Consider the following 576716-nt stretch of genomic DNA (forward strand, 5'->3'; position numbering starts at 1 on the left):
TTTAAACAAATTGCTTTACACACACGCACTTCCCACGAGTTCTGCTTCTGTAGTTGAACTCTGACTGCTAGAAATACTGATTGTTTGAAAGCTGTGGTGACCCTTGGGCAAATTAAGCAGCTTATGTTGAACATGAAAATCACACTTTAAAACTTAAAATTAAAACTTAGAGCATCCGCTCCTTGTTTTCAATGTAACAAGTTGTACATTTCATGTGTGACTCTACTGCTAGAAAAACTTCTGGAATACGCTGAAGGCAGATCATTTAGGACACATTAAGCCTTTTGTGCATAAGCGAACTATAGCCATCTAAGGTTTCATATGAGCAGTTTCACGCAAAATAATATTTGACACGTTTATACACTTTCAAAAAATTTACTCACATTCTTAGGAAGGATGTTAACAGCCAAAGTTAGCTTCATTTTAATTTTTTAGAACACCATAGAAGAGCATATAGAGTACCTTAAGGTAAGTGCAAACACCTTAACGTTAATTTTGTAATATACAACGGATATGAGGATATTCGTCTTGGGGCAATTCAAAAACATTCTTCGGAGCTTGAATTTGATGATACATACTATGTGCTTTGTACGTCTTGGTCACACGCACACTTGCAATGTAAGTATATATACATGCTCTCTCTACATAAATATATATACATCCCTACCCTACAAGCTTTGGTTCCTCCTAATTATTCTTTGGTGTTCTTTCATATTTGTTAAGTGTTTCGTAAATACATTGTTTATAGATCCTCATGTAATGGAAATAGCTCAAAACTAGAATACTGAAGAACAATAGCATCAGAACAAAGAGGAAAGCAGCAACCAGGTAGCCACTGGGACTGAAACAAGAACAGAAGAAAAACCAGTCCATTAGAAGTCATCATTCACTTTGGTTGTGAATTTATTTAGTCAGACAACGTTTGAATGGCTAGCTCCTATGCCACTGATAGCAAACAGAGATTAGTAAGACAGCCTGTCTACCCTCAGGACGTTTGCCTCTTAGTGTTCAAGGTGGACCAGGGAGGAAAACAGAGTGTGGTGAATGAGAGAAAGAAACATGAAATTCGCTGGGGGGGGGGGGTGGGGGGGGGTGGGGGGGGGAGGGCAGACATCCGGAAGGCCTTCCAGTGGTGGTGACCTTTGAACAGAGTACTGGTGGGAATAGGATTAGGAGCGTTAGAATGGGCTCCCTGGATAAAAATGCCTGGCAGTGGGGGCAGGGGGAACACCTGGGCGTCTGACTCTTGACTTTGGCTTGGGTCATGATCTCAGGGTTGTGGGATGGAGCCTGGAGCCTGCTTGGGATTCTCTCTCTCTCTCTCTCTCTCTCTCCCTCTGCCCCTCCCCTGCTCATGCTGTCTCTCAAAAAATAAAAATAAATTGGGGCGCCTGGGTGACTCAGTCCATTAAGCATCTGACTTTGGCTCAGGTCTGTGAGTTCGAGCCCTGCGTCAGGCTCTGTGCTGTCAGTTCAGAGCCTGGAGCTTGCTTTGGATTCTGTGTCTCCCTCTCTCTCTGCCCCTCCCCTGCTCATTCTTGTTCTCTCTCTGTCTCTGTCTCTGTCTCTGTCTCTCTCTCTCTCTCTGCTACTTTCCTCTGGGTACCAGGCCTCTTCACCTGGGACTCTGCATGGGTGCCTCCCATCAGGGCGGATTTATTGCTTGAGCCAAACACTGTGCTCTTTTCTATTTGGTGTCCTGTTATCCGACTTCAGTTTTTGGTTCCTTTTTAAGCCATAATTATTTATTTGCAGTGTTAAAGTTTCCCCAGGTCCCTCCTTACTCAGACCTTCCTTCTATATGGATATGAGCTTAATCTGACTCCAGTGAATGGTTTCCTTCTTGGAGGAAGTTAATTAACTGACTCAATAAATTACCTGATATGAGCCAGGTCCTGTGGTAGTACCTGGATAAACAATGATAAGTAAGAATAGACATGGTCCCCATCCTTAGAGAGCTTACATTCAAGTGGGGACATAATCGTTAATCAGTGATGAGAAAATAAATAGAAAATTTTATTTGCGACAAGAACTAAGTAGGAGAGAGATACAACACAATGAAAGCTTACTATAGCAGGATTTAACCTGGTGATAGGGTCAAGAAATGCCTCCATTTTAGGGAAAATATAATTATCCTAAACTATGAAGAATTAAACGGAAACGTAGTTGGTAAAGTTAAGTAGGAAAGAGGTAAGGAAGAGTTGCCAGATGGAAGAAATCGCACCTGTGAAGTTCCTGTTTCGGGACAGAGTATGGAGAAAGTTGGGAACTGAAAGAAGGTCGGTGGCTCTAGAGCGGAGAAGATGGCGGGAGCATAATGCAAGATGAGATTGGCAAAGTAGGTGGGGGCCAGATCATGGTAGGTCTTCTAAGCCTTGTTGTGGAGTTACCATTTTAAGGAAAAAAAAACCCTAAGGGTTTCAGGCTATAAAATTAGCATTTGAAAAGATCACTTTGGCCCCAGCGAAGGAAATGAACTAGAAGAAAATAGAACTGAATGAGGCAAGATGTGTTAGGTGTCTACTGCAGCTGTTCCCATCTGAGATCATGGTAGCTTGGATTGGAGAGGTGGCAATAGGCTTGGTGGGAAGCGGACTCATTAAAGGGCGGTTCAGGAGATTGAATGAATGAGAATCAGTGACTGGATGAGCTGGGGGAAATAGAGAAATGAACGTGAGCCCTAGGTTTTTTGGTTTTTCGTTTTTGTTTTTGTTTTTTTGGTATTTTATTTACTTATTTATTTATTTTTTCTTTTTGACTTGTAGATGTTTGGCTTGTACAGTTCAATGTGCTATTTCCTGAGAGAAGGAACACAGGAACACAGGGTTGCTGTACTGTTCATCTCCTGAAGGCACCATTCATATTATAGCCCATGTGAATGGATTCTCTTGGAGCTGTGCAGAGACAACCTGCAGGGATGTATGCAATTACCCCAACAGATCGGTTTTAGAGTGGGACAAATAATGGAGTAAGGGAACGGGTGATAAGATCACGAGACCACTTTTGGACATGTCCAGTTTGACCAGTCTTTGAGACATCTAGAACAAGACGTTAAGTAGATGGTAGGATCTTTGGCTCTGGACAGGCCAGAGATGTGATTTGGGAGTCATGCGTATATAGACAGATGCTTACTGAAGCCATGAGTACGGCTGAGCTTGCCAGAATGAGAAGCTCACGAGACCAGGGCTGAGCCCTGGGCAAAGTCAACATTTACTGGCTGCTGAAGGAGGTTGAGGCTCTCTTTACTTGAGAGAGACTGGCTATAGAAGTTTAGGAAAACCCATAAAGCAATACAGCAGTCAAAGGAAGAGTCAACACTGATGAAACAGGAAATAAGATGAGGGCTGGTAAATATCAGGTTCCGTGCAGGCCAGTTCCGGTTCAAGATGGTGACATAGGAGGCTCTTGAACTCACCTCCTTCCACCATCACACCCATGCCACAGCTATCTGAGGAACAGTTCTCTCCAAAAGAAATCCAGAAACTAGCTGAGCAACATCTACACATTGGGTGAATGAGAAAAAAATCCACCCACATCGAAATGGGTAGGAGTGACTAGAACACAATCTGACCATAAACCCCACACCCAGCACAGCAACACACAACCAGGAGCTTGTCCCTGAAGCCTGAAGGGTTTGGACCCAACATCTAGAGTCTCAATCTACAAGAGTTCCACCTGAGGGACAGGCCCCCCAAACACTTAGCTCTGAGAGCCAACCGGACTTGTATCTATGAGACCCACAAGGCAGCGCAGAAAAGGGATCCTGAGCGCTTGCAGGAGCTAAGCCCCCCTCAACCCTCAGCCCAGAGAGAGCAGACTGAAATGCCCATGTCCTCATCTTTCCAGGAAGAGGTCTATTTGCTTATCTTACAAGTTATGGTCTGGGGTTCAGGCTCCTGATTTAACGCACATCAAGGGACTGACTGAAATCCTTTCCAGACACTTGGGAGCATGGCAAGTGCCATCTTAACGTTCTCTCTGCTTCTCCTTCGACCACTGGTATCTCTCTGAAAGGACCTTCTGCACATGACCGGTGGCCCCAGCTTCTATGGCTGCCATGCAGGGGACACCCCCTTTATCACCTGACTCTGGTGGTCAGGAGAACTTACATTCACTAGTCCTATAGGAGTGTGACAAACTCCATTTAGCAGGGACAGAGGGAACAGACAGGGACACCCATCTCCCAGTCTTTTCCCTGAAAGAGGTCTATTTGCATACTTGAAAAGCCACTGCTTATGTGTCCAGTTTCCAATCAGCTTGCATCCAGGTGCTGACTGAGGTCCTCTTCTTTGGGAGGCTGACAGGTCTTGGCACACCCTCAACTATTAGAAAACCCTCAGAATTAAGAAGGCACCTTGGATAGGGGCACCTGGGTGGCTCAGTCAGTTAAGCGTCTGACTTGGGCTCAGGTCATGAACTCACGATTGGTGGGTTTGGGCCCCGCATTGGGCTCTGTGCTGACAGCTCAGAGCCTGGAGCCTGCTTCGGATTCTGTCTCTCTCTCCCTCTCTCTCTCCCTCTCTCTCTCTCTGTCCCTTCCCCCACTCATGTTCTGTCTCTGTCTCAAAAATAAACATTAAAAAAAAAAGTTTAAAGAAAGCATCTTGGACAGTCAAAGGTTTGAGAGACAACCAACAGCTAGGGCCAGACTGAACAGTAAGGTTCATCTCCTCCCTGAGACCAATCCTACAAGACTATTGAAAAGAGGCTGTCTTCTCTAAGTCAGAAGCCAATGCAGTCAAAGGAAATGAAGAAACGGAAGAAATTTGTTCCAAACAAAAGAACAAGAGAAAACTCAAGAAACAGACCTTGGCTTAACCAACTGAGCCACCCAGGCACCCCAAGGTTTTATCAGCTTATTTAAATTAAAAACTTGGGGGTGATTAAAAGCCTACGAGGAGGATCTAGTTGAGAGGAAAAGTTTAATATACAAAAGAGAGAAGAAATAATGGATTTGGAAGTTTCCTTAGAAAGTAAGAGGGTTCAAAGCACAGGAGGAAGAATTAAAGAGGAGGAATAAAATTTCTTTAACTGTAACAGGATGGAAAAAGGAGAGAATGGATATAGGTGTTTGCAGATTTATATGTTTGGAATCAGGAATCGGAGTGTTCCCGGGTGCTGGCTTCTAATTTCCCTGGAATGGTGGAGACAAGCTCATCTGATGGTTGTTAAGTAAAGATGGTCCAAGGAGGAAGCTAACTAGATAAGGTCCGAGGTCGTTATGGAGAGTAGAGACGTTGGTTGGCCAGAGAAAGATAGGAAGATTCTCAGGTAGTGTTGGTGACCTACATGAAGTTGGTGATTAATCTGCCCTGTTGTGTCACTTTCTTTACCGACACTTGGCCGTTCAGGTGTAATCACAGAGCGCTGTGGGGCGCTAAATTCTAGAAAGGTAAGGAGATACTAGTGCTACTGAAGGAATAAAGTGTAAGAAGATACTAAATAAAAAAGGAGAAGTTGAAAGTAGAAGTGGAGGTCCCAATGGGAACAATGAAGAGCTGTGGTGAGTATAGCTGGAGTAGCAAGCTGGAAGGTCGGAGAATGGGATGTCTGGGCGGATGCTTCGGGAAGCAGAGACATTCTGACAGTAATGCCAGTGTCCTCAGTGTGACTATGGGAGTGGGTGGTGGAAACACAGCAGAGGAAGAGGACACTCAGGATGAGGAAAGGCCTTGATGTTGGCAGGGTTAGCCGTGTGGGCACAGATGGTGGGGACTGACATGGAGGTGGAAACAGCATGGCAGGGCCAAGGTCATCAATGAGTGGAGAGGACTTTGGGGAGGATGCGGCAACACAGAGAAAGGACGGAGGTACAGCGGATGCCATGAGCCTCAAAGGGTGGGTGTTGAAAAAGATACGTTTTAGTTTTGTTTTAGAAGAACCGGGATAAATAAGGATCCAACAGTGGTAATGGCGCTGCGAGGCACCTGGGGGTCGTTGGGAAATAAACAGCCAGCACTCTAGAGGGCTGAAGGTGAAGGAGTGTCCTGGGGGCGGGGGAGAGGGAGATAAGAGGGGGGAGCTCAGAGGATGGTTGAGGATTTAGGTGAGTTTGCTGGTTAAATGGTAGCAACTCCAAAGGACCCAGTGGAAAATCTGGGGAAGTGGTTGAGCACTGGGCCAAAAGGCAAGGGAGCACTAAATGTCTGCCTCCTACAGGCTGGTCTTCAGCCAATGTTTGCTCATGAAAAGGGCTTTCTCGCTAGGAAAATGTCCACCACCAGCTAACCCCTTCTCTCCTCTGCCGCCCCCCTTCAGGGCTCACTAACCTACAGACTGTTCCCTAGGCTGCACCATATGCCCTGGCTGCTAAAATCCCAGCTACTAGGAGGTGAGCTGGGGCGACTGGGTGAAATCCTCCTTCACTGTCTTCTGTCCTCTCCAACTCACCAATGCCCCCTTCTGATGGTGGATACTTGGGTGGACGGATGTTATTAATATTCATCGAAATCAAACATACCAATCGAATCCTCATTAGGAAGGGAAGTCACTGCCAAACGCTATACATGTTTCCCAAAGTCACTTTGAAATAACACATGGCTCATCTCATTTGTAGGTTATTTACACTATTGATCTCCCGTTGGTACAAAACATCAAGGAGTCAGTAATGTTTGAAGTAGGGCCGTAAGTAACTTAATTGTTTGTCTTCCATTTTTTAAAATTTTACAAAAACCAGGCCCAGGACAGAGACCCCAGGGTGAGCATGAAGACTCTTTACTCTGCCCTCCTGGGAAACTCAAGTTGGGTCCAGGAAAATGCCTTCGCTACCTGTTTCCCGGATGCATAAGAATATGGCCAGTGGTCAAGGGCGGACCTGGGGTCATTGGGGGCACAGCCAGTGTCTGCTCCCAGTCTCCACCACTGCAGCCTACAGTCTGGCCCTTAAGTGGGGTTGAAAGAGGCGTTGGATGGGAAGACAGCAGGCACTGGGGGATGAAACAAAAGGGGACCCCCAACTGCAGTAACAATTCTCAGAAACTCCTTCCAGCCGCATCCCTGGGATAATTGATACATACAATTTTAGGGTATCACATATAGGGCAGAAGTATTAGGGTCCCAGGGAAATGGGGGAGAGAGGTTTTTCCTTTTTTTAGCTGCCACCCTTGTCTTTTACAACTTCCCTCATTAAAATCTGATTAGGCGCCGGGCATTACCTGGGAATCATTCCGAAGGTCTCTATTGCAAAGATAGTTGTTAGGTTACAGAAACTGCAAATCAGAAAAATAATATTAAAGATGAAATTAAGTGCAATATATTAAGACTCTGTCCAAATTTTTACGGTAATGATCAAATCATGTATAATCCTAATTAAGGTGTCAATTTCTCGGTAATGGAGAGACTAGATGCATTTGCATGACAGCCATGATGATTTTTCCATACGTGTGACTTGGCCTGCTTGCTGTATAATTTCTCAGAGCTTGTCAGTGCGATTTCATGGTCCTCTTAACAGCTTTGCATCGTTTTGATGGTGGGTCCCGAGGCAACAGCAATAATAATAATAATAATAATAATAATGTTTTACTGAGCATTAGTACTTATTGAAAACGAATACTATCTGAGTGTTTCCTTTGTACCAGGCAGTGCACCAAATACCTTCCATGAATTATCTGCTGAATCCTCACAGGAACCCTTTCTTTTAGATGAAGAAACTGACGCTTAGATAGGTTAGGCTACTTGCAAAAGTTTACACAGCTGTAAGTAGCAGAGCCGAATTCAGGTTTTTCTGATCGAAGAGCCTGTGATGTTCACCTGATGTAGGTTGACTCTTTCAAGAAGCTAAGAACGTGAGGAACTAGACATATGGAACTGTGTTATTAACTTCTAAAGTTAATAATGTAGCCGATTTCTTGGAAAGAGATAGAGTAGAGCTAAATGAACATTAATGATATGACTGCACCTATCTTCATGTGGGAGAAGAGAGAAGAAAGGAACTTAACTTGATTGAGCAAAATTAGGGATTTTTACCCAGGCCTTTCATTTGATCCTCAGAATACTATTAAGAGAGGAATTATAGACTCATTCGACAAATAAAGAAATAAGCTCAGAGACTAAGCAATTTGCTTAAGGAGGCATATCTGTCAGTGGCAAAATTCGGTTTCGAGCCAAAGTAGATTCTAGCCTTCAAGGTCCATCCATGTTGTAGCAAATGGCAAGATTTCCTTCTCTTTTTACGGCCGAGTAATATTCTGTTGTATTTATATACCACATCTTCTTTATCCATTCATCCATTGATGGACACATACATCATTTCCATGTCTTGGCTACTGTAAATAATGTCACAATGATCAGGAGGGTGAATCTTTTCAAGTTAGCGTTTTCATCATCTTTGGGTAAATACCCAGGAGAGGAACTGCTGGATCACATGGTAGTTCTATTTTTAGCTTTTTGAGGAAACTCCATAGTGTTTTCCACAGTGGCTACAGCAATTCACATGCCCACCAATAGTGCACAGGATCCCCTTTTTCCCACATCGTTGCCAATACTTGTTATCTCTTGTCTTTTTGAGAACAGCCATTTGAACAGGTGTGAGGTGACATCTTGTTGCTCTTTTGATTTGCATTTCCTTGATGATGAGTGACGTCGAGCACCTTTCCATATGCCTGTTGGCCATCTGTATGTCTTGGAAAAATGTCTATTCAGATCTTCAGCCTAGTTTTTAAATGGATTGTTTGTTTTCGTATTGCGTTATATGAATTCTTTGTATATTTTGCAGATTAACCCCTTATTGGGTGTGTGATTTCCACAGGTTGTCTTTTCATTTTGTTGATGGCTTCCTTTGCTGTGCAGAAGCTTTTTAGTTTGGCGTAGTCCCACTTGTTTCTTTTTGCTGTTTTTTTTTTTTTTTTGGTGTCAGATTCAAAAAATCATGGCCAGGACTGAAGTCAAGGAGCTTCCTACCTATGTTTTCTCCCAGTTTTATGGGATAAGGCCTTACATTCATGTCTTTAATCCATTTTGAGTTAATTTTTGTGTATGGTGTGAGACAGGGGTCTAATTTCATTCCTTTGCATGTAGCTGTCCAGTTTTCCCAACACCATTTATTGAAGAGACTGTCTTCCTCCCTGCTGCATATTCTTGGCTCCTTTATAATAAATTAATTGACTATATATGTGTGGGTTTTTTCTGTCCTCTCTATTCTGTCCATTGATGTATGTGTCTGTTTTTATGCCAGGACCATACAGTTTTGATTACTATAGCTTTGTAGGATAGTTTGAAATCAGGAAGGGTGATGCCTCTCACTTTATTCTTTTTTTTCAAGATGACTGGCTATTTGGGGTCTGTTGTCATTCCATTGCATATAAATTTTAGGATTGTCCTCGTTCTGTGAAGAATGCTATTGGAATTTTGATAGGGATTACATTGAATCTGTAGTTTGCTTTGGGTATTTTAACAATATTAATTATTCCAATCCATGAGCATGGAATATGTTTTCATTTATTGGTGACTTCTACAATTTCTTTCGTCATTGTCTTATAAAAATTTAGCCAAAGAGTTGAGTGTCTAGGTCTTTCAACTCTTTGGTTAAATTTATTCCTAGGAGGGGTGCCTGGGTGGCTCAGTCGTTTGAGCATCTGACTTCGGCTCAGGTCATGATCTCGCAGTTCGTGAGTTTGAGCCCCATGTTGGGCTCTGTGCTGACAGCTTGGAGCCTGGAGCCTGCTTCGGAATCCGTGACTGCCTCGCTCTCTGCCCCTCCCCGACTCATGCTCGGTCTCTGTGTCTCAAAAAATAAATAAACGTTAAAAAATTAAAAAAAAATTTATTCCTAGGTATTTTGTTCTTTTTGATGCAATTGTAAATGAGATTTTCTTAATTTCTCTGCCTCATAGTTCATTATTAGTATATAGAAACATAACTGATTTTTATATATTCATTTTGTTTCCTGCCACATTACTGACTTTGTTCATTAGTTCTAACAGGTTTTTTTTGGGTGGAGTTTTTAGGGTTTTCCAAATATAATATCATGTCAACTGCAAATAGTGAACATTTTGCTTCTTCCTTTCTGATTTGTATGCCTTTTATTTCTTTTTCTTGCCTAATTGCTCTGGATAGGACTTCCAATTCTATGTGGAACAAAACTAAAAGTGGGCATCTCTGTCTCTCATCTTTGTTCTTGATCTTAGGGGAAAGGCTTTCAGCTTCTCAGCATTCAGTATGATGCTAACCATGGACTTGTCATATATGGCCTTTATTATGTTGAGGTATGTTCCTTCTCCACTTTGTTGAGAGTTTTTTTTTTTAAATAATAAATTAATGTTGGATTTTGTCAAATGCTTTTCTGCATCTAGTGAGATCATCAGATGGTTTTTATCCTTCGTTTTGTTAATGTGTATCACACTGATTAATTTGCAGATATAAAATCATCCTTGTATCCCTGGGATAAATCCACTCGATCATAGTATATGGTCCTTTTTAAATGTATTGTTGAATTTGGTTTGGTAATATTTCCTTGAGGATTTTTGTATCTATGTTCATCAAGGATAATGACCTATAATTTTCTTTTCTCGTGGTATCTTTGTCTGGTTTTGGTACTAGTAATGTTGGCCTCATAAAATGGGTTTAGAAACATTCTTTTATCTTGCATTTTTCAGAAGATTTTGAGGAGGTTAGATATTCTTTAAATGTTTGGTAGAATTTACCACTGAAGCCATCTGGTCTTGGACTTTTGTTGAGAGTTTTTTTTTTCTTACTGATTCACTCTCCTTACTAGTAGTCAGTCTAATCAGATTTTCCTTTTTTTTTTTTTTATTTGAGAGAGAGAGAGAGAGAGAGAGAGAGAGAGAGAGAGAGAGAGAGAGGAGAGGTGCAAAGGGAGAGAGAGAGAATCCCAAACAGGTCCCATGCTCAGCACAGAGTGAGACACAGGGCCTGATAACACCACCCTGGGACCATGACCTGAGCTGGACTTAAACAGATACTCAACCGACTGAGCCACCCAGGTGCCCCTGATTTTCCATATTCTTCATGACTCAGTCTTGGTAGGTTGTATGTTTCTAAGAGTTTACCCATTTCTTCTAGGTTGTCTAACTTGTTGGCATATAATTGCTTATAGTAGTTCTTATGATCCTATGTATTCCTTTGGTATCAGTTATAACTTCTCTTTCATTTCCAATTTTATTTGAGTCCTCTCTCTTTTTTCCTATTGAATCTAGCAAAAATTTTGTCTGTTTTGTTTACCTTTTCAAAAACCAACTCTTAGTTTCTAGTGTCTTTTCAGTCTCTATTTCCGCTCTGATCTTTGTTATTTCCTTCCATTTACTAACTCTGGGCCTTCCTCTTTTTCTAGTTCTACGAAGTGTAAAGTTAAGTTGTTTATTTGAGATTTTTCTTCCTTCTTGAGGTAGAGGATTTCCTTCTTTTTTATGGCTGAATAATACTCCATTCTATACTTATATATACCACATTTTCTTTATCATTCACTCATTAATGGGCACTTAGTCTCCCTCCACGCCTTGGCTATTATAAATAATGCTGTCATGAACATGGGGGTGCATATATCTTTTTGGGTTCCCTCTTGCCTTGTATGATGTTGTCATGTTTTAGTGTAACTCATTTATTGGACTTTGTAGAGTGGAGTAGAAATTTTATTCAATCCCATGATTATCCCTTTAAATAAATGCTAAAACTATTATAATAAAATATTTATATTCACCTATAGTTTGGATCCACGATCTTCACACGAAACACATACATTCCAGAATGGTCTACGGGCCAAACTAAATGGTTATAGTTAGACTTGTTGATAATCTCATACGGTTGATTCAAGTCTCCCGGTTTTCCAATAGCATAAGAAAAACAGTGTTTATAGTTCTGAACAGGAAACAAAGACAAAAACCTTAGGGTCGTTTTCTAGGGGAAGAGGTGTTGCAGATTATAGGAGAGAGGAGAAAGTATGTGATAGCTAGAGGGGAGAAGGGAATGATCTGGAGAAATACACTTATGTTTGTTGGGCAGCATTAAGGGATGGTTTTAATCATGAAATTAAAGTGAAACCAGTCAGCATGGGTATGCTTTCCTCCAACCACCAGTCAGACGTCAAGGTGGACAGTTGGATTTAATGAGGGTTGTGATTTAGCCACACAAGTCTGAAGAAGTGTGAGGAAGGAGGGAATTCAGGGTACATATCAACAGAGTGATAGAATTATTGACCATGGAATTTAAGCTGAATAAAGAGCAAGAGAACCTGGGGGTGGGGTGAGGGTGGTGGGGTCACTGGATTGAAGGTCATTTTGAGGTTGAAGGATTGTCCAAAGGATTGTCACAGTCAAGGTTCTAGGGTTATGTTGCTGGAAGGGTTGGGAGTGGTGGATGGAAAGTGGAATGCTTAGAGCTGGGAATATAGAGGATAATACACATTTTTTGTATATATATCTCTGTCTTGACATGCACAGATCCTGATATAGAAGTAAAGTAACATTCCTGTTGTAGGACTTACATTTTACAGGCTCAGGTACTGTATAGGTCCCTTTTATTCACGAGATATGATTTGATTTTCCATATAACATAAATTAATTTCAATTCAAGAAAGTTCGATTGAAAAGATGGAAAATATTATAGTATGGGACTGATAGTTGGCATTCAGAAGTGGTCTTTTCGTTGTACAAAAATTGAAACTTCAGGTGCTCTTTAGAAAGACTTACTCTCAATGCTTCAACGTGTTTGTCAGGTATTTAATAAATCTGCAAACACAGGTTTCAGCAGAAAAAAGTTAAAATTTTTGGTAACACAGGACCAATGGAAGGTCAAACAGGAATAAGATGAAGCACTTTTGAAATCATAATACTAATGCAATAGAAAAATTGGATGTGAGTTGCAGAAACAAATTTAAATCCAGAATGTTTCCATCAAGCTTTTGTTAATGCTGAAATGCCAATTTAGTTATTACAAATAAAGTTTTCTGGGTAATAATTCCCTTACCTCAGGTCCCCAGACTTCTTCTAGTGGGAGGTGCTTGTTAAGCTCAATCATTGACTTCCATGTCTGGGCTTCATTTAAACAACCACTCTGTCAAATAATTGTACATATAGGAAGTTAAAAGACAAACAAATGAGCAAAGAAAAAAAAGAGAGAGAGAGAGAAACCGAGAAATCTACTTTTAACTGTGGAGAACACAATGATGGTCACCAGAATGGAGGTGGGTGGAGGAGATGGATGAAACAGGTCATGGGAATGAAGGAGTGTTCTTGTCATGACCAGGATGGAACTGTTGAGTCACTATATTGTGCACCTGTAGCAAATATAACGCCGTAGGTCGACTCTACTGGAATTAAAATAAAAAACCTAATAAAAAATTGCGCACACACATATGTTTTGTATATATACACATGTTTTGTATATAAATTCATTCCTAATATTTAATATATTTAATGTCATTGAAAAATGTATATTTATTTATTTTTTCATTCCTTAAACGTTTGCTGATATAAAGGGGAACAACTGACAGTTGTATATTGACCTTGCAGAAAAGGGAAACTCACTTATTTTAAGTGTTTCACATGAAAAGTAATGTTATCGGTGAATATGACCATCTTATTTCTTCCTTTCCAATTCTCATGCTTTTAATTAATTTGCATTGTATCATTTGCCTTGTTACAGAGATCGGACACAATGTTGTATAGAAGTGGTGATGACTGACACCCTCATTTCACTCCTGGCTCCAGAAAGAAGGCTTTCAAATTTTCACCACTAAGTAAGAAGTTTCTATAATTTTTTTTGTAGTTACATTTTATTAGGTTAAAGAAGTTACCATATACTTATAATTTTCTACGATTTATTTTGGTGCTATTCTTTATTTTTTTTAAGTAGGCTCCACTCCCAATGTGGAGCTTAAACTCATGACCCTGAGAATTCCAAGGTGTATTTTTAAAATAATGTTACATATGGCTACATATGTACATAATGTTAACCTAATGGCTTTTCAACTATTATAATAATCCATGCTTAATGTTCTTTATTCTCTTAATATAGTGGCTCTCTTTGATTTTCAAATGATATTCCAGCTCTTCATTTATAAAATAAACAAAACTTGTCAGGATGTGTGATTTAAAAAAAAAATTTTTTTTTAATGTTTTTATTTTTGAGAGAGAGAGAGAGAGAGAGAGAGAGCGAGCGCATGAGCGGGAGAGGGGCAGAGAGAGAGGAAGACACAGAATCCAAAGTAGTCTCCAGGCTCTGAGCTGTCAGCACAGAGCCCAACGCGGGGCTCAAACTCACAAACTGTGAGATCATGACCTGAGCTGAAATCAGATGCTTAACCGACTGAGCCACCCAGGCGTCCCTTTTTCTTTCTTTATTTCTAAAAAAAAAAAATTTTTTTTTTGGCGGGGGGGGGGGGGGGATGCGTGATTTTTAAATATATTGCCGAGTTTGATTTACCAGTGTTTTGGTTAGGTGCCTTGTATCTGTGGTCATGGGTGAGATTGGCTCATAATTTCCTTTTCTTTTAAGGTCCTCGGCGGGTCGTCCTGCATTCATAAAATGAATTGGGAAGTTGTCTTCTCACTTGAATACTCTGGAGTTTTTAGAAAGCTGAAGGAAAAAATTCCTTAAATATTTGGTCGACTTCATCAGGAAAGCCATCTGGGATTATAGATGTCTGTTTATTGCTTAGAATCCAAGAAACTTTGGTAAATTGTGTTTTTCAAGGCGTTTGTCTATTTTATCCAATTCTTCATTGTCAAATTTGTTAATATAAATTTGTTTATAGTAACCTCTATCATTTGGGCTTAAAGTGGTGATATTCTAATTTTGTCTCTCTCTCTCTCTCTCTTTTTTGTTTTTTTTCATTTTTCAACTGGAAAACTTTTATAAAGAGATGTTTCCCCTTATCTACTATTTGGTTACCCATTGGGATGGCTCATTTGCAGAAGGTAGTAGAAATATTTGTGTCCTTGTCTTTATTTGCCAGTGTTTAAAACAAGGAGTTGGTTTTCTAATCATTCTCCAAAGGTATCTTTTTGAAAAAACCGTTTTAACTCATAGGTTTAATGCATTTAATGGGTCTTGGCAATATTGCGGTAATTACCCTTAATGAAGCTCTGATCGTCCCTTCTCCAGCCAGTAGGAACCTCTTCATGTTCACTTCTGATTACTTTTGACATGACCCTAGGAGTCTTTGATACTTCCTTGCTAACGGGTATGTCAAACTCTCCCAAACCCATCATGTACATTTCCTCCTCCAGGCTTGGAATCAGCTATTTAAGAATTTCCAGTTCTTTTTAGTGGGAGATAATATTTCAAGATAACCACCTGGGTACTGAGGATACTTCTACCGATTGGTTATGCTTCTAGGGATTTTACTGGACAGCCTAGGAAAAATTTCTCTCTCTATGAACAATACATTTCTATCCAGATCACACGAGTTTCTAATACCTCACGAGTTTACATGGAGTCCTATTCAAATTCAGGATTTTTTGTCTAACTTCTTCTATTTTACATACGTGTCTCCTTGCTTTTATACCAAAACACTTGATGAAGAATGATAGTGTTAGAATATCTCACATTACATACCTCACAACATCAGAATAACTAATACAAATATTGCCACCGCTATTGTGATTACTGAAAGCAGTTATATTTTCCCTCTGACATATGATCTTAACATTCTCCTAGCATATTTTATAACTGTATTATACCTATATTGTCAGAAAATACATCCATTATATACTATTCTCTTTCCCTTTTAACCCTCGCTTTGCTTCAGCTTTATAAGTAACTCTATAGTATGCTTTCCTCTAGTTCTTATGTTGCTACCTCTTTAGTATTAATTGTCATTGTTTGAAGGTTATTATTTAATAAGTTACTCAGGAAGGACTCATGGGAACAATATCATCTGATTTTTTTACATGTTAATAGCAGTTTGTGCCTTTTCTAGAGTCATTGGTTTTGCTGAATAGAAAATCCTTGGCTCAGTGTTTATTTTCCTTTAGTATCTTAAATATTTTACTCCATTTTTTCCTGGCATAAAGCATTGCTATAAAAATGTTAATTTTATTTTATTTTCCTTATATGTAAATTGCTTGCTTTTTTGCCTACATGGTCACTTGGGTTGGCTGTTCTGATATATATACATATCATAAATATATATATATATGATATATATATATTAATGTTTGTTTATTTTTGAGAGAGGCAGAGAGAGAGTGGGACACAGAATCTGAAGCAGGCTCCAGGCTACACCTACAGAGCCCGGTGTAGGGCTAGAATCCATGAACTGCGAGATCACGAAGTAAGTCAAAGTCAGATGCCCAACTGACCGAGTCACCCAGGCGCCCCTGTTCTATATTCTTGAGTATATGCTATGCTCTTTCCATATGAAGCTTCAAGTCTTTTTTCTTGGCCAAGGGTGGGAGAGATGTTTTCTTGAATGATTAGCATTGGTTTTGTTCCTTTGTTCTGGTTTTCTTTTTCACGGAATTCTTTTGGGTCTTTGCTTATCTTCAGTATTTGTCACTTTGTCTAAAATCCGTTTTATCCCATTGTTCATTTCTTTTTACTTTAAAATTTTTCCCTGTTAATTTCACCTGTGTCTTTTAAAGCATTACCTGTTGTTTACTTTCATTTTTAAAGGCTATTTTCATTGCATATGAAATTTTAGATTTGGAATTTATTTTCTTTCAGCAATTTAAAGATATTTTTACTCAAAATTTTCTGGTTTGCATTATCTCTATAGAGAAATCAACTTGAAGACTTATAGCTACTCTTTTTTTTTTGCTTTGGCTGCTTTTGAGGTTCTCTTTGTTTTTGATTTCAGAAATTTTACCATAGTGTTTCGGGATACAGATTACTTTTTTCTGTGCCTCGATGTCTTTTTCAAGTTTGGGAAAATTTTGCTTCTGCCCAACTCTCTCTCTTCTCTGTTTTTAGGACTCCACTCCTTAGATGTAGACATTGAGTCTCCATTATGTTCTTGTCTATATTTTCAATCAGCTTATCTCCCTGTGTATAATTCTGGGCATTTCCTTCTTTTTTTTAAAATTTTTTTTAATGTTTATTTATTTTTGAGACAGAGAGAGACAGAGCATGAACGGGGGAGGGGCAGAGAGAGAGGGAGACACAGAATCCGAAGCAGGCTCCAGGCTCTGAGCCATCAGCCCAGAGCCCGACGCGGGGCTCGAACTCACGGACCGCGAGATCGTGACCTGAGCTGAAGTCGGACGCTTAACCAACTGAGCCACCCAGGTGCCCCTGGGCATTTCCTTCTGACACCTCTTCCAGTTGACTCTGTTTTCAGTCATCACTCCTAATAGTCAAATTCTTCACTCCAGTTAGTGCAGTTTTGATTTTTTTTTTTTTTCCAGAAGTGATCGGCAGCTCAGAGGCATGGATAAGGCAGAATGATTGATGTTTAAAGTTGCCGTGTGGGGCATTGGAACAACCCGGGGAGGTGACTTGCAGGTATTGGCAAGATGGAGTCTGGAGGACGAAACCATGGAGCTCAAGTTAGGCAGGAAAAGAGGAAATATGGGGGTGGCAGAGAGGGAGAGAGCAGAGGGCTCAATATGGTGGATGTCTAGACTGCGAGAGGAAAAGTAAGAGGCAGAGGAGCAGTGGGGATAACAACCACAGGGCTAGAAAATTGGGGGTTGAGGTCAGAGACCGCAGTGTTTGCATTTAAAGGTTTTTTTTTAATATGAAATTTATTGTCAAATTGGTTTCCATACCACACCCAGGGCTCATCCCAACAGGTGCCCTCCTCAATACCCATCACCGACCCTCCTTTCCCTCCCACCCCCCATCAACCCTCAGTTTGTTCTAGGTTTTTAACAGTCTCTTATGGTTTGGCTTCCTCCTTCTCTAACCTTTTTTTCTTCCTTCCCCTCCCCCATGGTCTTCTGTTACGTTTCTCAGGATCCACATAAGCATGAAAACATATGGTATCTGTTTTTCTCCGTAGGACTTATTTCACTTAGCATAACACTCTCCAGTTCCATCCACATTGCTACAAAAGGCCATATTTCATTCTTTCTCATTGCCACGTAGTACTCCATTGTGTATATAAACCACAATTTCTTTATCCATTCATCAGTTGATGGACATTTAGGCTCTTTCCACAATTTGGCTATTGTTGAGAGTGCTGCTATAAACAATGGGGTACAAGTACCCTATGCATCAGCACTCCTGTATCCCTTGGGTAAATTCCTAGCAGTGCTATTGCTGGGTCATAGGGTAGATCTATTTTTAATTTTCTGAGGAACCTCCACACTTTTTCCAGAGTGGCTGCACCAATTTGCGTTCCCACCAACAGTGCAAGAGGGTTCCCATTTCTCCACATCCTCGCCAGCATCTATAGTCTCCTGGTTTGTTCATTTTAACCACTCTGACTGGCGTGAGGTGGTATCTGAGTGTGGTTTTGATTTGTGTTTCCCTGATGAGGAGCGACGTTGAGCATCTTTTCATGTGCTGGTTGGCCATCTGGATGTCTTCTTTAGAGAAGTGTCTATTCATGTTTTCTGCCCATTTTTTCACTGGGTTATTTGTTTTTCAGGTGTGGAGTTTGGTGAGCTCTTTATAGATTTTGGATACTAGCCCTTTGTCCGATATGTCATTTGCAAATATCTTTTCCCATTCCGTTGGTTGCCTTTTAGTTTAAAATTTTTTTTTTCAACGTTTATTTATTTTTGGGACAGAGAGAGACAGAGCATGAACGGGGGAGGGGCAGAGAGAGAGGGAGACACAGAATCGGAAACAGGCTCCAGGCTCTCAGCCATCAGCCCAGAGCCCGACGCGGGGCTCGAACTCACAGACCGCGAGATCGTGACCTGACTGAAGTCGGACGCTTAACCGACTGCGCCACCCAGGCGCCCCTGTTGCCTTTTAGTTTTGTTGGTTGTTTCCTTTGCTGTGCAGAAGCTTTTTATCTTCATGAGGTCCTAATAGTTCATTTTTGCTTTTAATTCCCTTGCCTTTGGGGATGTGTCAAGTAAGAAATTGCTGTGGCTGAGGTCAGAGAGGTTTTTTCCTGCTTTCTTCTCTAGGGTTTTGATGGTTTCCTGTCTCACATTCAGGTCCTTTACCCATTTTGAGTTTATTTTTGTGAATGGTGTAAGAAAGTGGTCTAGTTTCATCCTTCTGCATGTTGCCGTCCAGTTCTCCCAGCACCATTGGTTAAAGAGACTGTCTTTTTTCCATTGGATATTCTTTCCTGCTTTGTCAAAGATTAGTTGGCCATACGTTTGTGGGTCTAGTTCTGGGGTTTCTATTCTATTCCCTTGGTCTATGTGTCTGTTTTTGTGCCAATACCATGCTGTCCTGATGATGACAGCTTTGTAGTAGAGGCTAAAGTCTGGGATTGTGATGCCTCCTGCTTTGGTCTTCTTCAAAATTACTTTGGCTATTCGGGGCCTTTTGTGGTTCCATACAAATTTTAGGATTGCTTGTTCTAGCTTCAAGAAGAATGCTGGTGCAATTTTGATTGGGATTGCATTGAATGTGTAGATAGCTTTGGGTAGTAATGACATTTTAACAATATTTATTCTTCCAATCCATGAGCATGGAATGTTTTCCCATTTCTGTGTATCTTCTTCAATTTCCTTCATAAGCTTTCTATAGTTTTCAGCATACAGATCTTTTACATCTTTGGTTAGGTTTACTCCTAGGTATTTTATGCTTCTTGGTGCAATTGTGAATGGGATCAGTTTCTTTGTTTGTCTTTCTGTTGCTTCATTATTAGTGTATAAGAATGCAACTGATTTCTGTATGTTGATTTTGTATCCTGCGACTTTGCTGAATTCATCTATCAGTTCTAGCAGACTTCTGGTGGAGTCTATCGGATTTTCCATGTATAATATCATGTCATCTTCAAAAAGTGAAAGCTTAACTTCATATTTGCCAGTTTTTATGCCTTTGATTTCCTTTTGTTGTCTGATTGCTGATGCTAGCACTTCCAACACTATGTTAAACAACAGCGGTGAGTGGACATCCCTGTCGTGTTCCTGATCTCAGGGGGAAAGCTCTCAGTTTTTCCCCATTGATAATGATATTAGCTGTGGGCTTTTCATAAATGGCTTTTATGATGTTGAAGTATGTTTCTTGTACCCCGACTTTCTCGAGGGTTTTTATTAAGAAAGGATGCTGAATTTTGTCAAATGCTTTTTCTGCATCGATTGACAGGATCATATGGTTCTTATTTTTTCTTTTATTAATGTGATGTATCACATTGATTGATTTGCAAATGTTGAATCAGCCCTGCAGCCCAGGAATGAATCCCACTTGATCATGGTGAATAATTCTTTTTATATGCTGTTGAATTTGATTTGCTAGTATCTTATTGAGAATTTTTGCATCCATATTCATCAGGGATATTGGCCTGTAGTTCTCTTTTCTTGCTAGGTCTCTGTCTGGTTTAGGAATCAAAGTAATGCTGGCTTCATAGAATGAGTCTGGAAGTTTTCCTTCCCTTTCTATTTTTTGGAACAGCTTGAGAAGGATAGGTATTATCTCTGCTTTAAATGTCTGGTAGAATTCCCCTGGGAAGCCATCTGGTCCTGGACTCTTACTTGTTGGGAGATTTTTGATAACTGATTCAATTTCTTCACTGGTTATTCAAGCTTTCTATTTCTTCCTGTTTGAGTTTTGGAAGTGTGTGGGTGTTTAGGAATTTGTCCATTTCTTCCAGGTTGTCCAGTTTGTTGGCATATAATTTTTCATAGTATTCCCTGATAATTGCTTGTATTTTGAGGGATTGGTTGTAATAATTCCATTTTCATTCCTGATTTTATCTATTTGGGTCATCTCCCTTTTCATTTTGAGAAGCCTGGCTAGAGGTTTATCAATTTTGTTTATTTTTTCAAAAAACCAACTCTTGGTTTCATTGATCTGCTCTACAGTTTTTTTTAGATTCTATATTGTTTATTTCTGCTCTGATCTTTATTATTTCTCTTCTTCTGCTAGGTTTAGGGTGTCTTTGCTGCTCTGCTTGTATTTCCTTTAGGTGTGCTGTTAGGTTTTGTATTTGGGATTTTTCTTGTTTCTTGAGATAGGCCTGGATTGCAAGGTATTTTCCTCTCAGGACTGTCTTCACTGCATCCCAAAGCTTTTGGATTGTTGTCTTTTCATTTTCATTTGTTTCCATATATTTTCAAATTTCTTCTCTAATTGCCTGGTTGACACATTCATGCTTTAGTAGGGTGTTCTCTAACCTCCATGCTTTTGGAGGTTTTCCAGACTTTTTCCTGTGGTTGATTTCAAGCTTCATAGCATTGTGGTCTGAAATGTGCATCGTATGATTTCAATTCTTGTATACTTATGAAGGGCTGTTTTGTGACCTAGTATGTGATCTGTCTTGGAGAATGTTCCATGTGCACTCGAGAAGAAAGTATATTCTGTTGCTTTGGGATGCAGAGTTCTAAATATACCTGTGAAGTCCATCTGATCCAATGTATCATTCAGGGCCCTTGTTTCTTTATTGATCCTGTGTCTAGATGATCTATCCATTGCTGTAAGTGGAGTATTAAAGTCCCCTGCAATTACCACATTCTTATCAATAAGGTTGCTTATGTTTGTGATTAATTGTTTTATATATTTGGGGGCTCCCGTATTCGGCGCATAGACATTTACAATTGTTAGCTCTTTCTCATGGATAGGCCTTGTGACAGCCTTTAATTTAAAGTCTAGTTTGTCTGATCTAAGTCTGGCTACTCCAGCTTTCTCCTGAGTTCCAGTAGCATGATAGATAGTTCTCCATCCCCTCACTTTCAATCTGAAGGTGCCCTCAGGTCTAAAATGAGTCTCTTGTAGACAGCAAATAGATGGGTCTTGTTTTTTTTATCCATTCTGATACCCTACGTCTTTTGGTTGGAGCATTTAGTCCATTTACATTCAGTGTTATTATAGAAAGATATGGGCTGAGAGTCATTGTGATGTCTGTAGGTTTCATGCTTGTAGTGATGTCTCTGGTACTTTGTCGTCCTTGCAACATTTCACTCACAGAATCCCCCTTAGGATCTCTTGTAGGGCTGGTTTAGTGGTGATGAATTCCTTCAGTTTTTGTTTGTTTGGGAAGACCTTTATCTCTCCTTCTATTCCGAATGACAGACTTGCTGAATAAAGCATTCTTGGCTGTATATTTTTTCTGTTCATCACATTGAAGATTTCCTGCCATTCTTTGCTGGCCTGCCAAGTTTCAGTAGATAGGTCTGTCAATAGTCTTATCAGTCTCCCTTCATATGTTAGAGCATGTTTATCCCTAGCTGCTTTCCGAATTTTCTCTTTATCCTTGTATTTTGCCAGTTTCACTATGATATGTTGTGCAGATTGATTCAAGTTACATCTGAAGGGAGTTCTCTTTGCCTCTTGGATTTCAATGCCTTTTTTCCTTCCCCAGATCAGGGAAGTTCTCAGCTATGATTTGTTCAAGTACACCTTCAGCCCTTTCTCTCTCTCTTCCTCTTCTGGAATTCCTATTATATGGATATTGTTCTGTTTGATTGCAGCACTTAGTTCTCTAATTCTCCCCTCATACTCCTGGATTTTTTTCTCTCTTTTTCTCTGCTTCCTCTTTTTCCATAATTTTATCTTCTAATTCACCTATTCTCTCCTCTGCCTCTTCAATCCGAGCTACGGTCGCCTCCATTTTATTTTGCACCTCATTTATAGCATTTTTTAGCTCCTCATGACTATTTCTCAGTCTCTTGATCTCAGTAGCAATAGATTCTCTGCTGTCATCTCTACTTTTTTCAAGCCCAGCAATTAATTTTTCAACTCTTATTGTAAGTTCTTGTTCCGTCATATTGCTTAAATTGTTTTTGATCAATTCGTTAGCTGTCGCTACTTCCTGGAGTTTCTCTTGAGGAGAATTCTTCCGTTTTGTCATTTTGGGTAGTCCCTGGGGTGGCGTCCAACTGCAGGGCACTTCCGCTGTGCTGTCTGGAGTAACTTGTGTTGGTGGGTGGGGCCGCAGTCAGACCCAACATCTGTACCCAGCCCACTGCTGGGGCTACAGTCAGACTGGTGTGTACCTTATCTTCCCGTCTCCCAGGGGCAGGACTCACTTGGAGTGGTGTGGCCCCTGTCTGGGCTACTTGCACACTGCCAGGCTTGTGGTGCTGCTTCTATGGGATATGGCGTATTAGCCGGGGTGGATCCGCAAGGTGCACAGGGGCGGGAGGGGTAGGCTCAGCTCTCTTTGCCTTTGGTGGTCCCCTGCGGGAGGGTCCCTGAAGCACCAGGAGGGAGGCAGACCCGTCGGAGGGATGGATCCACAGAAACACTGTCGTTGGGCGTTTTCGCAGCGCAAGCAGTTCGGGAACTGGTTCCCTTTGGGATTTCGGCTTGGGGATGGGAGAGGGAGATGGTGCTGGCCAGTGCCTTTGTTCCCTGCGGAGCTGAGCTCTGTCTGCCAGGGCTCAACACCTCTCCCTCCTCGTGTCCTCTCGCCCTCCCGCTCTCTGAGCAGAGCTGTTGACTTTTAACATTCCAGATGTTAAGTCCCACTGGCTGTCAGAACCCATGCAGTCTGGCCCCTCTGCTTTTGCCAGCCAGTCTCAGTGGCTCTGCCTTGCCAGGCGGACTGCCCCTCTACCGCCCCGGCTCCCTCCCGCCAGTCCGTGTAGTGCGCACCGCCTCTCCGCCCTTCCTACCCTCTTCCGTGGGCCTCTCGTCTGCGCTGGGCTCCGGAGACTCCGTTCTGCTAGTCTTCTGGCAGTTTTCTGGGTGTTTTAGGCAGGTGTGGGTGGAATCTAAGTGATCAGCAGGATGAGGTGAGCCCAGCGTCCTCCTACGCTGCCATCTTCCAAATCTATCTACCAAGTTTTTCATTTATTATTTTTTTTTGAGAAAAAGTGACAGAGTGCAAGCAGGAAAGAGGCAGAGAGAGAAGAAGAATCTCAAGCAGGCTCCACGCTGCCAGCGCAGAGCCTGATGTGGGGCTTGATCTCATGAAGCTCTGAGATCATAACCTGAGCTGAAATCAAGAGTTGGACGTTTAACCGACTGAGCCTCCCAGGCACCCCCGGAGTGTTTGAATGTAAATGTAATTATAGCAAAGGGACTGACATTGGTCAAGGCAGGCTCAGCTGTGCCGCAATAAACCCCAACCCTCAGGGCCTTTACGCATTCAAGTTCAATTCCTGCTCACACATAGTCCGGTGCAGATGCCCCTGGTGAGAGGGTTCCCCTGGATGACTCTTCTCAAGCAGTGGAGTGGCTTTTCTGTCTAGTGGCTCTTTGAAGGTTCCCTTCACCGGTCCCTTCTTACCCAGCTTGTATCTATTCCGTCTTTAATTGTTGCTGCAATCGACTGACATGTGGAGGAAGGTCGGAAGCATGGAGGTTCATGCGGCCCCTTCTTTAGCACTTCAGCCTGCACGTGACACATACCGCTTCTGCTCATTCCCCGGAGGTGAGAACCAGTCATGTGGCCCCACCCAGACGCAAACAGGGCGGGGAAACGTCATCCCCATTTAGAAAGCTTCTCCCCAGCAATAGCCCCATGTGATGGCTGGCCACAGTCGGGAGTCAACTGTGACTGCTTTTAGGCCATGAGGAACACTCACCAAGTTCTGAGCAAATGACAGCAACAGCCAGGGATGGGGTATGTGACACCTGGATGACAGGGGCCTTAAACCAATGACACTTGAATTAGGGTGAGGGGATTATTGATCTGGCCATGACACTGTGGATTATGGAGGGCTTTAGTTCCGCAGCTTATCCTGAAGTACTTTGGGGAGAGAGAAAGAGAACCCTTGGTTTGAGAGAAAAACAGGGAAAATTATATTCTCTGAGGAATGTCTACTGAAGAAGGGTCAAGGGGCATTTAACCCCAGGGTATATTAGAAAGGTTTGAGAAGGTGGAGAAAGGTTTGAGAAGGTCCAGGGAATCTGGACCCAGGTACAAGAAGAATGGAATAGTTTAGGGATGAGACTGTGGGGAGAGGGTAGTTGGGAAGGAATCACATTTTGGGGGCTGGACAAGTGTGGGAGGAACATGGTGGGATGGATTTGTTTGGCCACATAATTGAAAGACAGTTTGTTCTTGCGACATTCTGGAGGGGTAGCAGGCGGAACTCATTGTCTCTTGGCTGCTATCTGGGTGGGTTCTCCTTCTTGGAGCATTAAGGTCTCTGACAGATGAGAAAGTTCCTTTGGAAGGAGTCATCCCTGCCTTTGAGCTTGAGATCTCTGGGGAAAAGCAGGAATCAATGCTGGTGACTTCTGGGGAGGCTCCATTGTGATGGGAGGCCCTCAGGATAGAAGGCCGCATAGGGGAGTGAAGTGTGGTGGCCAGGAGGGGTAAGGTCTTCCTGCCAAGACCTGCAAAGTGAGAGGGTTGTCACCAAGGAGGCTGAGTATCTCATCTCATCTCACCCTGAGAGAGTGGGCGAGGGCTTGAGTGGGTCAGAGGGACAGGAGGAAGAGAGAATCTCAAGCAGGCACCACACCCAGTGCAGAGCCCATGCAGGGCTCGATCCCATGACCCTGGGATCATGACCTGGAGCTGAAATTATGAGTTGGACACTCAACCAACTGAGCCACCCAGGCACCCCAAAGTCTGTGACTATGACCAGGGCTTCTTTCCCTGTGAATGAATTTCAGTATTCACAAAATTTAATACACAGGTCGTGTGTGTTTTCTACCTGTGTGTTACAGGTTCTATTTCCCTTAGATAATTTATATACAGATTTAAAACGGGACGACAGGTCTACCTGCGCGTTCAGGTCTGTTTCAACTCAAAGACACCGTACCTTCTTCATGGTATTATTAAAGCTGTAGTCGTTCCTGCCGTGTATTTCCCACACAATGAAATTGACTTCCACATCTTCAACATAGCCATTTTCATTGTATCTGCATGAGACAACAAGCACAACAATAGTAGTTGAGGGTAGAGGACAGGGGTTAAGAGCGGCAGCTTTCTTGTCTGGTGGGCTTCCGTTTCAGTTCTGTGTTTATCCCTGAACAGCCAGCCTTGCAGCCCCAGGGAGGTGACTTATGTTCTGGAAGCCTCGACATCCTCACTTATCTGTAAAATAACAACTGTACCTACTGTACAGGTTTCCTTCACCTCTCAAAATCAGCCTCATAGTGACAAAGCAGAATGATGTCGCCTTTTCAACAGTCAGAGCCCTAAGTGCTCTTCAGTTTGACGGGAACCACGTAGTGAGGAGGTGAGGCCCTGCCGTGCTGGCTGGTCGCAGGGAAAAAGACTGCAGGGATGAAGGAGGAAGGGCACAGCAAAGATCCCCTGGTGTCATTGAATCCACATGAATTCTTTGGGTGACTGTTGCATGCCAGCGAATTAAAGCACAGAATCACTAGGAGAGCAGATGTTCTGGATCTCCCGGGAGGACCCGGCTGGAGGACAGGGCTGAGTGTCAGGGGACGGGCAGCAGCAGTGAGACCTCTCATGGGACCGAGAGCTAGAAGTGGCCACCAGATCCCAGGAGCCACAGTCATGCATGGCTCATGCCCAGGGAGCTCGTGATGACTTCTACCCACAGCAGACCCCAGCAGACAGTCAAGCATGGACAGGTTGCCCACCCCCCAGATGCCAGCACTGGAGACATAAGCCCCATTGAGCTTAGAGTATTCACCCCAAATTCAGTGTGTTTCAAAAGGGATGTTCCTTCAAATTGTTAAGATCATTATTATTGTTTTTTTTTGTTTGTTTGTTTTTGTTTTTTGGTACCGTATGGAAATAGGGGCTTGAGACCAAAGTTCAGGTTCAGTTACTGGTGAAGTTACTGGTGTGTACCAGACCTTGTTGTCATTTTAAACATGGTCACATCTTCCTTCTCCATCAGTCAGTGACCGTTTTTCTGAATGGGAATGTCTCCTCCCCCCCCCCCCCCCCATCCCCCAGGATGAAAATTTCACTTAGGACTTTGGTTCAGGCGCTTGCTGCTGGGCTCTGACTCCAGGACTCTTGCCCCAGTGTCTGATATTTTCTCTTGCTTCCCCTCTCTGTGTTTATCCATAAAAGATCAAGGGTCCTTGACAGTGTTTCTCTACCCACTGCCTGCAACTCTGCCTGACTTCACGGGTCGCTCTACCTGGCTCTCCGTATGTCCTACAACCTGACACAGTCCATTCTTGCTTAGAAAAACCAGCTGTTGTCCCATTCACAAGCAGGGCAGGGGATTTTTACCTATCAGAAAGTGGTATCTGAAGAAGCTACTTTATTTTCATCTTAATTCATTTTTAGGAACCATGAAGACATGAACTCAGGTGTGACTAGCTAGGGGTTAGAGTAGTGGTGGTCGACGTGTTTCCCAGCACAGGAGGAAGGTCACAGAGAACTCTAAACTCTAAAGTTCCTTCCACAGGAAAATGCACACACGTGTGTGACACATTTAATGTGGTATGCAGTTTCGGAGATTTGGGCCAGGCTTTAGCAAAGCTCTCATTCTAGGAGATTCGGAAGGTGCAGCTTGTTTGCATCTTCTGAAAGCCATCACATTCTTGAATGATTAAGGACTAATTGTAAAGCCAGACCTTTTATTTGAATTCAGAAAAAAGATTTTCCTTGAACTGGGAGCAGACATCTTTGGACACTCACAAAACCAATAAGCTATAGCGTCATCTAGTGGCAATAAGGATAAATTACATGACCCCATATTTCCCGGGTTTATAATGCTCCTTGATGATGTTTTATCGATTTCACTGAGCATATGGGACAAAAATACTTCCCCGTGTAAGCATGGCTTATTTTCATTAATGTTCATTAATAAGATATGATACCAATGAAACCTGAGAAATTCGGAAACGTCTTTACTTGGCAACTAACTTCCCTACAACTTGTAACTTCACTGTGACAGTTCCCCTTTTGGAATTCGGAAGGAGAGACCTCTCCGTGGATCCACTGGATGCATATGTTTTCAGTCCTGCACGGCCACTCAGATAGCCCACGGTATCATGTCTTTTATTTTCTGTTTTGCGGTGCTTTAATAGCTGGGTTAATTATCCCAGGAGAATGAATTGGAAGCAGCATGCTCTATCAAGTGAGTCCTGGTGCCCAGACACGTAAATAAGTAACCCCAAGACAAACGTGCCGCCACGTGATCCAAAGTAGGGTTTGCTGCTGTCTGCTCTCCGGCCCCGCCTCCTTCACCCCTCGCAGACTCTCATCTGCCCCTTGACCTCACCAGACTTCCAATCCTGACCCCTCTCTGCTTTCCTCCTCCAGGCAGTTTCCTCCCTGCCCAGCATCCTGGATTCATTCACTTGTTCTGGCCCTGCCTCCAACATCTCACCCCAGTCTTGGACGTCACACTGTGCCTTCCGCATTCAGGCACATGTCACTCGAGAAATTCAAATATGTGGGATTGAACCCACTTGTGGCGTCAACTCAATTGTGCCTTCGGTGTTGTCTGATCATCTTTCTATGGGTCGCCTTAGCCAGGCCGTCTCACATTACCTTCAGTGACCCCTGACATCCTCCTCAAAGCTCCTCCTCAACCCCTCAGGGCGCCCCGTTTACACAGCGTCCTTTCTCTTTCATGGAAGTAAATTGAGGCTGTCAGACATGACTTCTCTTCACTCCCACACTCCTATTTCCAAACCAGTCACTTTCTACATTTAATTTTACTCCCTCCGGGGCGCCTGGGTGGCTCAGTCGGTTGAGCGTCGACTTCGGCTCAGGTCATGATCTCACAGTGAGTTGGAGCCCCACGTCGGGCTCTGTGCTGACACCTCCGAGCCTGGAGCCTGCTTCGGATTCTGTGTCTCCCTCCCTCTCTGTTTCACCACTGCTCACGCTCTCTTTCTCTCTCAAAAATAAATAAATATCAAAAATAAAAATAAAAACAAATTTTTTTTTACTCCTTCCCCCCAAGTCTCAGAGGATGAATTTATTCTCCTTTCAACATTGCCACCTGGGCCTTTGATGCTACTTCCCCAGTTTTCTTCATGGACTTGGCTCCTATAGCTTATTTCATTTTAATTAGAAAATATTTCAAATATGCAGGACACAGAGGATAATGTGAAAGTTGTTATATATCATTCCCATCCAGGTTTTAAACTTTACTTATACATAAATATATCCATAAATCATATATAGTGCTGCTTTGTGGGTTTGCAAATAAATGTAACATGAGGTTACACTGCAAGTATATTTTGGCAACTTCCCCCCCTCCCCCTGACATTCAATATTAGGTTTTGAGATGAATCCATAGAAGTTTCCAGTCTCTTGATCTCTTTTCCTCATCAGCAGCTCCCTCCCGGCTGGCTACTCTTCCTTCCCTACCCAACCCGAGCTTCGTGGCTGACTGTCCGATTCCCTCTTACAGCCATCTTAGTCATTCATTTTCACTGCTGTGCAGTATGGCACTGGCTGACCGTACAACGTATACATCCAAATGTTCACTATGTTTTGTTATGTGTATTTTACCACAATTTGAAAAATCTGTACATAAAGACACCATGAGCACACATTTCCGCCAGGCGTCCTTTGCGCTCGGTTTATGGTAAGATACCGCGAGGTAGCAGGAAGAGTAGGAGAATGTGAAGCCAAGTGAAGAAAACGTTTCAATTGGGAGAGAGTGACCAGCTATGCAATTCTTGCTAACGAGGTCAGGTAGGGTGAGTCTTGTGGGCTGAGCACTGGGTGTACCAATATGGAGGCCACCGGTGACACTAGCCAGCAGTGCCAGTGGTGTGGTGCTGGTAGAATCCTCACTGAGAGGGGCTGGGGGACAGGAGGAGAGTTAGTCACAGTGAGTATGGTAGCTGAAGAGGTAGTGGGGTCAAGGGAGGGTCTTGTTGTGTTTTTGTTTCTGATGACGTTAGAACTGCAGGTTTCTTTGATGATACAGTCAAGAGGGAAAAGTCGATGATGCCGGAGAAGGAGGGGGCAGTTTCGGAAGCAGTGTTCTGAATTAGGAAAGCAGGTGGGGATCCAATTCCCAGATGGAGAGAGAGGCCTTACATGTACGTATAGTTCACCTATGATGATAGGAAGACAGACAGAGTTCAAGGGGACGGATGTTTGCAGATGAGTAGGTAAGGTGGTAGAAGTTTGTGGAGACCTCTTCTGATTGAGGTCACTGGGACTCATTCGTCTTCCTCATTCTCTCTTTTCTTCTATCAATTATCAATCAATTATCAAGCCCTGTGTATTACAATCCCTCATTTTTCTCATAAATAATTCCTCTTCTTTGTCCTTGCTGCTATTTTAATCACTCGTTTTTTTCCTCCATGGAACTACCATTGGAGGTACCAACTGGAGTACCAATTTTCCTCCACTGGTACTACCAATATAGTTTGCCACCTGGTCTCCCTACTTAGACTTGCTTTCCTGAAGGTCATCTTCTACCCTTCTCCCAGAGAGAACTAGTTAAGGCACATATTTGATCATGCCACTCTACCATAGAATGGACAGAAAGTCTTTCACAAGGTAGACTCCACCTAGCTAGTTTCCCAGCCTCTTGGCTTGACACTTACTGCCTCACTTAATGCCCCAACAGCATTTTACTGTTGGAACTGTGCATTTTCTTCCTCACCATAATTTTTGCTTGAAAGGCTCCCTGGTGGAGTCCATTATCACCTTCCCCACTTCTCTTTTTCCCTCCCTGCCTTCAGCTAAATATTCATTATCCTTTAAGACTCAGTGACTAGCTCAAATGCAAGTTATTCTGGAAATATTTCCCAAAGCCCATCTCCCTTCCGCAGCTGGGTTGGATTCTTTTCTTTTGAGTTTCCTTTTTATTATTCCATATCAGCTCATATGTTTATCTAATTCATCAGGCTCTTGAGCCCTGGGAACAGAAATCCTATCTTATTTATCTTTGAATTCCCATTGCCTACCAGAGTAAAATGTTCAAAGATGTTTAATAATAATGAATTGAAGAGTACACTTCTCTGGGAGAGAACATTAAGATTATGTACCACTGGGGGATTAGGTACCGCATTAAACAAAAAACAAAAAAAAAAACAAGGAGCCTGGGAAGATGGCAGAATAGGAGGACCCTGAGCTCATCCCATCCCACATTTTCAACTAGACATCACCCACATCCAAATCAATAAGCCAGAGAGTTATCTGAAGACTGGTAGAACAGACTCCGCTACTAAATATAGAAAAGAAGAGAGGTAAGGAACACAAAAGAAATGAGTAATTCTGTAAAAAAAAAAAAGTCAGTCAAGGAACTCACACAAAAAAGGATGTAAAACATAATAACATATACCTAAAATATAGGTAGGAGAGGCAAAAAGAGTGGTTTCAAACTTAAATGACCACGAACTTAATATAGACTGCTGCATGCAGATGAGGTTATATACAAACCTGATGGTAACTATATACCAAAAACTGTTAATAAGTATGTAAAGACTAAAGAGAAAGAAATGCAAATATATCACTAAAGAAAATCAACAAAACGTGAGAGAAAGACAAGAAAGGATCAGAGAAAATCTTCAGGAACAACTAAGTAATAAACCAAGTGATAAAATGGCAGTCAGTTTATACCCATCAATACTTACTTTGAATGGATTAAACATTCCAATCAAAAGACATAGGGTGACAGAAAGGACAAAAAAACAAGACTCATTTTTGGGGCACCTGGGTGGCTCAGTCAGTTAAGTGACTGACTCTTTTGATTTCTGCTCAGGTCATGATCTCACAGTTTGTGAGACGAGCCCCATGTTGGGGTCTGCACTGACAGCATTAAGCCTGCTTGGGATTCTCTCTCTGCCCCTCCCCTGTTTACGTGCTCGCTCTGTCTCTCAAAATAAATAAATAAACTTAAAAAAAAAACACCAAAACAAAACAAGAGCTATCTATATGTTGCTTACAGGAGACTCATTTTAGACCAAAAGACACCTGCAGATTGAAAGTGAGGGGATGGAGAAACATTTATCATGCAAATGGACATCAAAAGAAAGCTGGACTAGCAATACTTCTATTGGAAAAACTAGACTTTAAATAAAGACTGTAACAAGAGACAAAGAAGGATACTATATAATAATAAAGGAGACGATACAAGAAGATATAACAATTGTAAATATTAATGCACCAAACATCAAAGCACCCAAATGGATAAAAAAAGTTAACAAACATAAAGGAACTAATTGATAATAATACAATAATAGTAGGGGACTTTAACAACCCACTTACATCCATGGACAGATCATCTATATAGGACATCAACAAGGAAACAATGGCTCTGAATGACACACTGGACCACATGGATTTAACAGATATATTCAAGACCTTCCATCCTAAAACAGCAGAATACACATTCAAGTGCACTCAGAACATTCTGCAGAATAGATCACATATTAAGCCATAAAACAAATCTTAACAAATTCAAGAAATTGAAGTCATACATGCATCTTTTCTCATCACAATGCTATGAAACTAGGAGTCAACCACAAGAAAAAATCTGGAAAGAGCACAATATATGGAGGTTAAAGAACATGCTACTAAACAATGAGTGGGTCAAGAAGAAATGAAAGAAAAAATAAAAAAGTACATGGAAACATATGACAATGAAAACACAATGGCTCAAAACCTCTGGGATGCAGCAAAAGTGGTCCTAAGAGGGAAGTATATACCAATATAGGTCTCCTTCAAGAAGCAAGAAAAATCTCAAATAAACAACCTAACCTTGCACCTAAATAAGCTAGAATAAGACAACAAAACCTTAAACCAGCAGAAGAAAGGAAATAATAAAGGTTAGAACATAAATAAGTGTTATAGAAACTGAAAAACCAATAGAACAGTTCAATGAAACCAAAAGCTGGTTCTTTGAAAAAATCAACAAAATTGGAAAACCTGTGGCCAGACTTCTCAAAGAAAGAGAGAGAGAGAGAGAGAGAAAGAGAGAGAGAGAGAGAGAGAAAGTGAGCAGGACAGGACCCAAATAAATAAAATCATAAACAAGAGAGGAGAAATAACAACCAACACCACAGAAATACAAACAATTATAAGAGAATATTATGAAAAAACCATAACGGCAAAAAATTGGACAACCTAGAAGAAATGAACAAATGCCTGGAAATGTACAAACTACCAAAACTGAAACAGGAGGAAATAGAAAATTTGAGCAGATGAATAATTAGCAAAGAAATTGAGTCAGTAATCAAAATATTCCCCCCAAAACAGAAGTCCAGGACCAGATGGCTACACAGGTGAATTCTACCAAGCATTATTTCTTCATTTAAAAAAAATTTTAGTTAGTTAATATACCGTGCAATATTGGTTTCAGAAGTAGAATTTAGTGATTCTTCACTTATATACAACACCCAGTGCTCATCACAACAAGTGCCCTCCTTAGTACCTATCACCCGTCTAGTCCATCTCGCACTATCCTCCCTCCATCAACCCTCAGTTTGTTCCCTATCATTAAGTCTCTTATGGTTTGTTTCCATTTCTTATCTCCCCACCTTCCCATATGTTCATTTGTTTTGCTTCTTAAACTCCACATATGAGTGAAATCATATATTTGTCTTTCTCTGATTGACTTATTTTGCTTAGGATAATACATTCTAGCTCCATCCATGTTGTTGAAAATGGCAAGATTTCATTCTTTTAGATGGCTGAGTAATATTCCATTGTGCGTGTGTGTATAAAATGGAGTATTATTCAGCCATGAAAAAGAATGAAATCTTGCCATTTGCAATGACATGGATGGAACCGGAGAGTATAATGCTAACTGAAATAAGTCAGAGAAAGACAGATACCATATAATTTCACTGATATGTAGAGTTTAAAAACCAAAACAAATGAGAAAGGGAAAAAAAGAGAGAGAGACAAATCAACAAACAGACTCCTAATTATAGAGTACAATCTGATGGCTACCAGAGGGTATGGGGGTGGAGGGAATGGGTGATATAGGTGATGGGGATTAAGGAGTGCACTTGTCATAATGAGCACAGGGTGATGTATGGAACTATTGACTTACTATATTGTACACCTGAAACTAATGTAACAGTATGTTAACTAACTGGAATTAAAATAAAAATTTAAGGGGCGCCTGGGTGGCACAGTCGGTTAAGCGTCCGACTTCAGCCAGGTCACGATCTCGCGGTCCGGGAGTTCGAGCCCCGCGTCGGGCTCTGGGCTGATGGCTCGGAGCCTGGAGCCTGTTTCCGATTCTGTGTCTCCCTCTCTCTCTGCCCCTCCCCCGTTCATGCTCTGTCTCTCTCTGTCCCAAAAATAAATAAATGTTGAAAAAAAATTAAAAAAAAAATAAATAAAAATTTAAAAAACAAAGCAAAACAAACAAAGAGAAAAATGAGGCCTCAGTGGTGGAAGGGGTTTCAAGGGTTCTCAGGAAAAGCAGTGGCATCACTAGATGTGTAGAAGAACAAAACTTAAGAAGATAGCAGAATGGCCTGATAGCTAAGAGGACCCAGGACAGAGGGACTGTAGGACAATGATGTAGAGGGCACAGCACAGAATCTTAGAACTGCCATGGGTGAGGACTGGTGGGCAGGACATGATGGCAGAGGACTTCTGGGTCCCAATAAGGACAGCTCCCATAGCAAAATTAAATCAGAGCACCTGATTCACTATGTCATACCTACCACCTGAGAGATCTCAGAAATTGTCTCTAGCCTGAGCGGTCCCGCAAACTCTAAAGCTGGAAACCTTGACTAAAATTTTGATATTTTACACATAAGAATTTCATTTCCTAATGGCATATCTGGACTGGTATCCAAACATGTATGTAAGTGGCTATTCACCACCATTTTGTTTATAATAGCAAAAAAAAAAAAATTAGGAAATGGGTCATTTAGCTCTTATATTTTTCTATTTTAAGTTTTGCAACAAGCTGTGTAACTGCTATAATCATGGGGTCCCTGGGTGACTCAGTTGGTTAAGAGTCAGACTCTTGATATCAGCTCAGGTCTTGAACTCAGGGTCATGATTTTGAGCTCCATGTTGTGTGTGGAGCCTACTTAAAATCATCAATCAAGAATAAAATCAAAGATACAAGCAAAGTAATATAAAACTACATGCAAAAGCCTTCCTAATAGCATTTTATTCTCATTATAAAATATTATTTTTAAGAATTAAGTTAGAGATAATATTTTTGAAGTCTCCCCAATGTACCAGCCCTTATCAGCAATCTAGTTTCTTTCCTTGCAACCTTTCAGTTATTGTTGGCCCATGGACAGAACAGTCATATGTCACCTGGGGAAGGTAATTCCTATCAAACAGGCAGGGGTGCTGGTAAGAGCTTGGGGAGAGATATAGAGAGAATAAAGCAAGGGTGAAGAGATCACCTGCATGCCTGAGAAGAGCCTCAGTTATCTTATCCACTATGTCTCAGCGGTGAAATTACAAGCTCTCTCAACAGGCAAGCACCATGGGTAGTCCAACTTTGTATAACCAGTATTGAAAACCTAGAGTTGCATGTATTGGGTGCTCAAAAATATTTATTATTAAGTGCATAATTAATTAGCTTTGTTTTCATACTTTCATTTTGAAACTTTCAAAGTAAGTAAAAATTTTAGTAAGAATATACTTACAGTTGAACCAAAGGGTGAAACTTTTCTCGAAAATCAAGTCTCAATGGGCAGCCATATTCTTTCCAATTATATTTTACTCGCTAGAAAAGGAAAAATGATTTAGTTATTTTCTATATATGTCTGATTGATAAAATTATAGTTTTCTTACCAAGTTTTTAGATGGTTTATTCCTCAAATATGACCTGTAAAAAAAGAATCATTTTTCATTACTTATTTTTCTTTCTTCTTTTCAAACTTAAAAATCAAAACCATTACTTTGTTCAGGTAAGGAGGTATTACAAAAGTTAAATAAATAAACATAATTACAAAACACTCCCCAAATGTGTGGAGATTAAATAACACACTTCTAAATAACTCATGGGTCAAAGAAGAAATCTTAAGAGAAATTTTAAAACATTTTGAACTAAATGAAAATGAAAACACAACTTATCAAAATTTGTGAGTTGCAGCAAAAGCAGTGCCTAGAGGTAAATTCGTAGCAATGAATGCATATTTTAGAAAAGATTGATGTTAATAGGAATTAATACTACTTGATTCCAAATTACTGGTGTTATATTAATATAAGACTCAGTGCTTATGTTAAAACTATTTCTTACTTTTCAATATGGTAAAAGAAATCATGCTGAAGACATTCTTTTTTATTAAATCTACAAAAAATAAAACATAATGAAGTTGTAATATTATCATCCCTTATATACTTAACAGACATTTAATCATTTAACTCAGTGATTCTCAGACTTGAGAGTATCACAGAATTGTCACTTACTGAATTAGAATCCTGGGGTTGATTGTGGCCCTTGCATTTCTATTTTAAAAAATCAGCTTCATAAATGTTTCTGAGGACATCAGAATTTGAAATATATTGATTTATCTATATTTGATACATGTGAAGAATTCATTGAAAATCTATAAAAATAAGATAAATTTCTTTGGACTATTTTCTTCCATATATATATATATATGTGTGTGTGTGTGTGTGTGTGTGTATGTGTGTGTGTATACACACACATATATATATATATATTTTTTTTTTCAAACACAGACTCCTAATTGTTACTGGAGACTCAGTTGTACAGGTAAGGAGCTACTTTAAGGATTCACATAATTTCCAGTTAGGATTCATGCAGACATAAGGCTATCATGGTCTATAAAGTGATAAATTTTTCAGTAAGTTAAATTATTCATTTGACCATTTTTGCTGGCTACTTCCAGCAAGAGAGTGACTCAAATCACCACTGCGTTTAGAGAGATATTGGAAGTCTACACCATCTCCCACCCTGAAACTCAAAACAGACCCCATGAGATGCCCTCCATCATGGACATTTCTCCTGTCATGGGCACCTTGAACTCCATAGGTCTCCTTTCATGACTGTGAAAACGTTAGGCCTATCACATCCTGAATTTAAGATCAGAGGGTCATTTTTCGGGTTGCAGTCATTCTTGTCATTGACTAAGAGGCCTAGAATAAGGTACTGAAATCTATGTTTTTCAAACATGCTTTCCAGATAGGTCTGGTGAACAACCAGCTATCTGACAATCACCATGTATACCCTCCCAGAACAGACTGATTCAAGCTGCATTTCACTGAAGAAAGAAATCTGCAGGCACGGCTACTGTGTGCAGTAGTTCTGGGAAACAGGACAGCAGTTATTCTCAAATTTTAATGCTCTTGCTAATCTCCCGGAAATTTAGTTAAAATAGAGGTTCTGTCTCAGCAGGAGTGGGAGAAGGTCACAGATTCTGCATTTCTAATAATTCCCCAAGATGCCAGTGCTGGTCCACTGACCATTCTCTAAGAAGCAAGGACGTGGACCATCCCAGAAGCAGGATGCTCTATGCTATATAAATTAGTTAGCCTTCATGTTTCCTGGAAAAGGAGTTATGGAAAATGCAAATTCCTTGCTGAATTAAATAAGAATACTTAATCACCAAGCCAGCAACTGATCATCACAATTCCACACTCCAAAGGTTATTGGAATGGCAGGTGAATAGACAATTGTTTGGATGAGAGCAAGTCGTTTCACAAATAGACTTGCATAAGAGCCCCTGGTCCCCCGCTCTCCCCCACTCCTAACCACAGGAGACCTTCTCGTCTCAAGTGCACCTTTATCTCAGCTGAACGTACTGTGCTTGCTGACCTCGAGTCTCGCCCACACAGAAGAGAGCTTTGGCAAGTGGATGACAAAATCCAGCGTGCTTCATCATGAAGCACAGTAAGATCAAATAAAGAGAACCCTGGGGTTCTCTGGAGGAAGCACTGATGGTTCTGTGAGGTTTGCTCTAAAAAAATGTCCCATGGGAAATGGTGCAGGAAACTGAGGCTTCTCTGATGTGGATGTAAGCGATTCTCTGACAGAGATGAGATCATGACTGATTTGAGTAGGACAGAAAGTAGACCTAAGTGTTTCTGCCTCTCCCTTCCCTGGGAAGTGAGCCTGAAGAGCTGAGAAGAGGTGATGGTGAAAGCTGGGAACTGGATTATTAAAAGGGAAGGCGGAGAAAAATGCTGGTAATAGGGAAAGAGGTTAATTCTTTTTATCTGTTTGTGCGACTCAGATGTAAGGTTTGACTTGGCAAAAGGTTCACACAAATTTAGTTTGGACAAACTTCAATTCAAGTTTTGGACACCAATGCCGATTCAACTTTGGATTTCATAAAGAACATGTCAGTCATCAGGCTAATAGCACCACCAGTAATTACAATGTAGTTCACCATTTGTTTTAAAATGCAAAGAGTAAGACAGGTCAAATGCAAATATACTTGCCCTTTAACAGCAATGTATTTACGAGGATTACAGCCAACAGCTATTTGGAACACCTAAAATGAAGCAATTTAAGTGGTGAGATCAGCGGTTTTGGTTCTCATGAGCTAAAAGCAATTACATTTTCGATTTGAAAAAATAACCTTTTAAATGTACGGTTTATCATACTGTTCTGTGCTGTTTTACTCCTTCTTTCTGATCACATTTTTTTTCTCTCTCTCTTTGCTTCCGGTTGCCCAGACCATTGCCCAAAGGTTAGTACTCTGCTTTTTTGACATCAGTATCTCAACAGAACTGACCCAATCTCATATTTTACGAGCACCTCTGCAAACATGATCATCAACTCCACTTCCAGCTTGTACCTGGCTCAGCTGGTAGGTTTCTACAATATGTATAGCTATTAATTTGACTTCTTTTTAACCAGAGACCTGGTTCTTCCCTGACCAGGATGCCTATTTCAATTTCAACCTGGCTCCCGGATGCCTTACTCGTTGCTGTCTACCCTGCCACCCCATCCTAGGCTTCCTAGGGGCGATCTAGACGCTTGCTTTCTGTCTTAAACATGTCCTGTATGTTGCATATTTCCATAAGACAAATCTGAAAACACCTCTAATACTCCTTACCCCAAAGTAGGACATGGGGATCAGAGGATGGGGTTAGAGAATAATGTCCAGATAAGCTTGAGGGATTTAAAGAGTTGTGCATGCGAAACCAAGGCCCTTCAGCCTTCATTTGAAAGGCATGCTCTACAGCAGGAGTTCATGGATTTTATTGCCTGAACCGCCTGATCTCGGTCACAGGACCTTATTTGTTCTCTCAGCAACTCTACCTACAGTCCTTGCTGTCCTTCATCATCAAAGCTTTGTTTTCCAGTCAAATGTGTTCAGAAGCATGGGTCTGCCCTTTATCTTTACTAACCTATCCATTTGTCACACGTGGTTGACTACCCTGCCGCCCCATCCTAGGCTTCCTAGGGGTGAGTCTTTCAGTCAGGACCCACCATCACTCGGTGTCTTAGTCATAGCATCCCTTCTCTTCCGGGGCCCAGTTGACAAAGATCAACAACCATGCTTGGGGTTAAAAATCTGAGTTGACCCGCATGTGGAACGTGAACAGGAACGTTGGTACAGAGTATGGGATGCACGAGAAAGGCTGTTTTCTAGGGCACCCATGCACCCACTGCTGTGGGGCTGACAGTGTTCTCAGGATTGGATACCTAATTAGAGGTATTCTGGCATGTAACCCAAATGAAAACAATGGGCGCACTGGTTTTCTTTATTTAATATTATTTTCCAATTTTAGTATATGTGCTGCCAAAGCAAACACTTCACATTATTCTCTCAGGTGCAGAGACAGGGTAGGACTGCTCTTAACTTAGCTCAGAAGCAGACACAGCACATTTCTTCTAACCGGGCAGAACAACTGAACTGAGACAGGAATTCTTAAGGCCGTCAACACAGAAACGTTGGTAGATAATGCATTACATAGAGTGTAGTCATCTCTCCCTGGGGAAGTTGATCCTGGGAGGAATCACTAAAGCTTTCTGGGGAATGGCTCACTAGGGTGGCTTCATTGCAGCCAATACAAGCTACCTACAGTGGGGCACAGAGGGTGGCTAGATTTGAACTGTCCGTGTCTTGGGGCATGCCAAGGAGGAAAGAGAAGAAACAAACTGGTAATATTAGATGGCTACTCTGTGACAGGCACCGTTCTGGACACTTTACACAAATGGATCACATTTAATACTCTCAACAGAGTGGATAAATACTGTAAGACCAATTTCCCTTTGGCAAACGAGGCGGTGGCAAATCACTGGTTGGTAGCTTGCCCCAGCCGGCAGCTGGCAAGGCTTGGATCTGAACTCAGGTGAGATTAATCTGTTTTTGTAATGCCTTGGCTGGGCAGCACCCAGTGGTTGGGATCCCTAACAAACCTAGTGAGTAGATAGGAAAAAGGGGTAGAGGAAAGCAGGGTGCTTCTGGAAGGCATCTTGTATGGGACAAGCAGCTGGAGGTGGAAAACAGACCTAGGCTGGGGAAGAAAGAGCTGGCTAGGTTGCGGTTTCTTGCTTCCTGCGAAGATGAAGCTGGGAAGGTGGTGGGGTAGGCCGGCCGGGGAGTGGTTGGTGTGCACCTGCAGGAAGTTGCCCGGGGAAGCCGTGTGTCTGTCAGCTGCACTCAAGCTTGGATCACATCTGCCTCTGTTCAGGGCTCCTTCCAAATTCATGCAAGCTCACTCTGCTGCGAACAGGCTCCTTGTGCTGGGGTCCTGATGGACGAGGGCTGTTATTTCATGTACGTTTGAATTCTTCTTGTAGGGATTCCTCACTGTGTTATGCCTGGTATACAGTAGGTACTCAATATATGTTTCTTTTTTTAAATTTAATTTTTTAAAAATTTACATCCAAGTTAGTTAGCATATAGTGCAACAATGATTTCAGGAGTAGATTCCTTAGTGCCCCTGACCCATTTAGCCCATCCCCCCTCCCACAACCCCTCCAGCAACCCTCAGTTTGTTGTCCGTATTTATGAGTCTCTTGTCCCCCTTTCTGTTTTTACATTATTTTTGTTTCCCTTCCCTTACGTTCATCTGTTTCGTCTCTTAAAGTCCTCATATGAATGAAGTCATAGGATTTTTGTCTTTCTCTGACTGACTAATTTCACTTAGCATAATACCCTCCAGTTCCAGCCACGTAGTTGCAAATGGCAAGATTTCTTTCTTTTTGATTGCTGAGTAATACTCCATTGTATATATATATATCACATCTTCTTTATGCATTCATCCATCAATGGACATTTGGGCTCTTTCCATACTCTGGCTCTTGTCGATAGTGCTGCTATAAACATGGGGGTGCATGTGTCCCTTCGAAACAGCACACCTGTATCCTGTGGATAAATGCCTAGTAGTGCAATTGCTGGGTTGTAGTGTAGTTCTATTTTTAGTCTTTTGAGGAACCTCCATACTGTTTTCCAGAGTGGCTGCACCAGCTTGCCTTCCCACCAATATATGTTTCTTGATTGTTAATTAGGCTGGGAGGGAATAAAGAGAGGAGGCATCCCTTGGAGTAGAACTGACTCAGAAGAGGTGGGGTGGTGTTGAAGAATTGGTGTTCAGTTTCTTAGTGCTTCTGGTTACCTGAACACACTGTTGCTATTTCACGGTGCTGTACTTTGGTATATGCGTCTTCCTGGGGTTCCTTTTGCATCCAGCCTACTCAACTTCTACTGATTCTTCAACAGTCCTTTTGGGACACTCAGAATGGCCCAGAACTCTTCTGGGCTATTTGATGACCATGTATCTCACATTCCCTCATGCTGGCTTTTGTTTACGCCTAGGGAAGAGTCTGTCTTTTGGTCTTTGTGACAGCGGTGGTGGTTACATGGTTACACACACATACTGAGACAGAGAAACACAGTCGGTATCCGATACATTTTTTCGAATGAAACAATGGTTCACTTTTTTTGAATAAAGAAATAAATGCAGGGTCAATGTGGACATGACTGGCAGTTTCCTCTGACAAACACACCCAGCTTCTGTTTTTCTCATTAATTTCACTTTTTCCTTTATACAGTTTTATTTGTCTCCATAAACTAATAATCTTACACTTTTATAGGTAGTTATATGTCTCACTTTCGATGGCAAACCCACGGAAGGCAGAACTGTGATCCATTCCCAGAGTTTTGTTCCCTGATCTCTTCCCGATGGAGAAATGTTACAAATGTAGGAGGGGGGTGGAGTTGCATAGAGGTATTGTATGGATTATACAGCTCACCACCATTATTACCATTATTGAGGTAAAGCTTTTGATCTGCGCATGTCACTTACCTTCTGGGATATTGGACATGGTCTTGCTGAGTCACTAGGCCTCATGTGGAGAAGCAGAAGACCCGTGTTCTGGTGTCTAGGAGAAACAGCACGTGCAGGTGATTATAGAATCACAGGGGAGGCGGGCACAATCCCACCTTTCTGGAGAGCCTATGAAAAATCCCATGTACACAATGTGACTGAGCCCTGTGAGGAATTTTAGAGGCCTAGAAGGGGGTAGTGATAGCAACTGCTCTCTGCTTCTGCTAAGGCAGCTGTGCACCGTGGTCACTCTGGAAAGCCCCTTGCACCTCATGGTGGGCTGGCATAGGGTCGGCCCAATGGGAAAGAGAAATGAGAGCTATCAACATTTCAACTCCCTGTTTTATTAACACCCCCAGTCCCTAGAGGAGAGGCTGTGCTGCTGACATCTTGCCCTGCTTCTGATGGTATCAGAAGGCTACAGCTGCTCCATTTGTTCTTCCTCTACCCTCTACAGATCTTTTCCTCCTATTGATAACACTTTGGGAACAATAAAGAGTAAGGTATGAAATCAGTTTCCTGAACCACATTATGCCACATAGTATGATCCGACTGGAAGCAAAAATGAGATCAAATTTCTAGGTGATGAAGTGCACAAGAGTTATTTTGTGCTCAGAGAAACTGGGGAGGGCCAAAAATCACAGAGTTTTTTGGAAGTTTTATTAATATTCTATCCCGTTGGTGCTCAGGTGTTTCCTTTTTGAAACAGCTGGGGAAAAACAAACTAACCACATGCAAAGGTTCTTTTTCTTCCAATATTCATCACATTTTCATATTTATTTATTTATCAAATATTGGGTATAAAATGTAAATAAATAAGTTAGGATACAAATAGCACATTTTTATATTTTTTAAATCACTGTGCCATATTTCATCAATTCTAAGATATATGTTTTTTTCTCATTTAATACCTTTGAAATCAGGAAGCATCTTATAATTTTAACTATGTCACTTATGGTTTGTTTTCCAATGTGATGGAAACGTTGATTTGATAAATACAGTGATATACCATAGATCTGTGAAGAACACTATAACAAATACTGCATCTATAAATTTCTAAGTTTTTTTTTTTTTTTTGAGAGAGAAAGAATGTGTGGTGGGGAGGGGCAGAGAGAATCCCAAGCAGGTTCTGTGCTGTCAGTGCAGAGCCTGACAAAGGGGCTCGATCTCATGAACCATGAGATCATGACCTGAGCCAGAATCAAGAGTTGGATGCTTAACCAATTGAGTCACACAGGCACCCCTGCATTTATAATTTTCCATATAATTTTTCTTATAGGTAGATTTTTTTTTTCCTGCCGTGGCTGATTTCAAAGCATTAGGTACTTTTTCTCGAGTCTTCGACTGACCTCAAGTATCCTGGACAGTTTGATTTGTATTCTACAGCAACAGAGTTCTGAGTAAATATCCAGAAAATCAAAAATACCCCAAGAAACATACAACATTAGAAGAATCGAGAGAAAAGTTGGTAGGTGAGGGGGCGAGGGATGAACTGAGCCTCCCTGAGTACTGTCTTTAAAGTAGACTTTTCTCCCTCCCCTTCCTGGTCTCTCTCTACCACTTTGTGCTGTTTTCTTTCCTTAATAGCATTTAAAACTATTTGAAATCATCTTGTTCATTTATTTGATGATTTGTTCTTTGTCTTTTCCTCCAAGAGATATGTCCCACGACACCAGTACCTCCTTTCTTGTTCACCATGTATTTTGAACACCTAGAAAGTGCTTGGCATAGAGTAGGTACTCATACTCACTTGGAGTAGCAGGGCTATTTTTCAAGAGAATATATTGAGTCAGGAATTAATGATGACCACAGAAATGCCTTAAGACTCAATTCCGGAGTAGTTGCTTCCTCCGGGAATGATCGTGCTCAGGTCCTACCTATTCCAAGAAGAGTCAACGATGGTGTTTTCTCTGATTCTACTCAAAGACTTTCTGATATTAGAGTTCTAGTCTGCCCAAGGATAGTATGTAAAGACTTTGGGATGGGAATGAATGATAAAACACACTTGAAAGTTATTGAATAAAGAAATAGCTTGTTTTTTGCATCTTCAATTGGATGAATGAAAACCTTGATAGGTTTCATTTCATTACATTTTTATACAGAATAGTAATTTCAAATCTCTCCAAACATTTAAAGGAATTTGAAATCTGGATATTTAAAGTGATATGAGGCCATTTAAGTAAAAGAACACCTGGAAATCAATACCCTTGATAGCACATTTCATACCGAGTAGGTTCTTTTAAAAGTCATACTTACTGCAATTTGAAGTAATCATCTACTGCCTCATAATTTACATTTTGAAAAAATGTTACTGTCTGGAAAAGAAAATGAGAGTTTATTTAAAACAGGAAAACTGGGAATGGGGGGACAATGAATACTTTCAAGACAGATTTGAAACTTTCTTTAGGTAAGAAAAAATATAATTAGTATTTTTCCAATTTATTTTCTTTTCTAACTCAGAAACTCCAATTATGTACATATTAGACTTCCTTTGTTACCTTTTTCTTATTTTCTCTTTGAATTGCATTTTACCATAGTCCCTTTATTTCGATGGCTTCTCTCTCCCTCTTCATTTACTTTTGTCATTGCAATATTCCTATTTTCATTTTTAATTTTTCATTTCATTCCTGATGTGTGACCAGCCTTCTCCTGTTCCTAATAACCTCATCTCTGGACCTTTTTATTTCTTCTTTGAGGTTTTTAGAATAATTACAGACATAATGTTGTCTGTAATTTTTCAGACTCTGAGGAGTCATTTGCCTGAAACTTCTTTTCTTGTTTTTGAGTAATTAAAAAAAAATCTATTTGCCTTGTGTATATGTCCTTGCTATTTTCTTCTACCTGGGGCACGTTTCATCTCAATGTTCAGCATTCCAGAAGGTTTCTATCTTTTCAGGATAAATCCAGTTACGGAACATGTATGATATTAGAGGAAAAAAATTATAGGTTGTATTTTTTTATTTAATTAAAAAAATTTTTTAACACTTATTTTTGAGAGAGAGAGAGAAAGAGAGAGAGCATGTGAACAGGGAAGGGGCAGAGAGAGGGGAGACAAAGAATCCAAAGCAGGCTCCGGGCTCTGAGCTGTCAGCACAGAGCCCAATGTGGGTCTCAAATTCACAAACCGTGAGATGATAACCTGAGCTGAAGTCAGACACGCAACTGACTGAGCCTCCCAGGTGCCCCATAAGCTGCATATTTTTAAAGCATGGTAACTATAATCACCATATCCCAAAATTACTTTTTTGGTGGTACTTCTTTGTTTTGTATATATTAATACATATCTTCAGAGATATCAATTTGACTCTGGCTAATCTGGTATGATTAGAACAGAGATGTTGTACCTCTAATACAACCTTTGCAAAAAATCTTAACTTCTGAGACAAAGTTTATTTATCCACATCTTGGATGGTAAGTGGTATTAAACGAAATATGCAATCTCTTGTGATAAAGTTGAAGGCTGTGGAGGTCATCACACTAAAAATAAATCTCGTTCAGGTTCGAGGAAAGGAGCTAGTTGTCAAATTTACACTTGTATTCTATTGTACACCATACTCTTCTTCATATGTAATGATAAAAATAGCATAATTAGGCTTGAAAATTTTAATATTATCTTTTGTGAAATGTAAGCAGATTCTCCAAGGGTTGCTTATCAATTGTCACTTAAGTGGTGCTCAAACTTGGGTTTGTAACTCAACCAGCATATGTGTATTATTTTGGATCATAATCACTGAAAATATTTACCCAGTGGAACTATTTTAAAAATATATATTTTGTGAATGTGATCATCTGTTTAAAAACCATTTCATTATAAATAATTAGGAAATGATTTGGAGACTTTCATTTCTGCTAGTGGTAGATAGGTTATACAGACAAATTTTTGCTCTTTTAAAAAAATTTTTTTAACATTTATTTCTTATTGAGAGACAGACACAGAGTGTGAGCAGGGGAGGGGCAGAGAGAGGGGGAGACACAGACTCTGAAGCAGGCTCCAGGCTCTGAGCTGTCAGTACAGAGACCATCGCGGAGCTCGAACTCACAAATCCCAAGATCATGACCTGAGCCGAAGTCAGACACTTAACTGACTGAGCCACCCAGGCATCCCGACAAATTTTTGCTCTTAAAAACACACATATCACAAAACCTACAAACATCAGCCTTTTGTGAAGTCACCTTTAAAAGCATCCAATAACTGACAAGAGAGTAGAGAACTATTAGCCCAAAGACTGAGGGAAATTAGGAATCTAGAGAATAAAGCAGAACACCAGAGGCCATAATCTATTTCTCCCCTAAAGGCATTTGTCAACATAGTCAGGAGACAGAGAATTCAAGATAGAGAATCAAATTGGATATCCTCTCTACATTAACCTGTGTTATCAGAAGATTGTATTCTCAGAGTAAGAGTAAGTCAAGATTAAATTTGGGCCCTCCTTAACTTTCTAGTGACTTTAGTTACTATGTGATCAGAAAAAGCAAGAAAAGGAAAAAAATTTGTCCTAACAATTGGTAGCCTACCTATGGGTAGGTTCTTGTATGGGTGGAATTGTTTGTCCAGAAGACTCAGGATTTAAAGAAGTTTCAAGGGAGTGGTACCCCTAGATAGCAGCAAACACAGATCATCTTCAGATCAAGGCATATTCTTACTCGACCTCAGGGAATTCTTACAGATAGTTTCACAAGTGTAACAGCACATAGTCAAGAATAACCAAGTGCACAAGGAAATAAGGTGTGCATGAGAATAAACAAACCAGAATAAACAATGATGAGGGAGAAGAAATAGATGAAATAACACATGCTCAGACTGCAGATATGGAAGTAATAGGTGCAGATTATAAAACAGATGTGTTTACTAGTCGTGTGGGAATAAATGACAAGTTGAAAATATCTGTTGTGTAAAAGAAACCATAAATGTGTCAGTGTTTTTTTTTTGTTGTTTTTAAATTTTTTTTTAACGTTTATTTATTTTTGGGACAGAGAGAGACAGAGCATGAACGGGGGAGGGGCAGAGAGAGAGGGAGACACAGAATCGGAAACAGGCTCCAGGCTCTGAGCCATCAGCCCAGAGCCTGATGCGGGGCTCAAACTCACAGACTGCGAGATCGTGACCTGAGCTGAAGTTGGACGCTTAACTGACTGCGCCACCCAGGCGCCCCGTGTCAGTGTTTTTTTAAAGGAACAAATAAAACTTCTAGAGATGGAAAATACAAGAGTCAAAATAAACACACAGTGTATAATTTTGGCATCAGATCAGGCATGACAAGAAGAAGGAGTGAAGTGGAAGACAGATCAGAAGAAATGATAACGATGTATCACAGAGAGATAAAAAGATGGACAATAAAGAAGAAAGACTCATGGGGAATAGATGGAGGGTTAGCTTTTGTTTCATCAGTGTTTCAGGAGAAAAGACAGGGACAGAGGCAAAGATGACATTTGACAAGATACCTGATGAAGGCAGTGATCCACAGATTCAAGAGGCCCAAGAAGTCCCAAGCAGGATCAACGTAAATATCTACACACGTCAGAGTGAAAGTATAGAATGCAAAGAATAAAATCATAATTCATCAAATCTAGGATGCCACAGGGTATAAGACTCATCCTGATGTCATAGATGGTAAAAAAATGTGCCTTAGGCATAAAGAAAGTCATTGATAGTAATAACATAATATTAAGAGACTTCAACACCCCACTCACAGCAATGGACAGATCATCTAATCAAAAAATCAACAAGGAAACAATGGCTTTGAATGACACATTGGACCAGATGGACTTAACAGATATATTCAGAACATTTCATCCTAAGGCAGCAGAATATACATTCTTCTCCAGTGCACATGGAATGTTCTCCAGAATAGACCACATACTGGGACAGCCCTCAGAAAGTACAAAAAGATCGAGATCATACTGTGCATATTTCAAACCACAATGCTATGAAACTTGAAATCAACCACAAGAAAAAATTTGGAAAGGTAACAAGTACTTGGAGACTGAAGAACATCCTACTAAAGAATGAATGGGTTAACCAACCAGTCAAAGAGGAAAATAAAAAGTATATGGAAGCCAATTAAAAATGATAACACCACAACCTAAAACCTCTGGGACGCAGCAAAGGTGGTCACAAGAGGAAAGCATATAGCAATCCAAGCCTTCCTAAAGAAGGAAGAAAGATCTCAGATACATAACCTAACCTTATGCCTTAAGGAGCTGGAAAAAGAACAGCAAATAAAACCCAAGACCAGCAGAAGACAGGAAATAATAAAGATTAGAGCAGAAATTAATGCTATCGAAACCAAAAAAACAGTAGAACAGATCAATGAAACTAGAAGCTGGTTCTTTGAAAGAATTAAAAAAATTGATAAACCACTAGCCAGTTTGATCAAAAAGAAAAAGTGAAGGACCCAAATAAATAAAATCAAGAATGAAAGAAGAGAGATCACAACCAACACAGCAGAAATACAAACAATAATAAGAGAATATTACGAGCAATTATATGCCAATAAAATGGACACTCTGGAAGAAATGGAAAACTTCCTAAAAACATACACACTACCAAAACTGAAACAGGAAGAAATAGAAAATTAGAACAGACCCATAACCAGTAAGGAAATCAAATTAGTAATCAAAAATCTCCCAAAAAACAAGAGTGCAGGGCCAGATGGCTTTCCAGGGGAATTCTACCAAACATTTAAGGAAGAGCTAACACCTATTCTCTTGAAGCTGTTCCAAAAAATTGAAATGGAAGGAAAACTTCCAAACTCATTCTATGAAGCCAGCATTACCTTGATTCCAAAACCAGACAGAGACCCCACTAAAAAAGAGAACTATGGACCAATTTCCCTGATGAACATGGATGCAAAAATTCTCAACAAGATATTAGCCAACCGGCTCCAACAATACACTTAAAAAATTATTCACACGACTAAGTAGGATTTATACCTGGGATGCAGAGCTGGTTCAATATCTGCAAAACAATGAACATGATTCATCACATCAATAAAAAAAAGCACAAGAACCATATGATCCTCTCAATAGATGCAGAGAAAGCATTTGACAAAATACAGCATCCTTTCTTGATAAAAACCCTCAAGAAGGTAGGGATAGAAGGATCATACCTCGAGATCATAAAACCCATATATGAATGACCCAACGCTAATATCATCCTCAATGGGGAAAAACTGAGAGCTTTCCCCCTAAGGTCAGGAATAAGACAGGGATGTCCACTCTTGCCACTGTTATTCAACAAAATATTGGAGGTCTTAGCCTTTGCAATCAGACAACATAAAGAAATAAAAGGCATCAAAATTGGCCAGGATGAGTTCAAACTTTCACTCTTTGCAGATGACATGATACTCTATATGGAAATCTTTAGGGTTTCCTAAGATTCCACCAAGAAACTGCTAGAACTGATTCATGAATTCAGCAAAGTTGTAGGATATAGCATCAATGCACAGAAATCAGTTGCATTCCTATACACAAACAATGATGCAATAGAAAGAGAAATCAAAGAATTGATCCCATTTATGGTTGCACCAAAACCCATAAAATACCTAGGAATAAGTCTAACCAAAGAGGTGAAAAATCCATACATTGAAAACTATAGAAAGCTTATGAAAGAAATTGAAGAAGACACACAAAAAAATGGAAAAAGATTCCATGTTCCTGGATAGGAAGAAAAAATATTGTTAAAATGTTGATACTACCCAAAGCAATCTACATATTCAATGCAATCCCTATCAAAGTAATACGAGCATTCTTCACAGAGCAAGAACAAATAATCCTACAATTTGTATGGAACCAGAAAAGACCCCGAATAGCCAAAGCAATCTTGAAAAAGAAAACCAAAGCAGGAGGCATCACAATCCCGGACTTCAAGCTATACTACAAAGCTGTAATCATCAAGACAGTATGGTACTGGCACAAGAAGAGACAAGACACTCAGATCAATGGAACAGAATAGAGAACCCAGAAATGGACCCACAAACATATGGCCAACTAATCTTTGACATAGCAGGAAAGAATATCCAATGGGATAAAGAGTCTCTTCAGCAACTGGTGTTGGGAAAATTGGACAGTGACATGCAGAAGAATGAACCTGGACCACTTTCTTACACCATACACAAAAATAAACTCAAAGTGGATGAAAGACCTCAATGTAAGACAGGAAGCCATCAAAATCCTCGAGGACAAAGCAGGCAAAAACCTCTTTGATCTTGGCCACAGCAGCTTCTTACTCAACATGTCTCCGGAGACAAGGGAAACAAAAGCAAAAATGAACTATTGGGACCTCATCAAAATAAAAAGCTTCTGGGGGCGCCTGGGTGGCGCAGTCTGTTAAGCGTCCGACTTCAGCCAGGTCACGATCTCACGGTCCGTGAGTTCGAGCCCCACGTCGGGCTCTGGGCTGATGGCTCAGAGCCTGGAGCCTGTTTCCGATTCTCTGTCTCCCTCTCTCTCTGCCCCATGCTCTGTCTCTCTCTGTCCCAAAAATAAATAAACGTTGAAAAAAAAAATAAAAAGCTTCTGCATAGCGAAGGAAACAATCAGCAAAACCAAAAGGCAACCGACAGAATGGGAGAAGATATTTTCAAACGACATATCAGATAAAGGGTTAGTATCCAAAATCTATAAGGAACTTGTCAAACTCAACACCCAAAAAACAAACATTCCAGTGAAGAAATGGGCAATAGACATGAATAGACACTTCTCCAAAGAAGACATCCAGATGACCAACTGACACATGAAAAAATGCTCAACGTCATTCATCATCGGGAAAATACAAATCAAAACCACAATGAGATACCGCCTCACACCTGTCAGAATGGCTAACATTAACAACTCAGGCAACAACAGATGTTGGCGAGGCTGCAGAGAAAGAGGATCTCTTTTGCACTGTTGGTGGCAATGTAAGCTGGTGCAGCCACTCTGGAAAACAGTATGGAGGTTCCTCAAAAAACTAAAAAGAGAACTACCCTACAACCCAGCAATTGCACTACTAGGCATTTCTCCACGGGATACAGGTGTGCTGTTTCAAAGGGACACATGCACCCCCATGTTTATAGCAGCACTATCCACAATAGCCAAAGTATGGGAAGAGCCCAAATGTCCATCGATGGATGAATGGATAAAGAAGATGTGGTGGTATATGTATACAATGGAGTATTGCTCGGCAATCAAAAAGAATGAAATCTTGCCATTTGCAATTACGTGGATGGAACTGGAGGGTATTATGCTAAGCGAAATTAGTCAGAGAAAGACAAATATCATATGACTTCACTCTTATGAGGACTTTAAGATCCAAAACAGATGAACATAAGGGAAGGGAAGCAAAAATAATATAAAAACAGGAAAGGGGATGAAACAGAAGAGACTCTTAAATATGGAGAACAAACAGAGGGTTCCTGGAGGGGTTGTGGGAGGGGGGATGGGCTACATGGGTAAGGGGCATTAAGGAATCTACTCCTGAAATCACTGTTGCACTATATGCTAACTAATTTGCGTGTAAATTTAAAAAAAATGTGCCTTAGAATTGGTGAAACGTGGTGGTGGGAGCAGTAGCAACAGCCTTAAGAGCAGCACCCACAGTGGTGATTGTGGTGGTAGCAGCAATGCATAAACATAGTGCTTGCCAGGTACCAGACGCAGCTCCAAGGGTTTACATACCTAAACTCATTTTCATCCTAATAACTTACGAAATAAATATTATGATAATGACTATATTATATAATTTCATTGTATTAACATGTTAACAAAATTATATGTTAATATATTTTATTACATATAATATATTATTATTATTATCATCATTACTTAGATGAGGGTACGGAGGCATAGAAAGACTAAAAAACTTGCTTCTCTGAGTAAGTATTTTTGTGTTTTTTGGGGGGTAAACACCCAGTATGGCGATTACTGGATCAAAGAGGACTTCCATTTTCAACGTTTTGAGGAGCCTCCATACTGTTTTCCGGCGTGGCTGCACCAGTGTGCATTCCCACCAACAGCACAAGAAGGTTCCCCTTTCTCCACATCCTCGCCAACACCTTGTGTTTTTGCTTTTAGCCGTTCTGACAGGTGTGATACATGCACCCCTATGTTTATAGCAGCATCATCTACAAGAGCCAATTATGGAAGCAGCCCAAGTATCCACTGATTGATGACTGGATAAAGAAGAGGTGATATATATATATATATATATATATATATATATATATATATATCAGAGGTGATTATATAATATATAATATATATGTATGTATTATATATATATATATATATATATATATATTATACACACACATATATGCAGTGGCATATTATTCCACCACACAAAAAAGATTGAAACCTTGCCATTTGCAATGGCATTTTTTTGGAACTAGAGACCGTAATGCTAATTGAAATAAGGCAGAGACAGACAAATAGCATATGATTTCACTCAGATGTGGAATTTAAGAAAGCAAACAAATGAGCAAAGAGGAAAAAAAAAAGAGAGAGAGAGACAAACCAAGAAACAGACTCTTGGTCACCAGAGGGGAGGTGGGTGGGGGGAAAGGGGAAATAGGTGATGGGAATTAAGGAGGGCACTTGTTGTGATGAGCACTGGGTGATGTACGGAAGTGTTGAAGCACTACATTGTGTACTTAAAACTAATGTAACATTATATGGTAAGTATACTGGAATTAAAATAATTTAATAAAAAGGTTAGATGTAGAAGCAGTCTTAAGATTTTTATGGAATCAAATTTTAAAAAACTTGCTTAATGTCATCAGTTAATGTGCATTGCTAGTAAATGACAGAGCTAGTATTTTATCAAAACAGGTAAATTTTTATATCCTTGGTCATTTGTATATTTTGATTGGTAACTTATTTTGAAGTTCTAAACTGCAAATGGGCAAATGCACACGAGAAAGCCTAGTCTTGGAAAGAAAACTTATGAGAGCATCTGCAGATATTGGGGCTAGATAATGAAAGAAAATATTCCTGGGCTAAAGGAAGTGAAACTCTTTTCTGTTTTTATTTTGGAAGAAGGGGTAACTCAGTTTCAGAAAAGTGAGTTGAAGATACTCCTTATTTCTTGAAACATGATCAATTGAGTCTCATTTTATTCATTATGTTTTACTTTTCCCCTGTACCTTCTTCCCCCATTTCCTGTCTCCACTGTAGGCCCCCATAATATTTATCAAACAAGTATGATGTCATCATACTTGATGATGTCATATTGTCTGATATATGTCCTCGGGCATCTTTGTATCCACGGAAAATGAATAATGCTTTTCTTTTTGTTGCTTGTGATCTGTATGCGGGTGTTTGTAATTTTTGTAAATGTTACCATGTGATCGATCTCAGTTTCTCACTTAACACTGTTTTCTACTCGACACCGTTTTAAGATCTATCCCTATGACTGTACACAAACCTAAATCAGCTTTCTTTGTTTCTAAACCCGTTTCTGCCAGATTGCATTATTATTGTAGTTGTGGAATGAAAAACATTATGAACTGGTGAAATGTCAGTTACTGCTTCTCTGAGAACTAAACTGATTGCTTTGGAAAGTTTTAATAAACCAAGTTCCTGAAGAAATTGCTGAATTAGGTATGAGCAAGGTAACAATAAGAAGCTGGTTGAAAATTAAAAAAAAAAAAAGAACTTTGGTTCCTTTCCCAGTGTCATTAATTTTGTTTTCCCTCCTCTACTTAATTTATCCTTTTAAGAATTTTTTAAATGTTTGTTTATTTTTGAGAGAGAGAGAGCGAGAGAGAGCATGAGAGGCAGAGGGGCAGAGACAGAAGGAGACACAGAATCCGAAGCAGGCTTCAGGCTCTGAGCTGTCAGCACAGAGCCCGATGTGGGGCTCCAACTCACAGAGTGCAAGCTTATGAACTGAGCTGAAGTCAGAGGCTTAACTGACAGAGCCACCCAGGCGCCCCTTCCCTCCTCTACTTTAAAGAAACAGAAATGGGAAGTCAGCGATAATGCATTACAAATAAGGTTATTCAAGAAAGGAGACGAGGCGCTCCAATAAGTTGACTTATTTCAAAGAAAAGCCTGTGGTCCTATATTAAAAGATTGACTAACGAATGCACGTTCATTTATTGAAGTTAAAGTACAACGCTTCATATATATGTTTCATGTTTTAGGATTCTCTGCTTTAACTGACTTTGGAATTAACTGAACACTCCATTGCATTGCATCAGTTCAGAGGCCCACCCTCATATATGCTAAAGAAAGCTGAGCCTAGAAAGAGAAGGTGGGAAACAGAATAGAGAGTGTTGGGGAAAAAACTGTAGTAACGCATAAAACGCTTATGCTATAATGTTCATCGGAAAGTAGTACACAAAATAATATGTGCAGTTCATTCATACCTAATTGTGCTGGACTGTTTCCAAAGCTAGCTTCAGTGATTCCTCTCCTTCCTGTAGGCACCACCCCTCACAGCGTAAGTAACCTGGACTGGCCTCATGAATTGCTTTGACAAATAGAATGTGGCCGAGAAGAGGCCTTGTGGCTTCTACTCATGCAGTCTTGGAATACTGCCCTAAGACCGCCTTGGGGAAAAGCCAGGTCTGGCCTGGACAATAGAGGTCACATGGTTCACAGACAAGTGCTCACCTGATGTCCCTTCTACAAACAAGCCAGCGTGAGTGCCAACCACATGACATGTGTTTGAGGCCATCTTAGATCACCTTGTCCCAGACAAACCACCAGATGAATAAACCCAGGTGAAACCAGCAGAATTGCCCGGCCTCTCACGACCCAAATGTTGACAAATAGATTTGGATACTGTTTGAAGCCATCGCGTTTTGGGTGATGTTATAGTATAATAGGTGGCTGATAGAAGTCCATACAAAGCCATGCATTAAAAACAAAAAAGGAAGCAGGAAGCAGATAATACAATTGACAAAGAATTCTGCAGGAATGTGCTTTTAGGCAGCAAAGAGGCCTTTTGGATATTAAAAGTGAAATGTGTGACTCAGGAGCTAATGGCTTATCATTTATTTATTAAAAACTTGTATATTTCTCAACATTTTCCAAGCTAAACCTAGAAGGAAAATCTTTTTTCAAAAAATACACTCACTCACACACACACACACACACACACACACACACACACACACATTTACAACAGACGAAGAAAGTTCTAATTTGTCTTCACATCAAACACTGTTTACCACAATCAGTTAACAGAAATTACTGCAACATTGGCCAAGAGGACCTAAAACTAAGGATATATGATATTATGAGAAAACCTCATGTAATGTGACTGACAATGCTAGACACTATTTTTTTGGTGATAGGATTTATAAAAGTCAATATTATAATTTTACATTTATTACAGTCATATGAGTACATTTTCAAACTATCAACTTACCATGGTTTTAGTGCAGTATCCTAGGGCAACTTCATAGTGAACCTGATATGTCTCTTGTAATATATTTGGGCCGTATGATTCCACCAGAATATACAGACCAACATTTTCTGGATAGACTATTTGAGTCCAGATGGACACGTTCTGTCCCTTGTCCAAAAAGAAAAAAACAGTAAAAATATTATTAAGAAATGCCACGTAGGGGCATTTCTCTTTTGAATTGAAAGTTACACTTTTTGCTTCTAGTCTTAAAGGATATTCCTGTGGACGTATTGTGCCATTTTCAAAAACATGTATGAGATACATTAGCCCAGAGGAACTCATCGAGACTGCTGACTTCAGTGTACTATTTGTCCATGCGTGCAGTTTTACCGCATCTTTAATATTGGCCTTGAAGTAGAACATTATGTTATTTTCCATTTTCACCACCACATTTCCATAATAATCTGGAAAAGGAGGAGAAAAGTTTGTGTTATTCTAAGTAACCGCGAATCCATGCACTTCTAACCAAAATAATTTCTTTTGTAGTAAGGAAGGATTTGTCTGTTTTGAGAAAGTTAGAGTGTGCAGGCAGAAAACTACAACTTTACGTGATGCTGAAGGACATCTCTCCCACTTCATAGTGGGGCAATGTTTCCCCTGGATACATTTCTTCTTGCGTGTACAATATCACTTAGGTATATATGACATCATTTCCATTAAAAAGCTAGAATTAGTGCATTAAATAATAATAAGGGTAGGCATGACAAGAATCATATTATTAGGAAGCATTGTATTATGGAAAACATTGTGCCCCCCCAAGTGAAAATATCTTTTAAGAGGTAATTAAGGTTAAACTAGGTCATAAGGGAGGGGCCCTAATCCAATAGGACTGGTATTCTTATTTATAAGAGGAGTAAGAGACATCAGATCTCTCTCTGTCTCTCTCTCTCTGTATGCACACAGAAAAAAAGGCCATATGAGGGCACAGTGAGAAGGTGGCCTACGTCTCTAAGCCAAGAAGACAATCCTCACCAGAAACCAACCTTGAGATCACCTTGATCTTGGGCTTTTGGACTCCAGAACTGTGATAACATAAAATTGTATTGTTTAAGCCAACTAGCCCATGATATTTTGTTACAGTAGCCCTAGCAGACCAACAAAACTGGGATAAGAAACGGGGGTGGGTGTTGGTTCCTCTCATGTTCACTCTATAAATAAAAGCCAACTTCTTCCCTTAACAGAGTTTTATGCCTAAGTCATAGAGGTTCATAGACAATAAGTCTCTTACATTCTTTGGTTTTATAGCCATATCTGTAAAATGAACAGTGGAGCTAGTTGATTTCATAGCTTTCTTTCCATATACGACTTTCTCCGTGTACAGCTTCTAGGGGTATACTTTCCTTAACTAAAAAAACAAAAAAACAAAAAAACAAAAAAGCCCCAAAACCCGACAACAACAACAACAACAACAACAACACCCCAAAACAAACCCAAACCACCCAATGCTTTAAGGGGACTGACCAAAAGGAGGAAGGTCGATTCATAGAGTCAGGAAGGTTCAGAGTATATTATGTGTATGCATCTTACATTTGAAATTTGAATAAATAAGTGATATTTTCACAGACTGCTGTAGTTTATATGCTAATAAAACCCCTAAATCAGAAATGCCGATTTTTTTTTTTTAGGATCAGAATACTTTAATAAGACATCACTGTCCACATAGATGTCCTTATAATGTTAAGCTTTCACACAGTCCTAGTGTTGTCAGTTGAAATTCAACAATATAATAATGTTGGCGAAATTATTACATTGATCGGTAAGGTGAATATGAAGCTTGGCATATTCTTCTGAGTCTTTTAGTAAAACTGCAAGGGTACGCTGCCCTTAGCGCTAAGGCAACACACAGGGCATCCAACACCAGTGCTGACAGGTCAGTAACACTGTGATGCTAAAGTGATTTGGTAACTTTTCTCATGGAACTTAGATCCTTTATAAATTTAATTTTGTTTTGTTGTGCTTTTGACAAAAAGTCCATCCAGGCGTACCAAATTCTTGGCCTGCTGTGCTGTGTGTGTGTGTGTGTGTGTGTGTGTGTTTCTCAAAACTTCACAAGGTGGAAGGAGGAGAGAAGGATGGATGCGGGTGGATGACCTATAGAATATATCCGGATGTTGAGTGAGAAAAGTCGTTGCAGGATACACACAGTATGATGATATATAAGGTTTAAAATCTCACAAAACAAAAAACACATATTGCTTTAGGATCTTACATCGTGTCCAGGTCACTTGGTGACGTGGTCCTTGCCTTCTCCCACCAGCCTTGTTGCCACTTTTGGTCTCACCCTCTACCATCTAGTCATACACGATTAACTTCAGTTCCACGAACTTGCCATGTTCTCTTGCACCTCTGGGTCTTTGCTACTTCAACTCTCATCCTGACCATTGATCTAATTTTTCTAGTGTGTACCTTCTCCCTGGTTTTGGTTTAGAGGGTTTTCCCCCTGTGTGGACTTTTCTTTTTCTTTTTTTAATGCTTTCTTATTTATTTTTGACACACAGAGAGATCAATCATGAGTGGGGGAAGGGCAGAGAGAGAGAGGGAGATGGAGAATCCTAAGCAGGCTCCACAGGGTCAGCACAGAGCCTGATGGGGGCTCAGACTCATGAACCATGAGATCCTGACCTAGGCCAAATGCAAGAGCTGGACACTTAACCAACTGAACCACCCAGGCGCCTCTGTGTAGACTTTTCTGATGTCATAAATCTGAATTAGGTGTCCCTTCTGTGTGCTATATGGCACTCTCTCTTCTGCTTATCTTGCTGCTCATTGAAACATTATTAAATGAATTTTGGATTAAATATTAAGTTAAGAAGAAAATTAGGAATGACTTTAAAACAATGAGATTAAAAACACTGTATATAAAAGTTTGGGGATGCAGATAAAGCCGTAGTGAGAAAAATTCATAGCCTTATGCTTATTTGTAGATTTAAATGCTTAGAAAATAAGATTGAAAATAAATGAACTAATCATTTAACATAAGAAGCAGGCCACAGAGCACCAAAGTTACAAAAAAAAAAAAAAGTGAAGAATCAATAATGACAAAAGCAGAAATTGAGGAATTAAATAGAAAGCAGATTTGATAAATAAACTAAGAGTACTTTTCAAAAGAAAGAAAACAAAGCCAAAAAAAAAACCCTAAACACAATAAACAATATCTTGTGAGCCAAATTAATAAGGGGTGGGATACAGACAACGTTATAAATGAGAAAGAGAATACTATTACAGACAATAAGCAATCTAAAAATAAAATGGAAAACCTTTGCCAATAAAGTAGCAAATCCAGATAAAATGAATGATTTCCTAAGGAAATACAAACTTCTAAAATTGACTAAAGAGATGGAATATTTGAAGAAACCAATTAGAGAAAATACAAATAATGAAGTGTACAACATTCCTGCTTGCAAAGACCTAATATTGCACACATATCATCATCTCTTCAATAAATTGCATGCCTGTTCTGGCTACACAGTGTTCTAGAAACTTGTGGGGGATACATTAGGGGAAAACCCAGAAAGTCCTCCCTCTTGTGTAACTTACATTCCTGCAGGAATACAGCAATAGGACATGAAAATAAGTGAATTATGTGGTGTGTTAGGAGATTAGGGCTACAGTAATCAAAACGACAGAGAGCTCATGCAGGTAGCAGTGGAACAGAATAGCCTAGAAAATGAACCTGGTTGACACGAGTAATAAATAGATAAGGAAGGTGGTATTTCAAATCTGGGGGGTAAGGGTTGGTCTCTAAAACAGTGATTTGAAGGCAACATCAGCTTTCAGTGAAAGACATAAAGACAAAAAATAGAACGAAATTCTTAACTTATACCAAACACAATTCTGGATGAATTAAAGATTGAAATATGCAAATTAGAAAAGTAAAAATGATAAAAGAAAATACTTAGTAATATTTTTGTAATTGGAAAGACCTTTCAAATTATGACATTACATCCAAAGTCACAAGTAAAAATATTAACAAATTTAACTACACAAAAACACAAATTCTAAATACCAAATCCCTCCAAAAAGGTACAAGAAATTACACACAAGAGACAATATTTGCAATACATGTCAAAGATAAATGGTGAATATACACTGTGAGTAATGACCATATCAGTATCAATAAGAAAATAGATAACCCCATGCAAAAATATCTCAAGAGTAAGAACTGACAATCCATAGAAGAATATGGCCAATAAACACATGAAACTAGATATAACTTCTAATTATAAAATGAGTCCTAAAATGAGAATTACCCATTTTTTTCTGTATTTTGGGTAAATATCAAATATGTCATATGAAAATACACATTTTCTAATACTTTTGGGGAAACAGACTGTGGCAACTTTTGCTGGAGAGCAACTGTAAAGATTTATTGATTTTTTGAATATTCAGAGCTTTGAATCACGAATTCTACATCTAATAACTTATATCAAAGAATACCTGTACAAGTGTAGAAAACATATACATATATAGAAGCACATTTCCTGCAGCATTATTTGTAGTAGCAAAAGAAATGAAGCCTGATATCTATCTATGTAAATATCTGTTTATACTCCTATTGGTCTAAATAATAGTACAGTTAAACCATGAACACTCTGTGGCAGTGAAAGTGGCATAGTTTTTATGTGTATTAGATATTTTGAAAATGCAGCTTATTATGTTTTGAATTTTCTTTTTCAAAAGTCTGAATAAATTCACAGGAACTTTTGAATAGTGGGTTATTTGAGGAATGAAAATGGTGAAGGTGGAAGGCTTTTGACTTCATATTTCATGTTTATGAATTGTTTAAGCTTTTTATTTCCGTGTTTCCAAATGGCCTTCAGTACAACATTCAGACTTTAAGGTCCCTCTAAAATGTATCCCCAAGTGTTGGGATGAGCACTGGGTGTTGTATGTAGTGATGAATCACTGAATTCTACTCCTGAAACTAATATTACACTGTATGTTAACTAACTAAAATTTAAATTAAAAAAATTTTTTTAAGTTTATTTATTTTTGAGAGAGAGAGAGAGAGAGAGAGACAGAGACAGAGAGAGACAGAGAGAGACAGAGCATGAGCAGGGGAGGACAGAGAAAGAGAGGGTCCCAGAATCTGAAGCAGAGCTGTCAGCAAAGAGCCCAATGCGGGGCTTGAACTCACAAAAGGTGGGATCATGACCTGAGCTGAAGTCAGATGCTTAATCTACTGAGCCACCCAGGCGCCCCCTAACCAAAATTTAAATTAAAAAATGTACATATACATTTTTATACACTTGTGTAAAATGCACATACCCATACAGATATGTTAGTGGAATGCTGTGTTGGGACAAATGTAACATTAAAAAAATATTTTCTTTAAAAAAAGTAAAAAATAAAATCGATCCCCAATTTACTATTCTAACCTTATCTCCTTATCATGGTGGCCAGCGGTCTTTTAAAAACACAAATATTCTGCTTCTCTCTTGCTGAAAACTCTTTAGAACTCCCTATACAGGCTGCAGGAGAAGGTCCAATTTTCTCACATGGCTTGTGAGGACTTTCATAATCTGAACTTCATTTCTCCAGGGGAGACTTCTTTTTTTCTCTGGACAACTCTGTTTCAGCAGTGTATTGTCTTTCGAGTCCTGGGTTGTACTCTGTTGTCTCTGTCTCTGGGTGGTTGGGTACACTGTCTTCATTGTCTTCACTGCTTACCTAACGTCTACCCATTTCCCATTTCCCATTACCCATTTCCCAAGCCTCAGCTTAGACATCACTTCTCCAAGGAAGCCTTCTCTATCTCCCCACCCCCGCCCCCAGACTTGAGTAAGTTACTCGATTTATGTGATTCTGTAGCGCCCAATATTGGCTCTGTTATAGCATTAGCCATGTTGCATTGTTTGTAGGTTTACTTGTCTTTATCCTCTGCAATTTTGTAAGTGCTAAAAGGGTGGGGATTGTGTCCAATTTCCATGCTATCTCCAACTCCCAGAAGAGCATCTCGCAAGTAGTGCGTGTTCAATGAATACATGTTCATCCATTTATTCAAAAAAGTACCTATTATATACTATATTAGACACTGCGGGTAAAGCAGCAAATATAACAAAGTCACACAAAGCTTGTTTTTTGTTGGAAGATTCAGTTAATGAATAAGTACACGTGTAATTTGTTAGATGAGAAGTGCTGTGAACAAAATGAAGAAGTGTAAGGGACACAGCATGGGAGTTAGGTCAGGGTTAGGGAAGAGCTCCCCAAACATTTGGCATTTGGACTTAAACCTGAATCCAATGTTAAGACTCATGTAGACATCAATGTGAACAACGCTTTTGGCACATGAAACAGTAGGTAACCAGGGAACAGCAAAGAGGCCAGTCTGCAGCTAGGTAACAGTGAACAAAGGGTCAAGTGATAGATGACATCAGAGTCTGGGGCCAAACCACATACTGCTTTTTGGGCCATGGTAACAGTTTTGGATTTTATCCTGAGTGATACAGGAAGCCAAATGAGGGTTTTAAGCTGAGGAGTAATGTGATTTTGCATGTTTTGAAAGGCTCACGCTAGCTTCCCAGTGGACTGTAATTTGGTGGAGGCAGGGAGAGCACATGAAAGGCTCTTACACGTATGAGCTGGAGAGGACACTGGCTTGGACTGGAGTGAGGATGGTGGAAAGGGGTTAGATTTTAGATAGACTTTTTAGATAGAGCCACCAGGAGCTGCCTGTGGATTAGTTGTGGGATGTCAAAGGGAAAGATTTGAGGATGAGGTCAAGGTTTGTGCCTGGGAAGACAGGAAGAGGTGATATTTACTTGACAGGAAAGGACTAGGCAAGGAGCAGGTTGAGATAGGAGTGAGAAACTCAGGGATCCGTTCTTGGATGTCAAATCTAAGATACCTACTAGTCATCCGAATGAAGGTATGCTGAAGGCAGCTGGGAAAAAGGCCTGGAGTTGAGGCTAGGGCTTATGGCCAGAGGGCAGGGCAAATGTAAACAGAACTCAGAAGATTCCTGAAAACTAAACCCTGAGGTGCTTCTCCATTTGGGAATCAGGAAGATGAAGATGGAAAAGAGGCTGAGGAGGAGTAGCTAGTGAGGTAGTAGGAAGAGTAAAAAAGCGATAGCCCAAAAGTCAGGTGAAAAAAAGCATTTTGAAGGGGACAACTCTTGTGCTGTTGGTGGGAATGCAAACTGGTGCAGCCACTCTGGTTTCTCAAAAAGCTAATACCAGAACTACCCTATGATCCAGCAATTGCACTACTAGGTGTTTACCCCAAGGATACAAAAACGCAGATTCAAAGGGGTCCATGGACCCCAGTGTTTGTAGCAGTATTATCAACAATAGCCAAACTATGGAGGGAGACCCAATGTCCATTAACTAGTGAATGGATAAAGAAGATGTGGTGTATATATACACAAAGGAATAATACTCAGCCATCAAAAAGAGTGAAATCTTGCCATTTGCAATGACATGGATGGAGATAGGGTATATTACGCTAAGCAAAATAAGTCAAAGACAAGCACCATATGATTTCACTCATATGTGGAAGCTAAGAAACAAAACATGGACATGTTGAAAGGGGTAAAAAGAGGTAAAAAGTGATTCTTAACGATAGAGACCAAATAGGATTGATGGAGGGAGGTGGGTGGGGGATGGGCATTAAGGAGGGCACTTGTTATGATGAGCACTGGGTGTTGTATGTAGTGATGAATCACTGAATGCTATCCTGAAACCATTGTTGCACTGTATGTTAACCAATTAGAATTTCAATAAAAAGTAAACAATAAACTTCAAAAAGAAAAAGTATTTCAAGAATAAGGCCCTGCTAAGTGGTTTCCAATGCTGCTGCCAGGTCATGGAAGATGGCTGAAAATTGGCCACTGGGTTAGCACAGTGGAGGTCATCGAGAACCTTAACAAGAGCAGTTTCCACAGAATATTTGATTAGAGTGCCTTCAAGAGAAAGGGAGGAAAGAGGAGAAAGTGAAAGTAGGCAATATTTTTTATAGTTTTGTTGTAAAAGGGAACATAAAAATCAGATGGTTGGGAGTTGAAGGGTGGTAGAGGTCAAGAAAGACTGATTATGAATGACAGCGACACTTCCTTTAAATTCCATGTTTGGGGTTACCTCCTAACTAGGCTTTTTGAGGATAGCACTTCCTATTTCTCGGCATTGCCTATAATGTTTAGTATGCTACCTCAGGAATAACAAGATCAAGAATAACTACTATTAGCTGAAGGTTTACCATGCACCCAGTTTTATTTTAAGCATTTTACATACAATCTCTTATCCAGTTGACACAGCTGCCCTACATTCTAGATTAGAATACTGAAGCTTGGAAAGGTTCAATGACTTGCTCATGGATGTGAATACAGGTCCACTTAACTCTACAAAATGTGCCATAGCTTGAATTGTGTCCCCTCAGAAAAGATATGTTGATGTTCTAATTCCCAGTACTCCTTCAGAATGTGACCTTATTTGGAAATAGGGTCATTACAGAGGCAATCAGTTAAGATGAGGTGCTCCTGGAGCAGGGTGGGCCCTGACGTCCTTACAACAAGTTGGCGTGTGAGGACACAGGGAGAATGCAACATCGTGATGAAGGCAGAGGTTGGGATGATGCAGCTGCAAGTCAAGGGATGGCCAGGTTTACCAGAAGGCCACCAAAGGCTGGGAAGAAGCAATGAAAGATCCCCCTTTGGGTTTCAGAGGGATTCTGAATTCATGGCATTCAGAGGGAATTCATGGCTTTGCTGACACCCTGAATGTGGACTTCTAGCCTCCAAAATTGAGACAATAAATTCCTGTTGTTTGAAGCCACCCAGCTAGTGGTAGCCCTAAGGAGTCCTAGGAAATGAATACAACACCATATCACTTCCAACACTAAAATGCATATGTATGTGCTGATTGACCGAAATGAATCTAACGGGAAAAAAAAACCCCAGTACTGGAGTTGGCCATTTTGCTATGTGAGATCATAACTGACCTTAGTGGAGCTTAAAACATATCCATTTTTAGGCGGTAAAAAGTACACCTTTCTCTACCCATATACCCATATATTAGTGCATTTATAATTGTTACATCTTCGTAAGGAAGTTATCTACTAGAAAATCTAGAATAAATTTTTGCAGACTGAGAATGGCTCACCGATGAAAATAATATGAATGGTGCTGTTCTGTGACAACCTTGATAAGTTTCCAAACTCTGTAGGTGTTTGGATAACTCCAGTCTCGGTGAAATTGTGATAGCAATAGTAGACCCTGTGTTTGTCCCATAGTACTAATTCTGGAAGTGCTGAATATAGAAAATGTGCATTTACAAAAGTGTCACTAGGGACATCTAATGCAAAGTCTTGGTTCATCCACTGCTCTGTATCTTCATTATATATTACCACATAAATCTTTTTGTTGACTGTGCATGCAGAGCAGTAACTTAATAACAAGGCAATCTCCAAAGGGTGTCCTGGATACTCAACATTGTGTATAGTTAGTGTATCGGTTGGTGATATATTTAGAAGGCTTTTCAGTTTTTCAGTAGTCATTATTTTCATAAATCTAAGAAGAGGATATCCAAGATAAAGTTCACTTTTGGTCCAGACTGCGAAGATACTTCTTATTTTACTCTGTAACAAAATGGAAAATAACTTAAAGATCTTTTGTTTTAGGGATGGTCCTTACAATTCCTGTCTTCTAATTTGCTATATTTAAAAATAAAATGTAGTAACTATTAAGGTTTGACTCTTAGTGTATTTCTGAATAATACTCCAGGCATTGAAATACATTACATGGAAATATGTCATATTATATATATTCATAAATATAAGTTATTTCAGTAATTTTATTCTTTATCTATAGACATAATTAATTTTAATTCCCTTTTAAATACCCAGAGAATATCAGCCTTCTCTTTTCTTATGTATTTATCCACTCTGGCCAGGAGTGCCTTTTTGATGTTCACTACGGTCAAGATATAAAGACACTTCAAACATGAAGTTATTTTTGGAATTATAGCTTCCTTGGATATGAGATCAAGAGAAGAGAGAACTTAAAACTCTGGATCAATACTACCCTTTTATGAACACAGGCTGTTAGAGAGACTGCTGTGTCTGAAATTCAGTGGGCCTAATTTCATTTAGCAAGCCAAGATCCCTCTTCTCCCCTGTCTGTTCTTCCCAATTGTTTCTAATTCTTAGAGATTTTTACTTAATATGTAACTTCTATTTTCATGACTGTCAAAAGGAGTCTCTTGGGCACATAGTGATAAAATGTCGACACTACCCAAGCAATCTACACATTCAATGCAACCCCTATCAAAATAACACCAGCATTCTTCACAGAGCTAGAACAAACAATCCTAAAACTTGTATGGAACCAGAAAAAACTCCGAATAGCCAAAGCAATCTTGAAAAAGAAAAGCAAAGCTGGAGGCATCACAATTCAAGACTACAAACAGTGTTACAAAGCTGTCATCATCAAGACAATATGGTACTGGCACAAGAACAGACACAATGGAACAGAATTAGAGAACCCAGAAATGGACCCACAAACGTATGGCCAACTAATCTTTGACAAAGCAGGAAAGAATATCCAATGGAAAAAAGACAGTCTCTTCAGCAAGTGGTGCTGGGAAAACTGGACAGCGACATGCAGAAGAATGAACCTGGACCACTTTCTTACACCATACACTCAAATCCATAAACTCAAAATGGATGAAAGACCTAAACATAAGACAGGAAGCCATCAAAAGCCTCGAGGAGAAAACAAGCAACAAGCCCTTTGACCTCAGCTGCAGCAACTTCTTACTTGACATTTCTCCAGAGGTAAGGAAAACAAAAGCAAAAATGAACTATAGGGACCTCATCAAGATATAAAGTTTCTGCACAGAGAAGGAAACAATCAGCAAAACTAAAAGGCAACCGAAGGAATGGGAAAAGAAATTTGTAAATGACATATCAGATAAAGCGTTAGTATTCAAAATCTATAAAGAACTTATCAAACTCAACACCCAAAAAACAAACAATCCAGTGAAGAAATGGGCAAAAGACAGGAATAGACGCTTCTCCAAAGAAGACATCCAGATGGCTGACAGACACATGAAAAAATCCTCAACATCATCCATCATTGGGGAAATACAAATCAAAACCACAATGAGATACCACCTCACACCTGCCAGAATGGCTAACATTAACAACACAGGCAACAACAGATGTTGGCGAGGATGCAGAGAAAGAGGACAACTTTTGCACTGCTGGTAGGAATGCAAACTGGTGCAGCCACTCTGGAAAACAGTATGGAGGTTCCTCAAAAACTTAAAAATAGAACTACCCTATGACCCAGCAATTGCACTATTAGGTATTTATCCAAAGGATACATGTATGCTGATTTGAAGGGACACATGCACTCTTCAATGTTTATAGAAGCACTATCAACAATAGCCAAAGTATGGAAAGAGCCCAAATGTCCATTGATGGATGAATGGATAAGGAAGACGTGGTGTGTGTGTGTGTGTGTGTGTGTGTGTGTGTGTATGTGTGTGTGTGTGTGTGTGTATATATATATATATATATATATATATATATATATATATATAATGAAGTATTACTCGGCAATCAAAAAGAATGAAATCTTGCCATTTGCAACTATGTAGATGGAACTGGAGGGTATTGTGCTAAGTGAAATAAGTCAGTAAGAGAAAGACAAATCTATGATTTCACTCATATGTGGAATTTAAGATCCAAAACAGATGAACAGAAGGGAAGGGAAGCAAAATTAATATAAAAACAAAGAGGGAGACAAACCATAAGAGACTCTTAAATACAGAGAAAAAACTGAGGGTTGCTGACAGGGTTTGGGTGGGAGGAAGGGCTAAAGAGGTGAGGGGCATTAAGGAGGGCACTTGTTGGGATGAGCACTGGGTGGTTATATGTAAGTGATGAATCACTAAATTTTATTCCTGAAATTATTATTACACTATATGCTAATTAATTTGTATTTAAACTTAAAAAAAATTTTTTTTAAATAAAAAAAATAAAAACTTAAAAAAAAAGCCTAGAGCTTGTGTTGCTTAAATGAGTGTGAGATGATCTTCCAAGAGTAAATATATTAGAAACAAAGTGATGAGCCTCTCATAGAAAAGACCCAAGGTTATGCTCATTCTTGGTAGAGGGATGGGAAGAGGAATCCATCATAAATATGACGTATGGGAATTCCAAGGAGCCTCAGCCATGGAATGAGTTTTTACCCACCCACAAACTTTCCCATAGATCTTCACCTAGTGCTTAGGTGTAGTAAGCCAAAGGTTTTGGGACAAGGCCAGGGAGCTGAGAGATCCCCTTGAGGCATTCAGGGACTCTCCCAAAAATAAAGCAGTAATCCTCTGAAGACAGGGAGGGGGCAGGCTGCAAGGCAGCAAAGTTGAGAGAAACCCATCTGTACTCTGGATTCTCAGCTACCATAGGCTGGGAGTGGGATACGGGGGTTGAGAGACTCTCCCTCTGAGACATACTTGGCCTTTACAAAGTGTAAGGCAGCCTCCCTGCCACAACTGGGGACAGGGAAGCATGAGAGAGAGAGAGAGAGAGAGAGAGAGAGAGAGAGATCTCCCAATGCCTGAAAATCCCAGGGCAGATGAGGAAAGAGAATTCTTTAGCGATCAAAAAGCTGGCAGCTAGACTATAAAGCAGAGACAGCTGTCCTCGAGTTTGGAAAGGTGGTGGGCCAGTTGTAAAGTATGAAGAGATCCCTGGAATCTTGTCAGTGCAAAGAGCCCAAGTGTGGCTGAAGAGGTAATAACTGATAAAAATGCCGAAGGACCTACTGGAAAAGATGGGCAATGCGAGTACGGAGATGGGGAATTTCAGCTGAGGTATGTAAATGATAAAAAAGAACAAAGTGAAAATGTTAGAAATAAAAAAAAAATATGACATCAGGAATAAAAAAATTATTAGACGCATTCAAGAGTAAAGTGGGAAAAGCTGACGGGCTGTGAGCTTGAAGACAGGTGAATATCCAAACTGAAATACAAAGAAAGAAGTAAACACAAAATGGACAGACTGAGGTCTGTGGGACAATATTAAATGGTGTCATATATGCATTTCTAAACCCCTAGAAGGAGAGGAAAAACAGAATGGTGCAGAAGAAATATTTGAAGAGATAATGTCCAAGAACATCCCCAAATTAATGACTGACATAATCCCAGAAACCCAAGAGACTCAGTTGAACCACAAACAGGATACATACAAAGGAAATCACACCTAACTACTAATGAATAATACATAATAAAAATGCTGAAGACCAAAGATAACGTGCAAATTCTAAAAGCAGCGACACATAAAAAGACACATGGTATATGTGAGATCAACGGCATGAATGATGGCTGACTTCTTCCCGAAAATGATAGAGGCCATAAGATAATGGAACGATGTCATCATAAATTGCTTTAAAAACAACAAAACCCAGCTGTCATCCTATAATTCTGTATTCAGTGAAAAATGCCCTTCAAAAATGAAGGCCAAAAAATAAAGACACCTTTATACAGACAAATGCTGAGAGAACTTGTTGTATAGGAAAATTCAAAAGATATTCCTCAGGCAGAAGGGAAATGGATTCAGGAGGAACTCTGGATATGCAGACAGAAATGAAGCATGCCTGGGAGAATATATCTATAAAGACTTATTTTGCCATCAGTTTATATCTATATATCTATATATCTTTATGACAATTGACTATTAATTCATTTATTTACTTTCTTTTTTTTTTTTTTTTGAGAGAGAGAGACAGAGAGAGAGCACACAAAGTAGGGTAGGGGCAGAGAGAGAGGGAGAGAGAGAATCCCTGTACTGTCAGCACAGAGCCCAAGGTGGGGCTCAAACTCACAAACCATGAGATCATGACCTGAGCCGAAATCAGTCAGCCGCTTAACTGACTGAGCCACCCAGGCCCCCTGACAATTGACCTTTTTAAAGGAAAAATATTAACAATATATTTTGAAATTTATAGCGTATTTAGAAGTAAAATATGAGATAAGAATATAAAGGGTGGGAGGGATATAAATGGAACCATACAGTCATAAGTTTCTTACACTGTTGTTAAGTATATACTACTTGAAATTAGACTCTGATAAATTAAAGATGATTATTATGGGGCACCTGGGTGGCTCAGTCTGTTGTGCATCAGATTCTTGGTTTTGGCTCAGGTCATAATCCCACAGTTCATGACACTGAGCACTGCATTGGGCTCTGCACTGACAGCAGGAAGCCTGCTTGGGATTCTCTCTCTTTCCCTCTCTCTCTGCCCCTTCCCCACTCATGCATGTGCACGTGCATACACTCTCTCTTAAAATAAATAAATAGCCTTAACAAAAAGATTGTTGTACAGCCAAGTGCAATCACTACAAAGAAGATCTTGAATAAAAAAAAATGAACACAGTTGAAAACAGATACTGAAAAAAACATGATTCCTTCAGAGGACAAGAAGAGAGAAACAAAGGAACAAAGAACATGTGGGGTTACTAGAAAACAAATACCAAGATGGTAGACTTAACTCCAACCATAGCAGTAGTTATGTTAAATCTAGGTGGACTGAATACTATAATTTTTAAAATATTTTTTAATGTTTATTTATTTATTTATTAAAAAAAATTTTTTTAACGTTTATTTACTTTTGAGACAGAGACAGAGCATGAACTGGGGAGGAGCAGAGAGAGAGGGAGACACAGAATCAGAAGCAGGCTCCAGGCTCTGAGCTGTCAGCACAGGGCCCGACGCGGGGCTCGAACTCACGGACCGCGAGATCATGACCTGAGCTGAAGTCGGCCGCCTAACCGACTGAGCCACCCAGGCACCCCAATGTTTATTTATTTTTGAGAGAGAGAGAGAGACAGAGAGAGAGAGCGCGCAAACAGGGGAGGGGCAGAGAGAAAGGGAGATACAGAATCTGAAGCAGGCTCCAGGCTTTGAGTGGTCAGAATAGAGCCTTACATGGAGCTCGAACTCGTGAACTTGTGAACTCACGAGATCATGACCTGAGCCAAAGTCAGATGCTTAACCAACTGAGCCACCCAGGTGCACCTGAATACTATAATTTTAAAGCATATATTGTCACATTGGAGAAGAAGCAAGATTGCAGTTTATAAGAAGTATGAAGTCACAGACAGATTGATCGTAAAAGGATAAAAATAATGCACCATATAAGCATGAAACATAAGAAAGCTAGTGCATACCCTCTAGAAGAGTTTAGATAATAAAAGATTGGACACACCCAATGTTGGTGAGATGTGGAATGAAATGAAAAAAAAAACTGCCATAAATATTTTATGTTTTAATTACTATAGCCTTGTAATAAATTTTGATGTATGATAGAAGAAATACTTTGCTACCCAACCATTCCAACTCTCAGCTCTTTACTCTTTGATATGTATTTTAGAATCAGTGTACTGAGCTCCACAAAGTAACATTGGGAGTTTGACTGGAACAGCATCAAATCGATAGATAAATCCGGGAAGAATTGAAAAGCTTAAAATATTCTGTATTCTAATCCATGAACATGATATAGCTATGTATTCGGATCTTTATTAATATTTTTGATAATATTTTATTTTCGTCTCAACCAAGTTCTTGTACATTTTTAATGGCATTTGTTCTTGGAAATCTGGAAATTTTTTTGGTTCTCTCTTGAATTTCCATATGACTTTTAGAATCAGCTTCTCAATTTCTATTAGAAGCCTACTGGGATTTTAACTGATGTGTGCTGAATTTCTCAAGCATTGACACCTTAACAGAGTCTTCTCACCCATGAACAGATCTCTCCACTTAAGTCTTTTATTTCACCAGTAATATTTTGTAATGTGTGTGTGTGTGTGTGTGTGTGTGTGTATGTGTATGTGTGTGTGTTATATGTGTAGTGTGTGTGGTGGTATCATTGTTTTAAGCTTTTAAATTCCAGTGAGTTAACACACAGTGTAATATTAGTTTCAGGTGTACAATATAGTGATTCAACACTTCCGTATATCACCCAGTGCTCATCACTCCTTAATCCCCATCATCTATTTCCATCACCCCTCCACCCACCTCTCTTCTGGTGACCATAAGTTTGTTCTCTATAGTTAAGAGTCTGTTTCTTGGTTTGCCTCTCCTTCTCTTCCCTTTGCTTGTTTGTTTTGTTTCTTAAATTGCACATGAGTGAAATCATACTGTTATTTGTGTTTTGTAGTCTTTAAGTGTGTATACACTTGCACATCTTTTGTCAGAATCATCCCTAAGCACTTAATATTTTATAATGTACTATAAATAGTATTTCTTAAAGTTTCGATCTATTATTGTTCATTTTTATGCTTGTATATTTCCTATGCAAAATTAAATTGCATATTTCATATGGAAATAAAATTGAGTTTTTATATTGATCTTGTAAACTGCAATCTTAGTAAACATATTTATTAGCCCTGATGGGTTTCTTGTATATTCTGTAACCTTTTCTACATCGAATGATGCTGTTTGGTAATAAAGACAGTTTCACTCTTCCTTTCCAATGTACGTGCCTTTGTTTCTTGACTCATTGCACCTACTAGAATGGCCAGCACAATGTTGAATAGAAGTAATAGGAGCACACATTCTTGCCTTGTTCCTTATTTTAAGCAAGGAAGGCAAGAAAAAAAAAAGAAATAAAGAATATATAGTGTTAATAGAAAATAGATACCAAAATGGTAGACTTAAACCCAACCACAGCAATAACTGCATTAAATCTAAGTGGGCTAGTCTTTTACCATCATGTGCAATGTTAGCCATTGATTTTATATGAGTGTCCTGTGTTAAGTTGAAGAAATTCCTTCTTATTCCTACTTTGCTGATTGTTAAAATCAATTGTGTATATTGGATGTTGTCAAGTGCTTTTCTGTGTCTATTGAAATGATCATACGGTTTTTCTTTTCTTGTTTTCTAATATGGTAAATCGTGTTGATTGATTTTCTAATGTAAACCACTCTTTCATTCCTGAACTAAAACCATACCTGTGCATGATGTATTTTCCTTTCTATATGTTGTTGGATCTAGTTTGCTAAAATTTTGCCTAGAAGTTTAAAATTTTGTTTATGAGAGATATTGCTATGTAGTTTTATATTTTTCTAATATGTTATTCTTGGTTGTAGTATCAGACAAGCTGCTCCATGGAATCAATTGAAAAGTATTACTCCCTCTTCAATTTTCTGAAGTTTAGAACTGGCATCATTTATTTATTTATTTTTTATTTTTTTTATTAGAAAAATTTTTTTTCAATGTTTTTTATTTATTTTTGGGACAGAGCGAGACAGAGCATGAACGGGGGAGGGGCAGAGAGAGAGGGAGACACAGAATCAGAAGCAGGCTCCAGGCTCTGGGCCATCAGCCCAGAGCCCGACGCAGGGCTCGAACCCACGGACCGTGAGATCGTGACCTGGCTGAAGTCGGATGCTTAACCGACTGCGCCACCCAGGCACCCCCATTTATTTTTAAAATATATAGCAGGACACTGATGAAATCCTCCTGGCCTGGAGGTTTCTTTGTGGGAAGGTTTTTAAATAACAAATTCAATTTCTTTGATTGATGTAAGAGTATTCATGTCATCTGTTTCTTCTTTAGTTTTTTCTTAATGTTTATTCTTTTTTTTACTTCTTTTTATTAAAAAAAAATTTTTTTTTTAACATTTATTCATTTTTGAGAGACAGAGAGAGACAGAGCATGAGCGGGGAAGGGGCAGAGAGAGGGAGACACAGAATCGGAAGCAGACTCCAGACTCTGAGCCATCAGCCCAGAGCCCGACGCGGGGGCTTGAACTCACGGACCGCGAGATTGTGACCCAAGCTGAAGTCAGCTGCTTAACCGACTGTGCCACCCAGGCGTCTCATCATTTCTGGTTTCTTAAAGTGGAAGCAGAGATCATGGATTTGAGATATTTCTTCTTTTGTAATATAGAGGATTAATATAAATTTTCCCTCTAAGTATCTCTTCAGTAGCATCCTACCAATTTTGACATATTCTGTTTCCATTTTCTTTCAGTTCAAAACAGTTTGTTTCTTTCAGTTTAAAAAGTGTTTATTTATTTTGAGAGAGAGAAAGCGTGAGCGGTGGAGGGGCAGAGAGAGAGAGAGAGAGAGAGAGAGAGAGAGAGAGAATCCCAAGCAGGCTCCACACTGTCAGTGCAGAGCCCAACACAGGGCCCTAACTCATGAAACCTGAGATCATGACCTGTGCTGAAATCAAGAGTCTGATGCTTAGCCAACTGAGTCACCCAGGTGCCCATAGTTCAAAACACTTTCTAATTCGTTTTTAAAATTTGTTCTTTCTTTAAAATATATTACAAAGCTGTAGTAATCAAGACAGTATGGTATAAGCCCCAAAATAGACATAGATCAATGGAACAGAATAGAAAACCCAGAAATGAATCCACAGCTATATGGACTATTAATCTTTGACAAAGCAGGAAAGAATATCCAATGCAAAAAAAACCCAGTCTCTTCATCAAATGGTGTTGAGAAAACTGGACAGTGACATGCGGAAGAATGAACCTGGACCACTTTCTTATACCACACACAAAAATACATTTAAAATGAGGACCTAAATGTGAAACAGGAAACCATTAGAATCCTAGAGGAGAACACGGGCAGTAACCTCTTTTACATTGGCATAGCAACTTCTTACTAGATAGGTCTCTTAAGACAAGAGACACAAAAGCAAAAATAAACTATTGGGACTTTATCAAAATAAAAACCTCTGCAGAGCCAAGGAAACAATAAGTAAAACTAAAAGACAACCTATGGAATGGGAGAGGATATTTGCAAATGACATATCTGATAAAGTGTTAGTATCCAAAATATCTAAAGAACTTATCAAACTCAACATCCAAAAAACAAATAATCCAGTGAAGAAATGGGCAAAAGACATGAATAGACACTTCTCCAAAGAAGACATCCAGATGGCCAACCTCCACATGAAAAAATGCTCAACATCAGTTATTATCAGGGAAATACAAATCAAAACCACAATGAGATACCAGCTCACACCTGTCAGAATGGCTAATATTACCAACTCAGGCAACAACAGATGTTGGCGAGGCTGCAGAGAAAGAGGCTTTCTTTTGCATTGTTGGTGGGAATGCAAGCTGGTGCAGCCACTGTGGAAAACAGTATGGAGGTTCCTCAAAAAATTAAAAATAGAACTACTGTATGCCCCAGCAATTGCACTACTAGGTATCTATCCAAGGGATACAGGTGTGCTGTTTTGAAGGGGCATACGCACCCCAATGTTTATAGCAGCGCTACCAACAGTAGCCAAAGTATGGGAAGAGCCCAAATGTCCATCGATGGATGAATGGATAAAGAAGACGTGGTGTATATACACAATGGAGTATTACTTGGCAATCAAAAAGAATGAAATCTTGCCATTTGCAACTACGTGGATAGAACTAGAGGGTATTATGCTAAATGAATTAGTCAGAGAAAGACAAATATCATGTGACTTCACTCATGTTAAGACTTTAAGATCCAAAACACATGAACAGAAGGGAAGGGAAGCAAAAGTAATATAAAAACAGGGAGGGGGACAAAACAGACTCTTAAATATGGAGAACAAACAGAGGGTTGCTGGAGAGGCTGTGGGAGGGGGGATGGGCTAAATGGGTAAGGGGCATTAAGGAATCTACTTCTGAAATCATGGTTGCACTATATGCTAACTAACTTGGGTGTAAATTAAAAAATAAAAATTTTAAAAATTTAAAAAAATGGGCAGAAGACATGAATAGACATTTTTTTCAAAGAAAACACGCCAATGGCCAACAGACACATGAAAAGATGCTCAACATCACTCATCATCAGGGAAATGCAAATCAAAACTACAAGGAGATATCACCTCACACATGTCAGAATGTCTAAAATATTTTATTCACTATATTGTCAAAAAGAAAAGTTAATCCAATTTTGAGAGCACATGATATCTTTGGGTAAAATAGTTTTTTGGGCCTTTTGCCCACATCGATGTAAAACAAAACTCTCATAATATAATTAAACGACTCTGCATAATAACAACCAAGATTTTTTTCATTCTTTGTTGTTGGAAAAGCATCTCTAAACAGAGACTTCTGAAAATTTAGGTTAGGAAGATGGTTTTACTTACCACCAAAAATAAAATAGCTCTGCAAAATCTGCATAGTATAGTCTCTTTTATATCATGGAATTAGGTGATATGGTGAATTTGTCTAAATGTGTAAGTCTAATATACATATATATATATAATCTTTTACTAACCTTTAATAAATGTCTGGCCCAACACCATTTTCTTGAGGTAATGCCAATAATTCCACCATCAGGAAGATTTTCATTTCTTCCCAGTCTTTTGAACGCAGTAAAAGTTTTGATGTAAAGAATACCATTTATTAGAAAAAATATTCCATCCCATGATATGCTCACATCAGACACATTGTGTCTCTCATCGTCAGTCAAAATGTTTGGAGGCACTCTGATTCTGGTCCAAGTACGGAATGAATCATTTGTTTGAAAGGTCTCCATATCAGCTACCACCACAACTGATGAAAGAACACAAGAAGCCCAGGCTAATATTAACTGACTACCTTGTGGTGAAGTGATTGGTAAAGAGTCAGGAATCTCGGGCATTGTCAACAAAGGGAAGGTCAGCAGGAAAAGAACATCTGCAATAAAGCAGTCTTGAAAAGCCACTTGATTTCCTTTAATTTCCTTTAGCACATCATCTGTTGTCATTGGCACTGAAATATGCCAGGTCCTAAGAAGAAGAAGAATATGAAAATTAAAAATATAAAAATTAAATATAAAAAATTATGTATATAAAATATTAGACCTAAGTGTAGAAATTATAAACATAGAATGTATAAAAATGTAATGGCCTATCTCTCTTCTCATCCATTTTGTACACTACTGACATTTATCATCTTTAAAAAAATTTTATTTTTATCAACATAAATCTGGGTGAAACAAATTAAATAGCACTAAAAGGCTACCCCTGCCCCATTTCTCCACATTCTTCACTCTTGTTCCCAAAGGAAAACAATCTGGACTCTTACAGCTCTCTCATTTGCAGTGTGTCTCCAAATTCTCAAATATTCTTATGCTTCTCTCTTAATATATAATTTTTACACATTATCTATTGGCTTCTTATATGACAGATGAAGACGTATTGCTCATAAAGTTTAACTACCCATACGTCTCTTCTCCAACATCACAGTGTTTAGCTAACTATAGGGTTTACATTGTTTTACTATGTAAATATTGTTTACTACTGAGCCAGTTGTCGTACTATAATTACATCTTCACATATACACATATATATATTCATAATCCTTCTCCTAGAGTTAATAATTATTTGATTTTGAAAATCTGTTGTTTCCTAAGTGTGCCAGGAGGTGAAATGGTGCTCCCTAATATTTTCCATGTGGTAAAGACTGGTCATCTAGTACTTGTTCATTTCATAACTCTCTGGGCTGAAGGCACCATGTTCTCAGTCCAGAGCTTTGATCTTTCTGGTTTGGCTAAAGCACATCCTTCAGTACCTCTCTGTGAAAGTATAAAATTGAACATAAAAAATATATATGAATGTGAAATATGAACGTACATTCATGTATATGTGAATAGAAAATATATGATCATAAAATTTTGAGACCCCCGAATATCTGAAAATATTTTACACACCTACTGGATAAATTAGGCAGAGACTTCAGAGCTCTGAGGGCATCTTCTCCCTTCTTTTTGTATTAAAGTTTACTAATGAAAAGCCAGATGATACACTGATTCTTGCTATTATTTAAATGGGTTGCCTTTCTTTAAGATTTTAGGATCTCCCCCTTTTTTTCTTGGTATTCTATTATTCAACAGGGCTGGGTCTATCTTTTGAGTGGACATACAGAGGAATTTGTGAAAACAAGCATTCTACCATAAATCTCAGAAGTCGTGAAAAATTCCAAGGAGAATTTCTTAGCAGGACAATCGAGGAGATGTCGGGTTGTAGATGTTCAGTGAACATCTCTTGAGTTTTCTATTTCCTCAGTGAATACATATCTGGGTGATGGCATTCTGCCCACTCGGACTGTGGTCCTGGCAGGTCAAGGCAGCCCATGTTGGGGCATTTGTAGGGTTATCACTAAATCACCATGCTGCCATGACACTCAATGCAATTACTGTTTTTGGCAAGCCACACTACTGACTCGGTAACATCATTTTCAAGTACAATTTCTAAAATCATGGGGTGCCTGGGTGGCTCATTGGTTAAGCATCTGACTCTTGATTTCAGCTCAGGTCATGATCTCATGGTTTGTGAGTTCAAGCCCCACCTCAGGCTCTGCACTAACAGTGCACAGCCTGCCTGGGATTCTCTCTCTCTCCCTCTCTCTTTGCCCCTTCCCCACTGTCTCTCTCTCTCTCTCTCTCTCTCTCTCTCAAAATAAATAAATAAACATAAAAAAATCATCAGTACCATTTTGTTACATTGTCATATATATACACACACACACGTATGTATATATATATAAATATAAATATATTATTCTATATATAATAATAATTTCATATGTGTATAGCCTCATTATAACTAAGCATCGGTGACTATTTTGTTTGAATGGATAACTTCCTATCTACAAGGCCTAGAAAGGAGCCAGCACTCAAGGCCTAGCTAAGACATACTGAGCATTTCAATTTTCTTTTTCCTTATTTTTTTTTTACTGTCTTTCTTTCTTTCTTTCTTTCTTTCTTTCTTTCTTTCTTTCTCTATTTCTATATAATTTATTGTCAAGTTAGCTAACTTACAGTACATACAGTGTGATCTTGGTTTGGGGGGTAGATTGCCATGATTCATTGCTTACATACAACACCCAGTCCTCATCCCAACAAGTGCCCTCCTCAATGCCCATCACCCATTTCCCAGCCCCCTGTCCCCCTATCAACCCTCAGTTTATTTTCCTCAAGAGTCTCTTATAGTTTGCCTCCCTTTCTGTTTGAAACTATTTTTTCCCCTTCCCTTCCCCCCGTGGTCTTCTGTTAAATTTCTCAAGTTCCACATATGAGTGAAAACATATGATATCTGTCTTTTTTATGACTGACTTATTTCACTTAGCATAATACCCTCCAGTTCCATCCATGCTGTTACAAATGGCAGGATTTCATTCCTTCTGATTGCCAAGTAGGTATTCCATTGTATATATAACCCACATCTTCAATTTTCCACGTCTATCATTTTGTTTTCAAATGTTTGATTTTTTTATGGTGATCATACACATTTCAAAGTTCTTTTCTTACTTCTTTCCCATTTTATAACATCTTAATTTCTTTTATGTGTATAATATCTTCTCTTTCTCTGAAGATTTTATACTTTTTTGTGATCTTTTCTTTGGCTCCCTCTATGTGTTTTTTCCTCTGAGTTCTACTGTTCTTTTTATTGATTCAGGTGTCTGACATTCATATTGGAACCTATAATTCTCTGTTAGTCTTTGGTTGTCTAATATTTAAGAGAGAAGTTGTAACAAGTTGTGTGTGGGTCAGCTCTGAGGGACACTTCTTGCTCACCATGTGCTCCATCGTGCTTTTTCCTTTCTGACTCCAATTTAAGTTATTTTAAGTAGGTCTGATCAGTTAACACAAAGAAAACTCCTCTTCTATCTTGCCAGGATATATGCTAGGTTTCCATATTCAGGGAGCAGAGCAGGAGGAAAGAACTGAAGGCACACTGGGGGATCCCCATCACTTTAGAATTCCCTCTGTGAGCTCTTAATTAATACAATTTCATGCTCTACTAAGTCAGTTACCACTTACTTCTCTCTCTGCTTTCTACTTTCTTGCCTCCCTTCCCATTGCTTCTCCTTGTAGGCTTGCAACTATCTTACTGAGATTATGGGGGAGAGTGGAGATAAACAATTGTATTTAATCTGCCATGTTGTAATTTATCTCCTTTAAACTGAATTTCATTAAGTGCTGTTCTGCTTAGAAACATCAATGGCCCCTTAATTATATCCAGGAAAAAATTCAAGCCATTCCAAATGATTTTCAGGGAATCTCCATATTTTTCCCTATTCAATTTCCCTTGCCATATTATATTTCAAGTGTGTTCTTTCTGTTTGCCTCTCAGAACTATTGGTGCTCTTAATGTCCCGTGGGAGTTCCTCTTCCATTCTCCTGTCTTTATGTTCTACTGTTTTTTAAGTCCTGCTCAAAATGATCTCTTCTATTTTGCTTTCTTGTTTTACTACAAAATGTATCTTTTATAAGGATAACCTTTTCTAAACCCTGATTCTAAACCATCATGTAGATGGTATTTTATGGCATCCAAGGCAATATTTAAAAAAAAAAAAAATATATATATATACATATATATATATATATATATATATATATATATATATATATATAAACAAGGAGGGGGACAAAACAAAAGAGACTCATATATATGGAGAACAAACTGAGGGTTACTAGAGGGGTTGTAGGAGGGGGGATGGGTTAAATGGGTAAGGGGCATTAAGGAATCTATTCCTGATCATTGTTTCACTACATGCTAACTAATTTGGATGTAAAGCAAAAAAGAATGAACCTCTAATATTATATATACACATATTTTCTTTGTGTTTCTTTAAAAATGCCACATATTTAGGGGACACCTGGGTGGCTCAGTCAGTTGAGCATCTGACTTTGGCTCAGGTCATGATCTCACAGTTCATGGGTTTGAGCCCCGTGTCAGACTCTGTGCTGTCAGCTCAGAGCCTGGAGCCTGCTTCGGATTCTGTGTCTCCCTCTCTCTCTCTCTGTCCCTCCCCCACTCATCTTCTGTCTCATTCTGTCTCTCGAAAATAAACATTAAAAAAATTTTAAAAACCACACATTTAATAATTTTATTATGAATGTATCATATATACAAAAAGAGTATATGATACACACACACATTTAAAGAATAATACTGAGATGAACATCTGTGTATTAATCACCTAGATCAAGAATCAGAACGCTACCCATACCTTAGAAATGCTCCATGTCTCTCCTTCCTCCACTCCTACCTGCTTACACATAAACACTCGCCTGATTTTGTGTTTGCGCTTGTGTTCACATTCCTGTGCTTTTTAAAAATTAGTTTTGGATACATAGACTCTCAGAGGTTTTCCAGGGAAGATGGCGGTGTAGGAGGCCGCTGGGCTCACCACGTCTGGCTGATCACTTAGATTCCACCCACATCTCCCTAAATAACCCAGAAAACTGCCAGAAGACTAGCAGAACGGACTCTCTGGATCAAGCGTAGACAAGAGGTCCATGGAAGAGGGCAGGAAGGGTGGAGAGGAGGTGTGCACACTACATGGACTGGCGGGAGGGAGCTGGGGTGATGGAGGGGCAGCCAGCCCACCCTGGAAGACAGAACCCCCAAATCCGTCTTGCAAAAGTGGAGGGGTCCAATGGAGTGTGTTCTGACAGCCAGTGGGACTTAACATCTGGAATGTTATAAGTCAACAGCTCTGCTCCAAGAGCAGGAGGGCTAGAGAACAAAGAAAGGGAGAGTTGTTGAGCCCCAGAGGACACAGCTCAGCTTCGCAGGGAACAAAGGTGCTGGCCAGCGCCATCTCCCTCGCCCATCCCACAGCCAAAAACCCAAAGGGAACTAGTTCCCGTCAGGGAACTTGCTTGCACCACGCAAACACCCAATGCTGTGCTTCTGTGGATCCATCTCTCCGGCAGGTCTGCCTCCCCCCCACCCCCTGCCGCCGCCACCACCCCGTGCCGTAGGGCCCCTTCCAAAGCGGGTCACCAAAGGCAAAGTGAGCTGAGTCTGCCCCTCCCACTCCTGTGCACCTTGTGGATCCACCCTGGCTAATACACAAGATCCTATAGAAGCAGCACCACAAGCCTGGCAGTGTGCAAGTAGCCCAGACAGGGGCTACACCACTCCACAGTGAGTGCTGCCACTGGGAGAGGGGAAGATAAGGCACACACCAGTCTGACTGTGGCCCCAGCGCTGGGCTGGGGGCAGACATCAGGTCTGACTGCAGCCTCACCCACCAAGGCAATTACTCCAGACAGCACAGGGGAAGAGCCCTGCAGTTCCATGACACTCCAGGGACTATCCAAAACGATGAAATGGAAGAATTCTCCTCAAAAGAAACTCCAGGAAGTAGCGACAGCTAACAAACTGATCAAAAACAATTTAAGCAATGTAACAGAAACTGAATTTAAAATAATAGTCATTAAATTAATCGTTGGGCTTGAAAAAAGTAGAGAGGACAACAGAGAATCTATTACTACAGAGATCAAGGGACTAAGAAACAGTCAGGAGGAGCTAAAAAATGCTACAAATGAGCTGCAAAATAAAATGGAGGTGATCACAGCTCAGATTGAAGAGGCAGAGGAGAGAATAGGTGAACTAGATGATAAAAATGTGGAAAAAGAGGAAGCTGAGAAAAAGAGAGATAAAAAAAATCCAGGAGTATGAGGGGAGAATTAGAGAACTAAGTGATGCGATAAAACATAATAATGTATGCATAATTGGTATTCCAGAGGAGGAAGAAAGAGAGAAAGGTGCTGAAGGTATACTAGAAGAAATCATAGCTGAGAACTTCCCTGATCTGGGGAAGGAAAAAGGCATTGAAATCCAAGAGGCACAGAGAATTCCCTTCAGACGTAACTTGAATCGACCTTCTGCACGACATATCATAGTGAAACTGGCAAAATACAAGGATAAAGAGAAAATTCTGAAAGCAGCTAGGGATAAACATGCTCTAACATATGAAGGGAGACTGATAAGACTATTGACAGACCTATCTACTGACACTTGGCAGGCCAGAAAGGAATGGCAGGAAATCTTCAATGTGATGAATAGAAAAAACATGCAGCCGAGAATCCTTTATCCAGCAAGTCTGTCATTCAGAATGCAAGGACAGATAAAGGTCTTCCCAAACAAACAAAAACTGAAGGAATTCATCACCACTAAACCAGCCCTACAAGAGATCCTAAGGGGGATTCTGTGAGTGAAATGTTGCAAGGACGACAAAGGACCAGAGACATCACTACAAGCATGAAACCTACAGACATCACAATGACTCTCAACCCATATCTTTCTATAATAACACTGAATGTAAATGGACTAAATGCTCCAACAAAAGACATAGGGTATCAGAATGGATAAAAAAAAACAAGACCCATCTATTTGCTGTCTACAAGAGACTCATTTTAGACCTGAGGACACCTTCAGATTGAAAGTGAGGGGATGGAGAACTATCTATCATAGAAAGAAAAGAAAGCTGGAGTAGCCAGACTTAGATCAGACAAACTAGACTTTAAATTAAAGGCTGTCATAAGAGATGAAGAAGGGAATTATATGATAATTATAAGGCCTATCCATCAGAAAGAGCTAACAATTATAAATGTCTATGCGCCGAATACGGGAGCCCCCAAATATATAAAACAATTAATCACAAACATAAGCAACTTTATTGATAAGAATGTGGTAATTGCAGGGGACTTTAATACTCCACTTACAGAAATGGATAGATCATCTAGACACAGGATCAATAAAGAAACAGGGGCCCTGAATGATACATTGGATCAGGTGGACTTGACAGACATATTTAGAACTCTGCATCCCAAAGCAACAGAATATACTTTCTTCTCGAGTGCACATGGAACATTCTCCAAGACAGATCACATACTGTGTCACAAAACAGCCCTTCATAAGTATACAAGAATTGAAATTATACCATGCATATTTCAGACCACAATGCTATGAAGCTTGAAATCAACCACAGGAAAAAGTCTGGAAAACCTCCAAAAGCATGGAGGTTAGAGAACACCCTACTAAAGAATGAATGGGTCAACCAGGCAATTAAAGAAGAAATTTGAAAATACATGGAAACAAATGTAAATGAAAAGACAACAATTCAAACGCTTTGGGATGCAGCAAAGACAGTCCTGAGAGGAAAATACATTGCAATCCAAGCCTATCTCAAGAAACAAGAAAAATCCCAAAACAAAATCTAACAGCACACTTAAAGGAAATAGAAGCAGAACATCAAAGATACCCCAAACCCAGCAGAAGAAGAGAAATAATAAAGATCAGAGCAGAAATAAACAATATAGAATCTAAAAAAAACTGTAGAACAGATCAATGAAACCAAGAGTTGGTTTTTTGAAAAAATAAACAAAATTGATAAACCTCTAGCCAGGCTTCTCAAAAAGAAAAGGGAGATGACCCAAATAGATAAAATCAGGAATGAAAATGGAATTATTACAACCAATCCCTCAAAATACAAGCAATTATCAGGGAATACTATGAAAAATTATATGCCAACAAACTGGACAACCTGGAAGAAATGGACAAATTGCTAAACACCCACACACTTCCAAAACTCAAACAGGAAGAAATAGAAAACTTGAACAGACCCATAACCAGCAAAGAAATTGAATCAGTTATCAAAAATCTCCCAACAAATAAGAGTCCAGGACCAGATGGCTTCCCAGGGGAATTCTACCAGACATTTAAAGCAGAGATTCCAAAGAATAGAAAGGGAAGGAAAACTTCCAGACTCATTCTATTAAGCCAGCATTACTTTGATTCCCAAATCAGACAGAGATCCAGCAAAAAAAGAGAACTACAGGCCAATATCCCTGATGAATATGGATGCAAAAATTCTCAATAAGATACTAGCAAATCAAATTCAACAGCATAGAGAAAGAATTATTCACCATCATCAAGTGGGATTCATTCCTGGGCTGCAGGGTTGGTTCAACATTTGCAAATCAATGTGATATATCACATTAATAAAAGAAAAGAAGCATATGATCCTGTAAAATCGATGCAGAAAAAGCATTTGACAAAATTCAGCATCCTTTCTTAATAAAAACCCTCGAGAAAGTCGGGATACAAGAAACATACTTCAACATCATAAAAGCCATTTATGAAAAGCCCACAGATAATATCATTCTCAATGGGGAAAAACTGAGAGCTTTCCCCCTGAGATCAGGAACACGACAGGGATGTCCACTCACCGCTGTTGTTTAACATAGTGTTGGAAGTGCTAGCATCAGCAATCAGACAACAAAAGGAAATCAAAGGCATCAAAACTGGCAAATATGAAGTTAAGCTTTCACTTTTTGAAGATGACATGATATTATACATGGAAAATCCGATAGACTCCACCAGAAGTCTGCTAGAACTGATAGATGAATTCAGCAAAGTCGCAGGATACAAAATCAACGTACAGAAATCAGTTGCATTCTTATACACTAATAATGAAGCAACAGAAAGACAAACAAAGAAACTGATCCCATTCACAATTGCACCAAGAAGCATAAAATACCTAGGAATAAACCTAACCAAAGATGTAAAAGATCTGTATGCTGAAAACTATAGAAAGCTTATGAAGGAAATTGAAGAAGATACACAGAAATGGGAAAACATTCCATGCTCATGGATTGGAAGAATAAATATTGTTAAAATGTCAATACTACCCAAAGCTATCTACATATTCAATGCAATCCCAATCAAAATTGCACCAGCATTCTTCTCGAAGCTAGAACAAGCAATCCTAAAATTTGTATGGAACCACAAAAGGCCCCGAATAGCCAAAGTAATTTTGAAGAAGACCAAAGCAGGAGGCATCACAATCCCAGACTTTAGCCTCTACTACAAAGCTGTCATCATCAGGACAGCATGGTATTGGCACAAAAACAGACACATAGACCAAGGGAATAGAATAGAAACCCCAGAACTAAACCCACAAAAGTATGGCCAAATAATCTTTGACAAAGCAGGAAAGAATATCCGATGGAAAAAAAGACAGTCTCTTTAACCAATGGTGCTGGGAGAACTGGATGGCAACATGCAGAAGGATGAAACTAGACCACTTTCTTACACCATTCACAAAAATAAACTCAAAATGGGTAAAGGACCTGAATGTGAGACAGGAAACCATCAAAACCCTAGAGAAGAAAGCAGGAAAAAACCTCTCTGACCTCAGCCACAGCAATTTCTTACTTGACACATCCCCAAAGGCAAGGGAATTAAAAGCAAAAATGAACTATTAGGACCTCATGAAGATAAAAATCTTCTGCACAGCAAAGGAAACAATCAACAAAACTAAAAGGCAACCAACGGAATGGGAAAAGATATTTGCAAATGACATATCGGACAAAGGGCTAGTATCCAAAATCTATAAAGAGCTCACCAAACTCCACACCTGAAAAACAAATAATCCAGGGAAGAAATGGGCAGAAAACATGAATAGACACTTCTCTAAAGAAGACATCCAGATGGTCAACAGGCACATGAAAAGATGCTCCACGTCGCTCCTCATCAGGGAAATACAAATCAAAACCACACTCAGATACCACCTCACACCAGTCAGAGTGGCCAAAATGAACAAACCAGGAGACTATAGATGCTGGCGAGGATGTGGAGAAACGGAAACCCTCTTGCACTGTTGGTGGGAATGCAAGCTGGTGCAGCCACTCTGGAAAAGTGTGGAGGTTCCTCAAAAAATTAAAAATAGATCTACTCTATGACCCAGCAATAGCACTGCTAGGGATTTACCCAAGGGATACAGGAGTGCTGATGCATAGGGGCACTTGTACCCCAATGTTTATAGCAGCACTCTCAACAATAGCCAAATTGTGGAAAGAGCCTAAATGTCCATCAACTGACGAGTGGATAAAGAAATTACGGTTTATATACACAATGGAATACTACGTGGCAATGAGAAAGAATGAAATATGGCCTTTTGTAGCAACGTGGATGGAACTGGAGAGTGTTATGTTAAGTGAAATAAGTCATACAGAAAAAGACAGATACGATATGTTTTCACTCTTATGTGGATCCTGAGAAACGTAACAGAAGACCATGGGGGAGGGGAAGAAAAAAAAAAGAGGTTAGAGAGGGAGAGAGCCAAAGCATAACAGACTCTTAAAAATTGAGAACAAACTGAGGGTTGATGGGGGGTGGGAGGGAGGGGGGGTGATGGGTATTGAGGAGGGCACCTTTTGGGATGAGCACTGGGTGTTGTATAGAAACCAGTTTGACAATAAATTTCATATTAAAAAATTATACATATATGAATAAATGCTTTCTCTTTACTACAATCTCCTAAGGACAAGAATGGCATCATACTATTTGCTGTGTTTCTTATAATGTCTAGCATAATATACAGAACAGAGCAAGGAATGTGGTAAACATCTTTGAATAAATATGACATTTTGTCACGAAAAAAAAATAAAAATTAGTTTTGCCACATGTATGCCTTATTGAACAATATTGAACCGCAAGAAGTAGAAAAATCCACTAGTATGGTTAGAGATTCAGAACTCCTCTTTCAGGGGCCACCTAGTGGCTCAGTCGGTTAAGCGACTGACTTCAGCTCAGGTCATTATCTTTCAGTTTGTGGGTTTGAGCCTTGCCTAGAGCTCTGTGCTGACAGCTCAGAGCCCGGAGCCTGCTTCGGATTTGTGTCTCCCTCTCTCTGCCGTTCCCTTGCTCGTGTTCTGTCTCTCTTTCGCTCTCAAAAATAAATAAACATTAACAACAACAACAACAACAACCTCCTTTCAGTAATTGACAGATCCAGCAGGCAGAAAATTAGTAAGGACATAACTGAACTGAACAGCACCATTTATCAAGTGTATCTAATTGACAAATAAAGAATATCTCATCCAGCAACAGCAGAATATACATTCTTCTCCAGTTCTCAGGGATCATTCACCATGACACCCCATATCTTGGGTCACAAAACACACCTGAGAAATTTTAAAAAATAGAAATTATACAAAGTATGTACTTAAAATACTACATAATTAAGCTAGAATTCAATAACAGAAAGATAACTGGAAAAAAATCCCCAAAGATTTGGAGATTAAACACTTCTAAATAACACATCGGTTAAGGAAGAAATCTGAACTGAAATTTAAAAATATTTTGAATGAAATGCAAGTGAAAAAGTGTTTTGAACAAATGCAAAAAATACAACTTACCAAACTTTGGGGGCTTCAGTGAAAGCAAGGCCTAGAGGGAAATGTATGGCATTAAATGCATATTTAGAAAAGAAGAAAGACCTAAAATCAATACTCTAAGCTTCCACCTTAGAAAACTAGAGGGAAAAAAGCAATATAAACCTAAATCAAACAGAAGAAAAAGACTGCAATGGAAATCAGTAAATTGAAAACAGAAAAATAGAAGAACAACAGAGAAAACCAGATACCCTAATACTTAAACTAGATAAAGATACTACAGGAAAAGTTATAGATCTTTTGACATTACTGGAAAAGTTTCAGATCCATGACCAGATGGGATTTATTCCAGTTATGCAAGGCTGGTTCAGTATTAAAAATCAATTAATATAATCCATCACATCAACAGGTTAAAAAAGAAAAAGTGTATAATCACATCAGTAGATGCAAAAAAAAGCATTTGACAAAAATCTCACACCCATTCATGACAAACACTCTCAGCTAAGCAAGCAATGGAGGGGGACTTCCTCATCTTGATAAAGGAGCATCTACAAAAAACCATGCAAAACACTTAATGGTGAGAAACTAGATCCGTTCCTCCTAAGAACAAGGCAACAATGTCTCCTCTTACCACTCCTAGTCAATATCACACTGGAAGTACTAGCTACCATAGTAAGATAAGACAATGAAATAAAAGGCGTACAGGACGGAGAAGGCAGTAATAAAATGTTCTCTATTTGTAGAGAACATGATTGTCTAAGTAAGTAAATTCCGAAGAACAAACAAAAAAATCCTAGAACTAATAAGCAATGATAGCAAGTTGCAGGATATAAGGTTAATACACAAAAGTCAATTCTCATCTTTTATAAAACCAGTTTACCACATATATGTATTATTAAGCAATATATTCTTTGATTTTTCAAGCTTTGCACCTTATCTAGATGGAATCATTGTGTTTTGATTCTGTGACTTGCTTTTTTCATTTGATGTTGTATTTGTAAAATTTATTTATAACAATTCTGCTACAAATGCACACATTTCCTGGTACTTATGTATGAATTTCTGTAGAATATACACTGTTATTGGAATGGCAAACTATTGGCATGTGCATCTTTAACATTGTGTGATAATGTAAAACTATCCTTCAAATTTGTTGTGCAATGTAAGTGTTCTCATATTTCCAGTGTGCTATATGTGTATGGCCAACCCCAGAGAATAAACTAAGAAAATATTTCAAAAATGCAGCAAAAAAATTAATGTAATTAAATTATTACAGTAGAAAATATTCACTTAATGCAAAAGAAAACAATAAAGGCAAAACAGAGGAACAAAAAAGACATGAGAACTATAGGAAGTAAAAATAAAATGGCAGACATAAATCCAACTCTATCAGTAATAACATTAAATGTGAGCAGACTAAACAGTCCGATGAAATGGCAGGGATTATCAGACTGATAACAAAATAAGTTCCAACTATATGTTGTCCATAGGAGATGCATTTAAGTTTCCAAAATACAAAGTTGTTCAAAGTAAATGGTAGAAAAAATATATTATGCAAAGGCAGGCATAGAAAGCTGGACCGGCTATACTAATATTAGAGAAAATAACTTTGAGCAAACAAAAGCAACTTTGAGTAACTTTGAGCAAGCTACAAAAGTAAAGAGGAACATTTTATAATGTCAAGAGTCTGTCTTCTATCAGGAAAGTATAATAATTATAAACATATATGTTGTCATCTGACAACAGAGACCCAAAACACATGAAGTAAAAACTGACAGAATGAAGGGGGAAATAATCGGAGACTTTGATATACCACCTTAAATAATGGATACAACAACTAGCAGACTACCAACAAAGAAATTGAACACCTAAACAACCCTATATATCAACAGACCTAACAGACATCTACAGAACAGCCCACCCAACAATAGTGGACCATACATTCTTCACAAATGGACATAGAAAATTCCCCAGGACAGACTGTACGTTAGGCCATAAAACAATCCTCAATACATATAAGAAAACTGAAATTATACAAAGTAATTTCTCTGAAATTAGATACCATATGACTCACAATTTCGATCCTAGGCACACACTCAGGAGAAATAAAAACATTAGGTCTACACAAAGACTTATAAGTAAATGTTCACAGCAGCATTATTCATAATAGCTCTAAAGTGGAAAAAAAACCCTCAAATCTCCATCAACTGAAGAACGAATGTTTTAAAAAGTTGATACATCCATAGAATGGAGTAATATTTGGCAAATTTTGTTCCTTTTTAGGAATGGAATACTGATACATGCGACAACATGGATGAACCCTGAGAACGTTATGCTAACTGAAAGAAGCCAGTCGCAAAAGACTATATATTGCAGGATTCTTGACATGAAATAGCCAAAATAGGCAAATCATAGAGACAGAAAATAGGTTAATAGTACCAAGGACTGGGAGGAGGAGGGAATAGGGTTTCTTTTTGAGTTGATAAAGGTGTCCTAGAATTAAGCAGTGGTGATAGTTGCACAACTCCGTAGATATACTAAAAACCATTGAACTGCACACTTTAAAAGGGTGAATCATGTGATAGATGAAGCTCCATAGAGCTGTTCACAGTAGGAAAGAAACAAACGGTACCTATAACTTCCTACCTGCCGGCTATATCAGACAAGGCTTTGGTAGGTTTTATAATGACGGTTTCTCCTAACTTTCAAAGTTTTACAAAATGAGCAGGAATTTTAGCCCCAGATTATTATGATGTTTAAAAAATATCTTCTCTGAATGTCACCCTTTACTCACGAACTCAACTTCTTTGCATCGTCTGAAATGCATTGCTTTCTGCTTTCTCGGGTCTCTGCTCAAAGGCCCTTGTATGTGTTGCCTCTCTGGAATGTTCCCCCAATTGACTAACTTTTATTTCTTTTCAATAATGCAGATTTCACCTCTTTAGGAAAGTCCTCCTTGATTCCCTTTTATTCAAACCTTCCTTTGTGCACCCTCTGTTCCATTTCTCCTAGGTTCACCTCTATCATAATGTCTATTTGCTTCCTTGTCTCCCCAACCAACGTAAGGTCATTGAGGGCAGGAATTGTATGTTTTAGTTATAAGCACCTTGCCCTGTGCCTAGTGGTAATAGACTAAGAAAGGCTGTCTAAACCCCATGGTCACCTACTAAATAACTTTAACTGTAACAGATTTTATCCCTCAGGTAGAATTTGTTGTGTGTATGTGTACTGATGGTGGTAATGATTTTGGCATCAGTTAAACCACTGTGGTTCGCTTTTCTGAATTGCCAGGAAACGTTTTGAGATACTGACAGGATTTGCCAACATCCAAGGCTAAACTTGGACTAAAGTTTAGCTATTAATATGAAATTATAAAACTATAATCAAGAAGTGTGACTGGCATTTTCTAAGTTGGTAACCAGTTCTGATTATCGCAATTTTTTGTGTGTATCATGAAAGAAGCTACTTGGCAATTACACATAAGATTATTCCATGAAATTTCACTAGGTATTTAGAATTTCGTTTACTTTAAATTTCTGGTAGTTACTTTACAAAATTTAAAACAAAATTTATGTATGAAGTTTTAAAACAAATTAAATTAAAATTAATGCTTTAATTTCAAAGTTTTAAAATTAAATACCCATTCTTCATTTTACTCTCTGGAAAATAAACCTTTTTCTGCAGACTTGTAAATATGGTAGGCTTCTGTCCCAAAGTGGCCAACTGTTTGCTAAGTATTATGGAATTCTGTAAAACAACAAAAAAATTCCTCTTTTTACTTTTCATAGACAAAATTATTCTGAAATTATATCATGATGTACTGAATTTGTTATTTTAGCTAAGACACTATTTATATTTATAGATTTACCACATTTTCAAGATCAGGTTTTTTCTATCATAATGCTTCTTCTCCCATTGAACTTTATGAATTAAAAAGAAGTTATAATACCCTTTCCACCATGTTGAAAATAATATACATAATCAGATTCTTGAATGAATTGAGATTATGGGAACCTTTAAATACATTATGTCTTAACTTTAATGACATGCATAATGGAGTTTCTAAACTAATCTGTTAGAATTATTTCTATACGAATCTGACTTCAAAACAACACCCTCTTTCAAGGTAGGTTTCAAATGACGTCTGGAGGCTTTAACAAAACGTCTCTTAGTATAACAATAGATCTGACTTGCTGCTTCTTTTTCTAATGAGATTGAAAGAGAAGTTGAACTTCCTGGAATTTTTCCTAATAGGTATTTTTGGAATAGAGGCAATGGTTTCATTATGGGGAATGCCTAGAATAAAATATCAGATAATGACAGCCAGTCCAAAATTCCATGGCTTCCTTCTGCCCTAATCCTCCAGTAATGCTCCAGTTAATTTCCTAGAAATGTCAGCCACCAACAAAGGAGCCTTTGAGATTGCTATGATGAGCATCAGGGTGTATTCATATGGGATTATCTAATAGGATTTAACCTAATTTTGAGAGTGAACGTGGTCAGGTAAGGGCCTCCGAAGCATACACATTCACTGATTTTGATAGAGAAATATAGGTTTGCGTGGTAAATAATAATGGATATTTTAAGTTTCACTCCAGAAAATTATATTCACTATTCAGAATTTTAAATACAATACAACTGTCTTTAATATAACTGCAAAGGAAAGGAAGGGAATAAATGTAGCAAAGAATAAGATAGGAATAAAATATAATAAGTGACCTATACAAAAAATAATAGAAAAAAGGATAGGCTAAGAAAAATTAAGACAATCCTGCAAACAAGCTTAAAAACAGGTTTTTTCATTAAGAGGATATAATTCATGGTCATTAAAGATAGTTTTATAAATATGGCAAAAATTAACATATAGAAATTATAAATATATAAAAACACATTTATTATATTTCTTAGAATTTACCAAATGAAGGCTACTGTTATGTATCCATGTTATTTAACTGGAAGTCTATATAAACATCATTTTTAATGATAGCATGATATTCAATTAAGTGATTATCAGCATTGATTTAACACTCCCCTATTGGACATTTAGGTAACTTTATTCTTTCACTATTATAAATATTATTGTCTTGGATATCACCAGATGTACAGTTTTTTCAGTTAGGACTATTTCTTTTGATGAGATTCTGGGAAATGGGATTACTGGATCACAAGCTATGAATCCTTTAAACATTCTTGATGCATATTCTTGAAACGATTTCTAAAAGGACCGTGCCAGTTCACTTTACTATTAGGAATCTATGACAGAACAAACTTCACTATGGTGATGTCAAACTTTGCATTATTGTTTTTAAAAGTATTTTTCTAGTTATAACATCAGTATATGGTTTTACACGTTTTGAAACTTAACATACTTTTTGTTTATCTCATCTGAGTTTTCAGCAGCATTTGACACATTGGACTATTGACTAGTCTCCCCTTGGAAACACTCTCTTACTCGGCTTCCATGTTACCATTCGCTCCTTGCTGTTGGAGATCCCCTGATCTTGGTCCCAGATTCTCTTCCTCCCAGTACCCTTCTCATAGTACATTCTCTTCCTGGGGAATCTTATTCAATCGCATGGCTTCAAGTATCATTCAGTTTCCATAAAAATGCTCAAATTCTATGGCCCAGATCCCAAATTTTGTATCTAGTTCAGTATCAATGTACCTGACTAGATTTTTAACAATGATTTTGCTTGTCTTGCAAACACTTCAAACCAATGTGTCTAAAACTGCACTGATGATGCCTTGAGGTTTCTGCCTCCTAAACCTGTGTTTGTAAGTGTTTGTTGAATGAATAAAGTAGAAAAAAAATCTCACAAGCTAGAAGAGAATATAGTTCTTTCGCAATGTAGCTGTGAGTGGAGTGCTCCAGACGGAATGAACAGGAGTCACAGAGGCTCTGAGGTGGGAGAGGAATTATTATGGTTGAGGAATTGAAAGAGAGATAATGGCTAGAAAGTAGTAAGAGAGAAAATAGTGCAGGAAAAGGTAGATAAAAGATAGGCAGAGGCCACATCATGCTAAGCATCGTAGGTTTGGAAAATAGTTTGGATTTTACTTTTAGTACAATGGGCAAATGTTAAAGAAATTTTAAAATATAAATATAACTATTTTATTTTGAAATAGTTTGACTCACAAGGAGTTAGCTTTCCCCAATGACAATAGCTTTATATAATCTTAGTGCATTGTCAAAACCCAGGAAATTGAGGAGGCAGCACTATTCACTCAGGTATGAATCTTATTAAGATTTCTCCATTCTGTTTTACAGGTGTTCTTTTTTTTATATAGTTCTGTGAAATTTTATCACATGTCTAGATTTATGTAACAGTCACCACAATATAGAACTGTTATAAAATATAGATGCTAGAACTGTTCCATTACAAAGAAGAAACCCCATCGTGTTAACTCTTAAGAGTCATAACTGCCTGCTAACTCTGACTTTTGGCAATCACTTATCTGTTTTCAATGATCACAGTTTTGTCACCTCTAAAATCTTCTTCTTCTCCTTTTTTTTTTTTTGATTCCGGAACAACATTGTCTTTATTTATTTATTTTTTAATATGAAATTTATTGTCAAACTGTTTTCCATACAACACCCAGTGTTCATCCCAACAGGTGTCCTCCTCAATGCCCATCACCCACTTTCCCCTCCCTCCCACCCCCCATCAACCCTCAGTTTATTCTCAGTTTTTAACAGTCTCTTATGGTTTGACTCCCTCCCTCTCTTACTTTTTTTTTCCCCTTCCCCTCTCCCATGGTCTTCTGTTAAGTTTCTCAGGATCCACAGAAGAGTGAAAACATATGGTATCTGTCTTTCTCTATATGACTTATTTCACTTAGCATAACACTCTCCAGTTCCATCCACATTGCTACAAAAGGCCATATTTCATTCCTTCTCATTGCCAAGTAGTATTCCATTGTATATATAAACCACAATTTCTTTATCCACTCATCAGTTGATGGGCATTTAGGCTCTTTCCATAATTTGGCTACTGTTGAAAGTGCTGCTATCAAACGGGGCACATGGGTGGCTCAGTTGGTTAAGCATCCAATTCTTGATTTCAGCTCAGGTCACCATCTCATGGTTTGTGGGATTGAGCCCCACATTGGGCTCTTTGCTGACAGCATGGAGCCTGATTGGGATTATCTCTCTCTCTCTGCCCCTTTTCCTTGATTGTGATCTCTCTCTCCCAAAATAAATAAATAAACATTAAAACAATATTCTATAAATGGAATCATACAATACACAACACTTGAAATCAGCTTTTTAACTCAGCATCATTCAAGTTGTTATGCATATCAATAGTGCATTCTTTAAACATAAAAGCTGAAACTATAAAATTCTTAGAAGAAAACAGACAGAAACCTTCATGACATTGGATTTGGCATTGATTTCTTGGGTATGACTCCAAAGGCACAGGCAACTAAAGGAAAAATAGACAAATTGGAAGTCTTTGAAATTTAAGACTTTTTGCATCAAAAGACACTATCAATAGAGTAAAATGGCAACACATAGAATGGAAGAAAGTACTTGCATATCACATACAAGGGATTAATATACAGAATATATAGTGAATGTCTAAAACTCAACAACAACAAAAACAGTTAAAAAACAGGCAAAGGACTTGAATAGCATTTATCCAGAGAAAATTATACAAATAGCCAATAGGCATGTGAAAAGATACTCGACATCATTAATCATTAGGGAAATGCAAATCAAAACCATGGTGAGATATAACCTCACACCCATTAGGATGACCTTGGAAGTTCATAGAGCTTGCCTGGCTAAGATGTAAGTAAGGAGTGTTTGCAGTCTGGGAAATGGCTGGTTGAGAAGCAGCAAAGAGACCAGCAAAACTGGGTCTCCTTTGAAACTTCGAGGCTGAAGGCAGCCTGACCTTGCCTGTGGATCAACATGTTTCTCCACTCTGTAAATGCTTAATCTGAAGTATTAAAACAACCCCCTTCCTATGACATATATACTGCCCCGTCATGTTCCCTTTGCCTGTCTGCATGTCACTGCCCTGATTGTACTGTTCCCCTGATAATTTTTTAGTATGCTTTGTTCCTGCTTTTGAAACTACATATTCCTTTCCCCTGTACCTCTTGAAATGTACTAATAAGATTCTCAATAAAAACTTTGCTTGGAGAAGAGCTTTGCTTGGGGCCATTGCCACTAGAGTGCTTGGCCCCCTTGCCCTCTCCTTTCTCTGATTCAGGAGTCTGGAGTACTCTGTCATCCACCATCCCAGGGTTTACTGGTCAAACCTGAAAGGTGACTGTTATTAAAAATAAAGGCTTTACTGATAAACTTTAAGAAGATGTAATACCTGTCCTTCTTAAAGTCTTCCAAAAAATCAAAGAGAAGGGAATGGTCCCAAACTCATTTTACAAAGCCAAAAAAGGACACTACCAGAAGAAAAAATTATAGCCCAATATCCCTGATGAATATAGATGCAAACAATTCTCAATAACATACTAGCAAATTCAATAGCATATTAAAAAGATCATACATAATGATCAAGTGGGATTTAACCCTGGAAAACAAGGATAGTTCAACATATGCAAATCAATAAATGAGTTACATCACATTAATAGAATGAAAGACAAAAATCATATGATTATCTCAGTAGACGCAGAAAAAACATTTATGATAAAACACTCATTTATGATAAAACTCTTCTACAAATTACATATAGAAGATACATAACAAAGGCAATATATGACAAGACCACAGCACAGCTAACATCATACTCAGCTTTTCCTCTAATATCAGGAACAAGACAAGGGTTTCTATCCTCACCACTCTTATTCAACATAGTACTGGAAGTCCTAACCAGAGAAATCAGGCAAGAAAAAAAAAGGCATCAGAATTGGAAAGGAAAATGTAAAATTGTGTCTGTTAGCTGATGATATGATGTTGTATATAGAAAATCCTAAAATACCACCAAAACAAACAAACAAACAAACAAACCTTATTAGATCTAATCAAGTTATTAAAGTTGCAGGATACAAAATTAAAATACAAAATCAGTAGTATTTCTATATACCAATAATAAATTGCCTTAAAAGAAATAAATAAAATGATCTCATTTACAATAGTATCAAAACAATGAAATGCTTAGGAATAAAATTAACCAAGGAGGTGAAGGATTAGTACTCTGAAATTACAAAACATTGATGAGAGAAACTGAAGAAGACACAAATAAATGAAAAGGTATTTCTGTGTTCATGGATTAGAAGAATTAATATGGTTAAAATGTCTATATTACCAAAAGCCATCTATAGATTCAGTGTAATCCTTATCGAGAGTTCAATGACATTTTTCTGTAGAGGTAGAAAGAAGAATGCTAAAATTTATATGGAACCAAAAAAGATTCTGAATAGCCAAGTTAATCCTGAGAAAGAAGAATAAAGCAGGAGGCATCACACTTCCTGATTTCAAAATATGTTATAAAGCTATAGTAATCAAAACAGTATGGCAGTGGCATAAAAAACAGACAGATCACTGGAACAGAATTGAAAGTCCAGAAATAAACCCAAGCATATGCAATCAAGTAGTTCTTGACAAAGGAGCTGAGAACACTTAGTGGAGAAAAGACAGTCTCTTCAATAAATGGTGCTGGGGAAAATTGAATATTCATTAGTAAAAGAATGACACTAGACCCCGATCTTACACTACTCACAAAAATTAACTCAGAATTGATTAAAATATTAAATGTAAGATCTGAAATTATAAAACTCCTAGAAGAAAACATAGGAAACAATTTTCTTGATGTGGGTCTTGGCATTGACTTTTTTGTGATATGATATAGCACAAAAACAAAATCAAAATTAAACAAGTGGGACATCCATTGTCACTGCAAATGGCAAGATTTCATTCTTTTTATGGCTGAGCAATATTCACATATAATAGTCATATATACATTATATATATATATATATATATATATATATATATATATTCCTATGTTTACTGCATCATTATTTACAATAGCCAAATTATGGAAACAACATAAACGTCCATCAACTGATGAATGCATAAGGAAGATATGAGATGTATACATCCCATTAGTAAACATGGGGATGCATATATTCCTTTGGATTACTGTTTTTGTATTCTCTGGGCAAATACCCAGTAGTGAGATTGCTGGATCATAGGGTATTTCTATTTTTAATTTTTTGAGGAACCTCCATATTGTCTTCCACAGTGGCTGTACCAATCTGCATTCCTGCCAATAGTGTACAAGTGTTTCTTTTTCTCCACAGTAACCAAAACTTGTTGTTTCTTGTGTTTTTTATTTTGGCCATTCTGACTGATGTGAGGTGATATCTCATGGTGCTTTTGATTTTCATTTCCCTATGATGAGTGATCTTGAGCATCTTTTCATGGGTCTGAGGGCAATCTGTCTTTCTTCTTTGGAGAAATGTCTGTTTATGTCTTCTACCCATTTTTTTAGTTGGATTATTTGTTTTTTATTTGTGTTGAGTTGCCTAAGTTTTTTTAAAAATATATTTTGATACTAACCCTTTATTAGATATGTCATTTGCAAATATCTTCTTCCATTCAGTAGATTGCCTTTTAGTTTTGTTGTTTCCTTTGCTGTGTGTACAATGGAATATTATTTAGCCTTAAAAAGAAGAAAAATTCTGACACACGCTACAACATGGATGAACCTCGACTATATCATGCTAAGTGAAGTAATCAGTCACAAAAAAACCAAATGCTATATGATTCCACTTATATAAAGTATTTAGAGTTGTCAAATTCTTAGAGATGGAAGCACAACCATAGGAATGTACTTAATGCCACTAAACTGTACACTTAAAATAGTTACTAAAATGATAAATGTTTATGTATATTTTACATAATTTGTTTAAAAAGTACTTTCCTTTAAATAGTTAAGGGATCCTGGAGTGGGCTGTTAGATAGTGCCCTAATATGACACTGAAAGAACATGCAGTCATCTTTCTGCCTTATTTCTAAGTTTTGGATATTTTTTATTAATACATAGAAGTTCCTAAGAAATTTCACCTCTGAAGGTAAAAGATGCTGAGAAAAACACCTAAGATGGCAATTCATATAAATTCTACATACATGTTTATTAAAGCATTTCAATATATATTTAATTAGATTTATTCACTTTTATATTTATATTTATAAATATAAATTCATATTAATTTATTTAATTTTTATAATTAAATACATTATAATGTATAAAGTATTAGATTACATTATACATTATAATGTATAAAGTATTAGATATGTATTTAGTTATGTATAATTAGAAAATCTTGATCAACTATCTCAACTTCAGAAAACAGCACTGAATTCTAAATAACAACAAAATATTTTTTTAAGAGTTTTTTTTTTTAATTTACATCCAAGTTAGTTAGCATATAGTGCAATAATGATTTCAGGAGTAGAATCCAGTGATTTTCCCCTACATAGAACACCCAGTGCTCATCTCACCAAGTGTCCTCCTTAATGCCCCTTGCCCATTTAGCCCATTCCTCCACCCACAATCCCTCCAGCAACCCTCAGTTTGTTCTCTATATTTAAGAGTTTATGTTTTGTCCCCCTCCCAGTTTTTATATTATTTTTGCTTCCCTTCCCTTATGCTCATCTGCTTTGTATCTTAAATTCCACATGTGAGTGAAGTCATATATTTGTCTTTCTCTGACTGACTAATTTTGCTTAGGATAATATACTCTAGTTCCATCCACGGAGTTGCAAATGGAAAGATTTCATTCTTTTTGATTGCCGAGTATTACTCCATTGTGTGTGTGTGTGTGTGTGTGTGTGTGTGTATTACTATTATATTGAAATATTTTATTATTTTTGAAAGAGAGAGAGACAGAGTGTGAGCTGCAGAGGGGCAGAGAGAGAGGGAGACACAGAATCCGAAGCAGGCTTCAGGCTCTGAGCCATCAGCACAGAGCCCAACGCAGTACTTGAACTCACGAGCTGTGAGATCATGACCCGAGCCGAAGTCAGACGCTCAACTGACTGAGCCACCCAGGTGCCCCTAAACCACATCTTCTTTATCCATTCATTTGTCAATGGACATTTGGGATCTTCTCATACGTTGGCCATTGTCGATAGCAGTGCTATAAACATTGGGGTGTATGTGCCCATTTAAAACAACACACCTGTATTCTTTGTATAAATACATAGTAGTGCAATTGCTGGGTTGTAAGGTAGTTCTATTTTTAATTTTTTGAAGAACCTCCATACTGTTTTCCAGAGTGGCTGCACTAATTTGCATTCCCACCAGCAACGCAAAAGGGTTCCTCTTTCTCCACATCCACGCCAACATCTGTTGTTGCCTGAGTTGTTAATGTTAGCCATTCTGACAGGTGTGAGGTGGTATCTCATTGTGGTTTTGATTTGTATTTCTCTGATGATGAGTAATGTTAAGCATTTTCTCATGTGTCTGTTAGCCATCTGGATGTCTTCTTTGGAGAAGTGTCTATTCATGTCTTTTGCCCATTTCTTCACTGGATTATTTGTTTTTTGGGTGTTGAGTTTGGTAAGTTCTTTATAGATTTGGGATACTAGCCCTTTATCTGGTATATCATTTGCAAACTTCTCCCATTCCTTTGGTTGCCTTTTAGTTTTGCTGATTGTTTCCTTTGTCATGCAGAAGCTTTTTATTTGAGGTCCCAATAGCTCATTTTTGCTTTTGTTTCCCTTGCCTCTGGAAACATCTGGAGATGTGTTGAGTAAGAAGTTGCTATAGCCATAGTCAAAGAGGTTTTTGCCTGCTTTCTCCTCTAGGATTTTGATGGCTTTCAGTCTTAGGTTTACGTCTTTCATCCATTTTGAGTTTATTTATTGTGTATGGTGTAAGAAAGTGGTCCAGGTTCATTCTTCTGCATATTGCTGTCCAGTTTTCCCAACAGCATTTGCTGAAGAAACCGTCTTTATTCCATTGGGTATTCTTTCCTGCTTTGTCAAAGATTAGTTGGCCAGATGTTTGTAGGTCCACTTCTGGGTTTTCTATTTTGTTCCATTGATCCAGTACCATACTGTCTTGATGATTACAGCTTTGTAGTACATCTTGAAGTTTGGAATTCTGATGCCTCCAGCTTTCGTTTTCTTTTTCAGGATTGCATTGGCTATTCAGGGTCTTTTGTGGTTCCATATAAATTTTAGGATTGTGTGTTCTATTATTTTGATAGGGATTGTATTGACTATGTAGATTGCTTTGGGTAGTATCAACATTTTAACAATATTTGTTCTTCCAGTCCATGAGCATGGAATATTTTTCCTTTTTTTGTGTGTGTCTTCTTCAGTTTCTTTCATAAGTTCCTATAGTTTTCAGTGTATAGGATTTTCACCTCTTTGGTTAGGTTTATTCCTAGGTATTTTATGGTTTTTGGTGCAATTGTAAATGGGATAGATTCCTTGATTCCCCTTTCTGCTGTTTCATTATTGGTGTATAAAAATGCAACCGATTTCTCACATTGATTTTATATCCTGTGACTTTGCTGAATTCATTAATCAGTTCTAGCAGTTTTTTGGTGAAATATTTTGGGTTTTCCATATAGAGTATCGTGTCATCTGCGAAGAGTGAAAGTTTGACTTCCTCCTTGCTGATCTGGATGCCTTTAATTTCTTTGTGTTGTTTGATTGCTGAGGCTAGGACTTCCAATACTATGTTGAATAACAGTGGTGAGAGTGGACATCCCTATCGTGTTCCTGACCTTAAGGGGATAGCCCTCAGTTTTTCCCCATTGAGGATGATATTAGTGGTGGGTCCTTCATATATGGCTTTCATGATCTTGAGGTATGATCCTTCTATCCCTACTTTCTTGAGGGTTTTTGTCAAGAAAGGATGCTGTATTTTGTCAAATGCTTTCTCTGCATCTATTGAGAGGATCATGTGGTTCTTGTCCTTTCTTTTATTAATGTGATGTATCACATTGATTGTTTTGCAGATATTGAACCAGCCCTGCATCCCAGGTATAAATCCCAGTTGATCATGGTGAATAATTCTTTTAATGCATTGTTGGATCCAGTTGGCTAGTATCTTGTTGAGAATTTTTGCATCCATGTTCATCAGGGAAATTGGTCTATAGTTCTCCGTTTTAGTGGGGTTGTTGTCTGGTTTTGGGATCAAGGCCTCATAGAATGAGTTTGGAAGTTTTCCTTCCATTTATATTTTTTGGAATAACTTCACAAGAGTAGGAGTTAACTCTTTAAATGTTTGGTAAAATTCCCCTGGAAAGCCATCCAGTCCTGGTCTCTTGTTTTTTGGGAGGTTTTTGATTACTAATTCAATTTCTTTGCTAGTTATTGGTCTGTTTGAATTCTCTATTTCTTCCTATTTCAGTTTTGGTAGTTTATATGTTTCTAGGAATTTGTCCATTTCTTCCAGATTGCCCATTTATTGGCATATAATTGCTCATAATATTCTCTTACTATTGTTTGTATTTCTGCAGTGTTGGTTGTTATCTCTCCTTTTTCATTTTTTATTTTACTTACTTGGGTCCTTTCCTTTTTTTTGTTTTGATCAAACTGTCTAGGGATTTATCAATTTTGTTAATTCTTTCAAAGAACCAGTTCCTGGCTTCATTGATCTGTTCTGTTTTTTTTTTATTTCGATAGCACTGATTTCTGCTCTATTCATTATTATTTCCTGTCTTCTGCTGGTTTTGGGTTTTATTTGCTGTTCTTTTTCCAGCTTCTTTAGGTGTAAGGTTAGGTTGTGTATCTGAGACCTCTCTTCCTTCTTAAGGAAGGCTTGTATCGCTATATACTTCCTTTTTATGACTGCCTTTGCTGCATCCCGGAGGTTTTGGGCTGTCGTGTTATTTTCATTGGCTTCCATATACTTTTTAATTTCCTCTTTAATTTCTTGATTAACCTACTCATTCTTTAATAGGATGTTCTTTAATCTCCAAGTATTTGTGGTCTTCCCAAATTTTTTCTTGTGGTTGATTTTGAATTTCATAGTATTGTGGTCTGAAAATATGCATGGTATGATCTCGATCTTTTTGAACTGTTGAGGGCTGATTTTTGACCCAGTATGTGATCTATTCTGGAGGATGTTCAGTGTGCACTTGAGAAGAATGTATATTCTGCTGCTTTAGGATGAAATGTTCTGAATATATCTGTTAAGTCCATCCGGTCCAGTGTGTCATTCAAACCCATGGCTTCCTTGTTGATTTTCTGCTTACATGATCTGTCCATTGCTCTACGAGGTGTATTGAAGTCCCCTACTATGATGGTATTATTATCAATGAGTTTCTGTATGTTTGTGGTTAATTGATTTATATATTTGGGTGCTTTCATATTGGGGCATAAATGTTTACAATTGTTAGATCTTCTTGGTGGACAGACCCCTTAATTATGATAGAATGCCCTTCTTTGTCTCTTGTTACAATATTTATTTTAAAATCTAGATTGTCTGATATACATATGGCTACTCCAGCTTTCTTTTCGTGACCATTAGCATGTTAGATGGTTCTCCATCCCCTCACTTTCAGTCTGAAGGTGACTTAAGGTCTAAAATAGTCTCTTATAAAAGCATACACATGGATGTCATTTTCTCATCCATTCTGATACCATATGTCTTGATTGGAGCACTTAGTCTATTGATATTTAGAATGAGTACTGAAAGATATGAACTTATTGCCATTGTGTTGGCAATTGTGTAAAGTTGGAGTTTCTGGTGGTGTTCTTTGGTCCTTTCTAGTCTTTGTTGATTTTGGTCTTTTTTGTTTTGTTTCGTCTTTTCTCCCCTCAGAGAGTCCCCCTTAGACATTCTTGCAGGGCTGGTTTAGTGGTCATGACTCCTTTAGTTTTTGTTTGTCTGAAAACTCTTTATTTCTTCTAATTTGAATGACAGCCTTGCTGGATAAAGAAGTCTTGTCTGCATATCTTTCTGATTCAGCATGTTGAATATATCCTGTCATTCCTTTATGGACTGTAAAGTTTCTGAGGGTAGGTATGCTGCTAACCTGATCTGTCTTCCCTTGTAGGTTAAGGACTTTTTTCCCTTGCTGCTTTCAAAATTATTTCCTTGTCTGTGCATTTTGTGAATTTGACTATTATATGCCTTGTTGATGGTTGGTTTTTGTTGAATCTAATGGGAGTTCTCTGTTTCTTGGATTTTGATGTCTGTGTCTTTCCCCAGGTTAGGAAAGTTTTCTGCTATGATTTGCTCACGTAAACCTTTTATCCCTTTTTCTCTCTCTTCATCTTCTGGGACTCCTATGATTTGGATGTCATTCCTTTTCAGTGAGCCACTGAGTTCTCTAATTCTTATATTGTGCTCTTTTGCCTTAGTTTCTCTCTCTTTTTCTGCTTCATTATTCTCCATAATTTTGGCTTCTGTATCACTGATTTGTTGCTTTGCTTCATCAATGGCATCAATTCAAGATTGCATCTCAGTTATAGCGTTTTTAATTTAGTCCTCACTTGATTTTACCTCTTTTATTTCCTCAGAAAGGGATTATATGTTTTTTTTTCAACCCAAGCTAGTGTTCTTATTATCATGATTCTAAATTATAGTTCAGACATCTTGCTTATATCTGTGTTGATTAAGTCCCTGGCTGTCATTTCTTCCTGTTCTTTCTTTTGGGGTGAATCCCTTCATTTTGTCATTTTGGAGGGAGAAAAAGAATTAATAAAAGAAAATAAAAGAGACAATCTGGGGGAGAAGCCAAGATGGCAGAACAGCATGGAAGCTTTTTGTGTGTCTCACGTCCGTGAAATACAGCCAGACCAACACTAAACCATCCTACACACCTAGAAAACCAATTGGAAGATTAACACAACAATCTGCACAACCTGAACCACAGAATTCAGCAGGTATGTGACACGAAGAGCTGAATTTGGGGAGCAAGAAGCCCTGAAACGTAGGGAACTGCTTTTGTGGGTGGAGAGAAGATGGAGACTGGGGAGGAGGGGAGCATACGGGAAAAGCACCCCTCCCCAAAAGCAGCTGGAGAGAAAGTAGAAAATTGGAAACAGTCGCAGGGACTAAACTAAAAAGGGAGAAAGGAGAGGGTTTAAATTCCATTAAGACTGTAAACTAGGGGAGTGCAAAGGCTGCAACTCCACAGCTCGATACCTGGCGGTGCTCTGGTGGAAAAGGTGAATGCCCAGGAACAGAGTGGGGTCCGGGAGGTTCTCGGGCCACGTGGGGAAAAGCGGTTCCATTGATGGAAGGATATTTGGTAGAGACTGTTGAAGTCACCTGCTCCCAGCAGACCCCAGAAGGCAGCCACATTCACAGGTGCGGGGGCAAGGTTGTTGAGGGTGAAGCTGGTGTCAGATGTGTATTGCAATTTTCCACGGTCCCTGAAATGCTGAGGCTACACTGTCTTGCAAATTTTTGGGGGGTCGGGCTGGCACCTAGCTGCAGTCTTAGGGCACCGGCAACAGCAGGATCCAGCCGGTGTTTGTGGGTGCAGCCAACATTCAGCCATTGCTCATTAGGCCACCACTCAATGAGACCCTCCCGCAGAGGGGCAGAGTGGGTCAAAGCCGCAGTCCTTCAGAAGTAAGGGGCCGGGGAAAACAGCCGCATCTGAGACAAAACTTGGGAGAGAGGTACTGCCTGGGCCTGGTCACGGAGAGTGAAAAAGTGGGGAGTGGACGAGAGCTGAAGACAGAGGACTGGCGCACGACTGCTGATGCGGGAGAACAGACTGGGTGGCTGGGCAGCGCCATTTTTCACCACTCCTGCGCATGTGCCATGTGCACCGACAAGCACCACAACAATCCATCCCAGTAGGCTAGCAGCGCCATCTAGGGGAGAGCGGAGCTGTTACACTGAGCCCTGCCCAACTGGGCCAACTTTGCTCTTCAAGAACACAAACCTCACCACCGGCTTAAGCTATGGACTATAAAGAGCTACATGGACTGACCTCTAGGGGAAAACAAAGCAATTTCAGTCCTACTTCAATCAGTTAGCAGGTTCATCTATTCAGTTTTTTTTCTCTCTTTCTCCTTTTTCTCTTTTATAATTCTTTTCTTTTTCTTGAATATAGAAAGAGAAAAGACTCATTTTTATTTTCAATTTTTATTAAAAATATCTGTCTTTAATTTTTATTACTATATTTTTTACTTTTGTGTAAATTTTTTCAAATTCTACTTTACTTCCATCATTTGATTTTAGTCTACTTCAGTGTACTCACCTTTTCAAATTTTCAAACAATTTCCTTTTTTCTTTTTCTTTTTTTATTTTTCATTTCTTTTCTTTTTCTTGAATGCAGAAAGAGAAAAACTTCATTTTCACTTTCAATTTCTTTTAAAAATATTTTTAATTTTTATTACTACAGTTTTTGCCTTTATGTAAATTTTTTCATATTCTATCTTACTCCCATTATTTTATTTTAGTCTACTACAGTGTATTCACTTTTTCAAATTTTCAAATGATTCCTTTTTTTGTCTTTTCCTTTTTTCTTTTTTTAATATTTTTTCTCTTTTTCATTTTTCTTTTTTCTTAAATACAGAAAATGAAAAAATTCATATTTGTTTTTAATTTTTATTAAAAATATCTTTCTATAATTTTTTCTACTATATTCTCTACTTTTGTGTATTTTAGTCTACTTTAGTATATTCATTTTTTCAAATTCTCAAATGATTTCCATTTTTTTCTCTCCCCCCGCCTTTTTTGTTTGTTTGTTTGTTTTTGTTTGTTTGTTTCTCTATTCTGTCAAACCACTTTCTACACCCAGACCAAAACACACCTAGGATCTAGTATCATCTGTTCGATTTGTGTGTGGGTGTGTTTTTAATTTTAAATTTTAATATTTTTTTAATTTTAATTTTTTTAATTGCAATTTTTCTACCTCATTAATTCCTTTTCTCCCTTCAAAATGACAAAATGAAGGAATTCACCCCAAAAGAAAGAGCACGAAGAAATGCCAGCCAGGGATTTAACCAACACAGACACAAGCAAGATGTCTGAACCAGAATTTAGAATCACGATAATAAGAATACTAGCTGGAGTTGAAAATAGATTGGAATCTCTTTCTGCAGACATAAAAGAAGTAAAAAATATCCAGAATGAAATTAAAAATGCTATAACTGAGCTGCAATCATGGATGGATGCAGCGGCAGCAAGGATGGACGAGACAGAACAGAGAATCAGCGATATAGAGGACAAACTTATAGAGAATAATGAAGCAGAGAAAAAGAGGGAGATTAAGGCAAAAGAGCATGATTTAAGAATTAAAAAAATCAGTGACTCAAAAAAGGAACAACATCAGAATCATAGGGGTCCCAGAGGAGGAAGAGAGAGAAATAGGGGTAGAAGGGTTATGTGAGCAAATCATAGTGGAAAACTTTCCTAACCTGGGGAAAGACACAGACATCAAAATCCAGGAAGCACAGAGTACTCCCATTAGATTCAACAAAAACTGACCATCAACAAGGCATATCATAGTCAAATTCACAAAATACTCAGGCAAGGAAAGAATCATGAAAGCAGCCAGGGAAAAAAAAGTCCCTAACCTACAAGGGAAGACAGATCAGGCTTGTAGCAGACCTATCCACAGAAATCCGGCAGGCCAGAAAGGGGTGGCAGGATATATTCAGTGTGCTGAATCAGAAAAATATGCAGCCAAGAATTCTTTATCCAGCAAGGCTGTCATTCAAAATAGAAGGAGAGATAAAAAGTTTCCCAGACAAACAAACAAAAATTAAAGGAGTTTGTGACCACTAAACCAGCCCTGCAAGAAATATTAAGGGGGACTCTCTGAGGGGACAAAAGATGAAAATATGTATATGTATGTATGTGTGTATATATGTGTGTGTGTGTGTGTGTGTGTGTGTGTGTGTATGTGTGTGTATATATCATATATATATCACATATATCATATCACATATATATATCATATATATATATCACATATATATCAAAAGCAATAAAACATTAGAAAGCACCAGAGAACACCACCAGAAACCCCAACTCTACAAGCATCATAATGGCAATAAAGTCATATCTTTCAGTACTCACTCTAAACATCAATGGACTCAATGCTCCAATCAAAAGACATAAGGTAACAGAATGGATAAGAAAACAAGACCCATCTATATGCTGTTTACAAGAGACCCACTTTAGACCTAAAGACACCTACAGATTGAAAATAAGGGGATGGAGAACCATCTATCATGCTAATGGTCAACAAAAGAAAGCTGGAGTAGCTATACTTATATCAGACAATCTAGACTTTAAAATAAAGACTGTATCAAGAGATACAGAAGATATCATAATCAAGAGGCCTATAGACCAAGAAGACCTAACAATTGTAAACATTTATGTGCCAAATGTGGAGGCACCCAAATATATAAATCAATTAATACAAACATCAAGAAACTCATTGATAGTAATACCATAATAGTAGGAGACTTCAACATCCCACTCACAGCAAAGGACAGATCATCTAAATAAAAAATCAACAAGGAAACAATGGCTTTGAATGACACATTGGACCAGATGGACTTAACAGATATATTCAGAACATCTCATCCTAAAGAAGCAGGATATACATTCTTCTCCAGTGCACATGGAATGTTCTCTAGAATAGACCACATACTGGGACACAAATCAGCCCTAAGTAAGTACAAAAAGATCGAGATCATACCGTGCATAGTTTCAGACCACAATGCTATGAAACTCGAAATCAACCACAAGAAAAAATTTGGAAAGGTAACAAATACTTGGGAGACTGAAGAACATCCTACTAAAGAATGAATGGGCTAACCAAGCAGTTAAAGCAGAAATTAAAAAGTATATGGAAATCAATGAAAATGATAGCACCACAACCCAAAACCTCTGGGACGCAGCAAAGGCGGTCATAAGAGGAAAGTATATAGCAATCCAGGCCTTCCTAAAGAAGGAAGAAAGATCTCAGATACACAACCTAACCTTATGCCTTAAGGAGCTGGAAAAAGAACAGCAAATAAAACCCAAAACCAGCAGAAGACAGGAAATAATAAAGATTAAAGCAGAAATTAATGCTATCAGAACTAAAAAAACAGAACAGATTAATGAAACCAGAAGCTGGTTCTTTGAAAGAATTAACAAAATTGATAAGCCACTAGCCAGTTTGATTAAGAAGAAAAAGGAAAGGACCCAAATAAGTAAAATCAAGAATGAAAGAGGAGAAATCACAACCAATGCAACAGAAATAAAAACAATAATAAGAGAATATTATGAGCAATTATATGCCAACAAAATGGGCAATCTGGAAGAAATGGACAAATTCCTAGAAACAGACACACTACCAAAACTGAAACAGGAAGAAATCGAAAATTAGAACAGACCCATAACCAGTAAGGAAATCGAACTAGTAATCAAAAATCTCCCAAAAAACAACAGTCCAGGGCCAGATGGCTTTCCAGGGGGAATTCTACCAAACATTTAAGGAAGAGTTAACACCTATTCTCTTGAAACTGCTCCAGAAAATAGAAATGGAAGGAAAACTTCCAAACTCTTTCTATGAAGCCAGCATTACCCTGATTCCAAAACCAGACAGAGACCCCACTAAAAAGGAGAACTATGGACCAATTTCTGTGATGAACATGGATGCAAAAATCCTCAGTAAGATAGTAACCAACCAGCTCCAACAATATATTAAAAAAATTATTCACCACGACCAAGTGGGATTTATACCTGGGATGCAGGGCTGGTTCAATATCTGCAAAACAATTAACGTGATTCATCACATCAATAAAAGAAAGGACAAGAACCATATGATCCTTTCAATAGATGCAGAGAAAGCATTTGACAAAATACAGCATCCTTTCTTGATAAAAACCCTCAAGAAAGTAGGGATAGAAGGATCATACTTCGAGATGACAAAAGCCATGTATGAGTGACCCAACGCTAATATCATCCTCAATGGAAACACTGAGAGTTTCCCCCTAAGGTCAGGAACAAGACAGGGATGTCCACTCTTGCCACTGTTATTCAACATAGTATTGGAGGTCTTAGCCTCTGCAATCAGAAAACACAAAGAAATAAAAGGCATCCAAATTGGCCAGGAGGAGGTCAAACTTTCACTCTTTGCAGATGACATGATACTCTATATGAAAAACCCAAAATATTCCACCAAGAAACTGCTAGAACTGATTCATGAATTCAGCAAAGTTGTAGGATATAAAATCAATGCACAGAAATCGGTTGCATTCCTATACACCAACAATGAAGCAACAGAAAGAGAAATCAAGGAATTGATCCCATTTACAGTTGCACCAAAACCCATAAAATACATAGGAATAAATCTAATCAAAGAGGTGAAAAATCTATACATTGAAAACTATAGAAAGCTGATGAAAGAAATTGAAGAAGACACAAAGAAATGGAAAAAGATTTCATGTTCTTGGATAAGAAGAACAAATATTGTTAAAATGTTGATACTACCCAAAGCAATCTACATATTCAATGCAATACTATCAAAGTAACACCAGCATTCTTAACAGAGCTAGAACAAATAATCCTACAATTTGTATGGAACCAGAAAAGACCCCTAATAGTAAAAGCAATCTTGAAAAAGAAAACCAAAGCAGGAGGCATCACAATCCCAGACTTCAAGCTACACTACAAAGCTGTAATCATCAAGACAGTATGGTACTGGCAGAAGAACAGACACTCAGATCAAGGGAATAGAACAGAGAACCCAGAAATGGATCCACAAATGTACGGCCAACTATCTTTGACAAAGCAGGAAAGAATATCCAATGGATTAAAGACAGTCTCTTCAGCAACTGGTGCTGGGAAAACTGGACAGTGACATGCAGAAGAATGAACCTGAACCACTTTCTTACACCATACACAAAAATAAACTCAAAGTGGATGAAAGACCTCAATGTAAGACAGGAAACCATCAAAATCCTTGAGGACAAAGCAGGCAAAAACCTCTTTGATCTTGCCCGCAGCAATTTCTTACTCAACAAGTCTCTGGAGGCAAGGGAAACAAAAGCAAAAATGAACTACTGGGACCTCATCAAAATAAAAGGCTTCTGCACAGTGAAAGAAACAATCAGCAAAACTAAAAGGCAACTGACAGAATGGGGGAAGATATTTGCAAAGGACATATCAGATAAAGGCTTAGTATCCAAAATCTACAAAGAACTTATCAACTCAACACCCAAAAAACAAATAATCCAGTGAAGAAATGGGCAAAAGACTTGAATAGACACTTCTCCAAAGAAGACATCCAGATGGCCAACTGACACATGAAAAAATGCTCAATATCATTCATCGTCAGGGAAATACAAATCAAAACCACAATGAGGTGCCACCTCACAAACCTGTCAGAATGGCTAACATTAACAACTCAGGCAACAACAGATGTTGGCGAGGATGCAGAGAAAGAGGATCTCTTTTGCATTGTTGGTGGGAATGCAAGCTGGTGCAGCCACTCTGGAAAACAGTATGGAGGTTCCTCAAAAAACTAAAAATAGAACTACCCTATGACCCAGCAATTTCACTACTAGGCATTTATCCAAGGGATAAGGTGTGCTGTTTCGAAGGGACACATGCACTCCCATGTTTATAGCAGTACTATCAACAATAGCCAAAGTATGGAAAGAGCCCAAATGTCCATTGATGGATGAATGCATAAAGAAGATGTGGTGTATATACAATGGAGTATTACTCGGCAATCAAAAAATTGAAATCTTGCCATTTGCAACTACGTGGCTGGAACTGGAGGGTATTATGCTAAGTGAAATTAGTCAGTCAGAGAAAGACAAAAATCATATGACTTCATTCATATGAGGACTTTAAGAGACGAAACAGATGAACATAAGGGAAAGGAAACAAAAATAATATAAAAACAGGGAGGGGGACAAAACAAAAGAGACTCATAAATATGGAGAACAAACTAAGGATTGCTGGAGGGATTGTGGGAGGGGGGATGGGCTAAATGGGTAAGGGGCATTAAGGAATCTACTGAAATCATTGCTTCAGTATATTCTAACTAATTTGGATGTAAATTAAAAAAATAAAATATAGGGGCGCCTGGGTGGCGCAGTCGGTTAAGCGTCCAACTTCAGCCAGGTCACGATCTCCCGGTCCGGGAGTTCGAGCCCCACGTCAGGCTCTGGGCTGATGGCTCAGAGCCTGGAGCCAGTTTCCGATTCTGTGTCTCCCTCTCTCTCTGACCCTCCCCCATTCATGCTCTGTCTCTCTCTGTCCCAAAAATAAATAAACGTTGGAAAAAAATATATATAACATTAAAAAAATAAAATTAAAAAGGTTAAAAACAACACAAAAAGATCAAATAAAGGAGGATAGATCTTAGATATGTTTTGGTCTGGTTGTTGAAAGAAGCTTGATTGAATAGGGAAAAAAAGGGAACAAAAGAATAGAAAAAGAAAAAAGTAAGAAAACGTTTAAAATTAAGAAAAATGTATACAATAAAGTACAATAAAATGAATTGGAGAAGGTAAAATAGAATAAAAAATAAATTTCCAAAAAAAGTTATACAGTAAAATTTTTTAAATTATGTAAAAAATATAAAAATTTATATAAAATGGATACTCTTTTTGTATCCAAGAATAAGAAAAAAAAGAAAAGAGAGGCACCTGCGTGGCTCAGTTGGTTGTGTCTGACTTGGGCTCAGGTCATGATCTTGCAGTTCATGAGTCTGAGCCCCACATCAGGCTCTGTGCTGACAGCTCAGAGCCTGGAGTCCGCTTCAGTTTATTGTGTCTCCCTCTATCTGTGCCCCTCCCCTGTTCGCACTCTGTCTCTCTCTCTCTCGAAAATAAATAACCATTAAAATTAAAAAAAAAAAAGAAAAAACAAAACCAACAAAAAATCTGAATAGGTGGACCAGTGATCAGAATGCAATCTGAATGAAATTACATCCAGTTTCCCCCAGAAGTCAAACTTTGAAGTACTTTATACTTCATACACTACACAGGCAGAGACTTGTGGTTGTCCTCTAGGGCTTGGTTGGTGCAGTTGGATGGAGCTTGGTGTAAAGTTTCTTTTCTCTACCAGGCGGTGCTGCTTAGCTTACTGGGGTGGATTGTTGTGGTGAATGTACGGGTGTGTGCACATGCATGGGAGAGGTGAAAATGGCATCACCCAGCTTAGCTTCCCAGTCTCTAGCATCAGAACTCTGTACTCTACCCCACCGGCAATCAAGCACCCCTCCTTTGTCTCTGGCTTCCTTTTACTTCCTGCTTCTACACTGTTCAAGTCCAAGCTATGAGACTTCCAGGTCTCAGGTCCCTCCCAAATTTTATCTCAGATGGGGCTCTGTCTCCAAACCCCTCACTTTCTGAGGGCCCTGCAGCTTGGACCCACTCTGACCCTCTGGGGGAGGGTCTCACAGAGCAATGGCCAGATGCCAGCTTGCCCCAGGAACGTTCCTGGGATCACATTGCTGTAGAGGCTCAGAGGTTGTGACTGGATGCTGGCTTGCCCCAGAATAAGTTCGTTTGATCTCATAGGGGCAGTATTTCAGGGATTATGGTAAATCACAACACACAACATGAGTCAGGTTTCACTACACCCTGGTATTTTTGTTCCAATACCAGCAATTGTGTTTTCTGGGGTCCGCTGGAAACTTTGCCTATGGAAAAGCCTTACAGCTTCTACCAAGTGCCCTCCTAGCAGGGTAGCAGGGGAACTGCTTCTCCCCATGTGGCCTGTAGACCCCTTGGACCTCAATGCCAGCTCCTGGGGATTTGCCCTGCCCACCAGAGCACCGCCAGGTATTGGGCTGTGGAATTTCCAATACTGCTCAGCCCTGTTTATACAGTCCTAATGATATTGAAGCCCTCTCCTTTCTCCTTTCTCTCTTTCTTATTCAGGCAACTGTGGGTACTTCCACTCTTTTTCTCTCCAGCTACTTTTGGGGGGAGTGTTTTTCCTGTACTCTCCCCCCCCCCTTTCTCTGTCATCTCTCTGCAAATACCACTCCCTACCCTCTGTGGCTTCTGTCTCCCCTAGTTCACCTCTCTGCACTGTGTACCTGCTGAGTTCCATGGCTCAAGTTATGCAGATTGTTGTGTTAATCCTCAGGTAAATTTTCTAGGGGTGCAAAATGGTTCGATGCTGATCTAGCTGCATTTCAGGGACAAGAGAAGCAGAGAACTTCCATACTGCTCTGCTATCTTGGCCCCTCCTTCCAAGAGTTCTCACAACAAAATATTTTTTATTAAAAAAGTTTAAAACTTATGGTTACTTTCAGAGTGATGTGCCACAAGAAATTAATAGGAAGAAAATGGATCTATAAACAAATATTGATAGCAATAAGTCACTATTAGAAAAAAAATCCTGAACAGTGACTAAAACTGGAAACTATTAAAAACCCAAACAAATTAAACACAAATGTACATGATATCTACTTGCTACTAAAACAGCTTATATCTTGGAAGGTTTGGTGACAGTTTAAAAATGTTTCTTGGGGCGCCTAGGTGGCTCAGTCGGTTAAGCGTCCGACTTCAGCTCAGGTCATGATCTCCTGGTTTGTGAGTTTGAGCTCTGCATCAGGCTCTGTGCTGACAACTCAGAGCCTGGCGCCTGCTTCAGATTCTGTGTCCCCCTCTCTCTCTACCCCAACCCCTGCTTATAGTCTGTCTCTCTCTCGCTCTCAAAAATAAATAATAAAATTTAAAAAGGAATAAAATATAAAATGTTTCTTTTATTTCACTGTTCGGTTCTAATCCCATGACATTTTAATTTGCTTATTATTGGACTCATGCATAGATCACTCATAGATTTTTGTTTTTCCAATAATTTCTATGGACTTTTTTTCTTATTAACTAAAAAAGAAATATGTATCTTTGTCTCATTAATATCACTATGCATTTACACGTCCCCACTTCATACCATTTGTTTCATGGCAACTACTTCATTGTGTTGATATTCTTCAAGGACGATTTAACTTCCTATTCCCATTCCACGTAGAGATATCTTTCTAGACCTACCTCTGCAAAATCAGGATTTCTCATCAAATGCCTAAGTTTATTCCGCCACGTCTTGAAGCTTATGGCTTCCTCTTTCTTTGTTGGGTTCATTTTTTATTTTGCTAGAACACATTGTTGAACTTAGTTTTGCAAGACAGACAAGTCATTTAGTGAGCACTGCCTTTCATTTATCTGATGAGCACCTAAGGCCCCTTGATGTTTGGAGAATTCCCTGCCCCCTCAGAGGACAATGGTGGTGACAACAACCTCCAGATTCTGGAGGCAGAAGTGCCAGCACATGGCATCCCATGACCTGTGCTAGAGGTCAGCACCACCAGATGCAGTTCCAGGCAAAGGCAGGGGCATGCATACTTTTGGCTCCTGTGCTATGATCTTCGCTGTGGCATTAGGGCTGGTCTCTCCCAGTCCCCCCCATTTTCCAAGCCTTCCTGGAAATTCTGGGTACCCAAAATCTTTGCAAACTTTTTTTGGGGGAAAAAAAAACCCTCATTTCTTTTTCTTGCTGAGTCACATTTCTCAGTTTACTCATTCACCCACTGAAGGACATTTGGGTTGTTTCTAGTTTGGGGCTATTACAAAAAAAAAAGCTGATATATTTTTGTACAGTTTGTTGTTTGAACATAAGTTTTTATTTCCCTGTGTCTAGGTCTAGAATAAATAATGAGAAGTGAGATTCCTGGGATATATTACAAATATATGTTTCAATTTATAAGAAACTGCCACATGGTGTTCCAGAGTGTCTGTAGATTTTTCATCCCTTCCAGCAATGTATGAGATACAATTGCCCTGTATCCTTGTCAGCACCTGTAATTATCAGTATTTTTAAATTTTAGACATTCTGATAGGCATGTGACCTTATCTTATAGGGTTAATTTGTATTTACCTAATAGTTAATAACGTTGAACATCTTCTCATGAGCTTATTTGCCATCCATATATCCTTTATCACAAAGCACCTGTTCAAGTCTTTTGCCCATTTTCTAACTGCATCATTTGTTTAGAGCATTCTTTATATATTCTGGCTCTGTGCTGACAGCTCAGAGCCTGGAGCTTGCTTCAGATTCTGTGGCTCCCTCTCTCTCTGCCCCTCCCCTGCTAATACTCTGTCTGTCTGTCTGTCTGTCTCTCTCTCTCAAAAATAAATAATAAACATTAAAAAGAAGTAAAAATAAAATGTTTCTTTAATTTCACTGTTCGTTCTAATCACACGACATTTTAATTTGCTTATTATTTGGCTCACGCATAGATCATGCATAGATGCAAGTTCTTTGGTGAATATGTGATTGGCAAACAATGTTCTCCTAGCCTGTGGCTTGTATTTTCATCTTCTTAAAAGGTCTCTGTAGAACAAAAGTTAAAGTTTGATGAAGTGCAATTGAATAATTGATTCTTTTACAGATTGTGCTTTTGGTATCATTTCTAAGAACTCTTTGCTTAGCCCTAAGTCATGAAAATTTTCCACTCTGTTTTTTCCTGAAAGGTTTATAGTTTTATGTTTTATGGTTAGATCTATTTAAATTTTAAATTAATTTTTGTATAAAGTAGGAGGTTCTTTTTCTGTGTGTGCCTATGAATGTTCAATTATTCTAACACAATTTGGTGAAAGACCATCCTTCCTCCATTAAACTGCTTTTGTATCTTGCTAAAAATCAGTTGCCTAAAGTAAAGTTAATACAATTCAGTGCATAAAGTTTTAATCTCCCTTCCTGGACACAGTAGTTCTGGAAGTTCTCTATTTCCTGCTTTTCCATCATCCAATTAAAAAGGTACCCCTCCCCCGCTGCTGTCCCCACAGACAAATCAGTTTGTTGGTACGTTTGTTGGTCTATTTCTAACCTCTGTTCTGTCCCACTAGTCTGTGTATGTAGTCCTCTGTCAATGCCACGTGGTCTTGATTATTGTAGCTATAGAAGAGTTAAAATTCAAATTTAGATGACCTTTAGACTTTTCTTCTTTTCTAATGTAAGAATTTTGTGGTATAAATTTCCCTTTCAGCACTGCTTCAGCTGTGTCTCACCTATTATATCATGCTATATTTTCATTTTCCATCAGTTCAGTATTTTTTATTTCTCTTGAGACTTTTTTGACACATGAATTATTTTGCAATGTGTTTAATTCCCAAGTGTTTGGAGACTTCTAGCTGTTTTTTGTGTTACTGATTTCTGGTTTGATTCCTTTATAGTCAGAGAACATATTTTTTTGTGATTTAAATTCTCTTAAATTTGTTAAGGCTTGTTTTATGACCAAAGATATAGTCTTTCTTGGTTACTGTACTGTGCACAATTAAGAATAACATGTAGGGGCGCTTGGGTGGTTTAGTGAGTTGAGCGTCCCACTTTAGCTCAGGTCATGGTTCTGGCAGTTCGTGAGTTCAAGCCTCGCATTGGGCTTGTTGCTGTCGGCGCATAGCCAGCCTCGGATCCTCTGTCCCCCTTTCTCTGCCCCTCCCCCACTGTGCTATCTCTCTCTCTCTCTTAAAAATAAACATTAAAAATAATAATATGGGGAAGAGGAAGATGGCGGCGTAGGAGGACGCTGGGCTCACCGCGTGTCCTGCTGATCACTTAGATTCCTCCTACACCTGCCTAAATAACCCAGAAAACCACGAGAGGATTAGCAGAATGGAGTCGCCGGAGCCAAGCGCAGACGAGAGGCCCACGGAAGAGGGTAGGAAGGGCGGCGAGGCGGTGCGCGCTCCACGGACTGGCGGGAGGGAGCCGGGGCGGAGGGGCGGCTCGCCGGCCAAGCAGAGCCCCCGAGTCTGGTTTGCAAAAGCGGAGGGGCCTGACGGACTGTGTTCCGACAGCAAGCGCGACTTAGTGTCTGGGAGGTCATAAGTGAACAGCTCTGCTCGGAAAGCGGGAAGGCTGGAGGACAAAGGGAGGGAGAGCTGCTGAGCCCCCCGGACGACAGAGCTCAGTTTGGTGGGGAACAAAGGCGCTCGCCAGCGCCATCTCCCCCGCCCATCCCCCAGCCAAAATCCCAAAGAGAACCAGTTCCTGCCAGGGAACTTGCTAGCTCTGCGCAAACACCCAACTCTGTGCTTCTGCGGAGCCAAACCTCCGGCAGCAGATCTGACTCCCTCCCGCTGCCACAGGGCCCCTCCTGAAGTGGATCACCTAAGGAGAAGTGAGCTAAGCCTGCCCCTCCTGCCCCCGAGCACCTTGCCTACCCACCCCAGCTAATACGCCAGATCCCCAGCATCACAAGCCTGGCAGGGTGCAAGTAGCCCAGACGAGCCACACCACCCCACAGTGAATCCCGCCCCTAGGAGAGGGGAAGAGAAGGCACACACCAGTCTGACTGTGGCCCCAGCGGTGGGCTGGGGGCAGACATCAGGTCTGACTGCGGCCCCGCCCACCAACTCCAGTTACACACCACAGCACAGGGGAAGTGCCCTGCAGGTCCTCACCACGCCAGGGACTATCCAAAATGACCAAGCAGAAGAATTCCCCTCAGAAGAATCTCCAGGAAATAACAACAGCTAATGAGCTGATCAAAAAGGATTTAAATAATATAACAGAAAGTGAATTTAGAATAATAGTCATAAAATTAATCGCTGGGCTTGAAAACAGTATACAGGACAGCAGAGAATCTCTTGCTACAGAGATCAAGGGACTAAGGAACAGTCACGAGGAGCTGAAAAACGCTTTCAACAAAATGCATAACAAAATGGAAACCACGGCTCGGATTGAGGAAGCAGAGGAGAGAATAGGTGAACTAGAAGATAAAGGTATGGAAAAAGAGGAAGCTGAGAAAAAGAGAGATAAAAAAATCCAGGAGTATGAGGGGAAAATTAGAGAACTAAGTGATACACTAAAAAGAAATAATATACGCATAATTGGTATCCCAGAGGAGGAAGAGAGAGGGAAAGGTGCTGAAGGGGTACTTGAAGAAATCATAGCTGAGAACTTCCCTGAACTGGGAAAGGCATTGAAATCCAAGAGGCACAGAGAACTCCCTTCAGACGTAACTTGAATCGATCTTCTGCACGACATATCATAGTGAAACTGGCAAAATACAAGGATAAAGAGAAAATTCTGAAAGCAGCAAGGGGTAAACGTGCCCTCACATATAAAGGGAGACCTATAAGACTTGTGACTGATCTCTCTTTTGAAACTTGGCAGGCCAGAAAGAATTGGCACGAGATTTTCAGGGTGCTAGACAGAAAAAATATGCAGCCGAGAATCCTTTATCCAGCAAGTCTGTCATTTAGAATAGAAGGAGAGATAAAGGTCTTCCCAAACAAACAAAAACTGAAGGAATTTGTCACCACTAAACCAGCCCTACAAGAGATCCTAAGGGGGACCCTGTGAGACAAAGTCCCAGAGACATCACTACAAGCATAAAACATACAGACATCACAATGACTCTAAACCCATATCTTTCTATAATAACACTGAATGTAAATGGATTAAATGCGCCAACCAAAAGACATAGGGTATCAGAATGGATAAAAAAACAAGACCCATCTATTTGCTGTCTACAAGAGACTCATTTTAGACCTGAGGACACCTTCAGATTGAGAGTGAGGGGATGGAGAACTATTTATCATGCTACTGGAAGCCAAAAGAAAGCTGGAGTAGCCATACTTATATCAGACAAACTAGACTTTAAATTAAAGGCTGTAACAAGAGATGAAGAAGGACACTATATAATAGTTACAGGGTCTATCCACCAGGAAGAGCTAACAATTATAAATGTCTATGCACCGAATACGGGAGCCCCCAAATATATAAAACAATTACTCATAAACATAAGCAACCTTATTGATAAGAATGTGGTAATTGCAGGGGACTTTAACACCCCACTTACAGAAATGGATAGATCATCTAGACACACGGTCAATAAAGAAACAAGGGCCCTGAATGAGACATTGGATCAGATGGACTTGACAGATATATTTAGAACTCTGCATCCCAAAGCAACAGAATATACTTTCTTCTCGAGTGCACATGGAACATTCTCCAAGACAGATCACATACTGGGTCACAAAACAGCCCTTCATAAGTTTACCAGAATTGAAATCATACCATGCACATTTCAGACCACAATGCTATGAAGCTTGAAATCAACCACAGGAAAAAGTCTGGAAAACCTCCAAAAGCATGGAGGTTAGAGAACACCCTACTAAAGCATGAATGTGTCAACCAGGCAATTAGAGAAGAAATTAAAAAATATATGGAAACAAACAAAAATGAAAATACAACAATCCAAATGCTTTGGGACGCAGCGAAGGCAGTCCTGAGAGGAAAATACATTGCCATCCAGGCCTATCTCAAGAAACAAGAAAAATCCCAAATACAAAATCTAACAGCACACCTAAAGGAAATAGAAGCAGAACAGCAAAGGCAGCCTAAATCCAGCAGAAGAAGAGAAATAATAAAGATCAGAGCAGAAATAAACAATATAGAATCTAAAAAAACTGTAGAGCAGATCAACGAAACCAAGAGTTGGTTTTTTGAAAAAATAAACAAAATTGACAAACCTCTAGCCAGGCTTCTCAAAAAGAAAAGGGAGATGACCCAAATAGATAAAATCAGGAATGAAAATGGAATTATTACAACCAATCCCTCAGAGATACAAACAATTATCAGGGAATACTATGAAAAATTATATGCCAACAAACTGGAAAACCTGGAAGAAATGGACAAATTCCTGAACACCCACACTCTTCCAAAACTCAATCAGGAGGAAATAGAAAGCTTGAACAGACCCATAACCAGCGAAGAAATTGAATCGGTTATCAAAAATCTCCCAACAAATAAGAGTCCAGGACCAGATGGCTTCCCAGGGGAGTTCTACCAGACATTTAAAGCAGAGATAATACCTATCCTTCTCAAGCTATTTCAAGAAATAGAAAGGGAAGGAAAACTTCCAGACTCATTCTATGAAGCCAGTATTACTTTGATTCCTAAACCAGACAGAGACCCAGTAAAAAAAGAGAACTACAGGCCAATATCCCTGATGAATATGGATGCAAAAATTCTCAATAAGATACTAGCAAATTGAATTCAATGGCATATAAAAAGAATTATTCACCATGATCAAGTGGGATTCATTCCTGGGATGCAGGGCTGGTTCAACATTCGCAAATCAACCAACGTGATACATCACATTAACAAAAAAAAAAAGAGAAGAACCATATGATCCTGTCAATCGATGCAGAAAAGGCCTTTGACAAAATCCAGCACCCTTTCTTAATAAAAACCCTTGAGAAAGTCGGGATAGAAGGAACATACTTAAAGATCATAAAAGCCATTTATGAAAAGCCCACAGCTAACATCATCCTCAACGGGGAAAAACTGAGAGCTTTTTCCCTGAGATCAGGAACATGACAGGGATGCCCACTCTCACCGCTGTTGTTTAACATAGTGCTGGAAGTTCTAGCATCAGCAATCAGACAACAAAAGGAAATCAAAGGCATCAAAATTGGCAAAGATGAAGTCAAGCTTTCGCTTTTTGCAGATGACATGATATTATACATGGAAAATCCGATAGACTCCACCAAAAGTCTGCTAGAACTGATACAGGATTTCAGCAAAGTTGCAGGATACAAAATCAATGTACAGAAATCAGTTGCATTCTTATACACTAACAATGAAGCAACAGAAAGACAAATAAAGAAACTGATCCCCTAAATAATAATATGTATATTACTGTTGTTGGGCAGAGTATTCCATGGCTGTCAGATCTCATTATTTGATGGCACTATTCAGTTCTTCTGTATCCTATGTTTAGTAATTCTTTCAATTATTGGAAATACTGAAGCACCTGACTATAATTGTGGATTTGTCTATTTCTTCAGTTCTTTTAGCTTTTCAAAAAATTTTTGTAACTTTTTATTTTGAAAGAATTATAGATTCACAGCATGTTGCAAAGATGTCAGGCACCCCTTACCAAGTTCTCGCCTAGTTCTTATGTAATGGTTGGGTACAATATCAAAAACAGATTGATATCCCTTTACCCTCCTTTATTTATAATATAGCTGTCTTAAATATTTCCTCTACATACATTGAGAACCACGTGAGACAATGTTATAATATTTTGCTTCAACCATCAAACATGAGTTAGAAGGTTCAAGAGTAAGGACAGACCATCATATCCTCCCATATTTTTACTCTTTTCCTTGTTCTTTCTTATACCTGATGTTTAAGGATTTCTTTTTCTATTTCCCTTATGTGTTAAGAATTTTCTGTATCCATGATTTTAATGTATGTCTGCTGACTGCAAGCTTTCATAGTTTTCTTTCATTTATAAGTGTCATTATTTTATCTTCATTCTTGACTGATGGATATAGAATCCTGGGCTGGTGGTTCTTTCTTTTTGAGTCTTGAAAAGAGTTGTACAAATTCCTATTGGCTTCCATGGTTTTTGATGGGAAATCCATTGGTCAAATTGTCATTCTATATGGGCAATGCATTGTTTCTTTCTGGTTGTTTTCAAGACTTTCCTTTTACCTTTAGTTTTCAGAAGTTTGATTATGACATGTCTTAGTGTGGGCTTTTTGGGGTTTATCTTATTTGGGATTTTTTGTGCTTCTTTTTAAAAATTTTTAAACATTTATTCATTTTTGAGAGGCGGGGGGGGGGGCATTAGTGGGGAAGAGGCATAGGCACAAAATCTGAAGCAGTCTCCAGGCTCTGAGCTGTCAGCACAGACCCCTACATGAAGTTTGAAACCACGAACCATGACATCATGACCTGAGCCATAACTGGACACTAAACCGACTGAGCCACCCAGGCACCTATGTTGTGCTTCTTTGTTTTAAGATTTATGTCTTTTGTCAATTTTTGAAATCTTCAGCCATATTTTATTTGCTTACTTTTTCTGTCCCACTGTCTTTTTCTCTCATAGGACTTCAATGACACGTATGCCAGATCTTTTGTCATAGTTCCACAGATCCCAGAGTCTCTGTTCATTTTGTTTCTATTTTCAATCTGCATGGTGTTCAAATTGGGTGATCTCTATTGTTCTATCTTAAGTTTACTGATTCATTCCTTTGTTTGATAATTTCAACATTTGTCTCATATAGTATCTATTGATCTTTTATTTAAAAAAAATGTTTATTTATTTTGAGAGAGAATGGGGAGTGGGGGAGGGGCAGAGAGAGAGAAGGAGAGAGAGAATCCCAAGAAGGCTCTGTGCTGACAGCATGGAAGGGCTCAATCTCATGAACCATGAGATTATGACCTGAGCTGAAATCAAGAGTCAGATGCTTAACCAGCTGAGCCACCCAGGGGCCTCTGTTGATTGTGTTTTAAGTTAAGAGTTTCCTTTTTCTTGGTCTGGTGAGTAATTTTTGGACTGTATCCCCTGAAAATTTTAGTATTATATAATAAGACGTGAATTCCTATTTAAATCTTTCATATTATGAGGTAGTCAATCTGTTTAGCATCAGAATGCATGTCATAGATCACTTTTGTGGATTGTGGTTCAAATGTTAGTTTATAAAGTTACTGCAGTGCCATTTTGTTCTTTTCCATTTTTGTGTTAACAGGAATAGAGGACCCCACACACTAGTCCCCCAGTGCTAGTTAGGGAAGGGAAGCTGTGTTTCCTTGTTATTGCAGGGCAGAGGTTAGTCAGAATCCTGCCCACAGGCACCACAAGGAAGGGGTGCTGCTTTGCTGCTTCACTGCTTCCTTATTATAGGGTGGGGTTGACTTTGGAATCCCATCCACAGGCTCTGCAGAGCAGGGGTCCCACCTTATTAGAAGGTAGAGGTAGGAGTCAGAGTTTCACCTACAGGTGCTGCAGGATGAGGCACTGCCTGATTTGTATGTGTGTGTGTGTGTGTGTGTGTGTGTGTGAGAGAGAGAGAGAGAGAGAGAGAGAGAAGAGACAGAGATGCATGAATAGAAGTGGTAATTAGCTTTGCCGTGTTACTGCAGTGTGGGGATGGAAGTCAAGAGTTCTGCCTATGAGCACCATGCGAGAAGGACACTGCTTCATTATTGTAGATGGGTGACAGTCAGATTTCTACCTGTAGGCTCCACAAGGGAGGGAAAGTTCCTCATTACTGCAGGAGGTGGGAAGAGAAACAGGGTTCTGGCCAACGGAGCACCTACTGCAGCACTTATTGTAGTGGGAAATGGGAACAGCTCTTTTCTGTGGTGGTTGGTTCAAGATCAGGCAGGTATGTTAAAAGATTTTTGCCCTTCTGGGCCACCAATGGGTCTATCTGGTCTTTTGGATAAAGAATGCAGGCCTTTCTTGGGGCTTGTTTTCTTCTGTGCTTGCTGGAATTACTGAATTCAGGCATCCCTAATGCCCAGGCCAGAGTATATAAGGGAACTTCAGGGAACTCACTGGTGGGGTGCTCTTAGAATCTCAAGGTCCCTAATCACCTCTACTTTCCTTTTTCTCTCTTTCAGTCTTTTTGTGAGTGAAATGTATTTTGTCTAGGATTTCTTTCCATTCTGACCAGTGTCAGAAGTAAAATGAAAGCATTTACTTCCTCTAGTCTGGAACAGGAAACCTTGACATACTATAGTTAAAATTGTCATTGTCATATGGAAAATAGATTTTAGGGTGGGGACAGAGTGGGGGCACTGAGATCACTTAGGGAGCTGTTCCTTGAGACAGTACAAGGATGGTGGTGTCATGTATTGTGATGGTGAAGCCTGTGGGAAGAACAGATTTACAGGCAAACTGGAGAGTCCATTTTATCCATAGTTTATAACCTGTTTATAAGACATCTAAACGGGGATGGCAGTGGTCAGTTGAATTTATTATTTGAAAAGGAAAGAGGAAAGTTCTTGCTGGAGATATAAATTTGTAACCCATTTTCATATAATTGATATCTAAAACCATAGGGTCTAAGTGAGATCACCTGGGGAGTAAATGCAAAGACTCATTTAAAGACTAGTGAAGGAAGAGGAGTAAGTAACGGAGTTGGCAAAGGCTAGCAAGTAAAGTAGGAGGGAAACTAAGATGTTTCAGTGCTAGGGAAGCCATAAGAAGAGAGTGTTTCAAGAAAAAAGAAAGGGTTAAACATGTTAAATGCTGCCAAGTCTTGAGACGTGTCCATTAGATTTCATGACACGGGGGATGAACTTTGATTACACAATTCAGTGGACTAAAAGCAGAGTCACTACAATGGCTGTTCTGTTCAAGCTGTACAACCATATATAGAAGTTCTTGGTTGTAGAGACTGAAGATGCACGGTATTCATTGAAGAATGAACAGAACTAAAAATAAATTATACAGGGGTGCCTGGGTGGCTCAGTCGATTAAGAATCTGACTTCAGCTCAGATCATGATCTCACAGTTCATGATCAATTCATGGGATTGAGCCCTGCATTGGGCTCTGTGCTGACAGCTCAGAGCCTGGAAACTGCTTCAGATTCTGTGTCTCCCCCTCTTTCTGCCCCTCTCCTGCTCACGTTCTGTCTCTGTGTCTCTCTCTCTCTAAAAATAAATAAACATTAAAAATTTTTAATGAAATAAAAATACATTATACAGAGTTTCAGCTCCACCATGTAAAGAGCTTGGAAGATGTCACTTCTATCACTACAACAAGAAAAGGCTGGACAAATTAAAAATCAATGACTTTTCTTGAGCCCATTCAGAGAACTGACTTTGCAAGGCAAACTATTGTCCCAAGATTGGGAGAGTCAGGTGAATCCAGAAAGTCATAGCTGAGATCTGCTTACATGGAGCAGAAGCTACTGGAGCCATAAAACGGTGGTAAGTAACACTTAAATGGTAATTTTGACAAGTTGTGGGAAACTGAGTTGAGGTAAAGAATCTCCTTATGGTTACAGTTTTAGGGAAAACTCCACCAAATTCTCACAGTGAGGACTAGAGAAAGATTCCTTCATGGCTCTGTCAGAGGGAGAGGAAAAGTAATCTTTGTGAAATATCCTGAAGGCCCACCCTTTTCACAACAAGGGCTTACTCTCCAGAGAGAAAGACTTTACCGGTGTCCTGTCCCAGAGCCATAGGGGAGAGCATTCCTCTCACTCCCATCTCCTCTAGACTTCCAGTCTCAGTAAGTTAAGGGAGGGGGAAGCTATATAAGAATAAACTCTGAAGGTCACATACAAGAGAAGCAAGCCAAGTAAAAGGCTGGCATTTAATTGGGAGATTGTATAAGGCTCTCCTCACTCATACCTTACCACCACATCAAAAGGGCTTCAGTCTAATAGTGGATCATAGCTTAAAGAGCCATAAGACACATACAATCTCTGAAGAGGGAAACTTAGATAAACCTGAAGTCAGAAGGGGAGACAAAAAAAAAGAATCTTAAACCAATTTAAAGTTTCTGGCACCTATAGCTACAACAAACAAGAAAAAAAATGAAATGAAGAAAAAAGAAATGGTTAAACATGTTGACATGTTAAATGCTACCAAGTCTTGAGATGTGTCCATTAGATTTCATGACATGTGGATGGACTTTACACAATTCAGTGGATTAAATTAAATTAAATTAAATTAAATTCCTAGCCAGATTAATATAAATCCACATAGAAGTGGCCTATTTACCCCAGTTCCTATTGCCCAATATAACATATATCAACAACAGCAAACAAAGTTGTAAGCACACCAAAAGGCAAGCAGAAACAAAGTCTGAAGAGAAAAAGCAAATTACAGAACCAGAATCAGAAATGACACACATACTAGAATGATCAGATAGGGAATTTATAACTGTGATTAGTATGTCAAGGACTATAACAGAAAAATTAGAAATTATGGAAGAACAGATGAGTAATGTAAACAGAAAAGTGGAAATTCTAAGAGTCAAGGATGTGTTAGGATAAAAAGCAATGTAATAGAAATGAAGAATGTTTTTGATATGCTCATCAGTAGACAAAACAAAGCTGAAGAGGGGAATTGGTGGGCTTAAAGGCAGATCAAAAGAAAATTCCCAAACTGAAATACAAAGGGGAGAATTTTAAAAAAAGGTACAGAACTTCCAAGAACTATGGGATAATTTCAAAGGATGTAACATATGCACAACTGGAATGCCAGAAGAAAGAATGGAGCAAAATAAATATTTGAGGCAATAATGGCCAAGAACTTTCCAAAACTAATGACAAACACAAAAACACAAATCCAGGAATCTCAGGGAACACCAAGAGGAAATGCAAAACAACTACTCCAAGGCATACCATAGTCAAGCTACAGAGAACTGAAGGCAAAAACAAAATCTTGAAAAAAACTGGAGGAAAAAAAAGCACACCAAAAAAAAAAAAAAAAACCAAAAACCAAAAACCAAAAAACAACCTATAGATCAACAAGAGTAACAATTAAAAGATACTTTATTTCTTCTTCTTTTTAATTTTTCTTAATGTTTATTTATTTTTGAGAGAGAGAGAGAGAGAGAGAGAGAGAGAGAATGAGCAGAGAGAGGCAGAGAGAGAGAGAGGGAGAAACAGAATCTAAAGCAGGCTTCAGGCTCTGAGGTGTCAGCACAGAGCCTGATGTAGGGCTCGAACTCATGAACTGTGAGATCAAGACCTGAGCCGAAGTTGGACACAACCAACTGAGCCACCCAGGTGACCCCTCCTTTTTTCTTTTCTTTTAAGAAGACTTCACACACAGCATGGAGCCCAACATGGGGCATGAACTCATGACCCTGAGATCAAGACATGAGCTGAGATCAAAATTGGATGCTTAACTAAATGAGCCACCTAGGCACCCCTAAAAAAGACTTCTTGTCAGAAACCACACAAGCAAGAAGATAGATGGGTGAAATATTTAAAGTGTCGAAAGAAAAAAATCCACCAAACTAGAATTCTATATCCAGGAAAATTATCCTTCAAGAGTGACAGAGGAATAAAGACTTTCTCAGAAAACAAAAACCAAGGGAATTCCTCACCACCAGATCTGTCCTGCAAGAAGTGTTAAAATATTTTCTTCAGACAGAAGGAGAATGATAAAGGGCAGAAACTTGGATTTACATAAAAAAGGAGAGCATTAGAAAAGAAGTAAACAAGGATAAAATAAAATAATTTCTTTTGAAGGTAAAATTCACATAAGATTAACCAAATTAAAGTTTACAGTTCAGTGGCTTTTAGTACATTCATGATGTTGTGCAACCACTACCTCTATTTAGTTCCAAAACAATTTCATCACCCCAAAATGTGCTTACCTATCAAGCAACCACATTCTGGGCCATAAAACACTACTTAACAAATTAAAAAAAAAAAGAAACCATAGACTTCTGGGGAAAATGGAGTAGGGGGATCCTAACTCACCTTGTCCCATGGATACAACCAGATAACACACATATCAGTGTAAATATCCCAGAAAATGACCTGAAGACTAGCAGAACAGAGAAGAGAAGAACATATAGAGAAGAGGCCATACCGGGGAGGGTAGAAAGCAGAGATGTGTTCAGGAACCACACTGAGCTGTGAGACTTCCTGCAGGAGGGAGGACTACCTTTAGCAAGGAGAAGGGAGAGCAGCAGACCCCATACTGGGCACCCCAAGCCTAGGGGACCCACACTGGGAAGATAAATCATAACCATAACATTTGGCTTTGAAAACCTGAGGGGCTTAACTTCTCCAGTTCTTACAGTCAGTGAGGCTTAACACCTGGAACTTAAAAAAATCAGTAGCTGGGCTCTGGGAGAGCTGGAGGGTGAGAGAAAACTGAGTCCTGGCCATTAAAGAGACAGTACAACAAAACAGCCCTTGTGAGATACAACATAGAAGGAGCAGTTTGAAAAATGCCTGGAGTATATGGGAGGGAAATTTGTTTAGTAATCTCAGATCATCTACTGGAGGGGCAGGGATGTTTGGGAGACTTCTCCAAGAACAAAAAATCTGGTGGGGACAATTTCCCTTCCCTGCCCCCCAGTGTAGATACACGGACACCTGCAGGAATCAGCACAGCACCTATACACTCTAGCTAGCTTGCTAACAGGGTGCTCTGCCCCCATGTCCTCCTGCAGACTCATCTCTTCCAACCCAGCCTCAGCAGCTCTCCAAATCAGTGCCAAGCATCCTCCCACAGCAGACGTCAGCAAATCTTACTAATGCCACACATCTCACCCCCTGTACTCTTCTGCCAACTCACCCTCTCCAACCTGACCTTGGCAATTTTTCCTGGTGATTGCAGGTCCTCTTTCACAGCAGACCAGCATGGATCTTCCTGGCACCTACACCCATGTTCTCCGCAGGACTTGCCGCTCCAAATTGGATTCAGCAAGAGTACAACCAAAGCAGGCATTGTGCAAGTGGTCTTGACTGGGTCAGCATCACTCCAAAAAGACTCCTACCTGGAGAGAGGGGAAGATAACTACATACACCAGTCCAACTGTGGCCCCAACAGTGGGCTGGGGGCAGGTATCTGGTCTAATTGCAGACTCCACCCATCAATGAGAGACTCACAGGGGACACATCGGAGCGTGCCCTGCAGTTTGGTGGAACTGCAGCTTGGTCAGCACTCAACTGACTCAACTCAAGCCCAAGGTGGTCCCAGACTGCCCCATTAATAACACAGGAACATAACCCTGTGCATAACAGGCAAAGAGAGCCATTGCAGATGACTGGACTGAATGTAAATGTGGCTCGGTCACAACAGTAGGGTACATGCAACATACAGTCAATATACCTTTGAAGTGCCAAGTTCTGGTGAACAGGGGGCACTGTGCTGCACAGAACCAGAGGACCTCTTCTTCATAAAGCCACTATTTGCTAGAGCAGAAGACATAGCTAATTTTCCTAACACATAGAAATGTATACAGAGAGTCAAACAAAATGAGGAGACAAGGAATATGCCAAACAAACAAAAAGGACTATATCATAGCAAGAGAGCTAAATGAAACAGAGGTAAGTAACATGCCTGATATAGAATGCCAAGTAATGGTCATAAAGATATTCACTGGACTTGAGAAAAGAGTGGCAGATCTCAGTGAGACCCCCACCAAAAAAGATACAAAACAAAAAAAAAACCTGTTAGAGATGAAGAACTCAATAAATGAAATTAAAAATACACTGGAGGGTTTAAGTATTAGAGGAAGCAAAATGGATCAGTGACTGGGGGACAGAGTAATGAAAAACAATCACACTGAACAAGAGCAAAAAAAACATTAATAAAGAATGAGAATAAATTAATGGGGCTCAGCAACACCATCAAGTGTAACCATATTCACATTACAGGAATCCATGAAGGAGAAGAAAGAGAAAAGAAGGCAGGAAATTTATTTGAAGAAATAATAGCTGAAAACTTCCCGAATCTGAGGAAGGAAACAGAAATCCAGATCCAGGAGGCATAGAGAGCCCCCAACAAAGTCAACTAAAGGAGGTCTACACCAAGACACATAGTAGTTAAAATAACAAAAAGTCATTATGAAGAGAGAGTTTTAAAAGCATCAAGAGAAAACAGTTACTTACAAGGGAAACTCCATAAGGCTATCAGCAGATTATTCAGCAGAAACTTTGCAGGCCAGAAGGGAGTGGCATGATATAGTCAAAATGATGAAAGAATTAAACCTCTAACCAAGAATATTCTATCCAGCAAGGTTCTCATTCAGAACAGAGGGGAGATATAAACAATTTCCCAGACAAACAAAAGTTAAAGGAGTTCATTACCACTAAACAAGCCTCACAAAAAAATGTTAAAGGGGGTTCTTTGAGTGGAAAATAAAGACGATAAGCAGGAGTAAGAAAAGTAGGAAGCACAAAAGAAGTACAATAACTATGTAAACATCAATCAGGGATTTGCAGAATGAAAGGATGTAAAGTATGATACTATACTTAAAAAGGTGGGGGAGAGGAGTAAAAATTTAGTGCTTTTAGAATGGGTTCAAACTTAAGTGACAATCAAAATAACACAGACTGTTATATGCACAAGATGTTATATATAAACCTAATGGTAACTACAAACAGGAAAAACACAGTGATAGATATGCAAAACATAAAGAAAAGGAATCCAAGTATATCACTAGAGAAAGCTAGCAAACCATGAAGAAAGAGAAAGAAAGCAAGAGAAAAAAGAAACAGAGAAGAACTACCAAAAAAATCATAAAACAAATAACAAAATGACAATAAATGCATATCTGTCAATAATTAATTAGTTAGAGGGGCACCAAAGTGGCTCAGTTAAGCATCTGACTCTTGACTTCGGCTCAGGTCATGATCTTGCATTTGTGTGTTCAAGCTCTGCATCAGGTTCTGTCCCAAGCTTGCTTGGGATTCTGTCTCCCTCTCTCTCTGCCCTGCCCCCACTTGCTCTCTATCTCTCTCAAAATAAATAAAAATAAACTTCAAAAAACTGCATAATAATTACTTTCAGTGCAATGGACTAAATGCTCCAATCAAAAGACACAGGATGACAAAATGGAAAAAAAAGTAAGTCTCAACTATATGCTGCCTACAAGAGACTCATACCAGACTTTAAAAAATTTTTTTTTAATGTTTATTCATTTGTGAGAGACAGAGAGTGAGTGGGGGAAGGGCAGAGGGAGAAAAGGAGACACAGAATCCAAAGCAGGCTCCAGGCTCTGAGCTGTTCGCATAGAGCTCGATGTGGGGCTTGAACTCACTAACTGTGAGATCATGACCTGAGCTGAAGCCAGACGCTTAACCCACTGAGCCACCCAGGCACCCTGACTCTTACCAGTCTTAAAGATACATGCAGATTGAAAGTGAAGGGATGAAAGGACATTTATCATGCAAATGGAAGTGAAAAGAAAGCTGGGGTAGCAATACTTATATTGGACAAAATAGACTTTAAAACAAAGGCTATAATAAGAGACAAAGAAGGACATGACATAATGATAAAAGAAACAATCCAGGGGCGCCTGGGTGGCGCAGTCGGTTAAGTGTCCGACTTCAGCCAGGTCACGATCTCGCGGTCCGTGAGTTCGAGCCCCGCGTCGGGCTCTGGGCTGATGGCTCAGAGCCTGGAGCCTGTTTCCGATTCTGTGTCTCCCTCTCTCTCTGCCCCTCCCCCGTTCATGCTCTGTCTCTCTCTGTCCCAAAAATAAATAAACGTTGAAAAAAAAAATTAAAAAAAAAAAAAAGAAACAATCCAACAAGAGGATATAATCATTGAAATAATTTATGCAGCCGACATGGGAGCACCTAATTACATAAAGCAACTATTAATAGACATAAAGTAAGAAATGGACATTAACACAATAATAGTAGGGACTTTAATATCCCACTTATATCAATGGATAGGTCATTGAGAAAGAAAATCAACAAGGAAATGGTGGCTTTGAATGACACGTTAAACCAGATGGACCTAACAGACATATTTAGAACATTCTACCCTAAAACAGTAGATTACACATTCTTTTCAAGAACATATGGAACAGTCTCCAGAAAAGATCACATGTCAGGCCACAAAATAAGTCTCAACAAATTAAAAAAGATTGAAGTCATACCATTCATCGTTTCCAACCACAGCACTATAAAACTAGAAGCCAACTGCAAGAAAATGTCTGGAAAGAGCACAAATAAATGGAGGCTAAACAATGTGACACTAAACAATGAATAGGTCAACCAAAAAATCAAAGAAGAAATTTAAAAAAATACATGGAGACGAATGAAAATAAAAACACAACAGTCTAAAACCTTGGGGATGCAGGAAAAGTCATTCTGAAAGGGAAGTAGCAACAGAGGTCTACCTCAAGTGGCAAGAAAACATTTCAAATAAAAAAGCTAACCTTACATCCAAAGGAACTAGAATAAAAAGAAATTACAAAACAAAACCCAAACCAGTACAAGGAAGGAAATAATAAAGATTCCAGCAGAAATAAATGAAATAGAAACTTAAAAAAACAACAAAACAGATCGATGTTCTTTGAAAAGATTGACAAAATAAACTATTAGCAGAACTCATTAAAAAAAAGAGGACACAAAGAAACAAAATCAGAAATGAAGAGAAGAATAACAACTAATGCCTCAGAGATATGAAGGATCATAAGAGAATATTATGAAAAATTATATGACAACAAATTGGACAACCTAGAAGGAAAGCATAAATTCCTAGAACATGTAACCTCCCAAAACGGAATCAGGAAGAAATAGAAAATTTGAACAGACTAATTACCAGCAATGAAAATGAATCAATAATCAAAAACTTCCAACAAATAGGCCCTGGAGCAGATGGCCTCATAGCTAAATTCTAGTGAATATTTAAAGAAGAGTTAGTATGTTTTCTTCTGAAACTATTCACAAAATATAAAGGAAGGAAAGCTTCCAGATTCATTCTATGAAGCCAGAATTACCATGATATGAAAACCATATAAAGACGCTGTAAGAAAAAAGAATTATAGGCCAATATATCTGATGAACACAAATGCAGACCGAGAATCCTTAAACTATTAACAAACTGAATCCAACTATACATTAAAAAAATCATTCGCCACGATCAAGTGGGATTCATTCCTGGGATGCAAGGGTGCTTCCATATTCACAAATCAACTAATGTGATACATCACATCAATAAGAAAAAAGATAAAAACTATATGATCATCTCAATAAACATAGAATAAACATTTGACAAAGAACAACAGCAATTCATGATAAAAACTCTCAACAAAGTAGATTGAGAGGGAACATATCTCAATATAATAAAGGCCATACAGGAAAAATCAACAGCTAACATTATCCTCAATGGTAAAAAATTGAAAGCATTTCCCCTAAGATCAGAACAAGGCAAGGATGTCCTTTCTCACCACTTTCATTGAACATAGTACTGGAGGTCTTAGCCACAGAAATCAGACAAGAAAAAGAAATAAAAGGCATCCAAATTGAAAAGAAGTACAACTTTTGCTATTTGTTGATGACATGATACTATATATAGAAAATCCTAAAGATTCTGCCCAAATCTACTAAACCTGATAAGTGAATTCAAAGTTTCAGGATACAAAATTAATATACAGAAATCTGTTGCATTTCTATACAATAATAATAAAGTAGAGACAGAGAAATTAAGAAGACAATCCCATTTATAATTGTACCAAAAAGTATAAAATAACCTAGGGATAAACTTAACCAGGGAGGTGACTGATCTGTACTCTGGAAACTATATGACATGGATGAAAGAAACTGAAGAAGACACAAATCATTGGAAGGACATTCCATGCTCATGGATTGGGAGAACAAATATTGTTAAATTCTTGATACTAACCAAAGCAATATACAGATTTAATGCAATCTCTATCAAAACACCAACAGCATTTTTCACAGAACTAAAACAATTAATCCCAAAATTTGTATGCATCCACAAAAGACCCCAAAGAGCGAAAGCAATCTGGAGAAAGAAGAACAAAGCTAGAGATATCACAATTCCAGATTTCAAGATATACTACAAACAGGTAGTAATCAAAACAGTATGATACTGGCAAAAAAAAATTGACATAATAGATTGATAGAATAGAATAGAGAGCCCAGAAACAAATCCACAATTAGATGGTCAATTAATCTATGACAAAGGAGGCAAGACAATACAATGGGAAAAGGATAGTCTCTTCAACAAATTGTGTTGGAAAACTGGACAGCTACATGCAAAAAGAATGACACTGGACCACTTTCTTACACCATACACAGAAATAAACTCAAAATGGATCTCACCTAATGTGAGACCTTGATACCATAAAAACCCTAGAAGAGAAAACAGCCAGTAATATCTTTGACATCAGCCATGGCAACTTTTTTCTAGATATGTCTCCTGAGGCAAGGGAAAGAAAAACAAAAATAAACTATTGGGGCTACATCAAAACTAAAATCTTCTGCACAATAAAGGAAACGATGAACAAAACAAAACAAAACAACCTTCTGAATGGGAGAAGGTATTTGCAAATGATACATCTGATAAAAGTTTAGTATCCAAAATATATAAAAAACCTATACAAGTCAATGCCAAAAAAACCACAAGTAATAAAGTTAAAAAATAGGAAAAAACATGAACAGATATTTCTGCAAAGACAGCTAACAGACATAAGGGAAGATCCTCAACATCACTAATCATCATATAAATGAAAATCAAAACCACAATGGAATATCACCTCACACCTGTCAGAATGGCTAAAATCAGAAAAACAACAAATGGTGAGGATGCAGAGAAAAAGAAACACTAGTGCATGGTTGGTGGGAATGCAAACTAGTGTAGTCACTGTGGAAAATAGTATGGAGGTTCCTCAAAAAATTAAAAATAGAATTACTGTATGATCCAGTAATTCCACTACTGTGTATTTACTCAAAGAAAAATACTAATGTGAAAAGATATATTTACCCCTATATTTATTGCAGCACTGTTTACACTAGCCAAAATAAGGAAGCAGCCCAAGTGTCCATTGATGGATGCATGTATAAGGAAGATGTGGTATGGGGCTCCTGGGTGGCTCAGTCGGATAAGTGTCTGACTTTGGCTCAGGTCATGATCTCACAGTTCGTGGGTTTGAGCCCCACATTGCGCTCCTTGCTGAACTCTTTCTTGGAGCCTGGAGACTGCTTCGGATTCTATGTCTCCTTCTCTCTCTGCCCCTCCCCATCTCATGCTCTGTCTCACTCTGTCTCTCAAAAATAAATGCAATAAAAAATTTTTTTAAAAGATGTGGTATGTATGTATGTATTATGTATATGCATGAATGAATATATATAATATGAACATATATATATATATATATGAATGAATATTATTCCACTGTAAAATGGAGTGAAATCTTGCCATTTGTGACAACATGAATGGACCTAGAGAGTATAATGCTAAGTGAAATAAGTCATTCAGAGAAAGACAAATACCATATGATTTCACTCTTATGTGTAATTTAAGAAAACAAATGATCTAAGAAAAAAAAAGACACACACAAAAAAAGCAGTTTCTTAATGATAGAGAACAAACTAGTGGTCACCAGAGGGGACATTGCAGGGTTTGGGTGAAATAGGTGATGAGGATTAAGGAGGGCACTTGTCACGATGAGCACTGAGTGATGTATAGAATTATTGAATCACTATATTGTATACTTTACATCAATATAACACTGTACATTAATTATAGTAGAATTAAGAAAACAAATCAATAAATATTTTAAAAGACTAGAAATATAGAAAGTATGATGTCAGGGTACAATAGAATTAAATTAGAAGTTAGTACAGAAAGGTAATTGGAAAATCCCTAACTACTTGGAAATTGACACACTTTTAAATAACACATGGGTCAGGAAGAAGTCTCAAAAGAAATGTAAACTTAAAAATCTTTGAACTATATGGAAATACAATAGCAAATAGAATCCAACAATATATAAAAAGAGTTATATACTATGGAAAAATGGAATTTATTTTAGGTATGCAAGGCTCGTTCAACATCCCAAAATCAATCAGTTTAACCCACTACAACAGAACAAAGGATAAAAATCGTATGTGCACAGCAAACTAAATCAACAAAATGAAAGGACAACCTACTGAGTGAAAGAAAATAGTTACAAATCATATACCAATTAAGGAGCTAATATTCAAAATATATCGAAACTCATACAACTCAATAGCAAAAAAAAACCTAACGATCCAATTCGAACATGAGCAGAAGATCTGAATGGACTTTTTTCCAAAGAAGACATACAGATGGCCAACAGGTACATGAAAAGATGCCTCACCTCATACCTGTCAGAATGGCTAAAATCAAAAAGAAACAACAAGTGTTGGCAAGGATGTGGTGAAAAAGGCACTTGTGCACTGTTGGCAGGAATATAAATTGGTGCAGCCACTGTGAAAAACAGTATGAAGGTTCCTCAAAAAATTAAAATTAGAAACACCATATGATGCAGTAATTCCACTGCTGAGTATTTACCCCTCCCCATTAAAACACTAATCCAAAAAGATACAGGCACCCCTATGTTTATTGCAGCGTTATTTACAATAGCCAAGATACGGAAGCAGCCTAAGTGTCCATCAACAGATTAATGGATAAAGAAGATATGGTGTACATACAATGGAATACTACTCAAGCACAAAAAAGAAGGAAATGTCTCCATTTGCAACTACATGCATGGACCTCGAGGGCATTATGCTAAGTGAAATAAGTTAGAGAAAGACAAATAGTATATGATATGCTTCTATATGGAATCCAAAAAATGCTGAGCTCACAGAAACAGAGTAGAATGGTGACTGAAGGATCTGAGGGGGTGGGCAAAATGGGGACCTGGTGGTCAAAGGGTACAAACTTCCAGTGATAAGATGAATAAATTCTGGGAATCTAAGTATAGCATAATGAGTATAGTTAATAACACAGTATTAAATAATGAAAGTTGATAAGAGAGTAAATCTTAAATAATCTTACCACAAAAAAGAAGTGGTAATTATGTAGGTGATAAAGGTGTTAAAAATTCTACTATGGTAATCATTTCAAAACATATAAGTGTATCATATCAACAGTGTATACCTAAACTTACACAATGTTATATATCATTTATATCTCAATAAAGCTGAACAAAAAGAAAGAAACCAACACTCCTTACAAACAAAAGAAAACAAAAGCCCATCCAAAATTCATCAACAGTAGAATGGATGAAAAATGCATAGTATGTTGAAATGATGAAATATCATACAGGATCAAAAATGAATAAACTATAGGTACGGTATAACATGAATAAGTAATATAAAGTTGACCCCCCCCAACAGCAATATGTACAATGTATAGAAAACATGATTCCATTTATATAAAGTAGAAAAGTAAACACAAAACCAAAACCCACTAAACCAAACTACATTGGTTAGGAATCATGCAACAAGCTAAAAATAAAAAATAAAAAAAATAAAAAATAAAAAAAAGCAGAGCAATTATTACCATAAAATTCAGAATAATGGTTACTTTTAGATGGAACAAAATGATTATATCCATACAAGTACTTCTAAGGTGGACGGAGAAATTATGCTCATTCACAGTGCACAAATGGGGACCTTCTGTACTATTGTTGGTGTTTTACTTCTTGATAGTGGTTATAGGGCTAATTGTTATTATTATTCATTAAACTATATTGTACACATTTATGGTTTTTTCTTTCTGATATGATTCATAGTTAAAATTGTAAGAAAAAAACCTCAGAATAAAACCCTACAATTTAAAGTACTTTTTCACTGGGTGTTGTATGGAAACCAATTTGACAATAAATTTCATATATTAAAAAAATAAATAAAATAAAATAAAATAAAAATATATAAAAAAAATCCACAAACCCTAACTAAAAAAAAATAAATAAATAAAGTACTTTTTAAAAAATATTTTTATTTATTTTTGAGACAGAGCGTGAGCAGGGGAGGGGCAGAGAGAGAGGGAGACACAGAATCTGAGGCAGGCTCCAGGCTCCGAGCTCAGAGCTGTCAGCACAGAGCCCGATACGGGGCTCGAACTCACGAACTGTGAGATCATGACCTGAGCTGAAGTCAGACGCTCAACCGACTGAGCCACCCAGGCGCCCCAATAGGTTGTCATTCTGATTTGTTACTCCATCTCTTGTGAATTTGGCTACCAAGAGGCATGTAACATACTATTCAAAAATTATATCTTGACTCATTAAGACATAGTCTCATATGAAACTAAAACTCATTTTATTCTTCCTTCAATAGGTTTTTGTTATAACAGAAGACAGAAAACTTAAATCTTGAAAGAGATAAATTTGTAACAAATGAAATAAAGGACGTACAGATCTTCCTTGAATTACAATTGGCTATAAATTGAAAATATCATTAAGTGGAAAATGCATTTAATGCACCTAACTACCAAACGTTGTAGCTTAGCCTAGCCTACCTTAAATGTGCTCAGAACACTCACATTAGCCTAAAGTTGGGCAAAACCATCTAACACCAGGGCTGTTTTATAATAAGGTGTTTAATGTCTCATGTAAATCATTGAATACTGTACTGAAATTGAAAAACAATGGTTGTATGGGTTCAGAATAGTTTAAATGTACTGGTTGTTTACTCTTGTGACCCCTGCCAGCACCCAGTGTCATGCAAAGGTATCATGCCACATTGATAGCCCACTAGTCTGGGAAAAGATTCAAGTTCAAAGTACAATTTCTATTGAATGTATATCACTTTTGCACTATAGTGAAGTAGAAAAACCGAAGACCACATAAATTGAAGACCATCTGTGTTCATCCACTGTACTGCCCCTTTAGGAAATTCACTAGTGTCCAAGTGGTAAAGGGTTCAGTAAGGGACTGGACAGATTTTTGAAAGATGATATCTAGACAGATGCTCAAGGAACACCTTTAAAACACTTTGAAGGTTAGCATCTTTGTGAATAATGCGGTTCATAGAAAGTAAGGGCAATACTCAGTTAGAATTCAGGAGAAAGATTTATAATTGGGGAGACTGAGCACTAGCTCAAAATCACTATAGTGGCTAAATTATCCACTCAAAATGGATAATTAAAGCGTGTTTAGTTAGTTCTGGAATGCTTAAAATAAATTATTCAAAGCCCTTAAAAAGGAACCATAGCATATTATTTTATCTGTGATAATAGTAATGTTTCCACCTACTAGTGAAGGTTCATTTGCATTCCGTAGAATCTCACTGGGATCTGCATTTTCTGGGTCATATATCCATACAATGATAACCTACAAAATAAAAAAGTGTTTGTATTTTTCTACATTTTGGACAAATTTCATTTTTATAACAATAAAAATGTTTTTATTTATTTAAACATTTTTGATTATCCCATTAAAAAACTCAAAAGTGATACATATTGTTTTTAACAAGTGAAACAAACCAAAGACCTATGAAGGAAGAGTTAATTTTCCTCTACACTTTTGAAGTAACCAATGTTAAAACTGTGCATGTATGTTTATATCTCTTTCTCTATAATCACAATTCAACACTTGGTTTTGTCACTCGATACATCACTTGATCTACACCATTGTCATTTCAATAGATGTAGATCTAAATTTTTTCTTTCTTGTTGATTTTTTCCTTGAATAGACAATTTATTCACATAGTTAAAAACAAATTATATTCAAAATAAAGTGAATTTTGTCTTTCCCACCCAGTACTCCATCACTCACTTCTCACTGTATCCCCAAGTATCTACTATCACTTGTTTATATTTCTATAAAATTTTTGTGTATAACTAAGATGTTATTTTTTCTTTCTTATAAATGCAAGTATTCTAAACGTTTTTTCCTTTTTTTATTTTTTTAACGTTTTTATTTTTTATTATTTTAACGTTTACTTATTTCTGAGACAGAGAGAGACAGAGCATGAACGGGGGAGGGTCAGAGAGAGGGAGACACAGAATCTGAAACAGGCTCCGGGCCCTGAGCTGTTAGCACAGAGCCCGACACAGGGCTCGAACTCACAGACTGTGAGATCATGACCTGAACTGAAGTCAGACGCTCAACAGACTGAGCCACCCAGGCGCCCCATAAACATGTTTTTTTCAAACATATTCTTCACTTAAAGTTATATCTTAGAGATCTTTACATATTTTCATGAACTTTTCCACTGGATATTTTTCCAAATTATGGAAGAATCATAATTTACTTAACTAGTAACCTACTAATAAATTTGTTCTCAATCCTCTGCCATTATAATCAATGCTATAATGAGCAATTTTGTACATATATAATTTTGTATTATTATATGACTAAAAGGGTGATTCTTGAGCCATACAGTACATGCTTTTGTAATTTTCACAGATACTGCAGTGTATGAGATTTCTTCTTTCTTCATTGTGTGTTGTCACACATTTGGAATTTGCCAATCTGGTGGGTGAAAACTAGTGCTTTGATGCAGTTTTAACCTCCAACTCTTTTATTATAAAAACGTTTGAGCATCTTTCCATATGTTCAAGGTCCACTTGTATTTCCTGTCTTGTGAACTATCTGTTCACTTCCTTTGCCTATTTTCCATTTTCTATTGGGCTGTTAGTCTTTGATTTATTAATTTGTAGAATTCTTTATGTTAATAACTTCGACATCTGTATGTTCTAAATCTTGCTCTGTGTTTTGGTTATATGGATACACACACACACACCTATATACACATACATGAAAATTTTATTCCCTGTATAATGATATCATATTCCTATTTATCCTATTTCATCTGTTTGCTTTAATTCTATATTGTGCTTTCATATTGCTGTGCTTTCTCCTTTCCTTCCTTCCTTGCTTTTTTATAGCACGGCTTTATTTTTCCTTTATAGTCCCTTCACCTATTAAGCCTCTCTCAACCTATAAAACGATTTAGACAACTATTATGTGCCCTCCCCTATTTTTCTCTACACCATATAAGCATCTACAGACATATAGACAAATACATATTTAAATGTATTTTTAAAAAGAGGCATTTTAAGAGTTTTTAAAACAAAACTGGATCATATTATACACACTCCCATATTCTCTTTTTTTCTTGCAAGTGTACCCCATTGAAAGTCCCCAGTGTCAGTTCTCAGGAAGCCTGAATAATATTTTACAATGTGGTTACGCTGTAATTTATAGATCAATTTCTCTAATGGAGGTTTACTGTGGCTCCAGTTTTATTATGTTTTGTTTTACCACTAATATAATGCTGCAAAATATAGGACCTTTTTCATATAGCTTTATGTACTGGAGGTCTGACTTCTGTGGAGTAGATTCCCAGAAGCAAGACTCCTGATCCAAAGGGTATAAATACTTTTACTAGGTGTTTCCCTATTACTCTCCAAAAATGTACTAAGTCTCTAACTGTACACATTTTCCACCAACAAAATCTGAGTTACACCCTGTGGCCCAGTTTCCCTCTCATAGTGTTTCTCTTGTTTTTACCAGTGTGATGAGCACGACATTTCATTGTGAATTTGGGTTTTCCTGAGATTATGTGAATTTCAGTATTGTTTCAGGCTTGCTAGATTTGCTCGTGGGTACAGTGCGCTTTTACATTTTTTGTTGGCACTTACCATTTTCTTACCCTTTGTAAGAGCTCTTTGTTGTGTTTGGACTTCAGGTACACATATACAGAATTAGGATAATCACAATCCTTGGCTCACAACACACTATTATTATTGGTATGACTATCTTTTATGTAACTATTTAAATTCTAAAATAGTAAAATAGGGGCGCCTGGGTGGCGCAGTCGGTTAAGCGTCCGACTTCAGCCAGGTCACGATCTCGCGGTCCGTGAGTTCAAGCCCCGCGTCGGGCTCTGGGCTGACATCTCAGAGCCTGGAGCCCGTTTCACATTCTGTGTCTCCCTCTCTCTCTGCCCCTCCCCTGTTCATGCTCTGTCTCTCTCTGTCTCAAAAATAAATAAACATTAAAAAAAATTTAAAAAAAAAATAGTAAAATAAAAACCAAGAACCCACCACCATATTCGAGTACAAGAACCTTACAAATATCTTTCATTTATCTACACATTGTTCCTTTTCTGGTTCTGTTTCTGCCCACAGGTACTCACTTTCCTGAACTGTTTATTTATTTATTTTTTTTAATTTTAAACATTAACATGATGTTTAGTTTTTGGCTATTTTGAACTTAGTCATCCCACACATAGCCCCCTAGGATCTGCTTTTTTTCCTTTCAACATTGTGTAACTAGGATTTATTTGTGTTGTTGCCCTAACTGAGCCCATTCATTTTTATTGCTATTTAAAATTCCATCATGTGAATGTACCACAACTTTTCCGTTTTCCTGTTGATGGGCATTTGGATTCTTTCTGTTTGGGAGGGATGGATTTTATGAGCATTTAAAAAAATTTTTTTTAATGTTTACTTATTTTTGACAGAGAGAGAGAGCAAGCGAGCATGAGCGGGGAAGGGGCAGAGAGAGAGGGAGACACAGAATCCAAAGCAGGCTCTGGGCTCTGAGCTGTCAGCACAGAGCCCAACGCGGGGCTCGAACCCACAGACTGTGAGATCATGACTTGAGCTGTAGTCGGACGCTCAACCTACTGAGCCACCAAGGCGCCCCATGAGTGTTTTCTGCTATGAGCATTTCTGAAAATGTCTCTTGATGCTTGAGAGCAAGAGTTTTCTCCTGGGTATATACTCAGGAGTGGAAATGATGAGTTGCAGGATATGTGTCAGATAATGCAGGATGATTTCACAAAATGGCTGCACCAGTTTACACCTCCCCCGTCTCTTTGAACACTTAGGGATATTAGCTGGTTAGTGTCATCTATGTTGTAAAATTTTTTCATAACTATTTATTGTCTGAACTATGCTTATGGTACTTTTGTGATACAAAAGTTTTTAATTTTCACGTTTTCAATTTCGGCTATCTTTAATTTAAAGATTCTGGTTTCCAGTCTAGGATAAGATTTCCCTTCATTTTATATGGTACAGCTTCAAGTTCTCCCCAAATCTGGTTTTACATTAAACTCTTTCTTGTATGCCAATTGGAATTTATTTTTTTATGTGGTATAAGAGAGGATTACACTTTCATTTTCTTCTAGGAGTATAACATATTATACCATATTACTACACGTAATTGGTGAAATATTTTTTCAAAAAGAGACCAAAAAAAAAAAAAAAAAACCAACCCCAGACTCTTAAATACAGAAAACAAACTGGTGGTTGCCAGGGGTTAGTTGGGTGGGAGATGGGTGAAATAGGTGAAGGGGATTAAGATACATGCACACGTATCATGATGAGCACTGAGTAGTAATGGATAGAATGGTTGGTTCACTATATTGTATACCTGAAATATAACATTGTGTGTTAATTATATTGGAATAAAAAACAAATAAAAATTTTAAAAAGAATAAATTGGAAAACAAAGATATTTTTTCAGTCAAAAAATTGACATTAGATCCAATTAAATACTTTAAAAACTAGATATTTTAAAGATCACTCAACAGGGGCACCTGGGTGGCTCAGTCGGTTAAGCGTCCAACTCTTGATTTCAGCCCAGGGCATGATCTCATGGTTTGTAGGATCAAGCCCCACATCGGGCTGTGTGCTGACGACATGGAGCCTGTTTGGGATCTCTCTCTCTCTCTCTCTCTCTCTCTCCCTCTTTCTCTGCCCCTCCCCCACCCATGCATGCACTCACTCTCTCTCAAAATAAATAAACATTTAAAGTATATTTAAAAAATCATTCAACAAAATTTGAGACTGATTCTTGCTACAAGTTCTGTGTCTTTCCTGTTAAATTGATTCATCAGTATTTTAGTCTTTATTGCTATTATAAATTTATAATATTGTACATTTTTTCTTGTCTTATTACTTACACTGTTATGTTCAAGACAATGTTAAATAATAGTGATGATATTTACTGACAGATGAGCACATTTGTCCAGTTCCTGATTTTAGTTGAATCAAAAGTATTTCATAATTTATAATAATATTGTTAATTATTTGAGAAGTCAGTGTTTTTCTATTAAAATAAAGTGGTTCCCTGGGGTGCCTGCGTGGCTCAGTCGGTTAAGCATCCGACTTCGGCTCAGGTCATGATCTCGCAGTCTGTGAGTTCGAGCCCCGCGTCAGGCTCTGTGCTGACAGCTCAGAGCCTGGAGCCTGTTTCGGATTCTGTGTCTCCCTCTCTCTCTGCCCTTCCTCAACTCATGCTCTGTCTCTCTGTCTCTCTCTGTCAAAAATAAAAATTAGAATAATATTTTTAAAATGTTAAAATCAATGTGGTTCCCTTCTAAACTTGTTTTGTTTGGTGTTTCCATTAGGAATGGCTGTTCAATTTTTAAATTTACTGATGTGATCATTTATTTTCTTCTTTACCGCGTTTATGGAATGGATATTGTTGTCAGCTTTCTTGGTATTGAACCAATGTTGCATTCTGGAAGATACTGGCCCTTTTTAATTTGTTCTTTTAATACATTGTTGGATTCCATTTGCTATTATTTTATGTAGAATTTTTGCACCTATATATACAAGGATATTGATCTACACTTCCTTACTTCCCTTCTCTTTGCCTGCTTTTGGTATTTTTGCATACTTATTAGTGGTTTTTGATTTGTGGTAACCATTAGGTGTGTATATAACCTCTTCTGCATATAGCAGTCCATATTAAGTCCATGGTTGTTAAAGTTTGAACACATTCTTTACTCCTCTTCTCCCCACGTTTAGGTATATATTGTTATATTTCACACTCTTTTATTTTGTGAGTTCCTTGACTTTTTTTCTTTTTTTACAGAAATATTGTTACTGCTTTGTGTTTCCAACTTTATACTGTCACTTTTGGTCTTTCCACTCAAAGTGTCCCCTTTAAAATTTCTTACACGGCTGGTTTACTGGTCATGAACTCCTTTAGTTTTTTTGTTTTTCTGGGAAACTCTTTATCTCTCCTTCTATTCTGAATGATAGCCTTGCTAGATAGAGTATTCTCAGGTGCAGATTTTTCCCATTTAGCACTTTGAATATATCATACCATTCCCTTCTGCCTTGAAATGTTTCTGCTGGAAAATCTTCTGCTAGCCTTATGAGTTTTCCCTGTTAAGTTAGTCTTCTTTTGTTTTGCTGCTTTAACATTTTTTCCTTCATCACTATATTTTACTAATTTAATTACAATATGTCTTGGTGTGGGCCCGCTTTTGTTGATTTTGAGGGGGGTTCTCTGTGTCTTCTGGATATGGATATCTGTTTTCTTGCCCAAATTAGGGAAGTTTTCAGCTTCCCTAATAAATTTTCTGACCCCTTTTCTCTCTCTACTTTTTGTGGCACTCCTATAATACAAATTTTATTACCTTTAATGGAATCACTGAGTTCCCTAACTCTATTCTTGTTTTGCATAATTCTTTTTTTTCTCCCCTCTTATGTTCAGCTTGATTACTTTCCATTACTCCGTCTTTTGGGCTATTAATTCATTCCTCTCCTCCTTCCAGTCTGTTGTTCATTCCATGAGGCATATTTCTCATTTTGTTTATTATGACCTTTATTTCTGCTATGTTGTTCCCTATCTCTGTGTAAGGGTTTAACTCATGTCTTCTACTCTTTTTGAGTCCAGTGAGTATCCTTATGATCAATGCTTTAAATTCTCTATCAGACATGTTACTTATATCTGTTTCACTTAGATCTCTGCCATGGTCTTGTTCTGTTCTTTCATTTGGAATAAATTTCTCTGTCTTCTCATTTTGTCTATGTCTCTGTGCCTATTTCTGTGTTAGGAAAGTCAGCTATGTCTCCTGTTCTTGAGGGTAATGATCTTATGAAGAAGAGGTCCTATAGTGCTCTCTGCCATGTAATGTCATCTGTTCCCCAGGGCCTGCGCTTCTGGAAATGTCTCCAATGTGTGTTGCATGTGCTCTGCTGCTTTGTCCTGGCTGTTTTATCCTTCAGGCCAGTCATCTGCAGAGTCTCTGCCTATTGTAGGCACTGTTTGGTCTCTGGCCTGAATGTGGCACATTTTAACTAGGTGTGCTTTGGTCTGTTTGTGAAGTGAGCTCTGTTGACTCCACTTGGCAGAACTGAGATGCTGCAAAATTCCCATGATGGGTAACATGGTGTGAGTAGGGGTTTAGGTTGGTCTTTTGGGGGAAGGGGTCTGCCGTGCTGGGGCCGAGACAAGCATGGCTCAGATAGGCAGTTCTACTGGAGCATGGGGGAGTGGAGCTTGGTGTAAGCAAGGTAGGTAGTGAGTGTCAGTGCCGCACTGGTTCCCACAGGTGGACCTGTGCTTATGCTGAGGGTCAGGAGAGGGAAATGACGCTGGCCAATTCCTTTGTTCCCCGAGGTTTCTCTCTGTGAATGCTACTTCTCTAGGACTCGTTCTGAGATGACTGAATAAACTCCCGACTGTGTGCCACAGTGGCTCTTTTGATTGCCATTTCCTCAATGTAGGGTTGTTTGCCTGCCTTCTCTGCAAGAACAGTGCAGTGCCATTCAGGGTCTATCCCAGCCAAGCCCACTGACCTTTAAGCCCACTGGTTGCAAGAACTCATGAAATTCGGCCCCTCTTGCTTTCCAAGCCAATTGCTACAGGGATTCATTTTTCCTGTGTGCTCCCCTGTGTGCTAGTCTGTCTCTTGTCCTTCTTCATGACCATGGCTCCCTCCTTACCACAGTGGCCACAATCTCTCTCCCAAAGTGCATCTCCACACTTCCTACCTTCTTTGATGTGGCTTCTCTACCGTCAGTTGTGGAGTTTATTCTGCCAGTCTTCACATCAATTTCTCGCGTATTTAGGATGATCTGATGGCTATTTAGTTACACTCATGGAAGGAGGCGAGCCTAGGATCCTTCTACTTGACTGTCATCTTCCACCCTCGGACCAGATGTTAAAACCTTTTGATCTCAAGACCCCTTCATAGCCTTAAAAATTATTGAGAATATCACAGAGCTTCTGTTTTAGGTGGGTCAGATCTATCAATATTTACCATGTATCAAACCAAGAAGATTTAAAGATATTTAGGAATTTATTTTAAAAACTATGATAAACCCATAAAATGTTAACATGACATATATTTTAATGAAAAAGAGCTATTTTCCAAAACAAAGAAAAGCAGAAGAATGGTTGTTTTGCATCTTACATCACAAAATGTCTGTGTTATCTGTCTTAATAGAAGACAGCTGAATTATCATCTGTGCTCCTGCATTCAAGCTGTTGGCACACGTTGTTTTGGTGGAAGTATGTGGGGAAAATCTATCCTCGCACAGATATGTGGTTGGGAAAGGGCAGAGCTCAGGGACCTCCTGAAAAGGTCTGTGGAGCTCTAGGGGTCCTCAAATCATATTGTAAGTACCACTGCTCTAGGCAAATTTTGTTGAAAAATTAGTTTGGGAAATTCTCCTTCTGGGTAACATGAAAGATTAGAGGCAAATAATACAGTAGTGATATGGGAAGGATATATAAAATTTCAAAACATGTTTTACCTGGGTAAAGTTGTGAAAGAAACTTCTGTTGAGAAAAAGAGGAATCACATTTTAGTAAACAGCAGGCTAAATATTAGTTTGAATACTTCGCTTTCAATATACATGCTTCTAAGTCTCTCAATATTCTTATATTCCATTATAAATAAACAATTAAATACTAAATTTTTAAAAAGCTACTATGTCTATAATTAAATATAACGACTGATTCTCACATGTTATCACATGTCAAAAGGCTGACAGGCTTGAATCTGCATGCTGCCTTAGTAACATTACAAGCTCACGTAGCCAAAATTGCATGAGCAGTCTTTGAAACTGTGATATGATCATTCTGCCTAAGAAAGTCTACAGTGTTTACATGCTGTAATTTATGCCAATTTATGCCAACGAAGTCATCAATTAGCCGTGAAAATCTTTCATTAACTGCCCTTTCAATGTAAATTTTCTGAAAGGAACATTTATTTGTATGTTCAGTTGCATGTTTTTTAGAAAGTGATGTTCATTTAATGATATCTGTATTTTCTTTATCATATAAGCTCTAAAAGTCAATGCCTCGGGACTATGTTATTTGCTGATTGCTGCACAGTGCCTGGTACATTATTATGTATAAAATGGAAAAAAAAAGATATTTTGGGAATCAGTAAATATGTATGCAGTGAGTTTCTGAGACCATATAACGAAAACAATATTTCATATGTTCAAGCTGATTTTATTCTATTTTTTTAAAATGTGTTTTTAGAGAGAGAGGGAGCACAAGCTGGGAGGAGGGGCAGAGGGAGAGAGAGAAAGAATCTTAAGCAGACTCTGTGCTCAGCATGGAGCCCAATTCAGGTCTCGATTCCACAACCTGGGGATCACGAGCTGAGCTGAAATCAAGAGTTGGATGCTCAACTGACTGAGCCACCCAGGTGCCCCCATATGTTCAATCTGATTTTTAGAAAGCAAATGGAAATAAGTACTATAAATATTGATAGGCAAATGTGCTAAGTGTTCACAAAGAACTAGGTTGATCAAAAAGATCCCAAGCTCCAGGGCTGGAATGTCCTCCTTGTGTTATGCTACTTGTCTGAGGTGCAGGAAATAAGAACAGAAGTGGGTTACTGAGTGACTTACCTGTCTATCTGGAAAGGAAAATTTAAGGGCAAAAGGAGAAATGTACTGATAATATGAGAAAGGTTTTAGTATTGATACTAAAGAGCTTATTAAAGGCAAACTTGCAGAGACAGTTGATGTGAAAGTAACAACCTCGATTTTCTTGGAAGATGATGTTAGCAGCATTCTGTTGCATCTTTATCAGAATGCTTGCCCTTCTTAAGTGGTACACAAACTGAAGCGTAGAATGAAAAGAGAGTCAAAGAAAGAAACCTGAATGGAGCCGACATTTAAGGTAAGGACAGATCATAAAAAGCCAAACAAAAAGACTGGGAGGGGATCGGTAGAAAAAACAGAAGAGGCTGATGTCACCAAGATGGTACAGAAGAAGAAGCCAACCTCCATTCCCCAACAAAGATCAACAATTAGACAGCTATCTACAAACAAAAACAGTTCTGGGAGAGTTCAAGAGTCCACTTAAGAAACTTCAACGAAGTAGAACAAAAACCTAGGAGCAAGGGCACAAGAAGGGAAGGAAGAATGCTTCATTTTGTTCTAATCATCCCATCTGCCAAGCCGGCATTGCTCTGTGTCAAGAGGTGAACTCACCAGCTGTAGAGTTCCCCTCCCTGGAAAGGGAGGGCAGGGTGACTGACCGGCTTCCCCAGCCTTTTGGGGTACTGCACGGAAGACCTGTTTAGGTTTCACCCCATCCAGAGACTGTCAAAGCTGAGATGCACAGAGATGGCCAGAAACGAGGAAGAAAGGCAAGCACTACCAGTATCAACCACACAGTGGGAGCAATGAGGGTCCCAGTGACCTGGTTCTACAGGGGACCCAGAAGCTTTCACTACAGAAGAAACCAATGGTCAGGACAGCCATCATGGACCCCTGCAGATTTCACCAGTTTTTACCCCACAGGTTTTTGCATTTGCAGGTTCCAGCTGCCTGAGTCCCTTCCCATTCCCCTGTCCTCACCACTGGCAGAGAATCGGATCCATACAAGCAGCTAGCTTCAGCCTCTGCAGCTGTACAAGTGCAGGATGCAGCCTAGAACCCCACAGCTTGCCTCCACCCCTCTGCAGGTGCTTAGGGCTAGCTCCTCCAAATGTGCACCTCTAGGCTCCCCAGCCCAACTCCCACTACTTGCTCCATTACCTTGGGCATGTCTGTGGCAAGACCCTGCATCTTTGGGAAGTCATTCCAATGGTCAAAGCTGTTTGTGAGTTTAGATCTGGCCTTGTCTACTATCACCGGCCTCCATTACTTGTGCCCATATCTGTGGTGAAACACCACAGCCACAGGAATGCACACAGATAGCCAGGACTCCTACAGTTGTTTGTATGCCTGCATTTGGCCTGACCCTTGCTGCTGGCCCTGACCCTCAACACTATGTGTGTGCCTAAAACTGACCCCTACCAGGACACAGAAAAGTACCAGCAGGCCCCCACAGCTAACTATGTGCACACCACTGGTTCGGGCCACTACCACTTCCTGCTCTGGTCCCTAGCCACTGGACCTGGAGGAGCTGTGGAGAACATTAACAGCCCTTGAAGTCACTGTGAGCACTACATAGCACTTGCCAAATATCACACAGTTGTTGATGTTATGGACTCCAGTGGCCTGACCTAATGAGACATCATGCATCTCTGAACCCCAAGATGCCACATGCCCCTGAGGTGCCCTACATCACTAGACCTGGGGTCACTGTATTCTCCACCCACCAGTGAAGGTTTTCCTTAGCAAAGTCACTCTTCCAAAGTTTGGAAGAGGTGACTGCTTTTTCAAATATATAGACACTTATGTGAGGCTAAAGGGAACATGAAAAATCAAGGAGTCATGACACCACCAAAGGAATACACAAATTCCAGTAATGGGTCCCCCCAAAATGGAGATACATAAATGCTTCACAAAAGAATTCAAAATAATGTGTCTAAAGATGCCCAGAGAGCTACAAGAGAACAAAGGTCAACAATTTAATGAAATCGGAAAAACAATAGAAGAATAAACCAAGAAGTTCAATAGACGGAAAACATGGAAACACACACACACGGAGAAAATTTGAAGCTAAGGATACAATGACTGCACTGAAGAATTTACAAAAGATCTCCAAGAGCAGGCTGGACAAAACAGAAGAAAGAATCCATGAACTCAAAGGCAGTCGTTTGAAATTACCCAGTTCAGAAAAGAAAAAAGAAAAAAAAGAATAAAAAAGGATGACCAAAGCCTGGGATACCATTAAGAGAAACAATCAATGCATCACTGGAGTCCCAGGAGGTGAAGAGAAGGACAATCTTAAAGATAAAATGGCTGACAACTTCCTAAATCTAGGGAAAGATTTGGATATTCAAGTTCATAAAGCTAAATCACCCCCAAATTTCAATGTAAAATGATCTTCTCCACAGCCATTATAATAAAATTATCTAAAATAAAATACAAAGAAGAGAATTTTAAGAGCAGGAGGAGTAAAAAAAAAAAAACAAACCCTCTCATACAAACGATCACCCTTAGGTGATCTCAGCAGAAACCTCACAGTCAAAAAAGAGTGAGATGATACATTCAAGGTGCTGAAAGAAAAAAACTGCCAACCAACAACACGTTGTCAGCAAATCTGTCCTTTAGAAATGAAAGCAAGATAGACTTTCCCAAACAAATAAAAATTGAGGGGGTTTATCACCACTAGGCTTGCCTTACAAGAAATGCTATAAGGAGTTCTTCAAGCTGAAATAAAAAGTCCTCTAATTAGTAAAAAGAAAACATGAAAATATATAACACACTAGTAAAGGTAAGTCTATAATGAGATTCTGAATATTTTAACATTGTAGCAGGGTGGTGTGTTAGCCACTTACCTTTAGTATAAAGGTTAAAGGACAAAAGTATTACAAATTATAATGGCCACACAACATCAGAGATGTGGAATTCTGGCAAGATGGCAGAGTTGGAGGATTCTAAGCTCACCACATCCCACAGACACACTGAGATAACAGCCACATGAGTGCAACTAACACGGAAAATGACTGAAAGACTGGCAGAACAGACTTTTCACACTTAATCGTAGAGAGGAGGCCGCATCAAAATGGGTAGGAAAGGCTTTCGGGAAGCCTTGGCTGGGAAGTTTGGCTGGGAACCAAACACGCTGGTGAGGCTAACCCCAAACAGGAGGGACAGCACAAGCATGGAGAAGCGAGAGCATCAGACTCCACACCGGCCACCCCAGGCACGGGGAACCCAAACTGGGAAGATGAGTACCCATAACACTTGGCTGTGGAAACCAGTGAGGCTCAATTTCATGAGTTTTTACAACCAGCAGGGCTTAGTTCTGAATACCTTAAAAATCAGTGGGCTTAGCTCCAGGAGAGCCATTGTGCAACAGGAAACTGAAATGCCACCTGTAAAGGGCCAGCAAAGTAAACAACCCAGCCAAGGCACAGCAGAGAAGCAGCAGTCTGGAAAGTGCCTGAGGTATATGGCACATTTATTTACTGAGGTATCGACTTATTTGCTAATCTCAGAATATGCACTGGAGGGACAGGGACCTTTAAGAGACTTCTCCAAGAACAGAAGAGATGGCCGGCACTGTTTCTCTGCCCCCCACCAGCCTAGACAGCTGATGCTTGTGGGAACGAGCATGAACACAATCCATGTATCTTGCTAACACTGCATTTTCTGCCTCCAGGTTCTCCTGTGTATCCACCCCATCCAACCCACCCCATTGGGCAGGTGTCTCTTCAAAGTGGCTCCTGCCCCAGCACACCTTGCAAGCAGCCTTGGCAGGGACGAGTGGAACTCCAAGGTGACTCCAGCCCTGGGGAGAGGGGAAGAAAACCAGACACACACCAGTGTCCCCATAGTCCCAGCAGCTAAACCCTACAGCTGGCAGTGCAGTGCCCTGCTGGTCGGTGTGACTGCAGCTCCCGCACACGTATGGGGGAGCAGGCGTGTGGTCTGACTGTGGCCCCATTCACCAACAAAAAGGTCTCGGGGGCAGCACAGGAAGGAATCCCTGCAGTTCAGCGTGACTACAGCACCCACAGACAGACTGGGGGCAAACTGTGAGTCTCACTGCCAACTCCACCTACCAACAAAAACCTCCCAAGGGACAGGCTGGGAGAGCACTCTGTAGGTTGGAGCAAGGGCAACCCCAGCAAATGGAATGGGGGTTGGCATCGGGCCCAACTGCCAGATCCACACACCAAGGAAGGCCTCTGTGGACAAGGCAGGGAGAGGGCCCTGTAGGTTGGTGAGACTGTAGCTGAGGGCAGGCATCTGTGCTGACTTCTAACACTGCCCAATTGCAAGCCCACAGGGGCCCCAGACCGGTTCCTTAATAGCACAAGGACTAAACCCCACCCAGTGTACCCAAAAAAGGCAAAAGTGGGCCAATGTAACTGACTTGACTGAAGGCAAATGTGGCTCAGCCACAACAGTAGGGCATATACAATCCACATGGGAGACATCCCTGAAGTGCCTGGTTCTGGTGAACCTAATGGTAACCACAAATCAAAAACCTTTGATACACGATAAATAAAGAGGAAGGAATCCAAGCATATTACTAAAGAAAGCCATCAGGCCACAGGGGAACTGAGCAAAAGAAGAAGAAAGGAACCAAGAGGAACTACAAAAAACAACCATAACACAAATAACAAGAGGGCAATAAGTACACACCTATCAACAACTGCTCTAAGTGTAAAAAAACTAAATGCTCCAGTCATTTGTGTCAGAATATACAGGGTGACTGAGAGAGTGAGAGATAAAAGGAGATGCATCTATATGCTGCCTTCAGTAGACTCACTTCACACCTCTAGACACATGCAGGTTGAAAGTGAAGGGATGGAAAATCATTCATCATGCAAATGGAAGCGAAAAGAAAGTTGCGGTGACAACACTTATATCAGAAACATACACTTTATTTTTTAAAATGTTTATTTGTGTGTGTTTGTGTGAGAGAGAGAGAGAGAGAGTGCGCATGCACACGCACACAAGTGGAGAAGGGGCAAAGCGGGCCCACACTAGCAATGGAAAGCCTGATGTGGAGCTTGAACTCACTAACTGCAAGATCATGACCTGAGCCAAAGTCAGATGCTTAACTGAGCCACCCAGGCACCCCAAACAAAATAGACTTTAAAACAAAGACTAGAAGGTGCCTCATTAGCGCAGTAGGTAGCGCTTCAGTCTCATAAAACAAAGACTAGCAAGAGAGAAAGGGCATGACATAATGATAGAAGGAACAATGCAACAAGAGGACATAACAATTATAAATATTTATGCACCCAATATGGAAACACCTAAGTACATAAAGCAACCATTAATAGACATAAATGAAGAAATTGACAATAACACAATGATAGTAGGGGACCTTAACATCCCACTTACATCAATGGATAGATCATAGAGACAGAAAATCAACAAGGAAACAGTGGCTTTCAATGACACATTAAACCAGGTTGATCTAACAGATATTCAGAACATTTTCACCCCCAAATAGCAGAATACACATTCTTTTCAAGAGCACAAAGAACATTCTCCAAAATAGATCACACGTTATACAGCAAAACAAGTCTCAATAAATTAAAAAAGATTGAAATCATATCATGCATTTTTCCTGTGTATTAAACTAGAAATGAATCACAAGAAAAAAATCTGGAAAGGACACAACACAAATACATGGAGGCTAAATAACATGTTACTAAACAATAAATGGGTCAACCAAAAAATCAAAAAGCAAATAAAAAAATACAAAGAGAGAAATAAAAATGAAAACATAATGGTCCAAAATCCTTGGGGAGCAGCAAAAGCTGTTCTACAGGGGGAAGTTTATAGCAATACATGCCTAACTCAAAAAATAAGAGAAATATCAAATAAACAAGCTAACCTTACACCTAACCTTAAAGCTAGAAAAACAAAAATAAAGCCCAAAGCCAATAGAAGAAAAAAATAATAAAAATTAGAGAAGAAATAAATTAAGACTAAAAAACAATAGAATAGATCAATAAAACCAGGATCTGGTTCTTTGAAAAGATAAACAAAATTGATAAACCTAAAGAGAGAGAGAGAGAGAGAGAGAGAGAGAGAGAGAGAGAGAAAACTGAAATAAAATCAGAAATAAAAGAGAAGAGCGTGCCTGGGTGGCTCAGTCAGTTGGGCGTCTGACTCTTGGTTTTGGCTCAGGCCATGCTCTCATGGTTCATGGGTTTGAGCTCTGCATAGGACTCTGCACTGGTAGTGCAAAGACTGCTTGGGATTCTCTCTCTCTCCCTCTATCTGGCCTCTCCTGCTCTCTCTTCTCTCTCTCCGTCTCTCAAAATAAATAAACTTTATATAATAAATAAATAAAAAAAGAAATAAAGGAGGAGAGGGGTGCCTGGGTGGGTCAGTCAGTTAAGCATCTGACTTCAGCTCAGGTAATGATGTCACAGTTCATGAGTTAGAGCTCCACGTTGGACTCTGTGCTGACAGCTCAGAGTCTAGAACCTGCTTTGGATTCTGTGTCTCCCTCTCTCTCTGCCCCAACCTCACTCATGCTCTGTCTGTCTCTCTCTCTCAAAAATAAAAAAATGTAAAAAAAATTTTAAAAAGAAATAAGGGAGGAGAAATAACAACCAACACCATAGTAATACAAACAATAAGAGAATATCATGAAAAATTATATGCCAACAAATTGCACAACCTAGAATTAATGGATAAAATTCCTAGAAACATAAAGCTTCCAAAACTGAATCAAGAAGAAATAGAAAGTTTCAATAAACTGATTACCAGCAATGAAATTGAATCAGTAATCAAAAAACTCCCAAAGAATAGAAGTCCAGGAACAGACAGCTTCACAGGTAAATTGTATCAAACATTTAAAGAAGAGTTAATAATGTCTATTCTTCTCAAACTATTCCAAAAAACAGAAAATGAAGGAAAGCTTCCAAATTCATTCTATGTGGTCAGCATTGTCTTGATATCAAAACCAGATAAACACACTATAAGAAAAACGAGAACTACAGGCCAATATATCTGATCACAGATATAAAAATTCTCAACAAAATATTAGCAAAACAAATCCAACAATACATTTAAAAAATCCTTTACCACAATCAAGTGGGATTTATTCCCAGGATGCAAGTGTGGCTCAATATTTGCAAGTCAATCAACTTAACACATCACATTAACAAGAGAATGGATACAAACCATATCATCATCTCAACTGATGTATAAAAAGCATTTGACAAAATGTAACATCCATTCATGATAAAAACTCTTAACAAAGTAGGTTTAGAGGGAACATACCTCAACATAATAAAGGCCATATATGAAAAGCGCATCGCTAACATCATACTCAATGGTGAAAAACTGAGGATGTCCACTCTTATTGCTTTTTTCAACACAGTACTAGAAGTCCTAGCCACAGCAATCAGACAAGAAAAAGAAATAAAAGGTATCCAAATTAGGAAAGAAGAAGTATAACTCATATTTCCAGATGATATCACACTATATATAATAAATCTTGAAGACTCCACCAAAACTACTAGACCTGAGAAGTGAATTCAGTAAAGTTTTAGGACACAAAATTAATATATAGAAATCTGTTGCATTTCTATACACTAATAACAAAGCAGCAGAAAAAGAAATTAAGAAAACAATCTCATTTATAATTACACCAAAAAAACTAAAATAATAGGAATAAACTCTTAACCAAGGAGGTGAAAGACCTGTGCTCTGAAAACTATAAAACACTGATGAAAGAAATTGAAGATGACACAAACAAATGAAAGATATCCCATATTCATGGATTGGGAGAACCAATATTGTTAAAATGTCCATACCGCCCAAAGAAATCTACAGATTTAATAAAATCCTTATCGAAATACCAAAAGCATTTTTAACATAACTAGAGCAAATAATCCTAAAATGTGTATGGAACCACAAAAGACCCTGAGTAGCCAAAGCAATCTTAAAATAGAAGAAAGCTGGAGGTGTCACAGTCCTAGATTTCAAGCTATACTACAAAGCTGTAGTAATCAAAACATTATGGTACTGACACAAAAATAGACACTTAGAGCAATAGAACAGAATAGAGAGTCTAGTAATAAGCCCATGATTTTTATGGTCAATTACTCTATGATAAAAATGCTAGAATACACAATGCAAAAAAGACAATCTGTTAAAAATGGTGCTGGGAAAACTGGATAGCTTCATGTAAAAGAATGAAATTGGACCACTTTCTTATACCGTGCACAAAAATAAATTCGAAATGGTTTAAAGACCTAAATGTAAGACCTGAAACCATAAAACTCCTAAAAGAAAACATAGGCAGTAATTTATTTGATATCAGCAGTAGAAATATTTTTCTAGATATATATCCTCAGGGAGGGATACAAAAGCAAAAATAAACTATTGGGACTACATCAAAGTAAAAAGATTTAGTACAATAAAGGAAAGCATAAATAAAACAAAAAAAGCAACCTATTGAATAAAAGAAGGTATCTACAAATGATATATCCAATAAGAGGTTAATATCCAAAATACACAAAGAACTTCTACAATTCAACACCATAAAAACTCAAATAATCCAGCTAAAAAATGAGCAGAGAATCCAAATAGACATTTTTCCAAAGAAGACATACAGATGGCCAAAAGAGACAGGTAAAGATGTTCAACACTATGAATCATTCAGGAAATGCAAATCAAAACCACGATGACATATTGCCTCATAACTGTCAGAATGGCTAGAATAAAGAACACAACAAATAGTAAGTGTTAGCAAGGATGTGCAGAAAAAGGAACAGTCATGAACTGCTGGTGGGAATGCAAACTGGTACAGCCCCTGTGGAAAAATTATGGAGGTTCCTCAAAAAATTAAAAATGGAATTACTACAGTAATTCTACTGGTGGGTATTTACTGAAATAAAATGAAATCAGCAATTTGAAAAGATATATGTATCCATGTATTTATTGCAGCATTATTTATAATAGCCAAAATATGGAAGCAACCCAAGGGTCCATCCATAGATTGGTATGTATATACAATGGAATATTACTCAGCCAAAAAAATCAAGTGAAATCTAAACATTTGCAACATGGATGGAGATAGACAGTATAATGCTAAGTGAAATAAGTCAGTTGGAAAAAGATATACCATATGATTTCACTCATATGTGCTATTTAAGAAACAGAAACAAATGAACAAAGAAAAAAAGAGACAAACAAAAACCAGCCTCTTAAATATAGCAAACAAACTGGTGGTTGCCAGAGGGAGGTGGGTAGGGAGATAGGTGAAATAAATAAAGGGGATTAAGAGTACACTTGTGATGAACACTGAGTAATATATAGAATTGTTGAATCATTATAGCATATACCTGAAGCTAATGTAACACTGTATGTTAATTGTATTTAAATTTTAAAAAATACAAACAATACATTAAAAAATTTTTAAAGAGATGTCAGTATTGACAACAAAACATAAAATGCGGGGTGGGGAAATAAAATGGTAGAGTTTTGTATGTGATAGAAGGTAAGCTGCTATCAGCCCCACGTAGAATGCTGTTATATCTATAAGATATTTCAAGTAAGCCAACAGGTAACCACAACAAAAACAAACAAAACAAATCTCAGCTATCATAGGTTCACACAAGATAAAGAGAAGGGAATCAAAGTATACCATTGTGGAAAATCATCAGTTCACAAAGGGACAGCAAGAGAAGAAGAAAGGAACAGAGGAATACAAAAAAGTAAGGGGGGCACCTGGGTGGCTCAGTTGGTTAAGCGTCTGACTCTTGGTTTTGGCTCAGGTCATGATCTCATGGTTCATGAGTTCAAGCCCCGCATTGAGGGGCACCATTGTGGAGCCTACTTGAGATTCTCTGTCTCCCTCTCTCTCTGCCCCTCCCCCACCCGTGCTGTCTCTGTCTCTCTCAAAATAAATAAACTTAAAAAAAACACAAAAGAGCAAGGAAATTAATAAAATGGAATTGGTAAGACCTATCTAACAATAATTACTTTTAATGTAAATGGATTAAATTCTCTAAACAAAAATACAGAATAGCTGCATGGATAAAAAACAAGACCCCTTTATATGCTTCTTATAAAAGACTAACTTCAGCTTCAAGGATATATACAGGCTCAAAGCAAGGGATGGGAAAAGATAGCTCATGCAAGTAGAAACCAAAATAGAGTGGAATAGCTATACTTATATCAGACAAAATAGATTGTAAGTTTAAAAGTGTAACAAGAGACACAGAAGGTAACTGTGTAATAATAAAGAAGCTAATTCATCAAGAGGCTATAACAATTGTAAACATATATGCACACAACATCAGAGCACCATATTAAGCAAATATTAACAGGTCTGAAGAGAGCAATATACAATAATATAATAGCAGGGGACTTCCATATGCCATTTTCAACAATGGATAGATCATCTAGACAGTCAATAAGGGAAAGTTGACCTTGGACTATACTTTAGACCAAATGAAACATGTTAGGTTAAAAAAAAAAGTCTCAGCAAATGTAAAAAGATTGAAATCATACTAAGTATATTTTATGACCACAATAGTATGAAACTAGATCAATTACAGGAGGAAAACTGGGAAATACACAAATATGTGGACATTAAACAACACACTGAAAAACCATGGGTGAAAGATGAAATCAAAAGGAAATTAAAAAAAATATGTTGATGAGCACTGGGTGTTGTATGTAAGTGATGGATCACTAAATTCTACTCCTGAATTCATATTATACTATGTTAAATAAATAAAATAAATTGGATTTAAATAAAATAAATTAAAAAAAAATTTTTTTTAATGTTTTATTTATTTTTGAGACAGAGAGAGACAGAGCATGAACGGGGGAGGGGCAGAGAGAGAGGGAGACACAGAATCGGAAGCAGGCTCCAGGCTCTGAGCCACCAGCCCAGAGCCCGACGCGGGGCTCGAACTCACGGACCGCGAGATCGTGACCTGGCTGAAGTCGGACGCCTAACCGACTGCGCCACCCAGGCGCCCCTAAATAAAATAAATTTTAAAAATATCTTGAAACAAATGAAAAAGGAAACACAATATAACAAATTTATGGGATGCAGCAAAAACACTTCAAGAAGGGGAGTTTATAGTGATAAATGCCCCCATTAAGGGAAAAGAAAGGTCTCAAATAATCAACCTAACTTTATATGTCAAGCAACTAGACAAAGAAGAACAAACTATATCCAAAGTTAGCAGAAAAATGGAAATAACAAAGATCAGAGCAGAAATAAGTAGAGACCAAAAAAAACCAGTAGAAAAGATCAACAAAACTAAGAACTGTTGCTTGAAAAAATAAACAAAATTGATGAAACTCTAACTAGACTAAGGAAAAAGAATACTCAAACTACTAAAATCAGAAATGTGTGGACATTACTACAAATTCTATAGAAATGTAAATGACCATAAGTGACTGCTGTGAACAATTATAGACCAACATATTTGACAATCTAGAAGAAATAAATTCCTAAAACATTATCATCTACTGAGACTAAATCTGGAAGAAGTAGAAAATATGACAGACTAAAAATGAGTCAGGCGATTGAGTCAGTAAGCACAAATCTCTCATCAAAGAAAAGCCCAGGAATAGATGGCTTCATTAGTTAATTCCAGCAAATAATATTTCAAGAAGAATTAATGACAATCCTTTTCAAACTCTTCCAAAAAACTGAAGAGGAGGAAACTCCCAAACTCATTTTACAAGGCCAGCGTTATCCTGATACCAAAGTCAGAAAAGCATACTACAAGAAGTGAAAACTACAGACCATATCCCTGAAGAGCAGATGCAAAAATTCTCAACAACATACTAGTAAAGCTGAATTCAACAGCATATTAAAAGGATCACACATAAGCAGTGTGGAGGTTCCTCAGAAAATTAAAAATAGACCTACCCTATGACCCAGCAATAGCACTGCTAGGAATTTATCCAAGGGATACAGGAGTGCTGATGCATAGGGGCACTTGTACCCCAATGTTTATAGCAGCACTTTCAACAACAGCCAAAGTATGGAAAGAGCCTAAATGTCCATCAACTGATGAATGGATAAAGAAATTGTGGTTTATATACACATGGAATACTACATGGCAATGAGAAAGAATGAAATATGGCCTTTTGTAGCAATGTGGATGGAACTGGAGAGTGTGATGCTACGTGAAATAAGTCCTACAGAGAAAGACAGATACCGTATGTTTTCACTCTTAGATGGATCCTGAGAAACTTAACAGGAACCCAATGGGGAGGGGAAGGAAAAAAAAAAAAGAGGTTAGAGTGGGAGAGAGCCAAAGCATAAGAGACTCTTAAAAACTGAGAACAAACTGAGGGTTGATGGGGGGTGGGAGGGAGGGGAGGGTGGGTGATGGGTATTGAGGAGGGCACCTTTTGGGATGAGCACTGGGTGTTGTATGGAAACCAATTTGACAATAAATTTCATATATTAAAAAAATAAATAAATAAAAGAATCACACATGATAATCAAGTGGGATGTAAGGATGGTTCAACACATGCAAAGCAATAAATGTGAAACACATTAATAAAATGAAAGACAAAAGTCATATGATCATCTCAATATATGCAGGAAAACTAACAAAATACAACATCCCTTCTTAATAAAAACTCTCAACAAATTGGATATAGAGAGAACGTACCTCAACGTAACAAAGGCAATATATAACAAGCCTACAGCTAACATCATACTCAATAGTGAAAGGTTGATAGTTTTCCTGGACGATCAAGAACAAGACTAGAGTGCCCATCCCACTCTCACCTTTCCTACTCCATGCAGTACGGGACTCCTAACCAGAGTAATCAGGCAAGAAAAAGAAATAAAAGGCATCCAAATCAGAAAGGAAGACATAAAATTGTCTCTGCTTGCTGATATGACCTTGAATATCATATATGTCTTCCTAAAGACACCACCAAGAAACTGTTAGAAAAAATCAACAAATTCAATAAAGTTGAAGCATATGAAATCAACACGCAGGAATCAGTTGTGTTTCTATACACTAACAATAAACAATCTGAAAAAGGAAGAAAATAAGCGCATTTACAATAGCATCAAAAACAATAAAATACTTGGTAATAAATCTAACCAAGGAAGTGAAAGATCTATACACCAAAAGCTATAAGACATTGAAGATGACCCAGATAAATGGAAATATATTCCATGTTCATAGGTTAGGAGAGTTAATATTGCCACAGTATCCATACTACCAAAACCTATAGATTCAATAAAATCCTATCAATTTCCAATGGCATTTTTTCCCCCACAGAAACAGAGGAAACAATTGTAAAATGTGTGTGGAACCACAAAAGACCCCCAATAGCCAAATCAGTTTTGAGAAAGAACAAAGCCGGAGGCATCACACTTCCTGATTTCAAAATACATTACAAAGCTATATTAATGAAAACAGTATGGTGTTGTTGTTAAAAACAGACACAAAAACCAATGGAACAGAATCAAGTGTCCAGAGATAAACCCACACACTTATAGTCAACCAGCATTTGACAAGGGAGCCACAAATACTAAATGGGGAAGGAATAGTCTCTTCAGTAAATGGTGTTAGAAAAACTGGATGTCCATGTGAAAAAGAATGAAATTAGAATACTATCTTACCCCACTCAAAAAATTAACTGAAAATAGAGTAAGGACTTACACGTAAGACGAAATACAGTAAAATTCCTACAAGAAAACATAGGTGAAAAATCTCCTTGACCTTAGTTTTGACAATGATTTTTTAAAATATGGCACCAAAAGAACAAGCAACAAAAGTAAAAATTGACAAGTAGGATCACATCAAACTAAAAAGTTTCTGCACATCAAAAGAAGCAATCAACAAAATGAATAGCTAACATACAGAATAGGAGAAAATGTTTGCCAACCATATATATGATAAGGGGTTAATATCCAAAATATATGAAAGTCATACAACTCAATATCAAAAAACAAAAAACAAACAAACAAAACCCCAATCTGATTATAAAATTGGCAAAGTACCTAAAAAGACATTTCTCCAAAGAAGACATACAGTTGGTATGGTACATGAAAAGGTGCTAAACATCACTGATCATCAGGGATATAATGTCATATGACCCCACAACTGTTAGAATGGATATGATAAAAAAAATAAATAAAGACAAGAAATGACAAATACATGTTGGTAAGAATGTGGAGAAAAAGGAACCATTGTGCACTGTTGGTGGGAATGGAAATTGGTACCGATAGTATGGAAAACAGTGTGGAGGTTCTTTTACAAGTTAAAATTGAACTACCATGTAATCCAGCAATCCTACTTCTGGGTATATTCCAAAGGAAAATAAATCATTATTTTGAAGAGTTATCTGCACTCCCATTTTTTTTAATGTTTATTTATTTTGGGGAGAGAGACAGAGAGAGACAGAGACAGAGCATGAGTGGGGGAGGGGCAGAGAGAGAGTGAGACACAGAATCCAAAGCAGGCAGGCTTCAGGCTGAGCTGCCAGCACAGAGCCTGACACAGGGCTCAAACTCATGAGCTGTGAGATCATGACCTGAGCTGAAGTTGGACATTTAACTGACTGAACCACCCAGGTGCCCCACTGCACTCTTATGTTAACTGCAGCATCATTCACAATAACCAAGATACGGAAACAACCTAAGTGACTATCAACTGATGAGTGGATAAAGAAAATGTAGTAAATCTATACAATAGAATATCATTCAGCCATATAAAGAAGGAAATCCTGCTATTTGCAACAACATGAATGGACCTGGAGGGCATTATGTTAAGTGAAATAAGTCAGACCAAGAAGGACACTATATGACTTCCCTTATATATGGAATCTAAGAACTTCAAACTCATAGAAACAGAGGGTATATTGATGTTTACACCAAGGGTCTAGAGCTAGGGGACACAAGGAGATGTTGGCCAAAGTGTACAAATTTTTAGTTATAAGCTAATTAAGTTCCAGGATCTAATGTGTAGCATGATGTATTGTACAAGAAAATATGTACAACAATAATGATGTATTGTACAAGAAAAAGAAAAAAGACATGGAAGATAGTAGCAGGTAAGTGAAGGAAGAAAAGAGTTTCAAGAAGAAATAAGTCATCTCCAACATTATATGTGGTACAGTGGTCAAGTGCTAAGAGGACTAAAAAATATCCTATTAAACTTGGCAAACTTTCAGTGACTTTACCAAGCTATTTAAGTAGATAGACAGATAGTATGTAGCGAGTACTGGGATAGAGTGATGAAGCCAAACAGTGTCACCATGAATTCAGGAAAGATAGCAGCCTGAGCATGACCTCCTCCTGGATTCTTCTCCCTTCCTTTTCTCTGTTCTAATGAGAGACAGAGAGAGAGAGAGAGAGAGAGAGAGAGAGAGAGAGAGAGAAAATAAATCAAGAGTCTAGATGATAACATGGTACCTGTTCCATGAATTCTCCTCCTCAGAGTCAGAACTCAGGTTTGGGGGCAAACAGAGTCAATAGGTTTGGAAAGCCCAGTGCTCAAGCAGTGCTCAGCGAGGGCCTGGTGCTTGAGGTTTAATCCACTGCAATCTTTCTCCTGAAATTATTAATAAATTTATCTTTGAACTTGTATTTTATATGTGAATTATGATGGGACAATGAAGCGCGCACTTGGGAGCTTTGGCTGGTGCAGTCCTGACTCCTGTTCCTGTCTGCCTTCACAGGACAGGTTCTTGGTACCTCACTCCTCCATTCCCTGGTACCTTGGGTTCCACCTGGTCTTGGCCTCCTCACTTCCCTGTCCTGAAAATGCTTCTGCCTTCACCCTGGGCAATGGCCAGGGCTCAGGTGTGGGAGGGTCAGTGTAGGGTATATGAAACTTGTGGCATCTGGAGTAAGGCATGGCAGCAGCTGCCCCCTGCCTCACCAGGTGGCAGCACTGTGCTGTGGCAGATGGAGGCCTCGTCTCCACAGGGGTGAGTGTCTTGCCCACCCCCAAACAGGGTACTTAGTGTGTTCAAGTGATAAGTTGCAGTACCCTTGGAGGTTACTCATCTGCTATAGGTCAAGATGACTAGACCCACTGTAAGGAAAGATACCAGGCTTGACTTCTTCAGATGCCACCCCTGACTGGGGCATGAGGTGTTGGTCCAATGGCTGTTGACAGGGGAAACCTGGCAGAAAGTGAACTGCACACATGCTGAATCGCCAAGTGATTATGAGGGTCTGCAGTTGGCCCAAGAGTATTCTCATGTCCATGGGAGCATGACATTAAATATAAATAAAAGCACGAAGACCAGTAGAGAGTGACTGGGGAAGAAAGGGAATGCTTTATATTTAAAACTTTTAACACTATTTTTCTTCTGATTTTTTAACAAGAGTCTTCATATGGCCCAACAAATTACAAAGGCAGTTCTGGATGCAATAATGCAAAAAATGGGAGCATATACCGTGGCAGTTGCCTCTAGACAGGATTTTAGTGGATACAAATTTAAAAATTTTTTAATGTTTATTTATTTTTGAAAGAGAGAGAGAGTGTGACTGGGAGAGGGGCAGAGAGAGAGGGAGACACTGAATCTGAAACAGGCTCTAGGCTCTGAGCTGTCAGCACAGAGCCCGATGCTGGGTGTGAACCCATGGACCATGAGATCATGGCCTGAGTTGAAGTCAGATGCTTAACCAACTGAGCCGCCCAGACACCCCTAGTGAAGACAAATTTTAGACACAGATGATAAGAGAATTAGCAAATTGAAATTAAAAAAAAATAGTGTACAATGAGTCATGGAAAACAAAATGATAGAAAATATGAAAATATTTCAAGAAGGACAGAATGAAAAGGTGACATATATTTTCTTATGAAAATCTAAAGAGAAAGAATAAAATGAGAGAATCAATATCTGAAAAGATGACTGGTTTTTCAGAATTAATGAAAGACCCTAATCTTCAGATTCAGAAACTGCAATAAACCACATGTAGGATAGATTTTTTAAAAAACCTATAATAGTGAAACACCAAAGGCAAGGTTAAGTCATTAAACAGAAAATACAGACAACCTAAAAGATAAAACTATTAGACAGTGGACTTTACAATTGCAATAGAATAAAAGAAAGAAAAGCCATACTTATTTGGAAAGGGATAAAGAAAACCATCAGTATTTGCAGGTGATAGGATTTGTAAAAACTCCAAGAGAATATATAAGTAAATTGTTAGAATTAATATAAGAATTTAGCAAGATTGTTGAATACAAAAATCAATATTCAAAAGTAAATTGTGTTCTATACAACAAGAAGCTCTGGTTAGAAAATATAGAAAATGTAGCTTTAAAAAACTGAGTGTAGTAGAGACAAAAATATAAAGCACCTAGGAATAAGTCTAATAAAAATGTCCAGGCACTTTTATGAAAAACTGCAAAAATTTTTTGCCAGACATATAAAAAGACCTAAATAAATGGAAGGTTATGTATTATTCTTGAGCTGAAACTCTCCAAATTGATTTAAAAATTGAGACAAATTATAGGAATCCCTACTAGAGTTTTTGTGGAATTTGACAAACCAATTCTAAAATTTCATAGAGAGGAAAAATAGGCCAGAGGAAAAATAGACAAAGCTAAGAGACTCATGAAGAAGAACAAGACTTGGGGTCAGAGTGGGCCAGGGATTTGCACTGTCACTCATCAAGATTTGAAATATGAAATTATAGTAATAAAGATAATGTAGTGTTTATTAAGCAAACAGATCAGCTGAACAGTAGAGCCAGCTGGAAAGAAACACATGCATACATGGAAAATCGATGTATGATAAAGCAGGCACTACAGGTAAATACATTATTCAATAAATGGGTCTGATTAGATTAATTATTCACATGGAAAAAATAAAATTGGATCCCTATCTCCAAGTATATACAAAAACTAACTCCAGATGGATTAAGGACCTAACTGTGGAAGTCAAAACTATGTGGACCTTTCAGGAAACAACATAGGAGGCTATTTTTATGAACTTGGAGGAAAAGATTTCTTAAATTGATTTAAAAAGGCACAAACCAATTAAGGTAAGGGCTGGCAAATTCATCTATAATAGCAAGGACCTCTGTTATCAACAGAGATCATGAGAAGTAAAAAGTTGCATAAACTGGGATAAATTCTTTCTATATATATATATATATATATATATATATATATATATTGAAATATATAAATAGTCATTAGAATGAAATCGTATAAATTATTCTGAAACAAAAATAACTCAAAAATGGGTAAAAATCCTCATTTAACAGAAAGGGAAGAAAAATTCTTCATGAATAAATGAAAATATGCTCAATAGTAATTAGGGAAATGCAAATAAAAAGCACAGTGACATAATTTCACATCTACTAGATTGTAAAATTAAAGTCAGATAATACTGAGTATTGGTGAGGAAGTAGCACAATGGGAACATTCATCTGCTGCTGGTGTAGACGTAGATTTGAACGATCTTTTCAAGAGGCATTTAGGCATTACCTAGTAAACTTGAACAAATGCATATCCTACTTTTAGCCAACTGTACTTTTAGGTCTATATCCTAGAGAAACTTCTGTTCATGTGCATCAGAATGGGATTTGCTAAACAATAATGTACATACAATGACTACAGGATCTTGTTCAAATGCAGGTAATGATCTAGGAGGTCTGGAATGAGGCCCCAGATTCTGCATTTCTAAGTAGCAGATTCTACGGTACTGGTAATGTTCTCTTCCTTGACTTGTGTGATGAATACATGAGTATTAGTTTCATTTTACTCTGTAAATGGTATTTTTACAGGTGATAAATTGTGTACATTTTTACCACTTACGTAACAGAAAAACACTTAGCTCCCACTGAGCTGTCTCTTTGGGCTTAACTGCCCCCCCTAGATAGGTGCTGCTTCTTCCGATTTTGTTTTCATGATTCATGACCAGATCAGAGCAGTATGGAAGCCCATATCCGTCACTAGCTCTTGGGGCTCAGTGTGTGTGAGTGAGATTGGAAACTCGTGAAACTGACTATCAATGCTTTTTCAATGCTTTTTTTTTTTGGCAGATTGCCTTCTCTGATGGCCCCCCTGGTCTCTGCTTGGAGGAAGCAGAAAATAACCCATGTGGCCAGAGAGGAAGGTTCTGTTCTCCAATTCTGCTGTGCAGGGAATTTTTATCTCCAAATTAGCCTTTGTCTGTTTCTCAGTTGGTTTCAAACCCACAGGAGAAAGCTGGCGATTGGCATATCTGAAATCCCCAACTAGGACAGAACCCTGTCAGGTTCAGGAGTAGCAGAGACTCCATCCTTGCTTCTTGGTAAGAGTCTGGGAAGGTGGCAGTATTTCTGAGAGGAATGGAACGTGCACTCCTTGAAGGGCTTGCTAAAATCTAGTTATCAGGGCTTCTAGTCCGAAAATTGCATAGACACTGCAGAGCCATCTGACTTCTAAGGGACCACGTGAACCAAGACAACTATCTGCAACGACCACTTCCGCTTTACAGAAGACACGAGTATTCTGCTGGCGACTGCCTGGGTCATGTGTCAGTCCTCAAGTAATCCCTGTGGCCAATGAAATGCGAGGCTGTTGAGTCCTCTGGGGAGCAGGGGCCACATAAGACAGTTCCCTGTATCCTATTCAGGGCTTAGGATATTGCCTTGACTGTTGCACTGAAAAATATTCTGATTCATTGATGGTTTTAACTTATCAGATAATTTTCTAATGCACTTAATTATTTTCTCCTGTGCCAGTTTTCTCTTTTTAGTTATTTTCATTCACTCTCATGTTAATATGGGTTGGAGAAACTATGTATATAATGGAATTAAAAGAGCCCTGTAGTCTGAAAAACCAGCGGCAAATCCCAATGCTAGTTATTAGTAGCTGTGTATTATTATCCGAGTTATTTAACCTACCCAAGCTTACATGTCCTCATTTATAAAATAAAGATAACAATACTTGCATCTCTGTTTGTTATGAAAAGTGAGAGAGATAATTTACATCAAGTATGAACATTAGAAATATATGTTCAAATAGTGGTTGCTATTGTTACTTTTATTGTTTGTTTCCCAATATTAGTTTGGCATTTTATTTGAGGATATCTTGATTGGTGAGTGCAAGCTTATGTGAAAAGTATAATGTAGATAATCCATCTGTGGTTAATTAAAAGTTAAATCTAATTATTCTTAAAAAGCATTAGTTATCTTTGTATTCAACATTGCCTTACTTACATAACTCTATAATACCACAGGAAGCAGATATGAGAACTTTGCACAGACAAATTGCGTTCTTCTTCTGAATCCTAAAAGGAAATTGAGGTAGCTTTAAATACAAATTTGGATACAGGCAGAAAAGTCACAGAGGCACTAAATTAGTGATCTAAGATGAGAGGAAGTATAATGAACAAATTTCAGAATAGAACTAACAAATATTCATGTAATACTAGTTCAATTCTGTAGCTATTCTCTGTAATTACGAATTCACTATCATGAGTGACAAATTTGTTATGTATTGGTCTTTGCACCCAGTTCCTGCTAATCTTTTGATCGCAGTTCCTGATGCAGAGCTCCTACAACTCTTATAATCTCCTGAATGACGGGAGGGTCTGACACAGAGATCCTCAATCCCTTTTGTTCTAATGAGGCGACTCGGGTGGGATCCAGGATGGGAACTGGTCACTAGAAAGCCCAAGCCATGATTAGAAGCTTGGAACTTTTACCTCAACCTCCCACCCTTTGGAGGGGGGAGAAGGACTAGAAAATGAGTTAATGATTGATCATGCCTATGTGATGAAGCCCCATAAAAATCAGGTTGGTAAACATGTCCATGTGCTGGCAGGGTGACACAACCCAGCTCCGTGGGGTCGGAAGCTCCTGTGCGCAGGGCCCTTCCAGACTTTGCCTTATGAAGCTCTTCTCTGGCTGTTCATCTGTATCCTTTATCATATCTTTTATTATAACCGATAAATGCATTTCCATGAGTCCTGCAAGCTGTTCTAGCAAATTATTGACCCTGAGGAGAAGGTTGTAGGAACCTGGATTTATGGAAAGTCAGTCACGAGTACAGGTGACAAACTGGGACTTGCAGTTGGCATCCGAAATGGAGCAGTCTTGTGGGACTGAGCCCTTAACCTTGTGGATGGGAAGTTAACTCCATGTAGAAAATGCCAGAACTTAGAATTGTAAGACAGTCAGCTGGTATCAGAGAATTAGTCAGTATGGAAACCAACCCCTTATACTTCATGTGGTAACAGACTGTTCTCTGTGAGTGTATAAAGGAAAATAGTGAGTTTTCCTGGACAGTCTTACTCACTGAAATGCAATTCAATTCATTTTCTTCCATGATGGTTCTGAATCAGAGATGATTTTGCTCACCAGGGTACACTGGCAATGCCTGGAGACATTTTGGATTGTTATATCTGAGTGTTCTTGAATGTATTTCTAAAGTCACGTGTACATCCTTAAAGGTTATAAGATCTGATGGCACTATCCGTAAACAACAAAGATACTCTTCTCTATGCATGTATTTGTGTGTATGTAACATTGCACATTTGGGCTTCTAACACACAACAAAAGGAAAAGGAGTAAACCTTTACTTCCTCAGAATTGTGTCCATGAAACTGGTAAATATTCATAAACTCAAAAACCTCAAGTTGAAATACTTTTCAATCTACGAGTTTTGAAAAAATGAATTAATATTCATTTGGCCGCTCCTGCATCACTCTACTTGTTCTCTGAAAATAAAGATCAGAAATCAAGAAGAAGGCATAAGCCCCAAAATATAGTCAAATTTTGTCACACGCAGTCTCTATGGCAGTGGCTTTAGACACACTTGCGTGGGAATATCAGCTATGAATGCCTGGCCGGTACCTGTTACTAATTAGTAGAGAGCCGATGTTTTTGATGCTTAGCTTTTTCTTTCTTTTTTTTTTTGTAACCCAGAGAGGATTCAACATCATTCTTATGTATTTGCATTCACAAATGCTTTCTCGAATTGAAGAAAATATAGTAAAAACAAACTTGCCAGAAATGGCTTTTAATCCAGGGAATTGTTATAAAAGTATACGATGTGAGACCCACTCATTGGGGAGTATTGTTACCTGGAAGGTGGTAACTGAGGCTTTCACATACTTATTGACAAAAAGGCTGAGGTAAAATCGCATACCATTTCATAACATCATTTTCTATGAGATATATCTGGAAGTTAATGCCCTATTGATAATAATTTAAAAATACCTCTTATCTATGATTAACACATACTATTTAAAACAGATTAAGTTAGGTTGAAAGCTCAAAATATGGGAAATAAAGTGTAACAGAGATAATTACTCAAGATTTAATAAGTTATCATTAAAATCAACTCACTGGGCCCACAACAATTGGTCTTATAGTATGAACACCAGGAGAAGAACAACGCAGCTCTGTCCTCGGTGAGCTAGTATTTAAAAAGAACAGAAAGATAAATAAGCATACAAGGTTAGGAAAAATTCCCTACTTTTTAAGCCTAAAAACATTAATTGTATGCTAACAAGAAAAATAAAACATACAGCATATTTTACTTTTATACTATTTTCTTTAAAAAAATTTTTTTAATGTTTATTCATTTTTGAGAGACAGCGAAAGAGACAGAGAGAGAGAGAGAGAGAGAGAGAGAGAGAGAGAGAGAGGTTGAGCAGAGAAAGTGGGAGACACAGAATCCGAAGCAGGCTCCAGGCTCTGAGCTGTCAGCACAGAGCCCAGTGCGGGGCTCAAACCCATGAACCTTGAGATCATGACCTGAGCCGAAGTTGGACGCTTAACGGACTGAGCCATCCAGGCACCCCATATCCTATTTTCAAAGAGATCTTGTCTTTCTTCTCACATCTATTTAATGGGAAGAAATTTACATTCAATCACTGCCTTAAATCTGACTGTCCGCACTATATGAATACTTTTTTATGGGTAAATACACACATTATATTGACATCAGCAGCAAAAATCTTACCTTTTATTTTTCACTGAACAAGTTCCTGGCACACTCCACTCAAGAAATGATGTTCCTTCATACTCTAACGTAATCTAAAAAAGAAGGTACAATAGTTCAAACAAAAGGTCTGCCCCAGAATTTTTACCTCAATATTCAGAGGCAGGGTTGAATTTTCTGTGTCCTTATCATTGAAAGAAAGAATGACTAAACATTTTATTGCTTTAAAATTGTACAAAGTAATACGACAAAGAAAGGCAATGTACCTTTTCCAAGACACTTCAGTAGTCTCCCTTAAAAACTCTAAGCTTCTTTGTGGAGTCGAGACGACAGGGAAGTAGGGGGACTGGGATTGCCCTGGCCCCTCAAACACAGCTGTATTGAGGAGAGATCACTTGGACCACCCAGGAAATGGATCTGCAGAGTGGCAGAAGGACCTCCAGGGGCAGAGAGAGGCAGCGTGGTGGGATGGAGGTGCGTGTATATGGAGTGGTGGAGAGAAAATGGCAGAGGCATGGAAGGGAGGGAGCCCTTTCTGTGCAGAGACAAAAGGGAGTGAAAGAGAGAGGGGTTGTAAAAGTCAGGACTCAGTTGGCACCAAAGGAAAACCTCTCCAGACCACAGATGGGGGAATGAGAAATACAGAGAGTGCCAGTTTCTATTTTGCAAACAGCCTTAGGAGCTGAAACTCGGAGGTTTCAAAAGTGCACGACTTTCGCCGACTTTCTCCGAAGCTAAGCCAGGAGCCGCTGGGTGCTCCTGTGGAGGAGGAACCTCCCCCTGGAGCGCATAGCCTGGTACACGGATCTCTGGGGGATACTGGAAAACAGTCCCCTTTCCAGAGTACTTTGGGAAAAGGGTTTATTGCCTCCCCAATGACAAAGACCCTGCAGGTGCCAGCCAAAGGCCTTTTTTTTTTTTTTTTAGTTTATTTATTTATTTTGAGACAGAGAGAGCACAAGCAGGGGAGGGGCGGGGGGGGGGGGGGGGTTGGGGACAGAGGATCCGAAGCCGGGTCTGTGCTGACAGGAGAGAGCCCAATGCGGGGCTCAAGCGCAAGAACTGGAAGACCATGACCTGAGCTGAAGTCAGAAGCCCAACTGACTGAGCCACCCAGGCACCCAGTCTTTTATCAGCCTTTTATCAGCAGAGTGGAGTGGCTCTACATCAGAACAGGATCCATGCTGTGTGGGGTCCTTTAAGACATTGGGTTTTGAATCCCAACTGGGCACCTAGAAGGTGCTGGAGAACCGTGAGGAACAGGTCAAGCTGAATGCCCTCGCTATCCTGTGAGGGCTGCCTGAACAGGGGTTTGAGACAACCTGGCGTGGGAAGGAGAGATTGGGGTGTCGCCAGTTTTCTCCCCATCACCGACACAGTGGGGCTTCAGAGAGAAGCACAGCGGCCCCCAGTGGAGGCGGGACACTTACACCAAACCCTGCCCCTGGTAACTGCACACCTACTGGAACAAGACTGACACTGAGCCAATGCAGCCAGCCTCTCCTCCAGACCAGCACAGCCACCTGTCCCTGGCACCAACGGACAACTGTTTGTTGCTGTTGTTATTGTTGTTGTTTGCCTGTCTGGTTGTCTTTTTCGTTTCTCTTTTCTTTTTTTCTTCTATTCTCTTTTTCTTTTTACCCTCTTCCTTTTTTCTATTGGAATAAGGCTCATAGTTTCTGAATTGTTTGTGGTCAATTCTTAATATATATATAGTCTGTTCAGGCATTTTTACTTTATTTTTTTAGATCTTTTCTATCTCTTTTCCTTCTTTATTTTCCTTTCTTTTTCTCTGGATTTAAGCCTTATAGTTTTTTGATTCTCTGTTTGGTCTTCTTTTCTCCCCTTTCATTTTTCTTTTCTTATGGGATCAGGCCTCCCCCCTACCTCTTTCCTTTTTTTCCATGGTTACTTCAACAAACAAATCAAAGCCCACCTGGTGGAAGGTCCAAACACTCCAGCACTACAAGCAAGGAGGACCTCTGCAGAGGACTGACCAGTGGGATAGAGCAGCCAAAACACAACAATAGAGTGCATGCAACATACGCCAAAAACACTTCCTGAAGTGCCAGGCCCTCAACAGTGAATGACCCCTTTTTAATATAGTAGTACTTGCAGGTGCAGACACATAACAAGCTACTAAAACATGCAAAAGACAGAAATTAGCCAAAATGATGAAACAGAAGAATTCTTCCCCAAAACAAAATTTGGGAAAAAAACACAGCTAGAGAATTGCTCAAAACAGATATTAACAATATATCTGAACAAGAATTTAAAATAATAGTCATAAGACTAATAGATGGGCTTGAAGAAAGCATAGAAGACAACAGAGAATCTATTGCTGTAGAGATCAAAGACCTAGGACTAGGCATGATGAATTAAGAAATGCTATAAATGAAATGCAAAATAAACTAGATACAGTGACAGCAAGGGTGGAAGAAGCAGAGGAGAGAGTAGGTGAAAGGGAAGATAAAATTATGGAAAATGATGCTGAAAAAAAAGAGGGAAAGGAAATTACTAGATCACGAGGGGAAAATGTGAGAGCTAAATGATTGTGAAATGAAACAATATGCATCACATAGGCGTTCCAGAAGAAGAAAAGCAAGAGAAAGGGGTGGAAGGTTTATTTGAACAAATTATAGCTGAGAACTTCCCTAATCTGGGGAAGGAAACAGGCATCCATGTCCCAGAGGCACAGAGAACTCCCTTCAAAATCAACAAAAACAGGTCAATACCATGACGTAGCATAGTGAAACTGGCAAAATACAAAGACAAAGAGAGAATTATGAAAGCAGCTAGGGACAGAAGGTCCTTAGCTTACAAGGTAATACACATGAGGTTGGTAGCAGACCTGTCTACTGAACCTTGGCAGGCCAGAAGGGAGTGAATAGGAAAAATATGTAGTCAAGAATCCTTTATTCAGCAAGGCTGTCATTCAGAACAGAAGGAGAGATAAAGACTTTCCCACACAAAAACTAAAGGAGTTTGTGACCACTAAACTAGCCCTGTAAGAGATCCTAAGGGGGACTCTGTGAGTGGAAAGCAGCAAAGACTACAAAGACCCAGAGACATCACAACAAACCTGAAATCTACAGATAGCACAATGGCACTAAATCCATATCTTTCGATAATCACTTGGAATGTAAATGGACTAAATGCCCCAATCAGAAAACACAGGGTATCAGAATGGATAAAAAACCAAGATCCATCTATATTCTGCCTACCAGAGACTCATTTTAGACCAGAGGACACCTGAAGATTGAAAGTGAGGGGGTGAGGAACCATCAGTCATGCAAACAGATGTCAAAAGAAAGCCAGAGTAGGCATACTTATATCAAACAAACTGGATTTTAAAACAAACACTGTAACAAGAGATGAAGAAACATTATACATAATTAAGGGGTCTATCCATCAAGAAGAGCTAACAATTGTAAATATTTATGCCCCCAATGTGAAACACCCAAATACATAAATCAGTTAATCACAAACATAAGCAAACTTTTGGGTAATAATACCATAATTGCACGAGACTTTAATACTCCACTTACAACAATGGAACAGATCATCTAGGCAGAAAATCAATAAGGAAACAATGGCTCTGAATGACACATAGGACCAAACGGGCTTAACAGATATATTCAGAACATTTCATCTTAAGCAGAAGAATACACATTCTTCTCGAGTACACATAGAACATTCTCCAAAACAGATCACATACTGGGTCAGAAAATGCCCTCAAATAGGTACAAGAAGATTGAGATCATACCATGCATATTTTCAGATCACAATGCTATGAAACTTGAGATCAACCACAGGAAAAGTTTTTGGAAAGCCTCCAAATACATGGAGGTTAAAGAACATCCTAATTAAGAATGAAGGAGCTAACTAGGAAATTAAAGAAGAAATTTAAAAATACATGGAAGCAAATGAAAATGAAAATATGACAGTCCAAATCCTTTGGGATGCAGCAAAGACAGTCCTAAAAGTAAAATACATTGCAATTCAAGACTATCTCAAGAATCAAGAAAGGTCCCACATACACAACCTAACCTTACACTTAAATAAGCTAGAAAAGGAGCAACAAATAAAGCCCAAAGCCAGCAGAAGAGGGGAAATAATAAAGATTAGAGCAGAAATAAACAATGTAGAGTCACAACAAACAAAAAAACAAACAGTAGAACAGATCAATGAATGTTTTTTTGAAAGAATAAACAAAAATGATAAACCTCTAGCCAGACTTCTCAAAAGAAAAGAGAGGGGACCGAAATAGATGAAATCATGAATGAAAGAGGAGAGATCACAACCAACACCACAGAAATACAAACAATTAGAAGACAATACTATGAAAAATTATGTGCCAATAAGCTGGAAAATCTAGAAGAAATGGACAAATTCCTAGACACTCACACACCACCAAGACTCAAATGGGAAGAAATAGAAAATTTGAACAGACCCATAACCAGCAAAGAAATTGAATCGGTTATCAAAAATCTCCCCCCAAATGAGTCCTGGCCAGAATGGCTTCCCAGGAGAATTCTACCAGATAATTAAGGCAGAGTTAATACCCATTCTTCTCAAACTGTTCTAACAAATAGAAATGGAAGGAAAGCTCCCAGACTCATTCTATGAAGCCAGCATTACCTCGATTCCCAAAACAGACAGACTCCACTAAAAAGGAGAATCACAGGCCAGTATCCCTGATGAACCTGGATGCAAAAATTCTCAACAAATACTAGCAAACTGAATTCAACAGTACATTAAAAGAATTATTCACCACGATCAAGTGGGATTCATTCCTGGGCTAGAGGGCTGGTTCAATATTCACAAATCAGTCAACATGATAGACCACATTAATAGAAGAAAAGATAATATGAACCATATGATCCTGTCAACAGATGCAGAAAAAGCATTTGACAAAATACAGCATCGTTTCTTGATAAAACCCTCAAGAAAGTTGGGATAGAAGAAACACACCTTAACATTATAAAAGCCACATATGAAAGGCCCACAGCTAATATAATCTTCAGTGGAGAAAACCTGAGAGCTTTCCCCCGAAGATCAGAAATATGAGAGGGATGTCCACTCTTGCCACTGTTGTTCAACGTAGTGTTGGAAGTCCTAGCCTCAGCAATCAGACGACAAAACGAGATAAAAGTCATCCAAATTGGCAAAGAAGGAGTCAAACTTTCACTCTTTGCAGATGACATGGTACTCTACCTGGAAAATCTGAAAGACTCCACCAAAAAACTGCTGGAGCTGATATAGGAATTCACCAAAATCTCAGGATATAAAATCAATGTACAGGAATTGGTTGCATTTCTATACACCGATAATGGAGCAATAGAAAGAGATATCAAGGAATCAATCCCATTTATAATTGCACTAAAACCCATAAAATATCTAGGAATAAACCTAACCAAAGAAGTAAAAGATCTGTGTGCTGAAAACCACAGAAAGCTATGAAAGAAACTGAAGAAGACACAAAGAAATGGAAAAACATTCTGTGCTCATGGGTTGGAAAAACAAATATTGCTAAAATGCTGATACTACCCAAAGCAATCTATACATTCAATGCAATCCCAATCAAAATTGCACTGGCATTCTTCTCAGAGCTAGAACAAACAATCCTAAAATGTGTGTGGAACCACAAAAGACCCTTAATAGCCCGAGTAATGTTGACAAAGAAAACCAAAGCTGGAGGCATCACAACCCTGGACTTCAAGATGTATTACAAAGCTGTAACCATCAAGACAGTATGGTATTGGCACAAAAACAGACATATAGGTCAGTGGAATAGAATACAGAGCTCAGAAATGGACCCTCAAATGTATGGCCAACTAATCTTATACAAAGCAGGAAAGAGTATCCAATGGAAAAAGACACTATCTTTAGCAAATGGTGCTGGGAGAACTGGACAACAACATGAAGGTGAATGAAACTAAATCACTTTCTTACACCATACACAAAAATAAATTCAAAGTGGATAAAAGACCTAAATGTGAGACAGGAAACCATCAAAATCCCACAGGAGAAAACAGGCACCAACCTCTTTGATCTCAGCCACAGCAACTTCTTACTTGACATGTCTCAGGAGGCAAAGGAAATAAAAGCAAAAATGAACTGTTGGGACCTCATCAAGATAAAAAGCTTCTGCACAACAAAGGGGTGAAAAGATGTTCAACATCCCTCATCTTCAGGGAAACACAAATCAAAACCACAGTGAGATACCACCTCACATCAGTCAAAGTGGCCAAAATTGACAACTCACGAAACAACAAGGATGCGGAGAAAGGGGAACCCTTTTGCACTGTTGGTGGGAATGCGACCCAGTGCATCCACTCTGGAATACAATATGGAGGTTCCTCAAAAAATTAAAAAATAGAACCAGCAATTGCACTACCAGAATTTATCCAAAGGATACAGGAGTGCTGATTCGAAGGGGTACTTGCACCCAATGTTTATAGCAGTGCTATCAACAACAATAACCAAATTATGCAAAGAGCCCAAATGTTCATCAACTGATGAATGGATGAAGAATGGGATACTGCCTGACGATGAGAAAGAATGAAATCCTGCCATTTGCAACAATGTGGATGGAACTGGAGGGTATTATGCTAAGCAAATTAAGTCAGAGAAAGACAGATATCATATGATTTCACTCATGTGGAATTTGAAAAACTCAACAGATGAACATAGGGGAAGGGAAGGAAAAATAAGATCAACATAAAGGGAAGCAAACCATAAGAGACTCTCGAATACAGAGAACAATCTGAGGGTTGCTGGAGTGGGGGTTGGGGGTGGATTAAATGGGTGACAGGCATTAAGGAGGGCACTTTTCGGGATGAACACTGGGTGTCATACGTAAAAGATGAATCACTGGGTTTTACTCCTGAAGCCAAGTCTACACTGTATGTTAACTAACTTGAAAATAAATTAATAAAAGAACCCTATAAGATTCTTATTTTACTTCAAAAATAATCGGCACACCTGGGTGGCTCAGTTGGTTGAGGGGCTAGCTTCGGCTTAGGTCATGGTCTTGTGGTTTGTGAGTTACAGCCCCGCATTGGGATCTCTGCTGTCAGCGCAGAGCCTGCTTGGGATTCTCTGTCCCCCTTTCTCTCTGCCCCTCCCCTGCTCTCTCTCTCTAAAAAATAAATAAACACTTAAAATATTAATAATAGGGGCACCTGGGTGGCTCAGTCAGTTAAGCATCTGACATTGGTTCAGGTCAGGATCTCACAGCTTGTGGATTTGAGCCCCGCATCGGGCTCTGTGCTGACAGCTCCGAGCCTGGATTCTGCTTCAGATTCTGTGTCTCCCTCTCTCTCTGCCCCTCCCCTACTCAATTCTGTGCCTCTCTCTAAAAAATAAATAAGCATTAAAATTTTTTTAGTAAAATAATAATAATCATCATCATCATCATCTCTCAAGTGTCTGGCAGGTGACTGTACTCCAGCAGATTCTGAGGATAAAGAAAAATGGATGAGACAAGATCCTACACTTAAAAACAAGACATGGTGAATTCTGAGGTCCTACTATTCACGGATCACTGACTGTCACTATCACTTTCATCAGTCACATTTTCCTTATTTCTTTTTTTTTCTGCTTCACATTCTTTCATTTATAAGTTCTTTCTTTCCTCTTTTGAAGGATACTGATCCACATCCTAATATCATCAGTCTCAGTCTCAACATTGGTCTACTTCAGCCAGCATTGGGACGTCATTTCACCTTTAGAGTAACAGTTTTATAATGTGTACACATTTCTTGTAGATATACGTGTGCAAAGAGTGTATCAGTGTCTTTGCTTGTAAAAGGGAGATTATGATACCAACTATGTCATAAGTTTGAAATGATAGGATCAGTGACAGTGTGTAAGAAAAAAGAGAAAAAAAATCACCAGAAGATATAACATAACCCTGAAATACGTAAAGAAAGAAATGTTTAAATTTTAGCTGACACACAATGTTACATTAGTTTCAGGCATACAGCATAGCAATTCCACAAGGTCTTACATTAATGCTCCGTTCACCACAAGTGTAGCCACCATCTGTCTCCATATACTGCTATTACAATATCATTGACAAAGTCCTTATGCTGTGTCTCATTCCTCTGACTCATTCATTTCGTAACTAGAAGCCTGTATCTCTCACTCCCCTGTACTCATTTTGCCCGACCTGCCACCCTTCCCTCTGGCAACCATAATTTTGTCTTATGTATTTATAGGTCTGATTCTGTGTTTTGTTTATTCTTTGTTGTTGCTGTCGTTGTTTCTTGAGATTCTACATATGACTGAAACCCTATGACTTATTTCTCAATCTGACTTATTTCACTTTAACATACCTTCTAGGCCCACCCATGTTGTTTCAAATGGCATGATCTCATCCTTTTGTATGACTGTGTAATATTCCTGTGTGTGTGTGTGTTTGTGTGTGCATATGCGTGTGTGTGTATTCCTTATCCATTCATCTACTGATAAGCTATCTTCATTATCCATTGATCTATTGATAGATACTTAGGTTGCTTCTGTATCTTAGCTGTTGTAAATAATGCTTCAATAAACATAGGGATGCATACATCTTTTTGAATTAGTGTTTTCATTTTCTTTGGATAAATACCCAGTAGTAGAATTATTGGATCATATGGTATTTCTGTTTTTAATTTTTTAAAGTATCTCCATACTCTTTTCCATAGTGGCTGAACCAGTTTGCATTCCCACCAACAGTACACAAGGGTTCCTATTTCTATACATTCTCACCCACCTTTGTTGTTTGTTGTGTTTTTTATTTTAGCCATTCTGACAGGTGTGAGGTGATATCTCATTGTGGTTTTGATTTGCATTTCCCTGATGATGAGTGATGTTGAACATCTTTTCACATCTCTGTTGGCCATCTGTAGGTCTTTGGGAAAAAAGTCTATTCAGGTCTTCTGCCCATTTTTAGATTGGATTGTGTATGTGTGTGTGTGTGTGTGTGTGTGTGTGTGTGTGTGTGTGTGTGTGTGTATTGAGTTGTATAAGCTCTTTATATGTTTTGGATATTAACCCCTTATCAGATATATCTTTTGCAAATATTTTCTCTCATTTAGTAGGTTGTCGTTTTGTTTTGTTGATGGTTTTCTGTGCTGTGCAAAGGCTTTGTATTCTGATAGAGTTCCCATTGTTTATTTTTGCTTTTGTTTTCCTTACCTTAGGAGACATATCTAGAAAAATGTTGCTGTGGCTGATGTCAGAGACATTACTGCCTGTGATCTCTTCTAGAATTTTTATGGTTTTAGGTCCCACATTTAGGTCTCTAATCCATTATGAGCTTATTTTTATATGTGGTATAAGAAAGTGGTCCCATTTCATTCTTCTGCATGTTGCTGCCCAGTTTTCCCAGCACCATTTGTTGAAGACACTGCCTTTTCCCCACTGTATAATCTTGCCTCCTTTGTCATAGATTAATTGGTTTATTCCTGGGCTTTCTATTCTGTTCCATTGATCTTTATGTCTATTTTTGTGCCAGTACCATACTGTTTTGATTACTACAGATTTGTATTGTGGCTTGACATCTGGGATTGTAATACCTCCAGTTTTGTTCTTTCTCAACATCACTTTGGCTACTTGGGGTCTTTTGTAGTTCTATACAAATTTTAGTATTATTTGTTCTAGTTTTGTGAAAAATGGTGTTGGCATTTGATAGAGATTGCCTTAAACCTGTAGATTATATAAAGCAAAATTTGATAGAATTACTAGGAAAAAATTTAAAAGTCACAAATACTGTGGTATATTTTTGATACACTTTTCTCAAACTACAGATAAACCTGTAAAAGATACACACACACACACACACACACACACACACACTTCCTAAAATTTACCAATATAAAACATATTCTTTCCAATCTTACATAGAACATTTAATCAAAATTGACCTTATTTACAAAATTAGTCTTAGCCAATCTCAAAGAATTGTTATCACACATACTATGCTTTTGATATTAATGAAATAAAATTAGAATTTCTCATAAAGGTAGAAGAAAATCTTAGGATACATATAATTCTTAAAATAGAAAGCCCAAACTTTACTTCTGAGTGATTCATGGAGCAAAGGAGGAATCACAAAGGAAATTACAAAATATGTATAAATAAACAATAAAAGCATTCAATGTTATCAAAATGTAGCATATAGTATAAATAACTCCTAAAATGAAATTTATATCCTTCAATATATACAAAAGAAATAAGGTAGTTTGAAAGTGAATACACTCTGTTTTCAGTAGAAGATGCTAATAAAATAACAACAGGGAAAACCCAAAATAGTAGAAGGAAGGCTATTTAAAAAGAGGAAAAAAGAAGAGTTTAAAAAAGAAAACAAATTGTGAAGGGTTAGTGGTGATGTAGTTTTTCGATCTACCCAAATTTCCTTATAAGCAGAGAGAGAACAATTAGGATAGTACCAATAAAACAAACAACACTGGACAATGCCAATAATAAAACTTGGTGACAAAGTATCTGTCAAAATCCCCAAATATAAGTGGGTTGGAACAAACCAGCTAAAACAACCAGACTCACATGTATGAGCATAAGGAAGCAAAAGAAAGCAAATATGGTAGGCCTTAGAAGGGAAGAACCACCTAAATCAGTGATAGGTATTCAGTGGAAACCACGGCAGGACATTTCGAGGACAGCAACTCTAACCAGAGGGGTTGTTGCACTTTCCATTTCTAAGTAAGTCCATGAAGTCCATGATAATGTCTGAAAGAGCAGGAGAAGCTAGGACCTACGAACCCTAAACCAAGGACCCAAAGATACCTTCTAGGACAAGGATCTGTAATGAAAAATACAGGGAAAAGAATCCCAATAGAGTTGGAAAGGGACAATAAAGACAAAGGAAAGAGAAGCTACAGATAAATGAGAGAGGGAAATAGAATCTGGAGATCTCAGAAAGTATTAGCCTCATTTTTTGGATACTTTACAAAACAACAGAAGAGGTAACTCTACAGCCATGAAGTTAGAAAAGTTATTTTGACCCACCCTCCTTAAAGATCAGGAAAATTAATTTCATGTAAAAAAAAAAAAAGCAACAGAAAAAGGATCACAGTCTAATTTTACATAGTTATTACACGAAAAAGAAAATATGAAGCAGAATAACTGTAAGAACATACACAATGTATAAATGAACGCTATAACTTAATGTGAGTGTTAGCCTTATGTATCAACTTGGCTAGATTATAGTACACAGTTATTTAATCAAACCTAGGTTTATCTGTGAAGATATTTTATAGATGTGGCTTATATCTATAGTCAGTTGACTATAAGTAAAAGAGAATGCCTTTAATAATGTGGATGGGGCCTCTTCCATCAGTTGGAAACCTTCAGAAAAAAATGGAGGTTTCCTGGAGAAGAAACTCTGCTTCAACACTGCAGCATTAACTCTTGACTGAATTTCCAGCTTGCTGGCCTGACCAAAAGATGTCAGAGTTGCAAGCTCCCACAGTCACAGGAGCCAGTTCCCTAAAATAAATCTCTTAATATAAGTATGTACAAATTCTAAAATGGTTCTGTTTGTCTGTGAGAACACTGGCGGATACATCTACTATTTCAAAATGAGGCAAAATAAATAAGGAAATGATAGAAGTTATGAAAGAACAATATAAATCAGAATTTGAAATTCATAAATAAGCTAGAACTCAGGAAAAATATAGAAATAAAAGAAAAAGTCATTTCAGAAATAAACCAAATGTGTTTAGAAAAAAACCACAACTGTGAATAAGCAATAGATAAGGTCTTGAGATAAACAGCTTTTTAAGAACAAAAGAGATAAAAAGTAATTCAAGAGTAAGTGGCAAATATAAAAGATAGGCAAAGAAAATCCAATGTATGTATAGTTGGGAGATCCTGAAGAAGAAAACCAAGATGTTTGGAACACAACAGTAACATCAACACTAACTCTAAGTCAAGAGTAATATGTGAAATAAAATAACTTGAAACAACATATTAAAAAGGCACAGCTCATATCTATGAAAAACAATTACGGATGATTTAAAAAATAAAAACAACCAGGAGCTATATTAATAAAAGCACTGGGCTTAAAAAGAAACAGTTTGGGGATTGTGACCAAAACAACAAGAACAACCAGAACAACAACCAACACACATATTATTCATAAAGGAAAGCAGATCATATTTTCACCAGATGTTTTGGAAGCAACACTTTATGTCAGAGACAACAAAGTAACAGAAATAAAACAGAAGCCAATAATTTTTATATCCAGATACACCAACTTTTAGATACCAAATCCATAAATAAGCTCTTATGACCATAAAGTAATTCAGGTAATATTACTCTTAAGAGCCCTTCCTCAAGACTCTGCTAGAAGAGCTTCAGGCCGTCGAAATGACTGCGGAGACATCAGCATAAGGACTGAGGCTAAGTATTACATAAGAAGTTTTTGCCGAACCATGTCTCTGCATGGTGGGTATAAAAAAAGGATATAGTTGCTAATTCCTGTAATCTGACAGTGTATCAAAACATGAGGGGTGGGGGGGGGGGGTAAATGGTTAGCCCAGGTAATGGTGGCCACATAAGTTTGACTCTCTCCACACATTTCCAAAAAAACACACAGATCAACAAATAAAACCCAGAAAAGTCTACATTACAGCAAAGCAAGAAGACAAAGCGTACTACAAATGTCAAGTAGACCTGTAAGTAGAAAAACCAACTATCTTCAGCAGAGCTCTCACTCAAGCTCCTATCATAATCCACTGTGGAGAGTGAGGAGGCTTCTGGAACACTGCAGGGAAAAGACAGGAAACAAAAGGTTAAGACTGAATTCAAATCACCCACAGAGAGAGAAAGCATTCCCTAGGTGCAAAAATATAACAGGACAAAACCTTCTGGGAGACCACAGAACTATGAGGACAGGAATTAAAAGCACGTGAGACCCTCAGAAAGGTGTCACTTCAGGAGAGAAGATACAGGAAAGGGAAACACCCTTCGGAGAGTAAGTGGTGAAGGGAAGAATCAAGAGGGGAAGTTTAGGATCAGGTAAGTCGAAAAACCAAACCAAACAACCAAGAAAATGCAACACTACCAACAAAAAGCCATCAGTTAAAGAAACTGCACTTTGCTACATTTATCTAGGAATGTTTCAAACCAACTTAGGCTGCCAAACTGTCCATAAAATTCAAAGGTATAATCAGACTTTACCTATAAAAAGCTACTATAGGAGAATAGAAAATAAAAATAGAAACATTTCAGTTCATTAAATTCCCTTAAAAAAACAAACAAACAAAAAGCAGAAGAAAACTACAAACTGATATTGAACTGAATTAAATATCAAACAAGCATTTGGTGATAAGAGAAAGAAAAATCTCGAGTTATAAATTCATTGAGTAGGTGAATCACTATGTTGTACACCTGAAACTGAAATATAACACTATACTGGAATTGAAATAAAGTAAATTCATAAGCTAGGAACAGAAAATGAAGCACAAATAGAAATAAGAGTTGACTAAACCAGCACATGAAATAGATGATGATAAGGGACATGAAGATTAAATTAAAAGTTACTGGTGGGAAATTATATGTGAATAAAAACTGAAAAAAAGGCATTGAAGAAAGGCAGAAAAACAACTAAGAGACTATAAGTGGAATAAGTAAAGAAGAAAAAAAGCAGGCTCTGTCAGTGTAGAGAGAGATGTGGGGCTCGAACCCATGAACCATGAGGTCATGACCTGAGCCAAAACCAAGAGTCAGATGCTCAACCAACTGAGCCACCCAGGCACCCCTCAATTGCTGCAGCTTTACAGTTAAGTTTTAAAGTCAGGAACTGTGAGTCTTCCAACATTGTTCTTTTTCAAAAATGTCTTGTCTATTCTTTTTTTTCTTGAATTTCCCTGTGAAATTCCATGTAAATTTCCATATGAAATTACTAAACTCAGTAGTTTTAATAATTTTTTAGTGGATTCATTAGGGGTTTTTATATTAATCATGTCATCTGCAAATAGAGGTAATTTATTTTTTTCCTTTCCAATGTGGATGTCTTTATTTCATTTTCTTGTCTAATTGCCTTCACTATGTATGTATGTATGTATGTATGTATTTAAAGAGTTTTAGGGTTGCCTTTTTAAAAATGTTTATTTATTTTTGAAGGAGAGGGGGTGGGTGCAGAGAGAGAGGGAGACACAGAATCAAAAGCAGGCTCCAGGCTCTGAGCTGTCAGCACAGAGACTGACACAGGGCTCAAACTTACGAGTGGTGAGATCATGACCTGAGCTGAAGTCAGACGCCCAGCTGTCTGAGCCACCCAGGCGCCCTTAGAGCATGCAACTCTTGATCTCAAGAGTCGTGAGTTTGATACCCACAGTGGGTGTATAGATTACTTAAGGAAGTAAACAAAATAATAAAATAAAATTTAAGAATCTTAACATTTTAACATACATACTAAAATATTTATGGATGAAATATTATGTCTAGAATACCTCTATTTGCTTATTCACTTGTTTTAGATTCCATTTTGAGTGGAGTCATATGGTATTTGTCTTTCTCAGTCTAATTTACCTCACTTAGCATTATACCTTCTAGGTCCATCCATGCTGTCTCAAATGGCACAATATCATCCTTTTTTATAGCTGTGTAAAACTCCATTTTGTGTGTTTGTGGGTGTGTACGTATCACATTGTCTTTATCAATTCATCTGTTGATGGATACTTAGGTTGTTTCATGTCTTGGCTATCGTAAACAATGCTGTAATAAACACAGAGAGGCATATACCTTTTTGAGTTAGTGTTTTCATTTTCTTTGAGTAAACAGTAGTGGAATTATTGGATCATATGGTATTTCTATTTTTAATTTTTTGATGAATCTCCATACTCTTCTGCCTTGGCTGTGTCAATTCATATTCCCACCAACAGTGCAAAAGGGTTCCTTTTTCTCCACATCCTTATTAATAATTACTGTTTCTTGTCTTCTTGATTGTAGCCATTCTAACTGATGTGAAGTGATATCTTATTGTGATTTTGATTTGCAGTTCCCTGATGATGAGTGTTGTTGAGCATCTTTTCATGTCTCTGTTGGCCATCTGCACATCTTCCTTGGAAAAATGTCTATTTAGCTTCTCTGCCCATTTTTTAATACCTTTTTTTTTTAAAGAGAAAGAGAGCAAGTGGGGGAGAGGGGCAGAGGAAGAGAGTGAGAGTTTTAGGCAGGCTCCACGCTCAGCATGGAGCCTAATGGGAGGCTTGATCCCACAATCTTGGGATCATGACCTGAGCCAAAATCAAAAGTCAGATGCTCACCCAACTGAGTCACCCAGGTACCCCTCTGCCCACTGTTAATCAGATTATTTGTTTTTGGGTTTTGGTGGGGTTGAGTCATATAAGTTCTTTATATATTTTGGGTATTAACACCTTTTCAGGTATATCATTTGCAAACATCTTCTCCTATTTAGTAGTTGTCTTTTACTTCTATAGTTTCCTTTGCTGTGCAAAAGCTTTTTATTCTGATAGTTTTATTCTGATAGTTTATTTTTGTTTTTGTCTTACTTGCCTTAGGAGACATATCTAGAAAACTGTTGCTATGCGCAATTTCACAGAAATTACTGCCTGTGTGCTTTCTCTTCTAGGATTTTTATGGTTTCAGGTCTCGTGTTTAGGTCTTTAATCCATTTTGAGTTTTTTTTCTTTTTTTTTTTTTTTTTTTTTGTATGTTGCTAAAAGTAGTCCAGTTTCATTCTTATACATGAAGCTGTCCGGTTTTCCCAACACCATTTATTGAAAAGACTATCTTTTCCCCATTGTATATTCCAGCATCCTTTGTCCTAGATTAATTGATCATAGAAATGTGGGTTTATTTATGGGCTTTCTATCCTGTTGCATTGATCTATGTGTTTATTTTCCTGATTACTACAGATTTGTAGTATTATTTTGAAATCTGAAACTGTGATACCCCCAGCTTTGCTCTTCTGTCTCAGGATTGCTTTGGCTATTCAGGGTCTTCTGTGGGTCCATACAAATTTTAGTATTATTTGTTCTAGTTTTGTGAAAAATGCTATTGGTATTTTGATAGGGATTGCACTGAATCTGCAGATTGCTTTGGGTAATATGGATATTCCGACAATATTAATTCTTCCAATCCATGAGAATTAAATATCTTTCCATTTGTTTGTGTCATTTTCAATTTCTTTCATCAGTATTTTATAGTTTCCAGAGTACACGTCTTTCACCTCTTTGGTTAAGTTTATTCCGAGGTACTTTATTACTTTTGATGCAATTGAAAGTGGTGTTGTTTTTCAAATTTCTCTTTCTGGGACTTTACTGTTAGTGCTAACAATAAAGTCATTACTTTGTTGTTAGTAAATAGCACAGAGTTCTGCATATTAGTTTTGTATCCTGTAACTTGACTGAAGTGGTTTATTACTTCTAGTAGCTTTTTGGTAGAGTCTTCAGGATTTTCTCTATAAAGTATCATGTGGTCTGCAAATAGTGACAGTTTAACTTTTTTTTTCTTTTTTTTCTTTTTTTTTTTTTTTTTTACAGTTTAACTTTTTTTAAAAAAGTTTTTAGGGGCGCCTGGGTGGCGCAGTCGGTTAAGCGTCCGACTTCAGCCAGGTCACGATCTCGCGGTCTGTGAGTTCGAGCCCCGCGTCGGGCTCTGGGCTGATGGCTCAGAGCCTGGAGCCTGTTTCCGACTCTGTGTCTCCCTCTCTCTCTGCCCCTCCCCCGTTCATGCCCTGTCTCTCTCTGTCCCAAAAATAAATAAACGTTGAAAAAAAAATTAAAAAAAAAAAAGTTGTTAGTGTTTATTTATTATTGACAGAGAGAGAGAGAGAGAGACCAAGCATGAGTGGGAGGAGGGGCAGAGAGAGGGAGACAGAATGTGAAACAGGCTCCAGGCTCTGAGCTGTCGGCACAGAGCCCGATGCGGGGCTCGAACTCATGGACAGCAAGATCATAACCTGAGCCAAAGTCAGAGGCTCAACCGACTGAGTCACCCAGGCACCCCCCCGCTTTTTTTTTCTTTTTTTAACAATATGCATGCATCTTGTTTCTTTTTCTTGTCTCATTGCTGTGGGTGGCTAGGACTTCCAGTACTAGGTTGAATAAAAGTGGTGAGAGTGGATAACCTTGTCTTGTTCCTGCCCTTAAAGGAAAAGCTTTCAGTTTTTCACCATTGAGTATAATGTTAGCTGTGGGGTTTTCCTATATGGCCTTTATTATATTGAGGTATGTTCCCTCTAATCCCATTTTGTTGAAAATCTTTATCATGAATCTTGTCAAATGCTTTTTCTGCATCTACTGAGATGATCATATAATTTTCCCCCTCATTTTCTTGATGTCATTTATGACATTGATTGACTTACAGATATTGAACCATGCTTGCATCCTGGGAATAAATCCCATTTGATCATGGTGAGTGATCTTTTAATGTATTGTTTTATGCAGTTTGCTAATATTTTGTTGAGGATTCTCCATCTATGTTCATCATGCATATTGGCCTGTAGTTTTATTTTTTTGTGGTGTCATTGTTTGTTTTTGGTATCAGGGTAATGTTGGCCTCATAGAATGTATTTAGAAGCTTTCCTTCTCCAATTTTCGGGAAGAATTTGAGGGGAATAGATATTAACTCTTCTTTAAATGTCTGGTAAAATTCATTATGTGAATACATCTGGTCCTGGACTTTTATTCTGTGATAGTTTTTGATTACCAATTCAATTTTGTTACTTTTAATTGGTCTGCTCAGATTTTCTATTTCTTCCTTGTTTAGCTTTGGAAGATTATTTAGATTTATCCATTTCTTCCAGGCTGTCCAGTTTGTTGGCATATACTTTTTCACAGTATTTTCTTATGATCCTTTGTGTTTCTGTGGTGTCAGTCGCTGTTTATCCTCTCTCATTTCTGATAATAGGCATTCTAACTGGTGTGAAGTGAGTTCATTGTGGTTTTGATTTGCATTTCCTTGATGATTAGTGACACTGAGCACTTTTTCATGTTCCTGTTGGCAATCCGTAGATCTTCTTTGGAAAAATGTCCATTTAAATCTTCTGCTCATTTTTAAATCAAATTGTTTGCTTTTTCCTATTTTATGTTGTATGTTGTATGAGTTCTTTATATATTTTGGATGTTAACCCCTTATGAGATACATGGTTTGTAGATATTTTCACCTATTCGGTACATTGCCCTTTCATCTTATTGATGATTTCCTTTACTGTGAAAAATATTTTTAGTCTGTTGTAGTCCCATTTGTTTATGTTTGTCTTTGTTGCCTTTGCTTTTGGTGTCAGTTTAAAAAAAAGTCATTGCCAAGACCAATGTGAAGGAACTTACTGCCTGTGTTTTCTTCTCAGAGTTTTATGGTTTCAAGTCTTTTATTCAGGACTTTAATCCATTTTCAGTTAATTTTTGTATATGGTATAAGATACTTGTCTAGTTTCATTCTTTTGCATATGACTATCCAGTTTTCACAACATCTTTTATTAAAAAGACTGTCTTTTTCCCCTTGTATATTCCTGGCTCCTTTGTTGCAAATTAATTGACCATATATGCATGGGTTTATTTCGGGGCTCTCTATTCTGTTCCATCAATCTCTGTGTTGTTTTCTTTAATGTTGTTAATTTATTTTTAAGAGAGAGAAAGAGAGAGCAAGAGAGAGAGCACAAGCAGGGAGGGGCAGAGAAAGAGGGGGGCAGAAGATCTGAAGCAGGCTCTGCACTGACAGAAGTGAGCACATTTGGGGCTCAGACTCATGACCTGTGAGATCATGACCTGACCAAAGTTGAACATTCAAACAACCGAGCTACCCACATCCCTCTCTATATATGTATTTTGAAGTTTATTTATTTATTTTGAGAGAGAGAAAGAGAGCAGGGGAAGGGAAGAGAGAGGGAGACAGAGAATCCCAAGCAGGCTCTGTGCTGTCACCACATGAACCATGAGATTTTGACCTAAGCTGAAACCAAGAGTCAGATGCTTAACTGACTGAGTCACCCAGGTGTCCCTTTTCTTAAACGTTTATTTATTTTGAGAGGGGGGTGGAGGGGCAGAGAGAGAGAGAGGGAGAGAGAGAATCCCAAGCAGGACTCGCACGGTCAGTGCAGAGTCCAACTTGGGGCTCAGTCTCACAAACTGTGAGATCATGACCTGAGCCATAATCAAGAGTTGGATACTCAACCGACTGAGCCACCCAGACACCCCTCTATATCTATTTTTATGCCAACATATTGTTCTGATTGCTACAGCTCTGTGATGTAGTTTAAAATCATATAAGGTGATGCCTCCAGCTTTGTTCTTCTTTCTCAATATTGCTTTGGCTATTTGATGTCTTTTATGGTTTTACACAAACTTTTCCATTGTTTGTTCTATTTCTGTAAAATATGGCATCAGAATTTTGATAAAGATTGCACTGAAAGTGTAGATTTCTTGGAGTTGTATGGTCATCTTAACAATGTTAGTTCTTTAAAAAAAAAATTAAGTGTTTATTTATTTTTGAGAGAGAAAGAGAGACAGAGTGCAAATAGGGGATGGGCAGAGAGAGAGGGAGACACAGAATCCGAAGCATGTTCCAGGCTCCGAGCTGTCAGCACAGAGCCTGACACAGGGCTCAAACTCATGAACCATGAGATCATGACCTGAGCTGTAGTCGGATGCTTAACTGACAAAGCCGCCCAGGCGCCCCAATAATGTTAATTCTTATGTTTTCTTCTATTTCTTCCATCAATATCTTATAGTTTTAATGTAGCAGTCTTTTACCTCCTTGGTTACATTTATTGCTAAGTATTTTTATTTCTTGATGTAATTCCAAATAGGATTGTTTTCTTAATTTCTCTTTCAGACTGCTGTTAGTGTACAGCCACACAAGAGATTTTTGAATATTGATTTTGTATCCTGCAGTTAATTTTATCTTTTCAAAGAACCAGCTTTTAGTTTCATTGATCTTTTATATTGTTATTGTAATCTCTATTTCATTTCTTTCTTTTTTTTAATGTTTTATTCATTTTGAGAGAGAGAGAGAGAGACAGACAGACACAGAGCATGAGCAGGGGAGAGGCAGAAAGAGAGGGAGACACAGAATACCAAGCAGGCTCCAAACTCTGAGCTGTCAGCACAGAGCCTGATGCAAGGCTTGAACCCATGAACCGCAAGATCACGACCTGAGCTAAAGTCGGATGCTTAACTGACTGAGCCACCCAGGCGCCCCATCTACTTCATTTATTTCTGTTCTTATCTTTGTTATTTCCTTCTACCTACCTACTTTGGGCTTCATTTCTTCTTTTCTAGTTTCTTGGGGTGTAATATTGTTTGATATTTTTCTTGTTAGTTGATTTAGGCATTTAAGCTATGAACCTCTATCTTAGAAGTGTTTTTGCTGCATCCCATTCCCTCCTCATTTGTCTCAAGTTACTGGTTGATTTGTCTTTCAATTTATTTTTTGATGCATTGGTTGTTCAGTAGCATGTTGTTTAACCCCCACATATTTGTGAATTTTCCGGTTTTCTATTTATCATTGATTTCCAGTTTTATACCATTGCAGTCAGAAAATTTGCATGATATATTAATCCTCTTTTTAAAATTTTTTAAAATGTTTATTTTTTTAATTGTTTTTTAATGTTTATTCATTCTTGAGAGACAGAGCATGAGTGGGGGTGGGGCAGAGAGAGAGAGGAAGACCCAGAATCTGAAGCAGGCTCCAGGCTCAGAGCTGTCAGCGCAGAGCCTGACCTGGGGCTCAAACCCACAAACTGAGAGATCATGACCTGAGACAAAGTCATATGCTCAACCGACTGAGCCACCCAAGCATCCTTGATATGATACTAATCTTAAGACTTGCTTTATGGCCTAACACATGACCTCTCTATTCTGGAGAATGTTCCCTGTGTTTGAGAAGAATGTGTACTCTGTTCATTTTGGATGGGATGTTCTATAAATATCTGTTAAGTTCTATCTGGTTGAATGTGTTGTTCAAGGCTGATATTTCCGTTTTGATTTTCTGTCTGGATTATCCACTAATGAAAGTGGGATAATAACGTCCTCTACTATTATTGTGTTGCTGTGTATTTCTCCCTTTAGTTCTGTTATTATTTGTTTTATATGTTCAGCAACTCCTATGCAGAATGCATAAATAGGTACCAATGTCATGTCATCTTATTCGATTGAACGCTTCTTCTTCATGTAATGCTCTTGTCTTGAAGCCTATTTTGTGTGATATAAGTATAGCCAACACTGCTTTCTTTTGGTTTCCATTTGCACGGAATATCCTTTTCCATCCCTTCACTTTCAGTCTGTGTGTTTGTCCTTACATCTGTTGAGTCTCTTATCAGCAGCACATAGATGGATTTTTTTTTTAATCCAGCCAGCCACTTGGTTTTTTGATTAGAGAATTTAGTCCATTTACATTTAAAGTAATTACTGGTAGGTATGTACAAGTATACCTCTGAGATATTGCAGTTTCATTTACAGACCACTACAATAAATTGTATATCACAGTAAAATGAATCACATAATTTTTTTGTTTTCCGGTGCATATAAACATTGTTTAGACTGTACTATAGTTTATTAAGTGTGTGATAGCATTATGTCGTACATACCTTAGTTTAAAAAACATTGTGAATAATGCTAACCATCATGTGAGCTTTCAGCAAGCTGCAGTTACTGATCACAGAGTACTATCACAAATGCAATAATGAAAATTTGAAATATTGTGAGAATTACCAAAATGTGACACAGAGACATGAAATGAGCAGATAAGATGGTATTGGGAAAATGGTGTTGACAGACTTGCTTGATGCAGGGTTGCCATAAACCTTCCAATATGTAAAACAAAAACAAAAACAAAAACAAAAACAAAAACAAAACAGTAGTATTTGCAAAGCACAATAAAGTGAAGCACAATGATATGAGGTATGGCTGTACTTATGCCATTTTGTTAACTGTATTCTGGCTGGTTTGTAGTTTCTCTGTGTTTCTTTCTTCTCTCTTTCTTTTGTTTTGTTGACTTTCTTTTGTGGCATACTTAGATTCCTTCTTCCTTATCTTTTATGTATCTACTACAGGTTTTTTGCTTTGTGGTTACCATGAGGCTTACACACAAAAACTTGTAACAGTGTATTTTAAGTAGATAATAAACTCAAGGTTGATCACAACCTAAAGTGCTACATTTTTACTAACCTCTTGCACATTGTTTTTGATGTCATAGTTTACATCTTTTTTTCCTGTGCATCCCTTAAGAAATTATTAGTTTATTTTTAGTACTTTTGTCTTTTCACCTTCACACTAGCTTTATAAGTAACTAACCCACTACCTTTACTATACAGTTACCTTTCCAGTGAGATTTATTCTTTCATGTTTTCTTGTTACTAATTAGTACTTCCCCCCACCCCACCCCGGCCCAGCATAAAAAGTCACTTTCACATTTCTTGTAAGGCTAGTTTGTGATGATGAATCCCTTTAGCTTTTGCTTATCTGGAAAACAATTTCTCCTTCAATTCTATATGAAAATTTTGCTGCACAGAGTATTCTTGTGTGGAAGTTTTTTTTGTCTCAACACTTTGAATATATTGTGCCACTCACTTCTGACCTGCAATGTTTCTGCTGAAAAATCTACTGATAGCCTTATGGGGTTTATCTTGCATGTAACAGAAGTTATTTTTCTCTTGCTGCTTGTAAGATCTCTCCTTGTGTTTAACTTTCAATGTTTAAATTATAATGTGTCTTTGTTGGGGTCTCTTTGGGTTCATCCTATTTGTGACTCTCTGGGCTTCCTGGATCTGGATGTCTGTTTCCCTCCCCAAATTAGGGAAGCTTTCAGTCATTATTTCTTTAAAAATTGTCAGCCCCTTTCTCTCTTCTTTTGGGCCCCTATAATGTGAATGTTAGTCCACTTGATGTTGTTCTGTAAGTCCCTTAACATATCTTTACTTTTTCCCCCCACTCTTTTTTCTTTTTATTGCTCTGTTTAGGTGTATTCCACTGCTCTGCTTTCAGGTTCACAGATCCTTTCTTCTGCCTTGTCTAGTCTTCTACTGAACCCTGTGGTGTACCTTTCAGTTCAGTTATTATATCCTTCAGCTCTGTGACTTCTATTTGGTATCTTCTTATATTTTGTATCTCTTGGTTGAAGTTCTTACTGTGTTCAACCATTCTTCTCCTGAGTTCAAAGGGCATCTTTACAACTATCATTTTGAACTCTTTATCAGGCAAATTACTTATCTCCATTAGAGGAAGGTGTCTCCCCCACCCCTGTCACTGAGGTTTTATCTTATTCTCTTGTTTGGAACATATTCCTCTGTTTCTTCTATTTCCTTGACTCTCTTGTGTTCATTTCTATGCATTAGATAAAATAACCACCTCTTCTAGTCTTGATGAAGTGGCCTTGTGTAAAATATGAAGCTTATCATTTAACCTTGCCCTAGGTCTTGGTTGTCCTTCAAAACTTTGTGATTGTCCAAGAAGCTTACTTTATTTTTAATAACTCCCAGTAGTTGAGGATGTTCCAGTCCTGTCATTGTTCCAAAGGGAGGATCTCAGTGAGCACCTAGATTCATGTTGTCTAGAAGCCAGACACTCAAGCAGTAGCTTTTAAAGTATACAAATATATATAGTCCAATGGGACTACAAGTGTAAGCCTCCCTGGCCACTAGAGCCAGGAAATCCGGAGGTGTCCTGTGGGTTACAAAAACGAGGCTCTACACAAATGCATAAGTTCCTTTATGGGAGATACTGGCAAGCTGTAGAGAGACATAGGGAAGTAGAGAGATGGCCTCCATCAGCTTATGTTCCCTCAGAGCACCTTCACAGGTTCCTAGATGTGTGTCAAACCTGAATCCTGCCAAAGCTCATGCCAAAGCTCCCAGAAAAGCAAATAGGTAGAGAAAAACTGTTTCAAAATGCTTTCCATCAAGATTTATGAAATATTTCATCCCTAAAGTGTCTTCTGTACACTCAATAATTTCTTTCTTTCTCTGAATATCACTTTCAAGGAAGCTGCTATACCACTGGTTTTAGCATCTACTCTCTTGCATTTTGTCTACCTTCCTGGTGGAGAATCAAACTCTGGCTCCCAATTTGCATTTCTATAATGACATAATTCCACTATTTTGGTTACCAATTGCCAACTAAGATGATATATTTCTGTCACCCCCCCTAAAAATGATAAAGAAACAGTAGAGATCAAGAAAGGAGATTTTTACGGGGTGCCTGGCTGGTTCAGTTGGTGGAGCATGTGACTCTTAATCATGGGGTTATGAGTTTGGGCTCCATGCTGGGTGCAGAGATTACTTAGAAAAAAAAAGAGATTTTTAAAATGACTAATCAAATGGTCAATTATACAGCAAAGATGTTCAAGAAACAAAGATGAAATAGATAAATGATATTAAAGAAATTAACTACAAATAACAATTTAGGTGATAAGTACAGATTTTATAAGAAACGGATAGCAATGGATTTAAAAACAAATGGTGTTGTTTGTATAGTTTCCTTTTGCCTGACTTTGAGTAACGTAATAAATTTTGAATAATGTAAATGCAATGATATATATAAACATAGAATATAAGTGTAAACCGATACAATTACTTTGTAAAATCTTTTGCATCACCTACTAAAGCTGAACACGTGCATATTCCCCAGGACTTACCGATTCCACTTAGTTATATACCCACCAGAAATGCATATATGTTAAGCAGAAGATAGGCATAAAAATGTTCCTAGTAGCCCTAATCATAGCAGACTAAAAATGGAAACAACCTAGTTGCTTATCTAGAATAAAAGGATGCCTATACTGTGGCATGTTAATTCAAGGAAAGAGTATACACCATTGAAGCTAAACTGCAGCTACGTTAAACAACTTACTGTTTTTCTATTATTTTTCTGGTATTATCTTTTTTCTATATATAGATATTAACAACATCTAAAAAGATAATACCAGAAAATAATAGAAAAACAGTAAGTTGTTTAATTGATGGTGGTTCATTACATGGAGAAAGTAATGTGAATGCATACTTTATATTATATACAAGTGGACTCTAGATGAATTTCTGATCTATATTTGAAAGGTCAAGATATAAAGCATATAAAAGAAAAAGGATAAATATCTTTGCAACTCCAGGCAGGAGAAGATTTTTCTTAAGTAAGACTCCAAGGGCACCTGGGTGGCTTAGTTGGTTAAGTGTCTGACTTGGCTCAGGTCATGAGCTGACAGTTCTTGAGTTCAAGCCCCATGTTGGGCTCTGTGCTGACAGCTCAGAGCCTGGAGCCTGCTTCAGATTCTTTGTCTCCCTCTCTCTCTGCCCCTCCCTCACTCACACTCTGTCTCTGTCTCTCTCTCTCTCTCTCTCAAAAATAAATAAACACTAAAAAAAAAAAGGGCTGCAAAAGAAGTAGAAAGTATGAGGTCAAAAAGAGTGGGGGGGAGCGGGGAGGCAGAGTGGTTTGGTTCAACAAAAGTCGGCTTTTTCTTGAAAAATAAAATATCCATGGACAAAGTTAATGGTTAGATGAGTAGATGAGAGACAAGAAAATAATTAAAACTTTTTTTTACATAGGCTTCACTCCCAGTGCAAAGTCCAACGTGGGGCTTGAACTCACAACTCTGAGATCAAGACCTGAGCTGAGGTCAATAATTGGACATTTAACTGACTGAGTCACCCAGATGCCCTGATAACTGAAACATTTAAAACCAATATTCAACTAATATAGAGAGTGGAATGTATACAGCACTCTGTAAATCAACAAGAAAAGGGCATAAACTTAAATGGAAAATGGGCAAAAGGTTATGACCAGGCAATTCAGAACAGAAGCTTGTGTAAATGTGGTAAGAGATGCTCAAAATCACTAGCCGTCAGAGAATTGAAAATAGCAACAGTGATATTAGCACATACTAACGATGTTGGTAAAAAATAGAAACTTCAATAATACCAGACTTTGGTGGAGATGTGCACTAGGTGAGAGTGGAAATTGTGATTGCCATTTAAGAACAATCTTGCAGAATTTAAATTGTCTGCTTTCCCCGTGTCCCTGCAACCATAACTGAAAAATTATTGTGCAGACCCATAAAAGGACATGTGGAAGGATCTTCTTCACAGTGTTGTTTGTGGTGACAGAAAGCCATGTGTCCATCATTAGGGGGGTATATAAATAAAACACACACTAGTAAGCAGGCAGCATTCAGAAGAAATTAAGGCAAAGTATTGGATAAAAAAAGGAATATAGAGAATGAAATGTACAGCTTTGGTGACCATACGTCTCCGTTTATCTAGGCCGTTCCAATTCATACGTGCTGTCCCAGCAAAAATATTAATAGCACTATCTTTCACTGTCTATAGTTTACACAATATATTGTATGGCCATCTTATCCGTGAATACTAAATAAAAAAAAAAACACTCAAAACCACATTATTTGTTTTTGCTACACACATATCTAAGGACATTCATTGGGAAGGGGATTTATATTAGGATGACAAATGAGACAACGGAAATAAAATAAAAATAAATGAATGACACCACACTATACAATTAAGTATAAAACACTGCTCTTTGCTGTAAGGTAAAAAATGATTCTTGACTATAGTTTGAAAAAAATTAAACACTTACAGTACTTCTGGTACTAAAAATGTGGTAGCTTGGGCTGTTACTGGAATACCTGTGGAGGAAAAGGTCAAATATAAATATTAAAACTAATTTCTCCTCCAAATAAGAGGGATTGTATAGCAAACCCTTAAGCTGACATAAGTGCAGAGGGAAGTTTTGCATATGACAGAGGCAATATTCAATAAATGGAACTGGAAAACGGAACTGGACTCATAAGGAGAAAGAAATGATTGCAGCCCTACCTTAGATCATTAAAGGAAACCAACTCCGTCGGGATACGAAATGTCAAAAACAAAATGTTAACGCTCTTAGTAGAAAATGTAGGTACCTATCTGTTAGACCTTGAGCAAAGGAAGAATTCGTTCAATAAGACATCTACCCTGAATTTTGACTGCAACTTTGTCTGCACTAATTATCTCAATGAATTTAGTATCGTCCGTTATGAATGTAGACCAGGGGGTGTCAAACCATGCCTTACAGGTCCAATTCCACCTGTTTGTTTTTATAATAGAGATTCATTGGCGCACAGCCACATCCCCTGGTTGGCTATTGTAAGGGTGTGCATGAATCCCTAAAATGGCAGAGTTGACTGCATCATCTGTAAAGCCCCAAGTATTTACTACCTGGTCCTTTCCAGAAAAGTTTGGTGACCTCTGGGGTACAACATAAAGTTTACACAACACCTAGAATTCACAGGCCATCCTTAATAATATCCCCTATCCTTATTTATTGATCCATTGTTTGCCAGGCCTATGCTGGGAGCTAAATATATCTTTGCATTCAAGCCTCACGACAACCCCGTGAGGCAGGTTTCATCTTCTTCACCTTATAGAGGAAAAAATGGAAGCTTACAAAGCACCAGAAACCATCAACCACCTAGTCATCCTAGGGAAGTGCCCTCGCTCCCTGCCTCCACTCCCCGGTGGTGGCGACTTCTGGGTTCTCGTTTGCTCCGCTCGTCTCCGGCGGAACGAGGGCGCGGCAGGAGGAAACGAGTGTACGGATTCGCGGGGGCTCAGCTGTGCACCCGACAGCCACGCGAAGTCACCAAGACCCTGGAGTAGCAGAGCCCTAGCACTGCCCCTCACTCCCGCCCCATTCATGGAAAACTGGCGGAAGGGGGCGGCGGGGCGCCGGTGCTGGGGGCCGGGAGCTGGGGCTCGGGGCGCTGGTCCGCAGGGGCGGGTGGGCCAGGACGCCAGGGCGCGGGGGCGCGCCCTGCCCGGTGTCCCAGGGCGCCTTGGGCGTCTCTCTACCTCCACAGGGCCGAGCCGCAGCAGCTCAGCCACGACAGCAACACCGCCACTCCCTGGGCCGACATGGCGCCGGGATGGCGTCCGCCCAACGGCCCGGGCCACGCCCACCCTGCCCTCGCGCGCTCCCCGGGGGTGCCGGCGGACCCGCCGAGGAGGTGCCCGGGGCCCGGCGCCGCAGGGCGGGGTCGAGCCCCACCCGCGAGGGCCAGCGCGCAGTACGCATGCGTGCCAGCGCGCCGCTACCTGCGCTATCCCTGAGCTTGGTAGTTGGTTGGAGGAGGAAACGCAAAACCAGACGGGAGGAAGGGCAGAAACCGTGCTTTTTGGGAGTGAAAGAGCAAAACCACTCCGGAAAATCCCAGTTGACGGAACGAGGGTGAAGCTTTTAAGTTCCTGCACCCTTTAGCCCAAGTCTTCGTTGTGACTGTACATAAATATTGCAATAGCGAATACATATCTGGCAGTGCTTTCCAGGATCCAGCACTCTAGAAGTGGTTTTTAAGTTCAACAGAAATGAACAGTAACGGGGACTTATTGAGCACCTACTTTAGGCCCAACGCCACCTCGTGCACTTGAGTACAAGGAAATATGACAGCTTTCTGGTTTACAAAGGGGTTTGTAATCTGGTGGTAAAGCTAAGATAAACACCACAATTTTCAGTTTTCTAATTTATGTTTATTTGTTAGTAGACCAAATAATCTGAATCCTTGAGTGCTGCAACTACCTTTACTCCTCCTTACGTCCTCAGTGCCCAGCACCATCATGGTTTGTAGTACGTCCTCAAGGCTTACCGACAAGGAATCATTGAATAAAACCAGTGTAATACTAAAATACGCTCTAGGGACCATTAGAGAACGTGATTGTGTGTATACGATATGTATGTAGTAGACATTGCATTTAATGTTTACATGAGACTCTATTCGCACTTTTTCCCGAAGCATCTTTATATCAGAATTAGCTGTCATAATTAATTTGTGTTGCAGTTGGAAGAGCATTAGATCAGCAGGTGATACAGTTTACTCCAGAAGCTAGGCGCGGTTCAAACACTAAAGAGTGGAATGTACAAAAAGGGCCTGGGTTCTGGGCTCTCTCGGTGCCAATTCAGCCCGCACTAGAGCAAGTTAACTTTTAAATCCTATAAAATAAGGGTAAGAGAGTATTACTTCCCTTACGTGGTTGTGGAATTTAAAAGAGCTAAGTGCATCACAATATTTGGCACAAACTGTACATCAGTATTCTCCTCTTCTCTGAGCCTCTGTTACTAGTGTGTATAATGAGAAGGGTTGGAACTTTACTTGATCTCTAGACTTTCAGTTCTAATGTCCTCCATTGCTCTACTTTTGAGTTTGCCCTCTTTGATCCCTGCCCCATCTCTCTTCCAGGCCTTTAGTTTCCAGTTCCAAATCTATACATTTCAATTCCATCCCATTTGTATTTTGGAATTCCACCCTTTGAATTTCGCACACGCTATCTCGTCGCTGAATAAAGACAAGTCATTAAAAAACAATTTGAGGACGAACGCTTGCAGACGGCAGGACACCATGGCCCCAGAAGACGTCGCCTCCGCCCAGAGCGTTGCATGCCGGGAGTTGTAGTCCGACGCTCGAGCACGCACCTCCGCGCCTCTCCAGTTTGAAAAGCGGGACCAGGGCGGCTGGGCGGGGCGATGAGGCGAAGCGCGCTCGAGGCCCCGCCCCCGCCCCCTTCCGCTCGCGGGCTCCCCCTGGGGTGGCGCGCCAGGCTGCGGAAGGGGCGTGGCCTCAGTCCCGGGTGGCGGCGGTTGCCGCCACCGGGGCCTCTTCCTGCGGGCGGTGCTGCGGCGGCCGGCCTGCGCGGGGCAGTCATGGTCGCCCCTTGAGTGGGCTGTGGCGGGGAGCGGGGCGGGGCCTGGCTGGAGAGGGGCGGCCCGGCGGGGGCGGGGGCGGGGCCGGCCTCTGGCTCCTTCTTCCTCCGCATGTGGCTGGCGGCCGCAGAGCAGTTCGGTTCGCGCACTCCTCGCCGCCCGCGCCTCCTTCGGGCTCTCCTCGCGTCACCGGAGCCATGGCGTTCGCCGAGACCAACCCGGCGGCATCCTCCCTGCCCAACGGCGATTGCGGCCGCCCCGGGGCGCGGCCCGGCGGGAACCGGGTGACGGTGGTGCTGGGCGCGCAGTGGGGCGACGAAGGCAAAGGCAAGGTGGTGGATCTGCTGGCGCAGGACGCCGACATCGTGTGCCGCTGCCAGGTGAGGCGACCGGGCTCTGACGCGAAGCCGGGCCCGAGAGCGCGGGCGCGGAACCCGGATCCGTCGTCCAAAAGGAGGTGTCACCTTGAGGTTCTCTCCTGCTCGGAGCTGCGGCGACGTGGAGAAATGGCGGGAGGTCAGAGACCCCTGACCCGAGGGGTTGGGGTGGCTCTGGAGGAAAACGAGGGTTGACGGGGAGTCTTTGGGAGACGCGCGATGCCTCGGGGGCTGCAGTTTTGGGTGTGGGGGGCAGTGCCCAGCCTCGGGTCTGGGGCCGGGGTGGGGACGGGATACGGTCCGAGTTTGAGACGCTCCCGCCCGAGGGAGGCCTGCTCCCGACTCCGGGCGGAGACCCCGCGCGGCTGCAGCACGCTCCCTCCCCTTAACCCACCCACCCAGCCGGGGGAGACCGATGGAAGGGGGGGGGGGCGGAATGGATTGTTCCGAAGCGCCCGAAAAGCCGCTCGCCACTCCCCCACCTGCAGGCCCCCAGCGTGCAGATCTTTGCCTCCTCCCGTCCACTTTGTTGACACGAGACCCCAGCCTCCGGGCTTTGCACAGTTAACGGCCCCGGGTTTTGACTCGGTACCCCGTGTATTCATGTTAAGGGTAGATTATTGTTACTTGTTGGTCCCAGACGAAAGAATCCCAGCTCCTCTACGAGTGAGGCAAATAATGCGCGGATGTCAAATGTGGTATTTAGAAATATTTACATTGTTACGCTCACACGGAAAGTGAACTTTCGGGAAATGGAACGGTAATGTACTTCCTACCCGGAGACACGTGGTTTTCAGTGTAAGCTTTCTTCTGATTTGTCGGTTGCTTTGAAGCAGCCTCTAGGCTACGCCTTTGTGAAGGCTCTTAGATAACTATTACCAGTTTCAAAATTCGAAGTGGTTGAGCAATAACCACTTTCAAAACAAATTGCGATGTATTTGAAATGAACTGCTGTTTACCTCGCAAGAAGGTAGGTCTCTTCCTCGTGAACATGGCACAGTATGATGATGCCATGCTGTGTATGTTGTAACAAGTTAGTAGGCCCACTCGATTGAAAGCGTTCTACCTGAATGTCATTTGAGCAAGCAGAAACAAAGTAATCACAAGTACAGAAAAAGCTAAATGCAGATATTCTGATTTGTCGTGGGGTTTTGTTTTGTTTTGTTTTGTTTGCATGCAGAAACTCACCCTGCCCATTCCTTAGCCAAGATAGTCATGGCCTCTTAGTATTACCACTTAGCACCACCACCACCTCTCCCCACCTTCAGCTCTCTCTTCGTCCGGCCCTCTGGCGACCCACTTACCTTACTTACTTACTGCCTTACTCCTAAGCGTGTTTCCATGCAAGTCCTGCCCCACATTGCCTTAGGAGCTGCTCCAAAAGCCAGCTTTCACCTTGCTTTTGTCTTAAAATCAGGTCTGGCCATGCTACAGGGAAAGAAGAATGAGAATACCTAACTCTTGCTGGGTAGAAAGGGAGAGAGGCTGGGCCTCTTTGTCCCCTTCCCTGTCATTCCTGCCGTCTTCCTTACCCAGAAATAGTAATGCTTAGGCTGAGTAACATTATGGGTTGTCAGAAGGTTTGGAGAATGTAACGTTGAAGAGCATTTATTCTAAAAGATCCCCGATTTTAGTATTTCCTTGAAAAATAGTAGAATGAATTTGTATACAAGAGAAGGTGTTTCTGTGTTGTTGTGAATGTCCTCTTGACGAAGGTCATGGACCAATCTCATCTGATGCCCTTGGAAAGCCTAGAGAGAAGTGATTGAAAAGGAGCCAAGTTTGGCTTAAAACTGTTAGCTGAAGACAGAGGAGGAACATTTGTGCAGACCTGTTACGCAGACGTTCGCCACCTGTAAACTTTTGACTGACCGCAATCCTTATATAATTCTAAAATCTTCATATTCTAGTGCCTTTTAAGAGCTCATCATTGGAAGGACTCTTACTAGTTTTGTTACTGAGAGTAGTTACGTAATGAATAGATTTAAGCGTCTCTCTTGTGATTCACCTTGGTAACTTTATATTATTTGGTCAGCCCTAGTAAGCTGACTCCTACTTACTGAAATTCTCCTGGCTTATAAAACTGAAGAATATGGAATGTTGAAATTCTCAGTGTATATAGAGCGCTGGGAAAAGTCAACGTTGGAAGACATTTGTAGCTTGAAATGCCTTGTTTGGTGATTTAAGTTTTGTGTATTACTGGAAATCTATACTTTGTTAGAACTTGGTACGGTTTTTATTGATCATATTTATGCCATAAACTCGGCTTGTGTACAGGTTGTTTCTCTAGAAGTGGTATACAGATGATGTGTTCATGGTTTAACAATGGAATCATAAAGGAACTTTTTCCAATTTAAAATAAAGTTTTTGAAAGAAAAACTGACCTTGCATTTAACTATGTTAAATATATCAAATGCCTTATTGGAAAGAGTAGATGCAACACTAGTGGCATTTTCATCAACACCCTTAAGGCCTGCATTGCAGATTCAGGATTTATACGGAATTATTTACAATTTGGTAAATTCTCTAGATCCATAAATCAGTACGTAGGGCTTAACATCAAAGAACAACACCTCCTGATATCTTAATTTTAAATTGATGTCTTTTAAGGAAAAGCCGTACGAGTAGGACCAACTCCAGGTGTATTTTATTTATCCAACAATCACCGAATGAGTATCTACAGGGGATAAAGGGGGAACCACTTAGCCCCAGAGTTAAGCTGAAAAAGGCAGGGATTGTGCCCACAAGGAGCTTACAGTCCGAGGGACAACTGCTACATAAGCAGGGATTGCCAGGTAGGGATTGGAGAAGGATACTGGTAGGGGGTTTTCAAAGAGTTAAAGTATGGGTGGGTGTAGGTCGGCCCCTTTCTGGCAGCATAAAAGTTGCTTTGTTAGGAAGTCTCTTGCTATCACCACCACCCCCACCCCCCCCATCCTCCAGAGTAAACTGTTATACTTTATTTTCTTTATTTTGTTGAGTAGAAACTACAGAGGTTTGAACTGTTACCGTTTCTACCACTTGTTAAGCAGGTTTATTTATTGTTCTAGAAAGTCAGCAAGGTGGTCTTCGTTAACCAGGAAGTTGCCTGGGATCCGGAATAGTTAGGACAGTACTCTCTCTCTTTGTGTTTTTTCCCCTCAGGGTTTTAAAGTTAACATAAAGAAAAATGTTAACTAAAATTAATTAGGGAAAATTAATAAAGGGAAAGTGTATCCTGTCACTTGCTCTATAGAAAAGCTTGCCATGAAAATAAATACAATGAAGAAAATGTTAATTTGTAGCTAGATGCTGACATTCGCAGAAGGCTCTGAAACCAGCTCTTAGTAAGTTAAGACAAACAACAAAAAAAAGTATAGAAGACCTAACAGCAGCAAACTGAGACTTTGTCGGTGGAATGATTAGAAAAATTGAGAGATAATTTAAAAGGCATAACTAAAGTGTTTTTTAATGCCTTGACTTGATACAACTAAAATTACCTCCCAAACCACTTCCCACAATTTTGAAGGTGGTAAAGAATTAGCATTTAGGGTAAACTGTTTTTCCAGATTCATAATAATCGCTATCTCTGTGTCCCCTGTCAACACTTTTTATAAAGTTCATAGACTTTCCCAAGTACAGAGATGTATGCCAATGTGTGGTATACTTGGTTAAGTCTTGCTTTCTTGGATTACTGTGTTTTCCCTGCCAGAATATAAATTTTCTCAAAACGAGGATTTGTGCTTTTTTTGTTGTTGTTTTTTTCCATAGCACCAAGTACTCTGTGAGACAGAGAGGAAGTAAATCCTCAACAAATATTTATTAGGTGTCTGGATCACGTCTAGAAATTTCTTTGAGACCGGTAGCTTAACCCTTTCCTGTAAATTATTTTAACATCTCCCTGGACAAGTTAATTGACTGATGGCATGAGTTTAAGGTGGAATCCCCAGCATTCGTTGGATTAACATTTGTTACTTAGTATTTTAACTAGTACTTTTATACTGTACCGTTATGTTCAGAGGCTTTAATGGTTTATATTAACGTCTTATGTCTTGTGTGTTTGAAGAGATAACTGATGTTTGTAATTTTTTGTGTGTATTTCCTCAGCATGTTTCGCTTGAATGCCGTGTCATTCTAGTAAAATAGTTTTTGTCTGCTGAGGGCAGTAGATCTGAAAATTTAGTTAATGAGGATATCTCAAGTTGTTTACTGTTTAAGCCTATTCTGTTGATATAAATATAGATAATATATAATGATATTATATATAATGGTACAGTAGGATATAACATGTAATTTGTTAATGTATAATCTCTATTTTTGAGGCATAAATTTTTAAATCATGAGATCATCTCAGTGACGTCTGATCAATATTATTTTCTTTCTTTAATTTTGGTGGGAATGGGTGAGTGAGTTGGGTAATTTCAAGTTATCTCTAGGACAAACTGTTGCCCAGAACAAATGTAGAGTGAAATGGTAAATTGGCATATAGTTACTGGCTTACTATAACCGGACCCACATTTAGCAGTATTATCTTTTGGACCTCATGTCAGATTTTGACACTAAAGGTCAGTATGGATAAGCTACTCACCAATACGTAGAGATTGGTGACTGTCAGAATACTTTTACCAGTGGAAAAGAGGACTTTGAGGTATTCAGTGTTGGCTGTGGGCACCGTTGAGAACCGTCAACAGAAGTCCCTTCCCAAGGCGACTCTGGCTCCAACGTGGGATGGTTCTTTGCATTGAACCAACTTTTAATTCTGTGTAGTTCAGATTATTTAGAATTCTTCCTTAAAAAGTGGGATTTTTGTCTATATCAAGCCTTTTTTTTATTCATGAGAAAATTTTTTTTTGACTTGAAACCTGCCGTATGCTTCCAGTGCATTTTTAAGAAAGTGTCTTTGTAAATGTAATGATTGGGTGAACTTTGCTCAAGCATTTACAAAAGCTGCATCACACATCATTGGTTTATGCAGTTTTTGGTTGCGTGTCTGATCTTTCCATCCATGACCCTGGTTTAGTAAGTGTGTATATTAGGGCTTGGTGCCTAGCGTCTACACGCGGCTTGATTAGGAACCTAAGGTCCTCCCAAGCTTTTCATCATGTGTGTGACATTTATCTGCACGAAACTGGAGGGTAACCGTGATAACGTAAGGTAAAGAGAGTATCTTAAGCCTTTAAAAGACAACTGAGCAGTGTATATGTTTTCTCTTCCTATCTAGTGTGTCTGGTTACTGCTGAATAGTTTAACTGGTCGACTTACTGCTAGTCACTTAACCCGTTCTATTTTGAAATCATAAGCCAATTGCAATTAGATGAACGTCTTCCTGCAAGACTAGTCATCCTTGTTTGTAATGACTTTCTTGCTGTGCGTTGACAAGTGTTTTAGTTTTGGCGTAAGGAGAAGTGTTGCGTGTGGAAAGACAGGCACAGGTCTGACGTTCTCCCGAGAAACCAGCCCAGGTCATCAGCGTTGTCTCAAAAGCCTGTTAGGTTTCTGAGATGCTTGAAGACTCCAGGCAAGACATAGGAACCCTTCTCTGCTTGCTGGGATGGTTCGGGGGCGCGGGGTGTGAGGCGTCGCTGCCCTCTCCCGTGATCCAGGGCAGGACCTGTTGTGGACGGGTGTTCACTTTGCGCTCTGTGGTCATAGCGCGGTGTTCGTGTACTCGGGGCAGGAAGGACAAAGACGCACAGACCGTGTGTCAGAGGCCTCGGTGGCCTGAGAAAGGCCTCCAGGCTTGCGCACAAAAGTGTCAGCCCTGGACTCTCGGGCGCCTGCTGTTGCTGCAGACGCCATTGTTTCGGGTTTGCAACACGGCGGGGGGGGGGGGGGGGGGGTGTTGCCCTTTACTGTCTTCACCTCCGAGGTCACAGCAGGAACTCGGTTAGGGGAGTGATTCGGAAAGAGGTAAGACCCAATAGCGAGCTGAGTTGGGAATCAGGGGTCGCTTTTTTTTCTTCTTTTCTTTTTTCGGAGTCGCTTTTGCAGACTAATGTCGTTTCATTTCATTCCCTTCCAGACTTTTTTTTTTTTAATGTTTGTTTATTTTTGAGAGAGACAGAGCGTGAGTGGGGGAGGGGCGGAGAGAGAGAGAGAGGGAGGCACAGAATGCGAAGCAGGCCCCAGGCTCCGAGGTATCAGCACAGAGCCCGGCGTGGGGCTTGAACCCGCAAACCGTGAGATCCTGACCTGAGCTGAAGTCGAACTTAACTGACTGGGCCACCCAGGTGCCCCCAAAACCTTTTCTTTTAAATCTCCCCTGGACCTTTGGAGCTTCTTAATTGGAAACTTGCACATACCACCATTTCCTGATCCAAGCTTTTATTCTAGGGTTGGGCTTGACGGCTCCGGCGGAAGGAAAATTAATTGTCTCCTTTCTCAGGCTTCAAACCCCAATTGGGAAGTGTACAACTGAGAACAGTTACAAAATAACTAAATACTGTTATACATACCATCCCTGTAGTGCTTCCGAGTTTTGTTCTTGACAGCATACATACTAACATTTGGAAGTTAATCTTTTTTGTATTCGGTTTATCACCAGTGCAAGATAGGAACTTTAGAGAGCCAGCTGTATGCATACTATATTGCAATTAGTTCCTGCGGTGAATCATTTAGAGTCTGTTGTTTGTAGCAATGGAGGGAGGCTGTCTTAGGCAAAATGGGGAATTGTTTGAAGCAAGGACGGGTTGGCCAGTCCTCAGGGTGGCCTCGGGTAAAGGCAGCTCCTGGGAGCTCAGGAGCCCGAACTGGCAACCTTTTTTTAAAGGAGGCTCCCTTAGGTTACAGGTGTCACTGAGCTACTGCCTTTCTCGCTACTCAAAATCCAGTTCCCAAGAGGGGAGGATCTTGATTGGCTCAGGCTTGGTCGGATCAGGTTTCCCAGTCTGGGTCAATTAATGATTTGCAAAATAAGGAGTTTGGGGGGAGAGGGAACAGAAGAGGGACGAAACATAAAGAAGGTGTAGCTGACGGAGAGTTAATTTTATATAGGAAAATGCGCAATGACGAAATACTGGCTCTGGGTTATTCTTATTTGTGAATTGTTTGGTAACAGTATTAAATATACTGTAGAGCCGCTGTTTTTCTAGAGGGAAGAATGTTTGGAATTAAATGGGTTTTTATTGGGGCACCTGGGTGGCTCAGTCAGTTAAGCATCCGACTTCCGCTCAGGTCATGATCTCACGTCTTGATCTCACAGTTCCTGAGTTTGAGTCCTGTGTCGGGCTCTGTGCTGACAGCATAGAGCCCACTTGGGATCCTCTGTCTCCCTCTCTCTCTGCCCCTCCCCCGCTCTCTCTCTCTCTCAAAAATAAATAAACATTTGAAAAAATTGGTTTTGATTAACTATAATTAAAATAGTGAAAATGGCCTATCTTAGGAATGGTTTATAAAACTTAAAGCGTACATCAGAAACTTTGATTTTTAGGTTTGAGAACATAGCATTTTAGTTCTGCTTTTGCCTCCATCATGTTCTAGTTTATGTCAACGAGAGACATTTTATTCTTGGTCATTAAGCAGCATTTAATATTTTATTTACATCTAATCTGAAAGCAAGAATAATAGTTGAAGAGAATTAGTAAAATGAATACCACATTAGGGGATGTTTTGTGACTGGTGAGACCTGATTGGATTTTCTTTCATAGGTTTATTTTTTTACTTCAATACAGTGAATTTGCATTTATGTTTGTTTTTATTTAGTTTGTTTTAATTTTTTAATGTTTGTTTATTTCTGAGAGAGACAGAGACAGAATGCGAGCGGGTTAGGGGCAGAGAGAGAGGGAGACACAGGATCTGAAGCGGGCTCCAGGATCTGAAGCGAGCTGTCAGCACAGAGCCCAATGCGGGGCTCGAACTCAAGAGCTGTGTGGTCATGACCTGAGCCAAAGTCAGATGCTCAACCGACTGAGCCACCCAGGTGCCCCTGAATTTGCATTTATTCTTGATATTCAGTATAGGAAAAACCATCATTTAAGGCATTATAAACTTAGGCTTTTTCTCAAAGCAACTTGCCACATAATATGCAGTTACTTTGTGTTCACACGGATTTCTTGTTTCTTGGGGTTTTAAAGGGTAAATCTCAGAATTTAAAATGTTTAAAAAATTAAGGCATCTGAGAATTGTTAAAAAATATTTTCTCTCTTGGTATCATTGATCTGGAAAACAACATTAATTGCTAGTCCACAGCTCTTTTGATTGTATGACAATTAAACACATTCTGTGTTTTTAGTTAAGTGATATAAAACATGCAGCTTTGATAGTTAACAGTAGCTAGGACCTACATGTGTCCTACATGAGTGACTAGGACCATGTGTTACGGGAATTTAACAAAACAGCAAGAGATAGTTACTTGTAACTATTAATATGAATATATGACTAGTACGCTGTGGGGAGGGGGGATAATTCATCAAGTTTGTTTTGCAGAAATTTCGCGTTGGGAAGAGAGTAGCACATCTCCGTTAAAAGTAGACGATATTTCTCTCCGATCGTGTATACAGTGCTCTCTGGCCTCCCCAGTGCTCCTTATGAGAATTACTAAACACGATTAAATGTGTATGTTCTCGTTACTTGCTCTGACATGCTCGCGGAACTGCCCCTGTGACCGGCAGTGTGATCACAGACGTGGAAGCCTGTGGTTCAGACTCTGCCCCCCGAATCCACTGGAGGGTGTGGGGGGAGGGTGTGGTGTGGTTAGCAGTGGTGCGCGTATCGAAACCGTGTTTTGCTGCTTGCTAGTGTGCTGACCTCTCCTTGGACCGGTGTAGTCTGTGTTTGGAGACCGTTGCCTGAGCTCCCAAGGGGACTTTTGTGTATTGCACACCATCTATGAATATTTGAGGTTAACAGCCAAATAGACACTTCAGATTTGAAGCTGCCTCTGTCGCATTTTGTAAAACACGACAGTTTACGAAAGCTTATCTCCTGTATAGATCACCTTGTCAGGAAGCTCCTTGTGAGTAACTCTCCCTCAGTTCACCTTAGGAATCTTTTCTGCAGAGTTGTGTGTTTGAGATTAGAAGCCGTCCTGCCCCAGTTCCCCCGGGGCACTAATGACCAGATACGCTAATAAGCAGGCTTGCATTTTCTCCCCTAGCTCCTTAATAGAATGAATAAGCTAGGGTTATTCTGGGCATGTTTAACCATATTTTCTTGCTCAACCAAGTAGAATTTAAATGAGATTGAAATCCTGTAGGAAGCCTGAATATAGGACATTGGTTATTGAAAGGGCTGATTAGTGTTTGAATGCGCTCAGCTGTTCACTAAAGTGTGCTTTTGAAGCCTTTTGCAGCTGAACTTTTCCAGCCTGAACCACCACCTGTAAACTTGGAAGAACTTAACAAATTAAACCGTCTCATCCCCCTAGCGTCATCTCTCACAACCCGTAACAAACAATCCGCTTTATTACGGTTGCTGCCACCATTACTGTCTGTCTTGGTAAAACATTATCTAAGAGAGTAGGGTTTGGTTACACAATAAGAACATTATTGGGCACTGCCGAGTTAATAATTGTTTCACCAAATGATTATATTAGTGTACCTATAAAAGTAGTTTTATGTAAATTAGGAGACTGACTTTAGAGGTCTACTCCAAAAATTGTGGCGTGTTTTTTTATCTTAGGCAAATAATGGATTAAAAAAAATAAACTGATTTTGCTGAAGTAATAGTGCTTTACTAGTTTTTTTTTTGTCATAAAGTCACTAGTACTTTATAACAGTTGAGGACAAATTTCTTAGATTTAGTGACTTATAACAATTTAGAATTAATAACAAATGAGCATCTTCATAGGATCTCTTCGTAGGATCTCCAGAAATTTGAATGAGCTTTATACTCCGGAAAGATTTTTCCTGAAAGTTTGGGGGAAGGTCTCCTAAATCGTAAAAAGTCGCGATAAAAAAAGCTAATATTAGCATGAGGGATAGATCTGTGAAAGAAAAGCCATAAACACCAAGTAAGAATTGTCCTGTGAGTTATTTTTCTTTTAGGGTTCTATCAGAATTGGTAATAAACTTGCACAAGTGTGAAGTCATAATAAAGTGTGCACCAGGAAGTGCTGCTGTGACGTTGTCTCTAAGGACGACAGATTGGAAACAACCCAGATGCCTCTCTTGTGGGAAATAAATTCTGTATGGGACCATATAAAAAGCTGTACGGTAGGGCCATGAAAAGAATGAGGTGGTTCGGTTCACAAGGTGTGGGACGCGTGCTCAGATTTGCTAAGTAAAAGCAGGCTGCCCGGGAGTACACAGCTCCCGCCGTTTGGATGTGTGCAATGAAACAGGACGCAGATTACCTGCTGGCTTTGGCACATTACCTCCAGAAGTTACACCAAAACCTGGCGGTGACTGGTAGGGAGGGCCTGGTGGGGTGAGGACTATGAGGAAGACTTCACCCCTACCGTGCATTCTTCAGAGCCTTTTTCTCACATGCAGATGTTTCTGATTAAAACATAAAAAGTAGGGAAATACTGCCAGGTTCCCCCGGGGTAACGAGTGAGGGAAGTGCTGCTAATCACTCCTGCTTCTGTCCTCCTGTGGCCTGCCGCCCACCTGTTTGCCTTCCAGACCTCACTGTCCGGTCTTTTCTTGTTTTGTTTTAAACATACCTGACCTAGACATGTACTAGTCTTTTTTTTTTTTTTTTTTAATTTTTTTTTTCAACGTTTATTTATTTTTGGGACAGAGAGACAGAGCATGAACGGGGGAGGGACAGAGAGAGAGGGAGACACAGAACTGGAAACAGGCTCCAGGCTCTGAGCCATCAGCCCAGAGCCCGACGCGGGGCTCGAACTCACGGACCGCGAGATCGTGACCTGGCTGAAGTCGGCCGCTTAACCGACTGCGCCACCCAGGCGCCCCTACATGTACTAGTCTTAAAGCAGGCAGTTCTATGCTTTGTATTTGTGGAGAACAGTGTAAACAGGCATTTATTTATTTATTTATTTATTTTTTTGTGCAAGACCAGCCTTCTGGCAGGTTTTGTGAGTTCGTGATTGGTGATGATTTGGTAAAAAGTAAATAACCTTCATTTTGTCAAAAACAGCCTTGGGTTTAAAGTTAAACTGGTCATTCTCAGGACGCATAGTGTATTGATATTTTTTTTCAGTGTCCAACAAGGATGTTGTTAAATTTTGTATTTGTTGCAAACATATTCCTGGTTTGTTTACTTTAAGCTTTTTGTTAATATTATGTAGAAGTTTAAATATCAGTTGATTTGTGTGGGGTTTTTCTTTTTAATGTTTTTTAAGCTTAGACATTAGAAAAATTAGGGCGCCTGGGTGACTCAGTCCGTTATGAAGCGTCCGACTCTTGATTTCAGCTCAGTCATGTTCTCTCGGTTTGTGACTTCAAGCCCCAGGTCAGGCTCTGTGCTGAGGGTGTGGAGTGGGCTTGAGATTCTCTGTGCCATCCCCTCTCTCTCTCTTTCAAGATAAATAAACTCAAAAAAAAAAAATTAGAAAAATTATGTGGTCACTTAATAGTCAGTCTCCTGTGAACCTAATCTGACCTCAGGTTTTGCTTTGTGTTGACTATTCTAGGCATCAGCTTCACAGAGTGGAAGTTTCACTACGGGGTTATAATATGTTTCTCAACTTTAGAGGTTCCTTGACCCCGTGTATCACTTTATCCAGAGATGAGCGGATTCAGGGATTGGTACTAAACACCCACAAGACTGACTTACACCTTTACGAATTGGAGTCTCAGGATAGCCAGTATTGGAAGGAGTTACTTGGAGATTTCCTAGTTGATAGATAGGTCCGTGTAAGAGTACACATTTCAGGTCACAGAGCTGCTTGATGCCCTTTTAGTACCGTGGGAACTACATGAATGTTTATGTCAAGTTAGGGTCGACATAACTGGATCGATTACTCTTTTAATCTAGGGATTTTTCTGTGTTTGGATGAAATATCACGGATAACTAATTAGATTGCTACATGTCCTCCATAATGCCCAAGCCAGAATAACTAATTGTTCCCTGTACTTCTTTTCTCACAATTTTTTCTCTTTTTAAGAGGGGAGATGTCTTTCTACCTTCTAGAAACCTGAATTTGTTAGTTTTCTAGATCCCGTCAGGAAAAATCAGGGTACTGTGGTGGGGGGAAGAAGAGGGTATAGTCAAACTACTCTAAAGCCTCTAAAGAATAAGTGTTTGTGGGGCGCCTCGGTGGCTCAGTCGGCTGAGCGTCCAACTTCGGCTCAGGTCACGATTGCTCGGAGCCTGGAACCTGCTTCGGATTCTGTGTCTCCCTCTCTCTCTGCCCCTCCCCTGCTCATGCTCTGTCTCTCTCTCTCTCTCTGTCTCAAAAATAAATAAAACATTAAAAAAATAAAAATAAGTATTTGTGGCGAATACATACTTGGGTTTTCTTCAGTTATATTGACATTTTAGAAGAAATTACTAGTTCACTTTAGAAGGGAGATGTGTTATTTGTCATATTTATTGTCTGGGTCAATTTTCCCCTGTCTTATATTTTCAGGGAGGAAATAATGCCGGCCATACAGTTGTTGTAGATTCTGTGGAATATGATTTTCATCTTTTACCCAGTGGAATAATTAATCCCAATGTTACCGCATTCATTGGTGAGTGTATAAACTGAACCGTTTGGGTTTTTTTTCCCCTCAATTGATAATGGTGTACATTTTTGTTATCCAAGCTGATTTCATCTCTCACTGGTCAAATAATCACTGGTCCCTAGTTAATCTTGACCTTGGTACCTTCTGGAATATACCTAACTCTGGCTATTTTACAACTCTGTCTTTTAGCACTAATACTTTTTGGAATAACTTGCATTTAACTGTGGCCATTGGCAATCTTAAACTTATAAAGTAGTATTAGATCATCAAATCAGCTTTCCAAACACTGATGCACAGTAAGAAATATAGGAGATGTTTCACGGATTGATGCTGAACCCTTATAATGTGATGTGATGTAAAGTTTTTTGGCCTAGTTTTTTATCTTTAAAAATGCTAATCACAACCCGCTAAATTGATTTTATGGCCACTAATAGGGTGTGATTCCCCAGTTTTAAAGGCATTGATTTAGCATCATCGTAACCTGGTTCAGTTTGCCTAGACCGACCTAACTAGGTTCTTTCAGAATAAGTTTCACTTTGTTTCAAAGAAATTTCAAATTATTTTGAATGTAATTTTAGTGTTTTATACTCTATGTGTATTTGCATTACACTACTGTTAAAAACTTGGAATCATTTCTGTGGTAACTCCCTGAGAAATCAGATATTCTGTTTATTAAGTCCTTCATTTATCTGCTATTCTAGATGAGAGTTATCATAGATGTCTATTTTAATATCATTATGTATATGTGTATTATAAGTATAAATATTTAAGGTTGGTCTTTTTTTTTTTTTTTTGCTTTCCTTTAGGAAATGGTGTGGTAATTCATCTACCTGGATTATTTGAGGAAGCAGAGAAAAATGTTCAAAAAGGAAAAGGTATGAAAGCCTGACTGCTTTGCCTGGTAACTGGTTTGTTTATTGTAAAGTTTGTTGAAAAATCTCACACCGGGCAAAACATTTTGTCTTATGCTTTAAATTTTTTTTTTTAATGTTTATTTATTTTTGAGAGAGACAGAGCACGAGTGGGGCAGAGACAGAGGGAGACACAGAATCTGAAGCAGCCTCCAGGCTCTGAGCAGAGCCTGACGCGGGGCTTGAACTCACAGATGGTGAGATCATGACCTGAGCCGAAGTCGGATGCTTACCGACCGAGCCACCCAGGCTCCCTTGTCTTATACTTTAAAATTGCAGGTTGTTGTAGGACAAATGTTTTCAATGTCGGTTACATTTTATTCAGTATGATCAGTATTGTAAACAGAAGACAAACAGAATAAGGTAATTGTGTAAGCCCTGATTTCTTGACACCCAGGTCATCCATAGAGTTTCTCCTCAGGCTCCTGGAATCACTGTCCATTCGCTGGTGGAGAAATTCCAGAGATTCATCATCCCCACCTCCCAAACCAAACATTAGCTTGTGGGAGTCAGGAAACCAGTGAGGTCCCCTTTGCACACAGTCAGTCAGTGTCGTTCCCGTGGGTTGTATAACCCTGGAATAAAACAGGGTTGTTTCTGTCCCTCCCTCCACATGAGGGAGATGCTCTTTCTATGACATGATTCACTCCCATCTCCTTAAGAACAATTTTTTTAAAGCCTTAGTTTCCTGCCTTTGCTAATCTCTTTGGGATTTGTGGAAGTCTGTTTACATTCAGTTTGGCTGCCTTGCTGGGCTTTGAGGGGCACTTGGCAACGCAAATAATAAATATGCAGTTGAGGAAAAGCACTGTTTGCCCTTAGCCTGGCTCGTTGGAAATACTCAATTCGATTTCGCTGTTCAAGTTTAAAAGTAGCAATCCAACCTCAAGTGTTCCTGACAGTTCGATGTGATGTCACAGAATCCTGGCTGCCTGCGACTCTCATCCCTCTTGGCTTCCCTGCATTTTTACCTACATGGTGCTGTCTCCTTTTAAATTCTTTAATCTTTTAAAAATTTTTAAACGTTTATTTATTTTTGAGAAAGAGAGACAGAGCACGAGCAGGGGAGGAGCAGAAAGAGAGGGAGACACAGAATCCGAAGCAGGCTCCAGGATCCGAGCTGTCGGCACAGAGCCTGATGCAGGGCTGAACTCACAAACCATGAGATCATGACCTGAGCTGAAGTCAGACGCTTGAGCCACCCAGGCGCCTCTAATCCCACTTTTTATAATTATCTTTTGGGAAAGGGTGCCATTCCCCAAATTAACTCCCTTTTCTTAAAATTCTTCTCCTGCTCTGCAGCAAATTTCCCCTCCCCTGCCTCTAACAAAAATGACATTTTCCCACCATTTGCTTTTGGATTCTTAGAAGTATTTTATGTGGCTCCGGCTGGCTTGAGTTTGAAGCGTTTTAGAGTTAAACATTTAAAAAGATAGAATTTGTGCATGAGTGTATATATAATGAATGACTGGTCAGAACATTCCTGCTAAGTATGTATCCCATACAGAAGACAAGATGTGTTAGTGATTACTTCTGTGAAAAACATTTTGAAACATTGTATCCCTAAAGAAATTAAGGTTTAAAAATTATACAAAGTGTTCAGTTAACCGTATCTTTTTTCTCCTTCCCTCTAGGTCTGGAAGGCTGGGAAAAAAGGCTTATCATATCTGACAGAGCTCACATTGGTAAGGGGCATAACATGCATTTTTTTTATAACTGCCTTATTCTCAGAAAGTTATCACTAACTTCTGAGGAATTAGCTAAACTAATGAATGACATAAGCAGCATTTCATGAGAAACATCTCTAATTCTGTTATAAAATAAAGCATATTAGGGACATCTGGCTGGCTCAGTTGGTGAAGCATCTGAGTCTTGATCTCAGCTCAGGTGTTGATCTCAGGGTGGGGAGTTCTGGCCCCGCGTTGGGCTGTGTGCTGGGTGTGAAGCCTACTTAAAAAATAAAATAAGGGGCGCCTGGGTGGCGCAGTCGGTTAAGCGTCCGACTTCAGCCAGGTCACGATCTTGCGGTCCCGGAGTTCGAGCCCCGCGTCGGGCTCTGGGCTGATGGCTCAGAGCCTGGAGCCTGTTTCCGATTCTGTGTCTCCCTCTCTCTCTGCCCCTCCCCCGCTCATGCTCTGTCTTTCTCTGTCCCAAAAATAAATAAACGTTGAAAAAAAAAATTAAAAAAAAATAAATAAATAAAATATATAATAAACCATATCAAATATGAAGAGCATTTATTTGCACATTAATACGCATGTAAAAAGCAGGTCTTCTATCTGGAAAAAATCTTGAGAGTGACTCTTTGTGTCTAAAATGTACCCATGTGGCTTTTTCAGTGGTTCAGACTTTATTCAGTGTAGCCTCCTTGTCCGTTGTTAGAACAAACTGGATTCTCAAATTAACTTCAAGCAGCACCAAGAAGTTTGAAGTTTGTCTCCTTGTTCCTGTCCTACCTTTGAAGGGATAGAATTGTTAATTATCAGTCACGTGGTTTTGAGACACTAACCAGGAAAGAAAGAGAACTGACCGATGCAAGCTCTTAAGTTGCATTTTTAAAAAAAACTTTTTTCTTATGTTTTTTATATTTGGGAGAGAGGCAGAGAGCGAGTAGGGGAGGGGCAGAGAGACAGAGACAGAATCTGAAGCAGGCTCCAGACTCCGAGCTGTCAGCACAGAGCCTGACGTGGGGGGCTCACGACCTGAGCCGAAGTCAGACACACACACCGTCTGAGCCACCCAGGCGCCCCGTAAGTTGTATTTAAATACAAAGGTCTCCTGAGGCAAGAGCTGCTCTAGTTTTAGCCTTGACCTCCATGTAAGAGCAGCCCCATCAAGTTTCTTAAGTATCAGCTAAGTAGCAGTGCCTCCAAATTACCAGCAGAGGCTGAGGCCTATGGCTAAACCTCAGTAATCCATTCAGATAATTTCTCTGAAGTGAACTGTGCTGGGCTGACATACTCTGGGGGTTTAATCTGCTCACTTCTAGCTTCTTTTCAAGCTTATTAGATCATTGACGTAGACCTTTCTTTTCTAATATGAGCATTTAAAGCTGCGTATGAGTCTCCTACTACTTGAGCTACACTCCACAAATACTGACATTTTGTACGTTTATGTCCATTCATTTGAAAATACTTTTTGGTGATTTCTTTTTGACCCACGAGTTATTGAGAAATACGTTTACATTTGTAAATATTGGATGCTTTTTCTGATTTCCCTTATTTATTCCTGACGTTGTTATAGACGGAGAATATACTCTGCGTGTGATCTCATCCGTTTTCAATTTGTCTAGACTTGTGTTATGGCCTGGCATAGGGCCTCTTTTGGTTAGTGTTCGACATGCCCTAAGAATATGTGTTCTGTTGAGAGTGGGGTGTTCCCTAAGTGTCAGTTAAAGGGTGTTCACGTCTCTGTGTCCTCGCTGGTATTCTGTCTCCTTGCTGTCAGTCACTTAGAGGCACGTCGAAACCTCCAGCAGTAACTGGATTCGTCTGTCTTTTCACCTCTTGTCAGTTTCTGCTTTGTGTGCTTTGGGTGGTGTGTCTATTTAAACTTCTGTTTTGGTGGATTAACTTTGATCGTGATGAGATGTCCTCATGTATGTTGGTATACACAGGAATGTGCCGCAGTAATATTCCTTACTCTTAAGAACCAGCACACCTTTCTTAAGATCAGTGTTTGCAGGAGGTATCTTTTTCAATCTAACCATCCTTAGCTTATCTATATCTATATTTGCAGGGCATTTGTTATACACAAAATATAGTTGGTCTTGCTTTTTATTCATTGTGACAATGTCCCCTTTAACTGGAGTGTTTAGATCATTTATTTCTAAATATAGTTAATTAACATTATGGCTGAATTTATATCTACTTTTTGTTTTCTATTCCTGCCATTGTCTTTTTCCTCCTTTTCCTGATTTCTTTTAGATTTAGTATTTTAAATATTATCTGCACTATTTATTGATTGATTAATTACACCTCCTGTTTTGTGAATTTTGGTAGTTGTTCCGGGATTTATAATATGCATCTTGAAATTTTTTTAAATGTTTTTATTTATTTTTGAGAGGGGGGAAGGGCAGAGAGAGAGAGGGAGACACAGAATGTGAAGCAGACGTCAGGCTCTGAGCTGTCAGCACAGAGCCTGATGCAGGGCTTGAACTCACGAGTGGTGAGATCATGACCTGAGCCGAAGTTGGATGCTTAACCAACTGAGCCACCCAGGTGCCCCTATAATATGCATCTCTAATCATCTACCTTAACATGATACAATATTTAATCCAAGATTTTTACAAGGCAATGTTTCTTTTTTTTTTTAATTTTTTTTTTTAATGTTTATTTATTTTTGAGACAGAGACAGAGCATGAACAGGGGAGGGTCAGAGAGAGAGAGGGAGACACAGAATCTGAAACAGGCTCCAGGCTCTGAGCTGTCAGCACAGAGCCCGACGTGGGGCTCGAACTCACGGACCGTGAGATCATGACCTGAGCCAAAGTCGGCCGCTTAACCGACTGAGCCAGCCAGACGCCCTCTATACCCCTTATCCAGTCCCTTGTGTTATTACTGTCCTACATTTCATGTCTACATTGTTATAAACTCTACATTGCATTCTTAAGTTTTTGCTTTAAACAGCTAATTTTCTTTTAAAGAAATTTTTAAATGAGTCCATTGTTGGCCAGTTCTTTACGTTAGCATACTTAAGCAAGCATGCAGGGAACCATTACATTATAATTGCGACCTGTCGCATTGAAACTCCAAACAAAATTTGTAATGTAAGAGATACTTACCGATGGAAAGAGATCTGAGAAATGGCCGAGACTTTACATTTCTTTAAACATTTGAAATCTAGGTTAGTTGGTGTCTGTCCTTTGATTCAGCAACTATCTATTGAATGGCTACTCTGTGCCAGGTGTAGTGTTGGGCACTGAGGATTCAGCAGTAGAAAAAATGGAGCGTGTGGTATAGTAGGGCAGACAGATGACAAACAAGATAAATCTGTAACAAACGCACCCTGGCATGTAGTGATGCGGTCTGAGGAGGGGGGAGCCACCTGTCGCATCTGGCAGTTTGGAGAAGGTGGGTAGCAATCTATAATTTCCGATACAGTGGCTGGGGATGTGTCACTGCAAAGATGACCTTTGTGTCATCTCCTGAGTAAGTTCTAGAGACCTCCTGTGCAACACTGAGGCTGTAGATGACCGTGTTCTCTTGCGACTTAACAATCTCTTAAGAGGGTAGATCTCCTAGTAAGTGGCCACAACTAATAAAACCCCCAAAACAACTTAGAAGAGCAGCAAGCGACGTGGGTATTCCGGATCCTGAAGTTCACGTGGGCATATTAATACAGTGTGACATTAATGGTGTTAATAAAAACTATAATAATAAAAGGTGGTGTTATTAAAACTTATCTACTGAAAGTGCATAATTATCTTTTATTTTAAAAATTAGACTGAGACCCCAAGGCAGCATTTTTTGTTTTCCTTATCTAGGCTGTGGACAATGGAAGACATGTTCAAATCAACCTCACACGAAGAGCGTTCTTTCAAAAACAGCGTTAGTGGGGGTATTAAGGCTCTGTGCCACGATGAGGCTTTATGAAAGTAATTACTCTGAGTTCACTAATAGCTCCCCGGGGCCTGGAAAAACCTAAGGAAACATTAGCTTAGTGGCAAGGTACTAAATTAATTTCTGAGAAATATGGTTTGCCTGCTTTCCATCAACCATTTATTTGTGGTTTGCAAGTTGCCACTGTAACTTATTTGGGCATAGAAAATGCAGCAGATACTTAAATGCAAAATGTTTTTTTATTCGAAAGAAATAGCTCACTCCAACGTCTCACTTTGGCGAAGTCTGAGTTTTAATGAAACAGCTTCTTAAGAACTGTTCGGGCTCCTCTAAAGTAAATAAGAATGGTTATTAGCTGTACATGGTAATAAAGTAATCCCTATAGTATACAATAGCTATTGTTAGAAATAAATAACCATTTTAACATCTCACACACAACAGCAAAATGCACAAAAAGTGTACACATATTTTACCCCTTTAATCAGTGTCTACCTTCTTAAACAGAACCTTTCTAGTGCCCGAAAAAGCTACTTTGCTACCCAAGCGTGTAAAAGACCGATACACTGACAGCTGTAAGACATTGATGAAAGAAAGCAGACGCGAGTAAATGGAAAGATGCTCTGTGCTCGGGGATTGGAAGAACCCGTTTTGTGAAAATGTCCGTCCTACCCAAAGCAATCTACACCCTCAAGTGTAATCCCTATCATATTTTTCACAGAAATAGAAGAAACAGTCCTAAAACTCTTGTAGAACCACAAGAACCAGAATAGTCCAAGCATCCTGTACATACAAATATTGAATCTTGATGTTGTACGCCGGGAAGTAGTGTTCTAGGTCAATGTATTTCAGTCAAACAAACAAACAAACAAAATCACTCTAATGACCTTTCCCAGTCCTTATCTACTCCGTCTCACCAAGGGAGACCGCTATTCTCTCACTTATAGATTGGTTTTGTCGTCGTCGTCGTTGTTTGAACTCGATACAGATTACACATTTAATCTGTTGCGTCTGATTTCCACTCAACAGGGTGCCCATGAGATTCATCCTTATTGTTCAATGAAGCAATATTTTATACTTTTCTCATTGCTGAGTAGTATCCCATTGTATGAAAATGCCAGTTTATCCATTTTCCCATTAATGAGGCTTTGACTCCTTTCTAGTATTGATTTACTGCAAATAATATTGCTCTGCACATTCCCATAGATACCTTTAGGTGTGCAATATGGCAGTGTACTTTAAGGATGTTGTTGCTACCTGCTTCTGTGGCACGAAGACGCATCGTGATTTACAGGGTAATTTTATGTCACACAATAAAAATTTAGTCTCTGTGTTGTAATCACCTAGTGTAAGAGGTGTCAGAACCCCTGTTCTAGACCACTGGGGAAATCTGTTAACCATACAGTTGGGAAGAGGACTGCCTTGACAATTTTGTAGCCTCTCAAAAGAGGGAATTAGGGCGGAGGGGGTTGTAGGGGGTAGGGTCAATCAGAGGGTGGGTTAAGGTCAGGTTTCCTCGAATTTTTCTAGTTTCAACATCTAGAACTACAACAGAAGCCTTCCGATACCACCAGATCTTTTAGCTAAGCCACCACTGCTTTCTAGGAAACTTAATGTCAGTCGTTCTGTGTAAAATGTAAACGTTTCTACTTATTTATATGGAAGCAATCGCAATCATTAGGGAAAAGAAGCCAGGGTTTAATGTATGAAAATGACTAAATTGGACGCTGCAAGTGGGTGAATTTTATGGAACCTGAATTATATTCCTGTCTGGCTTTTTGGAAACAAAGGAAGCCTTGGTGAAAAGTTGTAAGACAAAATTCTAGGCCCGCCTGTTCCATCAAGTAGCTATTTATTCAGTCGGTAAATATTTGAGAACTTGTAGGCACAGGAGATCAGCTGGTAAGAGACTTCCTAAAGTACTGGTGGGGCGTGAGTTTGTGAGTGCACGCGCAGGCACAGGAAGAGCCACATTCAGACACAAGTGTCTGCCTTGTAGCCATCAATGTGAAAGAATGCCCGTGTGACCCAAGGGCAGAAAGGGGACCAGAGCACGGAGCCAGAAGAGAGGCCACATAAAGGAGTTTTGTCTTTTTCTTTTGAGCAACAGAAAGCCATTGAGTTTTTAAAGGCAAGGGGGTGGTGACATCATATTTTGTGTCTTGGAAAGACGGCTTTGCTGCCTTAAGAATTATGAATTCGAGATAATCTGAATTTCCAAGAGTGGAAATACACTCATTAGGAAGCCACGGTTTGGGGTGAGAGATGACGGAAGTTTGGGACTGGTGAGGGAGAGAGAGATGTCAAGATAACGCAGAGATGTCTGGAGGGTAGAACTTGAAGAAAAGAGGGTGTCCTAGTAAGTGAAGCTTCACAGGATTGTAGGGTAGGCCCCAAAATTACCCTCTTACTGACCAGTTTTAAAATAATATAGTTTGCAATTAATAGGAATGAACGATTGGGCGTTATTTTCGTATTCATGTACCTGTTGGCGTCATAACTTCACTCCCACCGTTATTGACGCTTTTTAAATTTTTTTTATTTTTTTATAATTTTTTTTTCAACGTTTATTTATTTTTTTGGGACAGAGAGAGACAGAGCATGAACGGGGGAGGGGCAGAGAGAGAGGGAGACACAGAATCGGAAACAGGCTCCAGGCTCCGAGCCATCAGCCCAGAGCCCGACGCGGGGCTCAAACTCACGGAGTGCGAGATCGTGACCTGGCTGAAGTCGGATGCTTAACCGACTGCGCCACCCAGGCGCCCCTATTGACGCTTTTTAAAAGCACCCATTTGATTCGTCGTGGTGAAAGTAGGCCGAAGGCATTTGTAACTCAAGTAATTTAAAATGCAGTATGTTTTGCTCCTCCCACGTGATCTCTGTTTCAACGACTGTGACTTGGTGTTTCTCTCCTCAGTATTCGATTTTCATCAAGCAGCTGATGGTATCCAGGAGCAACAGAGACAAGAACAAGCCGGGAAAAAGTATGTGTTTTTGTTTTTGGTGCAGTTTAAGCAGATCCAGCCCCTTAGGTGTAAATCCTAGGCCAGAGGTTTAAGAAAAATTACTAGAATATGTTTGGATTTCAGAGGAAATCGATAGGGTTGTGACGATAAACTTAGAGAAAATAGCACAAACAAAATAGTCGAAGTAACTCCATTCTTTGTAATGATCTGACCACAGGAAGTGCCTCTTTCTTGTCTAACTCAAAGCCCGTTTTGATTTATTTTTAAGCTTGGGTACCACAAAAAAGGGCATTGGCCCAGTTTATTCTTCCAAAGCTGCTCGGAGTGGACTGCGGATGTGTGATCTTGTTTCTGACTTCGAGGGCTTCTCTGAGAGGTAACTAACTTGTGTTTCAGAATGGAAAGAGCACATGGGATTTTGGGGATTGTTCATATCCAGGATGCAAATTGGTAAGATCAGTATTCTAGTTGAATAGTGGCGTTTGGCTCTTTTGTTTTGTTTGGAGTATTAAAGTTACTTTTTATTACTTAATTTCAAATTAACTTCATGAAAGGTAACATCTTGTTGGTATCCTAGCAGTACCCCAAGAAGGCAAAGCCCAAATTATATGTAGGGATTGGAGTTTGGTATAGTTGGCTGAGAAATAGATTCCAGGGGGGTGTGGCGGTACTGTGGTCGGATTACCGCCCCCGAGAGTCTTGACCCCTCAGATTTTCAGTTCCAGAGACTCCCCCAGCCTAGACATAATTAGGCTCTTAGGTACTGGTGAACTATTTAATATTTAAGCTCACCTTAAAAAATAGAAATTGCCTCATGGATGCTTACTCTCTAGAAAAGTCTCCATGAGAAACCTAATAATCATCAAAGCTGTGTGGTGACTCAGTGACAGGGAGTTAATTGGTTGTGTCTAATGACAGGTGGCATCAAAGACCCGATGGCTGAATCCATTTTCAGGCAGCAGTTTGTGCCATCAGGGCACCTCCACTGAGATTACTGGAGACCAGTTGCTAAATTCTGCCTCTGTCTCTTTAAAAAGCATCGTGTAGTCTGTCTCCTTTTGTTTTTTTTTTTACACAGCGCAATATAATTTACACTGATTTAAGTCTACTGGTTACAGATCTTGGGCCATCCCCTTCCCTCCACACACATCACCCTAATTATATGATTGGCATTCCTACATTTGAATTAAAAAATATTTTGAATGTATCACTTATTCATATGACTGATCTCCTGTGTAGCTTTTATGCCTTAGAATGTAGCTTCAGTCCTGGATTGATTTGTTATGAAAACCACTTATCTACAGAAACCATTTGAATCAAGTGATCTATTCAGACTGGTTTTACACAGAGCGAACATCTTGATTTATCCGTGTTTCTCAGGTTCAAAGTTCTGGCCAACCAGTACAAATCTATATACCCCACTTTGGAAATCGACATTGAAGGCGAATTACAAAAACTCAAGGTAATGCTTTCTGGCCCCTTTAATGTCCTTTTAAAAAAGTCATTTGCCAGATTGACATCTAAGATCATTCATTCGGGCTTTGTGTTAGGACCTGCAAACCTAAGAATGAAGAGCATACAGTCTCTAATTTCCTTTATGGAAATCACAGTGTGACTGGGAAGATGTACATTAAATGATTTACATGTAATAAGTACCACACAGACTGTGTAACGTACCGGAAGTAAGGACTGGTATGGCAAATTATTGTCCTTTTTAAGTCTGAAAGCATAAGGCCTACCAAAAAGGACAGGGCATGTTTGAGTCACTTCACATGATGTGGCTGAAATGAAATATTGGCGGGGCGGGGGTGGGCGGGAGGTCTTCTGGGGGTCTTCTGTCTAGCGATAACGATTTTAGCTTCTATCCTGGAGTTAAGGAAAAGCTATTGAGTAATTCTGAGCAGAAAAAAGACTCGATGTGGATTACGTAAAAAATAAAAATCCCTCCTAGCAATGTGGAGCAGAGATCAACAGAGGGACGGCCGGGGCTGTTGACTTTTAAAGCTGGCCAGCACGTTCCAGAAGGAGGGCCCCCAGGGCCGGTCTCTGTAGCACTGTTCTCTTACGAGACCAAGGTGATTGGCAAAGGTTGGGCCCACGTTTGGCAACTGTTAGGTGTCAGGTGCCCGAGTTAGTAGACGAGTCTCCTGCCTTCTCCACCTTCCATTCCTTCCTGGTCTTTGGTGAGTTTCAAGCTGGTTCCTGTGTATCTGATTATTACTCCTTCTCTTCTGTAAATCGGTATGAACATCAATTCCAGAACTGAATAGGAATTTACAAACCTCCTATGTTATTCTAGAATGATTATAGACTTTAGGCCTATCTACTCACTAAGTTCCTTAAAAAAAAAAAAGAAAAAAAAAAGACCTCCAAGGAAGATTCTAAATGCTGAGTATTTAGATTTCAGTGTATTGCTCATTCCTTAGGATACACTGCCATTGTTTTTCATTCTATCATGCGGCAAATATTTTAGATTTATTGCTAGCAACTTGGAAATATTTATGTGCTAAAGTATTGTTATGGCTTTTCAGTTCCATTTTATGCATGTTTCATGTTTCATGTGAAGTAGATGAATAATAATGAACAGAATTGGGTAAGAAGATTCTTAATAGGTGCTATTTGTTGAACCAGCGCTTGAAGGAATAAGGGACATGATGAACGGTATGGTCCCTTCAGGCATAAAAAAAGGACTAAAACAGGAATAAGCAGGAGACCACAGCCAAGGTGGGGGACCATACCTTGATCATTTGGTGTAACACTTTCTGGTGACTTCACAAGTGGATCTTGGAATTTCCATACTAGTCTGGCTAAATATTGAAACATAGTTGAAACTAGGGGTTTGCTTCCTTATTTGTTTTTGAGAGGCGGGGAGAGGGCATGGGCACATGTGCACTCATGCGAGAGGGGGAGGGGCAGGAGGAGAGGGAGACAGAGAATCTTAAGCAGACTCCATGACCATCTTGGAGCCCGGTGTGGGGCTGATCTCACGACTGTGAGATCATGACCTGAGCCAAAATCAAGAGTCAGACGCTTAACTGACTGAGCCACCTACGTGCCCCGAAACTAGGTTTTATTGTATTTGTACTTTAGGCCTTGAGGGGACTCTTGTTTCTATGACGTTTTTAATTGAATTCTAAAATTAAGCAGGATTATTAATGCTTTTAATATGTTTTGTGAAAATTTTTTAATGCTCGTGTGTAAAATGGTATTCGATATTACCTACTAGTAATACTGCTGAGCTATTCCTATAATGGAATACAATGGCAAAAGAGTGTTAACAATCAGTTGTCAATGTTTGCATGACACTGGTGACCCGCACCAACATTTTGACAGTCACCCTGATGCAAGTTGCAAGACTCATGGTTACAAACGGATTGTAAATGTAGCTTTTTCAAGACCTCACCGGACGCAAAAGCACAATGTAATATACCCGGCTCTTTTCATTTTCCTGCAAGCTGGTTTGTGAAGAATGAGTCTTGGCCACAAGGAAGGTTGTCATCAGAACTTGCAGTAAGGTTAATGTGGAAGGGTCTCTTTTCTGGCTCTGGAGAATCAGGACGAGAGACCAAAGCTAGTCCAAATGTCCAGTAGACTGAGTACCATCACCAGCCCCTCCTGTTTTGCGTTAGTTAAGTCTTACCTGTCTTAGAGTCAGGTAAGTTTTACTTGTACTGATCATGTTGTACATTTATTAGTACACACTGGAATTGGATTTTGTCTTTGCCTGTAGGGTTACATGGAAAGGATTAAACCAATGGTGAGAGATGGAGTTTACTTCCTCTATGAGGCCCTACATGGACCACCAAAGAAAATCTTGGTAGAAGGTGCGAATGCAGCCCTACTAGATATTGATTTTGGTGAGTGAGCTATGACTTCATGGGGGCTTAACCGAGCCCTAAAGTACTTAGGATATAAATAATTCACGTTCCCGTACAGGATTTTTTTTTTAACTTTTAAAAAACTTTTATTTAAATTCTGGTTAGCATACAGTGTAATGTTAGTTTCAGGTGTACAATATAGTGATTCAGTAATTCTGTACATTACTCAGTGCTCACCACAAGTACACTTCTTTTTTTTTAATTATAATTTTATTTAATGTCTCCAACATTCAATTTGAGTTTCTTTTTTTAAATTTTTTTATTTTTTTTAATTTATATCCAAATTAGTTAGCATATAGTGCAGCAATGATTTCAGGAGTAGATTCCTTAGTGCCCCTGACCCATTTAGCCCATCCCCCCTCCCACAACCCCTTCCGTAACCCTCTGTTTGTTCTCCATATTTATGAGTCGCTTCTGTTTTGTCCCCCTCCCTGTTTTTATATTACTTTTGTTTCCCTTATGTTCATCTGTTTTGTCTCTTAAAGTCCTCATATGAGTGAAGTCATGATTTTTGTCTTTCTCTGACTGATTAATTTCACTTAGCATAATACCCTCCAGTTCCGTCCACGTAGTTGCAAATGGCAAGATTTCATTCATTTTGATTGCTGAGTAATACTCCATTGTATATATATACCGCATCTTCTTTATCCATTCATGCATCGATGGACATTTAGCTATTGTTGATAGTGCTGCTCTAAACACAGGGAGTGCATGTGTCCCTTCAAAACAGCACACCTGTATCCCATGGATAAATGCCGAGTAGTGCAATTGCTGGGTCGTAGGGTAGTTCTAGTTTTAATTTTTTGAGGAACCTCCAGACTGTCTTCCAGAGTGGCTGTACCAGCTTACATTCCCAGCCTTACAGGATTTTAAAGCCAGGCTTGTATATTCAGGAATGATGAAAGTTTGCCATCTGCCACTCATCTGTTTTTTGAAAAGAATGTTGCGGAAAATATAATACATGTGTTAGGTTTTGTAGTTTATGAGAAAAATGAAATCACCGTTTGGGTCAGTGGGTTCGGGATTCTGTAAACTGATTTTCATTGTTTGGTTCATGCTCCATTTGATGATGAGAGGAATCCTATGGAAGGATCTTTACTTTTAATTCAGCCTGTCTTTAAATATCAAGAATAAACCCTGTCCTTAAACATGTCCACTCTAAGGTCTGTGGAAATCTGTTTAACATCTTGGGTGTGAGATTCTGATCACATGAGGGTATTTCTTCCATCTTCGAAAAGTGGACGAGTCAATACCGTCCAGCTACTGCCCTATCAGGTTGTTGGCCTCTGCCTGAGCCTGATCCCTCAGGATAAGTCTGATTGTTCTCAGCTCTCACTGACCTTTCATCGGCTTTTGACTCCCAAGTAAACCAATTAAAAAGTGTATTTCTATTACAGTAGATAATGGATTTTTGACTGCTTAATATGTCTGTGCAGTCTGGGAAGAAAGCAGAGTGTCTGATTAGCTTAGTGGATAGTTTAAGTGGGGATCCAGGATCTTTGGGGCTGGGGGAGTACACCCCTCTTAGCTTCCCTTGTCATTTTGGGGATTCTTCCCTGAACAGAAATCAGAAGGAAGGGTAATGAAGACCACAGACTTTCATGGTGTCCTGGTGTCACTCTGGGTTGCTGATGTGTCTTAAAAATTTGTATCAAGGAAGTAAGACAAACTTGTTTTCAAATTAACAGAAGAGTATTAAAAGTACGTAGATTGTAAGTCTACATAGTGGAAGAACACCAGGGTTTTGGCATCACGTCATCTAACAGGCTTTGGCGAGCACCCACCGAGCAGAGCTGAGTAAGCGTGCACACGCCCACAGAGCCTCTCCAGTGCCCACACCTGCCAGCTCTAACCGCCCGTGTTGTTACCTCGTTACGGACAGAAAGGATCAAGAGGAAAACACTGAGCTTTTGAGGGGACGGTTCTAGTCAAGTCTGTCCACTACCTGGAATATACTCAAATGTGGATTTTTCATTATAATTCTGTTTCCGAGTAACGTATGCCCATGTGTGTATAGTTTAATATTTGTTTCTCTTTTTAGGAACTTATCCTTTTGTGACCTCTTCAAACTGTACGGTTGGAGGTGTCTGTACCGGGCTGGGGATGCCCCCTCAAAATGTCGGAGAAGTATATGGGGTCGTGAAAGCCTACACGACTCGAGTTGGCATTGGGGCCTTTCCTACAGAGCAGGACAATGTAAGCCCGTTTTCAGCTGATCTCATTCCGAAAATGTTGTTGTTGGGTTTTTTTTTTAATGTTTGTTTGTTTATTTATATTTGAGAGAGAGAGAGAGAGAGAGAGAAAGAGAGAGAGTACAAGTGGGGGAGGGGCAGAGAGAGAGGGAGACACAGAATCCAAAGCAGGCTCCAGGCTCTGAGCCGTCAGCCCAGAGCCCGATGCGGGGCTCAAATCCACAAATTATGAGACCATGACCTGAAACGAAGTCAGATTCTTAACCGACTGATCCACCCAGGTGCCCCCGAAAAACTTCTGGGGGCTCCTGGGTGACTCAGTCAGTTGAACGTCCAACTCTTGATTTTGGCTCAGTTCATGGTCCCAGAGTTGTTGGATTGAGCCCTATGTCCACAGAGTGTGGAACCTACTTGGGATTCTCTCTCTCTCCTTCCCTCTCTCTCCCTCTCCCTCCCTCTCTTTCCTTCTTTCTCCCCTCTGCCCCTCCCCTGTTCTCTCTCTTTCAAAAAAAAAAAAAAAATAGTTAAAAAAATATAAACTTCTGTCCCCCCCCCCCCCCCCCCCCCCCGCCCCTTAACAAATTCTTACTTTCCTGTGCACTTCACAGAAGTAGCAGCAGGTTGGCAACAAAAGAGAAGTGTTAGAGGGCACTTAAAGGTACTTGTGGATTATGGGCACCTGGGTGGCTCAGTTGGTTAAGCGTCCGACTTCAAGCTCAGATCGTGATCTCACCGCTCATGGGTTCGAGCCCTGCGTCGGGCTCTGTGCTGACAGCTCGGAGCCTGGAGCCCACTTCAGATTCTGTGTCTCCCTCTCTCTCTGCCCCTCCCCCACTCATGGTCTGTCTCTTTCTCTCAAAAATAAGTAAACGTTAAAAGGGTGCTTGTAGGTGCAAGGCTACGAGAAGGTGGGTACACGAGGGAGATTAAGGTGGTGGAGGAGGAAGAGGTGATTAAAAATAACGGCTGCCTTGCACTAGGAGCCTGTCAGGAACCAGGGCTGAGGAGAGTGACCTCCGGACCTGGGCTAACCTTCGCCGACACTCAGTGGTGGCGACGGCGGGCCAGGCACTGTTGAAGTGTTGTATACTCAGGAGCTCTGTGGACCTCATGACAGCTCAGGGAGCTGGGTGGTGTCACCAACCCCTGCCCCCCCCCCCGCTTCTACGCATGAGGAAACTGAGGCACGGAGAGTCACCATAACTTGCACATAGACAGGGCTGGGACTCAAACCTGACAGAGCAGCAGTCTAAAACCTACATAGTTGTGTCAATGTCAGAATACGAGAGGTAATGACTTTAATCGGAAAGGTGTAAAGTAGGGAATAGATAGACCATGGGCCGAAGGTTAGGTTGTAGACAATGGCTGTGGCTTAGAACTTGGAGCGCTGTTGTCGACCTTCCTTCTTTTTGAAAGGGCATCATGCTGTTAGCGACTCCTTGCTAGCTGAGAGTTTGTCCTCCGGTTTTCAGGAGGATCATCGGACTACAGTTGTTCTTGCAAATAATTGGCTTGTGTTTTGTAATAAATACTTACTGACAACTTTGTTTTTCATATGTAGCATTTATTATTCTTATATGTTAATCTAAATCTTAAAAAGTTATCTGACATCATAAAAATTGCTGGTTTTAAAGAAATGGTAAAAAACGAAGCCAAAGGTGGATCGCTTCCAAATAATGCCTCACGCAACATCCATCATCTGGATGGAATTCTGTCTTCCACTTCGTTACTTTTTGAGAGATGTTCATTTCTAGGAGACTTCGACTTGTTATATGATCTTAGATATAATTAATTCTACTAGATTTACAGCACTGGGAGTGTAGTCCAAAAGCCCTATTTTTGATTTCCCAGGAAATTGGAGAATTACTACAAACAAGAGGTCGCGAGTTTGGGGTAACCACTGGAAGGAAAAGAAGGTGTGGCTGGCTGGACCTCGTTTTGCTCAAATACGCTCATATGATTAATGGATTTACTGCGTGAGTATTCTCGGAAACATTTATTTCAGGAAAGTACAGGAGGGTTCGTGACCAAAGGTTAGTTTTTGTGGAGTGCAACCTTAAGAGTAGTATCCTGGTGGTAGTGTCACTCTTTAGCCCCCAAATGCAATTGTAGCTCAAAGCGCAGGGGGCCCAAGATCCAGGGGAAGGGTGTCCAAGGGAAAGGACCCCACGTTGTCTTCCTAGACATCTGGGTTGGGAAAAAGGAATCAGGATCCTCCACATGCAAGTGTAGAGGGAAGTAAGATAAGTAGGTAGATGGGTTGGCACACTTTGCCTTCATGGAGAGGGGGCAGTATGACCGACCTGGTGCATGGGCTTGATGAATGTCTAACTCCTGTTTTCACATCTCCGACTCACGCGTTGTGCTGTGGCTTTGGGCAAGTTCATCTTTCTGTGGCTTTTTTCATCATCTTTAAAACCTAGATGATGATACCGACTTCGCATGAGCATTTTGAAAATTGGGCGAGAAATATAGTGAGAGCGTACAGCACGCTGCCTGGCTCCCTGAAAATGCTCAGTAAAAGTTGCTATGAACACATATACGCAAATATGTAAATAAACGTATTCATGTCTCTGTTACTCTGGGTTAGCTTCTAGCAAAGAGCAAAATAAAGAATAAAAAGATACCTTGTGGATGAGATTCTCAAACCTGTTATTTTATCTAATGCCATAGATTTCCCCTTAAAGTTATTTCCCAGTTTATTGGGAGATTGGATGTATCATGAAGAGGTCCTTGATGTGGTTCCCTCACTCTGCTTTGACAGTTTCTGAGCAGGAGGGCGGAGGCGATGGTGACTAGAGTGGCGAGATGAGGGCCTATGGTGTATGCTTAAATGTCCATGTGTCTTGTCATCCTCTCTGTGGGACAGCGAGTTCTGCCGGGTCCCATAGACTGCGTCCTTTACACCGGGCCGCTGCCCCTCACGTGTGTGTTGATCCCTCATAAGAAAGCTAAGCAAGATGGTATGGGTCAGTCAGGGAAAATGGAATTATGAGAGCTCCTCACAAGTAGGTAAGTCATTTTTTTATCATGAGGAAGGTGCGCGCTTTATGTGTGGTGCACTTCAGAAGATAATCCTAACCAGTTTTCAGAATTGCTTTGGAATGCTTAGCTTGGTACGAATTCTTTACTTCCTCATCGCGTTAGATGTTAGGGCCTCCAAGAGTCTGCTCTTTTAACGTTGCCTCTCCTTCCGCTTAGGTTGGCACTTACCAAATTGGATATTTTGGACATGTTTACGGAAATCAAAGTTGGGGTTGCTTACAAGCTCGATGGTGAAATCATACCTCATTTCCCAGGTACGTTCTTCAGTCTGCGGTACACAGAACGTTATCAGGGCACCAGGGGGTGTGTTAGAGCAGTCTCCAATAGCTCTCCCGCATGGTCGGTGACAGGTAGCCACAGGGTTGCCCTGTCCTCTGGGAACCGCGCGAGTATAGTCACTTGTCACTGGCCTCAGTTTCGTAGCTGCCGCGCGTTTGGGTTCCGGGTTGCAGGATGCATGTGTTCAGACTCAAAGGAAGAAAGAAGAAACGTGGCAGTTCTGAGCTCAGCGATGCGGCCCCTGAATCTCACCTTCCCTATTTTGAAGGTGACTTCTTCATAGGTGTTCTGGTCCCCACCCCTCTCCCCCCCTTGAGAAATGTGGAGTAGAAGAGTGCTGCCTGTAAGGGTAAGCAGGCTCTTAATACATTAACCCACCCTGTCCTTCAAGCCACACGAGTGGTTTTGTCTAATCTCCTGTGTCAAGAGTGGGTGGTTGTAAGGAGACTTCCCACATGAGGCAATGTGTTTCTTCAAGCATATCCGTAGCTACATGATTTTTTCAGTTACTCAGGAAGTTCAATAAATGTTACCAGCTTTCGGAAATAGGAACTAACTGTTCATTTGTTTAGTCATCCTGTAAGATGGGGGATCCGCCAAACAAAGGAATATCTACTAGCTTAATGAAGCTTGTAGGTTGGTGGGTGTTGTGGCTTGCTAATGACGACCAGTCCTTGGGAACCGAGGGTCGCTGCAAGTTCTCGGAAACCCCTTGAAAGCCGTTTTCTGTTAGTCTGACAGCTGGGCCGTCTCCAGTTTGGTTTCTCGTGACTGTTTTTTAAGTTGATTGTGGTTCACTACTATTACTTCTTCTTTTTTTTTTTTTTTTTTTTTTTTTAGTTTTTTTAAATTTATTTATTTATTTTTGAGAGACCGAGAATCAGCGGGGGAGGGGCAGAGAGAGAGGGAGACAGAGAATCCGAAGCAGGCTGCACACTGTCAGAGCAGAGCCTGATACGGAGCTCGAACGCATGAACCGTGAGATCATGACCTGGGCCGATGTCAGACGCGTAACTGACTGAGCCACCCAGGTGCCCCATGGATCTCTATTTCTGTCTAATGACTTCTGGGTGAATGCGCTTATGTTGTAGTGACTCAGATTCCGTTACCTCCCTCTGAAGAGTATTGGTTCTTGTTTTAGGGGACAGTTGAATTTCTGGCTGATCATCTTGAACTTGCATGAGCTTGGTTTTCCACTGTGTTTCTATAGTTACAGGAAGAACCCAAGGTGTTTCCCAAGCCTCTAACCTGGTGTGAGTCCGTCTACAAATTCTGTTTCCTCTGTGCATCTTGGCAGAGGTTGGTTTTAGGCTTTATTATAGAGGGTCTGTGGTCAGTTGTACTCTGGCGCATCGTTTTTAATTTTTTTTTAATGTTTATTTTTGAGAGAGAGAGAGAGAGCGAGCGCGCATGCACAAGCAGGGGAGAGGCAGAGAGAGAGGGAGACACAGAATCCAAAACAGGCTCCAGGCTCTGAGCTGTCAGCACAGAACCCGACGCGGGGCTCAAACTGGTGAACCGTGAGATCATGATGTGAGCTGAAGTCAGACGCTTAACCGACTGATCATCGTTATTTAAATGAAGCAGTGTTTCTGCTGTCTCGGCTGCTGCCAGGAGAGTTACTGGGGTATAAAGAGATCTCTCCAATGTGGCAGTGCTGGCTGGAGCTTCAGTGTACTGTGTCCCTTCCCTTCCGACAGCACTGTTGGAACTCTAGAACCTGTCGCACTCAACTGTGGCCCCTGCTGTCCGTAAGCCTCCAGGGGTCCCAGTCTTAGCATGTAAAGGTGAACGTTAGCCAGGGGACTTTCACAGGGTCTCTGAGGGGTGGGAGCTGTCTGTATAGCTCCTTCCTTTCTGACGCTTGGACCGTGATTCTCACTGCTTCAACCTCCCTGAAATCTGGTATCTGCCTTCTCAGTCAGTGGGACCGTTGTTCTCCTCTGACTCCAGTGTCCTGACCTTTAGTCGTCAGGACATTGTCCCTGGGCAGATGGTGGAGTTGTTTTCAGGACTTGCTCATGAGTTTCCTTTTTCTCAGAAACTGCACTTTTGTGCTGCCTGTGGTCTACGTTGACCGGTTGTGGGATACGCGCTGCTCCAGGGAGGCAGCTCCTTCCAGTGGAGGGCGGTCTCTGGGGAGATTCTGAACCTGATCCTCAGCAGGGGTGCTTCCGCGGCAGGGGGGTGGGGGGTCAGGGCCTCCATCCGGAAGCGGGAAATCTGGATGGTACACCACAGCAGCCACCATACTGCCTCTGGTCGAAGAAACTGTTCTTACTTTCGTAGGCTTTTAGTTTCTACCAGGGGGTACAGAGAAAACGGTTAGGTGAGATCATGAAGAAAATTTCCAGCTAAGCTTTTGTGCAGTCACCAAATCATAGATTTCCCAGATGAGAGCGAGTCCGCCAGTCTCCTTTCTGTGAGATTGCTGCCTTTATGCAGGTCTGCAGCCTCTAATCCACGGTGTGGAAATCTGGAAAGCTCTAAAAAATGGAAAGGTCGGCACCAAAGTCAGACCTGACCTGAGTTGATATTAGAACCAATCATCTATCTGCTTCGAGTGAATAATCTGGTGGCTGCAGGAATGTGTTTGATTTTAAAAATACCGCCTCAAATGGTAAATGTACTGTTTGACCTTCCTAAACTCTGGAGGAAAACAAAACAAAACATTTTTTTCTGCATTTCAAAGTGCATCTGGCTCCAAGGATTTTGAGAAGAGATCAGGAACCTATGACCTAGCAAATCACTTATTTAGCAATAGACAGTGTTATACCATGAGAAAGCATACATCCTCTTTAACTTGCAGCAAACCAAGAAGTCTTAAATAAAGTTGAAGTTCAATACAAGACTCTCCCAGGTTGGAACACAGACATATCAAATGCAAGGACATTTAAAGAGCTCCCTGTTAATGCACAAAATTACGTTCGATTTATTGAAGATGAGCTTCAAATTCCAGGTAAATATAAACTCTTTATGAACAGCCATCTCTACTTTTTCTCTGCTTCTAACTTGACTGTATCTTTGAGATGGGATTAGAGGAAGATCATTATTAATTTGTAGAGTGCTCATGATTTGTATAAATGCCCAGGAAGATACAAAATAATCTTATTTCTTAGGATAAATATAATCACCTTTCTTTAAGTCCTTCAGATGCCTGAAGACAGCAGGTTACTTTTACACTTATGCTCGTTGCTTTCTCCCTCTTAGTTTTTTTGTTTTTCTGTTTTTTTAAGTTTATTTATTTTTGACAGAGACAGAGTGTGAGCATGAGCCGGGGAGGGGCAGAGAGAGAGAGAGGGAGGCACAGAATCTGAAGCAGGCTCCCGGCTCCTAGCTGTCAGCATAGAGTCTGACGCAGGGCTCGAACTCACAAACCGTGAGATCATGACCTGAGCTGAAGTTGGATGCTCAACCAACCGAGCCACCCGGGCGCCCCGCTTTCTCCCTCTTAGTAACAAACCCTTTTGTGTCTTCACCTCCACCAAAAATGGTTGGCAGTCTTTCCATTCCGGGTTAAAGCACCCTTGGGAGTTGGGGTTGTTTCTTGAACAATTAGGGAATAACAGGTACAGAAAATAGGCGATCCAATTTGAAAAGATCTACAAGAAGAGCAAAGAATAAACCCACATTAAGAAACAAATCTAAGCTGGCCAGGGAGTTAGGCATAACCAAGTAGTGGCTCTGACCAGTTACCGAAAGTCTTTCTTTTTAACACAGTGCTTTCTTTGCTCTTCTGCTCCTCTCAAATACAAGTCTGGTTTTCCGCATTGCTAGCTGTCCTGACCAGCCTGATGCCAGAGTTAAGTCAGCATGTTTGCTGTGGCTCTCAGTCAGCATTGTTTTGAAACACAAGCAGTAGTGACTTTGACAGTGACTTGTATAAAAGACCATAAAGGTGTGGTACGATGTTGAGAGATTCCTATAGACTGGTCCGGGCTCTGCAAGTTAAAATGGCATTTGCTTCCAGCCCCTTCTCCTTTCTTGAGATATAAAAGTTATGCTGATAGTTGCAGAACCTCCTAGCATCCTGTATTTATCAGATGCTGATCTAGTTATTAGGGACGTGATCAAGGGTTCTTTCGGTCTCTGCTGGTTTGGGCCAGTATCTTACTGACCTAATTATCAGGCATCGACAACTTGGAAATACCCCTCGATTAACACTGGAACCGGTAAGTCTCACACCTGTGCTGGATGCCAACTGCACGTTCTGTTTAGAAATCAGCGCGGTCTGCTGTCAGGACAGCCACGGATAGCAAAAGACACCTGGCAAAGCTAAATAGTGACACCGGGAAAAGTGAGGACCTTTTCATCCCAAGGATCGAACATTATAAACAAATTAATATTCTTCTTCTTTTTTTTCCCCATCCCAGTTAAATGGATCGGTGTAGGTAAATCCAGAGAATCTATGATTCAACTCTTTTAAGGACCTCCAATGACACAAGAAACACTCCTTGAGGAGGGGGGGAGAGGACTTTCTGAAATACTTCATTTATGATCTGCAAATTTCGAGCATAAAGACATTGGAGTGAGTTTCGAGAATAAAGACATTGGAGTGAGTTTCAAGCCCTGCAGGTGTTCCCAGTCATTTAAGGCGGCTGGCTGGTGTGGAGAGAAACTTCGGTGCGGTCCAGGGTCCGCCGCCTTCGCTGGCAGAGTCGCCGAGTCACGTTTTCCTCCTGCTCACGGTGCCACGTTTTCCTTCAGTGTTTAGTCCTAGTACGATCCATGTTCGAAATCTAAGAGAATTCCTTCCAGTGTAGTTCTTCTTCATGACTGTCGTTGTGCTTTGTTAGGTTTTACCTCTATTAAATGGTAAGAACAATTAATGCAGTTTTGCACAAATATTTTTACATTCTGGTCATTCAATTTGTCGTTGTAATCTTTGCTGTTAGGAAAAAAGGATGAAAAGAAGGGTTCTGTAAACTTTTGTAATGCTATAAGTTCTGTTTAACTTGTGAACTGTTTTGTTTCTGCTGAGACCATTGCAAATTTGAGCTTTGGCGAGGGGGGGAGGGGGTTATATTCGTGTGTCCTTTAATTTGTACAGAACACAAAACTTACTTCTCTCTGTAAATTATTTAATACATTGAACATTTAATTAAATGTTTGGAGAAGGGCGTTCCCTAAGACAACAATCTTAATGTTAAAAAAAAAAATTAGTCATTAAAAGATCATTGTGCTAACTGGTGGATATTTTTCTTTAATTTCAGGCATTAACTCTGAAATGTATAGGTGTCGTTTTTTTTTAATCTTACCGTTATTTCTAAACCTAGTGGATTGATTTTTCAACATTGTGCCTGCTGGTTTGCCTACAAAATCATCTATAAGTGTCCAAATGAATTCAAATTGTTGGTCATAATTTTGATTGTGCCTTTATTTTTTTTCTTTCTTGGGAAAAAAAGAGGCGTTGTTCTGACAATTAGGCGTCACGTAGTGTGTTGTAGATTATCCTCTGATGAACTATTTTAAATGTTTAAATTAGGTGCCACTTAAATTTATTTTATTATACCATCAATAGCTGATTAAAATGAACCAAATATTTCTCGTATGGTTTGTGTATTGTGTTTTTGTTCCGTAGGAGAAGTACTAGCAACACTTGGATATAGAAGCAGCAGCTTTCTCCCTGTAGAATGTAGGGATGAGGTGGGGAGAGATCAAAACAGAATCTTAGAAAAGAACATTAACCTCTTTTGTCTTCACCAGACATACTTTCGTTGGTACTTAGTTCAGAAAGTTCTACGAGACAGGCAGCCTTGTTGGTTTCAATAAACAAAAAGGATCGTACAGATGATCTTACAAGCCCATTATGGGTCAATAATGGCTTTTATGTAAAAATAACTTATATTTCGTATACAATAAATAATTGTTATTTTTTTCAGCAGAAACTGGATGGGCTTTTATTTCTCCTAACCCTTTATCTTCCTGCTTGAATTTCAAATTAGGTTGAGTTGAAATTAGGCTTTTACTTAAAAGCCACATTCTCATCTTGGCTGTAAGTGTTGCTTTATTGAAACATAATTTTAGTAATGGTCCAGAGGCAGATGTGAAGAACTCACTTACCAAAGAGATTACTTTAAAAATAAATAAATAAACTTAAAAAAAAAAACCACAAAACTGTCTTGGGGGCTCCTGGCTGGCTCAGCCAGAAGAGCATGTGACTCTTGATCTTGGGTCATGAGTTTGAGCCCCACATTGGGTGTAGAGATTACCAAAAAAATAAATAAACTTTTAAAAAGAAGAAAAAAAAAAAACCCTCATTCTCTGAATCACTGATTTTTCTTTCCCCCCTCCAAAAAACATCAATCTCCTATGGATGTTGATAGAGATTGACTCCTTTTTGACTAGGTTGATTGATTCCTCTCTGTGAGCTGTTTGCTAATTAAATTGGTTAAGAGAGAGGTTCTGTTCTTCAGATACATTTCAGTCTTTGAAGTCCCAGGTAACTATATTCCAGTAATAAGTCTTCACTAACAAGTGTGTATGCTAGCATCTGCTACGTGTTGGGTATTTTGTCGTGGGGCAGCATGTCAGATAAACATACTTGCGAGGGATATGTGCTGCGGTGGGAAAGTGCAGGGTGCCGTGAAACAGAAACAGAACTTAATGTAAGTCTGGAAAGGGTCAGAGAAGGAAGGCCTTTAGCAGAAATAGCATTCAAACGGACCAAAAGGATGAGTAGTCAGAGGGCCGTGCAAAGGCCTGGAGGCTGGAAACACTTGGAAAGTTGGAGGAACAAAATGAGTGAGGGGCTGGCGAGGCTGATGAGGTTGCAAGAAGTTGGAGGAGACCCCACCAAATAACCAAAATATGTTTCCTCTAAAAGGAAAGCATTAGGCCAAAACGCTTAAGGGGGCCTAATGGGGAAACGGAAAAACCAAAACAGAAAAGTGCACTCCAGATCTCAAAGCTCAGTAGAAGGTAACTAGACGGCAGAACAAGAAGTTTCCACGGGGAGACGGCCTATTTAGTATATACTTTTTATATATTAACTGACTGATGTAGCCAAATGCCCTCCACAAATGAGTATGTGAATTTAATGCCGTTCCGGTCAGAATTGCCAGGGGGTTGTCTACTGGGCAAAATTACGCTGAAGCTTTGGTGGAAAAATGAATGTGCAAGAATTCCTAAGATAGTTTTGAAAAAAGAATGTGTTGAGAGGTGTTTCCCCACAGATGTTAAAGACATTATAACGCTACTGTAGTCAAAGTATGTGATCCTGTCATGGGAATGAACAAAGACAGAAGGAAAATGGACTGGACATTTCAGAAATAGACGCGACCTACATGCACATAGGAGCTTGATATGGGCTAAAAATGGCATTTCATGTCATTGGGAAAAGGATGCATTAAAGAAATGACAGCAAGGAGGGGTTGTGTTTGGGGGCATGGGCTAAATGGGCAAGGGGCATTAAGGAAGACAATTGTTGGGATGAGCACTGGTTGTCATACATAGGGGATGAATCACTGGAATCTACTCCTAAAATCATTATTGCACTATATTGGGTGTAAATTAAAAAATAAATAAGGGCACCTGGGTGGCTCAGTCGGTTAAGCGTCCTACTGCGGCTCAGGTCATGATTTCACAGCTCGTGAGTTCGTGCCCCGCATCGGGCTCTGTGCTGACAGCTCAGAGCCCGGAGCCTGCTTCGGATTCTGTGTCTCCCTCTCTCTCTGCCCCTCCCCAGGTCAAGCTCTGTCTGTCTCTCTCCTTCAAAAATAAATAAATATTAAATTTTTTTTTAATAAATAAAAATTTAAAAAATGACAACAAATACAATCTCAAATATGAACTTCAGATTGAATAAAATTCAAATTAAAAAATTTTTTAACCAATGAAAGTAATAAAGGAAAATAACTTCAGGAGAGCCTTCTAAACAAAAGTAGGAAGCTTGTAAACTCTAAAGAAATATGTACAGATTTGACCAAAGTAAACATTTTTAAATACTTATGGACAAAGCTCATTAAAAAACAAACAAAAACAAAACAAAACAAAAAAACCCTGGGAAAACAACAAACTGGGAGAAAAGATTTCAATACATATCCTTTATATACAAAGAGCTAGCACAACTAAGAATGACGGCTAATGAAAGATGGACCAAGTAATAGGTGCTAGTCAATCCACAGGAATAAATGTAAATGGCCCAAAACATGAAAAGGCATTCACTTTCGCCTACAGACAGGAAGTCGTAAGTTAACACAATGAGATCCCACTCGTCATCTCTGAGTGTTAAATATGCAACATTAGAGCTATGGCGTTTTCATGTACTGCCCGCAGGGGGAGTTACTGCAATATGGGGAATCAGTTTGCAATTTCTGATACAATTTCACTTAGAATCGCATCCACCTCTGTAGAATCTACCCAAGAGGGAAAGTAAGTTGTATCACCTTTATGCACAGCATCATTCTGTCTTCCTTAGAGGCTTCTTGGTCTGATTTTGTTTTCTTTTTGTCAAAGGTCTACATATGTATGGTTTTTACTGAAATGACTTTATTGAGGTACAATTTTTTAAAATGCTTGTTTGCTTTTGAGAGAGAGAGACAGAGCATGAACGGTGGAGGGACAGAGAGGGAGACACAGAATCTGAAGCAGGCTCCAGGCTCTGCGCTGTCAGCACAGAGCCCAATGTGGGGCTTGAACTCACAAACCATGAGATCATGACCTGAGCTGACGTCGGATGCTTAACTGACTGAGCCACCCAGGCACCCTGAGATATAATTTATAGACCATAAAATTCACCTGTTCTAAGAATACAGTTTGGTGATTTAGGGTCACCTGGGTGGCTCAGTCAGTTATGCATCTGACTCGATTTTGGCTCAGGTCATGATCTCATGGTTCGCGAGTTCGAACCCTGCATAGGGCTCTACGCTGACAATGTGGAGCCCCTTTTGGACCTCTGTCTCCCTCTCTGCTCGTCCCCTGCTCATTGTCTCTCTCTCTCTCTCAAAAATAAATATAAAAAAGAAGAAGAAGAAGAAGTCTTGCCTAACTCAAGGTCATATATGCTGTCTAGAGGTCACTCACTTTAGATCCAAAAATACAAGTAGGTTGAAAGTGAAAGAATGGAAAAAGATATTCTAATGTCACAAAATAGACTAAGTCAAAAATTATTACAGGAGACAAAGGGCTTTATGTATGGATAAAAGGGTCAAGTCACCAAGGGATAATAATAATTTTAAATATGTACTCACCAAACAACAGAGCCCCCAAATATATGAAACAAATGCTGGTGGATTTGAAGGGAGACATAGTTCTACGATAACAGTTGGGAGTCTTCAATACCCAACTTTCAATGATTCATAGAACATTTAGATGCAAGATCAGTAAGGAGATCGAAAACATGATCAACACTATAAACCAGCCAGACTTAACAGGCATCTATGGAACCCTTCACCCCAAAATAGTAGAATACACACTCTTTTCACGCATACATGGGACATTCTCCAGGACAGACCCTATGTTCGGTCACAAAACCAGTCTCAGATTTAAAAATATTGAAAACCAGGGGCTGCTGGGTGGCTCAGTCGGTTGAGCGTCCCACTTGGGCTCAGATCATGCTGTGAGTTTGAGCCCCGCGTCGGGCTCTGTGCTGACAGCTTGGAGCCCGGAGCCTGCTTCGGGTTCTGTGTCTCCTTCTCTCTCTCTGCCCCTCCCCAGCTCACACTTTGTCTCTCAAAAATAAACATTAAGAAAAAGTTTTTTTAAATACTGAAATCCTACAGAGTACCTTTGATCACAATGGCACGATGCTAGAAATCAGTAACAGAAGGAAAACCGAAAAATTCACAGTGGAAATTTAAGAACACACACTCAACCAAATGAGTCAAAGAAGAACTCCCAGAGGAAAGGAGGAAACACAAAGAGGAGAACGTGCAGCAAACATGGGCAGAGCCCCACAGGAAATTGGTAGCAGTGAAAAGTGTCACATCAAGACCCTAACTTTCCACCTTAAGGAGCTAAAAAAAGAAAGCAAACTCAACCCAAAGCCAGTAAGAGGAAGGAAATAATCAAGAGTCAAGAGTAACAAAATAGAGACTAGAAAACAGAATATCAGTGAAACCAAAAGCTGGTTATTTTTATTTTCTGTGTTTTCGTGTGCTCGGCCACAGCCGAGACCTTTGCGTTTGAGCAGCTTCCTGGTCCTTAGCTCTGTGAAAACGTTTCCTTGATGATTTCCTCTAATATTCTCTGTTCTGTTTCTAGGATGCTTGTTAGGTGGTGGACCCCCTGATTTATTAGTCTGTGTCTCTTCTTTTAAAACAGTAATTTTCTTTGTCTTTTGATTCCATATAGAGCTTTTCAGAATTTTCTTCCAATCCTGTCAAATGTTTAATTTTTAGCAATCACGTTTTTAATGTCCAAGAGCTTTGGAAAGATGGCGTTTTCATGTTTGTGGATGACGCATCCCTTGTTGGATGACAATGTTACTTTGTTAGCTTCTTTTCGATTCCTTGGTGGTTCCTCTGGGATCATTTCTTCTCTTTGTCTTTCATGTTTCATTATTTTTCCAACTCTCTGGTGATCCTTGGCTGGCTCTTCACATCTACGACCAAGGCAGTGGAAAACTACCTAAAACTGTGTTCCCAGCGGGGAAGACTGTTAACTAGTAGGTTTCACTTTGGGGTGGGGGGGGGTTGAGTAGGGAACCACTTGTATGCTGGGGTGTGGGGGGATGGGGGGATGCTAGGGGCCAGAATGTAGGATTCTTTTCTTTGGGATCATTAATTTCTTTTAAAAAAACCTGCTAGCTTTTTGCCTGGGGAACTGATGCCCAGTTGTTAAGGGTATTAACTGTCTATACACAGACTTTCAATTAATCAATTAATCTTTTTTTTTTTTTTTTTTTTTTTTTTTTTTTTACCATTCCCATAACTCACTACAGCCCTAAGCCACTTCTGGGTTTCTGCATCCAGAACACCTTTAGGATCTGTGGTTGCTGGCAGTCTACCTCCCTGGCTACTTCCCCAGGTTTTCCTTTTCTTTTCTTTCTTTTCTTTTCTTTTCTTTTCTTTTCTTTTCTTTTCTTTTCTTTTCTTTTCTTTTCTTTTTTCTTTTCTTTTCTTCTATTTTCTTCTCTTCTCTTCTCTTTATAATGAGTAATGCAATTATTGAGCAGATTATATTCTTACCTGGCCCCCTGTATAACCTTTGGATTAAATGTAAGATGGTTGACATGAGAAGAAATGACAAGTTGTCTTAAACTTGACTTTTTTTTTTTTTTTTAATTTTTTTAATGTTTATTTATTTTTGACAGAGAGAGAGAGAGACAGAGCATGAGCAGGGGAGGGACAGAGAGAGAGGGAGACACAGAATCTGAAACAGGCTCCAGGCTCTGAGCTGTCAGCACAGAGCCCGACGCGGGGCTCGAACTCACGGACCGCAAGATCATGACCTGAGCCGAAGTCAGATGCTCAACCGACTGAGCCACCCAGGTGCGCCTTAAACTTGACTCTTGATCCCCTGCCCTTAGGTTGATCGCCTCAATCTGAAAAGACTTTGCCACATGTAAATATTTCAGGATTGTAGCCACCCAGATACACACTTCAATCAACAGTAGTCCTGTTATTATTTTAATCTAAAAGAGTCACCTAAGAATTCCAAATGTTGTTTTGTTTGAATGCCATGGTTATTTACAACTTAAGCGGTTTTCGTTCACAACTGCCTCTCTTGACAACAGTAGAGCTCTGGCAGAGAATCGAGTGGTCTAGGGTTCGATGAAACTGTGGCTAATTTCTTGTTCCAATCTGGAATTTAAAACAAATCAATGATTTATTTTAAGACCATTCACTCCTAAATTTTAAAGTAGTGTCAACAACAATTTTGTTTAATTTTTTTAATGTTTATTCATTTTTGAGAGGAAGAAAGAGGTGGGGGGGGAGGGGCAGAGAGAGAGGGGGACACAGAATCCGAAACAGGCTCCAGGCTCCGAGCTGTCAGCACAGAGCCCAATGTGGGGCTCTAACTCATGAACTGTGAGATCATGACCTGAGCCAAAGTCAGACACTCAACCGACTGAGCCAACCAAGTGCCCCAAAATAGTGTCCACAACAATTGTATGCAATAAAATAATTTGGGGGATTGAAGAGAAAGGGATATATGTGAAAGATGTGGGGGAACAGGACTTAGTCAAAAGGTTATTTCTGCGTTTCATTCTGTGATCAAGAGGCACCTCACTGAGTTATGCCCACATGTAAATAAAATTAAATCAGTCATATACGCTTGCATTTTGACATCCTAATTGTAGACCCCCAACCCCTATAAACCCCACACTGGAAACGGGCCACTCTGTGTGTTTGTATCAAACTTCAGTTGGTACCATCCCTCAATTTACCCCCACTGGAGTTCCTGTGGGGGTAATATACCCTCTTATCTACAATCACTAACAGTTCTGCTTGTCTGGAGCTGAGGGTTCGCGGAGAGCTTGGGGATAAATGCATCAGCCATCGCATCCACACTGGGTGAACCAAAGAGCACGGCATTATGGCGATAGCATCGTAAGGCAGCAGTATTACGTGTAGTGCCGTGCACTGTGTTACTTACCTTAATATCCACGGTAATCCTCAGATGCCCACTGATGGGGTCACCAACTCAAAGAGATTCATGAACGTGCCCAAGTTTATAGGATAGTGAGGGGACTTGACCCAGGAATACCTGGCCCCCAAGGCCCTGACCTCTTCACTGCTCCATTACACCTTCCACACTTACTTCGACAGCATTGAAAGACACAAACATTTCTTGGTATTAAGAATGGATAATATTTCATTGAACCCAGGAGTATGACTCGAAATGCCATCCCTGGAGGATTCTTGAAATCTAATTGAATAGTGTGTACCTGTCTGAACTAAGTAACCATTCAACTTCCCAAGGCTTATGGGGATAAAATAGCAACTCTGACCTTCTCGAGGGTTACACTGTGTCTAAGCGGTTTAGGAGCGTGACAAATCCCTCACCAGCCATGGAGCTGAATGACGCACTCATTCGACTGGATCCACTGGACAATAAACGTTCCCAGAACGTGCAACAAACTTTTGGGGCTTCACCGAGTCAACATGCCCACAGACAGTGGATGCTATCAAGCCCGAAATACGCTATGCAGATTTGGGGGTGGGATTACTGTGGAAAGGACATGTGAAATGATTTGGGGGACTTCCTTACCATTTGATAAAGTGAAACTCTTGTTCATGTGGATTTGTGGGGGTGACTTCTTCCAAAGTCATCATCAAAAAATAAAATGAGTTAAGTGAGAACTACGGAGACAATTTAACAACTTCCTGAATCCCATTTATTCCAACTACTGTAATAATTTAGTATCATTTGATAGTAACACTTGGAACAGTTTAAGAGATTTCCAAGGATAACTTCGATTATACATGATAACTATTTGAGGCACTGGTTTTAGAACTTGATCCCAGAAAAAAACACAATCCCGTTGCATTAGGGTTTTTTGTTTGTCTGTTTACAAACATTTATTATGGCACGTGTTTATTCTTTGGTCGATAATATAATAGCTAATATTTTTTGAAGGCCTATTAATGTTACGTACAAGCACAATGCTAAGTTCCTTATATGGTTATCTCTGTTCTGTTAGGTAGATACTATTATTATCCTTTTTACAGACGAGAAATCGGAAGGTCAGGGAGTCTAAGGGTCACACCGCTACGAAGAGCAGATATTTTATTTTCAGAGGATGAGTTCTTTTAATTATTTGGTGCCAGGGTAATACATGGGCAAATTTTGTGTGAGGGGCCGTCTCATATTCGCAGGCTCTAGGTTCTCTGATGATAGAGTCTGTCCATCTTACACTGTGTCTTGCACAGAGTCCGTGCTTAATCAATGTTTCCTAAAAAAATTAACGAACCCCTGAGAATGTGCTGAGAATGAATTTGTTACTGAGGAAGAACTTCTTGAGAGGTGATCTATCACAATCTATATTTAATCCGTTTTTCAACAATGCCCAAAGAGGAAATGAGAACCTGACAGTGAAATGCGAGTCAGTGCTAATCTAGGCATATGTCCGGCCCTTAAAATCTGATCACCAAGACGGGTCAAATGGTTAAGATTAGAAACAAAAACAAAAACAAAAAACCCACGTCTTCGTAAACCACTTTATATCGATCTTATTCTCTGAGAAGCCCTTCCCCCAAAGACTCCTTCAAGGAGTACAGTTTCTTGATTTAAACAAACCCTCATGGGGCGCCTGGGTGGTGCAGTCGGTTAAACGTCCGACTTCAGCTCAGGTCACGATCTCGCGGTCCGTGAGTTCGAGCCCCGCGTCGGGCTCTGGGCTGATGGCTCGGAGCCTGGAGCCTGTTTCCGATTCTGTGTCTCCCTCTCTCTCTGCCCCTCCCCCGTTCATGCTCTGTCTCTCTCTGTCCCCCAAAAAATAAATAAACGTTGAAAAAAAAATTAAAAAAAAAATAAACCCTCGATTCAGTGCCTGCTGTGGTCTCTCTCAGTGCTCAGATTTGTGACCTCTCTCTGTTAGGTCTCTTGAAGACCCCCCTGTCGCCTATCTGATGGTTGTTCACAAAATAATCGCCCCCTAAGCACCCTGCAAATCCATCCAATTCTCTTTACTGTTACCAGCTGTCATCACCTGCCTAAACCACTGGTTCCCAAACTTGGCCACATGGGGGACCAATCTGGGGAGGTTTTTAAATTACTGATGCCTGGGACCACCCCAACCCACCCCACCCCACCCCTGCACCAGGAGATCCTGATTTAATTGGTATGGGTATCTCCTGGGCATCTGGCTTGCGAAAAGTGATGTCACTGAGGGTGAGAACCTTTAGCCTAACCACTGCTGGGGGCGGCGGGCGGGGGTGCTCCTGGCTCAGCATATTCAATCCCTGCCTCACCCGACTCCCCACCCGGCCCCCCTTTCCTTCTCATTTTCACAATGTACTTTTAATCATGGCGTCTCCACCCTCCTTAAAACTTTTTAGTGATTTGCCATTTATCTCAGGCTAGAGGTGCCAGAGCTGAAAATGGCCTGTATACCCTCTCCTTGTTCCTGCCTTTAAATCTCTAGTTACATCCTGCTCCACCCTTCCTGATCTCTGTGCTTTAGCACATTTTTTTTTTTTAAGTTTCTCAAACATGTTGTGTTCCTACCACAGGGCCTTTGCACACTCTGTGCTCACTGTGAAGCTCTTCCCCTACTCCTCGCTTAGTGAACTTCTCGCTCCTCGTTTCCTCAGGGAAACCCATTAAGCGCTCCTATAGCACCACATAAATTCTGCTCTATCGCATTTATGCCAGGTGAAATGGCATGCTTATTTCTATCCCGGTTCTGGTTGAAGCTTCCTGCATGTAGAAACGTTGTGTCTATTTTTGTTTGACACTGTATCGCCAAAACCTTGCACACTGCCTGGCATACAAATAGGCTCTCCAATCATTTACTGGAAGAACACAGATGAATGAATGAAAACGCTCTCACAGCAAGTCACTGAGTCCAACTGATGTCACCTCCAAAATATCTCTGGAATCCATTCATCCTTTTTCATTTTCCCTGCTGGTCCAAGCCCCATCGTCTCCGTTCTAAGCAGGCAGATAGCTTCCTCGCGGGTCGACCACCGCCCTACCTCTTGTCCCTCTCCAAACAGGGTCTTAGCAGAAGCTAGAGTTGACCTTTTAAAAATACAAATGATCGGTCACTCCTCCGCTCGAACCCTTCCAGGTCTTTGTTTTGAGGTTCGAATCCAGGCGCCCTCCCTGACCACACACCCGCTACACTGCGTTCCTTTCTGTTCCTCAAACAAGCCTAGGCCTTTCCTGCTTTCAAGCTTTTGGACTCGCCGTTTGTTCCTTTCTCCTGAAACGCTCTCTAACGTGACTCATTCCCGTGTTCCAGGGCTCAGCTAAAATTGCATAGAGGTTTTCCCTGACTGTGCTATTCAAGGCAAACTCCCTTGAGTTCACTTATCACCCTGCCTGTTTCCCTGATAGCACCACCGCAGTCTATAATGTTGACAAAGCGTGCTTGGTTATGCTCTGTAGGCCCCCAAGAATGTCAGCTCCATGAAAGCAGGTGTCCTGTCTATCCAGGTCACTGTAGCCCCCACAGACAGCACCGTGGCTGGTTCATAAAGGGTGCTCAGTCAATGCACCCTTGCCAGCTTCCAAAGCGGACCCCGGTAATTCTCACCCCGTGGTACCCGTTCCTTATATAATCCTTGCACACTGCCTCAGGAGGACCATTCAGAAGTGGCAGTGTGTGGCTTCTGCCCCCGGGTCAGAAAAGGCATTACCGTCTCCCCCTTCATCCCAGATTGCCCATTCTAGGTTGGGGGAGCTAACTGCCGTGCCCTCGGGACATTTGGCACTGGCGTGAGGAGACCCATCTGGAAAGGCACGGAGGCCCCAGTCATGAGCCAGCATGTGAGTGACGACCATGTGAATGAGCCACCTTGGAGGCAGACCCTCCCTCCGGCCCCAGTCAAGCCTTCAGATGATGCCCCGCTCACTGCAGGTGACTGATTCCTTGAGAGAGAAACCCTGAGCCAGAACTGCCCATCTAAAAGGTGAAAATCATGATCATTTATCTGATAAACCACTAGGTTCTGGAGTGAGACGTTCCTCCACGATAGATAACTCATACACACTGGCTCAGCGGGTCAGTGACTATTTCGACAGGAATTATCTCTTGAATGGGTCAGGCTTCAACCCTCACTGGGTAGGGGGCTGTCCACCCCTGTTCCTTGTCTAATGCTGCCTGCTGGACTTCCCAGCACCTCATTTTCAGTTGCCTACGGATCCCAGCTTGACACGTCTCTGGCCGAAAACCATGATTTCCATCAGAGGCACCAACAATCCCTGCGGTCGGAGCGGGCGGCTGTGCAACGAGCTTTCATGCCTCGTGAGTTCTCGTGAGTTCTCTCTTGATGGTGTCCTTCCTCACTCCAAATGCTGCACCACCTGAATCTTCTTCCCATTTCCTGTGAAGCCTCCCTCCATTCATTTTCTGGAGGGCCCGGATCGATGACCCACCAGCTGCTGGATGGAGTGAGTTTCTTAAAGTCTGTAAGGCTCGGTTTTCTCTTCTGCTATGTGGAGTAAATAATAATAGCTACATCACGGGGGCTATGACTCATTGCAACCACGAGTGTATACACGTGTGTGTGTGTGTGTGTGTGTGTGTATCATTCAGCACAGTTCTGGGCCCATGACAGACATTTTAAATCCTAACAGCTATGCTAAACTACAGACTTCCAATGGGGCGCCTGGGTGGCTCAGTTGGTTAAGCGGCTGACTTCGGCTCAGGTCATGATCTTGCGGTCCGTGAGTTCGAGCCCCGCATCGGCTCTGTGCTGACAGCTCAGAGCCTGGAGCCTGTTTCAGATTCTGTGTCTCGCTCTCTCTCTGCCCCTCCCCTGCTCATGCTCTGTCTCTCCCTGTCTCAAAAATAAATAAAACGTTAAAAAAAATTTTTTTAAACTACAGACTTCCGAGAAGTCGGGTTCAGAGAAGCTGATCGTCTTGCCCAACACTGAAGAGTCAGGGCATGCGGGCCCGCAGGGGCCCTGGGGCCTGAGTCCTCCTGGCTGGAGTCCTCCCTGCTCTCCCACCTTCCACGAGCCTCACCATCCCCCCACCACGTCCCGGCTGCGGTGTCCCTGTCTGGGGGCCCCTGTTCCCTCTGCCTGGAATCTCATCTATCAGGGCCTAGCATGTTCTAGACCCCACCTTCCAGCTCCCACTCAGCTAGTTGCTTAGTCATTCTCTGGCAGGCTGGTTGTTGCTTCACCTTCCTGATTCGATTGGGAACGCCCCGTGGCTGAGGTCAGAGCCTGGGCTTGGCGCTCACCTCCTCCCATGGCACCCGGCACGGTGTTAGGGACACAGAACCTGGTAAATACTCAACTGCGTCGCTAAACACTCCCCTGGTTCCATAGGGCGGAAAGAATTAAGAATCGTCTAAAACAAGCAGGGGAGAAAACCTTTTGTGTCTTTCTGTCTCACCAGATTCTCTTGAAGCAGAGGAATTGGAAAGAAGGTCTTGTCTATTACCACTTTGGTAACCCAAGGCCCACCTGGATTACCCCCTGCTAAGGAAGCTGACTTCAGACTCAAACGTTCTCGAAAGGGCAAGCCGCTTAGCTGGTTCTCCTGACCACCTCTTCTCTCCCGCTACTCAGCCCCTGGTGGCTCCCATCCCCCCTCAGGCCTCATCCTCAGCCCTGATCTGCACCCATACCCACCCTGGCTTCCGTGAATACAACCATCCCGGGGCCCCCTGTGGGGCCCCAACTTCTACCGTCCCACACTCCCTCCTGGCACCTCCTTCCCTAGAGCTCATCTCAGCCCCCAGCCTCCCTCTCCCCTCATCTCCCGCCCTGCTCAGCCTCCACCCGTCTCCCACCTCCCAGAACCCAGCTTCGCACCCCTGGGAACCTATTATGCCAGATGCCTCCTGCCCACATGCGGCCTGTCGGCCTCATCTACTGCGCCCCCCGCCCCTCCGCGGCTCCACTGTCTAGAGATGAATCGCCTGGGCCTGACTCCCACCCTCCTGGCTGCTGGTGTTTGCTCTTCCCCTGGGACCTGAGCCCCATCCCTGGCCTAGCCACTCTTCTCAGGGGAGAACAGGAGGAAGGGTGGGCCCTCCTCACCCCCAGCCGCTCCCTCCGCCATCCTCCTGCTCGGTTTCTCACTCTTTCTCAAGCAAGAAGAAAGTGACTCACTTTAAAGAAAACTATTAGATAAACAGTAGTGCGGGTGACACCCAGCTGTGACAGAGGCCATATGGGTTACAGGTCAAGCACAGAGCTTGGCCTCTGCCTGGATGCTATGCCTCAAATGGCCTGGGTCTGAGCTCTGCCCCTCCTACCTGCTGCCTGGCGATCGGGGTCATTAACTGTCTCAGAAACTCGATCCCCCCTTCTTGGAAAATGGGGAAAATAATAGCACTTACCTAAGAGTGCTGTTGCGAGGACAAAATATGTTCCTGCCACAGGGTAAGAGCTCCAGAAACAGTGGGGTTAACTCACTTACAAAGCCTGTCAACGCCGCGGCTCCTTCCCCTCACTAAAATTCAAGGCATCCGTGAGGACAGGAATACAAGTAATGTCTACACTGGCATCCACGTGTGTACCCCCGGCCCACATCTGGGGGAGGGCTTGGCCCTTCATAGCCACACATGTTGCAATGTACAGGGAACTTAGAATTTTTGAAACATGCCTCCAAATGTCAAATTGTCATAAAGTCATTTAAAATGGGAGAACAAGGGGGCCTCTGGGCGGTTCAGGCAGGTAAACGTCCAACTTCAGCTCAGGTCATGATCTCGCAGTACGTGAGTTCAAGCCCCCACATCAGGCTCACTGCTGTCAGTGTGGAGACTGCTTCAGATCCTCTGTCCACCCCCCCCATTGCCCCTCCCCTACTGATGCCCTTTCTCCCAAAGATAAATAAAACATTTAAAAAAAAAAGGGAGAAAAGAAAAAAATTTCCTCAATATAGTTAGGCACCACAAGGAATTTGTTGAGTGATGAGAGGCTCGGTAAGAAGCAGTCACACTTGAGCCTGCCTCCTAGCAAGGACATTTGTGCATTTTCTTTTCTTTTTTATTAAGTTTGTTTATTTATTTTGAGAGAGAGCGCACGTGCACGCACAAGTCGGGGAGGGGCAGAGCGAAGGAGAGACAGAATCCCAAGCAGGCTTTGTACCATCGGCGCAGAGCCCTGAACTCATGAGCCACGTGATCAGGACCTGAGCCAAAGTCAGATGCTTAACCAACTGAGCCACCCTGACATTTCTGCATTTTTATCCTTGAATTCTATAGCGAGCTGGAAAAAAGGAGAGGTGGAAACAGCCCTTGGGCCAGCCTCTAAATTCTTCTTCCTGCACCTCGACACACACACACACACACACACTGTCCCCAACTTGATTGGTCCCAGACACGTCCCTGATGGCTACAAGCCCATGAAAGAGGCTCATCGGAGGCAAGTGTGATCTCAGAGAGGAAGAGCAGTTGACCTGACTTACCAATCTTGTAAAATGGCAGAGAATAGTCCCTTTGGTAGGTGGTTTCTTTATACCATGGTTCAGCGGGCCTTGAATGTCTTCGAAAACAAATGTATCGAATGAGAGTTTGTTGGTCTAATTGAGGCTGATACTGGCTTTTTCTCTTGGGTGGAATTGTCAAGTCTATGAGAGGTCTAAATGAAAATAGAAACAGCTTGCTGAGCACCCAGTAGAAGAAAAGCAGTCCAACGTTCTCATCAGCTGAAATCCACTCTCTGGAAGCAGCCAGGAGGCTACAAAGATACTATTGGTAAGACTCCATGGCGCCAAGGCCAGCACAGTGGGGTTTTCAGCAGGTGGCTCGAGGATCCCAGTCCCTTGTTCCCCCATGGTAGCATCCCTCCTCCTCCTCAACCACAGGTTCCAGAAGACGACCTGCATTGAAACCTCCACTGGGTCTGCTCAAGTGTGGCTACTTCCTGTACTCTGGCTATCTCCTGTATTGTACTTCCTGTGCCCTGGTTACTTCCTGTACTCCACATCTCCCCAAGGCCCTTTCCCGTCATAATTTTCTTCCCTATGGATGTTTGGTTCCCTCCAGGAACCAACACTGTCTTCTGACCAGACTAACCACTATGGTGCAAGTTGGTGTTGGATGAACCTGAAATCAGTTATAACCTTCCTGTCCCTCCACTCAGATAAGTCCCCTCTGAAAGTAAAAGTAAAGAAGAATCAAAATTTAATGGTGAAATATCTCCATACACGTGTGGGAGTTTACACTCACTGGTGCGGCTTGCTTGAGAACACTTTGGTGGTGAGTATTAATATCTTTAAAATGTGCATATGCTTTGTCACAGCCAACTCCGGAAATTAGGGGTGTCACCAAAGACATAGCTCGAAGAATGTTCACCGAAGTATTTTATGATAATAAAAGAATGGAAACAATCTTCATGTGAAAAAAGAGGGATTATTTAGAAAATGATACAGACATGTACAGGAATATCATACCGCCATTAAAAGTGATGCTGTGGAATTATAAATTTTGAGATGGAAGAAAGTCCACAATAAATAATTAAGTTTAAACAAAGGTTTCAGTTGAATTGAACACTTTAAATGGATGAGCTCTATGGTGTGGGAATTATCTCAGGAAAACTGTTATACAAAACAAAGTTTCAATCATCAAAATATCAGCAAACTGAATTCAACAACACATTAAAAGGATCGTACACCATGACCAAGTGGGATTTACTCCAGGACTACAAGGATGGTTCAACATCTGCAAATCAATCAACATAATATGCCACCTTAACAAATTGAAGGAGGGGCGCCTTGGGGGGCTCAGTCGGTTGGGCATCCAACTTCAACTTGGGTCATGATCTTGCAACTCATGGATTTGAGCCCCACATCGGGCTGTCTGCTGTCAGTGCAGAGCCTGCTTTGGATCCTGTCTCCCCATCTCTCTCTGCATCCCCCCCTCTCTCACAAAAATGAATAAAACATTAAAAAATTGAAAGATAATAATCATACCATCATCTCAATAGATGCGGAAAAGAATGTGACAAAATTCAACATCCATTAATGATAATGTGGGTATAAAGGGAACATATTTCAGCATAATAAAGACTATATATGAAAGCCCACAGCTAATCTCATATTCCAAGTTAGAAAGCTGTAAGCTTTTTTCTAAGATCAGGGGTAAGACAAGGATGTCCACTCTCACTACTTTTATTTAACATATATTGGAAGTCCCAACCAGAGCAATTAGGCAAGGAAAAGAAATAAAAGGTATCCAAATAGGAAAGTCAGAAGTAAAACTGTCTCTATTTGCAGATAGCATGATCAATATATAGAAAACTGTAAAGACTCCACCAAAAAAATGTTAGAACTAATGAAGGAGTTCAGTGACGTTTCAGGATATGAAATCAATGTAGAAAAATGTATTGCATTTCTATACACTAACAATAAACTATCGGACAGAGAAATTAAGACAACAATCCTATTTACAATTGCATCAAAAACAATAAATAGGAGTACATTTAACCAAGGAGGTTAAAGACCTACACATTGAAAACCGTTAAGACACTGATGAAAGAAATGGAAGAAAACACAAATAAATGGGAAGATATTCTGTGTCCATGGATTGGAAGAGTTAATATTGTTAAAATGTCACACTATCCAAATCCATCTACACATTTTATGCAATTCCTATAAAAATTCCAAAGGTAGGGGCATGTGGATGGCTCAAGTCAGTTGAGAGTCTGACTCTTGGTTTCGGCTCAGGTCGTGATCCTGGGCTCATGGGATCGAGCCCTGTGTCGGCTTTGCATGGGCACGGAGCCGGCTTGGGATTCTCTCTCTCTCTCCCTCTGCCTCTTACTCTCTCTTTTGAAAAAAATAAAAAATTAAATAAATAAATAAAATAAAAATTCCAAAGGCATTCTTTCACAGGACTAGAACAAAGAATTCTAAAATCCTAAAAATCCCACAAAAGAGTCCAAATATCTAAAGCAATCTTGAGAAAGAGAAACAACATGGAGACATCATGCTTCCTGGTTTCAAATTATATTATAAAGCTATAGCAATTAAAGCAGTATGATATAGTCATAAAAAAGACACATATGTTACATATATCAACAGAACAGTATAGTGAGCACAGAAATAAACCCACATCTATGTGGTCAATTGGTTTAGACAAAAAAAAAAAAAAATCCCCAAAATATACAATGGGGAGAGGACAGTCTCTTTAGTAAGTGGTGTTGGAAAAAATGCAACATGCAAAAGATGAATTATCTTATACACAAAAAGCAACTCAAAATTAAAGACTTGAAGGTAAGACCTGAAACCATAAAACTCCTAGAAGAAAACAATAAGGAGTAAATTCCTTAACATCAAGCTTAGCAATGAGTTTTTGGATTTGACACCAAAAGTAAAGGCAACAAAAACACAAATAAACGGGACTACATCAAACTAAAAAGCTTTTGCACAGTGAAGGAGAGCAACAACAAAAAAAAAGGCAACCTGTGGAATAGGATAAATATTTGCCAATCATATATCTGATAAGGGGTTAATGGCCAAAATACACAAATAACTCCTACAAGTCAATAGTAAAACAAACAAACAAACAAACAAACCAAAAACCCAAAAAACCCGTCTGACTAAAAAATGGGCAGAGAATCAGAACAGACATTTTTTTCCCAAAGAAGACGTATGGATGCCAAACAGACTCATGAAGAATGCTCCCCATCACTAACCATCAGGGAAATGCAAACTGAAACCACAGTGAGCTGTCACCTCCCACCTGTTAGAATGGCTAGTATCAAAAAGGCAAGAGATAAGAAGTGTTGGCGAGGAGGTGGAGAAACGGGAATCTTCGTGCTCTGTTGTAGGACTGCAAACTGGTGCAGCCATTGTGAACAGTATGGAGGTTCCTCCAAAAGTTAGGACTACCAGGAATTCCCCTTCTGGGTACACATCCAAAGAAAGTGAAATCCCTGTCTCAGATATCTGTATCTCCATGTTCATTGCAGCATCATTTGCAATGGCCAAGACATAGAAACAATCTAAGTGTTCATTGATGGATGAATGGATAGAGAAGATGTTGTTGTATACATACATACATATATATATATGTTTTTCTCATATATGTATATATATACACGTGAAAAAAGATCAGATAAAAACAAGGACCGTATGATCTCACTTATATGTGGAATACACAAAAACCAAACACATAGAAAAAGAGAACAGGGGCGCCTGGGTGGCGCAGTCGGTTAAGCGTCCGACTTCAGCCAGGTCACGATCTCGCGGTCCGTGAGTTCAAGCCCCGCGTCGGGCTCTGGGCTGATGGCTCGGAGCCTGGAGCCTGTTTCCGATTCTGTGTCTCCCTCTCTCTCTGCCCCTCCCCCGTTCATGCTCTATCTCTCTCTGTCCCAAAAATAAATAAACGTTGAAAAAAAAAAAAAAAGAAAAAGAGAACAGATTGGTGGCTGCCAGAGGCAGACTTGGGGGGATGGGGAAAATGGGTGAAGGAGGTCAAAATGTACGAACTTCCAGATAAATAAATTCTAGAAGTGTAATGTACTGCATGGTGATTATAGGTAATAATATTGTATTGTGTATTTGAAAGGTCCTAAAATGGTAGACTTTAAAAGTTCTCATCATGAGTAAAAAAATGTGCAATTATATGACGTGAGTCCCGCATCGAGTCCTGCATTGAGCCCCATATTGGGCTCTGCCCTGGTAGGCGAAGCTTGCTTGGGATTCTGTCTCTCTCCTTCTCTCTCTGCCCTTCCTGCACTCTCTAAATAAATAAATAAATAAGTAAATAAATAAACTTAAATAACGCCCAAGTGACTGTTCTTTGTTTTTTCCTTTTCTTTTTGTTAAAATCACATTTGGAAAGACAGAAACCAAATTCACAATTTTACTGAGAGGGAAACTCTCAGGAGGGTAAGTTTTTTGAACAAGTTGAAACTCTAAACTCTTGGTGTTTCTTACATTTCTTTGATGATTTAGTAACATTCTATATTTATTGTTGATTATAAAAGTAATATATGTTCTTTAGAGAAAAATCTGGAAAACAGAGAGAAAGATGAAAAATAAAATACAAATACCAATGATCTTAACCAGTCATAAAACGTCATTGTTAAGTTTGGTGTATTTTGTTCCAAGCTTTTTTTTTTTTAGCCATTAAATAATATTATTATTGTTATCATTATTATGACTACAAATTGTCATCTCCCCCTTTTTTTTTTCATTTTATCATTCTAACTTTAATGAAATTTTTGAAACCTAAGATTTAGGAAGGTCTCCTCACCTGGGAGGTCTCTTCGCACTAGAATCAAAGTGGACTCTTGCCAGCTGCCCGGGGTAATATCCTTGGATGTCCTTTCCTTGATGAGCGATGAATACACTAGTGGAGAAAGTAAAAGGGTGATAAAAAAAAAAAGCAATTCGTTCTTTACAGCAGAATGCCAGCTGTGGTATAATAAAAAATACATGTAGTCTTTGCTTCCGGTTTCTGGCACAGAGCTCTGGAAACCTTTGGAATTTCTTGATAGGGCTGTCTTCTGTTATCCATTTTTCAGGATTTCCTTCTCAAGAGTCATAAGGAAGTATTTGATGTGTCAGGTATTAGGTTCAAACTATCAGAAAAAGAAATAAGAGGCCATTTAAAATCAGTGGGGGCAAATGTTGATCATTGTTGAAATGAGAGAATGGTTGCGTGGGGGCTTCTTTTTTTTTTTTTTTTTAATTTTTATTTTTGGGACAGAGAGAGACAGAGCATGAACGGGGGAGGGGCAGAGAGAGAGGGAGACACAGAATCGGAAGCAGGCTCCAGGCTCCGAGCCATCAGCCCAGAGCCCGACGCGGGGCTCGAACTCCCGGACCGCGAGATCGTGACCTGGCGGAAGTCGGACGCTCAACCGACTGCGCCACCCAGGTGCCCCACGTGGGGGCTTCTTATACTATTTTCTTCCCTTCTTTTGGTAGGTTCACAAACTTGCCCAAGTATTTTAGATTTTTTAAAAGCTGTGGCAATTAAGTGTATGGGGCAAGAAATGAATAGGCACTATGATGGCCAAAGCACAGGGCACTTGTGGGCTGGAGGAGGGGACTTAGCTTTGCCAGGGAGGGCTGGGTTGTAAAGACATTTTGAAGCACAAATCGGTGGGGGGGAGGAAGTGCTTTTGGGGTGTGAAGTTGAGCAGGGGTGGGTGGGCGTGTACAGCTGAACCAAGGCGAGGTGAGGCAAGGGTGCCGGGATATCCAGACCCTACCGTTTGAAAGACATCTTATTTTGGGGTGCCTGAGTGGCTCAGTTCAAGTACCCGACTCTTGATTTCGGCTCAGGTCACGATCTCATGGTTTGTGGATTCGAGCCCTACATCGGGCTCTGCGCTGACAGTGTGGAGCCTGCTTGGGATTCTCTCTCTCTCTTTGCCCCTCCCCACCCCTCCCCTGCTTTCTCTCTCTCTCTCAAAAAATAAACTAAAAAAAAAAAGTTTTGAAAGACGTCTTACTTTATAACCAATTACTTTTCCTTTTAGATTATGGTCACTGCATTATGTTGCCATTTCAGAATTACGTGTAGTTGGATTATGTTAGGCATAAAGGGGGCGTTGTGTCCGAGAGGTTGGGAACCACTCACTAGGGGGCAGGGAATCTTGGTAGCATTTTTAAAAAGAAGATTAATGACATAGTGCAATTTTTATTTTAGAAAGATCTTTGCCAGTGGCTGTGTGGACAATGAAGGTGAGGAGTCTGACTGAAGTACAGAGACTGGCCAGGAGGCAGGTGTCGTCATTTATGTGGGACACGGAAAAACCTGAGCTATGTGTTGGGGAAGGTGGCTGGAGAGGACAGGGGACACCGTGGGAGAAAGGGTTGAGGCTGGGAGGGAGGCGTCCAATACAAGGACAGGCTTGCCTTACGGCTTCAGGCATAAGGAAGAAGGCTGCCACTCCTCTGGAGAGGGAGGGGACACAGGCAGGTCACCATCGTGGGGAGAGTTTGTGATATGTAGGTGTTTGGGGACTTCCACAGGTTCTGAGCTCTCAGACGATGCTATTTCAGAGTTCCAAGGGAAGACTTGGTAGAAAACAGTACATAGTTTTGCACGAAATAGCTCACCAAACACGTGTTGGGTGATGAATGGATATCTGAACCGTGTCCGCAGTCCAACCAGCACTTACTGAATTCACACAACGTGCCTGCACACTGAGGGTTCTTAGATACAGATCTAGGAGCTGACTTGTCCTCATAATGCTCTTTTTTGTTGTTGTTGTTTTAAAGTTTATGTATTTTGAGAGGTCCGGGGAGGGGCAAAGAAAAAGGGAGAGAGAGAGAATCCCAAGCAGACTCCGCGCTGTCAGCCCAGAGCCCGACGTGGGGCTTGAACTCACAAACTGTGAGATCACGACCTGAGCCGAAATCAAGAATTGGACATGTAACCAACTGAGCCACCCAGGCGTCCCTTTGCTCTTTATGTGCTGAAATGGTGATCTGAATAAAGGGTCAGTGGGGTCATGGTTGAGGGACGGATGTCCAGGATTTGGGCAAGCAAACAGGATGGGGAAGACATTCGAGGCGAGGGAAATTTCAGAAGCCAAGATGAGGCCAGAGTTGGGATCAAAGTGGAGTGTGCGGGGGGCCAGCGGGGACCTCGCTGTCTAACCAGTGAGAAAGGCAAGTGCTGTGAACAGGGCGGGTCTGTCTGTCTATGCAAACAGGGCCTCCGGGAGCTCTGACTTTTCAGAAAAACCACAGGCTGTCCGGGCCTGCCCAGTGGCTCGGATAAAGTGACTGAGCCCCAAAGAGTAAATACGAGCAGGGATTAAGTCATAAGAAAGGAGAGGAACTGGCACAATCATAGGGAACAAATGACATTTCTGAGAGCCTGGGACTTTCTTGGGCACCCGTCCCGTGGCTGAAGCACTCCCTTGGAAAGATCCCCCTAGCGCCCTGTTGCAGTCTGTGAGCAATCCAGCCGGGGTTCCGAAGCCACACTGGTCTCTCACAGCTGCTGTGCCGTTTTCAGTAGGCCGAGTTTTGACCGTGGATTCTCACAAGCATGCTTGTAACAAACGCCTGCTGAATACAGGCGAGTGACCTAAGCACTGCTCCGTAGAAGCCGTCTGTAAAAGCTGTTTTGAGGATGGAGAAGCCCTTCTCTGCCAGCACCAGATCACAGGCCCAGCTCCCCACGTGGCCTGACTTCACCTTCCAGAAGAGGAAGATCCCAGTCGAGAGGTTAATGAGGGGCAAAGCGTACGTAACCTGGCCTGTCAGTCAGGAGCTGGCCTCTCCTGGCGGGGCTGGGTGCGTGAGTGGGGGAAGCAGCCGTCTCTCCAGACCTGGCCGCGGACCCCTGCCTGGGCTCTGCTCAGACCCGTCGATTGACTTGGCTTCTAAGATTCCGGAATGAGTTGTGGGAAGGTTGGCTTCTAAGACCCCTTCTCCTCCTCCTCCAGACTCCTGCTTCGACCGATTCCCCCACACGTTGTTTGCCAGCCCCTCAAAGCTTGGCTCTTTGAGGTGATGTGGTCTGTGCAGACGAGAGTGTGTGTAGCCGGAGCAGAAACCTGGGCTTAGCCTCAGACGGAATCCGATATGCACAGGGGAGGTCAGGCGTGTTCGTCCCTCAAGAGCCTGGCCCCGTGACCTGAGGTGGCCCTGCAGTCCTCTGTTATGTCTGTGCTGGGCCTCAGGCTTTATGAGGCTCCTTTACATGGGTGATCGCATCTAATCCCTAGTCACCTTGCCAGGTAAACATTATGAACAACAGGGGACCGAGGTTCAGAGAGGTCAACTGGGCCCTCCAAAGATCACCCGGCTGGTAAATGCCAGAGCCAAGGATCAAACCCGTTCTCTGAGCTCCACGTTGCACCCAGAGTCATCTCTCGGTGTGCAGGATGGCTGGCTTTCAGAAGAATCTAGTGCTATTTTTATATGAACTCTGTGATTCTCTCACGGGCAGGCAGGAAGTCAATGCCGTGCACCGAAGGCACAGGGGAAGAAACAGACACGGCCGTGTTAGCTGGAAGCTGTCCTTGGTTCAAGGAAACAAGCCCTCTTTGCAGGCTCTGAGGTGTCCGCCGTGTGCAGGGGACAGGGAGACAGTGACATTCAACATTCTCTTCTACCCAAGAGTTCACGATCTGGCAGGAAAACCACACTCGGGCACTAACCTATCATACACGATGAGTAAGTGCTGTGTCAGGGAGGAGCAGGCTCTAGGGAATGAGTCACTTAGTAAGGACACGAGCTGGTTGGTGCAGAGGTTGGGAGACGGCCGTGCCCGCTCTGCTATCTTCCAGACTCACTATCCCCTCCAGGAAGAGGGGGGCATCAGGTATCAGTAAAGTAGGGGGGGGGAACTGATCAGCTATGGCTCCGTGTGGCTCCGTGAGTCAACGGGACATTGTGGACATACTTGGTGATCTGGGGTAGGTGTTACCATGACTCCGGGCAGGATGAGCTGACCCCTCCAGCTGCCTCTTGATCTCCCAGAGACCACTTCAGCCAGTGTTTTAAAAATCCACTCTTGGGGCACCCGAGTGGCTCTGTCGGTTAAGCGTCCGACTTCGGCTCGGGTCATGATCTCACAGTTTGTGAGTTCCAGCCCCGCGTTGGGATCTGCGCTGACAGCTCGGGGCTTGAAGCCTGCTTCACATTCTGTGTCTCCCTCTCTCTCTCTGCCCCTCCCCCACTTATGCTCTCTCTCTCTCTGTCTCTCAAAAATAAATAAATAAACATCAAAAAAAATCCACTTATATCTGACACAAATTCCACCTCTTTTTTCTTCCACACCACACTGCACTTATCCGCCTAAAACCGTCTTTTCAGGAGCATCTGATGCTCTGCAAACCAACTCAACCCTCAGCCCAGCCTGAGAGGCAGGCCTGTAGCTTGGGAATGGCCACAGGTGGCATTTACACCTGGTATAACTCTCGTGAGAGCTGTGTGGTCACTATGACTGGTGAACCACTGAATATTTATCAGGTGCCCCCGCCCGTGTGTGATTCCATTTTCCCATGAAGAAAAGACAGTGGGGCTGGCCGAAGAGGAAGCTGAGGTGGGGGCAGGGCCCGTTTGTGGAGAGCCGCGCGGGGCCCTAGCAGAGTTTAGATTTTATGCAAAATGCCGTGATTGCAAGGCTTAATGAAATGAAGGGCTTTGAACCAAGTTACATTTTCGGAAGCGCTTTCTGGAGAATGGACGGTGGTCGTGGCAGGTGAGTGGGGACAGGCCGCATTCCCATTGGAGGTACGTCCTGGAGGTACAACTGAGGAACCTACTGATGGATTGGACCCCCGCCTGTTGCAGATTCAGGAAAGGCGTAGACAAGGGCCTCACAGCGAGTATGGCGGGGAGGCTGGGGCCCCAGCCTAGTTCCGGTGGTGTGCCTCGTCGTGGAGGCTTTGAGGGATGAGCACAGACAACTGAATCCAGCCCCACCTTAGAATTTCATGGACCCTGTGCCTGCTGCACTGTTTCACCCAAACCCTCAGGCTCCCTGTGAGCTGGTTTAGGCCAGGCCCGATGGCCCTGCCTCAGTCCCACTGAGTTCCTTAGCAGCAGCTAAGGGAGCTTTGTTTCCATTTTGCCCAGGAGATGACCCACAGTTAAATAACTCAACAGCGGGCAAGACAGATCTCAAACACATTCCGAAAGACCAAAGGGTTGTGGGGAGGCAGAAATCAAGAAATACTGGAACCCCATTTCCTCCAGTTCCTCATCGTGTGGGCTTCTGGGAGAGAAGGGTAGACTCTGTCCTTTCTCTGAAAGAGGACTGTAGGAACAAAGCATCCTTTCCCCATCCCTCCTTCGGTAATTTCTGGAAGCGAAAGGACTTATCTTTGTTGACTAAACATTGTCAAAAATAACTAGATACTAAAATAAACACAGGCCTCACTCAAAACCACGAAGCCAAAGAGGCTGACCTCAAAGTCGCTTACCGTGCGAGTGTCTTACCCATTGTCATAGCTTCTGAGCCTCTCCAGACCCCACGGCCAGTGGTAAAGGGAGGCTGGGTTAGAGTCTATAGATTATTACCCAATATCTCTCAGCAAGATGACTTTAGCCCAAGAACACATGTCTAGGGCTTGTTAGTCTTGGCCCGTCTAAGGCTGGAACTTGGAGGAAGAGTGAAAATCCTACTTTGTTTCAACTTCCCATATGGCAGAAGCAGGAAGTGGTTTGTTGATCCTGAGCAGACTAAAGGGGCCCCCGCTAAAATTTAGGCTGAGGTTCCTCATCCTTCTTGTTGAAGCCCTTCCCAAGCAAAAACCAATATCCTTCCAATCTTCTGGGTGTTTGGAGTTGCCTGTTTGCTTGGATTTTGCCATCAGTGTGGAATTTCTTTTTGTTTGTTTTTTACAACTTTCCCCAAACTCAAAGAAATGTCATTGGAACCTCTGGCAGCTATTACCTCTCAATCACAGAGCACCTGGTGAGCAAATCTACCCCCCACCCCCCACCCCAGGTGTCTGTCTGCCTTACCACAGCTCTGGATGGCGTCTATGTCTGGAAGAACATTACCTAGATAGGATCACTGGGCGGCGGTCAATAAATTCTCGAAGCCGGATGGCAGCCATGGTGGATGGGAGTCTAAAAAACATTACAGAGTGAAGGTTTATATTGCAAATGTATACACACTATGTACTATATCGCATATACACTAGACACACAGTCCACTTCCATGTGACAGCTGTCTAGTGCCACAAAGTCTGTCTGGAAAGAAATAACAGTAAGAAAATTGAAGAGTAAGGAGACTATCCATGGCTTCTTGTAGACCACTTAGGGAAGGAAAGAAACTAGTAAAGGGGGAAAAAAAGTGGAAAGCACAAGCCGATATGGGCGTGCCTGGGTGGCTCAGTCGGTTGAGTGTCCAACTCTTGATTTCAGCTCATGTCATGATCTCACGATGTGGGATTGAACCCTGTGATGGGCTCTATGCTGAGGAGCCTACTTAAGATTCTCTCTCTCTCCCTCTGCTCCCTGGCTCATGCCTGCTCTCTCTCTCTCTCTCTAAAAGAAAAAAAGGGGGGGGAGGGGCCAAGATGGCAGAGGAGCATGACATTCTCTGCCTCTCCCATCCCTGAAATGCAACTAGATCAGCAACGAACCATTTTGCACACCTAGAAAATTGATCTGAGGATTAACACAACAATCTGCGAAACTTGAGCCACAGAGGTCAGCAGGAATTCACCCTAAAAGAAAAAAAAAAAAAAGAAACTACTGTGCCAGTTGGGTTTTTAGTGTCTGTTCCCACCCTTCTTAGGTGCCTTCCTACCGCACTGGCTCATGGGCTTTGCATTACATGTCCAGACTCCCTGGAACCTAGAACTCTGGATAGGATTTCGACTCCTCCAAATCCGACAGACCGGACTGAGATCTGGAAGGCAGAAACGAGGCAGAGGCCATTTCCTGCTGCTCATGAAGCCGCGTGTGGTGAGTGTCTGTCTACAGCACAAGGTCTCCAGCACTGGGTGTCATGAAGCAAGTGCATCGAAGACAGTGACTGAGGCCACATTCTGGGGTTCAAATACCATCTTTAGGAGTATGGAGCAAGCACCACAGTGGCCGTGCTGGTGGCTTTGGGAGTAGGTTCTGGAAGCAGCTTCCTGAGTAGGGCACAGGTAGCTGCTCCCATGTTGGGTCAGTGTTGTGGAGGCGTTCAAGAAGCTTCCTGGAGGCCTTCCCCAGAGTCTGCTTCTCATTGTCCTTCTGATGATTTTTTAAGGGCCTCACCATCGACATCGAACTCTTTCTTTTTCCTAGACGTAAACATACAATCTAGATTGTTTCTAGTCTACACTTCGCATTGCAGCTGATTATCTCCCGTAGAGGAAGACTTTCAGCGGAAAACCACTACACATGAGTATTCTCTTGAGAAACAGTCCACGATGGGAAGAGAAACGGAGTGCCTGGGAGACAGACGTGGGAGAAAGCCTTACTTTTTTAGTTTACCGTTCGGGTACCTCACCAATTCTGTACCGTGTGTTTGTATTATGCGTATGCGCAGACCGCTGGGCCTGTGTCTGCATAAACGGGGTAAAGAATAGCATAGCAGTGGAATGTCCGACCGGCACCCACGTGGCTGGAAGAAATGGGGAAAGTCGTCTCCCCGCAGGGGACGGGATGTGTGTGTCCCCTACCCCTGAGCTCCTTAAATTCACGTGTGAAACCCTGATCCCAAAGCGGTGGTGTTTGGAGGCGGGGCCTTTGAGAAGGAAAGAGGGCGGGGACCCCACGAATGGAACTGGTGCAGACCGCAGAGGGCTCACTTGCTCTCTTCTGTCTCGTGAGGACACAACAGGAAGTCGGCAGCCTGCAACCCGGAAGAGGGGTCTCAGCAGAACCCCCACCAGGCTGGCGCTCAGATCTCGGCCTTCCAGCCTCTAAAAGTGTGAGGAATACATTTCTGGTGCTTGTAGACCACCCAGGCCACGGGAATTCGTTACAGCGGCCGGAACAGACTAAAGCAGCTGCTCTGTGTTTTGATGATTACAAGACCTATCTGGAGGGTTAAGGGAGGCAATAATGCATGTGTGTGTGTGTGTGTGTGTGTGTGTGTGTTCTGTACACAAAACAGCACCTTTGCGAACAGAGAAATATGAGTTTCTATGTATGGGTGTGTACTATGTGTCAGGTGACATGAAACCTGCTATTTTATGGACCAAAAAAAAAAAAAAGTACTGGGAAATAAGTTGTACAAGGACACTGAGCAACCAGGATGGGAATCCATTTGGTTCCAGAAACATTTGACTACTATGCTACATCGCAAAAACCACAGAGCGCCCAGACCATCAGCCACAACAAAAGCGGGACAGCCCCAAAGAAGCAGTAACCTTCTTTGGTTAGGAGATCGGTCGGAAAGCAAGTGTGTGGTGCCTCCTTCTTCCCTTTTCTAGTCAAAACTAGTCCACGGACCATTCACAGGCCAGCTAGTTGCGTTGTTTCGCCTCTGAATGTATTTTTCAAGCAGCTTGAACATTTTCAGGCAAGATTATATTAGAATAGTTTGGCTATCCAGTGGAGTCTGCTCATTATGTAATCTGTGTTTTTCTTTTAGTGCTAGTGTGATTATTAAAAAAAAAAGAAAAAAGAAAAAAACACCCAAGAAGTAGAAAGAACAAAAGAGAAAATCCGAGTAAACACCACTGAGCTCCTGCTTGAACTCGGAAAGCTTTGTGACTGCTGGGATTTTCCTTCACCAGACGTGACATGCCGGAGAGAAGAATGGAAGATATTCAGGACATTTGTGCTTCACTAAGACAACGCCGCGTCTGCCTTTTGAGGATAGAGTGATTGCTCAGTGCCTAGGAATTCTGAATCAACACCGGAGGGAATAAACCAGTCCTGGGCTGCCATGCTTTGGCCGGGCCACAAAAAACATTTTCGGAGGAACACACGAACAGCCCACACGGAATCTGAGCTCTCAGAATCATCGGAAGACATTGTCTGGCAATGGTTGCAACCTGTCCTTCTGCATCCCTAGAGAACGGTTGCTACCACGTATACAGGCTACCAAGTCACATCTTGTGTGATTACTTGTCATCTCTGGAACAAAGAAGAGAATGTAGTTTGCAGTAAGACGTGTCAGTTCGTTTTATTTTAGTCGATCGTGAAAAATAGATTCACATGCCAAATCTGAAGGAGATGATTACGCGCGCATGTTAAGCTTGCCATCACTTCCATACTCGCAGCCAACACTGTGCAACCACTGTTCTCGGCACCCTGGACAATGGAACTTTCATCTCCTTTAAAATACAGACTCTTGGGGCGCCTGGGTGGCGCAGTCGGTTAAGCGTCCGACTTCAGCCAGGTCACGATCTCACGGTCCGTGAGTTCGAGCCCCGCGTCAGGCTCTGGGCTGATGGCTCGTAGCCTGGAGCCTCTGGGCTGATGGCTCAGAGCCTGGAGCCTGTTTCCGATTCTGTGTCTCCCTCTCTCTCTGCCCCTCCCCCGTTCATGCTCTGTCTCTCTCTGTCTCAAAAATAAATAAACACGTTGAAGAAAAAAAAAAATTTAAAATACAGACTCTTTGTTGGTCGCTTGAATAGAAGATTCTTCCTCAGAGGTGCCCCAAATAAAATCCTTCCGGGGCAAAGGTGAGTTCTAGCTGGATCCCCATACATACGTTCCATTCCATTTTGAATTAGCCTTAGGGAACCTTAAACATTTTTCTTGTTTTAAACTGAGGGCGTGATTATGCTCAAAGTGAATAATGCTGTAAAATAATATGAAAATTATCCACAAACTATTTTCATTTTTTATGTTTTATATACATTATATATGTACATACTTAAATACTCGAAACCACGGCAGATCTCCTATTTTATATTCTCTGCTTTTCACTTAATGAGGTATCATGACATTTTTCCACATTGCTACAGAGTATTCTTAATTCTAATGTTTAAGGTTCCTTTATGTTGTTTGGTGAGGTCCAACCATCACTTTATTTAAAATAGTACCCCATTCCTCTCCCACGCCTGGACTCCTCCCTGTTCTATGTTTTATTTTTCTCCAAAATGCTCATCACCACCTGCTGTACTACATGTTTACATATGTATCTGATTTAGGTCTGTCTCCCCATCGGAAAGTAGTCTCCATGAAGACAGGGAAGTTTGTCTCTTATCCCCACTGCTGTATCCCTAGGGCCAAAGATAAAAATTGGCACATGGTGGACATTTCATAAATATTTATTGAGTAACCGAATATGCCGGAATTTATGAAACCCAGTCCCATAGTACTGGCCATTTTGATCTTGCTGAATATAAATATATTTTGATTCTAGGAAACTTATTCCTTAAGGTACATTCCTAAGAATGAGATAAGATTTGGGCAACTTCATGGCTCTTATTTAGGAGAATTGCAACCACTTCCAATTAATTAATACCGGCACATAAACCACCGTGGTTAGACTCCCAGGGCACAGAAATGAAAGCTTAAAAATAGAATTTTTTATCATTCTGATGTTCAGAAGGTGAACTAAGGTACACAAGTAAAAGACGCAACGTTGCAACAAACTGCCTCAACGTTAATGTTCAACATACTGAGTTAGGGACAAAGGTATGAGACTTACCTTGTCAACGTTTTCGGCAACTTTCTGGTATTACAGAATATATTATGGATCAAATCGGAATTCTGTTAAATAATATAACAGTCAAAAATCTGATAAAACCTATCCATTTATGGTCACATTTCTTAGCCAACCATGAGGGAAGTTTTTCAACCAGATGAGGAACATCTATAGAAATTTACAGCTAACATCATGCGTAATGGAGAAAGACTGGTTTCTTCCTAAAATCAGAAATAAAGCAAGGATGTCACTCTTATCACTCCTATTCCACATAATGCAGGCAGTCCTACACAGTACAATAAGGCCAGGGCAAGACATATAAGGCATATAGATGGAAAGGAAGAAAACTGTCCCTATTTACAAATGATATAATAGTTTATGTAGAAAATCCCAAGGAGCCTATGAATAAATAAATAAGCTTATTTATTTATTTTGAGAGAGAGAGAGAGTGCACATGAGCTGGAAGAGGGGCAGAGAGAGAGAGAAGGAGAGAGAATCCCAAGCAGGCTCCATGCTCCACACTGAGCCTGACACGGGGGCTCGATCTCCCCACTGTGAGATCATGACCTGGACTGAAATCAAGAGTTGGATGATAAGTCCAGACAACCGAGCCGCCCAGGCGCCCCAAAACAAATAACGTTTTTAACAAGATCATAGGATACAAGGTCAACACACATAATTATATTTCTATACTTTAAATAAAAAATTGGAGCCCAAAATTTAAAACACAACTATTTATAATAGCTCAAAAGAAAAAAGGAGAAACATTATGCACAAATCTAACAAGACATGCACAGACTCTGTATGCTGAAGGCTACAGAATTGATGGAAGAAATCAAAGACCTGAGAGATATACTATGTTCATGGTTTGGGAGACTCAACATAGTAAAGATGACAATCTGCCCAAATTGGATCTGGTCAAACTACCCAGTAGGAGTTTTTGGAGAATATAGATGAGTTTATTCTAAAGCTTATTTGGAAATGCAAGGGAACTAAAATAGCCAACACAATTTTGAAAAAGAGTAGCCACCCTCTGTGGGAAACGAAGGGAAGGGCCTCATCCTGGGCTGACGCTCATTATCCACCAGACAGTTGTCACATATGCTGTTTCACTCAATCCTCTCAGGAGTCCTGAGAGTTTTCCTTCATTATCCTGAATTTCTAGTAGATGTTAAATTTCACGTTGAAGGTTACATGGCCAATAAACAAGAAAAGGAAAAAAAAAAAGGCAAATCTGTTTGACTCTGAAGTCTTCTCCTCCTGCTACAGTGCCACTGACTCATTGATCCACTCAACAGATATTTCTTGATCAACCACCTTTGCTTGGCACTGTGCCAGGCACTAAGGAAAAAGCATTTAGCAAGAGACATGTGGTTCTGCTTTCTCGTTACTTACCTGCTGGAAGGAGATCAAGTCTGATACTAATCACAACCTCACACAAGTTGATACCAAATTGAAGCTTCATAGCTTCTAAAACAGAATCCTTGACAAGTTTCCTCGACAAGTTACCTTTCAGGTTGTTGAGTGGCTGTGTCCCCACACCCCACCCACACTCTTTTTTCAGTATTTTATTATGTTTTCAATGTTTGTTTTTGAGACAGACAGCATGAATGGGGGAGGGGCAGAGAGAGAGAGGGAGACACAGAATCTGAAGCAGGCATCAGGCTCTGAGCCTGATGTGGGGTTCAAACCCACCAACCGTGAGATCATGACCAGAGCCAAAGTCGGAGGCTAAACCGATTGAGCCACCCAGGTGCCCCCCCCCCCCCCGCCGCCGCCTCCGAATTTTTCAGAATTTTAAAGGAAAAGGCTCCAAGAATAGATGTCACCTTTGCTTCAGAAAACCTGAGCATTTTCCCTGATAGGAAGCATGTGATAAGCTTTCCTCATGTAGATGGGCTTTCTGTGGTTTAAAATTTTAAAGTGACATCAATTTTTTATGGTAGGAAGGACTAAAAATAATATTTGTTAAATCAGAGGTTAGATCCTCCCAGTATGAGATTGAGTGGAACCAGTAGTAACTGCCTGGTGAGTCTAATAAGCTTGTGAACCTCAAATAACTAGCAAGTTTTATCACTTAATTAATCTGTTCAAAGAAGAAGCAGAGGCAGAATAGTAGTCAGGGTCCCAAGGTTCTAATATTATTTATCCGTAATTTTGGGAAAATTCGAGAAACAGAGGGTGGCATTTAAACTGGTATATAGGGGCGCCTGGGTGGCGCAGTCGGTTAAGCGTCTGACTTCAGCCAGGTCACGATCTCGCGGTCCGGGAGTTCGAGCCTCGCGTCAGGCTCTGGGCTGATGGCTCGGAGCCTGGAGCCTGTTTCTGATTCTGTGTCTCCCTCTCTCTCTGCCCTTCCCCCGTTCATGCTCTGTCTCTCTCTGTCCCAGAAATAAAAACAAAAAACAAAAAACAAAAAACTGGTATATAAGTAGCAACAATTGGTTTTCTAGATGTACTTTAAAACCCCAGAGCCCTGCGCGCCACCCTCGCCCAGCACCCCCCGCCCCCCGCCTTTCCTTGGAGGTGTGCAATCGGTACTCAAGGTGTTGGGCCCCTGGGGAAAGCTACTCCTTAGTGATCTGACAGTGCAGAGAAGCCGTGGGGTGGGGGCTTGCTCAGAACTGGTGTGACCCACCCTGGCCGGATGTATGACAGCGGCCTGGCTGATTGCAGGGTGGCTGCGTAGTGGGGGTAATTGCTACCACTTGCCTTTGAGCATGTGTATTGTGAGAAGAATTGAGAAGAGGGCTTTCCGCCACTGAATGGCCTGGACAGTCCCCTCCTTCTTCTGTTTCCTCAAGAAGCCAGTCTTCCCAGTTCACGAAGATTGGTCATCTACCCCCGCCTCCCAATCCTACTCTGAATTCTACTGCCTCAATGCTTTTTCTTCTCTTCTTCTGAATCTAAGTTCCACCCCCCCTTCCTGGCCTTATTCAAGGTCTGTGTCATATCCTCCAAGGCCTCTCTCTTCTGGGTTCCAAATGGTCCGTTGCCCACCTCTGGACTCCCAGAGCCCTTAATTAATCCTATAACGCATTTTGGTTTTAAGGCCTGTCTTCATTGGCTTATTGGTTTCTGAATTCATCTATTCATTCTATTGTTGAAGAGAACATTGAATGAGTAAAAAGTTTGTGCCCGGCCTCGGATAAGGCTCTAGAGATTCTGCAAAGCACAAGACATGAGTTTCATACAAGGTCTGGCCTGTCTACCTGAAATGCAAGTTCCTAGATGTTGGGACCGTATTGTTTTGGCAGCCACTGTCTCCACTGTCCTTGTCCTTCTCCTGCCTCATTGACTGGCAAAGTACTCCCCATCCAAGGAAGTGCTCCGTGCGTACTTTGGAATGAATGAATGAAAGAACCAATCAATCAGTCAGTCAACTCAATAACCTGCTAATCTAGTAAACAGTTTTTAATCTTTGTTCTTTTTGTTTTTTTAAAAAAAATGTTAATGTGTATTTATTTTTGAGAGAGAGAGAGAGCATGAGCAGGGGAGGGGCAGAGAGAGAGGGAGACAGAATCTGAAACAGGCTCCAGGCTCTGAGCTGTCAGCACAGACCCCGATGTGGGACTCGAACCCACGAACCATGAGATCATGCCCTGAGCCGAAGTCAGAGGCTTAACCGACAGAATCACCCAGGTACCCTTTTAATCTTTGTACTTTTTGTATTGCAGAGAGCCAGATGCCTTTACATGGGTGTACCTCGTTTCTAAGAGAAAAAAAAATGTTGAGCTAAATCTACTCAAATAATTTAAAGCTGAGAGGTATGAACATTCACTTTCCAAAAGAATTCTTGGCTTTACAGAATGGTTTGCCACAAAGTTTGCTTAACTGTGAGTGCTCGTCTCCAGAACGTTCAAAACGCAATCGGCAATTTAGTACGACAAGCACTAAGTAAGAGGAGAGAGATGTTCCAGCAGTAATGACCGAACCGGTGTTACCTGCTTGGGCTCCAGTGGGTAGAGTCCTCTTTGTTCTTAAAAATCAGTCTTCTGAGGACAGTGGTTATTTCAGCCACCTCCGGGTGCTGGATATACTGCAACAACACACTGCAGAGATATAGGGCTCGATCCTTTTACATCACTCAAAAGGCTATTGTGATGCACTGTGGGACAGAAAGTTTTGCTAGATGATGCCTGTCAGGTCATGGCCTTATAAAAAGTAGGGATCCTTTGGTCTCTATGAGAGCCAAGCTGCACAAGAAAGAAAGGGTGAAAATCAGGGTGGAAAAGAACACCATGTGGGCAAATAACCCAGACTATTTAACCATCAGAACTTTCTTTTCTGTAAAGAGTATTCCAGGGACAACATAAGGTTAAAGAGCTGGGTGGTGCGGTATTGGCATGTGCTACCCTTTGCAAGCTGGAATTGAGGAAGTAGGGTACACGAGGGACGAATGAGCCCAGCTCTGCTTGGTCCAGCACTCAATTAGGCTCCATCCTGCTCCTACTGAGGCCACCAGAGGAGGCTTTTAATTGTTTACAGATACAGTTCAAACCAAACACGGAGCATCACAGCAGCACCACTATGTAGAATAGGGTCGTAACCTCAGAAGAACAGAATCGCAAATGTGCCTATTCAAACCAACCTTTACCAAAAACCAAAACCAAGATAAACCACGAGTATTATCTGCAGGACGCTGGCCTGGGCCCAGGACCACCCCTCAGTTAAATAGTGTTTGCAAAGAGGAAGTAAGGTATTTCCGTGCAATTTTATTTATGTTTATTCTTATTAAATAATGTTTTTTAATGTTTATTTTTGAGAGAGAGAAACAGAGCGTGAGCAGGGGAGGGGCGGAGAGAGGGGGAAGACACAGAATCCGAAAGAGGCTCCAGGCTCCGAGCTGTCAGCACAGAGCCTGACATGGGGCTTGAACTCACGAACCGTGAGATCATGACCCGAGCTGAAGTCAGGTGCTTAACCAACTGAACCACCCAGGTGCCCCAGTTTCCATACAATTTTAGGTGGAGAGACAAAGGGGTAGACTGGGGCTCCCACTGGGAGCCTCACCCACATGGAAGAGAGACAATAGTAGTTTAATGCCAAAGTCTTGGTGACACAGCGCTTTGTTAAAAGGAGAGAGGTGGGGAAAGTTTAAAGAACAGACGCGACCTACCGGGATTAACTAATAGAAGTGATAAATGGTTCTCATTTGCTGGGTAGGCACCTTCTATTGCCAGGCACTGTGTTAGCTATTTGACACACACCAAGCCAAATCCCAGCCGTGGCCTCTGAAGGTAAATATCTCCATTTGAAATGAAGGCTGACAGAGGCGAGGGAACTCACTGGAAGTCACAACCAGGCTCTAATAAGTCTACGGTTTGAACCTAGCTCTATCGGACGTTGAAGCCCAGGGTGAATTATCTTTTAATTAAAATACATAAATTAAAAAATTTTTAAAGTTTATTTATTTTGAGAGAGAGTGGGGGAGGGGACAGAGAGAGAGGGAGAGAGAGACTCTCAAGCAGGCTCCACGCTGTTAGCGCAGAGCCTGATGCAGGGTTCGATCCCATGAACCGTGAGATTGTGACCTGAGCCGAAACCAAGAGTCAGTCACTTAACCGACTGAGCCACCCAGGTGCCTCTAAGAATAATCCATAGTCTTCATGAAGGAAAAGACAAACAAAAATGCCTTCATGTTATTCATGGAAATAAACCTGACAATACAAAAAAAACATACAGAGAAGAAAGTTAAAAATGAACATAAATCTCATGAGTCAGAAATTATCGTTGTCCTGGATAAGTTAACATCAGTTTAGATGTCCTTCTGAACATATGAACAGATTGACATTAAGAGTTACATGGCTGAGGGACACCTGGGTGGCTCAGTTGGTTAAGCGTCCGACTTCGCTCGGATCATGATCTCATGATTTGTGGGTTCGAGCCCTGTGTTGGGCTCTGTGCTGACAGCCTGGAGCCTGGAGCCTGCTTCGGATTCTGTGCCTTCCTCTCTCTCTGCCCCTCACCTGCTCACGCTCTGTCTCTCAAAAACAAATAAACATTAAAAATTAAAAAAAAAAAGAGTTACATGGCTGACTTCCAAGGAAGATGGCGGAGTAGAAAGACTCTAAGCTGACCTCGTCCTGTGGATACAACTAGGTAACACCCCCCATCACTGTAAATAAGCTAGAAAATGACCTGAAGACTGGGAGAACAAACTCTACAACTAACTGTAAAGAAGAGGCCAGGGGCGCCTGGGTGGCTCAGTTGGTTATGCGTCCAATTTTAGCTCAGGTCATGATCTCACGGTCCATGGGTTCAAGCCCCACACTGGGCTCTGTGCTGACAGCTCAGAGCCTGGAGCCTGCTTCCGATTCTGTGTCTCCCTTCGTCTCTGCCCCTCCCCCACTCATGCTCTGTCTTTCTCCATCTCTCAAAAATGAATAAACGTTAAAAAAAAAAAAAAAAAAAAGAGGCCACGTTCAAGAGGGTAGGAAGGGTGGAGTCCCAGGGCAGAGCTAAATGGACTGTGGTCCTCAGTGCTAGGGAGAGGGTCACAGTCTCAGAGGGGGAAGAGAAACAGACTACCACACCCTCGAGCCCACATGTGAAGACAAATCTCTATAGCATTTGACTTTGAAAATTAGAACGACCGAATTTTGAAAGTTCTTACAACTAGTGGGACATAAAGCCTTGAGCTTTAAAAATCAGAGGGCTCTGGTCTGGGAGAGCCTGGAGGGTGATAGAAAACCATCCCCACCCTTAAAGAGACAGCATGACAAATAACCCTCTGAGATACAGCTTAGAGACAGCAGTTTGAAAAATGCCTGGGGCGAACGGGAGGAAGAGTTATTTATTAATTGCACCTGCAGGAACCAGAGGGGCCCCAGCATTCACCGCCTAACTTGCTTACACTGCACCCCACTGCCTCCAGCCGGGCTTGCGTGTCTCAGTCCTGGCCCCGCAGCTCCCCCACCCCCCGCGGCAGAAGACTAGTGCAAACCATGCCAACACTGCTTCTCTTCCCCACGCACTTTGCGGGACCTCGGTCCCTGTGGCGGCAGCCTGTCACCTCCCACGGAGGAGGTGGACACCTCGCTCAAACTGCATGCCTTGCCTGCACGCACTTCGCAGAGGCAGCAGCTGGCCCCACCTCAGCATCGGAGGCATGTTCCCTCTGGCAGAGGACCAGTGCACCCTTGTTAAAGGATCAGTGCCTGCCCCACCCATGACTTTCAAGAGCGGACTTTCCTCGCACACAGAAGCAGACACAGAGAGTTAGACAAAATGGGGAGACAGAGAAATATGACCCAGTGGAAAAAATGGGACAAAATTACAGCCAGAGGCCTAAGCAAAACTGAGATACGTAATATGCCTAAGAGAGAATTTAAAGTAATGATCACAAAGATACTGGGCTTGAAAAAAGAGTGGAGAACATCAGTGAGACCCTTAACCAGGAGATTTAAAACAAAACAAAACAGAACATCAGAAATGAGGAACACAATAGTTTGGCAAGAGTACTGCATAGGAGATATTGTGGCATATGACGTACTTTTGAAGACCTAACTGGGCACCTGGGTGGCTCAGCCGGTTAAGGGTCCAACGTCGGCTCAGGTCATGATGTCATGGTTCGTGGGTTCGAGCCCCACATCGGGCTCTGTGCTGACAGCTCAGAGCCCGGAGTCTGCTTCGGATTCTGTGTCTTCCCCCTCTCTCTGCCCCTCCCCTGCTCACACTCTGTCTCTCTGTCTCAAAAATAAATAAACATTAAAAAAATTAATAAAGACCTAACCCAGATGTATGTCAATCATACCTCATAATGTGATTAAAAAAAAAAAAACACCACCACCAAGTCGGACAAATTTTTTTTTTTGCTTTTACACAGTACAAATGGTTACTATTAACTTGATGACAAAATTAATTTCTTGGAAGAATGAAGGAATAATGAGATTCACCTCAGGAGGCAGGCACCAGGCCAGGTCTTGGGTCCTCAGACACAGGGCTTCCTGGTATCCTGGGACTTGAAACTGATATGAGAATGACACAGCCTGTCTGTCAGGGGCTCAGATCACATAGCACGAATGCAGCCACTGGGGAAATAGGATCGGAGAGCCACTCCAACTGCCTCCTGTTTAAGTGTTGATGGCAACGGATTATCAGAGGGGGCTGATGTAAACACACTTTTACTTGCTTTATTTGTTTGATCCTCCTAACAAACCAAGAGATAAGAACGTCTCTGAAGAATCCCAAAGCAACAGAATGTCTCCTAAATCACAAAATCGTTTTAGGCATGTTGGGGGTGGAGTGTTTGTCACCCCCAAATTCATGTATTGAAGCCCCAAGCCCCAGGGTGATGGTGTTTGGAGATGGGGACTTTAGGAAGAAATTAGGGATGGATTGGTCATCAAGGTGGAGGTCCCCATGATGGATTTAGTGCCCTTAAAGGAGAACAAGAAAGAGAGAGATCCCCCCCGCCCCACATGTGAGGGCGCAGTGAGAAGGTAGCCACCGACAACTCAAGCAGAGTCCTCTCACAGGAGCTGAATGAGCCGGCACCTTGACCTTGGACTTCCCAGGCTCCAGAGCCATGAGCAATAAATCCCTGTTGTCTAAGCCACCTCGCCTGTGCTGTGTTGTGGCAGCTGGAGTGGACTAAGACAATGCGTCTCAGTCGTCTGCCTTCCGGTGGTTACTTAAATCACTGACACCCTGGTCACCCAAGCCATACATTTGCGAATCACCGAAGAATCTTCCGCAGGGGGAGCCTGGGTGGCTCAGTCGGTTTAGTGTCCGACTTCAGCTCCGGTCACGATCTCACGGTTCGTGGATTCGAGCCCCGTGTCAGGCTTTGTGCTGACAGCTTGGAGCCTGGAGCCTGCTTCGGATTCTGTCTCCCTCTCTCTCTGCTCATGCTCTCTCTCTCTCTCTCAAAAATAAATAAACATTAAAAAAAAAAAAAGAATCTTCCTCAGCCTTCACCTCTAGCATCTCACCAACTAGAGTTGATGAGTTCTTCCCTTTAGTTCTTTAGTTCTTCCCTTACTAGACTCATGGTGCCGTTCTCACCTCACCCTCTACTTTGCTGTGAGGCTAAGCCTACTGGTTGCCTCTCACCACCCTGACCCCCTGGTTCCTTCTTTGCTAACACAACCCTGGTTTCATTCCATTTGCAAGGGGTCCAGCCCCAGTGGACGATTCTTGGTCAGCCTCAGCCAACTGTGGGTTGTCTGTCCTGCCTTGTGGCTCGCGGTGGCCTTGTGACTTGGTTCTGGCCAAAGACAACTAACAAAAAGTCTGCTGGGGGATTGCTGAGGGCTATTTTCCTCATGATCAATGAAATGCATTTTCTCACCGACCCCTTCTTTTCTTCCTGATTGAGAACACATTGTCTGGAGCCCAGCAGCCACTTTGCAGTCAGTGACGGCCATGCCTTTACGTGTGCTATTTTCTTTCTTCCTTCCCTCCTTCCTTCCTTCCTTCCTCCCTCCCTTTCTTTCTTTCTTTCTTTCTCTCTTTTCTTTCTTCCTTTTTAATTTTTTAAATGTTTATTTTTGAGAGAGAGAGAGGGAGAGAACGAGCAGGGGAGGGGCAGAGAGAGAGGCAGACACAGAATCCAAAGCAGGCTCCAGGCTCTGAGCTGTCAGCACAGAGCCCGATGCGGGGCCCGAACTCACGGACCATGAGATCATGACCTGAGCTGATGTCAGATGCTCAACCGACTGAGCCACCCAGGTGCCCCTGACCTGGGTTCAAATTCTCACTGCGCCGTTTTACCAGTTCCATTGGTTATTTCTTAATCTCTAGGCCCTAATGTCTCCTATGGGTTGACATGCGGCAGACGTAATATTATTATTATCTATGGCACAAGATTGTTGTGGGGTAGAGAATCAATCCACATAGAAAACATTAACAGTGTCCAACACATGGTAACATCTCATCAGGCATGAGTCGCCATCACCGTTATTTCTGTCCCAGCACCTGCACAAAATCACTCACACCCTAGATGGCTGAGCTCCGGTTCTGAATGCAGCTCTGAACTCCTGACTCCAAGTCCGGTGCTCTCTTTACTGGGCTGCAGGTGGAGGAGATAAAGAAGCAAATGCGTCCCCGCTGTCTCGGGTTCAGGGATCGATCTGCTGTTGCAGTTCACGGCTGTGTGGTGACACTGTGCAGTGACACGACGTCATTCAGTCAGATGCAAATGTCACTTCATCATCTGGCCACTTAGGATCTAGAGAAGATGGCTCCAAGCCCCCAGTATCCTCTCAAGATTTTAGCAAATTTTAGGGGCACCTAGATGGCGCAGTAGGTTAAGCGTCCCGCTCTTGGTTTCAGCTCAGGTCATACATAATCTCACAGTTCGCGGGTCTGAGCCCCAGAACTGGGCTCTGTGCTCACAGCTCGGAGCCTGGAGCCTGCTTTGGATTCTGTGTCTCCCCCTCTCTCTGCCCCTCCCTCGTTTGTGCCCTCTCTCTCTCTCTCTCTCTCTCAAAAATAAATAAATAAAAATTAAAAAAAAGATTTTAGCAAATTTGGGGCTGGGGAGAAAGTGGCGTGGTTATGTATCTAGGTCGTTATTTATTTTAAACTCCAGTTTCTTCGATTTGGGGGTATGATAAAGGCTACTCTTTGTCCCCCAGATTCCAATTTCTTCAGTAATAGAATCCTCAATTTTAGGCTGGGGTCAGGATTGACTCAACCAAAGACTATGTTTCTTAGCCTCCATTTGATCTGTTCAAGAAAATATGTATAAAGTCTAAGAGACCACAGGTGAGTACTGAGCAGAAAAGTGGTCTGCTCGAGCAAGGAGCCCTCCTGGCAGAGAGTCTAGGCTCTGGGGATTAGGTTCAGGGGGGAGAAATGCAATAGGTTTTGAAAATTTTTATTAATTTTATTTTTAATGTTTATTTATTTTTGAGAGAGAGAGAGAGAGAGAGAGAGAGAGAGAGCAAGAGTGGGGGAAGAGGAGAGAGAGAGGGAGACACAGAATCTGAAGCAGGCTCCAGGCCCTGAGCCGTTAGCACAGAGCCCGATGCAGGGGCTTGAACCCACCAGCCGTGAGATCATGACCTGAGCTGACACTGGACACTTAACCGATTGAGCCTCTGACACACCCCACAACAGGTTTTTTAAAGCCCCAAGACCAAGAACTGCTTCTGTCTCATCTTGGAAAATCAGTGTCTGAGGTTGCTGATTGGCTGGTGACATCCTGGTTTGTGGGTCAGGTAAGCACGGAGCTGGCTGGAAGCTGTCAGCGTGAGGTACCTGTCTTGGGACCGTGGGCTCCAGCGGCTTTTGCTTGAGCAAGGATTATAGGGCCCGGGGGGTCTGTACCAGCGTCAGCAGGCTGGGTGGCTGGGTCAGCATTTGTACATCTACATGTGGCCATGTATAGTAAATGCCACTAGAAGTGCTTTGTGCTGTCTCTGAGCCATCCCTTTGGAGAAGGAGGCATAGCCTTGTCCTCCATTTTTTTTTTTTTTTTTTTGAAATGATGGTCTTTTTTTTTTTTTTTTTTTTTTTTTTAGATTTTTTTTTTCAACGTTTATTTATTTTTGGGACAGAGAGAGACAGAACATGAACAGGGGAGGGTCAGAGAGAGAGGGAGACACAGAATCGGAAACTGGCTCCAGGCTCTGAGCCATCAGCCCAGAGCCTGACGCGGGGCTCGAACTCACGGACCACGAGATCGTGACCTGGCTGAAGTCGGACGCTTAACCGACTGCGCCACCCAGGCGCCCCAAAATGATGGTCTTTAAACAATGCTTATTTATTTATTTTGAGAGAGAGAGAGAGAGAGAGAGAGAGAGCATGCACATGAGTGGGAGAGGAGCACAGGGAGAGAGGGAGAGGAGGAATCCCAAGCAGGCTCCGCACTGTCAGCCAAGAGCCCGATGCGGGGCTCGATCCCACGAACCGTGAGCTCATGACCTGGCTTTCTCCTTACTTGAGAATGCAGTAAGGTGCTGGGATTTGAGCGGTCTTGGGACCATGCAACGGAAGCCATGCATTTAGGATGTAGAAGAGCGAGCTTGTGAAGCCACCAAATCCCCCTTGACTGCCTTGCTTTGGACTTTGCTCAGATGAAAAGCAGAAGCAGCTCCTATCTTGTTTAAGGTCTATCTTGTTCAGCTCTGCAGAACTGAACCCATGTGCCTGCTGCCCAGGACAAGATCCACTTCCTTAAAGGCAATCTTGTTTTTAAATAGGGTTCTTCCACCTCGTCCCTCCCCTTCGTTCATTCATTCGTTGCAACAGTGTTACGTACTTTATCCCAAAGCTTCCTTCGCGTTATACTTCGGCAAGGGCAGGGATCTGACTACAGACACAGTAGCACCAAGAAAGAGCCAGGAGTCATTGTCACTGACACCCTTGTTAGCATGGCCTCTGGGAAGCGACGACTGACAAATAACACGGTGGTCCCAGCGCGATCAGAGTTAACGGTCATGTTTTGAGCGCTGCGAAGAACCAGGATAGGATATGAGCATTCGCGCTGTTTGATTGTGGATACCTGTTTTCTTTCTCTTCTGTTTCTTTGTAGTACCAATCAACACGGCATCCCCTTGCCTCCTCGAGGCTTTGAAGTTCAGGCCCAGTGTTTCTGATGCTGATCGCTTGAATCAGCGTGGTTGGAAGGTGGCAGGACCCTAGAGAGAAATACCGGAGAGGGGAACCTGGAAGGTGGACTACAGTTGACGTGAGGTTCGCAGGAAAGAGAAAACTCACACAAATTTGTGTACGTAAGTTTCGGAGCCCAAGTAAGACGTGCTGCGTGATGTCCATTTGTTGGGTGCTTACCATGAGCCCGGTATGTTGCTAAGGCACTTTACCAGATGATTTTTCTTAATTCCCAAAATGTTACGAAGTGGCTGCTGCAAAATCCATGTGGCAGTGGAGGCAGATGAGGTGTAGAAGCCTCCGGGAACTCGCCCCCAGTGACACCAGCAGAAAAGGTGAAGGGGGGCTCTGAGCCCACGGCTGTGTGACCCCAAGGTTCTTGCCTTGGGGCCACCAGATTTTTCTCTGCCACTATGGGGCCGCCCTCATGCCTAGTGGGAAGACGTGGGGTCGGAAGCCGGGTTGGCACTCGGTAGCTCTCGACTCTGGGCGTGTTTCCGTTTGTGCCCCGACGACCCACGCCTCCTGCTTTTGTGGTTCGCTGTCTTGCGGGCTCGGGCGGCCCGGCCTGCAGGTGAACTGGGCTTCCTCCCTCCCACGGCACCCCTTTGTCCCTGAGTTGGGTGACTCAGCATTATGTGAGGGAAGCCAAGGCTGAAGTTGCCGGAGGAAGCCAAACAATTCTTATTTACCAAACTGTCAAAATCCTATCACTGCAATTAAGGAGATAGGCAATTAACTGTGTCTTAATTACAGCAGCTGCCACTTCATCTGAACGCTGTAATTTACAGAGAATGGGAGGAGACTTTAAATTAATGTGTGTCTTTAAACAACGAAAAACATTGATGGAGCCTGAAGAAAACTGTCAGCGGTGGTCGCCTGGCCCCTCCTGGAAAGAGGCATTGCTACTAGACGTGCGCCCAGGACCCGTGATTTGCCTTTGCCTTTGCCTCAGCAAAAAGCCTATCGGCTACATTCTAAACAAACGCCAGCGTGACATTATTATGCCCTGTTCTGGGTACGGTGCAGTCTCCCGATTTCCGCAGCGGTGATCATCTGGGAAACTCTTTCTAAGTGGCGTCTCAGTTCTGTTGCGTGTTTCTAAAACTCAGCTTTAAAACAACGTTTCGAACAACGAGTCCGGACTCGCGGACAGAGAAACGGCTTTTTGATTCAGGATTTGAAAGGGCGGTCAGATTTGTACCTGTGCAACCACCCATGAGGCAAGGCTCTGCCATCACACCTTCCTTAAGAGGACACCGAGGCCCAGAGAAGCTGAGAAGCTTGCTCAGGGTCACACAGCAAACTATGAAGTGGATGAGTCCACGCTAAGCTCAAGCGAGCCCAGGGTTCGCTTTTTCCCCAAAGGCTGGTTGGCAGCATGAGGTCAAGTCATTGCAGCGGGGGACCCCAAACAGGAGGAGAGGACGGGGCTGTGGCAAATCTGGGCTGAGCAGCGCTTGGAAGGCACTGGGTTCAGGGAGGGTGGCTGGCAGGTAGGGGGGCCGGATTCAGCTGCGTCTGGAGCTGTGCTTCGGTCCCCGGGTGTCCCCAGGGTGAAGAGATAAGAACAGAAAGCCTTCAAGCAGGACTGACCACGCGTCAAACCTCTGCTCCTTGGCTCCCTGGTTGGGTGATGTTGGCAAGTGGCTTTTTGTCCCCGAGCATCAATATTTGCAATATCTTCATTGTTCTTCGTCTCTCCACTGGGGACTGGATCAGCCTTGCACACATGCTGTGGGGACGTAAAGGGGCACCGTGTCAACGTGTCTGTGCCAGTGGTGACACATTGAAACCACTCTGCAAAGGCATCACCCAGCTTTTCCCCAGAAGGGGGCTGGGCAGGGCCTGGCTCCCCGAGGCATGGGCGGGGGGTGTGGGGAGGCTGTTTCCGGGCGGGTACCAGAGAGGGGGGAAACCCAGGGGCCTGTGATAAGAACGGGACCGTATGCTGGGGAGGGAAACTCAGTCTTAGGAGCAAAGCAAAGCCCGCTTAGCATCGCCGGGGACCAGACCGACGCCACACGGCAAGTACTGCAGACTTCACGTCAGGTCCCAGAGAGCTGAGTTCAAGGGTGTTAAAACCCTCCTGCTTCACTGAGATCAGAATGAATCTTCAGGCCTGTGTGTGACACGAAGCGGTGCAGCCCTGGGGAGGGGGGCTGTGTGCTGTGGGCAGAGCAGGTACCGGCCAAAATCAGAAGGCCAGCTGCCTGGCCCTGGGTCCGGGCTTTCTCAGCAAGCCCTGCGTGTCTCAGTCCCCTCCCGGTGTGCGACCAGCCTGCAGATGTTCGGACAGCCCTGGAAGAGAAGACTAATGGCAGTGCGGCTCTGTGCCTGCAGGACTCCCCCCACCCACTCCGCAGGCTGGTTCTCTTGGGTCGCATTGAACTTTGATCTCTTTTCAATGCAAAGTAATTGGTTAGAGGTACAATTACGGAAAAGTAAGGCTGATGCCCGTAAGGACCTTGACAAGAGTTGCCTGGGGACACTGCAGACAGGCGGGAGCCTCCCTGTCCTTGGTCTTGGCACTGTGCCACTCGCCTCTCACTCCCCCAACCGAAGTCAGCGTCCAGGAAATGAGCTGCTGTTAATCATCGGGTCTTAATGCAGTCTGAGGCTTGGGTCGCCTCCCCGGGAGGAATGAACATTTTAGTTCTCTGTTTGCAACCGACGTAATTATAGAGGCACCACTGTCCTAACCTCAAGCAGAAGCTCTTGGCGGGGGGCGGGGCGGGGGCCAGTGATGCTCCGTCTCAGAGTTGCTGGTCGTTTCCCAGAGGGGAGGTCAGAAGAGAGCACAAGGCGATGTTTGCACAAATGTGCAAGAGGTGTGGGCCCGGGAGGTTGTGGCGAGTGCCACGGTCTGAATAACGGGTTTTCTTATTCATCGATCGCAGGAGCCTGCCTCCTGTTCACCTCTGTCCATCCAGACTTAGCACAGAAGCAATGGATGTTTCTAGGTTCTGGCCAACAGGACTCAACCTCAGGCAGACTTTCCAGTCTTTGACCATCAACCCACCGTTCAGCCGCGGGGAGCCACCACAAAACCGTGGCCCTTTATAGAGTCACAGAAAGCAGAGCTGGATGGCGCTGGGAGGCCATCCGGTTAAGTGAGGAAGCTGCGTAAGACCCTGGGCAGGTGCGTTCATCCATCCGGAACGTGTCACTGGGCACCTTCTTGTCCTGGCATGGCGCTTTTTGCCAGGTATACGGCTGTTACTGAACGGGCTGTAGGCAGATATGGAACAAAACATTATTTCTCTTGACCCTTGGTCCTTTACTTTTTCACACCTCGCAGGAAAGTCGGTGAGCCCTGTGTCAGGGTTCTATCTACGGTGTTTCATGAAAATAATTTAATGAGACTCTCAGGACAGGACAACCACTTTTGCCTATTATGCGTGGAAAGAGAGCAGGACAGGAAAGAGAAAGGTTTTTTTGTTTTGTTTTTTTTTTTTTCTGTAATGTTTATTTTTGAGAGAGAGAGGGAGCCAGAGCATGAGCAGGGGAGGGGCAGAGAGAGACGGAGACACAGAATCTGAAGCACGCTCCAGGCTCTGAGCTGTCAGTACAGAGCCCGACGCGGGGCTTGAACTCATGAGCCACGAGATCATGACCTGAGCTGAAGTTGGGCGCTTAACTGAGTGAGCCACCCAGGCGCCCCAAGAAGGTTTTAAAAGAGCTAAGGATTTCATTCTTTTTAATGGCTGAATAATATTCCATTGTGTATATATACCACGTACTGGAATTTAAAAAATAATAAAAATGAAAAAATGAAAATAGATTTACTTATTCCTTAAAAAAAATCACAAAATAAAATAAGAGCTCAGGAAGCTTGCACACAGGGGTCAGAAAGCTCAGATGCCTCGAGGAGAGGAGTCAGGCAGTTGTGCTTAAGTGAGCAGAGTGGACGGGAGCAGGCCACGCTGCAGGAACTGGACAGTGTTCAAGCCCCACGAAGGGGCAGCTGCTGCTCAGCTTTAAACTGCTTTGCTGTCGTGGGAAAATAGGCCCAGTGTTGCCAGGGTGTCCAATTTTTCAAGAGAAAACAGATTTTTGATGGGAACTTTCCTGACTCGTAGTACACTGAGCAGGCTGAACAAAGCGCGTGGTCGAATTTATCCTATCAGCCATCTGTTTTTACCCTTGTGAATTTCAAAATGAAAAAATAACTTCGGTGCATCCAGAAAACCAGATTGTCACCTCTCCTCCCTTTCAATCCCATTCTGCCTTGCCCCACAGTGTCACATGCTGTGCTGTAGGAGAGGTCCCCAAGTTAATTATTCACAGTGATGTAACTGAACGTTTTAATTTAGTGGTAGAACTCCCTTGGCAGAGTCCGTTCTGGGGGTAAGTCAGGGAGGCCTTCGGTGACTGGAGATACGAGGCCACAAATGCCACAGGAAGCCCGCAAAAGCGGCACTGTCCTTTCTTGATCCTTCGCTGTCACAGCCTTTGGGGACGGGCATTCACAGCTAAGCGCCAGCCCACCTCCGGGGTCGGGGCGGGGCAGGGTAGAGCACAAGGCTTGTCGGTGCCCTTGGAGGAGGGGAGCCTGGGGAGCGGGTGTGGCTCGCATCAGTCAAGCAGAAAACCTGGGCCAGTCCAGGATATCAAAGATTTTAAATACTTGCAGAGTGTTAATCCACTCTTTATTTATGATGCTAGGAGTACTATTTTATTTTATTTTATTATTATTTTTTAATATATGACATTTATTGTCCAATTGGTTTCCATACAACACCCAGTGCTCATCCCAAAAGATGCCCTCTTCAATGCCCATCAACTACCCTCCCTTCCCTCCCACCCCCCCATCAACCCTCAGCTTGTTCTCAGTTTTTAAGAGTCTCCTATGCTTTGGCTCTCTCCCACTCTAACCTCTTTTTTTTTTCCTTCCCCTCCCCCATGGGTTTCTGTTAAGTTTCTCAGGCTCCACCTAAGAGTGAAAACATATGGTATCTGTCTTTCTCTGTATGGCTTATTTCACTTAGCATCACACTCTCCGGTTCCATCCACGTTGCTACAAAGGGCCATGTTTCATTCTTTCTCATTGCCACGTAGTACTCCATTGTGTATATAAACCACGATTTCTTTATCCATTTGTCAGTTGATGGACATTCAGGCTCTTTCCACAATTTGGCTAGGAGTACTATTTTAAAAACACTTTTCAGCTGCAGGTGTGGGATCCAGGAAGCCCTGCCTCGGTGATTCTTTGCAGGAAGCAGGGGGCTTAGTGATGGCTGCTCTCTGGCACCGTCCGCATGCCTGGTCCTCCATCCGCTGGGGCCGTCCTGTCTGTCCAGTTCTTCGAAGACAACTTGCTGCTCCAAGCGCACCAGACAACCGGGGGCTCCAGGGACACAGAGTGGAGTTTGTTTCAGAGCCTTTATTGCTCTAAACTGATACATGACCCTTTCTTTCCTTTTCCAGTTATTAAATTTCACTCCTGGGTCACCTGGGTGGCTCAGCCAGTTAAGTGTCCAACTCTTGATTTTGGCTCAGGTCACGGTCTCCCGGTTCGTGAGTCTGAGCCTTAAATGCTGGCAGCACGGAACCTGCTTGGGATTCTCTCTCTCTCTCTCTCTCTCTCTCTTCCTCTCCCCCCCTCAAAAATAAATAAATAAACTTTAAATTTCACTCACTCGCTACCTTAAACAATTACTGAGTGCTGGGAATGCAAATAGGAATACAATGTGCAAAAATGGATAAAATTTGTCCTCCCAGAGTTTAGAATCTAAAAAAGGAGACAGTCATAGAAATAAGTGAGCCCTCTCTGCCTGGTTACTTTGTGATTTTCCTCAGGGCTCCAATATTCCTGTGCCCTGGAAAGCTTCCTGTGACCAGTAAAGGTTGGGTCATGTGCCATAATTATCCTAGAAACTGCCTGATTTTCTAGTCTTTCTCTCCCCGTTAGGCTGTAAGCTCTTTGGGCCAGGAGATTTTCCTACTCACAAGGGCAGTTGTGGCTAGGTGTGGCAGGGCAGATAGAGGGGACACTTATCCTGGGCCCAGAAGTCAGACGCTGCCTAAGATGCGTCCAGAGAATGACCACAAGTAGAAATAAGTAGTCAAGGAATTTAGGTTTCCGGTTCCACCCATGGGGAGTTTGGGAGTCACCACTCACTCCATCGTAACAAGGGCAAATCTGAACACACCGAAACAGTGACACCTGTTCTTAGGGCCTGTCCAAGAAGCGACATCACAGGGCAGTCGGCCGTGCCAGAAAGGTGAATCTAGAGAATGAGAGCTTACTGGAGCAGAAAACGGCCATGGGAGCCCATGCTGGGACAGGAAACCTGAACCAGAATGGACACATTGCTAGGGGCTCCGTGTGGACAAGCACGAGTGATAAAAACTTCAGGGGGACCCAGGCAGAGGGGCCCCCACACTTTTGTGAGTTTTATCTCCAGGAGCATGACGAGCGGGTTCTCACGGGGACTATCAAAGAAAATTCCCCTCGTGCTTCTGTTCTTCTTAACAAACAAGGTCTGCCCTCGGGGAAAGCTATTTTACCCGAGCCCAACCAGCTGGGATAATATCAGAGCCGGAGGAAGGGAAATACTCTGCTCCAGCCTGGCCATCCTGTCTCACCCGAGAGGGAGGGGGCTGGGAAACAGTGGCGGAGACCACAGTCCAGAGGTGCAGGCTCCCCCCAAGCCCCGAGACCCAATCACTGAGACTCTAGAACGCGTCCCCTCCCCGCACCACACCACCACATTACTCGAACCTATTTATGGCAGTTGCTTTTTACCTGGTACATCACATTGGGTATTAAGAGAAAAAAAAACACCAAAAGGCAAAAAAAAAAAAAAAATTACACAGTTTGGAGAGACTGAACGAGCATCAGACACAGATACAGAAATGGCAGGAATGTTAGAATTGAAAACAACTGTGGTTAAAATGCTAAGGGCTTTCATGGATGAAGCAGCAAGCATAAAGAACAAGCAGAGAGATGGGACATATGTGGAATTTAAGAAACAAAACAGATGAACATATGGGAAGGGGGGGTGAAGAGAAGAGAAGGAAACAAACCATCAGAGACTCTTCACGATAGAGAACAAACCATGGGTTGAGAGAGGGAGGTTGGTGGGGGATGGGCGAGCTGGGGGATGGGTACTTGTTGGGATGAGCACTGGGTGTTGGATGTAAGTGATGAATCACTGAATTCTACTCCTGAAACCAATACCGAACTGGGTGTTAACTAACTAAAATTTAAATTAAAAAAAAAAAAAAGAAAGAAGAAAAAGAAAAGCAGAGAGATGGAAATTCTAAGAAAGAACAAAGAAGTGCTAGACATCAAAAACACTAGAACAGAAATGAAGAATGCCTTTGATGGGCTTGTTAGTAGACTGGACATGGCTGAGGAAAGAGTTGCTGAGCTTGAGGACATAGCACTATCACTGAGCTTGAGGACGTAACACTAGAGACCTGCAAGTCTGAAAGGCAGAGAGAAAAAGAAGATTGAACAGAGCAGAACGCAGTGTTCCAGAACTGGGGGACAACTACCGAAGGTATAACATCTGGGTACTTACAACCCCAGGAGGAGAAGAAAGAGGGAAAGAACAGTAGAAATATTTGTAAAGTCTATTAGTCCGATGTAAGAATTGCTACTCTGGCTTTCTTTTCACATTCGTTTTCGTGATGAGTGTTTCCCCATCCCCCCACTTTCAACCTGCAGGTGTCTTTTAGGTCTGAAGTAAGTCTCTTGGAGGCAGTAGACGGAGCGTCTTGTGTTTTTATCCACTCCGTCACCCCATGTCTTTTGATTGGAGTGTTCAGCCCATTTACATTCAATGTAATTGTCAATAGGTATGTATTTGTTGCCATTTTGTTAGTTGTTTTTTGGTTGTTTCTGTAGTTTTTCTCTGATCCTTTCTTCTCTTGTGCTCTTTCATGGTTTGTTGGTTTTCTTTAGTGATATACTTGGGTTCCTTTTTGTTTATTCTTTGCGTGTTTATTAGTATTTTTTGATATGTGGTTGTATTTAACATCTTCTGCATATAACAGTCTATATTAAGTTGATGGTCGCTCAAGTTTGAACCAATTCTTTGCTCCCCCCCCCACCGCAAATACACATTTTAGGTATATGGTGTTATAAAATATAACATCCTTTTATTTTACGAATCCCTTGATTGATATTTACAGGTATACTTATTTTTACTGCTTTTGTATTTTTTACTTTTCACACTCTCACCTGTGTTCTTTCCTTTCAACTCAAAGAGTCCCGTTTAATATTCCTTGTAGGGCTGGTTTAGGGGTCATGAATTCCTTTCATTTTTGTTTGTCTGAGAAACTCTTTATCTCTCCTTCTATCTGAATGATAGGCTTGTTGGAGGGAGTATTCTCGAGGTTCGTGCGATCCGGCTGTGTGTTGGGCTCCATGTACTGACAGTGCTGAGCCTGCTTGTTATTCTCTTTCTCCCTCTCTCTCTCTGCCCCTCTCCTGCTCATGCTGCGCGCTCTCTCTCTCTCTCAAAATAAATAAATAAACTTAAAAAGAAATTGAGTTTATAATTAAAAACGTTCCTACAAAGGAAAACTTTAGGTCTAGATTGCTTCACTGATGAATTCTTGCAAACATTTAGGACATGATAATATCAATCCTCTACAAAGTCTAAGAAAATAGAGGAGGGAAGACTTTTCAAGTGGTTTTATGAAGTCAGTGTTAACTAGCTTCCAAAACCAGACAGAGATCACAAGAGAACTTCAGACCAGTATTTGTCATGAACATGGACACAAAAAACCCTCAAATATATTACCAAATTGATTCCAACAATACATAAAATGGATAACACATCATGACCAAGTGGTACTTATCCTGGAAATGCAAGATTCATTTAACATCCAAAAATGAATTAATGCAACTCACACTATTATAAGATAAAGGAGACAAATCATATGATCATTTCAGTAAAGGCAGAAAAAGCATGTGACATATTTCAACACCGTTTCATGAGAGATCCATTTGGAAACTAGGCATAGAAAAGAACTTCTTCAATATAAAAAATATCTATAAAAAACCTTCAGCTACCTAAGATCGGGAACAATGTCAGGATATCTGTTGTCACCACATCTATTTAATTTTTTTAAATGTTTATTTATTTATTTTGAGAGAGAGTGATAGAGAGTGAGAGGGGAAGGGGCAGGGAGAGAGGGAGACAGAGAATCCCAAGCAGGCTCCATGCTGTGAGCACAGAGCCCAACTTGGGGCTCGAAGTCTCGAACCGTGAGATCATGACCTGAGCCGAAACCAAGGGTTGGATCCTTAACTGACTGAGCTTCCCAGGTACCCCATTTTTATTTAACTTTGTATTGAATATCCTAGGCAGTATAATTAGACAAGAAAAACCAATACAAGGCATACATATTGGAAAAGAAGTAAAACTCTGATGGGACCAATGGTACTTTGGAAAATAATAACAGCTGTCTCTTGTTAAATTAAACATAAACTTAGCATATGACCTTGCAATTCCACTCCTAGGTATGTAGTCCAGAGAAATGACAACATATGTCCACAAAAAGATGTGTATATGAATATTCATAGCTGCATTCTTCTTTTCACTTTTTAATTTTTTTTTATGTTTATGTATTCGGAGAGAGAGAAAGAGAGCACAAGCAGGGGAAGGGCAGAGAGAGAGGTAGACACAGAATCCAAAGCAGGCTCCAGGCTCCGAGCTGTCAGCACAGAGCCCAATGCAGGGCTTGAACTCACAAACTGTGACATCATGACCTGAGCCGAAGTTGGACACTTAACCCACTGAGCCACCCAGGTGCCCCATAGCTGCATTATTCTTAATAGCCAAACCCTGGAAGCAACTCAAATCCCATGAGTTGGTGAATGAGTAAACAATCGTGGTATATGCGTAGTGTAGAGTATCACTTAGCAATAAAAAGGAACAGAATACTAATGTGGGCCACAACATGGGCGAATATCAAGGATGTTGGCTGAGCGAAGGAAGTCAAACACAGAAGACAAAAACTGCAGACTATATGATTTTACTGCAGTGACAGAAAGCAGATCAGCAGCTGCTGGAAGGCAGAAGAAGAGGTCAATAATAAAAGGGACACAAGGAAGCTTTTGAGGTGACAGATCTATTATATATTATAACAGTGGTTGGTGGTGATTTTACCATTACCGAAGATTATCACATGAAGAAGGTGAATTTTTTTACACATAATGCCTTAATTTTTTAAAAATTTCTTTTATGTCTTCATTTTGTTTTGAAAGAGAGACAGAGTGCAAATGGGGGGAGGGGCAGAGAGAGAGAGAGGGAGAGAGAGTGAGGGAGGGAGACACAGAATCTGAAGCAGGGTCCAGGCTCTGAGCTGTCAGCACAGAGCCCGACGCAGGGCTCAAACCCACAAACTGTGAGATCATGACCTGAGCCAGAGTTGGACGCTTAACCGACTGAGCCACCCAGGCACCCCCATAATACCTCAATTTTAAAAAAAGAATTCTTGGGCGCCTGGGTGGCGCAGTCGGTTAAGCGTCCGACTTCAGCCAGGTCACGATCTCGCGGTCCGTGAGTTCGAGCCCCGCGTCGGGCTCTGGGCTGATGGCTCGGAGCCTGGAGCCTGTTTCCGATTCTGTGTCTCCCTCTCTCTCTGCCCTTCCCCCGTTCATGCTCTGTCTCTCTCTGTCCCAAAAATAAATAAACGTTGAAAATATTTAAAAAAAAAATAAAAAAAAAATAAAAAAAGAATTCTTTTTTATGTTTTATGTATTTGAGAGAGAGGGAGAAAGAGTGTACGGGCAGAGGAGGTGTGGAGAGAGAGACAGAGGATCCAAAGCAGGCTCCACACTGTCAGCACAGAGCCTGGGCTTAACCTGCTGAGCCACCCAGGCGTCCAAAAAAGAGAATTTGAAAAATTAGGCAAGAGCTTGACCACAGTAGATCTGGTCCAACTCATCAGTGGTGCGCAGTGAGAAACTTATTTAACCTGGCAAGGCTCAGTTTCCCCTCCATAAAACGAAGATATCTTAAGGAGCTATTATGATGAATAAGTGACATAACTGATGTACCTGCCACCAAGGAAATGCTCATGATGATAAAGGTGTGGATAAAAGCAATAGGTTTGAGCAATGAAAACTTGAGCTGGGCATAAGGGCCCCCAGTGACCACCCAGCTCATTAAGCGACCCACCTCGAAATAGCCATAAGCCCTAACTGACCAGTTACAACGAGGCCCAGTTCCTAAGATTACCTAACAAGGGAAAATTCCATACATTCCCATACATCTTCGCTCCGCCCTACAACTATAGCCCCTCACCACCGCCTCCTGGCAGACAGCCTCTGCTCTGCAGTCCTGCCACTGCTGCCCTGTGGTATATTCAATACATTTCTATCTCTTTTGTTCTGCCTTGGGTGAATTCTTTCACCACCCATGCCAGTGGCCCCCGCCTGATCAGGATGCCCCACAAAAGGGAGCCCAGCAGGAGAGATAGAAGGCATATCCCAGGCTGAGCAAGCAGCAGGTGCAGAAGCATAGAGGTGGGTAAGCAAGCTGCTCAGTCTGGCAGGAGTATAGGGAGGGGGGAAATGGGAAATGAGGGTGACCAGCAGCTAGGAGGCAGGCCTTCCAAGGCCTCTTCTGTCACGTTAATGAGCTTGGATTTTATTTGGAAGGAGAGTTATCCAAGGGGCAGTATATTTAGTGCTTACTTGTATTTGGAAGTCAGGCTGGATTTGGATCCTGGTTTTGTCGCTTACTGGCTGTGAAATTTCCTTAAGTTCTCAGTAGTTTCCTCATCTGTGAAAAGGAAATAATAACAGAATCTACTTCCCTGGATCCTTATGAGGATTAAGTGAGAGATGTGCTTTCCACAGCCCCTGGCACATGGTAAACACTATCATTGTGACCATACTCGTACGTTACGGCATGGAAAATGGTTTGTAGACAAGTGGCCACAGGGAGACTCTTGAGAACATAGTTTTGTTATCTAGTGAAAATGGAAGGTGCCCTGAGCCAGGGCAGTGATAATAAAGACTGAAGAGAAGACAGGCTGGAAACATATCCTGGAGGTGGAGTCAACACAACACGAGGACTGACCAGTCAGGAGGGCCAACAAGGATCAAGATTAAGGCTCTCCATGGTTTCTGGTCTGGGGGTGGCACCATGTATTTAGATTTGGGGGGTGGGGCAGAGTCCCCAGTTCCCACATCAGCTCCTCCCTGAAGGAGGTGATTATACTTGATCCGGAATCACACATACATCTCCCCACCCTACCTTCAAATTACCTCCCACAAATGCAGGTTACATCGACCGTGGATCGGGAGACATAAGAGGGGGATGGGTAAGTCTGAACTCAGCAGTGGCAGCTGGTGGATATACTGAAATGAGGAAAAGTAATCACACGTAAGACTTAAAATGAACAACCGGCTTCACCGCGAAAGGAAGTTTACATCGCCGTATCTCCTCTGTATTTCCCTTCGTGACTCCAAGAAATGCCGACAGGTAATCGAGATGAAAATACCCGCAGAAGAAAGGAAGAGAAACTTCTCATGATACAAAAGGAGACCTACAGGTCGGCACCTTCCTGAGATGACGAGAACACGCAGAAAAGATGCTGGTTCTTTCTGGTCGGGGGTGGCTGCTCAAGGCATCGCAGCAAACGCATGACATTTAAATGTCATGGATGTGCTTTCCTGTGAAGGCACTGACTCAAATATATGACACAAATGTGTAATATGCAATATTAAATCACGAGTCTATTACATTGTATTTTGTTGCTTGCTGGAATGGTTACCGTTCTTTTTTTTTTTTTTTTAAATGTTTTATCTTATCTTATTTTATTTTATTTTTTAACATTTATCTATTTTGAGACAGACAGAGACAGAGCATGAATGGGGGAGGGTCAGAGAGAGAGAGGGAGACACAGAATCTGAAACAGGCTCCAGGCTCTGAGCTGTTAACACAGAGCCCGACGCGGGGCTTGAACTCACGAACCGCGAGATCATGACCTGGGCCGAAGTCGGACGCTTAACCGACTGAGCCACCCAGGCGCCCCAATAGTTACCTTTCTTACATGTCCTGATTACCTTGTAAGTCATTTGGAAGGTTAGTTTTTTAAAAATGTGTCCTTGAAATTTGGGGTATGACTTGTCACCCATATAATGTACACAGCAAGAAATATAATATACCCTAGTGAGGTTGACATAGTCACAACTAGCTAATAATACATGTGGATGGTAATCAGAATTATGAGTGGCACAGAGAGAGGACGGTAGAAAATGAGTTAATTCTGATAGGTGAGCAGACAAACGTGGCATTTGAAACATGGGCTGATTTTCCCACTGGCGGCGACGACAGGGAAGGCTTTTCTAGTGTCACAGCATTGCTAGAGACACGGAGGTGGGGAAATTCAGTCCATGCAAGGTGTTGGGTAAGACTACTGTTAACAAAATACCACAAACTGAGCGTGTAAAGAACAGACATCGATTGTGGTACAGTTCTGGGAGCTGGAAGTCCAAGATCAAGGTGTGGCAGGGTTGAATCTGAAGGCTTGAGAGAGAGCCTGTTCCAGAAATTTCTTCTGTCTTTCGGTGGTCCGCTGGAAATCCGAGCGTTCCTCAGCTTATAGAAGCGTCCCCTTTTCTCTGCCTTCCTTGAGCGTCTTTACGTTCACTTCTCTCTGTGCCCGTGTCTGTGTTCAATTTCCCCCCTTCTATAAGAACACCGCTCATACGGATTAGGGGTCCACCCTTCCGACCTCATCTCAATTTCACTAATTACATCTGTCACAACCTCATTTCCAAATAAGGTCACAGTCTGAAGCACTGTGGGTTAGGGCTGAATTGTAGGGGGTGGGGCACAACATAACCCATAACAAGCAGGATGCAGGCCATACAGTGTGTGTGGCTGATATATAGGACACGTGAGTGGAGGGCAGAGGGAAGTGAGATCAGAAAGAGAGGCTGGGCAGGATTTTCAAGAAGATAACACTAACTAATAATTATGGCAACCACTGGTGGAGAGTTGCTGTAACCCAAGCACTGTTTCCAGACTCTATGTGTCTTAGAACATTTGACTCTCTGCGTTTTGATAGATGTGGAAACTGAGGCACAGGGGTCATACTTCGCTCAACTTTGAAACTGTCCCCAAATTCCTCCAAAATGGACTTATTTTGAAAAGAAAAAAAGAAAAAGGAAAGAGGAAACAATGACACAAAGTCACATTTTCTATAGTGCAGGGAAGTCACTTTAGTCAGGTTTCTGGAAAGCCTGGTCTGTATATGAATCTTCATTAACCAGCCTGGATTGTTTTCTCTCTCCGGAAAGTCACTGGTCAGGGAACGTTGACTCATGGCTGTGGTATGTTTTCCAACCTGAAAACAAACTTTGTTTTTTAATCCACCAACGAAATGTTTGAATAAAGCAAATGTACTTCTGTAGTTATAGGTCATTTCTGAGTCATGAGTTTTTGAACGGTCACTTGCAGATGGTTATTCTGTTTACAGCAGAGTTTATACACTGGATATTCTTTGCACCTAAAGGTGGTCTTATACTGTCTTTCCTGGCACCATTCTTTTGAAAGTCTTCTCCAAAACCATTCAAAAGTGTGCTCATGATTCCAAAGTCGGGCAAACCAGTTCAGCGGGCCTCAGCGCAAGAGGACAAAGGAACAAGAGAGTGTCAGATTATTCTTTTCTCATTGTTGATATAAGAGCTGTGGCTTTGTGCAAATCCTTCCCCTGGTCTTTCTGAGTCACTCCTCAAAACCCAAAGTCCAACCACATCTGGGGACAGACAAAATCCAGGGAAGCAGAAAAGAGGGGTCAAAGTCACTTTTATCAAAGTTTTTGTCCCTGTGTGTCCAGACCCGAGAACATTACCCAGAGATGTTGTAATGATAATGACACAGTTTTAGACAAAGAGATTGAGCAGCTTTGCCTGAATGTCTACTGGGCCATCTGACAATACACTTTTAGTGATCATACAATCACGGAATCACATGTTTGGAAGCAACCTCAGAGAGCCCTTGGTGCGCCCCCCTCACCCCGCCCCATGTGTCAGGAGAGACAGGAGCCAAGCAAATAGCAATGACTCACCAAGGTCACAGAGCTTGGCTTTTTAAATAACACTTTCATATATAATTTTCTCATTTCAAATCTGTCAGGTCACATCTAGAGTTGGGCATGCCACCGGGCTTTTTCAGGGTCTTAGAAATCAGGGAAACCTGATCCTGGCCTAGGAAGGTAAGCATAAGTTTTCTGAGGATTTGTGGGTTGAATTTATGACTTGTGGCTTCCTTCAGGACTGTCATTTCTACCGGTTTCCTTTATATTCTCTTCCTCATCTACCCGCTTCATTGAGTCAGGACACTGTTCACAAAGCAACTACCCAGAGGCGGCCCTGCATCTAGTTAGGGAGAAAGGTGGGGGTGAGCAGACCTTCTAGAAACCAGGACCCAGATGCCAGTCTGGAGCTTACTTTTTTTGATGTCTTCTGTGATAGTTCAGATGACCACGTGAAAAGGCAATTATGTTAATCCTCCTCAGGGAAAAGATCCACTGACTTCAACTATTTTTCTCTAAGTGGCAAGCCAATTGTCACACTATCATGGATTGAACACTTTAGGCTTTACGTACTTTTGTCATGTGATTCTATCATGAAAATAATATTATTGTTAATCCTGTTTCTTTGATGTGTCAATTGTTTGACACGGTTTCAGTGATTGCAGCTTTATAGAACAAGGCCTCCTCATTACCTGGATGGACAAGGAGGGATAGAATTTGTTGTCCTGAGAGGCCTCTGGGCACTTGGCCCTTGGGGCTGGTCCATGGTGCACAAGGACCCACAAAGGGTCACTGGGAAGCTTTGTTGCTCTGGTTTGGCCATGGCTGATGGATCTTTCTGTGAGATGTGTGAGCATAAGTTAATTACAATAGGTCTTGCCCTACCTCTTAAAATTTTAAAACCACGGGTCAACATTAACATTATCCGCTTCCCACTGGAAACACACTTGGGAATCCCCATCACACCGGGTCTCTACTCCTCTGGGATTACAAATCAGGACGTGACCATTGGTGCACTTATTTGTGCTTTCTCGTCTGCCAAACCCAATATGTTGGTCTGTTTGGGCATGTAATCTTCATTTAAAATTTACTAAACTTAAATTATTTATTTAATTTAGTCTGATTTTGTTGGGGTGTCTAACTCAATTTTACTTTCTTCTTTGTCTCTTCTTTTTTATTTATTTAACTCCACTCTAGTTAACATACAGTGTTATATTAGTTTCGCATGTACAGTATAGTAATTCAACAGTTCCATTTATTACTCAGTGCTCATCAAGATAAGTGTATTCTTAATCTCCTTCACCCATTTCACCCATATCCTCACACATAACTCCTCTAGCAACCATCTGTTTGTTCTCTATAATTAGAGTCTGTTTTTTGGTGTGTGTGTGTCTCTCTCTTTTTCCATTACGTGTTTGTTTTGTTTCTTAAGTTCCAAGTATGTGTGAAATCATGTGGTTTTTGTCTTTCTCTTGCCTGGCTTATTTCACTTAGCATCATACTCTTTAGATCCATCCAAGTTGTTGTAAATGGCAAGGTTACATTTTTTTTTTATGGTTGAATAGTTTATATATTTCTTTATGTAAATTTTCTACACCCTTTTCTCTCTCTTCTTCTGGGATCCCTATAATGTGAATGTTATTAAGCTTGATGGAGTTCCTGAGTTCCCTAAGTCTCTTGTCATTTTGATCCCCCGCCCCCCTCACCTACTCAGCTTTATTACTTTTGATTATTACTCTTTCCTCCAGGTTGCTAATTCATTCTTCTGCTTCCTCTAGTCTGCTATTTATTCCATCTATTCTATTTTTAATTTCATTTACTGTGTTTTTCATCTCTAATTAGTTCTTTTTTTTAAAATCTCTTTGTTGTCTTACTGAAGTCTTCCACTCTTTTCTCAAGTCCAGTGTGCATCTTTATGATCATTACTGTAAGTTCTCTATCAGGCATATTACATATCCATTTTGCTTGATTCTCTTGCTGTGGTTTCTGCCCTATTCTTTCATTCGGGACATATTTCTTTGTCTTTTTATTTTGTCTAACTCTCTGGGTCTGTTTCTATGTATTAAGAAAGTCATCTATGTCTCCTGCTCTTGAAAGTAATGACTCTTGGGGCACCTGGGTGGCTCAGTCGGTTAAGTGTCAGACTTCAGCTCAGGACATGATTTCATGGTTCATGGGTTTGAGTCCCTCATCAGGACTGACAGCTTGGAGCCTGGAGCCTGCTTCAAATTCTGTCTCCATCTTTTCCAGCCCTTCTCGCAATTGTGGTCTGTCTCTCTCTGTAAAAAATAAATAAACATTAAAAAAAAGTAAGAAAAGAGATAGTAATGGCCTTATTATGAAATTAATGACCTAAAAAGTTCATATAGTGCCCTGATGTGCAGTGCTCCCTGTTCGCCAGAACCTGGCACTTCAGGAGTGTCTGCTATGTGTGTTGCATGCACCCTGCTGTTGTGGCTTGGCTGTTTCTTCTGTCAGTCAAGTTATCTGCAGTGGCTCTTTTGCCTGTTTGGGCAGTATCTAGCCCTTGTGGTGTTAGTGGACCAGTCTGAGGCTGCCTTGGGCTTGAGTCAGACCAGGCATTTGCCAGAGATGCAGTAGCACCAAACTGCAGGGCACTTGTCCTGTGTTGTCTCCTGAGAAACTTTCATTAGTGGGCAGGGTTTGCAATTAGCCTAACTATATGCCCCCAGCACACTGCTGTGGCCACAGTCTGTATGTGTGGTTTCTTTCCCTCTCCCTGGGGCAGGAGATATTTTGGAGGGATGCTGGTTCCTGTTGGAGCTGCTTGCCAGGCTTATGGCCCCTGGTTTGAATGGGCTCTGGCCAAGAGTGTGTTGGAGTGGGCGAGTCACACAGTGCCCACAAGGTCTACAGGCCAGTGAGAGGGGACATGCTGCCACCACTGTGAACAGGCCAGCTGGAGTGGGGTGCACAGTTTTATCAAGGTTTTATCAAGGTGGAGGTGGCCCGCCGCCCTACCATCTCAGGGATCACAGCCCTGCAGAGCTTGTGGGTGGAGAGACTGGGTGTTGGTAAGGTTTATGATGGTCTTCTGGGATAGGGGACTTGCAGCACTGGTACTGAGGCAGGCCATGTTGGAGGAGGAGCAGATCTGCCAAACCTGGGGGGGGAGGTGGACTTGGTATGAGGAAATTAGGTAGTGAATGTCAGTACTGGGCTGGTTCTTGCAGGTGGACGTGTGTTTATCTGAGTGAAATGGTTTCTGCTCACTCTTTTGTTCCTGGAGGAATCTCCCAGTGATCTCTGGCCCTCGGGATACACTCTGAGATTAGTAAATAACTCTCCCCTACGTATGCCCCAGATAGTTTTCAATCTGCTGGTTCTATGCTCCCTCTTAGTAAGCTGTTTGTTGTTCTGTCTCTTTAAGGGCAGACTTTCCTCTCACCCTTCTGGGTCTTCCAGAGCCATGCCCACTGATTTGTAAGGTTTCAGGTTTTAAGTTCCACTGGTTATAAGAACTCATGAAATTCAGCTCCTCTGGTTTTAAAAGCCAAATGTTATGGGGTCTTCCTTTCATGGACTCCCTGGCATGAGGGCCTGCTTTTCTCCCTTCTCTGCACCCTCAGGTCCTTCCTCCTGGATGGCTCCATGGGTCCATTTAGCTCCTGACCACGTCTCTGCCCTTCTTACCTCTTTGATGTGGCTTCTTCTCTACATTTACTTATGGAGTCTGTTCTGCCAGTATTTGGGCCATTTTCTAGTCGATTTACACCGATCTAGTTATGTCCATGGGATGAGGTGAGCTTAGGGTCTTCTTACACAACCATTGTCCCAGCCTCTTCAACCTCTCTTTGGCTCTTCTCTGTGGTTCTTTGGAGTCATTACCCTTCTTATTGCCACAGGCAGCCACATTGTTGGTCTTCCTCATCTTGCAAACCTCTTAGCAAATCCAACAGTTTTCACTTGAACGTCCAATAAGGTTGCCAGGTAAAGTACAGGATGCCATGCACTATTTGGGACTTACTTCATAGGGTGCCATGCATATTTGGGCTATACTTATACTGAAAATTATTCATTGTTTAGCTGGAATTCAATTTTTTAAAGTTTATTTATTTATTTATTTATTTAGAGAGAGACAGAGAGACAAAGAGAAAGACAGAGAAAGCAGGGGAGGCCTAGAGCAAAGGGGAGAGAGAGAATCCCAAGCAGAACCATGAGATCATGATCTGAGCCGAAATCAAGAGTCAGATGCTTAAGTGACTGAGCCATCCAGGTGCCCCATCTGAAATTCAAATTTAATTGGGCACCTGTATTATTATTTGCTAAATCTTGCCACCCTAAAATACAGACATATAGTAATGTGCAAATGGGGCCCACATCCATTTCACAACCTGGGCTTCCTTTCACTTTTCTGTATCCAAAACCAATGTCTTTTTACTCTTGAGAACATTGATGTGTGTGTGTGTGTGTGTGTGTGTGTGGTGGGGGAACAACAGGATAAACCCAGACATATTATTACACTGTTTCTATAATAAAATTTAATTGAAAAATTGATTTTTCTTCTGACTTAAATATAAAATAGAGGGGCACCTGGCTGGCTCAGTCAGTAGAGCATGTGACTCTTGATCTCGGGGTCATGATTTCAAGCCCCATGTTGGGAGTAGAGCTTGCTTAAGCAATAAATAAAATTAAATGTCACAAGTTAAAAAATTTATTTAAAAAATAAAATGAAATACCCCCCCACCCCCCCACCCCCCGCCAAAGTCAGTCAGGCCTCCTCTTGGGGCTTTCCTACCCTCAGGCTGATGTCAACTGCCTCTAGGCACCCCTGGAACATTAAGGTAACTATGTGCATTGGAATTCCTGGGGACCATGAAAGCAGCGTGGATACCAAACACACATCGTTTCAGTCTTATGAGTCCAAATGACTCCCTCTGGCTTCATAGTCTGTGGGCTTAGGCTGAGCTGGAAACAGTCCCTTTTTATTCACATCTGAGGTGGCCTAGCTCCAGAGAATCCAAGCAACCGTAACACTGATCAGTGGCCATGAAACCATAGGCCAAATTCCCCCACGGAAAAGGCTTTCTCTGAAAAACACCTTCGGGACCTAGCCAACCATCCACTTGTATTGAGCCATGTTTTGTAATAAGAGTCCTGTGTGTCAAGAAGGAACCATTCCTCTCCACAAAACTCTGAAGAAATGAACCAGAATGGTGGAAGGATGGTTTCATTCACCTTTCACCTACTTTCAGAATTCCAAATGGTGACTAACTTATCAAGTGATTAGCATATCTGCAGGGGTGAAATGTTAATGTAGTGTCAAGTTGCTCTTCTGGTTGATAACAGAGTCCTGGTGGGAAGGGATGTCCAACAACAGCTCTCACGTACTTCAAAGCAAAATTATCAGTCTTCTGTATTCTGAGCTTCCAGATCCCGTCCTTAAATAAGTGTGAGAAATACTCCATTTAAGTTAGCATGTCTGGCTCTAGAAAAATCACCCATGAGCAAATGACGCTCCATTCTTATTCTTTGCCTTTTAGACCCATCACAAATCCTGGCATTTAAGGTCCTAAAGTTAAATAATTCTGTCATGGAGGATGCGATGTAAATAGAAGTTAAATAATCATAAAAGAGAGACCATATGTCCAAGCAGACAGCATGCACCTTGATGGGGGAGTGAGCACATTAAGATAAATCATGTCCAGATTGCAAGGTGCAGGAATGTATGGTCTCCATCCCCATTCCCCTGCAGATCTGAAAGACTCTCGAAGTGCTATTGGCTGAGAGCCTTCAGCTGTCGGCCCTCCGGAAATTATCCTTGGCTGCAGAGGGCCATCTTGCCCAAGGTCATGTCCTCTTCCTGGGACAGCCTGCATTCCATGACTGTTCTTTGCAGGGTATAAAGGCTCAGACCCCTTGTCCCAAATCATGAAAACTCTGAAGAGGCATCTCAGAATCAGAGCTCCTCCTGGGGTCAGCCGAGACTTTGTTGAAACCATGGCACTGTCCGACTTCTTCTAGTCGTTTCCTTCTCTTTCTCCAGGGGTGTTAATCCCAAGAGCACTCTCTAATAAGCTTTCTGCGTGCTAATTTCCACCTCACAGCCAGTTTCCCAGGGAACCAACCTGTAACTGTTGCTGTCAGGAATAGTCCAAGAAGCACATACTAAGATAGGATTCTGCAGCTGAACCACCTGCTGTTAGGCTGGCAAAGTCGTCCTCATAGCTGCTAGCAGTGGAGACACAACTTAGCCCAGTGAAAGGTAGCAGAGTGATAGGTAAAACTTTCTCCAGTAGTGAATTTGGATGGCGGACCCAAGAAAGGAAATGCGATACTAAGTATGTTACTGGGCATTTAAGAACTATGGGGGGAAAAGGAACTGGAAGGACAATAGATTTGGATTTGGCAGGGGGCAATGGCTGCTTTGGAACCTGAAAGGCCGGCAGGGATTGCACAGATTACAAGGTGGGTGTGGAAGTCAGGCCTTCTCGGCAGCATGTGAAGGAACGAACACATAGCTCCTGTGGCCGAAAGGCAGAAAAAGCTGAAGATCAGCCCAGGGTTTATTCTTAGGAGTAGAGTAGCAGAGGTCCAGAGAGGGGCTGAACTCTCAGCCTAGATAGGTCTGCTCTGTCCAGGGCAGGGCTCTAATTAGTGAAGAATGGGATCTGGAGATGTGAGGTGGGGACATCTGGGTTGGTGCGCGTGAACCCCCAGGGCCTGCGGGATCTCCCCCCTTCTCCACAAGAAAGTCTAGCATCCACCCAATGGCCCAAAGACCCTAGAGAGGCCATTCCCCTGCAGGTCAGCAGGCACCCTCATCAGGCTCTGCCCTTTTGGCTTGTAGGCTGATGAGTAGCATAAGATTATACTACAACCTGGCTGGGGAAGTGTGGACCTGCTGAGGATAAAAGGGTGCCCCATACTCAGGAGGATGCAGCAGAAGCCAGCAGAGTCCATTTAGAGTTGGGTGCCGACAGTGCTGAACTGGAAAGTCCAGGGAGAGCGGGAGACTGGGGTTGTACTGACTGCATTTTCTTATTTTCTGTATTCTTGATACACTGGCATGGGTGGGGGTGGGGGTGTTTGAACTTGGAGGGACTGCCACTCCCAGAGCAAGTTAATTCCTAGAGTCTGCAAATGACTCCCCTGCAGGGACGCCTTTCTTATGCAAACCAACCAATCCCAAACCCTTATCCCCCACTCTTTTCTTTATCAGACTCTCACACACTTAGCCAATCCCTCCCCCCCCCCCCAATCACCCCAGAGCCAGGCACTGGACAAGGAGGCACCACCTCTATAGTCTAGAGCCTGCTGACATTATCCAAACTCTCCAACCCTAACTTTACTCAGCGTACTTTTTCTGCTTCACCTATTTCTTCCTGCAAAAACCCCAGTAAAGGCTCTGAAACATGTTCTTTCCCTCCTTCTTCTGACTCCTGAACGTCTCTGGTCCCTGTCCATGTGGCTCTGCATGGTATGCATGTCTCCTCTTCCTAAGAATCTGGGCATCAACCTCTCCCTTCATGACACTTCTTTCCATGTCTGCTGTATTGTCATACACGAGTAAACAACTCCTGGCTACATTTTAACACAGAGGTAGAACATAAAGTTGGACAAGGGAAATTTTATAGATGTGGGAGCATTCTCCTGGGATAGAAGATTTAATACTCTGGCCAGGGTCCCAGGAGACAGAGCAAATAAGCTGCCAGTGTAGCTCTTGGAAGGATAGAGAAAGCAATGGCCCATGTTAAGTCAAATAGATGTTCCAGACTCTTGTGGCAGGAAGTGGATGAAAAGATCAACAGGGCCAGAGATGCAGGCATGCTGGAGTATGCCCATAGGTTGTAAGGTGGCAAAACCTGCCCAAACCACTCTATTCTACAGGAGGTAAGAGGTAGGTGTCTGAAGGCCATTCTACTTACTAGAGTGATAAGGAATGAACTGGGGAGAGGGACCCCAGATGGTTGAAAAGCTCAGTGGAGACTGTACTCGGTAAGCCAGCACTGATGGTAGGGCTTCTATTATGGAACCTGGGTCCCTGATGAGAATGATAAGATCCCAAAATAATAGAGAGCAGTTGGTTATCCTTAACTGTCAGCAGTAAGGTGGTGCAATGATTAAAATGAGTGGACAGGTCAGTCAGCTAAAGGACCAAGCCTGCATAGAGTTATAGAAATGGTTAATAGAGCACAGTGTTCCTAACACGGCGGGCACCAAACAAGGGCATTGCTCAATTTATACAAACAAAAATTAGAATGCGGACAGTAGCAGCTGCCATAATTAAACATCATGATCTTTTGTCCATTTTCTGGACCTGAGATCATTTTCGGACTCAGAACCCATTGACTGAAGAAGGGGCTGAGTCCTCATGGGGAAAATCCCTGAAACATCACAGTTGTATGAAGTTTTGTTTGTCTTAGCTTTTCTCCATAGATCCTTATAGTTATTTTCTTGGATGAAAATAGTTATTTTCTTGGTCATTCTCAGAGTCATGAAGCATGATTATGGTGCCTCTGTTACAGAATGGAAACAGATGGGGTCCAGGTAATAAATGGAATTCTGGCCCAAGTCTGGTTTATAATAAGTCCACTTGGCCCACTGACACATCTGATGGTCATTTCTGAGTATATAATCTTGATGGACATACTTGGTGTTGGCTTTACCCTCACATTGGTTCCTTGGCCTTTGGGTTAATAGCTATTGTAGTTAAGAAGGAAGAGAGAAAGTCTTTGAAACTCTCCCCTTGGTCTCACATTAGCCAAGACAGTAAAGCAAAACCAATATTGCATTTTAGAGGAAATGGCAAAAGCTAATGATAGCCAGTGGGCCATGTGAGGAATGGAAGAGGGAGAGCCAGGGGGTGGGAAAGAGAAATTTAGGGACCCATGATCCAGAGAGAAAATGGGCCTTCCATTCTTCTCTGAGTCCCCAAGTGTATCTGGGATGTACAGATTAGATCCTAACAATAGAGGTTTTCCCTATAGGGAATTGATTGTTGTTATCAAAAAAATTCATTCAGAATAATCTCCACTTTGACTTTTTTTTTGGGGGGGGGTAGGGGGACTGTCCTGAGAAGGGATGGGAGTGTGGAGGACCAACCCATCCAGCAACCTTTTACAGATAGCCCAAAGGGAGTTGGCACAGTTTGAAAATAAGCAGATTAGAAATAGATAGGAAAACAAGTCTTGCCATGGGCTTGGTAACTTGGCCTCTGCCGAGTATTTATCCAAGGCTCAAGGCCAAACAGGTCAACCACATCCAGGCCAGGTTGCTGTGACCTCCTTGACCACATCCTTCTGGCCTGTGACAGGTTTCTTGTCAGTAGTGCATTTCACTCAACAAAATTTGGTTAGATATTGAAGCCCACTGATTTTAAAACACAAAGGATTGGATTATGTGAGATATAAATAATAAGATTTGCAAGCAAATTATAGCCTTGTGATGGAATCCTTGCCTGGTGTTTCCGAACACCAGGCGAGGATTCTGGGAGGGCATTCTTAAAAGGCTGAGGGAGCTATGGTGGGAACAGCTTTGGAGACAGCTCCCATCAGCTCTGTCACCCCTAAGTGACACACCCCTAGGACCATCCTTTACCATCATTGTCAAAGCCAGTCAATATAGGATGGGGGAAAGAAAAGGAAAAGAAAGAAAGTTAGGACAGGTTAATACAAGGACTATGGGAGTTTGAGAGATTAAAAGTTAAAGTGAACCATAAAAAAAATAAAACAAAAAGAGAATGAAACATACAATAAAATAACCCACTAAATCTGAAAGGCAATGAAAAGCAATAGAAGATCAACTGTCTGAGATTTAAAGCAGGAACATAAAAGGTGAAACCTTTTTATCAGCTAAATTAAAAGGTTAAAACATGGGGAGATAGATTTTGGATTAGGAGTAGAAATATGTGTAATGTGCAAAAAGGAATTACGTTTCTCTTTCTTTGATAGGAATAAAAAGAAAAACTCAGGAATGACAAACTGGGTGTGAAAAGGTTAAGTCTAACTGTTGATGGGCAGTCCTTAGGATCATGGCGAGGTGCACAGCAGTGGGCTGTAGGTTCATATGAACCAGGGAAGCCCCTCTACCCTCTTAGGTTTGGCTTGAGCAAAGCCTCTCATGGTCATGACCAAATTCTAAATCAGTTGCCTCTGGAAATGGGTCTTACCCACCCAAAAAGAATATTCAAAGCCCTTGAAGAATACAAAAAGGCGAGGCATTAAGAAGACCTAAAGTTCTCAAGCTCCTTCCTGCCCAGGCTAGGAGGGCTGCCCCCAGTCTCTGAGACATGGAGCAGTGGCAGAATCTGTGGAAGCTCAAACATTTGACATCTTGTCTTATTCTCTCCTGAATGAATTCTCTCCTTATTTTCTCCATGAACAACCTTAAGTAATATCAAAAGCAGGTTTAAGAAAAATTTTAAATGGTTTATTTTGAGATAATTTCAAGGGTATAGAAAATCGTAAGAGTAGGACACAAAGAATTCTTGACTCCCCCATTACCACTTTTGCAACCCTTTGAGATCAAGCTGCAAACATAATGCCCTGTCGCCCCTGAAACTTTATGGGATATTTCTGGATGCAACCCTGCTGTGGGTTGAATGGTGTTCCCTCGTAAATTCATACCCACCTGGAACCTTAGGGTGTGACCTTATTTTGAAATAGGGTCTTTGTAGATGTAATTAAGGATCTCGAGATGAAATCATCCTGGATTTAGGGATGACATCCTACCCTAAATCCAGTAAACTGATGTCCATATAATAGGAGAAGACAAAGAGCGACTCAGAGACATACAGAGAAGAAGGTCACATGAAAATGGAATCAGAGATTGGAGTTATGGTGCCACAGACCAAGAAATACCAAGGATTGCCAAAACCTCCAGAAGCTATGAGAAAGGCTTGGGACACTTTTTTCCTCAGCCTCCAGAAGAAACCCACCTTATTGACAGACACCTTGATTTTGGACTCCTAGGTTCCAGAACTGTGAGAGAACAAACTTCTGCCATGTTAAGCCACCCACTCTGTGGTAATTTATTATGCCGGCTCTAGGAATCCAGTATATTATGCTGGCTCTGGGAATCCAGTATTTCCTCCAAGTGAGGAAATCAACATTGGTACTCCACCACCACCCAATCCATGGACTTCATTTAGACTTTGCCAGCTCAGCCAACCACATGTCTGCTTCTTTTCTGGTCCAGGATCTGATCAGTCCAGGACTTATATTACATTCGCTTGCAAGTCACTTCAATCTCCTTCCATGTGGAATAATTTCTCAGAGTTTCTCATCTGTCTTTCATGTCTTTAAGTTTTAAAGAGTACATGCCTTTTATTCTGTAGGATGAACCTAGACCTGGTTCCATGTGATATTTCCTTTTGGTCGGGAACACCACAGACAGGATGCTGGGCTCTTCATATTACAGCACATTATAGTATGTCTCCAATGATGACATTAATCTTGATCTCGTGGTCATGTTGGTGTCTTCCAAATTTCTCCCCCATCAGGTCACTCCTTATGCCTTAGTAATGATAACCATTTTTGTGGAGAGATCTTCTGAGATGATACCAACATCCTGGTCCTTATTAAGCTCCACTTATCAGCCTTGGCATTCATTGATGACCCCCATCTGAATAACTCAACACCATGATGGTACCATATTGTTGTTTCTTGTTTCCACTAATTTCTTCCACATTTATTACTTAGCAGCCTATGGTAAGAAAGAACTTGCACACGCGCACACACATATCCCAATTACCTATTCGTTCATTTATTTATCAATATGGAGTCTTATTTTATTTAATAAGTCAAATCTGATGCTATCATATTATTTTCATGTTTAGACTATCTGAGATTTAGCCAGTGGGATGTCCTTGAGTTGGCTCCTGTGTCCTTTTGACATGCTCCCATCATTCTTTAAGCATCTCCTTACTTTCTGACAGACGAATATATTCTATGCTCCCCCTGTTCCTGTTCTGTCTCTGGAATCAGCCATTTCCTCGTTCTTTTTAGTGAAGAATGGTATTTAGAAACCAAGATTAGTTTATAAATGTGCTCACTGCTACTGGGATGTTATTGTTTCCAGGGCCTCTTACCTGATAGAGTTAGGATTATTTGTTTATATATATACATATATATTTCCACACACATATATCTGTGTGTGTGTATATATATATATGTCTAGATATATATTTGTTAAAGAATAAAAGTTAATCGAGCTGAGTGAATTTGAAGAGCTAATTGGCTTTATTTAGTGATTCATGAATCACTATTCCAGCCATCCCATATAGCAAGTAGAAGGGAGCTCAGAGGAACTTGTACAAAATGGAAGGATCTTATAGGAAGAATGATGGAACAGTGAGGTTATTAGCAGAAGAAAAGAAAGAATTGTTCCCAGCAAGGTCACCTTCCCTTAGTGGTGTTGACAGGAAAACCATAGGCCCAAAATGGAATCGTTTAGGTTAAGGCCCAAGTCAGTAAATCAAGACTTAAGACCTAACCTAACCACAGTTTCAACCCCACCCCCATCCCCCACCCCCCCACCCCTGGCCAGGAATGTAACTTTTAACACAGGCATTTCCTGGTCAACACTAGGAAGTTTACAGAAGTTTACAGATAGACCCTTCCCTTCCCCTGGAAGGTGACCTTGCCTGAAACAATGGATTCTTTGCTAGTAGTTCCCTTTCCCTGCTCCCTCTCCACCTTTCCTTTTCTGTAGCCCATTGGAGCCCCCCTCTACTTGTTGGATGGGATGCTGCTGGATTCACAAATTGATTAATAGAGCCAATTAGATCTTTAAAATGTACCCCTTACTCAGTGTTGGGCTCAGTTGGTTATGTGTCTGACTTTGGCTCAGGTCATGATCTCATGGTTTGTGAGTTCAAGCCCGAAGCCAGGGTCTCTGCTGTCATCACAGAGCCTGCTTTGGATCCCCTGTTCCCCCCACCCCTGGCCCTTCCCCCGATTCGTGCTCTCTCTTTCTCTCAAAAATAAACAAACTCTAAAAAATATATATACTCAGTGTAATTTTTCTTATTTAATAGCAGGAAGGGCAGGGAGACATATTAGGTGGATTACCTCATCTTTCTTTGGGGGGTGGAGAGGACCCATGTGACAGATTACCTCAGTGGTGCTTGTCAGAAAATTCCTGACTGACCAGTTAAAACTCACATGTCTGGGGAAGTCTGAAACTGCAGTTAGGTTAGGTGTTAAGACTGATTTTGTGACTTGGTCTTGTGAGGCCATTTTTGGCCGAGTTTTTTTGTTTTTTGTTTTTTGTTTTTAACATATTTATCTGTTTAAAAGCTATGAGCTCATACTCTACTTCTGGCTATAATCCAGTGCCCCCAACAATGCCTCAAGGTCCTTTCCAATCTTCCCCTTTCACTTGGTGTCACTGCTCTGGCTTGGAGCCCATCACCCTCCCTATATGTACTTACTTACTCAAGCTACTTATTTGTTCAATGTGACTGGCCTCCAAGCTCATCACTGGCTCCCTGGGGACACCTCCCACCACGTCCGTGTGGCTCAGCCTCTGGATGCTGCTGCCTCTGAGAGGGGAATGAAGGGAAGCGAAAGATCAGAGGCAATTAAATTTTTTTTTTAATATCTTTTTTTTGAGAGAGAGAGAGAAAAAGAAAGGGCACTCAAGTGGGGGAGGGGAAGAGAGAGAGGGAGACAGAGGATCTGAAGCTGGCTCTGTGCACAGGGAGCCCGATATGGGGCTCGAACTCACAAGCTGTGAGATCATGACCTGAGCCGAAGTCAGATGCTTAACTGACTGAGCTACCAGGTGCCCCTCGAAGGCAGTTTAAAAGAAAAACACAGTAAAACAGCCCAACCCTCTGGGAAACCAATTGCAGAACGTGATCTTTGATTTGACAGCATATATTTTGCCCTTAACAGGGGAAGAAGTGAAAGGCATTACGTGATACTCAGGCAGAGGAAGAGAGGCCTGAGTTCTCCCCTGGAGCGTCCGTGATATACCCACGACGATGTCAAGTGAACAAAAAGAGAGTAGGCTGGAGTGAGACGAGAGAGGCTGTAGGGAGAAGAGAGGGTGGATGTTACAGGAGTCAGGGACTGTAGTGGCAGACACAAGACATGGACACTGGCTTTCCAGAAAGTTCTGGAGGCAAAATTCCTTCCCAGGACCTCCTCCTAACCACTTGACATCGGCACCACCCCAAATCTGAGGGCTATCCCCCTGGTCCTGTCTTTCCTTTTCCCCGGCACCTCCCTTCTTGCCCCTGGCCCCCATAACCAATGTTGGGGTACCCTCATTGTACCCCCATATGCTTTGAGACCCAACTCATTTTCCTCTCATCCTCTGGGCCCCCACTTCCCTCTTTTAACTCTTCAGTGCTCCCTCTTTCTAAATTCTTGTGCTGCAGGAAGCAAAATGATCTGGAGTCAAGCAACTGTTGGATTTCAAATCTTAACCTTCTCTACTTGTTAGCCGTGTGTCCTTGGCCAAAGTATTCTCTGGGCATCTATTTCACCATCTTGAAAAGGCACATCACAGGGGCACCTGGGTGGCTCAGTCAACTGAGCTTCTGACTCTTGGTTTCAGCTCAGGTCATAATCTCATGGTTCATGCGGTCAAGCCTGGGTGTCAGGCTCTATGCTGCCAGAACAGAGCCTGCTTGGGAATCTCTCTCTCTCTCTCTCTCTCTCTCTCTCCTCCCCTCCCCTGCTCTCTCTCTCTCAAAATAAATAAACGTTAAAAAAAAAAAGAAAGAAAATGGACACGACAGTATAAATCTGACAGACTTCCTGAGTTCAAGCTCTGCCTTTCTCTTCTCCTGCAAATCAGGATGGCGGATGTCAGACTGCTTGTAACTTCCCCTCCGTCCAGAAACAGAAGCCCAGTGCAACCTTGGCAAAGACTCAGAGGAACGACCTTGCTTGTCTGCACTAAGAAACTTTCTTAAGAAAACATCAGATATTAAGAAGGAGATAGGGGGAATGGCAAGAGAGGTTTTCGCCATAATAAACTTCCCATGACTCAGTGACCCGGAGAAAGCAGATAAGGAATACTTTCCTCCTGTTTTGGAAGAAGGGAGAAACACATTATGAAATATTACAAGAATTATGTGCTGAAGTCTGTAATTAAGTGGCTTCCGGCAGGAAGAATGAGATTCAGAGAGTCAGGTCTACTGCTAATGTTCAAAACTGCTCCATTCGGATTTCTAGCACCCTCTCCTTGTTAGTTACTTCCTGGGCCTTGTTGTAAAGGACAGGAACGTTAGGGAAAGAGAGGAGAAACCCTTCCAGGCTAACAGGGCAGGCTCCTAGCGCCATTCTCCTTGTGACGGCTTCTCCGCTATCTTTGTCCAAGAGCCTCTTTCTCTTTCCAGCGTGGGTGAGGATTTCTAAGGGAGGTACCTCCAGGCACCTGGAATGTGTCGCCAAGAACCAGCCTTCTTCCTTCCCCCGAGCAATGACTGCCCTTTATTTCGGCAAAGACGTGGTCTGCAAATCTGCTGTGGGACAGATTTCCGCAGGTTGGGGGTGTCTCTCCAGTCCATCCTGGGCGGTTTCAGTTCTGAAGTAACTCAGGAATCTTATAAATCAGCGTCCCCTGAGGGGAGGCACGGAGGCCCAGGCCGCTCCTCGAGTCTCTAGCATAGAACCTCCTTGAAGCTTTGTTCTTTCTGGCTTGGTCCAAACAAACAGGCTGTGTTCTGGAGGCACTTGAAAAGCCTCTCATGACCTTCTGATTTGCAGGTTTGGAACCAGCTTCTGTAATTGAGGCTGGCTACCTGCAGGTGGCACCAGTGTGCCGCCGTCTTGAGCCGAGTCTGGGCTTCAGGTTCTGGGAGAGCAGCAAGGAGAGCTGGTCTCCCGTCCAGTTCATTTCCAGGACTACTCCCAGGGGGATGAGGGTCCTTCTCTGCTCAGAGCCCATCAGGGCTTCCTGCTGTCTGCTGGGTAAAGCCAGCCTCTCAGGGGTCTCGTCCTGAGCCGAGGCCGAGCCCGTCCTGTCTGAGCAGGCAGAGCCGTCTGGTCGGAGTAGAGGGGGGAGGTTGTTGAAGTCTGGGAAAAGAGTAGAAAGAAGAAAAACAATGAGCACAGGGGGATCCCCGAGGCCTGTCTCCCCGTGTCTTTGCAGAGAGGCACTGCAAGCAGGCGAGACAATGTTGGCCACTCACGCTTTGGAGCTCACTATGCAGGTCCCAAACTTGCGCACAGAGCTTTTCTCCTCAACCTGTACGTGAAGCCCAGCACGACTCCGGACGTCCCTCAACGTCCGCAACAGGGGCATGCCTCAGAGGGCTTCATGCGCAGCAAGCAACAAAGGGGCCAGGGCCAAAGAACCTTTGAGGGCTCAGATCACACAGCACCAACCCCAGGGGGACCGCCCAAACAAAACACAGGCCAGAATTTTGCAGATGACCTCTAATTTAGGGTGTCAGGGTGAGGGACAGTGAAATAGGGTTGGGAGTTGCTGGGATCATATTAGCGCCTGCATGTTGAAGATCGGTTGGCTGTCTTCTTGTGTTCAAGCTGTTAGAGCAAAATACCACAGGCTGAGGGGCTTGTAAACAACAGAAATGTTATTTCTTACAGTTCTGGAGGCTGGGAAGTCCAAGATCAAGGCGCCACTGTGGCTGGATTCTGGTGAGGGCTTTCTTCCTGGTTCATAGCCAACGCCCTTCTTGCTGTGTCTTTATGTGGCAGACGGGGCCTGGGGCTCTCTGAGGTCTTTATTTATTTACTTATTTACTATTATTTTTTAATGTTTATTTTTGAGAGACAGAGCATGAGCAGGGGAGGGGCAGAGAGGGAGAGAGAGAGCTTGTGCAAGGGGAGGAGGGGCAGAGAGAGAGAGAGAGAGAGAGAATCCCAAGCAGGCTCCACACCGTCAGCACAGAGCCCGACTCGGGGCTTGATCCCTCGAACCATGAGATCATGACCTGAGCTGAAATCAAGAGGTAGACACCTGATTGAACCACCCAGGTGTCCCCTTGCTATTTTATGACTACAAAAAACCCACAAAAAACAAAAACCAAGAAACTATTATTTTTTTCCCACCCCTGCCTGCAAATACATTTGGTCAGATACTCTTTCTCCACCTTCGGACCATCTCTCAGGCGGGGCCCACAGCCTGCAGTCGCCAAGCTTTCAGGCTGGAGCTTTAGTTTTTTGAGCTGATTCAAAGCTGAGGTCTGAGCAGTGCCAGCAGCAGGGAGGGCTGGATCTTTCTCCTCGCCCCAGTTGCTCTGCTCACTCTCTGCCTCTGGGTCCACAGCATTGGTGTGGGGGGAAGACAGGAGGAGAGTCTCCTGGGGCATTTTTTTTTTTCTTTATGATGGAAGAAGGACGAGGAATATATTGGTTTTGTTTATTTATTTATTTATTTATTTTTTTAAATATATGAAGTTTATTGTCAAATTGGTTTCCATACAACACCCAGTGCTCATCCCAACAGGTGCCCTCCTCAATACCCATCACCCACCCTCCCCTCCCTCCCACCCCCCCATCAGCCCTCAGTTTGTTCTCAGTTTTTAAGAGTCTCTTATGCTTTGGCTCTCTCCCACTCTAACCTCTTTTTTTTTTTCCTTCCCCTCCCCCATGGGTTCCTGTTAAGTTTCTCAGGATCCACATAAGAGTGAACACATATAGTATCTGTCTTTCTCTGTATGGCTTATTTCACTTAGCATCAAACTCTCCAGTTCCATCCACGTTGCTACAAAGGGTCATATTTCATTCTTTCTCATTGCCACGTAGTATTCCATGTGTATATAAATCACAATTTCTTTATCCATTTGTCAGTTGCTGGACATTTAGGCTCTTTCCATAATTTGGCTATTGTTGAGAGTGCTGCTATAAACATTGGGGTACAAGTGCCCCTATGCATCAGCACTCCTGTATCCCTTGGGTAAATTCCCAGCAGTGCTACTGCTGGGTCATAGGGTAGGTCTATTTTTAATTTTCTGAGGAACCTCCACACTGTTTTCCAGAGCGGCTGCATGTCCTGGGGCATTTCTGAGAGCAAGGGGAACAGTGGCGTTAACTGGGGGGTGCCTGGCATAGCCTCACTCTCCACCAGCCCGGCTGGCTTGGCCCTCACCTGCTTCTGCAGCCCCATTTAGCACCGTGTTTGTTTCTGAAAGTATCGTGCCAGCGTCTGGGTCAAGATGAACCGTCTCTCCCCACTGGCCCCAACCCCCCAGGCTTCTTGCTTCCCGAGGAAACTGTGTGATAAAACCCCCAGGCTGAGGCATTGGTGACCTGGGGAATTTGGTCCAGCTCTGGGTTCTCACCTGCTGGGAGACTGTGAGCAAGTCTGTGTCCTCCCGGAGCCTTGCCTTTTTTACCCATAGAAGGGCAATGATGCCTTCCATGCCACAGGGTTGTGAGGTTAGGTGACATGAGATATGTGAAAGTGTCACGTGAACTTCATGCGACTATTGAGACAGGAGGATTTTCTTCCTTGCCTTCCCGCCCCCGCCCCCCCACCCCCACCCCAGGCTCATCTATTTCCAGAAGGACAGGGAAGCATGAACTCAGGTTGCGGAGTGTGGGGGAAAAGTTGCAAATGTCTGTATTTTTATCTCTGCAACTTTTCCCGGGATACAGTCAAATTCCTCACGTCCCCATCAGCCGATGTTCTATGGAACGGCAGCATCTTAGAGGCTGCGTCAGCTTTCTCCGGTGATTATCCCTAGTACCAAGAACTCTGCCTGGCACATCCTGGGAGCTCAATAAAGATTTTTGAGTGAATGCAGTTTGTAACAGAACTTATTTCTTATTAGAAATATATCGACTGTGCTACTTCTAAGCCCATTTCCTATGTCCCTGTCTCCATGTGAGAGTCCCTGCTCTGGGCTTGTTCCAAACATTCGTGGGGCCCAGATTCTGCACCAGATTCCGGTGGGGGAAGGTGAAGAAAGAAAAATGCAAGGATGGATCGGGAGACCCTGGGCCTTTAAAAGTTTAAAGCCTAAAAGAAGAGAAAGGATCCCGATGTAAATAAATAGAACCTTTCCCTTTAATTTCTCCAGATGAAAAAAAGTATCTTATCTTAGTGCTTACGAAACACAAAAGTCCATGCATTTCGTGGACCAAATTATGTACATAGATGTGCATTTATATAAAAAAAACCTTTTAAAAGCCCTCTGTTTGAAAATACTTGATTTTGGGGGCACCTGGGTGGCTCGGGTGGTTTAGCGTCTGACTCTTGATTTCAGCTCAGGCCCTGATCTCACGGCTGGTGAGTTCGAGCCCCACATGCGGCTCTGTGCTGGCAGTGAGGAGCCTCCTTGGGATTCTCTCTCTCTCTCCCTCTCTGTTCCTCCCTTGCTTGTGCTTTCTCTTTCTCTCAAAATAAATAAGTAAACTTAAAAATTTTTATTTAAAAAATTTTAAAGAAGAAAATACTTGATTTTGCTTTTTAATTTACCTCCTAAAGCTCTGCTTGAAACTTACTTGTAATGTCCTAACAGTGGTCATTATAAAAAAAATTTTTTTAATGTTTATTCGTTTTTTTGAGAGAGACAGAGTGTGAGTGGGGAAGGGGCAGAGAGAGAAGGAGACACAGAATCTGAAGCAAGCTCCAGCTCTGAGCTGTCAGCACAGAGCCCAATGGAGTCTGACTTGGGGCTTGAACTCACGGACCCTGAGATCATGACCTGAGCTGAAGTCAGATGCTTAACCGACTGAGCCACCGAGGCTCCCTAGAACAGTGGTCATTATTAACAGGGATTTCAGATACAACCTTCCTATATCTTCACCCTGGATATTAACCTGTAGTGAAGATCCGTTTAAAGTCTAAACAGCCTTCTCACTCAAAGCGGGAGTTATGAACAGCCAAGTTCACTGTGTTCCCCAAAGGGTCTGAGACCTCTGTGATGAATAGCTTCCCCTCTCTGTAAAGATAGAATGATAGAAATTTTCAGCTGAAGACAGAAAGGATTTTGTGTGTTAAATGGGCATGCGAATTCATGACAGGGGAGAGACTGAGCGGAAGGACACAGGACACGTGGACGCAGGCTCTTGGTTGTCAGCATAGGTGAGAGATGTGTAATGGGAATCACAGCCGGATACATGACTCCCACTCATTTGAAGAGCTAAGGTGGTGGCAGGGGGTTCAGAAGAGAAACGCTGACAAGCCAGGGGCAGTTTGGGTACTTTGGGGAAACTGATTCAAGAGCCATTGTGGGGGGCGGTGGGTGGGGGCCAGAGAGCATCTGTTGGGGAGTGTTAGACACCTGTGTGAGGAGTTTTATGTTGAACCAGGAGACTGAACGCAGAGGGGAAACCGGGTGTGACCTGACTTCAAAGCCAGGTTCCAGTCCTGACTCTGCTAAATGCCGCTGAGAATCATTGTAGATTTCTAAGGAATTTTTTTTAAGCTTATGTATTTATTTTGAGAAAGAGGGTGAGAGAGAGCAAGGGAGGGGCAGAGAGAAAGGGAGAGAGAGAATCCCAAGCAGGCTCCTCGATGTCAACACAGAGCCGGATGCGGGGCTTGAGCCCACAAACCGTGGGATCATGACCTGAGCTAAATCAAGAGTTGGCTTAACCGACTTAACCACCCAGGCTCCCCTAGAGTCACTATAGCTTTCTAGTCCCTGGAGTCCTCAGCTGTCTGACTGAGGGTTAGACTAGACCAGTGGTTCACAGCCTTTGCTGCAAAGTAGAACCACCTAGGGCATTCTTCAAACCTTCGATGCCTGGGATCACCCCAAGACATTCTGATTTAATTGGGGTGGGGTGGGGCACAGATATGGGTATACTTTAACAACTTTGTTGAGATATAATTCTCCCTTTGAAAAAAATCCACGCTTTGAAAGTGTACAACTCAATCGGGATACCTATAGAGTTGTGCAAACATCACCTCTATTGAACTTCAGAACATTTTCATCATCCCCCCAAAGAAACCCATGTACTTATTCTCCTTCCACTAAGCCCTAGGCAACCACTAACCTACTTTCTATAGGTATAGGTTTGCCTACTTTGGACATTTAACAAATGGAATCAGACAGTATGTGGTCCTTCGCGATTGCCTTGTTTCCCTTAGCATAATGGTTTCAAGGTTCGTCCATGTGGTGGCACGTGTCAGTGTTCTGTTCCTTTTTGCTGGCCTAGTAATATTCCATCACATGGCTATACCATACGTTGAGCATGAATAGTTTTTAAAATTACTAAAAATAGACTTTATTTTTTTTAAGTTCTTTTTTTAAGTTTACTTATTTATTTTTGAGGAGGGGGAGAGAGAGACAGGAGAGGGAGGAGAGAGAGAATCCTAGGCAGGCTCTGAACCATCAACCATGTGGAGCCTGATGTGGGGCTCAAAGTCACAAGTCATGAGATAATGACCTGAGACCAAATCAAAAGTCAGACACTCAACTGACTGAGCCCCCGAGGCGTCCCAAAAATAGACTTTACTTTTGAGAGCAGTTTTAGATTCACAGCAAAATTGAGAGGAAGGTACAGAGATTTCCCATATACCCCCTTCCCTGACACATGCACAGCGTCCCCCACCTTTAACATCCCTCTCCAGAGTCATACGTTTGTTACTATCAATGGTCCTACACAGACGCATCATAATCACCCAGAGTCCAGGGTTTACATTACTGTTCACTCTTGGTGTTGTACTGTGATATAATGACTTATAAGAAATATATATTTGGTCATTCAGATGAGCAAAATATATTTCTCAGATATATTTGGTCTTCATCCACTGTTCCTGCAAACACTTCAGAGCCATTAGGGTGAAATGGGTGTCTTGGTATTAATGAAGGTGACTTTTGAGTCTTGATATTAATAAAGGTGACTTTTGGATGCCGCCCAATGGTGAGGCTGGTTGCCAGGAGGACCAACCATGTGGAACTTTCAGTCCCACCCCCTGTCTTCCAGGGAGGGGAGAGGCTGGAGGTTGAATCAGCCAATGGCCCATGACTTAGCCAATTATGACTATGTAATGAAGCCTCATAAAAACCCAAGGGGAGGGCCTTTTGGCTTTTTTCAAAGAGCTTCCACACTTGGGGAACCGAAACTCTCCCACATGCCACGTTGCCATGCAGATGCTCCTGTGTTGGGGACCTCGCCCTATGTATCTCTTCATCTGGCTGTTGATTCTTTAATAAACTAGTGAACATAAACACGTATTTCTCTGAGTTTCGTGAGCCGCTCTAGCAAATTAACCAAACCTACAGAGGAGGTCATTGGAACCTCCAATCTGTAGCCAGTGGCCGGAAGCACAGTTGACTGGCATCTGAAGTCGGAAGTCGGGGGACATCTTGTAAGACTGAAGGCTTAATCTGTGAGATCTGATGCTACCTACAAGTAGATAGCATCAGAACTGAGTTGAATTCTCAGACTGGGGTCTGCTGGGGTCCCAGAATCTCTTGGTATTTTGTGTGGGTAACCCTCCCCCACTACGGTGGAATTGAGTCCAGGAAACTTCAAACGTGTATTCTCTGGGTTTGGACAAATGCATAATGACATTTACCTACCAATATGGTATCAGAGTAGTTTCACCCTAAAAATCCTCTGTACTTCCCCTATTCAATCCTTCCTCCCCCTCAAACCCCTGGCAACTGCTGATCTTTTGACTGTTTCCATAGTCTTGCCTTTTCCAGAATGTCATATTATGGATAATTTTAAAGCTCCATGTGCAAGCATGATTAATAACCATTAGATGCTCATTAAGACCCTGCTGGGTTGCATGGCACTCATGGGTGGGACAGGACAGCCAACAAGAGCCGCTGTCTGGCAAAGCCAGTCTCTAACAATACTGTGTCTGTGTCTTGATTCACTGACGAGAGAAGAGTTTGTACTTTCAGTTTTCACCTGTTTTGCAGAAAGCTTGGCTGTTGTGCCCTGACGAGCTGGTGGGGTGTGCAGCTGCCCTTGCCTTAAGAGAGCAGGAAGGCAGATAGGGTGCAGGAGCAGGCACATTGGAACCCTGGGCTGAAGGGGCACCTCGGTCTAGTCTCTTCGAAGAGGAGACCGGAAAGTCACAGATAAGCCCTGAAGAAAGGTGAAGAAGGTGCTTCTAAAATCTGAAAATGCTTCCATGGAGTTTAAGAGGCTCCCTTGTGGTATAAAACACAGATTTAGTTGTGACATCACCGAGTAAATTCCCTGGTTGCATGCTCGCACCTGCACTGAGCTCCTCTCCTGGGGTCTTTGGCCCTTTGGCCTGTTGTTCATTGAGCAGAAGACCCCTCTCATTCCAGGTAGATGGGCTGGTGCCAACCCAGGGAAATCGCCAATCACTGGGTTAGAAAAGATGGCCACACCTGTTCCCATCTTGGTTGGAATTTTATTGTACCCAGAGGTGTTCTGACAGCTGTTCAGACCATTAATGGGAAGTAGGCTAATACATTGTTTTTGTTTTTTGTTTTTTGTTTTTTTTTTTAACCTGGGAAGAAGCTGAGTGATTTTCAACACTCTCACAAAGCAGGATGATGACAGATGAAGGCACATATCTCACAGATGCAGCCATGAAGACACCACCCATTATTGTGGGATTACAAGAAGGGACCCTCAATTTCAAGACCACCCCCACCAACCTGCTGTCTGTTCAGCAGCCCCAGCCATGTTGTGAAATAGAAGGCAGGTAATGTTTCTCCCTCTCCTCAGCATAACAGTTCTCAAAGGCTTTCCTCCACTGAGGATGAAATTCAAGACCTTCAGCCTGGCTGAGAGGATCCTATAGGATCAGCCTGCTGCCTCAGGGACAACGTGCTTTCCTCAGAGATGCCTTCCCTATCCCCTCCCACTGTCTGAATCAGACACTTGCTTATTTTTTTTCATGGCACCCTTGACCGCCTCCTGTAGCTCACCGCCATTTGTGATTCTATGTTTCTGGTGTTTGTTCAATGACCTGGCCCCACTAGACTGAAGCTCCGTGTTGGGGCAGAGAGGTAGAATGGGCACCATGGGCAAAATGGGTGCCTTCCTAGAGAAAGAGAGCCAAGGGCCTGGATAGTTCACAGGCAGCCAGGTAGGGGGAGGCAGGGCTCACTGGTTGCAGGACCCACAACACCTGGCTAGTGATTATACTCTGAACAATGGCAGGGGGCTGCCAGGTCATGGGTTTTGATGGCTGGGTGGGAGAAAGTGCCATTCAAAGTGAAGGAATTGCAAGAAAGACAATGACCAGTCATCTGGGACACCTTGGAAAATGCTGAGCCACATGGTGGAGCTGAGTGGGCCACCAGGAAGCTGCCACCCACCACTGTCCTCCAGGAACTCCCCACCCATGCGATTGCCCTGTGTTAGGGGCAGGTCTGGGATCACCAGTGACTCCCCGTTGACAGGGCTAGAGATGGGGACGTGAGGGAGACCAGCCCAGCAATATGTGTGGCCCCCATTTGCTAACCGTGTCTAGGACCCTGCCATTGTTGGGGGATGTTTAGAATTGTGGACAAAAAGACTTGAGGTGCCTTTGAGGTTCTCTAGAGGGAGGGTGTAAGGGAGCACCTATATGACCATGTTCCGTCATGCAAAATATTATTTATTTCTCCAAACAGCCCTTCCAGTTAGCTGGTGTGGTCCTCATTTTGAGAGAAGAGGATATGTTTGAAGGAGTTGAACATCTTGGTCAAAGTCACACAGCCAGCAAGTTGCAAAGCTAAGAACCACGCTTGGGTTTCCCGATTGTAGTGACTGTCTTCTTCCTGGGAGTCTCTGTCACTGGAAAAGGGCATTATAAGACACAGGGTAAGAAGAGTCAGAGCGTCCTGGGCTGTTCTGGTAGCAGTCAGGGTGAACATCAAGGTGGGCCTGTTTTCATCAGGTCAGTTTGATGCAAAAGGAAGTCAGTGTGATGGGGAGACCCTGCTCCTTCCATGAGGACTGGTTTGGAGAGGGTTGGGTGTAAAGAAGCTCTTTCTGGATCATTCATATATCTTTTTTGAAAGACCCCCCCCTTTTAAAAATGTTTTTATTTATTTATGAGAGAGACAGAGAAAGACAGAGTACAAGCAGGGGTGGGGCAGAGAGAGAAGGAGACACAGAATCTGAAGTAGGATCCAGGCTCTGAGCTGTCAGCACAGAGCCCGACGCAGAGCTTGAACCCACGAACCAGGAGATCATGACCTGAGCTGAAGTCGGACGCTTCACCGACTGAGCCACCCAGACGCCCAAAGACCTCCTCCTTTTTATTCTGCTCCTAGACAGAATCAAATCAGGCACAGAATCAAGTTGGTCATGTTCACTAATCCATAGCACGTAAGGAATTGTGCTTATATAATCCTTCTTCTATTTTTAATTAGTTATTATTGTCTCCTTTGGTCCCCCTTCCAATCCACCTTCCACTACACATACGTACATATACCTCAATAATACACAGTGTTGTTTTGCAGGTTGTTTAAAAACTCTTATAAATGTTATCATGCTATAAATAGTCTGTTTCTTGCATTTTTGGGGTTAACATTATGATTTTGAGATTTACACATGTTTTATGGAATCCAGGTGATTTCTTCTGTCTACTGCAAAGTAGTTCACCAGATACACCTGACATATTTGTCTTGTCCATTTCCCCAGTAAAGATCCCTTGGTTGCCTCCACCTCTGTGGTGCATGTAACTCTGCATGAACTTCTTTGTATATGTCTCTTTGTGAACTCATGGGATGATATCTCCACTGTATTTATCAAGGATGGTCTTCCTGGGTTCTTGGGAATACACAGAGAAAATGCTCTTCAAAGTGGCTGCATAGCTAACATTTGTACCAATGATGCTCAAAGGTCACATTACTCCACATCCTTGCCAGCGCTTGATGTTGTCCAATTCTCTAATTTTTGCCAACGTGGTGCATGTAAAGTCGTATTTGTTAGTGTGATGTGACTGTCCAAAAATCCCAGTGTCCACAATCACCTTTGCTAGCACTGGAGAGAATATACTTAATGTACCAAACGCTATGCTGGCTGCATTTTTATGTGCCTTAGAGCCTTTCTTTCCCTGACGTAAGTTCCTAAGTACATGATAAAAGCGTCTGCCTCCTAATATTGTGGAGGTGGTGATCTAAGGGTCTGGCCCACAGTTAGTGCTCCTTAAAGGCAGTTATGATCATTGTTTTCATCATTACTGTGAACACAATTAGCATGGTGTTCCATACATGGCATTCCACTAGAGTGTAGGCTCCACGACAAAGGGGATTTGGGTCTCTGTCGTGTACTGCTGTATCCCTAGCACTTAGAAGTATTTGGCCCACAGTTGGCATTCAAGAAGAACTTCTGAATGCATGAATAATAACCGTGAGCTGCTATAATAATGCATATAAAGTGACTGGCACAGTGGATGGCACATAAGGGCTCAATAAATGTTGGCTAATACATATAAGCTTTTATTGCCATTGACTCGTCTCACAAAGGCCCCTATGTCTTTGCTGATGCTTGTTTCACAGGGAGGAGTTAGGCCACTGAGTCTCAAAATTGGTTGTACTTTGGGATCAGCTGGGGAGATGTAAACATAACCAAAGGCTGGGCAGTCTCCCAGAAGGCAGTTCACCACTTGCGTCTCATCATGAAATACAATCACTTGACCAAGGGAAAAGGAACAAGTTTATAGTGGGGAAGCCTGGAAGACACCATCTTAAGTTAAGAGATCAAAGTGAAGGTCATCAGTAATGGGATAAATAAAAATTGGGAGCCACCCAATGGGATGCAAGGAGAACAGAACACCCATTCTGTGATATGAATAAACTGAACCTACTCATAGGGAAATGCTTGAGAAACCCAAGTTGAGAGACATTCTACCAAAGACTCTTGAAATGTATCAAGGTCTTGGAAGTCAAGGAAGGACAGAGGAGCTTTCCAGACTGAAGGAGACTGAATACACCTGACCAATCACCTTGTGATTTCTGAAGCGCACCCTCTTGCTGTAAAAAGTGTTGTCAGGACAATAATAATAACAACAGTTTTTTATTAAACCATATCAGTGAAACTCAAATAGAGTTTGAGGATTTGCTGGTAGAGATGTAACAATGTTAATTTTCTGGTTTGGGGTTTTTTTTTTTATTGAGGTTACATAGGAGAATGTTCTTGTTCGGAGGAAATAGACCCAAATATGTTTTGGGAAGATGGTTCACTATGTTGGCAAGTTACTCTCCACTGGTTGGGGAAGAAGCTTTTTGTATTGTACTTGTATCTTAATCGGCTTGGGCAGCTGTAACAAGATCACAGACTGGACATCTTAAGCAGCAGAAGTCTATTTCTTACATTTCTGGAGGCTAGAAGTCCAAGATCGTGGTGCCAGCACACCAGCGTTCTTGGTGAAAGCTCCAGTTCCTGGTTTGCAGATGGCCATATCCTCGCAGCGGGGAGAGCAGAGAGAAGAAGCAAACGTGTGTGTCTCTTCTCACGAGGGCACCGATACCATTTGAGAGGGCTCCACCTCATGACTTAATCACCCTAGGGGTCCCCCTACTGACACCTTCACATTAGAGTTTTAACATAAGAATTTCGGAGGGCATAGACAGTCCGTCCACAGTGACATGTAACTTTTCTGTAAATCTGTGATTGCTTGAAAATTTAAAAATATTTTTGAGCTCTTTGCATAATTTGGCTGTTGTCAATGGTGCTGCTATAAATATTGAGGTGCGTGTGTCCCTTTGATTCAGCACTCCTGTATCCTTTGGATATATTCCTAGTATTAGAGCCCAAATGTCCATCAACTGATGAATGGATTAAGAAGATGTGCTATATAGGTGCACCTGGGTGGCTCAGTTTGTTGAGCGTCTGACTTCAGCTCAGGTGAAGTCAGATCTTGTGGTTCAGAGCCTGGAGCCTGCTTTGGATTCTGGGTCTCCCTCTTTCTCTCTGTCTCTCTCTGTCCCTCCCTCACTTGTGCTCTCTCTCTTTCTCTCTTAGAAATAATAAATGAATAAACTTTAAAAAAGAGGATGAGGTAAATACACACACACACACACACACACACACACACTGGAATACTACTCAGCTATGAAAAAGAATGAAATCTTGCCATTTGCAACAACATGAATCGAACTGGAAGATATGCCCAGTGAAATAAGTCCGTCAGAGAAAGACCGCTAGATATCACATGATTTCACTCATATATGGAATTTGAGAAACTTAACAGATTGATCATAAAGGGTAAGACAAATAAAAACAGAGAGGGAGGCAAACCATAAGAGGTCTTAATACAGAGGACAAACTGAGGGTTGACAGGGGTGAGGAAAATGGATGATGGGCATTGAGGAGGGCGCTTGTCGGATGACCACTGGGTATTGTATGTAAGAGATGAGTCACTGGAATCTACTCCTGAAGCCAAGACTATACTGTACGTTAACAAACTTGAGAATAAATAAAAAATTATATATTTTTGAAAAATTCTGATGGTTGGTTTCCAATTACATGTTGATTTCACTGATGGGGGTATAGTCCAGTCTTCAGGATTTAAAAAGTCTCCCTGGTTGTCTAGCGTGCAGTCACGTTTGAAAACCACTGTGTTAGGTCATTTCGCCAGATGATCAATTTATTTTCCATGATGAATTGTTCCTCCCCACCCCGAAAGCTCGGCACTGGACTCTGTCCTCGAAGGGTGGCAGTCCATCACTGTCTCCTCCTGTCACTTCAGGAAAAGGCCAGCCTGTGTGAGATGGGGGAGTGTGACCTTTCCTCTTGGGCATGAAGGAACCAGGGGCTGCCTGGGGCTGCCTCATCTGGACCAGCAATGCCTCATACCTGCAATTGACCCCTCGCATCACAGAGAGGATCTCAGAGGATGGCAAATAAGCCAACCTGTCAGGTAAAACTGGGTTTCAACTCCTGGCTTTGCCACATACTGGCTGGGGACTGGGTTATTCTCTGCGTTGTTGAGCCTCACATCTGTCCCACATACACCCTCATAGGATTGTGGTAAGGACTGAATGGGGTCATTAGTGCATGAAAATCGCCTAGCACAGTGCCCAGAATGGGCTAAGCATTCAGATCATGCTAGCTACTGTATTCTATCACAAGGAGCGAGATGATTTCCTGAAAATATCCCTATCACCAAGAGCTTTTGAGCATGTGTGTGCATGCGTGTGTGTGTGTGTGTGTGCACGCGTGCGTGTGTCCTGGGCGCTGTGGCAGTCCCAGAAGGGGAATGTGCTGACAGCGACATCAGTTAAGAGGGCTAAGACCCCAAGTGGTTGGGAATAACCTCTCCATCTGTGCTCCCTGCAGGCTCACCTGGGCCCCAATGTGGGGGCCTAACTGTGGCCAAGGCCCCTTTGGCGGCGGTCTCGTCATGACCCCAGCACTGGAGAAAACCCCCCGTTCTCAGGAGGTGTAGTGTCCAGTGGGTGGTGGTGACGTGGGTGGGGAAGAAGGCAGCCAGGGAGGAAGGGAGGCCCGGAGGAAGGGTTCCATATGCTTCTGCACCCGGAGGCTTCAAGGGTGGCGGGAGTCCACTGTCGACTTTGTGGCTCCGGGTTGGCTATAGCTGGTGGAAAGCTGCGGAGAACAGTTGTTTGAAGGGGAAAAGAGGTTAATTGTTTTAACTTGAGCAGAGTAAACTTGGAAAGTGAGAAATCCTCCCTCTTCCAATAGGGTCTCTGGTCCAAAACCACACCTGGCTTCGCATCCTTCTAATGATAGTCCCCACAGAGTTCCAGGTGTTCAGCCCAGTGACTGATGGCGAGCCCTGCCGCGTTCGGAGGACAAGAGGGAGGCTATATATAAACCCGACAAACTTTCAAAAGGTAAAAAAAAAAAAAGACGCCTGACCCATTACGAGAGCTCGCATGGCTCTGGGAGCATGCCCACGCTTTCATTTGCGCCCTGGCTGCCGCCTCGCCTTTGTTCCTTCTTGGAAGACAAGGAGGTCCCGTGGCCACAGTGCCCCATCTGTGAAATGGGGTGAGATTATCGGCCCTGTGGGGACTCGTCTGGGGAAGCGCCTCTCAAGGCCGCGGGCGCACCGTGAAGGGCTAATGCCAGTACTCCCAGTGGCAGAGGCCCCAGGGCCAGCTGACGCCTCAGGTGGTGTCTGAGAGGCCGGCGGGGGGACAGCGAGGGGCCGGGGAGGGCTGCCAGGGAGGGGCTGCGACACGGCGGCAGCTGTGGGGACAGGTCAGCAGGCAGCCCCGGCGTCGGGCAAGATGGTGCCTCTTGGAGGCGGCGGCTGGCATCCGGCCGCAGCCATCCAACCGCACGCATTGACAGAAGGAGGCTAGCGCTCCACGGTGCCAGGAGGCAGGAAACTCGGAAAAGTCACGAAAGGTGAACGCAGAGCCATTCCGCAAAACACAGTTTCTAGAAGGACGCTGCGCCCCGGTGAAAGCTGCCAGTCTGGGGCGGGTGGTGGACTCCTGAGATGGCGGAGGTGCGAGAGATCGCCTTCCCTAATTCTTTCACCTCGTGGAGGTGGGGGCTTGGGCTCCGAGAGTGCTGGTGGCTTGCCCAAAGTCTCGCAGCTGAGCGGCGACGGAACGACGAGTGATTTCCTGGTAGTTTACTCTTTTCGGTATAACCCAGCCTCCCGAAATGGTACAGCATATGTCGAACTTCTGGAATTTGCTTTCTCCAGGATAGGCGTTGCTGAAAGAGGCAATGCGGCCTGGTGGGTAGGGCAAGGGGGTGGAACTCCGGCCTTTCGGGTCCTTGCCCACACTCTGCTCCGATTCCAGAAGATGCTCCTAGGAATGGCAGTTAGTGCCGTCATGAGAAGCTTGGGGGACGGAGGGGGGGGGGGAGGTGCAGCTCCCCTCGGGAAGCAGAAAACTCGCCCTGAGTGGGAGGGTGCGGGCGGTCCTGGAACAGTGAGACACGGTGAGGGCCGTGATTAATGCATTCTTGACGTGTTCACGTTCAGCCCAGACTCTGGAGTCTCCATCTCATAAGCAAGGTGACCTTCTGGGGTGCCAACAGGATGCAATCACTCTTCCTCCAACCTCAAGGCCCCTTTCACAGCTGCCACAGTGCCCATGGGCATTGTCTGGAGCCGTGGTGACCAGCCCAGTGGCAGAAGCGGTAAGTGGCACAAGCAGTGTTGCCCAGTGTCTGGAACGATGACAGTGACAAGGTCCACCTGGTATCTAACCAAAGGGCCTCGTGAAGGTGAAGGGACTGATCTGCCAGTCCGGCAGCTTTGGAGCTAGACAGTCTGGATGGGGTTTCTCACCTGTGGCTCTTAAAGATCGGCTGCTCTTGAGGAAGTCACTTATGTTCAAGCTTCTCTTTTCCAAACTGCAATGTTACTCAATGACGTCTAGACTCTCAGGAGTCGCTCAAGAAATGGTACTTCCTTCCATTTCCCCTTTAGGATTAAATATCATTGAAATTGTCACCTATTAGACACCCTTAGTTGCCTTCCATTTGGGCAAATAAACACCACACACGCACATACACACACACTCTTGTACATAATTTCTACAATTAAAGAACGGCAGACTTTTCAGTGCTTAAAGGCACCCTGGAAATGCCGCTTAAGGGCTCGTGATACCGGTGAGGTGGCTGAGGCCTTGAGAGGTGACGTGGCTTGGCCAGGGTTGTACGCACACAGTGGGCATAGCCTCTACTCAATTTTTTTTAATTAACATTTTATATTTTTACTTATTGTGAGAAGGGGGAGGAGCAGAGAGAGAGGGAGAGAGGATTCCACAGGGCTCGATCTCACAAACCGTGAGCTCATGACCAGAGCCGAAATCAAGAGTCAGACGCTTAACCGATTGGGTCGCCCAGGCGCCCCAGCCTGTACCCAATTCTAAGTTCACGGCATGGTCTGCAAAATTAGTTGTGGGATCATTTGGGAACGTGATGCTCTTCTCTGGTGCTCGATGTCAAGACAATGAGCTGTGTCTTTCTGACATCGGGCCCAGGGCCACGACACTAGGTCATGCATTATCTGGCTGACCCGGAACATCTGATAGGATCTCTTCCTCAAGTATTTTTGAGATAGGAATATGTCAAGCCTGACCTCTTGCCACTCACCCTGACAGCCGAGAGAGGTGAAAATGATTGCAGCTTTCTGTGTACCGTAAGTGAGGTGTCCTCAATTTTATGGGGGGTTCGTGGGAGAGGCGGGCAGGAGTTGAGGTTTTACAGGCTTTGTCCTCATTTGTAGCAGATAATTCATGTAGGACACAGAGAGAAGGTATTGCCTCACTCTGCACACATCTGCACCTCCATGCACACGCATACACACGCGCGTTCTCTCTACGTGACTGCCAACACATCCATAATGCAACTGTCACCTTTTTGACTTGGTAAAAACACGCAGAAGTGAAACAGAGCTCACCTACCAGTTTGGACCCCATTTCAGGAGAGAGTCTCAGAGTATCGTTTCTCCATTTCCTCTCTCCTTCCTCCCCTCTTTCCTTTTTTTTTAAATTTGTTTTTCCTGACAAGACAGGAGATCCCCTAGAAATGGTTCCCCTCCTTCGTCATCTCTGCTACACAAATGTCGTCTCTACCTAAACTGGCATAAACAAATCATGCCCGAACAATGACTTAAGGGCACCGTCCTGCTTGCTCGTCCCTCCCGCCTCTGCCAAGTAAGCCAACGAGCACAAACAAACTTCACTCCCACGCTTCAAAAGTGATGTTGACTTTTCCTGATTGTAACCTTCCTTTGCTCATTATGGAGAATTTGAAAATCCTGCAGAAACAAACCAAATAAAAGACAAGTCACTTATAACCCCACAAACTCTGGAATGACCTGTTAACATTTTAGTCTTCCTCTTTTCTTTGAGAAAAGATCACTTGTTATAAGAAGAAAAAAAAAAAAAACCGAACTAATACCAAGTATTAGTAATACCAGTAGCATTTCGTATGTTTTCCTTTTCTTGACATGATAGCAGGAACTTTCCCAAGTTTCTAAGCTCTCTCTCCTCAGTGTATTTAACCAGATCCCTATTGTTGTACATTTAGGTTTCCCAGCTTCCAACATATGTAACTCTGTTATTAATATCTTTGTACACAAATTCCTGTCCACATCTTTGATTAATCCAGATATCAAGTCAAGTTGCCCAGGTGAAATGCCTCAAAACCCTCCAATCCTAAACCTGGTGGAAACCAAAGATGTCCTAATTGGTGGGGACTTGGGTCCCCTGGCCTCCTCTACCTTAGGTCTGGCCTTCCCCTGGGCTGTCTCTGTGCAAGGTCATGTTTACCTTTACATGCAACTCAGCTCCTTTTTTGGCTTTCACAATAGAAGATCACTCCCACGGAGTAGTAATGGGTTTAGATGTTGCTCAAGGTTTTGAGGGTCCTGGAAGGGTGCCCTCCCCCTTCCTCCCCTTTCTAAGCGTCCCTGTCCAGCCCTCCTCCCCCCTTGGTTATACAGCCTTGTCCTTGAGAGGTATGAGGCCACCTGATATGCCGGCCCTTTAGAGGGAGGCTCATATTCTACTCAGGCACTAATCAAGGTATTTTCTTTTTCTCGACAAAGACAGTTCCTGTCCTTAAGAGGAATTCTGGTGCCCTTAACTTTCACACTTAGAAGAAATGGTGGTGTAGCAGGAAAATTGTGGGGTTGAACAACATGAACCCTAGGCATTGAACGGTGGTTTTTTTTTATTTTTTTAAATTTTCTTTTTTTTTTTTTTGAAAGTTTATTTATTTTGGGGACAGAGAGAGACAGAGCATGAACGGGGGAGGGGCAGAGAGAGAGGGAGACACAGAATCGGAAACAGGCTCCAGGCTCCGAGCCATCAGCCCAGAGCCCGACGCGGGGCTCGAACTCACGGGCCGCGAGATCGTGACCTGGCTGAAGTCGGACGCTTCACCGACTGCGCCACCCAGGCGCCCCTGAACGGTGTTTAAAGTCGAGAATTAGATGTGGGATAAGAATACACGTGGCAGCACAATTATTTGTTTACATTGCCAGACTGCAGACTAACCATTTTGTATTTTTTTATTTAAAAAAATTTTTAAGTTTATTTATCCATTTGAGAGACAGAGAGAGAGAGAGAGAGAGAGAGAGTGCTTACATGCCTACATAAGTGGGAGAGGGGCAGAGAGAGAGGGAGAGAGAGAATCCTAAGCAGGCTCTGCTCTGTCAGTGCTGAGCCCGATGTGGGGCTCGATCTTATAAACCACGAGATCATGACCTGAGCCGAGTTCAAAGTCAGATGCTTAACCGACTGAGCCACCCAGGCACCCCTCCAGAGTAACTGTTTTAATGTGAACAGCTGACTCAGCCCTAGGGCCTAGGCCTGGGAGTTACATTTGTCTAGCCACCTGAGAATCACTCATTAGAATGATCTAGAAGACTGAAAGTCAGAAGACTTTGGTCTTTGCCTTAGCCACCCCCGTACCCTCCTACCCTCCCACCCTGCCTTGCCCAGGGGACCTAACCATATGTCATGTTCCTGGTGTATGTCAGCTCCTATCTCTAGAAGAACCACTCATTATTCCAGCCCTAGAACCATTTTTAGATCCTTCTAGAAATCGAATTCCATGACTGATGTATGTACTGGAGTAGATATGAAATATGGATACATATCATACTAAGCTTAACAACTAAAAATGAGTATCTAGAAAAGCATGAATTCAGTCACTCAGCTCCTGGATGGTGAAGGCTGACAGAATGAAAGTTCCAGAGATCCTGTGAGCAGGGCCAGAGCCCAGGGGGTGGGGGGGGGGCACTTCTGTGCCTTCTGTTAGGTCCATTATTTCAGAAAGTAGTTATCAGGTTTGAATGTGTTCCAGATATGAGAGGCCCCACGAGAGCAGCAAAAAGTCTTTGAAGGAAAAAAGACATTGGAAGGCTGGGGCCCAACAAGTCACAGCTCAAATCCCAGGAGGAAAAAAGACACAGGATGGGGACTCCCTCCAGGAAGGAAGCATGGCGCCTGCAGGTCCTGAGGATGGGAGGCTTCTGAGGTCAAGAGAGGGAATGGAAAAGGGGCCCACCTGGGGAGGGCAGGACAGGTTGTGTGCAAACATGGGAGTTACCGGTTCCCTAGGGCTTTTCCTGCCTCCAACGGCTGTGTCGTTCAGTCACCCAGCCCGTGAGACTCTTCTGCAGCGCCTTCCCCCTTCACCTGCTGCCCTGGAGTCCATGAGTATGTTCTGTCCGTTGACTTTGGTGTCTCTTTTTCACCGGATTGGTTTTTCCTCAAGCAGCCGGTGTTGCCTGGTGGTGGGTTCACGGTCACACTCAAGATTTCCCCTTGTCCTGCCGCTGAACGAGGTAGCCCCCCTCCCGTGGGAGGCAGGGAGGAGGGGGCACATCAGCTCGAGGGACTCCCCCTTTTTCAGGGAACTTGCTTCTCAAGCAGATAGGTGTCCTCACTCACCAGCCCACCCAGGCGCTCCTAAACCAGTCACAGCACCGGCCCCCAGCCGCCTCTCCGTTTGCACATCTCTGCCCTCCCCCTGGCCTATTAGCAGTATCACTGCTTGCTGGTCCTCTCGTCCCATCCCTGCCTGCCTTCTGGTTTCTGAGGATTTGACAACACGTCTGGATCATTAAGAGCGGCCCTTCTGGGTCTCCTGTGCCCTCACGATTTTAAGACTGTCTTTTCTAGAAGGTTTAGGGATTTGTGAGCGGGCAGGGAGATGAGGCGTACGTTCTGGCAGTTATCAGAAACAAGTGTCCGGGCCACACAGGTCACATGAACAGGTGCTCAACATCACCAGCCATCGGGGAAACGCCAAGTCAAAACCACAATGAGATTTCACCTCACACCTGTCAGAATGGCTAGTAGCAGAAAGACAAGAACTAACAAGGGCCGGTGAGGGGGTGTGGAGGAAAAGGAACCCACGTGTACCGTTGGTGGGAATGCCAGCTGGTGTAGCCACTAGGGAACCCAGTATGGACGTTCCTCCAAAAACTAAAAGTAGAATTGTCATATGATCCAGTCATTCCGCCACTGGATATTTATCTGAAGGAGAGGAAAACTATCTGCAAAAGATACCATGTTTTCTTCACCTTTATTCGCAAGAGCCAAGTTGTAGAAACAACCTAATTGTCCATCAGTGGATGAATGCATACAGAAAATGTGGTGTATACCTACACATACACGTGCACACACAGAATGGAATATTATTTAGCCATAAAAAGAAGGAAATCCTGTTATCTGACCACACAGATGGACCTTAAGGGTATTATGCTCAGTAAAATAAACGAGATGGAGAAAGGGAAAGCCAAACTCGTAGATACAGAGAACAAATTGGTGGACGCCAGAGGCAGGGGGTGGGGGATGGGCAAAAGGGATAAAGGGGGTCAAAAGATACAGACTTCCTGTATAAGATGAGTAAGGTCTGGGGCCGTAATATACAGCATGGCGACTACAGTTAATAACGTTGCACATTTGAAAGTTGCTGAGAGAGTAGATCATAACAGTTCTCACCAAAGAAAAAATTTGTAACGATGTGTGGTGACGGGTGTTGACTAAACTAATTCTGGTCACTATTTCCTAATATGTACATACATTTAATCACTATGTTGTGTACCTAAAACTAATATAATGTTACATGTCGGTTATGTCTCAATTATAAAAACCAACAACCTTCCAGTTCGGAGGAAGTCTCTTCAGACATGACTGTCAGATTCCTCTTCCTAGGAGTCTAGCTTTGTATTGGTATTTGTTTTGCATCCTGGTGTGAAGTCCCACTCGGTTCTTCTCCTGGCCCATATCGTGGGTGAAAACAAGCAAACCGATGGTTCGTGTAGGTGGGATTTGGCTATCAAGGTGAAGGGAGATAGACAGACAGACTCTCCCCTGGGCACTCATAAGCTCCAGCATGCAAAGGACACTTAGCAGGGTGTAGGTGGGGTTGTGGCTGATTTGAGCAGGTCAGGTGAGGCAGGATCCACACCCCAGGCTGAGACAGTGGGCAGAGAGCTCCCTGTGCCATAATTAACTCATTCATTCAACCAACACATGTGACTGATCGCCTCTCGTATGTGTGGGAAGCAAATTCGTGAACAAACATAATGCCCAGACGAGTGCACCATTTGTGAATTTCCCCGGGCTTCTATATGATTCGTTTCATAGCGCGGTGCAGGTCTGCCACCAACTAGCCAGAGTTGGATCAAATTTCTCAAATGAAGGCACCCTGGTCCACCAGACTTCCCTCGCTCTAGATACCAGCCGTGGGCTTGGAGATTTCCTGCCCTTCTCACCAACTGGCTAAAACGTTGGTTCCCACTACTTACTCAGGTTCCATCATTCGCCGGTTTGACTCCCAGAACTCAGGGAAATGCTACATGCATGATTTAGTTTCATTGTAAAGGATACATATCAGGACCAGCCAGATGAAGAAATGGATGCCAGGGCAGGAACCTGGGAGGGTCCCGAATGGGAAGCTCTGGTATCTTCAGGATGTGTTATGGTGGTCGGTATATGATTACCCACCAGGGAAGCTCACTCAAGTTTTGGTGTCCACAGTTTTTACTGGGGTTTAGCAATACAGGCAAGATTAACTGAATCATTGGCCTCGGTGATTGAACACAATCTCCCTTCCCCAGAGGCTGGGCTGACATCACGTGACTCAAATCCCCCGCTTTCTAATCACATGGCTGGTCTTTCCAGCATGGCCGGCACCTATCCTGAAACTGTTTAGGAACCCACCAAGAGTCCCCGTGTTAGCGTCAACTCAGGTGTGGTCTGAAGGGCCCGCCATGAATAACAAGACAGTCTTACAACTGCAGAAATTCCAAGGGTGTGGGGGCCCCCTCCCAGCAACCAGGGACAAAGGCCAGGCAAAATCTTCGTATGTCTTGTATAACACATAACACATGGCCAAGTTAAAAAAAGGTTTTTTAGGGGCGCCTGGGTGGCACAGTCGGTTAAGCGTCCGACTTCAGCCAGGTCACGATCTCGCGGTCCGTGGGTTCGTGCCCTGCGACGGGCTCTGGGCTGATGACTCAGAGCCTGGAGCCTGTTTCCGATTCTGTGTCTCCCTCTCTCTCTGCCCCTCCCCCGTTCATGCTCTGTCTCTCTCTGTCCCAAAAATAAAAAAATAAAAAAAATTGAAAAAAAGGTTTTTTAATGTTTATTTATTTTTGAGAGAGAGAGAGAGAGAGAGAGAGGACACAAGCAGAGGAGGGGCAGAGAGAGAGAGAGAGGAAGACACAGAATCCGAAGCAGGCTCTAGGCTCTGAGCTGTCAGCCTGACGCAGGGCTCAAACTCCTGAACCTTGAGATCATGACCTGAGCCGAAGTCAGACGCTTAACCGACTGAACCACCCAGGCGCCCCCACGCGGCCAAGTTTTAATATATTTTCTCTACTGCTTAAACTTTTGTGAAGTCTGATGCATAAGATAGGTATTTTCACTACTGGGTTTTATTAAGCAGTGTATCCTAAATAAATCCAAATAGTTATCCTAAAAGTAAGTGTGTTCATCCAAATAAATTAATTCATTGGTTTATATTTAAACCCTTGGCCACGGGGCTCCCTCTTGAACCCTGATGCTCTAAGTTTCCCTTTATGACACATCACAGGAAGTGAATACTTTTGTCCTATTGTGCCTACAATCACCTCTGCCTTGTCGGGTCACACTGCACTTCAGCTCTGAAAGTCCGGCCACCACACCTTGAATTCCTACTCTCATTTGGCTAATGTAAATAATTGATCAGGGATAGAAAAGTTCTGAAGAAAAACCTCCCCCTCTTGTACCCTCCTGTGGGGAAGAGTCTGGCTGCTGTCCCTCTCCCGGTGACCAGAGGAGGAAGAACCACCTATTTTCAGGGGTGGCCTGAGGCGGGGGTTGTTCTCTCTGGAAGATTCTGGGGCAGCCCAATAAGAGTTAGTTGGGGTGGGAATAAGTACCTTCTCTGGTTTTGGAGTTCTGGCATGTCGTCTCCGAGGGGTTGGAGGGACATACTCTTTCTGCAGGGCAGGGCACGACCTTGCCTTCCACCCCTCCCCCACCAGCCCCAGATCTGACACGGGACCTTCCCAGAGACACAGCCTGTTTCCCTCTTCTGTGTCCTTCTCCAGCTACAACACAGGCTCACCGGCGACATTCACGATTCTAAAGGTGGCTTCCTGGCCTGGGTGAACCCAACTTGGAAACAGGTGAGCAAGGAGGTAACAGAGCCTAGCCTGGGGGGCAGACGGCCTGGAAATCTGAGTCATAGTTCTTCACCGCTTGCCCAAGGATTTGCTGTCCCTTGGCTGGTGTGCTATTTTCTCCTTGCAAAACTATCTACCCTGCCGCCAAATGTACCCTAAGCCTGCCTCCTGTCAGTGAGACGAGGGATAAGCCATAACTGGAGGGCCCTGAAAGGGTCAGCCCTGAGTCGGAGACCTCCAGGCTCAAACGGGTTTTGCCTTGGAGATGGGATCAGTCGACCAAGCACTGGCTGGCCTGCTAACCCAGGCAGGAATGCAACTTAGTGCCAGGTGAGGACCACACACGTGGCTTTGTTCACCAAGTCCGGAGCTAGACCCCAGAAGTTCTTGGTTTCCTCCAAACGACTGCACAGAAGCAGTGGCCAAAGCCCTCTTGTGTTTGATGAGTCATCTTGTGTCTGCACGATGCGGCTTAGACATCGTAAGAGTGCTTGTGTAGCTGTTGTGTCTGGCTCGGGCTTTTAAGAGGAGACGAGGTGGCCAAGTACCCAAGCCTCAACGCTAATGGGCACTTTGTAAGCAAAGCTTAACCTCCAAAGCCTCATCTACATTCCTCATCGTCCACTCACCGGCCCTACGAAGAAAGGTCAGACAACCTGGATTTACTTCAGAGAATTTGACAGTGTGTGCATTTAGGAAAGCACGAGGCAGAGTGAAGCCCTTTACTCTTCTCGTCCTAAAGCTAGGACTTTATCCTTATAGGGTTAGGCAGGCAAACAGCTGCGGAGTCTCTGAAAAAGTTTTACCAAGTGTGATGCCAGAATCCATGTCTTCAGGGATTTTTAATATATTTATGTGTATTCGTGTATAAAGTTTACGAGTCACTCTACACGCATCATCTTACTTACGCTTCATAAAACTCTAAGAATCAAACGTGTATTATGACTTCCATTTTACAGATGAGGAAACAGGTTCATAAGAACAAGATCGGGGCGCCTGGGGGGCCCAGTCGGTTGAGCGTCCAACTTGGGCTTCAGGTCGTGATCTCGAGGTCCGTGAGTTCAAACCCCGCGTCGGGCTCTGTGCTGAGGGCTCGTGGCCTGGAGCCTGCTTCCGATTCTGTGTCTCCCTCTCTCTCTCTGCCCCTCCCCTGCTCATGCTCTGTCTCTCTCTCTCTCTGTCAAAAATAAATAAACATTAAAAAAAAAATTAAAGAACAAGATCATCTGCTCAAGCGTGACGTCACCAGGAGTTGCCCGGCATTGAGATAGAGAACCGACATCCTGACTCCAAATCCGCCTCTGTTTCCCTCCAAAGACTCCACTCCATTTCCCTGAGATGTCTTCACTGAAACCCCTCCCTGCACACTTCGGAGAATCCTCCAAACAACCTGTGTTCCACGAGGCTCAGAGGTTGGAGTTTCCCCGCGGGTGCACATCCCACCCGCGGCCACGAGATGGCAGGGTCGCCCCGACCACCGAGGGCTCCATTCCTCGCGCCAGTAGGGGGCTGTCGGTCCTCGCTTCACAACGTGAGAAACGAAAACAAAAAAAGAAAAACAAAACAAAACAATAAAACTTCAGTGTCCACGTTGATGAAATGAGGTGGTGGGAGGTTTGCTTTTCCTTTTCTTTCTTTTCTTTTTCTCTTTTAAGTCAGGCAGGGAGAGTTCAAACAAACAAGGCTCTCCATTTTCACCACTGTGTTTGCTTTTCGAGGCACGAGGTCAGGACTTGGGCCAGCCGCCGAGCCTACATTATTCATCTGTCCAGCGCCAGCCCTGGAACAAATGGGAAGAAATGAAGTAGCTTCAGTCGAAGGGAAACAGTGTTGTTATTGTTGCTGGTGACAGTTCTATTTGCCAACAAACATAAAAACATACTTTGGAACCCGGAATGGGCTTGTCAGAGGGAACTTTTGTCCCATGTTTGGGCTGGGATGCTTCCAGATAGAAATCAGGCGGGGGGGGGAGAGAGCTGTGCCCGGCAGCCACTGACCCGAATGCCAAGCCATCAGCTGCTGGTCTCATCTGGGTGTTATGTGCCCACGGTCCGCGAGGCTCCGTGTCGCCAGCCAGGGTCCCTGCCCCGAATGGGTCTTACGGGAGAGGAGCGAGGGGCACGTAGTCCAGGATGACGGGCTCTCCGCAGGCGGGATCGGCAGGCTTGGATTCTGAGCTTCTGGAAGGCGGTCCTCGCTCTGGGGCTCTGGGATAATCAAGTGGTCTTGATTCCACAGGACTTACTTGCTGCCAGGTCCCAATTATCTCGAGACTGTTGGCAGCACCTTTTAAGGTCCTTTTGCCACATGGACTAGTTGCTCTAGAGAGAAAGCCTCCCTTGCTGTGTCTGCTGGTGAGGGTTCAGGGTGGAAAACTCATGCTCACACCAGTGGGAAACGGCATGATCCCCAAGGCCCATCTGCACGGCCCTTCTCCAGTTATGTGACCCAAGTGGAAGGGCCCGTGTGGAGCCGTCCAGCGCCTCCTTTCCCTCTGGTGAGGGACCTACACTAATGAGGCTTCTGTTTGGAAGGAAGGAGGTATGATGAGTTAGCACGACGGTGAATGTCACGGAAACATGGCAGAAGTGAGGGTGCCCCGAGAATGTTCACCACTCAGTGCTCCACACGGGGCCGTCTGCAAGACCTCAGTTACCACTGAACATTTTAACTAGAGCCGAAAGGTGGAAAGGCATCTTAGACATGATCTCGCCCCAAATGCCCACGTCCAGGTGGGTGGCTTCCCTGTAGAAGGAGTTCTCCGGGTGTCCAGTGAATGTTACCTTATTTGCAAGTGGAGTCACTGCTCGAGGGATGGGAAGCGATTGCCCCGTCATACACCAAACTGGTGGCCAGCCAGGGACCGGAACCCTCAGGATGGCCCTGCCCCCCTTCCCTTTGCCTCCCCACATTTTAAAACCGTCAGATTGATCTTGAAGCCCTATTTTGATCTCCAATTTCCGTCAGGGCTGAGCAGTAATAAGCCAGACACAATCCAAAGGGAGGCCTCTTATTTCCAACCTTCAGGATTATTTCAGTCTCAGTTGTAAGGCTCTAGGGTCACAGTGTAACTCCTACCAACGGGTGTTTATGACAGAAGGAGAGAAGTTATTCAATGGCGCATAGGTTGACAAACTATTTTTCTGTAAAAGTCCAGACAGGGAATGTTTTAGGCTTTGTGGGCCATATTGTGCCCATGACAACCCCGTTTTGTGGTTCTCCCATGAAAGCTGCCATAGGGGACACGCAGAAGAGTGAGCGTGGCTGACTCTCGTAGAACTGTCCTTATGGGGAAGCCTTGGTGGCTCATTCGGTCGAGTGTCCGACTCTTGATTCTGGCTCAGGTTGTGATCTCACTGTGTTGGGACTGAGCCCCATGTTGGGCTCTGTGCTGGGCATGGAGCCTGCTTGGGATTCTCTCTCTCTCCCTCTCTCTCTGCCCCTGCCCCCCTTCTCAAAATTAAAACAATAAATAAATAAATGTAAAAAAATAAACGAACTGTCTTTACAAAACCAGACGAGAGGGCAACCACACTGGGCCCTTGGGCTGAAGTGTGATAGAAGACTTGGTCTCTGACTCAGTCTTCTTTGGCACAGACCAGACCTTCGCAGAGGAGGGTTACTCAGCGTTTCAGAATATGTTGGCATTCAGTTGTCTCCACCTACCTGAGTCAATAGAAGTCTTAATCTTTTTCAATCGGGGGCTCAGCCGTCCTAGGACGATTTATTTGTGTGGTGCTCTTGTGTTTTCATGTCACACCTCTTCCGCCTGTGACACCGGCAGGGGAAGATAACAACAGACCTTAGAGACGAGGAAACCGAGGGGCCAGCAATGGAGACGGAATCTCACGCCTTCTTGGTCCAACGCGTGCCTGAGACTGTGTCATGCCTGGCGCTGTGCTGTGTTATCTCACTTAATCCTCAGAAGATCCTGGGAGATTTTTATGATTATGCCATTTTTATAGATACATACCCAGGAAGATTAAAGAATGTGCTCGAGTCTTACCCACAAGCAGCGGTTTCTCCTGTACCACACTGAATGCTTAATTCCTAGGAATTATCACCTGTCCCAGGGCAAGGAGGCCATGTTAACAATCTGTACGCGCTTAGCGCCTGCACACGCACCAGTGCTCAGTATGTGGCTATCGAGTGTGAAGTGAGTATTTGATGAGACAAGAGCTTTTTTTTTTAAAGCTCATTTAAAAAATGAGCTCACTTTTTAAAATGTCTCTCATTTGAGGGAGAGACAGTGTGAGGGGCAGAGAGAGAGGGAGAGAGAGACAATCCCAAGCAGGCTCCACACCGTCAGCGCAGAGCCCGACGCGGGGCTCGAACTCATGAACCGTGAGAGCGTGACCAGAGCCGAAACCAAAATTTGGACCTTAACTGACTGATCCGCCCAAGCGCCCCAGAGATGACAAGAACTTTTCATTGCAAATTTTTGTCTAATGTTCTCGTTAAGAATAACTGTCTACTCCTGTCCCACACTGGCTTGACCCCCAGGTTGGATTTTGCTTAATTCCGAATGCTTCAGGAGAGACGGTCGTGGTGGTGGTGGTGCCTTCCCCACACCCTGGGAAGCCAGAGCCCCGGGGCTGCCGTGAGTGCCCTGGGGGTGCTGGGCTATGGGAGGGACTATCTAGAGATAGGGCTCTTAGTTCCTCACGAGTTCCCATCTTCCACTCTGAGGGGGCACAGGAAAATCACTGACAGAAACGAAAAGCACCATCTGGAACCTCAAAGACATTTTCTTTCTCAAAATTTGTGGTAAATGGAGCCATTCTCTGCCCAACAGTGGTCTTTAGGCCGATGAGCTGCTGTTTGGTCGGTCTGGGACGTGCGGCCCAGGCCACGTGACTTTGGAGAAATGGGTTCTGGGCTCTCAGTTCCAGTTTCGTCCTGGGGCTAGGCCCAGACAATCCTCAGAGCCCCGTCCAGTTAGAGGAAGAGAGAGCAGCCAGAGTGTTCTCCGTGGGGAGGCGCGAGGGGGTAGTGAAATCATCTGCAGCTAAAACTATGACGGGCTCTGTCTGCAGTGAGGACTGGGATTTCCCGCTGACCCAGAGGCCACCCTGGGGGTGGGGGTGGGGAAGACTCTGTAGACCACCTTGCATCTGGACTTTCCTCTTGTGGACCTCAGTTCACCTTCAGAGAGGAATCTGAAGAGCAGAGATTGAGGGAGTTTGGGTTTGGCAGGACCCAGGGAAGACGGACCGTTCTAGAATTTCACCAAAGGAAGGGATGGGGTAGGTGGGGTGGTGGTGGTAAGTGGCTGATCTCACCCTTCCTCATAACAAGTGGTGACGGTGACAGCAGCACTGTGGCCTGGGGATGGGCTGTGGCTTGGCACACCGCGACATGTTCACGTTGACTGTGCGACTCACGGCGACTGTATCAGTGTCTGTAAATAAGGACACGAGACGACAATTTCAAATGTATATTTCATGCCGAAGAGTTTGGGGCTGAGTGTTTCGAGGGTCGGTGGCTCTTTGGGTGGGGGTGGGGTGGTGAATCTTATTTATTTATTTATTTTTTTAATTTTTTTTTTTTTTTACATTTATTCATCTTTGAGAGACAGAGAGAGACAGAACATGCACAGGAGGGAGGGGCAGAGAGAGAGGGAGACACAGAATCCAAAGCAGGCTCCAGACTGAGCTGTCAGCACAGAGCCTGACGCGGGGCTTGAACTCACAGACCGTGAGGTCGTGACCTGAGCCGAAGTCAGACGCTTAACTGACTGAGCCACCCAGGTGCCCCATATTTTTTAAATCTTTAATCAGTTGTGGGCATTTTAGAATAGAAAGGATTAATTCCTATCCCTATTTGATGCTAAATTATCATCCAGCTCTTAATGTACCCTTTACTTTTTTTGTTTTGGACACACCGAACATGTAATGTAGTGAATTCTAGAAATACTTTCGGCCATGACTTTTCTACATGGTTTTTATGCTTTCAGAGTTGTTTCTTTTTTTTCCTGACAAGACCAGGTATTCTATTCATGCATAATTTTTAATGGTTTTATTCTTTACATTTAACTTTTGAAATATTACTTTTTGTTTTTAAAGTTTTAAATTAATACCTACACATTTAAAACATTCAACCAGCATATATGTCTGTGCGTATATATATATATATTTTTTTTTTCCATGAAAATTTAAATGCCACATTCGCACCCAATTCCCTTACCTTCTCCAGAGGCAGCTACTGTTAACAATTGATGTGTGAATTCTTCAGACGTTCTCTAAATTTGCAGCATATGTGTGTATGCACGTGTATGTTGGCATTTATTTTTACATAAGTAAAATGCATACACGTACATATGTATACAATACCATTCTGCAGCTTGGTTTTCTTCTCCTAACACTAGCTCCTAGAGATCTTTCCATGCCGGTGAACACAACTTTTCCTTATTCTTTTTCATTGCATGACAGTACGTATACATGTTCTACAATTTACACTTGGGTTTTTTTTAAGTTTATTTATTTATTTTGAGAGAGAGAGTGGAGGAGGGGCAGAGAGAGAGAGGCAGAGAGAGAATCCCAAGCAGGCTCCACACAGAGCCTGACGTGGGCTCGATCCCATGAACCGTGAGACTATGACCTGAGCTGAAATCAAGAGTTGGACGCTCAAACCAACTGAGCCATCCAGGTGCCCCAATTTACACTTGATTTTTCAGTTCATCTAAAATTTGTGTCAGTAAATCACGTGAGATAAGGATCCATATGGATTCTCCTTACCCAAACAACCAGCTTTCCCAAAGCGGCCTTTTCCCATGTGTTCAGTTGGGAGATGCTTTATTTTATACTCTGTTTTCTAAGTCGGCCCAGCGGACAACACTTTCAGAGTGTGGGTTCCATATGTGATCTTGTTTGAGTCTCACTGCGACTCTGTGACATGGGAAGTATTTTTTTCTATTTCCCACCTGAGCAGGTGAGGGGTAAGGTGTGAGGTTCGAGGTCAAGGGGCTGCCCCACGTCACACAACCGAGTCTCCTGACTTCCAAATCCAAGCTTTCTGGGCGCCATGGGCGTGACCTCAGGGAGTTCCTGACATTGGAAGTGGTGAAGACGGAGAGCCCCAACTCCCTCCTCTCTGCCACCTGTTTCTCCTCCCTTCTTCTTTCCACAATTATTTACTGAGCTTCTACTGTGTGACGGGTGCTGTGCTTGCATTCGCCATAAAAAAGCTTCTGAACTTTCAGAAGCAAGTTCGCTATTCCCACCTTCAGATTCCTCCTCTATGGGGTACATTTAAACTCCAAGATTCTATGAAGGAAGTTTCTTCCAATTAACCAGATAATCAAATGCTGCAAATCACCAATGTCCTTGATGATTTTGTTTAAAATCAGGGATGTGCTATAACATCTTGAAAACTTCATGGGATCCCGCACTGGGAGGTTCTGTCTGGTCTCTTGGCTCAGACAGGCAACTGATCAATTTTTCAGGAGAGACGTTGTCCAGTCTTTCTGTTCCTTTTTTTTTTTTTTAAACATTTATTTATTTTTGAGAGAGAGAGAGAGAGATACTGAGTGTGAGCAGGTGTGGGGCAGAGAGAGAGGGAGACACAGAATCTGAAGTGGGCTCCAGGCTCCGAGCTGTCAGCACAGAGCCGGACGCGGGGCTCGAACCCACGAGTCATGAGATCATGACCTGAGCCGAAGTCAGGCTGAACCACCCAGACGCCCCTGCACGTATTTTAAATTTTAAGACCAAGGAAAGGCATCAAAGAGCCCACTGTGACGAGGCCAATCCTAGCTTTCCCGTGGGGCTACCCCAAAAGAAGAGGTGAGGACGTCTGCCCCAGCTATCCCTCTCAGTGAACACCACACGCCCATCCCCTCCTCCGGGTCAAGGAGTTCGTCCACACCACCTTGTAACTGTGAGGCAGCACAGCAAAGCAGCAATGAGTCAGGCCATCGGGCCTGCCACCCAGCCTCTTCGCTGCCCCTTGGATAACCTAATCAAACTTACTATCGCCTCCGGGCCTCGCCAGTTCCTGCAACGGTCACGGTCGGCCCCCATTGCTCGCCTCCTCCTGTGGCAGAGGCAGTGGGATTTCACTTCCAAGATGAAGGACAGAAGATGCGGCATCCACCCTGGCACACCTTCTTGTGGTCACTTGCTCTGAAGGGAGTCAGTCCCACGTTACAGTCCAGGTCTCCAGCTGCCCTGGGGAAAGGCCCTCAGAGCAAGGAATCAGTTTCCGGCCAACAGCCAGCAAGGACCGGAATCCAGCCCACCAGTCCTGCGAAGAGGCAGCGAGGAAGCCTGGAGCCGGACCCCCCTGCAGGTAACCTTGAGATTGACCCCAGCCCAGGCCCACTGGTGACTGCAGCCTACTGAGACACCGTGATTCTCAGGAGCCCAGCTAAGTCGTGCCCAGATTCCGGGCCTGCAGATTGTGAAGTGGTAAATGTTTGTTGTTTAAAACCTTTAAAAAAAGGAACAGAAAAGGGTGCCTGGGTGGCTCAGTTGGTTAAGCATCTGACTTCGGCTCAGGTGATGATCTAGTGGTTCGTGAGTTCGAGCCCTATGACTGGCCGTGCACTGACTGATGGGAGCCTAGAGGCTGCTTCGGACTCTCTGTTTCCCTCTGTCTCTCTACCCCAGCTTATGTACTCTTTCTCTCTCTCTCTCTCAAAATTAAATAAATAAAACATTTAAAAAAATAAAAAAATTAAATACATGCAAACAATGATAATTAAAAAAAAAGAAAGAAAGAAAGCAGTGCACACAAATATGGAGAAAAGGCTATCTGCCATCTGGGCTTTCTCTTAGTGCTTTCCTTTCTCCCTCAGAAGCAGCCCGAGGACCCTTCCAGAGGTATTCTGTGCATGTACGAGCTTCTTCGCTTTAAAAAAAAATTTTATTTAAATAAAAATTTAAATAAAGGGGGAGGGGCAGAGGGAAAGGGAGAGAGAATCCCAAGCAGGCTATACGCTCAGTTCAGAGCCCAACCCGGGTCTCAAACTCACGAACCGTGAGATTATGACCTGAGCTGAAATCAAGAATCTGATGCTCAACCGACTGAGTCGCCCAGATGGATGTCCCGGAGCTTCTTCATTTTAAATAGGAGCAAACAGGCAACACACAGAGTGGGAGATGATGGGGACTCTTTCAGCATTTATTAAAAACAAACAAAAATTCTTACAAACCAAGGAGAAACAGATGATCCAACAGGATACCCCAGTACGAAAATGGACAAAAGACTTTTTGCAGGGGACAAAAGTCATGTAGAGGACGCTGAGCCTCACTAGCCATCAGGGGAATGCATAAAGCCACGACAGGTTAGTGGCACAAGCCACGGGACAGCGGCACAGCAGGTGGAGAGCAGGAGTGGGTGCCACGGGCAGTAGATGAGAGTCTCGTGGGCCTGTCGGCTGTCACTGTCTTACCTTAGCAGCCCTCGCGGGTGCAATCCAGCTGCTCCAAACCGTGTTTCCCTAACGCTGCTGAACATCCCTTCACGTGCTCACGGGCCCTCTGTATATTCTCACCTGTGAAATGTCCGTTCTCGTCTTTTTTTCCCGTTCTTCGACTGGATTGTTTGTCCTTTTGCTGCTGACCTTTGAAAGTGCATGCTAGGTTGTTCCTTTTAAAAAAAATTTTATTGATACACTTTTTATTTTTGGAAAAACAATGACTATATAGCAGGCGAGATTTTTGTGTATTTGTGAGAATAGGCAGATTTGATCAAAATGCTTATGATTGCAACACAGACTTAAAGGAATTAAATTTTACTTTTCTCTTATGAGGTATTTCAAGAGTCAGAAAGGCATAGAGAAGGATATATGGGCTTACACAGAGACTTACCAAACCTTAACATTGACCCTGTTTCCGGTCACCTTTTTTTTTTTTTTTTTTTAAAGAAAAATTAAAAACAGGTAAAGCCCTCTATGGGTTCTTTTGCATTCTGTTTCTGCTGACCCAGAGAGAATACTGTTCTGAATTTGTTGTTTATCACTTCTGTGAATGTTTTAGTGTTATTTCTACCCATAACGATATATAATATTTGTCTCCATGTTGTAAGCTCTGTCTACATGTCAGCACGCTGTGTATATCACCTGGTAACGTGTTTTTCTTCATTTTCAAAATCTGACATGATGTTTTTGAGGGTTCTCTGTGTTAATATATGTAGCTCTAGTTTATTCATTACAATTCCTATATAGTGTTCTCTGGTACTACAGTTTATTTATTCGTGATCTCATTGATGGATCTCAGCTGTCTCTGGTTTTCCCCGCCATTACATACAGTGTATCTCTAGGGGTGGAATTCTCAGGTGAGATGGTGTCTCTAACGCACCAGCCATGTTCTTTGAAGGGCCTGTACCAATGTGCCCTCCACCTGTGGCATGTGACAGGGACTGTCTCTCTTCTCCACCTTCACCAGCCCTTGGTAGTATCAGCCGCCCTCTGTCTGCCCATCGCTTTGGTGGGAAATGGTGTGTCAGTGGTGGTTTAATGTGCAATTTCCCAATTATTAGCCACTGGGTATTCTCTTGTGAAAGGCCCGTCGCTTGCCCATTTTTTCAGTACTAGATTGTTTGTTTTTCTTACTGATCTGTAAGACCTCTTCATATAATCTGGATTCTCATCCTTTGTCCTTTACACACATTAGAAATATCTTCTCTCAGTCTGCAAGTTGTCTTTTAATTTTGCTCAAGCTGTCTTTTTAAAAAAAAAAAACAACATTTATTTATTATTGAGAGACAGAACATAAGCAGGGGAGGGGCAGAGAGAGAGGAAGACACAGAATCTGAAGCAGGCTCCAGGCTCTGAGCTGTCAGCACAGAGCCCTACGCGGGGCTCAAACCCACAAACTGCGAGATCATGACCTGAGCCGAAGTCAGACGCTTAACCCACTGCACCACCCAGGTGCCCCTCAAGCTGTCTTTTTTGCTACAAGTTATTGACAACAGGATAGTCAAATATATCAGTCTTTATCTTTACAACGTGTTCCTTTGGTGCCCAGTTTAAAACTTCTTCCCTACTCAGAAAAGTCAAAAATATTCCCTTCTATTTTCTTCTAAAAGTTTTAAGTTTTGATATATTTTTTCATTTAGGTAGTTAATCCAAACACAATCACTTTTGTTTTGGATGTATATTAGGGATCTACTTTTACTTTGTTTTTCCACACGAGATAACCTATTACCTTGGTACTATTTATTAAATAGTTTATTTTTTCCCCACAGACTCAAAATGCTATTTGTGTCATATGTCAAATTTACAGATATGCCTGGGTCTGTTTCTCAACCTCTATCTGTTCCTTTTTTGTTTGTTTATTCCTGTGCCGATACCGTATTCTCTTAGGTACAGAAAGTTAACGCACGTTTATAATATTTGAGAGGCCTGTTGCCTTTTCTTTTTCTTTGTCTTCCTTGTGTTCAAAATTGGCTTTAGCTCTTCTGGGTCTTCTATTCTCCCATACACATTTTTTGGGTCCGTATCAAGTTTTATCTAAACCCACGAGATAGAGCTGGGGAGGATTTGTGGGAAATTGACATGTTTATCATCTATCATCATCTCATCCATGAGTGTGGTCTAATTCTCCACTTATCCCAGATTGCTTTTATGCCTTTTCATGCTGTTCTCTAACTTTCTTCAAAGGGTCTTGAACATTGGGAAACTTGGTCTTTGGTCTTGGTTTCCATGAGGAAGGATTTTCCCTAAAACACACTCTGCTCCTTCACCAGCTTTATCCTGGGAGAGACGAGACGGAATGGCCCATGCGAATAAGCAGAGACCAACTTGTTTTAGCATGTAGCTAAACAAAGGTCCAAAAAGGATGGGCCTTTTCCTTTTGGGAAATGAGCAGCCTGTATGATCAGACTTTTCTCTCATTTCCCTAGGGTAGGCTTGTTTTTTGCTGGAAGTTCTGCCGAAATAAGTCTAGACAGCAGCATCTTTCTCTCATTGTTGACCGTGGATGAAAAGTTTCAACATTATATGATACCTCCTGCAGGCTTTTTGGTAGATAACCTTTATCAGGTTAAAGCCATGTGCTTCTACTGCAAGGTTGTCAAGAGTTTTTATCACGAATGGATGTTGAATTTTATCAAACTATTTTCAACATTTATTAAAATGGATTGTATGATTTTTTTTTCTCCTTTATTCTGTTTACAGGTGAATTACACCGAGTTTCTGGTAACTTTTAATTCTGATGTAACTTAGGGCTTATGTAAAAATTGATTCGTACAAGAAACTCTCGTAACCCTCTACCCACATTTACCAGTTGGCTTATGTTTTGTTTCATTTGCTTTATCATTCTTTTTATAAACATGTATATGTGCATTTTATTTTTCCTGAAATATTTTGGATTAGATTGGACATATTAGATGCTTTTATCCCTAAATATGTCAGTGTTTACTTACTAAGAACAAAGACATTCTCTTATATAACCAGGGTTCGATAACAAGTCAGGAAACGAAACGTTGATCTATTACTGTCCAATGTGGGAATGTTAAGCCAACCTTGCATTCTTAAAATAAATTTGACTATAACATGACATTTTATCCTCATTATGTCACTGGATTTGATTGGCTTTTAAAAAGGTGTTTATGTGAAAGCTTGGCCCTATCATTTTCTTCTGGGGAATGACCTTTACCCTGTCTTACAAAGTCGGGAAGTATTTTGTTTTGTTCCATTCTCTGCAAGACTTGTGAACAGTTGGTACTATTTCTTCATTAAATGTGAAGAATTCACCTCTGAAGGTGTGGGAAGGTTTCTAATTTGGGAATCAGTGTAATAGATAAAAGACTAGATTTTCCCTCTCTTTGTATCCATTTGGTAAATGTTTTTAAAAACTGTCATTTAACACCTTTTCTAATTAGTCGTCATAAAGTTGCCCATGGCGTTAACCTATTAACTTGTAAATATGCAAGGACATATAGTCATGTCTCAGCTTTCACTCCTGATATTTTTACTTTTCTCTTTTTTCTTGATTAGTATTACCATGGATTTATTAACTTTATTAGTTTTTAAATACCCAACTTCTGGTCTTACTGATTCTCTGTTATTCTTTGCTTTCTATTTTATTAACTTCTATTCTGATAGTTTTATTTTTTTTTCTTTTCACTTTCTTTGGGTTTAATTTGCCTTTCCACGCTTTTCTGAACTTCTTAAGAAACGTGCCTTTCTTCTTTCCTGATATAAGCTTTTGTTAAATGTTTATTTATTTATGTTTGAGGGAGAGAGAGTGGGAGATGGGGAGGGAGAGAGAGAGAATCCCAAGCAGACTCCGAGCTGTCGGCGCAGAGCCCAACCTGAGGCTTGAACTCACAAACCAGGGGTTTGTGTTAATATCTTTCTGTCTATGATTTTGGATTTAATTGTTTTTCCTTTAGTTACGTCCAATTTTGCTTTGTATATTTCTGGACTATGTTATAAGCTACATGCAGATTTAAGATGGTTATAGCTTCCTGATCAATTGAAACTTTTATATACATGGCTAAAAAAATTCCAACCTGATGATCTTTGTTTTTGGTTGAGTTTCATCAGATTTCACTTTTGTAATATATTGTGACTTTTTTTCCCTAATATTTTTCTTTAAATATCTTTTGGCAGCATTTTCCCCCTGATCCCTATTGGGAAGTTAACTGCCTCTTCCCCTTCTCCCCCAACTTTATTCCTCCGGTGGCTTGAAATTCTTCACATGTCCCTGGATCACAATTACATTTACCTTCTTTTTTGCTAGAATTGTAAACAACTTTAGCTTTCCTTTTCAATAAAAATTAGATTTATTTGTATTTTTAAACTCTTCCTTGTTAATGACAATTGATATTCGATCAATTTCCATACTCACCTTTTCTTGCCATGGGTGTATACCACAGTTTGTCTTTGGGTGTCATGTTTTTTTTCTTTCTAAGGAACATCTTACAGTGGGAGTTTGTGGGAGTGTAATCTTTGCATATCTGAAAATATCTTTATATCACTTTCACTGTTAAAGGGTAGTTCAGCTCATGTAAGATTCTAAGTTGATGTTTAATTTTTTTTAGCACTTTGAAGATATTCCTTCATTGTGCTTTTATTTATTTATTTATTTATTTAATTTTTTTTTTTTTTAAGTAGCCTTCATGCCAATGCAGAGCCCGAACTCACGACCTTGAAATCAAGCCCTGAGCTGAGATCAAGAGTTCAACACTTTGACTGAACCACCCAGGCACCCACCTTCATTGTCTTCTGACCTTTACTGGGGTTGATATGAAATTTGCTGAGTGTCTAATTGCCACTCATTTATAAATAATTTGTCACATTTCTCTTGTGTCTTTTTTTTTTTTTTTCAACGTTTATTTATTTCTGGGACAGAGAGAGACAGAGCATGAACGGGGGAGGGGCAGAGAGAGAGGGAGACACAGAATCGGAAACAGGCTCCAGGCTCCGAGCCATCAGCCCAGAGCCCGACGTGGGGCTCGAACTCACAGACCTCGAGATCGTGACCTGGCTGAAGTCAGACGCTTAACCGACTGCGCCACCCAGGCGCCCCTTCTCTTGTGTCTTTTAAGATCTTCTCTTTGTGTAGTTCTGTAGTTTCACTATGTTGAGTCTTGATGTGTATTTATACTAGGGAGTTGGAGAACACTTTTCTCTAAGATTTCATGTCTTTCTTCAGTTATGGGAAATATTGAATTATCAGCATTACAAATATTACTTCTCTGCTATTTCCAATATTCACTTATTTTTGAAATCTTGATCAATGACTTTAGGAGTTTTCTTAACCTAGTCCCTTTATCTCTTTGCTGCATTGTTATATATGTATAAAAACCATCTATGTGTTCTGGGTGTATTTTTCTGTGTTCCCTTACAATTGTACATTCATTTACAGTGCTCACCACAGAATTGATCTCATATATGGAGTTCTTATTTTGGATTTAATTAATTAATTAATTAATTATTTATGTTTATTTATTTTAAGAGAGAGACAGAGAGAGTGAGCAGGTGAGGGGCAGAGAAAGGGGGGTAGGGAGAATCCCAAGCAGGCTCTGCACTGTCAGCACAGAGCTTGATGTGGGGCTTGAACTCACAAACCGTGAGATCATGACCTGAGCCAAAATCAAGGGTCAGACACTTAACTTACTGAGCGCCCCCAGGTGCCCCTGGTTCCTCATATTTCTTAAATAAAACATTTCTGGTTAGTTTGAATTATACCTAAATCTGTACATTGTGTAGAACACTTGAATTGGAAGGAATCTAAATCAGTTTGTTTTTTTTTCTAGGATAAAGCTGAACATAACGGCTGGTTCACTGTGGGTTGTGTCCTCACAACGCTAGCACAATATAGACACACATTCAGTTCTGCGTGCATGTGCATGTGCATGTGAGTGCAAGGGGTTAAAAATTTCAGGTTCTCTTAATTCTGAGAGCATGTGGTGGCCAGCCCAGAGCCAGATTGAGCCATGTTAATTTCCCAGAAGATTTCAAAGAATTATCTTTTGAAAGGGGGAAGTTTGGACTAATAAAAAACAGGATAACCTCCGGCAGTCACATGGAAAAGAATAGAAACAAATTACTCCTGGCTTGTTCGACATTGTTGCCTGGGGCTTTCTCTGGCCAAGCCAGACTGCTTTGTTTTTCTTTGCTGCAAGGAAAGAAGTTATCAGTAATGTCCTAGGAAAGGTGAGAGCCCAGGAACGTTGTGCCAAGTGCCCATCTGTGTTCTTTCTTAGGTGCAGCTCTCAGGGTGTGTGAGGCTTGCAAGGGCCCGGATGCAAGGGTTTGGGTTCCTATTTTGCCACTTCCATATCCAGGAGGGCTTGGGAGGCTTAAGTCTCCACTCTGGGCTTCAATACTTGCACCTCTTCGAGAAGAAAATTAATGTCTAGCTCATGGCCATGGTGGTGAAGGTTTGGGTAGGATAAAGGCTGTGATGCACTTGGACATGGTAAGTAATGGAAAAATGCCTAAGGGTGCCCAGATTACCCTTATCAGATCAGCTCCCCTCTTCCCCTCTGACAGGTCCTGAAACCTCACCCCTTTTGTACGTGGCTTCTTGCAGGCTAGGGGCCAGATTGATACGCGTTTTGTGCAAAAATCAAGGAATTTTAAAATACAATATAGTAAAACCTTGGATTGCAAGTAACTAGTTCTGTGAGTCTTCCACAAGCAAGCAAACATTTCTAATAAATTTTAACTTGATAAATGAGCTTGTCTTGCAATATGAGTCGTACGTGACGCTGAACGTCACATGATCACAACGGAACCAATGGTTCTTGAAATTCGCTTTGATATACAAGTGCTTTGGATTACAAGCATGTTTCCGGAACGAATTATGCTCACAAACCAGGGTTTTACTGTATCCGCTATCTCTTGGCTGTGTAACAAATAACTCCAAAACGCAGCAGCTTAACACAACCATTTTTGCTATGCTTGCAGATTCTGTGGGTGAGAAATTCAAAAGGGGCACAGTTCATGATGTCTATGGCCTCGACTGGGAGAACGCAGAGGCGGAGGTGACTGAGGGAAGAAGTTTCTTCCGCTGGCTGGGGGGAGAAATCTTCTGGAGGTCCACTCACATTGCCAGCTGTCAGTGAGGCCTCCATACTAGGAATACCTCCACGTGGCATCTCCACATGGCATGGGCTTCCTCGCAGTAGAGTGGCCTTTATGGCAACTAAACGGTCTGATGGCAAGTTTCTCAAGAGAACCAGGCAAAAACTAGAACACATTTTAGGCCCTTAGCTTGGGAGTCCCATAACGTCACTTCTGCTGCGTCTGAAGTCCCTCCAGGTTTAAGAGGAGGAAGCAGAGACTCCACCTCTCGATGGCAGGAAAGTCAAAATCTCTTCATGAGAAAGATCGTGTGGAATGGTAGCTACAGTTGTGGCATCTTTGGAAACTCCAGTGTGCCATGGGGGTGAGTCAACAAGAAGCCCCTGAAATTTCTGACTGGATCTGGCAAGACCGTGAAAGGCAGGTTTGAGGAGAAGAACAGCAAGGTCATGGCCACAGTGATTGGGGTGGAAATAGCCGTGGCAGAGAGAATGGGGAGAAAGGAACGGAAAACAGAGTTAGCGTTGGGACAGATCAGACTCCCGAAAGAAATGAGGAAAGAGATGAAAAGGGGGAAGAAGAGTCGAGAGGCTCCAAGGTTTGAACCTGGGTGCTCAGACGGGCAGGGCTGCCATTACCTGAAATAGAAAAGTCAGCAGGGAAAGGTAGGAACCTCCTATTCCCTCTTCCCCCTCCAGAGATTTGCTCATCTCCCAGCAACTCACATCTGCACAGTCTCCATCTATTTTGATAGAGATGACATCAAGGGCTAGAAGTGGAAAGGAGGCCATTTGTGAACCTGAACTTGAGTCAAGATCCTGTGTTAACTAAGCTTACCTACATAACTATATTGGGGAAGAAACAGCTGTACATGTTGAGTGTCTGTACGATGTGTTAGCACCGTCATGGAAGATATAATCCAAACATTGCCTAGTAAAGGATCTCAAGTCCCTTTTTTATGGCATTATTTGTCCTTGGAGGTCAGACACTTAGGGTTCCATATTCTATCACTTCTTTGTGGCTTCACCTCACTGTCCTATTCTACCTTGATCTCTGCCTTCTGGGCACCGAGATGGTTTAAGTACATGGCTTACCCTTATCCCAGAGAACTTTGGACTCACAAGAGACATTACTATGAAGTTAGCTATAAGATCATTTAAAAACATTCCAAGTGAGTTCTATCCATCTCCCAGTGGTACCAGGAAAGGCTAAGCAATTATTCCATTGCTCAAACATTTCAGGAACTGACTTTTAGAGTTACCCCCTGAAACATCACTATATACCTTGTGTTTGATCCCAAGTTGTCTTACTCACTATATAAGTTTGATGTGTGAGTGACAGGGATTAGCTTAATTCGAGCAAAAAAGCAAATTTATTGGTTCACACAACTGGAAACACTAAAGTGGTCTGGCATCAGGTATGACTGGACCTAGGAGTTTAAATGGTGTCATCTTTGACTTTGCTCTGTGGTTCAACTCACTCCCTCTTGCTGCAGATGATAGGTTTCTTGCATGTGTCAAGGACGATGGCTCCTGGCATCCCCAAGACGATGTCACGCCAGTTTAATAACCTCAGGGAAAGGGGGGGCCTGCTTCGCACTAACCCTCACATCCTCTCTCCCACATTGTCCTTATATCATTTCTGGGCAGGATTCTGATTGTCCCAGACTGAGCCATTTGACCATTGCTGTGGCTAGGGGGAAAGATTGTTACTAGAAAATAATAATAATAATAATAATAACAATAATAAAGAAGAAGAAGAAGCACCTGCTCTGGGAAGACAAAAATAGTAGTGGGCTGTAGCTACCTCATCTGTTTGGTCATCATCCTTGCCCCTGAGTAACCATTAACTGTCTCCAGAACCTACTCTAGCAGCTTGTTAGGAATGCAGATTCCTAAGCCCCATCCCAGCCCTACTGGTCACAGTCTGCAGCTGGAGAAGATCCTCAGGTGATTCTCAAGGACAGCGAAGTTTAGGGACAGCTGGCTAAAGGGGAAAGGAAGACACAATGTCTCTGAAGGAACTTTCCAAAGAGGAGTGTGAGAGGGTTCTGTGCAAGGCAGCATAATTGCAGTAGGTGACCAGCCTGCCCAGGCTAACACCACAAGGAAGGTGCTACATGGATGCCCCAGGCGGGGACGCAACACCGGCTGGGGCCCAAGGTCAGAGCTAGGCCAAACCAAGGCAATGATGCTGGTTCTGTTCGACTTCAGAACAAGGTCCTCCTTGAGCTCTGTGAATGTTCCAGAGAAGGTTCTGGAACATGGGTGGGCTGAGTCCGTGGGAGGTGCCTTCAGTGGCTTCCACGGAGTAGTGAAGAAAGTTTCACAGCCAGGACAGCCCATTCCCAAGGCCATGATAGTGCAAGCCAAAGGTGACATGACTTCTCTCTCTCTCTCTTTTTAATGAACCTTTACTGCAGTGTCATTAGAGTGAGTCTGAAATTTGGATCCCATCTAGTTGCAAACATAGCAACTTCATGCATAACAGTTCATGCAAAACACAATCATGCCTACAGAGATCCTGTCTGTTCCCCAGAGCATTAGTCCCGGGAGTTAGATGTGGAGATTAGATAAATTCTCAGTCAACCCTTCCAATTCCCGTGTCTTTTACTTACTTATTTTAGATAGAGTATTCCTGTAAAAAGGGCTGCAGAAATGCAAGCCAATGGAAGTGTAATTAGATAGAAAGGTTTAGAGGGCTCGCGGTCTGGACCCAGGACTGAAATTGCTTCCTGCTGCTGTCTCGAGGCGAGCACAGCCCTGGAATGCAACAGAGGCTCTAATCCAAAGTGATGGGGAGCAGATCCCTGTGTGTCCAGGCGACGCTGCCCGGGTGTCACACACGGTGTTCTTCACACGGGCGAATCTTCTAGGGCTGCCCCCACTGTCCTGCGAGCTCGGGAGGTGACTTTGCTTCCAACAGATTACCAAGTCTTGGGTGGTGGGGGACAGCGGGGGGACGAGGGGGTGCTTAAGGGCACAGATTCCAGAATCAGGCCCACTGGTTTGAATCTTTTCTCTGCCACTTATCAGACACGTGCCACTGGGCAGATTACATATAAAATAGGGTTAGCAAGAGCATCGTTACAAAGATTCGATGAGAAAATGTGTATAAAGTAGGGTGGGGGCACTTGGCACAGAGGAGGTTTTCAGCTTTAACTGGATGTTAAAGCACTTAGCTCCACGCTCAGAGAATGGTAAGCACATAATCAATAGTGGCTGTTACTATTCCGCAACCTTCGTTCAATTTTGCATGATATTTTGCCTCGAGATGCTGTGTGGTGAGCACCAGCAGCTCCATTCACATCTGATGAATATGAATTAACATTAACTTGGTCCTGAGGATTTTATGACATCCCTTTCTTGAGATAATTGGAGACACTCTGAGGTTTCAGAGAAGCGCGGAGCCCTGAAAGAATTTAGAATTCGCAAATGCCGTTGTTGGTCTTGATCCCATTAGCAAGAAGGTTCTGGCACTTTCAACTCATTCTTCCAGGGCTCTGTGGTTCCTCTCATAAATAACTTCTTCCCGTGCACAACCAAACAGGACTCAGGGGGCTCGAGTTAGTGATTCTTTGAGAAAGATCACTTTATTCCCTTTGGTTATTTTTAGTACTGGGCCTGTGCTCACACACAACAAGTATCTGGGTTCCTGGCTGGGATTCATTTTTCCTTTATTCATTTCCCCCAGCTGTTGAGCACCCTTTCTGTGAAGGTCAGGGTACCATGCACTGGAGGAAGATTTAAAAAAGTCTGGCTCTGTGTAATCACTTTCTCCTCCCTGCCTCTGCCTCCATTGCTCCCGGGGCCATATTTGGGAACCAGCGTGCATGGTTCCATCCATGTTCCCTTTGATCTGTCCAATCCCTTACCTTTCGGGAGTCCCTGGCCACTGGATAGCCAGTGAGTCCACACCCTGTATTTTTGTCCCGGACTCTTTTCCAAATCCAGGACTCAAGTCTTCAAGTCTGATGGATACATGTGTTGGCTGTTGCCTGAGCCCCAGGCTCCTTGTATCAGCTCTTTTCTGTGAACTCTAACTGGTTTCTGTCCATCCACTTGAGTTGTTGAAGAGCTGTGCTGATCTAGGTTTGGGTTTGTTTGTCTATTTGTTTCTTTACTGGCAGTGTTTCCTGGGCATGCTTTGGCCCTTCCTCTTCACTGACTTGCTCAAGCAAGTCTCCCTTCCAGAACATTCTGCTCCTCTGGTTTCCCTGCCTTCATCTGTTTATTAAATATGACCCATCCTAAAAGGCTCGGTTCACAAACTCCTCTGAGAAGCCTTGTTAGCACAGCCCCACCCACATCAGAGTAATTCCTCCTCCTTGAACTCTGGGGCTGTGTGTGTGTGTGTGTGGGGGGGGGTGTGCATGGCCCGAGTGACTCAGGTCCAGGACTCTGAGCATTCGTGTTGGGGTTCTCTGAGCTTGCTCAGTGCCCCCCACAGACAGGAAGCCCCGGGATGGTAGGGGGTACTCTGCCCCCTGTTGTCTCACAGCCTCCAGCAAAGAGTTCATCTGCTGGATGACTTTAGCCACGTGGCTTCCCCTCTTTTCCGCTGTGCAAAGGGTCTCCTGTTCCCCGACCTCAAAGAATAATCCATCTAAACCACCTGGCTCTATGCCCCACACGTACTTGGCATCTGAGACATTTTTACTCTCCTGCCTCCCGCTTTGGGTTCCCAGATTTCCAGTGCACATTTCCCGAACGAATGAGTGAATTAATAAATACGTAAATCAGATGGCTTTCTATTACAAAGCTCTCACAGCCCTGTTGATGTTTGTCTCCATGGATGCTGATGACATGATTATTACGTAAAAGACAATCACAGCTGTGGGCTCTCTTTCTCTATTTCTCCCCCTCAGAAATTGTTTCAGGCTTCAGGGAGGACAAAAGTAATTCAGCCTAAGTAAACACTGGCTGTTAGGCTTTCAAACTTTTGCGAACCTGATAGAAGGAAAAGGCTGTTCCATTGCTGTTTTAATTTTGTATTTCTCTGATTACCAGCGGTCTGAAGCCTTGCGAAAGAGCAACAGAAATACAGGTTTCAAGCCACTTGAAGGCTGCTGAGCACTTCTGTGAGACACCAGCACAAGGTTTAGAGAGGCCGGGCATGCAGGGCTAATGCACTGAAATTCCCGAGGTCTCACAGACTATAGTATGTATCACAGTAGACCCCGCTGCACAGAGACTGCTTCCTTTGAGATCTCTTCCGAGTCCCAGGGCCTACGGCCACCTTCCGGAGGCCATTTTACTTCAACTCCCTGGGAGGAACTTGAGCGTGTCTCTCCCACCCAGAGTCGGAACTTAGGTCCTCAAGATCCAGGGAATGAATGACCTCCTTCCCTCAGTCCCAGACCTACTGCCAGATGCGCACTCCTATGTGGGGACAGACTTCTCCCCAAGATGACAGTGACAGCAAATGAACTGTCCCACAGAGGGGCTCCACCAGCTGCCCGAAGAGTCTGGACTTACCTTTGGGCTTCCCCTGCAATCAGGACACAATCACCAAACTATTTAGTTTTCGATAATCTCACTTGTGGGGCTTGTGTTGAAGGTCAGAAAGGGCTTCAGCAATCCCTGTTTGGTCTTTTTTTTTTTTTAATGTTTATTTATTTTGAGAGAGAGAGAGAGCACTTGTGCATGTGTATGCAAGCAGAGGAGATGAGCAGAGAGGGAGACAGAGAATCTCAAGCAGGCTCTGCACTGTCAGAGCACAGAGCCCGATGTGGGGCTCCATCTCATGAACCGTGAGATCATGACCTGAGCCGAAGTCCGACACTTAACCAACTGAGTCACCCAGGTGCCCCCCTGGTCTGGTCTTTTTGGGGAGATTTACCTGCATGAAATGGTGAGCTTCCCACATCCTCCCAGTCTCTGTTCCCAATCTACTGTGAGGTAGCCCTTGAAAAATAAATTTATAAACGTACCAGCTAAGAACAGAAAGTAATTTTTAGAGACCATATAATCTATACCCAGTTTTAGAAAAGTAAGAAGGGAAGGTGCCCATCATGAACAACCTTTTACATGACTGCGCACAGCCACGTGGCCTTCCCATTCTGGGACTAAATCTTTGATAGACATTTGCCTGGCCAAAAGGCCCACTGACATGTATTTTCCTAACATGAGGGAGTAGAGATGAGTTCATAAAAGACATTGGCTTTTTCCTGGCTTCTAATGATCAAAATTACACATGTGCCAATAGATGATAGATAGATAGATAGATGATAGATATTAGGTTAAATAGATACATATATAGATATACAAATAGGGTTTCTGCCAGGTCCTCCACAGGCATACATATAAATGTGCACCAAGTTTTTCACTGTCAGGCAGGAAGGAGCCACAATCAGCATCAGAACTGGATTCAGAGGGGCACCTGGGTGGCACAGTCGGTTGAGTGTTGACTCTTGATTTTGACTCAAGTCATGATCCTGGGGTCGTGGGATTGAACCCAAGTAGGGCTCTGCATTGAGCATGGAGCCTGCCTGAGATTCTCTCTTTCTCTCTCTCTTTGACCCTCCTGCCCCCCACTCTAAAAAAAAAAAAAAAAAAAGGAACTGGATTCAGAACACTCCTCTTTTTTTTAATGTTTTGTTTATTTTTGAGAGAGAGAGAGAGAGAGAGAGACAGAGTGCAAGTTGGGCAGGGGCAGAGAAAGAGAGACACAGAGTCCGAAGCAGGCTCTAGGCTCTGAGCTGTCAGCACAGAGCCCGACGCAGGGCTCCAACTCATGAACCGTGAGATCATGACCTCAGCCGAAGTCGGACGCTTAACCAACTGAGCCACCCAGGTTCCCCAAGATTCAGAACACTTCTAAAGAGGGTTACCACCTGCCAAGGGCTATTCCTGCTCATACTTGACTAATGGGGACACAGGAGCCAAGCCAAAAGCTAAGGCTTCAAGGATTGTTCTCAGCTTAGTGCTGTCCTTGACCCTCTCTTCTAGGTGAGATAAACATTTATCAAGTGCCTGTTAGGTAGCAGGCATTGACTTGGCCTCTGAGAGAAACACAAAAAAGACCAAGGAACAACTGAAACTTACCTTTATTCATGTAGAAAGAGAGCTCTTAGAATTTAATCAATTTTACATAATGCAGTAAAGCGTATACCTCACAAACCATGGAACCCATGACAGAAGCACTATGGCCTCTGATTACTAGCCGGCTGAGGGGTTGAAACCTGTCTGTGCCACTTACTGGCTGAGGTGGCCTTGGCCACATTAACACCTAGGGGTCTCAGTTTCCACATCAGTCAAACGGGGATAATAGTAGCTACTTTGGCTACCACAGAGGGCTGCTGTGAGGATTCAATGGCACAACCCATATAAAGAGCTTAGAATGGTAACTGGAGCCTAGAGAAAGTGCTGTGAATTACAGGTAACTTCCACTGGCTGTGAACGTCCGGCCCCAGGCCCAGAGCTTCAGTTGGGAGAGCTGGCAACCAAGATGGCTGTGGGCAGCCACAGGTGATAAAGAGGCTCTGATGCAGGATGTCGAGGAGATTCCACGCAAGCACCATCTCAGTGGTTCTGTTCTTTTGTTATGAAAATGTTCAAACACACAAAACAGAGGTGGGGGTGGGAGGCGAGGTGTGGGCACTGCCTAGGTGGCTCAGTCGGTTAAGTGTCCAATTTCGGCTCAGGTCAAGATCTCACTGTGCATGGGTTCGAGTCCCACACTGAGCTCAGCTGACAGCTCAGAGCCTGCAGCCTGCTTCTGATCTTGTGTCTCCCTCTCTCTCACTGTTCCTTCCCCACTCATGCTCTCTCTCTCTTGTCAAAAATAAATAAACGTACAAAAAAATTAAAAAGTAAACACACACAAAATCGTAGAGAGAAATGTGTAATGGATACTTACGAACCCATTTCCTGGATACAGCCGTGGTTAACATCTTACCATAATTTATTTGATCTATTTTTTTTCAATTTCACTAAGTAGTATTTTTTTTTTTAAATTTTTTTTTTTTAACGTTTATTTATTTTTGGGACAGAGAGAGGCAGAGCATGAACGGGGGAGGGGCAGAGAGAGAGGGAGACACAGAATCGGAAACTGGCTCCAGGCTCTGAGCCATCAGCCCAGAGCCTGACGCGGGGCTCGAACTCCCGGACCGCGAGATCGTGACCTGGCTGAAGTCGGCCGCTTAACCGACTGCGCCACCCAGGCGCCCCACACTAAGTAGTATTTTAAAGTAAATTAGAAGTATCATCGCATTTCTTCCCCGCGCACCTCCAAAACACACAGACATTTTCCCCCAGAACCGTAATGTCATTATCAATTATGTCATTATCAATTTTACATAACACATCAGTTTTTATGTCAGCTAATGAATTAGCAGTTCTCTGATCTGACACCCAGGCATCTTGGAGTATTTTGAATGACCTTCTTGATTTCAAGATAGATTATGCTGGGGAGGAGACCATGTTGAAGACATGATACGAATCGTTGTAGATGGGAACGTCTGTTCCGGGTGTTAGGATAGAGAGGGGAAGGTACTGCTTAGCTAGTGTCCGTCTCGTGCACCCTCCATACATCCACAGAAAAACATAGCCTGGTCTGAGATCCTTTGTGTGAATGCGCTCTTTCCAATTTGCTTCTTTCCAAAGGAGGAAAACATGTTTTTGAAGGCTGCTTGACAGACAAGAAGGATATTAATAAATGACATGCAAATTTCTTAATTTCACTTTGGCTGGATCTGTGATTGCTACTTCTGAAATACAGGCTGGTGAGGGAGCTTCCTTTTTAAAACAGGTTTCTTGAGCTGGGAGTATATGTTGGTCTGCCCTGCTGAACGTGGCTGGTGGCGAGGGGCGGGCTCATTCGGACCTGAGACAAGGTAAAATGAAGACACGTTACAGGAAAATCGGCCCCAAATAAGGAGTTGCGAGTTTAATTTTGAGACTGTTTCTTGGGTGGAGAGACTACAAAGGTTTGACTGAAAAGAGGCTTGAAGTTCTTTTTATAGCTCTGTTGCTTACACGTGAGAAAGCAAGTTCATTGACTGGTCTTTTCACACTTAGCTTTTGTGCCATCGCTGTTCCTTTGTTTCTCCTTTGAGTCCACGTGGTGCTGGGTGGGGTCTATGTTTTGCTGCCCCAGCTTGGGTTCTCTGGGCTTCCCAGTTCTAATGGCCCGTCCCCCTTCTCCCCAGAATAGGGCTGAGGCCCCTCCTCCTCAGTCCATAAGATAGGCAGGGTCCCCGCTGGGCTTAGTGTTGACCTGCAGCGTTGCAGGGGTTGAAGCCCAAGTGTAGGGTGGCTCTTGCATTGACCCTACTGAGACTCAAAACCTGCTGCCACCACTTACTGCTTTTCCTCTTTTCTCAAGGTCAGGAAGGGACCAGTCTTTCAAGTATGCCAGTCTCTAATATTCACACTTTGTGAAGAGATTTTCATTTATTCTGGAAAAGACTGTCCTTCCCCAACAAGGAGTAACTTAATCATTGTTGAGGAAGTCATTCATAGTTGGGGAAGGAAACAGCATAACTACAGATTGGGGGTGACTGTTAACACAAGATGACCATTTGTACCCCACTAGGTGTTCTTAACTGCCTGGCTTATTTTGTTTCAGTAGAAGGAACTCAACTGTCATATTCCCTTCTTTTAATAGACCTGTTTTCTCTTGCCTGGGGATTTTGTGCACTTATAATAAAAGCCCATGGCATCCCAGTTTTGAGAAAAAAAAAAAAGACTGGTTATGTGGAGGATAAGCCAAATACAATCTGAGTGTGTCAAGTTATTTAAAAGGTAACCCAACGCTTATAAATTCTACTACTTGGATTTATAACTAGTAGTGTTCAGTCTTCCATAGATCTGAAATAATACAACCAGGCACAAGCTTTGAATAATTTATAAAATGGTGTTTGTAGATGCCAGTAATGGTTTTGAAAGATGGAAGTATTGAACATAGACCTTAGACCTAGCCTTGTGCAGAAGTCTACGGAGCCAACGGGTCCTGGCAGAAATCTCCCCACACAGGAGAATGACAGGTGCTGGAGGCCAGGGCACAGTTCTAGATAGTTCTTTACACAGGTCTGGAGTGCGCAGACTTTCCTGGGAGAGCCGAGAGAAAGTGCCGAGAGGTGTGGTCGGTTGTTGAAATCACTGGAAAAAGGGAATCTAAGTAGCTTTGTGTAACGTTCAGCATGTGGAAAAGAAAAGTAAATAATGGGGAGAAGGAATCTCTTCGTCTGCTAAGCCATAAGCGACAGCTACATACGCAAACATGAGCCATATGGATGGGCCACCTTCTGGGTGATGCATGCTAATGACTTCATTCAGCACCATTAGAATGGAATCAGAGGGGACAGCTGGAATCTCTTTCTTTCTCATTCAAGACCATAGGCATCAGATACTTGGGGCTCTGTTGCCTTTGTTCAGATGTCGTGTCCTGGTAGCCTTGGACTGGATGAGAACCTAGTGGACAAGCAGTAGAATGGGCACCAGGTCCCCACCACTGTGGCACATACTCCTGATTGTTCGCCCAACGTCTGTCTTCCTCAGACTTCCTTACTTAAAGAGCTCCAGTTTTATATGGGACAGCAATATGGCTAATGATCCCTTTGCAGCCTTCACCACAGCCAGCGAAATCCACTGAGCATAGTCTGGCCAATGAGCTGGGGGAAGAAGTCCTTCAAGGACACGTGCTTCTTTAAAAAAAAGGCCAAGCTTTACCAAGAGAAAGCCTTGTTTTACCTTTTGTTCTCCCACGTAACAGTGAATGAAGACAGGAACCTGACCGTGTTGAGAACAGAGTGAGGAACAGCACAGAGAGGCCCTGGGTCCCTGAGAGCATCCTTGTGTTAATAGCACCTGCCCTCAACTCCATGTTTCTTGTCATGTGAGAAAGATAAAGCCCCATTTCCTTAAGGCACTATAGCAATGTGTGCCATTCCTTGTGACCAGATGCATTCACAACTGATACCGATCCAAAAAAAGGTTCTTCCAGAAAACCTTAGCTGATGTCACTTAGCAATTTATTAGCAGATGCTGCCAGAGAGCAGCACATTTTCAGCTCTAAAAATCCACTGTGAAGGACATGCTCATTGCTTCTTCTTCTTCTTTTTTTTCCTTTCCAGACCAAGTGACTCCAGGTATCAATAATGCCTCAAGTGTGTGAGGAACAATAGTTCCGTGTTTTTGACTCCATGACATCATCCAGTATCATCACCTTAGTGAAAAAGGCAAAGTGATTGCAATATTTCTGCTTGGTTTCTTTGCTCTCCCCGTTGCTACCAAAGCCCCCTTTGGTAGGCTGCCCCAGCTTGGGTTCTGCCCTTCACTGGGCATCTGGGAAAAGGTCACTCTACCTTAACTGACATGGTATGATCTTGGCCACATGTCAGATAGAGGAAGAACATACTTCCATAGAGGAAGATAGAGTAGCAACAACAGATGTCCCCATGTATGCTTCCTGGACTCCACAGACGCTTTACCATTCACAGAGGGGTTTTGCTTGTACTGAGTTGCTCAACAGCACCTCGAGTGACATTCCCCTGGAACAATTATTTGAACCCAAACCCATGATGGGTTCTCTTTACCCAGTGGGCCAAAGCCAACCTAAACAATTGAACTGTGTGGTCAGATACAAGATGCAGGCCGGAAGGTAGACTCGAATGTTTCACTTTTATTAACTAGGAGAATAACCCCAAAGTGGGACAAATACCACCTGAAGAGAGAGTGCAGTGGACTGTTCCTGAAGTCCTTCTGGAAGCACAGAATAGGTGCTATGCGTGGACCACAGCCTGACAAAATGAAGGTCCACAGCTACCTGTGCTGTGTCTAGGCAGCCTGTGATGTCAGCTGTTGGGCTCAAGGTGGCTCATCTGGGTCTGATGGCCTTAAGGACTGTGATCACTGGACTGGTCAAACAGGTTTTGCAGGCCCCGAAAAAGCCAGAAAATAGAACAAAAGCCAAGAAGTATAAATCCTTAGTCGAAGAGGCCAAAGGCACGCCCAAGGTACTTGTGGGATATCACTCCATCAAGGACTGGAGTGGAATTATAAATGCAACAGAATTTTCTAGAGCCTGCAAGTTGTTTCTCCAGCAATCCTACTTGAAGACTTCTGATACATTTTAAGTAAACCTATTTTAAGCTTACCTGAGTAGCACTTCCAAATTTAAAGGGCCCTGCATCCCTTGCCAGGGAACCTTCCACCGGAGGAGACTAGCAGAGAATCTGAAAGTCTATGGAGCCTTGATTTGGATCCACTGTCATCCCCTGGCTGATCTGAGAGGACTTTGTCCTAGAAAACCCTGGGGATATGGAAAGCTGCAGGGTAAACCTGGAGGATTTTCCTGGAAACATTCATTTTACTTGATGATAATTAACCAAGAGGATTTTTATGCCTAAATAACATAATAGAGGATAATGCAAACTTTGTATGAATTTTAAGGAGAAACGTTGCCTTCACAGAAATCTACACTGTTGGTGGGTTATGTTAGGCATTCAGCGTCACTCTTCTCTGTGCAGTGGGAAAGCTCTGGTGGAAAAGTTTTGAAAGCAGTAAATAGGTGAGAGTGCTTTGGCGGGGGCAGAGCTCTGCACAGGTGTTACCTGCAGATTAGCATCACCTTGAGGACAGTGCCATGTGTCGTATTTATCTCTCTCTCCCTACTCTCTTCCCAAACAACAGAGAAGAACAACAACAATGGGGGGAAATTAACAAAGACCTCATGCTCTGGAGAAAACCACGGCGACATTTTGGTGGCCATCTCTGGGGATCCCTCTTGATGCATGTGTACAATGTAGATATGTGAATTCCCCTTCACATCAGAGGTGATCAGGTTTGTCTCTGTGCTTCTACAATGGCCAAGAAACTTTTTAAAAGTTCAGATCACTTTGACTTAAGTTGACTCAAACAAAACTAACATTTCCAGATACATACTCTTGGCAAACAAGGTCACATGTGAAGGGAGAGCCTTTTACATTTACCAAGAGGTAATAAATATCAACTCTCTCTCTCTCTTTTTTTTAATGTTTATTTATTTTTGAGACAGAGAGAGACAGAGCATGAACAGGGGAGGGGCAGAGAGAGAGGGAGACACAGAATCTGAAATGGGCTCCAGGCTCTGAGCTGTCAGCACAGAGCCTGACGTGGGGCTCGAACTCACAGACCGTGAGATCATGACCTGAGCCGAAATCGGACGCTTAACCGACTGAGCCACCCAGGCGCCCCACTCTCTCTTTCTTTTTTAAGCAACAATAGCAAGGTGGAGTTAGAGGTATTCAATACGTGATTGTTGGACGTGTTTCCAAGGCTGGAAGTTATGGCACCGTCACCCTCCAGGTCAGAAGAAATGTGTGCAGGTGAAAGGTTCTCTCCTTGGTTGTGAGGCCTGGGCTAGTGAGACATCACTTGCCAGTGACCTGCTTGGTTCCATCATCACCGACAGCCTCCCGTGAGCCTCTAGTGGTGGGATGAGACCCCTCAGGATGAACCTAGAAAGCCGAGCCCATTTGCCCATATTGATGGTTCCCAATGTGACACAAGCCTGCTGGGGTGGACATGTGCCAAGAGTGGCCAACAGCAGGAGGCCCAGCGAGTGCGGTGGGGCAGGAAGGCAGAAGAGGCCCTCCACGGAGGTCCTGGATGCAGCTCTGCCAGCAGGGCTCAGGCAGCTCTGTGGGGAACCCAGCCCTGGACACACGTGCCCAGCCTGGGGGCATGGGCCACTTTGAGCAAAACCTTTGCTCAGAGAGTCATTTTACAAGAATGTTCTATAAATAGGGGCAGGACTTCAGATGGGGACAGCAGCCCCAAACCTCTTTCTGTGTTCTGTTGGAGGGCAGAGGCTGGGGCTGCAGGCTCTGCCCTGACTTTCTTTCTTTTTTGGTGGGGAGGAGGAGAGCCAAAATTTTATTGGAGAAGCCAGAATTAACACGTTTTATAAGTACCTTAAAGTTATAGAATTTGCTAGAGAAAGGGAATGGGAGAGCCAGGAGCCTTCCCTTTAAAATGTGGTGGTCTATGTGTCCTGACTAGATAGGAATGGGAAAGGGAAGAATCAGAAAGTCTAGACTCCTTGTCTACCATGATTGGTCCTGACTGCATGTCTGCTGGGTTGCTCCATGCTGCCAGCCCCCCAACTCTCTCTCTCTCTCTCTCTCTCACACACACACACACACACACACACACACACCCATTGTGTATCCTACTCAGAGATCCATGAGTGGGAATTTCAGATGACAACTTTCCTTTGAGCTAGTGAATATAAAAAAGATTGTCTCCTTAAGTGTCACCCATGAAAGTCAGTCCTGGGGGAAAAGAGAGAAACTCTTCATTCCAAGTGTCAGTAGTTATGATGTATGTATCATAATTAAGACATCTACTCTTTGAGGCACCTGGGTGGCTCAGTCGGTTAAGCATCTAGCTCTTGATTTTGGCTCAGGTCATGATCTCATGATTCGTGAGATTGAGCCCCGTGTCAGGCTCTGCACTGACAGCATGGATCCTGCTTGGGATTCTCTCTCTTCCTCTCTCTCTGCCCCTCCCTCCTTTCCTTTCTCTCTCTCTCTCTCTCTCAAAATAAATAAATATACCTGAAAAAAAAAGACCCTGGCTTTTGAGTCAATCTTGATAACATTGTAGTCCTTCCATCCTATGAGCCAGAAGACCTTGGCCACCTGACTTAACACGTCTGTGAAATGGGGAAATCACCCAGAGGGTAGCGTGGATGGGGTGCACTAATGTACCCCCAAGCACCTCGCAGAGTGCCTGGCCCACAGTAAGTGCTCAGAAAGTGGCAACTGGCTAGAAAAATCTACATAAGGGCTGACCTCACCAAGCCCCAGCCTTACTGGAGCTGAGAACTCAGCTGAATAAGGACGTAAGCCTTGAGGCATTGGTCCATGTTCCATCATTGCCCACAGCCTTCCTCTGAGGCCTGGCCACATCTGCACTCACAGTTGGGGCCACACCCCTGCACTGCCATGCCTGTTTGTTCTCGGTGTTGGTGTTGGCTCCCCAACACCTTTAAACTCTCAAGCAACCAGGACTTATACTTGTACATCCCTCCTGTGGACAACCCTGTATCAGGAGCAGTGTGGCCAACTGGCTACTAACACAGGATTTCGATTCAGATGGAAATGGGTTTGAATTCCCAGAGCCACTAGCCACCTGTGCAGATCTCTGCAAGAGTTTTCAAGGCTTCTTGGATCTTCCTGATGCAGTAAGATGGGAGTATTAATGGAGCTGAAGGTTCTTCTGAGAATGAAATTAGTAATTTTTGTAAACACCTAATAAATATTAGCATTTTATTAATACTTTTGTTACTAAATATATTCTAATCACATAGAGTGCTAAAAATAAAATATGACAGGACTGATGGTTTTTGACCTACATGGAAGAAAGTTGTTATCCTTTGCACATGGCCAGGGTGTGGCTTGGGCTCATTCTTATCTTAAGGAGGTTCAGAGTCAGGAAAGAAATGCCATCAGCCCTGACAAAGGAGAGAAAAGTCACCCATTACTCATAGGGACTTACCACTTTGGTCAAAGCTCCTATTGTTGCCTGTGGCAAGTTCTGCTTTCCATGTCCACTGGCTGGCGACTGGCCACAAATGGTTTTCATGACGTTACGTCCACACATGGTTAAACCCTATTGTGCAAAGGAGGGCAACTGTAGCATTGTCCACAGCCCTTCTGGGTAGCAGATGGATTGGTTTCTCTTTCTCTTTTAAAATTATGTCTCTTACTTTTTATTTATTTGGTATCTTCTCTTCTTTACTCTATTTCTAAAAAAATAAAAATGCATCATCCACCATGTTAGATAGTGTAACTCTGCTTGAACTCGTCCAAAGTTTCCCATCCCATCCAGATGTAACCCCAGGTCCTTCCAATCACCCTTAAAGCCCTGCAAGGTCCGGCCTTTGACCTCTTACTCACCTCCTTCTCATGCTCCTTGGTCCCAGCCTGTGACTTGCTTATAGTTCTAGGACTATGTTGAGCAAACTCTCCTGCAGGACCTTTGCACACACTGTTTCCTTGCCTGGAATGCTTTTCCCTAAGGTGTCCTCTTGACTCCTTCTCTCACTCCTCCCAGGCTTCTGCTCAGAGGTCATCTTACCAGAGAGGACTTTCCTGACAACCTCATCTGAAATAACACTAGCCACCTGTCACTCTGTCCCCTTTACCCTGTTTTGTCTTTTGTATAGCACTTGTTACCTCCTGAAATGTGTGTGTGTGTGTGTGTGTGTGTGTGTGTGTGTGTGATGGTCCAGCTTCTCCCACTACAGTATAAGCTCCCTGAAGGCAGAGATTTTTTATTTTGTTCACTGCTGCAGACCCAGACTTCACACCATCCTGACACACAGTGGGCATCAGTAAATGCTGACCGAGTGAATATTGAAGGAATCATAACTCCATGATCCCTGAGCTTGTGCATGTGAGCACAAGGGAGGAAGGACAGCTTCTGAAAACTCACTTCATCATAAGAGGCTCCAGGTGTCATGGTTAGTGCTGACTCACTCCATGCACAAGAATACCCACCATGGGTGGATGCCTCCTCCCGCTATTTTAGGTGATGAGCCTGAAACAGAGCACAGCCAGCAGATGAGGAGGTGAGTTTCCGATAGCAGGTCTTAGGTACTATATATGCTCAATATACATTTGAATGAAAAGTACCAAAGACAACTCTTGATTTCAGCTCACATCATGATCTTGTGGTTTGTGGGCTCAAGCCCCACATCGGGCTCTGCACTGACAGCACAGAACCTGCTTGAGATTCTCTCTCTCTCTCTGCCCCTCCCCTGCTCTCTCTCTCTAAATAAATAAACTTTTTTTAAAAAAAGGAAAGTACCAAAGACAAAAGGGGAAGAAATGGTTATGCAAAACTAGGCCTCCTGAGATTTTTGTTAGTCTTTCTTGAAAGAGGCTGGAAAGAGGATTTCACTGAGTCAGGAGAGATACCTCTGATGGCATCTTACGTGATGGCCTTTCTCCACAGTATTTCATGTGATACTGGGGAATCACAGAGGGCTTTACTCTCTATTAATCATAGTATTTCTGGGAGGATCTGGAAAATGTTTAACGCTCTTTTCACTGTTAAATCACAAATTTTCATGAAGATAAAAGGGTATTTCACTTCTTACAGAGACGGATTTGTTTTAAAATAAAAAGTCAGGTTTTTTTTTTTTTGTAAGAAAAAGAAAAGTCAAGTAACACAGAAGAGAACAAGGATCGGCCAAGAGCTCATACTCTGACAAACTATGGCAATTGCTTTTGAGGACACTTCTCGATGCATATTTACAACATAGAGGCGGGATTCCCCTTAACCTGATGGGACTCATATTCCACATTTTATTTTATTTTTTTTGTTTTAATTTTTGAGATAGAGAGAGAGAGACAGAGCTTGAGAAGGGGAGGGGCAGAGAGAGAGGGAGACACAGAATCTGAAGCAGGCTCCAGGCTCTGAGCTGTCAGCACAGAGCCCGATGCGGGGCTCGAACTCATGAACCGTGAGATCATGACCTGAGCCGAAGTGGGACGCTTAACTGATGGAGCCACCCAGGAGCCCCCAAAATGTTTATTTATTTTGAGAAAGAGAAGAGCAAGTGGGGGAGGGGCAGAGAGAGAGGGAGACACAGAATCTGTAGCAGGTTCCAGGCTTGGAGCTGTCAGCACAGAGCCCGACACGGGGCTTGAACTCACAGACCGTGAGATCATGACCTGAGCTGAAGTCCGGATGCTCAACCGACTGAGCCACCCAGGTGCCCCTGATATTCCACATTTTATAGAAGCTTATTTCCTCACCCAACACTATGTTTTGAGGACACATTTCACATCAAGATATGTAAATCTCTGACATCACCTTCAATCGCCTTTAATGGAATAATGGCATTCCATTGCATGTAGTCAGTTTCCTACTGAGAAATATTTAGGTTTTCCCAACTCTTTGCTGTTAGATAAGATTGCATATACAGGCTACCCCATGGTGTGTCCTGGGCAGCTCTTGTCCCATGGGTTGCCTCTGTCACCTATGGCATCATCACTCTGGAAATCTGTCACAACCATTGGCCAACGGTCTCCCTCCACATGCCCCAGCCCAGAAAACATGGTCTTAAGGGCCCCTCAAACTCAGTTCTTAAAAAAAATTTTTTTTAACATCTATTTATCTTTTAGAGAGACAGAGACAGAGCATGAGCTGGGGAGGGGCAAAGAGAGAGGGAGACAGAATCCAAAGCAGGCTCCAGGCTCTGAGCTGTGAGCACAGAGCCTGAGGTGGGACTCGAATTCACCAACTGTGACATCATGACCTGAGCCAACATCAGCCGCTTAACCACCTGAGCCACCCAGGTGCCCCCCAAACCCAGTTCTTAATATCAACCAAATAGGCTCTGTTCAGTTCATCTACCATACATGGAGGAACACTTGCCTACTCACTTTTGATTTCCTAGAAAAATTCAGAGATGCTTTTATACCGTACTTGGCATGGATTGTTTCTACCTCTCTGGAATCCCTCTCGTCATCTTCCGATAACAGCAGTTCATGCAGAATCACTCCTCTCCTGCCAGATACAGTCTTAGTGGACCTTAGTCTTAGCATGGGGGCAGCTGGCCCTTAAAACCCTGTGGGTGGATTCTTGAAAAATCCAGATTCTACTTCCACAACTTCTCTTTGCCTCTCTGCTCCCCCCCCCCCCCCCCCCACTGGCTTCCAGGTCACAGGCCTGCAAGCTACTGGCTTTGGTGACAGAGTCCCTCCCAGGCCTGGCCCGTCTTGAGCAAATACCAGGGAACCTCCAGGAAGGGGTGTGTGTTCTCCCAGTGGCCCCAAGTGTCTCTCTTCCTTTGTTTCAGGGCACAGGAGGAGCAAAAGCTTGAAATAACAGACTTCAGTGGTATGTGGGGCTGTTTTTGTTTCTTGTTTTCTCTTGTGTAGTCCCATCACTGAACTTGGCAGGGTGGTCTCTCTTCGCTAAACCCTGCTGCCTCGTTATCATTAACCTGTTGGACAGCTGAGGGCACAGAAGCACCCAGAAGCTACGTGACCTGCCCGGGATCACCTGGCAATGCCCGAGTCCTGGGATGCAGGCTTCTGATGACAGACGCCATCCTTGGCAGCAGGGGAGGTGGTTCAGGTTACACAGGCAGGTCACACCTGGGGGGGGGGCTGCTCTTTTGTTTCTCCATTCATTGTCAAAAGAGCCACGGAAGGACATGGTGAGGAATCCTGGTGGTCTTGTTTCAGAAGACCTTCTAGTCTCAGAGTCTGGAGATGGGTGGTGACATCTTCCCTAGGTCTGTGACCAGCATGGGTGGCTAGGATGTCCTAGGTGAGTAGATAGTTCACTGTGACCCTCCATTGCCAACACTAGACACCGAAGGGTGTCAGCTTCAGCCCGAGTGATCCAACGACAGGGAAAGAGAGGTGGGGGCAGGCAGGAAGTCCACTCTGCCCCGGGCCTGTGCGGGCACGTTCATGTGCGCTATTTCATTTACTGCCCATGCCAGCAGCTAGACTTTCCTCTTCCTCCTTCACGTTGAGGAAATGAGATGCTCAGAGCTGCTGGCTGGAAAGTAACCATGATATGATGAGATGGGCTTTAATTCGTGCGTCTTGATTTCAGAGTTCAGCTCTTTCCCCGGGACCACACTGCCCATCGGTGACACCCCAGGGCAGCCTAATTTTGTCATAAATCTCTTGGGACGGAGACGTCTTCCGCGAAGGGGTGCTGGGAAACCTCACGTGGACTCAGCGACGTTTGCTTCCTTTTCCGGCTGACGTGTCATCTGAGAACAATGTCAAAAGTTGGTGTTTTTCTGGAAAAACTCTTGGTGAGTCTCCCTCCAGACTGCAGTTGGCTCAGGGGCACCGTTTTGGCTGCAATCCCGCAGAGTTTCATTTTCACTTTTGTATTGAAAAATCGAAATCTGGGGAATTAGAGCCTTTCCATATTGATTTTTCAGGGGCAAGTGAAAATTACATTCTGTACAGGACCCAGAAAGTGCCACCTTGCGCGGTGACAGAACTGACGTTGGCGTGACGTGCGGGAAGGGGAGCGATGGGGCACACAGATGCTGTCTCTGTGTCATCTTTCAGAGCGGCAAAGCAACAACTAATTTTGGATTCACGTGAAGTGACTTCTGGAAGTAAAATTTTATCTCGTTTTGTTTTCTGTTGAAAGGAAAGTTGAAGAAACAGACCTATGTGAGAAGAAAGAACTTTGGAAACAGGAGTCTCTGGCATCGCCTTTCGGCGGGGTGGGGGTGGAGGGGTCAAGCCCAGACTTGCCTCCTCCCTCCAAGCCTGTTACTTTGGGGACTATGAGGAAAGTCAACCACAGTTCTGGTTCATCCATCCACTTTGAGGCCCAGCGTGTTCGGGGCTCAGATCTAACTCTGCTACCTACGGCCTGGATGCCCTTTGGCAAGTTATTTAATTTCCTGAGCCTCAGTTTTGTCATCTGTGAATTGGGGGGAATAATAAAAACTACAGCAGCCTAAGGCTGCAGTGAGGACTGACTGAACGAATTAACACAGTGATCGATCCATGGAAAGCCTTTGGCTTTGCTGAGACAGGTGTCTGTTGTGTGCAGTGACCTTCTCCTGTTTCTTTTTTTTTTTTTTAAGTTTATTTATTTATTTTGAGAGAGAGAGAGAGAGAGTGCAAACTGGGGAGGGGCAGAGAGAGGGGGACAGAGGATCTGAAGCAGGCTCTACGCCGTCAGCAGGGAGCCTGAAGCGGGTCTCGAACCCACAAACCACGAGACCATGACCTGAGCCAAAGTCGGAGGCTTAACTGACTGAGCCACCCAGGAGCCCCTTTCCCATTTCTTAGCTGGGCCGACTCCCAAGGAGTTTGAGTATCACAGGCGTCAGGGCGCCTGGCACAGGTGGGCATATTTGAGGTGTGCCCTGGCATTTGGGATTCTAGTGCCTTCCTTCTGTTCCATGGGTGGAAATGCCTCACAGTCAGCTCTGAGTTACCCCCTGCAAAGCTGCCCTCTGGCAAAAGACACGAATATCCCGAAACAATTTGTTCTTTTCTTCTTTGCCTCCTTCTTCCTCCTACCCTCCTGAGCACCTGTGCAATGTCCTATTGGTTGCCTTTTCCATATGCAGGCCGGTCGTTTGCATCAACCGCGGCTCTGAGAGCAGTTCTGGTGGGAGGCGGGCAGGTCTCTGCAGAGCACTGGGAGAAGAGCCCGGGACTTGGGAGGGACTTGGGAGTACCACGTGGGCAGCCACGGGAGAGGAGGGAGAGGAGCTGACCCAGACGGCAGGAGGCTCCCGGGCGCCCCAGCTGTGAAGGTCACCCACCGCCCTGGCATCCGCAAACGTTTCAGCCAGATGTGCAGGCCTTGGCGTGAAGGGTCCACAACTGCTTTGAAGATGAAAGGCCCCGGGGAGCGGGCTGAGCACCTTTATTGCTGCGGGGGGCGGGGGTAGGGGGGAGCCTGTGCAGCCCTGGGGAGGAGGCATCAAGCCCCAGCACCATCACCACGTGGGAGGTGGTGAAAGGCAAACCCGGCCGGAAATGCCAAGTGCAAAGACGAGGAGGGTGGGGAGAGAGGGCTGGGTACCTCTGCCCCGGAAAGTTCTCAAGGCGCCCTCTTCCAACAACTGGACGCGGCGTGTGACAGGCGCTGCAGACAGATCGCGTTTCCCACATGCAGCTGTGCTATCTGGCACGCAGGTGCTGGGTCTGTGTTTGCCAGCAGCTCCTTGCTTCTCTGGAGGGGACGGGGGAGGGACAAACCCTCACACTTGTTGCAGTCAAAGGCCAGGAGGGGGCTGGAGATCCCTGCCCCCAGGCCAACTGCCAGGCCTTTGAGTCAGTGCTGGAGTCGCCCCAGGCCTGTCTCTGAAGGGCCCCGGGGCCTCTGCTCAAGTGCTCACCTGGGACAAGGGCTGTGGCTGGATGCCAGAGGGCACGGGGGTCCTGGAAGCCTCCAGCAAGCCGGCCAGGGCCCCACGAAGGTCGGCCAGGAGAAGTGAGCGCCGGAGAATAGGTCCCTGAGCTCCTGAGTCAGGAACACCCGAGTTCGGGTCCCAACTCCTCCTCTGACCCCTTGTGGGGGTCTCAGCCAAGTTCCTTACAGTGGGGGCCTCAGTTTCCCAGGGGTCCCAGGACCCTGCCACGCAATCGTGGCCAGGCCCTGGTACCACCAGTGTCCAGCACGGATAGTTGGTTTCCTGCTCTTTTTCCTTCCTTAGGCAGGAAGATGGCTGGCCGTTCAGAAAATTGAAGTCACGGAGGAGCAGTGGAGCAGGTGAGTTCGGGCGACGCCCTCCCGGCTCCCTTCCCAACACTTCCCAGCTTGAGAGTCTGTGCTGCTGTGCCTGTCACGTGAGGTGTCTCTCTGGAAGCTGGGGACTGCATCCACTTGACCCACACCATCCTGACTCCGGCACATTGTCTGCACTCAGGAAGGCTTGATAAACAGAAGGAGAGGCGTCAGAGGGTGGGTGGGTGGGAGGGCGTCCTCACTGCCTCTGCCTCTCCCATCCCTGTTTTAAGGATGGCAACGTGCATGTTCAAAGGATGGACAGTGGCCACGTGTCCGGCCCCGTGTCACTGCCCAGCCTCAGATCTGTCCCTCCATCGTCTCCAAAGCTTCTCCTTAGCTCTCCCTCCCCTGTTGGCCATCCCAGCCTGGGAGATGGAACTGTTCTGATGAGGACATGGCTGCAGGAGCAGGAGAAAAATGGGGGTTCAGGAGCAGGTGCCCCATAAGCTCTGTGCTTCGGACACGTGGTCTTTCTGAGTTTGCTTTTTGGAGCTTGCAAAGTGTTGGCTGCACATCCTCTGTTCTCTAGCCCTGTCATGCCTATTTATAAAAACGTATCACCACGGCGTTGTCTCTTTCAAGATGTTTGTACCCCGTTGAGCTAGGCTGGGCAGGTGGGGGGGGGGTGCCCTGGCCACAGGCTATCCCTTCACGGGGCCTTACGCTCGACCTGTGCATCCTGAGCTAGGGGTCTCTCCCAGAAGGCCCCCCCCCCCACCAGCTAAACTCTCTCAACTCCCTCTCTCCCATCGCTGGCAGGAGTCAGCTCATTTTCACTTCTGCCAAGGGGGAAAGTATGAGGAAAAGGAGCAGATGCTCATTCAGCACCTGCGTGTCCTGGGTACTGTGCTAAGTGCTTCATAATCAGCACATCATTGAAGCAGGTGCAATTACTCTCCCCACTTTACAGATAAGAAAACTGAGGAACAGAGATTTATTTTAAATTTTTTAATGTCCTTCCTCCCTTCCTTCCTTCCAGAGAGAGACAGAGTTTGATCAGGGGAGGAGCAGAGAGAGAGGGAGACACAGGATCCGAAGCAGGCTCCAGGCTCCGAGCTGTCAGCACAGAGCCCGACGTGGGGCTCAAACCCACAGACCGCGAGATCATGACCTGAGCCGAAGTTGGATGCTCAACCAACGGAGCCACCCAGGCGCCCCAAGGAACAGAGATTTAAAAACTCTCCCGACATCACGCAGCTGGCAGATGGCAGAACATGAGCTCGAGTCCTGGACTGTAGGACGCCTCCGCCCCCTGCTCTTTCCGTGTGGTTCAGCGTCGCTAAACAACCTTATACACGAGTCTGTGTGGAGGAACCAAGAGCCGTGGGCTGTGGGTCGGCATCCTTTCTTTGTGGGTAACGGGGTCCTCTTGGGGGAAAATGCCACTCACTCCAACAAGTAGGTACTGAGCACCTACTGTGTGCCAGGCTCGGCTTTAGTAGCAGGAGAGGAAGTGGAGGCAGGATTGACAGTCTCCCCCACAAGCACAAAATGGCAAGGAAGGAAAGCCCCCCACTGGAACAGAGTCAGCGCTGTCGTGGCACTGGCCGGCCAGTGCGGCTACTCTGCTTCTGTTCGGATCTGTATTTTTCCCGGGGCCTGAGGGGTTGTCTCAGTGACCCTCACACGACGCTCGCGAGGAATGGAAAATCACTTGTTGCAAACATAAACAGAGCATAGAATACGCGGCAAGAATCACCACTGTCTCCTCTTGCCCTTCCTCTGATGCTGTTTATGAGACACGTTCTCCGCACTTTCCATCACATTTTTGCTTGGCTCTTGAAAACAGACCAGCTCCTATAAACCCGTGACTTAATCCAGGTAGGATCTCTCTGTGTCACGGGCTAAATAAAGAGCCCCGTAGGTGATGTGGCAGAGGACAGAGAAGTGGGGGGGGGGGGGCAAACGCGGCTTCCCCAGCCCCTCCCTCCTTCCTTGAAATCTGGTTTCTGATGGGGTAGAACAAGGCTCCCTCATGTCCCTCACCATTGTCACCCAAGGGAAGCTGCAGGGATTCCTTTCCTGCCTCATTCTGAAACGTCCCCCAGAGTTATTCTGGGCGGGTGGATAACAGATCACTATTGATTTTTGTTCTCTCCAAGATATGATCTGGCAAGAGGGACACACGAGATGCTTACCCACCTTATTAATGAGGTATTTGGGGGCACTCTGGGCTACGTAGAAGAAAACAGTGAGGTGTTTCCTGCAGAACTCGAGAAAGGACCCGTAGTGTCCCGTCTTATTCTCAGTGACGTGCAGCCGGGCTGGCAGACACACGCTGTCCTCCACCACTCGGGGACCTCAAGGACCCAGAGAGACCAAAGCCACTCCTTCACGGCAAGAGGCTGGGTTTACAGGGTCTCGACTCCAAGAAGACCACCCTTGGGTTCAATTGCAACTGGGCCCTAGGAAGGGGACGGGCTCTCAGTGGCTGGACCCTGGGGTGAGCTTAGCTGATGGGGGTTGCCCCACCCAATGCTTCTCTACCTGGTCACAGGGCAAAAGGATGCAAAACAGCTGGCTGGATTGTTTTGTTCCCCGAGCCTCTGAGTGGCTGTTTTGGCTCTTAGACACAGCCTCGGTCAGGACACCTGTCTTTTCGTCCTGGCTTGGTGCTTAGCAATCTTTCTACTCCATAAGCCTCAATGTCCACACCTATAAATCGAACTTCCCTCTGAGTGCAAATGAACTCCCCGAAGTGTCACACTAAAGGCACAAAGATGGCCTGGTCCTCTGTCCCAGTACTTACATTGTTGCTGACTCTAGTTTGCCTTGGGACCTGAATTCTCCATAATTCAGGGGCTAATTTCCTCTTAGTGACTTTGCAGATGGGGGTCGGGTGGGAGGGGGAGAGTCTCATGCCTTAAGACAGGAAGGGTTGAGGCAGGAGATCTAACCCGGGTGCTGGAATACTCTGGGTTCAGCCCAAGTTCAAGCAAATAGTGCGTGTCATCTCATCCCTCCTGAAGGAGAGATTTGCAAGAAATCGCTTTGTTATGGAGAGGGAACTTAAATCTCCCATTTTCTCTTGCCTTCTACACCTAGCAAATATAGTCTTTGTGGTCTGCACAAACAGACTGTGGAAGTCTGTTTAAGATCCTTTCTTCTTGAGGGGCTCCCGGGTGGCTCAGTCGGTTATATGTCCAATTCTTGATTTCAGCTCAGGTCATGATCTCACAGTTCGTGACATCGAGCCCCGCGTCAGTCTCTGCACCGACATGGTGGAGCCTGCTTGGGATTCTCTCTCTCCCTCTCTCTCTGCCCTTCTCTCACTCTCTCTCTCAAAATAAATAAACGCTTAAAAAAAAGATCCTTTCTTCTTTAAAAGAAGATGTGTATGTGTGTGTATGTGCATGTGTATATGTGTGTTTATGTTTATATGTGTTTGTATGCAGTGTGTGTATGTGTGCAGGAAGGTATATATGCGCATGTGTGTGTATGTGTATCAGTACACATGGATTTGACTAAGTTATCAGTGGGACAATGGATCATTCCAAGCAACAAAAAAGGTAAAACTCTTGAACTAACCCATGAGGCCTTCCATGCCTGGGTGCTTTCCAGATCCCAGTGATAGAGTCTCTCTGAGGTTCAGATTTTTGGCTTCACCCAGCCTCTTTGAACGTGAAGATTACAATTTGGAAACTGACCCATCCATTCCTTGAGAAAAACGGAATGGACCGCTCTGTAAGTTCCATGTCAAGGAAATGTGTCGAACATGTTCAGGCACTAAAAGACTTTTCTCAAGGCAGGCGAGGGTGTCTTGTTTTCTGCTCTAGAATTTTCCAGGTTGCACAATTGAAGTCACTGGAGATTTCTACTCTCTTTTTGCCTGGGAAAGTTAAGAAGATCTGCTGTCTATTGAAATACAGGCAGAATGGATTTACAATCAACTGCCAGTGATAGATATGTATTATTATTATTATTATTATTGTTCTCTCTGCGAGTTGCCAAAGATAGCAGGAATTTCCTTTGGCTCAATCAAAATTGAGCCCCAGTCTACCATTTTGACTGTTTGTTCTAGGCCCACACTAGCTGCAGGGAATTAGCTCCCCACTCCTCCCTGTGGATGCCCCTGAATGTTGGAGACAGTCATCAGATGTCTTGAAAAGCCATGTTCTCTGCTCCAGGAAAGCTGTCATCCACTGAGTCCAAATGGCTTAGAAAAAGCTCTTTCCAGGGGCCCCTGGGGGACTCAGTTGGCTAAGTGTCCGACTTTGGCTCAGGTCATGATCTCGAGGTTTATGAGTTCGAGCCCCGCATTGGGCTCTGTGACAGCTTGGAGCCTGGAGCCTGCTTCAGCTTCTGTCTCTGTTTCAGCTTCTGTCTTGTCTCTCTGTCCCTCTCCTGCTCGCGCTCTGTCTCTCTCTGTCTCTCTCAAATATTAAACACAAAACATAAAAAAAAAGAAAAGAAATAAAAAGAAAGGGGTCCCTCCAGGTTCACCCTGACCGAGACTCTCTGTAGCGGTGGGGTGTAGAATCTGCTGAATCCAGCCCTGCCGAGCGGACTTTCCTCGTTGCAAATGATTGAGAATTGACTATATCACCTTAACAATGGGCCCGTTTGCAGACCTGGGTTCCCAGCTCCCTCTCTGGAGTTCTGTGGAAAGGTTCAATCAGGGTAAAGTACCCATCAGTGACATAAATGCAGACCGTGACAGGAGCGGGTGCGGGCCCCCACAGGCCATGGCGCGAGCCTCTGCAGGGAAAGACAGACTTCCGTGGTGACCTCAGTCCTGGAGTTTGCAGAAAGTCAAGAGAATGGTGTTCTTTCTTCTTGAATGACTTTGTTGGGGGGGCTGGTGGGGGGGCGCTGAAGTCCTATTCACACAGACCTCATAAACTGAGGCCCTTGGCCAAAGAGATTCTTGAGAAAAGAGCAGTTTGACATCAACATGAGACCCGGGTCTGGCCTATTAATTACCCTTCAAATCATCTAATTCAGCATCTTGATCTGACTCGCGTTAATCACGTCATCGTTAATCAACTCTGCAGATTTCTTACTGAAACAGCCTCCACTCTGACCTGTACGTCACGGGGGAGGAGGCCGCATGGACTTAACGGTCAGATTTCATTCTACTCCTCGGTCCTGTCAACTTTTGGGGGTAACATATGGTACTTTCTGAGCATCCCTAATAAGATTCTCAAAAAGGAGGAGGCTGCTGAGTCAGGGAAGTTGCCATGCACAGAGGCTCGGTTCTCACAGGGGGTGGGGGGTGAGAGTGGTCCCAGTCCCCAGAAAGGGACGCCGCAGAGCATCTCAGCTTTCGTGTTCCCTTGTCCCCTCTCTCACGACCTAAATCACACCTTCATGCTGAGACTCTTACCATGTTCCTTCCAGAAACACCCCCCTCCCCCCCGCCCCCCGGTCTCTGTTCCTCCCAATCTATCCTTCCCACAGGTCAAACCCATTTTCTTAAAACATTGCTTCTGTATGTCGCTCCCTTCCGCAAAGGACCATTAGTTTACAACAGCAGGTCTTAACCTCTGTAACGATTGGTAGGGATTCCATGGTGGGGGGCGGGGGTTGGGGGTGGTGGTGGTGGAGATTTTGTAGATCAAACAAAATTAAAGAGTTTCTTTACAGCAGGACTTTTTGGAGCCTTAAGATGTTAATAAGCATTGCAAATTTTCAAGCATTTCCCCCAAATTTACTTGACTGAGATCCTGGCAGGAAACAGATGGCTGATTCGAAGGAGTAATTGCGGGGACTATTAGCAAAAGTGTGAACAGATTAAGGAAACCAACGAGGGGATGATGGAGCACCCGGGGACTAGCCGAGGAAATTAGGGATGAGGTAAGACAGAGCCTGGGACAGGTATGGGCTTGGGGACCGCTGCCTGACAGGGGCTGAGACCTCTCCTAGAGGCACTGGCCACCTCAGGGAGGAGCCCGGGAAATAGATACCCCAGCCTCTTTCCCCTCCCGCCTTCCAGGCACCTGTCAATCCTCACATCACCTGAACCCAACCCAAAGTCAAGGGGCACAGGATTCACCCTTACAGTCCACAGAGGTCAGCCTTCCAGAGAACAGAGGGAGACAGAGAAGGGGAGCCTCCAGCACACCTTTCCCCCTGCACGGACCATCTGCTCACACCTGGTAGAACACGGTGCCTTCTAGAACACCATCTGGCTAACGTGACATCGTCAAGTCCACACCCTTCCTCTAGGTGTCTGTATCCTCCAATGCTCGCTCACAGCCCAGCTGCCCAGCATCTTTTCCCCACCCGGCCTGCATCCACGTGGCCTCGGGAGCGTGTTCTTGGCCTCCCATGATTCCTTCTGCAGAGAGACACCTGTCATTGGCCACCCCTCAGCTCAGGCTCCCCCACGTCCCCTTCCTCTTGGAAACTTGCTCGGTCACCCCAGATGGAAGTTCAATCTTACTGCACCTTGGTGACGGGGCCACAGCTCCCGAGTCAGAATAGACACCGTCTGAAAGAGGATTTCGTGTGGCTTCCAGACGTGATGGGCAGTCTGAGAGATGCTGTTTAGGTGTCCCTAAATACCAGAAGACCTGAACGTTTTAGTGACTTACGAGGGCAGAGTATTGGAGATCGGGGCTATCCTGGGAAACCCAGGAGCTTGGGCCACGGGGCATTTTGCATCTTTGACCCAGGCTACTGATTTTGCACTCTTTACCCATGTTACATCTTTTCTCTCTCAAAAATCTCTGTGATCCTTGAGTCCACAGATCCTTGCCATTTTCTCCTTGCCCTGAGCTGGCATAGCAGCACGATCCTCAGTAGGTGCCCCAGCAGTGCCGGGGGGTTGCGTGAGAAGGTTGGAGCAGGGGTGCTGAGGCTTGGAGAAGAGATACCGTTTCTGTTTGCGAAGTTGGTTGCTTGGGGAGGCCAGGACGAGGCAGCGTCTCTGACCTCCCCAGCCACGGTCATCCGCGCGAGTGAGCCGGGAGAAGAGGGGATGGGCAGGCTGGCTCCGGGAGCCTGCTGGGGCGCAGGCCTGCAGGGAAGTAGCGGAAGGAGCCCTGTGGTCCTTCTCTTGCCTTTCTGCCACTCGGAGCAGGGAGCAAACAGCCCCGCTCCACACCATCTGGCCTCGTGCGTGAGTTTAGTGTAACTGGACGGAGGGCCACGGAACCTCTGGCCACTGCCTCCCTGTTCAGCAAGAGCTTCTTTGGGGGAGAGTATGACACTTACATGGAGATGGAGGAATGTTGATTGCCCTTTCCTTAACAAGCCGGCCCCAGTATTCCGGTGATTCCCACGCACTCTGAGCTTTCCCGGACTACCTGACTGGCAGATGTGCGAGGCATTATTTACCTGGTGTGTAACAGCTGGAAGGACGCCCCCCACAGAAGGGCTCCGACCCCTTTCGTGTAAGCCTCACCTGCCACGTTTAGATTTTAAGGGAGCCCGTGAAAATAATTGCATCGCCTGCAGCATAAAGTTTTAATGAGACTTCAGGCCCACCGCTGTCCCTGGCTGTTTAGGCTCTGGATGAGCCCGGGGGAAGACACTTTGCTTCGCAATAAAGCGACAGGGTATGTTTGTGGGGTGGGGGCATGCATAATGCAGAATAGCCGTTAGGGTCGCAAGGACTAATTTTCCACACTGACTCTCGAAAATGCATCCTGGCTCCTTTTCCCTCTCCTCTTTAAATGCCTCCCTTTCCCTTCTGGTGGCGGTAGAAGAAATGAGATCATCTAAGGGAGGGCCACACTGTTCACCCAGCACAGGGGTCACCGGGAGGCATTTCTGCCTGCAGCTGGAAAGGTGCCTTCCCGCCCCACGTGGTCCTCACTCTGCGCACCGCACCAGGCTTCCCGGCCCTTCCAGAGTGCGGGGAGGGGAGGGGCAGGTCTGTGCCAGTGAGACAGGTGCTTTCCTGCTGCTGGTATCACGGGGTGCAGGAAATCACAGGGATCCGTGTGCAGACTCGGAGGCCTCCCCGCCAAGCCCCGCAGCCGCAGCCGGGGCACCAGTGCATAAGCAGTGAGGCCAGGGGGGCTCCTCCCCATCTCTGGGGCAGGAAGCCACCAGAACCAGCAGGATTCCAGCAGGAGCCATGCTTCCTGGAGTCAGCACCTCGCGTTGACTCTTTCCTTCCTCCTTAAAGCACAGGGAACTCCGAGACCCCCAAAGCCTGGCGGGCTCCTCTTCCCAACCTGGGCATCAGCAGAGATACTTTTGCTGGAAGGGATGCCTCTCCCTCATCCAGTCCTGTCTGCATCCCCAGGGAGAGATGTGCCTCTACCCTGCAGTGGCCCCTTTCCTTCTGCCCTCCTTCCACCTCCCGGTCCCTAGGGCAAACCCAGCTCCCCAGCGCTGGGCCTGCCCCCCTCTTCCCTTCCGAGTAACCGAGCACGTTATGGCCGTAGCATCAGCCCTATAAGCTGGGGGAGAGCCCAACGCTGGCTCCTCAGTGTCCTGTTTCACTGCATCGTGCTGTGGTTTCGTGCAAGATGGCAGGAGAGAAGCTGGGAGGCTCTCAGTGTAATATATCCCCATTCCTTTCCAACTGAACACGTGTTGTAAATGTCAGCCACATACAAGGCACTGAGCTCAGAACTTCAGGGGAACCCACAGCATGTAAGATATAGTCCCTGCTCTCAAGGAGCTCTACAATTAGAGGGGCTACTCAAGCATACTAGTACCCTGGGGCAAGACAGACCAGGGTAAACAACCTTAGAGAGACTCAGTCCCAGCTCTGGGGAGGAGCCAGCCTGGGGAGGGCGTGGCCATGCAGCCAAGGAAAGACTCTGTAGAAGCAACAGGTTGGGGATGTTGTGCCCCTCAATTCTGCAATTCCCCAGTCCCCCCCGGCCTCCCGACTTGTTCCTGCTCATCACAGCCCAGGATAATGGGATGGGTGCAGAGTCTGTGTGGGGAGCTCAAGGGGTAAGTTCCAGACCTTCTTCCTCAAATCTGGATTCATCAGGAATACTTCACTCTATATAGTGAGTGAACTGGCCTTCCTTCTGAATTTCTATTTTCCTGGGAAACACCCCTGATCATGCAGGAACCCTTGACTGTGGGGGATGAACAAGTTGGGAAACAAGAGCTTCCTCTTTCTCCTTTCTCTTTGTGTGGGATCTTCTTTCTCTGCCCAGTGAATACATTGGTGCAGGTGAGACCACTTTTCCTTCTTTCTTTTTTCTATAGTGACTCTGCTGCTCACCTCCTCCCCCTGGCTTCTCTTTAAATTGACAGAGAATCTCAATGCAGCAAATTACCTAATGCGGGACAGATGAAGACACCACACTCATTATGGTATGTTCTTCCTCCCTACCAGTGCTGTGTTCAGCCTCAGCTCACAAAGGCACACACTGTCGTCCCCAAGCAGATTGGTGAGGCCTGATAGGCACCTCTCACAGTTGGTACTTTGTGCGGCGCCCAGGGAAGGCGGTCACTCTCCCTCCAGGCACTTGGCGGGTAGAATCAATGGCCGCACGGTCTCCTGAGATGGGTGCCTTGGTTCATCCCAGCCACCCTGGAGCCTCCCCACTCGAGCCCTGCCAAGGCTTTCTCCTGCGGGGGCAAGGTCAATGTCACCTGTGGCTGGGGAGGGGCCCAGCAGGGATTTTGATGTCACAGCACTGACAACAAGGACCAGAAAGAGATGACAGCTTTGAATCCTTCTCCATTGTCCTAGACTTTGTGATTGCAGAGCAAAGAAGGGGGGAAAAAAGTCTATGGATGGGGCTGTGATTTATGTATATATGCATGTGTATGTCTGTATATATGCATATGTGTGTATATATGTATGTGTGTATGTATATATGCATGTGTGTATGTGTATATGCATGTGTGTGTATATGTGTATGTGTATATATGTATGTGTATGTATATATGCATGTGTGTATATGCATGTCTGTATGTGTATATGCGTGTGTATGTATATATGCATGTGTGTATACAAGCATGTGTGTACATGTATATGCGTGTGTGTATAAATGCATGTGTGTATGTATACATGCATGTGAGTGTATATATGCATATGTGTATGTATATATGTATGTGTTTATGTATATATGCCTATGTGTATATATGTATGTGTATGTATATATGCATGTGTTGTGTATATGCACGTCTGTGTTTTTGCGTGTGTGTATGTATATATGCATGTGTGTATGTATAATGGTATGCATGTGTATGTATATATACATGTGTGTATATGCATGTGTATATGTGTGTATGTATATATGCATGTGTGTATGTATACATGCATATGTGTATATATATGTATGCATGTGTATGTATATATGCATGCATGTATGTATACATGCATGTGTGCACATATATGCATATGTGTGTATATATGTATGTGTGTATATATGCAAGTGTGTATGTATACATGCATGTGTGCATATGTGAATATGTGTATGTATATATGTATGTGCGTATGTATATATGCATGTGTGTATGTGTATATGCGTGTATGTCTATATGTATGCGTGTGTATGTATACATGCATGTGTGTGTATATGCATGTGTGTATGTATATATGCACGTGTGTATGTATACATGCATGTGTGCTTATATATGCATGGGTGTATATGCATGTGTGTGTATATGCATGTGTGTATGTATGCATGCATGTGTGCGTATATATGCATGGGTGTATATGCATGTGTGTATGTATATATGCATGGGTGTATATGCATGTGTGTATGTATATATGCATGTGTATGTATATATGCATATATGTGTATATATGTATGTGCGTATGTGTATATGCATGTGCGTATGTGTATATACGTGTATGTCTATATGTATGCGTGTGTATGTATACATGCATGTGTGCGTGTATATGCATGTGTGTATGTATATATGCATGTGTGTGTATGTATACATGCATGTGTGCTTATATATGCATATGTGTACGTATATATGTATGTGTGTATGTATATATGCATGTGTGTATGTGTATATGCATGTGTGCTTGTATATGCATATGTGTACGTATATATGTATGTGTGTATATATATATGCATATGTGTGTACGTATATATGCATGTGTGTACGTATATATGCATGTGTGTACATGTATATGCATGTGTGTATGTATATATGCATATGTGTGTACGTATATATGCATGTGTGTACGTGTACATGCATATGTGTGTATATATGCGTGTGTGTATGTGTATATGCATGTGTGTATGTATGCATGCATGCGTGTGTATGTATGCATGCATGTGTGCGTATATATGCATGTGTGTATATATATGCATATATGTGTATATATGTATGTGTGTATGTATATATGCATGTGTGTATGTGTATATGCATGTGTGTATATATATGCATGTGTGTGTATGTATGCATGCATGTGTGCATATATATGCATGGGTGTATATGCATATGTGTATGTATATATGTATGCATGTGTATGTATATATGCATGTGTGTATGCATGTGTGTATGTGCATGTGTGTATGTCCATATGTATGCGTGTGTATGTATAAATGCATGTGTGCGTATATATGCATGTGTGTATATGCATATGTATATGTTTATATGTATGTGTGTATGTATATATGTATGTGTGTATGTGTATATGAGTGTATGTATATATTCAGGTGTGTATGTATGCATGCATGTGTGTGTATATATGCATGGGTGTATATGCATATGTGTATGTATATATGTATGTGTGTATGTACATATGTATGTGTGTATTTATACATGCATTGTGTGTATATATGCATGTGTATATGTATATATGTATGTGTGTATGTATATATGCATGTGTGTATGTATATATGTATGTGTGTATGTATGTATGTATGCGTATGTATGTATATATGCATGTGTGTATGTGTATATGCGTGTGTGTATTTCTATATGTATGCGTGTGTATGTATGCATGCATGTGTGCACATATATGCATGTGTGTATATGCATATGTATATATGTATGTGTGTATGTATATATGCATGTGTGTATGTATATATGTATGTGTGTATATATATGCATGTGTGTATGTGTGTGTGTTTCTATATGTATGCGTGTGTATGTATGCATGCATGTGTCCATATATATGCATGTGTGTATATGCACACGTGTATGTATATATGTATGTGTGTATATGTGCATATGTGTGTACATATATATGTATTTGTGTATGTATATATGCATGTGTATGTCTGCATGTGTATACGTCTGTATGTGTGTATGCATGTGTATATGTATTCATGTGTGTATGCATGTGTGTGTGTGTCTGAACGTATTGAGGTATTAATTGACACAGAACACGCTTTCAGTTTCAGGTGTGCAGCATAACGATTTGGTATTTGTATGTATTCTGAAATGATAACCTCAATAAATCTGGTTAACATCCATCACCACACATAGTTATGGTTTTTTTTCTTGCGATGAGTGATGTATTTTATTTTGATCATTTGGCTGAGAACTATTGACCAGAAGGAGATTAACGTCTTCGCTGTGAAATATCTGTTCACTAGATATGAAGGAGGGTGAGCGTGAATGTACCGATGTCTCAGTGTGCCCGGGTGCCATCATTTTCCGTCTCATGGAGCTGTGACATTCTGTGCTGCTCCCCACACTTCTCTCCCACCTGTACCTGCCCACGTGCTCTGAAAATGTATGACAGTCACTTTTACATTATGTAAGAACATGTATTATTGTACATTCTTTCTACCAATATCCGTCCCACATTTAAACCCACCATCTTTTTGGAATCATTCACATTCAAAAACCAAAGGAAAACCAAATTGCTTTTCAAAACTTTTTGGAAAGCTCAGCATTCATCCTGTGTTAACTAGAGCCCCTGGCCCACTGGTGTCATGGCCCCGCAGCTGGGTAGGGATCAACCTAGCCTGCTGTCAGTGTTATAAGCCTGAGATGTGTGTGTCCCACTCAGCTCGGACTGCCACAGCAAAACGCCACAGGCCGGGTGGCTGATAGGACACAAGTGTGTCCTCTTCTCACACTTCTGGAGGCCGGAAGTCCAAGATCAAACTGCAAACCTGGTCGAGCTCTGGTGAAAGGCTTCTTCCTGGCGTGTGGAAGCCTTCTCACCGAGTCCTCACGTGGTAGGGAGAGAGACAATGCCAGCTCTCCGGTGTCTCTTCTACAAAGGACACTAAGCTCATCGCGAGGGCCCCTTCCTCATGACTCCCTGGAAACCTAATTGCCTCCGAGAGGCCCCTCGTCCAAAACCATCACTTTGGGGATGAGGACTTCAAAATGTGAATTTGGGGGAGGCACAAGCCAGGCCATAGTGTACAGCTTTTGTGTGCTCTCATAGTGCTCTAGTGGTGGTGGCAAGGACATGAGACAGCTTGTCAGAGTCCCTGGGGGTGCAAGTCCCTGAAAGAGGTACGTGTGTGCAATGTTGTATTCGTTTCCAAAGCCTGCGTCCCCCACCACACACGCGACCTCACTGGGTTCTCGCAGAGCTGGTACACTTGTCCTCACGGTGAGGACCCTGAGACTCGCTGGACTCAGGGGCCTAAAGTCCCTTCCACGGTTGGAGCAGAGGCACCACAAGTGCTCCATCCTGTCCCTGCCCCGCAGGCACTGTGCTCCAGACCTGCTCCTCCAGACGGGAGGCCAAGATAAGGACAGAGGAGAAGTGGAAGTGTGCGGAGAAGCAGAAGGACTGGTGCGCAGAGAGCCATGTCACATGCTGGGTTGGGGGACGAGGCTGCTGGTGGCTCTGTCAGGACAGAGCGATTTGCCGGGAAAAACTTACCCCTTTTTCCTTCGCCGGCTTAGACCCAAGCTGCTTCCCTCCTGGGGGCCTGGGAACCTAACTCCAGGGTCACGGATGCAAGGCCCAGGGAGGCAGGCGTCTGTCCCCAGCTCCCGACTGGCCCCTGAGCTTCTTCTTCCCTCCGGCCAGAGGGCGTCACTTGCTGCGCGTCAGCTACTGGTTCCCAAAGGAGTCTCCCCTGAACGATCTTGGCCACGGTTACAGCCTCTGCTTTCTGTTTTTAGAAACAGCAAAAACCACATGAGAGGACGTCGCTTCTCCAATAAGGGGTCACCTGATAAATGTCGGCTTCCTACCCCAGCAGCCCCGAGGAGGGGCTCTATTCATGGCTCAGGTAGGTGCGGGCCTTGGGTTCACCCCCTCCTCTGCCATACCGTCCCCTCTGCCGACCCTGCCCAGGCTCCCTGCTACCTCATACATATACCCATATACGCCAATAGATACTTTATGTATGTGTATGTATATATCTCTTATCTCTATGTGCTGAGAAGTGCATTATCTATGTCTGTGTCTGTATCGACATGGGCTGATCTGTCTCTATACAGGCCGATAAGTACACTATCTAGGTATACGTATATGCCTAGATAGCCTGATATTTACATTAAGCATGTATACATGCAGAGGTATACACGTATATGCAGGTGTACCTGTGTGTATATGCCTACCTTTCTTAATGTTCGCGGTGCACCCTGCGCTGTGCTAAACCCTTGGCCAATGTTACCCTCCTGCCAGCCCTCTGAAGCCGAGACAGGCCATTCCACAGATGAAAAAGCTAAGAGCAGGAGGCATTAGCTGCCCAGGGATACACCGCTCGTTAGCGGTAGGGCAGGGATGGAATCCAAATCCACGGCTTCCCCTCTCCAAGGACTGAGCTCCACTCTGCACTGCGCCCTCAGCCCTTCCCGGTCCAGGCGGCCCACCAGCTGAAGCCCCCACCCCCAAGCCTTGCCCCCGCACCCCCCACCCCCACCCCGCCGCCCCCACCACCCCCGGGGGGGCCCGGCGCTGGCTTGGATTCCCTTGGGGGTAAACCAATGTGGCCGGGCTCTTGCTCTTATCCTAAACCTGCTCTTTTCCTTCCCAACTCTCTAATGTTATCAAAACAAACAGAAAGCATGGCTTATGGTGCACAGGGCTTAATTTGACTTAATATATAGAGCGCACGTATGCCTCAGGAATCCATTAAGTTTAATCAAGTGCAGGCTGTCGACCACGTCCGAGGAAGGGCCTGAGCCCCGGCGGCCCGGGTTCATCCACAGTTCACGTGGCAGAAATGAGTGAGTCACTCGTCAATGGCACAGCCAGGGCTGGATTACCCCGCGGCTTCCTTCCTTAAATGGACAGAGATTCCAAATGCTTCGTGAATAACAAAGGCCGTAATGTCCCACTCGCCAGCGGAGCGCAGGCCAGTGAGCAAAGGACCCGCAGCAGCTGTTTTTTTCCAGTGTGCTCACGGCTGCAATCCTAGCCCCCCCTCAGCTGTCACGGTCAAACCTTGTGGGGTCCGGCAGAGAGCACAGATGGCCGGGGGCCATCGGTCCCTCCCTTGGAAAACCGCAAGCGGAATCTGTGTCCTGCGGACAGGGCTCCCCCAGTGTGCTCAGCGGCCAGCTCCCTGCCCAGGGAACAGCGCTGCTCTTATTGGAAGGGAATCAGCGTTCGCCGCGGTGCCTTGGCCATTGCAGCCACACTAAGAATGCACAGGGCAGCAAACCTCATCTTCCCCCTCAAACCTTGTCTACTCCTTAACTCCTCATCTACTCCTCCCTTTCTCCTTCCTGCCTTTTCCTTCTTGATTCTCCGGATGCGTCTGTCTTGGAATACTGGCTACGTGTTGGATAATTATTAAATGTTAAATGTATTAAGTAATCACGGCACAACGCGCTCCCTTAATTAAGCTACAGCAGAGGAATACAAAACATCACCGCCATGCTGACTTCTGATCCTTTCCTGCAGGAGGTAGAGGTCTATGAAAAACTAAGCTGTCGCGTTCATTATCGTCACCTATAAAGACTCTCCATTCTTCTCATAAAAAGGAGGAAGTCAGTGGGATAGAAGAAAGAAACACTCTGAAGGGGACTGAGAGCAGAACGGCATAGAAGGTCAAGGACATGAGTTCTGGCACCAGTGTGCAGGGGCTTTGGATGCCCGCTCTGTCACTTCGCTGTGGGACCCGGGGCAGATCCCTCCCATGATCGGAGCCTCAGCGTTCTCATCTGCAAGGTGGGAACAAGAGTACTGAGCATCTTAGGGTGACTGTAAGGGGTAAGTGAGGAAACGTGGACTATTCTGTTGTTAGCAAGAGCTCGGGAAACATGAGGTCCTCCCTGCCCCGCAATATATCGACACTTTCCAGCTCTGGTGGAAACAGCACTTGCACAGGCTTTGGCAGATCACTGAAGGCAAATCAGCTGCCCAGGGGAGCTTGCTGTGATCCCAGGGCCTCCCCATATTAAGAGAACTGATTGTGTCAAGGCTGATGGAGACGTTGGTCCCTGGCCAGACTGCAGAGGCGTGAGGACCTCTTTCCTGCTTGTGACTGCCTGGGTTTGGTGAGCCTCTTTGAGGAGCTTTGTTTATTTCAATGGGGTCAGTGTCCCTTTCCTAGAATGGGAACGGGGTCAGTGTCTCTGCCCTAGAAACATCGCATCCCTGCCTTTGCCCCTTAAAGAGGCTGCTTTGTTGTGGCTCTTGTTCTATCTAAATTTTCTTTAAATTGACCTCCTTTCTCCATAGCGTACATGAAAATTCTGGGCCCCGATCAAATGTTTCTCAAAGGAGCCCTAATGCCTTTGGTCAGATGCCAAATAAACAATTTTCCCGCTGGGGAGAGGACCCTCTTGTGACATATACCCAAAGCCCCACAGGCCATGGCGGCATTGACCACTGCAGTCTCTGCAGATGGAAAGAATCCCAGGGCCTCTCTCTCCCCCAGAGAAGAGAGCAGACAGTGCTTGCCCCTCCATGTTCCAGCTCCGTCTCCCTGCTCTTTGTCTGTCTGCCCTGCAGGGCTCTCCCTGTCCTCCGGCTCAGCCACTGGTCCAGGATCAACAAACATGTTGACTTACAGTAAGCCCTCTTGGCTCCCCCCGGGTCGCTGCTCCCGCCCAGTGCTGAGAGCCACTCTATGGCATGAAAATGTGGCCGAACACCCAATCAATGAAGCCAGCTCTTGTGGTTTGAACCTACTGAGCCTGACCTAGCACTCCAAGAGGCTTGTTGGGTTTCAGTGGCTAAAAGTATCCAGTGTGTTCATAGTTATTTCTTGACACAGATTTCATCTTCTACAATGGCCTCACAAATAAGGACTGTGAGCATCATGATGCCATGGAGGATGGACTTAGAAAGAAAGAAGAAAGAAAGAAAGAAAGAAAGAAAGAAAGAGAGAAAGAAAGAAAGAAAAAGAAAGAAAGAAAGATAGATCTGGAAGAGTATAAGCCAAAATACCAGAGGTTATATCTCCACTGTGGGATTATAGTTCGTCTAATTAATTGACTACTTTTTTTTTTTTTTTTTGGTTAGTGGTCTTTCTAAATTTTCCATAATGCTCATGTGTCATTCTTGTAACAACAAAAAAATACAATTTACATTTTAAAGTAAAAATTACTGAAACAGTAGCCTGTGAATTCATCACTCTTTCCTCTAGGATGAGCCAGAGGCTGACAGTTTTCCCTTTTTTTTTCAGGTATAAATCATTATTTGCTCTGTGTGAGTTGGTGAGTGCTATTGACAAGGCTATTTTAAACGAACAAGCTTATTTTGGAAGGTTATGATGGTCTTGGAGGGAATTACCGGATTTGAGTTGGGCAATGTCTTGGATGCAGCGCCTGTTGTGATGAACAAGAGAAAAAATTACCGATGGGCTCTTTGGCTGGGAGGAAGCAGGGTCAAGCCTCTTCAGGTTTACAGTGGATTCAAGCAATTACCTTTTTTATATGTCAATTAAAAATCCAGCACCCCCTCAAGAGGCTAAGCATGGATCGTATGTCTCTTTACATATCTCTTCTCAAGGCCATTTGGTTAAGGAAGGCGTTTGACTTTGCAAGTGTGTGTGCTGATGTGCTTTTAGTAGGTGGCTCACTCATGTTTTCAGAACGTCAAGGCGGTATTTGTAACATAAAAGAGACGTGTCGACCTACCTTTCTGTCAGCCCTAGGTATTCAGATCCCACGTTATGGGGACACAGAAGTGCTTCAGGACCTCCACTAAGGCCCAGAGAAGGTTGAGTGCACTGTGGTTTGAACCCCCACTTGTTCCCCATGTTGGCCGTCAGGACACGCGGTGCCTAACTTCAGCGCCATTGCTTTCTCTCTGTCCATGAATAATGGAACTTGCTGAGGCAGTGTTTCAATGAGGGTTTTCCGTCTGTTTCCCCTGGGCCCCAGGGAGATGCCTGTGTGCACAGGCTCCTGGTGTGAGGGCCACTGCTGAACCGCTGTTGCTGCAGGCTGGGCCAGGAGCCGTGGGATGCCAACTCTCAACAGAGCAGATAAGGCTTGATGGACCCTGGCCCTGGGCAGGCTGGGTGAGCCCTCTGTTTGAAAAGGCTTAGGAGGTGTTGGGAGAACCTGGCAAGGTGAGGCCAGTGACAGGGAATCAGTGCTTGTCCACCCGCTTGGATTTGGTAAAGACCTCACAGACATAGGAGGTCAGTGCCAGGATTATAAATAAATAGACTTCCAGAATATTCTGGGGCTAACCTAAGGGAAAACTGTTGGAGAACTGCTCTCAGGATGGCCAGAAGGGAAGCTTTTGATAATTTCATAGCAAATGATTATTTCCTCTGTAAATCGTGTGCAATCGTGTTACTGCTACATGTTGTAAATGACCTTGTGTGCGGAGCCATTGGGGTGGCTCAGAATCCAGTGTGTTCAGAAACATCAGAACCCTAGTACCTGCATACTAAGTCAGTTTTTTTTTTTAAAAAAGAGAACATTTTGGGGGCGCCTCAGTGGCTCAGTCGGTTGAGCATCTGACTTCAGCTCAGGTCATGATCTCATAGTTCGTGAGTTCGAGCCCCACGTCGGGCTCGCTGCTGTCAGCACAGAGCCCACTTCGGATCCCCTGCCCCCTTCTCTCTCTCTCTGCCCCTCTCTCTCTCACAAATAAATAAAACATTTAAAAAATAAAAATAGAAATAAAGGGAACATTTAGGACCAGGCACTGTCCATCCAGGAAATAGGGTGAACGTAAAGTGAGTCCCGCCATCTGACCCGATGTGGCATACTGGTGCAGATTTGCTTTGCATCATAGAAGCTTCCATCCAAGTTGTTTATAAGTCGTTTGGTGGTTATGGGGGCAATGTGAGTCCTGTTTTCTTGTTGACTTACACTGCAAATTCAGAGCTGCCAAAATTACGAAAATAAATCTTAATTTGGGCCAATATAAGTTCAGAATTTGTGATTACTCAAATGTGATCTCTGAAAGTTTATTTTTGCCTACTCAGCTAGTTGGCTCTCTAGAGAGAATGCAAATCAATAGAACAAAAAACCCAGTGAACAATGTTTGAAACCATTGGTGGAAGCAACCATTTCCACACACCCTCAAATATTTTAGTTAAGAACTGATTACAGGAAAATTACCATTGCCCTAAACAAACAAACAAACAAACATGCATCAAACACTGCTGGTTACCATGGGATAAGGATATGAAGAGAAACAAGATGGTCTCTGCTCTCAGCAGTTAAAACCAAGTCGTTGGGGGCGCCTGGGTGGCTTAGTCCATTAAGCGTCTCCCTCTTGATATTGGCTCAGGTCATGATGCCATGGTTGTGGGCTTGAGCCCCATGTTGGGCTCTGCATGCTAAGCATGGAGACTGCCTGGTATTCTCTCTCTCCCATTCTCTCTGCCCCATCCCCCTCATTCTCCCTCTCTCTCAAAAAAAGAAAAAAAAAAGAAAAAAAAGAAAAAGAAAAAACCAACATTTTGGGCTTAAATAAATTGAATATAGGATGGAATGCTTTAAATACATCTTTTTCACTCCCAGTCATGTTAAAAGGGGATACAGGGATCCTTGCAGCCCTCCTGTACCTCATAATCAAATCACAAACCCATGAAGCCTGGTATCTGATCCAATCAATGGAAAGATGTAGCTTTTGCAAAACCAGTAGGCAACCAGTAGCTGGCTTTTAGTTCTCTTCTGGCTTAAATTTCAGCAACATTCATTGCCACTGACTGTTTTCAACTTCTTGTCACTCTATCTTCCCTGTCTTTCTCTTTCCTGGTTTCCTCCCACCTCTGTGAATATTCTTTTTGAGTCTGGTATTAGTCCTCTTGCCAATCATATAATGTCACTGTTTTTCTGGGGGCTCATCTTACTCTGGAAACGTCTCTGAACAAGTTCATAAGCACCCGTCACTTCTGCCGTAGGTTATATTCAGCATAAGGTGCAGAAATCTGCCCTTCACATACCTGGACAAGTGCAGCCATCCAACGCTTCATCTTCTTCTTCTTTTTTAAGTTTATTTGTTTATTTTGAGAGAGACAGAGAGAGCACTAGTGGGGGAGGGGCAAAAAGAGAGGGAGAGAGAGAATCTCAAGCAGCCTCCTTGAGGTCAGTGTGCAAAGCCTGATGGGGGGCTTGAACTCACAAAACTGTGAGATCATGACCTGAGCCAAAATCAAGAGTTGGATGCTCAACCGACTGAGCCACCCAGGTGCCCTTATGCTTCTGAGCATCAAGTGACACCAAAAGAGGGGATTGTTAGTCTGGCAGTGTGAGTAATGGACAGGATGAGGAGACAAGGCATGTGGACTAGGAGCCTTTTGTGACCAGGTGAGGTAACAAGATGCTTGATACATATTGATCTGTTGTATCATTTACTGTACCTCCTGTATGCCTCTTGCCTGGGTCTTGAGTTCTTTGTATAAGCCTGTCTCCTTTACCAGGCTGTGAGCTCTTTGAGGGGAAGGACCATGACTTTCATCTTTGTGTCTTTAGTCCACAGTAGGTACTGTAGTATGACTTACTTGCACCAACAGGGCCATGGTGGGGTAGGAGAGGACAGCTAGGGAAGACCCTTTAGATGCTGATCATGCTTGTTGACCAGTTGGATGTGGAGCCCGAGGGTATAGGAGGAGTCAAGGAAGACTCTGAGCACCAGGTCGGGGTGACTGGCAATGGTGAGACCATTAACCGAGATAAGGTGCATGGAAAGAAGGGGTCAGTGGAGCCAACACGTGGGGTTTGGTGTGCACAGTGGAATTTGGATGCGGAAATGTTTGGAGGCAATGGCAGCACCAAACTTACGCTGACCTGCTATGAATTAGCCCACGAGATTAAAAACATGAATACTGGGAACTTAAAAAAATTACATTCCTGATTGAATAATGGCATCTCTGGGTTTAGAAAGATCTTTTAAAATCATCTAGCCTAGTTGTCTGTCAAACACTTTAATCCTCTGTAGAACATTCCTGCTGAGCGTCTTGTACTTTGGTCTCGGTTTGTGGGCTTTCTCCGTATTTACAGTGTTTTTCCTTTTTGATTGATTCTTTGAACACTGTGGCCTCTTACTCTGTTCTAAGTTTCTCTGGGCTTTTCTGTCATAACAGATTTTTTTTTTTTTTTATAATTAGCTGTTCAGAGAAACCTTCCATTGGACATTTATTTACCTGGCTTGGGTGTTCATAATTTCATCACTGGACAGTCTGAAAACAGGGTTTCTCTAAACTCTGTAAGAGAAGCTTTGGGTTAATTGGGAAACAAGAGTTAAGAATTGGGTTCGCTCACAGCAACTGCCTCTTCTTAGCCCAAAGGTTTCCACTGCTTTTGGATTTTCTGACTCTTAGGGAAGCTGGAAGCAGACTGCCTGGGGGTGGATATTGGCTGCACTACCTACCAGCTGAGAGACTTTGGGCAGGTTATTTAACCCTTTGGAGCCTTGGCTTCTTCTAGAAAATGGAGATACTCATGGTGTTAATCTCATAGGGCTATGGGAGGGTTAATATGAAATGTTTGGGGGCACCTGAGTGGCTTATCTGTTAAGCTTCTGACTCTTGATTTCGGCTCAGGTCATGATCTCATGGTCGTGAAGTTGAGCCCCTCATTGGGCTCCATGCTGAGCATGGAGCCTGCTTAAGATTCTCTCTTTCTCTCTCTCTCTCTGTCTCTCTGTCTCTGTCTCTCTCTCCTTCTGTCTCATGTCGCTCACTTTCTCTCAAGAAAAACAAAAGTGAAATGCTTAAATGGCCTCTGCCGTGTAGTAAGTCTTTTTTTTTTTTAATTTTTTAATGTTTATTTAATTTTGAGAGAGAGAGAGAGCATGAGCAGGGGAGGGGCAGAGAGAGAGAGGGAGACACAGAATCCGAAGCAGGCTCCAGGCCCCGAACTGCCAGCACAGAACCTGATGTGGGGCTTGAACCCACGAACTGTGGGATCATGACCTGAGCCAAAGTCAGACGCTCAACCGACTGAGCCACCCAGGCGCCCCCACCATGTAGCAAGTCTTAATAAATATTGGGTCCTATTATCCCTATCTCAGGCACATCCTCCCACACAAAGGACAATCACCACTAGGAGAAACATCAAGAAAATGAGGAAAGATAACAGAGGCCATCCTGGCCTCCTCTAATGACAAAGCAAGGAAATGACTAGACTCAGTGAGGTCTGAATGTGATGGAGAGGAAGCGTCCACACTGAGCCAAGAGCCCCTCAGTGCGCAGTTTTCCAGGGAGAGAATTACAGGAAGACGCAGCTTCCGGCATTTAGAAGTGAGAATGTTTTCATCATCATTGTAAGGCCGATTTTAAATAGTTTGGCTAATTAGGTGGTGATTAAATTATACTGCTCCCATATGCTTGTGCTTTCTTCTCTGCAGAATATATCTGCCCAAAAAGTTGTAGGTGAATTATATGTTTGTAAAGGAATGTTTTGATTCTCTGCACATAGTAAGCACTCAAATGTATTGAATGGTTACCTATTTTATAAAGCTAGGAACAATCATAATAATAGCAGCTAATAAGCTGATAAGGATTTACTTTGCACTTCACGGAATTATCTCATTTAATCCCACGAAGTTGGTAATATTATTCTTTCCAACTAACTCTTAAAGAAAGCAAAGTCTAGAGGGCAATGAATTCTCGGTGTCATCAAGATCTTTCTGTCATTTCTTTGTTTGCCTGTTTGGATTTTTGTTGTTGGGTATTCTTAGAATGCACCTGCAGGAGAAGTGATAGAAGTGACTTTCAATACAGCTCTAAATAGACATGACTGCTAAAGAATTAGGAGGAATGGCATATGGCGATGCTGAGGATAGAGCCGTGGGCATGGCGTGGGGACTGTCAGAGTATGATGGACGGAGGAGGCGTGGGGAGGAGGAAGAACCGGGAAGACTGGGCGGAAGCCACCCGTGAAGCAGACTCACAGTGAGCCCTTGGGCAGAGCGGTCGTGGGCAAGCCTGAATGACCCTGGCTCTTCTTCACCTAAGACAGTCCTGGCTCATCATAAATGAACCCCAATCATCTGTCTGGCGTCATCTGTTATTTCCTCCTCCCAGGCCTACTTTCCCGATGTGGTAAACTACCTCCTGTTGGAAAAATGTACTGTTTCTTTCCACATGTCTCTGTTTTTACTCATGGTATACCAGCTATATAAAATGTCCTCTTTCAAGACCCAGCTGGTTAATGTGCTAAAGCCACGACTTCTTTGAATATAGATGATCTCCAATTCTTGTAAAATTCTGCAAGATAGGCTTATTATTTCCAGAGACTAAATACTGAAGTCAGCATTGCACAAGTAGATCTAGGGCTAGCGGATAGGTCTGCCTGATTTTAAAGTCTGCTACTTTCTCCTTTTCCCGTGTCTGTAGAAATTCCCAGTCACCTTTTGAGCTGCAGCCCTCATGCCGTTTCCTCTGTGAAGCTTTAATGGAATTCCTCAGATAATTGCGTATTCCTTTATAGTCCTGTAACACTCTGTACACATTACAAAAACACTATTTATTAAGGTTGTATTCTGATTACACGTCCGTGTGGTTGTCTTGCCCCCCCCCCCCCCAGTATGGGCTTCCTAAAGACAGGAAGAGGGTATGTCTTTATATATCTTTAAAATGGCACCATCACTCTATGTCTTCGCATTGCTTGTCATATAATATGCCCTTAATGAATTATTATTGAATTAATGAATAAATTAATTAATGCTCAGGAGCTCATCTGTGAAGCTGTGAGCTTCCTCCTCCTTGCCAGATTATTGATTCTGTCCTAAGCCTGTTCCCTGTTGGCGTCCCACACGGGCGTGATGAGCATTAACCAGATGGCTAGCCACAGAGATGTCCACCCTTGGACTCAAAGCCTGCTTCCCAAGCCAGGGTGCTGGAGACGACTGGAGACCATCCCAGGCCCTTGGCTATCTGGTGGCCCCAGTGGAAGCAGCAGCAGCAAATCCAAGAACGAAGTGAAACTCTGGATTTAGCCTTCAGGATCTGACCTGGGAGCAGAAGTCTTTGGTTTTCCCAATGCAACCCATTTTACAGCCTTTGCTGAGTCACTTCCCATCAGCATTACTCAAACAAAGATGCGCATTAGGTGCCATGGCTGCTCTGGCTGATGCGTTTTCCAAATGTGTGCTGTAGCCAAATGTCTGAGCCTCATCCAATCCACAGTTTATGTTTTAATATAAGCAAAGTCACACAACCTCTCAGAGACTCACCGACGGTTCTTGTCAATCATTCCTTGCCCTCTCTGCCAGTCTGTGACCTACCTTCTTTCAGATTCCATCCACTCTCCACCTTCAAGACATGATGTGGCTTGTTTCCAGAAACTGAGATGGTTGCAAAATAAGCTGAGCCAGCCTCTGTCACCAAAAGGGTTAATATCCTCCCCCCCAGGGACTGACCACAGCTGAGCTGCCACCCAGGTGCAGATAGTGACAAGTTTATACAACCAAATGGTGCAACAGTGGGCACCCTGAGTCTTGAAGAGGCATTTTCTCCAATGTTCTGGTCTTAATGTACAATGGCAAGAAATCATTTAACTTTGATTGTTGGTGTCATTCTACCAGGAACACAGACTCCTTGCAAGAGTGACTTCTATCTTGGCTTATGCTGATGGTCCCAAGTGTCACCTGGTTCCGGTTTGTATTTGTTATACACAGAAGTGGCCAGCTTCCAAGGTATAAGTTTCCTTCTTCCTTGCTGCCCCCTTACCCAGCCCCAGCCTGCTAATAAGACACAAGCCCAGCTGTGCATTCACTCTAACAAGAGGGGGCGGGTATTGTACTGTGCATCTGGGTGTGTGAAGAAACACAGCCATCAGAGGGCAAGCATTTAAACAGACCCATGCAAACAAATGGGGATCTTGTCAAGTCAAGCAGACCCAGGCTCAGGCTCAGGCTCAGGCACAGGCAGGATGGGCTGCCGTTGGGTGATTATGGAAGATTCTCCACATGAAGGTAGTCCCTGTCACCGGGCAGGGTAGGCTCACCACAGGGACACTTCCTAGGAGCCTTTGGGAGACTGCATTTTTTTTTCTGGCTAAAAACATTATGTAAATGCTTATGGAAGAGCCATTAACTGATTAACAGATGAGTATAAATTAGCTTGTATGATTAAGTGATTAATACCCATTGTAAGCAGAGCCCAAAGAGAATAGAGTCTGATGAAATGAGACTAAATATTTTTCCTATGCTATTACAAGGCTTTTAGGTAGATGTGTGGCATCTCATGTGGGTGTGATTTCTTCTAATATTTCGTTACAGTGAAAGAAGAAAGGATGAAGGTGCAGAAAGCCAATCTTTAATGGATCTGGATGCGTTGTACACACCCCCACGCTAACCCTCCCAGCAGCTGTCATCCCTACTGGACAGACGAGGTGAGAGGACCCAGAGAGGCTAAGCAGGCTGTCTGAGATGGCAGACCCAGAGCTAACAGCTAGGATGGACCCAAATCCCACCACCTTTCCACAAGGTCAGCCCTCTACTGGGAATCAGAGATGTAAAGGAAATGTGTGGCTTGTTTTTGAATTAGTTGTAAGAATCAGTGATGGCTGTGACAATGATGATAAGGAGGACATCATGGTGGTGATGACTGTCATCCTTACTGTGAGCCAGACACTGTGCTAAGCTTTTCACATTTATTATTTTATTTAATCCTTATAAAATGCCTGTGAAGTAGGTGTTAGGAACCTCTTTTTGCAAATGAGAACATCAAGACAGTAACTGGGTAGTTGTGCTGGAATTTCAGCTCAGCTCTTTCTGATGAGAAAGCCTTATTTCTGGTTCCTGTACCCACTGATCCCTGGTCTGCTGGAGTGGGACCCAAGGACAGACAAGAACTCCCAGTGAGAGCCTGATGTCAAGAGGCCTTGAAGCAACAGACTCAGGGAACAGAGCTGGCACTAGGATTTACTTATTCTCCATCAGGATTTTGACTCAAAAAGAAAAAAATGAGTAATTTAATACTAGAAAAGAGTCTAGCATCATTGAATTATGTCTAAAATAATCAAATATTAGCTGGAAAAGTAAAGAGTTGGATTTAGGTATACACTTTTTCTTAATTTTATTTTCTGTATTATTTTTGGATATAAAGGTTGGCAGTCAGATTTAGCTAATTTAATGAATTACTCTTGAGATGAGAAAAAAGATAAGTGATTCCCATTAAGATCTGTTACAGGAAGAGACTGAATATCCAGTGGACAATATGAGACTTTTGGGTGCTTCAGGGTGAGGATCCACCCAGGGGAATCCAGGGTGAGACTCTAGTGCTGAAATGCAATTTGTTTCTTTCCAAAATTGCCTAGAGATGGGGCCAAAACCAAATCCAGAGTTTTTTACTTGGAAAAAACAAATCAAATGCATGAATTAAAATGGGCTAGTATTGGGGCTCCTGGGTGACTCAGTCAGTTAAGGGACCAACTCTTGATTTCAGCTCAGGTCATGATCTCACAGTTCATGAGATCAAGCTCCACGTCAGGCTCTGTGCTGGCAGCATGGAGCCTCCTTGGGATTCTCTCTCTTCCTCTCTCTCTGCTCCTTCCATGCTTGTGCACACACACATACTCTCTCTCTCTCTCTCTCACTCGCTCGCTCAAAATAAATAAATAAACATTAAAAAATGTGTTAGTACTACTTTGCTCAAATGAACACAAGAATTGATCTAGACAGAGAGCCTTGCCATCAGTGCAACAGTGTTAGCCAAATGATGAGCTGCGAAAACTTCCTTCCCTTCTCCCCCATCCTGGTCTTCACAGTTTCCTTCAATGAGGGGACTGCTTCCGGAAATGCCAACACCAACGTGTGTGGAGATGTGGCCCTGGCTTCAGCCTTCTTCCCCCTGTCATCAGACACTGAATCTTTCTTCTGGGTCAGTGTTCAAGTGAATTCGTCAGACAAATAAATCCATGCAGGTACTTAGCAAGTTGTTAGACATTATAGTAGGAGTGGCTCCAACCATGAGATGTGCTACCAATGCTGAGTGTTTTACGGATGAGGGCATGTTGGCTAGGAGCAGTTTAGGGGTGCTGCTTTATGGGGGCGTGGCCAGGTTCCCCATGGACCTCAGCCAGGGAGAAGTGGGGCTGCCGGCCAGACATGCATGCAGTGGGGGGAGCACAACACAGATCAGCAGGTACATGGTGAGTCTCCACCGGGATACTTATGTAGACCCACATTGCTGACCCCAGTCCTCTTTTCTCTATGAATCTGTGACAGGACCCCATTTGGACAAGAGCCCTTCTATTCGCCCCAAAACCCTGAGTTTTTGGAAGGCAGGAGCATGTCTTAGCCCATGTGGAGCCAGCACCTTGTTTATACAGGTGTTGATTAATGTCACCAACACCAGTGAAGAGGACAGTGTTTAGCAATCATCTGTTCTTGATTAGTGGCTCACCTCTATTATCCATGTAACCCTATAATCCATATATCCACATGCCAGATTTCCCCTCCCATTCTAAAATTTCCCTCCCATACATGCTTTCCCATGTATCTATCTATACTTTCACATTTTATCACATGTATTCTTGTAACGTACTCCAGAAATAAGTCACTGTGTAAATAAACCAATGAACAGAGTGCTCAGATTTGTAGGAGCAACACAAGCTACCACACTTTTAAAAACGCCTTTTAAGAAACATGGTGAAATTATGACAGTTCTTTGCTGCCCGGGTCCTCTACCTGATCTCTTTCTGGACCACCTCTTTGTAATGTTATATTAGAATAAGAGGCCATCGCGATGTACATGTGTGCACACTTTGCCCCCAAATTCCCATCTATCCAGTACTTATTTTCTTCACTTAATGCCTTAGGAAATCTCTAGTGAAGTCCCCTGACAAATGTTAGTGCCCTGAGTGCCACAAATGCATTTGAGCTTTGTATTTTCAGTATTTGCAAATAAGGTTGGAAGATTGCTTACCTCAAGGGACAGGGCATCAGCTCTGTGGAAAACTAGGGCACAACAGCATTAGGGGACCTGGTCCCCAGTCCCCAGAGCAGGAAAGCAGGTAAATCGGAGGCTGGTTTGTGCCTAGTATTGGCGATGCTGTCCCTGTCACTGGGGTTGGGAGGCAGCTGAAGCCAGGTGGGCGAGGAGCAGAGCGGCTGTGGTCCCTCTAAGGTGGCCAGATGGCAGGGAGCTGCCTGCTGGGCACAAGAATGGCCAGCCCAGGCATGGGCACTTTTTTGCTGGAATTTGCTCTCTGTTATCAGGGTGCCAGGTGACACAGGTCATCTTCCGCTTCAAGCCAAGTCACAGGACAACAGGAGAAATCTACCACCTGGCCGAGACACCTCAGTGAACAGCCCTCACATGGGCTGAGCTGCAAGTCAATGCTCAGAAAACAAAACTCTTTCTTGTCTGGTCCTAAAGGGCTCCTCCTGTCCAGTCCTATGCAGAAGCCTGGCTGCCTATGGATCTTGGAGGGCTGAACTTGAGGTTCGTTTACCAGCCGTAGCTCCCACTGACTGCAGGTGCATTGCTGACAGTGACTTCATCCCGCCCCATGCCCACTCTTGCCCCCTCGCCGTCCCCTGTCTTCCCGGTATGGCTCACTGAGGGATGGGAGTCGCAAGACAGTTAGCAGGGGTTGAACAAAATGAGTTGATCAGGAAGAGAGTTTCATATAAAAATAATAGCCTGGAATAGAGCAGGTTTGGTGTGGAGACAGGAGTGAGCAGGTTGTCTGACAGAAGCCGCAAGCTCTTCTAGCCGGGGCCTCGGGCTGGCTAGTTTGAACCAGGAAAATAAGGATTTCAGTAAGGTCTGCCTTACAGCTGAGTCCCTCTTGGGGGTTAAGAGTCACAGATCTACTGCCATTCTTTATCACCCTCGTTACCTCTCGGGGCCTGGCAGGGGCCATCAGCTGCATGAGCTGTGTGTCGTGGGCGCTGAGCTGTGTGTGTTAGGACCCCGCCTCCAATAGATCTTACTAACATTATTAATGTTCACAGGCATTTGGGGGCCCCTCCTCTCCTCCAAACCCTGCCAATAATTTGAGAAAGCCCCTGTGATGTGCCAATTCATGGAAGAGAAAAAAGACACGCGAGCCCCCATAAAAGGAATTAATAACTTCATCTGACCTGAATCCTAGGTTGTAGGCAACATAGGTTGTAGGCAACAAACCTTCAGGAAATGAGAGTGGGACCTTTGGCTTTGATAACAGCCTTGGTTCTCCTGTCGGGGGTCAGTCTTTTGTTTTTGGCAAACCATCTTCAAGTATCTGGAGCCTACATGCTGCCTTGAGGCCTGTGGTGAACAACCTTTATAGGTGTTAGTCTGTTCAGTAATAATGCTGAACGTGGGGCCACATGAGGAGCCCTCAGGAAGTGCCCTGCATGGGACAAGAGGGAAGTGTGCATGACAGGAGGGAGAGAGGATGCTGAAGACAGGTGAGCTGCAGGGGCCTGAGGAGATCTCCAAGGAGGCCAGGGCCCAGGGGGTCCCTGTAGCCCCACGAGGCACAGGCTTCAGTGTGCTCATGTGTGAGCACCTGGGAAGGTGGGGGAAATGGGGGAGTGGCCTTGTACCCAAGCGGAAGGGGGACCAACACATAGATAAGGCAGGATGAGAGTGAAGAGGGGGCCGGCAGGGTGATGGCCTTGGAGAGTGTTCGTTGCTGGGGAGAGTTGAGAGCCATGTTCTGGGGCCCATCAGCTTTGTCTTGAAGGCATCTGGCAGTCTGTAAAGTTCCAGGAAACGTGGGGGCGTGGGGGGATGCCACTGGCTGGATGGGCACACTGAGCAGCTTGGCCGTCTCTCGGCCCTGCCCGGCCTGTGGCTGATGCCCTTGTCTGGTGACACTTGAGAGAAACCCAGAAGCTTCACATGACATTTCTCATATGTGGAGGCCCCTGGGGAGGTTGCCCACAAGACAGGAAATCCCAGGTCCCGCTGGGGCCACCAGTTCAGAGCTAGAAACCAGGTAACCCTTGGGGAAGTGAGACTCCACAGGGCCTCCCTCCAACCCCCCACTTGGAGGATCACTTGATCCGAGCCAGGAGCAGGACCAGGACCGGCCAGGAGACCTCTGCAGTGTTTACCCAGAGTGCCCACCTTCTTTCTTCCTTTGATCAGCTTCCCCCAAACCTCCTGTTCCAGTGTCCTTATCTCTTTCCTCTCTCTTATCTGTGACAATCCCTTCCCCTACTAATGATTTTATAAGTTCCTTTATATGGGGGTGTAGATGACAGAGATGGTTTATACATTCCATATTTTAAGAATGGCAAAGCCTTGACCCAAAGGCAGAAGATCCAGGCCTGAACACTGTATTCACTTTAGTGCATTTGAGGGGATCAGGTGCGTGCACTGAGCTGGATTTGGGGTGGCAGGGATTTCCCGTGTGGAAAGAATGGGCCTGACGTTTTTGAGGTGCAGTTATGGAGTGTGGGGTGTTGGTACCAGTAACACTGGACTGGCAGTCAGGATATTGCTCCCAGGCTGTCTGTTCTCAGTCTATCAGGTTAGTGATCTGGCCCAGGTAGATGACATTTAAGAGCTTTTCAGTTCTTGAAGTCAAAGATTTTCCTCATCACACAGGATTCACCATCCTGAACCAGGAGAAGCAGCTAAAAACCCTGGATTCCAGCTCCAGTGCCATCTAGACAGAGATCCTGTCAGAATGGACCCTAGTGGAAATTGAGCCTTTCAAAGTAACGTCAACATGATACTGGCACCTGGCCTTGGGTCTCTTTACAAAGGAAAGGGGAGGAGCAAATTCAGGTAAACACCAGGAGAGAGGTAATCCCCGTCCTCTGTGGCTCCTAGCACTGACCTCCACCAAGGCCAGCCTATAAGGGTTGGTGTTAGTGATGTAAAGCTTGAAACTTGATCCCTTCCCAGGGAACAGAATGGGGGTGCGGTTCTTGAGAAACCAGACTGAAGAGAAATTAGCCTTCACCAGCTGCTCCTGTAATTGCATTTAAATTCAGTTAAACTAATTTCTTACACTTGATAAAAGCAGTTGTCTTTCCAAATCATCCTCAGACTCCTCCATTCCAAACACAATATAAATATACCACGGCCTGGTTAGAGAGGTCCTTCCTTCTGGGCCTCTTTGTCACCTTACCTCTGTTCTTGGCCCTTCGCTGGGGCACAGTTTTTTGTAAAGAGCTCAGAAAGCTGAACTGCCCTATTAGCATAAGAGTCTGTGACTCATTGACTCACAGATTGTAAATCACACTCACATGGGATTTTAATTAATTATATTAATTTTAGGGGAAACAACAAAACTGAAAAGTCTACAGTGCTTCATTTACTGAGAAACTCTGAAATGTCTTTTATTTTTAGCAAGAGCCATAAAAACATCTCATACTGAAATAATGCAAAAATCAAGGAAGGGTTGTATTACTCAGCGTGATCGCGCCCTTTAAAAGGCTTTGACATTTTCTTTATTTTTGTAAGGTTTTTTAGAAAGAAAAAAATATATATTATATTACATACACATCTACACATGCATACGCTACCCAGATCCTCTCTGCAAGAATATTCACTACTGACTGCAATTTGGTGTAAGGTGTTTCTATCTTAGACCCTCTCAAAGGGAGATTAATTACTAAATTATCATAAAAAGCATGCAATTAGTTATCTTCATTTAAGAGACTGCCCCATGGTAAGAGACTCTCAAATACTTGTATGCACATACACACTTCACTCGTTGTTTATTATTCATTTGCATTTATTCATTTAGTCAAGCTAATATATATCAGGGCCTACTATGTGCCTGACACCTTGCAGGGGCTGACAGTACAAGGTGAACTTAATAAGACCAGTCTGGAGGTGGAGGTGCATAGGGTTCCACATGGTTAAGCAGCATCATAGAATCAAGGGTACAGGGCTGTGGGAACAAGGAGGGAGCATCTGAGGGCATCAGAGAGAAAGGGAAAGGACAGAGGGGCAGTGACATAAAGGAAAGCCAAGAGTGAAGATCTACAGGTTTTAGTTCAGGAAGTGACTCTTACCCGCCATGTGTGTGTCAGACACTAGCCAGGTGCTGGGGAAGCCAGCAGTGAGCAAGCTAGACACAGCCACCCCTGTTTTGGAATTTACAATCTAATTAGGAGACGTTAGTCAAATAATAACACAGGAATAAAATTGCTATTTTGGTAAGAACCTTTAAGGAAAAAGTACAGGGGCTTTAAAAGTATACACCATGTAGCTAAGCTACATGGTGAAAATGAGGGTTGGCTTGCTTGAGAAAGTGACAATAGAGCAGAGACCTGACAAATTAACAGGCATGGCCAGAGGAGGGACGGTGGGAAGAGTGTTCCAAGTAGAAGGAACAGATAGGCACAGCACTATTAGAGAAAGCTTGGAATTTTCTAGAAACCAGGAAAAAGTCAGAGTGAGTGGAACACAACAAGGGATGATGAGGTGGGAGGTGGGGAGGTTAGACCCTTCTAAGACCAAGGTCGGAGAGGTGGGCAGGGACAAGAATATACAAAATTTGGGCTTTAAGCTAATAGTAGAAGCACAGTAACACACTAAAAAAAACCCCACCCACAATTTCTTTAGGGAAGAAAGTTATGAATTTAAGTGCCTTACATTGTACCAGAAGCTCAAGAAAATCAGTTATTGTCCCTCTTTCTGTACCCAGCTCAGGTCCTTGACTAGGCTAATGCATGTATTCTGCACCTACATGTTGGTCTCCAGTAGTATATTTTGTACTGTTGGTTCTGATTTTGATTTTTAACCCAGTTTGTCAACTTGTCTCCTGCCTCCATGACCATTTATGGTTTCTGCTATGATTAGCCATCTGGATGATGGAATAGCTCATTCATTCCATGATTCATTCAACAAATGCTTATTGAATATCCCTGTTGTACAATGATTTATCCCTCATTGAACTTACAGTTTCACAAAGGTGTAAGATACATGCATAAAAATTATAGTATTGAATGTTATACTGGAGGCCCTAGACAGTGCAAAGGAAGGGCAAGAAAAACAACAACAGTATGTTCATAGGACATCTAAAATAACCTACAGATAAATTATTAGAATTAATGAGGGATTTTTCTGAGGTAGCTGGATACAATAGCAATATACAAAACTCAATTGTATTCCTATAAATCAGTAAATAATTATGTAAAACATATGAAGCAATTAATATAAGTATGTTTTTAACATATGGAAGATATGCACAGACAAAATTTTAACACCGTATTGAGAGATATTAAAGAAAACCTAAACAAATTGAAAAATATACCATATTCATGGATGAGAAGACCCAATTTTGGAAGGATACTAATTTTCCCCAAGCTGATTCATGGATTCCATGTAATCTTAATCCTAGCCAAAATTCTAGCAAGGTGTTGGTAAAATTTGAGAAGTTGATTCTAAAAGTTAGATGTAAACACAAAGAATCTCTGACTCTTCTGAAGAAAACAATGAAGTAGAAAGACTTGCTCTACCAGACACCAGATTTGTTTTAAATTGTAGTAAAGGCAGCATAGTCTTGGCACAGAATGGACAGATGGACTAATGGAACAGAATAGAGAGAACAGAAAAATGATAAACACATGTGTGGACATTTGACATATGAAAAAGACGCATGGCAGATGAATGAGGAGAGGAAGACATTTTCAATGATGAATTCCAGGTAGACTACAGATCTAAGTGTAAAAGGTGAAACTACAAGCTTTTAGATGACAATATAGAATATTTTCACATAAAAATATATGCAATGTCTTCTTAAACAAGATCAGAAAGGAAAGATACATGAGTTTGGCTACATTAAAATTAAGAACTTGTATTCACCAAAGGATTCTATACAAATAATAAAAGGTCAGACTGTAAATTGGAAGAAGATGTAAATATGTTATGTTACAGAATATGTAATATATGTGTCAATAAATTGAAAATCTATTTTAAAAACCTACTCCATATCAATAAGAGAAACTCAATTCAATAGAAAAATGGACAAAACCCAATAAATTACCAAAGATGAAATCCAAATGGCCAATACATAAGTGTAAAAGCATTTTATGGGTAATGAGGGAAATGCAAATTAAAACCACAAAGAGATAACACTACATACCCACGAGAGTGGCAAGTATTTAAAAGTTTGGCAATACCAAGATTGGATAAGGTGTGTAATAGTGAGAAGTCTCAAACACTGTGGAGTGGAAGGGAGGTGCAAGTTGGTACAACTACTTTGGAAAAGAATTGTCGTTATCCACTCCATTTGAAGATACGCAAAGATAAGCTTATAACTCTGTGCTTCTGTATCACATATGTCCTAGAGAAACTCATGTATGTGTACACTTGGATAAATGTACCAGAATGTTTAAGGCAGAATTCCTGATGATAACTAAAAACTGGAAATAAGCCAAATGTTCTCTTACAAAGAATGGATAAATAAGTAGGATATTCATAAAATGAGGACTGTATATCAATAAAGATAGATGTAGCTATTTGAAGCACAAATGACTCTCAAACAGTGTTGAACAAAAGATAAAAGGCAAAAGGATACGTTGTGGAATGATTTCCATTTGTGTAAAATTTCCAGTCATAAGGACAGGTAAAATCAAACCATATTGTTTATGGAGACATGCCAAAGTGGTAAAACTATCAAGTAAAGCCCAAAAAGAATGATCACAGAAGTCAGGACAAAAGTGGCTTCCAGGGTAGAGGGACAGGGATATGACTGGAGAAGGTACCTGGAAGGCTTCCAGATGGCTGGCCACATTCTAATTCTCGACCCAGGTGGTGGTTACAGTAGGTTCATGTTACTATTATTTGTAAAACTGTACACAGGTCTTTAAGATATTTTTCTGAATGAATATTATATATCCAAACCAAAATTATTTTGTGAATTGCATGTATGATTACAGTTTTCCTGTGGATTTCCAGTCTTCTGGAATCACTCTTCTCTTTAATATCCAAGTAAGAATAATGCATCTCCATCATGTGTGACTGTGATTTAGTGTGGCTGTGACTAGTCCCTATCATCATGAAATGCTTCTTAGTTTCCTGATTATTTTAAATGGCCTCTCACTCTAAACTGCTGTCCCAGGCTGCACCTGGCCCACCTGACCATTGTCCTCTCTTGCGATGATGGTGTTGTAATCAAGTGACCTCAGAACAGGGTACTGGTGTTCTCCCCTAACCCTATTCAAGCACAGAAACAGCCATCACCGATCTGTTTGGATCATGCAAACCATCAGTTAAGTACATTTGAGTATGCACAAACATATAAATATTTACTTATTTATAATTTTTATACATGTACTACCATGATTAGCTATAATTTCAAGTGGATGTAAGTCCACATTTCAAAAATGTTGATTTTTTTTTTTTTGGTCATCATCTTGACGGATCTGATTAGTCATTGTTATTTTTTTCCTTCAAATGTATTTAAGAGCCATTTTCTGGAGGTGAGTTTGTTTGCATTATCAGCCTTAATTCCAATCTCTAGTTTCTTTGCAGAAATGTTTTAAAATCACTTGGACAGCTTCTGTGAGGATGAAGTTAGTTAAGGCTAGATGACATAATAAATAAACTCACTCAACACCCCCATGTGTAAATTATAATACATTTCGATAGGTCAAAAGTAATAAATAACACTATAGTAGTTATTGTTTGTGGGGTAACAAAGTACAACAAACACCTGTGGTTTAAAACAACAAACACCTATTATTTCATAATTAGTGTATGTTAGTCATCCAAGTATGGATTAGATAGGTGCCTTTGCCTGAATGTCTCTCATGAAGTTGAAAGTATCATTCAGGTCTGCGGTATCATCTGAAGACTTGCTGGGATGGGGGGGTGGGGATGGGGGAAGGTAGTTTCTCTGCTTCCAAGCTCACTCATGTGGTTGACTTGCCACATGGCCTCTCCATGGGCTTGCCTTGCAATACCCCCAAGTGAGCAATTCAGAAGAGAACCTAAGACAGATCTCACAATTGGACCACAAAAGTGAGCTCCGCCCCCCCCCCCAACCCCACCAGCCAGAGCCAGCTTCAGGAGCATATAACCTGAGCAGTCACACTGGGTCCGGTGTTTAAAAGGGCCCTACAGTTGGTTTAATGCTCTATTAATAATTTTTTAACAAAGGGGTCTACATTTTTATTCTACACTGAATCCTACACATTATGTAAGCAAGTCCTGTTTTGCTAAATGTCACTGAGGTCAGATAGGGCTACATTTCCCCAGGTGAAAACACCTAACTCGAGGACAATCAGGTTCTCTCTAAGGAATTTCAATTAGAGCCAGAAACTGGGAAGAGGAGTCTAGTCCTAAAGTGTTGCTGCTTCTGAGGTCACCAAAGCAACGTCAGCTCTTCCCAAGTTCTGGATATTCAGCTCTTCCTTGGACTCCATGATTTATTCTGGGTTCTTTCTGATAAACTTCTCTTTTTGCTTCATCAAACAGTGTTTTGGTTCTGCTCCTTGTAACTGAAGTATCTTAATGGATTCAACCAACTTTACTGGTTGGCCATGCTTTGGGCTAGGACTATACAATGGCTCTACCCCAGTCAGAGGTGTGCTGGAGGTGGGTTGCACACACCTGGCAGAGTCAATTTTGTTCATTTCTCCCCAATTCCACGTTCAGTAATTCCAGAAGGTTTGAAATCTGCCATAGTGGGAGTATATCCACCACAGAAACCAGGAAATGTCACAAACCAAGAGATCCAGTTGCTGAACATTTATCAGCTCACCCATAGACCTAGTCCTGCTTAAGGTGAGAACGAGGGAGTTACAGGAGACCAGGATCTGTTGGAACAAGGCAGAGAATAAAGAGCCTACAAACAAAACAAGAAAAATCTAAATTCTTAAAATTAATGGTGTAGTGACTGCCTTAGGGGAGACATTCCAGCCCACCCCATGGTTGCTTTTAGCAATCATGAGATCTTCCCATCCAGTTTATTGGAACAGGGGTGGGCCCATCATCTAGGTGGACCAACTGGATTTTGAAATTGGAATTTGAAATTCAGATTTAGCCATTCCTGTTCAAGGTGGCAGAATGAGTGAAATATTTGTTTCTACTCCCTTCTGAGACTCCAATAGAATGTACAGGAATAAGTCTTCAGGAGCATCATCAGCAGACACGATATTTTAGCAAATGTCAGGGGTGTGAAGGGAGTTTGGGAGCAAAGAGTTTTGCTGGACGAAGGGGGTTTTGATGAACAAAACAGAGTGAGGGAGCATCAGCCCAGAGAGCCCAGGTAGCTACTGCTGAAGCCTGGGAATGCTCCAAACTCAGTTGGTAGGTAGAAAATTCTACTTATTCAATGACCATGCCAATTGCTTCTCCACGATTCCCTCCCCTCTCTTCTCCACCACCCCTAGAAAGGCAGTCCAGTGCTTTACCCACAGGCAAAACAAAAGGGGTCCCAGCCTTTTGGGACCCAAGAATTAGGGCTGCTTGGGAGGATGCTGTGCTCCTGGATGAAGACCTCTCCATTGCATCTGGAGACAACCTAGCCCCAAACCCAGCACCCCACCTCACCAACTCCTCCTTTGCTTATTCTGAAGTAAAGCCTGCCAATTGCAGCAGTCTGCTTGCATCTACAAACGCCCCAGTCATTCTGATTGTGAAAGAGCAGAGAAACAGACATGTGCTTTCAACACAGAGAAGACCCACCAAGCAACCTAGAAACAAACCAAGTCATTCTCCTACCTGCAATTCCAAGTAGACAAGCGAAGTTAACCAGACCTCAGAATAAAGTGAGCAGCATAAAAACAAGACGAAGCAGAATGAAACACAATAAGCTGACCTTGAAAAAGAATATAAGTAAGGGGATACAAGGGAAAACTTAAAATCAACTAAATACACAATACAAACATCTAATTAGTATCCTAAGTGAGATACAAAATGTGTGGCCTTGACACAAGAACAGGATGCTTTGAGAAAAGAACAAAAGAAACAGGCAAACTGTGTGAATAGGGCAAGAGTGAGCTCAGGTGTGCTGACCACAGGACTACTGATGTAAAATTCGGATTCGGAGGTGGCCATTTCCTCTGTGTGGGATGGCATTGAGGGAATCTCAAAGCTCAGGAACTGGGCTTGCTACCTTCCCCCCACGTGCATGCAGCAATAGAAGAAGCTGACCTGCAGAGAAGAGCAGAAGAACAGAGTAAACAGAGAACATAGAGAAAAACAGAGCAAGCAATAAATAGTACAGCCTGGATTCCCAATTTCCCTCCAGTTCCTATTTTTGTGCTCCTTGAGACATCCCACTGCCTCTGGATTCTGTGAGACACCCCCGCAACTCTTTAATACTTTTCCCTCTTGGTTCAAATTAGGTCAAGTTGGTTTTTGTTAGAAGACAAGAATCTTTTTTTTTTCAGTTTATTTATTTATTTTTGAGAGAGAAAGAGAGAGTGTGTGTGCCTGAGAGCAAAGGAGAAACAGAGAGATGGGGAGAGAGAACCCCAAGCAGAATCCACAGGGTCAGCTCAGAGCCTGATGCAGGGCTCGAACTCATGAACCATGAGATCATGACCTGAGCTGAAACCAAGAGTCAGACGCTTAACTGACTGAGCCGCCTAGATGCCCCTAGAAGACAAGAGTCTTAACCAAGACAGGAGGGTTGGGCAACAGGAAGGCGGTCCAGTCTCAAGTTCCTGGGTTTCCTCAGAAGTCTCAACCTAGTGGGCATCCTGTGCCCTTGCTCTTGTGGTTAACTTTTCCTAAATAGTGTGCTGACATTCAGATTGTACAGTTGGACAGCAGATGCCTCACATGCAGTGTTTCCTGCATTTACATTTATTCTCTTAACATCTTGAAAGAAAGATGGGGCTTAGCCTGCCAAATCTCTAAGCACCTTATAATAACCTATTCAGACATCCTATGGAAGGATTAATTTAACCATTTCACACATTAATACAGTAGCACATGAACGAAACTACTTTTTCATGAATCTAAGGCAGCCTGGGAATTTTAAATGCAACTGTGGATTTACCTGAAAATAATATATTTTCACCCTTAAAGCCAGACGTGGGAAAAAACAAAAAACCAACTTGAGAGAAAGAGAGTGCGTGAAGCTTGAACTGGCCATTTGAATGGGAGACCATTGCATCAGCCCCTAGTTCTCTTCTTTCTTCTTCCAGATGTTTTCCCCAAATGCCCTACCTTCACACAGCTCTCTCAAAGGCTTGGATACGAGCACACAGGAGATTAGTGAGGAAGGGGCCTTGGCTTCTGTGTTACGGGCAGCGCATACATGGCCCTGGCATGATCCAGCTAAAGGAGAGGGATACAGCTTTGGCAGGAGAAGAAGAAGAAGAAAAGTCATCAAAGAAATGGAGGTCACACAAAATCAAAGAAGCAGGTATTTGGGGAAAGGGGCTTTCAGACTCTAAAACCAGCTTTGCATTTTTCAAATATACAGTAGTTTTATTTCTCTTTGTTGATGTCACTCTCGCTAGCTTGTTGGTTTGCTTATGCTCCGGGCTTGAGACAAGTTAGCTGCCTCCTCGGCCCAGCCACAGTCCACGGATTTGTTGTTTAACTCAAATCCAATTGAGTGTCGCAGGGAAGAGAAGAGGAAACATCTCACACCCAAGTGGCCACACCAGAAACAAAGGGGAGTCTCGCTGTGCCAGCTCTTGGCTTCAGCTGGGCCCAGCGGGAAGCTGATGTCCCTGTGCCAGGGTGAGGGCAGCCACCGAAGCAGATAGTGGGCAACTGAGAGGAATATTGATTTCCAACGCTCAGATTCCTCAGGGTGGCTGCCCTCCTCCTCCTCTAGGCAGGGAGGACAGAGGTAGCTAGGAGCGGAGCTGTCCGCTGTGGTGGGCACCAGCCTCTGGAGCCAGGCAGGAGGTTTGCTGGGAATCTGCATTGTCTATTTATGAAGATTTATGGAGGAGCCGACAAACATTAGGCTTTGAGGCAGCACTCAGGTGAGCTGTCCCCCCTACACAGAGGATTCGGGAAGGTGGTTTGGATGATCAAGAATGATTTCCTTTCCCTCCTGGTTCCCATCGGTATTCCAGCCCTGGGCCTGGCCCAGGAGGAAAACAAAGGTGAGGCGAGCATGGCTGTCTGGCTCCATCCATTCTTCTTCAGAGAGAAAGAGAGAGACTGGCACTTTTTGTGGCATCTCACACGGAGGGGAAAGGCCAAGATAAATGGATAGTTTCAAGGTCATTAGCTTCCTGAGCTCACAGTTTGCTTTTCTCTGCCAGAGGACTGCTTGGAGAGGTTATAAATGTTTTGTGGCTGGACCAGGGGAGTCCATTGTTGGATCTGGGGCTCTGAGACCTGCTGCCAGTGGCAAATTTGGACTCTGGGGCTGTGGCGTGTGCCTTCTCTTTCTACGCACGCTTGCTGTGATGGAGCTCGAGCCGCAAAATGCACAGTCCAACCTCTTGGAAAGTCTAGAGCCCCCATCATAGGTGACTGGCCTTCAGAGAGGGGACCTGGGAGGGACCCAGGAAGGACCTGGAAATGCCCCACTGGCTTTCAGTCTCTCCAACCTCAAGGCAAAAGAGACACGAATCAGAAAAGCAAACCTTTAAAAAGAAGAAGAGGTAGACGTAGTGGCCTGACGGTGGGTGGGTAGAGGTGGGAAAGAAGGACAGGGCGGAGGAGATGGGGCGAGAATGGGGATCCTCATTCTTACTCCGCTGTGATTGGCAGTTCAGTTTTGTTCCTCTTAATCACTTTTCTGGGGCTTGCAAATTCCCAGTGACTTTACCACATCCTTGCTTCTCTCTTTTAAGTTTATTTGTTTTGAGAGGAGGGAGGGAGAGCACCATTGCGTGTGCAAGCGGGGGGGTGGGGACAGAGGGGGAGAGAGAGAATCCCAAGCAGACTTTGCACTGTCCTTGCAGAGCCCGATGGGGTTGGGGCGGGGAGGGGGGGACTTCCACTCACCAACCGTGAGATCATGACCTGAGCCGGAATCAAGAGTCTGAAGTTTAACTGACTGAGCCACCCAGGGGCCCCCACTACTGTTTCCAAATTCACAATTTTTATTATGCCCTGAAATATTTGACAGAAAAGAAAACATGAAGTTTCAACCATTTCCATGTTTCCGAATTTATCCCTGAGCCTCGACATTGTACATGGACACATTTTTACATCAGTGCACACACACTCTGTCGTGTTCTGTCATGTCCACAGAATGTGATTAATATGTGTATTCTCATGTATCAGCACGGATGTCATCTTTATCTCTGAGTGACCACTGAACAGGCTATGTAGTGATATCTTAGGGCTTTGGTCATCCCACTATTTCTGGATATTTGGGCTGGACATCTGGATCTACATCTCTGATTTCATCTCAAAATAAAATTTATGTATATGTATTTTTATATACATGTTTTTATCTATTTACGTATTTTTAAAAATTTTCTTCCTGTGATCGGGTTAGTCCTTCTCTTTCTTTTCTTTTCCATCCCTTCTCTGGGTTATATTCTTAGAGGTTCAATTATAGGATCAAAAAATGTACATCTTTCATAACCCTCACAGCCTGCTACCGCGCGGTTCTCTGAAAACCAGAAACCAAACCCTGAAGGGCAGTGTCAGCAGCTGCGTGCAAGTGAGGGACTTTCCTCTCATCACAATGAGCACAGACTTTTTACCATTTTTCACTTACTTTTGGGAAAGCTGCCCTCCTCCATGTCTTTTTTTGTTCTCATTGCCCTGGAGTTCATTTTTTCCAACCACCCCCCTGTAGATCTTGTTTCCTCTCCTCACGACTTGTCACCTAAGGAAGCATCCATCACACTGTGCATTTGGCAGATGACTGCCCTCCCCCCCACACACACCAGCTGCTAATAGACTGGCCTGGAGAGGGGCTTGCTGCTGGCCCACTAAACCACTTGTGAGGCTTGACCTCCAGACGCAGAATTTCCTCACGAAGGTCTTCTCACTTCTGCTGTGTGCTGAGCTTGGGTGTTTTCCCAATTTACCCTTAGGGTGTGGTCAGCAGCTTGGCAGGGCAGGAGGTGAGGCACTGACCAAAGCCCATGTCCCCTAGTTCAGGAATGATGTGATATCCAGAGGGATCTGGCTGCCCATGGTTCACTGATCAGAAAAGACAGTGTGGCCAGATCACCCTGCACGTGACCACTCTTTTCCTCTACTTACGATGCAGGCACACTGCTTCCACTGAGCCAGATGGGGACAGACCATTCCTTCTCTTGGGGAGGGGGGCTTTTAGGGCCCCAGAGTGAGCACTCAGAGGTTTCCTGCAATGCGGTGACTTCCCACAATTCTAGATCCACTAGGGACATGCTCAGTCCCTCATGCACAGAGGTGATCAGTTTGGGATTTAACCAACAAGCAGGCATTGATAAAATGTAAAACAATAACAACAAAACCCCCATAGAAACAGCATTACCAGGGTCCTTGGCGCCCATTGGTACCCACATATTGTTTGGATCTATCTGTAATTATGGGCTTTGATGTCCATAAATGTGCTGTGGGAGCACTGTAATTTGTGGGTACATTACGAAAAGGCAGCTGAGTCTTCTAAAGTAGATCAGGTAGGTCCCACCGAGAGGCCCTGTGGGGCGTCAGCTGGAGCATCCCCTGTTGGCATCTCATTGGATCTGTCCCCCAAACAGGGCAGATGATAGGAGAGGCTGCTAGAAACAGGTGTTGAAAAAATGAATAAGCAAAGGTGTGCTTATTGTCCTTACTTTAGTGATGAGGAGACTTTGGTCAGGGAAAAGTTCACGGGCTTGCACTGGGGACATGGGTATTTAACTGGATACCTGGACCTCAAGCAGGTCTTGTGCCTCCTGGTCAGGCTCTTTGCTTATCTTACGATGTGGTGATGACAAGTCTCTGCTCATGTTTTTATAGGGCCAAGTTTGAGAAATTAAACCAACATAAAGAAGAACCTACCATCTATAGCTATGTGCGGTGACAGACATTAGCTAGGCGTACTTCGGTGACCATTTCACAACATATACACAAACACCGAATCATCGAGTTGTATGCCTACAACTAAGATAGTGTTATATGTCAGTTTTACCTCAATTAAAAAAAAAAAAAAAGAACTTATCGGGGCACCTGGATGACTCAGTTGGTTAAGCATCCGACTCTTGATCTCAGCTCAGGTCTTGACCTCAGGGTGGTGGGTCCAAGGCCCACACTAGGCTTCCTTGAAGCCTACTTAAAAAGAAAAAAAGAGGGGCGCCTGGGTGGCGCAGTCGGTTAAGCGTCCGACTTCAGCCAGGTCACGATCTCGCGGTCCGTGAGTTCGAGCCCCGCGTCGGGCTCTGGGCTGATGGCTCAGAGCCTGGAGCCTGTTTCCGATTCTGTGTCTCCCTCTCTCTCTGCCCCTCCCCCGTTCATGCTCTGTCTCTCTCTGTCCCAAAAATAAATAAATGTTGGAAAAAAAAAATTAAAAAAAAAAAAAAAAGAAAAAAAGAAATAAAAAAGAAAAAGAACTTATCCACTTTCAGGGTAGCAGAGTTTCAGATGGTGCCAGGGCCAGAGTCAAGTTCCAGAATCTCTTTCTCAGGAGAGACTTTTAAAGAAAAAACAGACCAGTTACCTGTTCTAGATGGTGTCACCCAATCACCAAGCACCATGCAGCATGTGTAGATTTACAGAGAATTGTCATTTATGTTACCTCATTGGATTCTCATAAGGGCTTTGTAGATAAAGGTATCGTTATCACATTTCCTGATGAGGAAAATGGGATGCAATGTGGCCTTGTTCTTTTCGTGATGGCACAGCTAGTAAGAGGCCAAGCTGAGATCAGAATATCCAGTTGTTCACGGAAGCAGCCAACAGCACGGATTAGGGCTAGGCCCCCGACACTGCCCTGGCCTGGGCATGACATCTATTGCTGAAGCACTAGTGTGCCAGAAGTTAGCTCACCTGATTCTCGCTGCAACACTATGAAGTGGGCACATCCTCAGCTCCATTTTTCAGATGAGAAAATTGAGATGCAGGGAAAATAACTTGGTTAAGCTCCCCCACCTGGTGAGATTCGAATCCAGATGGTCTGACTTTAGATCTTAACCACTAACCACACGTCTGCAAGTAGAGGTCAAGATATGTGTGACCACGCTTACCACATGCCTCGTGGAGGGCCTGCTCACTTCTTTACAGGCAGTGTCGGGTTGGCCCCAAAGAGCAGGGGAACATCTCTGTCACCGAGGCGGGATGGGCTGTTACGGAAACTGGTCCTGCATATCAGGAGCCTCTGTGAACTCCAGCCTGGAACTCCCCAAAGAGGGAGGAGCAGGGCATTTCAAGCTGAACCAAAACAATGAGAATGAACTGAGAAAGTCGTCCCTGCTCTGCCCCACAACAGTCAGGGGTTCTCAAGTGCAAGGGCAGCTCAAGCAGCACCCCAGAAATGTGTGCTGTGGCTTGGCATTACGGGGTGTCCTTAGACCATGAGGGCAGGTGCTGGGGCTGGGAGACAGCCCTGCAAAACACAGAAACACAAACAGACACTGTTAATAACTCAGATGCATCAATAGTCAGCTAGTAGCCCTGACACAGTCAGGGGCTCCCTTCGCCGAAAGAAAAGGAATGACTTTTGCATTTTTCTCTGAAACTGCTCACTGTGGGCTGGGAGCCGCCATCCCCCAAATGTCAGAGAGGGACAGGGGTCTGGAGAGTTACTGGATGAAGTGATTTGGCCCTGGTAGCGGAAGGTAAATTGGCACCGCTCCGTGAGGCCCGGCTGCTGGGGGAACACGCATGACTGCTCCCGCGGCAGCATGGGTTCTGACACCGGGCCCGGGAGGCCTGGCGGCTCAGAGACTGGGGGTTGGCGCCGAGAGCTGCAGAGTTGGACAATCGGACTGTTCACAGTTGGGCCGCTTTGGGCTGCGACTAGTTCCGGCCTGTGCTGGATGCTCAGTTTCCTTTTCAGAATCCTCTCCATTCAGGGTCCCCTTATCTTTCCTTCTGTTTCCATCCTGGTCCCACACAAAGGATGAGGCTAAATGTTCAAGGATCCCCCTCCCTGATATCCAGTCAATTGGCTCATTCATTTATTAATCCATCCATTAATCAGTCATGATTAATCATTTTGTCATTTACCGGCCCCTGACTATATGCCGAGCTCTGTGCCAGGCACCATATATGCAGCATAAATATGAGGAAGACACTGTGCTTCCCTCAGGGAGTTTCTAGACTTAATCTGGGAGCCAAAAGCCAAAATCAGTTTCAGCAAGAAAATAATTAAGCAAGGATCTGTGAATCACCGTAATTATGGGTCAGAAGGGAGGGTTGATTCTAGTTACTTAACGGTCCCTAGGAAAATTGTCCCTGGTTGCTGTCCCATGATGTCCTAAACCTTCATACATACATACTTCTGTGTCTTCAGAGAGGTGGGAACAGTTGCATGGGAATGGATTAGATTCCAGTTCCCTGGTTTCCTTGTTGCTTCTACATGAGGCTCTTCCAACTTTCCTGACCCACCAAAGACCTCAGAGGAAGCATGATGTGGAAGGCCAGCACACCCAGGTCTTGCACTGGTGTGGAGAAAATTCCTAGCTGGGAGTAAGCATTTCTTTTTCAAAGAAATCTCATTATGGAGAATACTTTTGGTCATGCCTGCGACATACTGGGGATTTTATAGGCATTGTCCGCCATCTTGGAATGGGGCTGCAAGATGGACACTGTTACCTCCACTTGCAAACGTGGCAACTTGAAACCCAGAGAGGTTAAATAACCCTGGCCAGGTGTCATGACTAGTAAGGACCTAGCAAGTGTGTGAACTCGTGTAGTAGAGATTGCCCCAAGAGAGAAGGTTCTGGTCAGCTGTTTCACTGATGTCTGTGTCACTGGACCACCCAGACTTGGGCAAACAGGTTGAACAAAGAATTTTCACAGAGGGAATGAGTCAGCTGAACAATGTTTCTTTTGTTTGTTTGTTTGTTTGAGAGGGAGAGAGAGAGTGGGGGAGGGGGAGAGATCGAGGGAGACGGAATCCCAAGCAGTCTCCATGCTGTTAGCACAGAGCCCAATGAGGGGCTTGAACTCACGAACCGAACCGTGAGATCATGACCTGAACCTAAGTTAAGAGTCATATGCTTACCTGACTGAGCCACCCACGTACCCCTGAAATGTGATTCTTAATAAAAGAATGATTTTGAGTTTTATTTCTTGGGCTTCTAAGTTTTGTTCATTTATTTGAGGAGAGGGTATGGAGAACCAGTGTGCTCTGCCCTACATTCTTGGATGGGGAAATAACTCAAAACTGTCTGAGTGGCTAAAGCTGGAAGTAGTTTTTTGGATTTACCTGGTGAGTCACAGAGCAAGTACCTGAAAAAGAACATGTGAATGATGATGGGGACAGAGGACGGGCCTTACTGGGAGTGCACCCCCCGGTAGAAGGGACTTCAGGGCTCAGCAGCTGGGTCACCAAATGGGGGCAATGGATATTCCTGACGTAAGCAAACAGGATCGTGCCAGATACTTTCAGTGGCTTCAGTGTTGCACAGAGCAGGCCTGGAAGGAAGGAGATGGCAGGGTATGTCCCACTCACAGACTACAGAGTTTGGGTCCTTGAGAGACACTTTGAGATTCTATAGCCTACCTGTCTTGTTTTATGAAAGAAGAAACTGGAAGGTGAAGTGACTGCCAATTAGAAGGTAATTCAAAATACAGGTGAGTCTTTGTTGCTGATTTTTCAACTCCCTATCATGTGCTATCTCTAGCGCACTGTATTCTAGACCACGGGTCAGCAAACTCTTTCAACAAAGGGTCAAATAGTAAATATTTTAGACCTCATGAATCATACAGCCTCTGTGGCTACTACTCAGCTGCTGCAGTAGCCCTGAAGCAGCCACTGGCAATACATAGACAGATGTGCATGACGTGTTCCGGTAAAACTTTATTTTAAAAAATCAGGTGACAAGCCATAGTTTGATGACCCCTGCTCTGGATATTTTCCTTCTTCGAACTGGTAAGGAGATGATCACAGTTTAGAGCCAGTGATTAGCAGTTTGGAGGACACATCACCTTCCAAAATTCAGGGCACTGAAAGCAGCCAAGGTTCTGTGCTGCATCCTTAAAACAGCAAAAAGAAATAGGATGCCAATTCTGTGAACTTGAACAAAAAGAGATCATTTGGGGGAAAAAAGAGTGAGAAGAGACAACCCTGGTAATTAGTACTTTCTAGCTCAAAAAGAATCACTAATGAGGAGGAATGTCCAATTATAAGGCAGAGGTAGTGCATGTCAGGTTCCCAGTTTACCTCCACCTAGCCTCTTCTTAATTTTAGAATGGGCTCAGATTATACTTGATTGCAGAACCAAAACAGGTAGATAATTATTCTCTAGAATCATCCTTCTTATCCTCTTGAGGGCAAATAGGTTCAAAAAAATTAATTCAAAGGCTGGAAGGTGTCTTGCCATATTTTAACTCAGTTTATGTGGGGAAGGAAGAACATTCATTCAGGGGGCAAAGATGGAGAGAGAAACAGTGTGAACTCAAGAAGTTCCTTACTCTACACAGTTTTATATTAAATAAGAGAACTCCCTTCCTCAAGACTTTGCAGTGAAGGGTTTATATGAGCTTTCAAATTTGGAATACTTTATAGGATAAATCTCCAAAGCAGTAACTTTCTTTAATGGCATCTTTTTGTCTTTGGAACTTACATCATTCCCATAGATCAATATTACCTCTACTTGATAAGAGGAATGACCATCAAAAATTTTAAGATTTAGGATTTTCTAAACTACTTTTATTTATTTATTTATTTATTTATTTATTTATTTATTATGTGTGTATGTATGTATGTATGTATTTTGAGAAGGGAGGAGGGGAAGAGAGAATCCCAAGCAGACTCTGCATTATCATTGTGAGCCTGACATGGGGCTTGATCTCATGAACTGTGAGATCAGGACCTGAGCTGAGATCAAGAGCTATGCTCAACTGACTGAGCCACCCAGGTGGATCCCAAGATTAGGGATTTTCTAAAGAAAAGGTTCCAAAGGGGTTCATAGTCCTGTGGTGTTTGGCTCGCTTGAAAATACCTCAAATATAAAGAGTAATAAACATACATTTTATTGGCCTCTTCCAGTTCTGAGAGTTAAGTCTATATGACTGCAGCCTCTCCCAACTTCCTGTTTTCCCATGGTGAAGTTTACTAAGAGTTCTTACAGCTTGGAAGACACACAGCTCCCCTTGAACTTTCTATCCTTAGTCATCATATCCAGGAGCAGGAAGATGAGTGGCAGCAGCAAATATGGCACTGGGTACTTTGGAATCGATTATAAGATTGCTTAGATGCACCATTTAATGGGAAATAAGTATAGTGCATACACTGGTTCAAAACGGAAGAATAATTTTGTGTGGCCCTTTCAAGAGCTTAGAGGAGAAGTTCAGATGATAACCACTATTATAAACTCCTGGAAAGCATCATGCTAGTGTTCTTAGTTATATCTTCAAGTTTCTCAGCCAATTCTGTTGATGCCCAAAGTCAGAAGTCTCTCGGGTTTGAAGCTTCTGAGTCTACACTGCCCATGGGAGTACCTCTCTGACTCCCACTTTATTGGTTCCATATCTTCTCCCAATCGGGATGCTTTTGAGTTCTCTGAACAGCAATAAAAGATTGTTGATCTTCCCCATTAGGTGATCTCAATATTACTTTTGGGTTCTGAGAAATGAATTTTTATTGCTGGGAGCTGATTCCTTTTTATCCAAGTATAAAGAATATGGAAACATTTCTGCCTTGCCCTTCACATTTGATTGATACTTTTCACTTTGAAAGCTAATTATATCTGATGCGAAGGAAAAATGGAATTCAGAAATATGGGTGTTCTTTTCATGAATTTTCACTCTGAAAATGTGGGTCATCTGTTCAGTTTTTTCACCTCAGTTTACTTACCGCCCAGCTAAGATAGCATCCCTTGTCCCCTAAGAAGAGTGAGCTATAGGAACTGACCAGTATAAGCCATTGTCTCATAGAAACTCTGCTCAGGGAGGTCGCTCCGTCCAACCCTTCACCCACTGCAGAAATGCTCTCCACAGCATCCATCAACCAATTCTCCAGGGACTGGAGCCCTCCATATTGAAGACAACCATTTCATTTCTGAATATATCTAATTGTGAGAACCTCCCTTCATCTACTTAAACACATTCCTATGATACCTACCTGTTGGTTTCAGTTCTGCCCTTTGAAGCAAAGCAAAAAAGAAGGAATTTAAGCTCTTCAGTTTGACTTCTGTCTTATAGGCATGTGTGGAAGTTGAGGCACACCGTAGAAGAACACTTGGAGAACAATGGATGTGTTGTTACCTTTGCTGTGGCCATTCCAGTTATTAGTGAGCTCTCAGTTAAACAAATAAGCAAAACATGTTCCAATGTGGTGAGAAATATTTTGGGTGTGCTTGTTCAACACATCAGGCTTCTGAAACACAGGTAACCCAGTTTCTGTACCTGCCTGGGTGGTGGCTTCTCTCCCATCTTCAGTGTTTGCACAGCTAAGGAGATAGGCTGCATTTTCAGTCTGACTGAAAAGTAAAGGACCAGGCAGTCCCACAAGGCTTTTGGATGAGATACCTTGGATATATTTATAGATGTTAGCACTCACCATCAAGAGATTACAGCACTGCTTGGGAGAAATTTTTATTAAAGCTCCCCCCCTTTAGGGAATGGAGGAAGTATTGTTCATTTATTTATTCAACAAATATTTGTTGAGTATCTGTTATGTGCCAGGCAATGTTCTAGATGTTTGTGTTATATCAGAGAACAAACAGACAACAATCCCTGGCCTGAGAAGGCTTATGCACTGGGGAGGGGATTTAAAAATGAGCACTAAATCATCAAAATAAACAAGTAAATTACATGGTAGGTTAAAAGGGGGCAGGCACTGCAAGGAATAAAGAACAGAACAAGGTTAAGGGCAGGAACACTGGGAGGGCAGGGGGGAAGGTGACAGGGGGAAGGGCAGGTAGGATGTCAGGGTGGAGCTCCTGAAAACTGACAGACAAGGACACTTACTGGGATGACCGGGGAAGCAGGAAGCAAACCAAGAGTGAGTAAAATATTAAAATGTTGGCTTGGGAATTTAAAAGTCATGGTAGAAATCAGTGAAGGCTGCTGTTAGAATGCCGGCTGTGATTTGGTCCTTGTGACCAGTAACTTGTGAAAGAACCTCTTGTCTTGGGTGTGAGGGTGGGTCTGCTTGCCCAGGTGGGAGAGGCAAGATATCAGATATCTGCTGTGTCCAGTGTGGCGAGGCCCCAAGCGTGGAGTGACATAAAAGCCAAATTTTTTTTGTGAAACTCTGGAAGACCTGACAGGTGAATTGGTGTGGTCAGAGTCATGCCTAGATGAAGAGACAAAGACAAGAAAGATGGATGGAATCCAAGATGGGGCCTTGGCAGTACAGAAGAGTGTGGCCATCCGTGTAACCACAGATGAGGAAAAGAAGGAAGAACTCCTAGTTCCACCTATTTCAACTGAGGGGTAAATACGTAAGATAGATAAATATATAGAAATTGGGTAAAATATACATCTCAGGCAGTATTTATCTGTGCTGCTCTGAAAGTAGAGTAAATCAGGAAGATAAATCAGAGACGCTCCCCCAGATTGCTCTGAGATGAAGGTGTTTGCACATTCTCTTCGTTTCTACAAAGGTTAGACATGTTAGAAATGTGCCCAGGGCCTAAATCCTAATGAAACTCACTGCTGAGCCAAGAGACAGGATGTAAATTCAAAAGCATGCCTTGGGTCTAGAAAGACAAAGGATGGAGACTTTGTCAGAAGCAACCATCATCTCAAGGGTGAAAGGTCTCTTGAAAAGGAGATCAAAAAAATAGCACAAAAGGGACTGTTCTGTTCTTCAAGTCAAGTTCTTTGTCTTTGAGTCTTTGGGTCCATACTTGTGACCCCATACAGTGAGTCCACTGTAGAGAAATGTACTGCCCTGATATGCATTCCCCCACAGGACAGCTTCCTTGGGCACCTAAATAAGTTTTGTGTACTCTGTTGTGAGTAAACTACAGAGACACCAGCAGACTGGGGGAATTTAGGTCATGGGAACACAAGGTTTAGTGGATGGAATGCCCCCACGCCAGTGCTTTTACTCTTGAGGACCCAGGACAGTTCGTTCCATCCATCAGGCACTTACACAAGAACTCTAGGGACCCAAGAAAATATTGAAGAACTGAAAAATGTAATGGCTCAAAAGAAAACTAAAACATTGAAATTAATAAATATTTAATTTGCAGAACATGACAAGATGGCCACTTCCTTCATTGCTAAATTTAGTATTAGTAAAAATTGCACTGCAGCTGAATATGATGTATACATGTATATTTTCTCTTTACAAGAAGACGTAGACACAGGAGCTGCCAGGAAACCACCGCCTATCATGATTTAAATTACTCAGAGCCAAATAATTTCAAAGGCAACATCACAATTTGAAAGTTTATTCTTATAGCAAAAAAAAAAAAAAGTAAGAAAGAAATGCCCTATAATATGGGATATGGGTACATTTTAACACATGTGATATGGAGTGGACTTGGGACCCTGCAAAAGTAAGTCTAGGGACTGAGAAGGTGTGAACATAGCCTTGACCTGCGGTCATATGGTAGATGGCAGGGCGACAAGTTCCCATTTAATCTACACAGTTGGGAAGCCAAAGTATATAAAGATAAAATAGCAGTTACATTATAAGCTTTAGAGAAAAGGTTTCCAGTTCCAGCACCAGTGCTCTGAAAGCCTCTTCGCTGCAGCTTCCTGTGTTCTAACTCTGCCCAGCCCCCCACGCTCACCTCTACCCCCCTCTTCTTTCCATAACATGGCCTCATTCATTTACTTCAGTAGCTCCTTTCTGGAACAAAATCTCACATAGCAATCGTTTCCAGAATGCTACAGTGACAGAGTTCTCAAAGGCTTTGATTGATGGGATTGGAAACACTCTTTCTTTTTGGAAATATTTATATTTGATCCCTTTTGGACAGACTGCACATAGCCAGAGTTTATCACATTGCTGGAAATCACGGGCTGACTCTAATAGACAGCAACCCTGAGTCGGCCGAGGCCTGGGAGAGTAAAGATTAATATCCATTTGTGCTTTGCCATCCTTAAGCCCTGATAACTGTAAATAACGTTTGGAAAAGATCGGGGTGCATCATGATCTATTACATGGTGGCAGTGATTCTGGTTGTTATGTCTTCTACTGTGATTTATCTTTCTCTGCAGTGACACAAATCATGGTCCTTGCCTGACATGCTGGAATGTCCATATGATCTGCTGACTGTAACAGTGATGAATTTATGTTTATATCATCACATTTTTCACCTGAGCTAAGCCTGACCTCTTGCTCCGATTTGGAGATGTATTGAACATAAATTTTTGAAAGTCTCTTTGATTTTGCTGGCATTATAATAAGACCTTCTTTTTCACTTGCTGGGGGGCGGGGGATCAACGAGAAGTGACACAAATCACAAGAAGGTCAAAACTGAGATAAAAACATTTTATCAATTTTTTTCTTACCCGTTATTCTTTTTGCAAAAATAGCATAGTGTGTAAGAGATCAGTACAGACTTGCCTTGTTCCGGCAATCAGCATCCTTATTAAGTGGGAAAGAACCTTGGCGGTTTGATCTTTCAGAATCTGAGAGTCAAGAAGAGTCTACTAATCTCTCCCTGGGTCTTTATTTGAAGTACACATGGGCTTTCATGGACAAATGTTTGTGTCCATGTGTATATACACCAGTCCCATGAATGAAGCAGGCAACTGAACCCAGGCTTTTTTGGGCTACCCTTTACTGCAGTAGTTTTTCTCTGCAATGGTGTCCAGGGACCTGGGGAGATCTTTGGGAAGTTCTACATGAAAATGGTCTATTTCTTTGGATTGCATTCTTTTCTGTGAAGTGTGGGAGCAGTATGGAATTTAAAAAAGGAAACCAAAAAAAAAAAAAAAAAAAGAAAGAAAGAAAAAAAAAGAAAATCCCATCTATCTTTCCTGTCTGGAATGATCTCTCATATTTTATTTGAATTGATTGCCTTTTTCCATTCATATGAGGAACCCAAGGGTCTTGGGTGAAGAAATAATATTTTAATGATCGAGATGCAATTATTCACATTTAAATGGATAGCTTAGAAAGGAAACAGCTGCATTTTAAACCCAAAACTTTTTTTTTCTTTTTTAAGTATTTGTCCTAGATTCTCACTCTTGAGACAGAAAATGAAATAATGCTCCAACCTGGCAAAGCAGTGAAGAGGGTGGATCTCCCCCAGAGTTCCACCTGGATTAGAGCACTGGCCCCCTCCACCCTGTCAGTAACAGGCTCCAGGTTTGCCTTACCTGATGCCCTCACAGTGTCCTTGCTCCCCCACAGACTGTCCCCTGTTTTCAAACGCCTGTCAACGGGCTGGGATGACAAATTTGCCTGTGCTAATGTGCTGAGGCGATAGGCATTTTAGCTGAAGGCTCCTGGAACCGACTCTGCGTGTGAGGCCTGAGCCCACAGTGACTTCGGGGGCGGGATTTCCGGTGGGTGTGAATCCAGGCACTCTGCTGTTGGTGACGCCCCTTGGCTCACCCAACAAAGATACCCTCTCTTTCCTGCCTTATTTTTCTAATTTTTAGATGTCGAATTCTGAGTCACTCAAAACAATAGAAATTTCACCAGTGGTATCAAAAGTGACATTAATTTGCTAATTTAAAACCCAGATGAAGCAGAATGACAGTGAATTTTCACTACATAACCAGTACTTTCTCATATATAGTGGGTTATTAATACCACCCTGGAGCCTTTGCCAACACCGTTCTCCACCACATTCTACTTTTTCATAAACATCTTATCTCATCCAGCCTAACATAACTCCTAATACTTTATATAACCATGAGATTCAACACACCACCTTCATTGGATAGTTCTTTTTCAAAGCCCGATCTTTCTTAAACTCACTTCACATGACAACAACATTAATTGCTATTTTATGCACACACACAGACAGACTTCTTCGCAAGTTTACTTCTTGGTAACTTACAAGTGCACTGGTTGACAGCATCCTCAATTAGCAGAGTCATTTCCATATCCTGGACATATACATTGATCAGAAAAGATGACAATTTATTTTTAGACAGACGCAGGCTGCATATTTTAAATATATTTCCCATTTGGCAAAAATGGTGTTGTAGCTAATGTATGTACAATATTTCCAAAAACATTGGTACTTTCCCATAAATATCTTCCATATTTTTTTTCAGTGAGTAATAAAAAAGGTTGAGGTGGGATGTGTTTTATCCCACCACATTATATCATTCCTATTTTTCCTCTTTGTTGGATGGCAGTCAGGGGCCCTGATGCCAAGCTTTGGAAGCAACAGCATCTGGCTCCTTGGCAGATCCTACAGGCAGACTTGTTGCCAGCCTCTAAGCTGTGTCTGGGTCTGTTGCATGGTTTGGCTGCAGATGGACTCTCTGGGTTGCCTCGTGCTTCTGGAAGCCAGTCCTGGCTTTCCTTTGATTCTGAGGACTTTACTCATTTTTATTCATTTGTGAAGAAGAGCCCATCCAAATGCTTTATGAAACCAACACTGGAGAACATTAATGGATCAAATTTTGCCTTTGAAAAGGCAGAGGTCAGTGTGTATTTGGACAGGGGCATGACTTTCTGAAGGTGGACCTACGCATGTCCATGCATCTTATGGTAACTTCTATTCTAAGGAGCTTGGAAAGAGGCCAGTTATGTATTGCCATCTCTTGTTCCCCCAGGATAAGACTGAGCAGTTACCTGGAAAGGCAGAAACATGGGAGAGCTCAGACTTCCTCCCCTTTCTTTTGTCTTTTCAATGAATCAGATCCTGAGGGAATGAACACACATGATGAGGCCCTCTCATCTTCTCTCCTCTTCCATATGATTGCTCGTGTGAGTATGGGATTGTACCCTGGCTGCAGAGAAGGGTGAACAGCAAGTCTTAGTTTAGTCTAAACTCAGCACACATATCCCAGCCAGATCATGTCCATCGGTGTTCCCCGAGACTCTGGCCTCTAGGGAAAGGCGATATGATTTTCTTAGCATTGTGAAACCCTGTCACTATTGATTGTTTTTATCATTCAGATCCGCTGAAAAAAACTCTGTGCCCTGAATACACATATACATATACACACACCTTAACGAAAATGTAATTAATTTTTGTTTTAAGGATTATCATGAAAGCCTCATTATTATAGAAGCTTATTTCTTGAGTGCATTCACTCCCTCATTGATTCATTTGTTAGCAGTTACATATTAAGCACCTATTATTGGCCAAACAGGAAGTCCTGCTCTCATCGAGTTTACCTTCCACTGGGGGAAGATTGGGAAGCAAGTATCAGATCAATGAACAAGAAAATTTCAGATAGCAATAGTGCTACTGAGGAAACAAAACTTAGTCATTTGCTGAAGAGTGTTGGTGGGTAAGAAAGGAAGTACTTAACATGGGCTGGGATTGGTTATTCAAGGAAGTAACATCTCATCTAAGACCTGAACTATGAAAAGGAGCCAGCTGATCTGGGAGAGCAGCATCTCCAGAAGAGGAAATAACAAAGACAGGGGCGCTACAGTGGAGATAATCTTGGCACTTTGGGGGGGGGGGGCAGGAAGACATCAGATGTTGTGTCTTTGGGTAGGGAGAAGGGTGGTGTGAGCCCCTATTGGAGAAGTGAGTAGGGGCCTGAGTGAGTCACTGTGGGTCGTGGTGACAAGCTTAGAGTTTATTCTAAGAACAGGGAAGCTGCTGGTAGTTTTCAGAAGGGGAATGACAGAATTTAATTTATATGTTTGAGAAAACATATAAATGTCACTTTGGCTACTCCATAGAAGAGTAAGAGTTAGGCAGTGAGCCAGTTGAAGGTGGTTGCAACAGAAGGTCCCAGATAATAATGCCAACAATACCTACATTTATTGAGTGCTTGCTGTGTTTTACGGACTGGGCATGCTTTGTATTAGATGATCCTCATAAGAACTCCTGACTTACAGGTTATCTTCCCCATTTAATAGGTGGAAAAAAACATAGGATTTCAACCTCTATAGGTTTGTTTCAGGTAGACATGTTGAACCAGAGTGGAAAACCATGACTTCATTTTTTTTTTCCTGTATGCCTTCAAATAAGAAAATAGGAAATTAAAAAGGATATGTTCTGATATCAAAGTTACATTGCTCTCAGAAAACATGAAGAATTCAGACAGAGAGCAGTTAATCAAGTCTTAGAATACTTTTTTTGTGCAGGGGAACTTGGGTGGCTCAGTCAGTTGAGTGTCCAACACCTGACTTCTGCTCAGGTCATGATCCCGGGGTCATGGGATCGACTTCCACATCAGGCTCTGTGCTGAGACTGTAGCCTGCTTGAGATTCTCTCTCTCTCTCTCTCTCTCTCTCTCTCTCTCTAAATAGGCAAACTTAAAAAATAGTTTGTTGTTGGGGTGCCTGAGTAGCTCAGTTGGTTAATCATCTGACTCTTGACTTTGGCTAAGGTCATGATCTCATGGTTCATGAGTTAGATCACTGCATTGGGCTGTGTGCTGACAGTACAAAGCCTGCTTGGGATTCTGTCTTCCTCTGTCTCTGCCCCTCCCCCACTTGCTCTCTATTTATCTCTCAAAACAAATAAAAATAAAGTTAAAAAAATACTTTGTTATTTAAAAAATGTTAACTACCCCCTGAGATTTCAGTGAGTCATGGTCTTTTTGCTTCTGGAGGGTTTTGCCTCCGTGTTGGCATCTGCTGACTGGTCAGGGTGACAGGTGTTGAAGGTTGGGGGGCTGTGGCAGTTTCTTAAAATAATACAACAATGAGAGGTGCCTGGGTGGCTCAGGTGGTTAAGTATCCAACTTCAGCTCAGCTCATGATCTCGTGGTTCATGAGTTCGATACTTGAGTTGGGCTCTGTGCTGACAGCTCAGAGCCTCAAGCCTGCTTCAGATTCTGTGTCTCCCCCTCTCTCTACCTCTCCCCCACTAATTCTCTTTCTCTCTCTCCCTTTCTCAAAAATAAATAAACATTTTAAAAAGTAAAAAAAAAATACACAATGAAGTTCACCTCATCGATCGACTCTTCCTTTCATGGGCCATTTCTCTGGAACATGCGATGCAGCCTGATCACATTTGACCCATGGTAGAACTTCTTTCAGAGCTGGAGTCAGTCCTCAGACCCTGCCACCTTATCAGCTCAGTTGATGTCCTGTTCTAAATCCTCTGTTGTCATTTCAACAGTCTTCACAGCATCTTCACCAGGAGAATATTCCACTTCCAGAAACCATGTGCTCATCCATTCAAGTTTGATGATGAGATTGCTACCATTCAGTCCTGTCTTCAGGCCCCACTTATGATCCCGATTCCCTTGCTGTTTCCACCATATCTGCAGGGACATCCTCCCCTGATGTCTTGAACTTACAATTTGTAAAAAATGCAGTATTTGTGAAATACAATAAAGCCAGTTATGCCTGTATTTACTCTTGTCTACTGTCGTACATGTAACAAAAACCACACAAAAAGCTGTGAGAAAGAGTCACCACCACAGAAACATGACTGACTAATGGGGCAGGTCTGCAGGGCTGTGTTACTGTGCCAGGTGGTTGAATTCTCTACCAGATTCTAGATCTGGTTCTCTACCAGATTCTAGAACACTGTTTTCAGATTATCACTGCATCATCAGTGTCACCAACCCATTCTTTTTGCTTCTTTTAATCATTACAAATGTCAGTTGCCCATTACTTTTATACTGGGTCCCACTTTTGGTATCTTATCACTTCCACAACAGCAGAAGTTTGTTCTCATAAACTTATATTTAACATCATCAAGCTCCCTCAATTAGTCTAAATAAGTCGAATATAATTAACATAAACTATAGCTTTTGTCCTTATTTAACAAGCAGATGCCCCCACCAAGAGGATGTATTCATTTGGACTCAGTAAAATCCTTTGACCCAAACAATAAGAAATTTCTTTTTTTTTTTTTTTCCTTCTTGGTGAAATATTTGACTGAGTTGACCGATCATTTCCCTGGATGTATAAGTTAATTTCATTAAGAAAATAGAGCCAATTGTGTGGAAATGCTCAATTACAATACCGAAATCACTTTCATTTGAAGTCCCCTTTTCACTAATACATTTTGACAAAATATTTTCCTTTATATGAAAATTTTGTCTACTCCACCCAAGAGCAAATAGTTCCCCAAAATTCTGCCACTTGGTTTTTGTCAGTAGAAAATGTTACACCAGCTTAAAATATTATGAAATCTTCACTACCACTTACTATTGAAATGTACCTGGTTTCACAGCCTTATTATCACAGACATTAGGATCCAGGCACAATGAACTTGAGATTCCTCATTCAGGCATGAGCAGTGACTCTTACTACTGTAATAAAAATACCTACAAAACAAAAAGGGAGATGGTCCTGAAGACTGAATGAATCCTCATTGCTCAGAACCTTCCTAGAACATTCAACCTTCCAGGCTTCAAAACCAATAGCTTCTGGGGGCGCCTGGGTGGCGCAGTCGGTTAAGCGTCCGACTTCAGCCAGGTCACGATCTCGCGGTCCGTGAGTTCGAGCCCCGCGTCGGGCTCTGGGCTGATGGCTCAGAGCCTGGAGCCTGTTTCTGATTCTGTGTCTCCCTCTCTCTCTGCCCCTCCCCCGTTCATGCTCTGTCTCTCTCTGTCCCAAAAATAAATAAACGTTGAAAAAAAAATTAAAAAAAAAACCCAATAGTTTCTGTTTCTTCTTTTACATATAGAATTCTCTGAAAACATGATATTTGAGGTAAGTTGATTAGAAGAGGGTCTGGTCATAGAAGTGGCTGTTGGGGCCCTCAAACACCATAGGGTGTTTCCATTCATTGTAAGCAGCCTCGTGCACTGTTTACAATTATAAATTACTCAGAGCCATGTGATCTCCTGGCTACACCACCTCTCTCGTGTGGGGAGGGGATTGTGTTAGGACCCAGAGAACACAAACAAGGTAGGGTCTGTGGAATGCTGGGAAGGTTTGAGGCTCCCAAACCACCCTGATGAGACTGGAGCAGAAGGAAGGTCAGGGTACATCCTAGCTATCCCGCTGAAATGGTCTTGGTAAACGTTTAGTTTCCTCTCCTCTTTCCCTATCTGGAAGTTCTCATCAACATCCTGCTTTCATTGACACCTGGTGGTGTTCTGAGCACCATGCTTCCCTCAAAGCTTTCACCTGTGCAGGCTGTTTTTCTTCTACACCCTGGGAGTGCAGTGGGTGCCCTTGCTACCTTTGCTGCTCCTCTTTCCCTCTTCAAAACCTTTCTTTGAACTAAATAGCATCAGACTTCACTATTCATTTCTTGAGCCTACTGGTCTCCTGGTTTCTCAGTCATTCAGAGATGACTTTGGCACCTTTGCTCACTGACCCCTCTTCCACTTCCTCATTCGTGGTGACTTCATCCTCCATGCTGATGATCCAGCAAACATCCTGGTCTCTTAGTTCCTTGACCTCTTTTGCTCCAAAGATCTTTTCTTCTAGACCTCAGCTACACACTCCCATGGCTTGCCCTGGACCTCGTCATTCAAAATAACTGCAAAGCTTCTAAAATCTCAAGTTTAGGCATCTCACACTTTGACCACCTCCAACAGAACTACACTGGCATGACAGACAATCCCATCAGCTCACCTCCACTTTTTCACTATTTACCACCACCACCCACACATGTATTCTCACTTCCTTTCTTAGTTTAGATTCCTGGTCTAGTGGCATAAATGCTCCTTTACAAATTCCCTTAACAACTGTTGCCTCTGTCTTCCTCAATCATGCATGTTTATCAAAAGCCCCATACTTGCTCACGTATCTATCCACTTACTCTTTGCTGGGACTCACAAGCTGGAAGTTGCTAAGCTGAAATCACATTGCCTCCCTCTAAATGAAAGGACACCTGTTTCTTTCTAAGGCCAACTTCTCCATTTATGATCTGGATCTCATCCCCTGTGCTCTTCTCAAGGACTTTGCTTCTGCAATTATTTCCTCTCTCTTTCTCTTTTATTTTTTATGTCTTACCTTCATTTCCAACAGCAAACACACAAGAGCCAATAACATCCATGTTAACAACAGCCTCTTCACACTTGTCCCTATGACACGGCCTCATTTCTGTGTTTCCTTTCATCGGAGAATCTTTGAAATGATTGTTACGATTCATCATTTCCATATCCTCACATATCACGGCTCCTGAAACCACTCACACTTCTGTCCTCTCCATCACACTTTGACCAAGACTACTGACATCAAAGCCAGGAATCAGTTCTCTGCCCTCCCTCTGCTAGACTCTCAGCAGCATTTGGTATGGGTCACTCCTTCTCTTTCTGGAAAAACTTTTTCCCAGGACTCCAGGATGCCACATTACCTTGGCTGTCTGTGTTAAACCTCTCTGATGGCTCCTGCTCTCCACTTCTCTGTGAGGCTGGAGTGCCCCATGACTCTGTTCTTGACTTTCTAAATGATCTATGTTCCATCAACGTAAGATGACCCTATTCAGTCTCACAGATTTTAAGACCTATATTTATGCCTTGACCATTATATTATTTATTCAGCTTTGACATTCCTTTGAGTTCCAAATTCAAATACTCATCTGCCTACTCAACATCCTTGCTTAGATGACTAATAGGTACCTCACAACCAACAGTGCCAACACTGAACTCTTGACTTTTTTCCTCCCCCCTGGATCAGTTCCTCCCCACCAGCCAAGCTCTCCCCCTTTCAGCATATGGAGAGGTCCACCCAGTGGCTAAGACTAAATATTTTGAGGTCATTGCTTCTTCTTCTCCCCCTCCAACTCTACATCTGATCCATGAGCTAAATCCCACTGGTGCTACTTCTTTTTTTTTTTTTTAATTTTTTAATGTTTATTTATTTTTGAGACAGAGAGAGAGAGAGACAGTGTGTGAGTGAGGCTTTGAGCGGTCAGTACAGAGCCCAATGCGGGGCTCGAACTCATGAACTGTGAGATCATGATTTGAGCTGAAGTTGGACACTTAACCGACTGAGCCACCCAGGTGCCCCCCACTGGTGCTTCTTCTAAGATACAGCTTCAGACTGACCACATCTCACCATCTCAACGGCTACCACCATGGTCCAAGGTATCATCATCTCCCATCTGAACTGCCTCCCTGCCTCCCTTCTTGCTCCCTATGGCCTATCTTGTGCACGGTAGACAAAACAATTTCCCTAAAGCATAAATCAGATCTATGTCACCCTCTGCTGAAGTAAAGCTCTCTTACGCCTTCCAATTAAGTTTAAAATGAAATTCAATATGGCCACCATGACCTGGGTCCACCTTCTAACCGCCTCCCCCCAACCAAGTCCCATCCCTAGTGCTGTCCATGCTCTGGCCTCACTGCCCTTACAGTCACACTCATTCTAATCTTGAGACCATTGCACCTGTTATCATCACAGGTTGGACATTCTTCCCTCAGACCTTTGTGTGCCAGCCTCTCTCCCCTTCAGGCCTGGGCTCAAAGGGCCCCTCCTCTGAGGAACTTTCCTTACACCCTTCATCCAGCAGTGTCCTGCCTTCCAATCCAGTCCCCAGACCCTCTCTCTTATAAGCCTGATTGATGTCAGGGCACTTGGAAGTACCTGAAATGATGACATTTGTTTATTTTTATTTTGCTCCCCATCTTCCCCAGTCAGGCCCTAAGATATCTGACAGACTAAAAGCTAAGGTTATGTTTCTATCCATCCATCACAGCAAAGTGTTGTAAACACTTGGTAACATGAATGTATCTCTTTAATGTGATCATTCTCATCAGCAGTGCTCTAATGAAAACATCAAAAAAAAACAAAAAACAAAAAACAAAAAAAAACAACAAACAAAAAAACCACTCAGCATGCTGCCCTACAATGCTCAGGGTGACATATGAGCGATTATAGACATATCTGTAGATGTATAATTGATATCTGGTATTCCATGATGATTAATTGACAAGAATGGCTGTTTGGAGAGTAGTGACTACCTCTTTGAGAGGTTTTAGTAGGGCCTGCAGTTTAGCACCAATCACATCAGAAAACTTACAGTACACGGTCAGAACATGTCCGTTTCTGTGAACTTTTGTAAGTTTGCTTTGCTCACTTTCCACAGTGTAGCTTTTGATCAGGCCGATGCTAAATTTGATCAATACCTCCTGAAGACATGAAAACTTCCAGTGTGTTCTGGGGTTGCTCCAGGCCTGTCTGTCCCTCGTGTGGGAAGGCTAGGGGGAGCTCTGGCATGGAGCTCCCTTAGGCACAAGACAACCCTTCTATGCCCAGTGAAGCCTATGGAAGGTTCTGGGTGACTAATCCCCAGGAACCACCCCAGGGGCGAGGCCAAGATGGGTAATGCCAAAAGCTGTGGAGACGGATGGCTAGGAACGCCTTCAGCAAGGCCTAAGAATATTAAGAGATACACGCTGAAAGCACAGGGGTAATAGCAAAGGCATTCAAAGAATCCCATGCACTGGGAGTACATGCAGGAGGAAATCCTCTCTAGCAGGGGAAGTGAGTCAGAGCTTGCTTACAGCACAGCAGAAAGAGGGCAATCATATTTACAAGAGACTTAGTTTATATCCTTGGGCTTTAAATTCTCAGATTTTTTTTTCGTGTTCCATTGTCGAATCTTGGAAAAGGGGTCTTGTGGGAGGGTCTTTAGGAGAATCTGGCTGAGAGAGTCTGGGGCCACACCCGGAAGGAGAGCACCCTGGATGACACTGGGAGGGGCCCCTCCCAGGCATTTCCGGTGTACCCAGAGCCCTTCGGGGGAGTTAGCAGCAGCTCAGACCCCGGCTTTATACCATCTTTTAGATTAGACTACTGTATAAAACTAACGCAGGATATGGTGCATTTAGGGAGGCGATATGTAGTTTACCTCATACTTAAAATTCCTGGAGCCACTTACAGTAAATGCTTGAAATAGATTGTGGGAAACCACTTAAATAATCTTGCAAACATCCATCTAATGCTTAAACAAAGACCACCTAAAGACGTGCGAGAGGCTTCCAGGAAACAGTGTGCAGTTTACCTGGGAAGCCCTGGGGAGGTGTGAGGGACATGCCGGCAGTCAGGCCCATCTGGGCTTTCCACAGACTCCACTGACTCTGTTCCCTTCTCTCAGAGTGTTTTATCCGAGCGAATCCCAAACTCACTCTCAGAAACAGAGGAAGAGCCCCTTTTCATTTTTTACGAAGAAACCAATTAAAATACCTCCATGAACACTGGGGAATTCCATTTAAAATGATAAACCCTGAATATACCATTTCCTCCTGGCCACAGAGGGTCTTATTGTGACTCATTCTGCCATTTGGTATGACATTCTCATGTGAACCATTGGTGGCCTTGGAGGAGAGGAGGGCCCTGAGGCTACCATTCATCCCCTTATGAGGAAATAGCAAGCAAACCAACATGTGCATGGACAATCAGTGCCTGATGAGCCATACAGGAGAAGTGGCAACACGCCCCTTGGCCTCACTTCTCAATGGCATTTCAAGGGTCCTCGCGACCATCTCCCACAGCCTCCTGCTTCGAATTTCAGTCGTTCCCCCCATAATGCCAAGGGATGACAAGAAGCTACTTATCACTTTGATGGTTCTCTGTATGATGCCACCTTGGAGGATGATTTCAGGTGCAATTTGGCAAAATTTATCTAATATTTCTTCCACAATCACCTGTCCATTCTCCATGAGTCAACCTTATATGATGGTCAGTGAAAAACAGAACAGAAAATTCATGATGACTCTGGTCATGCTGTCTCTGATGTGTGCAGAGCATGTCATGTGGGGTACAGATCAGGGTAAATGTAAAGGATGCTTAAGCTGAGCATTCAAGGAGAAATACAAGTTAGTCAAGATTGTGAGACTGGTTGGATAAGAGGGCGACAGTGAACACCTGACAAACGAGGTAGGCAGGGATCAGGCAACAGAAATCCTTCTAGGCTATACTAAGGTTGGTGACATTTACTCTGGAAGCTGGGGAAACTCATGTGATCAGGCTTACTTTTTAGAAAACTATCCTAGTTGTAGTGTAGGCACAGACTAGACAAGAGGAATACTAGGAGTTTAGGATGAGGATGGAGGTGTGGGACTGGAAGATACTCCATAAATAGAATTGACCAGAAGTGATTACCCACCATATAAAGAGGGAAAGAAGCTGGCAGTGGTGCCCAGTTTTCTGACTGAGACAAGCCCACTTTTGCTTATAAATGCAACATTGAAGGGATATTTTTAATTTCTTTTTAATGTTTCATTTTTAAAAATTTATTTTGAGAGAGAGAGAGAGAGAGAGCATGAGTTGGGGAGGGGCAGAGAGAGAGAGGGAAGGAGAGAGAGAAGCCCAAGTAGGCTCCGCTCTGTCAGGGCAGAATCCGACTTGGGGCTCAATCTCATGAATCTTGAGATCATGATCTGAGCTGGATGCTCAACCAACTGAGTCACCCAGGCACCCCTGAAGGTATATTTTTTAAAGGAGATGAAACTTTGAAAGTTTCCAAAGTAAACATTTTGAAGTTTCCTAGGTAGACTCGGAGATCGTAATTTGATGAGTTTATTCTAGGTTTCCCTTTGACTTTGAATCAAGAGGCAGAGAGCTTTCAGCACCCGAGAGGAATCTGGATTGTGGAGTTGAGTTATGATGGCTTGATGTTCTCGGGGTATATTGCAATTCCCACTTAAATGGGGTGTGACCTTGAATGCACAAAGAACGGGGATCCTGAGAATAGAGATTCTGCAGCCATGCAAGCAGAGGAGATATATAAATATGAATGTCAAGCCACTCCAATGCATGAAAGGCTTTTAGAATGCCGAGAGTTCCAAAATGCACTGGGCCTCCCAGAAGCACAATGAAATGATAATGAAGACGACCAGCAGCACAGACCACCCACCAGCGGTTTCATTGCTGTGACTAGGAATGAAGGGTCCCCCTGGAACTATTGACACTGGATGGCATTGTCATTTCTAGCACATGCTAAAGCTTCGGTTGTGAGAGGCATTGTCTCTGTGCAACTGGGGCCAGACTATTTATGGACATCCCTGCTCCCCCCGCATTCTTGTGCCATGGCCATAGGTAAGAAAACGTGGAAAATGGCTGCTTGGTTGCCACACATTTTCCCGCATCCCCTGTCCATGCTTAATTAGCCGAGGAAGAAATATGCTTCGGAGGCCTCTTTTCGGAGGGCCTCGAGCTCAAGTTCAGCACAAGCCCCAACCTTCCAACTTATTCCTGTGGCTTCTGGAAAAGCTTGGGTCACATCCCTTCTCAGGCCACCCACAAAGCTACAGGTCAAAGGACTGCCTTGAACCCTCAGACGAGGCTCCTTTTCCAACCCTCAGAAGAGACAAATCATTGCTTTAGTGTGTGGAATGCAAATGCTGGGTAATAGTAACTTCATGGTCCCTGCTTAGAAACACCCACACGTGTGTGAGCACCCACACATGCACACGCCCACCTAAGCCCAACATGCTCCTGCCATCTATGCTCTAGGAAGTGAGTACAGGAAAACAGCTGCTGTCTTCTCTCTATTCCACAGTGAAGACACCCTGGTGCATGGGCATCCTGGCCAGTGGTGAGGCCAGGAAGTTTGTTTTCAAGGCCTACTGGTTTCTCAACTCAATAGTCCAGAGAGATGGGCAGGGAGGCAGACAGTGGTGGGGAGGAAACAGTCATTTGGGGTTTTAGCGGTCTTGGGGGCAGGCCAGGGAAAAGGACTCTGGGGTCAAGGAGGCTTATGCGTTTCCTTCTCTAAGAAGTGTGGTTTCTCTCTCATTCCAAGTGAGTGTCCCATTCAGCTGCACATCCGTCTCTTTCTTCCCACACTAGGTAACTTCTAGAATGAGGGATTCATTCATTTAAGACATGATATGTGCCAGACACTGGGGTGAGGGAGGCCTGACAGCACGGCTCCCCTTCATAGAGCCTATGAGACTGGCTCCACACAGTAGGAATCCTGTCAGGGCTGCAAGACTGACAGGAAGTCTTTGGGACCAAGAAAGCTTGCAAAGACAGATACCCATCTGACAAGAACTGAGGACAGGAAGGTGGTGGTATATAAGAAAACTTAGCAATCTCTGCTGGGTAGGTTAGTCACTTCAACAGGACTCTGGGTGCCCACATGAAGGGTGAAGACATCAGGGAAAGACACAGTGAGATCTGAAATGCTGATGGACATTCTGCTGTTCTGAAGACACCCTCGGAGCCCTTACTGACTCTCCTTGAATAATAACAAGGCATGAAGATGGGGTGCCAACCACAGTGAAGCCTACCAGTTGAAAGAGTAGGCCCATGGAGTGAGCCACACTTCCATTTCTCAGGAGCTATGTCATCACAGATATATCAATCTTGTTCAGTCTCAGTTTCCTCATTGGTAAATTTAGGTATGAAAATAATATAACTTTCTCCTGGAATTATTGTGAAGTGATGTGACATAGTGCCTGGACCATAACAGTTCAATAATGAAGTAGCTACTTGTATATAATTATGCTGCATGGGGCCATACTACATACATAGGTGGTGGTCTGGGTTTAGGCACAGAGTAGGGAACACATGCCTTCTGACCCCGAGTTTTGATCAAAACTGTGACTTCCAAATTAGGCATAGTTTTGGAATGAGATACCTGTTCTGGACATCCTGGCCCTGTTCATCTCCCACCCCCATTCCCTCCACACACCCTGCCTGCTAGTCCCAGAGCATGAGGTCTCCCAGAACTGCACCAGGCCACTGTCACCACCAGGGAGACAATCTGTAACATGTTTTGTCTTCAGCCCCTTTAACGAACAGGAAAAGTACATACCTGAGAACCAACTACCCTGATTTCACCCCTTTCAGAAAATTTTTATGTTGTTTGTGGCACAAATTTTGCTGCATTCCCAACAAGAGCCAGTGAGCCTGAGGTCACAGTCTGCTAAGAAAACTCTCCATTTTCTCACTAAGAGGAACATTTCTTTGGCTGGAGCCCAGCAAAAATCTCCCCGGATCATAGTGTTGACTATGAATCAGCCTCAGATGTGCCTACATTTCATAGGCAAGGAGAGTTACAGGTAAGTAAGACAATCCTAGCAAATATACATGGCTTCCCATTTGCTAGGAGGGCAGGACGCAGGAGCAAGGAGAAGGAGGTAGTGAAGGAGGCAGATAAGGAAGATAGACAAGAATGTGACAGAATGGCCTATATACTTATTTCACATGGAATCTGATGTGGTTTAGAGAAGAAAATCCCTGAATTCAGAAATATAAACTTTTCTTACCTAATGACTCTAGCTGAAAGAAGAATAATTTTTATTGGTAAATTTGGTTATTTTTAACTCCAATAATTTCCAAAGATGAATATGTATTTCATCTCTGATGGGGCATTACAACTATCACATAATACAAAACTGAAGATACAGTATGACAAATTGTAACTCATGCAAAAAAAAAAAAAAAGAAAAAGAAAAAAAAAGGATATTTGTACCAAAACAATGATTTTCTCTTACCCACTGTCATGTATTATAGTCAGGTCGTATGTGTAATATCTGGGCGTTAGTTGTTACAATATTGGGTGCACTTAAAGGTCATGGGATTGTGAGATTGTCACTAATAATTCTTGATACACATTTTATGATGCCCTCTGTTCTTTTTTTTTTTTTAATAGCTTTTGAAATTTACGTTCTTATAGAACTGAGTTAATAGGGCCCTCGCATCACCCAAGGACTCTGAACACTGAGTTAGGTTAAAAATTTCTCAGAAAACCTCAGTATCCTAACCAGCTATCTCTGTCTCCAGTTGGATCTAAGGCTTTTATCCTCAAAAAGCAACGAAGCATAGCAGCATTATTCACAAGAGGCAAAAAGCGGAAATAATGCCAGTGTCCATTGACAGATGAATAGATAAATAGAACATGGTGTACGTATATGATGGAATATTATTCAGCCATAAAAAGAATTGAAATCCTGATACATGCTGTGACATGAATGAACCTGGAAAACATTATGCTCAATGAAAGAGGCAAGTTAGAAGGAGAGAAGTATTGTGTAATTCCACTGATATGAAATACCGAGAATAGGTAAATTTATAATGACAGAAAGAATAGAGATCACTAGGGACTGGGGGAAAGGGAAGTATTGTTTCATGGTTGTAGAGTCTATATTTCAGATGATGAAAACATTCTAGACTTGGATAGTAGTGATGGTCACACATTATGAACGTACTTAAAGCCATTGAATCGTACACTTAAAAGTGGTAAAAATTATAAATTGTATGTTATGTGTAATTTGCCATAATTACGAAGAAACAAACTAACAAACAAGCCAAGAAGTATTGCTTAGCTCTCATTATTTGGGACCTGTTCTCTGTTTCTGTGAAGAAGAGAAGTATGTTTTGTATCTCTATGTTCTAACAAGAGACCACCAAGCGACTCCTCACAAAATGGGATCAGGGTTCCCAGACACCGAACACTGCACAGACACAGAGATAAAGAAAGATGTTCCTGAAACATTCAGATTGTTGTATATTGTGGCTGAGGGAAAAAAGGAGGGGGGTGGTGGTGAAAAGGTTTAAAATAAAGACAGTAAAAAAGATCAGAGTTTTAAAAGAGAAAAGGACCAGCAGTGAGAAAACAGTGACAACATATGAATCAGGAAACTAGCTGTGGAATAATATTAGAAGTTCTATATGTAGTACTAGAAGCTTCTCGCTCATAGATTTTTTTTCTTAGCCCACTGGGGAAAGGTTGAATTTTTTTCCATTTCAAACATCTATGCTATTTTTAAAAATATATATCACTAAGCCTATTTAGGATATTAGCCGATCTTAAACATTTGCTTGTAGTGATTCGGATCATGTATAAAGGGAGCCAAACCAATCTCCCCTGAAAGTGCATCATGGATGAACCCTCCAAACTTGGGAGACCATGCTACTGAACTGCTCAAAACCACCAGCCTGGTTGAACAAAATTGGAATCATTTAGAAAAACAATTATTCAGTTTGCAAAACAGGTCCCAAACTATGAGTTGGTGGGGTGGCCTTGGAGATGGTGTCGGGGAAGAGTGCCATGTGGAGGACTAAGAAAGTTGTTCAATGGGCTTTGAGAATAATAGTGAGCATTCTAGCTAAAGCCAGCCAGTTCCAGATCAAGGGGCAAAGTTTGAGTGTTAATGTAGATGATAGAGCAACAACCAAGATGTAGGGCAGGCACCCACTTAGAGACAACTGATAAAATTCAATCCAGGTAAAATTTTTGATGGTGGGTGCCCATGTGCCTTGTTCCTGTAAATGCCCACCGTTCCAAATAAGGTAGGAACAAGGGCAATGAACAGGAATCTATCCATGACATCCACTCATCCTGGAGATGCTGGCTTTGGAGAAAGATCCAAGAATGCAGTTAGGTGGAGATGCACCGTGGGGGCCTCCACAAGGGTAGACAACCGGCCTCTCTATACTTAAGTTGACAATTAGCACAGCTAAAGTCCACCTGGCGGTTGCTACCAGTGAAATGGACGTGGAGGGCATTCTAATAGACTTGGGTAGGAGAGGCACATAGCAGAATAACCTGCAAACCCATTATGGATGCACTCTGATGGGAGTTTAGAGATGTCCCTTAGGCTGACTGAGCGGAGGAAGAAGTCCTGTGTGACCGGAAGTCCTTGTCCAAGTGACTTACGTGTAAAGATAACTTTTGGCAGGCAGTTGCAGCTGCTGCTGACAGAGCTTTGTGTGGCCCTGCCTGCTTTGCACAATAGGGAGCCATTCTGTCCCTCCCTGCCAACGCCTGGGCTGGGTGGGCTGTTTGTTGCTATTGCGCCGCTGCTGCTGCTGTTTCTCAGCTGTCCGCAGCAAGGCCATGTGTTTGGAGTTGGGCACAGTGTGCCTTTGAGGTGGCTCTTTGGCCCATTCATTGCAGCTGTCCCACCTGTGCTGGCACAGAGCAGCTGCCGGGCCCCTGCACACATCCTGCCCACAGACCCCAACATGGGTGCCCTTGAGTCCTGGGAGGCTGCTTAAGCCATGCCTTGCTGTCTACAGTGACTGAGTTGTCTGTCCAGCACTCGTGGCTGCCTTTTTGCCAGTTGTTTAGCATGTCTGATGTCCGTGTGAGCTAGTTAGTTGTCCATGTTTGTCCTGTGACTCCAGAAGACTCAACTAGTCAGGAACCTCATAAATGTGTGCCTCTGGTTGCAGGGGAGACAGGTCAAAATATGGTTGAGTTGGTGGAAGTGTGTCTCTATTATTCAACTCAACTCAGAATTTTCTCTCCATGGGCTGGTAGGAAGGAGCCCTGCTATTTCCTAGGGAGCACTTGGCCTCCCTGCCTTCCTGCAGACCTTCAATAGTATATTTAATGGTGCTGGTTGTTTTTTAAAATTTATTTTAGAGAGAGAGCGAGGGAGAGAGAGAGAGAGAGCACAAGCAGGGGAGAGGGGCAGAGGGGGAGAGAGAGAGAATCTTAAGCAGGCTCCATGCTCAGCACAGAGCCCAATGCAGGGCTCGATCCCAAGACCTTGGGATCATGACCTGAGCTGAAATCAGGAGTTGGACGCTCAACTGACTGAGCCATGAGTCATGGTGCCCATCTTTAAATGCAATCTTGTCTTAATTAAAGTTTCTCCCTCTTAGTCAGAAACTTTTTGAATGTATAAAAAAATGTGTTGATAATTTAAAATCTCATATGATTTATGTAAATCACTGGCTATGTGGGACATTTCATTGAGGAGGGCTGGAAAATAAACTCAGTTTTTGCCTAATCCAGCATAATGGGCTGAATTTATAAATTAGATAAAAATAAACTCCATGGACTTTATGTCCATTACAGACTTCAAAGATATACACTGTTCCTACAGGATTGTCTCAGGGAAATAAGCATTATATTTATAGTCCACTGAATTGAAAATATTTTCCCAGAGGGGGTAACATCATCAAGATGACAAATATAGATCATTATCAACTTTAGCCCCCCTCACAAAAAGATCAACTATCCACTATCCATACATAACACACCATTATGAAAATCCCAGAACCTGGGAGTGAGGCCGAAGCCCCCCTGAGCCACAGAGACCAAGGAGGACCACATTAGAAGAGTAAGATGACTAGCTACAGTCTGACCACATCGCCTCTCCCTCCACCCAGCACAGAGCTGCACCAAGAGGGCCCCCTGGGCCTATAGTTTCTCCAGTGGGAAAAGTAGAGCCCACAGTGGACACTCCATTCCCTGAACATTGCAGGATGTTTCCCGGGAGGCCTACTTGGGTCCCACCTCATGGGGATCACTGGGAAATCTGTAGGCCTCAGCCACTGGAAATCAGATAGAGACAAAGAAGGGAGCACACTCGCAGAACCAGCACTCAGATCTTGCAGATCACATTCTTGTTGGCATGTTCCCCAAGCAGAGTTCCTACCCAGCAGCTCTGGCCATCTGCAGAGCCAAACCAGTGGCCCCATATGGCCAGGGAGCTTGCTTGTCATTTCTGCCTGATTTGAGTCTCCAGCCAATGAGCCATACTGTCCATGGAGACTGTCTTATGGCACTGCCGAGGCAGGAAAGCAAATTCACTGTCCCACTCAACTGCTGAGTATTGCTTCCAGTCCCACCTGACTAGGAAGCTTTGCCAGAGAAGCCAGGCAGCTGCAGAGCCCATCCTATAGCCCCACTTAAGCAGGGAATCAAGCCAGCAGCCATGAACAACTGTTAATAAGGTCTCTGGTCTGGCCTCACATAACCAGGGTGCCTGAAAAGTGGCCCTGGGAATCTTTAGAGACCAACCTATGGTAGTACCTAGCCACAGAGCCTAGCCTATGTAGCCCTCCTTGATCCCTGAACACAACTTGTGGCCTCACCCAGGCAGGGAGCCCAGAGAGTGACCACACCCAACTGTGGAGCATTGTCTCTATCTCCACCCAACTGTGCCTTTCTCAACCGCAAAGTCCAGCCTGCAGCCCTTCCCAATTTCAGAGTACAGCCTGAAGCCTCATCTGATCACAGAGCAAAGTCTGAGGGCACATCTGTGAATCCCTGATTGTGGCCCAGTATGAACACAAAATCCAGCCAGTGGCACCAATGGTCTGCAGCATAGCCTGAGATCCCACCCAACCAGGAGTGATTGCAGAGCTTGGCCCACAACCTTACTTCATCACAGAGTCTAACCAGGGTGGCACCACCCTTCCAACAGACACAGCTTGCAACCTCACCCAACCAGAGGGGATTGCAAAACCCAGTTAGTGGCCCCATGTGACTGCAGAACACATCCAGCAGCCCTGCCCAGTGACCCACCCAGGGGCCCTGCTTGAATGTGGAGCCCAACCATCAGACCCATACAACCAGAGAGCCCAGTCAGTGACACCCCCAAAAAGACCCACCCTCAGATCACAAGAAGTGGCCTCTCTCAACTAAAGACACAAGTGGCAAATCCAACCTGCTCATGGATGATACTAGCTGACCCATCTGGTAACCCAAGCTGAGCTGACTGGTGAGGGTCCTTCCACGCCAAAGTAAACATGTAAAGTCTGGGGAAAAGGAGACCACTTATAGAAATGTACATATACCAATAAAAGAAATCAACTATCATGCAGAATCAGGTAAACATGACTGCACCAAAGGAAATGAATAAAGCTCAAATGACTGGCCCTGAAGAAATGAACATCTATGAAATGTTTGGCAAAGAACTCAAAATAAACCTTTTAAGGAAGTTTATAGAAAACTTTAGACACAAGCAGGCAATTAAAAATTTATAAACACAAGCAGGCAATTAAAAAAATTAGGAAAACAAAGCATGAACAAAATGAGTAGTTCAACAGGCAATAGAAATTATTTTTGGGGGTGTACCTGGGTGGCTCAGTCATTGAGTGTTTGACTTCAGCTCAGGTCATGATCTCACAGTTTATGAGTTCGAGCCCCCATCAGACTCTGTGCTGACAGCTAGGAGCCTGGAGCCTGCTTTGGATGCTGTGTCTCCCTCTCTCTCTCTGCCCCTCACTCACTCACACTCTGTCTCTCTTTCTCTCTCTCTCTTTCTTCCAAAAATAAATAAACATTAAAAAGTTATTTTGTTATGATATAAAGGCACTGAAAAGTACATTAAAATTATTTTTAATGTTTATTTACTTATTTTGTGTGTGTGAGACAGAGAGACAGAGAGAGAGAGCAAGCACGAGTGGGGGGGGGGGCAGAGAGAGAGGAAGAGAGGACCCCAAGCAGGCTCCATGCTGTCAGCACAGATCCCGACACAGGGCTTGATCCCACAAACGACCTTAGCTGAAAGCAAGAGTCAGATGCTTAACTGACTGAGCCACCCAGATGCCCTGGAAATAGGAATTATTTTTAAAAAGTCCCAAGCAGAAATCCTAGAGCTGGGTTTTTTAACAGAAATTTTTCAGGCAGAGAGTGGGATGATATATTCAAAATATTGAAAGAAAAAAAACGTGTCAACCAAGAATACTATACTTGACAAAACTGTCTTTTGGAAGTAAAGGAGAGATAAAGACTTTCCCAAACAAACAAAAGCTGAGGGACTTTATTTAAATTTTTTAAATGTTTATTTTTTTTTTTTGAGACAAAGAAAGACAGAGCATGAATGGGGGAGGGTCAGAGAGAGAGGGAGACACAGAATCTGAAACAGGCTCCAGGCCGTGAGCTGTCAGCACAGAACCCAACACGGGGCTTGAACTCACAGACCATGAGATCATGACCTGAGCTGAAGTCGGAAGCTCAGCTGACTGAGCCACCCAGGTGTCCCTGAGGGACTTAATTAAAAAAAAAAAAGTTAGAACTAATCAATGAATTCAGTAAAGTTGCAGGATACCAAATCAACATACTGAAATCAGTTGTGTTTCTATACACTAACTACAAAACATTTGCTAAAGAAATGAAGAAAAAAATCTCATTCATAACACTGTCAAAAATAAGAAAATACTTAGGAATAAATTTAGCAAAGGATATAAAATATCTGTACACTGAAAGGTGTAAGACTTTGATGACAGGAATTGAAGACACAAATAAATAGAAAGATATGTGCTGATGGAGCAGAAGAATTAATATTGTAGAAATGTCTGTACTACCCAAAGCCATCTGTCTAAGCCACTTCAATGCAATACCTATCAAGATTCTAATAGCATTAAAAAACACACACACACAACAGAAAAAAAAAAAATCTAAAAAATTTGCATGGAGCCACAAAAGATCCCAAACAGGTAGAAGAGTGCTGAGAAAGAAGACAAAAACTGGAGGCATTACTTTTTTATTTCAAACTATATTACAAAGCTATAGTAATCAAAAAAGAATAACAGGGGCATAAAAACAGAACCATAGATCAATGGAACAGAATAGAGTCCAAAAAGAAACCCATGTATACCTGGTCAACTAATACTGACTATGGAGCCAAGAATACTCAATGGGAAAAAGTCTTTTCAATAAATGATGTTGGATAAACTGAATATTCACAGACAAAAGAATGAAACTAGTTTCCCAACTTACACCCTTCGCAAAAATGGGCTCAAAATGGCTTAGAGACTTAAATGTAAGAACTGAAACTATAAAACTTTTAAAAGAAACATAGAGAAAGCCTCCTTGACATTGATCTTGGCATTGATTTCATGGATATGTCACCCAAAGCACAAACAATAAAAGCAAAAATCAACAGGAAGGAATACATCAAACAAAAAAGCTTCTGCACAGCAAAATGAATGAATGAATGAATGAATGAATAGATATATAATAAATAAATAAATAATAAATAATAAAATCAACAAAATGAAAAGTCAGCCTAAAGAATGGGAGAAAATATTTATAAACCACATGTCCAATAAGAGGTTAATATTCAGAATATACATCGAACTCATACAACCCAATAACAAAAACCAAATAATCCAATTAAGAATGGGTAAAAGAACTGAGTAGACATAATTCCAGAGAAGATATTCAAAGGGCTACAAGTATAAGAAAAGGTGCTCAACATCACTAATTATCAGGGCAATGCAAATCAAAACCACAATGGGACATTGCCTTACACCTGTTAGAATGGCTATTACCAAAAAGACATGGAATAGATGCTGATGAGGATGTGGACAGAAGGGGACCCTCGTACAACTAACTGTTGGTGGGGTTGTAGCTTGGTGCAGTCACTATGGAATATAGTATGCAGGTTCCTCAAAAGGTCAAAAATAGAGCTACCATGTGATTCAATAATTCCACTTCTGGGTATAACCAGAGGAAGTCAAATAATTATCTGTAAGAGACCTTTGCACCCCCGTGTTCATTGCATCATTGTTTACAATAGCCAAGGCATGGAAATAACCTAAGTGTCCATCAGTGGATGAATGGAAAAAGAAATGTGGTATATGTACACAATGGAATATTATTCAGCCATAAAACCGAAGAAAATCCTGCTGTTTGTGACCACAAGGATGAACCTTGAGGACATTATCCTAACTGAAATAAGAACCTAAAACAACAACAAATCAGACACCTAGAAACAGAGAGCATATTGGTGGGTGTCATAACGTGTGGGTCAGGGTGGGGGTGAAGATGGTCAAAGGGTACAAACTTTTAGTTGTCAGGTGAATAAGTTCTGGAGCTGTAATATGCAGCATGGTGACTATAGTTAACAATACTGTCTTGTATAGTTGAAAGCTGTTCTCTTAAGAGAGTAGATCTTAAACGTTTTTGCCACACCAAGAAAAGCACATTGTGATGCGCTAACTAATCTATTGTAGTAATTGTTTCACAATATGTACATATATGAAAAGATTACACTGTATACCTTAAATTCACCTAATGTTTAATAAAGTCAATCAGATCTCCAAATTAAAAAAAAAAAAGGTGTACACAACATTATATGTCAATTACATTGCAATAAAGCTAGAAAGAAATGTACTTCCCTGGAATTTCTGAACTAAAATTTTAAAACAACCTAGATTCAAGACTATTTGTGTCTTAAAAGCTGAATAAAGTAATTGGTATTAACTTAATATTCAATCACGCAGACTAAAGCAAGAGGTCACCTAGGTAATAAAAAGGTGAAATACTTAAGAAAAAAATCATATGAATAAGAAAATGATCATCTCAGTGAGACTTGACCCTTATCTTCAAGGTATTCACCACAAAAAGGAACAAGTTGATAAATCACTGATAATTGCTTTCTCAGTTTGAATGTTCCTGTACTTGTAGAGACTTCAGAGGCTTAAAAATTAATGCTTAATTTATTAAAATTAAAAATTCACAAGTTCAAAAACCTCATTTTCAGGTTGAAACTTAAGCTTTTATGTTCAACTTACAAATCGTTTTATTCTATTTATACATTCCCTATATTTTTACAACCACTTTTAAGAAAACTCTCACTACTTAATTGAATTCTCTTAAATAATTTAAACTGTGTTTATTAAAATGATGTACTCATTTCTTCTTTAAATGCTTGAATTGTGTGATTAATAAACAAAAAATTTTTAAGTACCTGCATTCCTCCTTTGAATCTAATAAAAGGAAACTTGCACGCATGATGAATCTGAAGCTCTTAAAAGTGCTTTCCTATTGTTTACAACCTTGGTAATACTCTCTTAGACTTTTTAATTTAGACTCATAAGTCAACCCAATTAATGTCATATTTTAAGTAGAAATGTGAAATTAGAATTACATTCTGCTACATATTGAAACGTGCCTATTTCTCTTAAACATTCTAAATATTCAATAGAGCAGGTATACACATGTATTTTCCAAATTTAGCTAAAACCTTAACATGTTTGTTTGATTTATTTTGATATTTAACTACTTAATTCTATATCTTCCCAGGGTGAAAACAAACAAACAAACTTACCTTCTAAAGAAACTTTGTTACCCCCATCCAAGCAAATATATTGCAGTTGCCTAAAGACCTAGAGATACCCCCTCATCAGATCATGGGACTTGATTCTTTCCACCATCATGATGAGACGAAACAAGTCCAAAACTTGATAAAGGGACTGTACTCTTGTCCATGTCCCAAGACTTAAATTCTGCCATTACTTAATTTTCTGTTCGCTTCCTGAAATCTGCAGTTCCCACCAAGATGTAACTAATTTTGTCCACTGCCTCAACTGGATTTGTTTCTCTGACTCTTTTGAGATAAGTGAATATTATCTAAATAGATCCTGAATTTCTCCCCAGTCTTTGTGTGCTTGATTCTGCATACAGTCAAAACCATGCTGATGTCTGCAATGTGTCACATTAAAGGCAATGACAGAAATATGCAGAGATGCTGTGCATGAGGGCTACCTAGCTCAGCCTGCTAAATAGGACCTAGCAAAGTAAGAGTGAAAATACTCTGGTTAAATCCATGTTTGGGAGAGAACATCCTGGTACCAACAGGGATAATTTATTTGACAAGACTGAAGGCAGGGAGGTGGTTGCAGAAATCCTGGTGAGTGATGATATTAGGCAGTGAGAAATTATTCACAAAGGAGGGAGACAAATACATACACATTTAAGAGATAAAATTAGCAAGATGGTGATAGATTGGAGGGTAAGGGAGAGGAGTTGATGTTTTCCAAAATCCAGTGTCTTAAGCAAGCTTCAGAAATGGTTGAGTTTGGGCTGAATTTTTAAACAAGTATCTGTAGGTAGATATTCCATGTGGTTGCTTGAAACGAGAAAAGGAATTTCTGAATGACTGCGGTATTAGGTAGGAAGACCAAGCTGTCATTTTTTCATGAACATTCAAGAGCCAGACATGTACTGTCACTCCTTCTGAATGTTATATTCTTTAACTTAACGGTCACTTCCTCAGGAGGGACTTTCCTATTGTCAGACTCAATAAAGCTGCCCTTTCATATTTTCACAGGCCTCTTTTTGTCTTTTTTGAATCATAGTTCAAAATTTATAACTAGATAATTACCGATGTGATTGCTTGAACAATGTCTCTCCCAATGGGTGAGGGCTAGGACCATGTCTGTCTAGTTTATTCTCTGTTTAAACCCCAGCACCTAGCATGATGTCCAGCAGTTAAAAGCTTCTCAACAACTATTTGTTGAATGAATGAACAGATCAATGAAGGAAAAGCTATATGAATGAATGAATGAATGAATGTATGAATGTGATGGACAACACAGGCCCCTGAAGGTAAAGACAATCCAATATGTTCCTTACAATGGTACCCAGGATTTTTCTCAGCCAGGTGTGGAGCTTGGAAAAACAGAATGTAAGAGCAGTTAAAAGCATTGGCCTGTGTCAGACATGACAAACACTTAGTGCTTTACCACGTATGAGCTGGGTGACCTTAAACAATTCACCTGACCCTTAATACTTCGGTTTTCTCATTTGTAAAATGGGAATAATTATGATATGGTGTATGTGTATTTAGTTTTATTTCAAAGAGTAGAGGATTATATATAAAATATTTTTAAGCAAAGCCAAAGTCTCAAAATCAGTCATGGGGTATTCACCCCTATTTTACTTTCCTTATATTTAAACCCATAGAACCTTCTAGAACATAGGCAAGGGTGTCATTTTAAAGGCTGTAAATGGAAGGAGATTGGAGAAGGCAGTCTTTACACTTGAGAACGTAGGCAACTCTTAAATCATTATGTGCAGCTCTCAAACGCAACCAGAATAAAAAGAATTCCTTTATGGATTACATTAACAAAATGATTGAAAGTAATACTACATTAGAAACATTTAAAATAAGTTTTTTTAGTGTTTATTTTTGAGAGATAGAGAGAGAAAGAGACAGAGTGTGAGCAGGGAGGGGCAGAGAGAGAGGGAGACACAGAATCCAAAGCAGACTTCAAGCTCTGAGCTGTCAGCACGGAGCCTGATGTGAGGCTCGAACCCATGAACCACGAGATCATGACCTGAGCTGAAGTTGGCCACTTAACCAACTGACTGAGACCCCAGGCACCCCACTACATTAGAAACATTTTAAGTAATATTATAACATAGGGCCCATAAGTAATTTAACCTCAGTATCATGTAGACATTTGCCACATGCACCCAGCATAATAACTACTTTGGGTATTACATTTGAAAAGTACCAATTGTAGAAGAAAAGTTTTTATCATTGGGGAATTCTGACATCCAGCCTCACATGAAGGGTGGCTTCTCAAATTTATTGCTGAGTTTATGATACCTGATTTATAGTCACATTTTTAAAAATACAAACTGTAGACATGTTTGATATCACCAGGGACTCCTGACTCCTACCTGAGACTAAATGTGGCCTCTCAAGTTTATTGCCAGATTTAGATTTTATGGCCCTCTGATTTATAGTAACTGGCAAAGTTACTATATGACATTCTTAGTGGGTTTTTTAAATCATAATCATCTTTGAATGTTTATTTACGATCATGTTAATATTGTGCTTTAGTACTTTTGTGCTTCTGAAAATGTTATGGCCTGCAGAAAAGAATCTATGGGCCATCTGCTCTGCCAGTAATCCCTGGTTTCCTAAAGCAACTGATCTCATCAGAATTTATTCACATGGTACCATTACTTCTCATAAGACAGTAATGAGGGGCTGTTTTTTAAATTAAGTAGATATAAGCAAATGACTAATTCCATGAAACACGTTCCAACATTATTACAAATATTAAGAGTAGATCAGAATCTAAAAATCAATGGCCACATGTGACCATCCACAGGTCACACTTTGAGACTCCTGGTATCTCAGAGCCTCCAGGAAGCAAGAAGAGTTACTGGTGGGGAGCCAGGTAGCACAGTGTCACCCCCAACTTGGTACCTGTTGGATCTTATTCTCATTGCAGCTGGAACTGTCCACATGAAAGCAATTTCAGGGTGCGGGGGCGCGGACCAGGGACAGACGCTTCTCAATGTGAAAGTTCTGGCTTGCATGTATTCTATGTAGAGGACATACTTTTTCAGGCTGAGGTGCCGATTAAAACCCATAGCCGAAGCCACTTGCCTGGTGGAAAGGCAAACAGAACCCAGAATTCTTAATGTTCCCTCACTCACTCAATCAGCAGTAAAAAGGAGAAAGGGGCCTATGTGCCATTTTCCCAGAAGTGTGGGCTTTCCAAGGATTCACGGTCGCATGGAAAGTGTGGGCTTTCCAAGGATTCACGGTCTTGCTTTAGCCATCCTATGGAAGAAGTGTTCAGTTTTGAAATGTCAGAACACTGGCCTCAATGAAGTGGACGTGGTCCCTGCTCACATGACACAGAATTGGGGGGTGCAGGGCTGTGAAGAGATTAATGTGGTCAGCTGGAATCCCTTCCTGGAGTCTTGAACTCTCTGGAGGAAATGAGCATGTCTGTAGATACTTTGATAATCCAGCCAAGCACAGAAAGTCCATGCACCGTGTTGTGTCTATAAGGGAGGTGTGACTCCTGATCTCCCATTCCACTTCTGGAATCTGTCTCCATCCTTAAGGTTTCCCCATTGCCTTGAAGTTAAATGTGCATTCCACACTCTCCCCACTCTTCTCCAGAAGAGAAGGGTGAATCAGCAGCATATTCATGCTCCATCCACTGAGGCACCCAGCTGTCCATTTGTGTTGGCGTGTCTGGTAGATCAACTGCTAAGCAACAGGCCAGTAATTCAAAGTCTGTGGCATGTAGTCCCTGATGTGCTGACCCTAGGTCAGCCTCTTACAATTCCTTCTGCATCAGTGTCCACATCTGTAACAGGAGAGGCAAGGCACGTGGCTGGTAAAGATTAGTAACGTGTCGCTGTTGAACTGATGGATGGGAGGCCCTCAGAGCTGTCACCTGCTCCTTAGAGGACGTGGAGGGTTCCAGGATGTAAGCCCTTCTACTGTCTTCTTAGATCCCCCGTATAAGAGCCCCATCCCGTTTCTCCTCCATTCTCGGGCATCTCTGGCCTTATTGTAATTGCAATTGTCACTGGAGGTCAGTGACAGGCTGGCTTCACAGCAAGGAGGAAGCTGAAGACATGGAGATGGGAAGATGGAGACAGGCAGAAGATAAAGCTGTGCCCATGTTGGAGAGGCTCAACATCTGAGGGACGTGACAGGCTTTACAGGAGACAGACCTGGGTTCAAATGCCCCATGCGGCTGTGATGTAACTGTCCTACATCTGGTCGCTTTCCATCAATGAAATGAGAAAGACAATAGGGCCTACATCAGAGCATGGCTGTGACAATGAAGCTCCCAGGGGTGTGCAGAGCTCTTGGCACCTGGTGGGCATCCCAGGTAACTAATAACTATCAGCAGTAACTAATTCGATCATCACTGTGCCCACCCCATGCTGCAGCTAAACATGGAGGATTTTCATTTCTTATTTACCATCCTACATTTTTCTGTAGGTCCCTCATGGCTTAACCTGGGAATTGAGATCTAGCTGGGAAAAAAGAAACCTGTATTTATTTATTGTACATTATTTATGCACTTTGGGAATTCACCTACCTTCCCAGGGATCCAGTGTGGCCTGTTCACAATAAAGCATTAGCTCTTGGTCTTCTGTGGGAGCTGATTTCCTCCGAAGAAGAGGCACTGAGGGTAGCCAACAGCCGGGCATAAGTTCAGAGGTGCTATGGAAAGCATGTGCCTGGAAGAGCCCTACGAGGGAGACTGCCCATTGCCTGACATTATGGACGCTTGTCCGGTACCTTCTTTGAGTTGTCCACTTATTTTTTTAAAAAAAAATATTTATTTATTTATTTATTTATTTAGAGAGAGAGAGAGAAAGTGGGGATGGGGGTGAGGGCAGAGAGAGAGGGAGACAGAGAATCCCAAGCAGGCTTCACACTGTCAGCACAGAGCCCAATGCAGGGTTTGAAATCACCAACTGTGAGATCAAGACCTGAGCTGAAACCAAGAGTCAACGCTTAACTGACTGAGTCACCAGGTGCCCTTGGGTTGTCCACTTCTTAAAGAGTGGAGACCCTACCTCTTTGGGGGTTGAATGAGGCATGTATACGTAAGGTACTTAGCACAGTGACCTGCACGTAGTTCTCACAAAATCAAACCTGTTCACATGCTGCTTCTGGTTATGATGTTTACGACATTTACGATGTTCATATTCTTAAGGTCTGGCACTTAGGAGGCACTCAAAAACTTTTTGTCAAACTTTTTTTGAGTCTGTGGTGATCATTTATGGAGTCTATTCCGGTACTGCCTAAGTGATTTGACATTATTGAGCCTACAAAGTAAAGAATAATGGAAAAAAAACCTCTATTTTGTATGAAACTCCAGGAAATGTTGTGGCTAAATCTAGGGGGATGGTTTCCCATCATTCACAACTGAAAGGCAAACAAGCAGAGGAAATTCTCCCAACCTCCCCTAAGTTACCCAGTGTCCCAAACATCCAGATGCATTCATTCTCAGCAATGTGGAAGTTGAAAAGTTGTTTTGGTTTCCAATGACCACTGTTCTTTCGTATCCATTAATATTATGTTCAGCTATTTCAACCTTTCATTTTTTTCATAGGTCAAAGATTGCCATCATAGTAATAAAGGCGACTTTCACAAACATATTGCATGGAAGTAAATGAAGGAACTGATTGTCTAATATAGATGGGTTTCAGTGTCCATTTTGTCAAATGAGAACCTCACAAGACACCAACTGTTCCCACACCGTATTCAAGTCGTGACCAAATGATCCACATTTTCCCTTTCTTATTATCAGCCTGTAAACATGTTAAAAAAGATTTTAGTCTTATGGGACGCCTGGATGACTCGGTTGAGTGTCCGCCTCTTGATTTCGTCTCAGGTTATGATCCCAGGGTTGTGGGATCGAGTCCCATGTTGGGCTCCACGCTGAGTGTGATTCTTTCTCTCTGCCACTCATGCTCTATCTCTCTCTCTTAAAAAAAAAAAAAGATTTTAGTCTTAGTTTTATGATTCATTTCCCCCCTAATGTTTATTGTGTGAATTACATTATCACTGAACAACAACAACAAAAAATTTAATTTAACAAGACCAGATGGAACTTACTATGTGCCAGGCACTGTTCTAGGCACTTTATATGTATTAATTCATGAGTCCTTTAACAACTCTGAGATGGTTACTATTATTATCAAGGTTTTGCAAAAGAGGGGTCTGAGGCAGAGAGAGGTTAAAAAACTTGCCCAAGGATACACAACTATTAAAAAACAGAGTCAAGCTATATTTCTACCTATGCTACTATCCCTTGACACCAAAGATGGGCACTAAAATAATGGCTAGTGGTCAATGAAATGCACAGGTGGGCTAATACTGAATTTTTCGTGTCTATCAAAAATCATCAATTCCATATTTTTACATTTTCTAAATGGTCAGACACATTGGAATGACAATTTAGCTCATTAAATTTATTCCATATAACTTAACATATTGATGTAAATGGTTGAGAAAAGATTCAAATGTTTGGAAACAGTTTTGTTGGAAAGTATGCCCATTTTGGTTGGTGTATGCATTAAAAAAAAAAGATTCCAGACGAAATCTAAGGAAGCTTGGTACCAGAGAAAAGTATAGTTGAATTTGCAGCTTTACTGCTAATCAACCATAAGACCTTGGAGAATGTATTTGACCTTCCTGAGCCTCCATTTTTCTTCTGTGTACTGGATGTGATAACACTTAGCTTCAAATTGTACTCATGGTAGGAAAGAACATACCCACAGTGCCTAGAACAGTGTGTGGCTCATGGTATGTGATTAACACATGCTCATTTCATCTCCACCAATTTCCAGAGCTCTCAAGATTGGCGTAGACTAGATACCACCATGCTCAAAGCAAATTCCTCTTACTCAACATTCTAGCACATGATGTCTTTTCTCTGAATGCCTTTGCAACAATTGTAAGAATTTGATTCTAATACACTAAAATTGTGAGTCATTTGTTCAGGGGGTAATTAGAATATAAGGAAATAGAGTTTAGAAATTTAAAACAAAGATGCAAGAGTAGAGGTTTTGTAAGAAAATCTTAGGGAAAGAAAGGCAGCTAAGGAAAAGGAAACTAGGTTCTTTTTTTTTTAACATTTATTTATTTTTGAGACAGAGAGAGACAGAGCATGAACGGGGGAGGGTCAGAGAGAGAGAGAGACACAGAATCTGAAACAGGCTCCAGGCTCTGAGCAGTCAGCACAGAGCCCAATGCGGGGTTCGAACCCACATACCATGAGATCGTGACCTGAGCTGAAGTCGGACGCTTAACCAACTGAGCCACCTAGGCGCCCCTGAAACTAGGTTCTTAAAGTTAGATTTTTTTTTGTTGGAAAGGAGAGAATCGAGCTGGGTCTCTGAAGCTGTGAGGTTCTCATGGCCAGTGTTGTGACGTATATAACCAGATGTGTTGCGGCAAGTGGCATAAAGCCTTTTCCAATTTAATAATCCTAATTTCTATGAACACTGAAAAACCTGGAGTGTGAGAATCAAAATGATAGAATTTAAAATATTTGGGAATTTGAATGAAGAATCAGATACAGAATTACAGATTACAGGCATCATTATTGTTTGCAGGATGACAAATGTTTGAAAAGGAAATCCTAGCAGACAGTGTCCTGGAGATAAAAATTAGTTTCATAGCCTTTATTATTACTACCTTGAGCAACACAAAACGTCATTAATGTTTATCATTCATTGTTATGCTATTTTATTTCAGGGGATATAGAAATATGTACAAAGCTATCCTAAGTTTAATCTGTAACCTCTGTCTCAATAAACCTGTTTTTCCTAGAAGATGTTGAGTTCCTCAGCTGTGTATTTTCTACCCTTCAAAGTAGGAAATCAACTCTTAACATTTGAAGAACAACCAAGCGTTACATCATATTGTTTGTATGTTGTATGTATTGTTGGAGCCTTGGAAGGTTTCTTTGTGATACTTCATTGATAAGTTTGATGGAAGCTTTGAAATTCTATGAATGAAGAGGGACACTGAATGACTTTTTCATCATTATTTTGGGTGCTCAGTAAATACTTGGTGAAAGAATGGTAGACTGTTATTTCTTTCTTTTGGTCACCAGAAATAGCTCAACATCATATTTTTTTAAGTAGGCTTTGAGCCCAGTGCAGAGCCCAGCATGGAGCCTTAACTCACGACCCTGAGATCAAGACCTGAGCTGAGATCAAGAGTCAGACGCTTAACCGACTAAGCCACCCAGTGCCCCAAATAGTTCAACATCCTTAAATGACCAGGTATGCCCCGCCTGTCAGAGAATTCAAAGCCAAGCTCTATCCTTGGTTGGTATATTTTTTCTTGACAGGATGTCTTGACCTAATCTTCCCCCTCTTCTTGGCTACTACTATGGGGTTTTTTTCTTTTCTTCTTCTTCTTCAATCCTTTGTTAATGGTTTGGGGCATTATTGTACTTATGCTTTTATTAAAAGTTGCTCAAATACCCTTCCCCCTTTTAAAGATGCTCATGGTACATAAGTAATTAAATAGCAATTTCAAACCCTAAAATAGATGAGCCTGAGAGACATTGTGTGGTTCAGGTCTTTGTATTTACTCATTCCGTTTCTTCCTTTTTTGAAAATGTTGGGTTTTAGGACACTTATGCAGGACCCATGCTCCACTATGCATTTATTTAGCTGACTGGACACATTTACATTCAGTGATTTTTGCTTGCACTTATAGTCCAGGTTTCTCAGTAGTGTTATTGACTATTTAAATGAATTCTTTGCGAATACACTTAGATATGCTTATATTTGCATTTAATATAGATGCAAATCATGGTTCCGAAGATTGCATTTTAGCCCGTGGTGGTTATAGACTCATAATGAATAGCAGTAATAGCATGAAAGAAAAATTTCTAAATTTATGTACAGGTAGCAAATGCTGAAATCATAAATTAAAAGACAAGAAGCAACCAAAGTAGTCATCAAAGCTCTTTGCTTGCCTTCAGCCAAAATCCTAACCTATATTGGAATAAAGGGTATATATAATCGAGTCATGAAGCCTTCTAGAACCAGCCCTGCATCTAACAATAGCAATTTCTAAACAGCTTAATTGAATTAAGGAGACGATTATTCACTTGGCAGGATGTGTGTGTGTAGGGGGGGAAGTTGTTGATCACAGGGCAGCCAGATTCAGGCACAATTGGCTGTTGCTATCAATTTAATTAGTAGTATAGATCTTGTCTCAAATAGTTCTTCATCCCAGTATTTGGTGTTGAAAGAAGTATCAATCATCCTTGGTCTATTTGGTTGAGTGCATCAGTTACTTCTCTGCTTTTCAAAGATCCTGTATCTTTTTCTCTCCCAGCCACTCACTCGGCAATGAGCTCCCACTATGGATGTAGCTAGGAGCTGGGGAAACAAGATGATGTAAAGCCTCAGGAGGTAGACGTTCAAGGCCCTTTTGATGCACTTGAAGGAAATCTTACTTTGTCTCCAGAGAGATTTCCTTTATGGCTTCACTCATAATTTCAGGTTCTGTTTTGAAAATATGTGCATAACAACTTCTTAAAATGTTAGTGTCGGAATCCTGAGATAAAAAAAAAAAAATCGTTGTTTTACCCTCTGATTTTAAAGTTGTTTTCTGAAATTCTTTGTGTTTCATTTCCCCAGATGGTCTTTCAACATGATGCAAGTAGCATTGGGACTTCTCATTGGGGTCATCCCATAGTGCAGGATGGTCTCACAGCACCCTGAACTGGCAAAGCCAGTCTAAACCATACCTACTGAGCCCCCAAGCCCCTGTCTTTCACCTGTCTTTTAACCAATATATTAGCATCATAACTTTGGGTCTCAGAGGCTGAGAGGACATCAAAAGTTCCCTTTGAGGGGGGGGTCCTGGCTGGTTCATTCGGTGGAACATGCGACTCTTGACCTTGGGGTTGTGAGTTTGAGCCCCATGTTGGGTGTAGAGAGATGACTTAAAAATAAAATCTTAAAAAAAGAGTTCCCCTTTAAATGAGAAATCTATCAGACAGCAAGACTAGCACTGGGGCACAGGGGACAGGGAGAGGAAACTTGAAAAGAGGGGAAACAGAGGAACAGGAAAGGAGCCCAGGGTCTTCTGCAGCTCATACCTGGTCTATATTAGGTCCTCTCATCCACAGGAGGACAGAAGGAAATATGTGGTTTTCCCTCCCCTTTTTGCAAGGGAAAGTCTTCTCTTCTTGATTCTGATGAGATGTTTAACGGTTGTCAGCACCCTTTTATGTGAATACCATCTGAAGACCTGCTATTTCATACCCTTTGCACGTATAAGCATGAGCCCAAAGAATGAACCTTCTTCTTGGGTGGTGAGCCGAGCTATTTTGTGTTCACACTCAGGTCTCTGTGCGGCTAGTGGACTTTCTAGTAGCAGAAACAGACTGATGGGTGGGTCCTAGAGCCACAGGGACTGCTCTTTGAGATAATGAATCAATATCTGAATTGTTATAGTGTGCAGCCTCACCGATCCCTCAGTGAGACCAGGTTCTTTCCTGGTCTCCTGTTCTTTCCCAAAGGTGCCACCATAGCCTCTCGGGCACCTGGGAAATAATGCCCTACAGATAGCAGCCCGATCAAAGTTTTAGGTCCATAATTTCAGTGTTGTTAAGCAGACAGTTTCTCATATTCAATGATCCCAGCTAAGATGAACATAATAAAAATGATTGTATATACGTAGTGACTGATGAGAGAAATGTGCTTCAAAATAGAAGTTATGACTGGTAAGACAATATATGTGTTTAAGCTACTCTGGAAATGTTATAATTATGCTTTTCAAAGAATTTCTAATATGGGAGAATGTCTTACATGTGAGAATGTATATCATGAGCCATGCACCTATGACTCCTTTCAATGTTTAAAGAATAAGCATAGCATCAAAACGTGATATATGCAATCATATTAGTTCCTTAAACAGAGGGTATGTGGTCATTGAACACTCATTAGGAGCATAAAACATCCACGCAATGATGATGATGATTGTCTCCTGTGGGTCAGGGGGCCAACTGGGCTCCAGTAGACAGCTCTCCATCAGGGTCTCACGACTGTAACCAGACAACAGTGATATGGGTAAAAGACACCTCAAAGGCCTCCTCACATATGTGGCAGTTGATGCTGACTGTCAGCTGATATATTAGACATGCCTGTATTTTTTAAGTTTATTTATTTATTTTGAGACAGACAGGCAGCGGGAGCGGGAGAGGGGTAGACAGGGAGGGAGAGAGAATCCCAAGCAGGCTCCACACTGCCAGCTCAGAGCCCAACGTAGGGCTCAAACTCATAAAACTGTGAGATCATGATTTAGACTGAAACAAAGAGTCAGATGCTCAACCAACTGAGTCACCCAGGTGCCCCTTAGACATGACTTTTTAATCTGATGCTTTGACATTTGGGCCTTGCTGACCCTGGAGGGCCCACCCCTCCAAGGTCTGGCTAATTTCAAGAGATAACAAATGACTTTTCAGAGTCCATAACCCAACCACCTCTTTTTTGGACTCCCACACTCTAGGCCACCATTCCTCTTCCTTAATCACCCTAGGGCCAGGTACCAGACAACTAGAGACAGCCCCTGAGCCCCAGAGCGCACTGAAATTGTTCCAACTAGCCAACCCTAAGCTTGCTTGCCCTACTTCACCCATTCCTTCTTGTGGAAAACACAATGAAGGGTCTTGCCCACACTTTCCCCTTTCTCTCTGCCTTTCCACTGACCCTGGTGCTTCCTCACGTTGTTCTGTGTGGGCGTGGCATGCCTCCCATTTATAGGTATCTGTGAATATAGAAACATTTTCTTTTATGACTCACTTTTGTTTCTGCAAGTCTTACCATATCAGATTAAATCTTGGTCCTATTTGACCTTGGACCTCAGCCACTGGCTAGGTCATCTGCACGTGGCATCTCTATGTAGCAAAGGTTCCTCCCAGTATGACTGCCATGTTACAAGGGTGAGCATCACAGTGGAGAGAAGCAGATCACCATTCTTTCTTTCTTTTTTTGTTTATTTGTTTTTTTTGAGTGAGAGCAAGAGAGAGCTGGGGAAGGGCAGAGAGAGAGGGAGAGGGAACCCCAAGTAGGCTCCACACAGTCAGTGCAGAGCCCAATGCATGCTCGAACTCATGAACTGTGAGATCATGACCTGAGCCAAAGTCAGTTGCTTAACCCACTAAGCCACCCAGGTGCCCACAAGATTGCCCTTCTAACTGAGCCTCAGGAGTCTCTCAGCTTCCCTTCTGTCACATTCTCTGTCAGAAACTGGTCCATAAGGCCAACCCACATTCAAGGAGAAGGGGATTGGATCCCACCTCTCAGTGGGGGCGATGTCAAAGAATTTGCTGCCATGTTTTAAAACCACCACAGATGGATTCTGTCCATGGTCTATTCGTGGGACCTTAAATAACCGATGAGCTCAGTTTGAATACATTTTGCTCAGTTCAGATGTTTCCATGTTTTTGTCATCCACTTTTCACTATTTCATTGTGGCCAGGTGCGTATTCAAAAAATTATACTTCCTTTAAGCTTCTATGACCCCTTACACTGTGATCTTTAATGCCTTAAGGAGTATTAAATGATTTAAAATAATTAAAAATTATTTTAAGTTCATATTTGAAATTTTATTTTCATCTTCCTGTCAAGCCACTTTCTTAACACAATTTGGAGAAAAGCATTCACCTGGAGAAGTAATTGTGGGTCAAAATTAAAAACAAAACAAAATTAAAAAATTTTTTAAAGTGAATCAATTTAACCCTTATAAAAATTAGGCTGTGTGGGATGTGGAAAATGAACAGTAGATTTTAGCTGTAGTGCTGCTTAGAAGAATTTATGCTGCCCTAATCTATTGGTTGGCTTTATCTTCATTAGTTGATTTTAAGAGGATTTGAAGAAAATGGTAGAGAGAGCTTTCAATCCCTGATGCTTAAGTAATAGCTCAAACTTCTTTTTTTAAATTTTTTTAATGTTTATTTATTTTTGAGAGACAGAGAGAAACACAGAGCATGAGAAGGGGAGGGGCAGAGAGAGAGATGGAGACACAGAATCCGAAGCAGGTTCCAGGCTCTGAGCCATCAACACAGAGACTGACGCAGGGCTCAACCTCATGAACTGTGAGATCATGACCTGAACTGAAGTCAGATGCTTAACTGAGCCTCTCAGGTCCCCTAATAGCTCAAAATTCTTAATGACTCTTTTAAAGATAGTAAATAAGAAGAGGAGTAGGCTGGTATGGGGTGGTTTGGTTTTATTGGCAAAAAAGACCATAGTGGCTGAATTTTCTTCAAGAAAGTATAATAAGGGCATTAGAAAGATTGACCTCAGCATGAACATGGCTGTCCAGAGAAGTCCTTAAAAAATAATCAACGTGAGATGAGTGTTAAGTTTGGAATGAAGGAGGACAGTCTAGACATAAAAGCACATAGATAAATCAATAAAACCAATGCAAGAAAGGATATGTTGCCTTAATAAAACCCTGCAAGGAGACAGCAACACTCTTCATGGAAACATGCATGAGACAAGGTGGAGAAAACTCATTCCCATTTGTGGATAGGTCTTGTGTGGAGAAGACATTGAAAAGCAGACCTTTTTAGTACCAGTTTGGTGCACAGTATAACAAAAAGATTATTTTTAAGTCTACAGATTCTGAAGGCTTCACCCCTTAGGGATTTTTTCAGATCATTGTGGAGGTAATGGCTCTCCCCTTTGTGAAATGATGAAGTGAAATTACAAAAGGATCAACACTGTGTTTGATGGCACTGAAAAGGGGAAGTTTCCCAAGAAGTCAGTCTCCTAATCTCCAGGAAGGACCATTTACACACTCAGCTTGACCAGTGCCACCCTATTCCTTGTAAAAGGTGGTAAGGTCCACTCATGTTGTCACAAATGGCAAGATCTCTTTCTTTTTTATGGATGAGTAATATTCCATTGTATATAGACACCACATCTTCTTTATCTATTCATCTATCAATGGACACTTGGGTTGCATCCTTATCTTGGCAATTATAAATAAAGCTGCAATAAATATAGGGTGCATATAATTTAAAATTAGGTGTTTTTATTTTCTTTGGGTAAATACCCAGAAGTGGAATTATCAGATCATATGGTATTTATATTTTTAATTTTCTGAGGAGCCTCCATACTGTTTTCCACAGTGGCTGCACTAGTCACACAATTCCCACCAACAGTACACAAGAGTTCCTTTTTTACCACATCCTCACCAACCCTTGTTATTTCTTATGTTTTTTATGTTAGCCATTCTGAAAGGTGTGAGGTGACATCTCATGTTGGTTTTGATTTGCATGTCCCTGATGATCAGTGATGTTGAACATCTTTTCACGTATCTGTTGGCCATGTGTATGTCTTCTTTGGAAAAATGTCCACCCAGGTCCTCTGCCCATTTTTCAATCAGATTATCTATTTTCTTAGTGTTGAGTAAGTTCTTCATATATTTTGGATACTAACCCCTTACTGGATATATCATTTGAAAACATCTCCAATTCAATAGGTTGCCTTTTTGTTTTGTTGATGATTTCCTTCACTGTGCAAAAGCTTTTTATTTTGGTGCAGTCCCAATAGATTAATTTTGCTTTTGTTTCTTTGCCAGAACAAATAATCCTAAAATTTGTATGAATAGCCAAAGCAATCTTGAAAAAGAAGAACCAAGCTGGAGGTATCACAATCCCAGATTTCAAGATATACTAAAAAGCTGTAGTAATCAAAACTGTATAGCACTAGAACAAAAATAGACACACAAATCCATGGAACAGAATTGAAAGCCCAGAAATAAATCCACACATTTATAGCCATATAATCTATGACAAAAGAAGCAAGAATATACATTGGGAAGACAAAATAGTGTCTTTAACAAATGTTGTTGGGAAAACTGGACAGCAACGTGCAAAAGAATGAAACTAGACTACTTTCTTACATCAAACACAAAATGCACTCAAAATGGATTTAAGACCTAAAACATGAGGCCCAAACCCATAAAACGCCCAGAAGAAAACATAGGCAGTAATTTCTTTGACATCAGCTGGAAAAGCATTTTTCAAGAAAGTAACACTCTTTTTTATAAAAATTTTTTAATGATTATTCATTTTTTGAGAGACAAAGAGAGACAGAGCATGAGTGGGGGAGGGACAGGGAGCAAGGCAGACACAGAACCCAAAGCAGGGTCCAGGCTGTGCGCTGTCACCACAGACCCTATGCGGGGCTCGAACTCACTGACTACGAGATCATAATCTGAGCTGAAGTCAGACACTTAACCCACTGAGCCACCCAGGCGCCCCAAGAAAGTGTCACTCTTAACACTACCCCATCCATTCACGATCTGTGTCACTCCATAATTTTCAAACTTCTGCAATATTTTAGGCATAAACGCTCCTAAAACATTGGCTCTTCTACTCTCTCTTTAAAAGAAAGGAAGAATTCTCTGCAAACATATAACAATTGATTCTGCTGTATCTTCACTTTTTTTTCTTAATCCTACAGTGTCGGAGACATGCATGCATTTTGTCGTGGCCTTTGCTTCTCGACTATCTGAAAGTAAAGTGGTCAACAGATTCAGAGGAAGAGGGAGAAGTAGTTAATGCTGAAGCTGCTTTGGGGGTGGGAGCATTGATAAGTCCAAAGCGAGAATCTTAAGTGCCATTTGCCTGGAAAAGACAGTAGCAGAGAGACAGATGTTTCTCTCATTAGTTTTATGAAAAGGCACCAACGCTGCTCTGATATGTTGCCATGCGAAAGGGCCAGCACAGGGCAGGACAGCTGTCTTACCTATTCTTGTGACTTCCACCCAGGCCCAGGGAAGGAAACCGTAGTTTGCTTTTTTTCCCCCCTTAGAAGCTGTGGCTTTTAGAAGAAAGATATTAAACAATCATTTGTTTGTAGGGCCACGAGACCTCCTCTCTTCTCTTTCCAAGTAGTCTCTTACTCTGTTGCTCTTGAACATAGCCAAAAACTAAGCTGTGAAAATGGACAGTGTCAGGGTCAAATGTATAGGTCTCTCTTCTTTTAGTTTATTTTGAAATATATATGTCATTTTCCCCCCTCTCCTGAAGGCCCAGCTGATTTATGCTGAGGTTTTATTGCACAGTAGCCCCTTCAGACGTGGGTAATGACTTTCAGGTTTTCTTATTCAGAAACAATGTGCCTTTTTCCAGGTTCACTTAAGCCCACCCTGAGTGCGAGACCTGAGCAAGGACGGTCCAGGAAATGCTGTGCTCTTGTGTGCATTGGGCAGGATTTCCTGCAAAGGGTCAAGAAAACATATTTCCCCATTGTCTTTGTTTAAACTGTAAAAAGCCCTTGTGTCCAACGGGAGACTCTGTTAGTCACTGCCATGGCAACTAAGGAAGATGGGCAGGTCAGCCTCTGACACTGACAGCCACCCTCGCAACAAAAGCAAATGAGAAGACAAGGTGTTTCTGAATCCATCCCTGGGCTCCCTGTGTCCCACTCCCTTCCACTCATCTAGTTGGTAAAATGGGAAAACTGCAGCTGAATCTGAATAGATGCAACAAAATATGAACCAACACATGGATGGTGTAGTTTGGCTTAATAGCATTTCTGACGATGCATCTCCTGGGAGCAACAACACAAAGGTCTGTGTAGGGAAGGGGAAGAGAGAGTCCAGAATAGCCTGTGATTCTTTTTTTAATGCTTGTTTATTTATTTTGACAGAGAGAGAGAATCCCAAGCAGGGTCCGTGATGTCAGCACAGAGCCTGACATGGGGTTTGATCTTGTGAACCGTGAGATCATGACCTGAAGCGAAATCAAGAGTCAGATGCTTAACCAATTAAGCCACCTGGACGCTCCATAGCCTGTGATTTCTGAGGTGATGGTCTCAAAGCTTTGCCTCCAACAGATAGTGTTTGAAAGGCATATGCCGTGGTGCTATGATGGAGAGCCAGCCGATGGATTAATGACCTAGAATATGAGGTGCCGGTCCCCAGGTAGGTACAGTGTCTGACACTGAGTTGGCAGCAGTGAAAATAACAATAGAAGCAATGAGCAGAAAATCTTGGATATGACTTTCAAGCTCAACAGATCTGAGCTCTGCCCACCACAACCTGGAGCTTGCTTCCTGTCCCGCAGGCGTCTGCCAGCTGGGTTTCCCTTATTATTCAACCACTGTCTTCCTACTCCCCAGATGCCCTTTGAGCAGCTTGCAGCGCTGTGACTTTACAGCATTTGTTTGTGGCTATTTGGAGATGGACATTCACAGTGAATACACTGGGGCCATTTGCTAGGTCAGTGTTTCCCAGAATGGCTCCATTACGAAACTACGTTTCAGCGGTGTTATTTCCTTATCTCTTAGAACAACTCATTTGCTAGGGTCTTGAGTGCATGGTAGAGGTCAGTGCCTACCAAGATACTAGGGACTGAAATACTGAAGGCTGAAAATGAAAGTAACTTACATAGAAAAATATTTTCAGGGGCACCTGGGTGGCTCAGTTGGATATGCATCTGGCTTTGGCTCAGGTCATGATCTCACAGTTTGTGGGTTCGAGCCCTGCATCAGGCTCTGTGCTGACAGCTCAGGGCCTGGATCCTGCTTTGAATTCTGTCTCTCTGTCTCTGTCTCTGTCTCTTTCTGCCCCTCCCCGCCCCCGCTCATGCTCTGTCTCCCTCTCAATAATAAATAAATATTAAAAAAAAAAAAAGAAAAATATTTTCAATAAGGTTGCATGCCGGTTTTTGACAAAAGACCTGTTTGGCTTTTAGTAAGAGTTAATGCTGATAATCTGTCAAAAACAAACAAACAAACAAACAAAGCAAAACAAAAAAAAAATAAAGAAGAAGTAAAATAAGAATAGGCCACAGGTGTAAGTCTCTTTCAATAGCCTTACGGCAGCTCGGTGTTTCCTAAGTTGGAGAGGAAGATAAACCACCTGCCACACCATCACTAATGGGACCCTATGACACTCTTCTCTTGTCAATCAGTGAAGTCACCAGAAGGAAGCTCCAGGGCTAAGAATAGTGTTTCAGACAAACCCAAAAGGTCAGCAGTAAGTTAACTCCAGTCTGGAGAACTGTCCACTAATACTATTAGGATGGGGGAAAATCTCTCATTTTTTATTCTCATGCACATTTTCAGAAATGCTGCTTACATTAGGCAGTGATAAATTTCACACACACACACACACACACACACACTCAGAGTGGCATCCTGGAAGGAGGACTAGAATAAAAAACTAGATCCCCATCTTTAGACATGTTCCTGGTAAGGTCCTAAGTCTACCTCTCCATGAGCCTGCATGAACTGAAGTTGCTGAGGAGCACCCAGTTTAATGTATTCTGTCCACGGCGCTGTTCTAGATTCGAGCTTTTTCTACCAGGAAGTTACATAAGTTACATTCTCATCATTTAAAAAAAAGCCCCAAAATTTATAAAATATAGCAATCCAGGCAGAAGTTTATAAATGCCTAAAGATAAAAACTGTAGGATCCTCTTTATATAAAGTATGAAACAGTCAAAACTAATGTATGCTGTTACAGGTCAGGATAGGAGATACCCACGTTTGGAGGGTGGGAGTGACTCTAAGGGGTGGTGGGAGCATTCAGTTTTTATCTGGGTGCTGATTACATGACTATATTCGGTTGTAATCACGTAATTTTCTGCACAATTTATTGCACATATGTGTGTTTTTGAGAGACAGGGCATGCATGTGCTAATGCACATAAGCAGGGGAAGGGGAGAGAGAGAGAATCCCAAGCAGGCTCTGCCCTGTCAGCGCAGAGCCCCACACAGGGCTCGATCCCACAAACCCTGAGATCATGACCTGAGCCAAAATCAAGAGTCGGACACTTAAGCGACTCAGCCACCCAAGCACCCCTGTTTTGTATCTACGTTAAGCTTCAGTTACATTTTATTTAATTACCCAAAGGTAATACAGACCATAGTACGGAAGTTCCAAGGAATCGCATGCCAGGGGCTGGCCTTCATTACGGAAGATGGTACTATTATAGCAAGGATTGGATTAGTGGGAAGAATCTGAGTCAGTGGAGCTGACTGAGGCTCAGAGGCCAGAGCCATCTCCAGCCCACAGCAGGCTCTCAGTAAATGGTTGCTGAATAAGTGAGTGAATGAATGAACGAATGAATGAATGAAGCACGTTTTCTAAGCAGAAGATTCAAGACACAGTTTCATAGATCAGACAACCAGGTGGAGCTTCCAATGTGTCATGATGTGTCATTTCTTTTTTTTCTTATGGGTTTTTTCTTTCTTTTTTTTAGGAGAGAGAGGGTGTTAGTGGGCAAGGGGCAGAGAGAGAGAGAGAGAGAGAGAGAGAGAGAGAGAATCCCACGCAAGCTCCGAACTGTCAGCGAAATGCCGGAAGCACAACTGGAGCTCACCTGAAGGGGGGCTCGAACTCACGAACTGTGAGATCACGACCTGAGCTGAAGTCGGACCCTTAACCCACTGAGCCACCCAGGAGCCCCCTCGATGTGATGTTCTAAACTCGCTCCTTAAGGACTGTATTACAGCAAGTCAACTTCCTGTTGTGATGCAATTTGCATAAAGTTCAGGACCTCTTGTGACATGCTAATCGACATGTTTGTATGGATGTCAAAGCACATGCAGTTACACACAGTCTCTCACGCGGGGCTGGCTTTCGTTTGGCGGGTTCGTGCAGGACGTGAGCTAGGCAGGCACCTGACAGACCCCCCATACTGCCACACTGAGCACTTTCTTAGAGCGTGAGCCCTCAATGGCAAGTCCACCTCTAGTTACTAAAACCAGCACAGAGGCTGGTACATGGAGACATAGTTACTTCTTGAGAAATTAAATTGGCGTGAGAAGGTTGTTTGGTGAATGCGCTCAGGGGACAGGGAGCTGGCTGATCTTGTTCAGCATTTAAATTTTATTGAGCGGGGCACCTGGGTGGCTCAGTCGATTAAGCATCTGACTTCGGCTCAGGTCATGGTCTCATGGTACGTGAGTTCAAGCCCCGCATCAGGCTCTGTGCTGACAGCTCAGAGCCTGGAGCCTGTTTCAGATTCTGTGTCTCCCTCTCTCTCTCTGACTCTCCCCCATTCATGCTCTGTCTCTCTCTGTCTCAAAAATAAATAAACGTTAAAAAATTAAAAAAAAAATTATTGAGCACGTTTTACAGCTCAAGCACTGTGATACTTTCACGTGTTATTTCATTCAACCTTACTGAATCCTCAGAGTGATCTTGTAAAACTAATGTTGTCATGTTATACAGGACTCAGAGAAGTTAACTGATACTCCCAGCCTCACGATTGAGCATAAACAGACAAGCAGAATGAATGAGTAAATTAAGAAGCAGAAACCTATTTCCCAGCAAGTAAGTAACAGAGGTGGAATTTGAACCCTGGTTGTCTGATCCCAAGGCCATCACCTTTGAGATAGGAGAGCTTGATGTGCGCATGGGCATTACCTGCCAGTTAAGTTGGAATATCTCTACCAAGCGACTGTCTTCCCCAGCTAGTGGTGGAGATATGTGGACATGTTATTTTTCTCATGCATGCATCCATTCATTTCAAGAAATTTTTTACTGTTTATTTGTTTCTGAGGGAGAGAGAGAGCAGGGGAGGGGCAGAGAGAGAGGGAGACACAGAATCTGAAGCAGGCTCCAGGCTCTGAGCTGTCAGCACAGAGCCCGACGTGGGACTTGAACTGGTGAACTGTGAGATTATGACCTGAGCCGAAGTCAAATACTTAACCGACTGAGCCACCCAAGGCTCAAAAAAATTCAAGAAATTTTTAATGAATACACACTATGGGGCCAGCACTGTTAATCACTCTGAGATTTACAGATGGCATATAAAACTTAGTAACTGGTACCTTATGCCATAAGAAGGTTTTTTAAGAAATAACTATTTTGTTTAGATTTTGTTATATTGTTGGGACAAAGAGATTAATGACACGGTTCCTGCCCACAAACAGCTTAGTCTAGTAGGGAAAAGACAGGAAATCAAGTGAATATGGCAATATTTCCTAGGGGATTTGTCTTAGTCAGTTTGGGAGGCTATAGCAAAGTACGATACACTGGGTGACTTATAAACAACAGAATTAGTTTCTCACAGTTCTGGCATCTAGAAATCAGAGTTCAGGTCAGGTTCTGGTGAGACCCCGCTTCTGGGTTGCAGACTACTAGCTTCTAGCTGTGTCCTCACAAGGCAGAGAGCAGAGAGGGAAGCAGACTCTCTCATGACTCTTATAAGGGCACCAATGTCATTTCCAAGGGCCTCACCCTCATGACCTCATCTAATTTTAACTACCTCCCAAAGGCCCACCTGCTAATAACATCACATCAACAGATAGGTTTCAACATATAAATTTTGGAGGGGCACAAACATTCAGTCCATAAGAGAATTCACAGATGAGCCTTATGGGAATATTATTTTTCTTTGTTTTGCCTTTCTGTTGCTTTGATCATTGCTGTCATTAAAAAAACAAAAGTGTTGGGGTGGCTGCAGGGCTCAGTCAGTTAAGCCTCTGACTCTCGGTTTCGGCTCAGGTCATGATCTCACAGTTTGTGAGTTCGAGGCCCGCATTGTGCTCTGTGCCGACAGCACAGAGCCTGCCTGGGATTCTCTCTCTCCCCGTCTCTCTGCCCCTCCTCTGCTCCCTCTGTCTTTCAGAATAAATAACTTAAAAAAAATGTTTTCAAAGATAGCGTTTACTATCAACCATGTTATTATGGTATTGTTTTGTGTCCAACAAGTGCAGGATAGGAAGGGATGCTATTGTACATGGTCAGGTAAGGCGAAAATCATCGCTCCCCTGATATGGCACTGAAATTAGTTCCCCATAGATATTAGTGAAAATATATACACCCTAGTATCTCTGATCTTTTACATAGGCCCAGGTTAAATTGGAGAAAATGTCATAGAAAAGAAACGATTGGTAAGTCGTCTGTATCTTTGTTTATTTTACTATTGAATATCATGGATTACAAAAGCCACAGACCCTCCCTATGGAAACACAAATCCAATTAAACTGTCTATCCTCTCCACACATCAGGAAAGGTAGTTATTTGTGATTGGAACCTTACCAAAATGTGGCTCTGCTTCAACACAAAAACTCTGTTTTCATGCATCTCTCAAAGCTGCTTATAATGTTCTTAAGGAAAAGAATCCATATACAACTGTGAAACCGCATGTCCTGGAAAACATTCAGGAGCCTTCTAATTTGGATCAGGAAGGAACACTGAAACAGTATCTCTGTCAAATAAACTCATCCATTCCGGAATCCTCAGCATTTCTTTTAGCCCTTTGATGAAGGTCAAGGAAGAATTCACTAATAAGCCATTTCCCTTGAAGACAATTACTGACATCTTTCAATGTATCCGGTTCTTGGTTTTTGTCCATGAGGTGCACTCTGATACTGTCAGAGAATTCCTATTTGGTGAGTCCCTTTTGGAAAACTCAAAGGGCACTGACATCTTCAAAATTGTTAAAGGTATTTCTTTGCCAAACAAGGGTCTGCCGTAGACACAATATCTTGGTATTTGTTGAACTGATGAAGCACATGGTGTGTTTGGCATCAACCCACCTGGTTCTCTGGTAAACAAGGAGGCACAACATACCATTGTGTCTTGCTGCTTTTGACATTGGCATGTGCTCACATCTAAGACTTGGCCAATGATTTGAAAATCGTGCCCACCGCTGCATAACATTTGTCAATTTTATCAGCATCAGAGCCTTAAATTATCCATTAACTACGTGTAATGAAAAGATACAATCCAAGAGGCTCTGTCAGGGAAGTGAAAGAGAACATGACATTTATCCATACAAATTGAGTGACTTCCCCAAAGTCAAGTCTTGAAGTATTTGGTTGAACCTCAGGCAGAAGTTGTTTTGTAGCTACTTGCTTGCTTGCACTGAGAAGAAAGACAGGCTCTCTCCCAGAACATAGAGGAGATTGTTCATGGACATGATTTTATCTGGCAGATGTTTTTTCCATACTAATGACATCAGTCTTCCCATTGAAGTTCCATACTTTCATTTTGGGTGTCGCTGCTCTGGAAGAAGAGAATGTGGGCAGACAGTTATGTCAACTTTCCAGTTCTGAAGGAAGTGTTTCTGTCACATGAAGTCAAGAGAGCAAACCCTATTAATGTCTCTGAAGGAAAACCATCTACTCTGTGGTAATCAGCCTCCAGAATGGTTGTTTATGAGTCTCACACCTTAGTATCATGCCCCTGTGTAACCCCTCTTAGAAGTAGGGGTGTTGAGGTAACCAATAGGATTTTACAGAAATGATACTATGTGATTTCTGGGGCTAGGTCATACAACGCATTCAGCTCCCAGATTCATTTATGTTGATTCTTATTAGCTTCCATTTTAAGTGTACTATTTTTGGAAAACCATACTCCCATTCTGGTGACCCATTTCTTCTTAGGCTTACAGCTCCCATGCATTGGGTACCTGGAACCCCCAAGAAGGAAATCAGAGTACCAGAAAAGGGCATTGGGAAACAACTATGTGACTTCAGCATCTGGCTCTACTTGGGGGATGGTGCCTAGTGACCCAGCATCATGAGAATATCTCTGACTTCTTTGGCATTGCCTAATTCTGCCTGTCCCTTGGTTTGGGAGAAAGTCTGTTTAAAAAGAATCGCTGAGATCAAGACTTAGTTAGGGTAAGGAGTTTAGATCTCTACTTTTTATGTAAAATGTAAACAAATTTCATGTAGGTATGAGGAGAATTTTTAATCTTCCCCCAGACTAAAAGGTATTTAGATATGTTCAAGCTTTGCATTTTATTTTTCTTTATTAATTAGTGGGGACATCTGCATTAACACAGGATCATTAATTTATGATCTAGTGAGTCTTTTCCACCTCTAACTTCCCTGATGAAAGAGAATGAGACAAAAAGGAACTGTTTGATCAAGACTTCTCCCACAGGTTTAAAAGATGCCCTTGAATAACATTAAAGATATCAATTTGGCTGTTGTCTACCTAGTTTGCTGTGAGGCAAATATATTAACCAAAAATGGAGGCACTAAAACTCAGATTTTGTGGGTACCTGGTTGGCTCAGTTGGTTAGGCATCTGACTTCGATTCAGGTCATGATCTTGAGGTCTGTGAGTTCCAGCCCTGCGTTGGGCTCTCTGCTGACAACTCAGAGCTTGGTGCCTGCTTTGGATTCTATGTCTCCCTCTCTCTCTGCTCCTTCCCAACTCTCACTCTGTCTCTGTCTCTCTCAAAAATAAAAAAAAAATTTTTAAATTAAAAATAAATAAAACTCGGATTTTGCATTACTACTTGCTAATCATTAACATGAAAGCATATTGCCATTCTCTCTAAATTCCAAATCAAACCAAATGTCAGCAATGCCAACCCAAGGTCTGCATTTCTTGAAAACAAAATCACAGCTTCCTCTGAGGCACCTCAGAAAACACAATTGAAATGATAAGTAGTTTGGTTACATTTACTCATTTCGGACACATCCTTATTCTTCCATATTCACTTTCTTCCCTGTCTGGGGTTGAGTCTTGGTGAGTTTTCCGGTATAATATTCCAGAAGCCGTCAGTATCATTGATTCTAAATAGAACCCTCAGAAGCAAAAAGAAACATGTATCCCAGGTGTACTGGTTTCCTATTGCTGCCATAAAGTTAAGTTAGCATAAACTCCATGCTTTAAAACAATGTAAATTTGTTGTCTTATGGTTCTGGAGCACTGAGGTCAGACCTGGGTCTTACTGGGCTAACATCATAATGTCCACAGTGTTTTCTGTTCCTTTCCAGAGACTTTAGCAGACAGTCCATTTCCTTGCCTTTTCCAGTTTCCTTGACTTGAGACCCTCCTTCTCTATTTTCAAAGCCATCAATGGCAAGTAATGTCCTTCTCATACCCCATTACTCTGACCTACTTCCATAGCCACATCTACCTCTGACTCTTCTGCCTTCCTCTCCACAGGGAGAACTCCTGTGATCACATTAGGCCACCCAGATAATCCAGACTAATCTCCCCATCTCAAAATCCTTAACTTAGTCATATCTGCAAAGTCTTTTTTTGCCATGGAAGGGGTAACATATTCACAGTTTCGGGGATTAGGATGTGGGCGTCTTGGGGGGGGACATTAGCACAACAGTGTCTAAAAATAATATTCCAATGTTCAATCCTGAAAGATTGTGTTTTATAAATTTCAAGAAGCAAATGAATTTCCCAGGTCTGCACCCACTGAACTATCCTATAAGCAGACAATGGCAGCCAACAGCGGGGACATCTCCCTCCTTTGCAGTGAACTTCCCTCTGATAAGAAGATGACTAGGGAATGTGCAGTCCACGAAATGGCACATTCTAGAGAGGGGCCATGCTTCCACATGGTTGTTAGTGTTGTCGTTTTTAAGATTCCACCCCAGTATCAAGCATTAGTCCTTCCTATAAGTGTTACTGTTATCTTGCGAAATTTTTATTTTTAAAAATATTTGTTCCAAAAGGAAGAAATACATGTCTTAAATTTGTCACATATGAAAGAAATAGGGAGGACAGCCAAGAGTTCCTTCCATTTGGCATTGTTCTAGTCCCTCTCCCCAAGAGGCAGGCGTATCATGGATCCATATTTTGGAGATTATATTAACCGTTTTGTCCCAATAGTTATTAATTATGGACTTGAGCAGGCCACACACTACCCAAGCATGCCCTTTTTCTACTAACACTTACAATGTGGCTTCATATGCAGATTCATAAGTGTTCTTATTTGCATGATACATAATTGGTATTTTAGAAAACTGGAACGGTTTCATGACTCTGACAGTGTGGTATATGCTCTGTAATTTAGTATATATATGAAAGTCATTCAATTGTGATCAGATTAGGAAAAGTAGATGAAAATGGAACAGCTACAATTACAAAGGGCATATGTTTGACCAGCCAAAAGTTTCTGTCAAATATAGATTCCGTATGTGAATGTAATATCCTGCAAAGACTACCTGGGATTCCAAATGTGAAATGAGATGAAACAGTGTCCATTTGGGCTTCTCAGATAGAAATCAGGGCAAACGTGAGTAAAGGAAGATTTATTTCCTTGCTGGGCAAATGGCACAGGTTCCCTTTTGATGGCCAAGTGTTTCCAACACAGTTTGAGTGAGTCCTGGTGTTACAGACTCCACCCTTGATCATAAACATACTTAAAGTTACACTAAGGATACACGTGAGACATGTGCAGTCCACATTTTTATTTCTATAAAAGTATCTTGGACAAACGAGAAGGAAAGACAAAGTGGTGGGTTTTTTTTTTCAAAGCCTACAGGTGGTTTCAGTTACTCAATATGTTTGTCTAATTGCTCACATGTTACCTACACAATATTGAGAGCAGATAATTCTGCAAAGTTTCTTCATCAGCTTCTGAATTCTGCCTGCACCCTCGTTAGCATAAATCCCCCTTTTCTGCCTGCAAAAGCTGAAATATGCCGTGTTCTTGTCTTACCCTTTGCCATCCAGTCTTAAGAAGCTGGATCTGACAGGCATAGCGTTAAAAAAGGGGGGGGGGGGCAGGGGACTACCACCAGCTGTTGCTAATAAAACAACTCCAGTCCCTGCATTGGTCGCTTCCTCCTCTAACTTCATATCCCCGCAGTGTTGGCAGTAATTGGGAGGGGGGTTACTGGGGCATTCCTCTCTCAAGGGAGACAATAAGAATATTAATATTAATGCAATGGCTGCTCCTTCAGATGGGAATGGATAAGATGAAATGATTTAGAGAAGGCTTGATCAATCATTCCATTTCTTGGCAAGAAAATGATGCCTTTTGCATTAAGAAAGAACATCTGGGTAGAATCACAGTGGTTAAAAGAATTGGGTGGTTGGCAACCAAAAATTCACTTCCTTGATAGAGTTTAGATTTTTCCTCCCTCTGGGACTTCTGGCCCTGCTGGGGGCAAAAGCAAAAGTTTGAAAGGCTTACTTGAAAATATGTGCTTACATGTCAGCACTCTTTCTGTGACCTTGCTGCCTACTGATTTATTAGCAGGGTCTAAGAAGGCATCTGGGGTGGCCAGTCAACGTGTCTGATTCTGAAGAAAGGGTGGCCACGCTGGGAGCATTTCTGACTCTGTGACCCCACATCTGGCCCACGAAGCTCCTTCTGCTCCCATGGCGGCTTGAGAAGTGTCTGCAAACCAAGACCTTTTTGGAGCAAACGTGGACAGATAGCCAAACCTTTCAAAGTCTGGGAGAGTCAAGAGGTTGCTGCTTGCTTGTGACCAGGGCATCAGCAAGGCTGTGGCGCGAAAGGACCTTGCACATGGCAGATAGACACAGGTTTCCTAAGACATTAAATATTTCAAGGTCTCGCTACTGAAAGCACAAGTGGAGCCTTGTGTGGGAGACAAAGATGTGTGGCCTCAGGGAGGGGGTGGGGACACTCTGCTCCTTTTACTGTTCTCTCTCTGAATAGTGATGACCCAGCATGGAGACATTCGTGACCTGCATCCCCTCTGCCAGATGCTCGACAGCCATTAGTTAACTAGAGAAGCAGCCGTTCCCAGTGACATGCCAGCCAGGCGTCCACACTCCCGGCTTTAGGAGTCAGAGTGGGGGTACAGAGAAAGGTGGGGCTCATCAGGGCACAGTCAGCACAGGAAACAAATATGGAGGATTACAGGAAGGCAAAGGCACCGACCCGAGTCAAAATACAGAGGAGGTAGGTATTTCAAAGAGACCTCATCTGAGTTTTAAAGATCACAGTCATATCCTAAGAGACATACCACATCTTCCCAAAGAGCATTCACTCACACAGAACTCACCACTGTCCCGAATCTTTGAGTGTATTTGCCATACCTTAATTATACAACCCCCTAAAGCACCCTTTGCTACCTGTAACGCGAGGCTTATCCCAGATCGATCCTCTCAGATGCCTGCAGAACCACCTGGGAATCGCGGTATCAGTTATGATTGTTCCTAACCCTCCCCCCCCTTTTGTCTTATTCTTTACCTTTTTAGTGTTATTTTTTGACGCTGGGTGCTTGCAAAGTATTTAAAACATCACTAACGTCATGAAGGAGCACTTTCATCGGTATATTTGCACACAATGTGACATGCCTTATTACTTAAAAGGAAGTTTCTTGTTTTCTTCATGGAACTATAAGCTCCATGATGTCACCGAGTCCCCAGTGCCTGGAACCATATCTGGCATATAGGTGCTTGATAAATACTTACCAGCTATATGAATGAATGAATGAATGAATGAATGAATGAATATAAATCTATTCTCCACCCTCTCAGAGCACAGAGCCTAAGAAAGTATTACACATGTGACTAAAAGCAGAAACCTAATGTATAACAAGGCAATAAAATACCAAGTTCCATCTCATAAGGTGATCCATCATCTTTGTTCTGTTTTGGGGCCACAAGCAGGTGAGATGCTTCAAAGCCCTTCATGGAAACATGCATCCATACACGTGGTTTCTAAAGAAACACTATTCTACTCTTTAGTACATTATGTTATTGCTATGGAAACAGCGATATTTTAAAGAAGAACACTGGAACTTTCCAAATACAGTATTTATTCTTCTTGTACTAGCAAATAATGTGTTTCGCCTAAGAACTTGTTAGGTGGCCTGCAGCTAAATATAAAGGGACAGATTCTCATCATGTGTAAGTCTAGGGGAAAATGTGGACCACTGGCTTTTCAAGATACATTTTAAAATAAACTCAGCACAAAACCCTAGACATAATTGGAGCTTTCAATGAAACACTTAATATGTTAGATTTGTTTTTTAGTTAGAAAAACTATTTATATTTGAGCCGCAGAAAAACCCTCTGAAGGATGACAAGCTGTCATTGTCTTGGGATTTTCAGAGGACCAACCTCACTCAACCTTACTTTTGTTTATGACTATCAGTACCTCTGCAGTGCTCATCTGGCTAATATGGCCTTAGCTTTCCAGGACTGGCATCACATCTTAACTAAAAGGTTATGAGAGAAAGCATAAACCCAGTGTGGGCTCTAATAGCACAAGAGGAAAGGAACCAAACAGGATCCGAGGAGTGTTATCAAAGGATCACTTAAGTCTAGCACACATGTGGAAGTACCGATTGATAATATCCACTTGTACAATTTTGCCTTCCTTACTGATCCATTTTTTAAAGCAAACCCAGATGGACTCATTTTTAAAACCTCTCTTCCTGCTGATAAAAAAAAATGAAAGCAATTTTTTAACAGGTATGATTCCAGCATTCTAGTGACCATAATTTCTGCCTTGTATTATGTGCAAAATTGGTAGTGTGGTAGCATTTTCTTTTAGTTCGGGTAAGTTATCCATGTGCAAAGGTGGAACACACACACGCACCCTTCTTTCCTGGTGATGGAAAGAACATAAACTTGTGCTCTACCATTGCTACCTGGGAGCTGTTTGCCCTGGAGCAAATTCCTACCTCCCTCAGCCTCACACAGTTCCCCACTTGCAGGGTCACCTAAATGAGAACACACAGAAGGATCCTAAAACAGCTCTCAGTAAACATTAATCTCTTCTCTTCCCTGATAATAAAGAATAACCATTACATTTCTCTTTATTGTTTTCAGCCCACTGAAGTGCAAATGTCTCTAAAGCTTCCAGGAGTTGAAAGATATTAGAATCATGTTTCCATGGACATAGTTCACTTAAAGCAAACAGTTCTCCCTTCAGTAATTTAGTTCAGACAAAACATAAACACTTACTCAACAAAATATATTGCTCACGTTATTCCAATTTGTACTTATGTGTCATCTTCTGTGTAAGAGCTCAAAGGGCACTACAAATAAAAAAATGCTTGCGATCTAGAAAGATATAGGTAAATTTATGTCGGATTGCTAAGGTGAACTGATAATAACAAATTAAGTCATCTGCACAAGATTTTGATACTATTTTGGTGACCTACCTGAGCAAATACAAAGCTTCGATATTCTGCCTATACTTTATGAATGACAGGTACTGCCAAGCGCCCACCACTCCCTTCCTCTGGGCCCTCCCTGCTGTTTTGCTGTTTCACCTAGGTCCTCACCCACATCCTTCAACATGACACCCCAAGCAGCCACCAACAAGCAGGCGGAGATAGTTTATCAGTTTAAATCCATCTGCCTTCCTTGAGTCAGATTATTTTCCAAGGTCTCTACATTGGGCCTGGGTGGCTCAGTCGGTGAAGCATCCGACTTCGGCTCAGGTCATAATCCCACAGTTCATGAGTTCAAGCCCCACGTCAGGCTCTGTGCTGGCAGCTCGGAGCCTGGAGCCTGCTTTGGATTCTGTGTCTCCTTCTCTTTCTCTGCCCCGCTCTCTCTTTCTCCCAAAAATAAACAAACATTAAAAAAAAAAAAGAATAGGTTCTCATAAAGAACCACAGAGCTTTTTTTTTTTGCATACTTCCTTCTCATTATTTTTTGATGCCATTAAAATATATCTGTGAAAACTTATTTATTTGTCAGTTTTATCATTGGCCCTGGCACAATGAAATTCTCAATGCATTAATCTTCAGGGACAGAAAATTTTCTGAAAATCCTCTCCCCTTCCTACTCAAAGAAAAGAAGATTCATCCACTGCTCCAAGACCCCCTTCCAACCCAGCGCTGACTCCACCTTTTTACTTACCGTGTTTCGCCACTGATCTCATCTCCTTCTGCTTGCTGTATGACTTGGCCCCCTTGTGCTTCCTCTGTCTGCCTCCTTTTCTTGGATCTTCCCCTGCTCAGACTTTTAGAAGAGATCACCATCCTGTCTGGCTCCACTGCAGGTGCATGATGCCCAATTTCAACCGGGCCCTCAGGACTGCTCAGCAACAAGAGCTTCTAAATCTTCATCAACCTTCTCAGTCTCCACGCCGTGGCTCCTTTGACTCAACAGATGCCAACCTGTCATAGAGAACACAGATGCCATTAGGGATGGGCTCCCCAGACCCCGTGAGCTCTGTCTGAGCTTCTGCATACATTCAAGCTTGGCTTGGCCTTACCTTCTCTCTGCACAATGCCCATCCCTCCCCTTGGCCCCATGCCCCTCACCTGATCCAGGACTCTCTGCCATTGTTTGCCTACCACTCCCTCAACACGCCTTTAAAATCTTTTCTTGGACAAATTCCTCCACGCCTACACACTAGGTCAAGAGTATTCTTCACCGCAAATAAATAAGCAAAAAAGCAAGCACCACAAAGCACGTTCTCTTACCTGGAGCCTGATACTTGAGCTTCATTCCACCTCTGAGTGCTTTCTCTCATGCTTCCTCTGCCTGGGGTAAAATCCTACCTCTTTCTGTGCATCCAAATCCTGCCCACTCCTTAGACCCAAACCAAGTGTATTTCCGTCCCGACATCCACACTTGCAAAGAATCAATGACCTGCGTGAATTGCCTAGGAGCCTCTGCCTCTCTCACCCGCAACACCTCTGTTTTTGTCTGTGTGTCACAATCTCGAGCACCTCTGCTCTCAAAGCTACTGGAGGTTCAGTAAGGCCAGAATGTGTATCTCATTTATCTTGTATTCCCCAAAGTGCCCAACACGTGCTGCATACTTAGTCACCACCATTTTAGACAGATTAGGAGTCTTTAGCCACATGCCCTAAATCACAAAGCTTGCAAATGCCAAAGTTGCCATGGATTTGAGTGTTCTTTCAATTTCTTGTGTGAGTCCTATAGTCTTAAACATTTTACTGCAGTGGGGCCACAATCATACCATTTTGGTGGTCCAAAGAAAGTTTCTTTAAATGTCTAGTTTCCAAAGGCTTTCCAAACACTTTTGTTTAGGAGCTAAAAAATGGTGAATGAATGAATGAGTGAATAAGTTTGGGATGATGGTACCCAGAAAGCTTAAACTTGTTAAGGGTAGAGGTCAGTGGGATACTGGTGGGGAGGGTGGGGGATGGGGAGGGGGAGACCCACAGGCGGGTCATTCTGTGCCCCTGCCTGTAGAAGGCACACTGAGGCCAAGGGCTGGCCCCACTGTGCATTGCAGCACTGCTAAGACAGAGGTGCCCCTCCACCCAGTCAGGGAATCCATGCTTGATGTTGTGCAACATTTTCCATAGTTGGGATTTTGACAATTGAACATATTAAAAAAATTACAAAGTAAGTGTCATTTGTTTTCCGAATCTTATTGTCAAATTCTGATCCTTAGGGTCTGAGATAAAAGTATCACCTGTCATAAGTAGAATATTAGGAGATGATTTACCTCCCCTCCCAAATTTCATACCAAGGAAACATCTTCAAATGTTGAGTTGGGAGAGCATTTCCAGATGATTAAAGAAAACCAGTCAAGATCATTTTATTGTCCACTTTCTATAAGACCAGGTGGAATATAAATTTTCATACAGGTCCAGTTGGGGACATCTCTGCTGAAGAGAGTCTGGAGGCCTTCACTGCTTTTCGGGTTATTTACGGTAATTGGTGTTCACCTGGATCTAAGTTTTATTATATTTGACAATGATAGGATTACGTAAAAATCTCCTGGCACTGCAGGTATTTTCAGAAGATCAAAGCACAACCCCTAGATAATAAGCAGTTTGCAAGTGCTGAGGAATGTATACTTTGTTATGGATGGTACACTTTGTGATTCTGAATAGGGCTGCTGAAAACATTCACTTGAACCCAAAAGAAGACTCTATTATTCAAGGAGTGTAAGAACACTATTGCACTTAAAAAAAAAATAGAGTTTTAGTAGCAGACAAGAAAGGGAGAGTATTAGCCCTCAGCAGAATTTTCAGTAATTGCCTCCCTGAAAAGGCTCAATAGTGCAATCACGTAAAGGTAAACTTAATGGTATAAAGAAATGATTGAGCACATTTAGGTGGAATAACTGAAGGCTGGGTGCGTTTGTTTTTCATTCCTCACTGAAAGGCAGAAGCTATGTTTCATATATGTAGGAAGGAGCCAGAAGATTGAATACAGAGATTAAAATACTTCATAATTGCTTTAGTCAAATGAACAGATTTTGTATATAAAAGGGACCTGTAGGCATAATTTAGGGCAGGTTTTGCATGGAAATGAAGTCTGTTACACCTCCAGTACCCAACCACCTTACACAACTTGTCTCCCTAAAATGGATATTTTAATCTCTAATTTATTAAAAGATGAAATGTTGGAATGTTGGATAGATTGAAATCATTTGTCAGATCACGAAGTCCTCATAACATTTCTCAGCCTTAATAACACATCTGCTCTTAGAATGTGGTCTCTTGATAATAGCTGTCTGAAAGTGTCTGAATTTAGGGATTATTTGAGACAACAGATTTCCTTCTATTTGGAATTGAATGAGGCATCTGCTCCCTCACCGTTAGCTTTGTGTGATAGTCTCAAGGCATTCATAAAAGGGCAGATCATTTTGAACACGATGAGAAGGAAAAAAGACCTCTGTTGACAATATGAGATTGGGAAAGAGAAATTAAGAACTTTTAAAGGTAGTATTTATATGTTTAGGAATATTCCTCCACAGTTCCTTTTCTCATCTGGGGAGAATACAGTGTCTGGAGCTCCAGGAATAACAGAGCACTCCAAAACCAACAATTTAGAGAAGACCTTGATAGAACACTGAGTTGGAATTCACAAAATTGTATGTGATTTGATTCAGGACAAGCAACAGAACTCTGTGGGAATGGACAGCCATGACCATTCTGAAGACCATATGCCCAGTTGATGTCCAAGTGCAAGAGTGTACGAAAGAGAATGAAAAATAATACATGAAAATTGTCTTCTCTGTTTTACTCCCAAGACAGAATATTCCAGAAGATGAAGTCATAACAAAACCTTTATGCGAGTTCAAAGGCAAACCGTATATACAAAGAAATGCAGGCCATACATCATTGAAGGTATCCGACTAATAAGGAAAAGGCCATTATCAGTTTCTTGACTACATTTAATTATGAAAGTTACCATTTATAGTTGGGCAAGTTCATTTTAAAGTGATGGTATGCCCTTTTATTTCCACACACACCCACAAAAATATTCTTTACATTTAGAAAGAAGTAAAAGGAAAATTTTAGCTAAGTCTCCTGATATTTGCATATTGTCATCCTACAGATAGCTCCAGATGGCTTTAATGGATATGTAGCGGCAATGAAGACAGGGTTTTGATTACAAAAACCACATTCTTCCTATGAATCAGTTCATATTACATGTATATATACAAACATATATACAAATAATTCATCTATTAGATACAAGGCATTTTTAAGAGAACCAGGTTCTCAGACCACATAACTGTATGAACATGATAATGATGATAAAACATAAAAATTGGGGCCCCGCTTGAAAAAATACAGCTGTCCAATCACCTACCACACAGGACAACACCTAACTGTTCTGGAATAACTAAAGGTGTAATGAGAGACACCTCCCCAATTGTCTTGTTTCTTAGAGGGTCCTTATTTGTTGACTTTTCGGTTACATTTGACACCAACAATTACCTTCCTTTTGAGAACCTTTTTTGCCTTTGGATTTTCTGCCACAATAGTATCTCTTGGCCGCTCGTGGGTAACCCTTCCACTGAATCCACATTTTCTTCTTCCCCAGAGGGGTGATCAATGATCCTGTGTTGGAGGATCAGGAACCACATCCTGGGAAGAATTTGGATACGTGCAGAGCATTTTCCAGTGATGGGGCCATTGGCATTTAATGGGAGTCAGGTGCAGGGAGGGGAGAGGAGCAAGAACGTTAATTTTCTGGGACGCACAGGACAGTTCCACGTGACAAAGGTTTGTTTTGCCAAAATCCAAACAGCACTACACTTTTGAGAAACACCACGTGGGGAAATCAAATTCTTGACCTTTCATTCGTTATTTCTGAACCCCTACTCTTAAGCACTTTGCTTCAATGGTGGGATCAGACCTCTCTGTCACACACACACACAAGACCCCCAAGCCTGTCTCTCCCACCTGTTAGCATCACTCCTGGCCCCTCCTGCCAACCACTGCCGAAGAGAAGATCGTCTGGTGGGCAGGTCAGACTTAGATCAACCCAGAGCCTGGCAGATGTCTCCTCCTGTCCATTGCTTCTTTGTCCTTTATCCCCATGTCTAAGTGATTGGGTTCTGCCAGTTCTTTTAATCTACAATGCCTTTTGGAAATGGTTTTTTTCCCAGTACCACAGCTACCCTTAGCAGATGCCTCTGCGGACCCTGCATCTTTGCTGACCGACTTCCCCAAGGCAATCTGTGCTGCTACCGACCCTCCCATGCTTCAGTGCTACAATTGTTTCTGTGGAACACTCCCCACCATTTCTGAAAATCCACGATGACAAATCCTGCCTGTTCTCACTGTGCTCGTCATCCCACCCCCAGGGGTTCTCACACCTCTTCCCCCATGTCATGCTGTCGTCTTTGCTGTCCCCTTGTTAGACCCCTGTCCCAGCCAATCGGCCTCATGGCACAAGTGCATTTCCGCCTCCTTTCTCAGCACCCTGGTACCCACCCCTGATGCTCACCCCACCCTGCAGTATCAGTACTGTGTGGGGCCGCACCGGGGCCTGAGAAAAAAAGAAGGATCAGTCATATCGGTCTTGTTCTTCAAAACTCCGACGTTTCATTCGTTATTATTTCATATTCCTTGTGATTTTGTTTTAAAAAAAGTACTGCATTGTGATATTCTGTAGCTTGATTCCTGAGTTTCTGGCACCCCCTTAAATTTTGTACTAGAGGCAAATGCCTCGCTCGCCTCACCCTGGGCCCAGCCCTGTCGTGCGGCCCCCTCTGCTCCCACGCTGCATCCGTGATGAAGGCTTTCAGTGCCGGGACCCGCCTGGATCTAATCCTCGGCTGCCTGCCGCAAGTACACTGTGGGCGTCTGTTGCTATGGGGAGAGCTCCTGTCATCTGCAGGTTTGGGGCATTTGGTCCCCCTCTGGGACCAAGGCTCGTGCATTGTGCTCTTCCCTGCCCTCCACTCGGTGCATGCCTCCCCCAGAGAGCATAAGAGCTGGACAGTGATGGGAGCCTCAGGTCAGACACCAGGATGCTGTAACACCAAGCTAGCTTAGAGAACGTAAGAGGCACAGACAGACAAGTCCTCCTGTTACTCCGTTGCTATTTTGCTATGATAGTTATCAATGAATCAGGTGGGTTTCACTCATCAAGAATCCCAGAGGTCCATACCTAGAGAAGCAAACTGGATGCAGGCACATCACCAGGTTAGGGTGGCTTGGAGGCGCGTCTGAGCCCCCCGAGCCTGACTCGGGGGTCACTCACAAAGCCTCCCTGCCGGAGACTTTCTCATTCAGACAGTCCACCTCTTCCTGCAGGAAAGCATCCACGCAGCTCCACCCACCTGGGCACAAGAGCACAGGGTTATCCATAGCAAGGTAAAGTATTTCTGAGCATGTGGCAGAATAAGTAAGTTTCATCTCACGAAGAAAGAAGATGTGCAGTATTTGCAGACACACATGTGCATCTGAAAGCAGGTCTCTAAGCACCAGCCCGGCCTCTGGTGACACTGTGTTGAAATTGCACAGGGTCCCATCTTCGGGCTCCAACTTGACATGGGTGCAAGTTCTCTGCCCACCCTCCCCCACGGCGCTGACCTGAGTTCTGACGTTCAAGGACCGGGCAGCTGGGAATGTAGGTCAAACCTGCTTCCTTTCTCCTCTGCGCCTCCTTCCTCATCACCCTGCCTCCTCCTTGCTCACTCCCCTTCCAGCTGCTTCCTGGCCTTCCCCTCCCAACCCCTTCCACAATCCCAGAGAGGGCCGATGATGGCCGGAACAGCAGCAGAGCAAAAGCCAAGTCAACCTGACGACAGTGAGTTATTTCTCTGCGTATATGCTTTTCCAAATAGTCTCAAGAATGATACTTTTTCATGCAGAGCAAGCACATAAATTATATATGGGGCTGTTCCAGGCACTTGTAAAGTGCAGTCACTTCTCTAAGATTTGATTATTCTGAACATTAGACAGGAGGCAATAAACAACCTTTTTCAACTAGAAAGGAACAGGAAAGAGGATATAAGTAAAGTCTGTTTACTTATATGCTCTGTTGCTGTTTCATGCGGACCCACCTGACTGCCTGGTCCTGATAGTTTTTCAAAAGAGGCATTAAATTGTCTGACATAAAAGGCAGCAAGTTCATCCGGCTGTTGGAGGCAGAGGCTGAGCTTCGGAGGGAGTTTTCTGTGGGTCTCTGTGTCAACCACCTCCCCAGCGGCTTCTCCCAATCTCCACCTCTGGGTGTTAGCTCACTGGGTCTATTGGCATCCACAGTGCTTCCAGTGCAAATTTTTGAATTTACTGAGCAAAGGTTCTCCTAGTTTACAAACAACTGGTAAGCATTCTTGTACTGCCAATATTTGAAAAACCAAGACGGAAGACATTTGAAAATGATTCCTTATTTGCCCAAGCAACGTTTTATATTTTCTGACCTCTAAATGATGGGATTAAGACACACACACAAAATAAAATGAAATAAACATTTTCACGATGGTTAGCCGTTTGGCTAACTCAGATGTTAAAATAAAACATATGGAATGTTATTGAAACATAACTAAGGTGTATACCGGGAAAAAAAAAAGGAAAGAGGAGCATGAATCTCAGGAGATTACAAAAGAGTTTCAAATTTCAGGACCATCAAAGAATAATGTAAGAGAGTGTATTAGTTCTGTGTTGCTGCTATGACAAACTCCCACCAGTTTGGTAGCTGAAAACAACAGAAATGTATCCACTCACAGTTCTGGAGGGCAGAAGTTCAGAATCAGAATCTAGAAGCTGAAATCCAGGTGGGCAGCTGTGTCCCCCCTTAGAGGCTGTAAAAGGAGAAGCCAATCCTTGCCTCTTCCAATTTGGGGTGACTGCAGCCATTCATTGTCTAAGGCCCATCACTCCAATTTCTGCGGGGTCACATTGCACCCTCCTCTATCAACTGTGTCAAACTTCCATCTGCACCTGCTTATAAAGACACGTATGATTGTATTTAAGACCCACCAGGATAACGTCCTCATCTTAAGATCCTTAAATTAATCCCATTTAGAAAGTCCCTTTCCCCATATACAGTAACATTTAGATTCCAGGGCTTGGGACCTGATATTTTTGTGGGCCGTTAGTTGACTACAGGAGGCTGAAGCCCAGGATGAGCTTGTAAAAACACCCAGGATGACAGAAATGGCTCATTGAGCCACATTCAGAGAAGGACGAAGAACAAAGAATGCATTTATTTATTCACTTTCATTCTGCTCCAAGTTTTTTCAAAAGGGAGAAGAGACTTCACATTTAGAGTGGTTGAACACAGGGGTGCCTGGGTGGCTCAGTCGGTTGAGCACCAACATTAGCTCAGGTCATAATCTTGTGGTTCATGAGTTCAAGCCCCCCATTGGGCTCTGTGCTGACAGCTCAGAACCTGGAGCCTGCTTCAGATTCTGTGTCTCCCTCTCCCTCTGTTCCTCCCCCGCTCACACACACTCTCTCTCTCAAAAATAAAATAAAAACATTAGGGGCACCTGAGTGGCTCAGTCAGTTGGGCGTCCAACTTTGGCTCAGGTCATGATCTCACAGTTCATGGGTTCAAGCCCCACATCAGGCTCTGTGCTGATAGCTCAGAGCCTGGAGCCTGCTTTGAATTCTGTGTCTCCCTCTCTCTCTGCCCCTTTCCTACTCACGCTCTGTCTCTCTCTCTCAAAAAATAAATAAACATTGAAAAAAAAATAAAATAAAATGGTTGAACACTTCAGCAGGCAAAGGCCAAGTTAAGTGAGGAATTACCAGGGGTGTGTGTAGCCATTTTTTTGGTGTGAATTCGAATCTCTCGTCAGGGTCTAGAAGCAGTGGCAGATGTGGTCTCAGGATTCCTTTAGCAGGGAACTTCTTGCATTGCATAATTTCCAATCTTCAGGTGGTGGCTTAAATGTCACTTCTTCAAAGGGTGGTCCACTGCCCTAAGGATTTTTCTGTCCCACTTCCCCCACCCACTGGCCTATGAACTCTATAGGACAAAGATTATTTCCTTTTTCATCCCTGGTGTATACCCAGCACCCGGCACCATCCTTGGTATGTAGGAAATGCTCCATCACTAGTTGTTAAATAAATAACAATCGCTAACATTTTTGAGCACTCTGTATATGACAGCATTTTTCTGAGTGCTTTGTATGTATTAGGTCACTTAGGGAAGAAGGGACAAGGAAGGAAGGAAGAAGAGAGAATAAGAAAAGAGGTATGAGAAGACAGATTGATGAATGTTTCCATTTTCAAAATCAGGGATAACCAGAAATGGATAAGGCTAAGAGTTGGTAAGGCCAGTGTTTATCCCCTATACAAACCCAGAGTGAATTCTTAAACAGAGAGAGGTTGTGAACCCAAGATTCTAATGAATCTGTAAAAAGTCTTGAATTCAGGCTTTCCCAAATCTGTTACACAAGTACAAGATGAATAGAAATATATGTGAAACCAAATAAAAATGAAAACTCAAAGCCCTTAGCTTGCTGCAATCTTGAAAAAGGAGTCAGTGTTACGCTCCAGCCAAGGTGGAATGTAGGGATAACAGGGTTATGGGCAACATGGCAGAGTAGGAAGAACATGAGTCAAGTTGACCTGGTGACTCGAGCAAGTTACTTACAATTCCTAAGGTTTTCTTTTCTTACCTATGTATACATGCCTGCAAGAGTTATTATGAAGATTACAATAAAGAATGAAGGCCTGGCACATGACGAGTTTTAAATAAAGTGAGTTCACATCTTTCTCCTCTTTAGTCTTTATTGTACTTTGGACAAGGCCAGTCATGGATGGAACACTGAGTTTTTCTGGTCACTACATTTTAAGGAACACAAATGACAAACTACAAATATGGCTGGAGGAAGGAGACTAGATTGGTGAAGTAGCTGGAAACTACACTAATAATATCTTCTGTTTCTATAATATCTTATAATTTTCGGAAGGTTTGATCCCCAAAACAGTACCATCAGGCAAGCAGACAAACATTAACATAACATGTTATACACATATCTGTAAATGCCCAGAGAGATTAAGTGGCCCACTCAATGTCACACTGCTCATAAATGACCACAGTGGGGCATAAATGCAAGTTTACTGAGCACTTGCCTAGCAATTAGCTCTTTTTTACACTGCCTCCCTTATAAGCAATGGTAGGAGGACTCAGGGAAGATTCTGGAGATGTTTAAGGATAGACATGACAGCTGCCCTAAAATATGAAAAGGATTGTCCTGTAGTAAAGGCAATAGACTATACCCCCCAGTATACACCAAATCAATAGGTGGAGATTACCACCAGGCAAACTTTCACTCAACATCAGGGGGATCTTTGGAGCCACTGAGTTGGGCAAGAATAGACTGGGGTTGACGAGTGAGATATTCAGAGATGCAAAGCAGCGATGCCCCCATTGGGATGTGGGCTGTACTAGATCCGTTCATTTATTCTGTTGTTAAATACATAATTATTGAGCAAAAAACCCCACTCTAGGCATTGTGGGAAATTAAGAGACAATGAAGATGTTGTCCTCGACTGTGTAGATCGCCTCAAATGCCCCCCACAGCTTTAGAAATCATATGGGGGTTTGACATTTTTATTTAAACAGATTTTTAAGACATTTGGGCAACACGATTGGCATCAACATGGAGACAACTGACAACGACGCTTATATCCACCTAAATGTTGCTGTGTTTTCAATATTGAATGGACATATGAATAAGCGCGTGCGGCCGTGTAAGCGTCCTGCTGGTCTTTCTAAACTAGAAAGCGACAACGTGACAGGGTGGTTGGTGGCTGTTTCGTCTTTCCACACCCTCCTTCTGGGGCACTCATCCCACTTACTCTCACACAATCTAGAATGCTAGCTGTAATTTGTACGGGGGTCAGGTCAGTTTAACGCCCCAGACCTTTGAAATGGAAAAAAAAAAAAATGTAACCATGTGGTATTCTAAAGCATTTCAATATTTGCATTTCTAATTCCTATAAATGCTATAAATTAGAAGCACTTATTTTATGAAACTTGGAAAGATCACTATTTGTCTCAAATTATATCAGTTATGCCGGCATCACACCAGAACGCAGCATTATGGAACATTTGAGACAGAAACCTGACGCTCAGTTCTCTGCGACGTGTTAAACAGAGAGAAAAAAAATTGTACTGCTGTATAAAAAGCTGGATAAATCAGTCTGAAACCTCAAGTTACAAGATTAAATCAATAAAGAAAACAATTGGAAAGGTACATTCACATCAGAACCTCTGAAGGGAGTCCGAGGGACATAATGGAGAACTGAATAATGAGATAAAAACAAACACTCTCTTAAACCACTATGGAATGTATAATCTGGATTAAATATGGATTTTGCTCAAACCCATAACTCATGTATATTTTTCTTAAAATAGCGCACTGAAGTGCATTTGGGGTGTTAGGAAATTGTTGCTGCTTCTTAAAAAAAAAAAAAACACAGACTACTGCACTTAATGGCGCACAGAGATTATTTTCTACGACTGAAAGAAAAAAAGAGCATGAGTATCTTCTCCAGTAAATTGGTTTCAAAGCTAGACTTACTGGTTCACAAGCAATTTCCAGCCCACCAGATTTTTCCAGGCCTTCCCATATTTATTAGTGACAAAATAATAATGCATCTAGTAACAGTAAGCAATCAGAGCCTTAAGAAATCAGAAAACAGTTTAATGGATCAAAGTTCCAGATTTTACTAAAATTCTTACTGATATCTCTGACATGACCTCTGAAACCCCTTCTCCCCACAAAGTACCCAAAGCTATGATGTTCACTAATCAGCTTGCTTACTCAAGTGGGACTGTTAACACCTTCCACAGACATGTGTTAAGTAGATCTTGAATCCTTGTTTCGATTGCTGCATGCCTAGATATTTTTTTCTTTGACCAATGATTAACTACTTTAAGAAGTAAAACTTAAAAGCCTTCATTGTTTCAAAAAGCTACTATTTTATTTCTTAAGCTCTTAGAACAGAGGCTCACTGAAATCTAAGGGCTGATCAAAGATTGAAAAGCTTGCTTCTCCCATAACAGCAATGAAAAGGGGGAGTTTTTGTTTTTTTTTTTCTCTCTTCAATGACTTTAGAGGATTGAATCTTGCACATCCAGACTAGGAAAGAGACTGGTCAAATTGTATTTAATTAATGAATATCAAATTAGGATAAAATCCTCTTGCTTGATTCATGCCCTATCTTCAGCAATGATTCATTTCTTGTCTGAACTGTCATTTTAAAGTTCAGAATAGTGGATTCTCACCCAATTTTGGCCCTCAGGATTCTCTTATTGGAGCCTACATACACTTGGCTATCGTGATCACAAATGACTTGTTACTGAAGGAACATAATGCCAGAATATTATTTAGAATTATAGAATGATTACACAATTCTATCACAAAAGAGGCCTGGACCTTTCTTTAGGATCTTGTCCACTTTTGTTCAAAAGAAAATCCATCCCATGTTTTGAAAGACTACAGTGAAAAAATTCCGTCCTTTCTCTTGGAGACACATTCCTGCATCTCGCAACTCTCTGCAATGGAAAAATGTCTTAACTATTTAACCTAAACCCTTCATACTTCAACAAATACCCATTGATTTCCCCTTCCATTTGAGAATAGCGTGGTACCATTCTTTGTGGGAGACCAACACACCCATGAAGACTAGAATCAAAGAGCCTTGCAGCCTTTAGTGGGATCTTCCCCCAAGGTCCTACTCAACTGCTCTTTCTAGGAATAACTTGCTTCAAGGTCTGTATTCCATGGTGAATGACTCTAAGAAATCGAAACCACATATCTTCATAACTTCATGTTTACCATGTGTCAGGGGTCAAGCCGTGGTCCCTACGCTGGCTATGATTTTATTAGCTGTATGATCTTGGGCAAATTGCTCACTGGGGTGGGACTAACACCTTCTACAGAAGTTTGTTGAGGAAAGACAGTGAAATAATGCACAGACAATGCTGAGCACAGTCCCTAAGTCCTTAATAAATAGTAGTGAATATCACTTAAATAATCTATATGCTGTTTATCAAATCTATAGATTTAGATGTTGGGTTGTAATAAATTTAGGGAATTACCATGGCCTAGAAAGTTCGCTTTCTTACCTAACTTCAAAACTGAAAGATATCTAGGTTTAGATTTAATATTGGTTCACATCGAGTGATTCTAAATCACTCCCTAATGGCACTCTAATAACATGATCAGCACCAGAAGCACCCTAGTACCTTGGGAAGTTTTGGGAGAACAGAGGGAACATGACTTCAGAGCTGGCCCACCCATGACAAACCATGCTCCCAGATAGGCTTGGTTTCTCCAGGCCAGTCCAGAGTTTTTCAAGTGTCTGTTTCATTTACTGAAAACTGCTAGAATTTTCTTTTAAGCCATTAGGGAAGGGTAAGATGAGAGAGTGTTCATGAACAGATCAAGTGGCAAAAAGAGAAACTGAGGTCTGAAAGAAGAGACTTCCAGGATGTGGTCCAAAACGTAAGGAGCCAAGAAAGGGCAGGGAGTGCGATCACAATGGGATGATGTCCTAGAAGAAGGTGAGACAGAGTGCTGGAAGCAGCCTGACTTGTATTTGGGTCCTGTTTGGGAAGCCAGCCAGAAATGCGGGTTGACTAGTGGACAGAGGAAGTGAGAGCCTCAAGAATACAGTCATAGACATCATTTGGGTTGGAGAAAGCTTGGCTTTCTCAGAGACAGCTTCATGGTGTGATAATGTGTGCTGAGCCAGAGATGGGGAGAATACTGGCTGAAATTACACTTGCACTTCCCAAAGCATCAACTCTCAACTGATATTTTTAAAGCCTCTCTAGGCTACTACATATTGTCGGGGCACAATACTTATAGTGTGCTAGGAAAACACCTTAGTTCCCCATGTTGTCCTTGTCCTTTCTAAGCTCAGGGGTAGTAACGGATTCTGTCCCCAACACAAGGACCATGAATCTTGCTCATATCTGCACAAATACAGCTAAGAGCAATCAATTATGCTTGTTTATTTCTGAATTCTCTACAGTCTTTTGAGTATACCTGAAATACATCCCAAGGATGAAAATCTTCTCAACACTAAGCACTTAATATGAAGCATTTATTGAGAAAAGAGGAAAGGAAGGTTTCCTAATTTTATTTTGTTAAAATAGTATATGTGGGTGTATGAAAAGACAAATGACGATGATATATAGACAGAGAAAGAAAGAAAGAAAGATGATATAGATAGATAAATAGATAATAGAGAAAGAAAGAAGGAACAATGATAGATGATAGATAGATAGAGAAAAAAGATGATAGATGATAGATAGATGATAGATAATGATAGGTAGAGAAAAAAAGAAAGAAAGAAAGATGATAGATAAAAGATAGATAAAGAAGGAAATATGATAGACAGATGATACACGATAGAGAAAGAAAGAAAAGAAAGAAAGAAAGGAAGAAAGAAAGATCATAGATAATAGATAGAGAAGGAAAGATGATGGATGATAGATAGATAGATAGATAGATGATAGATGATGGAGAGATGACTGTGGTTATAGAATCAGAAAGAAAACTTTTTTCTTTTAAAAAGTGATTTATCAAAACAAGCCTCACAGTAGTTGCCAATAGAGAAAATGATGAGGTTGTCCATTTTTTAAATCAATGGTACCTCCCTCTATCGGCATTGCCCCCCAAAAAGAAGAATTTAGGTTTTAAACTTTAAAAAATTTCATTTCTGAAGGTAAATTGTACTTTACACGATTATTAGATGTTCCTCCTATAGAAGCCCAGCCAAGGGGATCAAAATTCTATTACTTTAAGGTAAAATACCAGAAGAGTTTACCTTCTGGTGGTTTACCTATTCACAGGTCATCAAATCCTAGTTTTGACATAACTCTCCTATTAATGTCTTAGGACCCAATTTCCTAGACTCAAGAAATGTTAGAGCTGGAAAGACCATGGATACTCCCTTGTCCCATTTTCTACTTCTACACCAGGGACCTAAGACCCCAGGAGAAGTAGGTAACTTGTCCAAGATCCCCCAGTTCGTAATTAGCAGAGCCCGCCTGGAAGGGAGTTCTCTTGAGACCCAAGTTCAATGCTTTTTTGACAACAACATGCATCTTCTCTTGACAGAAACAGAACCTGCATCAAAAGTCTCTTGAGAGATGCCAGGCATTTTTTTTTTAAGTGTGATGCATTTTTTATTCTACTTTGAAAAAAAAAATGCTGCCAAACTGTTCTCTAGGGAGTGGAGCCTCTATAAAGAGAGGAGGGCTTTCATGCTTGGAGATCGCAATGAATAATCATTCATTTAACACCTAAACTGCATCCCAACGGCCACAACCGCCCTGGGGGAGATGATCAGATGGAGAGCCTCTGAATTGGGCTTGGGAGAAAGAGACACAGAGAAAAGTTGAGGAACTTAGCAGCCAAAAGATATTGAAGAAGAATTGAAAAGTGAGCAAGATTAGTGAATGAAAAGGTTGTAGGTAGCAGGAGAAAAACCTCAGATCATTGTATCTCATATAAATATAACCGTATCTTTATACATCTACAAAACGGCTTTTATATATATTCATCGAGAGACCAATAAAGGACCAAATAGATACCTTTCGGCTCTCCTGGTGGGGGGTGAGAATGCAGCATTTTATTATGTGTGTGTGTTTCATCCATTAAACCCTTGGGGAGTCGGAGACAGTGTGGGAGAATAAAAGAGTCTGGATGAGGTCAGACAAAAAAAAAAAAAAAAAAAAAAAAAACATCAAGAGGTGCATAGAACTGAAACATAATGGCCAGAGGAGACAAGAATCCAGTGTTTTGTCCCAGCTTAGCAGCGAACTGGTGATCAGTTTCCTTCAAATTCTGAGGATGCCCCCCCTTAGTTTTAGAATCATCTCAAGTCAGTTTCCTTTGTTTCGCCAAAATGTAGTTTTCAACTGATCTAAGCCTACAGAATAAGTCTACTTCTACTTGGTACACACCAAAGGTGCAGATAAGACCTTTTGAAATTATTTGTTTTATTTTTCAAAGAGTACTAGATAGTACAATACATAACATCCTCATCACCTATAGCAGGTGCTAAATACATGCTGGCTAGTAGCCATCCCATGGTTTTTTAATGGACTTAAGATAGTACCATGTGTGTGTAATACCAAGCGACTGGCCTGTGCATATTCAGGAAGCATCTTTTGTGTGTTTTCTTCTCCGAACATAGTCACAGAGTATAAGAACTCTTTTCAGGTCTCATACCAAATTGATTTCAGGTTTTTTCTTTTTTCCTTTTTTCACTGATGTTGAGAAAAGAGTCTTTTCAGCTAGTCTTAGGGCTGGGACACTTGTTAAATTTTCCTCCGCACCACCTGACCACAAAACAACGCAACGATGGGAAGGAACACGTTCTTTGGACCAAGTTTACATTTACTCCGAGTGTAAGAGTCCAGTGATAAAAGAAAAGGTTGTGCTGGAGTTCTCTTCCTAAAGGCCTTCAATCCTTGTCTCTGAACGTAGACTGGCCGGGTCCCACTCAGATGCAGCCTGCTGTCTGCTGCCTGCTACCCAAGGAGAGCTCTGCAAAGACAGGCACCTGCATGTTCCTCCGATTTCCAGATTGTTCCAGGCAAGGGCCTTGAATATGACTTTGCACTGAAACACCAGTGCCTAGTTCCGACCACATTTCCAGCTATGACTTCCTCAAAAGAGAGCATCTGAGAAAACAAAGCCATTTCTACTCACATGAAAATACATTCAACAGGAAAAAAAATGTTACTCTCCATCCACATAAGTGTTCAATTTCCATCGTGTACTCAACAAACTCTCGAGGCCACAGCGGCGTGTCGGGACCCCCTCAGCCATGTGTATCTCTCATCCTCAGGTCCCTAGCTGACTCCTTAGATTATAAAGTAACCACACCCTCTCACCGTGAGAGATTTTTTAGAAAGATGCAAAGATGACACTATATTCCATCCAAAAGAAATATAATTCCAGGAAAAGATTTTTCTTTGTGACTTAAAACTCACTTCTGATGAATTTTACTCTTTTTCTTTTATTTTTCATAAGTAGTTCTGAAAAGGAAACTTGTCATTTTCTAATGTAGCCTTTTACACAATCCTAAGAGTTCTTGTGACATTGCTATCATTCTCATTGTTATCATATACACATCCAAGGAACTGTGTTTCCATGTTATTTATCTCAAGTAGCTTACAGTGGGTCATCTTTAAAAACACTGCTACGTTTTGTGATCCATCTGAATCCAAGTGCTTAGGATTTGGCCTCAACAAGCAGCAAATGACCTTTTTAAATACACCTAATTTACTGAGTCCATTAGGTTTATGATAATAAATAAAACCTCTGCAATGCTTCATAATAACAATAATGACTTTCAAAGGATTCTGCACTTAATGGCCAATTTCAGAGCATTAAACGCTCTTAACAATCAATTTCCTGGATATTATTGTGCTTTATAAATATCAAGTTATATAGGTCATAGCGTTACCTTCGTAGACCAGCTGCAGGATTTACATGGATATTCTGTAGAATAATTGCCGAACATCGTATCACGAGGATTTTTTTTTTTTTAAGTCTGATTCTCGGCAGGTTCCTAGGGTTTTGCACTGACACTTTTCTTTAACTTTTTTCCCCCTCAGGATCAGGTAATTAAAAGGGTATTGATGCAAAGGGAAGCCGCGCACCACATGGCTTGGCAAAGTGTTTCCATAAAGTCCTGTCCTGTAGCTGTGGGTACAAACTCAAGCTGGTCATGTGCAGAACTCCAGCATGTCGAGCCCACTACCCCTCGGCACAGCCAAATGTTTCAGCAGCTGCCCTTTTGTCCTGTGTCTTAAATAAACAAAGAACAGATACAAATTAATGACCTAGATTTATGGCAAAACACACTGCCTTCCCAGAGCAAATAGCCTTAAAAGAACAGATGCTAAAATCACATTTCTTACTCACAGACCCCCAGAGAAGATACTTCTGCGAGCGCGTTAGTTTATATTCTATAGAAATTAATAATCGGTAGAAATGTAATCGTGTGGTGCAATGTCATGCTTACCCCCGATTTCACAAGCTTCCAGGCGTGGGCAGAGTGCACCCACAGTTTATCCCCTCATCTTCTGCCCCATTTTGTTCTAGGATCTAGCTGTATTTCACTAGTGCGTGTTATTTGACTTTTTGCTAAAAGATCATTTCCTTAGGATTTTAGATAAAGGTTAGGTTTGGTTCACATCATCGCTACTGTGGTTCCCAAACAGTATCAGCAATCTCAGAAAAATCTCCTTCTTTGTTTTACTCTGAACCCCGGGATGGAATTGTAGGCAAATGGGGTTGTTTCTGTCAAACTCGGTTCAAATTTTGCTTTCTGCTCTTTTTTTTTTTTTTTTCAACTTGTCTTTTGTTTTACCCAGTGCCAGTGACACATAACAAAACCCGATCGAAACAATGAAAATCTTGCTGCCGATTTTTCACCCAGAGACTTCGTAATTTATGGCAAATGTGAATGAAGCTAGGTCACCTCCAGACAGGCGTTAAAATGAGAAGGTACAGTATGTCACTGGCCACACGTTGTGCACTCTCTTTATCCCACGCTGTACAATATTTCCAATCTTATTCAATAATTTAATATACATTTTCTTGTCAAGCTTCTTGGCAGCCGGCTCCCCAGCTTGCAAGATGGACCGAGAATATGCCACAGGTGGGCTGATTAGCGGGTGGCATTTCTGAATTCTAACAAGCTGTTAGCATTATGTCTGTTTGCTTTAGGTACAGATGTGAAATTATTTGACAGTAGATTTCAAAAGTGTGTGAGTACATTTTTGTATGTCAAACTATGGAAATATGTGGATTTTTTTTTTAATTTCGCACATGGATGGTATGTATTGTACTTCTTAATTTCAGAAAGTATATGCCACTGACACGGCACAAAAATTAAAAAGCGGTATCCACAATGTATAAAACGAACAGATTGAACAAACATCCCACCCCCAGTTAATCAGAAAGTCTTATCTCGCGCTTCAGAGAAAGTCAGAGGTTGGAAGAGCTCAGCCAGGAAGTAACAGTCTTTGAAAAGTTTGTTTTAATTGGTTTTACAGTGCGATGGTGATTTTTAAACGGAGAAAAAAAATAAGAAAGAAGCAAAAGGGAAAACAACAACCGCACGCAACAAATGGCGTGTGGAACACTTGCCAGTCACGTTAAGTGACATCTGCCCTGGTCTAAAATTTCAAAGGTGATCTCAGGATTTATAAAGGGAAGTCGGCTTGACATATGAAAAGGAAATTTAAAATAAATCTTAGAAATTTACATTTCGGTATGTGTTAGAGAGAGAACTGGATGGCATGGAAAGGTCCTTCCAGGGAAAGCCGGGGTGGGGTAGAGAGGAGACTTTCCTTCCAAAGATGGGTCAGTCAGGGCACAGGGGGGCTTCCAGGGGGACAGCCGCCCTCTGGCATGTGGGGACAATTTTGTTTTCAGGCTAAAGGAGGAAGATGGCTCTACCACTGCAGTCCTCTGTCCCAGTGCCGGGAGGATCCAGCCCCACTAAAAGTAGCCCCACCTGTGCCTAAGGACGAGCTCCACAGGGCTCACAGATGGAAGGATGCCTGGGCCCCTGTCTGCCAGGCCCCATGAGGCACCTCCATCACATGCCCCAGAGTCAGAAGGAGGACCTCAGAATCAGAGCGTAGCAGGTGCACAGGGCAGTCCCACCGCCTACCCAGGAGGCTCCGTCCGGAGGGAGCATCATGGATCATAAGAGGCAGGAAGTCCCCAGAATCACGGGGTAGATTTCCACCGTAATGGTAGGAGCAGGTGGAGGCTTGGGGTTGGGAGTGCAGCCCACGCGTCCACATGGGGCGTGAGGAGTCAGCAGCAAGCGCCCGGAAGCATGAAGGAGGCGGGATTTTGTCTCCGTCGTCATCCCCTAAGAGCTCTCAAGGCTCCGGGTGCCTGGTGGCTCAGTTGGTTGATCATTGGACTCTTGATTTTGGCTCAGGTCATGATCTCACAATTCATGGGTTCGAGCCCCACGTTGGCATCCACGCTGACAGTGCAGAGCCTCCTTGGGATCCTCTCTCTCTCTGCCCCTCCCCCTCTCAAAATAAATAAATAAACTTAAAAAAAAAAAGAGCTCTCGAGGATCATAACCAGCAGCTAATAGGACACTCTGATTTCAAAGATGAAGCACCATGGCTGAGAGAGGGAAACTGTCATCCTCGGTGACACTGCTCGGTGGCTCATGCCAGCAGTGCTGTGTGGGAAGGGGGAAATGCACCCCCCCCCCCAGGTGAGAAGACAGACTAGGTGAGATGGGCGTGGCCACAGAGGTGCAGGACAGTACTGCTCACCAGCCAGTGCTCCCTGAGTACTGACCCTGGGCCGGGCACCTGTCTAGGTGCTGAAAATAAGCAGTGAATAAAGTTGACAAAACTTCTGCCTGCAGAAGCCTGCCTACCTGTGGGTGGGAGGAGACGGTGAGAGGGCTCTGGAGAAACATGGAGCCCACAGGGTGGGCATGTTGGGTGGCGTGTGGTCAGGGATGTCAGAGACGGCGCCCTGGAGGAAGCATGGCAGCGAGCCACGCGGCCCTGGGGACCCACCTTCCAGGTGGAGGGGGACCAGGATGAAGTGCAGAGGTGGGAGCTATTGCTGTGAGATCCCAGAACATCGAGGACTCGGTGCAGCAGGAACAGCATGAACGGGCCCTGGAACAGCAGCACATGGGGAGAGAAGTGCGGGGCCGCCCAAAAGATGCTGCCTGGGAAGGGGGTCTTGAGGCCATGGCAGAGATAGAACGCATGTTCAAGGGCTGTCATGGGAACGTTACTATTGTGAAAAGTCCTTATATTCCTATGGGAGAGCGTCCAAAATTCCACATGACAGTCTTCCAGGGAGCTTTTGGAGTCCAACCCATTTAAAACTCGGAGCCTGCAGGTGAACAGGAAACAGGCTAGAAATGGCACTGCCTCATCTTGGGTTCAAGCACTTTGAGCACAAAATTGGAACGTTACCCTGTACAGAACAGCTCTTTTAGCTTTTGCTGTGGTTGTCCCCAGTGCATATGCCTCCTCTTGCCACGAAAGAGGGCTCCCTAATTATTTCCATCCATTCAACATCAACAGTTTTAAAAATTAATGATAATCCCAGCTCCTAAACCTTAGAGACTATGTTTTCTTGTCCTTTTCTGTATTATCATAAAAGAGCTCTGGTTAGTAAAATAACGTCTTGCCACCTCAACTATACCCAAGGGTTTTTGGTGCTGGTAAAAAGATCTGTTGAATATTAAAAGGCATTTTCATGCTGTATAACGAACTTGGATCGAAACTTTAAAAAAATAATAAAATGAATTTTAAAAAACATTTCTAAAAAGGCATTTTCATCAGAAAAAGAAAGTGAATAGCAAAGGACAAAATTGTTTCCAATTTTACCTTCGTGATACAATGATGTGGGTTATTTCCTCCTCTGTCATGCAACCTATTCCAAAAATAGCAGGTGCAGGAGGAATGTGACTCCATCCTCCAAGGGCATGAAGCCAACAGAAGACCTGGTCTGTCCTGGGTCAGCGTCTTGGGAGGGGGTCAGACACAGAAAACCCACCGAGTGTTATTCCTGGGTGATGGGCTTTGATGTGTCCTGCCATCCAGGGATGCTTAGGGAGAAGTCAATGTCCACAAACACGGCCTGACCTCCTGCGTTTGTCCAGCTGCTGCGGGCTGTTTCGGCCTCCCCGCTGGAGCCCAGCTGCTTCATGCGGCCCCCGCGTGCCTGACATCACTCACCCGCATGGTCAGTTTCTAAGACCCAGCAAGTTTTCCTGAGGACTCAACACTCACCCCTCCTCACCCCCAGGATCACCAGACACAGTATCTTTAAAGAGCCCAAGTCATGAAGTACACACCAGTCTACATTTATTTTCGGCACAAGGGGGAAAAGTCTCCCTTAGAAAAACAAGACCGTGATGCCGTTGGGGAACGGTTCTTTATTGCAACGTGCCCATCTCTGGGCAGAAAGAGAATGCCGCTGGTTTGTCTTGCAGAGGACCGACACTCGAGTGATGCGTTCGGAAAGATGATGGATTTGCACTGATCCATCTCTACTCCCAGCTTGCCTGGTCCCCCCTGTGACCAATGGCAGGCATTTGCGAGACAGCTGGCAGGGTGAGGGGTGCAGGCTGAGACTATGCTAGAGCTCACTGGCCTCTGCACGGATCAAAGACTCATTAGCATCCCGCTCTCACCAAATCAACTTATTGGCTCAGACAATCTGTATTGCTTTAAACCTTCAGACAGCTATAAAATTTATTTGTCAACCAGGCAGGGTTAGGATGTGATTTTTGACAAGTCCCATTCAAAGACAAGGCCATACGTCTAGCATATGCTGTCATTTTAGCATGTTGTTTGGGGGGAGGGGGGAAATACAAATTAATAATTATTTCCCGAAGTACCAAAATAATAACTTCAGGTTATAAAATATGACAAATAGGCCACAAGAAAATGCAGAGAATATCTCACCTGGAAGACCTGGTGACAAACCACTCAAAATGTGATTCTATGGGTTGCGACGTTTCAAGAATTTCCTGAAAGATTCATAAGATTGTAGAATTTACACTGTGGCAGTGTGTGTTTCCCTGGCTACTGAATATCATTGTCTGTGTGGCTTGATGAGCAAAATGAAAGTTGAGAACTCAAAAAGACGCTGAGTTCTAATTCTTTTTTTTTTAAAGTGTAATATTTACTTTTGAGAGAGAGAGAGAGAGAGAGAGAGAGAGACAGAGTGTGAGCAGGGGAAGGGCACAGAGAGAGGGAGACAGAGAATCTAAAGCAGGCTCCAGGCTCCAAGCTGTCAGCACAGAGCCCAATACAGGGCTTGAGCCCACAAACTGTGAGATCATGACCTGAGCTAAAGTCGGACAATCAACCAACTGAGCCACCCAAGCACCTGAGTTCTAATTTAGATTTTGCCACTGACTTACTGTGTATCCGATAAAAGTCATTTCACTCTTCTGTCTCCTAATTTTGCCAGAAATAAGATGGGAATTACCAGCGTCAATTATTCACTCTTTGGGTAAACTGTGGAAAGAGTAATAAAAAAGAATCGAAGAGCCTCTTTATGAATATAAAGATCGAGCTGCAAGATAATGGGAATTGCTTTTATTTAGAAGGGAAACTTCACTGTTGTGGAAAATTTTACATTTTGGCTCCGTAAGTATACCCATCCTGATGATTTTCTGTGTAGGCTGTCCGGTCTGCTGGATTTAGCAAAGGCACCAACCTTTCTGCTGTTCGTTTTCCTTTTAAGAATCCTTCATTATGTTATTGCCTGGAAGGAAAAGAAGACAGCAGCCTGTTTTCCAGTCAGAGCCTGGTGCTATCTGTGTGGTTCTCAGGTACTCAGAGCACAGGGAACCACTCAGACTTTGTGACCCCCACCCTGCAGTGAGCCCCCAGCAGGCAAAATGTTGCCGTGGCACCAGGGGAAGCAAAGATAGGACTGCTGTCCCTGGGGCTCTGGTCTACCTGTCCCACTTATGGAGATGTTAAACCTGTGATGACCAGATTCGTAATTTTGTGCTGTCAAATATAGTAATTGGGGAAAAGGGAAGAATAATCTTAGTTATGTGGCCCCTGGGTGGCTCAGTAGGTTAAGCGTCTGACTTCAGGTCAGGTCATGATCTCAAGGTTTGTGAGTTCAAGCCCTGTGTTGGGATCTGTGCTGTCAGCTCGGAGCCTGGAGCCTGCTTCAGACTCTGTGTCTCCCTTTGTCTCTACCCCTCCCCTGCTTGTGAGCGCTCTCTCTCTCTCAAAGATTAAATAAATAAATAAGAACAGTCTTAGATCCCAAAAGGAAATTATGGAAGCTATAGACACCAAGAAAGAAAGAAAGAAAGGGAAAGAGAGGGAGGGAGGGAAGAAGGAAGGGAGAGAGAGAGAGGAAGGAAGGAAGAAAGAGAAAGAAAGGAAAGGAGGGAGGAAAGAAAGAAAGAAAGAAAGAAAGAAAGAAAGAAAGAAAAAGGGAAAGGGAAGGGAAAGGGAGGGAGGGAGGAAGGAAAGAAGGGAGAGAGGGAGGGAGGAAGAAAGGAAGAAAGAGAGAAGAAAGAAAGAAAGAAAGGGAAAGAGAGGGAGGGAGGGAAGAAGGAAGGGAGAGAGAGAGGAAGGAAGGAAGAAAGAGAAAGAAAGGAAAGGAGGGAGGAAAGAAAGAAAGGAGAAAAAGAAAGAAAGAAAGAAAGAAAGAAAAAGGGAAAGGGAAGGGAAAGGGAGGGAGGGAGGAAGGAAAGAAGGGAAAGAGGGAGGGAGGAAGAAAGAAAGAAAGAAAGAAAGAAAGAAAGGAGGGAAGGAAGGAAGGAAGGAGGAATTTAAAAGCCTCCCGTTGCACGGAGTGCAAGCAGAAAACAGCTGTTGAGGGAGGGATAATGGATGGCTGGTCCGGTGAGCAGCGCGGAGGAGGTGGCTCTGTGGTCCTGGGCAGGGGCGAGGATGCTCTTGCCAGCGAGAAGAGAGTCCATGAGGGCAATCAATCAAGTCAGGGATTCCAACCACTGGGTTTGCAGTGAGGATTTGCTTCTCAGTGGGCTGCATTTTCTCACTCATAATTCTCTTCAGTGTAGAAGAGAAAAAAGAGAAACTTTAGGGCCATTTCTATTACGAGCCAGTTGAGGGTCACATGGAATTAAGCACTGCCCATTTTGAAGCCGCCCTCTGATGAAGGACCCTCTGCCTTTTCCTCTTTTGCTAAGCATGTAATTAGGCACTGGGATCCTGGCCTCACTATATATATGCCAGGTATGGGTGGACAGTTGTTTATGGACTTAAAATTGACTTTAAGATGGGAGGTGTATGGTCCTTAGATATTTTCTAAGCCTATATGCTTTAGAGCCCACGTCGTAGCATTTTGTACAGCAACTCCCTGCTTACTATTTTATGCAAATTAAATAGTATATCTACAGGCATATTAGGATTTTTAATAGTTTTAAATCTTTTGTTTGAGTATATATAGATTAGGGTTTTCCGATGTCTTGCTATGTATTCGTACTTATTTACACAAGGTTAAATTTCTTGTAGACTAATAAGCCAGTCCATTTCTTAAACAATAACAAAACGTGTATAAGGGTTTTGAGTGAACAATGTGCTTTCCCTTCTAGATTGAGCATGTTGTTAGTGTTGAGTTGGGCTTTTTTTTTTCATCCTATACATTTTACTAAAAATAGTTTACGAAGAGCAAAGTCTGCTTTAATTTAATTGTGCTTTAAAAAAAAAATCCATCATCTGCCAGGAATTAGTTACAGTAACACTAGGATTTGAAACTCGAGTCAGCAGAAGAGAAATCCCAAGGAAAAGGAAGATCACTGTCAGGATGCAGGAATGCATCCGTTTACTGGTGTCCCCACCTTCATTTCTGCGCTGGGTATTTCACAGTTAATGGCGAAAGGGAAGGATCTGGAGACAATGTGATGCTCTAGGAGGTGGAGGATGGAGGGCTTTGCTGGGCGCCACGGGATGACGGCATCCTCTTGATGCTGATAGAGAGAGAAGGGTCATAGCCATGCCAGGACAGTAGCAGCGGGGACAGCTACCACCCACACTGGCACATGCCATTTGACTCAGTGCCTAAAGAAAACAAAACAGAGCCATAGGAAAACAGAAGAATTCCATTAGCCGGAGCAGACATCCTCTGGGAGAGGTGAGCAGGCTTCCACCTGCCAAAGTTCGTGAGTAATGAACGCGGTCCCAGAAAATTCATGGCTTCCACAGTTTTCTACCACCCTACAAGATTTTTCTATGCCTATCAGCAATTTTAAATGTATGCCTCTCTGTTGCATCCTCCGATGCCATGCTGAATTGGCAACTTGGAAAGCCGAATCACCTCTTTCCTGGAGGGGCTGCTTTCCTCTGAGAGAAGAGCTGCCTTGAACATTTAGTACAGAAAAGGAGAAGAAAGGGGAAAAGGAATAAAGTGAATAAGGGCTGCAGAGATGCAAAGAGAGATAAAAATTAAAACGTTGAAGTTAGTCTAGTGCAGAGCAAAGGAGTACATAACAGCCAATAAGAATCCTACCTGCCTTTTTCAGGAGAGCTTCTTGGCTTATTTCAAAACAAAAATGTGGGAAAGAGAAATCAAGATATATAAAGAAAAAATTCTCCCAAGCACAGAAGCAAGTGACAATGGGCACTAAGAAAAACAGAGAAGTACATGGAAGCCAGGGGACTTGAAGTACAAGAAACACCATGGGGAGGGTAATCTAGATACCCAGGTGCAGAAACGTGACAGTCAAGCAACAAAAGGAATTTAAATCTTAATGAATCTAAATCATTTGACGACGTCATCTTCCAGTTACCTGAACTCCTGGATTATTCAATGTTAACCTGAAAACCCTTAACTGTCCCAGGGAGCACAGATGAGGGAACACAGCTTCCTATTTCCTTAAAGACTGAGGGATTCTTAAAAGAAAAAAAATTAAGAAAAGAAAAGGGGGTGCCTGGGTGGCTCAGTTGGTTAAGCGTCCGACTTCAGCTCAGGTCATGATCTCACGGTTCATGAGCTCCAGCCCTGCGTCGGGCTCTGTACTGACAGCTCAGAGCCTGGGGCCTGTTTCAGATTCTGTGTCTCCCTTTCTCTCTGCACCTCCCCCACTCACACTCTGTCTCTCTATCTGTCTCTCAAAAATGAATAAATGTTAAAAAAAAATTTTTTTTAAAGACTGAGGGATTCTTGTTAATGTCAAGTCCTCGCGAACTTTAGTTCTTAGGTCTGGCTACGAGCTCGTTCTCTCTAGTGAAGTGCAGTGTTGAAGAGCATGGGCTCTGCAGTCACACAAACTTGAGTTCAGATACTAGCTCTGTTCCTTACGAGATGTAGAACTAGTTATAGAACTAGTTATAGTTTGGGCAAGCTACTTCAAACCCATCTGTATGATGGGGATAATAACAGTACCTTGGATTGTCAGGCAGAAGAAATGAGATAATCACATAAATCACTTAGCACAAGGTCTGGCACACAATAAACACTCAATAAATCTTAGTTGTTGTCGTTCTGTTGTTATTTTGATTTCTATTCTGCACGAGGAGATACAAAAGATCTATCCATTAGCCCACATATGTTTACCACATCCTTTACTGCTATGATAAACTTGTTTTCTTGGAAGGCTCTGTTGTGTCTGTCTTTCAAATGGAATATATTGGGAGGCCAAGAAGGGAAGGAGAATTTGATTGGTTGAGGACTACAGAGAAATAAGCTTTGTTGATATTTCCAACATGATGAATCCTAGTGGTTTTAAGCCCAAAATTCCACTTGAAAAATTTCTGCCATTGTCCTAATCATAACATGGGAATCTACTCCTTTCTGTTTCATGTCTCCTGGTCCTGAGGTTCTAGTTTTAAAAATAACTCTCCTTGCCAATCATCTCAAGCAGAGCATGAAATTCTCAAATTAATTTTAAAACACTGTTTAGCCTCAGTTGCTTTTTTGAAACAATACAAAGTAAATCAACAAACAGACTCTAAAACACACAGCTTAGGGGCGCCTGGGTGGCTCAGCGGGTTGAGCGTCTGACTTCGACTCAGATCATGATCTCGAGGTTTGTGAGTCCAAGCCCCACGTCGGGCTCTGTGCTGGCAGCTCAGAGCCTGGAGCCTGCTTCGGATTCTGTGTCTCCCTCTCTCTCTGCCCCTCTCCCACTCACACTCTGTCTCTTTCTGTCTCTTAAAAATAAATAAACATTAAAAAAAATTGAAACACGCAGCTTAATTTTTGCGGACCACCGACTGGGGGGCAGCTGCAGAGAAGCTCGTTCTCCAGGACCCAGGACTCGCTCTGATCACTGGAAATGGGGGTTTGCGCATGGGGAATCCACAGGGGCCAAGAAACCCAGATAGTGACTGGGAAGTTTTCTGATAGAGTCAGAGACTTGGGTCAACTCCATGTCAGTACCTGTTTTCCAGCTGAAACAGGGTCTGGTGGCGGGGGGGGGGGGGGGGGGGGGGGGGAGGGGGGGAAGCTGCTGGATGAGTCTTGGAAAATATCTATGTTTGCAGACTCCATAGTATGTTTCTTTTAGAAAATGGTATTTAACAGCCCAGAGACTTCTCACATGACGCGGGGAACATGCACCATCTGAGCCCTTCAGGTACACCCTCCTTCCCCAGGACCGACCCTGCTTAGCAGCGAGGAGTTGACAAAAATCACAGCCCAAGATGGCGTGACAGCAGCTTGACTAATAATGATTATCACAACAGATGGAAAACTGTAGACAAAACTTTCCATAGAATGAGTCTACCACAAAATCTCTTGGTGAGACAGAAGGATGCTTAGCTGCCACAGAATTATTCCTTACCTAACAGAATAAAGTTGCTGAATTTCTACCCCCCCCCTTTTGAGAATTTTCCCAAATTTCCAGGGACTTCCACTTGAGATTCAGACCCCTCAGACCGCTTCCTACGCGGGTGTGTGATGCTGTGCGGGGCGGCAGAAGTGTGTGTTCCTCCTGAAATGCACAGGGGCTCATGTGTCCCCAAGCAAAAGGGACCGCACAGGTGTCCTCCTGAGCAGCTCGCCTTTACTACAGGGGGCATGTGCTGGGGCCTCTGCTGCAGAGAGAAAGCGAGTTTTACACCCGCCACCAGAATGGCTTTTGATCATTTGGGTTGTTTTGCTTCCTCTCTGTTTTTTGTTGTTTACTCTCGTTTACTGTGCAAATAGCCTCAGCGGATGCTAGCCGTTAATTCTGGAAAGCAGAGCCAGTGTGTCTTTTTATTCCTTCCCTCTCCTCATGCCCCTAGAAAGGGCACCTGGTCCCCTCACATGTGCTGGAGGACAGAGGGCCTCGGAGGCCCGTGAGGGTGAAAGGCCTGGGCGCCCTGGCTGCGAGACAGCAAGGCGGCCAGGAGCCAAGGCCACAAAGAAGCAAGGAAAGGCTCATCTCTCGGATCCAAAGAGCCTTCCAGGGCTGGGCAGAGATGCCAGTCGGTGCCTGAGTCTTCAAACACTGCTCTGCTCTCCCTCTCCCCTACCAAGGGGAGCCCCCCTCAAGCAACTTTGCTTAATTACCCTGCTCTTCTGAGCCGCTAGAAACCCCCCCTCGGCCCAACAGTCCACAGACTGACCCGGGCTGCCAACAGATTCCTGTCGTGTCTAGTATTCAGAGGAGTAACCAGACTACTGAGCGCTCAGTGGTCCCAGGTGAAGACAGAGGGGCTGAGCCCGAAGGACCCTGAGCTGGATCGGCGTTCCAGTTCCTGCCTCGGCGCCTCGCCTGCGTGCCCTTGGACTCGTCACTCACCCTTGCTCATGGTTTTCCAGACTGTAAAATGTGAGTGAGGAATTCGCAAGTCTGTTGTGAGAAGGCACGAGATAACAAAAGTGAAAGCACTTTGTAAACTCTAAGGGGCTGTGCAAACACAAGGCCTTTGTCTACGCCTAGAATGCGTGGCCGAGTTTCCTTGGCAGGAACCAATAGGATTGAGGAGCGAGCGAGGAATGGAGGCGCCCCTCAGGCTCGGGCCGTCCCCTCTGTGACCTGTGTCTGCATCCCTGGCCCAGCAGCCGTGAGACTGTCAAAGCCAACCCTGTGAAAACAGGGCGCTGTGTATTTCCCATTGTCTAGGCGGCCACGGTATGGTCAAGATTGTGTGTCGTTTGGAATCAGAGACACTGGTTCAGGACCTTCCTCTGCCCCTGGCTGCACCTCATGGGGCAAGTTATCCAGCCTCACCAAGCCTCCCCTCCCCTAACCGGAAATGGGGTGTAAGTGACTCCTCCTTCACGGGGCTCTGGGGATGTTAAATGGCAGAATGCATGTTAAGGTTCGCCCCAGTACCTGACACACAGTCAAGGTCAATATGTACTCCTCAGCCTTTGTACTATGGGGTCCAGAGCACATTTCCCAGCTGTTCTGTTTGTGAACGTGGTAGGCGTGGGTAGCATTCAGCCATTCATTTGAGCCACTTTTTCAAGCCACCCAAGGTTTGGCATGAATTCTACCTCCAAGATAAACCTTTCCACGGGGCGCTTGGGTGGCTCAGTGGGTTAAGCGTTTGACTGCAGCTCAGGTCACAATCTTGTGGTTCGTGGGTTCCAGCCCCATGTGGGCTCTGTGCTAATAGCTCAGAGCCTGGAGCCTGCTTCGGATCCCGTGTCTCCCTCTCTCTCTTCCCCTCCCCCACTTGCACTCTGTCTCTGTCTGTTAAAACAAAAACAAAAACAAAAACAAAAACTTTTCCTGACATGGTCCCCGCTCCCCAAGTTGTACTAATCCAAGGGTCAGGGTCAGGGCCAGCTCTGTGGACATAGGACCTGTGCAGTCAAAAGGGCCTCATCCTCACAGAGGCCCTCACCTGGTTTGATGCTCTGGGGCTGCTGTATTTGAACAAGGGACCCTGCATTTTCATTTTGTCCCATGCCTGTCAATTATGTAGCTGGTTCCGGCTCTAATGCTCTGCCTCAATTCTGCCTTGTAAGTTTTATAATTTGCTGTTAACATGCCTTTTGGAATACACAGCCAATCCTCATTATTCACGGATTCCATATTGCGCTTTTTGTTGGTGACTTTACTGTTTACAATGGCCACAAGCAGAGCGCTGAAGTGGTGTGCACCGTTCCCAAGTGCAAGAAGGTGGCGATGTGCCTTACGGAGAAAGCACGCGTTAGACAAGCTTGGTGTGGGATGAGTTATAGTGTCGTTGGCAGTGAGTTCAATGTTAACGAATCGATAATATATATTAAGTAAGGTGTCTTTAGAGAGAAACACACATAAAACAAGGTTATATATTGATTGATGGATGAAAATGCTGTGACCAGAGACTCACAGGAACCTCACACTGCAAGTTCCCAGGAGAAACGACTCAGCATTCACTGAGTTCAGTGTCTGTGCCCTAGTGATGGAGCATAACCACCGCTCATAACAAAACTGCCTGTAACGCCTTTAAGGGCAATGTCTTGTTGTTATTTTTTTTTTAAGTTTATTCATTTTGAGAGAGACAGAGAGCATGAGCGGGCCAAGAGAGAGGGAGAGAGAAAATCCCAAGCAGGATCCACACTATTAGCACAGAACCCAATGAGGGCTGAACTCACGAAACCGTGAGAGCAGGACCTGAGCCAAAACCAAGAGTTGTATGTTTAACCTGACTGAGCCACCCAGGTGCCCCAATGTCCCCGTTTTCTATGTGTTTTCTCATTTTCCTCAGTATATGTTTTCCCCTCCACCCAGTACCTAGGAAAGTGCCACAAACATGCTGTTATGCCAAAAAAATTAACGGCATGAAGTTATGATTCTGACTTTCAAGAAACGTTAACACCTGACTGTTGATTCTAAGATTTTCCTGCTTGTTCCCTGGAGAATCCAAGTCCCCCTGTGATATTGTGGTTATATGAAAAATTGTTCTACACAGTAAAAGTTGTAGATTATGCTCAATTTTTTCTCAGGTGAAATGAGAAATGAGACAGTAAAGCAACAAATGGTTATAGACCTGTATACCTAAATTCTTCATGATCCTCAGACGAAGTATTGAAGATCTAGATGCGACTTATTTGTTTATTTATTTATTTATTCATTTATTTTGAAAGAGTGACAGAGCACATGAGCAGGGGAGGGGCAGAGAGAGAGAGAGAGAGAGAGAATCCCAAGCAGGCTCCACGCTGTCAGCCCAGAGCCCAATGTGGGGCTTGAACTCACAAACCATAAGATCATGACCTGATCTGAAACCAAGAGTTTGACACTTAACCAACTGAGCCACCCAGGCGCCCTGCAATGTGACATTTGTTAAGAAGAAAGATGTCACAGAGTTCTAAAGGGATGTGTAGCAAACTGAGGGGTCTGTATTTTAGGGAAAACTATTTTAGATACAGGAGAGATTTCTATGTGAAGTCCCTAACAAGTGACCCATATATAAGAGGTAGAATACAGAGCTGGCAAACAGAGCTTGGGACAGGAAGGATTTCTAGAACCAGTGACTTACTCATTACCTGTTTAAAACAGGTGGGGGTACTGGATCCCAGGCTGGGAGTGCCCTAGAGTCTGCAAAATGCAGGAGTGGATGAAATAATCTGCCCAATTATCAATTGGATGATGGTAACGTCCATTCTATCATAGATGAACTTGTCTCCAAATCTGAAGAACATGCATTTTCTATTGGCTGAATCCAAAACCTTCTACTGAGATCCATCATGATCCTCCTGGGGAGGAAAAGAATTTAACTTAGTTGCTTTATGCCTGGCATTTGAGGAATAACGTGTACTTGAAGGGGTCAAAAGGAGTGAGCACCAGGCCCCAGAATGCAATCACCTCTCCCACCCCTTCCCATCATCCACCTCCATGCTTTCACCTCTTGGCCCCTGGCTGCCTGCTCACACTCTCTCACTCTCCCCTCTGCTTTTCCTTCCATGGGGGCATGTCCCTAGCTACATGGGGTGCTTCAAAGTGGTTTCCTTCAAAATTAATTAGTACAGACCACTAAGTAAACCAGTAAACCCGGGGCAGTCCTGTCCACAAGAAAGGTAAGGTTCAGATTTAATGGGCAACCCGTTAATGAGATAAGGGTGAAAGCATAGCGGGTAATGAAGAAACTTTTGAGGTGTCCTGACAACTGGTGAGTAGACAGTGTTAGACCTTGTGTCTTTCAAGAAGAAAAATTATAAGCTCCTCACCACCCTGGATGATCTGTCTCTTTGGCTTTGGCTTGTAAACGGCAATAAGGTTACATGGATTTAAAGGCAGGTGAGAAAGAGGAGGGTCCAGCTGAAGAGCAGAACGGTCCAAAAGGCCCAGAAGGAAGCCGTGGAAACACAAACAGCACCTTGGGTTGGAGTGCAGAAAGTGAGGTTGGATGTGAGAGAAGTGGAGGGAATGGAGCCTGAGGTTTTCAACTGAATCACCTGATTAAAGCCCATGATTTCAAGGAGAAGGAGTATGTGCTCCAGAAAATACTTGGTGGCATCCACCAAGTTTCTTCCAGCAGGGCAATGATGTACTTAGAACTGCAACTAGAAAATGTGTGAAGGGGCTCCTGGGTGGCTCAGTCCACTAGGCGTCCGACTCTTGCTTTCGGCTCAGGTCACGATCAAGTGGTTTCATGAGTTCAAACCCCAAGTCAGGCTCTGTGCTGGTGGTGGGGAGCCTGCCTAGGCTTCTCTGTCTCCTCACTCTCTTATCCTCCCCTCTTGCACTGTCTCTGTCTCTCTCAAAATAAATAAACTTAAAAAAATAATAAAAAGAAAATGCATGAAAGAGTGGTGCATAGATGGTTGGAGAAAGACAGGAACAGGGAGGAGGTTTTGGTGACCACAGACATCAGGGAAGGAAGGACCTGGAGTGTAGTTCCAGTGTGAATGGCGTGGAGAAGACAGGCTGTGGCCCTGGAAAGTGATTTGGGGGAGCGTGGGGTGCACAGGGAGAACAGGGATTCAGAGATGGGGATCTTGAGCCCCAGTGACTGGAAGCAGAGGTGTTTGGTGAGTGAGGTGGATAGAAAGTTTTGGCACTTGATGTTTAAGATGCTGGAAGCAATTGAAAATTGGCAGAACCTAGTATGACTTCACCCGAATTACATTTCAGATATTAATGCACCAACTGTTCCAACTTTGTTTCTTTGTTACCCACCAATACTTCTCCCAAGAAAGTGTGTCCAGACTTGATTTCTCAGACATGGGGCAGTCTAGGCAGAGTTAAGCCTGGCCAAGTTACACTAGGATGTTTCCCCCAAAAGACTCTGAGCAGAGGCCATAACATCTTTAGACTTCAAGTTACCTACGGAATTAGTAAAATCTGTATCTTATCCTTCTTGCCTCTCTCCTCCTCCCCCAATCTCATCCCTCCAATTACACACACACACACACACACACACACACACATGCACACACAGTATTGAGTTTCTAGTAGCCAACTGTTAGCATCTGTGAAAGATAGATGCAGAGATGACTAAGACATGGTGCTATCTCAATGTTTTTTAATGTTTATTTATTTTTGAGAGAGAGAGCATGAGCGGGATAGGGGCAGAGAGAGAGGGAGACAGAGGATCTCAGTCAGGCTCTGCTTTGACAGCAGTGAGCCCAATGTGGGGCTCGAACTCACGAACAGTGGAGATCACGCTCTAAGCTGACCGAGCCACCCAAGTGTCTGACACTCTGCTATCTTCAAAAGAGGTTACACTCTGGTGATGACACTAGTAGTTGGCTACATTTGTGCTTGTTGAACACCCACTGTACATTGAACACTGATTTAGGAGGTACTAAGAGGCAACATTGCCTAGTGGTTAGACATGAATTTTACTAGTGGTTAATGTGTAGACCCTGGAGCCAGAGTAGCTGGACTCAAAGTCTTGTTCTACTGCTTATTCACTGTGAGAACTTCAATCAAATTACAAAGGGTTCTCTGGTGCCTCTGTTTTCCCACCTATATAATGGGAGTAATAATAACTTCACAGGGTTTTAAATAGATTAAAGAAGTCAACAAATATGATCAACCACATGTGTTAGGAAGTGACACATGTTCCTAGCACACGATAAGCACTCATAACTATTAACTATTATTTTTATACAGTGCCTTCATAAATACGATTTCATTTCATCCTTGGGTTAGTTCTGCAAAGTTAGTATTATTTTCTCCATTTATGAATGAGGACCTCAAGACTCAGGAAGAATGGCTGACTTTCCCCAGGTTATTAAATGAAGGATCCATGACAAGAACGCAGGGGAGCCCAGTGCTCATTCAACAATATTACAATATACGTTGCTACAGGTAGACTGGATTAAAGAACAATATTATAAATCTCAATCTGATCTAAAATCTCAAAACCGGAGACAATTTTAAAGGCTGATAATTAAATAATCAATAATGATTAGTGCTGCTAACATAATTCCCTAATTTAATCTTACTCCACAAATAACCTTTCACCATTATTTGATTGTGATAATGAATTAAATTGAGCAGGTATTTTCCTCTTTGATTTCGTGAACTATCCCTGGAGACATGGTTTATTGAAAAATTAGCTTCTAATTTCCTATGGCTGAAACCAGTTTGTTAACATTACTAAATAAACTGATGGATTTTTCGATGTCAAGGGATAGTCAAGCATCTGAAGACTCTGTACGAACGTTAACAGAGAATATATATACACAGACACACCCGAGGTCAGTTAGGAGGCTGCACAGGTGCTCTGTGTTGCACGAAATGAATCACATCATAAGGGTTGGCCCCTTCCCGCCCACCCAGCTGATGTGAAGAAGTCTAGGCCAAGCTGGTTTTCCCTTGAGCTGTCCATAGTGCTTTCACATCCCTCCCTTAAGATCCTTTTTAACCTGGCCAACCTCTAAGGACTAAGCTTGGATCAAGCTTTTGCTTAAGCCAGGTCAGGTAAGATGTCTGCCTGGAGACAAATAATCCACATAATCCAAAAAGAGAACATCACATAAACCAAAGGGAGAAAGAGCATCAACCCTAGCCAGAAAACGAAAGCCAGAAGTCAGTATAAAAACACTTGGGCGAACTACCCACAGAGAGATTACAGATGAAAGATGGGGGATAAATCTGATATCAAAAAGATTCAGAAGTGTTCAGAGACAGATCGCTGGGCATGTTAAGGGGAAATCATTCCTTCCGTGCAGGAGAATTCCAGGCCCCTTCTTACTGAATGCCAGCCTGGATCTGGACAGGAGAGTAGCTACTTATATGTGGGTTCTCGCTACACTGAACTGTAAGCCTCTTGAGAACATGGTGTGGACCCTTGTCATGTTTCTACCTACCATGGAGTCTGTCACATGACAGATGCTTAGCAAACACTTGAGTGAATGAAAGAATCACAACTAGTTGAGGATGCCATTACAAGTACTTACTACCACCTTAACCACTAATAACACCTATTAATTTTAGGACATTTACTATATGCCCAAAATTGTGCTAAGCACTTGCCATGTGGATGGATGGATAGATAGATAGATGATAGATAGATAGATAGATAGATAATTTTTTAAGCCTCACAAAAATAAGGCAGATGCTATTCTTAGCCCATTTTATAAATGAAGAAATTAAAGCTTAAAGAAGTTATCTTTTACAAAACTGCATTACCTAACGAGCGGCAGAAACAATGTACTAACCCAGTCTGTCTGACCCCTCAGTCCATGAGCGTGAAAACCCAATTATACAGTTTTGGAAGCCCAGCCCTGTTGGAACCTGAATTGTATAGAACTCCCTCCCCTCCCCTTCCACCCCCACCACTCAAACTGATCTCAGTGCCCCTCTTCTGCATGTTCTGGGCATCTCTCTACCAGCACACTAAATACGTTGTCAAATAAGTCTGTCTACATGAACATCTTGACCACAGGGACTCTTGTTCATTTATGTTCCCCTCCCGTAAATAGCACAATTCCTGGAATAGAGTAAATGTTAAATAAATGTTGGTGGGGTTGATTAATTATTGACTTTTGAATAACGATGGTCATTTAGAAGACTATGTTCACTAGAGACCACTCTGATTTTGATCCATGGATTCCCTCATGTCGGGACTGACGGGTCTGACAGATAAGACAAACAAGGCTGTTTCAGCACTGCTCAGCTCCCTTTGGGGCTGGATTTATTGCCTTCTTGGGTGAAATACTGGCTTTGCTGAGCCATCAAGAGCAGTGATTTTCCATGTGAGGCTGTTGATTGTCCTACAAGCTTACTTTTTTAAATTTTTATTTAGTTTTGAGAGAGAGAGAGAGAGAGAGAGAGAGAGCGAGCAGGGGAGAGGCAGAGAGAGAAAGAGAGAGAATCCCAAGCAGGCTCCACACTGTACAGAGCCCAAAGCAGGGCTCGAACACATGAACCATGAAATCTTGACCTGAGCCAAAATCAAGAGTCACACACTTAACTGACTAGCCACCCAGGTGCCCCACGAGCTTACTTTTTTAACTCAAAAGTGCCATGAGAACAAGAGATCGATTGTCAAGTGTTAATAGGACCTTTGGACCTCTAAGGAGGTGATGCAGGGGAGGCCAAGAAAAACAAGGAGAATCCTGTTACCAAATTTAAAATTAAACTAAAGGAAGAAATTTTCAACTACAAAATTTAAAACTTTTAGTAAAAAAAAAAAAAAAAAAAAATATATATATATATATATATATATATATATATATATATAGCAACACTAATATGAGCATTCTAGAGTAGTGGTTAACAGCACAGGCTTTGCAGTTAAACAAATTTGATTCAAATTCTGATTCCTCTCTTGTTACCTGTGTTATACAGAGCAAGTTATTGGTTCTAAGCCTCAGTGTTCTTGTCTATAAAATGGGGCCGGTAATGTCTTAGATGGTAAGCATTAGATAATGCATGTGAAACATTTCGAACAGCACCCATTAGCAAAGGCTCAACAAGACAGTTATCAAGCAGTTAATCTTTATTCAGTTACTTAATAAATATGTATTCAACACCTACTGCATTCCAGGCACTATCAACAAAAAATAGGGCCTGTGCCCCGTAGAGCTTCATGGTGAATTGCTTCCCCTCCCCCCACCATGCCCTTTGAGTGCCTTCCTGCTTTGAACTTGGCCATGTGACTTGCTCCAACCAATGGGATGTTAGCCAGCATGATCCAAGCAGAGGCTTGAAAATTGCTTGTCCTTTGTCCTGTCTGGCTGCTCTTAGAACCTCTGTCACCACCACATGTGACAAAGCCTAAGACAGCCGTTGGATGGTGAGAGACACAAAGGCCCAGTTGCTACTGTCTCCCTTGCCAACAGCCACCAACTTCTTAAGTGTAGGTGAAGCCATCCTAGGATCATTGCCTCCAGCTGACCTAGCAGCTAACCCCAAGAACATTAGAGAGCCCAGGAGAAATCAGCTGGTCAGGCCTAGACCAGAAAAACCATAGAATTGTGGCTAAGTAAATGGTGTTTGTTTCTAACAAGTTTGGGGATGGATTCTTACACAGCCAAAGCTAACTGATACAAGCTTATGGCTTTGTAAGCCATATGGTCTTCACTGAAACCAGTCAGCTCTGCTGTTGTAGCCCAAAAGGAGCCATAGACACCACAGAAATGAATAGTCATGTCTGGTTTGGCCTGAGGGCTGTTGCTTGCTGACTTCCGCTCTAGCATAAGAAACAGGCAGTATTCAAATAATCACAAAATATGTACACACAAACTATAATAGCTACTCTGCAGCCAAGGTTCATCATGCTGTTAGAAAGAATAATTGAATAACCTATCCCAGGCTGGTAATTCAGAGACAGCATCTTGGTTAGAATCCCTCAGAAGCAAACCCTGAGACAAGGATTTGAGTGTATGCAGTGTATTTGGGAGGTGACCTCAGGCAGCATGAGAAGGGAGTGGGGACCAAGCAGGTGGCCCACATAGACCAAGTTAGTGAGTAGGTTACCCCATGGGCCAGTAAGGCTTCATCTACTGGAGTCTTTCATAGATGCTCTAGGTGACTGGGTGGTGAGGAAGCTGGGTTGGCTATTCTCCTCCAGTTCCCATCTGCCATTGTTGGCAGGTGGTTCCTGGAGATGTTCATTCTTTGAGGTTCTGAGGTTCTGCCTGCCCTCATCCCCTCGCAGCCAGTGAAAGTGCTCAGGCAGAGAGCAGCAGCCCCCAGTAAGAGGCTGAACTGGTATTGAGGAGACCCAGGGATGTGGGCGGGCACTGACAGCATCTACAGGAGAAGCTTCTCCGTGGGAGTCAGGTCTGAGTTGAGTGTTGAGAAGGGGAGTGGTTTATGGGTGGAGAAGCTGTGGCTGACGTGTAGATGTGGAGGAGGTCACTTAGGGAGGAGGATATGTAGAGAAATGAAGAGAAGTCTAGAACTAAGTGTTTAGGAAAACTGACATCTAACGTAGGATGAGCCTAAAAAGAGACTATGTTCTTTTCTAGGACTGTCGTAACAAAGTACCCCAAATTCCATGGCTTAAAACACTGAGATATTTTTAACCTCACAGTCCTGGAGGCCAGAGTCCAAAGTCAAGGTGTCAACAGGGCATGCTTTCTTTGAAGGCTGTCAGGGAGGGTCCTTCCTTGCTTCTTCCTAGCTTCTGGTGACTCGTGGTAACTGGTGACAATCCTGGTGGATGCACCCCTCCAGTCTCTGCCTCTGTGGTCACATGGCCACCTTGCCTCTGTGTCTGTGTCCAAATTTCCACCAGTCTTTGGATCACAGCCCACCCTAATGACCTCATGGTAACTTGATTCCATGTGCAAAGACCCTATTTCCAAATAAGGTCACATTCCTAGATACAGGGAGTTAGTACTTAAACATCCTTTGCAGGGAAATAATTCAACCAACAGTGGAGACTGAGATGGAGCAGCCACAGGCAGAAGGAAAGCCAGGAAACTGTAATACCATGGATGCACCCACAGGAAAGCAGCACCTTGAGGAGGACGGAGGGATCATCATAAATAAGAGGAAGACTAGATTTCACTGGATTGCAAGACATTCCCTGGATTTAGGAACATGGGCATCATGGTTCTTGCCAAGAACTGATTCTGTGGAGAAATGGAAAATTAACACCAGTGAAATAAGACATGAGGAAATGGAGACCATGAGCACACAACTCTACCAAGATGCAGGGCAGAAAAAGGCAGAAATGGAGGCAGGGGGTTATTGGGTTGATGGAGGATATTTTTAAGATGGCAGACTGAGCATATCAGTGCGAAGGACGTGGTTTTGAGGGAGATGTGAAATAGGGATGTGACCAGTGTAGTGCAGGGTCCAGAGGGGACTGGATAGGATAGATTCCTAAAATGAGGCTTCTCTGTTTCAAGAGCAAGGAAGGAGAAGTGGAGGAGTGGAAGCCCCAGAATTATCCCCCTTATGCTTTATGCCCTCCTTCTTCCCACCAAAAGGTCCCATTCGCCAGTCTAGGACAATCCACTTGGTAACAACTACCAACTGCTCTACCCCCCTGGGATACCTGTTGCTCTACCTGTTTCTAGTATTTCCCTTTCATTTGTGACCCTTTACCAATGTTTATCAATAAATGTCTTTTGTGTCTACCAATGTCCTGTCTAAAAAATTGTCCTGGGACGAGGGAGCATAATAAGGGTGCACACATTATTTAGTAAATACACACATTATTCTATTGATGCAAAAAACAGTCCCCACAGGAAGTCAGGACAGGATTACTACTTTCACTTTACACAAGAGAAAACTAAGACTCCAAGAAGTCAAGGGTTTTAGACAAGATCACGTGGCTTTAAACCCATATCCTTGGCCATCTTGCTGGGGCTTTTTCCACAGCAAAGAGCTGGATTCCTTAATGTGACATAAAGCATAGTTTAGGAGTTACTTCAGAACAGGTATATTGTGATTTCCAGGATTTCAACGCTTGTAGAAATATTTATGACCTTGCTTTCCAAGGAATACTGAAGAGGGCTGGTGTCTTGCGAACTACATTTGCTTTCCTCAGAGGCTGTGCAACCGAATGATCCAGATGAAATTATACAAGTACTATTTTCCCATCATCTTAGAGTATTACTTACCCAGCAAACATTTACAGAGCTCCTACTATGTTCCAGGACCATTCTTAAGGACTTCAGCATCTGGGGAGAGGCAGACACATGTGTGGGTGGGCTACCCTGGCCTCTTTGGAACAAAGACCCAAGGAATACCCTCACTCATGTGTTTGGGAAATGATGATACTTCAAAGAAATGAATGAACTTGGAGTCTGTGGGAAGAGAGGGAAAAGACAAGAGGGGACCCCAAATGGGGAGGAAGAGCAATCAGGCCAGGGAGGCAGTAATAGCAGTAATAACAAAATATATTTTTGTGTCATTTACGGTTTATCAAACGCCTTCAATTTTTCTCCTTTTAACCTTCGCAAAAGTCCTTTGGAAAGTAAACCATAAAGCACTTTTTCCCCACACAGGTAGCTCTGGAAAATGAAATTTCTCTAAGCAGCAACATATTCAAAATGAATAAGGCAAGAAATCCGCCCATATTATATTACATATTCATTAGACTTGTGAATCGCGTCTCACAGCTCTTGCCTAGTTTGGGGCGGGGGGGGTGGGGGTGGGGAGGGGTTGCCACGTTTAGCCCAAGCAGCACTCCTCACCGTGTTGTCTTAAAGATTCCTCGATTCTGCCAACTAAACTCTGAAAGTTGGTTGAAGCGAGGCCCTGCCTTTCCCACATTCTGCTTCCTCCAGCTGCAAATGCAGGCTACCTGCCTTGACACCTTCCTGCTCTTCCCAATCACCAGTGTGGACACCGACATTCCACAGCGGCTACTGGAAAACCCATTCAGGTGGAGTTCTAAGCAAGTCTCCTAACAATGAACTTCCTTCCAAAAGTGGTTCGTGCACAGTTCATTCATCGATCCATTCATCTGATAAATGCATCGAATGCCCACCATATGCAAGAGGCATGGGTACAGGATCTAAAATAGCAAGACATGGGCAAGGTGTGTGGAGTCCCTCGGAAGGAGAAGGTGAGCGTACACGTAACTTCCATGCAGGTCAGCGTGATAAGTGATGGAGGGGAGCAGGTTCATGTGTTAACTTGACTTCCTTGGCAATCATTTAGGAAGGTGCCAATTATGAAGAAAGATCTATCCAGGTTCTGTCCTATATGTCACCTGATTTAATGCTCACAGCAAGGTGGTAGATAGCTCGGAAAGGCTTCATGGAGGACGTTTTCGTTTGGGGGTTTCTTTGTTTTGTTGTGTTTGCTGTGGCTGCTGTGGTTCAGGTTTGAAGATTGCCTGTGTTTGTAACATTTGAATCTAGGAGGATTTCTAGAGCTTGACCTTCGAGGACCCTCGCTCACACGGGTTCCCCTCAAGGTCTGAGGAGGAACCAAGAAACATGTTCCCAATTTCATGTGTTTTTGAAAAATTTGCCAAAGGTATTGATTCTAGCCTTCTTTTTCTTAAGAAGGCTATCTCACATGTACATGTCAGGTTCCACAAAATCTGGATGCCCCTCCACTGAAAGATAGCATGGAGGTCCTGGGTAGCAGGTGCAGCAAAGTGGAGAAAGCCAGACACACAGGGGAACTTGTGTGCTCTGCCCTTTTTGTACAGGACCAGTTGGAGGTAAGGCTAGAAAGGGTGAGGTGATGCCCAAGTCCTGGCCACAAACCCCAGGCTAATGTGCATCCGACCGACCCCTGCTGTCCTCCTCTGGCAGCGGTGAAAGAGGGACCTCTCTTCCCCAGGCTCTGACTCCCTCCCCGGCCACCTTCCTGTGGGTCTTCCCTGCTGCCATTGTGCTGGCCCCTTCCCCATATGACAAGGTCAGAATCCCCTATTGAGGGAGGGAAGGAAGGAAACAAGGAAGGAAAGAAAAAAAACCTTTTTAGGAGATTTTTCCTCTGCAGACTCAGTCTTTTCTTTTTCTCCTGTGTTCTTGGCTGAAGTGCTCGACAGAAGTCATCTTACTGTTTTCCTTGACTCACCTTCTCACCAACCGCTGAAATCTGGCTTCTCCCCTACCAGCACCAGCCCCTCGGGAATTCCCCCTGCCAAGGTCACAGGTGCTCTTCCATCCCCATCTGCCTTGGCATCCTGATTTTGGGGACCTACTGCCCCAGCTTGGCCTCCAACCCTGAGTCCTCCTGCTGTGTCACTTAGCAGGCCCCTTCCCATGGCCATCCTTAAACAGCGGGGCTCCTCAGAGCCAGTCGTAGGCCCACTTCTTCTTCTGACCACAGTATTTCTCCTTGTGTATGTCACAGGCACGGATGTCACTGTGTCTGAAGCTGAGCCATAGTCTCACAGTCTCACCCCCACCCAGTCCCCAGACCTGTTTATCCTTGGCTCCTAGCCCAGGAAGTGGCCCCCTCGTCTACACAGCTGGCCAAGCCAGAAACCTGTGAAGCCACAGATAATTGCCCAGACCTGCCCACTCAACATCTCCAATAGCTCTCAAATCTGTGCATTCCCGCCCACCCCTAATACAATGATCACTTCTTGCCTGGGTTCCTGGGAAGTGCTTCTGACTAATCTCCCTGCCTCTCTTCTCTCTTCTCTCCAACAGTTTGTCCAAACTGCAGACAGAATGGTCTCTCTGAAATGCCAGTCTGATCCTATTACTCTTCTGCTTACATCTTTTTGTGCCACCCCCCCCCCCCAGCCACTCCCACTCTCAGGGCCAAGTCTGAACTTTGTATGTTGGCCCCATGCACTCCCGCCGTCACCTTGTCTTAACGGGCTGTGGCCGGACCCAACTGCTTATAGCCTCTTGCTTCTGGGCCTTTCTCTATCCCACACCTGGTTCATTCCCCTGTCTTCGCCACACCACAGACCCACCTGTCTTTGTCTGGCTCATCCCTCCACCCCACCCCCACCCCATTCCTTGCTCCCTTCAGGTGACTTCAAGGGACTCTGGACAATTCATTGCCTTCCCGGGACTGTGGTTGGAACTCGGGCTGTGTGGTCCCATAGGACCCGGCGATGGACCCCACCACACTGTGAGATCCCCTGGAGAAGGCACCAGGACTTTGTCGTCTCATGTCCACAGTGGGGGTCCCAGTGCCTGGCACATGGAGGAATGTGCATTGAACAAGTAATAAACGAAAGGTTGGAGGGAGCTTGATGCTTGTGTGCACTGATTGCCAGCCCGGTGCGTTTGTTTTATGCTGTGAATAAAGTGAAACCAGGGCCAGATTTGGAACAAGGCAGCCAGCTGACCCCACCTGGCTCTGGAAAGTTCACCCTGGGGTGCAGTGGTTGGTGGGTGGCTAAAGACAAACGAGTCCAAGCAAGAAACCCAGTTAGCAGGCTCTTGCAAAGATCCAAGCAGGAGGTGATGAAGCCTGGTGCTGGGCACAGATAGGCCGAGGAATGGCCACCATGCCCACCGGCACCTGCAGGAGCTCATGCCTTCTCCTCCGCCTCCCACCAAATGCAAACTTCAGGGCACGAGGTTAATTTGAACACGATTTGTCATCCCCCGGCATCGCCTGGCTGGGGTTCCTGTGTTCAGCAGTTTCGCTAAGCCCAATATCTCTGAAGCACTTATCCCTGTTGGACAAGTTATTACTGATGAAAGCAGGAAGGGTGAAGGTGGGAGTGTTTTCACGGAGTTAAATCGGACCGTGCTGCATGTATAGGTAACAAGACTGAACACAGATCTCTGAGGGCTACAGTTCCCAGTGTGGACCTAGAGGTCACACCGCGTGGAATCAAAGTCCAGCTTTGCCACTTACTGGCATCATGACCTCCAGCAGGTCATTTAACCTGTCTACACCCCAGTTTTCTCATCCACGAAATGGGTGTGATAAAGGCAGTGATGCCCAGAATTTTGATGAGCATCAGATGAAACGGTCCACATACCGCCCTTGGCACTCGGTGCACTGTGACTCTTAGTGAGACTTTTCAACCTGTAGACCCTTCTGTAAACTCAGTACTTCTAATGGCCATCTGATTATCTGGTCCTCGGGGTTGCCCATCCCCATGGGCCTCTTCTTAGTCTGCTTTTATGGATTTTTTTAAATGTTTATTTTTGAGAGAGAGACAGAGAGAGAGAATGCAAGCAGGGGAAGGGCAGAGAGAGACAGAGAGAGAGAGGAGACACAGAATCTGAAGCAGGCTCCAGGCTCTGAGCCATCAGCACAGAGCCCGATGCAGACTGTGAGATCATGACCTGAGCTGAAGTCGGATGTTTAACCAACTGATCCACCTAGGCAACCCTTACGGATTTTTTTTATAATTTTAATGTTTATTTACTTTTTTGATAGAAAGAGAAAGACAGAGTGTGAGCAGAGGAGGGGAAGAGAGAGAGAAAGACACAGAATCCAAAGCAGGCTCCAGGCTCTGAGCTATCAGCACAGAGCCTGATGTGGGGCTCGAACTCGCGAACCGTGAGATCATGACCTGAGCTGGATTCAGACGCTTAACCCACTGAGCCACCCAGTCTCCCTACTTGCTATTAATTTTTCAAGAAATCATGTTCCTTCTTGAAAAGAAGTTTCCAGAATGTAGACTGTCCCTGGAAATGGTCAGTAGTAGTTTCTCCCTTTCCTGGCTTTTTTTTTTTTTTTTTATACTTTCAAAATTGTGATAAAATGCAAACATAAAACCTACCATTAGTGACATTTAGCACATCCATGATGGTGTGTGGCCATCGCCACTATCTTGTTCCAGACGTTCCATCCCCTGGAAGGAAGGCCAGTCCCCATCCACCACCCCCACCCCAGCCCCTGGCACCCACTAATCTGCTTCTGTCTCTGTGGATTTGCCTACTCTGCACATTTCTTATTAAATGGGTTTCTCCTTTTATTCCTAAGACAAAGTTTCATTTCCACTTGGAAAAGCTCAGTCAGGCCTCCCTGGGCCTCCTGGCTCTGCTGCCCTTGACTGTGTGACTGTGGTTATTTCACATTTCTTCAGCTTGGTTTCCTCCTCTAGAAAGCAAGGATGACGATCACAGGAGCCTCACCCAGCAAGATGACACCTGTCCAGGGCTCAGTAAGTGCCCATCTACAGTCAGCGATCATTAACGTGATTTTCAATGACGCAAGTGATGCAGCCTTGTTGGGAAAGATTTGCAAAACAGAAATGTATGTGTAAGAAAAGAAAAGCTCCCACGTCCCCCAGACACGTTGCTGGTTGAAGGTAAGGGACCACATCTTACCCCAGTGCCAGCAAGCAGCCCTTGTAGCAGGTGTTGGGGAACAGAGGAGCTGAGCCTGCCTCCACGCTGTCACTCCCTGGGTGACCTTGGACAAGTCACTCACCTCCTGCGAACCCTGTTTCCTCATCCATCATGAGGGGAAAACATCTACTGCATAAGGTCGATGTGAGGATCTAAAGGGATGTTCAATGTCAAGTGATTTGGAGTAGGGTCTCAGCGGCCGAGGCCAGGAGTGGACCCCAGAGGAGGCAGCGTGTGAGAATAAAGGCAGGCAATGCACGCAGAGGTTGTGCAGAGCTCGGGGGAAGGCGGGGCCTGAAGGGCAGTTAGGATTTCCAGAGTCAGAGAGCGGGAAGGACTTTGCAGGCAGGGGCAAGGTGCCGAGCCTGGCAGGGCTGTGGGCTGATTTATGTCACTGACTAACCTTCACACGCCATCGCTTCCCTCCCAGGATCCCGTCCACTGGCCTCCAGGTCCCTGTCTGCTGGAGGTGCAGGTGTGGAAGCCTGAGTGAGCATCAGCAATGGTAGTAACAGCCGAGCCCTTCCTTGCATCATCCTCTACTTCCAGAGAATGTCCCCCGTGGTGAGTAATGGCCCGAGAGCTGAAGGGGACACAGTTTATTCTCCACGAGCCTCAGCTCCCCAAGCCTTGCAGACTCAGGAGCTGCCCTCGGCTGAGAAAGGAACAGCAGAGGAGGCAAACACACAGACTTTTAGGTTCAGTTCAGAAAGACTCTGGAAAGCAATAGGGGCAGTCTCCCTCAGGTACTGGCACCCGCTGTGTGAAACTCAAAACTCTCAGGCCTTTTTCAGAAAGCCAAAGCAAGGCCACCTCAGCTCAGGGTAGGTCAAACTTCAATTAAATGTAAACTGATCCCTTAATGTATAGCAGCAGGGCCGAAACGGGCGAGGTTGCTCACCGGGTTTCGCCCACACGGCACCAGGGACGTCTGACTCCTGGCAAAGGGTACATATAGTTGGCTGTGGGTATCCCAGGATGTGGAAACTGCTGGAAATGATGGTAGTTGGTTGTTCCATTAAATAGAGGTGACCGTGATCATTCTTAGCACTTCCATGGGCCACAGAAACTGGGGGACAGAGCCAGCTCCTCTACTGTGCTGTGTAGCACTGAATGGCAGAAGGGACACTGGGCAAAATCAAATCTCCTCTCCCCACCACGAACCAGCTGTGTGACCTCAGGCCAGTCACCTAACTTCTCTGGGTCTCAGTGCCCATGCCTGATAATGAGAGATTTTGCCGAGAGACTCTAAATTCCCTTCTGGCTCTAAATTCTGTGTTGGGGCCTTCCCATATCAACCTTTGGAATCAGCAAATGAGACCAAAGACTCTGGCCGCATACCCTTCTAGAAAGAGCAGCAAACAGCTCAGCCAGCAACGCCTCATGCTGCCAGTCGGGGATGTTCCTGAAATTCTGGAGGTAAGTCAGGTGAGTGAAAACTCTATAGTGAAGGTTCTAGAATCACTTAAAATTTAAAGGATTGAAGAACCGAATTCTTTTGCGAAAGGAAAAACATTTTGTGATGTGCCAAATTCCCTTTCATCTGTTTTTTTAATGTTTATTTATTTATTTCTGAAAGAGAGAAAGAGAGAGTGAGAGCAAGGGAGGGGCAGAGAGAGAGAAGGAGAGAGAGAATCCCAAGCAGGCTCCATGCTGTCAGCACAGAACCTGACATGGGACCTGAACTCATGAATGATGAGATCATGACCTGAGTTGAAATTAAGTCAACCACTTAACCCACTGAGCCACCCAGGCACCCCCATCATCTGTTTTTTTTTTTTAATTTACAAATGTTTAAAGAAGGCTCTACACCCAACGTGGGGCTTGAACTCATGACCCCAAGATCAAGAGTCCCACACTCAACCAACTGAACCAGCCAGGTGCCCCTAATTTAAATTTTGACAAGCACATTTAATAAGCGTTGGAGTCAGTACAACTGGGTTGGAAACTGATCCCTGGAGAAGTTACTCTGTGCACTTCAGTTTCCTTATCTACGAAATGGGTGCTTTTACCTATCTTGAAACATTGTTAGAGGGTGCCTGGGATGGCTCAGTCAGTTAAGCGTCTGACTCTTGATTCTTTGAGCTCGTCCAGGACAGGGACAATTTCTTCTTCTTTTTGGTAAGCCCCACGGTGTCTTGAATGATGCTGATGGAATAAATGAATGTGCCAATGAATAAAATTATTCATATGTTCTTTCTGAAGTTTCCACCTTCCCAGAGTTCACATCATCTCCCCTGTCCTTCAGATAGCATGTATGCCTTCCTGGAGTTCACACCATCTCCCCCTTCCTCAAGACAGCATGTGTGAGATGGTGGGTTGAATCAGCGTCTCGTAACCTCTGCTGCAAGTCTTTGAGACCATCCCTTTATGGAGAGGGTTCCTGACACATGTGATCCCATCAGGATGCATTTACTTGTATAAATTCCCCAGAGCACCATGAGGCAGGCAGCCTAGAGGCAGAAAGCAGAGGCCTCCCCACTCCCCAAAAGAGCAAGCCAAACCCCCAGGAGGGCAGAATGTGGTAGATCCTTTCCACTTTGGGCATGGCCAGTCCTTGAAAACCATGCGGGTTTTTGTACCCTCCCTCCTAAAACATGGTTCTAAGTAGGGACGCCTGGGTGGTTCAGCTGGTTAAGTGTCCAACTCTTGATTTCAGCTCACTTTGATCTCACGGTTCCTGAGTTCAAGCCCCATGTCAGGCTCTGTGCTGACAGCATGGAGCCTGCTTGGGATTCTCTGTCTCCCTCTTTCTCTGCCTCTCTCTGTCTCTCTCAAAACTAAATAAATAAACATAAAAAAAAAACACACATGGCTCTAAGTAAATAAAAGATTAGCCCTGCCCTCTCAGCCAACCAGATGAAGAGCAATGAGCAGAAGTGGGAGTGAGGTTGTGACAAGAGATAGGCTGGGGACAGTGTTGTGGACGAGACTAGAAATCTGCCTGAGAGGCAGGATGGAGAGGATGTGCTATCTAAGGGGACACCTGCCACCTCCTGGGACTCTTATTTCTGGATTAGACTCAGGGCATCCAATTCATGCTTCCCCTCAGTTTACCTGTGGAGATTTCAAAGCCATAGCGAAGCCATGAAATCGGCACATCAGGAGAATCCACAAGGGGAGAGAAGGTTGGTGGCCCGGCAGAATCAGCAAACTGCAGGAGGTGGAGCCACAGTTAGTTCAGCTTTGTGGGTCCTGTCAGGCCTGCCCCTTCCTGCCTCCCCGCCCCCGCTCTACATGTTTGTTGAGGGAGTGGATGCAGAAATGCAGGAAGAAATGAGTGAATGGATGAAATGCAGCAGGAACTAAATGAAACAAGCGCTTCAGTTCCCTCTTCAAGGAGCTGAGACCACCCATGTCACAGCTTGTTTGTTTTCACGGTCTAGGCTACTTCAGTGTAACAAGTGGGAGAGTATTTGCAGAAGGTCTGGGACAGTGAGAGGGTAATCTGTAGGCAGGTCCTGGGAGGGAAGGGGCTGCAGGTGAGGAGGCAGCTCGCCAGGAAGCAGATGGGAGGGAGATGGGAGGTGGGAGGAGCTGAACCATGGCTGGGATAGGGGAGAGCCCCTGCAGGAGAGGGGGCTGGTCAAGCAAGGGAAGGAGAGGGAACTGGCACTTTTGGGGTGCCCATGTGGTGCTGGGCTCCGGGCCAGGCGCCCTTTGCATGGTGACTTTCCCTTCTTCCTAGAGCCCTATGAAGTCAGTATTATATCTTCATTTTATTGAGGAGGAAACAGGTTCAGAGAAAATAAGAAACACAGTCAAGGTCAAAAAGCTGGAAAGTGGAAAGCATTGGGATGTCAACCCAGGTTTAGGCAATTCCAAAGCCAACATTCTTTCCTTCTCCCAGGGCTGTCCCCTGGGAAAAATGAACATGCAGGGTACATAGCATAACCATACACATTATCTATGACAATCCCCTGCCTGTGTCCTGCCACCTGCCACCCTGCAACCAGTTGATCCCCAAGTCCCATTACCCGCTTTCCTATGCAGATCTATGATCCACCTCTTTCCGTCCCTGGCTCAGCCACTTCCTGAGCGCAGCCCCTCTTCCTCCCTCCTGAGCCACTGCAGTGGCCTCCCGACAGACCACAGCCCTGCTTCCATCTCAGTGCCCACCTCCAGTCTGCTTCCACGAAACAGCCACGGTATTCCTTCTAAAATGCAGTGTGAAACATCACTAGAGGATGAGGTCCCGATTTCCTAGGACCTGCCTTGTCTCTCAGTCCAGAGGATCTGTTGTTCTTGTCCTGCATTGGATGGTGGCCCCCAAAAGGTATGTCCATTTCCTAACACCCCGACCTTGTGAATGTGGCCTTATTTGGAGAAAGGGTCTTTGCAGATATGACTAAGTTAAGGGTTCTGATATGAGATGATTACCCCACATTCCTTGGGTGGGCCCTAAACCCAATGATAAGTGTTTCTAGGAGGCAAGAGAGGTGAAGATATGAACGTGCAGGCGAGAGCCGTGGGTGGATGGAGGCAGGGGTGGCATGGTACAGACACAAGCCGGGAACTGCCAGCGGCTGGGATGTAAGAGGCCAGGAAAGACCCCCCTCCCCCGCCCCAGTCCAGCCTTGCTGGCATCTTGATTTTGGACTTCTGGCCTCCAGAACCACAAGAGAGTACATTTCTGTTGTTCTGAGCCACGGAGTTTGTGGTAATCTGCTCCAGCGGCCTCAGAAAATGAACCCTCAGTGCTCCAGCCATTCGGACTAGCTGGGGAGAAAACTGACGGGCTCCTTAAAGCCACCTGGCTCTCTTTCTGGGCCTTTGCACATGGTGGTCCCTCTGCCCCAAATACTGTCCACCCCCTTATTCTGCTACACAGCAGCCAGGTTGGACTCCCCTTACTCTGTGTTTGAACTTGCCGTGTAGTCTCTTCATAATGCTTACAATGCTTTACTAACATTCTTTCCTTAATTCCTTCATTAACCAGTAAGTTCTATGAGGGCAGGGACTTGCTGTACCCCCAGGGCCAAGTGTAAAGTCGTCAATAAATATTTGCCCTCTGCCGTATCACTTTTTTCCTACCATCCCACACCCAAGTCAAATTTGTCTTCCCTGGACAGGAAGCCATGAGCAGAAACTACTTCTGTCCTTGGCTCCCTGGTGAAATCTTCATGTCTGGGTTCAGGGCTCTCCAGACCTCCTGCATCTTCTACCTCCTCCTCTGGGAAGCTTGAATCAAGGCTTATACCAATAGGGCGGATGTTCAGAAGATGCTATTCTCTTCCCTCTGGGGTCATTTCCTGGGACGAGCTCAGCTAGTGCCATCTTTGTCCACACCCAGCTCCCTCATCATGTGAGGAAAGCCCATCTATAGCTGTAAAGACAGTGAACCCAAGAAAGGGGGTGGGGAGGGGAAAGAGAGAATGAGGGGAAAGACAGAACCCAATGCTGTCACCTGAGTCTTCATGCCCAGTCACCCCCGAGGCCATTGCCACCCCCAGACTCCCCCGACATGTGAGTCAATAATTTCCTTTGCATTTCCAGCTAGTCTGAGTTCATTTTCTGTAATTTGTGACTGGACGGGTCCTGGCAGGTGCAATGCTTCTGTTGCCTTAAAGGTGCCATCTGGCCAGTCCTCAAGGTCCTTCTGAGGGGCAGTTGTGGGTTCTCTGCTGTAGAGACAAAAAGCTGGCCCAAGGCTGAACCTGAACCCCATTCTGCCTGCCTCTGTAGCACAAACTCTTGTATCCTGGCTTCCCAGCTGCCTCTCACGAGGTGCACAGGAGGAGGGGAAGACCAACGACAAAGGCTAGAAAAGAGGAACGTGCTTTGTCAGGCTCCAAAGTTCCTCAAATGCAGATTACAATAATTTGGACAAACACACACACACACACACACACACACACACCAAAAAACAAAAAAAAAGCATCAGTGAAATCCACAGTACCTAAAATACTCATATTTTTTTCTGTACAGTTTGAGACACAGTGAATCAACGAGGCTTATGCTCCTCTACCTTGGCCTTGAAGACCTAACTCTAACCAGTGGCTTCCTTCAAACCCTGAGTATTTTGCATCTTTAGCAATGGGACAGGAAGTACCTAAGGAGTGAGGAGCCATACATCCAAACAGCCTGTGTCTTCCACTTAAAACTATCTGAGTGTGTCTCTTACCTCAGTCCGTGGGTGCCAGTCTCTCTTTCCAACAGGCAGCCGCATTTCCCAGCTGTGACCCTGGAGGCACCTGAGAGGGTTAACACAGCTTTGTTGGTAGTCAACACCTTGGCTCTGAGCACCTCACTCAAATCAACCAACACTGGCCTTCCCAGCCCCTCCCCCATTCTGGACTCTGGGATTCCTGTGTCCCCAGATAGAGAACACACATGTGCTGCCTGCTGCCAACACAGAGCTTACATTGCACAGTCTCCTTACGTCCTCAACGAGAAGTGTCTTTGTTCAGTGTGCTCCGTTGTCTGATCACCCTCTGCCTCACTCATAGGACACCTGGATGGTGATCAAATAGCTGAAAGATAAGGTCAACAACTGAATTCTATGGCCTCACCGGGATGAGCCAGGTAAGGATTTCACCAAAAAGTACATGAACATGCTCCAAGACTATAAAATGATAGGTAACTTGAGGGAGGTCAGATAAACTAAGCTAAATGAAAATTAATTAATATTTTATACTTTAGAAAACATACATTAGTTCACTTTACTATTTGGCTATGGATTAGAAATTAATAACGGTTTTTTAGACCACAAAGGGGAATATATTAGTCTCACTTTCAGGTAAATAATATTTTTTTCATAGTTTCCCTTTAATTTCTGTGGAGGAACATAGCAGTCCCCTGCTGTTTTGTTAGCTCAGCACCTGCCTCATTGCAGGGAAGTATCTCCCCGCCCCCCCTGGGGACCACGCCCCTGCCCCCCCCCCACCCCAGCACGAGTGCAAGGGGGTGGGGGCTCCAGGTCGGGGACCTCAGGTTGGTACAATGGGCCTTCCCCTTGGCACTTCCCATTGGTTGAGAGGTGGGCGTCCAATCCATACAGCCCAACCAGAATTCTCCCCCAGGATTTGGGAACTATAACTGACAAGAGACATCGGCCTCTCCCTGGGAGTCTGAAGATGAAGACAAGGAAATGCAGAAGGCGTTGGCAGCCTGTCCCGCCATGTGGCCTGAGGAATGGAAAATGCCAATCAGCAGAACGGGAATCAGAGGCAGGGAAGGGAGAAGAAAGCCTGACAGCCTTTGAGCTCCTAATTCTAGCTGCTCCCAAGGCCTCCCGTATTCCTCTTTCGGATTCCACTGAATCCAAGTAGCCTTATAATAAAATTCTTTTTTGGCTTAACTAGCTTAAGATGGATTTCTATTCCTTGCAACCAAAAGAATTTTAACTAATATAAGAATGTAGTCCTATTTCGATCTTACTTACATGCTAATCTTTAATTCGGCAACCATTTTGCTTTGTGGCTTCAGAATGAAAAAAATAAAAGGGGAAATATTTGAGTTAGACTCTTGTACAAATGAGTCCACAATCATTCTCTTGGCTGTTGTTTTTTTTTTTCTTCCCCACCCCCGCCCACGCAACACTCTGGTAGGGTTTTCCTTCATTCTGGGATGGATTAGGTACATGCTAGAAATACAGGGGATGACTAGGTCAGTGGTCTGGCTGTGAATGGTTTAACACGGGATTTTTATGACAGTCACTAAAAATTGGGTTTTCTTTAATTTCAGAGTCCATCTATGAGTGTGGTGTGTCCTCTTCATGATCAACATCAAATGGTCTTTGATCTGTAGACCTATCACCAGTCCCCTGGGACACTCCAAATTCCATGAACGAAACCCACGGCAATGGTCTTTGGTGTGCCCATTCCTATGGAAGCTACCAGAATTAGCCTTTTCATACGCAAGGCCCTGTCCTGTGCTGGAAGGTGGCCGGGGAGCTGTCCAACCAAGACTCCGTGAGGAGCTGAACAAGCAAAAAACCGGTTTGCAGGACTGACAGGGATGATTGCCCAGCCTGGTGTTCCCTGCACATGTTCACCGCTTGTTAAGACGATGAGGGACCACAGCAAGGGTGATATGGTCCTCATCACTTTTGCAAAAGCAGGTAGGGTGCAGTGTAAACAGACCTTGGAACTAGATGAGCTCTTGCCTACCATCTACCCAGGACCTCTCAGCTTCCTGCTATCAGAAAACAGAAAAGGACCCTAGACCCGCTGGGCTCGAAAAGACACAAGGAAGCACGGGCACTTGTAAATACAGTTAGAGATTAAAAATCCAAAGGCTGGTGGAAACGCTCACCCACCCTGCCCGTGTCCTCCCTTATCCAAGTGAGCGTGCCTTTCATGGCAATGAGCTAGTCACCATTTCTATTCTACCTGGAAAATATTTTCTTGTTAATCAGCCCAAGCTCAGTCAGCATTGCAGTTAAACAGGTAAAAAGAAAAAGAAAAAAAAAAAGCCCAAGAATTTAGACCTGAAAAGAACCTCAGAGTCTCATGGTCCAAGAGGTTTATTTAAAGATGAAGGGGGGGGGGGGGGAGTGCGGTGTGTGTGGGGAGAAGCCCAGAGAGATGAAGTCACTTGTTCAAGACAGCACAGCTAGGTGGCTGAGGACGGGAGAGAGGCATGCATGACCCCGGTCCTGGTTTTAGGCTCTTAGAGAGAAGGGCTGTGCAAAACGCTTCTTGGACCCCCTGAATCACCCTGCTCAGGGACAGCCCTGCACGTGTGGAGGCTGTAGATGGCCAAGAAATCAAGGCCACTGGCTCTTCTAAATTCTCCAGGGAGAAAGTTCCAAGGCGCTGGGGGCCGTTGCGGCAGGATTTTCAAAGGCCTGCAGCAAAAGCCCTGCTCGCAGGGACACGGTCCAGATGTCCTCATGTCCCCTCTGCAGACACAAGGCTCACACTGCTGCAGTCCACCCCACACAGCAGCAAAGCTGCATCAGGCTCCGTGAGCCCCGGGCACACGTTCAAAACACACCTAGGGTCGCCGCCGATCTGTCTGCCCGCCGGGAAAGTCTGCCCCTCTGCAGGGGCCCGGGAGCCGGCCCCAAGGCTCTGCCTTCTCCTCTCCCGGTCGCTGGCTGTGGCATGGCATGAGAAAACAATGAACCGGCAGAGCAAACAGAAGTCAAGCTGACGAATAACCACACTCAGAAGACAAGGCCCAATTGCTCAGCAGCTTGAGTGGGATTGTGAGAAAACCGTGGGGTTTTCACAGAGCAGGTGGGGTTCAGTGCAAATCCGTAGCGTCTTGCTAATCTTTAGCGATGGCACCTTTGTTCAGTTTCAGGAAGTGCAAGGGGCAATTTTTTTTCTTTTCTCTCCCTTGGAAAAGAGACTGCGAAAACAATATAAATTTGTTTCAGCTCAAGATGGGAAGCAAACTGATGTGATGCCTTCTCAAGCTTCCCAAGTTCGGGGTGACAGCGTCGCCCAGAGCTCAGACTCACCTGAGCACATCGTGGGTGGTCAGGGAGTCCCCACTCACACCTCGGGAGAGGAAGCGGCGTGTGATTCTCCCAGACTTACACACACCTAAAGAAATAGTCATCCTCCTGTGTGAAGGAGAGACACTCGAACAATAGACGTGGCCGGGGCTGAGTGGACTTGGAATCTTCTGTTGTTGAGAAGGATGTGGCAGGTTCCTCTACGCGGAGGACTTCTTGATCCCTATTATCTCACTGGCTGTTGGATGTGTCGGCTGGTACCTGAATAGAGGTGGCAGAAGCTGGCTAAGAGAAGAAAACTGTTCTCACTCGGGTTCTATAAATTACTCATATTCTCACTTTGATATCAAGTACGGTATGTATTAGAGTGCATGGTTTTGGCTAGAACCAATTTGGAAGGCTATCAAATAAAAAAAAAAAAACACAAAATAGGGAAAATAAATCCGAAGTAAAATTTATGACATGATTTCACTCCCATTACATTCCCCTTAACAAATGCATATGTTTTACAATATCTTGAATAATAATTATTAAACATAGTAAAATACTTCCAAACTTGGCTCATTGCATAATTGTACTTCAAGTGAAAAAAAAATTATCTGAAGCCTTGTCAATATGCCACTTCCTCCCCCCGCCCCCCCGCCAGCTTTTAACAGAAGCAACCTCTCCCGTGGAATAATCCAAGCTGTGTTCAAGAAGTTGGCAAGTAGGTCCAATTAAATGTGGTTTTACTGTATTCTGGCGTTTGCATATCTAGTTTGCCAAGAAGTAATCTTTCACAAAAAAAAAAAAAAAAAAAATCTGTACTGGCCCAGACACAGCCTGGATGGTGCAATGCATCACATAACTTTACCCCATGACTAAGATAATCTTTTTTTTTCTTAAATAGCTGTGGAAAACGTATCATACATCCATCATATTTCTATATGAATCACAAAACACCATCCCTTATGGAGTCTCTTACATTTATACATGACAAACTGAAATTCATCTCAATAGCCCTGTTTATTTTAATTATTAAACACGGAAGGGGTTCGCTCTTGGCCACCTGAGCTTGATGAATTTATTCAGACGGACTCCAGTCGGATTATGTGAATGGGGCTGTAAATGACCTATTGACTATTGAACACCGGCGTGTCAAAGCCGCAGTCATACACATTCACGGACCTCGGTACCTGAACCTCAGGGAGTGAGATGCTTCTCTGAGCTTTGCAGATGAAATCTGGGGCCATTCTTTGCTGGGGCTTTGCACGCTCCTGATCCCTTACGGAGGAGCGGACTCTCCTAGTCCCTTCCAGCTAACCAACGCTCTACGTGAACCATCAGCCGTATCCAAAGTCCAGATGGAAAGCTGTCAACAAAGAGGCTCCTTCCGCTCTGCCTACTGCATGATTCATCCCTGGCAGGAAGACAGGCCCGGAGATGGCCCCACCACCTTGACTCCCATAGGTGAGCCAGGAGCAGAGCACAGGTGCCCACTCCCCGGCTCAGCAGGGAGGGATCAGGTCAGAAAATGCCGCAAAACGCACAACCTGGCCTTTGTTAAAACCATCATGAGCTCATTAAAAACACATGCAGAAATGGTTAAACAAAATCCTCTAAACCTTTCACAAAATTGCCAGTCTATTAGAAGGACTGAGCTCACAGCAAACTCTCCTTTCCAATGTGTGCAATGGGGCAGCTAATGTCCTTTGGACTCTTGTCTATGGCACTGAGCGGCGGGGGGGAGGGGGAGGCGGGGAGGGGGGACCTGTTTGTTTTTGGTTCTTGTTTTTCAACTTTTTCCTAACCCAAACTCTTAAATACATCAACCAAAAGGACCTATTTCACCAAACGTGTCTTCTTAAAGTCATGGCCTTTAAAAAAAAAAAATCTACGAAAATTATAAAATAAAAAGGAAGATTTGCGTCATTATATCAAGGGGAGAAAGGAGGAAAAGAAAAAGAGACGAGTGTGGCAGGAATCCTTTTGTAAAGTGGCACTGCATCAAAGAGCCAAGCGGACACTCCGAAAGGGCTTTCCGACGCCTGTTTACATGGGCAAGACGGACTGTAAGTTTATTCCAGGCAATAAATAGCTACTCAAAGTTTCCCTAAAAGGAACACAGCAGCTCTGCATCTCTTCAAGGTGTGGACTTTGAACAGGTGCATCTTCCTCTAAAGGGACTTGCTCATCATCGTGCCACAGCGTGGCTCTAAGCACACGGAACGTAGCAAGCACATCGGTGATGTGAGGCCAGAAACGGAGAGGCTGCGAGCTCTGATCTGGCATGTTCCACCTTCTCCTGGTGAGATCGGAGGAACCCACTGAAGGCTCTGGGCGAATCACTTTAATCTGTGTGCTTCCCTGGGGAGCGGTGCCTGTTCGTTATCGTGATATATATTAATCATGCTGTTGTTTATATTATGACGCAAGTATAAACGTGAACCAGGGCTTCCGTCTTGGTCTCTTCAACATTAAAAGGGAAAAAAAGTATCTGTGTTCCACTTGGGTCTTTGGATTCGATCACCAGAGAGTTGAAAAGGCTTTGAGAGATTTGGCAGAGGAACCAACAGTGGCATGTGAGTTACACAAGGTTCGTGTAGGTAAACGTGTGGACACCTACCAGCCCACCTGGGAATGTGCAACCGTTCCCATGACTGTGCTTCTTTCCTGTTTGCACCGCACTTAGAGGTTGCTTTCCTCCAGGCCTGCTTAAAACTGAAATAAAGTTGAGGCATTAAGTGCTCCGTGGATTAAAATCATAAAATTCCACCTTAAACACAATCCACATTGGTAAGAACGCTGGATGCTAAGGAGAAACTTCCTCTCAGGGTAAGAAATAATAATTGTCGTAACAGTGATGTCACCTCAGATGACACACTCAGCCCCTTGTCTCTGAGCCTAACGTTTTGCGCATCTGTGGTCACATTATTCTAAGGAAGAAGGTGAGGTGGGCATTACTCTGGTCTCAGAAACGGAAACATGAAGGTGTCAGGGCACGGTCCCTTCCGTGTCATTGGTAGACCTTCGGCAAATTTCTCCTCAGTCTTCTGTTCAGCAGCCGATCCTGAGAGAAGGAGGTGAGAAACATTCCAAGAACTGAGGCCAATTTTCAGATTAAGCGGAAAACTATTCAGTTCTCCCACTTGGGCGGCAAAATGAGTTTCGAGGCTTCTGTCTGGCTGCCACCCGGCCATGCCGCCATGTTTCTTCTCTCCCTCTCAAATGGCCAGCGACAGGTCTGTCAACCCTATAGTCAGTAGCCCTGCAAGAAGCAGGGCCTCGTTGTGGTTGAACAAATAACATGTTTTGGAAACCCAAGCAACTCTTTTTGTGGCCGGGAGCAGAGAGAGAGAGCGTGTCAGTCAGTAGACTTCTGCCAGGGTTTCCGCTCCTGGAAAGCCTGAGGCAGAGGGCCCAAGACATGCCTACCTCTGACACCGGCAGAGAGTGTTCTTCTGTGATGTTTTTAAAATAGTTGATAGGCTCGAAGCCAGGAAAAGACATCGTAGAATTCCAGTCTTGGGTTCAGTTTGTAAATACACACAGCAGACAATGGTAAACGCAATGGTGGTAAACATATAATTCCGTGATGCAAAGTTTATCCCCTGGGCATAACCAGAATGTAGATTTCAGATTCAGACGCCACCAAAGATGTGCCCAGAGCGAGGAATTCACCCTTCGTGTGCTTCTAAAGAGAGGAAAACCTCGTGTCTGAAATGATAGATGGTCAATGGCTTGGGGAATGTATGAAATGTTTGCAAAATCCTTTCAGTTCCTTCCCCTCCCCTATGCCTAGCTCTGCACCTGCCCCTCTGTGCCCAGGATAAATAAACTGGAAATCACTTTTGTTCCTTCAAGCTCTGAGTTTTTGTGATTTTAGATGGGTCTCTGTGGAAGCCCATGTGCTACGCCAGTCTGTAGGGGAGGGTATCCGACACACAATACAGGTCTTCAAATGATGGAGAATAATTGGACCATTAGATTATTTTCAAATTCTGGCCATTAGATTGTTACAATCCGAATAACAAAATTAATTCATGATTTCAAGAACATTCAGTCCAGAATGCAAATTTTAAAAATTCAGGATACAGAAGTAAGCCTGGGATTGTTTTTGTTTATAATGCTTAAAAGTTCTGTTATTTTTGGAGAAGGAAAAAATTATATATGTATTATTAAGTAAGAATAACAATGTGAGGATTGATTGCCTTCAAGGGCATCATTTGACTGACTTTTAAACGGAAACACTTCAATCATTAAAATCCTTCCATGCTGGTCAAGCCTCCAAACCCGCCTGTATTTTGACTAAAGTATTATTTATACTGCAAGATAAGCACCTTTACGAAGCAAATGGAACAAAAATGATGACAAACCCTCCCTCCCTCCCCTTTTGCACATAAGTGATTCTAGTACTGCTCTGAGGCATCCCTCAAGTAAAATAACATATAAATAGAATGTGAGAAATCACCACATTTTCTAGGCTCCACACTTAGTATGAAAAACAAAACTTCACTGTGCCCCAACATCCCCTCTAATTTTGTTTTCTCTTAACCTAGGGATTTCATGCAGTTCAGTGTCATTTGTTGTAATAAGTCCCCGGAAATACCTCAGCTCCTTCGTCCGAGTGCTCCGCCCGTACCCCCCCCCCCCCCCACCCCAGCCCGCCCATGTAGTTTGCTGGTGCAGACTGGCAAATACGGCCAATCTCAATGTAGTTTTCATTTCAAAGTCGTTTCCATTCTTTCACGATGGTAGAAATTCAGACATGACACCGACTGGGTTGGAAAATTCATGGGTGCCGAGTGGTGTCAAAACCACTCCTTGCATAAAATTTTACCCTCTATAGGAGGGACATGGAGACATGGAGAAAACAGAGGACATTATATGAAGTATAAATTTCAGTTTGGGTCTCAGCAGAAATAAGAACGTAAAGGCATATTCCCGTATTGCATCTGCACCCCTCACCCCCTCCACTTTCTTTGGGTTTATTCAGTTGCGAAGTCTTGGGGATCCTGAAATCTTAAACAAATGTATCGTGTCTGTGCTTTGATTGTAAACCTGCACCATTGTCCCTTCCTGGCCCATCCTTGAGAGGCTGTCTTTCTCAAAGGCAGTTAGTTATAGAAATAACTTTATAAATTTGATCTTCTTGGGATATGATTCTGTGCTCAAACTTCTATCCGGTGAGGACTGTAAGTTACACAGAGAAACAGTGTAAAACAGGAGAAATGGGTTTTTTTTTTTTTACACTGTTTCACTAACTTCTGTGGCTGTGGCTCACAAGCAAGAAATACTTTTCTTAAAGGTTTTAATTCTCCATTAGTATACCATTGTGCTTTTCTGAAAATTGTCCAAATAGACATCCTTAGGAAGCATTGTTGTCTGTCTAGTAAACATGAACCAGGCATTTCAATATTACCAAACAGCTTGCTTACACGATACGGTTCCAAGGAAGTGGTCCACAGAAAAGATATATGTATAGTTTCAGTCTGCTTTTTAAAACAAATGTAAGAGATTCCCATGAAAAGCCTGAATGTTCTTCCTTTGATCAAAGATCATCTCAGAGCATTCGACATACAAAAAAATGTTAGTGTCTTTCTTAATCCTTTCAGAGGTAAAGTGCACACTGCGCTGAGTAGTATTTTTTCAATGAAGTAAATACACCCTTCTTTATGAGTATTCTAAGTAATGGATATTTTTTAATCACACACGGTTAAGATGCATTCCTTTACGCTCTGTCACATGTCAGAGTTAGCTTGGGCCCGGCATAGCACACACAAATAAACTTTTCCCATTCCTTCAAGTTCAGTACTGTTGTATAAGCATTATGTACTGAAACACCAAATTTAATCTACCCTCTAAATGTTTCCTAATATTCAGATACATTTTCCATGCACCACTTCATACTAACTACAAATCTACTTCTTAACAAACTTCGATATGTAGGCCAATAGGACCTCTTCAATTCCTATGCAGTCGTATTCAGCATGCATACTGACATTTAATAAAAACGACCTGATTTAATGATTAACTACAGAGATTATAACACACTGTAAAATAAGTCATTTCCGTGAAGGGACTCTCTATGGGTGTCATACTGCCTCTCAAAGCCACTCTAAATATCCTCACTGAAACTGTTATGGACTAATGTGCCACATTTTAAAGCCAAATTGGGTTTTCACTCTTCTCTTGCCAAACAGAGAGAATGCCTCCTATAGCAAAAGGCAGATTCAACTGCACACCCATTCCCGAAGATTAGAAAGAGGGCGAAAGTGCCTGGAAATTCAAGGAAAATTTTAGTTTCAAAAAATTGTTTTGTAAAGTACCCTTCAGCCAAGGGAAATACCACATTCACATAAACCTAGCGATTGTGATCCATAGTCAACTAGGAAATGTTAAAATAAAATCAGAAAAGTTGACTGGTAAATTTGTCTCTCTCAACAAAAATCCGATTTCTCTCAAGGGCTTGACTATTTTCAGAAAAAGCTACGCTGTGAGCCCAAGTTACCGGGATAATTAATTGAACAATTGAGTGTACTAAGGTATTTGGGCTTAGAAGAGAAACTTTTCGAGCTTCTGTTTCATTTCTATGACCTCACCCTTTCTTGTTACCATGTTTTAAATTTGAAGAGTTCAGCTTCATTTACAAGAAATTAACAAAAATGAGAAATAATTTTTAAGGGATCAGTTTGCAAAAATACTAAAAGTTTAATTTCTAAAATGTCTGTGAAAATAAACGACTACATCTGAACACCTCCAGTGACATCAGTAAGATCTGACTGCTTTAGCTAACTCTTCACAATGTTAAGAAAATCTAAGGAGCGGGGAGGTTAGAAACATGTTTCTTTCTAATTGGAGTTGACTTGAAATAAAAAAAATAGGTACTTCTACATTTGAGACCAAAGGCTCACGTACGAAGATATTTTGCCACATTTCTGTTGGCAAAAGGTAGAAAAATGTTAACATAAGGGACAAAATTTTGTCAGTGTAATAAACTTGGACTATGGCCAAAATAAAACTCCTAAAAAAGCTGTTTGTTTAAAAGAAAACAATAAAACTATTATTTTATTTTTTAAATGGTATGATCTCTAGCATTTTAATGCCAAATGATTTTAAGGAAAAGGATAGAGCTCTTCCGTCCTGGATTTCAAAATTCACACTTAACTTGATTCACTTTATCAGCAATTTAAAACATTGTAACAATTAAACAAAAATTTAGATCAGTGTCTACAAATGAAATATAGGATTATCTGAGTTTCCTAACCAGAGGTATATAAAAGTTTCCTCAATTATATTAGAAATCAAAGAATGTTTTAAGTTTTCTAGGAATAAAATATAGTCCTACAATACAGGAAATTTTGAGATCTTAAGACTTTAAAAAAAAATTCTTGTCTCCTACAGTGGGGTTTGTAAAGTCTAATTTTTATGTACTTGTGTTTCATTGAAACTTGCGAGACTCAAGATTTTTTAAGTAGCATGACTTCTTGGGTAAAAAACTCAACTGTTTTCCTTGGTGATAGTTCAAAACAAAAGATTTACTTGGAAAAATGAATATTTTGACCATTTTAATGTGCACCCTTGTGTAATTATAACATGGTGTTCACCTTTTTTCTAGGCTCTCAAGAACCTGTTTATAGGTAATCATGACAAGTCTGTTAAAGAAAAACTCTACTTGATTCACCCATTAATCTGATAGCATAAATAACCAGAAAGGAAATCCAAAACCAATATCCCTAACATTTTATACTTCTGGGATATTCCCTAGGGTGCAGCTTACACACAATGCTGGGCCCACAGTGATCTAGGGCATGACTGACTACCTAAAAAAACAGATGGTTTCAAAAGTAAATGAAATCACATAGTTAAAATACACTTAGACATCAGCCAGATGTCAAAGGGGGAATCAATTTGAATGGTTTCCAACGTGATTACATGACAAATTAATTTCCTTTTTTTTGAAATGTAGCAAATGAACAACTGATTCCTTCACTTCTCTTAACAAATGTGGCGATTTATGTAATTGATATTCTGTCCTAGGTTTGCAAGAAATGTTTTAAGTAGTTATTTCTTCCAAATCACACGTCAAAATATTGTTTTCATGAGTATATCCAGCTAAGTTTAAGACAATGCTCATTTTAAATTAGATGCTAGTTGGTGAAACTAAATTATAACTCTCAACAAAACCAGAAAGTTTTGAGGGACTATGACCAGTTACTACAGGAACTGAAAACACAAAATCCACCTTCTCCACCCCAGTTCCCTCCACCCACCCCCCACCGACCCCCACCTCCAGCCCTTTTTAAAAATAAGCTTGTAACTGCTGAAGAAATAATTCTGTGGAGTTCAAATACACATTCCCCTTTCACGTGAAACAACATTTGGTTGGTTAAAACCAAGTGTGAGTTGCATGTAATAGAAATCCTGCTTCAACCAAAAAAAAAAAAAGCAAATGCAGGGATTCCAAATAGTAAACTACTAATTGCGCTGATTAAAAAAATCTTTTTGGATTCTCATCTAAAGCCATCCAGGAGCTCACAAGTATGGTTCCAAGCTCTGGACCTTGTATCTCACTTTTTCTATGGAAGTTAAGAAAATTCCCATTCCTATTGGCCTTATAACATAAATGTATTTTATTGGACAGTAGTCATGTAAAACTGTAACTTCATATGTATCTCTAAAGGCTGGGAGGTACTGACAGATACAGATCTGAGGGTTTACAAAAACTCTCTCAGGTCTGTGCCGGCCCTACGCACACTTAGGACCGAGTGTGACAATTCTAAAGTGCTGTCCGGGACCACGCGTGCTCTGTCCATCCACCGGCAGTGTTTCTCACCCTGACACGCCTGAGACCATCATAAAGTGGGGACGATCACAAAAGTGAGGGTCTGGAGTCCTTGTAACTGCATTTTCAAAGTAAAACTCTGAGAATTAAAAGTTGGGAACATCTGAGCTCTCCCAGCCACAAAAAGGACCCGTGGAGCCAATCTCGAACGATCGAATGCCTGCTAATTGGATTGCCTAGAATTCCAAGTTGTTAGCCAAGCACTCTTCCGAGTGAAGACATCCGGTCTCCTCAGCCTTCCACTTACACCAGAACACAGAATAGGTTGGACCGGCCGACTCAGGGTAAGATCACCCGCGAGAGGGACTCAGCGTGTGTGTGAATGAGCAGCTGTTGTAGGCGGTATGATGAAAAGCCTAGACTGCCCCTTGAAGTTTTATAGATTCACCCACTCTTGATCTAGGTTGTAGAAAACGGGTCACGTTTTAAAAACGCGCATGAGGCCCTGAAGTGACCAGAAGCCAAGATGACTGCACATCTCCGTTGGCGTTAATAAGGCATTCTAGCAACTTCGTAAGCCCCGGAGAGAACGGATATGAAAAACGAGGGCACCAGGTACATACACGCTTAGGATCTATGGGCTAGATAGATCACAATGAAAAGAACACACGCGAAGTTCTCAGTTCATATAATTTATTGCAGTTAGCACACAGTTTAAAAATTCACCAACACACCAATAGTACAAAACTAAACAGCATTATAAGTTATTCCCCCCTCAGGAAAATAAAACATACTATGATTGTCAAAGCTAGATGTCAGTCTAAGTTTTAGAACAAAGGAAGAATGTGAAACTAATAAAAGGGAAAAGCAATCACTCACAATGACCACAAAAAGAAAATCCAAAAGAAAGTCCGTTTTCTCAGACATTGATTGTCTCCTCTAAATTAATAAAAATTATTTTAACATAAACTGTATTTAAAAAAAAAACAAAAACAAACTAGAAACTCTTCAAGTAACTAAAGATAATGCTCCAAGGCCATTTTCACAGCTTTTTTTGTTTGTTTGTTTGCTTTAAATGCCATTACAGCCAAATTAACACACATTTGACCAAATATTTCCAAAACAGTCCAGCAACACACAATGGAGTTTTCCATTCAGTATCTTAAGCACAAAAATAGGCTATGTTTACAGTAGTTAAGGCGATCAAATTTTAAACAAAAGCAATTAAAAAAAAAAAAAAGGGAAAAACAGCAAACGTTTTCCATGCTACTCCCATAGACCTTATTTGTAAGTGCAAGACAGGAAAACAAACACTGTGCAAAATGCTTTTGCCCTGCGCGCTGGTCATTAAAAACCACACGTCGGGCTGCAGCCTGTGCTGCGTGATACACATAGTCTACTAACCCCCTTCCCCACCTTCCCCACGTCAATCAAGGCAGGCCAGTCCTTTCAGCCCGGGGCTTTTTCAGTCCATAGAATCTTTTCATGAGTTGGGGTGGGGGGTGGGGGTGGGTGTTGGGGGGGTGGGGATGATGAAGGAGGGGAGGGAGGGAGGGTTAAGGAAGAAGGGGAGAAAAAGAAAGGGGAGCCAAAAAAAAAAAAAAACCCAAAAACAAAAATAAAAAAAAGAGAGAATGACCTATTGTCAATTTGTGCAGTAGTTATTCTAAAAATGCTCCACTGGGTAAATGTGTACCCCTAAACTTTGAGCTGGCATGGGTTCTGTGCAATCAGAAGTCTGTTACAAATGCACACTGCACATGCAAATCTTTAAGCCGTTTGTAAACATTTATATTTTCCTTGTTATGTAGCGAAGTTATCAATTTGCAGCTTAAGTTTTTATTCAGCTTAACAGTTTCAACTTAAAGACAGTGGGAAAGTCAATTTAAATTATATAAAATAAAAATAAAAACAGTGCATTTACGTTCTTCATAACACCAGGTTTTTTTTTCCCCAAACGGTGCTATTTTGTTTTTCTAAGGAAATTAAATAATTTTAAACTCACTCGTTAAAGTTATACAATGCAAACAAAGACAAAAAATATATTGAAACTCATGCATTTCTGTAGCGTTAATATTTACTTTTCAAGACTCAACTAAGAGCATCAACACAACCTGTCAAGTTCTTTGACACCCCCCCCAGCCCGTGTAATCAATTACAGTATACAAGAACAGTAATTCACATTTTTCAACACACAGTTCAACACTGCTGGAGCTGCAGTATCCTTTTCCATCCCAAGCAAACCTTCACAAAGACAGCGTCCCAGTGAGCCCAGTGTACTTTCCGCATTTCTCTCATTGGGAACCGTCAGGAAACCAGAAGTTGCCACAGAAAGTTTTAAGTCAACTGCTTGTTTAAAAATAGATAATCCAGCATCTCAGAAATCTCCCATTTGGGTCTAAAAGCATTCAGGTTTCCAACAGCCAGAAAAGATTCATGCAATTTGTGACATATAGAGAGGCTAATAAAACTGGAGGGGATCTCTACTCCGAAACAAAACAAAACAAAACAAAAACAAAGTGGAAAAAGAGAAAGAGAGAGAGAGAGAGAGAGAGAGAGCGAGAGCGAGAGCTCAGAAGACAATGCAGTGTCGACAAAATGAAGCCCTGTGAAAGCATCTTGTGATAGGACGACCTGTTTCAAAGGTTCTTATTGGCTTCCTCCCCCTGCCCCCTCGAAAGAAAAGGCCCTCTCTAGTCTCCGACTTGCTCCAGAGTCTCTTTTTTACCAGAATGCTAAATTAGCGAGAGTCTCATGCTACTCTAAAGTGCAAAACCGAGTCAACACCCCGACGTCTTAGTTCCAGGAAACAAGGCTGCTTTTAGACCGTACCACAACTAGATAGAGATCTATGTATATATATGTACGTGTCGATATATATATTATTTATATAGAGAGAGAGATAGAAAATTATTTCCAGAGTTCTTGAGAGCTATCTTCTAAGGTCCAGTCTCTGACCGCGGGCAAGCTCAGGGCCTCGCTTTTGACAGACAAGGAGTTCACCAACTCACAGTGGAACTTGCGGATGTGTCTGTACAGGTCCCCCGACTGCGTGAACCTGCGCTCGCACCACTTGCAGGCGTGCGGCTTCTCGCGCGTGTGCACCACGGCGTGGCGGCTCAGGTTGTGCGAGTACTGGAAGCTCTTGCCGCACTGCGTGCACGTGTAGGGCTTCTCGCCCGAGTGGGTCCGCTCGTGGCGCTTGAGCGTGTACATGCACGAGAAAGTCTTGCCGCACAGCGAGCAGGTGGGCACGTTGACGTCGGCGGCCGGCTTGCCGCGCAGCCCGTCCTGCTCCCGGAAGTGCGTGCTCAGGTGGATCTGCAGGATGTGCGGGCTCGGGAAGACCTTGTTGCACAGCGGGCACATGAAGATCTGGCCGGCCGGGCTCAGGATGTTGGACACGTAGGGCAGCAGGCCGCCGTCCACGGCCGCCTCGGCCGGGCCGCGCTCGTGCTCCGGGCTCAGCATCTCGTCGTCGCTGGCCTTGTCCTCGCGCTCCAGCTCCCTCAACACCGAGTCCTCCCGCAGCGGAGCCAGGTGCGCCGGCTCGTACGGCCCGCGGGCGTTAGCGCCCCCGCTCTCTTTCGCGGCGCTATGCTCCATGTCATAGTCATTAGCGCCCACCTCGCCCTCCTCACACGGAGCCTCTTTCTCCACCTTCACCTGCACCAGGTTGCTTCTCAGCACGTCCTGTGAAGAGAAATAAGAGCTGTTCAGATTTTCAACTCCTGACAGGCTGGACTTGACAGACAGGTCCAGCACACAGTCAACATCTGCCGAATCCCTCACGGAGGCGACAGACCTCTGGGACAAAGACTCTGTGGAGCTGCAGGGGCTGGCCACTGTTTTTCCAGCTGCCGCGGCGTGTGGCTCTGCGTCCCCGCCGGCCGGGGGCAGGCCCGCCGAGTCCGAGGGCAGGCGCATCCACATGTTGCCGGGCTCGGCCGCCAAGTCCCTTTTGCCGGGCAGGAGGGTCAGCTTGTCGTCCTCGCCGTCGTCCTCGTCGCTGGGCAGGTCGCCCGCCATGTGGCTGCTGCCGTCCGAGAGGCTCTCGACTTTGTCCGAGCAGCTGGAGGCGTCCTCCTCCTTCTTGGTGCTGTCCGCCTCGGTGGTGGCTTTCTCCTTCAGCTTCTTTTTGCACACTTTGACGATGTCGTACATGTGGAGGTAACTGGCAGCTGCGAGCACGTCTTCAATGGGCAAGTCTTTGAACTGGAGTTTCCCTTCGTACATGAATTCAAGCAGGAGCGCGAAAGCCGGGGCTGTAACAATGTCGCTGTTCAGATGAACAATGTCCCTTTTGTCCAGCTGGTCCTTGTAAAAGAGGTGGAAGTACATGCTGCACGAAGCCAGCACAGCTCGGTGTGCGCGGAACTGGGCATCTCCCACCAGGACGGTGCAGTCACAAAGGAAGCCCTGGTGCCTCTGCTCGCTCAGACACTGCAGCAAATGTCTACTGTGGTCTGGGAACTCCATGCTGTCTTCATAACCTGGGGACAGAGACAGTCCTCGTGAGAGCCTGCTCAGGAACAACTTTCCGCCGCCCGGGTCCCCGTTACCAACAAAAAAAAAAAAAAAAAAAAAAAAAAAGAGAGATAATGACAGTGATTCGGCTTGGGCCGCCGATGTACCCGTCCCTGCATTTTAATCAGGCTCATGACCCGAGGACGACCAGACCGCAGGCACGAAACCCAAACGCGAGAAGGAAAAACGTACCCTTTCCCAACTTCCTTACCCCAGCCCAACAGTCCCTGACGCATCCCCACCTTCCTGGAACTTTCCGGCAAGTTTTAAAAGCCTTCTGTTTCACTACTGGCCCTTATTGAGAGTGAGAATTTACATCTCTTTCAGGAGAAGTGAACCTACTCATCAAATTATGTCCTACGAAACCTGCAACAGCTCGTAGAGCGAACAAAGAAAAGTCCCAAACACATTCTGGAAGATTCAGAAAACTTGTTCAACCATCCTTTTTTATTCCATTACTTTTGATACATGACTGCGCTTAGAAAGCACAATTTTAACACACACGCACTGGCTGAATCAAGGGGAAAAAAGTGAAATCGCATAATTAGCCCAGAAATTAGCAAACAACTCACTTTTAAAGTCAGAGTGTTACAACAACAAAAGCCCTGTGTATAAAAACAGATGTTAATGCCTTAGGATTTGCAGGTAGAGCCCACGTGTACAAGAGATCAGAAAGAACTACACCAACAGATGGAAAAGATCATCTTTACTATGAACAAATCCAAATATTTTTTAAGTGAATGGAGGGGGAAAAAAAGTAGTATTTCTTTGTAAAAATCTGTACATCTAGGATATGAGGAACCAGAAGGGCTTCCCTTCACTCTGAAAATTCTCACCTAAACTTTGATCCGTTGCAAAGCAAATGAATTCCATATTAAAATGATTTCAAACTTTTAAATAAAGGCGTATTGTATTCAAATGAAACTCCAAAGCTTTACAGGTTCAACATTCCCCCCCACCACCCCCCCCCAAAAAAAAGCCTTGCTAGAAAAAGAGAAACTATTTTTTTCTGACTCTGCCTTACCTCATTCAACAGAAAATACTTTGTTTCAATAAAACTTGATATATTTTGTTCTCCCACTAGCTTCTATTCTCTCAAATATGCACCGTTGCCCTTGTTTTCTGGTGAAGGAGGGTGAAATGGAGGGGGAGCAAAGGCGAGGAGGTACAAAGGGTCAAAATTCAACTGTAAAATTCAACTCCTTAAAAAAAAAAAAAAAAAAAGAAAAAAAAAATCAAGAAAACCCGACTTCCCTTTTCCTATGACCAGAAGCAAGGTTCCACACCAACCAGCTCAGAAAGTACATTTGGGGAACGGATACATGGTAATTTAATATTCAGAAATTACCTCCCTGCTTTTTCTACACTTTGCCCAAGATGGGCTAAAAGTTTCATCCTAGCCCCCAAATGCGTGCCGCACGACGCCCCAGCTAGAATACACCAAGATTTACAATACAATCACTTTGAGTGCTCCACAGCTAACATCAATCCTAATCCTTGAGAGGGCTAAAAATAAAGATTGGAGGGCAGCTCACAAGGTAGCCGTGATCAAATTAGGAGGCTGACAGGACAGAGAGGGACGAAGAAGGAAGCTTATAAACATCTGATCCAGCTGACTGTGGCCATATGGCAGCTGCTGCCGAGATAAAGAGATTAAGAATGGAGGAGTGCGATTACAGCTGTCTGGCCAATTCAGGCAGCTCAAATCTACAAGTTCTAAATTAGTCGCTAACACAAAAACTCCTGCAAATAATTATTGTTATGCTGAAATAAAAGATCTCTTAAATATATATTTGAAAGAGAAATGAGGAAACCAGTCAAACTATTCTCCTGGGGACAAAAGTTTTTTTTTTTTCCCCCCTTTTTAAAAAACCTTCGGTTTCAAAAGCACTTACAGCTGTATGTTTCAGTAGTGCTGCTGAATGTTTTTGAAGAATAAAGTTTCAGAGTGGAATTAATTACACAACAATCTAGCTTCTTAACTAGAATAATCTTCTCATATAAGTTTGATCGCTGGATTCCAGACAGTTTACTATTTCTCTCCCCCACTACCCCAAAAGCAAAAGGAGCCTAAATCGCAGTGAACAGAAAAAAGCATTCTAATCCAAAGTGATCTCAAAAAGCAACATTTCAAAGCCTTTCTTAGCATTTCAAAACTTGAAATATTTCTGTGTATAAAAGTTATTTACTTGCTCGAGCAAAAGGGATAAAAATTAAAACTAAACGAGCCCAAGACTTTCAACTCCAACAAGATGTTCATTTAATACTCGATTTCCATATAGTATTCCTAAACTGGGTTAGAAAAGTAATGTGATTTTTTTTTTAATTAAATAAACAAAACACCAAAACAGAAATATGCTCAATCTAATCTCTTGCTACTCCTACCTTTAGGACACATAAACCTGATTAAGTCCTTTCCTCTGAGTCTCGCTGGCTCCAGGTCTGTTACATCGGTGGAAAAAAAGCAGACTAAGAGAGACAGATGCAAAGTGGAGATGATGTGAGAGAGGAACGAGATACCTTCTCCACCACAGATCCGCACACACTAACTCCCTGTCTGTGTGTTAGAATAAAAGGCTGAGGGATGGCAGGCTGTCAGCTGCTCTGACATCATGTTCAGATGGAAATGCTACCTCCAGCTGTGCTCCTTTTAATGCCATATGCTACTCCTCTACACTCCTGCCACCAGCTTTTTCTTAGGAGAACTTTTCTCTTCTGTTAGTATAAACAAAATACTTCAAAGTCTCCCTTTTTTTCCCCCCAAACTTTCTAACAGAAGAAATTGAAAAACTCAGCATATGGAGTTCTACTGTATTTATGGAATAGCAACACTTCTGTCTTAAGTTGGTGGACTGGCTTACATACTGACAGCACACTCAAGCCACGGTGCTATTCAGGAAATCCAGATTCACTTTTATTCAACTCCAACGTTTAGTTTCAAAGGCAGCTTAGGGATATTTTTAAACCAACCCAATTGACATCTCCAGTCCCATTTCGACATTATTATGGCACTTTCATTTTTTCCCCCTGCCGAGATCATGGCATACGTGTCTCAGGAGGGTGGAAGACTCTTCAGAACTACTGCTCCAGCCTGGTTCACCTTCTTATTCCCCTCTTATTTAACTATTTATCTCCAGCTACCCTCTCAACGCAATTTCTCACACTGCCAGTTCATGCAAATTTCAAGTCTCGGTATCAACGTGGTGAAACTGCACTTTCTGAAATCCTGGAAAGTACTTCGGTTCAATGAGACAAATTAATAAACGGTCACAACCTGCTACCACCACTTAACGTGAACGCTGCACCTGCGTATCTGATCCGCCTCCCGGCTCAGAAAAAGCAGAACTTTGTCTTCCCCTTGATCTGTGTCCCATAACAATCTCTTTTTGGGTCACTCTGTAATGTTTCGTGATCACAAGAAAACCTTTCAGAAAGGAGGTGGGTGGGGGGGGGGAGCAGGCTGAGTAAGTTTGGGAACTTTTTAGCTAGACTTTGTGGGTCTTTACTAATGGCTGATGAAATCGTAAGGTAACCCGGGCTGGGCCGACCAGTGCCCTGCAAGGTGCTGCGACATCTGTGAATGTCAAATACATCTCCACAGACTCCCGGGAGGGTGAGGAGCAGAACAGGCCTGAGGCGCAAGTGTCGCAGCCCTGCCTGGTGATCAGCACTCCGTTCTCATTAGGAAACCGCGGCAGAGTTAAAGAGTAACAAAACCCAACGTCTCGGTCCTGTCCTTCTCGCTCTGCCAAAGTCACAAACCTAACTTTCTCTAACTTCGCGGGGAATGACAGAATGACGAACGCCTATGCCAGGAGGCACCCTTCGCAGCTAAATTCCTTCTCAGCCACACAGCCTCTACTCCACAAATGCCCTCGCCCCATTCCAATATATCAGACATTAATCACCCCATTTACCCAGTGGGGTGGGGGGTGAGTGACAGTTTAATGAGTCCCAAGCACCGCAATGGGCCAGCGACTCCCACCCCACAAATCAACCCCTTCACGTCTTGCTACCGCGGGGTCCAGAGAGGTTTTGTGGGGTTGGGTTTTTGTTTTTCCAAGAGGTGGGGGCGAGGGTGCGGGGGGGGGGGGGGTAAGAAATGCAAATGTCCACGTAGTTGGCCGTGCATAAAACACACGGGGAAAGAGGAAGGTTAAACCACAGGGAAGGAGGAGGAGGGCGGAGAGCCGGTGCAGCAGGAAAACACCTTAAACAACAGACGAGAAAACAGACCCGGGTCACGGCAACAACAAAAGAAAAGTCGTAAGAAGCAGCCCGCGGGAGGAGGGTGGCTGCCACCGCTTCCCCGACGCCGCGGCGCGCGAGCCCCCGGGGCCTCCCGGCAACTGCACCAGCCCGGGAGGGGCCCCTCCCCCGCCGGCCCCCTCCCCCCCCCGCCCCCCCGCGGGCGCCACTGCAGCTGCACCGGTCCCCGGAGCCGCGGCCGTCCCGGGCGCCGCTGCAGCTGCGGCGGCTCCCAAGCCCCCCTCCCCCAGCCCGCCGCCCTCCGCACCCGGGAGGCGCCGCCGCAGCTGCACCGGCCGGGAGCCCGCCCCGCGCCGCAGCTGCACCGGCCGGGGGTGGGAGGGGGGGGCGCGGAGCGGGCGAGCCCGCACCCCGCCCGACCCCGCAGCTGCGGCGGCCCCGTCCCCGCGCCCGGCCTCCCGCAGCTGCGCCGCCCCCCGCCGCCCCAGCCGCTCCAAGCACACAAACTAACTCCACTCGCGGGGGCGCCCCCGGCCCGGCCCGCCCTCCGCCCGCCCCGGCCCCGCCGGCCGGGGCCGCACAGCTGGCGCCCCTCGCCCGCCAGGGGGCCGCGCGCGGAGGGGGTGCCGGGTCAGGGGCCGGGGCGGGCGCCGGGACTCACACGGAGCGGCCCTAAGTCACCGCGTCCCCGCCGCCGCCGCCGCCGCGTCCTCCGCCTCCTCCTCCTCCTCCTCCTCCCGGCCGCCGCCGCCGCCGCCGCCGCCGCCGCCGGACTTGGTGGGCTTCCTCCTCCTCTTGCCCCCCTCCCTCCCGGCCCCCCCGCCCCCCAATCCCGGCTCCGTCGCCCGCTCCCCCCTGCCCCCTCCCTCCCTCCCGCCCACCCCCGCTGGCAGCCGGAGGAGCGCGGCGGAGCGAAGAGGGCCCCACTCTCAACGGCTCCCCATGGCAGCAGCCCAGCGGCGGCCGCAGCCTGCCAGACACAGCGAGGGAGCGAGCGAGGGAGCGAGCGCGGAGCCGCCGGCCGGGGGGGGGGGGGGGGGAGGAGGGGGCGGGGGACAGGGGGGGCGGGCGGGGGAGGGGGAGGGGAGGGGGCGGGAGGACGCACCACGCACGCACGCGGCGGCGCCGGCCAGATGTTCCCCCCCCGCCCAGCCTCGGTCCGCCCCGCTCCTCCCCCTGCCTCCCTCCCTCCCGGCGTGGGGCCTCTGCGATTGACCGTAAGCGGCTGGACCGGAGCTCCTTGCCCGCCCCCAGCGCGCAATCTCCTCCAATAGGAGGGCGGCTTTGCAGGAGGGCGGAGGGAGTGGCGGGCAACCGTCGGATTGACAGGGAGACTCGGCCAATAGGAGAAGCGAGCCGGAGCTGCCGCTCGCGCGCGCCAATCGCGGGCAGAAACTGTCGGGGTGGGCTGGGCCCGGGCGGGCGGGGGCCGGCAGCGAGGCGGCGCGGGGCGGAGTCCTTGGGCGCAGCGGCGGTGGCGGCAGCGGCGCCCCTCTGGGTGACTTGGCCGTGAGAAAGTGAAAGGAGCCCGCAGGCGGCGGCGACAGCTGCGCTGGGAGGGGCTTGTCTCCGGCCTCGGAGGCCTCGCGCGCCCTGGGGGTGTGGAGCGAGCTTTTCCGTGTGCACCGTGACCACCATAAATACACTTTTAAACCTAGTGCGGCTCGTCCGCGCGGACTTGCGCCGGTTTCCTCCAGAGGCAGGGCCCCCGGGGACGCCGAGGGCCGGAGTCTGGCCTGCGGCGGCGCCCGGTGCCCCCTGTGCCGCGGGCGACGCCGCCGGCTCCTCGCCCCCACCCTCACCCCCCCCCCCCCCCCAAGCGCGGGGAGCAGGGCCGAGGCCGCTGCCGCGCCCGGTCCCCAGGTGCGCTCCCGGGCGCTGGGGACGCGGCCAGGCGGGGAGGTAGGTCCGGCTGCCGGCGGCGCTTTCACGCCCCAGGTGCACTCGCACTGCCGCAAGTGCGCACTCCCACGTGGCCACATTGTAGACAACTACAGTAAAATTGGTACTTGTGGAAGCCCAGCCTGATTCCTTAATTGGCACGTACTGAGCCACAACGTTAACCTACCGAGGGAAGATGCAGGACTTGCCCTCCCTTCAAATGAACTTTTTATTCGGTCCCTCTTCTTTGCAAGTAAATTGGGTTAATCACGGCCATGAAGCAATGTAGAAACTTCTATTCGCAAGAAATTAGAAATCTTGTTGAGGCAGGGGTTACAAGTAAAGAGCTGAACAGCAAGTTACAAAATGGTTCGAGAATGTGAACTAGAAAATTGCACAGTGAGGAAGTCAGTACACTGGTAATTGTCGAATGAAATGTGTTTATTCTTTGGTAACTGAAGCGGGACTGGCAAGCCTGTTAACCAACTTGCCAGGAGACCTTTCAGCTGGGCAAAATGTGCTTTCATTTTGTTCCAGGTCAAATGGGTAAACGAAGTTGAAAGTGTTGTGTGGGCAAATCAGACATGTTGAATTACTGATGAAGTAAAAACAGGAGCACGTAACATGCCTGGAACTGAAATACTGTTAGGATATCCTGTTAGAAACAGTAGTGATGGTCTCTGCTCTTTCCTCAACTTTTTCGTATTGCCCTCAAGATTGATCGCTGAGGCCAAGGCCACCCTGTAATAACTGGGGTTTTTTTAGTCCGTGAAATAAATCTTACGTGTGCTTGTGGTGAATTCTAGATCTTTTCATCTGTTGGTACAAGGCCCAATTTCAGTTTGACCTGTTTCAAGTTAGGAAAATTTGTAAGTGTTCTTGATGGATGAAATATACCATATTTCATATATATATTTTATATTTCATATATATTTATATAGTATATGTACAGTATATATATACTTTCCGTTATATATATAATATATGTGTGTGTGTGTGTGTGTGTGTGTGTGTGTGTGTGTGTATGAAAAGGAGCACATGCTTTGCCAACAAATTCAGGGAAGAAAAAGGATAAAATGTTTGCATTCTCAAAGCTGTTTCTCATCTATTAAAAGTTAAAAATAAGGAAAGTAACAGATCTCTGGATGAGTAGACGTAATAGTGAAATATGACAAAATAGTGAAAAAATAATGAATTCATGAGAAAATTAGAACAGATTATCCACAAAAAGCTTAGAAACTCAGTTCTGTGGCATATAGAGCAAAATCACAGCTGTAACAAAAGGTTTCACAGAATGCATCTAGGAGTAAAGGCACCAGAGATGTGCGCACATTGATGCGTCAAGAGTCGTGAGCGTTGTTTTCTAGATCTAACAGCCATTACTAGAATTCATTTTGAGGGCTGAGTAGTGTAGCCAGAAAATATAGATTAAATGGATATTTAAGGAAGCAAGTATGTCCTCTCAATTATGTAAAAGATTTTATAAATTTATGACAATGCATGGACTATCCATACATTGTCAGAATCAATGAAAAACATTTCTGGAGTATTTGCTGTGTTCAAGAAAGACACTCTGATGAGATGGAAGACAAACAAACGTGAGAACAGGTTCTGTCCTTCCTGGGGTTTAAATTTAGCTGGGAAAGAGGTGGTATAATATGTAAATACCTGAAACAACAGAGAGGCTAAATAACAATTTAAAAGGATATGAGCATCAGAGCTAAATTTAATATTCAGTTGTTACAACCATCTTATCCCTGCTCCTTGGTGAGGTTGTATTTTCTCTGCCTCTTTTTTTACATTAAAAAAAAAAAAATGTTTTTCCTGACCGTATTTTAAAGTGTCATAAACTTACTATAAAAATACTTTTAATCATCTTTGGAAAATCATCAGCATACAAATTCTAAGTAAAGCAAGACTGATGTCAGAGGTATCCTGATACAGAATAATTACAGTTTCTACTGGGTGCCCATTAGGAACCATGGATAACTATTAAGTCAGACTCAAATAGCCCCCTTAAGTAAGCTCCTCAAAGTGGGGTCTATTTACCTCTACCCAACAGGCTTAGCAAATTACCAAGATAAAAAGCTACTTGACAGAGTTTGAAAGCCAATAATTTTTTTCCCCTCTGTCACAGTGAGAAAAAAAAAAAAGTGCAAAAACTAGTCTCTAAACCATTATAAAAATGTACCATTGCTTTCCTCTGAAAAAAATCCCAATCCTCTATAGTTACAATTAATCCATACTTTTATGGGAGTCCTGAAATTAAAACTGATACAAGTCCATCTAACCATTCATGGTTAATTTCTTGCAGAGAACAAGTTTTATGTTTTAATAACGCATGGATTTCAAATAATAACAATTTAACACTATAAAATGTTGACAGACCAAATAAAATTTAATTTGATGGGCAACTCCATAAATGGAGGTCTGACTTTTAAATACGAACCACAGGTCAAATCTCTGAAAAAATCAGCATCTTTGTTACGCTTTGTGCAATAGGTCATGTTGAAAAAGTTGTCTATGCAATTAATTTTTGAATATTGACTTTTTATAAACTTCCTGTATAATTGGGTTTTTTTTTTCTCAAAACATTAGGGAGGCAAGCATTAATAATGAAAGACCAGATAGTCCCAAAGTGTAGTATTTTGCATATGATAACTATAAAATGTAACAAAATGTGGGTAAAGGTTAACCTGACTTTGAATCTGGAGAGGAAAAGCATACTAAAGAGTATACTATAAAATGTGTTAAAGCTTCTATTAAGCCTAGACTCGTTCAATGTTATAGCACACATGACATTCTATTAACTTGTTTAGATTCTCTCTTTCTCATTCTTTTCTGGCTTTTAGAAATGAACAGGCTGAAATGGCCTAAAGGTAGAAAGAGACACAGAAACACAGCTGAGACAATAGTAAAAAAAAAAAGAAATGAACAATTTGGAACACACACTACAATAATGACATGAACAGGGAGCATATTTCCCAAAGCCTCGTTTTTAAAAATATATGTTTATAATCCCGCAAAACTGTTATATACCAAATCATTCCCTGGGTTATAAATTCTGTAATACTTGAATCTATTTATTGAATTCCTCAACTCTGATAAGCCATAAATAAGAGAGAATTCATTCTGATTCTCAGCCCTGAAGACAGAGATAATGTTATACACTCTGGATGAGAGATTCTTAGTAGATTTACACAGGGCGCTGGGGATACACCCCCAATGCTAAAAGCAGAAAGAGCCTACACCAGTAATTCAAACCTGTTTGAAGGTTAAGGGCAAAAGAAGAGCAAAAGATACAGTCTTCCCAGCACTGTTTCTCCTGTGTAGCCAGTTTTCAGTTGCTTGCTGTAAATCAGTGCTTTTAATGACCATCATAAATCCAGAGACAGCATCATGGGTGAAGGAGGCTGATGGCTTAGGCTTGGTTGACATCAGGATTGGCCACCCACACCTCTATTCTCTCTGTCTCTCTCTTCCCCCACCCCTACTCTTTCCTAAACAAAATAAATTGTTATGGACAAGTCTACCAGACTCCAAAATCCAGATGTTGGATGCGTTCTGTTGTTGTGGAGGCTGCTTTAATTTGGGTAATTGAAAGACACATTCATTCAACCTGTGGGTTTTTTTTAGATTTAATTTTTAAAAATAATCTGATGGAGCATGTAACTTTTCCAGATGAATAGCTTCTATAATGGAAAGATTTGATAGGAACCTATGACATTTATGCCCCACTTTTTACTAGCATAAATCTTTGAGTTTTGATTGTTCTAAAATTCTGTAAAATATATAGTAAATAGGGGTAGTTTGTTTTGTTCAAAATGAAAGAATAAAGCTCCTAAATATGTAAATGCTAATATTCTTAATTATATTCAGTTGCTTAAATTGGGACTCGTAGAAATTCAGTGCAAATGAACTTAGCTAGAAAAGCCGAAATAAAGAGAATTAGAGAGATTACCAAGAGGTATTAATGCTGTACCTCTACTATGTGTCAAGTATGGTGTTTCGGACCAAAAGGAGCACCTGTGTGTCCACATTCTGATGCAGAAAGACAAGTTTTTCTTTCCTTTCATGTTTGTTCCGCCCCCAAAATGCAGCCCTTTCTTGGACTTGAAAATGGACAGGAGGGAAAGTGATGCATCTCCAAATTTTTGAGAACTTATGACACATTAGAGAAATACGGAACTGCCTTCTCATGGTCCTTGTAAAATCTCTACCACATCCTAGGTGCCAACAATACACAAAATAGTATCATCCCTCCCTTCAGGACCTTGTTATGTGTAAATGTCATGGTGGACACGCTGGACAAAGACACCATTTGTTTTTTGTTCAGTGGCTAATGGATGCATACCAACCCTATTATAATCATATAAAATTGTATTAATAAAAACCTTTGCTTATACAGAAATTCTGTAAATGTAATGCAAAGCCTTTATACATACCAACTTCAAACTATTCCTGGTAATAAGAGCAGACAGAAGGTAAAATCTCACTCCAGAAATTTACTTCGCCCTTAGCGATAACATGCGACTCAGGAAGTTACTTCCCTCACAAAGAACCAGCATTTATGCTTAAGACTAAAATGATTATTTTTAAAGTACTCATTTTACAATGCAAATGTGTATCTAAATTAAACTCAGTAAAAATAAGCATTTTAAATTGAAGCCGCAGTAATGACTTTATGGGAGACAATAGGAAAAGTGGGTCTTGAATATGAACTCAGAGAAAACAGATTTCAAATTTCTTCTATGTGTCTCGAAGCTTTCTTTGTTTCCTGGCTCTGTACCTTAACGTATTGGCACATGTTTAATTGAGAACCTGTTGCTCTGAAGCTGTTGTACAAAACTGAGGCTGTTCAGCAAGGTCATAGCAAAAAAAAATAATAATAATAATTGGAGGGGTCGTGGTAGTGTGAGTCAAAAAAAAAAGAAAAGAGAAAGAAGAAACTGACAACTAGTGCACATTGGCAAGCTATGCCTTAGCACTTGGAATATGGGACAGGTGCAGGAAGGGAGGCTTACTAAGACAGAACAGCAACAAGGGTGTTCGTAACAGACACATGCACAACAGAGAATTTTAGAAACAAATGATAGAGAACAGCAACATAGGTGATAACAGCTCATAGGGGAGAGGCAGGGCTGTAAAGAACATGGAGAAGATGGAGGCATTCTAGAAGGATAATCGCAGAGGGATGGAGAGAAGAAAAGATCCCACTGGGAAGTGGTCTGTGCTTAGAGGTCTTGGTTGGTGGACGTGGTCCTGGGTGGAGGTGGCGGCGGCAGCAAAGGAGAGAAGGAGAGAAAACAGAGATGTCGGGGCGCCTGGGAGGCTCGGTCATCAAGGGTCTGACTCTTGGTTTCAGCTCAGGTCATGATCTCAGGGTTTCGGAAGTTGGAGCCCCGAGTGGGGCTCTGTGCTGACAGCGTGGAGCCTGCCTCTCTGCCCCTCCTGGACTCCCTCTGTCTCTGTCTCTCTCAAATAAATAAACAAACTTAAAAAAAAAGAACAGAGATGTTAATATTCTTTCCTGCCTCTGCTGATCCCTTGCCACTATTTTTTCGTCAAATCATATCTTGCTCTTTGTCCTTAAATAATGCTTTAGGAATTAGCTAGCCCCAAAGTAAAGAGAATCAGAATATACTTGGTATTTAACTTTTCCTACACATTAAGTTGTCACTCTCAGGGCAACTGCATATGGATGCGTGCAGGCAACTACTCATGCAAGCACATGCCTACCTCATTAGTTTGGTTGGTTTTCTGATAAGACCTGCTTGATAAGAACTTTCTTAACATAGACTCAGCTTCATAGCACACTTACTACATAGTTTGGGGTTGACCTTCCTTATGGAGAGATGGTGGGGGTGTATTGGCATTTCGTTGAGGAATATGAACTATTTATCCACCTACCTAATCACATTTTAGAAAATCATTCATTCAATGGTCACTAAACATCGGCCACGCATAGGGCCTGGCGCTAGGCTCACCGGCCTCCGTATGTATATAGCATCTGGCCTGTCTCATGACCAGATGCATTAATTAGCATTGTAAAGAAAGAAGATTAAACTACTGGAATCAAGTGAACCAGGAAAATTCCCATGATCTAAGATACTGACTCTAGTTTTTGTTTGCTAACCTCCCTTGATAGGATATGCGCTCCCTCTTTTGGGGACTTTTTCTATGACCTTAACAGCTGTACCCTGAGCACTTAGAATGGTGCTGGACACAGAATACACACTCCAGAAAGATCTCTGAGCAGGGAGGGAGGGAAGAGAGAAAGGAAGGGAGGAAGGGGAGAGATGGAAAGAAACAATTTATACCTTTCTATTTTTCCAGCTGGAGGGAATAGCACGGCTTTACATGTTCAGCTGCTCAGGAACTCAGGAAAAAGTGAGGAGTACACCTTATTCTATAGACTACCAGAAAGCCGTCCATTTACTCTCTTGGGAGTACTCTGACCCAGCGTAGAAATAACCCAGATGGATGTGGTAGAGACTTTACTTCTAGTAAGAGCCTCAGTAATTCTGTAGCATAAGTAAAGAGTATTTCATCTCTGAGGCATTTTAGAAATGATTTATTGCTCAAAACCTCTTCTAGGCAGACGATTTGTTGTTATTTTTGTTACCAGGAGAAGACTGTTTATATGGAATGGCTAAGTAGCTTATTTAAGGCCCAATATTAAGATTGGTGAGTTGCAGAACTAGTTAGTCATTGATTCATTAAGTCATCATTCTTCAGGTGTTTAGGCCACTCTAAAACCAAAGAGGAAAAGAAAAGCTCCATTGTTTTTAAACAAATTAAAATCTGCTATGCTTTGAAAAAAATACAAGCTCTCAGGTCTTGATACTTAAGGACAGAGTCCAGGATCTCAAATGAACCACACAGATAAGCTAAAAATATAGCGAAAAGAATTATCCCTCACTTTTCAAGTGTAGCTTCTACTGCAGACAAAGTCATTGGTGGATATAAATGAAGGAGCATCCCAGAGAGAGATGTTTTCCCTTCCTGGAGATCCTACTAAGACAGTAGGGTCCTAATAGCAGTAAATCTGGTGCCGAGGAATGTATAAAACTGTATATATGGGCGCATCCTGTGACCATGAAAGATAAAAGATTATATTTTCATTTGCATGGTTTGCTGGGTTTTATTTGGCAGATACAATAACACAGGCTACGCAGAGCCCATAAAACAAAGTGAGAACAGCAGCTCATTTGGTGGCAGAATGTAGTGGTTACCGCTAAAGGGCTTCCATAATTTATCTCAAACCCTTATGCCTACATTTATTGTTGTTTAAATGAAAAATCAAACTCTCATGGCCATAAGGAGGGATCTGGTCAGAAATTTGATTGAGATCCTTTCTTCTCATACAGCTTCTGAGATCATCAATCTGTGACGCTGAAAACAACTACAGAAATAACCAAGAATAAGCAGTCTGACCTAAGCACACCTGTACTTCATGTCTCCAATCCTGCTTCTCTCAACAGCCCTAAAATTCCCGCAGATTGAGACTGGGTGAGGACTCCGGGTCTTGTGCGTTGTTCTGACTCGGAACTCCTAGTGAGAACAATCCTCAGCCCTGGTTAAGAGATGATGTTTAGCATTCAGATGGTGTTCAATGCAAATAATACTTGGGGGTGGTGGTGGGTGGTGGGAAGAGGCAATGGTAAAGCAGGGTCGAGGCGTGCGATGTTGACCGAAACCATTTCGTTCAAGTATGGTGTCTTTTAATATTATCAAAAGCATTTATTTTATACATTTATCTAAAAGGCAATATCTAAATTCATGATTTTTCATCACTTTATTCTTGTTATGTTGCAAGAGTAAAAATGTTGGCTCTCAACTGTGAATGCTCCAGCTTGGGTTTTGCTGTGTTAGGTGTAGATTTTTATTTTTTATCTTTTTTTAAGAATCAGACTGGAAATACAGTTTGTTAAAGAGAAGCCTGTACCATATTATCAAATGTACATCTGGATAAGATTTAAAAATATCAGTGATTATCACACCAATTTAGTGGAAATAGAACCATATGATAGATATATAAAATAACATCATCGTTTTATTTTCTGCAGATCTTCTAGAGGTAACATGTATAATATTGATATGTAAACATATATTTTATAATGTTAATGAAAATTGCATACCATTCAATGAAATGGTAATGTTTACTATTTCCGGGCTATTGTAATATTTGTAATTAAAGTAGTCTTAAAAAATAAAAGAATGGGGTGCCTGGGTGGCTCAGTCGGTTGAGCATCTGACTCTTGATTTTGGCTCAGATCATGATCCCGGGGTCGGGCTCCGCACTGAGCACGAGCCTGCTTGAGGTTCTCCCTCCTTCCCTCCTTCCCTCCCTCCCTCCCTCTCTCTCTCTCTCTCTCTTTGCCCTTCTGCCCTGCTTGCACTCTTGCTCTCTAAAATAAAAAATAAAAATAATAAAAAATAAAAATAAATTAATTCAATTATTTTTAAAAGACCAATATACCCTCAACATACAAGTTAAATAGGTATAAGAATAAATAAAAATATATGGCCCAAATTTTACCAACCATGAGCAAGTAGTTAATTTTGAAACTGAGTTATCCCTCTTGGTTTTAGCAACTATTATTTTCAGGTGAATCAATATGCATACTAAAGTGATTAGCTCTAACTTTCCAAATCTGAAAGTTTTATGCCATATAGGTTGTTACTATATACACACATGAACCAATTTGGAGAGGAAAGGCACATTTTTTAAGGTATTTTAAGCCACTACTAACTGCAAGTAAATAATTCATTTTCCAAATCATGAGATAACTGACAGACTTCATCTTGCTTTGGTAGTAAACCCAGTGTGTGTGGTGTGTGTGTCTGTGTGTGCATGCACATATGCGAGTACATGTGCACGTGTGTGTGTGTGTGTGTGTGTGTACATATCGCTTTAATTGCATAGTACTCAAGTTTAATAGGAAACAACTACAAGAAAAAAAATTGAGGAACGTTAAAAAACAAATAGGATATTATACATTTTCTTTTCAAACAAAAATGTTCCCGTCCTGATTCATTACAGCCTTGTGTGTTTGCCCTTCTGAGAAGATGTTTCCCAGCTAGTCCACATACATCTTTCAGTCAGTTGACTTCGATGGCCTTCCTGTGACTGCAGGGAAAATCTGGCAAGTGGAAAGAAAAAAAAATGGCAAACTAATACTGATTAAGAGAATGTCAGAACGAGAGAGCGGAGAAGATCAGAGAAAAGGGGAAGAAAAAAAGAAAGCAGAATGAAGAAAGCCAAATAAAATTAGGCGAAGTTTTAGGAATAAAAAAAAGTATACAAGTTTCCAGTCAATTCATTTTGTTCCCAGTACAGAATTTTTAAAATTGGAAATAATATGCCCTAATATTTTTACTTAAAATCTCTCTTCGCTAGACTAAAAACAAGGCATCTAATGCCTTGTGAGCATGAATATTCAAATTCTAGAATCTTAATAGCTTTGGGGCCATGCTACTGTTTGGGGCTGTCACTCCAGGAACAGATGTGAAGACTTCCGAAACAAGAGAGAAGCAAGTAAGAAAACAAAACCAAAAAATGGTAATTTTTTTTTCCTTTCAAAGACATTCTACCATGAAGAAGCATCACTTTCTGAACTGCATGTTATCAAGGCAAATAGTTGTTAGTTTGGTCAGAGTGAATATCCAGATTCTGTTATGCTAAATGAGCGAATGGAATGATTGAGTTTACAACCCCCCCCCCCACCTCCTTGCTATTTTCCCTCAAACCTCACCTCCATCACAAAGAATTTGTAAGTTGTTTTTTTTGTTGTTGTTTTTTTTTACTTTTGGGTTCTTAAAGCATATTATTAGTAGTAGTGGTATTAGTGTTGCAATCTCCTAAAGTCCTTATTTTCACTCAAAATTACAATACAGGGGACTATGGCCAATGCTATGCAGATGGCCAAATAGATAATAAAGGCTCAGTTCATGAATAATATCCACTCAGAAAGAGGACAAAAGCAACAGGAAAAAAGAGCCCAAATTGGACAAAATGTGCATGCTATATTTAAAAAAAAACACACACGCAATCATTGTCAGAGATCATTAAGGGTGCCCTGTAGTTTTAATCATATGCCAGTGGCACCAATTTGATGTGACTGTTTGCTCTTATAGTCAATAAAAAAAGTCATAACTGCCATCAGATTTAAATTTAATTTATTTTCTACACAGCCCTTTCTGTTTTCCTTGTTTTTTTTTCTTTTATAACATTAACACTTTTTTTGTTAAAAAACGTGTGAAAGATTAATTTGTAGAACAAGGGGGCTGTGGGTGCCCAGCGCAGGACAGATGGCGTGGGTGGGACATGGCAGTTTTCGTCTGCGGCATCATTTTGTTGTTGCTGTTGCAAGTGAGCAAAATAAAGCTATGCTAGCGCGATCATCTCTTTGGGGGCCCCTCGGATAAGGTGTGTGGCTTTTCTTTACGTGGACCCTGCTGCCCGGGGACACAGCCACCCCCTGTCCCACAGCCAGCCCGTTCATGAGAATTCTTAGCCCAAGAGCACTTGAATTGTAATTGTTTTGAAAGTTTATTTGTTTACTTTGAGAGAGAAAGAGAGAGAGAGAGAGAACGGGCACAAGCAGGGGAGGGGCAGAGAGAGAGGGAAAAGGAGAGGGAGAGAATCCCAAGCAGATTCTCTGCTTTCAGCCCCAACTTGGGGCTCGAACTCACAAACTGCAAGATCATGACCTGACCAGAAACCAAGAGCCGGGTGCTCAACTGACTGAGCCACCCTAGGCGCCCCAGCACTTGAATTTTAAAATTGCATTTATATAGAATTCCACCCAACTTTTGTATACGACAGAATGAAATATACTCTTTCTCAGTAAGCTATTTTGAAGTGAATTTACGATCTGTCCTCTCTGAGATCCTGTATTGTAAACCCAAAGGCATGAAATGATTGATGCAAAAAAAAGAATGATTTTTTGTTTTTAAAAGAGGGAATTTTGGGGGGTTTGCACCAGTCAAAAATTCTCACATTCAGGGGGGAGGGAGAAGCGATACAGGTTTATATTCAAAGGTTCAGTTTTTGCCTTGGAACAGCCCTAATTTACACATAAGTATTGTAGGAGTTCGCTATTGTAAAGGTTCTTAGTGAAGAATAAAGCAATTACCACAGAAAATCACTGTCATATGGCACACACAGACATTCGAGAAAAAGTAAAACTTTGAGAAGGAGGAAAAGGGGAATTCAGGACAGCATGTGGGAGGGAAGATTCGAGTTCTTTTTATGCACAAAGAGATCCATTAACAATATCTTTATCAGTTTCCCTTCTTCCTCGTTAACTGAACCAACTTGCGGTGCCCAGAATATGAGAACGTGATTGCAAATAAATGATTTGGGAGGAGGGGGGAGGAACTAAGTGGGCATATGAAAGTGGTTGGTGGTTGATTCATGGCAGGACGGATCTGCCTGATGAAAGATCTCCACCAAACCTTTGCCTCAAATCCATGTTTCTGTTATCCGAAGGCAAGATAGCCCCCTAAAAGAAGGTTAGTGGCCAGAGTCACACGTGTAATTCACCTGCAGTCCTGTGTCTTCAGGAGGACAGGGTATTTGGTATTCAAGTCATTTCTTACTATTACTCTGTTGTTTTCCAATTAGACCCAAGCCTTTCCCGGAGAGGGACTGCCCCACATGCATGGGTTTGGGTGAGACAGTTTGTACAGGGTCTCAGGCTGCTGCAAGCCGTGTAACTGGACCCAAGTCGGAACCTCAGTTTCCACCTCTGTAAAAACAGGGGTGACCAGACGAGCGCGCACGTTCATTACAGAATTGGCGGGAATGCAAAAGTAGCTTAAAGCATGGTCCTTTGCAAAGCAGTCCGCAGCAGGTGGTTAATTAGCCCTAGTTTTCTGGGAGTCACTTTTTTGACGTTCCCAACACTTGATGCCCAAAGGCACTCAAAACCCCAAATCCTTGGTATGAAACGTTCCATCTGTTCCATTGGGGGCCGCCTGGGCAAATGGTTTGAAAGTACACAGGTTGGCTACAGAATGAGGAAGAAGGATAAATACAATTTGAAACCAAATATACAGTTTACTTGGGAGGGCATTACTGACGTCATAGGATGTTGAGGGGAATCTGGTATATGTATTGGATGCCTGGAAAATACGGGGCACCAAAAAGACACAGGATAAAGAAAGGTGTCGACCCCATATCTTATTGAAAGGGAGTTCTCACTTGATCCGTATTTATTCTACCAGAGTTTCTCCATGATTCCTTATAGAAATGGAGAACAGGAAGTTCTTACCATTCCCTCAAGCACACCCAGACATAAACAGACTTAGAACAGAGACTACCTACCCATAAATCAATACCACAGTCGCAATGCTAGCCTTACATTGAAACAATTGCAGACCCTGTTATACTCAAGTGGGCACGGAATTACTCATTTCTGGGCATCCTGATACACAAAATGTAAAGTATCTTTACTCTTCCTTTGTTGTCTGATGCGGGTCTATTTGTCCCCAAACACTGGAGGATAGTTAAAATTCACGGACTCCAGAGGAATTCCGATGGACTGAGAGTAAGATGGAAACCGTAAGCTAGATGCATCACATATTTTTAAGACAAACAAACATTTGTAGGATGTACACAGAGGTCCGTCCAAAATTGCCTTCTGTATAAGTCTATTTTTCCCTCACAGCAACAAGTTTGTGCTTATTTAATGTGGTAGAGGCTCTGGAATCCATCTATATAACTGTTTTCCCTTTTGTGTTAGTAATATAACTCACTTTTCACTAGGTACATGGCTGCTAAAAATAAAACTACATTTCCCAGCTTCCTTTGCAGTGGCGTTTACCTAGATGATCAGTTTTGGACAACAAAATACGGTGGAAGTGTTTTGTGGCAGTTTATAGGAAGCCCCCCTTAAAAAGATTGTTAATGGGGCGCCTGGGTGGTGCAGTCGGTTAAGCGTCCGACTTCAGCCAGGTCACGATCTCGCGGACGGTGAGTTCGAGCCCCGCGTCAGGCTCTGGGCTGATGGCTCAGAGCCTGGAGCCTGTTTCCGATTCTGTGTCTCCCTCTCTCTCTGCCCTTCCCCCGTTCATGCTCTGTCTCTCTCTGTCCCAAAAATAAATAAACGTTGAAAAAAAAATTAAAAAAAAAAAAAAGATTGTTAATATGCCTTGTGACCCGTTTCTTCTTTGCCCTTTGAATTTGGCCTTTAGACCAGGATTGAGAAACAAGGATATTGGAAACATACTTCCTGTTTATTCATTAGGGAAGGGAGACCTGGTGCTCCTATTCCTTCTCTCCTTCCTGGAACACAGCGGAACTACATTTCCCAGGCTCTCTGGCAATTGTTTTGAGGCCCTGTAGCTGAGTTCTGCTGAGTTCCCCTTTCCTACTGCCTGGAATATGGATGTGATGGCTGGAGCTTGGGCTGACATCATGGACCACGAGTATGAGAGCCACACAATAGGGAGGCTGGAGAGGTGGCGTCCAAGAAGCTTCTGAATTTAATGACTTCCTAAAGTAACCATACTAGCCCAGGACTGCTTGCTTCTCAACTTTGTTTCTGTAAGAGAAAATCCTGTCTATTTGTTTAATGCCTGGTTTTTAGAGTTTCTTCACATACAGCTGAACCAAATTCTAACTGATGCTTTTATATGCCTTTCCCTAAAGCACAGTGGACAGTAGGGTATATGTTACCACTAAAGTTTGCACCTTTAAATGAAGTACAATATCACGTAAAGATGCCAATGTAACAAAGCCTATATTTAAATATTAGATTCTAATATACTTCCAAGAACACATATCTAGTATATGAAAAAAAATATCAGGAGAAATAATGGTAGCTGTTAGAACAAACACCCTCTCCCTCAGTGGCTTCACAGAAGGTGTATTTCTGACGTAACAGTCTGATGCGGATTGCTAGGGATGGAGGAAGAATATGGGCGCCCTGGTTCCATGCAGCTGTTCGGACACCAAGGCTCTTTCTACGTCAGCCATCAGTCAGAGACTTGGGCCATTTTCTATCTATGGCCGCCCAAGCCTCAGCAGAATAGAGACAGTGTGGCGAATGTATAACGGTCCAGGCCTAGAGTGGCTTTTGACACTTCTGCCCGCATTCTGCCAAGGGGAACTCAGCCACAGGGCCTCAAAACAATTGCCAGAGAGCCTGGGAAATGCAGTTCCGCTGTGTTCCAGGAAGGAGAGAAGGAATAGGAGCACCAGGTCTCCCTTACCTAATGAATACACAGGAAGTAGGTTTCCAACATCCTTGTTTCTCAATCCTCATCTAACGGCCAGATTCAACAAGCACTACATGCTCAAGGAGACAGCTCAGTGTGTGGCAAAATGTCCTTTTCAGGTCATTTTGTGCTGAAACATCTGAGACTCTTAACATTTCTGATCATGGAAGATGAGCTCCCTAAACAGTGTGACTTCAGTCACAAGCCCTGGTCAACTACAAATTCTTCATGTTCTTAACGTGTTAAGTGTATACATTGAGATACTGGATGCCCTTAAATTACCTTATAGAGTGTCTGTAGCAAAATATTATAGACCCGTTATGGTTAAAAAGGATCGAGTCCAACTATTTTTTTTCCTTGACTTTTTTAAGCACTATGCACAAACTTTTCCTGTAATACACTTAGTTCAATAGACTTTACATTTTTACCAATGCTTTTTAATGAAACTCCAAAACAATTTTATAGCTAGGTTTTTAGTTTTATTTTTTTTAATTTTTTAACGTTTATTTTTGAGAGAGAGAGACAGAGAGAGAGAGACCGAGTGCAAGTGGGGGGAGGGGCAGAGAAAGAGGGAGACACTGAATCCAAAGCAGGCTCCAGGCTCTGTGCTGGGGCTTGAACTCATGGATCATGAGATCATGACCTGAGCCAAAGTCAGACACTTCACGGACTGAGATACCCAGGCTATATCTAGATATATCTAGTCTATAGCTAGATTTTTAATAGGGAAAACAGAATATTTCTCCAACATGGAGACCTTTTTTTTTAAAGTTTTTGTTTCAAGTTTATTGAGGTCTATATACTTGACAAAAATTGTATATATTTAAGGTATACAGCACGATGTCTTCTGTTTTGTGTTTTCTTCTTACCTTTTGACTCCCTTTCTCTCACCATCTACCACTCACCTCTGGCAACCACTATTCTGTTCTCTGTGGCTATGAGCTTGCTTATTTCTTGGCTGGTTGGTTTTTTGGTTTGTTTTTTAGCTTCCACATGTAAGTGAAATCATACGCTACTTGTCTTTCTCTGTTTGACTTATTTCACTTATTATGATACGCGTGAGGCCCATCCACTTTGTCCCAAGTTGCAGGAGTTTCTCCTTTTTTGACCAACTACTTTTCTTTTGATTCTTCCTTTCGGTCTTTCTCCTTGTTCACGTGCCTTTTCCATAATGAGGGGTAATTCTTTAACACGTATAGAAGACATTAAGAAAAGTTTCCATAAGGCTTTATATTGCTGAGAAAAACAGTTTAAAATGCCTTTAAGTGGTGATCTTGGAATATATATCAATGGATCATCAAGGCAGATAGAGCTTTTCCATTTTTTCTTATACTTCTGTTGTATATTTTATAGGCTCTATGATTATGTGCTGATACTTGTGAGATATAAGGTCATTTGGGATATTTTTAATAGTGTTAGACCCTCCAAAAACAGATGGGGGAGGGGTAGGAGAAAGAGAGAGACAACAGAAATAGGTGATAGATTTAGATTAGTAGGTGGTGAGTGGATGGATGAATAGATAAAACTCTACTTTTCCTTAGAAAATCTATCACGATGGTTTTATTGAACCAGCATTTCCTTTGAATTCTAGGCAATCATTAAAGGCAATCCATTTGAGGAAACATGATTGGGATAAAGGATAATGGATTCAAGAGGAATAAAGTCCAAGATTCCATTTCAACTGAATTACCAGCTTGTACCCTACAAATAGGACGTTATTGTCCATCACCTTTTATCTTGAGAATCCTTCCTTCATTTGTTTTTTTTTTTAACTTTTTAAATGTTTATTTACTTTTGAGAGAGAGAGAGACAGAGACAGAGACCATGAGCAGGAGAGGGGCAGAGACAGAAGGAGACACCGAATCTGAAGTAGGCTCCAGGCTCTGAGCTGTCAGCTGACGTGGGGCTCGAACTTACAAACTGTGAAATTGTGACCTGAGCCGAAGTCAGACACCTAACCGACTGAGCCACCCAGGTGCCCCTTCCTTCATTTGTGTAAACAGCTTGCAACCTCCATTTCAGAACTGTTCAGAAGATGTTGTCACTATTAACTGCTATTGCCTTCCATGGTTTGGTTTTAAAGTTTAGCTGTCTTCCAGAGATCTGAGGTATCTGATAGGCAGAAGGTGAATTTCAGACCATTTGTCTATTTCCCAAGTGAAAAATCAAAGCAAGCTTTAATGTTTTGGATTGTTCACTTGAAATGTAAGAGTGAATTAAACATTTTTGTGTTAACGAAAGAAATCTGAAGTATTGATGTTCATATAGAATAAAAAGAGGAAATTATACAAAAATGCTTTTGTAAAACCAGGATGAATTTTAAGTTAAAAATGGAAAGGCTTCCAACTGATTTATGTGCGTTTCAAGGAAGCCCCAATTTAGTATTACTGGCTTTAGGATCACTTGGGCCACATGGGCATTCCAATAATTTTGGAAGGAAGGTATGTGAATGACCGGGACCCCAGAGGAGTGGGAGAAGAGGGTGAATAGAGGACACAAGACTTGGGGGGAGGGGTCTTCACCTTCATGAGAAATGAGAAGATGCCCAAGGATGCCCATTCCTGCAACCCCAGCAGGAGACACACCTGCACAAATGGGGCCCCAGCATCTCTAAACAGTTGTAATGAATAAGGTTCCCAATCTGCATGAAGTGACTCTTCCACTCTTATCTGCTACAAAGAAATCACCAAGCGCCTGCCAGAGTTTTGTGGCTTAGGAAAGGAGAGATTTTTTTCTGCTCTCTGACCCTGGCTCTGAGGTTTGGGGAAAACATCAGGAATTCTCCAGCGTTCCAGGACCTTTTGGTGTGGAGCCAGAACTGGGCTCATCCCTTTGTTCCCTCAAATCTTTCTTCATGTGTTCAGGCTTAGAGGTCCAACCACAGGCACTGGTCACTAACTCACAAACTTTAAGTGCTCATTAGAACCACCTGGGGGATTTTTTACCAAATACTGTTGCCAGGATCCCACTTCAGCCTTATTGAAGCCATATCTCTAAGGGGAAGGGCTGGGATCTGGGGATGTGTGTCTTAAAAGCCTCCCTGTTGAATCTGTTACCTGTCAGACCGAGAAACGCCTCACCTCTGCAGTTGAATGAAACTCAGCATTAACTGGGACTCCAAATGTAGCTGTCACACCTTTTGGTCACGGGCTTAATAGCAAAGGACTGGATTATGTCCTCGCTCCTAAATGATTGCATGATCCCTGCAGTCTCAGTCCCCACCTCTAGGAGGCAGCGTACAGCATGGGCATCTTTATAAATTGCCCTTGTGTTAAACACTCGCCAACTTACCTAACTTCTAACCATTTGGACTGAGTTCCTGTGAACATACGAGCACTAGAAAAAAGAAAGGTTGAGTAAGTGTAGGTGGACTGTTAGCAATTAGAAAACCATAACTGACAGTCTGGACACTCATTTAAAACCATTAAAAGAATTAATGCATTTGTTAGTAAATAAGAAATAGGCTAGAGCACGATGGCATATGATTAATGTTTGTTTGTTTGTTTCAATTAGAAAATCCAGAAAGTAGATTATATCCAGTTATGAACAATCTGGTCTATAACCAAAGACACGTTTGAACAAGAGGCCAAAGTCAAAATATTGGATTGCAATTACAAGCCTATCAAATAACTAAAAATAAATTGGGATCATTGCCCTCCTCATTTTTCAGGTTTCTCTTATTATTTCCAGACTTTAATAAATTGCAAAGAGAAAGAAAAATAGAACTACTTGGGATTAATATTGTATGGTTACTTTTATTTAGCCTGCTGTCTTTTTGAAATACTGATTTCCATCCATTCCAAGCTTTTTGGTAGAGAATAGTTGAACTTGAATGAATACAGTCTTCTTGTCCAGTTTACGTTATCCTGGAAACAAGAATTACATGTGTTTTTTTCCCCTGCTTTGATAGTTTTGTTTGTTTGTTTGCTTGCTTGCTTTAAGTGGGACTCCCTCCCAACACAGAGCCCAGCTCGGGGCTTGGACTCATGGCTGTGAGATCAAGTGACCTGAACTGAGATCAAGAGTCAGATTCTTAACTGACTGGGCCACCCAGGTGCCCCTCCCCTTTGATAGTTTATAAGTAGTCCATATAAAACTGCCCATTACCTTTTCGTACATACTAAGGTCATTACTGAAAACTTACACGGCCTCAACCCTCCAGGCCGTTCTGCATCTAAATGAAACTCTTTGCACTTAAATGTATATGGCAGGAAAAATCAGCAAATGCTAATATTCAAACCCCAAGGGGGCAGCCTGCACACAGATGAAAATATGACCATGCACATACACAGTTTTGTTGCATGACACCAGGCCTGGAGGAGAAAACCAAAGCCTGCATACAAGATTTCACTCAGAGAAATAAAAGAACCCAGTATTCGGGTGTAAGAGAAATAAAAGAATGCAGTACTTGGGCATATCCAAGTTCATATGTAAACTCAAAAGAGTGTGTAGAAATCCTGACATTGTTTCAAACCACTGCAGAAGGAACAACAGTGCATAAACCACAGCACATTTTTTTTTAATTCACATTGACTTAATTCTGCCTATCACTGACTTCGCAGTCAGATGTCAAGGCAGCAGGCAAAACAAGTTATTTTTAGGAGTCCAGCCAAGGACCATTTGCTCATTCATGAGTGGGTTCTAAGAAGGCCAAAGCCAAAATATCAAGACAGGCATTATCTGGGCAGTGGCTGCAGGGCCAAATTGCCTCACAAGGGGAACACCATCGACCGTACAGGAAACTAGGTGAGAGACAACGTGTGGTTAATGCGGGCCCATTACTGTTATGAGAAAATCAACCATGAGCATGGATGCCGATGGTGGTCGGAGCGTTGGATATTGAAAGAATGGCTCCTGGATTGGTTTGGATAAAGACTTGTCCAAGGGGTCTAATGCGCAAAATGCATCTGAAGGCTAATGCGCTTCTTTGGAAAGAGATTTAGGTAAGGGGACAAACAACAGTGGCAATTACGTCTACAACTGAAATGCAATTGACTTGGTTCCTGTTGTTTCCTATCCGCTACCAGAGCAAGGCGATGGCTTCCAGTTCTCATCAAGATGAATTATGGCAAGTAGAAAGCTATTTCAGGCTCAAAGAATGCCTTTTTAATGTGATATAACTGGGGTCTGCTGGGAAAGAACAGCAATAAGAAATGCCTCGTGAAGTTAAGAATACAGGATGCCTCATTCTTACATTTATTTCCCCAATAAGGCTTCGTTGAGCCCTTTTCCCGAGGCACGTACCTGCCAGGTGTGAGGGGTACCAAGATGCCTAACACTGTCCCTGCCTTCTAGGAGCCTTCGTTCATACCGTCATCATCGTTATTATCATATTAGCAAATACCTCACACAACAAATGTGTTCCCTGGGTCTCCCTTAAGAGAAAGGGGCTGAAATGTCTATCTGTTTGTGTCACTGATACTCAGTTTTGGGGAATGGTTCTCATTTCACCCAACGCAATAGAAACTGGGTTTCTGGCCATGCTTTCCTTCAAGGGGAGCCACACCACTAGCTCTGTCCTATGGGCTGTGACCATGTGAATCTTACAGGTCGAAACTCAGAAGAGGCGATGCTGAGTCCCCCAGCTGTGTCTCCCTTGGCCTGGACTGTGAAGGAGGGCTCATGGCAACATGGCAGACCTGTAAGATCAGCCTGGCAGAGTGACAGCATGGTGCATAGACTCCTGGGAGGCCACCCAACCCACAGTGGACTTTCCGAATGGGAAAGAGACCTTTGTGGTGTGAAGTCACTGAGACATGGGAGTGTATTTTTTACTGCATGATAACATAGCTTATCCAGCCTAATACCATTAATAAGTGTTTGTTTTGCTGAGGACTTTTAGAGGACACGAGAAATCACTGCCTTGGTAGAAATGGAAGGAACTTTATGGACTAATAATAGACTCACCCAGTGCAAATAAATCTCCCAATGGAAAAAAAAAATCAACTTTTCCCCCTGTGTTTTTCCCTCTCAACCAACCCCAGTCACACTAACTCTTCCCAGGATGCTAGGCTGTGATAGTTGCTGCCTCCTTCATGCCTGTCTTCTTGGGGGCCCCCTGAGACCTCCAAGCATTCCAGCCTCGGGGTCCCCATATCTCTTTTCTTCTCTGCCCAGTGGAGGCAATATGGGGATTTTGCCAAGGGAAATCTCATTACTAAGAAACAAAGGTAAAGTAAGTACAAATGTATAGAAACAGATAGATTGGCTGAGTGTGGATTTCTAATTAAAGTGTATTTGATCCTCACCTTCCAAAACATTGGCAGGATATTTTTGATCCTTGTACCCTGAATCCATCCAGTGAAGGGATAACCAAGACAGAAAAGGGGAGATCTGAAATACCTAGTGACGTGGCCAGACGCTAGCTTTGTTTACTCACCCCGAATTATGACAATGTACAAAACATATTCCTTCCTATAGAACAATTGCATTCCTTTGAAACAATATAAGCCTTCAAGAGCAATATTCTCATTAATAATCAATTTGTGATTTTAAAGCACTTTGCATGTTTAAATTCATAACTATAATACTGTGAACAAGAATAGCCATCATCATATTTTAAGCTGATTCATGCACAGAAGAGAGTAGGGAAGTTCTTTATAATGTAAATTATTCCTAAGCTCTGGAAATTCAGTTTACACTCACAAGCATTACTCAATCTTAAATTCTTCTATTAAAATCTATAATTGTTGGGACAACAGGCTCCATATTTAAATGCCAATTCTTCCAAAAGAAAACCATATTGACTCTTACTTTGGGTGAGAGATAAGTGACCACAGATGGAGAGTTAATGCTTTCAGGGCATGGTTTAACTCCCTGGAAGAAGTAAATCACATTTATTTCTCGTTAAAAAAATTAAGTGCCTTTCTTTGTGTGTGTACTATGTTTTAACCTCCTATAAACCCAGTGTTTGATAGGGGGTGTGGTATGGTGGTTAAGAGCAGAGACTTTGAAGTTAGACTTGTGGGTTTCAATTCTTCCTTTGCCATTTTGCTAGCTGTGTGACCTTGACCGCATTCTTTGATCCTCCCGGGCTGCATCTTACCTGCAAAATGATTATAGTAGTCCCTACTTTGCAGCAGTATCTGACATAGTGCATACAATTAAAATGTTTGTTGATTAAAAATAAACTTAGAGGGGCACCTGGGTGGCTCCGTCGATTAAGTGTCAGACTTCAGCTCAGGTCATGATCTCACGGTTCGTGAGTTTCAGCCCTGCATCAGGCTCTCTGCTGTCAGTGCAGAGCCTGCTTGGGATCCTCTGTCCCCCTGCTTCTCTGTCCCTCATCCATCTCTTGCTCACTCTCTCTCAAAAATAAATATTTTTAAAAAATGAACTTATAAACAAGATGTGAAGTAAAAAAATGGAAAAAAAAAATACCAGTCTTTGTTCTCCATAATACTCCAGAGTTGAAAGCATTAAAGAAAAAATTCCCATGCCACCCCTCATAATACCCCCCAAAAGCAATGGGAACAGAAACTGGCTGTTTGGGGAACTCAAATTCAGAGAACACTCAGACTTTGGGTAATCTTTGGGTAATGGTGAACTATTCCCTCAAAAATGCCAAAATTGCATGAAAGGTTTTGTAGGGCCAGCAGAGTCTCCTGGAGCCCTGCTGGTGACAGTGCAGCCCACACCAGCAAGCCCAGCACGGGTGCCCACTGAGACCTGGCACTGAGAGTCTGGGTCTACACTCACATGCTACAGTTACAGAATATCCAGAAAGCTCTGAGAGCCAAAAGTTTGTTTGTCTTTAATAAGTGAAGATCGAACTCACTTGGCATCAACATTTATCCTGAGTGGAGAGGAGGCTATCTGGAGTTTTTTATTTATTTCTCGTAGTGTGAATCTTCTTACGTTTTGCTACAGAAACAATAACGCATTTGTTTATGGGTGTTTCCCAAGAACTTGCTAGGATGTTTTATGCTTCATGCACCATGTTACCTTCCTAAAATCTAAAAAAGCCTGAATTCGAAACCCTTTGTGGCCCAAAGGATCTCAGATTGGGAATTATGGACCCCGACTTTCTTACGTGTCATGCTTTCTGTTTAGAAATGGGGAGCTGGGGATCACAGACAACTCTATGCTGTCTCCAGTGTGGAGATGTGAGCTCCATGGAATCTTTTCTCTCACCTCCTCACGGCCAGAAGAAGTGAGTAAAAGGATGGAGCCTCCAATGAAACAGAGAGTCTTTGACAAAATATTAGAATCATTCTGGAATGTCTTTTCTCCCAGGAACTGGTGCCAGGAGGGCTGCTATAAAGATTTACAAAGGGGGATGCCTGGGTGGCTCAGTCAGTTGAGCGGTCTGACTTTGGCTTAGGTCATGATCTCCCAGTTTGTGAGTTCCAGCCCCGTGTCAGGCTCTGTGCTGACAGCTCAGAGCCTGGAGCCTGCTTCAGATTCTGTGTCTCCCTCTTTCTCTGCCCCTCCCGTAGTCATGCTCTCTCTCTCTCTCTCTCTGAATAATTTAATAAATAAATGTTAAAAAAAAAAAAAGATTTACAAAGGGTGGCTAGATAAGGACCAGGACACAGAAGG

The 576716-nt window shown here is 42.6% G+C and overlaps 4 protein-coding genes across 8 annotated transcripts; 1 reads left to right on the forward strand and 3 right to left on the reverse strand.

Annotated features, from left to right (window-relative positions):
- Positions 1–392: 392 nt before the first annotated feature.
- Positions 393–198847, reverse strand: CATSPERE (catsper channel auxiliary subunit epsilon). 2 transcript variants are annotated; one of them, XM_043567779.1, is made up of 22 exons: positions 198725–198846; positions 197472–197520; positions 170929–171002; positions 170310–170379; positions 168177–168247; positions 146924–146948; positions 138669–138746; positions 90948–91054; positions 75626–76118; positions 64505–64979; positions 55368–55810; positions 44267–44325; positions 41990–42065; positions 38168–38220; positions 36000–36050; positions 35552–35585; positions 35404–35483; positions 25683–25782; positions 12919–13005; positions 11654–11811; positions 7155–7208; positions 393–841 (listed from the first exon to the last, which is right to left on the reverse strand). In XM_043567779.1, exons 1-22 carry the CDS (start codon positions 198787–198789, stop codon positions 688–690), a joined length of 2856 nt encoding a protein of 951 aa, XP_043423714.1. In that variant the 5' UTR covers positions 198790–198846; the 3' UTR covers positions 393–687. The 2 variants fall into 2 exon arrangements, with proteins under 2 accessions (XP_043423714.1, XP_043423715.1); XM_043567780.1 differs by lacking the exons at positions 393–841; positions 7155–7208; positions 11654–11811 and adding an exon at positions 11840–12680 and having other exon boundaries at positions 198725–198847.
- A 1696-nt stretch (positions 198848–200543) lies between these two features.
- Positions 200544–237875, forward strand: ADSS2 (adenylosuccinate synthase 2). Of its 2 annotated transcripts, XM_043569054.1 has the most exons (13): positions 200544–200947; positions 213399–213501; positions 214302–214370; positions 216041–216091; positions 222882–222948; positions 223199–223306; positions 224311–224392; positions 226661–226787; positions 228850–229004; positions 230852–230976; positions 232202–232299; positions 235134–235283; positions 236698–237875. In XM_043569054.1, exons 1-13 carry the CDS (start codon positions 200765–200767, stop codon positions 236748–236750), a joined length of 1371 nt encoding a protein of 456 aa, XP_043424989.1. In that variant the 5' UTR covers positions 200544–200764; the 3' UTR covers positions 236751–237875. The 2 variants fall into 2 exon arrangements, with proteins under 2 accessions (XP_043424989.1, XP_043424990.1); XM_043569055.1 differs by lacking the exons at positions 235134–235283; positions 236698–237875 and adding an exon at positions 235017–235109 and having other exon boundaries at positions 200657–200947.
- A 6006-nt stretch (positions 237876–243881) lies between these two features.
- On the reverse strand, positions 243882–271935 carry CE4H1orf100 (chromosome E4 C1orf100 homolog). Of its 2 annotated transcripts, none has more exons than XM_043568105.1 (5): positions 271820–271935; positions 263330–263398; positions 257103–257198; positions 252308–252480; positions 243882–244068 (listed from the first exon to the last, which is right to left on the reverse strand). In XM_043568105.1, exons 2-5 carry the CDS (start codon positions 263383–263385, stop codon positions 243977–243979), a joined length of 417 nt encoding a protein of 138 aa, XP_043424040.1. In that variant the 5' UTR covers positions 263386–263398; positions 271820–271935; the 3' UTR covers positions 243882–243976. The 2 variants fall into 2 exon arrangements, with proteins under 2 accessions (XP_043424040.1, XP_043424041.1); XM_043568106.1 differs by lacking the exon at positions 243882–244068 and adding an exon at positions 245982–246164.
- A 272070-nt stretch (positions 271936–544005) lies between these two features.
- Positions 544006–552818, reverse strand: ZBTB18 (zinc finger and BTB domain containing 18). 2 transcript variants are annotated; one of them, XM_043569419.1, is made up of 2 exons: positions 552727–552818; positions 544006–547822 (listed from the first exon to the last, which is right to left on the reverse strand). In XM_043569419.1, the coding sequence occupies exon 2, from the start codon at positions 547806–547808 to the stop codon at positions 546240–546242; it is 1569 nt and encodes a 522-aa protein (XP_043425354.1). In that variant the 5' UTR covers positions 547809–547822; positions 552727–552818; the 3' UTR covers positions 544006–546239. The 2 variants fall into 2 exon arrangements, with proteins under 2 accessions (XP_043425354.1, XP_043425353.1); XM_043569418.1 differs by lacking the exon at positions 552727–552818 and adding an exon at positions 550242–552170.
- Between the last annotated feature and the right edge of the window lie 23898 nt (positions 552819–576716).

The sequence above is a fragment of the Prionailurus bengalensis genome, chromosome E4 (assembly GCF_016509475.1).
Source record: "Prionailurus bengalensis isolate Pbe53 chromosome E4, Fcat_Pben_1.1_paternal_pri, whole genome shotgun sequence".
Taxonomy (NCBI): domain Eukaryota; kingdom Metazoa; phylum Chordata; class Mammalia; order Carnivora; family Felidae; genus Prionailurus; species Prionailurus bengalensis.

Excerpts from the sequence above, each read along its gene's own strand:
- ADSS2 (XM_043569054.1), top strand. The coding sequence starts at position 200,765 with ATGGCGTTCGCCGAGACCAACCCGGCGGCATCCTCCCTGCCCAACGGC. Across the intron at positions 222,949-223,198 it reads CAAGAACAAGCCGGGAAAAA|CTTGGGTACCACAAAAAAGG; the intron begins GTATGTGTTTTT and ends TTTATTTTTAAG. Across the intron at positions 235,284-236,697 it reads AGATGAGCTTCAAATTCCAG|TTAAATGGATCGGTGTAGGT; the intron begins GTAAATATAAAC and ends TCCCCATCCCAG.
- CE4H1orf100 (XM_043568105.1), bottom strand. The coding sequence starts at position 263,385 with ATGGCTGCCATCCGGCTTCGAGAATTTATTGACCGCCGCCCAGTGATC. Across the intron at positions 257,199-263,329 it reads CGCCCAGTGATCCTATCTAG|TGTATTCATCGCTCATCAAG; the intron begins GTAATGTTCTTC and ends TTTCTCCACTAG. Across the intron at positions 244,069-252,307 it reads TCTGCCATTTTACAAGATTG|ATTGGAACAAGAAATTAGCC; the intron begins GTAAGTCAGGTC and ends TTTAAATTCCAG.
- CATSPERE (XM_043567779.1), bottom strand. The coding sequence starts at position 198,789 with ATGTCGGCCCAGGGAGTGGCGGTGTTGCTGTCGTGGCTGAGCTGCTGC. Across the intron at positions 171,003-197,471 it reads TTTTTAGTACCAGAAGTACT|ATTACGTTAGAGTATGAAGG; the intron begins GTAAGTGTTTAA and ends CTTCTTTTTTAG. Across the intron at positions 138,747-146,923 it reads TCTTTCACAACTTTACCCAG|GTTATCATTGTATGGATATA; the intron begins GTAAAACATGTT and ends TTTATTTTGTAG.